The 495030-nt window shown below is 53.7% G+C and overlaps 37 protein-coding genes across 75 annotated transcripts; 12 read left to right on the forward strand and 25 right to left on the reverse strand.

The window, feature by feature from the left end:
- Positions 1 to 15095: 15095 nt before the first annotated feature.
- Positions 15096 to 26553, reverse strand: SLC25A20 (solute carrier family 25 member 20). Of its 4 annotated transcripts, XR_013922558.1 has the most exons (10): positions 26070 to 26553; positions 25123 to 25215; positions 23110 to 23237; positions 21063 to 21153; positions 20013 to 20130; positions 18768 to 18840; positions 17973 to 18199; positions 16661 to 16785; positions 15963 to 16173; positions 15096 to 15404 (listed from the first exon to the last, which is right to left on the reverse strand). XR_013922558.1 is itself a non-coding variant. In XM_080350624.1 (9 exons), the coding sequence occupies exons 1-9, from the start codon at positions 26172 to 26174 to the stop codon at positions 16111 to 16113; spliced, it is 906 nt and encodes a 301-aa protein (XP_080206750.1). In that variant the 5' UTR covers positions 26175 to 26553; the 3' UTR covers positions 15096 to 16110. The 4 variants fall into 4 exon arrangements, 2 of the variants coding, with proteins under 2 accessions (XP_080206750.1, XP_080206749.1); XM_080350624.1 differs by having other exon boundaries at positions 15096 to 16173; positions 18090 to 18199; XM_080350623.1 differs by having other exon boundaries at positions 15096 to 16173.
- Positions 26554 to 26613: 60 nt separating this feature from the next.
- On the forward strand, positions 26614 to 59055 carry ARIH2 (ariadne RBR E3 ubiquitin protein ligase 2). Of its 6 annotated transcripts, none has more exons than XM_080350231.1 (15): positions 26614 to 26690; positions 30937 to 31282; positions 43577 to 43644; positions 45332 to 45395; positions 47702 to 47849; positions 48554 to 48675; positions 49526 to 49635; positions 50647 to 50764; positions 52237 to 52287; positions 52387 to 52408; positions 53887 to 54038; positions 55097 to 55240; positions 55580 to 55648; positions 56561 to 56644; positions 57100 to 59055. In XM_080350231.1, exons 2-15 carry the CDS (start codon positions 31034 to 31036, stop codon positions 57169 to 57171), a joined length of 1473 nt encoding a protein of 490 aa, XP_080206357.1. In that variant the 5' UTR covers positions 26614 to 26690; positions 30937 to 31033; the 3' UTR covers positions 57172 to 59055. The 6 variants fall into 6 exon arrangements, with proteins under 6 accessions (XP_080206357.1, XP_080206361.1, XP_080206360.1 ...); XM_080350232.1 differs by lacking the exons at positions 26614 to 26690; positions 30937 to 31282 and adding exons at positions 34113 to 34221; positions 34951 to 35073; XM_080350234.1 differs by lacking the exons at positions 26614 to 26690; positions 30937 to 31282 and adding an exon at positions 31652 to 31668.
- Positions 59056 to 60972: 1917 nt separating this feature from the next.
- Positions 60973 to 78866, forward strand: P4HTM (prolyl 4-hydroxylase, transmembrane). Its single transcript, XM_080350473.1, has 9 exons — positions 60973 to 61273; positions 61344 to 61425; positions 71091 to 71281; positions 72049 to 72145; positions 74085 to 74247; positions 75848 to 76033; positions 76483 to 76573; positions 77119 to 77242; positions 78515 to 78866. The coding sequence occupies exons 1-9, from the start codon at positions 61013 to 61015 to the stop codon at positions 78730 to 78732; spliced, it is 1413 nt and encodes a 470-aa protein (XP_080206599.1). The 5' UTR covers positions 60973 to 61012; the 3' UTR covers positions 78733 to 78866.
- LOC308044029 (secreted frizzled-related protein 5-like) lies at positions 64978 to 68825 on the reverse strand. The gene is made up of 4 exons (XM_080350474.1): positions 68427 to 68825; positions 67571 to 67743; positions 66200 to 66286; positions 64978 to 65336 (listed from the first exon to the last, which is right to left on the reverse strand). The coding sequence occupies exons 1-4, from the start codon at positions 68750 to 68752 to the stop codon at positions 65002 to 65004; spliced, it is 921 nt and encodes a 306-aa protein (XP_080206600.1). The 5' UTR covers positions 68753 to 68825; the 3' UTR covers positions 64978 to 65001.
- A 226-nt stretch (positions 78867 to 79092) lies between the features above and the next one.
- On the forward strand, positions 79093 to 83549 carry WDR6 (WD repeat domain 6; the record flags this gene model as incomplete). The annotated part of the gene is made up of 6 exons (XM_080350491.1): positions 79093 to 79159; positions 79239 to 81645; positions 81993 to 82088; positions 82293 to 82409; positions 82598 to 82716; positions 82832 to 83549. The coding sequence occupies 6 exons, from the start codon at positions 79093 to 79095 to the stop codon at positions 83314 to 83316; spliced, it is 3291 nt and encodes a 1096-aa protein (XP_080206617.1). The 3' UTR covers positions 83317 to 83549.
- An 84-nt stretch (positions 83550 to 83633) lies between these two features.
- On the reverse strand, positions 83634 to 89417 carry DALRD3 (DALR anticodon binding domain containing 3). Of its 2 annotated transcripts, XM_080350493.1 has the most exons (13): positions 89128 to 89417; positions 88766 to 89052; positions 88413 to 88690; positions 88101 to 88159; positions 87896 to 88018; positions 86921 to 86991; positions 86377 to 86435; positions 85959 to 86041; positions 85759 to 85882; positions 85591 to 85649; positions 85367 to 85480; positions 85078 to 85146; positions 83634 to 84499 (listed from the first exon to the last, which is right to left on the reverse strand). In XM_080350493.1, the coding sequence occupies exons 1-13, from the start codon at positions 89332 to 89334 to the stop codon at positions 84380 to 84382; spliced, it is 1653 nt and encodes a 550-aa protein (XP_080206619.1). In that variant the 5' UTR covers positions 89335 to 89417; the 3' UTR covers positions 83634 to 84379. The 2 variants fall into 2 exon arrangements, with proteins under 2 accessions (XP_080206619.1, XP_080206618.1); XM_080350492.1 differs by having other exon boundaries at positions 88766 to 89417.
- A 3755-nt stretch (positions 89418 to 93172) lies between these two features.
- On the forward strand, positions 93173 to 95288 carry NDUFAF3 (NADH:ubiquinone oxidoreductase complex assembly factor 3). The gene is made up of 5 exons (XM_080350808.1): positions 93173 to 93258; positions 93419 to 93611; positions 93692 to 93758; positions 94056 to 94156; positions 94338 to 95288. Exons 1-5 carry the CDS (start codon positions 93197 to 93199, stop codon positions 94446 to 94448), a joined length of 534 nt encoding a protein of 177 aa, XP_080206934.1. The 5' UTR covers positions 93173 to 93196; the 3' UTR covers positions 94449 to 95288.
- Positions 95289 to 96048: 760 nt separating this feature from the next.
- Positions 96049 to 108684, reverse strand: IMPDH2 (inosine monophosphate dehydrogenase 2). 2 transcript variants are annotated; one of them, XM_080350806.1, is made up of 14 exons: positions 108515 to 108684; positions 108381 to 108429; positions 107774 to 107875; positions 106888 to 106962; positions 106221 to 106427; positions 104083 to 104170; positions 103300 to 103499; positions 102150 to 102240; positions 101343 to 101438; positions 97568 to 97711; positions 97290 to 97434; positions 97062 to 97205; positions 96596 to 96679; positions 96049 to 96309 (listed from the first exon to the last, which is right to left on the reverse strand). In XM_080350806.1, the coding sequence occupies exons 1-14, from the start codon at positions 108610 to 108612 to the stop codon at positions 96288 to 96290; spliced, it is 1545 nt and encodes a 514-aa protein (XP_080206932.1). In that variant the 5' UTR covers positions 108613 to 108684; the 3' UTR covers positions 96049 to 96287. The 2 variants fall into 2 exon arrangements, with proteins under 2 accessions (XP_080206932.1, XP_080206933.1); XM_080350807.1 differs by lacking the exon at positions 106888 to 106962.
- Positions 108685 to 116254: 7570 nt separating this feature from the next.
- Positions 116255 to 138600, reverse strand: QRICH1 (glutamine rich 1). Of its 5 annotated transcripts, XM_080350438.1 has the most exons (12): positions 138501 to 138592; positions 137431 to 137491; positions 133594 to 133923; positions 124218 to 124994; positions 123975 to 124139; positions 121585 to 121756; positions 120808 to 120962; positions 119953 to 120067; positions 118536 to 118644; positions 118036 to 118187; positions 117238 to 117328; positions 116255 to 116460 (listed from the first exon to the last, which is right to left on the reverse strand). In XM_080350438.1, the coding sequence occupies exons 3-12, from the start codon at positions 133900 to 133902 to the stop codon at positions 116268 to 116270; spliced, it is 2238 nt and encodes a 745-aa protein (XP_080206564.1). In that variant the 5' UTR covers positions 133903 to 133923; positions 137431 to 137491; positions 138501 to 138592; the 3' UTR covers positions 116255 to 116267. The 5 variants fall into 5 exon arrangements, with proteins under 5 accessions (XP_080206564.1, XP_080206563.1, XP_080206560.1 ...); XM_080350437.1 differs by having other exon boundaries at positions 117238 to 117322; positions 123975 to 124994; XM_080350434.1 differs by having other exon boundaries at positions 123975 to 124994.
- A 990-nt stretch (positions 138601 to 139590) lies between these two features.
- On the reverse strand, positions 139591 to 145860 carry QARS1 (glutaminyl-tRNA synthetase 1; the record flags this gene model as incomplete). The annotated part of the gene is made up of 24 exons (XM_080350510.1): positions 139591 to 139765; positions 139842 to 139967; positions 140166 to 140232; positions 140448 to 140575; positions 140754 to 140846; positions 141225 to 141329; positions 141401 to 141544; positions 141624 to 141711; positions 141785 to 141922; positions 142034 to 142126; positions 142245 to 142375; positions 142456 to 142564; positions 142688 to 142766; positions 142889 to 142988; positions 143075 to 143161; positions 143391 to 143476; positions 143634 to 143705; positions 143781 to 143838; positions 144029 to 144082; positions 144298 to 144362; positions 144686 to 144761; positions 145137 to 145246; positions 145324 to 145471; positions 145711 to 145860. 24 exons carry the CDS (start codon positions 145858 to 145860, stop codon positions 139715 to 139717), a joined length of 2358 nt encoding a protein of 785 aa, XP_080206636.1. The 3' UTR covers positions 139591 to 139714.
- A 1192-nt stretch (positions 145861 to 147052) lies between these two features.
- LOC308044116 (epidermal differentiation-specific protein-like) lies at positions 147053 to 148117 on the reverse strand (the record flags this gene model as incomplete). Its single annotated transcript, XM_080350592.1, has 1 exon — positions 147053 to 148117. The coding sequence occupies one exon, from the start codon at positions 148115 to 148117 to the stop codon at positions 147053 to 147055; it is 1065 nt and encodes a 354-aa protein (XP_080206718.1).
- Positions 148118 to 149860: 1743 nt separating this feature from the next.
- On the reverse strand, positions 149861 to 155192 carry SLC6A8 (solute carrier family 6 member 8; the record flags this gene model as incomplete). Of its 3 annotated transcripts, none has more annotated exons than XM_080350286.1 (14): positions 149861 to 150103; positions 150834 to 151004; positions 151196 to 151296; positions 151376 to 151478; positions 151682 to 151819; positions 151893 to 152005; positions 152083 to 152207; positions 152278 to 152381; positions 152471 to 152605; positions 152858 to 152990; positions 153064 to 153337; positions 154060 to 154191; positions 154579 to 154797; positions 155093 to 155192. In XM_080350286.1, the coding sequence occupies 14 exons, from the start codon at positions 155190 to 155192 to the stop codon at positions 149972 to 149974; spliced, it is 1980 nt and encodes a 659-aa protein (XP_080206412.1). In that variant the 3' UTR covers positions 149861 to 149971. The 3 variants fall into 3 exon arrangements, with proteins under 3 accessions (XP_080206412.1, XP_080206411.1, XP_080206413.1); XM_080350285.1 differs by having other exon boundaries at positions 154579 to 154800; XM_080350287.1 differs by having other exon boundaries at positions 150021 to 150103; positions 150952 to 151004.
- Positions 155193 to 156249: 1057 nt separating this feature from the next.
- USP19 (ubiquitin specific peptidase 19) lies at positions 156250 to 177279 on the reverse strand. Of its 4 annotated transcripts, none has more exons than XM_080350258.1 (26): positions 177205 to 177279; positions 173070 to 173314; positions 170053 to 170181; positions 169365 to 169498; positions 168655 to 169062; positions 168069 to 168336; positions 167802 to 167958; positions 167625 to 167696; positions 166978 to 167093; positions 166450 to 166664; positions 165950 to 166151; positions 165729 to 165862; positions 165390 to 165548; positions 165193 to 165303; positions 164933 to 165043; positions 164674 to 164775; positions 164162 to 164302; positions 163861 to 163979; positions 163499 to 163636; positions 163045 to 163409; positions 162287 to 162397; positions 161557 to 161773; positions 161126 to 161278; positions 160870 to 161033; positions 160606 to 160784; positions 156250 to 156458 (listed from the first exon to the last, which is right to left on the reverse strand). In XM_080350258.1, the coding sequence occupies exons 2-26, from the start codon at positions 173176 to 173178 to the stop codon at positions 156318 to 156320; spliced, it is 4155 nt and encodes a 1384-aa protein (XP_080206384.1). In that variant the 5' UTR covers positions 173179 to 173314; positions 177205 to 177279; the 3' UTR covers positions 156250 to 156317. The 4 variants fall into 4 exon arrangements, with proteins under 4 accessions (XP_080206384.1, XP_080206383.1, XP_080206382.1 ...); XM_080350257.1 differs by lacking the exon at positions 156250 to 156458 and adding an exon at positions 157995 to 158872 and having other exon boundaries at positions 166450 to 166658; XM_080350256.1 differs by lacking the exon at positions 156250 to 156458 and adding an exon at positions 157996 to 158872.
- Positions 177280 to 177836: 557 nt separating this feature from the next.
- LAMB2 (laminin subunit beta 2) lies at positions 177837 to 187916 on the reverse strand (the record flags this gene model as incomplete). Its single annotated transcript, XM_080350249.1, has 33 exons — positions 177837 to 177973; positions 178059 to 178218; positions 178299 to 178475; positions 178583 to 178724; positions 178808 to 179015; positions 179339 to 179483; positions 179576 to 179779; positions 179847 to 180088; positions 180165 to 180349; positions 180422 to 180794; positions 180863 to 180959; positions 181053 to 181267; positions 181825 to 182049; positions 182130 to 182293; positions 182369 to 182600; positions 182726 to 182869; positions 182944 to 183136; positions 183244 to 183361; positions 183446 to 183573; positions 183685 to 183840; positions 183966 to 184101; positions 184178 to 184257; positions 184387 to 184499; positions 184575 to 184754; positions 184828 to 185016; positions 185283 to 185403; positions 185490 to 185692; positions 186575 to 186638; positions 186715 to 186903; positions 187052 to 187125; positions 187309 to 187444; positions 187547 to 187710; positions 187874 to 187916. 33 exons carry the CDS (start codon positions 187914 to 187916, stop codon positions 177837 to 177839), a joined length of 5337 nt encoding a protein of 1778 aa, XP_080206375.1.
- Positions 187917 to 188193: 277 nt separating this feature from the next.
- On the reverse strand, positions 188194 to 203253 carry LOC308044117 (laminin subunit beta-2-like; the record flags this gene model as incomplete). Its single annotated transcript, XM_080350593.1, is given in 37 exon segments — positions 188194 to 188427; positions 188820 to 188976; positions 189068 to 189244; positions 189714 to 189855; positions 189946 to 190153; positions 190239 to 190383; positions 190910 to 191113; positions 191225 to 191454; positions 191529 to 191713; positions 191795 to 192173; positions 192712 to 192808; positions 192895 to 193109; positions 193496 to 193720; positions 193809 to 193972; positions 194408 to 194639; positions 195056 to 195199; positions 195383 to 195569; positions 195924 to 196044; positions 196451 to 196572; positions 196655 to 196813; positions 196912 to 197064; positions 197231 to 197387; positions 197620 to 197699; positions 197820 to 197932; positions 198411 to 198590; positions 198717 to 198905; positions 199321 to 199441; positions 199523 to 199728; positions 199808 to 199871; positions 199952 to 200140; positions 200262 to 200335; positions 200441 to 200564; positions 200681 to 200856; positions 201388 to 201437; positions 203012 to 203147; positions 203150 to 203204; positions 203206 to 203253. Coding segments are annotated over 37 exon segments (5742 nt in total). The 3' UTR covers positions 188194 to 188293.
- Positions 203254 to 205131: 1878 nt separating this feature from the next.
- CCDC71 (coiled-coil domain containing 71) lies at positions 205132 to 215203 on the reverse strand. Of its 3 annotated transcripts, none has more exons than XR_013922545.1 (2): positions 206289 to 213236; positions 205132 to 205568 (listed from the first exon to the last, which is right to left on the reverse strand). XR_013922545.1 is itself a non-coding variant. In XM_080350304.1 (2 exons), exon 2 carries the CDS (start codon positions 212665 to 212667, stop codon positions 211480 to 211482), a length of 1188 nt encoding a protein of 395 aa, XP_080206430.1. In that variant the 5' UTR covers positions 212668 to 212728; positions 215148 to 215203; the 3' UTR covers positions 205132 to 211479. The 3 variants fall into 3 exon arrangements, 2 of the variants coding, with proteins under 2 accessions (XP_080206430.1, XP_080206431.1); XM_080350304.1 differs by adding an exon at positions 215148 to 215203 and having other exon boundaries at positions 205132 to 212728; XM_080350305.1 differs by having other exon boundaries at positions 205132 to 212728; positions 213177 to 213433.
- Positions 215204 to 215464: 261 nt separating this feature from the next.
- On the forward strand, positions 215465 to 219553 carry LOC308043922 (uncharacterized protein). The gene is made up of 5 exons (XM_080350309.1): positions 215465 to 215664; positions 215773 to 216158; positions 216705 to 216865; positions 217239 to 217371; positions 218925 to 219553. Exons 1-5 carry the CDS (start codon positions 215508 to 215510, stop codon positions 219126 to 219128), a joined length of 1041 nt encoding a protein of 346 aa, XP_080206435.1. The 5' UTR covers positions 215465 to 215507; the 3' UTR covers positions 219129 to 219553.
- A 1230-nt stretch (positions 219554 to 220783) lies between these two features.
- KLHDC8B (kelch domain containing 8B) lies at positions 220784 to 224059 on the forward strand (the record flags this gene model as incomplete). Of its 3 annotated transcripts, none has more annotated exons than XM_080350306.1 (5): positions 220784 to 221237; positions 222091 to 222255; positions 222454 to 222696; positions 222944 to 223057; positions 223863 to 224059. In XM_080350306.1, the coding sequence occupies exons 1-5, from the start codon at positions 220865 to 220867 to the stop codon at positions 224057 to 224059; spliced, it is 1092 nt and encodes a 363-aa protein (XP_080206432.1). In that variant the 5' UTR covers positions 220784 to 220864. The 3 variants fall into 3 exon arrangements, with proteins under 3 accessions (XP_080206432.1, XP_080206433.1, XP_080206434.1); XM_080350307.1 differs by having other exon boundaries at positions 222472 to 222696; XM_080350308.1 differs by having other exon boundaries at positions 222472 to 222696; positions 222944 to 223045.
- A 4332-nt stretch (positions 224060 to 228391) lies between these two features.
- IHO1 (interactor of HORMAD1 1) lies at positions 228392 to 249335 on the forward strand (the record flags this gene model as incomplete). Its single annotated transcript, XM_080350594.1, has 7 exons — positions 228392 to 228447; positions 236002 to 236161; positions 237747 to 237904; positions 239759 to 239807; positions 240472 to 240559; positions 247524 to 247627; positions 248013 to 249335. The coding sequence occupies 7 exons, from the start codon at positions 228392 to 228394 to the stop codon at positions 249333 to 249335; spliced, it is 1938 nt and encodes a 645-aa protein (XP_080206720.1).
- A 4497-nt stretch (positions 249336 to 253832) lies between these two features.
- Positions 253833 to 257396, forward strand: PRRT3 (proline rich transmembrane protein 3; the record flags this gene model as incomplete). The annotated part of the gene is made up of 3 exons (XM_080350262.1): positions 253833 to 254973; positions 255060 to 255200; positions 255637 to 257396. The coding sequence occupies 3 exons, from the start codon at positions 253833 to 253835 to the stop codon at positions 257394 to 257396; spliced, it is 3042 nt and encodes a 1013-aa protein (XP_080206388.1).
- A 952-nt stretch (positions 257397 to 258348) lies between these two features.
- On the reverse strand, positions 258349 to 261379 carry CRELD1 (cysteine rich with EGF like domains 1; the record flags this gene model as incomplete). Its single annotated transcript, XM_080350595.1, has 10 exons — positions 258349 to 258569; positions 258682 to 258825; positions 258898 to 258993; positions 259129 to 259212; positions 259325 to 259420; positions 259529 to 259705; positions 259828 to 259919; positions 259998 to 260108; positions 260193 to 260455; positions 260873 to 261379. 10 exons carry the CDS (start codon positions 261377 to 261379, stop codon positions 258349 to 258351), a joined length of 1791 nt encoding a protein of 596 aa, XP_080206721.1.
- Positions 261380 to 261742: 363 nt separating this feature from the next.
- IL17RC (interleukin 17 receptor C) lies at positions 261743 to 266151 on the reverse strand (the record flags this gene model as incomplete). The annotated part of the gene is given in 18 exon segments (XM_080350596.1): positions 261743 to 262323; positions 262755 to 262793; positions 262874 to 262969; positions 263075 to 263132; positions 263208 to 263624; positions 263697 to 263747; positions 263825 to 264009; positions 264109 to 264163; positions 264322 to 264381; positions 264555 to 264694; positions 264877 to 264921; positions 264990 to 265101; positions 265277 to 265647; positions 265727 to 265748; positions 265825 to 265931; positions 265963 to 265975; positions 265977 to 266013; positions 266105 to 266151. Coding segments are annotated over 18 exon segments (2436 nt in total).
- Positions 266152 to 266879: 728 nt separating this feature from the next.
- IL17RE (interleukin 17 receptor E) lies at positions 266880 to 270590 on the reverse strand (the record flags this gene model as incomplete). Its single annotated transcript, XM_080350183.1, has 15 exons — positions 266880 to 267506; positions 267690 to 267812; positions 267891 to 267942; positions 268023 to 268091; positions 268167 to 268315; positions 268431 to 268476; positions 268573 to 268620; positions 268789 to 268976; positions 269057 to 269123; positions 269247 to 269315; positions 269403 to 269542; positions 269616 to 269739; positions 269814 to 269920; positions 270026 to 270261; positions 270397 to 270590. The coding sequence occupies 15 exons, from the start codon at positions 270588 to 270590 to the stop codon at positions 266899 to 266901; spliced, it is 2220 nt and encodes a 739-aa protein (XP_080206309.1). The 3' UTR covers positions 266880 to 266898.
- A 126-nt stretch (positions 270591 to 270716) lies between these two features.
- JAGN1 (jagunal homolog 1) lies at positions 270717 to 271938 on the reverse strand. Of its 3 annotated transcripts, none has more exons than XM_080350313.1 (3): positions 271821 to 271938; positions 271496 to 271602; positions 270717 to 271418 (listed from the first exon to the last, which is right to left on the reverse strand). In XM_080350313.1, the coding sequence occupies exons 2-3, from the start codon at positions 271582 to 271584 to the stop codon at positions 270956 to 270958; spliced, it is 552 nt and encodes a 183-aa protein (XP_080206439.1). In that variant the 5' UTR covers positions 271585 to 271602; positions 271821 to 271938; the 3' UTR covers positions 270717 to 270955. The 3 variants fall into 3 exon arrangements, with proteins under 3 accessions (XP_080206439.1, XP_080206440.1, XP_080206438.1); XM_080350314.1 differs by having other exon boundaries at positions 271496 to 271598; positions 271836 to 271936; XM_080350312.1 differs by having other exon boundaries at positions 271836 to 271912.
- Positions 271939 to 271962: 24 nt separating this feature from the next.
- Positions 271963 to 273819, forward strand: RPUSD3 (RNA pseudouridine synthase D3; the record flags this gene model as incomplete). The annotated part of the gene is made up of 9 exons (XM_080350310.1): positions 271963 to 272066; positions 272381 to 272448; positions 272524 to 272568; positions 272669 to 272765; positions 272842 to 272949; positions 273018 to 273102; positions 273176 to 273302; positions 273376 to 273515; positions 273592 to 273819. Exons 1-9 carry the CDS (start codon positions 272002 to 272004, stop codon positions 273817 to 273819), a joined length of 963 nt encoding a protein of 320 aa, XP_080206436.1. The 5' UTR covers positions 271963 to 272001.
- Positions 273820 to 274241: 422 nt separating this feature from the next.
- On the reverse strand, positions 274242 to 277831 carry LOC308043864 (tubulin tyrosine ligase 3-like; the record flags this gene model as incomplete). Its single annotated transcript, XM_080350184.1, is given in 12 exon segments — positions 274242 to 274439; positions 274441 to 274878; positions 274955 to 275390; positions 275576 to 275822; positions 275895 to 276043; positions 276113 to 276275; positions 276468 to 276575; positions 276691 to 276805; positions 276887 to 277015; positions 277148 to 277483; positions 277601 to 277704; positions 277765 to 277831. Coding segments are annotated over 12 exon segments (2490 nt in total).
- A 668-nt stretch (positions 277832 to 278499) lies between these two features.
- On the reverse strand, positions 278500 to 280511 carry ARPC4 (actin related protein 2/3 complex subunit 4). Its single transcript, XM_080350316.1, has 6 exons — positions 280274 to 280511; positions 279988 to 280106; positions 279569 to 279680; positions 279393 to 279488; positions 279095 to 279265; positions 278500 to 278693 (listed from the first exon to the last, which is right to left on the reverse strand). The coding sequence occupies exons 1-6, from the start codon at positions 280274 to 280276 to the stop codon at positions 278688 to 278690; spliced, it is 507 nt and encodes a 168-aa protein (XP_080206442.1). The 5' UTR covers positions 280277 to 280511; the 3' UTR covers positions 278500 to 278687.
- A 153-nt stretch (positions 280512 to 280664) lies between these two features.
- TADA3 (transcriptional adaptor 3) lies at positions 280665 to 283689 on the forward strand. Of its 2 annotated transcripts, none has more exons than XM_080350299.1 (8): positions 280665 to 281284; positions 281381 to 281631; positions 281805 to 281910; positions 282056 to 282221; positions 282384 to 282487; positions 282586 to 282695; positions 282811 to 282996; positions 283070 to 283689. In XM_080350299.1, exons 1-8 carry the CDS (start codon positions 281078 to 281080, stop codon positions 283260 to 283262), a joined length of 1323 nt encoding a protein of 440 aa, XP_080206425.1. In that variant the 5' UTR covers positions 280665 to 281077; the 3' UTR covers positions 283263 to 283689. The 2 variants fall into 2 exon arrangements, with proteins under 2 accessions (XP_080206425.1, XP_080206426.1); XM_080350300.1 differs by having other exon boundaries at positions 280667 to 281284; positions 282080 to 282221.
- Positions 283690 to 286052: 2363 nt separating this feature from the next.
- Positions 286053 to 288015, forward strand: CAMK1 (calcium/calmodulin dependent protein kinase I). The gene is made up of 10 exons (XM_080350311.1): positions 286053 to 286086; positions 286324 to 286398; positions 286474 to 286612; positions 286699 to 286825; positions 286901 to 286976; positions 287069 to 287181; positions 287285 to 287363; positions 287456 to 287543; positions 287711 to 287837; positions 287913 to 288015. Exons 2-10 carry the CDS (start codon positions 286391 to 286393, stop codon positions 287966 to 287968), a joined length of 813 nt encoding a protein of 270 aa, XP_080206437.1. The 5' UTR covers positions 286053 to 286086; positions 286324 to 286390; the 3' UTR covers positions 287969 to 288015.
- On the reverse strand, positions 287167 to 290136 carry OGG1 (8-oxoguanine DNA glycosylase). Of its 4 annotated transcripts, none has more exons than XM_080350295.1 (6): positions 289904 to 290136; positions 289530 to 289822; positions 289032 to 289462; positions 288820 to 288961; positions 288508 to 288609; positions 287167 to 287304 (listed from the first exon to the last, which is right to left on the reverse strand). In XM_080350295.1, the coding sequence occupies exons 1-6, from the start codon at positions 290011 to 290013 to the stop codon at positions 287294 to 287296; spliced, it is 1089 nt and encodes a 362-aa protein (XP_080206421.1). In that variant the 5' UTR covers positions 290014 to 290136; the 3' UTR covers positions 287167 to 287293. The 4 variants fall into 4 exon arrangements, with proteins under 4 accessions (XP_080206421.1, XP_080206419.1, XP_080206418.1 ...); XM_080350293.1 differs by having other exon boundaries at positions 287250 to 287304; positions 288743 to 288961; XM_080350294.1 differs by lacking the exon at positions 287167 to 287304 and adding an exon at positions 288693 to 288742 and having other exon boundaries at positions 288398 to 288609.
- Positions 290137 to 290411: 275 nt separating this feature from the next.
- BRPF1 (bromodomain and PHD finger containing 1) lies at positions 290412 to 302674 on the reverse strand. The gene is made up of 13 exons (XM_080350261.1): positions 301795 to 302674; positions 299729 to 300688; positions 297505 to 297661; positions 296290 to 296421; positions 295851 to 295979; positions 294646 to 294958; positions 293860 to 294174; positions 292514 to 292801; positions 292283 to 292430; positions 291417 to 291553; positions 291206 to 291324; positions 290944 to 291098; positions 290412 to 290841 (listed from the first exon to the last, which is right to left on the reverse strand). Exons 1-13 carry the CDS (start codon positions 302388 to 302390, stop codon positions 290658 to 290660), a joined length of 3633 nt encoding a protein of 1210 aa, XP_080206387.1. The 5' UTR covers positions 302391 to 302674; the 3' UTR covers positions 290412 to 290657.
- Positions 302675 to 303202: 528 nt separating this feature from the next.
- Positions 303203 to 309731, reverse strand: CPNE9 (copine family member 9; the record flags this gene model as incomplete). Of its 3 annotated transcripts, none has more annotated exons than XM_080350298.1 (20): positions 303203 to 303568; positions 303678 to 303751; positions 303901 to 303958; positions 304036 to 304138; positions 304258 to 304385; positions 304534 to 304715; positions 304792 to 304838; positions 305087 to 305148; positions 305264 to 305317; positions 305391 to 305466; positions 305576 to 305617; positions 305956 to 306060; positions 306140 to 306243; positions 306359 to 306422; positions 306633 to 306709; positions 307365 to 307404; positions 307594 to 307697; positions 307982 to 308028; positions 308113 to 308153; positions 309655 to 309731. In XM_080350298.1, 20 exons carry the CDS (start codon positions 309729 to 309731, stop codon positions 303416 to 303418), a joined length of 1638 nt encoding a protein of 545 aa, XP_080206424.1. In that variant the 3' UTR covers positions 303203 to 303415. The 3 variants fall into 3 exon arrangements, with proteins under 3 accessions (XP_080206424.1, XP_080206423.1, XP_080206422.1); XM_080350297.1 differs by having other exon boundaries at positions 303203 to 303583; positions 303669 to 303751; XM_080350296.1 differs by having other exon boundaries at positions 305926 to 306060.
- A 518-nt stretch (positions 309732 to 310249) lies between these two features.
- On the reverse strand, positions 310250 to 342521 carry MTMR14 (myotubularin related protein 14). 3 transcript variants are annotated; one of them, XM_080350290.1, is made up of 19 exons: positions 342378 to 342521; positions 342159 to 342298; positions 339006 to 339114; positions 337888 to 337963; positions 337149 to 337209; positions 336455 to 336577; positions 335870 to 335943; positions 332636 to 332706; positions 331982 to 332056; positions 329734 to 329800; positions 328638 to 328723; positions 328265 to 328341; positions 327979 to 328015; positions 326670 to 326710; positions 326019 to 326068; positions 325685 to 325823; positions 322289 to 322465; positions 314215 to 314370; positions 310250 to 310612 (listed from the first exon to the last, which is right to left on the reverse strand). In XM_080350290.1, the coding sequence occupies exons 1-19, from the start codon at positions 342498 to 342500 to the stop codon at positions 310435 to 310437; spliced, it is 1860 nt and encodes a 619-aa protein (XP_080206416.1). In that variant the 5' UTR covers positions 342501 to 342521; the 3' UTR covers positions 310250 to 310434. The 3 variants fall into 3 exon arrangements, with proteins under 3 accessions (XP_080206416.1, XP_080206415.1, XP_080206417.1); XM_080350289.1 differs by having other exon boundaries at positions 326670 to 326740; XM_080350291.1 differs by lacking the exon at positions 314215 to 314370 and having other exon boundaries at positions 326670 to 326740.
- A 2012-nt stretch (positions 342522 to 344533) lies between these two features.
- On the forward strand, positions 344534 to 354438 carry LHFPL4 (LHFPL tetraspan subfamily member 4; the record flags this gene model as incomplete). The annotated part of the gene is made up of 4 exons (XM_080350185.1): positions 344534 to 344939; positions 353430 to 353666; positions 353796 to 353812; positions 354358 to 354438. The coding sequence occupies 4 exons, from the start codon at positions 344534 to 344536 to the stop codon at positions 354436 to 354438; spliced, it is 741 nt and encodes a 246-aa protein (XP_080206311.1).
- Positions 354439 to 357259: 2821 nt separating this feature from the next.
- On the reverse strand, positions 357260 to 422305 carry SETD5 (SET domain containing 5). Of its 6 annotated transcripts, none has more exons than XM_080350251.1 (24): positions 422164 to 422286; positions 396658 to 396832; positions 392758 to 392863; positions 391686 to 391888; positions 391307 to 391365; positions 390715 to 390902; positions 389623 to 389661; positions 387822 to 388064; positions 382837 to 382985; positions 382394 to 382511; positions 381857 to 381966; positions 381325 to 381571; positions 381040 to 381120; positions 378450 to 378713; positions 377317 to 377637; positions 375422 to 375664; positions 371871 to 372000; positions 370416 to 370669; positions 368014 to 368070; positions 366053 to 366520; positions 364037 to 364323; positions 360989 to 361122; positions 359334 to 359407; positions 357260 to 359139 (listed from the first exon to the last, which is right to left on the reverse strand). In XM_080350251.1, the coding sequence occupies exons 2-24, from the start codon at positions 396726 to 396728 to the stop codon at positions 358546 to 358548; spliced, it is 4440 nt and encodes a 1479-aa protein (XP_080206377.1). In that variant the 5' UTR covers positions 396729 to 396832; positions 422164 to 422286; the 3' UTR covers positions 357260 to 358545. The 6 variants fall into 6 exon arrangements, with proteins under 6 accessions (XP_080206377.1, XP_080206378.1, XP_080206379.1 ...); XM_080350252.1 differs by lacking the exon at positions 422164 to 422286 and adding an exon at positions 413140 to 413340; XM_080350253.1 differs by lacking the exon at positions 422164 to 422286 and adding an exon at positions 398654 to 398665.
- Positions 422306 to 422908: 603 nt separating this feature from the next.
- LOC308043866 (SRSF protein kinase 3-like) lies at positions 422909 to 441347 on the reverse strand (the record flags this gene model as incomplete). Its single annotated transcript, XM_080350186.1, has 13 exons — positions 422909 to 423910; positions 425560 to 425652; positions 425738 to 425807; positions 426256 to 426363; positions 426791 to 426876; positions 428092 to 428254; positions 430728 to 430829; positions 431073 to 431165; positions 433216 to 433303; positions 433648 to 433756; positions 437085 to 437184; positions 439832 to 440030; positions 441304 to 441347. The coding sequence occupies 13 exons, from the start codon at positions 441345 to 441347 to the stop codon at positions 423723 to 423725; spliced, it is 1443 nt and encodes a 480-aa protein (XP_080206312.1). The 3' UTR covers positions 422909 to 423722.
- A 1278-nt stretch (positions 441348 to 442625) lies between these two features.
- PLXNB1 (plexin B1) lies at positions 442626 to 479894 on the reverse strand (the record flags this gene model as incomplete). Its single annotated transcript, XM_080350248.1, has 36 exons — positions 442626 to 442730; positions 443228 to 443302; positions 443548 to 443623; positions 443714 to 443778; positions 444483 to 444630; positions 444820 to 444980; positions 445958 to 446124; positions 446496 to 446580; positions 447224 to 447327; positions 448154 to 448331; positions 448770 to 448916; positions 449423 to 449489; positions 450220 to 450398; positions 451050 to 451267; positions 451666 to 451766; positions 452107 to 452255; positions 453256 to 453432; positions 454281 to 454523; positions 455660 to 455828; positions 456022 to 456198; positions 456786 to 456922; positions 458569 to 458674; positions 460756 to 460907; positions 461944 to 462110; positions 462343 to 462436; positions 463346 to 463468; positions 464462 to 464587; positions 465432 to 466292; positions 466898 to 467006; positions 467100 to 467208; positions 470077 to 470233; positions 470918 to 471050; positions 471722 to 471822; positions 473509 to 473637; positions 474052 to 474234; positions 478761 to 479894. The coding sequence occupies 36 exons, from the start codon at positions 479892 to 479894 to the stop codon at positions 442626 to 442628; spliced, it is 6612 nt and encodes a 2203-aa protein (XP_080206374.1).
- Between the last annotated feature and the right edge of the window lie 15136 nt (positions 479895 to 495030).

Genomic DNA, 495030 nt, shown 5'->3' on the forward strand with positions numbered 1-495030 from the left:
CTTGAGCCTTTGCTTGTAAATCTGGGATTGTGTTTTCCTGCATGCACACACTTGTCCCTTCCCTCCCTATCTTCTCATGTTTCTGTAACGTGGTCCCGACCCACCACTGCCTGTCCCATGGAGCCCTTCAGACATGAATCGCTCTGTTGCCGTTGCTCCTGTTTCCCCATCTTCCGTTGTCACCTTTGTCCATCAAATATTATTAACAATTGATCTGCCATGCAGACACCTCAGCATTTTCCTATTGATCACGTATCTTCACCAGCTTCTTGTTAAGTAACCATTGCCATTCCCAAAGCTTCACCCCTGAGGTTTACCCCAAATATGTTCCTTGCCCCATCTTCCCCATGGGGCACTTGGAACCTCTCCCCAGATGGAGCCCACGTCTCTCGAGCCGGGACTCATGGCAGCTTCACTCTTTGGCCTCGTTTTATGGCAACTGCAAGAAGCCATTAACACATTTCACTGTTCCCGGTGTTTATGTCCCTGCCCCTTGGTGCCCACAGATCCACCCCACGTACAGAACACAGGGCAGTCCTGCGATGGATGCATTTCACCAGTCCTTCCAGCTCGGCACAGCATGTTGACTAATTCCTGGTACTAAAATTGCAGTATTAAACGTAAATTACAACAGTAATAAATGAGTTTATCCATCAAATCAACAACATTTTATATTTTACACTGAAAACCCTTTTATGAGCTCTAGTATAGCTGTTAGCGCTTGTTTTAATTAAACTTACAGCACAGCATGCCGCTCAGTTAACCGCTTTCCAGTTTTCAGAGAAAATCAGTAAGCAGTTCCAGTTGCATTTTTCTGCTGTTCTTCACTTGCTATACATTATAAAAATGTTCATAGGGGATTATATCTCTCAGGAGAGGAGAATGGGGACATGAAGCTGCTTACTTCTAGGCTCTTTGTTCCAACCTAGTTTAGGTTGCTAAGTTTTATAAAAGTATTTGGTGTTTGACTACCACTTGGATGTCTACATTAAAGGAAACAGGTGGTCCCCCAGGCCTTAGGGTTATAAGGGCACCTCACCATGATCCCTCATTGTCAGTCCGTGCAAAAAAACGATTGGTTTGTAGGGCTGAAAAACCTTGGCTGTCTTCAGCTAAAGCTTAAATCATGACTATCAGAAACTAATTGGATGGGTGTTCCATGTACAGTGCCTCTACTGAGGTTTTTTGGCTGACTTTAATTCCCAAGGCTATCAGCCCAAGAGTTGTATTAAGGAAAAAAAAATAAAAGAAAATAAGAAAATAAAAGTAAAAGAAGAATCTGTTTTCAGAGAATGCAGTGGCACAGCCTTTTGTTGCAGCTGGTTTGAAGTGTCTCTCCATTGACATCTAGTGTCCATGCAGAAAGATCTTCAGATTCCTCACAGCCGTGCTGGCAATATTCATCTCTAAGTGTTTGAAGATTTTTTCCATCTGTAGTTATTAAGATCTCTCATTGATAAAACCAGGTCAGCCAGCAGGTGAGACTGATGGTGAAAACACAGGAATCTCCCTGCACACAACGTTTTGTGGTATCAGTGACATCCACAGAACTCAACCTTCTGAATGGCTCCAGAAACCATTTCAATGCCTTGCAGTTCAAAATTATTATCCTTAAGTTATCCTGTAAATACCTGCAAAATACTGTCAATCTCTGTCTCTTTCCTCAGAGCATACAAGCAGTTGTGAACCAATAAATATTCGAGACAGGTTTTATAAAGTATTGCACCTCTATAGTCAGGGATTATTCTAATTTTCTTTAAGTAAACTAGAGTGTCTCTCAATAGAAACCTCTTTAATACACTCAATTATATCACTAAAATCTATTTAATAAAGAACTATCTATTCTTACAATGATGATGAGTTATCTTCATATTGATTTATTTGTATTGTAGAAATTCCAAGGTTTTACAAAAGGATTTCCTATTTTGCTTTTGCAGCATTTTGCATGGTGGCAGCGAGGAATGAATCGTGTTGTCCCTGTACTCTTTGCTCTGTGAGCGGCCCCACCTTCTCAGTCCTTCCTCCTGCTCCCTCAGTCAGCCTGAAGTGCTTGTGTTGGGGTCGTGCACCCAGGAGCTGTGCCCCCCCATGCGTGGTCCTCAGCTGGGGTGGAAACGTCTTTCCCTATTCTGAAAACTCCCCATAGGTTCGTATTTCGAGCATTTCCATTGTTAGAATCTGTTTTCAAAGGCAATAATTTTGAATAAATGATGTTATGAAAGCTTAACAAGATTTATTGCCCTAATATTTGTGTGTTACAGCTTCAGGAGAAGAGCAGGGCATGTCCAAGGATGCACACCGGGCATGGCTCCTGTCCAGGGCTGACTCTGCGGCTCCGAGGGACTCATGGATTCCACCATTTCTTGACAGTGCTTTTCTGATCCATCCCTTTCCTCAATATAAGCTCCAGAAGAGCTCTCTCTTGGTTTGATGATACCTGACACAGCAGGGTCCGGTCCTTGCTGGCTGGTGGAAACAACTAGTGTGCAAATGATAAATCTTTGCCTTCGAGCAATAGGAAACTTCCACTGAAAAAGAGCCTTGAACATTTTCTGTGAAGGTCAGAAGACGGTGATACGATATTTCCCACACTTTCTAGAAAAGGAGCTGTCATCAATTTCTGTGGACAGTCAATTATTTTTCCTCTTTCTCCTTTCACTGTTCTGTTATTTAAAAATATACATTAGCCCAACTGTCAGAGAATCTGTATTGAAAGGACCTGCTGAATCCATACATCCAGAATAGGAGCGAAAGCATCATTAAGATGTATCCTGCTTAGGTTATTCATGATTTAACTATAAAGCGAAAACATGTGATCATGAGCAATAAAGCAATGTGACATAAATAATTTCATTCAGAGCAGCGCGTTAGTGCCAGCACTGGCAAAGCTGCTGCTGCAGCAGCCAGAGCCTTTAATATGAAACTGCTTTACAGTGAGACTTACAAATATACATTTGTATCTGTCCTAACCATGAACCTTCAGCAAACCCAGCTTTTCATGCCCAGTAGGACTCGGTGCTTCCAGCAACCCCCAATTCCCCCTCCACGGTGTCAATGGAAGGAGGCAGCGGCTGCAGCCAAGAGCATCGCGTTGCTATGGCAACACATCCCACTTCCCTGGGGACCCCGTTGCCTCGGCGACGTCAGGCGGGCAGGGACCGGTGCATCAAATGGTCTCAAAGCAGCTGCCCCACCAAAAAGCAAGGCAGCCCTGGCCTTCAGGACATGAGCGTATGGGGGTAGATGACCAGATGGGTGTAGGACCATGCACTCACCGCCTGGGTCTGGATTAGGAGAGGGCGACCATGTGCCTGGTTCTTTGCAGGCACTGAGACGAGGTTATGACAAAAGGAGCTTACCAGTTAGTGTGTTAAAATAAGACGGCAGGAAAGACAATGTCAGCAGGAGAGGATAAGCTGAAGGGAGCAGGTGCTGAGGCTACTGTTCTTGGTTTGTGTAATCAGGACTTGCAAAAATACTGAACATCAGAAACAATTGTCTCTTGTTCTGCAATGCATCTAGAAATGGAGGTCATCTTGCACGTTCATTTTAGGATAGTCCAGTGCTGCATTACGCTGTGTCACAGACAGTACACTGAGTCATGTAGGCAGAGGATTAAAGATCAATTTACATAGGCAAGTACCCGTGTTAATACTGTGAGGCACAGAACCTCCCACCCGTGTGCCTGCAGGCGCCCCAGCCACTGGACACAACCCAGGGCAACACACTGGCAAGTTTTTAAGAGCCCGTAGACCCCTTACCAAAACTGTGTTCATGGAGATCGGCACCAAAAGCGTTCTGTGGACGTCACTAGAGCCGTCTGTTGCTGCTAAGGTGAGGGGGTTCAAAGTTTGGTGCGTGGACATCAGTTCTCCACAGCACATGACAGGCAATTTGAGAACAAGGAAGATAGAAAAGGACAGAAGGATTTACTCAAGAAGACAGGTAATTTCCTTGTCATTTGTCCATTCTTCTTGTAGGAATATTTTCTCCCTTTACACTGTGGGATTAAGAAGCCTCTTGCTTACAGTAATTATCCTTTGAATAAATAGAATCTCTTAAATACAAATCTCTGTGTCCTGTTTTTGTGTCATAGTAGTGTTTGGTTTGGTTTTTTTAAGCCTTACACTGATTCTTGCAGAAGAGCAGAGGCTGCTTCAGGGGGTCTAGTGTTACTTTTCACCTCTAGAGACATTACCATATGCTGCAGAGCTATGTCTCAATGATGTTAATGTATCTGTTTTTAAGTAAACATTGCCCGTACTTACCGTTACAGCTCTACTACTTGATTTATCCTTGTATTTCTGATATTGGCCTTACCCTCTCCGACCCATTCTTTGTGCATTTTCTGCAAGACATCAGCGGTCTTTCTTCTCACAATCAAAACTGTGGTTAATTGCATTTACAAAGGAATCCTGAACTGTGAGAAATGTTTCTCAGAGTGTGCGGTTTTGCATCATTTAACTTTGAAAGGACGCTGCTTTCCCTGACCTCTTGCTGTTTTTTCTCAATGACTCTGGCAATTGCATCAGTAGCCTTCTAAGTCACATTTTCCTTTCACATCTAGGAAAGATCCAACCTTTCCTTACCCCCTCCCAGCTGAATCACGCATCCAGTCCCTCCTTTATTCTGTGTCTCAGCCACACCAGCTCCCTTTCTCTCCCGTTGGAGGGGTTCATCTGCCATATTTCACCTAATATTTAAATTCAGACTGCCTTTCGTTTGCTTCAGCACACTGAGAAACCAAAAAACAACAGCCAGGATTGCATCCCAAACCCACACATTTTGGATTCTGATGTCACCTCAAAGCCGCTTGCTCCCCACATTGATGCTCCACGTTATCTGCAGTTGTGCAGGGGGTTCCCTTTTGAACACACAGCAGTGGTGTCAGTTCCCCAAGGATTAATTTGCAGTCAGCAACAAACTAGAGGCATCAGGCAGAAAAAAAACCCCGTTTCTTCTCTTTCCTCACACCCCTTTAAAGGTGACTGTTTTTTCTGAGTCACAACTAACACAAACTTGTTGGAAAAGATTCAGCCTAGATTTATACTACGGCTTACAGGAACATAAAAGACCATTTAGCGTTTGAAGTATTGTTCTGAATTACTAATGAAGCCCCTTGTCTGGCTGAACTCAGTCAAGTCCTTCTTCAGGTTTTGTGGAGCTTATTTCTCTCGTCACCCTGAGCGATCTTTGATGAGCAGCACACAGGTTGGCGGATGAAATGGGAAGATCGCTGGCAGCATTTGGCTCTGTGTGTTTGCAGGAGGATCTCGGTGCAGGGGATGCGCGCTGCAGTTGTTCCTTTGTTCATATTTAATCATACGAGAAAGAAGAATGTAATTATGGCCTGTCTCCCTCAATCTCCTCCCTACCTCGGAGTATTTGAAGTTAAAGGCAAGTGGGAATGTAGCATTTTCTGGCAGCGGAGTGCATCCCCGAGCAGATCAGAAGTGTTTCCATTTGACGATGGTTTCCTGCTGAGCCTTCTCCCGTGTGCAGGAACGTGGCCATTACTAACAGCATCGCAACTACCAAACCTGATCCAAGCTGGAAGCACAGTGTTTCCTCTGGGCTTCCTTTGTACGTTTGACAGCCCTGTCAGACCGTGATTGCTTCGCCTTTCCCCTCAATAGCTGGAAACACCTTTATGTAGTTACTAGTTTTGAGGATACAGGATCAAAATGGGACTTGGCTCAGAAATAGACTTTTTTTCCCCTCTATTTAGCAATTTTAGCTGTTTACTTTCTATTTAGTTTTGTATAGCAAGCATTTACACTCTAAAACTATCAACTCCTTTACACCTCAGCACAGGGCTATGGAAGATTTGCTGCCAAAGAATTCCAAAAATTGGAACTGTCTTATTGAAAATGGTGTTTTGAGCTTGCTGTTGTAGTTGGCCTCAGGCTGAAATGAAACCGTAACAGCAAAGTTAAGAAAGGACTGGAAGGTGCAGAGGGGGATGAGTGGACTCACATGAATCCCGGGACGAGGGCTCAGGCTGGTGGTGCAAGAGCCAGTTTGGGATGCTGGTGCCAAGAGGTGATGTTCAACCAAACCAAGGAGAAACCCCCAGAGCCTGAGCAATGTGGCAGTGCCAAAGCTACAGAAAAAACAGCTGATGAGAGGCTACTTGATCGATGGAATTGCCCAAAATGAGAAAGGAGGGAAAAGGCTGTAATATGTAAAAACTTTGATTGCGAAGTTGTTTAACCTGAGCTGTCCCAGGAGCTGACAGGCTGTTACTGCTGCTTCCCGGACTATGTACCAGGCACAGAGACTGATGGGGAAATTTTCCACTTAGTGGCAGGGATATTACATTATAAAAAAAAAATGATAAGAGTTTATCTCAAAAGCAATGAGCTGCTATTTTCTCAAGACCTTGCTGCTGAACTTTAAAAGAAGTACCGTGGAAATCAAAGCGGTGCTCAAAAGGAAATAAATCTGTTACAGGAAGAATGCTGGTTTAAATCTTCTCTCAGTTTGAAAAATTGTTTTTACCTACAGAGAGGCTTTAAACAAGAGGAAAATGTATTCCAGTCGCTTGGGATCAAAATCTATGTCTTAGACACACAGAAGAATAGTCCAGAGAGAGAAGCCAATAATTAGCTACTGAAAAAGGCCATGGCAGATGAGAAACTCAGTAGGGGTGGAAAGTGAAAGAGGAGAAAGGATGGAATAATGGAAAATGTTCTTGCTGTACCAAAAGTGCAGCTAAAATAGATGATTTGAATATGTGAGGAAAAAGCAAAAGGTTATAGGGGAGGATTTTTTGGGAGTTAGTGAGTATGAAGGTCACACGGTGATAGTTTAGAAGGAAAGCTGCACTCCTTATTAAACACGTGTCTTTATTAAACACGTGTCTTTATTAAACATGTGTCTTCTCAGACTGAAGCTGAGTAGAAGAACAAGAAGGGATGGTATCTCATATTAAAGGACACAGTTGCTTGTCCAGTTATCACTACCACAGGATTCAGCTTCTGCTCGCAGTCAAAAGCAAATAGTTTAAAATACACATTAAAATATGCCAGTACTTTGGGAAAGGTCAAATTCTAGTTGGAATTTTGGCCAATATATATTTTTACAGGAAAATTCCCAATAAAGAAAGTAAAATAGAGAAGGCAGAAAGCACTCACTGTATGAGCAATTCAGGCTCCCAGGCTGCTGAGAAGAACTGCCCTCAGGGAAATGAGATGGCATATATATAAGAACAGATTTCTCATTCATCTCTAAACTCATATTGAAACCGATTAGGCAAGAGCTATTGGAATAGGAGGAAAATCACGACCAAACCTTAGGGGCGGTATTTGATCACCAGGTGAAGTCCCAGGGAACGCTGTTTTGGAAATGAATACTCTGGTTGCTAGAACAAGTTAGTGGGATTAAAGAAGTCTGCTCTGTGCTTTCAGTAGATGAAAACCTCTTTATGTATTTATTTACTTATTTTTGAAAAGAAGTCACTTAAGCAATATTTAGGGCAAAGAAAGTCTCGGGAAAAAAAAAAGGAGTAATCGAAAGTAAGCAGAACATTAAATAATAAATTTTAAAGATCAGAAATTTAAAAATATATATTTAGAATTAAGTTTAATTTCATAGCATATGACAGAAAAGTCTGACACCTTATGAAAATGAAAATCAAGTGGTAAAGACCATTGATTTTAATATATAGTAATTCAGGAGCACCAGTGTTTTCAGTGAGATACGTGTTGTAGCAAACTGTGTACTACTTGTGTTATTTACTTATTAAAAAAGAAAGCCTTTATGCAACAACAACAAAAAACCTTATATGTAACAATTTATCAACTATTATGTTAATTAAATGTATAAAGAATAGCAAAATAAGACATCCCAGAGGAAAAAAAGGAAACACATAGCAAGAGCAGAAGAGATGATGCCTTCCCAGCTGGATTCTATCAAGCATTTACAATTCTTTGGGAGGCGCTTGGGTTTGTATCCTGTGTGCAACAACCTAACATGTGGAAATGAGCCTTTTTTCCCCCATATATGTAACGCCCTTGTTCTCTTGTAGCCCTTTAAGGTGTCTTAGAAAGTACCGGGTTCTGCCAGAGTCAGATATCGCTACTGAATCCCGAGGTGTTCACGTCTCCGTCTGCACAAGCTGTAATCCATTAACCGGGTTTAAACAAACAGAGCTCAGACCAGCTTTGCAGAGCCTGGGCAGATGCCAGGTGTTCCCCGTGAGTGACTCGCAGCTGCTCGTGGTGCCACATCCCGTCGCAGAGAGAGGTTTCTGTTGTCATTTGGCACAGAAAAGGCTCTGAAGGGATGGGGCAGAACCTGGGAGCAGAGTCCCCTCCAGCTGGAAATTCCTCCTCATCCTCCCCATTGTTAAATGATGCACCCAGAGCTGGGGGAAAGCTGCCGTGGGGCTGGGGGTCACCAGGGGACGACCCTTCGACCAGATGTTCTGTGGGTCTGGGAGTGTCTGAACCTCAGAGTTACTCTTGATGTCCAGTTGAAAGTGTCTGTCTCATAATGAGGTTGGATTTCCCATTTTCACCACCATGGTCACCCAGGTGAGGGTGGCACCGCTGTTCCCTCACATTCCTCAACACAAACATCCCAGGAAACCAGTGATTTTGGGAAGACCCTCCCCTTCTAAGTTGAATTGTGGCAAATTTCAGAAATGAATGGCACACATTTGCCAAAGATCTTCCTTCAGAAAATACTTGTGAGCAAACATTTAACAGATACCAAGTTTCCTAGCAATTGCATTTCAGAGACTCTAGAACAACCATATGACTAATATGATAAGCAGGTCCTTCAGCAAGTAAAACTACCCATAGAAATCAAGATGAACATCTTCCATGGATAGCCCACTTCAAGATCTTACTATTATTCTGAGCAAAGCTTTAGCAGGTGAGCTGAAGTGTGAATAAGATGGACATGAAGAAGAAGACACACTCTGTGCAGTGGGATGGGCATTGTTGATGTTACCATTATGAGCAACCAAGTCAGGATAAAGAAAGGGCTGAGCAGTCTTCTGCTCAGAAAAACAGTACTTATTCATTGATGGTGTAAATGTTGCTAGGTTACGTGGATTAAATTAAAAATCCCATCCTTTTCCAATGTGTACACCACCTTCAGCAAAGAATGCTCTGTGAATTTAGCACTTTTTTTTTCCCAGATAATTCAAATTTACCATAAATGATGGAGCAGAGGGTTTTAATTATAGAAGAACTATAGAAGACAGAATATTAACCAACTACTCAATAAAGAATCTTTTCAGCATATGTAGAAATCAATACCAATTTTAATTAATTGACTGTGCCAGTGCCCAGAGGAAAATAATAGAGAATAAAATAGAAAATATCAATATGACTGTATAGAAACTATTATCTTTTAATAAGAAATGGTATGTAGAACTAGAAGAAATACAAAAAAGGATGAAAGGAGGTTCACGGTTTTATACAAGGAGAGGTTAAATAAGGCATCAGTTTGCTAAAGGACCCAAAGGACAAGGGGTCAGAAAGTCACAAATCATTTCAGAAGAGATGAAGGCAAAGCAATTTGTTATTGTTTCTCACAATACAAGATTAAAGAGCCACCAGTGAAATCGTCTTTCAGCCAATCTAAAACAAAGCAGCACATAATTAAACATAATAATTAAACGGTGCCAGTCACTGCCGTTGGACATTGTGGGAAGGTGTCCGAAAAGGTGATTACATTGAAAACCATGTCTAGAGCTCCAGGTGCAGACGCGGCCTCCAGCCCAGTACATCCCAGTGCGGCTGTGGGTGTCAGAGCCCAATGGGCCACCCTGGGGAGGTCCAGCTGGTGCTTTGTGCCTCCCGTGTTCCTCGCCGGGCAGAGCTTTGGGCTGAGACACCCTTGGTCTGAGCAAGGAAGATCTCGGTGACACGGTGTGCTTTTGTCTTTTCCAGAAAGTGTAACCTTAGCCGTACGAAATTCTAGTCACTGTCTGAGGGAGCAAGGTGGGGGAAGCGAGCTTCTCACTCCAGCTCCCAGTGGGACATTTCCCTGCAGATCTGGGGCAGATCTTTTATCAGGGCCTGTTACGATAGGTAATGGTTTTAAACTAAAGGAGAGGAGATTCAGGCTGGACATGAGGAAGAAATTTTTTAAGATGAGGGTGGTGAGAGCCTGGCCCAGGTTGGCCAGAGAGGTGGTGGATGAACCATCCCTGGAGACATCCCAGGCCAGGCTGGACGGGGCTCTGAGCACCCTGAGCTGGTGAAGATGTCCCTGCTCATGGCAGGGGGGGCACTGGGGGAGCTTTGAAGGTCCCTTCCAACCCAAACTATGATTCTACAATATTCTATGATTCCGTGGTCTCCTCTACCTGCCCCTGTGCCCGGAGCGTGGCTGTGGGACGGGGCTGGAGGAACGGGCAGCACAGACCCATCCCTGGGAAGGGCTGCTCTTCCCTTCCAGCAAACAGCTCTGGCATCTCTAAACATGCCCCTGCGGGTAAGCAAGACAGCTGCACGCTTTGTTTTGTGGTTAATGAGTGAAGCGCAGCAGTGATCTGTGTCACACGGTAAGTGGGACAGAGGGGTGCTTCATCCCCTTAGCTGGACCCACAGGGAGGAAAATGGGGAAAAGCCCAACAGCCTATCATCAGCACACAAGAGAACTCATCCATATCACAAGCAATTGCTTGTCTCAGGAGAGACAGACTTTACACCCGCCACATCTCACGGTGCCTCATCCACGATGCCCCTGGCAGAAGCAAAAACCACCTCCAGGCACCTCCCCAGCCCAGGAGACATTGAACTTTGTTGTCTCAATGAAGTTTTTGCTGAAGGGAGTCGGGGTGGATCAGGGACAGCTCAGCTTCCCCAGCCTGAAGCCGCTGGGGCAGCGGGCAAGGACAGAGACCAGGAGAGATACCCAGGGCTCTTCATCCACGCTCTGTCCCCATCCCGGGGGTGGCAGACGCCAGCCCGTTCCCCAGGGTGCTGGCGCCCTGCTCCCACCTCCTGCCCAGAGCAGCTTCAGGCTCCTTTCCAGGGGAAGCCGGTGCTGCTGGAGCCGAGGTTCGACCACCCTGCAGAAGCTCACTCTGCCTCGCGGCCAAGCACGCCTGGGACACGGGTGGCCGGGCTGGGAGAACAGCGAGTTCCCTCCGCCGAGTGATCTCCTGCCATCAACTGCCAGTTCTGAACTTTGGCTCTGGCCAGGAGGCCGTAAACGAAGCAGATAATTGCCTGTCAGTGATGGATGGGGAGTCAAGGGTGAGTGGTGAGAGAGGGGGAGGGATGGGCAGGAGGATAATGTTTCAGAGGGAAATATTTTTTTTAGGGTTCGTCCATGCTGGCGGTCGGGAGCTTTTCTGAATCACATGGGCATAACCCGAGTGGGAGGACTTGCTGTAATTTTACACCTTTTCAGCATTTCAGTTGGTTCTGCTGAAATCTGCATAGGGATTAAAGATGGGAAGGGACAGATAATTTATTTCCTTGCCTGCAGTCTACCAGGATAAATATTCAAGGCTAAATCACAGTTCAGAATTTTTTGATGGTATGACTGGAGAGAGGAAGGAGCAAGCACCTGCCAGCAATAAATAACTATTAGGAAACAGTATTAGGAAATAGTACCAAGAAGAAATGTTGCCGCTAGGATACACTTTCAGTGTTGGGGGATCCATAACCAGGCAGCTCAAAATTTACTTTGGTATTCAGAACTCATGTGCAGCTTCTCCCAGACCCAGAGCAGCAGCGATGCTGTTAGAGAAGCTCAAGCTTGGGTCTCCAATGAAGAAGGGAGTTCAGTTTGTTGCACAAATAAACATCACAGGCTTCCACTAGGCCATGCTGAGGGTCAGCAACAGCATCATGGACCTCAGCAAATCCACATTGAAATTGTGACCTGCAAAGAGAAGTGAGGTTTATCTATAGCCTATTGCTGTAGCTTTGATACTGGTCTTTATAGCCAGTAAGCCTACGGAGAACCTATGCATCATAAACTGCTTAAACCAAGCTGTCTGACCTTAGGCGGAACCATCTAAATTCAGACAGACGTTAGTAAAAATCCTGTCCAATCTCTACTTCAGGTTTACATTTTTGCCAGATTTGAGATACACTTGCAGAACTATTCTAATCCATTGAGGTAATGGAAAATCTCCTCAGTTTTATACACAAATCTCCCTGAATTAGAAATGGTTTTCCATGTCAAGCACCCAGCATCAGGCAGCCCGTTCGCTCTCCTTCGCCGGGCGGCTTCTCAGGGCTGGGTCTACCGGCCAGAAGGAAAAAGCGCAGTGAAAACCACGGTCAGGGCCACGTCCATGGCTGCTGAGCCAGCGGTCAGCCTGGCTTTAGGAATGATCACAGAATGAGCACAGATCCCCCAAAATGCATCCTGGAGAGCGGGGAGGAGCAGGAACCCCAGCAATCCCAACAGCCCCCAGCTTCAGGTGTATTCCAAGCACCTTGCTGTCAATATAGCAGTGCTGGGTGTACACAAAAGCCATTTGCACGCAACGGGCAGAGAAACGGAAGATTTGAAATGCAAGCACGGAAGATTTCTGTATCATGGATTATTTCTGCAATACTTCCAGGCACCTTGAATCACCACTGGAAAAATCACCCGCATCAAAGCAGGATGGGCCAAGAAGATGTACAGCAAATAATCCTGTGGAACTCTATGATGGTTTTGATATAGCAAAAACATGTACTATTGTCACAAAGACCATAAAGACAAATGTAATTGGTACCCTGTGCTGGTACAGAGACCCAGCTTACCAGCTGCTGCTGCATCCCATTAATGTCTGTGCTGCCTCGATTCCCACAAAGAGCTGGACAATTAGAAAATAACATTTGAATGCAAATCCGGGCAAGAGTCCTCAGTGTGCAGGAAACTGCACCTGTGTTTAAATCCCTCTCTCATTCTAAGGCTGCACACACCAGGGAGCAAGGATTTGGTACATTTTGTGTGGCAGAATCTTGAGAGACAGGAGCAGCTTTTAAAACATTTCCATGGTGCATGAGTTTCAGTTTTTGAACAAATAAGCAGATGTGTCTGATCGGCCTTGCCAAAGCTGCTCTCCTCCCACCACTGTCTTTGGAAAGCAGCCTCTCATCCTCGGTTCCCTTCTTCCATATTTTACTGATCTAAAAGCACCAAATGAAATCAAGCATATTAAACAGCCAGAAATTTACCAGGCAAAATACAGAGCTCTGCAAAAACTTCAGATTAGGGAGAATATAGTTTGGATAATTTAAATGGGAAAAAAAAATCTGAAATGCTTTTGAAAAAGAGAAGTATGGAAACGGGTTGTTTGGCAGAAAGGAGATAGTTTACAGTTACCAGTAACAACTGAAGTATTAGAAAGTGTAGGGAATTTCTGAGTCTTTCAGGGCAGACGCTGCTTAAGGGCACAGACAGGTGACCCTGAGCTGGTGCCGGCGCAGCCAAGGTAAGTGCTGGAGCGCCGAGCAAGAGGCCAGCACACGGACTAAGGGGCTTCTTATTGCCCTCATGGAAGAGCTGAGCTCTTAACCCCAGCAACCGAACTCAGGGCATCACCACTCCTTGATTTATTTTCCAATAATTAAATGTTTTTTCACAAACTGCAGCACTCCAGCCTAATAGAACTGGGATGGGAGGAAGGACTCGGTGCAATGTGCAGCTCACCACCAGGCGTGGAGGATCACAGTCTTCCTTGGCAGATGTGCAGAAGAGGCTCCTGCCTTCCAGCTGTCTGTCTGTCCTTGTCAGAGGTGTAGAAACACTGCAGCCTGACTCAGAGAGCTGCAGCTGCCACGAGCGGCCGCAGAGCCCGGCCAGCAGTTTCCTCGCCTCTGACCTTGCTTTGGGACCTGTGAGTTTGTCCCTCTGGCTGGCAGCCCCAGACAGCCATCTGCTGGGCAGCAGCGTCAGAAATCAACCCAGAACAGCACTCCCAACCTGGAGGATTCTGCTTCAGTTCTTCCTGGGAGATCAGGAGCTCATCAGGATGCATATTTGGGCAGAACGGCTGGGATGGGCAGAGTTAAGCATCAGTGACTGGAATTTTAGGAAAGAAGATGCACGTCTATCCCTCACAAGAAGTGTCAGTATTTCTTGAAGACATATATAAAAGGGAAGGAAAAAATTCAGCTTTATTACACCAATGAAAGTTGCTTTGAGGCATCAGAGCCCAAGCACAGAGGTCAGAAAGGTGGCCAGAGCAGTACAGGCCAGCATTTGGTGGCCGGGAAGCAGAGCGCCGTGAAAGCAGACCTGGTCCTCTTGAAAGAAGGTTGAAGCTGTATTTGCAACCCTTTGAGAGATTAATGTCCTTTAATCACTTCTCTGAACCAGTATTAACTGAGTTCATACTTTAGTATTTAACTCATCCATCACCACAGTGACTTGGAGAAGCAGGAGCAGCAGCAGGTGACCAAGCACTGAGGAGCAGGGACAGTCCATGGTGGGTCAAGCAGCAGCAAGATCACAAAGGCAGCTCCAAGCAGCTGAGATTTGCATGCACCAGGGGCTACCTCATTGGTTTCACGCCCCTACCCTGTAGAACGCAAAGGGTGGACTTTGGGGAAGGCAGGTTCCCTTCGGGTCCTTCCAAATAATTGGGAAGGAAAGTAGGATTCTAGGCTTCTGCAGCACCTTTGGGTGGGAGGTATCCAGGGCTGATGCTGCCTTGGAAAGCCAAGGTGAAGATTATTTCCTAATGGCAGAGGCCAAGAGACAATGCCAGACCCAGGACAAACTCTCAGCCGCCCTTCTTGTGGGGCATCAGGACAGCCGCTTTCCCTCGGCTCCCCCCTATCTGTGTCCAGGTCTCTTCCTGGAAAATGCAACTTGTTATTTAGTTTGCGGTTTTATAGTTAAAAAACGGCAGCCACAACACAGCACCTTAGAGGACTTGCAGGACAAACACTGAAGTGCAGAACATTCATTTCCACAGCTCACATCAGACAGTCAAAAATCCAAAAGCTAAAAGGCAAGGGGTTAACAACTAAAGACAGCACAGCACAACTTCCAATCCTATCTCGGAATTAAGAATTGGAAAAGTTTTGCGAAACTAACGATGCGTGACCATGCAAAAAGTAAATGAAGCACACACTCTGGCCAAGCAGCAACCAGCTTTATTGAGTTACAACAATACTGCATCAAAACCAAAAAGAAATTAAAGTTGCATTTTGCTTCTTAGCATTAGTAATTTCTCAAAAGAAAATGTGATTATGTTTAACAATATTAAGAGAAAACAAAGGAACAGGAGCAAGAATACAGTTAGACAAGACTGCAAAGCCAGTGTCCCCTTCAAGTATCCTCCTTGTGTCAGGGGGACTGAGTTCTTGGAAGTCCTCTTGAATTTTCTCGGGTCAGAGACTGAATCCCAGGACACAACATTTGATGAAGCAAACACATGGTGGGTTGCTATGAACCACGCTGTCCTTTTGAAATCACATTTGGGACATCTTCAGTGAGACAGAAAGGGATTTCAGAGAAAAGTTGCGGTTAATCAAACACCTTTCCTCAATGGCTGCCTCGGTAAAGCTCAGTAGAAACGTTAAGCACAATTCATTTTTCCTCCTAGTTCCTCAGAAAAGACCTGTAATACCTCCCAGGCCACTGAAACGTAGCTCTGGCCTCCCCTGCCCAGCTCGGTGTTTGCTGCATTGCATGCGTGTAAGATTAAAACCGCTGTCAACATAGAAATAGGCACAAGTGAAAAACGACAAGAGATGAGAGCGCTACCCGACATCGCATGTTGATACCGGTGCGTGCAGCTGAGAGTGAAGTACACATCACCAGACAATCATTTTAAGGAAGTGTTTCAGCATTAAATGTGTTTCTTCAGTAAATAAAGAATTACATTTGAAGAAGTGTCCCCTTCTTCCATAAGGAAGTACTTAAGGTAGTGTCATAGTGACAGCAGTGTGTTAGCAGCATGACTGCTGTGGAACATTGGCTCAGAAGACAGGTTTATCACTACTAACTCTCCTCATTACCTCTGCTTCAGAGCTACAGCTTACATTTCCGAACAGCACCTAGCACCACCTGAAGATTGTGAGGACGGCAGAAAGGTATTAGGCAAGCAATCATTCCTGAAACTTCAATTTATTCCTTTGAGGCAGACTTGCACTCTTTTCCTTCTCCTAATTTCCAAAGGCTTCCCAGTCTTCATAGACCTGGTGCAACCCAGTTAAGAAACTTCATAGCAACTTCGAAACCAAGAAAACATGCCTGGAAAAGAGAACAAATAAGGATTCTAAAAACCTATTCCAAACAAGGCTTTTGAAATGCAGCACTATAAACACCTGACATGGCTGATGTGGAAGGAGGAAGAGAACAAAAAAAGAGGCAAAAATTCTACTATATCCTTCCACACAAAGGCAGAATTTCTACTCTGTTAGGTTCATTATTTATTGAAGGGAAAGCCAGTCCAAACACATCCACACATTTCTTCTTCTACTGGTGGATGTACAATCAGAAAAGAAATACTATCAGAATGAGTCAAAGAGCTTTCATGCAAATCTTTAAGAAAGGTTTACTCGGTGTTCCCCACAGATTTAGGAACATTTTCAGAACCTGGACACCAGCAGCCACAAGCACCTGCAGTGACAAGAATCTCACTGAAATGGTATAACAGTAACCAGCAGGTCACAGACTACAAATATTCACTGTGTGTGGCTGGCTCCCCAAAACCCATCTGGAATCACAATTTACTTACCGCATTAGCGGGAAATGCCCTGATCATTACAGCTGTGAAGCCCTTATACAGAGATGCAACTCCTTCCTCTCTGATCAGCTCTCTCAGCACATCTCTAAAGCCATGTGGGTATTTTCCTGGAGGAGCTGAAAGGGATACAAAACACATCTGTTAAGACGTGTGGCAGCCACAAATGCTGAAGAATGTGGTGTATGTAACAGTCCAGGATTTTCAACAGGTTCATGTTGCTCTGTCATCTGGGTGACACCAGAATCCACGCATTGCTGAAGCTGTTGTGAAAACAACTGCTTGGAAAAATGATCTATTTCAGTCAAATGCAATCAAACAAAAAGGACACCTTACTAAAGACTCAGTAAACAGAAGGTTTACTCACCATCACCACAAAGAATTTATCTAATCAAGTCATTGTGGGGCGGGGAAGAAAGGAGAATAACTTTTGTCAGGGTTGGATGTCTGAGCTATTACTCGTGCCACTGACCACAAGAGCTGCAATTAGGAGACAGGAAGGTCAGATATAAAAAATGATGAAGTTTATTCATAAGAAAGGTGAAAAGCACAGGCTGTTTTAATGCTGATGTTACACAGATTGGGTGAGGTGCTTTTAAAAAGTTGTTTCATTCAAAGAACAAACAAACCCGGTTAAACAGCCACCACTAAAGCACTTCATCTATACAGCAGCATTGGAGGTTGGCTCAGTGGAATGAGGACGCAAAGCTGTAATGTATTTCACACTCGGTGCTTGGTATGATATCAAACAACCACAGCAGCATCATTCAGAGAAAAAGTTTCCTGCACTAGATTATCAGGATCTGTGACTCAAAAAAAATGGTTACTGCCTGTCCTGTGGAGAGAGACAGACAGAATACAAGGAGCCTTAACAGAAATATTCATTGACTAGGACGCCCAGACAAGCCAAGGAAAAACCTGTCAAATTTTGCTGAAGCTCAAGGGTTGGGGACCTCCTCACAATAACTAGGCCACAGATACTCAAGAGTAGATCTGCTAGTGTAAAAGAAATGCTCCCAGCAAGCTATGCCCAGTTTATATAAATATCAGATAGCACAGGCTACAATTTATACAACTATGTCTGATGTGAAATAACAAAACCCCTCAAAGAAATACTTTTGTACTAAAAGTCATGACATGTGGTTGTATTAATATGACCTCTATGCTTAGGTTTCAAAACAAGTATCTCAAATCAGGATCACGATATTACAGCAGGGAGGCAGAGACAGAAGTGCATCCTGATGTGCCAAAAATTTGTGAGGAAACCAACTGAAAAGCTAAGAACACACTTGGGTTTTTCACATACTTGTCTCACGTTGTGCTTGAGACATGCTACATCCCAGATGCATCTTCCATCGCTGCCCAGCCCTTTCCCCGCAGCACCACACTGACCGTGGCCATGAAGAGCTGGGATGCAACTCACCGGTCTGGAAACGGGATTTCAGCACATCTGGTGGAATGGCAACTGCCCAGTTGAAGATCCCAGCCAGGCCACCAGCAAACAGGATCCTGGGCGCACTGAGTTCACTCACACTTGGCACGAGTGGAGAGGGAGAAAAAAGGAGAAAAAAAGAAGAAAACAATTAAAATGTAAAACTCCATCTGTATTGCCTAAGACGACAAGCAAAGAGGCAGCCTCGCTGACAGCCGGAAGGCAGCGCAACGCTGCAGACACAGAGTGCAGTATCTGAGCGGGATTTCCGAGAATCAGAGCCTTGTGGGCAAAATGTCCTAACTCCAGCCTAATGGTTCAAAGCTTTTCATTCAGCAGCACACACGCAAATGCTCTGTGGAGAAAACAAACAAACAAAAACCTACAAACCCCTCAGCTCTTTGTGCACACCCAGGAGTGAAAGTGAAGATACCTACTTCAAGTACTCCTTACTTGGCTAATAAGATCCAATGCTATAACCTGAGAGAAACCGAGTACTATTTTAATTGTCAGTTAACTCCAGACCAAAACAGGTCAACTCACCAGACCAGCGACCTTTTTTTAAAAAATTGGTTTTGATGATACCACTCTAAATCTCTTCCTAACTGGAGAGATTAACCAGCGCTGTCTGAGAAGTCTAGAAAATGATGACTGTGAGATTTCACTAACCTCTTTCCCTCAGGGGTCAGAATGTTCTTCAGCCATTCGTACGTCATGAAGTACATTCCGCTGGCTGGGACGTCTGGTGGGTAAACAACAAAGACCGTGAGTAGTGGGAAGAGGCACAGCAGCCCCATGCCAGCTCAGCAACATCGCTAAGTACATCCAGATTCCTTCTCTGAACCTCCCCTACAAACAAAATCTGTTGCTCTAGACAGGGAAGCCTGAACTTTCCCAGGAACAGCAGGTACGACAAGCTGGAGCTGGGAAAATATCTGCTCTCCAGTGCTTCTGTCAGCAGCCCTTCAAATCAGGCTGTAACCTGCCTGCTGGCCATTAAACTAATGATGAGACAGCTCTAGGCTTTCTTAATTGCTGCAAAACAAACCAGAGCAGTACAGGAACTTCATGAGTTTTGCAAACTATTTGTTCTAATGATTCTATTTTGGTGCTGGTTTGGTTTGTTTTATTTTTGTAGTTGATGGGGTTTGTTTTTTTAAGCTACTCCTGCAGCCCATTCTTAGCTTGTGCCTGAACTGGAGAACCAGCCTCTGGCTTGGACACTGCCAGAGCTACATTGCCAGGGTTACATTGCCAGCTGTTACGCTATTGTGAGAAGCAGAGGATAGAACAAATTCCTAAACTGAGGTATCAAAATACAGATATTCCAGCTTACCCTTGGAAAACATTGCCCCATTATGGGGAACAATCTAACGCTTTTCAAAGGAGAAAGTACCAAAACATGTAAAGGATTCAGTGTCTGGAACAATTCCTTTGTTGTTGTTGTTGTTGTGAGAGGGGTCATAACATCCCAGTCCAAAATAACCCACACTCAAGCGGGTAGAAAGCATAACTGATGCAATCAGAGTTTAAAACAGTCAGTATTATACGGCAGCATTCACAGTCACAATCCTTCTTCCAAGAAAATGAAAAAAAAGCACCCACTTCTGTATTTCTCTTTGTTCTCTCTGCTCCTCTCCTGAAGTATCTCACTCCTCCTGGCTTCTCAGATCTTAATTACTTCCTACACCCCTCTGATCCTTGTCATCTAATCTCTTCCTTGCTCACTGAGAATCTCACGTTTATATCTCAGTCCCTTTGAGGCGCTGGAGTAGCTCTGCAGACTGAAAAAAAAACAAAGGGTGGCGCGGCATCTCCAAATACCTAAAGGGACAGCAAGATCTATGATACTGTATCAGGCTTCTTATGTTAGAGCACCCCATGCAGCAGAAGCACCAGAACATCAGCAGTTACCTCTCATGAGGGTGAGCACTGTCCCCTTGTACACGCCACGAATCCCAGCCTCGCGGTACAGCTGTTTGGCGCAGTCCAAAGAGCCACTGTATTTAGTTTCACCTGTAGCTGCCTGGATCTGAAGGATTAAAGTGATAGTTTATGACTAATGAACAATCATTCAGCTGATAGTTACAAAGCCAGCGTACATTTCCACAGGGGAAAGAGCATGTTCTCATTCCACGGGCACTCCTGCCCATGAAACCTCAGCGTTAATTCCTCAAGCAGTGCTCTCCCATTCAAGCTGAGGGTATATTTACTGTTCCACGCAGTGATTAGATTCTCCCTTATTTTTCCCCAGTGTAAGTTTGAAACAACTGCACTCAGTTCAGTAGTTCTACATTGCACTGACAGAAAGTAGCCTTCAAATATTTTCGTGAAATTCAAACAATTTGTATGTGTATAAAAGCTTTCACAGTAACATCACGTCTGTCACAACTAACGTGACCACCCACCACCGCACTAACAGAGCTCAGCACAGTCTGAACGGCGCAAAGCTTCCCATCTCTGCTGAAGATGGTGTTTCCATTTGTTCAGGTTTACATTTTCCAACAATACTTTCAAAACCCTGCAGGAGGTATAGAACTAAGTCATCCAAACATTAGAAAACTATTCCATGTCCTTTGAAATGCATGCTTCAGTTATATATTGGGAACTTGTCAAGGTAACAGAAAATCTTTGCACTAGAAAGAGTCTGATTATCTAGAGTTTTGCATCTTTTAGAAACAGTTTCATTCTGAAAAAAATTGACTATTCCACAGTTTGATGTGGACTGAGGCATCCACTGATGCCTCATGGTATAAGGCTTGTGCTCTGTAAAACGAATAATGCAATGACTGCTCTATGTTCTTATACTGTCATGGTGAGTTTGTATAATGCTTCTTTGTGACACAGTTGCATTAAATGACAGTTGTCTCAGTCCTGTTAAAAACCAGAACAGAGTAAATACACTAACCAAAGTTCGTGGTGTGGAGAGACGAGACCCCTAAAATTAAATTCCCATCACCTTACCTGTAAAAGGCACTTGATTCTCTCTCCTGGAGCCATGATTACTGTTGTGAACACTCCCGACAACATGCCAGCAGCAAACAGCTGAGGATATCTGCCCCGAGGAAACAGAAGAGACACTGAAACAACACAGCACATGGGAAACGAAGGCAAGAAAGACCCTGGTACCACCAGACCATGCTGCCCTGCACAAGGCCGGTGGTGGAACTAGAGATGCATCCACTGCTTTCGATCAGTGCAGAAGTGCCCCATCAATGTGTAATCAGAGCTAAACATTTAAGATCCCTGGGATTCAAAGCCCTGGTTCCCACAGCAACCATAACTCAGCATTGCATTTGCTAATAATCCTTGTACTTGCATGTTTTGCTACACCATTTCCCACTGATTTTTACACTCAACAGTCTCTTCCTCCTCCAGTCTCCCACAGTCTTCTCAGCGACCCCACTTTCCACGTATATTCCTGCTTGTGCAGCCAGGAGCCTCCTTTCTGTCACCTGTCAGTCCCTCACTTCTTCAGCCTCTGCCATCATCAAGTCTGTCTGACCAACCTGCCATCATCCCACACATTCTGCACCTGCTTTCATGTGGCAAAGCCTCCATGGCAGAAACAGACTGAGTTTCTTTATCACAAGCTTATTTTTACATCCAACATCCTGTTACTTTCTCTAGTAAGACATCCTAATATATCAATTTAATTAAATTCCATGCCTCCCACTTCTCTCCACTTGCCCAAGAGATGGTATTCTATTCAGGTTTTCCAATTCTTACACCTTTCTTTACTCTTAAATTCCCATTAAATCTTCCAGACCATTCAGATCTCCCTCACCACTCCACATGCACCTCCCACTCAAACTAAGCTTTGAGTTTTCTAACTCAAGTTTCTCCCATCTCCTTCCTTCCTTCCAAAAATTCCCTTAAAAATCAACATGGGGAACCACTCCCATCCTGCCTGCCTCTGCATCCACAGCCATGGTGCTCAGGGTCTGACCCTTCATTTTGGGTATCATGTCCCGGGTACACTGTATAGTCTGGCACCTGAGGTACAGCACAGTTGGCCACGATGACAGTTCCATCATCTATTTGTTGACCTTTGTTCTTTCTCTCCTGCTGCTCTGCTTGGGCATAAAAACTTCTCTTTGGTACGACGCGTATAAAACACAAGGCACTGAGGTGATAAGGTTGCTGGAAATAACCCCACAGCTCATCTTTTCCCCTTGTATTCTCCGCTCCTTATTGCTCCCCTGGCCTTACCCTTCAGCCTTGTCTGCACGTGGACGCTGCTGTGGCAGCGGCAAACCAGCAGCTCCCCACCCCGCCACGCTTGACTCAACACAACGGCCTCCCGCTTCCCAACACGGATCCTACGTACTCCTCAAATAACAGAGTAAAATGTTGCTAAGCTACGGTTCTGTTCCCGTAGAGCTATAAATCACAAGTCAGCAAAGGCATTAAGGGAGCACTTTATGGGTTGGGGTCTTGCTTCATGCATAAGTTAGTATGTAGAAAGCGCCACAAAGTTTTCTTAGCTCCCTATCTTCTTTCCAGAAGCTTAGACACGCCGGAGAGGAGAGCTGCTCATAAACACCTCCTTTCAGAAATGAATAATAAAACATTTCCATGGCTATCACTATATCCTAACATAAGGACACAGCAAGAGTCACAACCAACAGGGAAAAGAGAATTGGGACATGAATGTTGTCAAGCCTGCTTGACTATGAATTTATTTCTCCCGTAGTTTCAGTTAATAGTGAGACTGCTGGCAGGCGACCATTGTATAACTCACACTGTACTCATCTAAAACGGAATCGTTGCTCAATGGCTCTTTCTTGCGCAGAAAGGGAAGTGCACAGCACCTGCCCACATGCGGTCTGTTTTTAGCCTGTGCTATCAGTCCCACGCTTCCAGCAGCATGAAAACACACGAGTGTTTTATTTTTTAGATCTATATTTAAAACCCAGGAGAAGAGACAAATTTACACCACGACGCAGTGTGTGACAATACAGCAGCAGCCTTGGGGTGCCTTTTCCAACTGATTAACTCAGAAACTCACGTCAAAACGTCATCGGGTTTTCTCTGTTGCAGTCTTTTTCCCAAGCCAAATCCGAAGAAGCACACGGCAAACATGGGTGTCACTCCCACAATAGGAGCTGCCATTCCTCTGTATAAGCCTCGGACTCCCTGCAAGAAAGTTATCATAAGTATTACTTGATTTTGCATAGACTTTGCACGCGTTTCAACTCATTGAGAAGCGAAAGGCTTCAATACAGGATGGTATCAGACAGTCAAATTAATCAGAGGAATAACGGGGTCTGTCATTCATTCGCAATTATACATGTTTAGCTGAGGCTGGAAAACACCGGCACCACTTACACTCTCCTGCTCCAATTCTGTTCATCCTGTACTTATATCTCAAGTATGAGGAAGTTAAAACCCACCTGAATAATAGTCCTAATAGATTATGTTAAAAGTCTTCTCTCTTGGATACAGACAAAAACGCACATGTGCTTTATCAATAAGTCATCAATTGCAGCAGTGTAAAATCCTGACACTGAGCCTGAGAATGCTGAATTGAATTCACTCTTCAGAAAAATGAAGAGCTGATCTGAACTACTTCACTCGCCACAAAAACTCAGTTTGAAACAAGTTCAAGAGCACATTCCTTTTAGTTTCCTTCCCTAAGTCAAAACTTTTCACTATACAACTTTACATTCTTGATGTTTCCCTTCATCAGACAACACACATGAAAAAATTCCAATGTGGACCCCAGCAGCACCATTTATTTAATTTATCTTGCCTTTGAACCGAACTTTTAAAAATTAAAATTAGAGTTATCTTTCTAGATAAAGACTAAATGCACAAATAAACCATTTCCTGGTCCGTCCACCCCTATCAGTGTATCCCAGTACATGTCTACATGCTTATGAGCACGACTGACTAATGAAATTGTATCCGGCTGACAAAGATCAGATGCTCCTGCTCAACCTTCCCATGAACAGCAGGAAACAAACGGCCTTGGCAGGGAGGTTTAATCATTTTCCTTACAGAAACCGATGAGTATTGAGTAGGAGGAGAGAGGAAGCAGCTACTTTGGAACTTTATATCACGAGGCTGTTGTGGTTCAGCTCTGACGTCTGCACTTCAGCAGGGGTGTGAAAAACCGCGAGGGATTCGGAGCCAGCAAAGCGTTTCAGCGCTTCATGGGAGAGACCAGGGAAGGGAGATTTACCGCGGTTACGTAACGACCCGTTAATACCATCATGAAAGCAGATTTCAGATACGAGACAGATTTTTCATTTAACGGAGAGTTACCTAACGAGATCCAGCGGTTTGAAAATAGACTTCAGGCTCGTAAACAAAAAGTCGGGCTTCAGGCTCACTGTTTCCAAATGGTAAACGGCTGCTGGGAAAACTCACGAAGCAGAAAATGGGATTCTATGTCATTTAAAGTCTTTAAACCAAGGCTGCGTGCCTTTCTAAATACAAACCAGACTGGAGTTCTATCGCGTGACATTGGTGATTCAGGGGTGAGAACCGCTGTCCACCTTCTGGAGACTGAACAAAACTATCGTAACAAAACTACCGTAACAAAACTACCGTAACTGACTCTCTGTTCTCAAAAAAATATTAATACTCCTCTGCCTTCTCATAGACGGCAAAACACATTAAACATATTATAGAAAGAAGGGAAAGTACTACTTGTATCAACAAAAGTCATTCCCTATTTTAGGATTTCCAGAGACAGCCCCAAAGGCCAAAGACAACAAGATTCCACCGACCGCAACAACAAAGCCAGCGAACAGCTGCCAAAATCCACTCCAGTCTATAACGTCAGATACTAACATTGAGCTACTTTGAACCAAAACCACTTCTTAACAAAACAAAGATGTGCACCTGGAGCAGGTGGATTCTAACCATTCCCCAAAGCTTTGTGACATGCTTAAAAATTTTAATCAAGAATTGCGAAGTCTCTTTGGGGCAACATTCCCATGTGATTCCGCTCTGGCGACACAGGGCAGTAAGTGATATTGTTGGCCAGCGCCGCAGCTGAGAGGGGAACAGTTACCTCTCCAACGAGAGTCTTTCGGAAGCAGTCGAAGGTCCCAGAATAGAGCGGAGGCTGCCCAGGCTGCGGCTTAGGCTGGGTCTGCAGTCTGACCTAGTAAGTCAGGATAGGAAAATGTTATTGTATTAAATATAATACAAATGTAATTTAAACAGATTAATTTAATGTAATATTATATAAATTAAGGATAAGTAATAAATAAAAATAAACAATAATATAAATAATATAATAATATTATAAGTAATATACTTATATCCAACATAATGTATATAATTATGTATTGTATATAATAAGGTTATTGATAGTAATATAAGTAATAAATATAATAATGCTAATAAATAAACAATTAATGAAACATAATAAACCCTAAAGTTTGATTCAGAGGACACCTCTATATGACTATCGCAGAGTTAAGTTTTGTGACCAGACTTTACGATATTGGTAGAGAGATTAACATCATTATAGCTCTTGCCAACCGAGATAGAATTTTAATGCATTTAGTAGTTAATATATTTTACTAATTAATTGCTGGGATGACGTCAGGATGGCAACCCCGTGTCGACACCTGCGAGGTGACCCCGTGTCACCGCTCAGCCCCTTGGGACCCTCCTTCCGGACCCGAAGTTGCTCTCCCCACCCCGCCACCCCCGGGACACCGACCCCTTATTTTATTTTTTTTATTTATTTTTTTTTTTCCCCGATTTTTACGGTGAACCCCCCGCTGACGCGACACCGCCACACCGCCGCGCCGGCAGGGGGCGCCGCACGGCCCGCGCGTTAAGCCCCGGCCCGCGCGGTGCACGCCGGGAGTTGGTGGCTCCCTCCGGCTTCCCGCGCGGAGCACGCCGGGATATGTAGTCCTCCCCGGCTGCCCCGCACCGCCCGGCACCGGCCGCCTCCCCGCCCCGCCCCCCCCCGCCGCTCCCCGGTGCGCGCCGCTGCCTCACCTTGATGGTGTCCAGCGGGTGCCCCACGAACACTAGGCAGACACCTCCAAAACCGCCAGCGAAGAAGTTCTTCACGGGGCTGATGGGCTGCGGCTGCTCCGCCATGGCGGCAGCGGCAGGTGGCGGGGAAAGAACGGGACCGGGGCGCCGTGTCCCCGTCGAACCAGTGCCGCGCTCTCCGCTTCGCGACCTTTACCCCAGTGCGGGGCACGCCGGGATACTGGGGGAGGTGAGCGCGGGGCAGGCCGGGAGCGCGGCGGCCGCTGCCCGCGGGAGTGGCGGGTCCTGCCCGGCCGCGGTTCCGGTCGCCGGCGGTGAGCGCTGCCATCGCGCGCTGCCACCGGCCGAGGCCGCCGGGACGCCAGCGTCTCCTGGGAGTGCTGAGCCGCCGTCTTGGGGCGGCCCCGCGCCGCCTGCCGGCCCCCCCTGCCCCGCCAGTGGTTCCGTTGTTCCCCCCCCCGGCCCAACGCAGTGGACCGGCCCGGCGGCGGCTCCGGCCCCGCCCGGCGGAAGTGACGCCAGGCGGAGGCCGGTGCTTCCGGCGCGCAGGCAGTGGCGGCCCGGCAGGAGGAGCCCGGGGCGCCGCTCCCCGTGTACCCCGCCCGCGCTCCGCGGCTCCCGGTGAGTGCGGGGGCTGGGCCGCGCCGCGCGGAGGGGGCGGCGGGGGCTCCCGGTGGGGCGGCCTGTGCCGCGCCGTCCCGCGGTGGCAGGAGCTGGGGGCGACCGGTGAGCGCCGCTGCCGGCCGGGCCCGTGTTCCTGGCGGGGGGCCCGGGCGGGGCGAGCGCGGCGGGAGGGACGGGGCGCCGCTTCTCTGTAACTTCACCGCAGTTTCGCGCCGAGCTCCAGGGGTCGCGCTGCCCGGGGGAGAAGCCGCAGCCCGGGAGCTCTGGGGCCGGCATTGGGCACCCCGGTTGTGCCGGGTCTCCCCCCTCCAGCCCGGGCTGTTCCTCAACAGCTCCCTGCCCCGGTGCTCCCGGGCTTCCCCCCTCCCTGTGTGCAGCGTTCTGCCTGTTTGGGACAAGCACAGCATTTAGTCTTGGATTACAAAAGCGATGGAGCTGAGGTAATTTAAACTGGGTATCTTTCTGCCCAAGCTCAGGGTTACCGTGGAAGGAACGTTCGCGTAGGTATGTGTAAAGTGACTTGCTAAAAGTGATGGTAGATGAGAAAGGACGGGAGCGAAATGGGTTAGATGAGCTGGGAGGGACAAGGCAGTCGTGATAGTCTGAACAAAGGCTGGGAGGTGGGAGGAGAGCGGGCAGGTTCCCCGGGGGATGTGTGAGAAGGCGGTGAGGAGGTCCCTGCAGAGTCGCCTGCGGTAAAAAGCATGGGGGGTGGTGGTCTAGTTTCTCACACTTAGGATGAAAAAGATCCTATTGAAAAGCTGATTGGAGAAGGAAATGGCAAGGAGCATGTTCTGTGTGTGTGAGGAAGCAATTGGAGATGATCTACAGATTACAGGTTTGAGTGACATAGACAAAGATGCGATTAGCATCGATAGTGGGTGTGGGGTTTGGGTTGTAGATGGTCACAGAGTGTCAGCCCGTTGGAAGTTTACATGGATAAGTAGTTCATGAGGCAGACTTGAGTTAGACTTCATCTGCTTCAAAGTTATCAATAAAGAGGTGAGAGAAGAAAAAGCCGTCTCAAATGGCTGTGAAATATCAACAGAAAAAATGGGAGTATCCTACAAAGAACTTGTTAGAGGAATCCCACAAAGACAGAGGGCAAGAAATCAGAAAATAATGATGTAGCAGGACAAGGTATGAAGTGAGATAATGTAATTTACTGTGTCTAACGGTGGTAAAGTCAGATACAGACTGATGGTGGCATATGTGGAGGCATTTTGTTTCCAGAGATCTTGTTAAGAAGAATTGTGCTGCGAAGCAGGACTCAGTGAGAGAGCATCCCTGTTGGAGCTCTCCCTGTACGGGCAGTGGAGCGTAGGGGTGGGTGTGTTTACGAGCCCTGCGAGGAGGCTGGAGGAAGAGAGGGAATTCAATTCTGTTAGTGTTAGGGAAGACGAAGGAGTATCTTGGATGAAGGTGGTAAAGAAGTACCTCATCTTCCCTTGGGTAGGAAAGTGATCTAAATATGGCTTAAAATTTTATAATCTGATTTTTTAGGATTATGGTAATTATTTAATCTAAATACTCTTTGGGTTTTTGACCCTCTTTTTTGAGCTTAACATCTTTATTGCCTTAAAAACTAGTCCTGTCAAGTATTAGCTGTGTCTTGGTTTGTATTTGAAGAGCTCATCATTGGGTCATGAGGGCGTTAGGCTGAGTGTTAGGTGAGGCAAATTCTGCTCCTCGTTTTCCTAGAACCCTGCTTTGCTTTGTCCACAGAGCTTGTGCCTTAGTCTTCCTCTCTCTTCACGCATGTCCGTCTGACGTTCAGTTATGCTGGAAGTCTGCTCTCTGAACATTGTGACGGGATTCACAAAAGTCATCCAGTCTGCAGACTTTTCTGCCTGACATATCCCGTTTGCACGTGCAAACAGCTCCTCTGTTTGCTCAAATAAGTGTGTTAGTGGCACAGAGAAACAGATCTGCACCCTTCTGAGCTTCCTCCCCAGCGACCGCTGTGTAACTGCTGAGGGACCGGGTAGGCCTGTCATTCTACTTAGACATCTGAAAACATCTCATTGCTTGGACAGGACTCGCTGTGGGTTAAGACAGCAAATGGACCCAGCATTCCAGGTGTTTTTTTTTCTGTCTCTAGAGTGTGGCATCTGAGTGAGTTTGAGAAGTTTCCTGACTGGTGAAACCTCCTCAGGCTTTGCGATGCTCTGAGTTTGGCTGAACGAGCTGTCACACATGAGACTGTTGATATCCCTGTAGTAACGCTCACAGTGCTTTTGGATTCTCAAATAAATTATTCCTTTAACATAAGGTTTAACAGATAAAGATTCGTTACTACTTTTATGTAAGAGGTCAGTGTCGATACAGATTAAGCTCAGAACTGAATCGTTAACTCTAAGCAGGGGAGAGGGAAGGACAATATAGGTTTGCTTTGTGTCTGTCAAATCAGATTTCACATCTGTCTCCTTCTAATATGGAGAGACAGTGCCTCTGCTCCACCAAAGTTCTTTGGGAAGCAGTGCTGTAAAATATTTGTGTGCTACTTATATTGTGGATAGCTAAGAAATAAAAAGGAAAATGAAAGAAAGGGAGACTAGAATTCAGAGGACAATATAATTAGCTCCCAGCTTTCATCCTCTCTCACTGGAGGTTTGTATCTGCTGAAATCACTGCAGCTCCTCAAATTAATTGTACTTCCCTGGTTATTCTGTGCTGCTTTCTCAGGTTATTTGAAACAGAAAACAAACGGATTGAGGAAGAATAATGAAAATTTATGGTTGAGATTTCCTGTGCTCTAAAGTCAGGATTCTCAAAGCTTGATTATGGTTTCCCCAGCAGCTACAAATTGTGATACTGAGGGAAAATATTTGAGTAACAGAGCTAACAATGTAGTAATGCAAAATGCAAACACGTAAGAAACCCAGTACAAGCTGCATGTGGAAATATAGCTTTGATTTCCTGTATGTATTTTAATATGTAAAATTTGGTTGCAGCATTGTTTGAAGTCTTTTCTATTTAATATATTCTCTCTTGAAACTAAATTATTGGGCTAAATGGAAATTTGTGACTAAATATGTGGTGACCATAGTTCAAGGTTGATATATGTTCTGCTGCTGAAACTCTTAGAACTCAGACTCATGCTGATTTAGTTATATAAGCAGAAGGTTTGTAGTTCTGATACGTAAAGTTAAGTATGCGAATTTTCTAACATCAGTGAGAATCTAAAAAAAAAAAGGCTGCTCTGATTCTTTTTGAATAGCAACTGTCAACACTTTAGCATAAATTTCTACATTCAGAAGATGACAAATTATAGAATGGTTTGGGATGGAAGGGACCTTAAAGATCATCTAGTTCCAAACCCCCTGCCTTGGGCAGGGACACCTTCCCCTAGACCAGGTTGCTCAAAGCCCCATCCAACCTGGCCTGGGACAATTCCAGGGATGCGGCATCCACAGCTTCTCTGGGCAGCCTGTTCCAGTGCCTCACCACGCTCATGGGGAAGAAGTTCTTCCTTATACCTAATCCAAATCCACCTTCTTTCAGTTTAAACCATTAACTCTTATCCTATCACTACATACCCTTGTAAAAAGTCCCTCTCCACCTTTCTTGTAGGTCCCTTTAGGTACTGGATAAAATAAAACGAGTTAATTTCTTTTACTTCCTCCCATCGGATGTAACCCCATCACATCCAGCAGAACCTGCTTAAAGGCATCAACTAATTTCACCATTTGAGATGATATTGAAGATTGTTAAATTGGGTGTATGTGAGAGATTGTTTGTTGTATTTTCCAAAGTCCCACTTAATGGCTGTGATTCTAAAGCAATCTGGACATGGACAGGGTTTCACAGGTTCCCTTTCTAGCTGCTGTGGTCACAGCTAAGGGGTTTGAGTTTTTTCCTTTGGTGAAGCGGATATGATGCTTTTCTGCAGCACTTTAGGCTGTTGGTAAAATCTTAATGTCATAAATCTACGTGTATCTCTGAAAATATCTGTATTAAAGGTTATGGAAGTGCTTTCCAAATGTCAAGTGTCATCTGGGGGCTAGGATGCAATGTAATAAGTCAATCTCCGAGGTTTTAGACCTCGCTTTGTAAGAGCAGACTGGGCTTTGCTGGTGCAAGAGCCACAGTGGATCCAAACCAAGGAATCTGCACACCAGAATCTTCTTTACCTGGGCCGTTGGGTCAGTCTGTTCCTGGCTGTTTGATCGCCTGTATGATGTTGACGTGGCCTCTCTTACAATTTTTAGGCAACAGAAAAAAATTGTTTTTCCCCCCTTAGGAGACAGAGCTCAGATGAAATCAAAAGAACGATAAAGTTTGGAGGAGAAAAGAAGCTGCAATTGGTTTCCTGCTCTGCAGTTTGACAGGGCATTAAGATGTCCGTGGACATGAACAGCCAGGGTTCTGACAGCAATGAAGAGGATTATGACCCTAATTGCGAGGAGGAGGAAGAGGATGAGGATCCGGGGGATATTGAGGATTATTATGATGGGGTAGCTAACGACGTGGAGCAGCAGGGAGCAGATGCCTTTGATCCAGAGGAATATCAGTTCACCTGCCTGACTTACAAGGAGTCGGAGAGCACTCTGAACGAACACATGGCCAGCTTGGCTGCCACGTTAAAGGTGAGGAAAGGTTTATGCATTAACACAGGGGTAAAATAAGGCAGATGCTGAGCGTACAGTTTGAAATAAAACCTGTGGTGTTGCTGTTACGGGGGGTTGGAGGAAGATTATTGAAGGTCCCTGGTTCAGAGCTGACTCAAACGTTTAAAATTGTTCCATACTGGTTTTGGGGCCTGAAGAATCTTCCTTATTGAATGTTGATTCTTACAATTATTTTGTTTTACAGAGCTGAGCTTCATGACCAAAATTCCTGAGTTATAACTCTTTGCATTAGCACAATAGAAAAAAAAACACAGAAAAGAAACAAACCAAATCATAAATGGTGTAGAGTGGTGCACCTGTGTTTGAGAAGATAACTGACAGATAGGAAGACATGCTAAAACTCTGTAATTCTAACAAAAACACCTTTCTTTGTTGGTTCTGAAAGAATAATCATAGACTTTCAAAAAGACAGATCAGCTGTCATGCTGGGTATTAACCCTACTGTTGCAGTGACAGCAATTAAAGTACAATGAACTTGCCAGCTCTTGTAGTGACTAATTCATTGCAGAAGAGTCCCACTCCAAGGCAGCTCCATGGTGTTGTGCTCAATAAGACTTTTCTGAAGTTTTCTTTCTCTTTATGCAACTGATTACTGTAGCGCGAACTAGTAATAAGAAGTTTTTCCCTCTCTGCGCTGCCAATGTGCTCTGGTGCCGGTGCAGGTCAGAGGAAAGCAGTTTGGAAGCTCTAGGTGTTGATACTGGGTTGAAATTACAGATGCATCTACTTTGTAACAGGTCTCCTAGCACTAATTGTTTTTTGGAGCAACCCCTGAAAGCAGGACTGGTAACCACATCTTGTGAAAGTCAAGTTGGATGGGGTTTGATTCCTATTCATTTGGTCTGAATGAAGCCTAATTTAAAAAAATGAGAGGGATCCTCATCTGCACATCAGAGTGTCTTATAGCAATAGTGTAACCTTAAAGCCTGAGGACCGCAAAGCCTATAAAACAACAGGCTCTAAAGTGCACCCACACTTTTTGCTTTATCTCTAGCTGATTTTGCCATCTATTGTGCTTGTTCCCAGCATTCACTACCTCAGTTTTTCTTGACTGTTAGACTCACGTCTATGACTTCTTCAAAATGTGCAGTTCAAGCTCTGAACGCCCCCTGTTCCCGACAGGTTCTAAGAAACGGAGGCAAAAGAAAAGAATAAGTGAGAATAGTTGGTCAGCACTTTTGATCCAGCTGCCAGTTGCTCTTGGTTCTTAGTGATTAAGTAGAGACTTGGAATGGCTTTTCTGCTCCTTGCTGTTTGCCTTCAAAAAGGTGACCCCTGCCATATTGTTCTCTTGAATTAAATTAAGGAAAGCAATACTTTATTTAGTCTTTAAAATCAGGCTTTGAAAGTTAAAATAAATTTTCCAAGAATTCTGAAGGTCTCATTGAGCAAATATTATAGTTGACCAGATAATACGAACCTGCTAGCATGAATCTGGCCCCAAATATGACCCAAGGAGAGAATATTTTAGATTCCTTGTATATCAAGAGTATGCCTGCATATTTGCTTTAAAATGAAGTGCTACACGTTTTGGTTTGTGCATGAGAAGATAAAAATATATGTGGGTAGAAATGTGAAAAACTGTGATCTTGTAAGCCACATGCGAAGTCTCTAGGTCTTGAAGTGCCACATTAACTCTCTGTTCGCTAGCAACGGTGATGCAAGAATCGCACTTTTCTTGGAAATTTGTTGTCTGTCGGCAGCGTGTGCTTTTTGTTTCCTGGCACCCCTACTTAACAATATTTCAACAGCCCCATTTCTTCCTTCCCCTCTCTTCCCCCAAGGAAACTTGTCATTTTCTTAGTTTTCTGAGACAAACTGGAGTGGAAACAATTTGCATTGAATTAATAAGCATAGAGTAGAAGGAAATTGAACAGAACGTGTTGAACTATTCGTTGTCATTATTTTCCGTTGACTTAATGGATGTGAATAAACAGGGACGGGCTTTTGTAAGAACGGTGTTTACTTTTTTCCTCTAATTTGCTTGAGCTCTAGAAAGTTGTTGGTTGTTTTTTTCTTTGAAGTGGTTCTGTTTTTTTACCTTTCGTAATATCTTGGGTTTTTTGGACAATGGTGATTGTTCTTTTGAAGCACACTAGTTCATATTTTATTGATTCCATCTCCTTTTGCTTGCGAAAGCTAATGGTGATATTGTGTTTTTCAGCATGAGGTTATATTTAAGGCAAAGTGGTTTTCCCTGAGAGGAAAAGGTGAAGGTAAATTAAAGACTGTCTTTAGGAGCTATAATGAAGACAATGCCTGACATGGTGCCTGAGCAATTTGCTATTAGAAGTGAATATACCAATACAATTCCCTAAAGCAAAGAAGAAAAATTAATGCAGTAAGTGGGCTCAGAGCCACATTTGAATGTTCTTCCACTGTGTGTTGTCATTAGGTGATTCACTTTCTGAAGGTTAAATTGGGGGGGGGTGCATTGAGTGTGTTTTTTTTTCCTCCGTGACATATTGTCTACATGCTTTTAAAAACTGAAACAGGTATTCAGAGCTTTAAGCCCTCATACTTGCAATCTGTACTGTTCTTAGCTGATACCAGTCTAAATAACTAGTATTTCATCTGCTCTGCTCATTAACTCTCAATGTTTGCTTTTTAAACTGTTTTGTTCGGCTGTTTCAGGCTGAGTGTTGAATTCCAGTTTTCTTACAAGTGTTGAGGTAAAGGATGATCTTCTTTAGAAACCCTTTTGGTGCCTTTCCTCATTCCTTCTGAGTTACAACTGACATTGTTCTCACTCCTGAAGCTGAACAGACACCTGAACAAAGCTTGCGTTGGCTGGCTCACTTCAGATCAGGTGTGAGCACCCCAGATACATTTAAAAGTTTGAATACAACATCAGAAGAGACAGATTCTTCAACAGAGCACTTGTTTTTCTACTCCAGGTATAGACAAAAATCAGTTAAAAACCTAAGTTTGATAAAAGCGTAAACCAAGCATGTAGGTAGATGTATGTCCTTGTGTCTCTTCCTGTCATAGGAAACTTTTACCTTGAATTCTTCTGACTTGCTGTTTATCAGGTGAAGGATTCTGAATAGAAAAACGAGTACAAATAAGGTGTCAGTAGGTACAACCAGCTATGCTGTGTGTCAGGTCTGCAAGTGCAGTCGTGGTTATCCCAGAACCATACAGAAGATATAGGGACTTCATAAGTGGTACTCAGAACTTTTGTCCTCATTTTGGTTTTAGTAAGAACTGTGAGTGGATCCTTGCTTTCCAAGAAGAAGAGGAAATGTTTGCTTCTTCATTAGTGCTGTTAATCTGGAGATCTGTTTGTGGAGGGTTCAGTTAATACCCTGACTAAAATTAGGGTAGGCCGTCTCTGTTGAAACATGCTGGAAGAAAATCTCAAACTAATATTATCCAAAACTTTGATTCTCTGACCAAAAGGTCTGTGAATTTAAGCAGATCACTTTTAATTCCTCAAAAGGTCACTTGACCAACAGTCAACACTTGTTAAGGACAAGACTCTTGAAAGCAGAATGGCAGGTATTACCTGCAGACCAGCAAAGGAATTTACAACAGTTCTTTTTAAGAAGTAGATATAATTATAAAATCCAATATCTTTCAAAAACAATGAATTAAAACTGTATGGTGATAAGTTTATTTTCAAGGTAACTCTGTCAAATCATCATTGAGTGATTCAAGTCCTGGAGTGGCAGCATCAGCACATGCACACAAACAGTACGATACTCGACAGTTGTACAAACAAAGTTGACCCTGTCACTGGCGAGCAAGTAAGTGTGTGATGATGTCATTTTGGTTTTGTTTGTGAATGACACTTCCTGGCTCTGCTGAGAGTCTCTGTACAAGCCTGGAATATCTGCAATGTTCCAAATAACTAGCAGTAGTTTCTCTGCCTCAGTGGTGAGATGGATCTTTTTAGTTTTTACCAGATTCTTTTGACTGGTGATCTAAACCTTGATCATAACACCTTGACTTTAGGTCTTTTTAGAAGCTGATCGTCAGTCCTGAGGAGGCTATTTCAGCACATAGAAGGTAACAAGGAAAGATAGTTGTGTTGTTTTACAGGCAGTCGATACTGATGTAGTCTTTCCACTAAACCTAAAGAAATTGCAAACTGAAGAACTTGTAATTTTCAGTTTGCTAATGTGAGTAATCTCCTGTTATTTACCAGACAGCTAAAACTTACTTCCCTTGCTCCTTGAAATAACAACTTGCAGTGTGTTGTTTTAGCCCTGCCCTGCAAAGAATAAAACTTGGTAGATGCAAAAAGTATTTGATGTTGTAACATAGCACTGAATCTATTAATCCATGTTATCACAGCTGATCTTTCAGAGATAAACCAGTTTTTCATATATTCTTGCTCACCTTACTGGTGTCTTGTCTTTTAATACAACCAAGTTAGTATTTGCTCATGAAAACACAGCCCTCCGAAACTGTTGTACGCACTCAAATTGCGCTGACACAGGCCAGTCGGTTTGTGGAGCCGCTCGGTGAACGCTGGCAGCGATCCTCTGCAAATACCATCTCCAGCAGATCCGGAGTCATGTGCGTGGAGATTGGCAGCCCCTGCGAGCGGCTCTGCCCGAAGGAGCCAGCGCTCACAAGATGCCTGTCCAATGCCATCGCAACAAGTCTGTCCAGAGCAAGATGTCGAGACGCTGGCGTGTGTCCCTCCTTGTGCTGCTGTGCAAACCGCAGCCACGCATGTGGTATGGGGTGCATATGGGGACAAACCTGCTGTGTTGCGTAGTTGTCCTTTTCGATGCCATAATGACTTCATGGAACTTATATACAACATAAAATGGCAGACGTAAAAGACTGGCTGTACCAAAGTACCTCGAGTACAGGAAAGGTTTTAAAGCCCCTTGAAATATTAAAATGGTTGTGTCTAAGAGCAGGGTTTGAAAACTTTGTGTTCACAGTTAATGCCCATAAGAACCAACGCTGGTAAATTTTAGTATATATTAGTAAGCAGTTAATAAATATTTAAATATTGTTTATTAGAAATGGTAGACCCTGATAGGCAAATTTAACTTCTCCACAGAATCACCATGGTACTGTTTGGTGTGATAACACGCTATTGCAAAGTACCTGTAAACCCTAGATTGGTCAGGAATGCAGGTTTATATCTGTACCATGTTCTGTGTTTTAATATCAAGCCAACATTATGTGGGGCATCCAGTCTGAAGCTGTAACCCTTAGGAGCACACAAGTTTGGGATGTACCTTTGTCCTCTACCGACTTTTTGTTCTCAAACAGATCTGGGAAGTTCTGCTATATGAAAGCTGTGTTGTTGCCTGCTAGGTTTAGTAGAGTGTTAAACATCAGGAGGACATGAATATCTCTGTAAATGTCTTCAGTGCATGTTTTATTTTGGCTCTTAAAAGTCATCTCTTTTTTTTAAGTGTAGTAAGTTTTTGTAGACTTCTGGTTAGCAAGATAAGGGAGCTGGCTGGAGGGCCTGGACCTTGCAACCTTGTGACAACTTCATAAAGTCATTTGAGGAGAGAAATCAGGTTTTTTTCCTTAGTGCTTAGAACTGCCAAAATTCTCAACTTGGTTGGAAAAATGAGCCATAAATGTGGAGGGTGATTACAGCCCACACATTTCTTTGTGATTCACGCCTTAAGTATATCTTAGAGCCAGTATGACTCTGCAGCGAGCGAAAAAAATGTGTTCACAGCTGTTGATGGATATGAACTTGGTGGGAGGTAGAGGCAAGACACAAGTCGTTAAAAATGCTGAAACAATCTTCCAGTAAGTGTTCCATGTTGCAAGCTTACAGCTGGACAGCGGGATCACAGGAGCAGCGTGAAGCAAGCGTTGTGCCAAGTTTGTATGCTGAGCCTGTTGAGGACGCCACAGCAGAGATGAGCTGTTCTGTACCATGGAACACCATTTTACAAAGCAGATGTCCCTCCTCTTCATCTTTCGATAACAAAAGGAAAATGCTCTTCAAAGCTGGGATTGTGGAGTCGAGGACTGTGGTGTTTGGAGCTGAGCGGGGATTACTCGCTGCAGAGTCACCGAAGACCCACGCTCTACATGTGCGCGCTGCTGCGTGTCCTCAGCCACCGCTCACCATTATGTGCATCCAGGTTATCACCTCCCTGTGCATCCTCCTCATCCTCCTTTCTGTCCACCAGAAGGAATTGTCCCCATCTTCTGTGTTTTGTTGCTGGGGCTGCGGCAGCGCGCGGGAAACGCGGTGCAGCGCACACAGGGTGTTGATGCTCTCAGACCCTGTGCCACGTCGAAAGAACAACCCCATGAGTCCAGCTGGGGAGTCTCCTGTCAATCTCCTATCCGTGTGCTGTCTTACAGCTTTCTTACTGCGTTTCTATCGCTCTAAATCTTTCAAAGAAGGAATCTCATAGCTATTTTGTAATAATGCCTTCTGGCATACTATCTTGCTTAAGTCTGGTTTTTTTTTATTTTTAATTTATTTCTGAATCTCCTCAAGAGGAATAGCCTAGCAGCTTGAGAAATACGTATGTTGAGATTTCCTAGCTGAGTCCTACTGATCCTGTTTGTTGGCAGCTGCAGCTGAAATTGTTGCTCTCCTGTGTAGGAGAGCAGATGGATTAAAGCAACATGTACGTGCAAAGAAGGAGTTAGAATTTAACCCGAGATCCCCTTTCTCCAGCATGTGGCCAACTAGGCTGTTCACCGACAGCTTCACAAACTATGTGTATAACACCAGCAGTATTTGTCGTTCCCAAGCTGTGCTCTGTCTCCTAAATGTGCTTCTAATCTTGTGGACTGACACCAGGTCGGTGAGTGACAGGGTGCAGATTAAAACCCTGCGATGAAACAGAGCTCATGTCGTGCTCTTTGTCAAAACCTTTCTGTGGTATCGAAACTGCAGCTACAGACTCTAAATTGTTGGTTTTTTCCCTGTGCAGCCTGAACTCTGTAATCAGGAGAGTGCCTGAAATGTCAGACAAATTGTAAGCAATACTGTGAGGGAAACCTAAAGATGGAAGGCTTTTTCTCACTTTTTTTTTTAAGCTTGACTTAATCCAGTAAAAAAAAAGGCAGGCTGGCTGTTTGGTTTTATTTTTTGCAGCTATGTCTTTTTTTTTTTCTGATAAGTGAGATTAATTTGAGTTTGTTTTTCAAAACAGCCTTTTAATGCTCAGAAACCGGTAACAGGTGCAGAGAACTTTGCCACAAGACTTTGAACACTCAGGGTGTTTATGGCAGATGATGTTAATCGCAGCTCAAGCCCCTGCAACCCCATGAGTTTTCTACCAGGACTGCATGTTGGAATTCTGCTTTAAAAATGGGTAGATCAAACCAAAGAAGAAAATGTGGCCCGCCAAAAGCTTTTTGGTTGCCCTTTTGTTTCTTCTTAATTCTTGATATTTCTGCAGTTTTCTGAGAAATCCTCTAGTAAAAACAGGACAGTCAGGCAGTTTTTCCAGTGGGGTTTAGAGGGAGTCAGATCTACTTTGCACATGAGAAATTAATGTAAAATAGTATTTTTTTTCCATTTGTGGGTCACTTTCTTTACCTCAGGATCCTTAAGTAAAGCATGTCTGAAGGTATTTTCTTCTTCAGCAAAATTATTTGATAGAAAGTACAATTTCTTCCTGAGGTGTTACTATTATCTACTGCAAACTCAATTCAGTCTCCTATTTTGTTTGTCATTTCTCACCAACAGCAACAATTTCAGAGACTCTTGCTCTGTGTTTTTACTGTTGTAAAGAATTTAAGAGTGTGTTTTTAGAAGTTTTGATGCAACACACAAACCTAATATCTTCCCAAGTTCTTAGTTACCTTGTAGAACCAACAAAAAACTAGTCATGGATTAAAAGAAAGGCTTCTCAATATTAATCCTATTTGCTTAAATCTATTTTTATGAAAACATTTGACTGGCAGAAGCAGAAGAAATGGGAGCCGCATTTCTTTATGCCAAGTTTGTGTTCATCTCAGCCAGATATTTCAGTGCAACCCTGATTTAACAGGAATTGTCAGCTTGGTGCAAAGCCATGGATGTCAGCTCCAACCAGATCATAATATCTCCAACTCATTCTGAACTGAATCTCTCCGAGAATCATATGATGATTCTTGTTTTAAATTCTAGTTACCATAACTCTGCAAAAGTGAGGATGGAAACACACCTCCAAAAAATAGGCCATCCCTTGGAGAAAAGCGAAATGAACTCATGAGATATGCATGCGACATAAATATGCATGAGCAATTTCTGTAGAATGTAAGCTCTACAAAAGACAGTGGTTTTTTAGCTTTTAGGAAACATTTCTGTCTGAATAAGCGGCTGTCAAAGTGACATGGTTGAAAAGATCTTCTCCCGTAGAGAAGAGGTGAAACTTCAGCTATTCTAACAGCTTATCTAGGGAAGCAAGTTGAGCCGTAGTTGTCTTAGAGCTCTCCAAACCCAGCAAGGTACCTGCAGAGCTGCTTTGCAAATTCTTTTGATATTGTTCTGTCCTAGGGAGTGCCAGACTCTCACACTTCAAAAGTGTGAGAATTTTGCTTATCTTGGAGAGTAAAGAACCCAGGAGATAAATGGAGGTAGAAATAAAAAGGAAAAAAAATACTATGTTCTCTTTCAGAAAATGAATAGATGTGCATTTAACGTGGTGGCCTTCCTTTGTTCTGCTTTCAGAATCTAATTTTGTCCAGCGCTATGTAAATTTTTCAGACTTTTTTTGCAACTCCTGTAGAGTCTTTACCTTGTGCAGAGCAGTTGCCTCTTGGCACCTTTCCTGTGTGCACAGACACTGCGCCTCTTGTTCAGTGCCGCGACGAACCTCAGTGTTTGGTGCCCTTTTCTGGCAATCAGCAGCCTTCTATCAGTGGGAAGCCAAAACTAAGCTGCTGGAGGTTTGGAAGAGGCTTCTGTGACTGAATTCCTGTTTTAAGGTGAAGCTGGAAATTGCGGATTGGATGAGATCTCCTGTCTCTCCAGCTTTGCCACCCCATTGTGAAGAAAGAAGCCTGGTCTTCAGTCAGAAATTTTCCAGGTTCAGATTTGGAGCTGATCTTTGATCTTAAAGTTTGAAGCTGATGGTGAGAAAATGGGGGAAATGAGAGTGAGGGAAAGAAAGTTTTTAGTATGACTATTGCTTTCAGCTTTCGTCTTCTAAGCTTTAATAAATTTAGTCACAGATAGAAGAGCTCTGGAGAAGTCAGGCTGTGTAGAAGCATTGGCACAATTCATCAGTTGCAGACAAAAACTAAAATAGAAGTGCAGCATCTAGAATATCCATTCCCTTCTGCACTTTGGTCTGTAGAACTATTTTACTGAAATGACCTGCAAGACAGCGAATGAGCTGTCTCACCGTCTTTGGGGGTCTTGGTATTCTGAAAAGAGAATAGGGAAGTTTAAGCAAAGCTGACAATTCATCCAAGGCTTCTTTTCTAATTTGTTTTGTGTTTGAGACAAAGCATTATTATTCCGGAATAACTTGAGGTTCTTCTGGCACCCAGTGACTGATAGGGGACTGAATTGTAGTTCTTCCTGAAATGTTTTGGAAGTTTGAGATCTTTCATTGTGTGAAACTTTGGACTGTCCAGGAAATGCTGTATGGGACAGTGTGTCCAAACAGAAACCAAGGTTTGTTCCCTAAGCTGCAGTGGCTGCGTACGGCATGGGCATCGGTGTCTCCTGCCTGAACAGTTCAGCAGTATCAGCTTCTGTTCTTTGCTTCTCCGGTACTGTAAGGTAATGAATTATGTACGTATGGACCCAACTTCTGATTGCCATGTGTATTTTTCTGTGCTCAGCATGTTTTGGCTCCTGCTTACAAAGAAATACTTCAATTATTCTGGGGTGTTACTGTGGAAGAACTGGCTGACTTGGTACAATCATTCACTCATTGTGAATGCACAATCATTGAAGAGTCTGGGGAGCACTGCTAATCAATAGGAGCAGGCTTTTGTTAAACACTTGTTTTTCTTCTCATGCTTGTTTTCTTGAGTCTCTCCAGCAGTGTTGACCCCGATGTTGTTCACATTTGCCTCCTGAATTACCAGCCTTGCTGTTCGTGAGCAGGATGTAGATTGTAGTGTGATGAGACTCCGCTCAGCAGGCACAGCCCCAGCCTCATAACTTACCTGCTCCTCTCCCATCCCTCTTTCTTACAGTCTGAATGTTATTTATCTTTAACATGTAAGAATTAGGACTTCCATGCCAAGCAGACTCTGGTACGTCGCTGCAACTGGCTGACTCTGGGACTTCTTTTTTGTGAGATCGCTTGCCCTCCAGTCAGGTTGTATCAAAAACTTTTCTGCTTCAGGGCTTTTATGAAAGTGGACTCATGTCATGAACCTGGCTTTATCAATTGAAAACGTTTTATTCTTTGGAGCTTTTATGATGAAAGTAATACAATTAGCATTACACATGATCCCATCAGTGCTTGCATTTGGAGCAAAATAGGAATGGTAACAGAAGCGTTGTTATTCTTCTAGATCTATTAAGCTGGCATCTTTCTGGAGCATTAGTTCCACATTTTGCCTGCCACTTTGACTCAAAAGCATTTGATTCTGTCAGGATAGTTTGTTAGGTTTCAGAAATGTATATGCCAGTATTTGTATTTCTCTTTCTATACATCTTCATTCTTGAATGTACTTGGTGCCTTCTCTGGGAACAAGTAACTTCATGGAGTACGTGGAGTCATGATGCTGCACCTCAGGCTCTGAAAAGGTGACATACCAGGTCGTAACACAACACGACCTGATGCTTTGGCTCTTCTAGAAAAAAAAGGATTATTTGAACATTGAAAATTCCTCTTATTGCTGGGATTTTTTTTAGTGCCCAGCAAAGTGGGAAAATCTGAAAGTGGAGGTGGATAAGAACAAATGAGACACGCCGGCTGCGTCGTGTTGTTGGTGCTACGTGGGTTTAACTCGCTGAACCAGCCGTCCAGCGCTGAGAAATGCCAGTTCAGGAGCGGGGCAGGATTGTGTGGCAGGAATAGGTCAGTTGTGTTGTGTTGTGAAACTGCACCTCCTCACTGGAGCAGATTTAGATGAGTCATGGATTTTCTGCCCTGAGGTGTGCAGAGCCTGGCTGCTTTGTAGGAGTGACCATTGCTTGTTTTTCCTTTCAGGGTTGCTGTGTATCTGGTTTACTAGTACATCGGATCCTGTGATTCACTTGTAGCAGGATTCAAGAAGGCTTAATGGCTTTTCAGCTGGTGATTGGGACTGACAGCTTCTCTAGGGGAAAAAGGGAGCTCTTCCTGCGGCTCGAACAGAAGGAGCTCTGTTTTCTATTTGTGTAGTGGAGAGAGTGTCTTGGAGTGCAGGAGATAGAGCCCTTAACATCAGTGGGTGTCTAAATGCAGAATGTGCAAACCACTGGGCTTGCCCAGGTGCTTCCTAGCACAGGGAGGAGTGAGGAGGGGGGTCGGGAGCCTTCCAAATCCCCCTGGAAGGGGTGTCTTATTTGCAGGAGACCTACTTTGTTTGAACTCCATAGGATAAAGGCATGAAGGGGTGTAGAGGCAGGTTGAAGGTCCAACAGCTCAGCAGACACCTGTGGTCTTGGCAGGTACAAGCCTTATTGTGCTAGCAGACCAGTCTGGTTTCTTTGGAAATAAACTAATATTCAGAAGCAAAGGAGGGCTTGTTTGCTTGTATCCTTGTAACATGACTTTAAATGTCATGTTGCAGTATTCTAGAGAGTGCTCGGGCTAGCACAGGCTGCGCTGGTGCTTGCCAAGAGTCCGCGTAATGCAAGCAACTCTGCATGGAAATGTGCCCTGTCACAGTAGCTTTCCATCTTCCTATTCCAGGCCAGCATGTAACTTTGTTCTTGTCAGTGAAGACTAGGGAAAATGTTTTGGTTTTTCCCCTATACCCTTTGCCGTTACAACATGTCTGCCTTGCAGCTTGTTACTGCTTCTCCAGCTCAGTACGTGGGATCTGTCTGCCCCACGGTACCAACTTTGCACACTTATCAAGGACCCTGATCCCGTCTGGTCTGGGCCTCTCAAGTGGTGACCACAGAACTGGATGTGGGGCTTCCATGAGCAGTGAAACTAACGCAGTGAATTCTTCATTCCTTCCTCTCTGAGTTGTTGTGACTTAAGTATGTGAGATAGCTGGGGTACAGCCGTGTTTCATTTATATTGCAGGTGCACTGACTGTGAACCTTGTGTCTGGTAATGTAATGGGAGCTGAGTATCACTGAGATATTGTACTGGGTTTGTACAACTGATTAGTCTTGGAAGAAGATCATACTCCTAAGCAGAGTTGTGGCTTCAAAATATCCCTAACTTGACTTTTTTTTTCCCCACCTAGGTATCACATGCTGTCGCAAAACTAGTATTAGTTAGTTTCCACTGGCAAATCTCAGAGATTTTGGAAAGGTAAGTGTAAATAGTCTTTCCTGTGCTCAGTGCTTTGCAAGAATGCTCAGCGTGGTCCATAGGTGTCTTTTTGACAAGCGCCTTTGAACCTGAAAGCAGGCCACGCAGGCTGTTCCAGGGAGTAGAGGAAAACCACTGTTTTGTTGAGGCTGCATTGTCTGTAACACATTTGTAAACAGGCAGAGGGTATCAGTGGCAAATGTCTTTCAGTCTGAGTGATTCTTGCCATGCTGGGAACACTGTAGATGCATTTAGCTTAAACTTCGAGATAACAGATTGACAGTGCTGCATCTATATTTATTCATTTTACCCAATATATAGATAATGTATATTCTGTTTTGAACAAATGACCCCTAAATCATAAAGGAGCACTGAACAGATATATTCTTTAGTAGTACATTCACGTTGAAGTTTTTTCTCTTCTGAACATAAGTGATGTTTTTTTCCAAGCTGACTAATGTTTGGAGAGCAGGGGAAGATGGTGAGAGAGAACTGGGAACTGCAGCCCCTTCGTTGCTTGGTCAGTGTCATCGTAACAGAGTCCTCCAGCTGATTGCAGAAGGAAGGTTCGGACTCTGCCCAAACATATATGGGAAGTGTGTCAGGAGGCACTGCTGTCTGGCAGCCCCTTCAGTTAATACTGGCTCAGAACTGAGCTTTGTCTGAAAATAGAGAACATATCAGCCTGACTCATTCTGCTGTGCCATTTTTGGCCCTGTAGCCAGCAACTTCATCCAGAGGACATATGGGAAATGCATCTCATGTATGGATATTGTTGCAGCATCTTTGGTTATCATGCATCCTTTGAAAGCTTTTCTCTGGGGAAGGTGAGATTCCTGCATAGCAGCTCAGGGCAATTCTGCATGTTAACTAATGAGATTTAAACAAGAGAAAGTTCGGAGAAGAGTTTACTTCTAAAGCTACGACTTTGCAAGTTGTTCTCCAGTTGAGTTGGTCCTCAAACTTCTGTCTTGGTGTGAATTGACATTGCCAAATAAAAGCTCCCTCATACAACTACAAAAGTGCTATTGGGGAGGAAGGATTTACAGTGTGGGCATAACTGTGATGCCACTATTTCAGAATTCATTGAGATGTAAACATTATTCTGGAATGGAAATGCAAACAGCAAAACACGTTTAGTTCTAAAGCTTTGTATGCCTGGGGGGTGATAATCTATCACAGAATAAATACTTAACTAGGTAATAAACTGGCGTCAAAGTGAGACCTAACCAGGATAGCTTGATTTTATTTTGTTTTTTTTAAATGTATTTATTTTTACAAAGGGATAGGAGACAGACACTTGCTGGAGTGTGTTATAATGGGAAGTGGCTTAGGATTGCTCTAGGAGTGTGGATAGAAAATCTCAGCTTCAAAAATAATGTTTTGGGGGGAGGGAGAGAGTTGTAGAAAGATATTCATGGAGGAGCATGAGAGAAATGTTACTCCATTACTGGGAGAAGTATTGTTTCTGTTTCTGATTTTGAAGAAACTCTCAAAGTTTTGTTGTTGATGAGACTTCAGCTCGTTATATTAAGAAGCCTCACACAGGATGCATTTCCACTTTCCTTGTTGAAACGTACCCTACCGTTTGCACAGAGCCTGTTATTTAATCAGGCGAGAAGGATCAATTTAACAAAGCAAAATGTCTTCAGAAATCAATGTGATTGTTCTTCAATTGCCTTTTCAGGCACAAGTCAAATGCTGCCCAGTTGCTAGTAGAAGCACGAGTTCAGCCCACCTCATCCAAACATGTAAGTATGCTCACTATTTTGGTCTGTTCCCTTGGCAGACACCTCCGACCCACCTCGTCGGAGGATTGCATTACTGATGGCATCATCTGTCCTGTATTAACCCTCTGCAAACTCAAGTCCAACACCCTAACTTAATGCAGTGCTTACTTTTTAAATGAGAATGCACTCAAGAGGTGTCTAACATTTAAACAGCAGCTTTACTATTGTCTCGCAGGTAGTGTTCAAGAATTATTTGCCTTAAGAAAATTGAGCCCTTTCTTTTAGCGTGAGTGATGGTACACGATGGAGGGAGGAGAGTGCATGGGCTTCGCTGCTTCCAATTCTGCTCTCTGTAAAAGGCGCTCAGGGGAAACTCTGGCTGCACAGAGTGAACAGAGCTTGTCTGTGCCTGGAACAGAGATTTTTATTTTACATTTTTTCTTTTCCTGAGACGACTGTTTGCTGCACTGCTCTGCTCAGAGATGCTGAAGCCAAATCTCCCAGTGGTGTTGCTGCTGAGCCAGTCAATAGTGATATTTGAACCAACAGCTTGTGTTTTGCAGCTGGGGCTACACAGGTCTTTAGATTTGGGGGTTTTTCCCCTTTAAATAGAAGCTTCCTGTTGCATGTTTACAGGTTTCATTCACAGTGGGTGCCTTGGTACAATCCACAGTTACTCCAGGAACACGTTGCCATGTGTCAGCTTTTGAGTGATAAAATACTACATCTGAGAAACACTCTTTGGGTGGGGGGGGAGGGGAGATTTTAAAAGCCTGATTTGACCTCCGAGCTGACTCATAACCAGCAGAGAGTGAGAATGCTAAAGCAGCTGACAGGGGTAAGCTTCATGGACTCTAAATTATCTCCCTAGATGCTAGAAAAAAATCTCTGTTATTTATCATACCTGCAAATTAGTCCGTGTATTTTAATATTTGTCCGAATCTTATACCAGCTGTCACTTAAGCGCTCCCCACTGCAATGGTGATTTGATTTTGGGAAGAAAGGTATTACAGTTAAAAGTTTAGTTTAATTCTTGACAAACTCAGTTTGCTAGCCAATTAGTTATGGTCTTTTTGTACCAGTGCAGAATGATGATATTTTGGGGACAGATGCTCATACTGAGTCTGTAGAATAACTGCCCCTATAGGGAGAAGCTATAGGGCTGAGCGCCGAGGGCAGCATGCGAAGGTTCACAGTGGTGTGCATGCTGTTCAGGCTGCACAGTTGATCCGGGCAATCAATGCAGTTGCAGACTCGGTGAATCTTATGTTGGTCCATAAGTGAAACGGCCTAGAACAAAGTTGCATTATTTCCTTTTCCATGTGGTCATGCTACAAGCGGAGCTCTGTTGGTCACGCGGCTGCGTGTTGTGCTGCTGCTTTGCGTCTCCGGCGTGCAGAACCAGCTCTGGAAGCAGCAGCTGCCTCGCACAAGCTTCTCAAAGAGTAGCGAAGGTTTATGTAGGTAAAAAGCAGTTATATGGCTTCTCTGTGAAACGAGAAATAGGATCACAAAGTCCTTTGTGAGCTCAACAGCTTTGTTGAGCCTTGCTTTGGATGGTGCTGTGCTAGACATAGATCTTCAGGTCCCAAGGGTGAGCCGAGACGTGCCAAGGGCTGGATCTGTCACCTGGGGATTAGCTCTGCGCTCCCCAAGGGGAGACCCAGACTGCTTCCCAGTGGTTTGGTGAAGCAGCAGCCTAATTATGCCTGACTTGAAACAAACCCTCTAATCCTTTTCAGCTGAAGGGATGATGCCTGCTTTGCCAAATGTAGCACAGGCAGAAGATATGAGATGCGAGATGATGGTCTGTGAACTCTCTTTTCTCTCTGTATAAACACTACGCGCTGAACCTTGAGTCGCCTCTCCACTTACCAAAAATCATTGTCCAGAAAAAGGGCGCTGCTAAGCCTGCTTCCCGCTGTAACGGCTCTCCAGGGCCTGTGGAGCAGCGACAGTCTGGCCCAGCTAACAGAGAATATCAGTAAATTCAAGGAGGGATCAGCACAACAGTGTATTTCCTCATTTGTCAGATAAGGTGAGAGTAAGAACCAAAAAAGTAAAGGTGAGTTCTGGGTAGCACTAGATTAGAAGCAGGAGCTGTTCCATGACTGTTGTGTTCCGTGAGATTAGAGGTTCATGAGAAGGACCAAACGTCGGGGTGGTGCTGCACCCCAACACATCAGCTGCTCATGAACCTGTTCTGGCCTGGAGCTCACCTGAGATAGTTGTCACAAGGACGGTGATGCAGGTGCCTGCAGGTGGGGTGAAATGCGCTGGGAGAGCTGGGATGCTTTCACCATAACGCTGATTTCTCTCTCTGCCAGGCAATGGTACATTCCTCCCATCACTGCGCGGTGTGCATGCAGTTTGTGCGGAAGGAGAACTTGCTCTCTCTGGCTTGTCAACACCAGTTCTGTCGCAGCTGTTGGGAGCAGCACTGTACGGTGCTCGTCAAGGATGGTGTCGGAGTTGGTGAGTTCAACGTGGTGCTGGGCTCATATTTGCCTTGTTGGCCGTTCTGGTTGAATTGGTTTAAAACATCTCAGTAATAAGAAAATGGAGCATGGAATGAGTATTAACTTGAACTAGTAGTTTTACCTGGATCCCTGGTTAGTATTGGCATAGCCACCAGGAGAGCGCTGCTCCTGCCTAACAAAACGTGCAAGTCCATAGATCCATTTGCTGTTTTTCTCCTGTTGTGATCTCGAGAGCATGACTGTAACAAGTTTGAAGCTGCAGACTTGCTGCATTTTGAGTTTGCATCTCTCATGATGTGTTGTTGCACTGCCCCTGGAGTGCTTTTGAATGTAAACATCTGTTCCCTTTGTTGGGTAGAAGCCAAGAGCTGCCAGGAGTTGCTTCGGGCTTTTCCTAGCCTGTCCTTCATGCTGCCATGGCAGTAACATGCAATTTTCTACTTCAAGTTTCTGACCTTGTGAATGCTGGTTGAAGCACTTGAATACTGGTTGAAGCTGGTCCTGGATGCACATGTGCCCCGTCATCTTTCAGTGAAGACAGCTGGGCTTCTGCTTTTCAGCAGCCCTGGTAGATTTGTTTCGCAGTTGTGTCTCTCTTACCACAACAACAGATGGCACCTAGGAAACTCTGTTGAATGCTCTCTGTGCATTCGCTCGTTATAAGTTGCACCACGCTCAAGTGTTGTATTTTCTTTTCAGGGGTCTCCTGCATGGCTCAGGACTGCCTGCTTCGGACACCAGAAGACTTTGTGTTTCCATTGCTGCCTAGTGAAGAGCTGAAAGACAAATATAGGCGCTACCTCTTCAGGGACTATGTGGAGGTATTGCTTTTTTTCGGTTTTAAAGTACCCTGGATCAACTCACCGATGACTTGCAGAAATGTCGTTTGAAGTGTCTTGCATCATTGATTAGAACTGCAGTACCTGCAGCAAAATTGTCCCTGATAAACATGATGCGGCTGCTCCTGTAGGACAGCCTCGCTGACAGAATGCCCTAGCAGGTTGCCAAAGTAACTTCTGCTGTAAGGTCACCCAGTAACTCCTTGGCTGATGCTTCAGTATTCTCAGAATGTTGCAGCTCAGAACTTCAATCTGAGTTTTAAAGCCCTTCTTGCTCTAGTATAGAGATTTTAGGTTCTGAAAATAAGTCCCTGATCTTAGCGTGGCTCAACTGAATTGGCTTGCTCAGTAACATTTTACGTGAGATTTTTTTAAAATTAAAGCAGCAGTTGTTAAGGTTAAATGTGCAGGAGTATTCTGGTAATTTGGAATACTCAAGCAGTGAAAGCAGTATGAAAGAGAGGTGTCACCTCTCTTCAATAAGAGATCAATTGGGAGGGAACAGCCACCACAGGAAAGCAGCTGAATACATTCTGTGGCTTAAGGAGAGAAAAGGGAAAGACCTCAAATGGAGTAAAATTGCTTGTTCAGTGTCTCGATGGGGTCTCATGGTTGTGTTGCTGTGCTTGGTCTGTAACTCTCCATTTGAATTCCCTGTTCTATAAAAGCTGTAAGTAATTGGTGTTCCCCTTCCTAATGTGGAAGAGGTTTTCAGTCTTTTTCAACAAGAAATGGCTGACTTGTATGTTTTTGAGGATAACAGTGGTTAAACTTGAATAGATAATGCTCTTCCGCAGCCACTGCTGATCTTCCCACCTTGGTATGTTCACAGAGCCATTATCAGCTGCAGCTGTGTCCTGGTGCAGATTGTCCTATGGTCATACAGGTACAAGAGCCAAAAGCCCGGCGAGTGCAGTGCAATCGTTGCAATGAGGTCTTCTGGTAAGCAACAGAGAAGGTTAAAGGTCACGGCAAAAGTGTCTGCTGTCCTCAGAGCTACTCTGTTTGCCTTCCAACAGGTTCAGAGTGGAGAAGCATCTCAAATGCTTTGCTAGAGTTGTTTGTAACTTGAGTTAGCTTGAGTAATTGGACACCTGGGGTCTGACTTCTGCAGGTGGTCAGCTGTCCTCTTGCTCCCTAAACTCCTTGGGAGTTGGGTGTTCTGATAACCAGGGAATGCAGGGCTTGAGTAAGGAAGGGGTTACAACTCTACTGTTCTCATTTTTTGGCTGGGTTACATATTTTGATACAGACATAGTGGCTGGTGTCTACTGATATGGCCTCACTGCTGGTATTGAATTTTTAAGTTTATTACAAGTATTTGACTTCCAGACTGTCTGGTGTGTTTTGAGGCTCATGTGAGAATACATTTCTGGTGAATAGAAACACTGATATTCCTTGTCTGACCTCCAGCGTGTGTGGGACCAGAGAAAAAAGACTTCAGCTTGTGGGGCTGCTGGAGTGCCTTCTGCTCCTGGGTCTGCAGAATCACTGCTGCTGCAAATGTCTGTGGAGCGCAATACTGGTTTAGAGGCTCAGCTTACTGGTATCTCCAGGCAAATGGCTTAACTCACCTGGGGCTGATCAGGTTATGCTAATGCAGCTCCCTGGTATCGACCACTGGAGTCAGGCTACTTGTAAAGCCACTGGTATAGCCCAGGCCTCTGCAGCTGTGTTGGAGCAGACGTAGGTGGACTCTAGGAGGGATGTGTCAGCCCTCAGACATGTGGTTTGGCAGAGGAGACCTCATTTTACACTCATCCTGACACCAGCTTCTGCGCAAGGGGGTGGGGAGTTGTTGGAGCTCAGCCTTGCTCTTTGTACTCTGGTCATACACATGTGCATTTGCATCCCTTACCTTGGCCTTTCAGATCTTGGTCATCAGGAAAACCTCAATTCTAGAGACACTTCTCGGAAATCAATATGTCTTTTTGGTTTTTTCCCCACATTAAGCTTTAAGTGTCGTCAGATGTACCACGCACCCACAGACTGTGCTACCATTCGGAAATGGCTCACCAAGTGTGCAGATGACTCCGAAACAGCCAACTACATCAGCGCTCACACTAAAGATGTAAGGACAAGCAACTGCTTGGGTTTTTTTTGTCCTCTAGTCCTGCCTGGGAAGCAAGATACAATTCTATACATACGTAGCATTGTGTGCTGCTTTTTCATAGAGGGTAAATTCTCACAGCTCCACGGGGACTGGGGTAGACAACAGCTGGATGCCTTGGGAATGTTTTATGTGGGAGACCCAGCTGCCCCCCTGCCGTAAGGACCTGGTGGTCCTTATTCCACACCTGGTGTGAATGTCTTTGGCAGCCAGGTGTGCTGCCCTCCCACAGGCAAAAGAATTGTGGCTGCTTTGAAAGGATCAGTGGAGATGTATTTAAAATGGAAGGAGAGAGTATAGTAAGTGCGGAGTCTGTACCAAATAAGGCACTAGTGGTGTTTAATCCTGAACTGCATGGATTACTGTGAACTGGGAGGCGAGGGACATAATGTCTTGATTTGGCAAGGACAGCAAAATGGGGCAGATGAAGTCTGTAAATTAGACATCTAAGTACTTCTAGGAGTTTTAGACCCAAGAAAAAGTAGTACTACTCAGAAGTAGTGCATATTGTGCACTCTAGTCTGCTTATAGTATTGTCTTTAAAGGTCATAGATGTACTCCCTTAATCCCCCAGATTAGCTGTCTGCAGACTGGAACTTTTAATGGCTTTTTTTTTGGATTTTGTGGCCTGACTTCAAACCAGTGCTTAGCTGGCATTCGTTCTACCATAGCAAATGACAATTGTGACAGTGCTAATTAGCTGCAAGCTTCAGTTGTGTTAGCAAAGTGGGTACTTAGACTAGAGATCTTAAATTCCCTTCTTTCTCTGGAAAAGGTGCAAAGGAAGGTGATGGGATTGTTTCTGCCATGCTCGTTTGTAGAAGGTTCTGTTATTTTGAGCATTGTCCTGGCATACATTTTGCTTGCCATTAAAACCTATAAAAAGCAGCAGAACCCGCTCTATCCTTTGTACCTGTGCAACCCAAAAAATGTAACTGAACTTGACACTCCAGGACATCCGTGAGGTGGAGAAGTGAGCGGCTCTCATCGTGGTCAGCCAGGTTCTCTGCAGCTGAGTTGTCATCTGTTAGTGGCTAAAGGTGGGATAGAGTGCTGATTATCTTGTAGTACAAGTAGCTGTGAAAGCTACTGTCGTATGTGGACTAATTACATCCCTATGCCTGAGCAATTGCCAAATGGTAACTCAGGGAGACCTTCAGTTTTACACGGAGTAACAACAGCAAATTTGTTTTCTTGAGCAAGCAGCCCAGTGCTGCAGTGGAATTTCCTTGGCTTTGCCATTCTACTTCCTTTTTAAATGGAGCTGTCAGGAATTGGTGCGAGGCAGGGTGTATATATGTTAATATTGTCATATACATGTATGCATATTAAAACAAAAAAAGACAGGAGGGGAATAATCCCCCAAGTGGTGTCCTTCTCTAGAAGGCTGCTAGAGACAGAGCTGGATCTAACAAACGCTTCTGTTTCCCCAGTGTCCCAAGTGCAATATCTGTATTGAAAAGAACGGAGGCTGCAATCACATGGTGAGCAATTCCTTGAATACATCAGACCTTCCTTGTTCTAAGCAGAATTTTTTTTCCCCACTTTCCACTAACTGCTGCCTCCTGTCTCTTCTTTTTCAGCAATGCTCCAAATGCAAGCATGGTGAGTAGGACTTGGAAGCGGTTTTCTCTGCAGGGTTTGTTAGTGAGGATGTTCTCTTCTCTTCTCTTTTTTTTTTTTTCTGATATGAAGACAAATTTTGAACATTGACTGAAATATTTTTCCCCCTCGTAAAAGGTGAACAGGATGTGAATTACAGGGTTGTGTGTGATAGTGTTATTTTTCCTTTTCCCCACTGGTTGGGATCTCAGCCGGGCTCTGGTTCGGTGCTGGTTTGGCTCCCTCTCCCTGTCATGTCCATTATATAGAGAAGTCTTCATCTCTGCCATAGTATTAACAGTGGAGTCCATCTCTGAGGAGAGTATTATGTGCTTTCCATGTAATTTTATTTGTCATCAGCTGAAAATACTGGCAGAATTGAGCCATTTACTCAGATCAGCTTAAGTCCTTTTGCTTAGGGATGGAAATAATGAGCTTCAACCCAGATGAAACTGCAGGAGCTGTGAATTGGTCTGCGTAACATTATCTGTTGGACTTCTCAGTCCACCCCTGTGCAATTAGCAGCCTGAGTGTCTTTGGCCCATTATGTGGCCCTACAAAATGACAGCCTGTTCTTGCATTTATCTTTTCATGTCAGAATTAATCTCCATTGCCTTGTAGTGGGATGGCTTGTATTCAGCCCTCTAAGTTAAGTGTGCCGCTAGGAAACATTATGGTATCAGAACCTTATTTGGAAGATGATTAAAGATTGCTGTCCTCTATCATTTCCTTTGCCTTGGGTTTCTCAGCAGCACTGGACGTGCTTTGATGGAGCTCTGTGACAAGGGTGAGCAGGCAAGCGCCAAGGTACCATGGTGACAGGCACTCACAGAGGCTGGTGAACGCTGGAAATACGAATTTCAGTCTCTTGAATAACACAGAAGTGATTCCTACTGTAGCAATTTAATCTCCATCTTTACCTTCCCAGTGGAACACTCACAGCCTTGCTCAGAAATGAAGAAACTGTCATGTGGGTTTTGCTATTGCTCTCTTTTTCCCTGCTTTCTTCCCAGTTCAGTGGCTCCTAACTTGAAGCATCATAAACCACTGATATCTGAAGTTACCTGGGTAGTTCCCTTCTCAAGAGAACTGCTTTATTCAGCCAGAGGTCTGCATGGGGCAGTGTGCCCGTGGTGGGAAGGATGCAGCTCACAACTAAGACCGCGGCCTTGCCTCTTCTTTAATCGCGAGTGGCAGCCTGTGCAGAGCGCAAGTTCAGTTCTGCCTATTGCTCTTGGTGTACAGGGCACAGCACTTCAGGATTTACTTTCTATAGTTGCACAGGAGGCTGTACAATGAAAATCTTCAAGACAGGCTCTTTTTTGGCTCACAATTGTGTTCCGTTATGCAAGATGATACAAAATGTATGTTTCTTGGCTTAGCAGGAATATCTGAAAACAGATGGGCTGTGTCTCCTGAAGCTTTCCTTTCTGGGAGGTTTTTTCTCTGCATCACAGTGGGTTTTTTGCTATTTTCTGCAGACTTCTGCTGGATGTGTCTGGGAGACTGGAAGACTCACGGCAGCGAGTACTACGAATGCAGTCGGTACAAAGAGAATCCTGATATTGTAAACCAGAGTCAGCAAGCACAGGCCAGGGAGGCCCTTAAGAAGTACTTGTTCTATTTTGAGAGGGTAGGAGACATCTCCTTGGCCAGAGCTGCTGTAGCCTTTTAATGCTCCCTGCCTGGTGCAAAGGTCATTGCCAGCAATCTCCGTGCAAGAAACTGCCCAAAGACAATCTGTGCAGCATTTTCAGGCCCTGTTGTTTTTCACTCAAAACACTGCCCTTCGAGTCCCATCCAAACCAGTAGTGTTGTACCCAAAGCAAATCATATTCACTCCTGTATTTCCTTGTGCTAGAGAAAATCAGCATTACCTGTATGCCACTGTATCATTTTCCTGCAGGCTGAGTGCTGCTGCATAGATAGATGTTGCTCCAATTGTTCCCTTGCAGGACCAGGGAACTTCAGTTCCTTGTGGTATGTCTCTATAGAGACAAAGAGTATATAAACTCTGCCATGTTCAAAGCTCCATTGGCTGTCGCAAAGTTTTCTTAATGTAATCATGTAATATTGCCGTTAGAGCATCCTTGTCCACACAGCAGGCTCAATGCACCTGGCCATGCAGTGCAATTCTAGAGAAGCACCTCTGGAAGAGAATGTGGTAGAGCTTAAATGCTGCTGCGTTTCAGTTTCCCCATTAAAATGAGTTTATTCTTCATATCATGAGCCAAGTCCTGTGGTAAAATAAATGTGTCCATCACTAGCCAGACCAACAGGCTTTGGGAAACGGCCATGTTTACAATGTGCACATGGATGTTGAAGTTCACTGAGCCCATGTGAAATGTTAATTTAAACTCTTGACCTTTCTATATAAATCCTTTAAGGAGGGGAATCACCGTTACTTTCCATGTTCTTAGACACGAGGTCGTTGTGTGACCGGAGGGCGTTCCCACTCGGAGGAGCTAGGTTTGCTCCCTGCTCTTTGCCGCTCTCAGTCTGTTGTGTTCCACCTCCGCCACTTGCTATGGCGGTGCTGCCTTGCTGTTCTTCCCCACAGCATGTCTTGCCTTGCTGGACTCCTGCCCCACTTCAATTTCTGCTTGCTAGAGCTTGTGCTTTTACAGCAGCAATATTCTGGTCTCATGCATTATTTTTCTTTCCCTTTCTCCCTACCACCACCCCTTGCAGTGGGAGAATCACAATAAAAGCCTACAGCTGGAGGCACAGACATACCAACGAATCCAGGAGAAAATCCAAGAAAGAGTTATGAACAACTTGGGAACATGGATAGACTGGCAATACCTACAAAATGCTGCAAAACTACTTGCAAAGGTGGGTAGTTGTGTGTTGTTTGGCACAGAGAATACACTCCAGAATGCTAAATTCACAACACCAAGTGAGATGGGGAATTTAGGAATTGTGGGTATGTGGGGCAGTACCTCTGGTCTAGGACATAACTAGCCAAAAATCATCTGGAAGTGACCTATATGAAGTCATATTTAACTGCACAAGTTCTTCCAAGGAAGGTGTAGGAAATTCCACCATGAAACATCCAGTTTTCCTGGTCAGAAAGTGGCTTCTTAGCCTCTGGCGGTCACACAGATATGACTGTGCTGACTTCCAAATCTGAGACTCTTGTCTTTCTTTTCTCTCTCTTCCACTCCCCGACAGTGTCGTTACACCCTGCAGTACACATATCCATATGCCTACTACATGGAGTCTGGTCCCAGAAAGAAACTGGTAAGATGTTTTGCTCTTTTCTTTGCTGATAGTGTTTTGGGGTGCAGCTGGCAGCATGCTGGGCTGAATTCCAGAGCTTGGCAATGTCTGAAATATTAATCCTGAGTTTGAGATAAGGACAGCATAAATAATAGGTGGTTTTGTACCTTTCCTCTTCACTTCGAGTTGACCAGCAGCTCAGACCTCTGATACATGACATTATTTTCCCAGGGCACTTAACTGCACTTTCACTAACAAGCAATTTGTCCAGCCAGTTTTGAGGCTGGATGTGCCTTTTTCTCCTTGGTAAGACTTAACACATTTCTGCAGGCTGTATCCCATGTGAGGAGCTGCTGGAGGATTGGTTTTCCAGCCTTGGATCAGGGTTTAGCTTTGCTTTCTATTTTTCCTGTAAGTTACTTGCTGGCTTGGTGCATCCAACAGGCTGGACAACAGCCCTGAATTCACTGGAGAAGTTGTTTCTTTGATTCAGTTGTCCAGTAAAACCTTTTATCCAATCTCTCTCCGTAGCAATATGTGTATTTTCTGAGGCTGTGGACAGATTTCTCCTCTGGATCTGACTGTGGAACAAGTTACTGCTCCCAGCACTGGTTGACAGTCTCTTTGCTCTGCCTGCAGAGCTGCTCACGAGAGTATTTCATGACCTATTTAAGGCAAAATGAGCTGAGTTAGGAGATATTTCTCACTTGCAGTGAATTTTGAGTGGTGCAGGCTGGGGACTGCTTACACAAGAAACTCCTGGAAGGGGTGATGCTGTCTGCCTGAAGGTGAACAAGGAGGAGGCACAAACCTGCTCTGCCAGCACAGCTGTCTGCAGAACACATTTGTCTGCTCCTCGAGTGCAGCGTGTGCTGTGAAACTGTTCCGCTAAACTAGTGTCTTGTTGCTGTCTCTTAATTTTGCTCTCTGCAGTTTGAATACCAGCAGGCCCAGCTGGAAGCTGAAATCGAAAACCTCTCGTGGAAGGTGGAGCGAGCAGACAGCTACGACAGAGGGGTGAGTGTTCGGCTCTCTTGAGCCTGCTGGACAGATTTTGTTTGTTGGGCTTAACACTTCTGTGTGAGCGCTAAGGCAGTCAAGTGCGGGTTCTGCAAAACTAGATCCAGAAAGTCACGTTTAGGCAGCAGATGCTGTAGAAGTGGAGTGCTTGCTGCCTTGTGGGAGAGGAGGGAGGGCCACAGTGAGTCCTGCAAACTGAAACGTGACCAACAAAGCTCTGAAGGAATCTGCATGTGGGTGAAGAGCAGATGCATTAAGCACGTAGCTTTTTAGACAGAGCAGGAGCCAGGTAACTGCAGAGGGAGCCCAGGTCGAAAGGAAAAGAATCTGCGATCTTGTCATCCCAAGCACATGTGACGTGTGAAGGTTGTCTGAGCTCAGCCTCTCTGTAAAGACAATGAACTCTTCTCTGGGGAGCTCATGCTCACGGTCTCTACCTTCTGTTTTACCAGGACTTAGAGAATCAGATGCACATAGCAGAGCAGAGACGGAGGACCCTGCTGAAAGACTTCCACGACACATAAGACAGGAGGAAATGACAAAGTGCAGGGGTGAGAGCAGCGAGTGAAGTGACGGCAGCTTCACCGGGATAAGCAGGCACTGCCTCTGGGAGAACACGGCCAAGGACAAAGCCACCCCTCCCCTTGCAAGTCAGACACATGCAAACACCACATCTTAGTCCAGTTTGTTCTCTTATCTTTCTGTTTCTGTTTTTGCCAGGCTAGAGGCCAGAGTTCAGATTGGCGTATTTCCTGGGGCGTTTCCCTCCTGCCCTTGGTGGATTCAGAAAGCGAGGGAGTTTTTCTCTGAATGGCTGTTAATAGTATTAGATCATTACAATTTATGTAATTTTCAACGGTTGTACAATTATACAGACAAACCTTAGAATAACACACAACCCTTTTTAAAAATAAATTGGCAGTGGAGTGTTTTTCCTTAATCTGCTTGTAAATTTAATGGGCTTTTCCCCCCCTCTCCCTTCCTCTGACCCAAAAATCCTCCCAGACACTGAAGGAGGTTACAAAATATCTCGGCTAGATTTCCCGATGCTCCTTTAACCGGGGCATTGTAGCCCTGGCATTGCAGGAGGAGACTGGCTGGCGTTAAGAGTGGCTTCTGCTGTGTCTGACCCGACAGTACCAGCAGTGGCCGTCGTTTGGGATGATTACATGTGGCATCTCTTTTCTTGTAAATCAGCTGTGCAAAATCCTGCTGAACAAACAAAAGCAACCAGAGGAACTGTGGGGGAGAGGCCAGGTTAATGCTGGGGGATATGCCTTGAGTCAGGTCACATTCTGCATTTGATGAATTTTAGGTCTTCCATGTAGATTTTTTGCCTTTTTTGTTTTCTTTGTGGGGAGGGTGTTGTGTTGCCAAAGTGAGTGATGAGGGAATAGTAGCATACAGTTGTTAATCAAGGCTTGGGGGCTTTTGCAGAGTGAAACAATCCATGTTATAACAGCGCCGTGCAGCCTGGTAGGGATTATTTGTGCCTGTTGGGTGACATGGCTGAGAAAATTTGATCCCATTCATCAAGGTGAGACTAAACACCGCTGCATTCTGAGGAGGAGAGATTGTGTACAACACACTCCCTGCCACGTGTTGGCAATGTGGATGGGCACTTGAATACAGAGCCTGCACAAAGCCAGGCAGAAAACTAACTAGCAAAATTAATTTATTTGTATATTAGTATTGATACTGGTGGGGACTTATCAGAAAATTGATTGTTAGGAGCATGTGGAGCTTTTTTATTAACATTCTTTTTTTCTAATGTAAAATATACACTAAAATAAAAATATGAAAACCTAGTTCATTTAGTAGGGGTTACCATGAAAAAGGTGACTGAAATGCTGATGCTTACCCGTTTGGTGAAGGAAGCAGGCCACAGGTCCGGATTTCACAGGCACATATGTCACCTGCACCAGAAACACGTTGTTTGCAGCCAGTAACGTGGAGGTGCAGTCTGAGCTGAGGAAATCTTCACCTTTGTGAGGAACTCATGGGAGTCTCTTCCACGCTGTATGTGGAAGTGTTGCCTTTGATGCATCCCTCTATCTCTGTTGCTCTTATACAATGTCACTTGATAAAAGTTAAAGCGGTGGGGGGAAAGTGCTAAATTCTGCATGTCAGAATAAGCTAACTCTGCTGTTTGAGCCTTTTTCATGTACCTGAGACATGTGAGCCAAGTATTTGCAGCAAGTACAGTTGGGCAGATGGATTTTAACATGAAAGCTGCATCAGTTTAAGAGGCATAGCTATTACAGGAGCTAATCCTATGGCCGTGTTTGTTGTACACAGCAGAAAATTACAAACGGAGAGGCCTTTCCTTTCCCTTCCTCCCTTCCCTGCTGTGGGATGCATCCTCAGGGAACGGGGGAACATGCTGGCAGGGGAATGGGGGTTGAAACAGAGGCAGGGGAGGGTTGCAGAGAGGTGGCTGGAGCCGGGGAGTGGGGGAGGGAGGGGGTCCGTAGTTTCGGGGTGCAGTGCTGCTTGCTGGGCAGGAGATCTCCAGAACTGTGGCTCCTTGTGTTCCTGCTCTGTCCTTGCTCCCCTCTAGGCTGGAGCCGTAGGGATAAATACATCTGTGCTCCACATGCTGTCTCCTGACTTCATCACCTCCTCTGCTCCCAGCAGCAGCCTCTTTGTGGCCTCCCCATGATATATTCTAGAGGTCAGTCCCTTCCTCTTCCCTTCCCTAATGACTGGCCAAGTGTGGGCACACTGGGCCCTGGGACAGGGATAGCGTGGGGGAAGGCTGACCGAGACCCAGCAGTTTGCAGTGTGTAGAACCGGTGTTTAAACTGTTCTTTAAAAAAAAATGTAACATGCAAAGTACTAATTAGGATAAAAGCTGGTGTTCTTGTTGTCTAAATGTAACTAGCATAACACTTAATCTCTTTGCAGAACAAGTGTGTGGAGTTTCCTAATCCAAAGAGCTCTCACTTCTGTTACATAGTTGTCCAGCTTTGAGCTAGATGAGAATGGGGTTCTGTCTCTTTCTCCCACCCTTGCCTTCTTCCCCTCCTCCCTCTCCAGTGCCCCCACAAAATGCTTTGCTAGGAATCCTTGTTTGTAGGCAAATTAGCCCGGATAGCTGCGGCCAGACTTACTGCACAGACTGCCAAGATGCTTGGCTGAGAAACACTAATGCATATTGCACAGTGTGCCCCCCAGTTCTTTCAAATTTTCGGAAACTAGAGCTTCAGCAGCAGTTCTGCTTATCTTAAAAGAAAACAAAACACCCGTTCTGAAGGTGTTGAAAGTCCTGGTTTGCACGCACAGATCCTATTTCTATGCTTTCTGGTGAGCAACAGGACTTATTGCTTTTGCAGCCCGGGCAGGATGACTCCCGTATTGCTGTTGTACAGAGGGTCAGACTCCAAGACAGAACCTGCAGAGCAAGGGACGGTTGGTTCTGTGTGAAGTGACTGACACTGAGAGGCAGGTGACAGGAAGGAAACTGGAGTTCTCAACGCCAAAAGACAAGGCCAATTTTTTCCCCCTCTGACAGGTACATGGGCCTGTTCAAACCACCAAGGTTACATGAATGTAGGTGAATAGAGAGTGGCTTGGGAGCTGTTAATTCTGAGGTACCAGTTTCCCTTTGGTGCGATTCTCCTACAGCTGTGGAATGTTTGCTTTTTTTTCTCTCTTTGCACTTGTTACCAGCTCTGCGCCCACCTCACACCTCTCCATCCTTGCACCGGATGCTTTTATTTCAGCCTTGCTTCTGTTAGTGCTTTGGCTGCCTCATCTCTAATAGTCCTCAGGCTTCCCAGACTGTAACAAAAACTTTTCTACTGATGATATAAACTGCATGACTGCTGCTGTGTGCCCTGCCGAATGCGCTGTGCCCGTGCAGGGACGGGGGCAGCAGGAGGTTTCTGTACTATAGTCTTGCACTCTAAATTTTAGACTTTTTAAGTGGGTGGAAAAAAAAAAATAGAACTTTATTTTTAAATGAGGCACTTGTTCTGGGAATTCCTTTCCTCGCCCCGCTCTGGTTCGGGATGTGTTAAGTGTTGGGGGGGCTGCAGTGTCCCCAGGACCGTGCCTGGGGGTCCACGAAGCTGCTGCCACCGGCCGCTTTTCTTCGCGGGCACTGGAGAGGGGCAGGGGCGGCGGAAGGAGACGATTGCCAGAGGTGTGCCCTTGGTTTATTTGAAATAAATTGTGACTTTCTAACTTCGGAGGTCTCCCGGCTCTTCTTGGGGCGGGTGGGGGGACACGCGCGTTTTCCCGCCGGCGCCGCCTTTCGCTCCCGTGGCCCCGCCTCCCCGCTGGCCCCGCCCCGCGGCGTGTGACGCAGCACGCCGGGTGGTTGCCGGGGTGACGCGCGAGGCCTGGCGGGCCGGGGGCGCGATGGCGGCGGCGGCGGCGTCGCGGGCGGAGGGCCCCCCGCTGCCCGGCCCGCCGGGGGGCCGCCCGCGGCCCGTCTGCTCGCGGCCCTACTTCCTCGTCCTCATGGTGTTCGCGCACCTCTACGTCCTCAACGTGCTGGGGCTGCTGCTCTTCGTGCACCTCAGCGCCGGCGAGACCGGCGGGCCGCCCGCCGCCACCCCCCCGCCGCCGCCGCCGCCGCCGCCGCCCGCCCGCGCCCTCCCGCGCCTCGAGGGCATCAAGGCAAGGCCGCGCCGGGGGGAGCGGGGCCGGGGCCGTCCCGCGCCGCCGCTGACCGCCGCTCTCCCCGCAGGTGGGTCACACGCAGCGGGTGGAGCTGGTGGCCGGGCGGGCCCACGCCGTGCGCACCCTCAGCCTCAAGCCGCTGCTCTTCGGTGAGTACCGGCCCCCGCCCCGCCGGTGCGGGAGCTGCCCGGGGGTCCCGCGGGCGGGTCCGGGAGGTCCCCGCTGCCCTGATGGGCGGGCACAGCCTGACAGCGGCCGGGGTCGGTCTGTCTGACACCTGCTCGGGGCAGAATGACCTGTCGGTTGTTCGCTTCTCCTCCCCGTGCCGCTTTTCCTCGGGGCTGCGTTAGAAAGAGCGTGATTTTTGTTGAGGGTATTTGGATGTACAGTGTTTACAGAGGTTTACTCGTTCTGGGTGGCCCGTTGGGAAGGATTTGGAGGATTAACCTTTCCAGGTTTTTCAGATTCTCTTTAAAATGCTGCAAAGAGACAGAGGATCGCTGAAGAGGACCTCAGAGAAGCTGCTCAGTGTTAGGAAGGGAAAAGAGATCCGTAAACTTTTGGTAATAAATGATGATAAAGCAATTTAGTGTTCGTGCTTCAGTACTGAGGAAATGATGAACACAACAGACTTAATACCTTCCATGATTTTGTGTCCTGTTCTAGATTTATCTTTATTTCTGGCTGCTCTCATACACAACCGTCTGGCTTTCAGATACTTTAAAACCTTCTTTACCTTTCTGTGATTCTTGCTGTGACTGGTAAAGTCTCATTAATTGAACTCTGCGTTCTAGAAGTCCGCTGAGAATATACAAATTAACTTTTTGGGACAGATGATTACAAAATTCCTGCTACTGCAGAGTCGGAGAATACCTGTTGTCTCTGAAAACACAGCTTTGAGAGTCTTCATTAGATGCTTTCTCAGTAATCTAATAGGTTTTTTTCTGATTCCAAATAGATTATGCACACTGAAAGCCTGCCCATGAATCAGATAGGTTTCTTATTAAATTCCTTTAATGCAGTAAGTATCTGGAAGAAATACACAAAGTTCTTTATAAATTTCTACATATGTGGTACTTGTGGTTTGCAAATTTCAAAGTGGATTTCTGTCTGACATTCAGTAAACAGACACACCAACCTGGAACTGCTATCCCACAGCATTCCCAAAGCTGACATCATTACCAGAACCACGGTCTGGAGCAATTGCTCTGATTTTCACTCAGGAAAACTCCAGTTTCCACCTTCTCTGCCCTGCTGGTGCTGCTTAAAAGAGTTGATCCTGTCCTGCAAGGAAGGTGCTGAAGTTGAGAAAAGGCAGGTTGGTCCCAGCAGCACTAATCCCACAAGTTTTAACTCGTCGCTCCGGCAGCTCCGTCGGCTCCAAGAGCAGCTTTGCTCCCTGGGGATGGTATCGCGGACATTCAGCACTGGAGATGCCGCACGAGTCTCTTCTCCTTTGTCCTCTGATAAGGAGTCACTTATTTAGAAACTGCAAGTCGCAAGACAGCTCTTATCTCCCGGATGAACCTGCCAAGAGCCAGCTCTGACTTTTAAAGACTTCCAGAGACTTCGCTGGCTATGCAAACAGTACCAATCTAAATCAACTGGTTTAAAAAACACTAATTCATTGCATCTCTGCTGTTTAAATTAGTGGAAGTGTGTATTTAACTTGTTTGCATTAGGCAAGCCCAGAGGTTGCTAGCAAGGGGCTCTTGATTTTTTGGGGCTTTTCCTTAATGCAAAGTGTTGTGGCTTGCGAGAGAGAGTTTAAGGGAATAAGTGGCTGGTCTGTGATCTTTTTGCTTTCAGCAGAGCAGGCTATATGGGACTACAGCAGCGGATGGCTCATTAATGATTTAATTGTGAGCTCTGTGCTTTGTGGCAGGGCACTGGGCACCACAGGGGAACTTTTGGAATGTGGGTAAGTCATCTGCATTGAACCCAAGTGTATTTCATGGAGCTGTGAAAAAGTCCCTGCCCTATTTTTACCGCCCCCCCCTCTGGCTACGAGATGTCATTTCTAAAGCTTGTCAGACCATCTGTGCACTTTTTAGTTAGGAAACACTAGTGATCAAACAATCCTATTAATGGAAGACAAATATTGGACAAAGCCTTTTCAACCTTCAGAGCTTTTAGATGTTCTGCTGTGTTTTCCAAACGCAGTCTGTTTGGAAGATCCTGCCATAGCAGGGACCACCTGGCAGTGGATTCTGTGAACGGGGCAGCAGTTTGCAAAACAAGGCAGTAGGGAGAAATAAAAATAGGAAATCTCTTGTGTTTTTTCTTCAGAGCCTCGGGGAATAGAAGGAATCGCCGCACGAATGTCAGGGCGCAGCTGAATTTCAGCCTGAGTGTCTGAGTGCTGCTCTCAGCCCACGCTGAAGGCGAAGGGGAGATGTTATCACGGGGTGTTGGTGTGCTTGGCGAGCACAGGGAGGCAATGCGCCTCCATCGCACCGAGCGGCTCTCTCCGCAGCCCACACTGCAGGCTCGTGAGCGAGGCACAACACGTTTCTCCCAAAAGCCGTTTTCCCCCTTATTTTCTTATTTCAGTCCCACTTCTAATCCAGTGTAGAAAACTTTCCACGGACAGTGCTCTGTCATGCAGTAGAAATCCAACTTGTTTTCTGTGGGGATTTGCTGTTTTCTGCTCTGTAGTCGGGAGTGCCGGAGCTGGCGCTGTGTTTGCCCCCGCAGGGAATTACGGTCCCTGCTCACCTGAGTGAGAGTGTGAGCTGCCGAGAACTTGGTGAGACTGAGTTTTGCCATCTTTTCTCTTTCCCTTTAGTGCAGGGGCAAGGCCGGGCAGACATGTAATGTTTCTCCCCCCCCATATCAGAACTGTGGGTGTCTCCTGCCGTGCCGCGGTTGGGACTCACCCCGAGCCCCAAGCAAAGCTGCTCTCCACCAGCAAGAGGTTTAAACGGCTCATGTCCCGCTCTGCTTTCTCAGGGCTCTTGTGATATCTTCGGTAGTTCCCCAGTTACCAGAATCTTCTGATCCAGACTTAATTTGTGAAGTTAAAATACGTTTTTTCCCTGTTAGGCAGCAATCCTCAGCTCTTTGCTCTGGGCCTTTGCCACTCGAGAGCGGCTCTTTCCGTGTACCTGTGCGGATGCTCGTCGACACTCAGTGCGGCAAGGGGAACGGAAAGCCTGTGGAGTTTAGCATTCATTTTAAGGGATTGGGCTTTGTGTGGGTGGGCTCCTCTCCCCTTTCATTAACCTCAGACTGTTCAAAAGTAAAGTATTTCTTCCATTAAATAAAAAAGCATCTCTTAGCAGTCAGGGAGACTTTCGTGTAACCTCTCTGGACAGAAAGCAAGCAGGCGCTTGGACAGCATCGGTGTCTCGGGGTCAAATAAAATGCTGAAAGGGCTATCAACTTTGATGAGAACCAGAAGGAACTATTATGACAGGTCTCTTCTAGACCTCTAGAACTCACCTGCGGAGCTCAGTTCAGTTTTGTTGTGATGTTGGATCCCACACTAAGCCGTCCATCGCAAGACCTGGATCTGCAGAGCCTTGCGGGAGGAATATATTCAATTTCCATCCTTAAGCGCTGTCCCAGTCAATCTGTAGTGAGGCCCTATCTGTGGACTATGACTGCTTTGAATCGCCTAAAAATATTGACTGTACATCTCCAAAACGCCAGCTGCCAGGGAAAGGAGTTTTCTAGCCATAGGGAAAGGAGCAGTTTCTTATTGTTGCAATTGAGATGTATTTTCAGACCTTCCGGGCGGCCTGTTCGGGGCAGCGGTGCTGCTTCCACCTGCGCACCGCCTGGTGCAGGTTCCTGTTCTTCTTCTGCCAGGCGTAGGCCTTGTTCACCACCACTTTGTCACTCTGTACTTCACCGCTCACAACGAAGACGCCCGCGTGGGTGCCCCTCATGATGTTGTGGACGCAGGTGGCATCGATGTCCAGCCACTGCTGGAGCCTGCCGGGGATTTCAGTTCGGAGGAGCGGGCCGTGCTTCAGGACCTCCACCCTGGAGGGGTCCAGGTCGAAGTCCGAGATGGTGGTGGTCACGTTCTTCCTCAGGATCCGGATTTTCACTGCTGCAGGGGTTGGAAAAAGAGCTGTTAGTTCCATTTAATCTTAATAGCCCTCGCCTACTTAAACATACAGCCAACCTAAGGCTTTCTTGCTGTATCTGTAATGTGATGATACATCCATCCAAACTCTTGTAATTGCAGTGAACTTGTACAAAGTTCTCGTTTGAGACTCGTTTCCAGTACTGAGCGCTGTTCTTCTCACTCTGCTTTTCTTATGAGAGTGGCGACAGCGTTCTCCGCAGCGCTGTGTGGGCAGAAACCCTGCAGCAAGCAGGGCTGCAAGCAAGTGGGTGCATCAAAGTCCTGGTCTTGTGCAAACGACTTGACTTTTCTCTGAGCTGGGATTTCAGGAGGTGACATGGCTGCCAGCTGCCCAGGATTTTAATTTTTTATTTTAATTATTATTTTTAATGAAGGCTGTGTGCCTGAATTCAGGACAGTACCGTGAAAACTTCGATGGAGCAGAGACAGTGCTGCCACCTGCTTGGGCTGCGAGAGAGTCACGTTACTAGAACAACAGTATTGAAGTTTGAAATAAATCACGTGGAGCTTGCTAAAGGTTTTTGTGGGCATCGATTGAAATGTTCTCTGAGGGAAAATCAGAGCAGCGCTTGTATTTAGCAGCCACAGACCAAAACCAAATTAGAGCCCGCAGAAATAAAGCAGATCTTCGCCTTTAGGTGTCCTACAGTTGGGCCCTCCTGCTACCTAACAGGTAAGTTTGCACCTGAGAATCCCTGCGATCTGCTGTAAAAGCTCCGGCTCCTCCAGGTCAGTTTCTTACAGAAAAGCCATTTTCTGTCCATGCCGCTATTTGGCTGCTAGAGGGAACGGCAGTAACTGCTAGAATGAGAGGGGTTACTCACCAAAATCGTTGGCACAGAGGTTGTCCAGGATCTCCCTGGCAGTGCTGGCCTCCTCCAGCTCGCAGTCCTTGCAGCTGGCTCGGGGCACTGCTGTAACAGAAATCTGGTTATAACACCCTTGCCAAGTTGCACTGGAAAAGGCGAAATACGATTTTGAGACCTGCAAGTGGTGTTTTGCTGTTTCTGAGCGGTGTTTTGCTGTTTCCGAGTGGCGCTGCCTCCCAGGCTACCCAGTCCCCGGAGAGACAGATTGCGCCGCCAGGGTGGGAGATGTGAAGCTGTCCTGTCTGTGGCTGGGGCGGACGCTGCTTGTTGTGCTTTGTTTAGGCTTGTGTGTGTTGCTGCGTGTTAAAGCAGCAGTTAAAATGCCAAATGAAGATCTCCTACCTTGGGTGAAACAGTAAAGCAATTGGTATGGCCAGACTCCATCCGGTGATGCTGAAATGAGGCGTCTGTTCTCCCCTTAACTGCTCTCGAATCTCCCCCAGTGCTCACCAGGATCTGAGTGTTTAATTTAGTCTTTTGATCTTAAAGATTTTATTTTTCTTGTGCAACTCATGTCTGCAGAGGCTTATACCCCTTTGTGGCGTTTCCTAATGTTTAAAGAGAAGTCTTGCAAAAGATTTCTTCTTGTATGTTGATTTAAACCCTGGGCGCAGCCGAAAGCTCAGGGCTGCAGCTCCTCGGCTCAGCGGGAAGCTCGTCTCACCAGCTCTCCTGCTGTGCCCGGGTGCTGGGTTTTACAGCCGCCCCTTCCCCCTGCCCCAAACCCCGCGTGCTCGACAGCACTTGGGGAGCTCGTGAATACAGCAGAGAGGAGGACGAGCTGCAGTTCACTTTACACTAATTTTCTAGACATAGTAGAGTTCCCAGAGAGAACAAAACTAGTGTGTTGTTTTGGTGGTTTTTTTTAGTATAGCTTAAACCTGGAAATATTAGGAATAGAAACAAGGCATAGGCCCATCCTTTTGAGTGTTACGTATGGGAAAATCACAGAATCACAGAGTGTCGGGGACTGGAAGGGACCTGGAAAGCTCATCCAGTGCAATCCCCCCATGGAGCAGGAACACCCAGATGAGGTTACACAGGAAGGTGTCCAGGCGGGTTGGAATGTCTGCAGAGAAGGAGACTCCACAACCTCCCTGGGCAGCCTGTTCCAGGTTCCATCACCCTCACCATGAAGAAGTTTCTTCTCAAATTTAAATGGAACCTCCTGTGTTCCAGTTTGTACCCATTGCTCCTTGTCCTATCATTGGTTGTCACCTAGAAGAGCCTGGCTCCATCCTCCTGACACTCACCCTTTATATATTGATAAACATTAATATACAAAGGACAAACAAAACAAAACAAGAAAAAACACCAAAACCTTACTTCTCCTGCTGGAGGAATTTTCCTCGGTGGACACCGCTGCGATGCACAGCTCGTGATCCGCAGGAAACTTGTTGCAGTTCAGGATTTCGGGCCAGGGGTAGCCGTAACAAGCCATGACGGGCGCGCAGCTCCTCTTGACGGCCTCGCACAGGCTGCGGCAGGGGTAGATGAGCCTGCGGAGGGGAAGGGGCTGCGGCACCTCTGGGCAGCGAGGCTGGGGGTCTGCGCAGGGCTGTGCTGCACGCTAGCGCTAGCAGAGCTGGTTTGGGGTCTTTCGTGTGTTTTGAACATACCCAGGATGCAAACAAATGTCTGAAGGCAGGAGCGATGAGGCTGTTTGATACAGGCTGCTGCTAGAAGCCCTTTCCATGCCCCAGCAGGATCTTCTCTAGTTGTGCAAAGGCTGCTTACCTTTGCAGGTGCCTAATCAGGTACCTGATTTCCGTAGCAGCTCTGTTCTTTGACGGCTGCACCTCAAAACTGAGGATTTACGGTCACACTGAGGAAGCCCCTGCGTGGCCGGGGCAGGAGCTGGGAAGGGGCTCAGGGGAGGTGGGAGGTGAAGCCACTGCAGGGTGTGAGGGGAGATGGAAACTTTGCCTGGGGTGGGAGAGCAGGAAAATCCAGAGGAGGGACATAATATTTCTGCTCTGTCAAGATGAAATGCTCATGTTTCACTTTCAGAGAGGAGGTCCCTGCTGGGTAATCCCATTGCCCCTCGCCAAGAGGGGCAGTGCGGCGTTTCAGGGACCGCGCTCATCACATTGCACGCGTTTTTCTCTGGGGAAACAAATGCACTTTTGCTCTTGGGGATTGTTACTTCCTACAGCTGAAATGACTAGTAAAAACATCTTACCTGTCCAAGCAGATCGGTGCAAAGAGGGAGCAGAGGAAAATCCTAGCGTCCGGGTGGCACTCCCTGGCCAGCAAGGGCAGCCAGCTGGAGGACTGCTGGATCACCTCCGGCATGGTCTCGTGCTCCAGCAGGTTGGGGATCCTCATCTCGGAGTAGCCGATATCGTAGCACAAGGCCATGCGGTGCGGGATGGGCGTGCAGCTGGAGGATCTGCGCAGGTAGCTCGCCCGGGCTCCCGGAGAGCCCCAGAGCAGCAGCCGTGCCAGGAGACCCAGCAGCCACGGGCCACCCGACCTCCTGTGGTGGAGCGAGCGAGGGGCGACCATGCTGGGAGCGAGCTGGACCGGGAGAACGGGCTGTGCACCCCGGACTGAGCTGCTCCCGACTGCGGGACGCCTTTTTATAGCCTACGAGCCACCTCTCTGTCAATCCATCCTCATTAAGTGCAGCCCTTTCAGAGCCCTCATGGGGAAGACAATGGTCCAATTTTCGTTTGCCAGCGGCCCCGATTGTTTGGATTTTAGCAGGGGTTTGGCTTAGATCAGCAGGTGTGGAAATGAGGGCAGTTGGGGAGGGATGAATGACTTGGCCCGTGTGTCTTGGGGCTCTTTCAGCCGAGATTGAATCTCTGTTTGACACCAGTGCTCAAACCCATCCCCTTTCTCTTGCTCCAGGATTAGTCATTATTTCATAAACCCCGATGTTTTCCTCTCTTTTGTTTTTTGTAAAAGCAATCAAGTGTTGCTCAAAGTCAATTAGGAGACATTTGTTTAGCTGGATCTATTGTTGAGCGGGCAGAGAGATAGGATGGTCTCACAGCCAGAAGTTAACTGTTTCGGAGAGCGGAGGGAACTAATTTGCAGCTGTGGAGCCGAGTTGTTTGCAGATGAGATTAGCTGGAAACCCCCTCACCTTACAACCTGCCTGACAAGAGTGCGCTTTCTGGCTAACAGAATCTTTCCTTCATTACAAAATCCCCTTACGACCGCTGAAGAGTGGGAGTGTCCTTCCTGCAGCACGTAATTAAGATTCCAGAAGCCGTCATTATTGTAGCCCAGTTTGGGGAACTGGAAATACTGGGGGTGTTGCTTGCCAGCACTTGGGGTTCATTTGGACCTGGTGCTGTGCCGCAAGGTTCAGACTGTCCGGCGGCATCTCTGGCTCTGAAGTTTCCTCTGGCACCAGGACCCTGTGCTGCCTGTGGCAGAGATTTTCTCCTGGGAGGGTGTTAGGGATACCACTGGCTGATTTGTGTTTCCGGGGCTGCCCAGGAACATCTCATTTATCTCCAGGGCTGGTTCTGGTCTGTACTAAGCAGGAAGCCAACTGCTTATTGACAGTTTGTGCTGATAGGGTTGATTTAAGGTCATGGAAGTAATTCATTTCCACTCCCCCCTGCTTTGAGGATTGCTGGAGATGTAATGTGTCCTTGGCACATTCCTGCAGGAGCTCTATGGGGCTGCGACTTGAAGAGCAGGACCTTGGGCCTAGGAGCACTTAAACCTGTCCTGCTCGGGTGTTTTTTCCTTCCCTCCTTGGAAGTCTCAGCAGCTGTAACACAGTCCCCACAGCAGTGACAGGCGTCGGCCAGAAGGATCATAGAACAGAATCATAGAACAGTTTGGGTTGAAGGGACCTTCCCAGCTCCCCCAGTGCCCCCCTGCCATGAGCAGGGACATCTTCACCAGCTCAGGTTGCTCAGAGCCCCGTCCAGCCTGGCCTGGGATGTCTCCAGGGATGGTTCATCCACCACCTCTCTGGCCAACCTGGGCCAGGCTCTCACCACCCTCAGGGGCAACAATTCCTTCCTCATGTCCAGCCTGAATCTCCCTCCTTTAGTTTAAAACCATCGCCCCTTGTGCTATCACAACAGGCCCTGCTAAAGCATGCCCATCTTTCTTATCGGCCTGTTTTAAGCACTGAAAGGTACAATAAGGTCTCCATGGAGCTTTCTCCTCTCCTCTGGGGTCCTAGTATTGCCTGATCGCTGCTGGTGTCGTGCTGCCAAAGCAAGCTGGTTATACTGGGATGCTACCTGGGTGTAGAGCATGGCACCTGCCATATGCAGTGTCTTGTTTAAAATTGTTTGAAGACCATTTTTAGTCAGAAGTCAAGGGAGGGAATAAGTTTGGAACTTGTCTCCTTGCTGTCCGAGTTTCATAGCAGAGAGCTGTGCCAGGTTCCCCTGAACGGCGTTTGGTTTTGTGCAAGTGTCGTCCTCTCCACGTGAGCGCAGAAGCCCGAAACCCCAGCCGCCACCTCCACCCGCCGGAAAGGCCTTGGCCTCTTTTCCTGTAGAGCCACAGTTCCCAGACTGTGATCCACATGTCACCTTTGAAGTGATAATATGAGGTGATATGCGCGTGTTTGTTCACTCCTTTGTCCATTGTGGTATCCATGAGAGAGTTTAAGGGCTTGACCCCTGGATTCAAACATTTAGGAACTACTGCTGTAAAAATACCCGCTTGCAGCAGCTCAGGTGTGTGGCGTATGCTCCTTCTGGTAGAACAGTGAATGCCTTTGAATGTCCCAAACTTAAGTAGTTTCTAAATTTCCCCCACACCTCTTTATTTTTGTTTTCCTCTTACGAGCGGCCTGCCATGGCCACAGGCTCCCGCTCTAACAGTTCCTCAGTCTCTGTTGCTGCTCACGCTTTTGCTGCAGAAATTCCCGACTTCCTAACAGAGGAGGAGTGCAAGCTCATCATCCACCTGGCGCAGCTGAAGGGGCTGCAGAAGAGCCAGATCCTACCAACGGACGACTATGAGGAAGCCATGGAAATGATCGAAATCAGCCAGATGGACATTTTCAATCTGCTGGACCACAATCAGGATGGGCAGCTGCAGCTCAAAGAGGTAGAGCGGGGGACAGACTGGGGGAGGTTTTCTGAGGGACCCTCTGGCAGGTCCTCTCCTCAGATGGTCTCTTGGTTACTCAGTGTGCTCGGGTAGGGCCAGATCCTAGTATGCACTCATCAGCATTTGCTTCATTTTACGTCTTAAGGCTTGTGCTGGCCTTCAGGATACAAGTTTTGGGGCTTAATTTTACATCTCAAGGCTTGTGCTGGCCTTCAGCCTACAAGTTTTGGGGGAAACATGCAACAGTTGTGATCCTGTTGAGATGTAGCAGTGGTCCTTGGCAGTAGATGTGAGTTTTGAACACACTGGGTAAAATGTTCCTTGTGCTGTGGGTTTCCTCGTGCAGGGTGTCCCAGGAAAGGGAGTTTGTAGTGCAGACGCTGCTGTGGGGACTAACAGCACATGGAAAGGAACCGTTTTGTTCCGAGCCCTTATCTGGGACAAGTAAAAGTATTCACTTTTATCATCAGTAGCTCTATGTTTCCTTCAAGAGGAAGAGCTGTGCCCCCTCCATCCCGTGACTGGTTAATCAAGTCCCAGCAGTCATTTGCCGTGACCCAAACTAGAAATAAGAGCACTCATGAGCCTCACGCTGTGTGTGGCTGCCAGATGATTCTCACTGCCGTCTTCTTTCTGCAGAGACGTGCTGACGCCTGGCTGGCCGATGCTCTGCAGAGAAGGGAGCCCGCCAGGCCTCACGCAGGGAATCTGTTTCGTTAGTACAAGAAACCAGTGTCCAGCATTGATCCATTTATGAATTTCAGGTGTTGACTCACACCCGGCTTGGGAACGGCAGGTGGATGACCCCCGAAAACATCCGGGAGATGTACACGGCAGTCAAAGCCGATCCCGATGGGAATGGTAAGAGCATCTTCATGGGAATCCCCTCAGCACCTCGCACAGCCCTGCAGCACAGAGCAGGATCCGTGTCCCTGTCTGTTGCTCTAGCTATGGTCTTCAAAGGAAAATAACGCTGCTTGAGAGACCTTCGCAGAGAAGTAACATCAGTGTGAACGTCTCATCGCAGCACTCCTGCCCCTCCATTGCCAATCTCGCAGCATAGTTCCACCACCTGGGCTCGGATCTTGCAGAAGCAGGACCAGAACATGACTCTGTGCTCCCTCTCCTCTGTCAAACCTCCCTTGGTTTGTCTGCTGCTGTAACAGAACCTTCGGGGTGCACTTCTGCTCCCGTGGTTCTAGAAACTGCTCTGGTTTTGACTATGCGGATCTTGATACCTGTTTTCATGAAGACTTGTGCTGCAGGCTATGAGTGCTGCATCCCTGCTGGGGGGTGGAATGTGTGGAGGTGGGGGTGCTCTTGTTGGGCAGCCTTTGTTGCTGACCCCCCTCTCTGTATTCCACGAGGCCACTTCTGCCCCTCCTGCCCCTGCTCTCCTAAGGGTTTCCGCTGGTCCGGAATTGCACTGTAACCTCTGCTGCTCTAATTAGAGTGGCCTCAATTAAGCAACTCTCCATTTCCTAATCAAATTAAGTGAACGCACAGGCTCTGCACACTGTCTCCCAGTGACCTGGCGTTGAGAGCTGCCCAGGAGGAGCCGCTTTGGAGTTGAAGCAGTACCCGTGTGAATGCCGAAATATCCGGAGGGCACCCTGTGCCCCGCTCCTCCGGGCCGATGGCATTCTTGGCAGGGGTAGGAGCGTATGACTGAGTCGTCAGTGGCTTTTCCACTGTCCTGGCCATTAATAAATGAAAGGTCCTGTTAAAGTCCTCCTGGCAGGACCTTGCTTCCAGATTACATTGGTACATGACATCAAGAGACCGGGTCACAACCTGGATGTGGCACTGCGTCCTCAAAGGCCGCGTGGGGGGAAGCGGGGACAGTGACACGCTAGGAATAATAATGGTCTGGATAATTTGGTTGTGACCACTGGCACCTGAGGAACTGTCCCAGGCTGACCCCGGTGCTGCGGCCGGAGGGAGCTGTGCCCGGGGAGCGGAGCTGGCACCCCCGCAGCCCTGGGTCTGCGCCTGAGCGAGCTCCGCTGGCGGCCCGCGGTGCGTGCCGGCCACCGGCCCGCGGCCTGCAGAGCACCCCAGGGGCCTGGGCCCCGCTGCCGGCCGTCCTGCTTCTCCACAGAGGGGAAACAACACCCAAGGATGTTTTCCGAAGGTGACAAAGGCCAAAGTCCGTCCCTCGCTGAGCCGAGTTCAGTCCAAACAAGAAATACCTGTTTTAGTAGAAACCACTTTTTACCTCTCACGTTTCTGTTATTTCTGCTTACACAAGGTCATACTGTTGTGTTTCTCACTCATGTTTCACACTTACACAAATGCAGAAGAATGTACTGCTTGTTGTTTGGGGTTTGGCTTGTTTAAATTACCCTGCGAGGTCTTGTAGAAAATGTGGTCTGAAGTGTCCCACTCTGTTCTTGACGGTGTCTGTTTAAATATCTATACAAGTCCCAAGGCATCATGTGGCACAGGCTTTTTAGCTGTGGCATTGCATACGTTAGAGCTGTAAGTTCTCTCTTGGTGGATTGGTTTGCATGTCTTAGGAGCTTTTTAAAGTTTCAAATGGTATTTTGCCCGTCCCAGTTGTGACCCTGCAAGGCAGCCAACAGCTCACTGTTGCAGGTTGCCGTATACCCTCTGCTCACCTAAAGGCGAGAGCGTTGCTGCGGGCTGTAACGCTGCACATATGGGGTGCAGCCTGTGGTGGACCCCGAATGTGGCAATTTCTGCAGTGCCCTCAGCTGGTGTTTTCTCCGAGTACAGAACACCAAGAACTATTTATTACCTGCACCACAGTCAACTGGCTTTTCCCCTCTTCCCGTAGGGGTGCTGAGTTTGGAGGAGTTCAAACGACTGAACATCCGTGATTTCCACAAGTACATGGGAAGCCAGAAAGTGAAGATGAGCGACTTGGTGCGCAACAGCCAGCACACCTGGCTGTACCAGGGCGAGGGGGCACACCAGGTGATGAGAGCCATCCGGCAAAGGTGAGGGCCAGGCGGCCGGCGGGCGGGCTTGTGGGCACAGGGACCACCTGTGCTGCGAGAGGTGGTGGCAGACTTGCTAATATTCACACTTCCTAATTGCGTGAAAGTCGTTTTGCAGTATAAAGAGCAATGAGCACAGACAACGAAATGGGGAGAGGGAGGTTTTCATTAGAACAAGAATTTGTATTGTCCCGTGGAAAAGGAAAAAGAAAAATAAAGCCTTTCAGCGTCTCCACTCACTTTTGGGAACAGCCTTATAAAACCACAAAGACTTGGCATTGTACGAAATAATTCATTCTAATTAGTAAATGAGCTTACTGGGAGAAACTGCCCGTTTCCAATGCTGTCTGGGTGCCAGTAGTTACTGTCATTTGCTTTAGTTACTCATGCATTTCACTGAAATCTGTCTTAGCTGTTCAGAGCTGACTTTTTAACAAGCACGACTTCATCTTAAGTAAGCCGAGTTAGCTTAATCCTCCAAGCACACGTATCACAGGGCGGCTCACAGCAGATGGGAGAACCTGTCACCTTTCCCTGCACCTCAGATTTGGTACTGGGACGCGCTGAAACCCGGCGTGCAGGCCAAACCATTTAGCTGCGGTGAATTTCAGATAATTGGCTGGGCGCTCTCTTGTTCTTGGTGCTGGTCCTCGCCCAGGACATGGGTGGGTAAAATCTGTCCCCAGGCTTGAAAACGGCTGTTGGCCACTCCTTTTCTTCAGCGCATTCCAGCGGGAGAATGGAGTCGCATATTGCCTTGATTAAGGCAGGCTGGGGCTGCCGCCCCTCCGTGCCAGCCAGCGCACAGCCAGCAGCATGCTGCTTTTACACTTGGGTTTGGCCGCTGTTCCGAGCCCTCTGCAGACGTGAAGACATCGCTGAGGGAGGCTGTTAGTCCTCCCTGGGACCCGTGCGGTGCCTGGAGGGGCTTTGCCATCCTGCCCGGGTGCCACTTTCCCCTCGTACCTGCTCCGAGGGCTTCACCAGTCTGGATTCTCAGAGCTCTGAGTGTTCTTTGGCAGGTCTCCAGAGGTACCTGCTTGCCTTGGGGATGATCTCAGATGTAGCAGCGGAAAAATCCCAGAGCAGGAGGGCTCCAGTCTCCTTGACCACTTCCCTGCCCCTCTGCCCTGGGAGGAGGCTGCTGAAAAGGCAACAGGGAAAGGTGAGTTAGGTGACAAGAATGTTCCTAGAGCTAGTCCCTCTCGTTCGCTCTCAGCTGGGGCCCTGGGCTTTGCTAACTGTTCTCGAGGTCTGTAGGTGATGTGCAGGAGTCCAGAGCAGCGATGAGATGACACACGAAGGCTCCAGGGACACAACACAGAAGGGATCTTGCTGAGCAAGGAAAGTCTTCCTGAGAGCAGTCCTGCTGGAGATGCACCTTTTGGTTTTGCTTTTACTTACCATGACAAGGACTTTCTGAGCTGGTGGTCTAACAAATCTGTAAGGACATAGTTACCTCTTGGCATGCTTGCTGCAGCCCATCGTCTCTTCAGTCTGTTGGGGGTTTCTTTCTCTGGATTTCTTCGGTGCTTTGGAGTAGCAGCTGACCAGGGTGACGGTGCTTTCCCTTCACCTGCTCCCCTCTCCTCTTCCCCAGGGTAATGCGCCTGACTCGCTTGCCCCCCGAGATTGTGGAGCACAGCGAGCCCCTGCAGGTAGTGCGATATGACCAAGGAGGGCACTACCATGCCCACATGGACAGCGGCCCCGTCTTCCCCGAGACCGCCTGCAGCCACACCAAGCTGGTTGCCAACGAGAGCGCTCCCTTCGAGACCTCCTGCCGGTAAGGGCTGCCCGGGCACGAGCTGGAGCCCGTCACAGAAGACGTGTGGAGAGTCGATGCGCCTCACTTTGCGTGGGACTCGGTGCTTGGGTTGTGGGCGTGCAAACCAGCTCTTGAGATTGTTGGTATGAGGGGGCATGGAGAGGGAGGTGGGTGAATCTTGCAAGGCCACAGAGCTGGTGTGAGGAGGAGGGCAGAGGGATTCTGCAGAGTAGCTGGGCTGTCCCCACCAGAGGCTAGCAACGCACCCTCGGAGGCTAAATCCTCACCCATTGTGAATGGGGGATTTTCTCTGTTCTCCTCTTGGAGAAAAGCTGATGATGTAAATCCCGTGTCTTGTGATGTCTTGGAGGAACTTCTGTACGCGTGCTGGAGGCGCGGGGTGCAGACAGCCCTGTGCGTCTCCTCCCGTTCCAGATGTGTCCCCTGACAGCCGCTCTGTCTTGCAGGTACGTGACAGTGCTGTTCTACCTGAACAATGTGACTGGGGGAGGCGAAACAGTCTTCCCTATAGCTGATAACAGGACATATGAAGAAATGGTAAATGAATCTCACCTGCATGTTACCTCTGGGGATTTTGAGTCCCTCTCTGAATGTCTTTATTTGCTGTGGCAGCAGAAGGGATGTGGTGCATGAGGTTGGTGGACGTTAACCTCCGCAGCTAGAGCACAGGGAAGCTGTGCTTTGCTTACAGTCTTTCCTCTCTGAGGGCAAGGGAAGAGGCACAGGGGTTTGGGAGCTCAGAGGTGTGAAGGGTGGTCTGTTGGCCCTGCTGCCATAACATGGGTCCTGCTTGCTTCTGTCTGGGCAGGTTTCCTCAGATTGAGTCTCAACAGGAATGCTGTGCTCCCATCAGGCAATGTGTTAAGGAATGAGCAGCTGCTCAGAAACAGGTTATGGACCTCCAGGCAGCTGAAATTGGCTTCTCGGGGTGGGTTGTGAAAGTTCTGCCCAGCATCAGCCTTGGGGTGTCCCTGGGGGCTGTTCAGGCAAAGGGCAGGACGATGGTTGACGGCAGAGGCAGCCCAGTGCGTGCGCTTCATTCCATCCCTGTTTGCGACACCTCCTCTGTGGTTTCTCACCAGTCTTTGATCCAGAACGACGTTGACCTGCGAGACACTCGGAAAAACTGCGACAAGGGCAATTTGCGAGTGAAACCTCAGCAAGGCACTGCGGTCTTCTGGTACAATTACCTGTCAGACGGAGAAGGTACAGTCTCATTTCAAGGCTCGGCTCTTGGGAGGGGTAGGACTGCAGGAGGTGACAGCTGTCTGCTTCTTGTGGTGGGTGGGAGCTCCGAAGAGACCCAAAGGGTGGTAGCTGCCTGCTAGTGGGAACTGTGGAGTCTACTTGTCACCAGCTGGGTAGGAGCTTCCTGACTCTGAAAAGCCTTTGTTTACAGGCAGTAGGTCAGTGGCTCCTGATGTCTTTGGGGGACGGGACTAGCGAGCAAACAAAGCCCTTGGCTGCACTAGCCATCGCCAGCTGCCTCCCATCCCGCTGTGCGAGCTGAAACTCCTGCTGGAACTTGGTCTGCAATTCAAAATGTTTCACTGATGTGGTGTTGCCCAAAGGGGTGGGGAGGGGAGATAGACAAAGGCACGGCGATCAGCTCTGCAGCGCAGGGAGGCATGGCCCACCCCGTGCAAGACTCCGCCGTGCTTGGGGACGACTCCTGCTTTATAGCTCAGCTGCAGCCTGATAATATGTGTGCTTGGGGCTGTTTTTCTCATGAAGCACAGCACAGTTTTCCCTGACAGCCGGGCTGGGGATTGACATGAATCTTCCAGGCTGCTGGTGAGTGTGACTCCAGAGTGTCTCGATGGCAGATTTGGAGTGCTGGTGGGAGGAGGGAGTATAGCACCCTAGCTCTCCTGGGGGCAGCCCATGTTTCCATCTCTAGAAAATCCACAGAGGAGGTCACAGGACCAGCATTTGGGCTGTTTGATGGTAATATCAAGAGCATCGCTCTCCTGTAAGAAGAGCCCTGTTGTGTTTTATGAGTAAATGGTTCCTAAATGGAAGTCAGCTGCTTCATGCAAGTCTGCTGCAGAAATACCATGGGGCCTCTGTGAAGAGAGGATCATTTAGAATTGCTGAAATGCAATCTCTAATACGGCTGTGAGCCTTCTAGCAGCAGCAGCACCCATTTCTTCCATGCTACTTTCCCCTTCTGGGAAGAGTTGAGAAGACCAGCAATTGTGATGCAGAACGTGAGAGCTCCCTGTGCTGAGTGGAAACATGCAGGCACTGAGCATTTTGCACACAGAGAGCCTGCCCTGGTGAACTCCTCATAGGTGCTAGGGCGGGGTAGCGCTAAGGTGGAGGGGTGCCAGGAGAAGCCAACTCCTGTAGGATGTGTCTGAGCTAAAATCCAAGCAGGAGCTGTGTGTCAGCGTTGACTTGGCTGCGCAGTCCCAGCTGTGCCTACCCATGCTGCAGCAACCTTTGCCACCTCCTAACAGGATTTTTGCTCCGCAGGCTGGGTGGGGGAGCTGGATGACTTCGCCCTGCACGGGGGCTGCCTGGTCACCCAAGGCACGAAGTGGATTGCCAACAACTGGATCAACGTGGATCCCAACCGCCGGCGGCAGCTGCAGTTCCAGCAGGAGATGGAGCGTTACGCGGGGGCCGGGGCCGGAGCCCCGGGCGAGTGGACAGTGGATAAAGCCTACAGCGGGGTGCACCTGGAGCTATAGGGCCGGGCTCAGGGAGGGGCGCAGGGCCCGGCCGCGCACACGTGGCTTTTTCCCGCGCTGGGCGGGGGCGGGGCCGCGGGCCACGTGCGCGGCGGGGCCGCGTCGCGCGCCAATAAAGCGTGGAGAGACGGGCACCGCCTCCGCGTGACCTGGGGGCGGGGCGACGGGAGCCCAGCCAATGAGCGGCGGACGTAGGGGCGGTGTGCGGGACCCAGCCAATGAGCGGCGGGCGCAGGGGCGGTGCGCGGGGCCCAGCCAATCAGCGGCGGGCGCAGCGACGGGGCGCGGGGCTCAGCCAATCAGCGGCGGGCGCAGCGGCGGCGCGTGGACCCCGGCGACTGTGGCGGCGCCGCCGCCAAGATGGAGTCGGTGGCGCTGGTGGCGCCGGTGACGGCGCTGGAGTTCGCCGGGGACGTGCTGCTGGCGGGTGAGACCGGGACTGGGACCGGGGCCGGGGCCGGGGCGGGCGGCGGGGCCGCGGCGGCTGCTGACGCGCTGTCCCGCAGGCACGGGCCCGGAGGTGGCGGCGTTCCGGCTGAGCGGCGCTGGGCCGGCGGCGGCGGCGGGGCGGCGGATCGTGCTGCGTGAGACCAGCGTGCAGGGGCTGCGGGCCGAGCCCGGCCCTGCCGGCGGGGCGGCGGTGCGGGTGGTGGCGTTCGGCGGGCGCTGGCTGGCGGTGCTGGCGGTGCGGCGCGGCGGCGGGGCGCGGCTGGCGGCGTGCGGCGGCGGGGCGGCGCGGGAGCTCGGGGCGCGGGTGTGGGAGGCGCGCTGGGCGGCGGGCGGGCGGCTGGCGCTGGCGCTGGGCGGCGGGGCCGTGGCGCTGTACGAGTGGCGGGGCGGCGGGCGCTGGCTGCGGCGGGCGAGCTGCGGCGGGGCCGGGGCGCTGCGCTGCGCCGTGCTGGCGGGGACGGGCTGGGAGCGGCTGGCGCTGGCGGCCGGGACGGCGGCGGGGGCCGTGGTGGTGTGGCGGGCGGCGGCGGCGGAGACCCCGCGGCGGCGGCTGCTGGGGCACCGGGGCGCGGTGCTGGCGCTGTGCTACGCGGCGCCGCGGGGGCTGCTCGCTTCCGCCTCCGAGGACCGCAGCGTGCGGCTCTGGGCTGTGGGCGCGCTGGGCGGCGGGCCCGGGGAGCGGGACGGCTCCTGCCTGCTGGTGTGTTTCGGGCACGGGGCGCGGGTGGCGGCCGTGGCGCTGCGGGGGCCGTGCCCGGTGAGCGCCGGGGAGGACAGCTCCTGCCTGGAGTGGGACGGCGGCGGCGGCGTGCGGAGAGCGCGGCGGGGGCACCGCGGGGCCCTGCGCGCCCTGGCCTTGCGTCCCGCCGGCGGCTGCCTCGCCACGGGTGGGGACGACGGCGGCGTCCGGCTCTGGCGGCCCCGGCGGGCGATCTCGGACGCGGCCCCGGCGGCAGCGGCGCTGGGGGCCCCGGGGCGGCCGCGGGCTGTGCTGCTGGCGGGGCCGCGGCGGGTGCTGGCGCTGGACGAGGCGGGCGGGCTGGCGGAGTACGAGGTGCCGGCGGGGCGCTGGGTGCCGGTGCTGCCCCCCGCTGCTGTCGGACCCCGCGGGCTGCTGACGGCCGCCCCCCTGCCCGGCGGAGCCGAGGCGTTCTGCGCCCTGGCCGGTGGTGACGGGCGCCTCCTCATCTTCGCCCTGGGCCACCCCGGGGCCACCACCGAGCTGAGGCTGTTCGAAGGGGCCGTGCGTGGGCTGAGCTGGGCCACCCGTCCTGGGCTGCCCTCTGACTCCGCTGCCCTCCTGGCCTCCGGGCCCGACGGGGAGATGCTCTGGCTGGATGTCACCCACCGCCCCGGGCAGGCACCCTGTGTGCGGCTTATGAGACGGTACCTGCTGCCCCCCTGCAAGCAGCGCTGGCACACCTGTGCGACCTTCCTGCCCCAGGGAGGGCTCCTGCTCTGCGGGGACCGCCGGGGCTCCCTCCTCCTCTTCCCTTGCAGCAGCTCCCCAGGGTTGGCTGCGGGAAGCACCGGCATCACCGATGGCAGCACCAGCCCAGCAAACGAGGACTCCGGCAGTGAGCTGGAGCTCTCTTGCTTGTTGCAGAAAGAGGCTCTTCCTATTGAGGCCCCACTATCCGTGCTCTTCGGGCTCCATGGGAAGACGGGGGTTACCTCAGTGACCTGCCATGGTGGCTACATTTACAGCACCGGGCGGGACGGCTGCTACCGCCAGCTCCGCCTGCAGGACCAGCAGCTGGAGGTCCTGCAGAAGCACAGGCCCTGCAAAGGGCTGCAGTGGCTTGAGGAGCTGCGCTTCACTCCAGATGGGGACCTGCTTGTGCTGGGCTTTCACGCTGACAACTTTGTGGTGTGGAGCAGCAGGACTGGTGAGAACCTCCACTGCATCCCCTGCGGCGGGGGGCACCGCTCCTGGAGCTACTGCAGCAGCCCCTCGTCTGAGACCTTCGCCTTTGTCAAGTGCGGGGACGTGATGCTGTGCCACCGCCAGCCCGAGCCCTGCGAGCAGCAGGTGCTCCTGTCGTCCCTGCACGGGCGGGAGATCACCTGCGTGCGGCGCCTGGGGACAGTGGAGGTGCCCGGCCACGCCGCCCTTAATGTCTTCGTCACCGGCAGTGAGGACACCACGGCCTGTGTCCTGGCGCTCAGCGAGCGCTCCCGGGCAGCCGTGCCTCTCACGCGGCTCAGCGACCACATCTCCAGCGTGAGGGCGCTGGCGCTGGCCAAGCCCGCGGGACCCAGCACCGAGGGTGTGTCCACCCTGCTCTTCTCTGCGGGCGGCCGGGCACAGATCGAGTGCTACCGCCTGCTGTGTGCTGCGGACCCGGCCTCTGAGAGCGCCGTGGCCTGCCAGGTCACCCATGTGGCCTCCCACCGGCTGGATGAGCACTGGGAGCGGAAGAAGAACAGGCACAAGCTCATCAAGATGGACCCAGAGACGAGGTGATGTTTGGGGACTGCCCAAGGCTGGGTTAGTGGTGACCGTGGTCTGGGAGGGCGCTGGGAACTGCGCTGGTCTCTGCGGGGATACCAGCTCTGTGCGGCTGTGGGCTCAGCCGAGGCAGAAGGAGCCGGCTTGGCTTTAGGCACATGTCACTGGTGTCCTGTGCCCAGCAGCTGGGCCTCAATGGACTTTAGGGGTTAGGGAAAGGCTCAGTCTTTCTTCCTGCCTCCTCTGAGCGCTCAGAGCTGTGTCCCACGCTGGGCTGGGGCTGCTCTGCTGGACCACCCGCCCTCCTGGGGCTGCAGGTGTCACCGAGGTGTTGGTGAGTGTCACATGTTTGCTGCAGGTACATGTCCCTCTCCGTCATACCTGGGACCAGCTCCGAGCAGCTGCCGCCACCCTGGGAGTTCCTGGCTGCTGCCTGCAGCGATGGATCAGTCCGGTGAGGAACCGTGTTGGGGCCTGGCAGGGAGAAAGGAGCTGGGCCGGTATTGGAGGATGGGAGCAGAGCGGGATCCGCAGAGGAGGCTGCTGCCATGGCCGTGGCCAGCCCAGAGCCGGGAGCGGGATGGCGCGTGGTGGGAAGCAGGGGCAGAGGTGCTGGGAGCCCCTTCTCCCGGGGCTGACTGCTCCCCGTCCATCGCAGGGTCTTTGGGCTGCTGGAGGCCGCTCGGAAGCTGGTGCTGGTGGCGGAGTCGTTTCACCACCAGCGCTGTGTGCTGAAGGTGGAGGCGTTCCTGCACACACGGGCAGGAGGGGAGAGGTGAGCCCCGAATGCTGTACTGTGACCTCTGGGGAGAAGCATCGAGGGATGGCAGCTTAGCAGGCAGAGAAAAAGGAGAAATCGCTCCATGGGGGCTGTTCTGCTGCCTCCCCAGATCTTGGTGGAGACCCTCAGGGCTGCTGGTCACAGAGCTGCAGCCGGAGGCTCCCCCATCACCTCCCTTCTAGGAGACACCTCCTGTGCAGCGCAGCCACTGATGGTAGCGTCGCCTTCTGGGACATCACCAGCCCCATCAAGGACGCAGTGGACGCCCTGCACCGAGGGGAGGGCGAGATGCAGCCCCTGGGTGGGTGCAGCTGCTGGCACCTCAGCTCTGTCCCTGAGGGCAGCCACACTGGTGGCTTCTCTGTGCCCTCTGGCCAGGGTGAGCAATTATCTCCTAACCGAGCCTCTTTTCCCAGCCCTGGGCGCCCCGCTGCTCACCGTCATGGCCCACAGCTGCGGCGTGAACAGCCTCCACATCCACCAGACACCGGAGGGACCGTACCTAGTGGCCAGCGGCAGCGACGACGGCTCCATCCATGTCTGCCTGCTGGAGGTGGCCCTGGGCGAGGGCACAGCAGGGACCTGCCTGCGTGTTCTGGAGCGGGTGGCCAGGCCCTGCGCCCACGCCGCACACGTGACGGGGATACGGGTGCTGCGGCCGGACCTGCTGCTCTCGGCCTCGGTGGACCAGCGCCTGACGCTGTGGCGCCGGGGCCCGGGTGGGCTGGACATGCTCAGCACCACCTTCTTCCACGTGCCCGACCTGGCAGAGCTGGACTGCTGGGAGGTGACGGAGGCGGGGGGGGTGCTGAGCTACTGCTGCGTGCTCTGCGGGCAGGGGCTGGAGGTGCTGCGTGGCACGTGCCCCCCTGAGCCCCCTCCACTAGAGGCTCCCCAGTAACAGGGCAGGCAACCAACACATCCTGCTCCCCCCTGGTCTGGGGAGGGCACCCTGCCTGTCACCACAGCCCTGATGCTGATGTGTCCCCTCTTGAGGAGACAGGTGTGCTCAGCCCCTTTGGGGACAGCACAGCCTCATCTGGGGCAGTTGAGGCCGGTGTCTCATGGGTAGGAGGCAGATGTGGCCCGTCCTGGACCAGCTTACAGCTCCCCAGGCAATAAAGGAGCGGGGCTCCCTGTGTAGGAGCAGCTCTTCCTCCCCGATGCTGAGGGACCTATGCCCAGGCTCTCCAGCCCTGGTCCCAAAGAGGAACCTGCTCAGGAGGGGGCTGAGCATCATGCCCAGCCCTGGGAGCGTGAGCGCAGCAGGACCCCAAGGCTGGTTGGGCACTGGTGGCTGCAGCCTCATGCTCCTGGGGACAGGGTGTGACAACCCTGACCCTGCAGTGCTGGGGACCGTGCAGAAATAAGTGGGGGTACTGATCCTCCACGGCAGTGGAGATGTGCGGGGCCAGCCTGGGCCAAGACTCAGAGCAGCCCTTCCAACCTGCCTCACACCAAGCAGTTGTTCCGCACAGCAGCAGGACCCAGGACAGTTGCAGCTCAGGGAAGGACAAGAAGCTGCATGTGGTCCCTGTGTGGAGCAAAGTGCCGCAATGGAGTCAGAAACACACAATGTTTGTCCAGTAACATGTGTATTACACTCTGGTGTGGGAGCCTCGAGCCTCAGGAGCTCCCTGCCAGCACGGAGCCACCGTCAATAAACAGCTTTAAGGGATGCAAGGTTGGTGTTTGGCTTTGTGGTGTCCTGGTCCCCAGTGCCACCTCCCCCATGCTCCCCAGCCCGGCTCCTGCTGGGTACAGCCATGGGGTGCGCATAGCCAAACCCCCAGAACTTGTGGGCAGTGGGAGGGAAAGTGTCTGCGTGGGGCTGAGATGGTCCCTGGCTCCCTGCCTGCCCACGGGGCAGCCCCTGACCCTGCCAGGGGACATACCCCATCCTTCCCCTCCTGGAACGTTGTCCTGGAGCCTGTCACACCATGGCACAGCTCTTCAGCAGAGGTTCAGATCTGGCTGAGCGGAGCAAGATGCAGCGTGGCCAGGGCGCTGTGGAACACGTCCCTCACTGCTCCCAGCAGCCGCAGGCGGGCAAACATCTGGTCAAAGAGGTGAGGGAACGGCTCCTGCAGGGAGAACAGCCGTGACTTGAGGCTGGTGGCCCTATTTCCCCTCACCAGGCTGGCCTGACAGGCACCGCTGTCTCCATGCCCTGTGTACGCATCCTCAAGGGGCTAGTGGGGGGGCTGCATCACATCCTGGCCACCACAGAGCCCCACAGCTACCATCCAGCCTTGGGATGGCAGCAGGGCCACAGCCCTCCAGCAAACCATAGAAGCATTTTGGTTGGAACAGACCCTCAAGATGATTGAGTCCAACCGTTAACCCAACACCATCACTAAACCATGTTCCTAAGAATCTCATCTACTTGTCTGTTCAACCCTTCCAGGGATGGTGACTCCACCACCTCCCTGGGCAGCCTGTTCCAGTGTTTCACAACCCTTTCTGTGAAAAAAAAATTCCTAACATCCAATCTAAACCTCCCCAAGTGCATCTTGAGGCCATCTCCTCTTGTTCTATTCCTTGCTACTTGAGAGAAGAGACCAACACCCTCCTCGCTACAACCTCCCTTCAGGTAGTTGTAGAGAGTGAGAAGGTCTCCCCTGACCCCCCTTTTCTCCATGACCCAGAATATCCGACTCACCCCCAGGATGTGGACCCGGTTGTAGTAGGAGCTGAAATCCATGCTGAGCTGGATCAGGAACTTGCACACCTGCAACAGAGAGAGCTGCTGCTGGCACGGCAGGGCCAGGCTGGTCTTGGGCCCATCTCCACCCCACGCACAGCAGGAGCAGCCCCAGGGTGCTGTGGCCTCTTTCCTCAGCACTGCCCGTGTCACTCACTGGTGGGCAGCACCCTGTGGGTGTGCAGCTGTGCCCTGGGCTGGGACCGTTGGAGCAGCACCCATGGGTGCTCCGGACTGTGGCACTTACTATTTCTGTGTTGGCCGTGATCCGGATCCCCTTGCTGGGTGGGGGCAGCTGCGCTGCCTGCTGCAGGACTTCAGGGAAGGGCAGGAGGTAGTTGAAGAGCAGGAGCCACTCACCCTGTGAAAGGATTACTCGTGTCAGAGAGGGGCGGATCCTCGCAGGCCAGCAGCACCTATCACCAGAGCTGAGGGCACGCAGGTCCCTGCACTCCCCTGCTCAGCACTCACCTCTTCCCGCAGGCAGGAGAAGTCCAGTTCTGATGGTGGCGGCAGAGGTGGGTACGTGCCTGGTAAGAGGTGGCAGGCTGTTGTTGTGGCCAGAGAAGCCCCTGTGGCTCCAGGCATGAGGAACAGCCCAGGAGCGGCTGAGAGGAGGATGGAGGGGCTGGCGCTCACCCTGCTCCACGGCCCGCTGGTAGGTGTCGAAGAGTGTAGCCAGGCGGGCACAGTTGTACATCACAAAGGCACCGCTCTTGGTTCCCTTTGTGGAAATGCTGCTGTTCTCCAGGTCCAGGGTGATCTGAGGGCAGGGAGAAGTCGCAGTCCAGACGTCCTGGTATTCGCCTGCCTCTGCTCTGCACAAACCCCCATCCTACCTGACTGCGGTGTGCAGTACTCAGCATCTCAAACCTGATGGCAGCTGCTGTGAGGGTGTCGATCACCTCAGTCCAGGCCTCATCTGCGGAGAACACAAGTGGCATCACACACAGCTCGCTCCATCCCTGTGTAACATCACCCTCAGAAGGGCACCTCCCCTGGAGCCAAGGTGCTCCAGTGGAAGCTGGAGACCACTCCACTTCCCCAGCCCTGGCCCCCAGCTGCAGGTGCTGCTCTGTGCCTGCGTCCCCCTGGCGATTTAAACACCTTCCTCCACGCCAGGTCAGCACCTGGCTCTGCAGCAGAGGGGAGAGGAAGCACCGCTGGCTGCAGACACAGAGGGGGACACTCACAGGAGCAGTGGAGAGAGGGATGGAGCGGCATCTGCGCACGTGGAGCCGCAGGTCAAAACCTCACCTTGCGCCAGCTCCCCGTACTTCATCACGGAGGCTTCGTACATCTGGCGCCTTCGGAGCCTGGGAGGAACACAGACACTCACAGTCACTGCCCCTGCCTGAGCCGGCCCCAGAGAGCGCCCCAGGGCTCCCCACAGCCTTCCGGCTGCTCAGGGCACACCAGCCACAGCAGCGACCCAGCCAAAGCGGTACAAAAGCTGCAGGAGCTGGACAGGGACAGCTGCACCGTGGGCGCCGCCTGGAGAGGGCTGCAAGGAAGCCAGCCCCGTGCACTAATGCATGAAGGCGGGGAGACACCACCCTGCACCACCCATCTCCTGCTGCTGCCTGAGAGGGCCAGAAGCAGCATTAAGGCTGGGAAGGGCCCTGTGGCCTCCGTTCTGCACCTCCAGTCCTTGAAACAGCCCCAAGGTCACAGAAAACAGAATGGAGAGTCCACACAGAACTCTCCACATGCCACCAGCTCGCTCAGCACTGCAGCTTGGCTGCCTGGGTGCCCATGGGGCTGAGCAGAGAGCAGGGAGCCTCGCTACACACCAACTTACTGTAAGTACTGGTCTGCTCCGATGGGCGATGAGGGGTTTGTCACCTTCACTGGACCACAGACGAGGTGTTTCTGAGAGAGAGAGGTGAGGCCGGTGCTGGGGTCAAAGAGTCAGAAGCTTCAACAAAACGCGGTGCAGGAGAACGCCTCTAAAACCAGACCCACTCCAGCTGTGTCCCTGCAGTCTTCTGCGCCCACCCCCACTTAGAATCATAGAATCACAGAATAATCTCAGTTGGAAGAGACGCTCAGGATCATCGAGTCAAACCATAACCTAACCTAGCTCTAGCACTAAACCATCTCCCTAAGAACCTCATCTATGCACCTTTTAAACCCTTCCAGGGATGGTGACTCCACCACTTCCCTGGGCAGCCTGTTGCACTGCTTCACAAGCCTTTCTGTGAATAAATTGTTCCCAATGTCCAATCTAAACCTCCCCTGGCACAACTTGAGGCCATTTCCTCTTGTCCACTTGCTACTGGGGAGAAGAGACCAACACCCTCCATGCTCCAACCTCCTTTCAGGCAGTTGCAGACAGCGATAAGGTCTCCCCTCAGCCTCTTTTCCTCCAGGCTGAACCCCCAAGGTCCCTCAACTGCTTCCATTACACTTGTGCTCCAGGCCCTGCACCAGCTTCATCACAGCGAACTCACTCCAGCAGCTCGGTGTCTTGTAGCGAGGGGCCCGAAACTGATCCCAGGATTCAAAGTGCAGCCTCAGCAGCACCGAGCACAGTGGAAGAATCACTTCTCTAGTCCTGCTGGCCACACTATTCCTGATACAAGCCAGCGCTTCAGCACTGAAATCCCAAGGGCAGAGAGGCTGCTCCACCGCCCGGGCCAGAGCATGAAGGGGCCGCCAAGGCAAAGTGAAGCCTCCCAAGGCTGGGCCTCAGCATTCGCTGTGGGGATCACAGGAGGCTGGCTGAGCGCAAGGATGCCAGGGACCATGGTGAGGAGGGTGGCAGGTTCCTCACCTGCAAAGCTGTGTGGGCTCCTGGATCCAAAATCCTCCAGAGCAGATCCAGCTGCTGCTGCTGGAATTCCTCCTCACAGCTCACCACGTGCACGATGCTGCAGCAGCTCCCCTGGCCTCCAGCCTGCAGCAGAGCACAGCAGGGAGCTCACACACTATCACGAAACAGAAGGAAATGAGGTCTGGAAAGCGTGAGTGTTACTCACCGTGCACTGCAGAACGGCTTGCTGCAGCTCAGCCAAGGCCTGCAGCTTCCCCTCTGTCACTGGAAGGAGGAAGGACATTCAGAGCGGGACACAGAGCTTGCCACCCATCACCATCCCACCCCATCGGGTCTGCCCCAGCCTGTCTGCATGTCTGGCTCAAACCAGATTGAAGGGGAATAAGAAGAGAAGGCAATTTGGATCTAAATCCCAACTATTTTCCGTGAAAACAACAGGAAGAAAAGGAAAGAGGCTTGTTTGCAGCTGATCACCCCCCTGCTGTCACAGTGGAGGTGTTGTACACGTGAGGCTCACCGAGAAGGACATCCAGGTTGGGGTCATAGCCCACCAAGCCCTGCTGCTCCACGAAGCTCTTCAAGCGCACAGCACAGACGGCGTCCGGCAGCGGAGCTGTGCCCGGGCCCTGCTCACGGCCAGCGGCACAGGGGGACCGGCCCAGCGCGCGTTTCAAGGCCGAGACGGCATCGGGGAGGGCCGAGCCGGCCGAGCCGGAGGGCCAGTCGACGCGAAGCTGCCGCAGGACCTCCCGGCTCCCCTCATCGGCCAGGGCAGGGACCAGGCGGACACCGACCCTGCGGGAGAGGGAGAGGGGGGCGCTGGCGGCGCGGGGCCAGGCGGCGGGGCCGGGGCCGGGGCCGGGCACTCACCCCTGGGCGCGCAGCAGCCGGGCCAGGTGTTCGGCCAGCAGGAGCGGGCGGAGGTGGCGGGGCCGCAGGGCGGGGGCGCCGCGCAGCGCCGGGCAGTGCAGAACCACCCAGCGGCCCGGGGGCTCCGCCGCGGGCGCCGGGCCGGGCGGGGGCCCCAGCAGGCGCCGAAAGGCCTCGGGGCGCCGCAGCTGCACCGCCAGCCCCGCCGGCGTCTGCCGGCAGCCCCGCACCGCCAGCGCCCCCGGGCCCCCCAGCGACGCCACGGCCGCCATGACGTCAGCGGGCACCTGCCGGGGACACGGCGACGCGTCAGGGCCGGCGCGGGCCTCGAGCCGCGGGTCCCCCGCCCCGCCGCGGCCTACCTGCCCGCCGGGGAACGCGGCGCTCAGAGCGGCCTGCGGCGCCAGGAAGTCCCGGTGCCGCAGGTTGCGGGCGCCGCTTTCCTTCCGCCAGAGCCCCTCGGGCCGCCCCAGCGCCCCGTTCAGCGCCCCGTTCAGCGCCCCGTTCAGCGCCCCGTTCAGCGCCCGCAGCGTCGCCGCCACCCCCGGCCGCTCCTCGCCCGTCTCCATGGCAGCCCAGCCACCACTTCCGCCGGGGCCCGAGCGACGTCACCCACGCGCGCGCCCTCCCCGGCCGGCAGCCGCCATGTTGGGCGCGGCGCGCAGCGCTCCCGGGCGGCCATGTTGAGCGGGTTGGATGGGCCCCGCGGCCATCTTGGAGGTAACGGGTGCGGGGCCGCCATGATGGGTGTGGCGGGGCGGGGAGGGCGGTGGGACCGCCATGATGGGTGTGGCGGGCAGCGCGGGGCCGCCATGATGGGTGTGGCGGGGCGGGCAGACCGGCGCAGTCACTCTGAACACATTCAGTGGCACCACAGAGGAACAGCTTTCTATCGCTTGGGGTTTTTTTTCGACTAATACAGCTCATTAGGCAAATAACTAGTTTAAAATGAAACACTGCTTTTCTAAATGGTCACACAGCACAAACGGTGTATTTTCCGCTTTGTTCTGTTTTTAAGAAGGTGAGTAATAATAATAATGAGAAAGAGTTCTCTGAATTTATTTGGGCCTCCTCCAAACAATAAGATTGAGAAACAATTTAGCTCCTGTAGAAGAAATAGTCTCTTTTTTTTAAAGCATAGAGAAAACAATAGTAAGAACCATAAGAAAAATCACTTGCACAATAAGGAAAAATCAGCTTTACCTTAATAAGAGAAGCAATGGGACACGAAACAAGAGAAAATGAGCCCGTCACTGCAATACACAACCATAATGACCCGTGTTTGATCCATTTGCTCTAATATTTGGCACCTGTTAGCAGCCCATGCCCCATGGTTGACCACCCCAGCGCAGGGCGGCTGCAGCACGGAGGGGAAGCACCCGCCAGGGCCGCCCCTGCAAACCCAAACCGACCGGGAGCAGGAGCGGATGAGCTTCGAAGGTCTTCCCAACCCAGACTGTTCTATGCTGGGTCCATGCCTGCCATCCTCTCCTCCGAGCCTGGACCTGGCAGAGGACAGGTGCGACGAGCTGCCCTCCCACCCCGCGCATTAGCAACGTGTCCCGCTCGTCAGCACCAGGAGGAAGTCGGTGGAAATGATTAGATTGCACCATTGTGGTCTTGATTACATCTGCAGAGCTGAGCTGCTCTGTGGCTGCGGTGTCTCCAAAGAAGGGGCCCACGCTGCCGCCGGGTCCCCGAATGGTGCAGCCAGGGCTGCCACTCCAACGTGGGGACGGGGCCCAGCACGTGACACCAGCCGGTTGGCGGGGAGCAGGAACCCAGGAAGCGCCAAACCCCCGCAGCAGCGAGGAGCACGTGTCCCGGAGCTGGGGACCTGCTCCCTTCCTGCCCGCCCCGCGGGGCCGGGGGGGCCGCTCTGCCCGCAGGGCCCAAACCGGTTCCTCCAGGGCTCGTGTGCACGGGGCCCAGGGCGAGGGCAGATCCTGGCAGCACGGCCGGTTGCGTGGCTCTGCCCGGAACACAGCGGCTGGTTTCGGGGCTGCAGCCAGTGCGAACGCACAGCCCTGGGGCAGCAGTGGGGACATGTCCCCCAGCTCAGAGGGGTGCCTGTGTCACCCCCCAGCAGTGCGGGGCGGTGCTGCAGCGGGGTGCTCCCTGCACCACCCACAGCCAAGAGGTGATCTGAGAATCGCTGCTCACACCAGACCAACTGCTGACTGTCCGCAGGGCAGGAGCCGTCCCGGACCCCTGCCTGGGGGGGTCACACGCTCAGACTTCGTGTCGCTGCTTGGAGGGGTCCGGGCTGGATCCATCCCATCCCCAGAGCACCAGGGTCCCCGCAGGCAGCCCACGGGAGGCCTGGCGGTGCAGCGGCCCTGGGGGGCTCCCGGAGGCACCGAAAGAGCTTTGGACAGACACGACATCCCCGATGGCCTCAGGCTGCCCGCTCAGCGGGAGTGATCGTGTCATTCCAAAGCCGTCTCTCTCCCAAGGGACAGGTGCTGCCCAGGCACCGCTCACCCCAGCCAGCACCGGGGGCTGCTGGGGGCACAGGGAGAGCCTGGCGTGGGCTGGCAGCGGCAGGAAGCTCATGCGGCATCTCGTGACCGTTGCCACCCTGGCGCAGGTGGCCACATCCACCACTCAGCACGCCCACCCCGGCAGCGGGTCCCCAGGAAGTGAGCTGCTGGTTTTAGCTGCTGGGGACACGAGACCGCTGGAGAGCCCCAAACCCCAGTGTGGGAGGCTGGGCAGCCATGATCCCCCATCCCAACACCCCCCTCCTCCCTGTGTGGCCCCCATATGCTGCCCCAGCCCCACGGGGGAACTGGAGTGGGGCAAGCGGCTCTTGCCCGGTGCTGGGCCTGGCGCGGGGCGGCAGCGGGGTGGGGGGCACATGGGGCGAGGCAGGGGCGGGAGCGCGGGTAACGAAACCCCAGGGCAGCTGGGTGCAGCAGGGACAGCTGCTTTTGGGATTCCGTTGCCCGCGCCGGCGCCATGGAGAGACGGGCACGGGGGCCACCACCACCCCGACCTGGGGTGGCCGTTGGGCCAAGCGGGAGAGGGGATGACTTACCGCCAGGGAGCTGCACGGGAGCCGGGCTGGTTGTGGCTGGGGGTGCCGGCAGCAGCTGGGGTTGTGCCACAGGCTCCCCCCGCGCTGCGGGCTGGGTGCCAAGGGGAGGGTGACGCTGCTGAGCCAAAAGGAAACGGCTCCGAACAAAGCCCCGGTGGGGCTGGAGCATCTGGTGCCAGCCCAGGCGCCCCCGGCGAGGCCCAGAAACCCGAGCTGTCCCCGAGGGAGGGCACCTGCCCGGCACCTGCGCCCAGCACGGTCCAGCACGGCCCCGCCGCTGCCAGCGCCACCGGCCCCGGCCCCGCCACGGGGGAAGTGAAACCCGCCGGGGAACCCCACCGGCTGCACGCGCTGCTCACGCTCTGCTCGCCGAGGGGACCCGGGACCCTGCCCTTGGCCGGGGCCGCCTGTCTGTGGGGTGCTGGGGGTTCCTGACGCCTCCACACCCTGGCACAGCACGGCACGGTGGCGGGAAAAGTCCCACCGTGTTGCCGGGGAGCGTCCCGGTAACTCTCCCGGTGCCACGGCTCTGCTGGTCCCAGGTGGGACGTTCGTCCCCTACCCCAGGGCACCCCCCCTGGCCCCCAGTTCCCTGCCCCCCGCTGCCACCAGCCCCACCGAGTGCGACACGGAGCAGAGGGGAAGGCGGGACCGGCAGCCCGCGGTGCTCGGGGAGTCACGGCGGCGGCTCGGGGGGCTCAGCCCGGCTGCAGCAGCCGCCCCACGGCGGGACACACCGTGCCGAGGGGCACAGCGGGGAGCACAGCCACGGGGCAACGGCGGGGACCCCCGGAGCCCCCTGCACCGCGGGGCCGGGCGCGGGGACCGGCGGGCGCCCCACAGCTGCGGGACGGGAGCGCAGCCGAACCCCGGTCCTGCTCCCTCCCGCCGTCCGGCCCGGTAACGGGGACCCGGGATCGGGAGCCGCCCGCTCCCCTCTCACCTCCAGCCCCGCAGCCTCCGGCGCAGCAGCCCGGGCCGGCGTGCGGCCCTCCCGGCGGCGGGGATCGGGGCGCCCCGGGCGGGACCCCCGCACCTCCGGGGCAGGGCCAGGGCCAGGGCAGCCCTCCGTGCCCCGAGCGCCCCGCACCCGTCGCGCCGCTCCCCGCCCCGCCGCCGCTTTCGGTTTCACTCCGGCGCCGGCCGCAGCCCGCCCCGGGCGCAGCAGGTCGGGGCGGGCCCGGGGGCGGGGGAGCTGTGGGGGCGTGTAGGTCCCTCCCCGCCGCCCTCGGCAGGAGGCGCGCGCCCCGGCCAGCCCCGCTGCCCCGGTGCCGCTGTCCCAGCCCGCTCGCGCGGGGCTGCCGGCGGCGCCAGCGGCGGCCGCCAGGAGGCGCGCGCGGGGCGCGCGGGGGGCGGGGCCTCTCGTCGCTTCCGGCGGCGGCGGGTCGGCCATGGCCATGGCGGTGGCGGCGCTGCGGCTGCTGCGCCCGGCGGCGCGAAGGGCGGCGAGCGGGTACGGGCAGCGGGGCTGTCCCCCTGGGGCTGCGCGGGGGAGGCGCCGGTAGGGCGGTAGCCGTGGGGCTCACGGTGTGGGGTGACCGTGGGGAGCTCTGTGGGGCTGGCGGGGAGTGTCCGTATGCCCCACGTGTCCGCCCCGCTCACCGTCCCCGCAGCGCTCCGTGCCGGGCTCACCGCCTCACCCCGGCGGACGACGAGCTCTACCAGCGGACGCGGGTGACGGTGCTGGAGCCGGAGTCTCCCAACATCATGTTCATCGAGGGCTACACCAGCCGCGGCTTCACCGTCAGCGGGGACCTGGTGGTGGGACCGTGCGCCATCCTGCCCCGCGCCATCCTGCAGTGGAACGTGAGTACCGGGGGCAGGGGCTGTCTGTGGGTGAGCGCCGCGGGGGTCTGCCCCGCTCAGTGCCCTCGGTGTCCCCGCAGGTCGGCTCCTACAAGGACATCACGCATGACAGTCTGTCACTGTTCCGGCTGCTGGAGCCCCGAATAGGTACGTGGGGTGGCGGGGGCCCTGCGCTGTCGCAGCCTGCCCGAGCTGGCTCCTGAGCTGTGCTGGGCTGGCGGGGTTTTGGGGGAAGGCGTTGCTCTCCAGCATCCTTCTGCTCTGCAGCAGCAGCTGGAGTGGCACAGCGGGGCGGGGGGGCACCGCAGGGCAGGTTTCCCCTTCGTTTGGGGTCCTTAGGGGGGCTGGGGGGTGCTGTCGGTCCGTGCAGGGAGCGCCGGTCTGGGCAGAGCAGCCTGAGTGCAGCTCTTGCCCACCCTTGTTGTGGTCACATCCTGGTTGCAGAGATCCTGGTGCTGGGCACAGGAGACAGGGTGGAGCGGCTCCACCCCGCCGTGCTGAAGCAGATGCGGGTGTGCGGGATCGCCGTGGAGGTGCAGGACACGGTGAGGATGGGGTGCGCACAGGCAGCACCCCAGTGAAGGGGAGGGTGATGGCTACTGGGTGTCCCCCCCATGGGGCTCTGCCTGCCCAGGGCTGGGCAGGAGGGAGGGGGCTGTGTGCCCTGTGGAGAAGGGCTGGGTCCCCTGGACTGGGGCTTCACTCCCTCCCTTTTCTCTTTCACAGCCGAATGCATGTGCAACCTTCAACTTCCTAACAAGTGAAAAACGTATGGCAGCTGCCGGGCTCATCCCTCCGCGGGGCACCTACACGGGGGCTCTTCCCTTGCCTGCCTGAAGCCTCCGTGTTTCACCACTCACCGCGGGGAAATGCTTTGGACTAAACTGCTGGAGCTGCTGGCTGGGTGGTGGCTCCGCACACAGGAGGGTGTTGTGACATGCATGGACTCAGCTGTGACCCAGAGTCCTTGGCTTCTCAGCCTCCTTGCCCAGTCCAAGCATTGCTGGCAGCTCCACACCCACAGCCCTGCTGTTCCGCCGAGGTGCTGCCGGTGCCTTGGCAGCAAGAAACTGTCATCCCAAGGCTGGTGGGATGAGCTGCACACCCCCCCCCGCCCAGGTGCATTTAGGGCTCTACAAGGAAAATACATGTAAACTGGAAGTACAAAGGAATTGCATGGTAGTTAATGCGCAGAGTGAGGCTGTAATGTACCCGAGGTACGTGTGCTCGTCACCCTGCGGAGCTGGTGGGGGAATGCGGGTTGGCTGCTGCAGCTCCCTGGGCAGCATGTGTGGTGCCAGAGCTGCCACCTGCCAGCAGCGCCCCCGGCACGGCCAGCACCGACAGCTGGTGTGACCCAGCTGGCACTGGCCTGCCCAGGGCTCTCCGGGGCGGTTTAGTGCTGCCCTCAGCACAAGTGTTCTCGTGAAGCTGCCATTGGTCCCTGGGTTCTGCACCCTGTCTTCCTGCAGGCTCAGCTCAAGCAGGGGACACAGTCACTGTCCTGGCCCCTTGCACTGACTCACGGTTGGGGATGTCACACCTGGGGCAGGGGATTTGTGCACCTAATCACAACCTCCTGCCTCTGCAGTCCCCAGCCCTGAGTAAGGTCATGGGGTAGCTTTGCTTAACAAGGCAGCTGTGTTAATGAGCATTTGACACAATTATGTTGTAATTCACGACTCTGGTTTTAGTATCTGTAAATCTAATTTGACATCACTGTGCTTTGGAGTGTTGTTTTTGGTTTTTTTCCAGTCAGCAACCTTACAGACCAAACTCTGCTGGTAAACACACGCTCTTTGGCAGGAATGATATTTGCATGTGTTGGGACACACAGTCCCCCAGTACAGGTGTAAAATACCTTTGTCAGCTGGTGTGGCAAGCACGGGCCAAGCCAGGGGGCTTTGCATTGCTTATACATCCAGAAACACAAGTGCCAGCTCCTTTGTACGCCTGTGCCCTTCCAACGTCATTGTCCACGGGCAGTGTGGTGAACGAACTGTACGTGAAGCCTGGACAAGTGATCTGTGCCACCCGCACCACCCAAGCAGGGGCTGCAGGGGGACGTGGGGACAGTATCAGATGTTTAGGGAAGAAAGAAAAGGAAGAATTCTCCCCACACATGGGAGAATACAGGTCAAAGGGGCTGGTGTGCGTAAACAGCTGCAGAGCGTTTCCAGGGGCGTGGAGGTGGGTGTGCACACACGTACACAAACACCTTCGTGCTTATTGCAGCAGCTGGCACAGGTACAGGCTCCTGTGTCAGCACAGCTGCTCCTGGGTTTGGCAGCTCCCGGCAATAGCTAACAGCCCTGTAAAATTGGGGCTGTCCCCTCTCACACACAGTGTCCCTGAGGGTGCAGGAAGCAAAGGACAGAGCCAAGGCAAGAGAACCAGGGCAGTACAGAAGGAAGAGGGGCTCTGGGCTGACACCAACTGCACATCTTTTCCTCTTTTATTGTAAAACACGGCCAACGCGCGCAGGGCTCCAGGCACCAGCCCAGGATCGCTGCTCCTGGGCGGCAGGTGGGCCCTCTCTGGTGGCAATGAAATAGCCAAGGGACACGGGGAGCTCCAGGCAGCCCACAGAGTAATGGCACTTCTGCAGCAAGAGCAGCTCCCACACGGGGTGGCACAGGGCTGAGGGACACGATGACAGACACAGACAGACCTACTTCAGAAGAGGCGCTTCTCGTACCTGTGAGGGGAGCAGCAAGTAGAGGGAGAGAACTTTTACTGACCCAACTCACCCACAGACCAAAGACGGGTCAGAACAGCTCCTGGCCTGCGGTGGGGACAAGCCCTGGCACACTGGCAGTGAGAGGTGGCCCAGGCCAGACAACCTGCTGCGGCTCAGCACAGCTGCACAGTGACAGTTGATGCCAGCAGCACGCCCAGCCCACGGCACAGCAGCTGAGGCACGGGACGGCTGCACTTCCACACGCCCGCCCCAGGGTGACAAAGGTTCTGCCCAAAGCACTTACGAGTGGAGGCCGTGCACCCCTCCTTCCACCTGGGCAGATGTCGTCCTCTTCTCAAACTTCAGCTCTCCCGAGTACATCATGGCTCTGAGGGGGAAGGACACCTGTCACCTGCCAGCCAGGGCCAGAAGGCAGAGCTCTGGCACATACTTAGCGGGAGCAGCTGGAACAGGGACGCTGGTTCCCCCAGCTGTGGCCAGAATGGGCTTTGCTGTGCTCTCAAGAGCCAGGCAGAGGAAGGTAAGCCTGATGCTTGAAGCTCAGCCAGCTGAATATGCAACAAGAGACTGTGCTCCCGCATCCCTGGGACTGGCAAATCTTTGCCACGGTGCCTGCTGGAGTTGAGGGGAGAAGGCTACAGCGAGACCAGACCATGCAGAACATGTTGCAGCACAGACACGGCTTGCCCAGAGACCCCAAATGGCAGCACCAGCACCCGACCTGAGTACAAATGAGGGGAGGCACTCACCGGACTTGGGTCAGGCTCTTGGCACCAATATCCTGGCAGGAATGCTGAATCCCAGCAATCAGGTATGGAATGAACTTGTGAATAGAGCCTTTGTCCTGCACTGCGCCGGAGACCCCCTGGGCCACTTTGATTTTGTCTGTCTCACTGCATGGGAGCACAACCAAAGAAGTCTGTGAATCACAGAAGCCCCAAAAGCTTGGTCTGCTGCCCCAAAGCACCATCTCTTACCTGAAATACCTGTTCTGGCTGCCCAAATTCTTGTCCATGGCATCTAGTGAGCCCATGCCACGGTATTTCTTCAGCCTAATTCCATCCGAGAAGAAGTACTCGCCTGGGGCCTCCGTGGTGGCAGCCAGGAGCGAGCCCATCATCACTGGCACAAGAGATCACCAAGAACAGCATGTCAGCAGCCACAAAACCCTCAGGGTCCCTGGGTGCAGCGTTATGCTGGGTGCCCCCCCCATGCCCTCCTGCCCAGAACAGAACACTGTATGAACACCACCCACCTGTGGAGGCCCCGAGCGCCAGAGCCTTTGCGATGTGCCCAACCGTCTGGATCCCTCCGTCTGCAATCACGGGGACGCCGAACCTCCTGGCGTATTCGGAGACCTTGTAGACTGCTGTGGCCTGGGGGCGGCCGCATGCCAGCACTGCGGGCAGGGAGAGGGCAGCGGCAGGTCAGCCCCTCCGCAGCAGCGCGTTCTCTCCCCAGCAGACCCCAGCACACACATGCTCCAGCACCCGGGAACACACAAATCCCTTGGATGCTCCTTCCCTAGGGCTGAGTTGCAAGAGAAGGGGATGCCCAGGAGGTGCTGCTGGGACATCCTGACGGCCCTTGACTCCAAAAAGCTGTGGGTGACCTTGGGACAGAGGTTTTTGACCCGACGCCTGGGATCAGACGAGTCTCACGGCTCGTCCTGGCGCACAGCAGATGCGTGGGGAGCTCGGGAAGGAAGCAGAGCAGCCCCCAAAAGCCCCTCTGCAGAGCATCCCTGGCATGTAGCCATGTCCCAGCGCTCGATGCCAGACCCCTCTCTATATACCCACCAGCTGTACAATGTGCTTCTTGCACAGAAAGGCAGCTGGCTGGGAGAGAGCAGGGATGTATATATACGTATAGACATATATATATACATATCTATATATATATACACACACATTTACACACACACACACATGCAACAGTGGAAAAATGAAACAGGCAAGATAATTTGATGGCTTACAGGAAATAATTTATGTGCCTGCCCTGCAACACCGCAAGGATTCTGTCAAGTTTAGCTGCCCCATGGGAAGGGAGTTATTAGCTTTGGATTTACCTGCTCGTCCCAGTCAGTAGCAGTTAGAGGCTTCCTACTGTGCGAGGGAAAACCAGCACAGGGCACATCTTTTAACACATTTGTCAGCCGCAGGCATGCAAGTACGCCGAGATAAGCTTCTCTTAGGGAGCCTTCCCTTCCCCACAATTAACGGGAAGCCTTTTCTCCAGTCATGGTTAGTCTGACACACCGGATAAGATTATGTCCATGCAGGATTAGTACTTTGGAGCGTGAACTCCAGGTGTGGTTCAGCCTGCTGGCAGCGCGCAGCCCTGGCACAGGTTTGCCGAGCCCGGAGTCTGCAGTTGTTCCACTCGCAGCGCTCAGCAGCAGCTGCTGAGAGAGGGAAGCCAGACTCCAGGCTGAGATCATGAAAGAACCAATTTTAACCGAACAAAAGTCAGCGTTCAGCTAGGGCTCAGCCAACCAGGGAGAGTCTGCCAGCTAGAATATGAATGCCATTAGTCTTAAAGAGATGGTCTCGCTCGGTACCACACTGCTAAAGGCCACGTTGCGGCTGCAAAACGCTGCAAGGGAAGAGCTCTGTGGAGAGAAGCAACTGATTTTGGAGGGTTCAGAGTCCAGGCTCTATGGAGTTGTGCTGTAGGCAGTGCAGGAGCTGTAGAAACTTCACAAGAACAACCCCGGAGACCAGCCCTTTAAGGAACAGCTTGGCTCAGGGCCCCTGGGAGCATCACAGTCCCAACTGACCCAGCGCCACAGCTTCAGAGTGCAGGCTTCCAAAGCAGGGTCCAGAGCACAACACACACCGGGTGGTCTGGGTGAGGGTTTGTCCTTTTGTTTTTTTAGCGTATCTGCAAAAGGTGGCCCTACAAGATCACCTGCTAGAGAAAACCTTCCGGGATCTTCAACATAAACCTTTTTCCCTTTGAGGTGTCTCACAACTAGGAGGAAGGGCAAAACCCAAGGCTTGGGTGGCTGCTTGATCTGGTAGCATCAGAGAAGTGCAGAGCAGATACCGCTGCACCCTGTGCTGGGCAGGGGAAGGGCCCTTTCTCCCCACAGGTGTCAGTGGGGAAAGATGTGGTTCTGCTACACAGCTGCTGAGGCGGCCGTACGCAGTTACATCCCTCTGTGACCCAAGGGAGACAGCTTCAAGTGAAGCTTAACCAGTGCACAACTTCCCCACAACTGGGGCCAGATTTGGAGCAGGATGGAGGACAGCTCTGGCATCACCTCCCAGCACCGGATCAGCGGAGCTGTGCCCAGCTGGAGCTCCAAGAAACACACCCAGAGAGCTTAGTTAGGCTCCTGAACTGGATTTTGGAGTGGAGGGTGGACAAGCCTGAGGGCCTTCAGCTTTGACAGTTCATACTCTGCTTTGGGAATTCAGAAAGGCTTCTCAGCTTCCATTTCAGATTAAAAACCAGTATCCAAAGCCACAAAACCCCAAGTGCATCTACAGCTAAATTATTCTCAAACAAGCAGTAGGGCCATGTGCAGCCAAATCAGGGTCCTGCTTCAAGACACATAATTAGGGTTGGGAACAGGGCAAGTGACTTACTATAGGTGCCCGTGACAGTAGAAGGGCATTTGGGGCTGTGGGACTTTAGGTCTGGAGGGATCTTTGGAGCAGCTAAACAAAAACAAACACACACATTTTAGAGACAGAAGAACAGCAGCAGAACAAAGGACCCCAGCAGTGATCGGCTACTAGGCAGAGCATACGGTGTGGGACAGAGCTGACTTTGCAAACCCTTCCTAGCCTAAGCCAAGCCAGAGGCCAGGTCTAAGCCAGCCAGGCCTGGCTGTGCACAGCACATGCTCGCCCTACCCCAGCAGCCATCCAGAGAAATGACTCCCCATCCCAAAGGCCAGAGTTCTTGCCCTAAGAGGGACAAAACCCTGTGGAGCTGCGGCTAAGAGCTTTGCAACCACACCTCCTGTGAAAGCGCCACATTCTACCTCTGCTCTGTTCCTTCCCCAAAGCCAGCACCCAACCCCACCTCCCGTGGCAACTGGGAGAAGCACCTCTGGAGACGTTCACCCCGCTGCAGAACGGAGCACAGCTCAGCAGGTCCTCTGCCGCAGAGCCCGAGTAGGACACGTGTGTCCCGGTTCTGCTCTGGCCATGGAAGCGTCAGCCCAAAGACACCGTAACCTCCCTAGAAAGGTCACCTGAGACAGACCAGCCTGTCTGGGAAATGCCCCACACCCAGCGCTCCCTCGGCGGGCACAGCAGGACCGCTGGGCTGCTCCAGGCTGGAATCAGAGCTAACACAGCACCTTCAGCCATCAGCCCCGCTCTTGCTGCCTCCCACAAGGACTGTGGGGCAACGCAGAGAGGTGTTGCATTCATTTGCTGCAGGACCTCACACCACCTCTCTGCACCTCACCTGCCGGGTTCAAAACGCGAGGACTGAGCCTGTCCTCAAGGCAGCCTCTCTCCAGGCCCTGGGGACACCCCTCTCTGTCTTTCATCTAAGGGTGACACAGCCTCTGCCCCGCACGAGCTCCAGCTAACTGCAGAGACAACGGCCAGAAGTCCCATTTCAGCCTGGGAACTGCAGAAAGGCACCAAGCCCAACAGACCAACTCTCAAGCATCACGCATGCCGCTGCCAGAGGGAAGGGGAGCACAGACAGCCCGGTGCACATCACCCGCAGCTCTAGGGATCCGGTAAAGCCCCTTTCCCTGCAGCACTGGCCGCCAGCCCCATCCCACACCGCGCCGGTGGCTCCTCTCGGGCAAAGCCGTGTGTGCCACAGCTGCTCTACTCAGTCCCGGTCAGTACTGGGAAATGCCTTTGCTGCTGCTGCTGCCCCAAAGGTTTGAGCCAGGTGATGAGAACATCCTGGACCAAGGGGGTGAAAATCAGCTTTGCTGTTGGACTCTGCCCTTATACCAGGAGATATCCATCCCGGCTGTGCCACTTTTCAGTAGGGAACCTCTACTGAACAGATGTCTTCAGCTTATTTAGGAGACAGCTGATCTCTCTCACCTTCCTGCGTGATGCAAATGGAGCCGCTGCCCATCCCGACTCTCAGGGCATCGACCCCTGCGTCAATGAGGTTCTTGGCCTGAGCCGCCGTCACAACTGTGGGGAGCAGAAACTGGTTTGAAGAGAGACAAGCAGATTTGTGCATGATGCAGCTCTGCCCTGGTCATTTCCCCCGCCCAGGGCACCAGCCGTACACCCGTGCTGGAGCCAGGCCTGGCTGTTCGCTGCCACTGGGCATATCTGCAAAAGCAGCAGTGAGTTTCTACCCCAGCTGTCCCCAGCGGGCAAGGTGACACTGGTCCTTTAGGCTGCCCTGCAACATACTGACACACAAATGCTGAGGGAGCAGAGGTCACCACACGGTGCCAAGGGCCACACCAGGTAGCGAGGGCAGAGCACAGGCTCACAGCAGCACCAGTGACACACTGGCCAGATAAGACAAGGACTGCTGAGCTCTGCTGCCCGGAGGCAGGGAAAATTTCTATCAGATTAAACAATATTCATTATTATTATTATCCAAAATTGTAAACTGGTGTGTAAAAGAAGCTAATGTGTAATGAACTACAGAGGACGGCAGCACACTGTGCTGCAAAACGAAGGTTTCAAAATACTTTCAGCTGTAGCAGCAGCTGGGAACGCCCTGCGTCTGCAGAGTGGTCCTGTTCTGTTCCACAAGCCAGAGGAAACCATTTCAACTTCACACACATCTACCAGGGAGGATCATTTCATCCACATCCCTGCAGTTCCCTCTATGTCTAAACAGCAAACATACTTTAAAGACAAGAACGGTCTTCATGGCAAGCCTACCGTTTCCTCCAATAACTTGCAGGCTGGGATATTTCTCCTTAATATATTTTATCATATTGATCTGGAAGATGGAGTTCCCCTGAGAGGAATCCTGCAACGGAAAGAAAACAAATTTCAACCAGAATTTCTGCAACAGATTACAAATACAGCTCCAGAAGAGCTCCAGATCTTTGCTCTTGCTTCTTGGGGTCTCTGCTGCCGTGCCCAAGTGGGCAGAATGACCCCAAGTTGAGGACAGAAGCAGAGGAGAAGCTGCTGCCAAGACAGTAACGTACCTTCCCTAGGCAAGGCAGTTTATCATAAAGACTTCAGAAATATCCTTCACATTTAAACCCTGCGGCTTCTACAGTAGGCAACAAGCAGCACATCTGGCTGCAGGTAAGAACCATCTGGTCCTACCACCAGGACACCGTCAGCCCTGTCTCCAAGCACAGGTGAAAGGGTGATTGTTCCTCATGAAATTCAGAAGGGCTGGCGGGGGGATGTATCGCTCCTGCTGTGCAGCAGAAATACCAGATGTCAACCAGTGAGTGCTCAGGCTGACTCGTGGTGTCTGTTAAATGTTTCCAGCCGCAGGGCTGCTCAGCTGCGCCCTCACAGCACGGCGGACTCACAAGCCAACAATCAATGAGTAAATAACATGTGAATTTGGACAGTGACTGCTGTACCCAAAAGCTTACAGGCCAGAAGGGGAGACAAGCAGAGCAGCTCTGGGCTGACCATTCCTGAACATCAGGAGGTTAAGAGAATAACAGTAACAAACAGCAAATAGCTGAAGGGAAACTGTAAAAAGCCAAATATTCAAAACTAGTCAGGGACATCAGAGAGGACAGCTGCAGGCTGCAAGAAGCATTTGTAGATTCTGTATTAACTGGCAATGTTTCTCTTCTCAGCCTTCAGGGCTTCGATGCACCCAACATAATCCCTTGAGGTCAAATAAGTTCCCAGGCAAGAGGAATCGCTCTTATTTGAGGATTCCAACCTGAACGAGACAGAGAGGTCAACAAACTGCTGTATTCTAACACAAAAGGGCCTGTAACGAAGACAGTGAGTGTTGTGCAGCTGCCCCACTGTCAGGGAGGTTCACCCCAACGGGATCCTTAGCCCACCCAAACCCTCCAGGCCAGTGTGATGCTGGCGGGTGTCTCACCAGCACGACCACATCTACACCGGCCTGCACCAGCAGGTCCAGTCGGTACTTGTCATCTTCGTGAGTCCCAATAGCGGCACCACAGAGCAGCTGCTTCTTGGAATCCTTAGAAGCCAGAGGGTAGTCCCGGTTCTTCTTGAGATCAGTGCGGGCAATTATAGCCACCAGCTCGTCATCTTCATTAACTATTGGCAGCTTGCCTTGAAACAAAGAGAAAGAACGTTACTGCAGATTTCTGTAGGAGAAAGACCTCAGCGGCAGACCAGGAGCATCAAGCAGGCAGCAGATGGTACAAGGGGAAGACTCATGAGGTGCGTTATCAAATCTTGCTTGACCACAGATGCCAGCTGCCCTGGCTCGGGAAACAGAGCAAATAGTTTGCAGGACTGGAAAAGGACTCAGTATTGTCACACTGACCACAGAAAAAAGTGCATATTTATTAACAGTTGGAGCCTCAACACTGTTAAAAGTCAAACTACCAAACCCTGGCAGAGCTGAATCAACTGCTAAAATGTGAAGATACATGGCTGGTCAGCCGGGTGCTTTTCAGCTCCTAAGCTGCCAAGAATCCCTCAGCTTCAAACAGATTTGAGATGAACGCATGTGAACTCTGTACCCTGGCAGAGGGCTGCGGGCACTCTCCACACACTGTCCCCTCGTGCTGGAACGCAGTGTGTTCCTCCCACGTTCCACCCGCACACGGATGTGCGCCCACATCCACCCACCGCTGCTCCAAGCCCAGATTCCACAGCTCTCCCTCGCATCGCAGACGTCTGCGGGTACCTTTTTTACTCCTTTGCAGAATTTCATTCGCTTCTTTCAACATTACACCAGCCGGGGCCACAACAAGATCCTCGCGCTTTGTCATAATCTAGTGGGAGGGAGAAGATAAAAAGTCACAAGAACTCCTTCGCGCTGATCTGAAAATACCGAACCTCTCTGCCCACGTGAAACGCTCCGCAGCACTGGCATGGGAGTATCTCCAGACAAAGGAGACCACAGCACAGCAACACGCCTCCAGAAACACACAGGAACAGCCTCCAATGTGCTGTCCCCACACAAGCAGTGGCCATCGATCGCTAAGCCCATCAGTGTAGTGAAAACAGGAGATGGTAGAGGGCCTCAGCAAGCCGAGGGAGAGCACCTAGAAGTGAGGGACGACTCTCAGATGACCCTTGTTTGGGATGTCACCCAAACAGCCCTCCCTTTTAATAGAGCACAGGCAAATAAGGGCTGGAGACACCTCCAGAGTCCCATGCTGCTCTGGCAGAAACACTACCCCCTCGAGCTTGTTTTCAGGCAGCGATCCCCAGCGCACGGGCTCTGGAAGTGCTCTGCCCAGAATAACCCACTGCTGCTGCTGGCAAGGTCAACAGGGCAAAGAGGTCGCTTCAATCCAAACAAACATGCTCACCCACGCTCACTGTGGCAAACAAGCACCAAAACACAGCGGGCAGGCAAGGGGCAACGGGCACAAGCTGGAACATGGAAACATCTGATGTGGTACACAGAAAAAATGCTTTCATCATGACAGTGGTCAAGCACTGGAAGAGCAGCCCAGGGAGGCAGCGAGATCTCCATCCTTGGAGACACAGACACAGCCCCATGCAAAGTGCCCTGGAGGTCCCTCGCCACCCGCAGCGTTCTGCAATCACAAAGTTCATGTGGGATGTTCTCAAAAATGTTACTTGAAAAGGACAGGCAAAGCTACAAGGGATCGCTCTCTAAACGAAGGTAGATTAGTTGCACACAAATAAAAGGGAATGATTTAGCTATTTATACCATAAGAACAGACATTTTGCTTCAGGAAAGAGGTTCACCCCGCCTGCATCCACCCAAAATCCTGTCTGTGACAGAAGCCACACCTCAGGAAAAGCCTGAGGAATCACAGACACATCCCAACACACTCCCTAAGCCTGCGGGATCCATGAACTTCTCGAGCTGCAGGAGACCTGCGTGTTTAACTGGATGGCAACAAACCACTTGTTTCCCCAGCCTTGCCTGGTGACAGAGGCAAGCACCAAACTCCTGACTCTGTGCTGCTGAACAATTCACAAAAAGGATGAGAGGAGATTCTTATCTGGCTCCTCTGAATGGGCACTTCAAAGGGCCATGTGCACTTTAGTGACCTACTCTTGTTTTAAGATTCTTGTTACAGGTATTTATAGGCGATTTCAAACGAAACAGGGATGAGCATGTGATACCGGGTTTGGTCAGCAAGAGCTAAAAATAGCCGTGAGTCAAGAGCAGCGGCTGGCTGAGGCAGTGGTGGTGTAACCTGACAGTGCCGCAGAGCTATGGTTACACGGTGTAACGGGAACGCCAGAACCAACGGGAATCAGCGTCACCACCGCAGAGAACGTTCTCCTGTACAAGGGGAGTTTGATGGTGTGGCGTTATAAAGGCTGAACTGCCGGTCTCCAAGTTTAGGGTGTTATCTTAAAGAGCAAGTAGCCAAGATGAGGCACACAGGGAAAGGTAGCCCAGAAAAGGCAGCCCAGCACTTGGAGGGCTGGCTGGGCACAGCGCGTCTGCTGCAGCCCTGGCCAGTGCCAGCACACGGGGCCACAGCAGCAGCCAGGAACACGGGGAATTAATTACTGAAGCAGGGGAGACCACCAGCTGCAGAGAGGACGGCTTCTACAGCACTGAAAGGTAACGCCGCAGGAGGAGCCATGCAGATGCTAACTGCACGGCCACACTCTTGTATCTGCACTGCAGGAGTCACAGAGAGAGCGTAAAGGAACGAGACGCCCTCCCCTGGAAATAGTTAATGACGGACCCGCAGCGCTAAGGTGGAGCTGCTCCCTCCCACTGGCGCAACATCTCACAGCCAAGCAATCGCCCTTCTCCTCATCACAAGCCACGCCGCTTCCTAACACAACACTTGCACCCATCGGGTGCTCACGAGCGCTTCTCACCTCGCCGAGAGGCAAGTCGTGCTCCGACTCCTTCAGGAAATCAATATCTCGAGATGAGATGATCCCGACCAGCTTGCCCCCCATCTTCCCATTGTCCGTGATGGGAATCCCACAGAATCCGTGACGAGCTTTCGCTTCAAACACGTCTCGCACTCGGTCGTTAGGGCTCAGCACCACGGGGTCTGTGATGAATCCTTGCTCATATTTCTGAAATGAAGGAGATTCAGCGGACAGGCTTAGCGGCACCGCCAGACTCTGGAGAATTGGGGCATGTGCCTTGTGGTTACTGCAGCCACTCACAAAGGTCTGTGACCACCCAGCCTGGCCACGTGCTCACCAACAGGGTGACTCCAAACCAGCACCAAGGCTTGCCCAAGTAGGGTGAGATTCCCAGGAGTTCCCAGGCTTAATCTCCTTTCTGAAATTACGGGGGATACTCCCACACCAGGAGGCCTGGCAGTTCTCACATCCCAGGCTGTGACAGCACCTAACACACAACCAGAGGTTTGTGCAGGCAACCGCGGCAGCACCGCTGCTCTGAAACACCAATGTCTGGCACGCTTGAATGGTCTCCTCTCACAGCTCCTTCAGCAGGGTGGAACCCTGGTGCCCACCTCCACCACGCGCACTGCGAGTGCCGTTTGTTGCCACCACTCCAGACACTCACCTTCACCTTCCGCACTTCATTGGCCTGGAACTCCGGGGTGCAGTTGTGGTGGATGAACCCAATTCCCCCGGTGAGCTGGTAACACAAAGGTGTCTGTAAGTCCCTGCAAAACCTGCCTGGCCCTTCACTGGCCGGATCCAGCAGCTGAGCAGGGACAGCTGGACCACACAGGCCACCCTCAGGGAGCCAGTGCAGCAAAGTGGGGGATGGGTGGGGTGCCTGCCCACAGACACCTCTTAGAATCACAGAATAGTTTGGGTTGAAGGGACCTTCCCAGCTCCCCCAGTGCCCCCGCTGCCATGAGCAGGGACATCTTCACCAGCTCAGGTTGCTCAGAGCCCTGTCCAGCCTGGCCTGGGATGTCTCCAGGGATGGTTCATCCACCACCTCTCTGCCCAACCTGGGCCAGGCTCTCACCACCCTCAGGGTAGAAAATTTCTTCTTCAGGTCTGCTCTGAATCTCCCTCCTTTAGTACAAAAGCATCAACCCTTGTCCTATCGCAACAGGCCCTGCTAAAAAGTCTGTCCCCATCTTTCTTATTGTCTCCTTTTAAGTATGGAAAGGCTGCCATAAGGTCTCCCCGGAGCTTCTGTTCTCCAGCTGAACACCCCAGCTCTCTCAGCCTGTCCTCCCAGCAGAGCTGTTCCAGCTGTTCCTCTGGCCCCTCTCCAGCAGGTCCATGTTGCCTGTGCTGAGGACCCAGAGCCAGACCAGCACTGCAGGGGCGTCTCCCCGAGCACATGGGGACACCCCCCACCCCGCTGCTTTGGGTGGCACAGGCCCCCCCGCCCGCTGCCTCGAGAAGCCCCGGGGAGACACGTCCTCACCCCGCGGGGGTGCAGGGGGGCTCTGAGGGCCTGTGCCCCGCACCCCGGCCGCACTCACCGCCATGGCGATGGCCATGCCCGCCTCGGTGACCGTGTCCATGGGGGAGGAGACCAGCGGCGTTTTCAGCGTGATCCGCTTGGTCAGCGCCGAGGTCAGGTCCTGGCGGGGAGGAGGGCGGCGGGTGAGCGGCGGCCCCGGCCCCGGCCCCCAGCCCGCTCCCCCCGGCCCCGGCCCCGGCCCCCAGCCCGCTCCTCCCGGCCCCGGCTCCGGCCCCCAGCCCGCCCCCCCGGCCCCTAGCCCGCTCCCCCCGGCCCCCAGCCCGCTGCCCCCGGCCCCCAGCCCGCTCCCCCCGGCCCCGGCCCCGGCCCCCAGCCCGCCCCTCCGGCCCCCAGCCCGCTCCCCCCGGCCCCCAGTCCGCTCCCCCCGGCCCCCAGTCCGCTCCCCCCGGCCCCCAGCCCGCTCCCCCCGGCCCCCAGCCCGCTCCCCCCGGCCCCCAGCCCGCTGCTCCCGGCCCACAGCCCGCTGCTCCCGGCCCACAGCCCGCTGCCCCCGGCCCACAGCCCGCTCCCCCCGGCCCACAGCCCGCTCCCCCCGGCCCGCTCCCCCCGGCCCACAGCCCGCCCCCCCCGGCCCCCAGCCCGCCCCCCCCGGCCCGGCCACTCACCACCTGGTCCGCCGTGAAGTCGATGTACCCCGGGAGGATGAGGAAATCGCTGAAGGGGGAACGAGGGGAGACGAGTGAGTGACGGGCCCGGCCCCGCGCCCCCGGCCCGGCCCGGCCCCGCCGCCGGTACTCACTTGTAGGTGAGCCCATCGCCGCAGCTGAAGAGCTGCTGCGCCGTCAGCCCGTCGTCGGGCACGTAGCCGGTGCCGCCGCTGATCAGGTAGTCCGCCATGGCGCCGGCCAACGCGTGCCCGCCGCACCGCACGCGCGCCCCCGAGCGCACGCGCGCCCCGACGGCGGCCGCCAGGGCTCAGCCCGGGCCCGCCCAGCCACAGCGGCCGCCGGAAGGGGCGGGGCCCCGGGCACCCCGCACCGGGCACCCCGCACCGGGCACCTCGCACCGCCCAGACCCGCCCGAGAGCGCACCGGGCACCGCCGGTCGTGCGGGTGTCCCCGCCACGGACGGACCTGTCACCTGCCCAGCCCGGGGCTGCCTGTTTGCTGAATTCAAGCGGGTAGTTCAGTGTATAGGGAGGCAGTTCAATGTATAGGAATGGTAGTTCAGTGTACAGGAAGACAGTTTAATGCGTAAGAAGGCAGTTCAATACATAGGAAAATAGTTCAATGCATAGGAAGGTAGTTGAATGTATAGGAAGGAAGCAATAAGGAGAGAGCTGGGGCTGTTCAGCCTGGATAAGAGAAGCTGAGAGGGGATCTGATCAATGTTCCCAAATATCTCCAGGGTGGGTGTCAGAGGATGGACCAGACCCTGTTCAGTGGTGCCCAATGACAGGATGAGGGGCAACGGGCACAGACTGAAGTGTAGGAGGTTCCATCTGATTATGAGAAGAAACTTCTTTACTTTGAGGTGCCAGAGCCTGGCCCAGGCTGCCCAGAGCGGGTGTGGAGTCTCCTCTGGAGACATTCAAACCCACCTGGATGTGACCCTGTGTGATCTGCTCTGCTGACCCCGCATTAGCAGGGAGGTTGGACTGGGTGATCTCCTGAGGTCCCTTCAACCCCAACCAGTCTGTGAGTCTGTGAACTGCAGGTACAGCTCTGTGTGACACTCCCCGTCTTCGCAGACACAAGTACGACCCATGCGGTGTGACACGCGCTTAGAAAACAACCTAAAAAAGACAAATGATGGGTGACTTGCATCAGAAGATGCTGCCCGTGGGGCCTGGCAGTTGGGTGTTGAGTTCAACACCAGATACTCCAACAGCTTCAGAAGAAGGATGAGAATGTGCTCATTGGATCAGTGGTGGGTGCAGAGCTGGAAGATGCCACCCAAATTCCAGGAGCGACCTTTGTAAGGCAAAGTGACCCACAAGAAGGATGGAAGTCAAGAAGCGACAGTCCAGCGCAGGAGGGGAATGAAAGGCACTGGGGGAAGAGGGGATAGCGCCAAGGCAGATGTGCCGCCGGGAGGATCCAAGCTGGTCTCAGCTCACCCAAGCCCTCTCCTCCCTGAGCCGCCGTGCCAGGCTGCACACACACGCTGAGGAGCTGCACTGTGCTGCACACTGTGGGGTCACAGGCTGGCACTGTCCTGCCAGCACCGCGGAGGATGGCTGGAGGATTTTGGAGAAGGGCAGTGGCAGGAGCAGGAGGACTGTGCCTGAAGAACGGGCACAAACACAGATCCGCTGTAGAGGAGAGCTGCAGGAACCAGCGACCGGCTGCTTCCAGGATGACATGTCCCACTCCATTTGAGCATCAGGAAAAGTTCCTGTACTGCAGCCTCAGAATAACCTCCTCCTCTGACAGCTGGTTTGCTTGTGATATATCAGATGTGGCCTCAGAGCAGCAGGGAAATGAGAGGACCTCACCCTGCTCTTGTATGATGGGCTCTCCAAGGCAACGCACTATTTAACACTAACACGTTCAGGGAACTCAACAATGGTGTTCCTGTACCAACCATCTTCCTGCAGTAGATTACATCTCTGTCCAAAGATCAGCAAGTAGCTTTGAGAAAATGTGCCACTCGTGTTATCCAGCTACAGGACACAGGAAATCAGAACAGAGAGGTCTGTGTCTCCTGAGTACTGGGGGAGCAGATGGCCCTTGTGTGCTGTGAGGGTCATTTGTCACGTTCAAGCCTCTGGTTTGGATTGACATGTTTTGGTCTGAATTAGGTTCTTCAAAAGATAGAATGGAGTTTAGAGTGAGACCAGTTAAGCCAGTCTTTGGCAGATGCTAATGTTGACTTTTACACGGTGGGGTAAAAGACCCCAAACGCGTGACCCGTGCTATGGATAGAAGCAGGACTCGAGTGGCTGGTTTGCTCTCAGCAGCATTAATCCACACAGAACAGAGGTTGCAGTTTCTACGTTGCAGTTGTTTCCCATCAGATGGGAGGTTTTTTTGTGCTGGGAAAGGAAGGCGCATGCCTCAGCGCAGGGATGTTCCCTTTGCCACGAGGAAGGGTACGTGTGGCTCTCACATAACTAAGGTGTCCCTGTTTAAAAGCCAGCAATAAGGATCCACAATGGCACTTAAAACTGTAAGCCAAGAGACTGGGAGTGATCCTGTTGCTATTACTGTGAACGCCAACATCAACACCATCTTCCTACAGCCACACATTAACAGCGGTTGTTGTATGCTATGCTCTCAGAGTATCAGTTCTTGTTCCCCGACAGTCTGCTACAAAAGACTGCAGTTCACCCTGGGTTTACTCCTTTACATAATTCCTGGGTTGATTCTCAGCTAAGAGTTGATTTCACCTACCCAGACACTGATTTCCCATTGTTTGCAGTTTGCTTGGGCGAAGGAGTGGTAAGAAAATCACCATCATTTGCAGTAAATAAAGCACCTAGGCTCACACCACCAAAACCAGTAAGGGCACCAAGACACTTATCCCGGAGGCAGGGTTCAGAAACACCGCCTGCCAAGGACACGCACTCCCGAGTCAGCATTACCTGTCACGGGATCAGCAGATCGCGTGGCGGCGTGCCAGACCTAGATCAGTTTAACAGGTCTCTCTACCCTTTCTTTTAAATAAGGGCAGCGCTAACAAAGGTTTGCAAAGCCTCTCGGGGAGGCGCACACCGATCTCGGCCATTACGCCAGAGTACAGCAGTAAACAGGCAAGTTGGCTTCTGTTCCAACAGCAACACCAGGCGAAGTTTAATGGTTCTCAAACAGACTACAACAGAGGCTGCAGGGAAAAACATTTTATTTCCAAGCAGATTACAAAGAGCAGAGAATATAAGAGTAAAATTAAATTAAAAAAATAGTTGAGTGCATCTCTTTAAAATGATTTGTAGTGTGAGTTACTCACGGGGCAAAGCTACTGGAGAGTTCTGAAGGTCACTTTGCAGGATGCCAATCACATGTGCTGTTTAGACCAGGGTCAACACGGGAGGGACAGACAAGACGTATTTTGCATATAGGCTGCACACTCATGATCAAGCGAGGCTCTGGGCTGCAACAGGACCCTGCCTTTCCAAGACATCCCCTCCACCTTGTTCTCTCCTGCAGTTCCCTCTCAAGTTCTAGGTGCGGTTTATTGCTGCTGTGAGTGAGTTCGATCTGCCTCCCCATTCTGGTGAACTCAAACAAGAACAGAGAAGCCGGCAAACACAGCTGCCATGCACAAGGTTACACAGGGAAAGCGACCACAGCGCTGAGAGCTGAGCTGCAGCTGCACAATGAAGGGAACCGAGAAGTAGAGGTCACAGCGATCACCTCAGAGATTGTGGGGCAGCAGGTCAGTGAGACTTCTGGAAGAAGATTTGAGATGCTCCCTAAGGTAGGAAGATGCTCGAGCAGACAAGAGCTCTTTCCTATGCATTGGCACCAGTGAAATGGAACAGGCTAAAACAACAGGATAAGGTACAGTCTCTGTAGTACTTGGGAGGAGCAGCCCCAGCAATAAGATTGGGAGAAAAGCCCCATCTAGGGTGGAAGACAGTTTATATCCCACTTTAACAGTGATTTACAAGTCCAAACACTAATTGCAAGTAAGTCACTATTAAACTTGGATGAGAACGCAGTTTAGTTGGACTGTGCAGTCAGTCAGCGACCAGCAAGAGGATGAGCAATGAGAATGTCAGCTCTTTTCTACCACTTTTGCATCTGTTCTTACAGCAGCACGGGAGGCTGAAGACAGCCCAATCCAGTCTGCGTACACCAAGGCAGAGAGCAGCCCCGGTGCAGCTGAGAACCAGACTGGCTTAATTTCTGCCCAAGGATCAATGGTGCAGAAGAAGATTCTTATTTAGGGATCAGATTAAGTCTCTTTTCATTGCTCCAAGGCAGAACAGTTCAGGAACTACTTCAGACCTTGTCTCCCATCTAAAACCCAGATCTCCAGGGGTGAAGCACCTGACAGATGAGAGCCCTGCTAAGTTACTTAGACTGTTCCCTTTACTCACCACTCTAGACAGGAGTGAAGAGCCACTCTCTGGGCTGCTCTCTGCTGCTCCAGCCAGCACCACTTACAAGAAATGCTTGAACTCTTGAAAGTAAATGGAAATCTAATGGTTATGCAGACAAGTGTGTGAGAGGCTACAAGATTCCTTAAGGAAGCAATGCTATTAGTGTCAAGAGACAGTACACGAGTGTCACTTCAGAATGTGAGGGGCTTTACCACTGTCAGTCATGCTCTGCTTTCCGTGGTTCCTTTCATACCACAGAGACAAGATGGGCATAGTTTGAAACCAACAACGCAGGGTCTCTAGCTTGCCTGTTCTCAGCTTTATTTATTTAGAGATCAATGCAATTTCAGCCTGTCTCATACATGGCATAGGGCACGGACATTTCTCGTTTAATATATACACAGGTACAAGAGCTAGCAGTTTGGCACTCTCGGAGCCGAAGGAAATGCCCTTTAAGCAGCAGTCAAGCTGGCTATAGGAAAGTGTTAAAAAGCTATTTTACATGTTTGACTGGGAACATTTCCCAGAACTTGGATAGCAACCCTAAGCCATAGCACTCTTCTGTGCATGTCTTCCTATGAGCCCCTACAAGGGAGCAGATCGTGTTCTTCACTATCAAAGAACATAGTATTTATATCCTAGAAATACTGTACCTTTTAAACTAGCTCCAGAGAGCCAGACTAGAAGCCAGGTCCAGAAAAATAATCCTTAAGTCACAGTATATCGATTGTCTCTAAAAACAGGGAATGAAGTTAACACAGTGGACATTCTGATGAGACAGTACAGAATGGCAGGGCCGTCCACTTCTGTGTCAGCAAATCCCTCTCCTGTGCACATCCAAACAATGAGAAAATAATGGAAACGCTTCAGTCTGTCAGGACAAAATCAATCACGAGGAGATCTCCACAGTTCACCATGTGCCAGGTTCCCCCACTCTGAAGCTCTGTACTCCAAGGTCAAGAACTCTTTCCCCTACAAAGATTTCATACCATCTTGCGGTTAAGGGTTGTAAGGAAAGGATTTTAAGGTAACATGGAATTCTGTTTTCCCAGAAAGCTCAGCTGAAGCATCTGTGCATCCCTAACCTGGCACTGCCCTAATATTCTGTCATGTTATTCCAGCTTCTGTCAATTTTTGCAGTAAGGGGTGACTCCCCAAGCCACCTGTTGAAGCGACTTGTACACTGGATATCTGGCAGATGACTTCAACACCCGCTGCATTTCCAAGGGGGACAGGCAAAGCAGCCAGCTCATGCTGAGGCGATGCTGGAGCCAGCCTCCCACACAGCACTGCAGAGCACACAGGTGTCTGCAGTTTCTCTCGCATCTTTGCAAACTACCCAAGAGAACAGGAAATCCACTCTGTGCAGGCCTGTTGTGCACCCTGAGCAACAAGCGCACTCAGCTGCTTGAAACAGCAGGAGCTCGCCCCTAACACATCCTTAAATACTTAAATTAGGGCCAGACACGGACATTCCAGTCACTAATATATGGTAAAGAGACTACAGGCTTCCTTCCAACAGCTGAACTTGCCTGACGGAACATGTAACCAGTGCTACACATCACCCAGGCACTGTTCTCCGAACTTACCCCCAGGATCTGGGCACCAACCCCAGGCTGTTTTTCCCCTGGCATAACTCCGAGGGCACACACTGAGCTAAGAATCAACTTTAGAGTACAGGTATTAGCAAACAGCACATTGCTACTCCATCTCTCTGCAGTTATCTGAGCACAGAGTCCTATGCAGGGAACAAACTGCTCATATTGACACCCAGCTCAAGCACAGCTGCCTTCTCCTGAACACCAACATCGATACAAATTATCAGAGGCCCACACACCTCAACACTGCTCAGGAGCACGAAGGTGGAAAACATTATAGCTATTCATCATTTACACTGTGCACAACCAACAGAGAGGGCAGACCTTCCTTCTCGCTACAGACAGGTGCTGGTCAACAGAAGCTTCAGAAAAACTGCTCGCCTGTACACAAGTTTAAGCTCTTTTACTGTAATATATGGTTGAATATATATACCTCTATATTTTGGAACAGGGAAGGGGCATGACATGGAGAAGCAGGGAAGACAAGTTCAAGAAGCAGAGTCATCTCTCCACATCCAAGAAGCTGGTGGCACAAATAACAAGCCTGGCTAGAGTGATCTCCAATTTCAAGCACAGTTGGTTACCCGCTGGCTTCAAAAGAGCAGACTATTTGTTAATGATATAAAATACAGCAACCATTTAAGATGCAGCAAGGCAAGGCTACTGGGCTGGGGTTTATGATCATGAACAATGTCAGAAGCTACACAACTGTGTTTAAAACTGTGAAAAGGCTGTTAAGTGACAGGAGTAAGCCATGTGCTGCTCCTGGAAGTGCCTTTTCCCTCTGACACCCCTTCATCCTGCAGTTGGTGTGATGCGTTTGTAAAGGTGGGGAGAGGGGGATTTGCCTGAGGGTGAAGCCTCATGGGCCGGCCACAGAACGTCAGGACAGTCTGATCTGGTCTCGCAGATCCCATGTTCCTCGCCTGAGACCGAGCTTCCATCAGCAAGCACACAGTCAGGTCCTTCAACAGAAGTTAATCCCCTTCTACCTTCCTAATTTGTAAGGGTGAAAGAAGTCCAGCAGAGCAGAGCTGGAAAGCACAAACAGGGATGAAAACAACCAGTTTGCATACTGATCTTTGTATAATGACCCCCCCACCCTCACAGCTCACTCTTCCCCAAATAAAGACACATTGTTCAATGGCATGTTGAAAAGACGTGCTCGTCATTCTTAATAAACAACTAGAGTAAGAATACATAAGAGAAACAGGGTGGTACCTTTATATGATACACAAGTGTATGTTACAAGAATTCCATCAGGCACAGGAGCCTCAAGGTGTAAGGCCTCAATGTTAGGCCAAAAAAGAAGAGTGTGGTAAAGTTTGTACTTTTAACATCTAAAAATGTCACTTAAAGGTCTGAATAGAAATTGTTGGCTTGTGGTGTTTGTCTTTTTTTTTTTTTTTTTTGTATAAATCACAATTGCAGTTCACTCTCTCCTCTTCCTTCCAAGATAACAGCAAATTAATGTCCAAGCACAAGAAAAGATGCCTGCCTCTCCTCCACTGGCTGAGCAGGTCCATCCATCATCCTGTGCCCTCTAGGCTGCTCGTGCTCCAAGGAGACAGAGGCCCCAGCCATCCAGGCCAATCCTGTAGTTCATGTTTTCTACATCATAAAAAAAAGCCAGAGTCAACCAGCAGCTTTCCACAGCTCCCAGCTTGCAGGGGATATGCAGCCTCCAATGGTTCCAACAGTTTGGTGTGTTGGGTAGGATACACAATGGGTAGGTTTTTCCTTTAGATTCTTTTAAAGAGAAGAAGCCTAAAAGGGCTTCATAACTACACCAATAAAAAAAACCAAAAACTTAGGCATATCCTTTAGTGTAAAAGTCTGTACAATTTATCTTTGCTTGTCCCTCCCCTGTCACCCCGCCCCACCCCTTCTGAGCCAAGGAGGATGCCTTAGTGCATGGAGCTGGCGTTAGCCACGGCAAGAGCTTCCTGAATCTCTCGTATCACCAGGATCCGGGTGAGCATCTGCTCCATCTGCTCTCTGCTGATCGGCTGGATGGAATACCAGATAGGGCTGTTGGGGGCCACCACCGGCTCCGGTGTCAAGTAAAACGTGTCATTCCGGCCTTTCACACTCTGGGGGCTGCGTGAGGAAGATCAGAAATAACCAGACTAACAAGAATGTCCTGGGAGGGAGAGACCGCCACTGTCCTCACCCCAGGCTTCACAAATCCTGACAGTGATCCTCTGGCTGATGAGACACGAAGGTATGGAGTTACATCTAGGGGCAACAGCGGTCCCAAAGCTTTTAGGCTGCATCAAGGTTAAAAAGCCATGGTGATGACTGCAAGAAAGTAATTTTTATTTAGCACTGGTAAGTATAACACACACATGGCTTCAGGGGTCTTTCAGAGTGAAGCAAGGATGGGGTGTTTGCACATCCAGGGTAACTGCAGACCCATCTGTGCAGAGAAACTTCATCATAATCATCATAATTTAGAGGCAAGTTTTTGAGGCTCCCTCCAATCTCCACAGAAAGTCGTCATTTTTGTTCAGAAGCCAATTTGAATAGGACCTTGATCTGATCTCAAGTAGCAGCTGCTTCCAGAGGACTTGCAAGTCACAGGCAGAACAGCAAGCTCCTGCCAACACAGCAAACCTCCGGAGCGAGTACGAGATTACGAGCAGCCAAGTCACAAATCAGGATTTGTTTCTTTAAATACCACGGAAGTTCAACTTACATGCCATCAGAGTAAATCCCACCTTCTCACAACCACGCCCCTCCCCATTTAAGTCAATTTATGCAAATATAGAAACTGTGCCAGTAATATAACACAGCCCTGAAAACTAGGCCAGCTACAAGATGCAGCTTAACAGTCACGGAAGACAAGCATTCATACACACGAACGAGCGCTCTCACCATTTGAAGAGGTAGAAGTCATACAGCTTTATCGGACACCTCAGGGGGTTCTCTGGGTTCTCAGTCTGCTCTGCGTACATGTCATCTGTAACTACAAACCAGCCCCCCCCCCCCAAAGTCTGTCAGACACTTGGTACAAGCACAGCAAACCGAGCAGCACCATACAGCCTCAGCACTCCAGAACACGTTGTCACCAGGCAACAGCTGGCGACAGACATGCGGCCGTCCCAGGGCAGAGGCGCCTGGTTATAAATGCTTAAAGCGTTAATGGAGAGCTTGCTGTATCCCAAGGCTACTGAACAACACAACCCATCCATATCCTCTCTGTTTCCCCTGTACCTGTGCCCAAAACGAAAGGAATCTTACTACTGAGACTGCAATGCCTCAGCTAAATCCTGGGTCTGTGCTTTTAAGAGGACAGATTTGTACTTACATATGGATTCTATACGGGTTCACACGAGTCAAGGTAAGAAAAAACTCCCAAAGAAGTTTCTCTCTCTGTCCATGTGCACTCACACCAAATATCCCTCTTCGCCCATAAGACACAGAAGCAACAAAAACGTTATCCTTGGCTCTTGATGAAGTACTATTCACCTCAGGTAAGGTATGTCCCCAGGCTTACTGTTAGAAGGTACTAAGCTCTCTTGGACAGAACGCACAGAAAACTCGTGCTGCCAGGCTGAAGGGACCTGCGAGAGCCTGGGGTTCTTGTGGCCCTACCTGCAGACATCTCCAGGTTCATCCACTTCCTTCAAGCCCAGTAAGTAAATATTCCCAAAAAAAACTTCCAGACACTACCTTTCTGTCCTGTCTGGTGTACGCCAGAAGCCTTCAGATAGCGGATACTCGTGCTTTTATCCTTGGGATTAGAAGGGTTCTTCTTGGTCTGCCTCAACACCTTGGAGAAGGCCAGCTTCATGTGCTGGTCTACTGTTTTCAACAGGAAGTATCTGAGCAGCAAGAAGAGAACACAGGACATTCAGAGGCGAGGAAAGGATATGGTCATGACAGTGAGGTAGTTATCGTTACTCATCACAAGCCAGCCGAGTCTCAAACCAACACTGAGTTAGGCTGTCCCAGCAGCAGAGCATGCAGCAGCCACAAGTTCAGTTTTCCCTCCGCTAGCTCATTTTCTTGTACCGCACCTTCTTTGCCTGCAGTGCTGCAAGAGGGCTCTGCGTGCAATCATTCGAAATTCATTATTTTGCCCTAATCCTGTGCAGCAGTTTCCTACAAACCCCATCAATCCATTTGAAGTTATTCTATTCCCCAAGATTCCCAAAGACCTAAGTACTTACTTTGTATTAAAGAACATCAGTGTAGTGAGCAAGGTGGAAGGGGAGTGAGCTCCTAACTGCTTACACTCCCACAGCATCTCTTCTGTTACATGACTGGAGAGGACATAACCTGCAATAATGAGAAGTCAGCATCATGCCAGGAGACAGGAACACAGCAGCATTTTACAGTCTGTAAGTACTGGAGAACATAAATCCTGAGGGGAAGAGGAGGAAGAGATCCTTGCTGATGTCAAGATTCACTACTGCGCAAATAACTTTTTAAATAGCAGGTAATGTTAGAAAACACTTGTATACATACGTCCACCTCTAGCTGAGGAGAATATGCTTCTGCAATATGCCTATACATCCCAGCTCAGAGAGAAATAAATATGCACTTAAACAGCTTTCAATTAATGGCTCGACTCCAATGCAGATGCTCCTAATCCAATAATATGTGAGAGCAGGCAGGCCAGTGTAACAAATCAGCTCTTGGCCCTGCACACAGCTTTAGTCAGCACACAGTGCCAAGAGATGTATTTGGACACATGAGTAATCCCTTTGATTCTCAGATTTTTTTTTTCCTTTGTGTAGAACAGAAATACTATACTCCAAATACACAGATAAACAGAATAACAGACAGCAGTATGAACTCTGGGGCTTGTGGAATGACAAAGCACAGATCAAACAGCCAGAGTGAAAACAAAAGGATTCCAAAACTCAGGGTGCTACTTAGCGATCCAGCCTGTAACATCAGCTGCTTTACTGAACACGGGCAACAGCTTCTTCACTGACATCTGATCAGATCAAAGGGAATGAAGTAATGAGAAACCAGGTTTCTGTGCTCTGAAAATGCAACTCGATCTAGTTCTCATACGCGACTCTGTCAAAATCTGTCTCTTCTGGAACTGCTCCTCCCCAACACTGTTGCCATCATCTTCTGAACAACAAGGCTGAGATGAGCTGGGTTTGATTGCAGCATTCGAGGCTCTATCACGCATTGTTTTTCCTTGGACACTTAGTTGCTCCTGCAGACCATATCCATCTGGCTACATGGCAACATGGCAGTGTTGTATTATCTCCCAAAGTAAAAATACATATTAGAGGCAAGATGTCTTATCAGAAAGCTTGATTCAGATCAGGGATCAGCTGGCTTCCAAGTAAGCCAATCTTGTGAAACTACAAAGTCCAAACTATCTGCCTTTTGATGGGTGACAAGCAATAGGCAAATAATACTCTACGACAATCAGGGCTAGAGCCTGACGTGCAGTAACACCAGTATTCAATGCAGGTGCAACATTTTTCTTCCTGATCAGTATGAGCTGTTCTAGGGACATTAAGTACTTCACAAGGTTTCTATTCAGACTATACTTACACTGTAGTTCAGTTTTAACACTCCAAACTCCAGAAAGTCACAAAGTTCCTAAACAAAAGTCCTTACCAAGAGGGGAAACACGGGGCTGTACGTCCTTGAGAACTTCATGCAGCCATTCGGTGAACCGAATATAGTAGAGATCTGAGAAGATGTCATCTACTCGGCCATTTTCAAAGAGATACTGTAAGAGATTCACAACACAGTCCAGTACAGTGGCAGCAAATATATTTCTCAGACCAGACCTTATCCCAAGAACCCACATACTCGGTTAGTCAAGCATTTCACAGCATAGCACTGAAGACATACATTCCACTTAGAAAACTGAGGACCTTTGCATCAAGGCCAGTACAGGGTTGGTAATCTCAGTTGCTATCACAGAAATGCTAAAACTCAAAGCTGGTTGGATTTCACCTTTTATTTCAGGTGTGTTCACTGCAAGTTATTTTACACGACCATCCTTTGGACATTAGACTTTTTCAGATACAGGAGAGAGATGCCCAATTCTCCTGTCAGAGTTTAGCTCTGTTCCTGCAGCCCTTCCAAAAAGCACGCTAATATTACCAGCTCAGATCTCCCACAACAATAAAGCCAAGTTCTTGACTGTTAAAGCTTCAACTAGATCAAGTTTTGAGATTGAGAACTTTCTCAAATATCATCCAACCCTCCTCTCCCTGCCAAAAAAACCCTAAAAGAATGTATTACTCTCACCATGATACTGAACTCAGTTATTAACAATTCTTCACAAACTTAACTCAATAGGTGAAAGCATTGCTGTGCGCTCATTACATTTAATTTGATTTTTTTTTTTTTAAGCAAAGAGACTTTTTTCTTATGAAATTGTTGCGAAGCTTAATAGAATCCTCTCTGTATATGCTGACAACATGCACAGCTCTGCTGCACATACAGCTGTCCTACCCCTACCTTCTGAATACACAAGAAGATATAGTAGAGCACATCTGGATCATAGGGTTCACCATCACCATTTCGAGCTTCTCGTGTCATTAAGCACAGACCATAATTCAGCTCAGCCACTGCTGAAGAGATGAGATCTTCCTGGAACCTCAGCAGCTGACGCCCTGGAAAAACAAAACAAAGCCATATTATTTAAGCCATAAAGCCATATTATTTCCCAGTCTTTTAGGAATGATTTCCCACATCTCCAGCTTTGCTATTCTATCTGGCAGGCCCAGTACCACCTCATTCTCGCAGCATAATAAAACAAGCTGAAATAAACACAGATCTTAGGCTGTCAGATCTACTAAAAGATAAATGGGCAAGAATCCGACAGGAAGACTCTCTGCCCTGCCATCTGCATGACTGTTGCCTTCTCTCACTATGGCCACGATGAAACGCTGCCCTGTGGTAAAAGGAAAACAGTGGCTCGGTCACTGCCCTACCAGCTTGGCTACCATTCACAGCCATTTGGTTTGTCCACATCTGTGTCATACAGCACCCTTTCCTACAGCTACCAGGCTAAGTGCTCAAGCTGGCTCAGCACGGAGTCAATGCCTCCTTCAGAACATGTCCTGTGGCAGCGGGAGCGTGCAATAATTAGTATTGCAGAGCAAATCCGAGTTGAAATTTAAAAACACTCACTGATTAAACAAAGGTGTTTTCCAGAGCAGTAAATCACTAACATTTTAGTAATTCCTAATCCTACTTGAAAAGAAAGAAAGGCCACGTTGCCATGACACATACTTCCAATGGGTGCTAGCCTATTTTGGGCTTCTTTTTCCAGCTCTGCATTCTTGGTCTGTGCCCAGCTTTTCCACACTTCAAGTCCCTCTTCTGGCTTCAGAGAGTTTGGAAGTAGAAGTTCAGGTGAAGTCTGTGGCTGTGGTTCAACTTCAGCAACCTGAACAGTTTGAGCCTATGAAAGAAAACATTTCAGTTTATATATACACACCTTGATATCCAACAGTTTGACAAAAAAAACACAAGTAATGCCACACACTACCTTCTAGCCCCAGAATATGAGCCTTCTGCAACACTAATAAAATATTAATCCAAGGAACATAACGTTTGCTGTCTAACCTGAGTTGCTGCTCGTGAAAGAGTATTTGCCTCACCAAGAACACTTTTAGTTTGAACAGACATATTTATAGGTCCCTTAGCAAATTCATGCAACTTGCAATTTGATGCGTTTAGAAGTCCTACAGAAATCACAGGACACCTAACAGCCACGAGCTGTTCTTGATGCAGTATCATTAAGAACCTCGCTGGTACCTTCAAAAGCAAGGATCTCCAAGGGAGTGAAACCCTCTCAACAACAGATCTCTGGTCTCCCCTCAAACACTGAAACGTGACAATTGATGCTGACACAACCTTCTGCCCTGATCTCGCAGGTACCTTGTCCAGTGTGAGGCCAGGCACACAGGCTGGACTGCCAGTTGCTTCTTGACTTGCATTTTTCACAAATAGAGCAAAAGAGCTGCAACTTGCCCAGATCCCACAGCAGCTCAGTGCCAGGGGACAGGGTGAGGCGAGCAGGAGAATTCCTACTCAGTCTCACAGCTGTGAGAAGGACAACCCCCAGAAGTTAGATGTTCACCTCCAGTAGCTTTATTGTCCTCTTAGAGGAAGAACCACATACCTACCTGCTGGACTCGCCTCTGTATTTAGGGGCTTATGCAACACCCAGTGCCCCAGAGAACTGGGACCAGAAAAGTGTCTGATACCCAAGACTTGCGGACGACTGTGCAGGGGAATACGCAGTGTTAGTAGAAGCTTTCCAAGTAACCATTTAAGAAATCATGGAGTTAATATCTCAGAAAGGATCCCAAGAATGGGGCTCATGTTCTAACAAGACCCTAAAATAATTCTGAATGTCCTGCTTAGGAGAAAGGCAAAAAAATTCTATCAACTTACTTTGTTCAAGTAGCTGAAAGTGATTAAGTGATCTCTGAAGTACCAATACAGGGAAAAGATGAGCTACAGGAGGCTCTTTCAACATGACAAAATAAACTAAAAAAGTCCCGACCCAATACAACCCCATGCATTACAAAGACTCATAAGCTGTAGCTTAAAGTGCAGCTTTATAAAAGAGGGCATCCAGCACCTGGAAGTTATCTAGAGATGCAGGGAACCTTTTTCCAGTGAAGACCTCAGCGGGCTATAGCCCACAATCAACCCAGAAAAGGACATTACTACAGAATGCAATGCTCTTTGTCTCAGTGCTTACTGGTGAAGTAGAGGGCATATACGCCTTTATAAAGCCAACAGTGTTATTTATAAACTGGAAAGAATTTATAACAACATTTATGCTCGCAGACTTGGATATTTTTGCCCTCATTCCATTCAGCAGAAACAGGCTCTCACAGATCAATCACTTTTCACTTTCTGGTAATGAAAGATAAATTACATCATTTGCACATATAAAAGAGGCCATGAATAGCCCTAATTATTCAAGTTTTAAAAGCAAATTCAAAATAAGCTATGGCTTAAAGTCAGCAACAAAGCACTTAAAAAACCAAACAGCAACAGATTTGGCTGTCAGGTTTGCTAAGCACTACAAAGAGATGCCGACTTGCCACGGCTCGTTCCTGTGCTCTTGCACACCAGACGTTTTCCAGAAGCAGGACACGGTGTCACAGAGAGGTGGCATCTGTCCATGAAGTTCGCCTACAACTAGTCAGATTTGACACTCTATCTGGACACTGGATCTGCTGTGGGCTTCACGTGCTGCATAACACCAAGTAACTGATAACTAGGTGACTGGTGTATTTGCACACCTTATTTTGCTGCAGTCATCCCTGCCTGTCCACTGCAACCCTGAGAACAGCACAGAAAACTGCAGACCTCGGGACAATCGCTATCAAGAAGCCAGCAACGCGCACGTATCTATTAACTTACACTATGAAGATGAGAACTGAATTTTCTTTTGGGAAGTTCAGCATCCTATAATTTACATACCAACACTACACATCGCAGTCCTACACCTATCAGAAGTCAAATGGCAAACATCATGTCCAGGCTACTGGGACAGATGCATCTCTGGTTCCTTGACACCAGCTGTCCGGTGACCTCCTCCCTCTCCACAACATGTGCAAGTTGTTAATCACGGAGACCAAGAAGCAGTTTTAACTTACTGAGCAAGTGACTTGTAGCTGCTGCTGCTGCTGCCCCTGCTCTTGGGGTGTGGGCTGTTGCTGCTGCTGCTGCGGGTCCCATATGTGCACCGTCTGCGCAGTGTTCTGGTACGTCCCTGCCACAGCCTGCACCGCCACTGGAATGTGGATGTTGCCATTCATGAACTGCGCTGGAAAGAGCGAATTAGCAAGAGTCTGCACCACTTCCTCGTGAGAGTTCTTCACTACTGAAGTACTTCCCACCATCTTATCCTTGTCGTCTTCCAGCTTCACGGTAGCCAGCGTCGTTGGCGAGCCACTGACGTGGACAGCATTGTAGGCCTCCTGTGGGATGGCGATGTGGGTTATGTTTTGCTGCTGAAGGTCACCACGTGGCTGAGCAGAGTAAACAGGGATGGTCCAGGTCTCTCCAGTGGGGCTAGTAATGGTCCCAGTGGCACTGTACAGGTGGGCACTGTCCACTGTTAACAAGTCTGGCCTCAAAGAGACATAACTTTGCTGCTGGCCCTGAGGAATGGCCAGTACTGTGGCAACTGGCTGCCCCGAAATAGCATACGATACAGTAATAGGCATATCCACTTTGCGTTTCTTCACCGGCTGAAGGACACTAGCAGTGCTGATCCGCCGCTCTCCCTCTCGCGGAGAGCCCTGTTGACAAGGGGGAGGTGACAGTGCCCCGACTGTTTGGATCTGTATCTGCTGGCCACCAGTAATGGCCTGTCCTGCCACAAGCTGGGCCTGGATCTGCTGGTGTTGTATGTGTTCCTCCTGGATCTCTGCAGCCTGGATCTGCTGGGCAGTCTGCACATGCTGCACTTGGATCTGAGCTGCCTGCAGCTGCGACGGGCTGGGGCTCTGCAGCGACTGACTCTGTATTGTCTGGGACGCCTGCTGCTGCGCCTGGCCTTGGATCTGCACTTGGACTTGTATCGGTTGCTCTGAAGCCTGATGGACCGTGAGCTGTGGAGAGAGCTGCTGGGCGGACACCTGCTGTGGGGACTGCTGGACCTGGACCTGAACCTGCAACGACACCAATTCCACAGTTAGAGATCAGCAAGCATCAGCGATTCAACAGGGTGGCCACCAAAGATGGTCCATCACTGAAGGTCTATGTTCCGGGACTTTAATGTTCAGTTTTATGATTCCATATATTAATCCATTAGTAAAGATCGCAGGAAAATGAAACCAAGTTACTTTAGAAGTACATAGTTGAAAACAGCGATACAGTAGCTGACCTGTTTGCTCAGCGTTGCACATGACCTCACTCAGCATGGACAGAACAGTACATGAGCTGCATCTCCATCACCAAGGCTCTGTGGGTTCAAGCCGACAGATTGCATCCTTGGAAGCCGAAAGAGCCTTCCAAGCTACTTGCATTGCTAAAATGTTATTTCAGTATAGGCCTTGCAACAGCAAGACTAAGGTCACACACATTACAACTCAGTTGTTAAGTTTATCTTACTACAAAATACAGGAGCTTGCCTCATTCTTACTATGTGCTAAAGATTATTTTACTGCTTTCAACCCCAGGCCCTCAAACAGCCGCAGGATCACTTGCCAGTGTCAGGCGGTAAGAAATATGGGTAAATTGAAACCAGCACTTGGCTCTTTCCACATAAAGCACAGAAATATTATTTTGAAACCAACTGCTAATAGTAACTCTACACAAGCAGGCGTCAACACAGAAAGTTGCAAGTTCAACCTGAATCTTTGTCATGCACTAAAGGGCAACACTGCAGCATTTGATTTTTGAACTTTAGAAGTATTTATTTGGCAGTGATAATTAAAACCAGCTATTTTTTCATTATTTATGTATTCCATTTAATTCCACTTATTGTCCAAACTACTCAGTTGTATTTTCTAGCTCATGCACTTACACAATGCTGAATAACATGGGCAAAATACGTCAAGACTTAGATCTAAACAGTTCCTTTTATTTTAGGGAAGAAAAATTAAATCACACCCTCTCACATCCATGCTCATTTGTGCAAGGTCTCTCACACCATCCAGCAGCAGCCCAGGAGCAGACTTAGAGCCCAGAGTCAGAGGTAGTCCTCAACACAAAGTTCAGGTCTCAACAACTTCACATTCCTGTCCCCAAACCCAATCTAGCTGTATCTTCACTCCCAAGGCACCCAGCAAGGTCTGGTCACTCCATCCAGACACTTCACATCGTGTCCCCTACACTTACACAGCCACTTTGTCACATTTGCCTTGTCCTACAAGCAATATCCCAGGTTCCCATCATCATCTGCTTTTCCAGGCTTCCTTAACACTACATGTTGAGGGAGGGAATTAATTACTCAACACCCCCTTTCAAATCCAACAGAGAGATGCAGAGCTTTACTAGGGGAACCTGTGAGGGCCACAGGAAATTTGAAGCCAACACAGATTTATTTAATTGCAAAATTATGTCTTGCTACTCATGTTCTCTCACCCTTTTCTACCTCACTTTCTAAAGTCCGTCAAGCTAACGTAGTACTTGCACAGAGACGCCTCCCTAGCCAGCTTGACAATACCAAAAAGAACTACCATGCAGTTCTGCACTGTGCAGATACATGAAATCTCCTTTCCCAACATCCCCTCTAAGAAGTCTTTAAAAATGTTAAGTATTCATTTGCAGCCAATTAAGAGCTGCCAAGGAAAAACGCGGCGTAGCAAAATGCACCACTTGCAGAGCAGTTTTATAAGTCACCTCCTGTTAAGAGCCAATTCTATTTCCAGGAAGAATAAGGAATTTTACAGGTTCCTGGCTGGGAGCTGTATGTAATATACTGTAATCCAGATGATGTGGACTTTCTATAATAATTTCCTGCAAGGTAACAAGAAACATATGACCTTGTGTTAGCGTGACAGTTTAAAAAGCTGCACCAATGAGTGATTTGATCAGGCAGTTATCTGAAAAAGGTGAAGTCACCTATGGGATACTTATTGAATTCTATTTGATACTCTTATCATACTGCCCTACAGCACGACTACTGCCTTGGGCAAACAGGCTGAAGCACAGATCCTAGTTAAGAGTCCACTTTAAGAAAGCCAGTTTCAATTACACCTCTAAGACAAGTATTCTCCAAAATACTCAATTTTAAAAAACACTAATATAGTCCTTAGTATTAGTTTAACTCTGTTCAAAAGGCTAACTGCAAGGCAAAGGCCCAAGACTGGACAAACTAAAAGCATCATTCCACTGATGCATTTTCAGTTTCACAGAAGAAATATTTGCTTTATCTGCTAGGATTCAAATTCATGTAACAGAAAGAGGTAAATTTACCATTTATCCTGTACTTTACAATGTGGTTTTGGAATCTGCACAGCTTGACTGAGAACACCTTAAAAGTACCCTCACCTGCTGTCCACACAAAATTTTACATGACATTTCCTGTTACTGTTGTAACACATACAAAGTAGAGAGCATTTTTTTTTCTTTTGGCTAGCAGTAAGAATTTAAAGTCCACTCATGCACTGAAACAATTTTATCACATACATGTAATTAGAGAGGTAATGGAACAGGTTTAAGCAAGAGGCATGGTCTAAGCACAGACCTGACGTGGCAGCATTTTATTCCTTCCACTTTTATAGGATAGTTCAGCTGGAAGGGACCTACAGTCACCATCTAGTCCAACTGCCTGACCATTTCAGGGCCAGCCATAAGCTAAAGGATGTCATTAAGGTCATTGTCCTTTATTTAGAGGCATTGCTTCCAAACACTGACAGGCTTGGGGCATCGACCACCCCTCCATGGAACCTGTTCCAGTGTTTGAGCTCTCCCTCAGTACAGAAATGCTGTCTAATGTCCAGCCTAAACCTCACCTGGTGCAGCTTTGTACCATTAACCATTTTAGAGCCTGAGCCTACTGCCTCTAAAAGTCACAGGCAACTTCCATGGCTTTCGGCAGATAAGCAATCATGATACAAGGCCCTATGATACTCCCCCAGGACTAAATCCAAACCCTGACACCCAGGATGTCTTGCTACTGCTCTGGAGTTCACACAGTGAACTTGTTAACACCCAAATTGTTAACACCCAAACAATGAGTCCAGACCCAAACAAGGCAAACAGGTCACGATTCCAGAATCACTGGAAGTTCTCTGTGCTGCAAACATCACACTTCTGACTAGAGACTGCTCCTATTTAAAAAGATATTGGAGCTCTAACTACTGTGCATTACACATCCCTTGTGAATTACACATCCATTTTTAACAACCGTATTTTGCAGCAGATCCCACCCTATTTTCAAGTAGGTTGTACCCACGAGTGCTACAAGCATTCATTTCAGATTTACAGACTTCAACTCAGTCTGAGACCAACACTTCTTACGTTGACCTCATTGTCTAACTTGCTATCTGAGAAAAAAGGGACAAAGAGTTACAACAAACATCATCAGCATTTGACTTTTTGAAAGCCTCTGTGCACAGCGGAATGCTTTAAATTTACAAGCCAAGACCAAGAGGGAAGACTTTAAATCTTCACCTTATGCTGAAGATTAAAGCAAGAACATGTTATGCTGGGAATTCCTGGGTTATACTGGTACAAGAGAGGAAAGGCCAAGTTACCAGTACTGAAAAACTGCTTATTGCCAGAAGTTTGGATCTAACAGCATGAAAAGAATCACTTCCCAGCAGGCTACCATTACACAAAGAAATGCCTTTTTACCATAAAATAGCTAGAAGTTGGACAAAATACTAGCTGACTAGAGAAATCAAAAGTGTTATAAGTCAGCCCTGCATCATAACAGGAGGGCAGAAATGTATTTTTAAGGTTCCCTTAAAGGAAACCTTCTGTCACATTACGCTCAAAAACATATTCTGTCTAGAACTGAGCACATGCAAAGAGAATATAAGTCACTCCATGAGCACGAGAAAGCTGAAGCCTGGTTTCCAAAAGTTTGTGTTTTGTTTTTTAGGTTTATTTGTCCCTCATGGTTGATAGACTAACTCCAACAAACTTTCAAGTAAGATTCGTAACACGCCTGTTCTGTGCAGATTTTTAACAAAAGGAATCAGACTGCAGAACTGGAGTTCCCAAACAATTCAATTGAAAGAATTCCCAAGCAAAGAAAAATCTCATCTATGGACTGACTGGATTACTTAACATTTCCTAAAACCTAACTCCAAATGAGCAACACACATACCAACTCTTTCCTGCGTGGTTTTTCCGATATCAAACTTGCCCTGGCGCACCTGACAGGCTCTTAAATGCCTTTTTTCACAAACACATCTTGGTTTCTGAAGCTATGTTAACACTGGCAAGCAGTAGGATACACCAAGATCAGACCTTCAGAGCAAGACTGAAGATCTACTAAGGTGTCCTCACTAAACACTCCAGAAGACTATCTCAAATGTAGGGCTAGTCTTGCCCACTAGCCAAGCTAGACAAGCAACTAGACACATCAAAACTGCATCTTATGCCTTAGTTTAATTTGAAGGGAATCCCAAATGACAGGCTCCAAACGTAGGAGAGGTAAGCAGGGGGCATGTGACAAACTTGCTGCATGAAGTATGTTCCAATTCCCCCCTAGAAGTAATGTAGGTGCAACTCAAACTTCCACACCTGAGCAAGCCAACAGAAGTCAAACACTTGGACAAAATGTGAGAGCAGAAGAGCAATCTCAATTGCTTTTTAGCCAACTTTAGGGAAAGAAGGCTTAAAATACACTTGCCTCAACAACAGTCCCAAGCTAAAGTGACTCCAGCATTAAAACTAACACCGTAATACAGTTTCTTCTAACGTTACGCCAGAAGGCATACACACAATTACGAAACAGACCTGAAGTACAGAGCAGGTGAAAAGACTGATCAGTGAAGTAGCAGGAAATGTTGGAACTTGTTATTCAACTCCTTTACAGGAAGTCCTTTGCTATCTATCTAAGTAAACAAGGTCTACGGGGAACATACAAGTCAGCTTTTCAGAGCTGCCAGACAGATTCTCACTCCAGGTTTTCCCTCTGTTCATTCATCAACATCAGGGAGAGAATTCCATGTGCCAAATTAGGCCTTGTGTGTGTTTGAACAGTTACAATATCAAGTTGCCAAGTTGTACACTAGGGCAGGACTTAGGCCTAAGACAGTTAAAACACATGAAGCAAGGAAAACAAAACAGCTTACCTCTCAAGAAGGAACCTACTGCCAATACACAAGAAGGTGCTACCTTGAAAACACCATGCTTGACTACAACCATTCTTTGAAGAGCCACACTCAGCAAATGCTAATTAACGCTGGCTGCTACACTAATATCTTACTAGGATGCTTTTCAAAGGTAAGCAAATAGGAGCCCTACCTCCAGGATGAACTTCAGAACCAAGACTGGGACGGGGGAAGCTGCGTCCAGCAGAAGTGAAGGAAAGTTGTGTTCTATGCAGAGCCAAAGATTTTCTTCTGAGCTACTTAGGGGCATTTTTCCCTGCCTTACACTGTGAATAATGCCCAGTGTCCTACCAGGCTCTGAAATCACAGAACAGACTGGGGGAAGACTGAAACAGCTGAACATTCAACACATGAAGAACAAAGCAATTAGAAAGGCACAAGCCTTAACTGAAAGACATTTTACGCAGGCATCTAACCATCCCCTACACAGTTCTGCAATCTTGCTCACCTGTAGCACCCTCCATTCAAGCCCTGCCCAAGAAGCTCTCGCCACCCAGCCAGACTTTGCCTTACTAGAAGGCTGAAACTGAGAATCTTCCCCACACACACATCATGTGCCTTAAGCAAAGATTTTTTTTGTCCTCTAATACTCTCTCTGTTAAATCTTCCTGTGGAAGGGGAAGCAGTGCAAGAGGTTCATTGTGTGAGCAAGTCAGCGCTAACATGTCACTGGCATCATCAATTCGATGGCCTTGATGCATGAGACCAACTAGCAACAACCTCACCAAGGGCAGAGCTGGTAAAACTCTCACTTGACTGGAGCAAAACAGCCCTTCCCAGCCACCCCTGGACACAGCACAGGGGATGACAACTTGACATGCGGAACTCTGACACTGCCGATGGCACTGCTGTGATACTGGGCACGGAAGGAGCCCCAAGTCACCTGTACCGTAGCACTGACTCGTATAAAAACCAACAGTTGCATCCACTCAGCCTTCAAAATAAACATTTGGCAACAGTGTGCTGAACTTTTTAGGCAAGAAAACCCCAAGGTAGCGACTTCTTCAAAGAGGAAATGTATTTTGCCAGGATAAATAAAAGCAGCAAGCAGTCATGGACCATCTTTGGTTGTTCACAGCAAGCAAAATTTAGGAAGAAACCTGAGCACTGTCTATCTTTACGATCGTAAGGTTGTCATCAGCACTTGCAACCTCAAGGTCATCTGACTGGTCATATTATTAGTCACCTTCAACACCACTGTCACACTGCCAGACACCAGCAGAATCATTCAAAGGGTCTTCCACTGATTTGCAACTGGATTAGCAAGAACTAAACAGATTATCAAGTCAAGTACTGGGGTGAAATAAATTTGATCAAAAACTAAGAGGCTTCAGTGGATGACCAAAATCTCCTCGTAATACAACACAAGTAGTATTTCAGCAGTGAGTCAGCTGGATCAGGTGCACTGCTCTAGGGGAACACTGTCACCCCCAGATAAACAACAAAATCCAGCTTTGTTCAGACACTGTGCTGCCACAGAGACAGTCCTGAGACAGGTGAATGCTAAATCACAGGTTTAACATAATCACATTCTTGATAAGAAACCTCAAAAAACACAAAAACACTTTTGCAAAGGGGTAAAGACATTCTTATCTATTCTTATCTACCCCATCCTTGCAAAAATCTTCAATATAATTCTGAACTAGCTGCTCGAATACACGTGAATCCAGCTGCACTGCTGATGGTGGTGATGGTGCCCTCATGCTGCAGCCGTATCTAGTTCCAGATGCGCCACCTGAGTGTTCTGGGGCTTTGTAACATCCTACAGCAAGCAGCATGGTAGGCAACACAAACACCTATTATAATCTGTACTGACACATGTGAAAGCAGATATTTTAAAGCAGAATCACATCAAAAACAAGGGGGAGAGAGCAGACAACATTCTTTAGGAAAGCTCCTGAAATCTTGACTTCCAGCAGGTATTTTTCATGTTCTGGCAGCAGGTCACTCAGTTTAAAAAACAGAACCAGGTCTCTGCCAGCAATTTTATGGTTATTTTCAAGAAGATCAGCAGATTACTTTTCTCTGGAGCATACGATATACGGCCTCTCTCTTCATCTCTGCTACTAGAAGACTTGCAGGGGTCAAGCCTGAACTTTGTGTAGTTCTGAAAGGAGACAGCAGCAGGAAGAAAAAAAAAATCCTTTTGACTTTTACAATTAGTTTGGGGGCCTTTCACATCTTCAAGGCTGAGGCACCCAAAAAAAGCCAGCCTTCCTAGTTCTTCTACTGAAAAATGTAACTTCTCCCAAAAAATGTGCTAGCTGCCAGACCCAAAAGCACCCTTGATCAGTTTTAACAGACTCATGCAGAGATCCAAGTCATGTCTCTCAGACGAGAGGCTTTTATTCTTCAAAAGCCTTGCAACACAAGTTACTGGAGGGCAACAGGTTACAGAAATCCCCGTTAAGCATTCATTTACTCAATAGAGAGAGTAATTGGAGACGAGTTACCTAGTGAGAGGCAAGTTTGTCTTTGCTGTAGGATAAAAGCATGCCAGTGAGCTGTTAGCACAAGTTGACTGTACCGCAACAAGCTCACACTACCTTATCTCCAGTCATTTGTGCCTCCATACCCTCATTTGTTGCAAAAGAAGAGAGCTCACAACTTTACATTCATGCTGCAGAAGGCACAAAGATTCATATTTGAAGTGTATAAGAATTACAGCTGTAGACATATTTCAGCTTTTTGGAGACATATCATAAGAAAACCTCAGTAAATGCCCTACCACCTGTACACTCATCAAAATTATGAAATGTGTTTTAAGACCAAAGCAGTTATCCAAAGTTATACGTTTTTTTTTTTTCGTCTCTGGTGCTGGATTTGCTCATTTAACACTTAAGAAAAAATAATGTAACACCTATTAAAAAAAAAAAGACGACTCTTTCCACTTTGCAAAGGGACAACGTACCTTGACACACACGCATCTTTTAGAATTCCTTTCCTGAAAGGTATCTTCCCCTGGCTCATATCGTAATTTGACTCCCCTGCATTGCCCCCAACTTAAGGCTAGTTCGAGAACTACAACCTTCAGAATGTTCAAGTAAAATAATTTAAATTGTTTTCATTAAAAAAAACTGAAGGCAAGTTAGATCCCACAACCACTCTCAACAACCAGATAAAGCAAGACCAGCAGAGGGGAGTGGTATTTATAGCAGCTTCACACAGAGTGCGAGGCTTCAGGGAGCTGTGGACATGCCAGAACTGTCAACCATTTCTCCAACAGGTTACACCACTACATTGCTATGTGTGCTACTCCTCCTACAGCGGGGCTCAATGGAGGCACAGTCAAAAGAGAAATTTACTACCAAATTCCTTAAATGAGAAGGAAATAGCGTTATTTTATATAAAGTTTACTGGTCCTGCTTCTTAAGTGCTTGCCTGTGGTTTCAAGTTAGACAGTAGCTGGCTCTGAACACCTCTCCATGGGTTAGCAAGTCATATGTAACATTTAGAAATTATTTAAGACACTTACCTGGACTTGCTGGGGTTGCTGAACCTGTATCTGCTGCTCTGGCTGAGTTTGCTGCTGGACACTGGTTGTCACGGGACAAGCAAGTTCAAGCAAAGACCCAGCCACCTCTGTGCTGTCCGTGTAAATGCAGTTGCCACCCTGCTGATACACCATTGTGGTGGTGGCCGTCTGCTGAAACTCCTGCAGAGCTTCCGGCCCCTTGGAAGCAAGGGAGTCCAGAAACTCCTTCATCCTGTGCTGAGGGATTGTTCGCGCCTTCACACGGATGTATTCTTCAAAGGAAATGGTGTTCTCCAGAGAATTATTCATATTGCAAGTTCCTTAGGGTTCCTTAAGGAAAGAGAAAGTGAAAGTCTTAACTACAGCACTCCTTTGACACAAGGTTATTCCTAACTCCAGTCACCAATTTCGCATACCGACCATTGTATGAAAACTAGTAAATGTGCACAGCCAGATGCCCGAGACAGATGCTTTAGTTTTACGAGGCATCTTGCAGTACTACACATTTCTCAGATTAACCCCTAGCGGCTCAGGGAAGTCTGGATGACAACCAGGTGTAACCATTCAAAGAGCTCACTGCCATGTAAAACCTTCTGTTCTTGTACTTCCCCCAGACCAGGCAAGTCCCATAACAGATGAAATCAAGTAATACATTTCATTCGTTTGCAGCATGCAGTGTTAGCGAGAGAAGCTTAGAAATCAATATCTGTGGCCCTGCTTCACAGCCACAGAGGTGGAAGAACCCAGCAGTATGTTCTATCAGGCCATGCGGTTCTATTCCGGGCAGCTAATGGGAAGCACAGCGGAAGAGCATCAGATGCAACATTCAGCTCACTGCTATTAGGACTAGGACAGCCTTATCGATTTGAACGTAGCAAGCAAAAGGAGAGTGCTGGAATCAAGAGATTCCTCAAAGGGGGAACTACACACATGGAGAAGCAGAGGTCTGTAAATGACAAAGGCATCAGCAGCATCAGTTCTTGATGCACTGTTCATATAGGAAGAGGTTAACATGAAGCATGCCATGTATGGAGACAAAAGAGCAACAGAAAAAGACATCAGATCATCAGGAAGTGAGAGCAAGGAAAAAAAAACAACCAAAGAAAGAAATAACAACAAAGATGACTCCACCTGAGAACATTAGAAAGCCCTAGGGCATACTCTGACAGCATTCTTCTCTTACTGACTTATCTTGTTTAAACCCACAAATTGTTTCTGCAGCGAGTGTACTGGTTGTTTGCAAAGCACTAATTAGTCTTGATAAAGGATAAACAGATTTGAGCTATAATACTACCAGATGCTGAGACGGTTGTGAAAAAGATGTGAAACAGCACAAGAGTAGGACTAGAACAGGTGATTCGGTACTACTAAATCCAGCTGTGGAAAGGAGGAAAAAGGGACAAACATCGCTATATGTACATTATCACTGTAGTTCTAAAGAGGCAGAACCTTTTATATATTTTTCCCATGATTTAATGAAGTGAAGCCAAGACAGAAATATGTGGTAGGACCACAACAGCCTGTGTGAAAATGGGAGTTAGTTCTAGGGTCTCAGTGGCAACCAAGCGTATTCCACAAGTCCAGCTCCAATTCCCACCAAAACCAGTGAGAGCTGCAGCAAATCCTAACCACTCTTCGCTGTTGCGTGACAGCAGTCTAAACACACAGAAGTTTTTGTTTACACAGAGGAGGTTCATGGCTAGCGCACTGGACCAGGCTTACAGGAGAAAGCGAATATCAAAGGTAAGGGGAACACACATGAGGCAACTTGCACTGTATCTATAGTTTCTGGAGTTATTAAGCAACATTAGTTGCTGTGTGAGATTACTACAGAAAAAATTATTTATAATAACATGCATCAACATTTAGTAAGAAGCACCAGCTAACAGTGTTCGCTTAGCGAGTCAAACAACTCTGTACAAATTAGCATGGAGAAGCTCCCACAGAGCCCACAGCTGGACAGAAAAACACTTCTCCTGCCTTTCAGGGATTCTGATCCAACGCATTTTCAAGCCAGCTGCACATGACAGAGGCAGTGAGACTGTTCACTTAGCTTAGAGTGAAGTGTCCTCGAGGAGCCACCCAAGAGTACTCAACACCTCTACAGGACACATTATTAACCCTTTCCCAGGTGACCACATGCCCAGGGTGAAACCAACAGAGAACAACCTTGTTACTGCGCCCTCAGTGACTTCGATGGGACCTACAGCTGGCACACTCCGATGCATCTAATTTTAGAGGCTCCATTATATACCCTGAAGCTGGAAAACAGATTGTGTGATTAAACGGTCCTGATCTCCTACTTGGAACTTGCAAATATTTGACTTTGATACTACAGTGAGGGCTTCAGAACACAATCATTTTGCACGTCCACGCCGAGGTGCACCAGCAGACAGCTTTCAGAGGGGAGATTCTTCTGAGGAATAAGCCTCAACAATGCCACACTGGGAATGCAGACGTGAACAGTACAGGTGGTCCTTGACAGCGACCTGCTGCTAAATGGGACAGGCTCACCTCTCAGCAAAGGTCCTGCCTTCTTCCTTGCCCCTGCATTGGTGCTTATTATGGTGTAACAACTCAGGGAACAGCTATTTGCCTTCTGTTCCTCTTGTCAAGGGAAAGAGCAGGGAGGTCAACAGGGCCATTGTTTTTGACAGCAGCCATCCGTTAGCCCTCACTTTTATGTTGGAACTCCAACCCTTCTATCAAGAGCTGCTCTCATGTACATCGTGCTCCTGTGCAGTAGAGACCAGAAGCCACCAGAAACCCAGATACATAAGCAGCAGGCACATAGATCAAGAAGAGGTCCACCACCAAATCACCACCCACCTCTTCCAACCACCAGAAAGGCAAACAAACACAGCATGAATTCCTTAGATACAAATCCTTGACTCTGCTCAGCTGCTCCATCTCAATTAGTTCTTTTTTAGCAAGCATCAAATATCAATAGCCCACGAGGCCAGTCTTCCCCTACTAGTGAATATTCCATCACAAGGAATCTCTCTTTTCCTCTCTTCTTGAATGGAAAAAATTACTATACTGAGAGCCACTAACACTTAAAACAGTGCAACACTCATCTGCGCCACTGCAGCAGCTGAAGTCCCAACCATGGATCAGAACCCCACTGTGCCACATGGTGTTTGTTCTTGCTCTGGAACAGCAGCAGGATCTCTGTTTTCTCTACAGCTCTCCAAATTTGAGGGAGCTAAAGACACTACAGGTAACAGAGCGGGCTGGACCAAGTTTCTCCCAGTCATTCCTGTCAGTTTTGAAGGGTGATAAAAGCACTGAACCATGCAAAACTGCACTTCAAAAAATCCTACACGGCAGCAGAAGTACCAGGTCTAGATGTAGATTTGGGAAAGTAACGTTGTACTCCCATAAATTGTATTGATTAAAACTAAACCCACCTGCATTTATGACAGAAAACCTCTTTAAGGCTCAAGTGTGCATTGAACAGGCTTTTGTAGGGCAACATACAAAGCTTGCTACTGCAGCAGCCACTTCTACTGTTAGTTATTAAAACATATTCGTTTATGCATTCCATTTCTCCCATAGACACGCATTAGAAATGGCAAACACCCACCTTCACTAGATCTCAGCAACATGTTTTTAATACTGCATTTTAAAATTTAAAAGAGAGCATCCAAGCACTGAGCTTTCTCTGATAAAGGGAGATAATTCCTCCCTGATTCAACATAACTGCATTTTTTTCCAGGAAATAAGTTCAAGAAACCCTCTGAAGATCATGAGCACATACAGTTAGTTCGTAAAATTGAGACTGAGGTTACTAAGAACACACACACAACTCGCAGCATGTGGACAATCTAGACTCACCAGTCACCATGTTGCATGTATTTCTGCTGCTCTTGTCCTGAGCTCTTAGACTTGTAACGTTCTGGAGAAGACAGAACAAAGAAGCCCTTTCCATCCCCAGTTCCTATTTCTTTATTAAAGCCATTTTATTTTAATATGTATTCCAGTAAGAAAAATAAAAAATAGAAAAGAAAAATATGATCATCCACACAGCTGGCAGCTCCCACTGAAGAACTGCGAGATGCCCAATTCCTGACCATCCCTCAACCTGGTGAGCCTAGCTAGGAAGGAGTGTGTAAGCACATCTGTCACAGGGCACAGAGCTCGGTGCCAGCGACACCGGAGTGACTGGAAGGCAGAACTGAGAACAAGGCAGCAGCAGCGACTGTACCCAGCGGTGCCCCCGCCTCCCCCCGCAGGTGCTCCCGGCCGCGGCCCGGGACAGGCGGGAACGACACGGGCAGCCCCGCCGCTCGGCCGCGACGAGGCGACGCTCCGTGTTTAGTCCCAGAGATCGCGGGCCGCGGTTCAGCCTTTCCCCCGTACGGCCGGGGGGGGGCCCCTCTTGCGGCACGGCCGGTCCCGCTGCCCGGGCCGCTCCCCGCCGCCTTTGTTCCCCGGCGGGGCGGCCGGGCCTGTGCCCGCGGGAGACGCCACGCTGCCCCCCCGCCGCAGGAGCCATGTTGGGGGCTCCGCCGGGGACGGCGGCCGCCGAGGGCCGCGCCGAAGCGGAGGCCGCGCCTTCCGGCGCGCGCTGCCGCCGCCCGTGCCCGCGCGGTGAAAGGGCCGCCCCGCGCGGGGGGAGGAGGGCGGGGACGCGCCCGGTGCAAGGGGGGGGGGGGGGGGGACACGGGCAGGGGGCGCGCCCCGCGCGTGCACGACCAAACTGCGCGTCCCCGCGGGCGAGGGATGCGCGCGCCCGGCAGGCGGGGCCGCCCCCTCCCCCCTCCCTGCCGGGCCCGCGCCGCCCCCGGAACCGCCGCCGCCGCCTCCCCCCGCGCCCGACGCGAGGCCCCGCCCGGCCCCGTCACCCCGCACCCCTCCGGCCCGGCGGCCCCGCTGCGGCGTGGCCCGGCCCGGCTCCGCCTCACCCCGGCCCCGCTGCCGCCGTCGCCTCGCGCCGCCGCCGCCTCGGCCCCGAGTCTTTTCCCCTCACAGCTCCCTGGGCGCCATCTTACATTCAACCCCCCGCAGCCAATCAGCGCATGGCTCCAACCTCGCGAGAGCGCAGCCTCCAAGTCCCGCGAGAGCACGGCGCCCGGCCCCGCCCCCACCTTAAAGGGGCCGCGCCCTGGTGCGTAGGGGGCGGCCTCCGGGGGCGCCCTCCACGGGGGGACGCGCGTGGGTCGGCGACACGCGGGGGTCGGTGACCGCGACGGGAGCGGGGACAGCCCCTGCTCGCGGCCGTGGGGCTCGAGACGCCACCGGCACGCGTGGCCGTGGGGTGTCGCCGGCCGGGAGGTCCCACGCAGCCACCCCGCCGCTCCACTCGACGCGGGGACGACCCGGCCGCGACCCCCACGCAGCAGCCGGGCCGAGGCCCCGCGCCGCCCCGCGGTTGAACGAGACCCCAGTGCGGGGGCTCCCCAGGAAGGGCGCCGTGACCTCCGCGGCCGGTACCGGCGGGGGCCGCCCTCCGCCCCTGCCCCCGCGCGGGACCGCGGGGGAAAGGTCCCCCGTGGGGGTGGAGGGTCCCCCGCACCGCGGGGCCGGGGCTGCTTTAACGTGCCCATGTGCTCGGCGCGGCCTCCCCGGCCCCGCTGCCGCTTAAGGTGGCCCGTGGGGCCGGGCAGAGCCTCCCCCCACCCTCGGCAGGGCCGGGGTCCCGGTCACACGGTTCAGGGCAGGGGGGTCCCGCCGGTCCCGCCCGGGCACCTCGCTGTCCCCCGGCCCGGGGCCAGGCAGGGGTCACCCCACTCGAGTCCACCTTAACGGGGGCCGGTGCTCCGGCGGTGTTTGTACACAGTGCGCACACCCCGCCTGCCCGCACCCTGCCCGCACCCAGGGGTCCCCAATCCATCACACACGACACCCCCAACCCCAGCCCAGCCTCACGGGCGCGGGTGGGGCGAGCTGCAGCCCCACGGGGGCACCAGCCCTGCAGGAGCAGACCCGGGGACACCCCCACCCCGGCACCCCTGGGCTGAATTAGGGGACAGGAGCCAGCGACAGCGCAGGGATGCTCCGTTTATTGAGGTGATGCTGTGTGTCGCCCAGGGGGCAGCACCAAGGCACGGTGGCGCTGGGGGTGCGCAGGGACCCCCCGGGGAAGCAGCACCACGGTGGGATGGCAGCAGCGGGTCCCTCAGACCTTGCCAGGGTCCTCCTTCAGCGTCACCGTCCGGTTGAACACCAGCTGGAGAGAGGCAGAGGGTCAGCACTGAGCCACACAGTGGGCAGGGAGAGCTCCCCGCCCCCTCCCCGGGGCTCACCTTCCCCTCCTCACTGTCGAGATCCACGGAGAAGTAGCCCAGTCGCTCAAACTGGAATTTGTCGAAGGGCCGTGCGGAGAGGACGGAGCTGTCGACCAGGGCGTTGCGGACCACCCGCAGGGAATCCTGGCAGGGGGAGGCAGCTCAGCAGGCACCCCAGGCCCCTCTGCCCCAGCCCCGCTCCCCCCACCAGACATCACATCCCAGACATCCCCAGCCCAGGGAGGGTAGGGGTCGCATGGAAGTGGGTGGCTCCGGTATGGGTGCAGGAGGTCCTCAGCTCCCCCTACCAGGCCTGTAAGCCCGGTTCCTGCTGCTACTCACAGGGTTGAGGTCACTCAGAAAGCCACCAGGTACCTCCGATGGGTCCTCGGGATTTTTGTGCAAAAACCTGCCAAGAGATGGAGTCTTGTCCCAAAGCTGCCATTCGAGGGGACGTGGTGCCCTGTGGCAGCTGTGGGGCAGCAGATCATGGGACCCCACAGCAGAATCTTCACCACCAAAGAGCCGGGCAGACCACAGCAGAACTGGCTGTTATGTGGCCACGCTGCTGCTCTGGCAGCGCCCAGCGTGCGCCTGCACCTCTGCGGGAAACCATGGACTCACAGCCGCTCGTAGAGCCGCACTTCACACACCAGTGGCTCCGACACCCAGTGGATGAAAGCTTTGGGCTTCTCTGCCACGTCTGACTTGGTGCAGGTCACCTCCAGCTCAATCACATGCCCGCTGGCGTCCTGGGCAAGAGAAGACAAGCCGCCAGACAGCAGCCAGGCAGGGGTCAGGCAGCAGTCCCATCCCGCAGGGCAGCCCTGGGGCCAAACCACCAGTCCCCCAGGCCAGGACAACCTTGCTTGGTCATGTCCTGACATCTCACAGCCCAACCTCATGTCACCTGTGCCCAGAGCCACTCACCTTGATGATGTTCTGGACAGCAATGACATAGCCAGCATGGCGCAGCCCCACTGGCTGCCCAGGGGCCAAGCGCTTGTAGCCCTTATCCACCTCCTGCAAGAGAGTTCATGACTGCACAAGAGGTCCCAGCACAGGCACTGGGTCCTGCTCCAGCAGGTCTCTGTCCCCACAGCTGCGTGCCCCCACCCAGCCCAGGGATCAGTGCACCAAGGGCTGTCTGAACTCCCGTGTTGCTGCGGAACATTCCCCAGCGTACAGGCCACGCGTGAGCACTGTTGGTTGGATGCACCTCCAGAATGCTGGGGGCATTTCCTCGGTGCCCATCAAAGCTTCTGCCATGTTTGGGAGTTGCAGTTGGGTGCCTGACAGCCACCTGTGCCCTGGGCGGCACCAGTGCCGCTCCCAGGCTCCCGCTGCCTGAGCCACAGCTCCCAGGAGCGAGGGCCGTACAGCCCGGTGGGTCCAGCTCACCTCCCTGAAGTCCGTCTCCTCGATGTAGATGGTGGGCTGGAAGGGCACTTTGTGAAAACCCCGGCTCTCATCAGCTGGAAAGTTGGGCACAAGGACCTCAAGTGCCTGGGAAGAAAGAGGGGGTGAATGCTGACCTTGGGGAAACCCACTCCCACCCCAGCCCGTGGCAGTCTCACCTTCGGGGCAGGAAAGTTGGTGATGGTGACCTTGAGGGGCTCCAGGACGGCCATGGCACGGGGGGCCTGCTCGTTCAGCACTTCCCGCACACACGCCTCCAGCAGATGCGGCTCCATCGTTGCCTGGGCGACTGTCACACCGACCTGCAGGACAGCCTGCTGTCACCACATCAGCCAGAGGACGCATCCACCCGCCCCATCCCATCCTGTCCCCAGCACCTACCCGGGCACAGAAGTTGTTGATGGCCTCGGGGGGGAAGCCTCGCCGGCGCAGGGCTGTCAGCGTGAAGAGCCGCGGGTCATCCCAGTCCCTGAGAAAACACGGGTGTGACAGCCAGGCGTGACCCGGGCAGGACCCACCCTGGCTGCTGGCTCCGCTCCTACCTCACAGCACCCGTCTCCACCAGCCGGATGATTTTCCTCTTGGAGACGACGGTGTAGAGCAGGTTCAGGCGCCCGTACTCCCACTGCACAGGGCAGTAGACATCGAGCGCGTTGCACAGCCAGAAGTAGGAGGAACGTCTGCAAGGGAGGCACAGACACAGCCCCACACCCCCCACAGCCTCTCAGAACTTTGGCAGCTGCTCCCCCTGAGAGCTGCCAGCCCTGGGCCGTGCTGTGCATGGTGCTCACCTGGCCTGGAACTCCTTGGTGCAGAGGGAGTGGGTGATGTGCTCAATGGAGTCACAGAGACAGTGTGTGTAGTCATATGTGGGGTAGATGCACCTGCAAGGCAGACAGAGTCAGCGCTGGGGTGCTGCTCCCCTCCCGAGAGCCCTCCTGCTCCCAGGAGACGCTGGCAAACCCCTGCCACATGTGCTGGGACGCTGCAGACCCTCCCTACCACTTGTCTCCGGTGCGGTGGTGTGGAGTGAACTTGACACGGTAGGCGACGGGGTCCATCTTCCCATCCTCCATGATTAGCTTCATCCGCAGCGTGGCCTCCCCTTCCCCAAACTTGCCCTTGCGCATGTCCTGTGGAGCAGGGGGAAGCTGTCAGCTCAGCTACAGACCCACGCCCCACGGGCACGCAGCCTGCCCCTAGCCAGGGGTACCTCGAAGAGCAGGAGCGACTCCTCCACAGGCCGGTCCCGCCACGGTGAGGGCGGTGGGTTGTGGCCTTTAATTTCCTCGACCTTCTGATGGCAGACATATGCATGGCCCCTGTGGGAGACACACATGGTTACCAGATGTGAGCAGCTCATCCCCTCACCAGGAAGAGCCCCAGCCATGGTGTGGGATATCCTCACTATCCCCACGGCATTGGCACCACTACAGAACACTCACCGGCGGATGAGCTCCAGGGCCCAGGTGTAGAGCTGGTCAAAGTAATCTGAGGCGTGGGTCACTGCATAGGGCTGATACCCTGTGGGGACATGGTGACAGAGCGGGTCGTAGCCACCCTCTTGGCCCGGCAGCAGGACTTGCATGCAGGGATGTCCCCAGCAGTGTGTGGCCTGATCCTGCCCTCCCCAGCCCGAGCTGTACCCAGCCACTCCACCATCTCCCGGATGGCTGTGAAGTACTTCTCCTCCTCCTTCTCGGGGTTGGTGTCATCATAGCGCAGGAAGCACACGCCACCGTTGGCCTGGAGTTGAGGGGACAGTGACCACCCGCTCCCCGAAGGAGACAGGGGCCAGGGCGAGCTGCCAGTGGGGCCTTGGTGCTCCTCACCTTGGCGTAGCCAAAGTTGAAGTTGATGGCCTTGGCATGGCCGATGTGCAGGATCCCATTGGGCTCAGGAGGGAACCGTGTCCGCACCTGCAGGGGTGGCAGGGGACACACCTGTTCTGCAGCAGGAGACTCTTCCCGCTCCCCGGCAGTGGGGGCAAGGACATGAGCCCCCTCTAAACCCCCAGGCCCCTCAGTGCCAGCAGAGTGCCACCTCTTGCCAAGCCTCCTGTGAGTCCCCCTTGCCACCCCACCAGCCTGGCTGGAGCTTGACACAGCAAAGCCACCCTCGCAGGGGACCACAGGGCTGGGGCCTCACCTGCCCACCCGTGACTGCTAGGTGCTGCTTCAGCAGGGCCATGGTGTTGGGTGTCACCACATAGCCCTCGGTCTTGTAGTTCTCTCCTGTGGGCAGAGGACGCTCAGGGCTGCAGCATTGCCCAAACCAAGCCGAGCCCAGCAGCCAGCAGGGAAGGACGAGGGGCCAGGCTGGTCCTCTGCGGCACAGAGAACTGGGACCGAGCACAGAGCCCCACACATGGCGGCAGCTCCTCGCACTCACCCGGCTTGTGGAACTTGAGAGCTTCTCCCCGCAGCTGCTCCAGCAGTGACCGTGTCTCTGTGCCCACCTCACCTGCGAGAAGGGGGCGCTGAGCAGGGGCCGGACCGCAGGGCTGGGGAAGCTGCCCACAGGAGGACAGTCTCTTACCGTTCTCCACCACAGCTGCCTTCTGCTTCTCTGCTGGGGCTGGCCGGGCCTTCGCAGCCTGCAGAGACCAGCACAGCACCCTGAGTGCCCGGCCCCGGTGTGCACCTTCCCCTCCTGGCTCAGCCTGCTGCCCCTAGCCCTCCCTTGGGCCCGTGCCGGTGGGTAGACCCACAGCAGCTGTTTGGGATCCTGCCCAGACACTCAGCAGGGAAATGCCACCCCAGTTCCCAGCCTCCCCTCTATATCACCTTTGGTTTCTTTTCCAGGTCAGCTTCTGTCTTTGGCCCCAGCAAATGCAGCACCTGGGAAACAGAGATGCAGACAGGAACACAAAAAGCTCCCGGTGCCCCAAGGCCTGAAGGTGGCCCTGTCCAGTTGTCACACCCCTCACCCTGCCCACACCTGCCCAGGACAGGCTGTCCCCAGTGCCAACCCTCCCACCGGACAGGTCAGCAGGTCCCACACCAGGCACAGCACCAACAGGTGACACCACCTGACCCGCTGCACTCACACCCACCTGCAGGTCCACCTCATTCTTGATGGTCTTCCCGTCCGCCCACCGCAGCCGGCTCCGCGCCTCCCCTGCACACAGGGCACCCCATGGGTTGAGGGGCACGGCCCAGCCCTGGGGGCTTCAGCTGCTGCCGCTGAAGCAGGACACTGCGGCCAGCAGCTGGAGGCGGCCAGTGGCCCAGGGCTGTCCCTGGTGCAGGGCACCACAGGCAGCTGCCACCCACAGCCCTGCTTGCACCAGGGGCATCACAGGACGCGTCCCCTGCGTCAGGTGGGCTGCAGCACTGTGATGCTGCAGCTGGGGCCGGGGCAGCACATGGCAAAGGCCTCGCTGGCGGGATCGGGGGGAGCAGGCAGCGCCAGGCGGGGGCTGCCCCATGCCCCACACTCACCCATCAGCAGCCCCATGTTGAAGCGGTAGCGCTCCGCCAGCAGCTCCGCTCGGTGCTCGCTGATCACAGCCTCCACCTGGGAAGCGAGACAGGGATATGGGGACAGGATAAAAAAGATTCGTTCATGTTTCCCAGTTGGAATACTTTTGAAAATTCCTGGGCAAGAAATTCCAAAGTAAGAAAAAACATCTGTTGATTGCTCTATCTCTGTATATTTCCATACACTTGACTGATGTTTGTCAAGTCTTATAGTGGCCCAGGCTGGCCAGAGAGGTGGTGGATGAACCATCCCTGGAGACATCCCAGGCCAGGCTGGACGGGGCTCTGAGCACCCTGAGCTGGTGAAGATGTCCCTGCTCATGGCAGGGGGGGCACTGGGGGAGCTGGGAAGGTCCCTTCAACCCAAACCATCCTGTCATCCTATGATTCAGCCCACCCCATCCCCACTCACCGCCTCCTCGATCTGCTCGGGGGTGACACACACCCCCACGCCGCAGGCCTGCTCAAAATCCGCCGTGTCCAGGGGCTCCAGGGGGTGGGTCCTCACATACTCCAGGGCAGCTGCGGACAGACGGGGGGTGAGGAGCGGGGCCACCCCGTCCCCGCAGGGGCCAGGGGCTCCCGGGGCCGCTCGGTACCACTGAGCTGCAGGTCGGTGAGGATCTCCCTGCGGACGATGTAGCCGACGAGGAAGCCGAGGTGCTTCGGGTCCCTGAGGCGGGCGGCTGCATTGTACAGCAGCGTCCCGGTGGCTTTGTCCAGGGCCGGGCCCAGCGCGCTCCGAGCCTGCCGCCGCCGCGGGGGAGCGTCAGGGCCGGCCCGGGGCTGAGCCCCGGCGAACCGGCGGCCCCGGGACGGGGCGGGGAGGAGAGGAGAGTGCCAAGGGCGGAGGGCGTTGGGCTGGGCCGGGGGAGGCGGGACCGGGGCGGAGTTCCGAGGAGGGGGTGGGGTCCCGGGGGTGATGCCGCCGCACCGGGGACCGGGAAAGCAGGGGAGCAGAGCGGGGCGGGGCGCGGCGGGCGCACCTGCAGCACGGCCTGGCGGAGCAGCGCGCTGAGCGCCCCGTTGCGCAGCGTCTCGCGCGCTTTGGCCTCGCTGAGGCCGATGCCGGTAAAAAGCCCCAGCGCCTCCTCCGCCTCCTCCGCCGCCATCGGTCCCACCGCCGCCGTCGCCATGCTGCTGCCGCCGCCACCGCCCGTCCGGGGGGCGTGGCCGCGCTCAGCCAATCGGAGTCGGGAGGGCGTGTCGACGGCACAGGTGAAACCAATCGGCAGCGAGAGAGGCTGGCCTCAGCCAATGGCATGGGGGAGCTCGGCTCCAGCTCCGCGAATGGGCGCTCAGGAGGCGGGGTCAAGGGTGCTGCCGGTTGCATCATTTAAAGAGACCGGCGGCCACGGCGGCCACGTGGGGGGCGTGGCTGGAGGCGGGGCCTGGGCAAGAGCAGGCTCCAGGCCCCGCCCCTCCGGGCGCCCCGCCCCGCGGGTTTTGTCCTCGCCCGGCCGCCGTAGCCGGGCCCGTCGGACGCGCGTCCCCGTCTGTCCCCTGTTTCCCCCGCGTCCCCGGAGACGCTCCGAGCCCCAGGGCGCTGGGGACACGCATGTCCTGGTGGTTGCCCCGTGTGTGCGGGGCCGGGCCAGCCCGGTGTTCCCCGGCTGCGCCAGCCCCACGTCCCCGGCTCCCCCGGATCGGGGGTCCCTTCCAGACCGGTGTCCCCACAGATGCCCCAGCCCGTCTGTCCCCCCACTCCAATGTCTGGTTTCCCCAGCCCCGTGTGTGCGGGGCCGGGCCAGCCCGGTGTCCCTTGGTGCCCCCAGGCCAGTGCTCCCTGCAATTCCCGTTCCCCCGTGTTCTCCCAGCTTGTTGTTCCCCCAGCCCTGGCTGCCCCAGCCCAGTGACCCCTCACTCCCCCAGCCTGACGCCCTCTCCAGACCAGCGTCCCCTGGCTTTGTTTCCAGTGTTCCCCCAGCCCAGCGTCCCCTGGCTTTGCTTCCCCAGTGTCCCTCAGCCCAGCGTCCCCTGGCTTTGCTTCCCCAGTGTCCCCCAGACCAGCGTCCCCTGGCTTTGCTTCCCCAGTGTCCCCCAGACCAGCGTTCCCTTGTCTCCTCAGCCTGGTGTTCTGACTCCCGCAACTCACCCACATCCCCCCGTGTCCCTCGGCTCCCCAAACCCCAGCAGCAGCAGACACAGGCGGTTGGGGAAGGAGGTTTATTGGCAACACGGAGCAGGAGGAGGCACCGCCAGGCTCCGCCAGTCAGAGCCACCCAGCACAGCCGGGCGAGGCGGGTCCTGGCTCCTCTATGGGCAAGCGGGGCGCAGCGCTGGTGTCGCACAGCGCCGAGGGGACAGAGTGGTGATGCAGAGCCACAGCTACAGCTTCAGCTCCCTCTGCGCACCGGACGCTGGCTCTGTCCCTTTAGTGGCCGCCTGCTCCTTGCCCGCAGCCGGCAGAGGCTTCAGGCTATAGCGGGCACAGATGTTGGTGCCCGAGACACTGCGGTACTCGCCCATCTCCGTACGAACGGCTTCGTTCTGGGTGATGGTGAGCAGGACCGGGACGGAGAGCGTCACCTCCTTCCGCAAGACCTGGATGCTGAGCGCCGTGCGCGGGGGGATCTTAGCGGGGAGCTGCACCTCCACGCGCTCGCGGCGGGTGCTGGATTCACTGCGTCCTTTCTGCACCGTGAAGATGTTGGAGGCTTCCACGGTCAGCGTGAAGGCAAGCCCGGCTTTGAGGCTGGTGGTGTTGCTGAAGTGGAAGCTCTGCCAGAGCGTGGTGCTGTACTCCCGGCTGCTGCTGGCCGCCAGCACCTGCTCCGACTCCGTCTCGTTCAGCCCCTCGATCTCATCCACCAGCACCTCCCGCTCTGCCTCCACACGCTTCTGCTCCCAGAGGAGATGCGCCGAGACCAGGGGCCGCCCCGGCTGCAGCGGGCGCAGGTGGGACAGCCGAGCCTGGAAGTTCAGCTCAGGTTTGTAGTCAGCGAGACGCTCGCCGGGCCATGCCAGGCAGTGCCACCCGCCCCGGCCGGGGTGCTGGTAGAGCAGCCAGACGCCTCGCTGCACCACGTGGGACGCCACCCGGTCATTGAAGTACCCGTACGCCAAGTTGGTTTCCTCCGTCACCACCTTGAAGGCACCTTGGAAGTTGGGGCGCTCGTAGAGGGTGATCTGAGGGTCCCCCAGGTCGTGGTGCACCAGGCGCAGCGCGGAGAAGCTGTTGGGCCGCTCCACAGAGGGGTACTCACCCTCCTCAAAGACGTGCGGCTCCCCCTCATACTTGGGGTCCGTGTAGGCGATCCAGGGCTGCCCCACCACCTTCAGGGAGGCAATGCAGTTCCCAAAGTCCAGCTCATGCAGGTCGGGCACATCGCAGGTGAACTCCCGGCTCAGCCCCTCGAAGTCGGCGCGCTCATACACCGTGATCCGGTTCATGGTGCCGCGGGCGCCTGCCTCTGGAGGGCACAACCCACATCAAGTCCCTTCTTGTGGGTTCACCTGGGGGCCACGGGAAACCCACGGGGGAAGCCTGGCCAGCAAAGAGGCCCCCTGGCACCCTCTTATCCTGTCTTCTGCCTCGCCTTTGCCGTCTCCGTGCTCTCACCGTCTGTGCTGACGGTGTCCGACGCCAGCCCACAGCCGTGCCGGTTACAAGGAGATGGCGGGGCCAGGACATGCCGCGGCACGACGCGAAGGTGATGACAGCGCTCGCCCCCGTACCCGGCCCCGCTCCGGTGACGTGGAGCCAGCCAGGCCCCGCACAGCAGCCGCAACACCGGGGTGCGGGCCAGTCCCGAAGACCAGCCCTGCCGGAAAGTCCTGCTGCGCCCAGGGCGCGCGGCTCTCCAGCCTTAACGAGTCACCACCAATTATCACCCATGCTTCCGCCATGCCCGCACTAATTATGGTGTGTGTTGCCGGTGGGGCAGGAACTGCCGGCTCGGCACGGTGGGGTGAGACCGTGTTGTGGCGGGATGAGCCAGTGTCCCAAGACAAGCCCCTCCGGCACCCTGGTGTCCCTGGGCGCAGGATGCAGCCCCCCGGCATGGCACTGCTGTGCCCCTGGCATGGCACTGCTGTCCCAGCCCTGCCCGCAGATGGCTGGGGCAAGGGGAGGTATTTCTTCCCCCTTGTCTCTCCACAGACAGGACACCCACAGCCCTCCCAGGGCGGCCATGGCGCTGTGGGAGGGTGACAGGTGCCAGCACTGGGCACGGCTTGATGCTGACTCCCAGGCAGGACATGGGGTGGCTGGCACCCACCGCGTGCTGGGAGCTTCCTCAGGGCACGGTGAGGGTCCCTCATGGCACGGATTGGAGCTGAGCCCCCTGGAGCTGCCAGTGTGGGGTGCGGGACACATGCCCCTCCTGCTGGCACCGGGCTCAGGCAGCTCAAAGCTCTGGGGCAGGTTGAGCCTCTGGCTTCCCCCAGCCCTGTGCCCAGGGTCTGCCTTGTCCACCCCGTACCCATAGTCCCCCTAAGCCTGAGGCTTTCCCTGCAGCACAGCGTACGGGATGGGCAGCCCCACAGCTGAGTGGAGCAGCCCCTGTGCCAAGCTGGGGACAGCCGGGACCCCACATCTCTGGGCTGAAACCTGCCCCTTGGGGCCAGTGCAGGGCTGGGGGAGCCCCAGTGGCGTGGGGTGACTCCATCCTGGCTGTGTGAGGTGTGCCTATCCCATGGGGGAACCTGAGTTTGGGGTACAGCCTGCGGGCACCTGCATCCTGCCATGGAGGAGGATGGAGACCCTGCTGCTCTGGCAGCCTGTTCTCCCCGAGACATTTCAAGAGAGGAACCCAGGTGTCCCCACATCCCTGAGCACTGTGTCCCAAGAGCCCTGTCCCCTGCAGGCAGGTGCCACCCCACACCTCTCCACCGCCAGTGCCCCCGTCCCCCGCCTTCAGTGCCGGGGTTGCCAGGGTCTCCCAGTTTATTGCCAGATGTCGGGGCGGTCGGGGTTACACCAGACAAACGCTACAGGAAGCGGTTAGTGAGTGGGGGGCTGCAGGAGCCATGGGTGGGGGCCAGGGAGGGGCTGTCTCGCTCGCTCCCCCGTCCCGCAGCCTCCCCGCCAGCCCCCGGGCTGCCGCGCTCCCCCCGCACCGGGGACCCCTCCCCGCAGCCGCCCCGGCCCCGCGGCCCCCAGCAACCCCCCACCTTGCCTTCGTGCACCCCCCTGCAGTGGGGCTGGCGGGCCGGGGCGGCGCGGGGGGCAGGGGACAGCGTGGGTGGGAGGCGGTGCTGGCATTATTGCTATGGCAGGCGGGAGCAGCGCGACCCTCCCCACGCTCAGATCACAGTCTCAAAGAGCGTCGCCTTCTCCTTGGGAGGCTCCGGGGCCAGCAGCTTGGCTTCTGCCTCGGGCGTCAGGTACTCCAGGTGGTGGTGGCCCCAGATTGGAGTGGTCAGGAGCTGCCAGCGCTGCGGGGACACCGTGTCAGCACCCAGGGATGGCAGCACCAGGGACTGCCTGGACCCAGCCTGGTGTATCCCCCCAGTGCACAGGGAACAGAGGGAGATTTGGGTGGGGATAGAGGTGAGACTGGGACAGGGAAGGGATTGAAATGGGATTGAGAGAGGGAGACAGACAGCATAGGGACGGCGATAAAATGGGGACAGGGATGGGACTGAGAGGGTGATGGGATTAAGACAGTGATGTCAGCAGGGATGGGATTTGGGTGAGGCTGGCAGTGAGACAGCGATGGGGGCAGGATTCTGATGGGAATGAGAGTGATGGGGACAGGAATGGGACTTGGTTGGGGATGGGGGTGAGACTGGGATGGGGAAGGGATTGACATAAGATTGAGAGAGGGACAGAGATTGCATGGGGATGGGATTGAGACAGTGATGATGACCAGGACAGGATTTAGCTGGAAGTGAGGGAGACAAGGATAGGGATGGGGACAGGGACGGGATTTGGATGGGAGTGAGGCAGTGATGTAAGCCAGGATGGAATGCAGGTGAGGCTGGGAGTGAGACAGGGATGGGGACTGGGACAGGATTTGGCTGGGGATGGGTCTGAGAAGGCAACGTGGACAGCGCTGGGATCTGGCTGGGGATGGGAGTGGGAGGGGACCAAGAGGGGGACAGGGACAAGAGTGGCTGGGATGGGGCAGAGGTGGCAGGAGGGCGCCCGCCACGCTGCCCTCACCTCGCGCAGGGAGCCTTTGCAGCGCAGGAGCTTGTAGAGGACGGTGCAGGGGATGCAGAGCATGGAGGAGAGCGCCAGGACCCAGCCGATGGCGTCCCCCCACCACGGGTACACGTACGTCTTGTTGTAGGTCAGCGGCTTGTAGTTCACCACGTGGAACACGAAGATGCCCTGGGTGGAGAGAGAGGAGTGAGGTCTCGTGGGGCAAGGGGCTGGTGGCCCCAGACCACCCGCCCAAGCGTGTCATCCCACGGCACTGCCACCCGTGTCACCCCATGGCTGCTGTGCCTGGAGCAGCCGCCTGGGGGAGCCCGGTGGCCGTGACATGGGGACATGCCAGCACACGCGTGTCCCCCACTCACCACGCAGACCAGCGGTGTCACCAGGGCCCAGCACCACTTCATGAAGGGCAGGGGCCGGTAGCCAATCATGCGGGCCACATCGTCCATGAAGCGGTCAGCGCCTGTGGGGAGAGGGGCGTCAGCTGGGCGCCCCGTGGCACCCATGTCCCTTTGTGTCCCCCCTGTGTCCCCTGGCCTCACCGTAGACCCAGGCGATGACCACGCACTCCCAGAAGGCCTGCCACAGCAGCGTGATCCCGCTGGCCGAGTAGTTGTCAAAGAGCTGGAACACGTACATGCCACCCTGCCGGGACAGTGCTTGTCACCGGGGCTGTGCTGGCACAGACACCTCCACGCCGGCACAGCCCTGGTGTCCCTCCGGACAGCCCATGTGCTGTGGGCACCCTGTGCACCCCCAGCCATGGGCACCTCAGTCCCATGCAGCCCCCAATCCACACCAGACCCCTGTGGGAGGGGACATCCTGGGGTCTCTGCCGCATCCCCCACCTGTGTGACCATGGAGAGGTCAATGAGGCAGCAGACGACACAGCAGAGTGCGGCGGTGATCTCGCGGCGCAGCGAGCCGGCCCCTGGCTGGGGGAACAGGTCCAGGATGCCCGTGATGAAACCCTCCACACCGACAAACTGCGGGAGAGAGCGGGGCTCAGCGAGGGATGTGTCACCCTGTCCCATCCCCACCCCCCTGCCCACACTGCACCTGGCTGTCCAGCCCCAGCACGAGGAGCATGATGAAGAAGAGCGTGGCCCAGAGCGGGGACAAGGGCATCAGCGTCACAGCTTTGGGGTAGGCGATGAAAGCCAGTCCAGGGCCTGTGGGAGAGCGCGCTCAGCGGTGCCACCACGCTGGGGGACACAGGGGATACGGCACCGCACCGCTCAGCGCTCACCAGACTCAGCCACCTTGGAAATGTCCACGCCTTGCTCAGAGGCCATGAAGCCCAGCACGGAGAAGACAACAAAGCCAGAGAAGAAGCTGGTGGAGCTGTTGATCACGGCCAGGATGTAGGCGTCCCTGCAGGCAGAGCGGGTCAGGGGGTGCTGGGGGGACCGAGGGGGACATCCCGCAGCCAGCACGGCCCTACCTGTAGCAGTTGTTGTGGAAGCGGTTGTAGCTGCCCAGTGCGGTCAGGGCACCCAGCCCGATGGCGTAGGAGAAGAAGATCTGGGTGCCAGCATCGATCCAGACCTGGAGCACGAGGGAGGGTGTTGGGGGTGGGGAGGGTGCTGGGGGGTGCCCAGCGCTCACCCCGCTTCTGCTGCTCCTGCTGCCCTCACCTGTGCCTCGGCCAGCTTGGACCAGTCGGGTTTCAGGTAGTAGACGATGCCACCCAGTGCCCCAGGCAGCGTCACCCCATGGACCAGCAGCAGGATGAGGACCACATAGGGGAAGAGCGCCGTGAAGTAGACAATCTATGGGGGAGCAGGTGCTAGTGAGACCCCCCAGGCCAGGGCTGGGGCTCTCCATCACACACTGCTGGTGTCACAGTAGGGCCATGACTTGGGGGTGTCCCCAGTGGCTGGTGGCACCTCCCGGACAGACATGGGACAAGGGGTCCTGCACCTAAGGGCTGCGGCACGGGCGGGCAGGAGCTGGCAGTGCCGTGTACCGCAGTCCCATCCCCACACGCCAGCGGTCCCAACCTGTATCCCCCCCACCATCACCTTCCCTGTTGATTTGACTCCCTTCCAGATGCAGAAGTAGACAATGACCCAGGTGGTGACCAAGCAGAGGATCATCTGCCAGTTCATCTCCCCCGGCTCGCTGAGGTCCCCCGAGAGCCGCAGCACCTTGTTTCTGCAGAGCGGAGCCATGCTGAGCGCTGGCACGACCCCCCGGCCCTGCACAGCTCCCCCAGCCCCACACTCACTCCCAAAACTCAATGACGGGCGAGCGCTTGTTGGCCAGGTCAGCACAGGTCAAGTTGGAGGACCCGATGACGGCGCTGGCGTTGGCGGTGATGTTTTGGCAGAGCTCGAGGTGGAAGAGCTCGGTGCACTGGTCGGTGTTCCAGGAGTGGCCACAGGTGGCCCAGGGCAGGGTGTCCGTCAGTGAGTGCACCAGGTAGAAGAGCCCCCACACCAGGATCATGATGTAGTAGGAGTTGCAGAAGAAGACGATCACCATAGAGGCCAGGCCCAGACCTGCGGCACGGGGAGATCAGAGCCCACGGGCACCCATGGGTGCCAGGCAGCCCCCAGGGGAGCCGGCAGGGTGGGAGAGTCGGCAGCTTGGGGTGGGATGGGGGCTGCTGGCAGGGACAGGGCAGGACATGGGGTGTCGGTAGGGACGCAGGGATCTGGCAGCCCAGGGTAGGACGGGAGGAGCCGGCAGGGACAGGACGGGACCGGATAAGCTGACAGCCATGGGTAGGACAGGGTGGGGACAGCCGGCAGCATCGCACAGGGCAGGGGTGACAGGGGGGAGTTTGTGGGGCACGGCACAGGGAAGCCGGCACGACGCTGCGGCGGTGGGGATCCGGCAGCCCCCGGGGAAGCCGGCAGCAGGCAGGGAAGCCGGCAGCACGTAGGCAGGAAGGGAGCCCCGGGGGCAGGTGGGGACAGGCACGGCAGTGCAGGGTGGCACAGGGGACGGGTGCAGGCAACCCTTGGCTGGGGCGCAGGGAGGCAGCGGGACGGGGAACAAGGTGCACGGGAGCGGGCAGGGCGTGGGCAGGGCGCCGGCAGGCTGCAGGCAGACGGTGCCTCGGGCAGGGTGCCGGCAGGGTGCTGCCAGCCACGTGCAGGGTGCTGGGGGGGCCCTGGCAGGGTGCTGGGGCCACAGGCAGGCTGCAAGAGGCCAGGGGCAGGGCGCAGGCAGGGCACAGGCAGGGCACATGCAAGGTGCAGGCAGGGTGCGGCGTTACCCTTGAAGAGGGGGGCAATGTTCCAGGCAGCGATGCCCCCCTGCTTCATGAACTGCCCCAGGGCCACCTCCAAGAAGAAGACAGGGATGCCGCCCACGAAGACGATGAGCAGGTAGGGGATGAGGAAGACGCCTGGGGCAAGGGGGGGTGACACGGGGCAAGTTCAGCCGCCGTCGCCCCCCCCGGCCCCCCCTTCCCTCCCCGCACCGCCCGCCTGGGCGCAGCGAATGGCAAAGGCGCCTCCGCGCCCTCCCCTCGCCGCCGATGTAGGTCAGGGCAGGCAGGTGGCAGGGGACCCCCCATGGACCCTCATCCCGGTGGGTGACACCAGACACCCGTGGAGCGGCTCACGAGCCCCAGAGGTGTCTCCTTGCCCTGGGAAGGCACCGGGTGGGCTGACCCACTGTTGGGTGACCCCCTCACACGCAGTGGAGTGGAAAACGGTGTGCTCCAGCGTGCCGTGGGGTACCCCCCCAACACTGTTGTGCACCCCCTGCGTGGGGCAGCCACGGGGCTCACCTCCGCCGTTCTTGTAGCACAGGTAGGGGAAGCGCCAGACGTTGCCCAGCCCCACGGCAAAACCCACGCAGGACATGATGAAATCCATCTGCCGGGTCCATGTCTCCCGCTCGGGGGCGGCCGCTTTCGGGGGGCCGGGGGGTCCCACCAGTGGCGCCGTCACCGCCCGCTCCTCGCCTGCCGTGGGGGGCTCCGTGCCCTCCGCCTCCCCGCGGGCCTCTGCTGAGACGGGGGGGGGACCCACGCTGCCGTCACGCGCGTCCGTAGGGGTGCGGAGGGTGGGGGGGAAAAGCGCGGGGGGACCAGTCCCCCCGCGCTTTGCCCCCTCACCCGCGCGCCCCACTCCGCGCGTGGGTGCGTGACGTCAGATGTCAGGCCGGTGCGTGACGTCACAATGCAGAGCAGTGACTCACCCCGCGGCGGCGGGAGGGGGCGCAACGCGGTCACGCGTGGCCGTGGGTGTCCCCGTTCTGCCCCCCCGCACCCTCATCCTTCACCGGTGCTCCCCGCTTACCGGAGCCCGCGGGGGCAGCGGCGGCGGCGGCGGCGGTGGCGTCGCGTCTCGGGGCGGCGGGCGGCTGCGGGGCGGCCGTGTCGGCGGGGACGGGGGTCATGTCGCGGGGGGCCGGGGAGCGGGGGCGGGTCGGGGGCGGCTCCGTGGCCGGGGGGGGCTCAGAAGCAATCCACGAAGCACTTGAAGGTGAGTCGGAAGAACCTCATTGAGGGCGGCGGGGCGCGGCGGGGCGGGCCGGGCCGGGCGGGCGGCTCAGAGCCGGGCTGCGGGGCCGGCGCCGCGCGGCCGCTCCGGGGCTCTCTGCGCCGCGGCACCGGGCGGCGGCGGAGGCAGCGACCGGCCGCACCGCCCCCCGAGCCCCATTGGACGCGCCGCCCGCCCGCGGCTTGACGGGACTTGCAGTCCCGCCGCAACCGGCACCGGCAGCGGAGGGCGAGGCGGGGGCAGCGGGGCAGAGGGCGCACGGCAGGGAACCAAGAGACGGGGCACAGCAGGGAACGGGGCGTCACCGGGGATACCCCCGTCACTAGGGACACCGGGCGAGAAGGCACAGCGCGGACAGCGGGGTAGGGGGCGCTCCAGCGGGCACTCGCAGCCGTGGCACAGCAGCCCGCACCGGGACACACCGGGCGGTGAGGCACCGGGACTCGCAGTCCTGGCGCGCCAGCACCAGGGGACACTGGGCACTGGGACTCGCAGTCCTACCGCATCGCTACCAGGGCACACTGCAAGGCACCGGGACGGGCAGTCCTGCCCACCAGCACCGGGACACACCAGGCACCGTGGTGGCAGGACTGCACTGGATGACACTGGGCAATGGGGTGCAGCAGGGAGTCCACACACCAAGGTGCATCGGGGGACAGCAGGGTGCACCGGGCAGCAGGGAACACTGAGAGACACCCAGCACTGAGGGACACCAGGGGCACCCTGCGGGGACAGGGAGCTGTAGGGTGCACTGCCAGGGGACCTGAGGGGGACAGTGGACTGCAAGGAGCACTTGGGGACATAGACCTGTAGAGTGCCCCAGCACACCAGGGGACAGGGGGCACAAGGGCACCGGGGACAGCAGGGTGCTGGGGAACACGGTGCCCTCGGGTGGCTCAGCAGGTACAACAGGGGACAGCAAGCAGCTGAGGCCAAGTGGAGTTCAGCAAGTTTAATGAGTGCAGGACAAACCCCAACTCTCCCGTCCCCCCACTCCCCGGGGCAGGCACCCCGCAACGCCCTAGTCAACTTCTTCCATGCTGCTGTAGGAGGGGGCCGGGCGCTCGGCGGGGCTGGCAAAGCGCTCAGGGAGGCCTTCTGCGGCCAGCGCCGGGGCTCCTTCGGTGGCCAGGCTGGATCCGAACGGCACGGGGGGCAGTCCCTGCAAGCAGAAGGTGGGTGTGAGAGGGAGACCAGCACCCTGCCCACCCATTTTCTCCCTCCTTGCTCCTGGAGACACACAGCCCCGTGCTGGAGGAAGCCCATGCAGCAGTCCCAAGTAGCAGGGCAGGGGGAAGGCAGTGTGCCCAGGGCCCCTGGCATAGAGGAGAGCAAGGCTGCCGCATGCTCAGCCTGTCCCCAGCACTGCCATCTCTCCCTGGCCTGGCACCCACAGCCCCGGGGCTGCCGTGGCCAGGGTTGGTTTGGCAGCGCCCTGTGCCCCGGCACGAGCACCCAGCCAGCCCGGGGAGCAGCGGCGAGGCACGGGGCAGGCTGCCAGTGCCTGCTGAGGAACGGCAAAGCACCAGAGGGGATTTCCAGAGCTGAGAGCGCTTAGCCTGGGCCTTGCTGCCGGCCACCCACCTCCAGGGAGGGCAGGCAGGCAGGTGCAGGCAGAGGCTTGTGCGCCCCAACCCTGGGGCGTCAGCACAGAGCAGAGGTCACCCCACTGGCGCCGGGCACTGACTCAGCCCCACGAGGCCAGTGCTGTGAGCGAGTGGGGGAAGCCGCCGAGCCCCGGAGCTGCAGACAATGAGGCGACTGTTCCAGGACGGGCATCTCATGACCGCAGCACGGCCCCGCCAGGCTCCCCAGCTGGGACCCGCTTGGCGGGGAAGATACCGCAGCACACATGCAAGAGGGGCGTGGGACTGAGGCGGCGGGAGCCCTGGGCTCCCTGCTGTGCAATTCAAGGCCAAGCCAGAAGCCCGTGCAATCCCCTTCCCTGCCAAGCATCCTTCCCGAGCCAGCCAAGGGCACCGCCAGAGGGACGGAGACGGAAAAGGAAGTCACAGGGCTCTGAAGTCACCTCTCGCACCCAAACACGCCAGAACAGTCTGAGCCACACTCAGCCAAGGGCAACACGTCTCAATGTCACACACCGCTGGAGCTGCAGCCTGTGCCCTGGCACCGCTGGGCTCCCCGCACCCTACACCTGTCCCACCGTGGCTGCCGCCCCACGGCGAGGGAGCAGGAGCCCAGGCTGTGCTCCACAGCACCGGCAGGCAGAGCTCTGCCCTGAGCCCACTGCTACACGGGGGGTGCCAGGCTCCCTGCAGAGCCTGGGGCACGATCCTCGTGCTGGCTGAGCCAGGGACTCCGCAGGCAGCTACCTCACTGACACCTGCCCACATGCTGGAGAGGGGTCCGACGCAGAGTCCTTGCCCCTGCACAGGGGTCCCATCACACAGGACAGGGATGCTGTGTCTCTTTGAAAAACCCGGCTTTATTAACACAGCAAGGTCCTACCTGCACTTCCAGACCCCGCAGCAAGGGCAGCCGGTCCCCTTGCAAATAAGGTGCTGCGCCATGCTCCCCCAGCAGAGAACCGGCTCCCGAGAAGTGGGGACAGCCCACGTGCCCCACAGCGCTGCCGAGGGGAGCTGGCAGCCCAGGGAGGCAGATGCTCACCATGAACACCCCAGGCCGGGTCACCAGGCTCCCCAGCAGCTGCCCTGCAGAAAGGAGCTATGGTAGGGCTGAACAGGGAAGCTCCTGAGCCCTCGGTGACAAACCCCTCTGGGCCCCAGCATAGGGGTGCAGCACACATGGCTCCCAGTGCCTGGGCCACTGGCACCAGGAGGCTCAGTAGAAGGGACGGGGCTGGCCTGGCTCAGGAGCCACAGGTCCTGCCAGCTGCGGGGAGCACAATGCTCCCGCGGCAGCACAGCTGAAAGAGACACCCAGGACCCGTGTCAGGGCATCCTGCCCTTGCTGCAGCCTCCCAGCAGGTCTCCGCTTCTTTTCTGGGAGCCGAGCAGAAGCAGTCAATGTTCCCAGGGGCGCCAGGCCCCAGCCATGCTGCAGCAGCGTCTGTCTCTTCCTGAGCAGCAGGTACCCACGAGATCTGCCCTGCTCCTGCTGGGCAGCAAAGGCAAGGGAGGGCTGAGGGGCTCCTGGTTCTGGGCTGTGTCTTGGCAAAGCAGCGGGCTGGCTGGGCAGCTCTGCCAGCTGGCACGGGAGATGCCAGAGCAGACAGGCAGGAGCCGACAGCCCCACGCGTCCCTCAGCGAGTCCTTCCCAGTGATTTCTGTCCTGCTGCCCAACGTCTTCGTTGCGTAGTGTCCCACGATGGCACGTGTCCTGAGAGCCCTGCTCCCGCAGCTGGCCGCTTGCCTGTGCCTATCTCCAGCGGGTCTGGTAAATGAGCGGGTAGAAGACATTCAGGAAGAGAGCCACAATTGCGGCCGTGGTGGCCAGGACGAAATATCTGATGCAGCCTTCATCTGGGTGCAGGGGGGTGTCTGGATTCCGCTTCTGGCCACGGGGCCTCCACGAGTTTCTTGCAGGCCTTTGGGGTGCTTCAAGCTCCAGTTCTTGTTCTTCAGCCTCCAGTTCCTGCCAGATCAGAGAAGCCTGCGATGTGGAAACCTGCGTCAGCACTCGGAGAACACAATGGGCAACACCCCTCGCCCCGTGCCCAGCCAGCCCGCCTCCCCATGCAGCACCGTCGCGGTCGCACCCGCCCCCGCCGCTCTTCAGGGGCTCCGGCGGGCGGCTTGGTGTGGACAGCTGCCAGGCAGGGTCTTCATGGGGCTGTGGGCAGGGGAGCGGGCAGCTGGATCCCGATGCTGTGGCATTGGTGGGTCCAGGCGGGGAGCAGGCAGGCAGCAGCCAATCACAGCTGAGTTTTTGTGATCCCAACAGGATCTTTCAGACGACAGCAAATCCTGGGGCAGCAGGAGCAGGAGGCGTAGTCACAACACAGCCAGTCACGGGTCTGCTTCAGTGGGTGGGGATGCTCCAACAACCAATTGTAGCCCAGCTTCCAGGAGGATTATGCGCAGGCAGCCAATCACAGCCCGGCCCTTTGCTATGTCGGGGATCACACAGGGCAGCCAAGTAGGGTGCAGCTCTCTGGGGGTCACCCAGTGCCTGAGGTGGGGTGAGGGTGGTCCCAGGTGCTTGGGGACCCGCTGAGCCCCAGGGGGCAACCCACTGTGGGATCCAACAAGCCCAATTGCTGCGGGGGATCTGGTGCTGGCAGGGGCCCCATGAGTCCCTGTGCCATGGGGGGACCTGATGGACCCCGTGCTGTGTGGGGACAAGGAGCCTCAGCGCTGCATGAGCCCCTGAAGGCTCCCACAGCTGGTGCAAGATGAGCAGCGCAGCTTTTCTTGTGGCCCAGGCCACCCACAGCAAGTGAGGCTGCTCCAGGACACGTGCAGCCCCCAGGACAGGGTCAGCCTGGGCAGGGGGACACCATGGTGCCGGATGGCCCCTGTCCCCAGAGACAAGTGGCTCCTGTCCCCAGCTGCAAGGGGAGAGCTGGGATATTCCTAACCAGTGCCAGACCAAGGGCAGCACAAGCCAGAGGGGCTGGGAGACCAGAGTAAAAGGGCCCCCCAGGGCACATACCGTGCCAGCAACAGGATGGGCATCAACCTCAGAGCTCGCAGGAACGTGGGAGAGCCCAGCACGGAGGAAAGGGCTGCAGCACAGCGACGCAGGGCGGCCCGGCAAGGTGGGAGCTGCACCATGCTCCAACCTGGGTCATCTTTTCTGATGTTCACACAAAGATCAGCCCAACAGTCCCCCGTGGGTGTGAGCCAAAAGCACCCTGCTGGCTGGCCCACCCCTCCCTCCCGGGTGACCCGGCAGCAGAGCTCACTCTGGCAGGTTTCAGCACCCTGTGGAGGCTGCCAGGCCTCTCGCTCAGCGCTGGCATTTGCCTTTTTTGCACCTAGCTTGGCCCTGAGCTGGGCCCCAGCAGAAAGCGTCCCCCACCCTGCCTGAAGAGTGGCTGTGGAGAGCAGATCCTCACCGCTCCCAGCACTGCCAGCTCCTCTTGCACCGCTCCCAGCCTGCCCCCGGTGCAGACCCTCGTGAGGCTGGGCTCCTCTGATGCCCTCCCCATGCCCGTAGCTGGAGCCAGGTCTCCTGTGGTCCCTCAGGGTAGGGAGCACGCCACGCTCACAGTGGGAACAGGGCAAGATATGCCCCAACACCCGGCCAGCACAAGGTCTTCAGTGCCAACAAGGGGCCAGCACCATAATGCAGCTGCGCCAGGCTCCGCGGGTGCTGGCAGAGGCAGGCCCTGCCAAGGGCTCTGTGGCTCTGAAAGCGCTGGAAGAGACACAAGCTCTCACCTGGCTGGCAGCAGCTTCGGTAGAGGGGGTGCGCTCAGCTCGGTGGTCTGGGGGGTGCCCTGGCAGGGGTCTCTCCACAGGAGAGTTCCTCCGGCGGTAGAAGAGGACGTAAGCGTATCTGGTTACCACCTGGCTCTCGTCCACGGTGGTGACTGTGCTATCGTCGAAGAGTCGCCAGCCTGAGAGGAGACAAGGGTTAAGCAAGCAGAGGGGCCACGGCTGCAGGAGCTGGGGCGAGGGGCAGCGAGGCTGGCAGGTCCTCACCCACGTCGCTGCGCTGGCTGTTCTTGTCGTTGGGCAGGCGGGCGTACGCCGTGTAGTGCCCCCCAATCATGCCTCCGTAGTGGTTGATCACAGCGTACAGGTCGTACATGGGCAGCTGCTGCTCACCCTTTCGCCCGATGCAGAACTTGCTCAGATCCAGGCTCCTGAGGAGTGACACAGGGACAGTCAGTTGGCGTTAGGCAGGGAGAGGCCAGGCTGCAGGGCAGCACAGGCACTTTGTTCCCCAGGCTCTCACCGGACAGGGAAGTCCACCATGTCGTTGATCTTGTCCCTCCAAATAAAGCTGCGGAAGGAGAAGCGCTTGAGCTGGATGATGAGGACATTGGGCAGCCGCCACAGCATCAGCTGCTTGGAGGCCTCGCGGTGCTGCTTGCACTTGGGGCAGTACCTGGGGACAGAGTGTGCTCATTACCATCATGGAGACAGCCTCAAGTCTCACAGCCCAGCCCCAAGGTGTAGCCCCACACGTGGGGCTGGCAGAGGGGACGCAAGAGATTCTGGTATTGCTCCCTGCTGGCTTAGGGCCTCCCTCCTCAGTGCACAGGCAAGGCCAGCCCAAAACTCCTGGCTGCCAGAAGAAACAGCATACAGGCCCAGGCAGCTCCTCGGAAACTCCCGCTGCTGCCTGTGCCCACGGGCTGGAACCCACCCTGCCGCCTTCCTCACCACGCTTCCTCCGGGGCCAGGACTTCAGGCTTGGTGAAGAGGTTGAGGCACTGCTCCAGGGTGAAGTGACCAGCTCGGGCTGCTTCGCTGGCTGAGCCTGGGTCCTCCACACACTCCAGCTCCTTGGACTCCACCAACACAAACTCCTTGAGGCGCTCGTTGTTCTTCCACACCAGGGCGAGGGAGCAGTCGTCTGTTAGCTCCAGGGGGGTGTCACCTGTGAAGGGGCACACACCTCACACATGTGCCCCACTAGGCTGGGGCTAGGAGCAGTCTTGCCCACCCTGGCTTGATTTGGCGATCCCGCAGTGCTGCCAGAAAGGGACAAGAGCCCATGGCCAGATTAATCACCCCAGGGTAGCAGGGGTCAAGGCTGGCACAGCCCCTCTCAGCAACTCCTGCAGAACCAGCACTGGATGCCAGCATCCCATTCAGAGAAGAGGTGACACAGAGATCACAGACGTGATGTGGGAGGTTGGAGCGAATGGGTTTATTTGCTGAGGAGAGCAGGAATGTCACGCCTAAGAAGAGCTTCCAGGCAGCAGTTCTGTGCAGCAGAGCCCTGTCCTATCCTGTGCCAGATGCAGCTATCACTGTCCAGACTGGGGCCACCATCACATCTGGGTTCACCTTGTGCCAGGCAACCTCTGGCACCCTGGCCTGGCAGATCCACTACCCTGCCAGAGGCCACCAGGGATGAAGGTGGCACCTTCCAGGGCTCTGGGCTCACCTTTATCTTCCAGCTTGTGCTCTCGGTTGGCAGCATCAATCTTGTTGATGTAGAACTGCGTTGCGCGAGCACTCAGCGAGTCTGGAGTGTGCTGGTACCCAGGGATGGCAGCTGTGGACAAGTAGGGACAGATCTGTGGTGGCACTGCCTGTCTGCCCTGCGTAGGGGCCAAGAATTTACAGTGCCCCCACCCCCACCTCACATGCTACGGCCTTGCAGGAACACAACCACGTGCCCCATGTCCTTGACTATTTTTAGCAGGCGTCTGCCCCTGGCAAGCTGCGCTCCTCTGCCTGCCTTGCCCCTTCGCTGCACATTGCTGCCATCCTGAGACGAGTGTCTGGAAACGTGACAGCCAGGCAGCCGAGCGCAAGAAGCTGCTCCCGTGCAGCTGAGTCAGAGAGAGGGAAACGCTGCGCTCACAGCCCCGAGGGACTCAGCCCACACCAGGCTCTGCCCACCCACAGGATTCGGAGGCTTCTGCCAGCCCCTGCCTTCCCAGCCTCTCCCACAACACCGCAACGCTCCAAACTCTTTCCTAGTCAGGTCTGTGCTCTGCCCCACGGGCCCTGCCAGGGCAGGGCAGAGCGTGGGCAGGCAGGCATTTCAGGTGGGGCAGCATTGCCAAAACACAGCTCCCAGGGCCTCACGTGCATTCACAAGGGTCTTTGCTCCCAAGGAGAGAACAGATGCTGTGGTGGGAGGTGACCCCAAGGAGGGAGAGCTGCCTGGGCAGTCAGCACTGCAGGACCTCTTACCTTCTGGCTTGAGGGCTCTCTCATAGGACGGCTCCTTCTCACAACAGCTGTCGCCCTGCGACTCCATGTGCTCAGAGAAGCCTGAATCCAAGCTCAGCAGGGAACTCCTGGCTGTCAGGACCTTGCTCCGGACAGTGCCGGCGTCCCCCAGCTCGGGGTGCAGCTCAGGCACAGCTGGCGAGAGTGGGGGTTCCTGGAGGAGGCTGGAAGCCCTGTCCCCATCCCCCAGCTCAGGGACAGAGGTGGCTGCTGCACAGCTGCTCTTGGCCATGGGCTCCAGCTTGTCCGGGAGCAGAGGCTGCAGCCCCTGCTCTGGCGACATCCGACCCAGCTGGAACGGAGGCTGGAACACGCTGACCGAGTACCTGGGCAAGGAGGTGGCAATCAGAGCTGGAGAGGCGCAGGGCCGAGCTCAGCTCGGGGGCAGATGCACCCTCCTTCCCTGGACCCTCACCTTGCATAGCCCTCCAGCAGCTGGGCCAGGCGGGCATAGGTGAGGCGGGACTCTGGCACACTGATGAGGAAGGGGAAACCGATGTTCTCTGGGCGGCACAAAGCCTTGTGGTCTGGCCAGTGTGTTTTCTGACATGCTCTGTAACACATACAGCCCCTGCTGAACCCAGCATCCACCACCACCGCAGATATGAGTATGGCAGGGTCAGAGGGGTGCGTTGGGGACAAGGGGACCACCGCAAGCTGGACTGACTCCCCACCAAGGGCCAGGCCCATCCCATCTCTTCCCAGTGGGCTGAGCTCTCCCCATGCCCGTGAAGGCAGGAGACCCTCCCTCTCTTGCTAGGCACCAAGCCAACTCACACGTTGCAGTAACCGACTCGATAGCACCTCGTGCAGCGCCTGAGCTTCTCATCCTCTGGCAGCTGCTTCTTCTGGCAGGCTGCACACTTGGCGACAGGGCCACTGGGCACCTGTGGACGCTGCAGAAGAAAAGACCCATCAGGTAGGGAAGGGTACCCCAGTGGGACAAGGCAGCCTCAGTGGGCACTCATGCTGCCTGCAGCTCATCACTCGTATGTGCAGCTCTCCCCATCCTGCTCAGCTCCACTTGTAGGCTCAGCCTTCCCACATATTTCCCAGCAGTCCCAGTATTGCCCCTTACCTGTTGGACCTGCAGCTCCACCACCCGCTCCTTGGCCAGCTCTGGGGACAGCACCTCAAAGCAGAGCAGCAGGTCCGTGGGGGAAACCGTGTCCAGCGAGCTGGATGGCAGGAACATGCGGTGGAAGTGGTTCTTGATTACCTGCCAGGAAAGCAGCGGAGCAGGGCTGGGTGAAGGCTGCCCCACGCTTCCTCTCCTGAGAGAGCCCCAGATCTCAGCCCCACAGGGAGCTGTGGGAACAGCAGGACCACAGAGATGCTGGGCTTAGCTCATCATCCCACCAGGGGAGGATGGACATCCCTTGCCCTGCTGCAGTGGCCCAGGCACTCTGAGCAGGGACCTACCCGGCAGCAGCCCGTGCAGGACACAGCCACCCACAGACAAAATCCAACCCATGGACATGCTGGACATGGGCAAGTGACAGTCAGTGGCCATGTTCCCTGTACAGCTGTGGGAACTGGGGTACCCAGAAGAGCAGCCCATGGCTTGCTCCCCAGCTTGAGCGTTCTCACCTCTGCCAGACGCAGGTTCTCTGGTTTCACACGCACGCTGTGGGCCACCGAGTCGAGTACCTCCATGGCACTGGAGTTCTCCTTGCTGATACTCACGAGGAACTGCCACCGAGAAAGTGCCACATCAGTCACAGCACATCAAGACATGTGGGCCCATACTTATCACAAGGCTCAGGCTGTTGGCACACGACCAGCTGCCTGAGGAGTTCCTCCAGGAGTTCTCTCAGGATATCTTCCCAGAGTAGAAGGTGTCCTTTACCTTGATGGGTTTCTTGTGCGGCTCCTTTGCAAAGTAATAGACAGTCAGCACCTTCTGCTTCTGTGGGAGGGGCACGGGAAGGTACAGGAAGGGGTCGAAGGTGATGGACACCTGCAGATGGGAGAGTACACTCAGCTGTGGGAAGTGCTTGTGGCTGAGATCATCAGGGCAGCAGCCCCAAGTGACCAGTGCTCTCTGAGGGTCAGGAACCTGCTGTGGCATAAGCCAGGACAGGAACAGAGCCTTCAGGGCTGCGCTACCTTAGAACACACTGGGCACACCAGCTTGGATTTGTACTGGCCCTGGAAGAGGTCCACAATGAAAGAGTCGTTCCTCATTTTGTGTCGCTGCCAGGCCTCCTCAGCTACCACCTGCAGTGAGAAAGGGCTCAGTGTGACACTGAACCACTCAGGGCCAGGGCTGCTCTCCCAGCAGCTTCAGAGAGGGACATCCTCACCTCATCAGGCCTCCCATCCGAGTCAACAGTCTCTGTGTAGGGCTTGTTCTGGATGCGGTTGAGGTCCTCATGCAGGCCATCGAGCAGGAAGGCCATGAACTCCTGAGCGTCGTGCTGGGCATAGCCAGTGAACTGGCTGGCCTTGCTGGCCACAATTGCCTGGGGAGTGGGGCAGAGTAGTCAGGGCTGGCCAGCAGCCCCCTGAGCAGCACTGCCGGCCCCACACACAAAGCATGGCTGCACTCACCCAGCTCTCAAAGGCACTGGCAGGGCAGCCAGGTGCCCAGAGAGAGGTGCTGGGGACCCACAGCAGCTCCCATGCAGCGCTGGTGGCCCTACCTTCAGTTTAGAGGGCTGGAAGGCATGGTGTGTGCCTTTCCACAGCGCCCGTAGCAGCATGGCAAAGCCGATGGCCAGGCGTCCCCCCGTCCCCAGTGGGTTGTTGTAGTTGATTTCTGACTCAAAGGACCGATCTGTAAGAGACATAGGAGAGTGAGGGTGGCCGCTAGCTGCATCATCCCAGCGGCATGACTCTGTCGGGCTCCCGGCCGCGGGCTCACCATGGAAGTAGTCCCGCAGCTCCCGGGTATTGGAGAGGGACTGGATGACGCTGTTCATGAAGCAGGTGTTGCCCAAGTTCACCAGCCCTGTGAAGCCAGGCAAGCACACCTTCTTCTTCTCGTCCTCATCCTCATCATCCTCCACGCTCTCAGTGCTCACTGGGCTGTGTGTCATTGGTGGCACCATGCATGTTGGTTTGGGCTGCCAAAACAGAGGTGGGTGAGAAAATGCTGCACTTGGGGGGGTGCTCTCTGGAAACACCAGGCACCCCTCAGATGTGGCTGGGCTACAGCCACCACACCATCTCCCACCAAGACTGGGAAAGAAAGGCCAACCACTTTCCCCAGTCCTGATAGCTATGACTGAGAAGCACCACCACATCCTCCAGGTACAGTTTGCCAGTCCCCAAAGCAACACCGAGTAGGCAGGGTCCCATGAGAGGAACAAAAAGGTCCCCTTTTCCCCCCACCCAAGTTAAACCAGGTGTATCCCCACTCACTGAGGGGATGTGCGGCTCTTGCTTCACTGGCACATGCTCTGGGGCTGTCCGGGCTGCCACACCATCCAGACCCCCATCTTCCACGCGTGGCTTCTCTTTGTCGCTAGCTCGGGCCTCCTCCTTGCTGGACAGGGGGTGCTGGTTACTGCCTGGGGTGTTCTTGTCCAGAGGGGTAGGGCCTGTAGGCATGGCAACCTTTGCACCACCCACTGCACCTTAAAAAGGGGGAAGGGTGGGCCTGTGGTTAGCAGCACCACGCGCTGCCCAAGGCAGGGCTGAGCTCACATGCTCACACACAGGCTCCCTCCTACCCCTCTTCCCGGTGAGCAAGGGGAACGGCGGTGCCCTTCCCTGGCACTTGGCTCATCCTGCCTCACAACCCCATGCCGGCACCCGCTCAGCCCCTCTCCTTCCCCACAACCCCACACCAGAGGATCTGGCATCATCTGGCCACTACCAGTGGTGAGGAGGGCCCGTGCCCTCCCTGGGGTGTGGCAGGCAGGCAGGACAAGAAGGCAGGGTGCAGACCTCGTGTGGCCGGAGCCTCCAGCCCCCCCCAGCGCTGGCTATGGCGTTTCTTCAGGCAGACGTCAATGCGAGACACCGTGAAGTTGTATGTGCACTGATCCGGCTCAATGAGGTTCCTGGAAAACAACACAGCAAGTCAACGGTGCCCCAGGACCCCCCCAGCAGACGCACTGAAGCCTCTGCAAGGCAGGGCCGTGGCCTCCAGGCAGCAGGGATCCATCTGGCACTGATCCCGACATTTCCCTGGCAAAGCAGGGTGGAAACCCTCGAGCCTGGCCACCATGCGCACAGAAGGGCCCTTTCCTGGCAGATCTGTTCTGCCTGGCTCCACACGCCCATCCTACTGGACATCCCACCCAAAGTCACACAAGCTGGTCTGGCTCTGTTCCCAAGAGCTCTAGAACAGGCTGAGGGGGAACCGTGGGCAAGGAGGCACTTGGATGTACTGGGATTTCCTCCCCTGCAAGCCACCACACAGTTCCAAGGCAGCCCAGGCTTGGGGCATGACTGCAGCACAGTGTAAGAGGGGCCTTCATGCAGGAATGAGCATTCCCTGCACAGATCCACCAGCCAGGACTGGCTCCTGCTCCAGCTCTGCACTCTCAGCTCCCTCACCCCAATGTGGGCCACAACGACAGAAGCCTCACCTGAGCTTCACCTGCCACCGGAACACTGTGTGGGGCCCACAGCCAGGATGGAGGCGAAGGAAGTTTGTGTCACTGCAAAGAAATTGGGAGCAAGTGAGAAAAAGTGAACAAGCAAGTAACCCGGCCACAGCCAGGAGCTCTGAGGCAGCCTGGCACTGTCCTGAGGCACGCCTGTACCTTGTCTGGAACACTAGCGTGAAGTCTTGTTCCCGGAACAACACCTTGGATGTCTCCTTGTGGATCTCCTTCACGTAGACATGCACTACCACCAGGTCATTGCCCTTCTCGTATGAGTCATTCTTGACAAAGGTCAGGCTCACAAAAGGCTCTGGCTCTGAGTGAGGAACGCCGTGGAGAGACACATTACCTCAGGGTGACCTGGGAAGGGTCCTGAGCAGATAGACCTTCCCGACCAGGCCAACCCCTGGGGCTCCAGTCACTCACCATCAGCCGCTGCCTCCAGAGCCACGTCATCCTTGGACCAGTCCCTCTTCTCACCGTCTCTGCCCATGCGAGGGGGGGCCACTGGGACACTTTTAGAGCTCTCTCCCAGGGCAGGCGCACAGTCCCGGCCCCGCAAGGCCTCGGCGGGGCTGCCTGGCTGCAAAACCCTCTTCTCCACACAGGTGGCAACACAGTGAGGGAACACCTCAGTGGTAGCCGCGAGAGGTGGCATCTCCACGGGAACAGCTTCCTTGGCCAAAGCCACAGCCTTTTAAGACAGAGGGACATGGTGAAAAACAGACACCATCATCCTCAAGCTACCGCAACCCACTCATTGTGAATCCTGCACCATGCTGCCCATGTTCCCCACATACTCCATGCTCAGCTTGGCCCCGTTAGCACTACAGTCCAGTGACTGCAGGGTCCCCATGTCCCCCTCTCCCCCACCACAGCCAGGCCCACACCAGCCCCAGCACCACCTGCAGAACCCATCTCATGGGCAGGGATGGGTGCCTGTGTGAGCAGCATCTGCTGCATGTGGGCTGAGGAAAAGAGGGGTGCCCTGTTCCCCTGCGTCCCCAGGTACCTTCTCCAGTGGTGGTGCAAGGTCCGTGAGGGCTGTGGGCGCATCGACCTGGCTGGCTCTGCCATTACGGCGGCTGCCTGCCCTCCCACTGTGCCCTTTGCTGGGCTCCACGCTCCCGGTGACTCTGGCATTCAGCTCCTCTTCAGTGGGAGCCACTTTGAGGTACACTGCCCGCTTGGCACTGGGGCCACTCTGCGTCCCTGGGCTGGCTGGGCTCTTCCCTCCCAGGGCCTCGCTTCTTCCCGGAGTGCGTTTGGGGTTGGAGGACTCCCGCCGGGACCGCGGCAGCTCTGTACCTTCAGCCCTCGGCTCTTCAGGGGCCAGCTCTGACGAAGCAGCCTTCTCCTTCCCGTTCTCCCAGCATGTGCCCCCTTTGGCTACCTCTTTGGATCCGTCTTTCCTTCTCTTCTGTAAAAATCAGCACAGAACATTGGGAAGTATTCAGGTAGCGGTATCTCCCATGCTCTCTGCCAGCCTCTCACACTCACTCCCCCCTTTACCAGAGCGTGCTGGGGCTCTGTTCTGGCTATGTGGCAGGCAGGAGCAGGGTACAATGACATCTCCCTCCCTGGGACAGAGGCAGCTGGCTCAGTATCCTCATGCAGCACGTGGATGCAGGATGTGCCCCACATCGCTCCCTGGGCAGCTCAAAAGCAGGGAGTGAAACCCTCAACCCCACTCCCTCTAAAGGCAGATCCTCCTCTCCTCACCAGAAGTGAAGACCAGGTATGGAGTGGGATCTTCTTCTGAAGCACAAGATGTAGAAAGTTGCCCTTCTTGCACTGGATCTTGCTGCAGGAGCCCTCGATCTCCTCATAGAACTGACAGCTCCACTGGCGCCCGTCTGCAAGCAGAGAGGGACGGCACCTCAGGCAGCGCTCCAGGCAGCTGTCACCTAACCCACAGTCCCCTGTCACCTACCCCAAGCATCAAGGGAACACTCATCCTGAGCCAAGGAGGCTGCAGGCAGGCTGCCACCACACCCCAGGAGCCATCAGGGCTTCAGCCAGCTTCCCTGGATTTGCTTTGTACATCTGGCTGGCCTCCTGCCCAGAGGGAAGGCCTTGGGCCTCCCTGCCCTCAGGGGAACAGTCACTTTTCCAAGGGATACCCAGGGCCAACTCAGTCATCCCAGCGAGTCAGGGACAGAGATGCACCAGCAGGCACTTGTTCACTTGGTGCAGAGGCCACTCCTGTCCTCCCCAGCTCCATATCCTTCTTTCTTTACATTGCTCTCGGATTGGCCCTGCCTGCCGGCTGAACCTGTGCCAGCTGACAGTAGGGCATTGCCTCTGAAGGAAAGGTTTTATGCCTGCCTGGATAGGCCCCACGTCTAGCCCAGAGCTGTGACAAGGCTTGTTGAAGAAACAATTGCAGCAGTTGCTCCATTCCCCATACCTGGTAGTTTGACCACGCAGTCCGTGTCGGTGAAAGAAGCATTTACGTCCTCCACCTTCAGAGCTCCACTGCCCAAGTTCAGCTTGACGATGATCTCGTCGGCATTCTGCTTCCAGTCCAGCAGCAGCTCTAGGAAGAGGGAGGGAAGTGTCACTCACTCGCTGGGGCATGAGTCTGTGGTGCCCACGCTTTGGCTGGGGAGAAAGAGCCTGAAGACACACTCAGTTCAAGGTCAACATGAGAGCACAGATCCTGCCAATTAAACAGGACGCTCACAACCTGCTCTCATCAGACAGGCTGCAAACATGAGTGCATGTTGGAGAGGGGCAGGTGAATCCCGGTGGGAACTGGAGAGATCAGAAAGGCAGTGCTGCTCTCGGCCCCGTCACATGCAGCAGAGATGGCTGAGAAGAAGGGGTGGCTCCTGCCAACTACAAAGCAATTGCTGCTTTCCCAGGGAACAAGGAAGCCACAGAATTACTCTGGGGGATTTGAGTGGATTCTGACCACAACCAGAAATTGCCACTTCCCCTTTGCATATGCAAACCAAGCAGCCCGGCTGTAACCGCCATGAGCACCGTACTCTGCCAGGTGAGCACTGCTAAGACGGCTGAAACACGGGTAGGCTGCCCAGCCTGGTAAGAGCGCTGCATCCAGGGAGAAAATGCTGCAGCAGCATCATTCCGCTGCAGGTGCAACCTGCCAGGCTCCAGGTCTGGCCCTGTGGTGCCATGATGTCTTCAAGGCAAAAAGGTGATCCAATCACCTTAATTTCAATCAATTTGTTCTATCCTCTGTGGTGCAAGGGTGTCATACTTAGTCCTCAAAGCAGAAACCAGCCATCAGCGCCCATTGGTTGACTCAGCTCAGGATCTTCCCAGCCTAGCCCAGCTCCCTGCTCATAAACAAGGATAGATGCTGGCAGCAAGATGTCCCAGCACTGCGCTCAGTGGCACTGTGACACGCGATGGGAAGCAGCCTGCCATGTGTCCAGGCCCTCTTCCTTGCAGACAGCCCTTCCCAGCCACGTGAACCCTGCTCTGCCCTGGGAAGGCTGCATCTTGTTAACATCAACACTGGGGCAAGGGAACGCTCAGGTTAGTTCTGCTCAACACCAGAGCAAGGAACAGCGACAAGGTGAGAGCTTCAAACCCCTCGGCAAGGGCACTCTGTGGCCATGCACTGACAGCCAGCGCACACCTCGACTTACCCTCTTCTGAGTCTTTCTCCTGGGTGGTCTCAGCCTGCTCGAGCTCAGGGCGAGACACTGGTGGGCAGAGAAGCAGAGCACGGGCAGGTCTGTCATTCCATCACCTCAGAGCATGGGCTGACACTCTGACGCGCAAAATTTCACACATCACCTCGTTCTCTCCTGGACCTTTCATCCTGCACATGCTGATCATTTCTCTCCTCGGCTTTCTCACACCTCTCCCTTCCCCCAGCCCCGTCTGTGGAACCGCAGGATGGTCGCTCTGGGCGACACCACCATGTCCCAGTCTAACCAGCACCACAGTGAGAGCAATTCAACATTACTGCACTGCTTTAAAGCACGTCTCAGTGTGGAGCTTGTGGTAACCAGGCTCCGCACACCAGGCCCTCAGCCTCCAACTATGCAGAGGAGTCCAGCATGGATGGGGCAGGGAGAACGCACTGTTTGGGTGTGCTCAAACCAATTCTGCTGTAATGAGAGAACCATGCGGCCCAGCTGCACTTTAACATTCCCACTCCTGCCAAGGCTGCCAACGTCTGCAGCTGAAACTTCCTTTCAGATCAGGCCGGGGAACCAAACTGACCTGACACCTAATCCCTGCTCCCCGCAGGATTACCTCCAACTGCCAGAAGCATCTCCGGACCTGCTCCACCCCCACAGGGCAGTGAGCTCTGCCAGGCAAGGGACTCAAAGTCACAGCCTGGAGGAAAGAACCAGTGGCCACAGGAGCTGTCTCCACCCTGGAGCACTCAGAAGGCTGTCACTGCCTTCCCTTGACCAGCTGCAAACCAGCAGGAAGCCTCTGGTGACCATCAGTCACTGGCGTGGAGGTGCCAGTGGGGCGGGCAGCGTGAGCAGCGCTGCAGCAGCACTGCCTGGAGGAGCTACAGCCTGCTCCAGCCCCCGCCATCCCTGCACAGAGAGGATGGAGGCAGCACAGCTGCACTACCAACCCCAAGAACCCCCCCACATCAGGGGGTGCAGCAGATCAGGCCTTACTGGAGACTGAACACACCTCCCACGTGAGGGAAGGCACAACGCTGCACACTCTGCACCATGGGGTTTTGTATCAGGCACTGCACAGGCCTCAGCAAGCGCTTGTGTACCTTACCCCATAAAACACACTGTGATTTTAAGGCTACAACAGTCATAACGGAGCAGGCACAGCAATCAAGCAACTTTCCCGTGCTGCAGGAACTCTTGCCTGCATCCTGCCCGCAGGCATTCCCTGCCCAGCACCAGAGCCTGCACCTGAAGCATCGGTTTTGTCATCGGATATGCAGCAGCTACAGAGATAATTACTCCACAGCAACTATTCCACTTGAGCCACACCTTGCCCTGACACAGAAACAAAAACACCAGCCCCACCCATGGGCCCTGCACTCAGTGGGTGCTGCAGGCACCCAGTCGCTTCCTCGCAGTACCTGGCCCCTGCGAGCCAGTGGGGAAGCAGCAACACCTCCAGCTGCAAAAACACCCGCGGGCTTCAATGCAGTTGCCACTGGACTGGGGCAGCTCAGCCCCAGCTGAAAGCAGAGCGTAGAAACAACCACCAACAACAACTCCAGGCTGAAGCTAACAAAGCCACGGGCCTGACCTTCCTCACACTGCTGGGGCTAAGCAGCACCTAAAGGAAGAAGGTTACGGGTGTGAGGAGGACATTGTGCCGAAGAGGATCCCACATCACACGGGTTACCATCAGCTGCAGGAAGCGATTAGTTAAATCTGCTTATCCCGCAGCAGATGGCTGTGAAGCTCCCGAGACACCACGGGCCTGTTGGTCACAGCGCTGCCAGGGGGCTCTCACCTTCCTTGCTCTCCTGGTTGGCTCGATCCTTCTGCTTCTTCTTGTTGGCAGCATCGTCCAAGCCCCGAGACACTCTTCTCTGACCAGGGGCATTGGTGCTGCTGGACATTTTCAGCCGTTTGGAGGACACAAACGGCCCACCGGGGTCGGTAATGGAGTCTGGGTCAGGGGTGCGACGTTTTCTTCCTGGCCCAGCTATCTTGGCGACTCTCTGTGGTCAAACTCTTTGGCAAGGAACTAGTGGCCTAAAGAGAGGAGAGAGCGAGCGTGGAAGAAGGAGCATGTAGAGAAGGCCCAGCAGCACCAGGATCCACTCTCTGCCCCAGCACAGGGCCCTCCCAGTGCCAGTGCCCTCACATGACCTTCACTGTGGCATTTACGGGAAGCCCCACGCAGTGCTTGGTGAGGATACCAACCTCATCCCAGCTGTCCCAACGCTTACTGCCAAAAACACAGGCTTGTCAAAGCTCACAAGATACAACCAGGGATTTTCCGTATGTGGTGTGCATTAAAAACCTGGAAAGCAACTGTCACATTCACGGCTCCCACTACAGCAACACCAGCCCAGGGGAGCCACCAGCACCAACAACACCCACAGGCAGAGCTGAGGGTGAGGACACAGGGGGGCCCTGACCTGCAAAATACATTCTGCAGGGTCACCTGGGGCACCCTCCAATGGCTTAGGGGGCAGATATTTCAGTCAAACAGTGCCCTACACGAGTGGGTGGGAACAGGAGCGAGCAACACCCTAAGAAGGAAGAAAGAGGAGAAGCAGGAGCAGGCTTGGGACAGTCTCCTGTGACAGAGGAGAGCAGAGCTCCCTAGCGAGAGGAGCGTTCCTCCTCCTCTGCCCACCAGAGCAGAGCTCAACCAGCACTGACTGTACCTTGCATATTCATCTCCCCGCCAGTTTACAGACAGCGTCAGCGGGACCAGGAAACAGGACACCTCTGCTCCACATGCCCTGGAGGGAGGGCAGGGCGGGCAGGGTGTTTGCCCCTGCCCTCTTAGACATGCCCTCCCAGGCACAGCCAGTTCCCCTACAGGGTTTGGAAGCTACTGGCCCAAGGGCTGGTCTCAGTTTCACTCTCCGGTTTCACCCTCGAGTGTTCATGGCTTTGACAGAAAAGAGCTGGAACAACCCACTGAAAACAGTCTCACTTGAGGTGCCTTCGTGGAGGTGGTGAAAGCAGAGATCTGGGAAGGGTTCCCCCCTCGCTGCCCCAGTCGCACTGATCCTGCCCACCCCAGGCACTAGCAGCCTGACACAGCTCCCGGTACATCAATTCACACCTCATCCCACAGCTCTGTTCCCATCTGAGGACACAGAGCTGAGCCTGACAGCACCTTGGTCTAGCCCAGCTCCACTGAGCCTGCTGTGCCCTGGGAAACCCTCCGTCCTGCCCTCACCTCTGTACCAAGCACAGACCCCACAGCTCTGCTGGGCATGGCCGGGGGCAGAAGATACCTCCAATAAAGCATTTGGTGGGAGGGAGCATGCTAGCAGCTCTGTGCTGCCCGCACCACATCACCAGGGCATTTATGTTCTAGAAACACTCAGGGCAACAAGTAGCCACAAACATGGAATCACAGCCACAAACTGCAAGGGACCTCAGAGAGCAAAGCGATCCTGCCCTGCCCTCAGCTCCAGCAAAGCCCCATGACAGGCGTTGCACCTAAACCGCTCCTGTTCAGGCCAACCCGTCCTCGTAGCCAAGAGCCACCAAAGCCAAGCACAAAGCTCAAGTGCTAAGTCCACCCTGGCTGCCTGGCACAGGCAACTCCCACCACCCGCAGCAGGAGGGGCCTGAGACAACCTGGAGACTGAGATGCTGAGGTCTCAGACATCATCCTTGAGGATCTGAAGTAGTGTGGGAGGACAGCAGTGCTGTCCCCAAGCTGTGCTGGGTCTACCCAGGAGGCAGCTGCACTGCTGGCTGCACAGGGAATGGGAAGGGGCCCCTGCAGCAGCGAACGCAACTGTGGTTTGCAAGGCTAGGCCTCCAATGCTGGCCACTGCCACACGCTGCTGCTCAGCTCCAGTCTCCACCAGCGCAAACAGGCTGGCTACAGATGCTTCCTGGTGCTGAGAAATCTCACCCAGGCTCAGCAAACACAGGAAAGTGGTTTTTGTTGAATTTCTTTCGCCTCTAGGGTAAGAAACCCCCAAGGAGCGCAAGACAAGAAGCAGCAACTGCTTCGCGCACTGCCAGGTGAGGCTCCATCGCCTCCTTCCCGCATCTCCAGAGGGGTGGCACAGGGTCAGTGCCGCGCAGGGCGACAGCAAGCTCTGAAAGGGGTCCTGGAGGGCTGAGAAAGATCATCCTCTGGCCAGGAAGGGGTGAGCAGAGCCAGGGCTGCGTGTCTGCTGCCACTCCTCTGTGAGAAGCCTGCTGCTCTCATGCCTCGCTGAGGGCTCAGCTCACTCGGGCGCTCTGCCGACAGTTATTTCTAACGGCAGGCGGGAACCGAGCGGGGCTGGGGCTCTGCTCAGCTCCAGTTGCCAGACTGATGGTGGCCCGAGGCCACTGCTGGCACCGTGGGGTTTCAGAGGAGTGCAGGCAAGGCACATGTTATTCCCATTAATCTGTTCTAACCCCCAAGACTTTCTATCTGTTTGCCACTATGAAACGTGCACCCAGGCGGGATGTTCAGCCCCGGGTGTGCAGAAGCACAGAGGTTTTGGCATCGTAATTACAAGAATATCAGCGCTGTGGGAGCCATGGCAAGGGAGCAGTGGTGAAACGCTGCCTTGGCCAGATGCCAGGTGTACCTCTGAGAAACACCTGATCGGCCCGGCAATCACACCAAACCTTACGCAACCTTTCCTTGCACTGGGAAAGCCCGGCCATGCTGCTGAGAGAGGAGGTGCCTCCTGTACCCTCTGCTCTCCCAGTCTTTGTGCTGGCACGAGCATCCACATGGCTGTAGCATGTGCTGGATCAAGAAGCCAGAGCAAAACGACTTTCTGCTAAGTTTGCCTTACCCTGGAATAGTTACACAACCCAGTTCATGCTGGGGCTGCACAAACACTTTCACTGGCCCGAAAGAAGGGAGCATTTGGAAACAGGAGCAAGAGCCCAGGGAGAACGGCTGCCCTTTCCCATGGCAGCACCAGATCAGGCTAGGGTAAATGCTCAGAGAATGACAGTAGAAGGTGCACAAGATGCAATTTTTTACCCCCACATTTGGGGCACATTTAGCACTGAGCAGGAAGAGAGCCCCTTGCCTGCAGCAACCCCCCGCTCAGCATCCAAAGGGGTTTACTGGTGTAACTGTGGAGGAGCCTGACCACTCCCAGCCTCCTCCACAGACATCTGGCTCCTCCACATCCTGAATTCAGCTGACAGAAACAGTTCCCTGGTGTGCACAAATACTTTCATCACCTTCTGCACCTTGTCTCCCCCAAGGGATCAAAAATCTCAAGACCCCAGCTCGTCTCTTAGCTCGGTTTCTCGGTGTTCCCGACACACACGCTGAGCCAGGACAAGCGCAGAGGTGCGGTGCAGACAGCCAGCACTGCCACACACAATGCTTCCAACCCACGTGGAAAGCACCATGTCCCCAAACACCGTGACAGCAGCGAGCCCTCAGAGCTGTGCTGGGTGGGGAGCTGGCAGGCCCTGCTCCCACAGGCCCTCACAAGTCTCCGGGGAAGATGAGTCTGACTGGGCAGCAGCCGCATCCCTGGCCTGTCCTGTGCTGCTGCCCTCCGGCCTCAAGCACTCGGAGGAAGGAGGCGCCGGGGAACGGCGCTTCTGCCCCCCCGCCCACGGGCCCAGGCGCTGCGCCCGGGCAGGCAGAGCATCCCTCCCGGGCAGCGGCCCAGCCCCGCGTCTCCCGCCTGAGGCCACCGAGCTCGGCCCGCCCGCCGTGCCCAGGGCTGCGGTGACCACCCCCGCCTCCTGCCGCCCCCGCCCCTCTCGCCTCGGGCCCCCTCACTGCACCGCCATCCGCTGCCTGCTCCCGCCCGCCTGGCCGCCCGGCCTCACACCGCCTCCGGGCCCTGCCCGCCGCCGCAGCTCCGGCCCTCAGCCCGGCCGCCGCTCCCACCCCGCTGGGAACCGCCGCCGTCGCGCAGGCCCGCCCGGCCCGGCCCGCACTCCCGGCCCCGCACTCACGGCCCCGCACTCACGGCCCCGCCCGCCGCTCCGGTCTGTTCCGTTTCCAGCCGAAGTTCCGAGCGGGCCGACTCAGGAGACAGGCCCGAGCCCGTGACGCACTTCCGGAAGCCGGCGAAGGAGCCCCACGTGACACGGAAGCGCGACGGGGGATAACGGTCATGTGACGCGAGACAGGACCGGCTGCTGGCTCGATCCCTCCCTGTCCCGGCGGTGCCATGGCAACGACGCCGCCGTGACGTCATCACGGCGCCTGAGGGACGCTCCGCCCCCAAGGGCGGGCAAGGGCGCGATCGGCCCGGAGCTGCCGGGGCGTTGCCATGGCAACGGGCCGGGCGGCGCGGGTGTGCGAGCCCACCGAGCTCCCTGCGGCCTCCCGGAGCCCCACAGCCCGCCCCGGCCCAACCCACCGCCCCCGCCCTGCCGTGTCCTGCACCCAGGGGCGGCACGGCCGGCAGCCCCCACGCCTCGGGCTCAGGAGGTCACTCCGGGGCAGGCGCGGGGCTCCGCGGCGCGGGGCAGAGCTCAGGCGGTTTGCTCTGTAACTTTATTCACACGGGGGATGCCCCGCAGCCCCCACGCTGCCCACGGCTCCGGGGCAGGCAGAGGCTGGGGGCCTAGGGGGGTCCAGGGCCCCTCCAGGTGATCACTGGCAGGTGTTGTAGATCTGGACCTGCTGGTTGATGGTGTCCAGCACCTCCCTCATCCTGGCCTCCAGCCCGCCCAGCTGGGCCGCCTTGGCGTCCAGCACCCGCTCGTTCCGCTCGTACGCCTCCTCCAGCGCTGTGGGGACAAGGGGGACGGAGAGGAACGCAGGTCACCCTGGCCCCCACCAGCCCCACCTCCTGAATCGCCACCCCGGCCTCACCTCGCAGCCGCTGCAGCTTGCCCTGGGCATCCTGCAGCAGCCCCGCAGCCTCGTCTCGCAGCCGCTGTGCCCGGCTGCCCGCCTGCTGCGCGCCCTGTGCCCGGTGCTCCACCAGCTCCTGCGCCGTGCGGTACCGGTCCCGCAGTGGCCCCTCCAGCACCTGACAGGCAATAGGGATGGTCAGTGGGACCCCCGAGGGACCCCCCCACCAGACCCCCATATGCACCCCCCGTTACCCACCTGCTTGGCCTCGCCAGCGCGGTCCCGCGCGGTGCTGGCTGCCTCCTGGGCGCGCGTGGCTGCCAGGCTGTTGTTGGCACGTTTCACCTTCAGGGCATCTGTCTGTCCGTCCAGGAGCCCGATCTGCCCCATGGCATCTGCCAGCTGCTGCTCTGCGCTCGCCGTCTGCACCTGCATCTGGGGAGCAGTGGCCCGGGGGGCAGGCACGATCAGAGAGCGCACACAGCGAGGACGGGTCCCTGCCCGTCTCTGTGGGGCTGAGGCAGCAGCAATGGGGCCCTTACCGTGCCGAGGACTCTCTCGCTGTGCTGTATGTCACCGGCAGCACGCTGCAGTGCCTGCTCGGCCATGCTCTGAGCTCGCCGTGCCTCCTCCAGCGCCTGCCGCACTGCCTCGGCCGTGCCGCGCACCCCCTCTGCCCGCGACCTGCAGCCGGGGTGGCACGGCCTCAGCGCCAGCCCAGCCTGATAGCTTCCCAGCAGGATGTGTCCCCATGTCCCCAGGCTCACCTGGCCCGCTGGGCGTCCTGCAGCAGCTGCCCGGCCTGGCGCACATCACCAGCCGTCTGCTCCAGGATGGCGTCCACGCTGGCCAGGCTGTGCACCCGTGCCTTGATCTCCTCAGCCAGGTGGTGGATCTGTGCCGGCGAGGCGGGGAGCGATAGCTCCAGCACCCGGCTGGCCACCACCTCGATGCTCTCGGGGTCAGCTCCCTCCTCTGCGGGTGGGAGCCATCAGTGTTGCCCCTCACAGGACCCCGGGACAGAGGGGATGGGTGGACCGAGGGGTGGTGGAGGTCAGGGGTCAGCCATGGGGAGGGAATGTGGGGCAGGGCATGGGATCAGGGGATGGCTATAGGGGGTATGGGGTGGTCGGGCAGGGACCATGCAACACAGTGTGGTGACAGGGTGGTACAGCCCACATGCAGCATAGGGAGCGTGCGGTGCAGCATCAGTGCAGTGTGATGCAGCTGCAGCGCAGGCGCAGAGCCACGCAGTGCTGGGTGGGGGCAGCCAGTCCCCCTGGCATGCCAGCACTCACGGCTCAGGAAGGCTTTGACTTGGCTGATGAGCTCCCGCAACTCCTTGTTGGAGCTCTCCACCCGAGCCCTGGTCTGGTTTGCCTTGTCCAGGGCTGCCTGCGCCCGCTGCCGGGCCTCATCCGCCTTCCCCTTGGCTTCAGCCACCTGGGCAGGGGCAGAGATCCTCAGCATCAGCCCTGAGGGCTGGGGGACACAGCCGTGCCAGCTGCTCCCACCAGCACCCATGTGCCACGCACCTTGTGGGAGAGCTGGGCCACATCGCCGGCAGCCTGCCGCAGCTCCTCCTGGGCATGGCGTGCGCGGTCCAGCGCGCTGTCAGCTGTGGACACAGCCCCGCCACAGCTCAGGCCCCCACAGCGCCGTCCCCCGTCCTCATCCCGGCACCCGGCTCCCCCGCAGGGGCTCTCAGCGCAGGGCACGTCGCCTGCTGCACCGCAGACCTGCAAGGCGGCGTGGGTTCAGAGCGGCTCCCGGCAGCATCCTCCCAGTCCCCTTCCCGAGTCCCACCTCCTCATTGAGCGGGTGCAGGCTCAGTGCCTGTGCCCTTGCCGCCAGGTCCATCAGGGCCCGCCGGCTGGCTGCGTTTTGGCGGTTGAAGTCGTCCCGCCGACTGGCCAGCAGCTGCTCGGTGCGGTGCCGGGTGGCCACCGAGGTGCTGACGGGGCTGGGCACGGCGCGGGTGGAGGCGTCCGCGTGGCGCTCGGCCTCCCGTGACTCCTCATGGGACTGGCGGATGCTGTCGTAGGCGCCTGGAGGTGGCAAGGGCACTGTCAGAGCCCTGGCCACGGCCCCACTGCCCCAACCTGGCTCTGTGACATGGCTCACCAAGGAAATTGGAGGTCTTGAGGGTGTGCAGCCGGTGCTCCAGGTCCTGCAGGCTGTGGTTGAGGGCACGGGCACCCCGGTCCACCGCGCTCAGCACGTGGCTGGCGTTGAAGTTGGCATCCTGGGTGGCTGTCAGCTCCCCCTCCAGCCGCGTCAGCCTCTCTGTCGCTTCCTCAATTTGACGCCTGCAAGGGAACAGGGTGACAACCCACTCCTGGGGACACCCTGAGGAGCTGTGCCCTGCACTGGGTGCTTACCGCAGCCCCTCTGTGGCGTGTGTCAGGTGGGCGGCAGTGGTGGCAGTGGTGTTGCGGGCGGCCACCACGTCACGCACGGTGGCCAGGCTTTCCTCTAGCCGGCGGAAGGTGCCTTCAAAGACGCCGGCAGCCCCGGTGTGCTGCAGGAGGCTGGCCCGTTGTGCCAGTGCGCGAGTGCGGGCAGCCAGGTCCTGCACCACCCGGTCCCAGTCCCCGAAGCAGGGGTGGCAGGGCTGGCAGGCGGGGAAGGCACCGGCGAAGCCGCGGGCACACTGGTCACAGCGGATACCAGATATGCCAGGCCGGCACTCGCAGTGGCCGCTGCTGCGGTGGCACTGGGTGTTGGCGACGCCACGCGGGTCACAGTCGCAGGCTGTGGGGACAGTGGGGTCAGGGCGCCGCAAGTCCCACCATGGACCCCCCGCCGGCACCAGCTCTCACCTCGGCACTGCCGCTGTGGATCGCCCCAGTGATGCTCCTGGCAGTCACCGCACGTCCGGCCCCCAAAGCCTGGCCGGCACGAGCATTGCCCCGTGAACTGAAAGACATGTCGCGGCAGATGCTGGCACTGCCGCAGTGTGTCCCCAGATCCAGCCCAGCACCCCAAGACCCGTCCCCATCCCCATCACACCTGGTTGCAGGCGGGTGTCAGGGCGTGCTGTGGGTGGCAGGCGCAGGGCTGGCAGCCCTGCCCGCTGCCCAGGTTCCAGAAGTTGGGGCTGCAGCGGTCGCAGTTCTGGCCCTCCACATGGGGCAGGCAGTGACACTGCCCGCTGCGCCCGTCACACTGGCACTGCTGGGGCCCGCAGGTGCTGGGGTCGGTGCCCAGCGCGTTGCAGGAGCAACCTGAAACCAGAGAGGCGCTGAGTGAGGACAGGGGAGTTGAAAGGGGATGGGGACAGGATGAGGAAAGGGACTGGATTGGCAAGAAATTGGGATGGAGATGGGACTGGAGGTGCAGACAGGATGGCAACACTAGCAGGGATGGGATGGGGATGGCAATGGGTGAAGGCAGAGGCAGGACGGAGACAGAGACTGGGCAGGAGCGGGGTGTGGACAGGATGGAGATGCGATGGGAACAGCATGAGAACCACTGATGGGGATGGGATGGAACAGGGACCAGACAGAGATGGGATGAAGATGGGATGGTGACAGAGCCAGGGTGGCAGTAAGAATGAGATGGAATGGGGACAGGAATGGGCATGCGATGAGGATGTAGAAGGGATGGGACAAGCTGGGCACAGGGACAATGATGTGGTTGGGGCTACAGTGCCAGGGCTGAGCTGGAGACAGCCCAGAGCAGGGCAGGGCTGCGGGGACCCCAGGGGTATGGGCAACCATGGTCCCCAGGGAAAATGCTGGGCCCTGGAAGCATTTGTCTTGGCATGTCCATGGCTACTCACGCCTGCAGCTGTGCCGCGTGGCATCCCCGTAGTAGCCCGGCTGGCACTCGGCACAGTGCGGCCCCGCCGTGTTGTAGAGACAGCGCAGGCAGCGCCCTGTGCGCCGGTCGCACGCCTCTGGGTCCGTTGCATCGATGTTGTCGTGGCACTGGCAGGGCAGGCAACGCCCGCCGGGCTGCAGTGGGTCCCCGTAGTACCCAGGGGCACACTCATCACAGCGGGGACCTGCCGGCACAGAGCGCTGGGCAGTGCCTGGGGACTTGGGGACCACCGAGGGCACTGAGCACACAGTGGTGGGCACTCACCTGTGTAGCCAGGGCTGCAGTGGCAGACGACCTGCCGCGAGCGGGGGTCCTGGTAGCAGGAGGCGGCGAAGTGGCGGGGGCTGCCAGGCCCCTCAGGGCAGGGGCAGGGCCGGCAGTGCTGCCCAGAGCCCAGCGCTGGGTTCCCAAAGTGCCCGGCTGCGCACCTGCACGCAGGCACTCAGCGAGGGCCGGGGCTGCCAGCAGCACCCTGCCCTGCACCAAGCACACACCCCATGTACCTCTGGCACCTCTCGCCGTCCGTGCGGTCACGGCAGCGCATGCAGCTGCCCGTCCGGGGGTCGCAGTCCTCAGCATGCCCGTTGCACTGGCAGGGCCGGCACGCAGGGAAGCCCCAGTGGCCGGGCTGGCAGCGGTCGCAGCGCGAGCCGTGGGCACCTTCACGACAGGAGCACTGCCCCGTGACGCTGTCACACACGGTGCTCACCGACCCCTCCCTGCTGCACTGGCACGCTGGAAGGCACAACACCCATGGCATCTGCCCCTGGCACATGGGGAGAATCCCTCCCTGGTTCCCCCAAACCTGGGGTGCCTGGGCTCTTCTCCAGGCCAGGCTGCCACAGCCCCACGGGACTCACCTCGGCACCCGCCGGGCCCAAAGCCAAAAGTTCCTGGGGAGCAGCGGTGGCAGCGCCGTCCCATGACATTGGGTTTGCAGCGGCACTGCCCGCCCTGGGGCCGGCACTCAGCGCTGAGCGAGCCCTGGGGGTCGCACAGGCAGGCTGCGAGCAGAGAGCAGGGTGAGCAGCGGCTGTGGGGCGTGGGACGGGGCGTGGGACGGGGTGGTCACACTCACGCAGTGCCCCATCGTGCAGGATGGCTGAAAGGCTGTGCAGGAGCCTGGCGCAGGGCTCAGCCACAGGCGAGGGCCCCACAGTGTGGAAGGGCTGGGCACAGCGGTACCGCTCAAAGATCTCCCGGCGCTCCATGGAGCTGGGGTCGCCCGCGATGAACATCTCCAGTGAGGAGTAACGGGGCAGGAGCACCAACTGCAGGGGACAAGTCAGTGCGATGTCACGCCTGTCTCTCCCCATGCCTGCATCCTGCCCCCCATGAAGGGCTGTTGTCCCTGTCCCGCTGCCTGGCTGCCCCTCACCGAATCGATGAGCACGCTGGCGGAGGGGTCCTGCTGAGTGGCGGCACAGCCCAGCTCCAGGCGGAGGGTGTAGGAGACGCCCCGCTCCAGGCAGATGGGCTGGGGCAGCACCACGTACCTGAGTGGGGGGACAAAGCAGAGCACGGGCAGCCGGGTGCCTCCTGCAAGCCTCAGCGCAGCTGCATCATGGTGAGACACTCACCTGGCACCCGAGGGGAGGCTGGCGGAGAGCTGGTCGTCAGCTGGAATGGTGTTTCCACAAGGACTACTGGCTGAGACAGGGCTGGGGCGTAGCACCCTCACCCTCACCTCCTGCCAGGGCTCTGGATGCTGCCGGCAGAGAACAGGCTGTGCCAAAAAGCCCCGCCATCCAGTACTCCCCACCACCACCTCTCAATCTGGCGATACATCCCACCGTCGGCTTCACCGTCTGGTGCTCACCTGGGGCTCATAGCGGATGATCACGTTGTATTCGGTGGAGAAAGCCACATCACTCACGTGAAACTCCACATAGCCACCCTCCAGCATGCGGGCAAAGCCCGTCCCCGTCCATGAAGCCGGGTGGTCTGTGGGGGGCTCACGCTCCACCACTGAGCCCTGGTGTGAAGGGGAGAGTGTAAGAAGGGACCCCAAAGATTACCTTGGCCTGGAGAGCCTGCAAAGAGCCACCCAGGGCCCTGCTCTGCCTTATGTGCCCTGCAAGGGACACATTCACCTCCTACCTTATGCAGCCGAGCATCCTCAGCCTCATAGGTGTAGTGGTCCAGGTTGATGTGGTAGAAGCCAGGCTCCACCTGGCCGCACTGCCGTCCCACCACGTGGCTGCGGCACCGGCACTGTCCCGTCTCCGTGGCACACCTGGTACCCAGCAGCACTGTCAGACCCGATGCCAGCAGGAACACCCCTCACCCCCTGCATCCACACCAAGACTCACAGGTTGTCACGGGCACCTCCCACGTCGCAGTCACACGGCCGGCAGCCGCGGAGGTCGTGGCTCAGCCCCCAGTGCTCAGGCTGCAGAGGGTAAGGGTGTCAGGGAGCGCCCAGCTGCGGTGCCATGGCCCCGAGCACTGTGCACGGTCCTGTGCTCTGTGCACAGGCCCCCTGAGCTCCACGCAGAGCTCCCGGCATACCCTCACTCACCAGGCACTGGTCACAGCTGCGCCCGGTCACCAGCCGCTTGCAGAAGCAGTCACCGCTGACAGGGTCGCACCGGCTGCCCTCAGCCACCGTGCCACGGGGGTCACACCGGCACCCTGCACAGAAAGGCAGTGGTGTCTGGGGGATCAAGCCACACACCTAACCCCACAGGGTGCCTCCCTGGTACTTACGCTGGCAGCCCTGCGGGTTGGCAGCGCTGAGGCCAAAGAAGCCGGGTTTGCAGCGGTCGCAGCGGGGACCAGCCACGTGCTCCTTGCAGCGACACTGCCCCGCAATCAGCCCCCGGGCTGGGTCATCAGCGCTGTCACACAGCCCTCCGTCCAGAGAGCCCTCGGGGTCGCAGTCACAGGCTGGGGGGGCACAGGCAGGGTCAGTACCCTGATCCCCCCACCCACCCTGCACCATGAACCCGCCAGCACCAACCTCGGCACACGGCAGGGTCCCGCAGGTCCTTGCTGGGGTCCTTGTAGTAGAAGGGCTTGCAGAGGTGGCAGCGGCGGCCCATGGTGTTGTGCTGGCAGCCATCGCACACGGACCCGCTGGTGTTGCCCGTGGCCAGGTAGACGGCCATGTCGAAGTGGCACCGCTGCGAGTGTTCATTGCAGTCACAGCCTGCGGGGACGGTGATATGACACAGCATGTGGCACCCCAACCCAGTGCCAAATCTCTCCAGCTCTGCCCTCCATCCCCTTGGTATATAGCATCCCAACCCCAAACCTTCCCGAACCACAGCCGCCAGCACCCCAAACCCCTCCAGCTGGTCTGCAGGTTGCCAGCCCCCACCCAAGCACATCCCAGCACCCCCGGCACAGTGCAGCCTGCCAGTCACGGCACTGGGATCTCTGTGCCAGGAGCCAGTGTCGGTGTGGGGCACTCACGGCGGCAGGCGTTGGTGCTGGAGCCCTCGGCCGGGCGCCAGGGCAGGTCGTGGTAAAAGTCCTGGCAGCGCTCACAGTTCAGCCCCTGCGTGTGGTGCTTGCAGACGCAGCGTCCATGCACCTGCCAGGATGTCACGATGAGGGGTGTGGGGCCAGGCCATCCAGCTACCTGGCCCCAGCAGGGCACATGGGGCTGGCTGGCCTTACCATGCCGTCGGTGGTGACGGGGCTGCTGCTGAGCGGGGCACACTCAGAGGCATGCCCGTAGCAGAAGCAGTTCCCACGCAGCACCAGCTCATAGAGCGCGTAGTAGTACTTCTCCCGGATCTCCTGCCGTGTGTCCAGCAGGTTGTCCCCCAGTGTGTGCAGCTTGGTGAGATTCACTCGCAGGTTGGTGACACGCAGCAGGTCTGCAGGATTGGAGAGAGCAGCCTTGGCACGGGGTGGCCAGGTTTGTCCATGCACAGGTCAGCTCTGTGCATGGCTATGGGGGCTGTGGGTGGTTGACCGGAGCTGGGCACAGCTTGGACTGCCTGTGCAGAGTTGCTCTGGGCTGTGCGTGGCATGGGGTATCCACGCAGGGCTACGCACCATCGGGCTGGGCACGGCTTTCTATGGCCTGGCTGACTGGCACAGGGCTGTGCGTGGTTTGGATCACATGCACGTGGTTGCATGTGGCCAGGCTGGGCTGTGCGTAGTTGTAGTGGTTCAGTTCTCACGCATGTGGCTGTGCAGGGTTGGGGCTCTGCAGGTCCCCCCCCAGCAGATGAGGGCTGGGACCTCACCAGTGCAGAACAAGCACTCTGGGCAAGGGCACCTTCCTGGGCATCGGGGCACACACCGCCAGGGCTGTGCCCGGAGGACGGCTGATCCAGGCGGGTGCAGCCTGGGGGCCCCAGCAGGATGGGACGGCTCCCCTAGGGACAGCAGCTTTCCAGCAGCCCTGCCCTGCAGATTCCTCCCCTCCTGCTCTCAGGCTAAATTTAGCCCTGGGCAATTAACCCGCTGCGTACTGCACCGGCCTGACTCCCCTGCCCATCACTGACCCCATCCTGCACCATGGCTGCCGCTCGGCACTGGGCTCAGCTCTGACACAGCCATCCCCCTCCGCTCGATCTGATGCAGCCTGACCTTTAGCTGCTCCCACTGGGTAGGGTGCAGGAGAGACCTGAGGCCCCACTGGCTGGATCTGGCCCTGGCCCCACTGTGGGGCTCAGAGCAGGGAGAGAGCGGCCAAAATAGCTGCACCCAAAATAGAGCAGCCAGGCAGGAGCCCAAGGAGGGCGACTCACTCTGGATAGCAGGGCTGTAGGGGTCCTGGATGGGGATGGCAGGGTCCAGCACCCGGTAGATCACCTAGGGGGGACAGTAGGGTGGTAAGGGGAGAGCAGAGGGGTCCCGTGACCCTTGTAGGGCACTGCCAGGGCCTCACCTCCCCCTCGGTGGAGGGCTCGATGTCAGAGTAGCGGGACTCGCAGATAACATCATCAATGCGGCGCAGTGGCCCACGGGGGATGTGAGGGAAGGAGGTGGCACAGTCATAGGCGAAATAGCGGTAAACCTTCCAGTTGCGCCCAAAATCAGCCGAACGCTCCACCAGCATAGCCGCGGGGCGGAAGGTCTGTGTGACATGCAGGTGGTATGGGGCCAGCCCCACAGGCCCCATCCCATCCCGTCCTTTCCTATCCTGGCCTGTCCCATGACATCCCATCCTGCACCATCCTGTCCCACCTACATCCCACCCCAGGTACCCGCGGGCTGGGACCCACCTTGAAGGTCATGATGAGGTGGGTGAAGTGGAACTCAGCCTCCAGGTCCAGCTGGATGCTGACATGCTCCACGCCTGGGGACAGGACATGTAACTGTAGGGAGCACCCACTCTGTGGGTCCCCGGGGCTCATCCCTCCAAGCCGGCCGTGGTCCAGGGGTGCGGCCGCGGCCGCTGGCTGAGTCACACTTCCTCAGCGTGGGAGGAAGGGAAGGCGAGCCCCCCCGGGACACCCTGCTGCCCCCGCCTGCAGCTCACCATTCTCCGACTGCCACCAGGCTTTCTTGGGGCGGGGGGCAAAGGTGGTGACAACATTCTGGATGCGGTGGCTGTTGGTGTTGGCACGGGCATCGTAGGGTCGCCGCGAGTCACAGACGAAGCACTTCTTCTCCTCCTGCGAGTGGGAGGCTCGGCGGAGTGTGTCCCCAACCCTGTCCTGTCCCCTTGGTCCCCACCCGGTGTCCCCTGGTCCCTACCCCGTCCCTGTCCCGCTCACCTGGAGGTGGCTGACGATGCAGTAGGGCTGTGGCCGGCGCAGCCCGCAGGTGGAGGTGGCACTCAGGCGGGCGGCTCGTCCCACCAGCAGGTCCCCGGTGGCCGGGTAGCAGCTGCCACGGGCGCAGACCTGGGGGAAGTCGGGGGCCGGGGCCCCCCCCAGCCCTGCGGGGCACAGAGCCGCTGAGGGCGCTGGCGGTGGGGGGTCCCGGACGGGGCTCCCCCCGCGACCGCCCGGGGCCCCTTCCGTGGCCGCCCGGAAACAGGGCGGCGGGCCGAACCCCGACCCCCCCGGGCCCCGCTGTTGCCGGGGTGGGCGCGGACTCACCGGCCAGCAGCGGCAGCAGCAGGAGGGCGCCGGGGCTCCGCATCGCGGGGGCGCAAGAGGCGCGCAAAAGGGGGCGCAAAAAGGGGGCGCTCGGCAGGTGCCGTCCCGTCCCGCCGGTTCCCGTTCCCGTCCCGCTCCCTCCCACTCCCCCCTCCGAGCTGGGCGGCGGGCGCAGCGCTCGGGGCTGCGCGGAAAGCGCGGGGCGGATCCCGGCCGGAGCGGGGAGCGCCGGCCGCGGGCGGGCAGGAGGCGGGCAGGACGCGGGAGGCACCGGACACGGGCAGCCGCTGTTCAGGGCTTTATTTGCAAGCGCGGCCGTGCTACAGGAACCCGCGGAAGGGATGGCACCCCCGGGTTGCGGGAACCGGGGAGGGCTGCGGGGCAGGACCGGATTCCAGCTCCCGGTCCCGCCGCTGGTCCCTAGCAGGTGGCATAAGCGTTGGCCCTCTCCCGGATCTCCTCCAGCAGCCCCCAGACTCGCTGCTCCAACGCCTGCAGTCGCGTCGCCTTCGCCGCCATCGCCCGCTCGTTGGCCCCGAAGTGCTGCTCCAGCTCTGTGGGATGAGGCCATGGTCAGGGATCAGCCCCCTGCCATGTCCCCAGCCAAGGTCACCCTTGCGGCACAATGTGGGACATGATCAGGGGGACAAGAGGAGACATAAGGAAGAAATTTTTTACAATAAGGGTGGCAAAATACTGGCCCAGGTTGCCCAGAGAGGTGGTGGATGCTCCATCCCTGGAGACATCCCAGACCAGGCTGGACGGGGCTCTGAGCAGCCTGAGCTGGTGAAGATGTCCCTGCTCGTTTCAGGGGTTGGACTGGGTGAGCTTTGAAGGTCCTTCCAACCCCACCTGTTCTATGATTCTATGATGTGCATGGAGAGGTGTGCACTGAGCAGGGTGGGGAGTGGCAGGGAATGCCCCTCACCACATGCTGCCCCCCTACCTTCCAGCTTCCTCTTGCTGCTGCTGGCCTTGTCCAGAAGGTCCTGGGCCTCCGCTGTCAGCTGTGTCACACGCTGCAGGGCCCCGCTGGACACCCCAGCAAGCCCGCTCACTCGACCCTTCAGCACCACGTAGCGCTGCGTCACCTGTGCCAGGTCCTGGTGGCACAAGGACATGGTGAGGTTGAAACCCCCCAGCACCCCATGCCCCCTCAGTGCTGTGCTGTGGCCAGGCAGGGCCAAGGCTCACCTGGCTGAGTGTCCCCGAGGCGGCGGTGGCACGTTGTGCCCCATCCTTGGCTTGCTGGGCCATGCGGCGAGTGTCCCGGCCCCGCTCCCGCAGAGCAGTGACGCGCTGTGCCAGCTCCCGCAGCCGCCGCTGCGCCCGTGACTCCTTCCCCTCCAGCGCCTGCAGCCTGCGCTCTACCTGGACATGCATGGGCACCGGCTGCCATTGCGCCCACATTGCCAGCCCCACTGCCTCGGCAAACCCTCGGCACCCGCCCCACGTCATCCATGTGCCCCTGACGCAGCCTCACTGCCCCTGGTGTGCCCACAGCATCGGCTTTACTCTCCCAGTGTACCCACAGCACTGAGCCTGCTACTCCCAGTGCCCCTATGGCACCAACACCACCATTCCCAGTGCACCCATGGTACCAACTCAGTTACTCCCATGACACCCACAGCATTGACCCATTGCTTCTAGAGCATCCATGGTACCGACCCCATTACTTCCAGTGCACCCATGGCCCCAACCTTGTTATTCCCCATGCCCCCACAGCACTGACCCCATTGCCCCCAGCACACCCAAAGCACCATCCTCACTCCCCAGCTGTGCCAGCAGCATTGGCCGCACTCCCAAGCTCCAGCACGCCGGCAACCTGAGTGTCCCTCACCTCCTTGGCTCTGCTTTCGGTCACCTGGATGGCATCCCTGGCACTCCGCAGGGCACTCCCCGCTGCCGTCACCTGTGCCCGCGCCGCCTCCAGCGCTCGCTGTGTCCCCGCCAGCTCATCCCTCACGCCCTCCGCTCGCTCCCTGCAGCAGCACGGGCAGCTCCAGCCGCTGCCAGCACTGGGGGATGGACCCACACCCCCTGCCAACCCTAGCATGTCCCCTGCCACTCACCTGGCGTTCTGTCCCTGCACCAGCAGCCCCCGCGCCATGGCCAGCCCCTGCTCCGTGCTGTTGAGCACCGCGTCCACCCCCTCCAGCTGGCCGATGCTCTCCTGCATCTCCTGCAGCAGCGCCTGGATCCGCCGGGGGCTGCTGGGCAGGGAGATATTCAGCACCTGCCGAGCCACCAGCTCGATGCTGCCTGGGTCAGCTCCCTCCTCTGTGGAGACAAGGGAGTGGGGTGGGCTCAAGGTGGGCACACTGACCCCCACCATGCCCGTGCACCCACCCTGAGCCGGTGCTACCTGCCAGGAAAGCCTTGATTCGGCGGATGAAGTCCCGCAGCTGAGCCGTCGCCTTCTCCGAGCGGCTGCGGGCAGCCTGTGACCGCCCCAGCACCTCCTCTGCCCGGCTCCGCGCCCCCTGCGCCAGCTCCTGCACCTCCTGTGTCTGGGGAGCGCGAGGCTGAGTGGGGCTATGGGGCATCCCCGGGGAGGGGACACAGCAGGGTGGGCAGGGTGTATGAGGGGTCATGCATGGGGACAAGATGGTAACAGCATGTGCAAAGGGGCATGGGGGGTGTGCAAGCAGACAGGAGGAACGGAGTGTGCCACAGGGTATGAGGGGCCATAGAAGGGGCCCACAAGGGGACAGAAATGGGGTGCACAAGGGAGTGCAGCAGTGGCCCAGAGGGACATGCAAGTGGCAGAAGGGGCTTGTGTGAAGGGGCATAAGAGGGACATAAAAGGCAGGATGTGCTTGGGGACATGGAAAGGGCACAGGTGTGACATGCAAGGGGACATGCAAAGAGGCATGGAAAGGGCACAGTGTGGGACATGGAAGGGGACATCATAGTGGCATGGAAAGGGAATGAGTGGGATGTTCATGGGGGCATGAATGTCCATGCAAAGGGGCACAGAAATGGCACAAACATACCATGCACAGTACAAGGGGACAATGGAGCCACCACCCCTACCTTCTGCGCCACAACCCCCAGCTGCCCCAAGGCCACCTCCAGCTGCAGCGAGGCATTACGGGCGCTGCTCAGGGCTCGAACCGAGACGGGCAGTGCCCCTGCACACCCTGTGCCACCGCAGCGCCGTGTCCCCACACCATCCCGGCACAAGGCTCCTCCACAAGGCGCTTCCTTGCAGCTCTGGTCTCCAGGCATCCCACAAATCTGTGGTGATTCCAGTGGTGGAGATGGCAGCTCAACACTGCATGGGGGGAGATCCCCAGCATGGGGGTCTCCTCCCATGAGCCAGTTTGCCCCACCCTGTCCTGCTCTCACCTTCTCATTGATCCCAGTGACACTGAGTCCCATCACCCGTTTCTGTGCCTCCCGCAAGGATTTCCGTGCCGCAGCTGTGCCACGGCGGAAAGCATCGCCTCGTTGCCGCAGCATCTTCTCAGTAGCCTGCCGTGTGGCCTGTGCCCTGTTCAGCTGGCTGACCGTGCCATTGGCCACCGCCTCCGCCTGCCGCGAGTTCTCTGCCGACGCCAGGATGCTGCGGTACGACTCTGCGGGTGCTGGTGTCAGGGTGTGGCCAGGATGGTTCCCACAGAACCCCCCAATCCTCACCAGATACTCTTACCTTCAAATCCAGCTGCTGCCACAGTGCTGAGGAGGATTTGGAGGTGGGAGGTGGTTCGGTTGAGACCCCCCAGCTCACGGGTCAGCCCGGCTAGCCGGTTGCGGTGCTGCACATCTGCCTGTGACAGCTGATCCAGATGTTGTTCCAGCTCTTGGAGCTGCTTCCAGAAGTCATCCAGCTCCATCCTTTGGGGAGGAAGAGGGGTTTCAAGCTTTTCTGGGTGACAAAACAGGGATCCCCACCCCCAGCTCACCATGCACACTTGCCTGGTGCTGTCCAGCTGCCGGGGCAGCTCGTTGAGGAGGGGGCCACCAGGGCTGCCCCCCTGCGCCAGCAGCTGCTCCACGCGCCTCAGGGCCTCCTCCAGCTCCCGCAGGCGGTGGGGGCTGAGCTGGGGTGCAGCTCCCCCCTCCCGTAGCGCCCGTGCCTGCGCCCCCAGGCGCCGCAGCCCGTCCCGCAGGCTGCCCAGGGCCAGGTCCCAGCGCCCAAAGCAGGGGTGGCAGGGCGAGCAGTGGGGAAAGGGCTCCTGGTAGCCCCGCTGGCAGCGGTCACAGCGCAGCCCCCCGAAGCCCGGCCGGCACTGGCACTGCCCGCTGGCTGGCTCGCACTGCAGGCTCTCCGCGCCCAGTGGCTCACACTCACATGCTGTGGAGACAGGCGGTGGCATGTCCCAGCCTCCCCAGGGAGTCCTGTGTCCCCAGACTGCCACTATGTCCCCAGCGTCCCACCATACCTCCCTGTGTCTCCAGAACCCCACTATGTCCCCAGGGTCTCCTATGTCCCCACAATCCCACTGTGTATTCAGGGTCCTCTGGGTCCTCCATGTCCCCAGCATCCCGCTGTGTCTCCAAGGTCCCCCGCGTCCCCAGGGTCCCACCATGCCCCCAGCATCCCACTACAGCTCCATGGTCCCCCATGTCCGAAGGGTCCCACCATGTCACCACAACCTCAACATATCCTCAGGATCTCCTGAGTCCCCCATGTCCTCAGCATCCCACTATCTCCCCAGTGCCCCTGTGTTCAGAATCTCCCACTATGTCCCCAGGGTCGCTTATCTCCCCAGGGTCCCAACTTGTCCCTAAGGTCCCCCCATATCCCTGGAGTCCCACCATGTACCCAGGTTCTCCCCACACCCCAGGTCCCCAGAGCCCTCACGTCCCCAGTTCCTGGAACATGCCCCCACCTCGGCACTCCCGCTCGGGGTCTCCCCAGTGATGCTCCTGGCACTGGGAGCAGACGCGGCCCCCAAAGCCGGGCCGGCACTGGCACTGCCCCGTCACCTGCAGCGAGAGCAGTGGGCTCAGCCAGCAGCACACCGTGTGCCAGGAGGGCAGTGCAGCCATGCCAGGGTGCTGGGGGTGCTCACCGCATCACAGGAGGGGTGCAGGGCACGTGTGGGGTGGCAGCCACAGGGCTCGCAGCCCCTCAGCCCCCCCAGGCTCCAGAAGTGGGGTGCGCAGCGGTCGCAGCTCTTGCCCAGCACGTTGGGCCGGCAGGCACAGGTTCCGGTGCCGCGGTCGCAGGCGCAGGTGCCGGCGGTGCAGTGGGAGGCCAGGGTGCCCTGCGGGTCACAGCCGCAGCCTGCAGGGGGGTGGGTGGGTACGTGGGACTCAGCCTGTACCCCCCACCCAGGCGATGCCCTCCTAGCACCTGGCCCCAGCACCCCAAATCCCTGGCTCAGTACCAAACTCATGCACAGCCCCAGCGCCCCTGGAACCCAACATCCCAACCCTGATCCAGGTCCCCTGCCCACCCCCAACCCCGGGCACAGCCCCAAATCCCCCACCCACTCCCAAACCCCCAGACACACCCAAACCCTGACCAACCCTTCCACACAAGCCCAATGCACCCACACCCCACAGCAGCCCCAAGCTTCACCCCACAACCTGAGCCTTTGCATCACCCCAAACCCACCCACATCCCCAAACCCTCACACGTTCCCTGCCCTGGTGCAGCCCCCCACTCACGCCGGCAGCCACGCTGCAGGGCATTGCCATAGTAGCCAGGCTGGCAGTGGGCACAGTGGGGCCCGGCGGTGTGGTACAGGCAGCGCAGGCAGTGCCCCGTGTGGGGGTCGCAGGCCCCTGGGTCGCTGGCATCGATATTGTTGTTGCACTGGCAGGGCCGGCATGCTCCCCCCTCCATCTCCGGCACCCCGAAGTAGCCAGGGGAGCAGCGGTCACAGCGGGGTCCTGTGGGGACAGGGTCCATGGGTGCCAGGGGTCCCGCAGTCCCGGTGCTGGGGGGTCCCCACTGCACAGTGCCCGCTCTGCCCCTCACCAGTGTATCCAGGCGCACAGAGGCAGACAATGTGGTGGGTTTCCTCATCAGCGTGGCAGGCGCTGCCATGGTAGTGCCGTGTGCCGGGGTAGCCAGGGCAGGGGCAGGGCCGGCACTGCTGCCCCGAGCCCAGCACTGGGTCCCCGTAGTAACCGTCCTGGCATCTGCAAGGACAAGGAGTGAGTGGCCCCAAGGGTCCATCCCATCCCATCCCATCCCATCCCATCCCATCCTATCCCATCCTTTCATCCCATCCTCCATTCCATCCTGCCCCATCCCACCATCCCATGTCATCCCATGCCATGCCATCATATCCCATCTCATCCATCCCATCATATCCTATCTTACTATCCCACCCCACCTCATCTCATCTCATCTCATCTCATCTCATCTCATCTCATCTCATCATCTCATCTCATCTCATCTCATCTCATCTCATCTCATCATCTCATCTCATCTCATCTCTCATCTCTCATATCTCATAATCTCAGTCTCACCTCATCTATCCCATCATATCCCACCCTACTATCCCATCCCATCCCATCCCATCCCATCCCATCCCATCCCATCCCATCCCATTCCATCCCCATCCCCATCACCTCTCGCAGTGCCGGCCGGTGGTGTGGTCGCGGCAGTGCAGACAGCTGCCCGTCCGGGGGTCACACTCCTCACTGTGCCCGTTGCACTGGCAGGGCCGGCAGGCAGGGAAGCCCCAGTGGCCGGGCTGGCATTGGTCACACTGCCGGCCCACGGCACCAGGCTGGCACCGGCACTGCCCGCTCACCGCGTCACATAGCTGGGACACCGAGCCCTCCGGGGAGCAGGCACAGGCTGCGGGATGGCACAGCTCGGGTCAGGCACAGGGGAACAGCAACACAGGGACAGACAGACAGATGAGGGACCAGCACCCAGGGCATGCCCAACCCATAGGCTACAGCACAGGAGGGTTCTTGTGGGCAGACAGACAAGCGGATGGACAGATGAGTCAGTGCAAGGCAGGGCAGTGCCCACGCCAGGCAGGAGCATGGGGTTTGGGCGTATGGATGGATGGATGGAAAGACAGATGGACTGAGGGGGAACTGAGACCCAACCCATGGGTTGCAAGACAGCAGGGCTGAGATGGACAAGTGCACAGATGGACAGACAAGTGAACAGTCAGACAGGCAGCAAATGGGGCGTTGACAGCTGCGTGGACAGACAGACAGAAGGGACAGGGACGCCTGGCAGGCACAGATCCTGCTACTCACAGCTGCAGCCCAGGGGCCCGAAGCCGTAGCTGCCGGGGGCACAGTGGTCGCAGCGGCGGCCGATGACGTGGGGCTTGCACTGGCACTGCCCTCCCTGCGCCTGGCACTCGCTGCTGCGGGAGCCCTGTGGGTCGCACTGGCAGGCTGCGGGCAGCAGAGCCAGCATGGAGCCGCGGCTGCCCTGCCCGCACCCTGCCCGCACCCTGCCCGCACCCTGCCATGGGCACAGACCCATCGTGACCCACAACGCTGGCTCCACCTAGCCCACTGCTCCCATCACATCCCCTGACCCCGTCCCATCCCGCCACCCGCAGCACCCCCACTCACACAGGGCCCCGCCGTGCAGCAGTGCCGAGACACTGCAGACCAGGCGGGCACAGGCCTGGGCCAGGGGGGACGGGGGGGCCATGCGAAACGCCTCCAGGCACTGGTACCGCTCCAGCTCCTCCCGGCGAGCTGCTCCCTCTGCCTCGTGGAAGCCTGGCAGCTCCAACACCCGTGGCAGGAGCACCAGCTGAACAGGAGGGGAGATGGGGCTGGGGGCGGGCACAACCACCACCCTCCATAGGACCCAGCCCCTGCTCCCAGGACAGATCCATCTGCCCCAGGGCAGCCCTGACCCTGCTGGGGGCTCGACCCCCACAACCCCATCAACAGCCCCAGCTCCGCTGACATCCCCAACCTCATCAACATCCTCAAGCCCATTGATGCTCCCACCCAAATTGCCATCTCCATAGGCTTCCTTGTCCCCAGCCCCATTGACATCCCCAGCCCCATCCCCACCTCACATGCCCATGGTCCCCCATCCCTGTCCATCACTCCACCCTTGCTGAGCCCCCAGCGTGAGGTGCAGCAGGACCCTGCTCACCGAGTCTATGAGGATGAAGGCACTGGGGTGGCGCTGGGTGACACCAGCCCGTTGAAGCCTCACGGTCACCTCATAGGGGGTGCTTGGCTCAAAGCAGAAGGGCCTGGACAGCAGCACGTACCTGTGCAGAGGCAGGCATCGCGGTATGGGAACAGCAGGGCCATGGGGACAGCCATGGGACAACAGCAGGACCCAACCATCTTCCTTGACCCTGTTCCCATCCCTTGTCCTCCCATGGGGCCATAGGACTGTCCCTGTTTCCATCCCGTGCCCATCCCTCAGTTCTGGGAGTGTGGCAGGAATGTCCTTGTACCTATCCTGTCCTGATCCTTGTTCCCATCTCCATCCTCATCCCATCCCATGCTATCATCATGCCATCCCATCCCACCCTGATCCCATAACAGCCCACCCTGATTCCATGCCTTGCCATGCCATGCCATGCCATGCCATGCCATGCCATGCCATGCCATGCCATCATCCCATCCCATCCCATCCCATCCCACGATCCCAGCCCACGCCGTGCCCACCTCTGGCTGTGGGGCAGGCTCTCCCGGTACATCTGCTCGGAGGGCAGCAGGTTCCCACAGCGAGGGCTGGTGGGCAGCACCCGGGAGCTGACGCTGACCACGGCCTCCCAGTCCTCGGCTGACTGCAGAGACAGGCGAGGTGGCATCAGGGCCATGCTGTGCCATACCCGCCATGGCCATGGCTGTGGCTGTGGCCGCGCTCACCTCAGGCTCGTAGCGCAGCAGCAGCTCGTAGTCCATGGGGTACGGCACGTTGTCCACACGGAAGGTCAGGCCAGCCCCGTCGCGTACCCGGGCAAACCCCGAGCCCGTCCATGTCACCATGTGCCCGGTGCCATCCCGCACCACCTCCTCCACGTCCGGCTGGATGGGACAGGGCACAGCTCAGCGCCGGCTCCCCTGGCTCTGCCCCCCACTCCACAGCACCCCACCATGCTCCACCCTGCCCCCCTGGGGCTCACCTTGGGGGGCTGCTCGCGGCTACGACGTGAGGGGCCGCGGGGCTGGGGGGTGCGAGGGGGGCTGCGCTGGTGCCGCGGGCGTCCCTTCCGTCCCCCTGGCTCCCCCGGGTCATAGTCCAGGCAGTCCTGGGCCACCTCAGCCCGGATGGCGCCCTGCGGGGACGGGACAGGTGACAGTTGGCCATGCATGGGGACAGCCATGCACAGGGCATGGGGACAGCCACATGCAGGACAGGGTGACAGCCACACACAGAGCACAGTGACAGCCATGCATGGAGCATGGTGCACAGCGATAGCCATGCACAAGCCTGGGACTCACTGGGAGCTGAGGGTGGCCGTGGCCATGGCTGGTGGCCTGCTCAGCCTCGTAGGTGTAGTAGTCGAGGGGGGCGCAGAAGAAGCCGGGCTGTACTTGGTCACACTGCCGCCCCATCAGGTGAGGACGGCAGGGACAAGCCCCATCCTCCATGGAGCACCTGGGGGTGATCATCCTGTCCCTTGGTCTGTCCTTCTGTCTGTCTTTGTCCTCAGCCATCCCTCCATCCACCCCTGTCCCCATCCCTCCATCTCTGGGGATGGAGATCCCTCTATCCATCCCAAGACCCCTCTATCTCCCCAGCCCTCCACTGATGTCCTCAACCCTCCCTCCCCCCACACTTGACCCCCAGCCCTGTTCCCACTCCCGCTCCCCCCGTCCCCGTGCCCCACCGGTTGCTGTAGGCTCCCCCGAAGTCGCAGGCGCAGGGCCGGCAGCCCCCCACATCGTAGCTCAGGCCCCAGAACTCAGGCTGCGATGAGAGTGGGGGGGTGTGGGGCGTGTGTGTGGCCAGCCCAGCCCTGGGGGGTGCCGTGGGGCTGGGGTGAGTCAGAGCCAGGGAGCGCGGTGTGGGGCTGGAAGGGGCACTCACCACGCACTGGCTGCAGGAGCGCCCGGCCACGAAGCGCTTGCAGTAGCAGTCCCCACTGATGGGGTCGCAGGGCGAGCTGCCGGCCACCGTGCCCCGCGGGTCACATCTGCATGCTGCCCCCGACACACGCACCCCCACACATGAGGGGCTGCCATGTGGCACCGCAGCTCATGGGTTTCACAGCCCTCTCTCCCCGTCCTGTGTATTCCATCCCTCACCCCCCCATCCCCATTGCTGACTCTCCATCCCTCCATTCCACATCCCTCCTTCATGATTCCTCCATACACATCCCTCCATCCCTTACCCCTCATCCACATCCCTCTATCTCCATCCCTCCATCCTACATCCCTTCATCACAATCTCTCCATTCCACAGCACTCCATCCCCATCTCTCCACCATGATCACTCCATACCCATCCCTTCATCCCCTTCTCTCCATCCCACATCCCTCCATCGCCATCCATCCATCTACATCCCTCCATCATGACCCCTCTATCATGATCCCTCCACCACAATCCCTCCATACCCACCTCCCCATCCCCATCCCTCCACCCCACATCCTCCCGTGCCCATCGCTGTGTCCCGGCTCACGCTGGCAGCCCTGCGGGTCGCCGTGGCTGAGGCCATAGGCACCGTGCCGGCACCGGTCACAGCGGGGACCGGCCACGTTCTCCTTGCAGCGGCACTGCCCCGCGATCATGCCCAGCGCCACGTCCGTGTGCCCATCGCAGGCACCTCCGTCCAGCGAGCCCGCCGGGTCACAGTCACACGCTGCCGAGAGACAGAGACCATGGGGAGCTGGGGCTGCCGGCACTGGGAGCTGTGGGGCCAGCATTGGTGGCACTGGGAGCCGTGGGGCTGGGGAAAGCCGTGGGGCTGGGGTCTCACGGCACTCACGGGCACAGGCAGTGGGGGAGCGGATGTCAGAGCGGGGGTGCCGGTAGTAGAAGGGCTTGCAGAGGTGGCAGCGGCGGCCCATGGTGTTGTGCTGGCAGCCATCGCACACGGACCCGCTGGTGTTGCCCGTGGCCAGGTAGACGGCCATGTCGAAGTGGCAGCGCTGCGAGTGTTCATTGCAGTCACAGCCTGCGGGGACGGTGACATGACATGGCATGCAGAACCCCAACTCCCCACCTGGCAGCACCCCCACCCCAAACTCGGGGGTGCAGCTCCTTGATCTCAGCGCCTCCAGCCTCAGCCTGCAGAATCCCCAGCCCCACATCCCATCATGATGCACCCCAACCCCCTTAAATTGCAGCCTGCAGCACCCTGACCCCCTCAAGCTCCAGCTCCACATGCAGCACCCTCAACCCCAAAGCACAGCACGTGGGACCCTCAATCCCCAGCCCCAAGCCACAGCCCCGGGATGCTGAACCCCGCACACACAACATGCAGGAACCCCAAGTCCCTAAACACAACGTGCAGGACCTCCACTCCCCCAACCCAGCGTATGGGACCCCAAGTCCCCGGGCACAGCATGGTGCTGGCATGGGGCACTCACGGCGGCAGGCGTTGGTGCTGGAGCCCTCGGCTGGGCGCCAGGGCAGGTCGTGGTAGAAGTCCTGGCAGCGCTCGCAGTTCAGCCCCTGCGTGTTGTGCTCGCAGACGCAGCGCCCATGGATCTGGGTGGGGAGCACCCAGCTCAGTGTGGCCACCGGGCCTCGGGGGACACTGTGCGGCACTGATGGCTGCGTACGCCTCACCATGCTGGGGATGGAGGAGGTTGGGGCGCCGGGTGCCGGGGCGCAGTGAGCAGCATGGCCATGGCAGAAGCAGCTCCCGCGCAGCACCAGCTCATCCACGGCGTAGTAGTACTTGTGCAGCACCTCCTGCCGTGTGTCCAGCAGGTTGTCCCCCAGCGTGTGCAGCTTGGTGAGGTTCACCCGCAGGTTGGTGACACGCAGCAGGTCTGGGGGGTGGCAATAACACCATCAACACCTGCCCCACCGCCCCCCGGCTCCACAGACCTGGCACTCCTGGCCACGCACCCTGAATGTCTGGGCTGTATGGATCTGCCACAGGGATGGAGGGATCCAGCACCTTGAAGATGACCTGGAGGGAGGAAGTGATGGGTGACCCTGTCCCTCTCAAGCCCCTCGGCCCACCCTGTGCAACACCCCAGCCCCACACACCTCCCCATGGCTGGAGGGCTCGATCTCGGAGTAGCGCTGGTCACACAGCACCTCGTCCACCAAGCCCGAGGGCTGGGTAGGGACACCAGGGAAGAGCTTGGAGCAGTTGTAGGCGAAGTAGCGATAGACCTTCCAGCTGTGTCCGAAATCGGCTGAGCGCTCCACCAGCATGGCGGCGGGGCGGAAGGTCTGCACGACACCCAAGATGGGATGGAGAGCTGGTCTCGCAGTCCCTGCAGAGCCATCCCATCCCATCCCATCCCATCCCATCCCATCCCATCCCATCCCATCCCAATGCGCCAGGACCCACCTTGAACTTCATGATGAGGTGGGTGAAGTGGAACTCGCCCTCCAGGTCCAGGCGGATGCTGACGTGCTCCACGCCTGGGGACACAGAGAGGTGGTGGCAAAAGACCCCTTGGGTCCCACTGCCACGCAGCCCCGAGGCACACAGGACACGGGGCAGACCCACTGCAGCCCTGGTCTCACCGTTCTCTGACTGCCACCAGGTCCGCTGGCCGTGGGGGCCGCTCAGGTAGATGACATTCTCAATGCGGTGGCTTTCAGGCAGGGATGGATCCCGCGAGTCGCAGGTGAAGCATTTCTCCGAGTCCTGTGCCGGGGAGTGGCACCGTCAGGCACAGGCGGCTGGAGGCTACACTAGTGCCCGGCTGTGCCGCGGCTGTGCCAGGGCTGTGCCAGGGCTGTGCCAGGGCTGCGTGGGCTCACCTGGAGGTGGCTGACAATGCAGAACTCCTGGGGCCCGGCCAGCCCGCAGGTGGAGGTGGCGCTCAGGCGGGGGGCTCGCCCCACCAGCAGGTTCCCGGTGGCCGGGTAGCAGCTGCCGCGGGCACAGCCGTGACTCGGGTCGGGCTCCTGCCAGGCCCCCGTCACCAGCAGCCCTGCTGCAGGGAGCACGAGGACACGGGCTGGGGGCTGCGCCAGGGCCCCTCTGGGTGCCTTCCACTGCCCCATGCACCCAGACGCCTGCCCAGCACCCACCCACCCCCAGCCATCCTGTCATGTCCCATCTTCGTGTCCCGACCCACTGATGCAGCACGAAGCTCCGTGACCCAGAAAGGTGCTGGCAGCAGCGCCGCGGCCTCGTGACCGGGGGGCAGGGAGCAGGGGGCTGGGCTGCCTGTGCTCCCGGGGGGCCGGGCAGCCCCCGGGGTGCTGAGTGGTGCTGGGGAGAGTCAGGAGCCAGGTCAGGCGCTCGCTAATCCTGCCGGGGCTCAGTGCAGCCCGGATTCCTCGCTGGGATTTGTGGCCATCAGGCCCTGGCTGCTGCTGGCCAGGGAGCATCGCCATCGCCACCGCCCCTGCTGCCCAGCACCCTCCGCCCCGGGCTGGGTCCCAGGGCCACTGCAGCCCCCACATCATGGGTACACGGGGTGTTCAGCCATGCATGGTGCCCCAGCAAAGCCAGCGCTTACCCAGTAGGAGAGCGAGTGCCAGGAGGTCCATGGGCAGCCAGGGGCTCTGTCTGGGGGGACACAGAGACGACACTGTGGCAGGGCGTGGGGTACGGTACAGGGCACAGAGCGGCCAGGGTCCAGCCTGTCCCCACAGTGCACCCACCCAGCTCTGGCATGCAGTGCACCCCAGGGACAGCACAGGGGAGTGAGGCCAGGTGGGCAGTTGGGTACTAAGTCCCCTGGGGTGACACCCAGCGCCCACCCCCGCGGCCATGCCCCAGCCCTGCACGGGCCCGGGGTGCTGCAGCACACAGACCCGGGTGCACAGCAATGCCCTGCACCCCCAAACCCTGCACAAGCTGTGCCGTGCCCATCCTGTGTTGAGTGTCACTGGTGTCCCTGGGGGGTCCCATTGCCGGGCCAGGGCCAGCCAGGGAGGGGAGCCGGGGCACTGGAGCCGGCTGGACTAGGGCATCCCTGGTATCGCTGTTAAATTTAGGTTGGAGCTGCCTTTTGTGTTTCCTTCTCCCCTGGTACCGCCCGCTCCCAGCCTTGCAAGTGCTGGATCAAAGCCTGGCCCCGGCGCTGCCCAAACACATCTTTCCTGTCCCTGCGTGGGAGCCAGCCGGGGCAGGGGGGCTCAGGGCGGCGGGGGGGCCACGGCGCTGCCCCGCCACCCGCCCGCTCGAAGCCGCGCCAAAGTGGCGGGCAAGGCGGTGCAGGGCCACATGCCGGCGAGGGGGTCCCCAAGCCCCACGAACCCCTGGTACCTGGCGTCCTGCAGTGTCCAGCGGGGCCAAGGCCAAGGGTGAGGGCGGCGTGGGACCCACTGCCCCCCAGGCTGGGTGTGCAGAAATGAGCCGGGGCGAGGGCGGCAATGGGATGGCGGCGGCCGGCGGCCCCCCTTCCCCGCGCACGATTCTTATTCAAATGGACTGCCCGCTGAAAGGGACGGCGGTCTCCAGGCTACGGGAATGTCACTGCCGATTCCTTCTGCCTGGAGGCCCCCACTGCCTGCCCGCCCGCGGAGGCCAGACCAGCCAGGCGTCGGCAGCGCTGGCACGCCCCGGCCCGCGGGCAGCACGGCGGGCTCCACCGGTGAACAAAAGGGCACCTCGTGGGTTGGTGAGCCAGCGGCGCCGCGTTCTCAGGGCTCCCGGCACAGCACGGCAAGAACGCGCCTGCCGCCGCTCGCAGGGCGGCACAGCAGGATGGGCACCCGACACTGGCACGGCTGCATGGGGCCCACAGCACCGCTGTTTGCCCCGCTTAGGGATGCCCCATGGCAGGGGTGCTCCAGGGTGGAGCCACACCCAGTGTCTGCCCCAGCGGGAGCTCGCCTGGGCACAGCCATGGTGCCACAGGCTGGGCGCATTCCTCCAGAGGGACCCGCGGCCCTCCCCACTGCCACGGCTCCCGGAGCAAAGTCCAACAGGCACCAGCCCCGGGAAGTGCATGGCAGGCGTGGAGGGGACCCAGCCCATCTCTCTCAAGGGACGCTATGGCCCCTTCCTTGTGTGCCCCCTCGTGCCAGCTGCCAGCACCTGGCCCGTGTCCCAGGGCTGTGCCGCGTGCCATGGGCTGTGCCGTGCCCCGCAGCTCTGCCGTGCCTGGGGCTCCCCGCTAGTGCACCGGCTCCTACCTGTGCCCGTGGGGTCTGGGCGCCGGGCAGGTGGCCATGGCCCAGGTGGGCTGCAGTGCTGGCCAGCTCAGCCCCGCTGGGCTCGGCGGCTGTTCCTGGAGGAGGGCGGCCGGTGCCTGTCTCCTCCTCCAGCAGCGTGCCAGGCGAGGGGAGGGACCTGCTCACAACGAGCGTTAACCAAGGTGAGGCAGAGGCCAGGTACAAGCCGGTGGTGGCCCAGCCGGAGGACAGCAGTGCCCCATGCCTGAGCTGGCTAGGAGCTGGTGTGGCACCTCCGCAGGCTGCCGTGCCCAGTCATGTGGCACACGGGGCCACCCAGCCGGGCAGCCTGGCCAGGACTCGTCCTGCACTGTGCGAATCCCTCTGTGCCTGCTCAGGGTACGTCTCCAGCAGCAGCACTGGGAGCCCCGGGGTGGCATGGCAGCCGTGCTCCCCCAGCACCCATGCCCAACGGATCCTGCTTCCCCCTGTGCCCCGAGCCAGGGCCACACTCACCCTGCACCAGTCGGTGCTGCCTCAGATCCTTCGGACCGGCCGGGCTGGGCACTGACCCCCAGAGCCCTGCGGGGAGCACAGGGTCACGTGTGGGGGCCAGGCTCGCTGGAGACCTCACTGTCATACAGGGATGGTGCCTTTTATTAGCTGAGGCCGAAGGAAGGAAGAGGAGCTGCGTGTTCCCCATGCCAAGGCCATGCTCTGGCCGCTCGCCGGTGAGCAAGGTCACAGGCAGACAAAGCAGCAGCTCCCCAAGTGCTGGCCACAGGGATGCCAAAACCTGCGTCCCCAGGGACACCCCAACACAGCACAGGCTGGTCCCACACAACTCAGCGGGGCAGGGGATGCTGTAGGCAGAGCCCTGCCAGCTCCCTACAGGTCACAGCAGATGCTGGGAAACCTGGAGGAAGGACAGGGCTGTCCCCAGCCAGGCACAGGGGAGTGGCTGGGCACTGCCACCTCCTCAGCAGTTTGGAGATGAGCTGATAAAGAGCCATTAGCACTGGCCAGCACTGTCTGTACCGCAGGACCTTGCCAAGCAAACCTTATCTGCTCTGAGGAGACCCAAAGTGGCCTGATAAAGGCAACTGTAACAGGATCTCCAGCTTTGAAAAGCAAGGTAATACTGGAGAGAGGGATCCTCAGCGGGATCTAAGGGACAAGTGAGGTGTCCCAGCCCACGTCCAGCACCTCCTGGCGCCCCTGAAGGCTTCTCGGACTTCCCACCCTGAGTTGCAATCCCCTCAGCCACCCCACAGCCGAATGTGTGGGGGTGCCCTGTGTCTGCCCATGGAGGTGACATGTCCAGGGACAGCTCTTCCGCAGTCCTGGTCATGAGCATTTCAAAGCTGCTGAGCACCCCCTGCTCCCTTGGGCACCCCGGGCTCCACCAGCCCCCCTCAGCAGTGGTCGGAGAACTTTCACCGTCAGCAGAGCGAGACAGCTCGGAGGGATGGGAGTGGAACCTGGCAGCACTCGCTGCTCTGGGACACACAGAGGAGGGGCCCCCCCAAGCCTCAGCGGAGCCTCTGAGCTCCTGGGGCAGCCTCTCACGCCTGGCCAGCCCCGCTTGGACCGACTTCAGTGTGCTCAGCGGGTGGACACTTCCCTGACCATCCTTAGCGAGAGGGAGAGCCGCTTAAACACTTCCCTTCCCCAGGAATGAGCTCCAGCACGGGAGCCGGTGTCTGCCCGGGGCCATGGTCCCACCGCCGTTAGTGCCGGGTCAGCGCACCGGGGGATCCGGATCGCACACGGGTGAACAACAGCGTGTCTGTTGAATTAGCGGCCCCACAGTCCCGGCTGCAGACTGGGCAGATCCAGAGAGAAGTGAGAGGGCGGGCAGACAGGAGCTGGCACATTTCTAGAAACTAACCTGGAATGTAGATTAACGCCAGTTCACACCAGTTTAGCACCAGTGGGACTCGACTGGAGCATTTCCCATCCCAGGCCAGGCGTTCTTTAATGGGGTAACCCCAAACGTCACTGGGGGCACTGGGGAGGTGGTCTCCAGCTGAGCGTGCCCCATGCAGCGGCTGGGCACATGGGTAATGCTGTCCCACGGAGCTCACACGGCGCCGGGAGAAGCCGTCTGGCGGGACCCAAAGAAAAGCTGGACACACTGGGCAGTTCTGAGCACCATTTTACTGAAGGGCTGGACACCTGCTAGGACTTCATAACAAAAAGTTCACTTCATGTAAGAAAAAAGACAGTCTGTTTTTTGTCCGATTCCCTTCAGAGAGCAGAGTAATTCTAACACTGTCTTTTCACTAAACAATGCCATTCCAAAATATACAACACTGAGTGTGGAGCAGCCCAGCCTCATATTAAACATTAAATATTAATAGAGCTTCGGAAACATTCTACACAAACAAATCAAACAGTAAAAAGTTCACTCAAGAACAAGATGGTCAGTTGTTGTAAATTCACCATACAAAAGTTTGTTACTCGCCCTCCTGTGGGCTGCGGTCGCTGCTCCCCACATCGCTCGGGATCCCCGAACACCAGGGTACGCCTGCGGCTGAGTCCCAGCACCAGTCCCAGCCGGAGCAGGTCGGTCACGCTGCAGTGTGGGGACAGCTCTTAGAAACAATGGTTGGCAGAGACGAGTGCAAGGGGCTGGGCTGTGCCCACCCAGAGCCCCCGTGTCGCCCAGAGCAGCTGCTGTGCCGCATCAGGAACTGGGAGGGATCAGTGTCGCGTACTGCGCCTTCCCACCAACACTGTCCCGTCCCAGGGCTGGGCAGCGTGACGGGGCAGGGGCAGGGGAGGTATTTCTGGGGTGGCTTTGCAGCACCTTCTGTTTTACAACAGCATCGCACGCCTGACTGCAACTATGGGAATCCCCGGACTCTCACAGGGGTTGTCTGTAGCAACAGGAGCGGAAAGGGCTAATTAAGACAACAAGGAGAAAGTCCCAGACAATAATAAGGCCTTGAAGGGACTCCCTGGGGCAAGGCCTAATCATCCCCGCAGGGGAAGGTATTTTGGATGCTCAGGGAGGAAGCGCTATGCCCCTGACAGGGGTACCAGTCAGCACACACAGGGGGCTCTGAGGACCATGGAGCGGCTGATCTGCCCCAGGGCCACTGAGCAGGGCCGGTGTGTGTGACTGATGGACGGACACCGAGGGTTAGGAGGGGCACCTGCTCCAAAAGGGCCCCCACTTGCCCGTGCCCCCAGCCGGCTGCACCAGCACCTGCACAGCACTGCTGGACAGGGCAGGACGGGCTGGGACAGCGGGTAGGGACAGAGCCAGGCAGTGCCATGGGACAGCACTGACCTGGCTCCTCTCTTGGCAGATCTCTTGCAGCCGGAGCAGAAGCTGGCTGGCCAGGTGCCACTGGCATCTTTGGTTTCCTCTAATCTCAGCTTCTCACTTTTTTACCAGACCTCCTTGTTTTTCCTAAGCAAACGGAGCAGTCTGACGTCAGCAGCAGGGCTCTGGAGGCAGCAGCTGGCCTGTGAGTGCTAGCGCAGTCACACCTACAAACAGGGTTCACTCGACACTGGGGGTGAGGCAGTGACCAGGGCCGGCTTTCCTGCTTTCTGGGACAAGGTCTCTGCTCCACCAGCCAGTGAAGCACCTGGCACTTCTCTACCAGCACCCAGCTCCAGGCAGGAGCAAGCTGTGAAAGGAAACCTGAGCACGGTGCACTCTAGCACAGAGCCCCAAACAGGGAGCAACCTGCCCTGGAACCTCTCCACGGGTGGTGCCAGCCCACCCAGCTCGCAAAGCCAAGGGCTGCAGCACCGTCAAGAAGGTCCGAGGTAACCCAAAACAGTCCTTCTTTCCTCAGCTCCCAAGCACTATCCCTATCTGACCATAGCAGCCAACAGGCCAAAGCAGCTCTGGAGACCAACACAGAAACCATCACTCCCACACAAACCAACCAACCTGCTTGAGTGGGAGCTGCTCCGCACAGCTCAGCACCAACTCTTCCAACCACAGCCGAATCAAGGATCCTCCCACCGAAACCTGCTCTCCTGCCCAGGAAGCTGTCCAGCCTGTGTCATCCTGTCCAGCTGCAGCTGAGAGACAAACTCGCTCTCTGTCCCATGTGTCCCTTGTGCCATGGCCAAAGGCCCAGCTCCCACGCAGGGCAGGGAACACGGACCCAAGGCAGGGAGCAGCTGGAGTGGCTGCACCCCACCACATGCTGGCAAGGTCTGGCCTTGAACACAGCACAAATAACTACTGAAACTGCCCAAATTCCGTCCTCAAGCCCAAAAAACCCAAACCGCCCAGCCCCTCTTGCCACAGCTGGAGCAGGGGGATTCCCACCAGCTCCCCAAGTGGGGAAGTGCTGCTGGTGTGCCAAAGGGGCCTGGGGAACATGGGGCAGGACAGGGGCAGCTTCAGTTCAGGTCTGAAAATTATCCAGCCAAGTAAGTGCTCACAATGCTCACAGAGCACACACCTCCTCCCCACGCTGAAATACCACCAGTGGGCTACAAAACAGGAGTAACAAAATAATCCCTTATTTTGCAGAAAAGTGCTTACAAAGTTCTGTACAAGGATCGCTACGGCAGCAGGTTCTGTGGGGATGGGGAAAACCATCTGGAAGCAGCAGCATCATGCTCCATGGCTTGCAGGGAAGAGGCCGAGGAGAAACTTCTCCAACTGAAAGCAGTGGCAGAAGGTGAAATATGATCACAGTGGACATGAGCTTCAAAACATTTCTACCAATTAACAATGTGATTTCATCTGGCATCTGATGTCAGCTTGCCCTTCGGCTGCCTGCTGGCCAAGCTGCTCTCCCCATGGACCTCGCTGACATCTGAGGCATGCGGGAAGCTCGAGGACCTTGTCTGGTGGAGGCGAAGCATAAACTCTCGCTTCTTGGCAGCTGAATAAAAGGAGAAACGATTTCCACAAACTCAGTTGGAAGAACAGCCCTTTGACCGCTGGCTGAATCATTTCTCAAAGTGACAATGGCACAAATCCACGCAGTAAAAGAATTCCTAAGAGAGTCCCCAAAGCTCTCAGCTGTCATGGTGCCCAGAAACAGCGTAGGCCAGGTGAGGCACTTGGATGAATTCAAAGTGACTAATACAGAAACAGGTCTGAACAACCTGCATACAGCATACTCAGCAGAGACCACTGCCCTCCAGGTGAGGCATTTCTGTGTGCCCTGCCAGTTACTGCTGTGCAGGTCCCCGGCAGGCAAGTGATTCTCTGCTGTCCCAGAATAAACAGGGTGGAAGGGACCTCTGGAGGGAGAGTTCTGATTAGATCAGGTCTTAGGTCTGGTTTGATCAAACCCTTCACCTTCCCTAAACACCAGACAGCAGCGCCCACAGCACAGCCCCTTCTGCAGCCTTCCACACACCAGCGTCTAAGGCCCAGGATGCTGGGAGCAGGCTAGACACAAGGAAGAAATTTTTTTACAATGGGGGTGGCAAAACACTGGCCCAGGTTGGCCAGAAAGGTGGTGGATGAACCATCCCTGGAGACATCCCAGGCCAGGCTGGACGGGGCTCTGAGTAACCTGAGCTGGTGAAGATGTCCCTGCTCATGGCAGGGGGGGCACTGGGGGAGCTCTGAAGGTTCCCTCAACCCAAACTATCCTGTGAGTCTATGATAATCCTTCCAGCCAAATTCCCAAATCACCTGTGAGGGAGGAGACATGAGGAGGGCAGAGAATTGACCTCCAGTGCTGCCCAGTCAGAAATGTGCAGAGACGCTGACAGAGACTGGACTGATGACAGGCAAGTCCCCGAGCACAGAGCCATGGGGTGCTCACTTCCCTGGCAGGAGCCTCAGGGACACAGAAGAATTTGTAATGCTCATCCCTTCCCACAGAGCTAAGGCAGTGTGTTGTGCTGGATGGGTTAAGCAACAGCACAAGCCAAATCTTCGACTGGCAAAGACTCAAGCTGTGAAAGATGAGAGGTGATGGAGATCGGGGAGGCAGGCAGCAGCGCAGCCAGGGAACAAACACACCGCAGAGGTGGGATGCGGCCGCAGGTGCTCGGCTTCCTGCCCAGGCTGGAGGAAACGCAACCTCAATCCGAATTCAGCTGTGTTGGTGCACGGTTGTTTGTCCCACCGGAGGCCGGGCACTCAGCTGGGATGTCTGCACTGCACAAAGAGGCTCCAGAGAGCTCTCAGTGCCCTTATAAGGGGCTGGGAAGAGGGGAAGCTGCTGAGCGGCCTGTCAGACAGCCATACCGCAGGCAGCAGTTCAGAGCCCCGCTCGGGAAACAGCCAAAAAGAGAAACTCCAGTGCAAGACTTCAAGACCTGGCATTTGAGAGCGTGGGAATGAGAAAGGTCTGAAGGAGTGGGAACAAAAGGTACAAAGCAATTTTTGGCCAGTCAACAGTGACGGAGGATCCCTGTTTGTCCAGCATCATGTCAGGACAGGGAACTCTCTGCCAGAGCATTTTAAAACACAGAAGCAGAAGAAAATATTTCCTCCTCCTCTGCAGCCAACCAGCGGCATTCACAGGTCAGTCTCAAACACTGCAAGTTATGATCTCTGACAGCAACTCAGACACGCACAGTAAAGCCACGCAGGATTCCAGTGTGTGTTTCAGAGCCTCCAATAATCCCCCGAGAGAGAGAACCTCCACCGTGTTCTACTTGGGTGAGGGAGTAGAGCTCTGGCTGAGCCCTGGGATGCCCAACTTCCCCACCTTCTCACTCTCCTTTCCGTGCCAGTTTTCCTCTCTGAGCAGGGGATCAGATGCTGAGCCCCGTTCCAAAGTGCTGAAATCCAGCCAGGTGCTAGGGAGGGGCTGAAACATAAGGAGCTGGGGCTGCCCAGGGGAGATCATCCCTTCAGCCAATGTCCACAGAGATTACTGGGTCAGACAACTGGTATTTTGAGCTGGTGAGAGAATGAGTGGATTACCGGCCCACTGCTGCAGAGATCTGAACATACAGCAGCACAGAGCCATGGCTGCACCTGGCTGGACACTGCTCCCTCTCCTCGAGCCACAAAGTTCTGCTTTTGCAGTACCCCAAGGGCAATGATCGTCCCTCGTGGATGACAGCTGCAGCACTGACCACTCCAACATGGTGTTTCTCCTGGAGCTTGCAAATTGCTCCCTGCAGAGAGCAGTGCAACCTCCACCAGTGCACAGCCTGTGCTCCCATCTGGTAGTGTGTCCCCAGTGCAGGGAAGTCAACACAGCTGCCTGCAGCGGCTCTGCAGTGACTTCTGGGGACAGGACAGCCTGCGCTCTGGGAGCTTTGACACCCGCCACACACCTCCTCACAACATCCCGGACAGCACAGCAGAGCTGTCACCCATCATAACACAGTGCCCACCTCCCCTCCTACTGCTTCACCCTCACAAACTGACAGAAAGAAACTCTCTGTGCATAAGTGCTGGCATAAATCCTCTCAACCTTTCCACTTTTCTGCTTTAATTCAGGCTCAAATACCCCACTGAGCTCTGGGACCAGCAAGATGTAACCAATACATTGAAACACAGCCCGTACCTTCTATCAACACCTCAAACCTGCTCCTGAAACATCCAGCAACAGCAATGCAGTTACAGGGTGGGCAGGACAGTTCATGCAATTCTTATTAACAACTCTCAGCCCTTTGGCTCTACCAATCACAGTTCACATTCTACGTTCGCACCTGGGGCACAGGAGAGCGGAGCAACGCTGGGTGCGGAGGAGGAATCGCTCTTTGGAATCAAACTCCTACCAGAAGTTCAGAGCTTCTGCTCCCAACGAACAGAGGAGGCACCTAGAGACATCAGGCGGACTTGCAGGAAACAGCCCCGTAACACTCCCCCGCTCCAGCCCAGAGGTAATACCAAAAGTATGATCAAAACTATCGTCAATCAGCTGGTAATTCTCCAAATGACTTGGCATTTCTGGAGATGAACAAGTGGCTCTATCTCTGAGCTGCTCGCGAGAGCCCAGAACAGACTGTCACAACACTGAATCACAAGGAAATCCTGGCACCTTTCAACAAAAGACTGGTTGAAGGAGAGGGGGAAAAAAAGCTATCGAACCCAATCCCAGAGGGAGGGAGGAATTCTGTCTTCCCACAGTTCCTGGGCCATATGCACATATATGGATATATAGATTTATAGATAATAAAGTTATAAAATTTGATCAAAATAAACCCAGTAAACGTACAGCTTGGAAAAAGAGCAATATCACAGTGCATCAATATCAGGAGCAAGTCCCGCGTTCTCCCCCTGCACACAAGAGCGCAGACGGCCACGTTCAGAAAAGCACCCACGGGAAGCGAGCCCCCCGACCTGCTCGGCTCCCCACGGGCAGTCCCCACCCCACGTTCCTGAGGGGGTGTTGTATTTCTGCAGTGGGTTCTGCGTAGCAGCGGCAGGAGCAGCGTGAGAGCAGGCTGCTCCGTCTGCGGGTTAGTTGACATATTGTCACCAGGCACCAGAGGTCCAGAGTTGCTCTTAAAACTTCCGCGCACGCTGGTGCCGGGCTTGTGTTTATCTACTTACAAATTAAAAAAAAGTGACGAAGTGAAGAAAGTCAGGGGACACTGTGAGAGTGGGACAAGGGCTGAATTCGGATCACAGGAGACAGGTTGACCCTAAGAATCTTCTGTGCTCTCCTCCTTACTTCATCATCAGAGGAAGAGTTGCCCACCTTGATGGCCCAGAATTTCAGCAGGTTCAAATTGCTCTGAGCCCGTCCAGATTTGTTCTGGACAGGAACGGTATTTGCTTTCTTCCTCTGCGGTGCTTCTTTTGCCTCCGTAGCTCTTCTCTTCTTCTCCCCAGTGCTCTCCCGGTAAGTGCTGCTGTCTTTCCGCTTTGTTTTCCCCACCAGAGGTTCCTTATTTTTGATTTTCAAGGCCTTGGATTGCGGTGCTGCAGTGCAGTCCTGGGAGGAAGTGCCTGTGACTCTCCCGTTGAGGACTCCCGAGGCTTTGCAAGCGTTGCTCTCCTGCAGGACACCACCCTTTGGCACCTTCAGAAGGTTTAAAGCAAGGGTGGCAGAATCTGGTGCTTTCTTTATCAAATGTTTGTACCCCTTACCTTCTGTTATTTTAGTGGTCTTGCCTGAAGAAAACTGCCTCAGCGGACTTGAAGCCTTGAGGAGTTTAAGGTCAGAGGGCGAGATCCCAAGACCCCCTCGCGTGTACTTGGACTCCAAGCAGGACACGGTCGTTTTCAGCGGCACCAGAGCTTCCAGAACCACCGACAGTCTCATGGCTGGATACACGTCGGGATACGTGCTCGAGGGGAAACCCACCGCCGCAGCCTTGGACGTGCGGGATCTCGTCTGCTTCAAGGAGCTCAGGAGGAGATTTTTGGAAGCCCCTTTAGAGACAGGCTGAGCAGAGACTTTCGAAGAGTTCAGGGAAACACTGGCCGGTGGAGCGGACACCTTTGCCACGGCTGCGGCGGTTCTCACCGGGCTCCCGGCAGTCTCGTTGGTGCAGCTGTTCGGGGCACTCTCTTTTGTTTGATCAGGGGTGTCTGCCGTGCACGAGTTGTACCCGTACACATCCTTACTCCTCAGGATCGTGGGCTGGTAGCCCTCCTCCTTCAGGCCTTGAATGAAGGCCACCAGCTGAGTCTCTGTGTCCGAAAGGTCCTTGGACATGGGGTTGAAGACTCGGAGGGCTTCCTCCAGCACCTTCTGTCCCGCAGAGGAAATTCTCGACCAGGAATGGACAGCTTTTTCTTCCGCATTGTTCACTGCAATATTCATGGCATTAGGCAAGCGAGTGCTTCAAAAAGGTCCAAACTACTGGAAAAACAACCCTTGACACCTCAAAAGGAGAGAGAAGATAGTTAGTTTTACGGCAACTGAAATCATCTTGTGTTGTTAAGCAGGGACCTGAAACTGTTAAGCCCAGGTGTGGCTACTCATAAACACTGGGTCAGATTCTGGGCACAACGTACGTCAGAGGCATCACCAAGAAAATCCCATCACTGATTTATCTCTGAAACAAAACCACATCTCTCGCAGAAACATCCTCAAAACCTAAACAAAGATTTTGGGCAATCCCATCCAACCCATCCCAAGATGAAGGGCTCCAGTGGTAAACTCAGTAAAATCTGCAGCTCATTTATAGTTTAAGCTTAACACACCCCAACTTTGGGTAGCCAGGTTTTATTTTTCCCTGGGTAAAGCAGCCCTTCCTCAAACCTTCTCCCTGCACATGCAGAGACCACCACAATCCAGCCAACTTAACACTAAGCAGCCTGAGCACCTACAGCCCCGTCACGTTCAATCTTCCAACGTCCTAATTGATTCTGCTCAAAAATTGACCGAGTCCCAGTCAAAGCTGCAGCGTCTTGCTGAGGAGCCGATGGCAAGAGCCGGAGGCTATTTCAGCTGCACTGATGCTGAACGCCGTGGCAACACCGCTCCTCGCTGTCCTCTTGCTCCAACAACTCGCTGTCAGAGCAAACTGCGGTCGAGCCAGGGCACTTGCTGCCGAGCAAGAAGGAAGCAGGAAATTCAAGCAGGGCGGCAGGAAGGAAACACACGTCTCCAGGACCAAGGGTACAACGACCTGACGGACAACATTGGGATCACACCCAGGACACTACGCAACTGTCTGACAAAAGCACTAATTATTGCTTTAAATTAAAAATAGGTACTGAAAAGCAGCCAGGCAGGACTTGGTGATGCACCTGAGAGAGCTCCAATCCCGTCACGCTGAGCTGGTGGCCTCGCCAGCTCCACAGCTGGATGCTGCGCTGAGAAGTTATAAAATCTTTAGCTTCACTGATACCTCTCAAAATAATAAGGAGGATTCAGAGAAAATCCTTTAATCTTTTTCAGAGAAATGCAGAAGATGTCAGAGACAATGTCAGAGAGCACAGTGTGCAGGCAAGAAAGCCACGATGGAAAAGTTAGTGCCTGAGCAGATACAGCAAGGCAATACTCATGTGCGACATCCCCCAGAACCCCGGGATCGCCACAACCCCACAGACCAGGAGTGCCGACGCCGACCCGGTGTCTGTGCCACTGGCTGCACAAGCAGGGAAGAGGCACAAGCCAAAAGCAGCCGCAGAAGGAGAAACACAGGTCAGCGGGGGGGTAAGAGCCTCCACATGACAGACTAATCTCAGTCAAGTGTTCTGCAGACGTCACGGCAGAAACGGGATTTGGAGGAGGATAATGCAGTTGTTCTGCGACAGGCACGGGGTCTCCCACTGAGGAGGGAGGCAGGTGGGAAGCACTCCGGCAGAGCCGCGGCCAGCGGTGAGACGCGCCACCTTCAAAGCGCACAAGCAGCAGCAGGCACAGCGAAGCCAACAAGGGCGTAAAGCTTAATCCTGATCTGGTAGAGAGGGAGAAACCAACGGAGAAGCACAAGTGCACTCAACAGGCTGAAAAATGGACCAACTTCAGGGTGCAGAATGCCCAGGAACGGCTGGGACACCTCACGGGGTATTCTGGTGTGGAACGGAGAGACCGTGGCACCTCATCGGGGACGGGACATCCCAATATCGATCCAATGGGTCTTGTTTTGTGCAGTGCAAGTTGTAACAGAAGCGAAAGCCGGCTGCAAACAGGCAGACCCCAGAGAGCCCGTGCACCCGTCAGCGAGCTTCCCCACGGGACACGCTCCTGGGGGATGCGCTGGGACCCACAGCGCTCCTGGCACAGGCCGCTGGTTGGCAGGACGCTCCCGCAGCGCCCGGGCGATGCCAGCGTGGGCTCAGGGGCGCAGAACGGGCTCTGCAGGGCTCCTCCGGGCTCACCGACGGGCCGGGCCGGGACACGGGGCTGGGGGGGCCTGCGGGATGGAGCCGGGTGGCGAGGCCCAGGGAGGGCTCGGCGGGGGCAGCCCCGGCTCGGCCTCTCCAGACCCACCCTCGGGGCAGAGGACACGCCTTCCCGAGCGCCCGCTCTCCCTGCACAGCCCCGCCCGGGCCCGGCACGGACGGGCCGGCGGGTTCCCTGGCCGGCTGTCCCCGGCCCAGCGGCCGGAGCGGCCCCGCGGCGGGGAGAGCGGCCCGGGGCCGGCACGCCGTGCGGGGCTGCGGGAGGTGATTGGTGCAGACAGCGGCTCTGATCGCCCGTCCGGCCCGCGCCGGCTCCCGGGCCCGGGGGGCAACGGGGGGCGGGGCCCGCAGCGCCGTGACTCCGCCTTCGGCGCCCGCCCCGCCGGGCGGCTCGGCAGCGCCCTCGCCCGGCAGCGCGGGGCCCGGACACCGCCGGCCCCAACCTACCGGCCGCCGCCAGACCCGCGCCCGCCGCTGCACCGCGACCGCCGCTCCAACATGGCCGCCCGTGGAGCGCCGGAAGCACCGCCTACTTCCGCTTCCGGCCCCCTTCCGCGGGCCGGGGCCACGCCCACTTGTCACGGAGCGGGCTCGGCGGCGGCGCCCCGGCCCCGCCCCCTGACCCCGGCCCCGCCGTGTCCATGGCAACGGCGGCCGGGGCGCCGGTGGCCGGCGGTGCCCCGCGGCGCACGCCCGGGCCGGCAGGGGGCGCCGGGCGGAAGTGGCGCTGAGCGGAAGCGACGCCGTTTCCAGGTAACGGCGGCGCGGTCGGGGCCGGTTCCGGTGGCGGGGCCGGTTCCGGTGGCGATGAGCGGTGGGTCCGGGCGGCGGCAGCGGCGGCTGGTGCTGCACGTGGACCTGAACAACACGGTGGTGGCGGCGGACGCGGTGTCGGGACAGGGCCCGCGGGCCGCCCTCAACACCTTCCTCAGCACCGTCACCTGGGGCCGCGCCGGGGCCGCCGGTGAGCGCCGGGGCCGGGGCTGCGGGGCCGGGGCTGCGGGGCCGGGGGCCGCGGGGCCGGGGGCCGCGTGGCCGGGCGGGGCGGCGGCTGAGCGGGTTCTCTTTGCAGGCGAGTGGCAGTGGGTGAGCGACTGGCCGTCCCTGCGGCCCCCCTGCCCCGGCGCCCTCAGCTACTACAGCCGCCACGGCCGCGATCCCGCCTTCACCGACACCGGCCCGGGCCGCCGCTTCAGCGACCTCCACGCCCGACACCTGCAGCTGCTGGAGTGGCCGGGCCGGTCGCACGACGTCTTCTCGGTGCAGGGGGAAGCCGGCAAGCGCTACCACCTGCTCCTGCCTGCCTTCTTCCGCCTGCTGGACGCCCTGCACCGGGACGCGAGAGCGTTCGCCGTCGTCTTCAGGACCTTCGGCACCGACCTGCCCCGCGCCCTGCAGGCCGTCAGCTGTGCCCTGGCCGGGCAGCACCCCCAGTTCCCCGCGCTGCGGGACGTGCCGGTGAGTGATCCCCCGAGCGCACGGCAGGCTGCTGAAGGGCGGCCTGTGCAGAGCTCCCCATGCCGGGCTGCTCTGGAGCCGCCAAGCCGGCTTGCTGTTAAAAATACTGGAGAGAAAATGCAGCGGCTTCTCGGGGTGAAGCTGTTAGCAAGGGGGAGCACATGTGGGAAAGGTCTGCTTTGGGGTATCCTGGATGGGACAGAGCATCCCTTCTCCCAGAGAGGGGCCGCAGCAGCAGAGCAAGGCTTGCTGGCTCAGAGCCCATCAGCCGTGCTCTGTCTCTGGCAGCACACTGGGCAGGAATGAGCTTCAGAAGCTCTTTCACTTGTTCTGTGGAGCGTTGAAACAGGTTGCAACAGGGGCAGCGTGCAGCCAGGAGCTCATTCCTTTCCATCCCCAGGGAGGGCATCTTGTTTTCCCTCCAACGCTGTTTTCCCATGCTGTGGTGGTGGGGAGCCCCACCCGCTGCTTGTTGTCTGTGCCAGTGCACAGAGCAACCTGTCTGCTTTGGAAACCTTTCCTCTCCTGCTTTCTGCGGTCCTGCAGCTCCCGGTGGACCTCACCCCTGGGCAGATACGCTGCAGCAAGCGAGAGGTGGTGCTGACGAGGGGAGCAGAGCGGCTGACCAGCCGGGAAGGTGCAAGGAAGCTTTACGAATACTTCAGCTCTTTGGAGGGAATCAGAGGCTTCCAAGACCACTTTGACTGGTGAGAAACAGGGCACTGAGGAAGTGGATTGAGCTTTTCTCCTGTCCCATGATTCTCTGAGGTCTTTAAGTTGTGGCGGCCCCTGTCACTGCTCCCCATTTTGCCTACAGGAGGCCTGATGAGGCTCTCTCATCTTTCCTCAGGTCCTCTGGTATATTTCCTGTTTTTCTCCCAAGACCCTCTGATTTTTCACCGCACTGCAAAATGCTTCTCTTTCCCAGGAGGCAGCAATGGGCAGAAGGACAGGACAATCTCCATCCTGCTTCCCTGGCTCAGAGGTTGCCCTGAGCCCGCAGTGCAGCCTGGCAAGCTGTCACTGAGAGCTGTCACCTTCTCCTCCCCTGACAGTTCCTTTTCACACTTGCTGTTTCAGGTGGGCCAGAAATCAGTTCTCTTCCCGAGGTGGGAAGCCCCTGTGGATCGACCCCCATGATCCCAGCGTTCACCACATCTTCATCGATGACAACATCCGGCTGGACGATGCAGACACCATTGTTCATCCCCAGGTATGCGGTTGAAGGCCCCTCCAGTGCCAGCTGTGCTGGGGGGTGTCCCTGGGTGGGGTCAAACATGTTTTCTTCCCTTTGCATAACTGTGAGAACACGGGGAGGGTGAGATCGGCCGTCAGCAGAGAACAGCAGGTGCTGGCTGCCTGTGCTCTCTGCTGAGCACCTCTGCTGTGCTGGATGAGTCGGCTCTGCTCCCGGCAGCAGTGGCAGCAGCAGCCAGCCTAAGGGCACAGCCGCAACTCGTCTGTGGCACTGAATTGGAAGGGAAGCGTTTGTGGGAGAGGGCGCTTGGAAAAGAGCATATTTGTGCAGACAGAAATGCACCTGGCAGTTGGGCAACTGTCGATGCTCTAACAAGAGCCACAGATCCACAAGCAAGGCTGAATCCCTGACCGTTTCCATCTGGGAGGAGACAGCACAGCAGAGGGAACCTGCGGCAGCCAGTGAATGATTGGCAGCATTTGCCAATTGACAGCTGAGAAGTGGCAGGGCATGGAGTTCTCATTGAATATTTCCTTCCATACAAGCTCTCTCGGCTCACAGATTTATAGCTGGTGGCAGGAGTTGTCGCAGCCTGGAGCAGACCTGTCAGGAACAGGCTTTGGTCTGCGCTCTCCTGATTCAGGGGAATTCCTGTGGATGGCTCTGCTGAGAGCCTGAGGCCCCTGCGTGCTGCAGCTGCTGCCTGTGTATCTGCAGCAGCCGGAGCGTGGCTCATGCAGCTCCACTTGCTGCAATTCAGCCTCGGGCTGTTTCCCTAATCAAGGATTTCCTCCTTTCACCATCTGTAGCCAGCATGGCTGGTCAGTTGGGCTGCTCGACTCGTGGCAGGTGTGCAGCCACCCCCAGGGCTGCCCCCACCCTGGGTCAGACGGGCAGGATCACATTCTGGTGGCAGCAGATCTCACTGGGGTCTGGGTGGCAGCTGAGCATCTCACCACTGGGGCTTGTCCGCACTGCCGGGACTTTGCTGTCCTGCAACCAGGATCGGTAGGGTGGACACCAGCTTCCCCTCCTCTTGCGTCAACAGCTCTGCAGGGCTGTCCCAGTGTCAATTACAGTGACAGAGCAGCACTGGAGAGAAACAGGTTGCCAGGTGAACTCAGGCTGTGGTAAAGATCAGAAGGTGAAGTCCCTGTTAGCTCCTGTGTGACAAGCTGTGGCAGCCAGAGGAAGAGCTGTTGGCAGAGGTTTTCCTGGGGTCGGCTGCTCCACAGAGCCGTTTTCTTTCAGCCACATGGTGTGGCCTGTTCCTTAGGGAAGCCCCAGCCACACGCTGATTTGGAGCCAAATGTGCTTTCTTGGAGGGAGGGGAAATCTGGAGAAACTTCACCTTCTGCTGCTGGAGGGGAGATGGGAGCCCCTGCCCTCTACCACCGACCCACAGCCGATGTGAAGGCTCCTGGCCGAGGAGGAGAGCAGGGAGCACTGCACAGAGCACTGCAGGGTGCATGCACTGCTGCCAGGCTCTGCGCTCGTGCTGGGCATGGCCCTGGCACTGCTGCCTGCAGAGGGTGTGAGTACTTCTGCGCGCTGCTCTCTCCCCACAGGTGTTTATGGAGCGGGGCAGCAGGAGCCCCAGGCGTGCTCCCACCTCGGAGCTGTACGACATTTGCCTGGTGCAGACCGACCTACTGGAGGCCATTGCTGACCAGGACTATTTCCTGCGCTGTGTGAGGAGGTGCGAGGAGAACTACGACCGCTACCTGGCCTGCACGGAGGAGGACACGCTGAGCCAGCAGCGGGATGGATAGCGATGCCACCTCGCAGGGTTGAGGGGCTCTGGACTGGGACACCTCTTGCTTCCTGCTGCATGCAGGGAAAGTCCTGTGCTGGGCTGCTGCTTCGAGCTGTCCCGTCTCCGATGTGTGATGCGCCCACCCAGTCCTGCCAGGAACCTCCATGCCCGAGCACCATGGGAGCTTGTATGACTGGATCCCTGGAGGAAACAGCTTTCCTTTCCTCATTAGTGCTGTGGGGAGCTGGCTGCCTGGCAGGGCAGGAGCCACACTAGTGTTCACACCTCCCTTCCTGCTCCCATACCGGTGGCCGATGCAGAGTGGGTGCTGGGGTAAGCGCAGTGTTACCGGCGGCACACCCAGGCACTGATTGCACTGCGGTGTTGCCCTTGGCAGAGCTAGCGATGCCATGTCACTTCTGCCTGTTTTTAAAGCAGACCTTTCTAGCTTGTTTCTGGTGTGTGTTTCCTGCCTGCCCTTGGCTCTGCCCACGCCGGCGGCTGGCAAAGCTGACAGTAGTGGGTTCGAACCCGTGAGCACCTTCCTAACGCTGCTGAGACACCGCAGCGTGGTTGTGCTCAGAGTGGGGCTGAGCTCACGTCCTGTCCCCAGCAGCCCCACAGGGAAGACGAGCAGAGGCCGCTCTTTGGGGCGGGAGGGCGGCTTGCGAGCCCAGCGCTGGGGTGGCACCAGCAGCGTGCAGCTGGGGAGTGCACAGCGGGGGAAGGAGGGGTCTCTCCGGCCCCTCTCCCGTGGCGGGATAACCGGGGCAGGGGCACGGCGGGTCGGCAGCAGCACCGGGGGGCCCCGGGAGGGCCGGGCGGAGGGGAGGGGGGCCCGGCGGGGGGGCCGGGGCGGGCGCGGCACCGCCCCCACCAGCAGCGGGCGGGCCCGGCGCGGGCGGCGGCGTGAAGCGGCGAGGAGAGCAGCGGAGCGGCGGAGAGGTGAGCGCGGCCGTGGTCCCTGCCCCGCTCCCGGCAGCGGGGCGGCGCGGGGAGCCCCGGAGCGGCGGTCCGGGGGGTGCGGGCGGGAGCCCGGGGAGAGCCGGTGAGTGCGGACGGTGCACTGGGCGGTGCGGGCTGCGGGTGGGAGCCACTGGGAGTGAGGTCGGTGTGCCGGGAGCCTCCGGGGGATACGGGCCATGCGCTGGGAGCCCCGAGGGGTGCGGGCAGAGAGTCCCGAGGAGCGGGAGTCCCGGTGGGTGCAGGCTGTGCACCGGGAGCCCCAGGAAGCAGGAGCCCGGGTGCAGGAACCTCGGGGAGCAGGGTCCCCGGTAAGCATGGGCAGAGAGCCCTGGGAAGCTGGAGCCCAGGGAATGGGAGACCTGGTGGATGCAGGTGGGGAGCCCTGAGGAGCAGGAGCCTGGGTGGGTGCAGGTTGGGAGCCCCAGGGAGGTGGGTACAGGTGGGGACCCCTGGGGTGGTGGGTGCAAGTGGGGAGCCCCGAGGAGCAGGAGCCTGGGTGGGTGCAGGTGGGGAGCCCCGAGGAGCAGGAGCCTGGGTGGGTGCAGGCGGGGAGCCCCGAGGAGCCAGGAGCCCAGGTGGGTGCAGGTGGGGAGCTGCGTGGAGCTGTCACACCACCAAGGGGGGCTGGCTCACTGGGGCTGGGGGGAGTGGTGGGTGACTGGGCGCTGACTTGGGTGCTCTCCCCACAGGAGGCGGTGGGCAGAGCTGGGCCAGCACCGAGCCGTGCCGGATGGGTGACACGGCAGGCCCAGGGCCCGGGGACACCTGGGGTGGCTGAGCCAGCCCATGGCGGCAGGCGCGGGTGCCTTTGCATGGGCTGCCTTCCCTGCCATGCCCACGCGGCGTGTGTACTGCAGCGCTGTGCACCGCGACGGGCAGCTCTTCGTGCTGGGCGGCTGTGGGGGCGGTGGGCGAGCCCTGGGTGCCGCCGAGGTGCTCGACATCGCAGCCCAGCGCTGGACCACGCTCCCACCGCTGCCCACGCCACGGGCTGGCGCCGCTGCTCTCTCCCTGGGCAAGCAGATCCTGGTGGTGGGTGGCGTGGACGCGACGCAGAGCCCCCTTGCCTCCGTTGAGGTCTACCATGTGGATGAGGGCAAGTGGGAGAAGAAGGCGGCGCTGGCTCAGCCCTCCATGGGCATCTCAGCTGTGCAGAGAGGTGAGGGCTGGTGCGAGGCTTAGCTCCACAGCCTGGAGAAGCAGGGATGCCAGGATCAGGGATGCTCAAGTGGGATTTGAATCCTGCTGCTGCTTGGGATGTAGCACAAGGCTTTCATCCAGCAGCTGAACTTGCCGCTGAATGGCAGGGTCATGCTCCAGCCCCAGCAGCCCTGTTGCAGCCCAAGGCTGGGTGATGCGGAGCCCCTCTGAGCACAGGAGCCATCCCCAGCTGCCCTGGCTGGGAGCCGTGCTGGGGCAGCCACGCACCCTGCTCCAGCCCAGCTCGACGTGCTGTGCATCAAACATGTTGTGATTCTTGTTCAAAGTTTGCTGAGCAGCCCCCGAGCCTTGCACAGCCTGGCAGCCTGCGTGTCAGGAGCTGGGGTTGGTCCTCACATGAGGTGCCCATCTCTGCTCGCTGGCTGGGGATGCTGTGGCACGGCTCCAGGCTGCAGCGGGCTGGGCAGGGCGGAGGGGGCAGCAGGGCAGTGGTGGGAGCGGGCAGAGGTGTTGGCCGTGCCGGGAGCAGGAGCAGGATTTGGCAGCATGACTGAGTTGCCATGGTGTCTCCAGGGAGATGGTACTGCCGAGAATAATTAGAGCCGATGGCCTTGTGCTCCGCTCTGTGCCTGATGGATGGGATGGAGAGGGGGGTGAGAGGGTCTCAGCAGGGTCAGGGCACTGCTGTGCTCAGGCCTGGCTGCATTCGTTGTCCTCTGGCCACCCCGGGGTGGCAGCTAGCCATGGGACTCAGCAGCGTCCATGGTGCCTGCCCTGGAGGGCATGGGAAGGCTCCCCACCCTGTGACACTGCCCACCGTCACCCCAACCTCACCACTGCTTCTTTTGCAGATGGGGCCGTCTACGCGCTGGGGGGAATGGGTGCAGACACCTCTCCCCAGGCCCTGGTCCGTGTTTACGAGCCAGCAAAGGACCACTGGCAGCCACTGCCCTCCATGCCCACCCCCTGCTACGGGGCCTCTGTCTTCCTGCAAGGCAACAAGATCTTTGTCCTGGGTAGGTGCTGCTGGGGCAAGCTGAGCATCCCTCCACACCCCTGCCCTCTCCTTCTGCTGCCTCCCCGGGCCAGGGAGCGACCTGGTGCACCCCGGGGTGGCTCCGTGCTGCCCTCCCACCACAACGCTGCAGCCGACGGGCCCCATCCTGCTTGCTGAGCCCACCAATGGTGCTGGCTTGGGGTACCAACAGCCACAGCATCTCATCTGTGCACAGGGGGCCGGCAGGGCAAGCTGCCCGTTACCGCCTTTGAGGCCTTCGATCTGGAGACAAGGAGCTGGACACGCTACCCCAGCGTGCCCAGCCGCCGCGCCTTCGCCGCCTGCGCCATGGCTGACGGCATCGTCTTCAGCCTGGGGGGGCTGCAGCAGCCAGGGCCCCACAACTTCTATTCCCGTCCCCACTTTGTCAACACCGTGGAGATGTTTGATCCTGCACAGGGTGAGTGCCATGTCCCTGGGTGGGGCAGGAGCATCCCTGGCAGGTCCCAGATGCCACCCTGAGGCTCGGTGAGGGGTGTCCATGCCCAAGGGACACAGTTCACCCAGACTCTGACCATCAGCCCCTTACACCCATGGAGAGTCCTGCCCTACGCTCCCTGGCTGGGGAGTTGTTGGCCCGGGGTGTCCTGACCTCCGTGTGCAGACAGGACTGCTGGTGGGCAATGCTCACACCTTCTCATCCCCAGGTGCATGGAGCAAGTCGAGCCGTGCCATCCGCATGAGGGAGAAGAGAGCTGACTTTGTGGCTGGCTGCCTGGGAGGAAGAGTGGTGGCCGTGGGTGGCCTCGGTAATGCCAGGGGTAGGACTGTGGCTGTGTTCCTGTCCCCATTCTTTGTGGCACATCAGTGACCTGCGCGGCAGTGGGGAGGTCGGCTGCGTGAAACCACGGGAGTGCTGTGACACTGTCTACAGCTGCATCCCTCCTGTGCCCCCCAAGTGCTGTGGTGACCCTACTGCCCTGCCCCACAGGCTGCCCCCACTGAGCCACTCGCCCCTTTCACCCCCCGGCCAGGCTTTCCACAGCTCATGTGCAGCACACCAGGCTCGCTCAGCCCTGCTGTGCAGGGCTGCAGCACCACATCCCTTTCCCAGGAGAGCTGGGGAAAGGTCAGTGCTGTCACTCAGCCACACGGATGTGGTGGGGAGGGCTACCCATAGGGCTGGCGCCATCTGCAGCACCCCCAGCCCTGCAGTGAGAGCTGCCAAACCCCACTGAGATCACCCCTGGTGAGCCAGACCTCCTGCTGCAGGGAGGAGGAGGTGATGGGGAAGGCGAGTGGTGCTGGTCAGATCCTTGCAGTGTGGCGTTGTTTCTGAGCCCTGTGGGGTGGGAGCTGCCCTCCTTTATTCTCTGGTGATGACTGCAGGGGCAAAGCCCACAGTGCAGCATCGGTGCCGGCAGCTCTGCCTGTGGGGACACCGCTAATCCTTCTGTGCCCCAGCTAATTGCATCTGGGATCACAGAGCCTCCACAGCCTGGGGCTCAGGGACTGGCTGCCTCTGGGGGCTCCAGCTGGGGCATCAAAGGCATGCGTAGGGGGAAGGACAGTGCCTGGGGTTTGCAGAGGGCTGCGGGGGGGCTGATGCCAATCCGTCTCCCACAGGGAACCAGTCCTGCCCGCTGGGCTCGGCGGAAGGGTTCAGCCTCTCGCGAAAGAAGTGGGAGCCGCTGCCCCCCATGCCCACCGGCCGCTGCTCCTGCTCCAGCTGCCTGGCGCCCAGCCTGCTCTTCGTCATCGGTGGGGTGGCCCAGGGCCCCAGCGGCGCCGTTGAGGCTCTGTGCCTGCGCGAGGTGCCCTGAGCGGGGCCCCGGGGACCAGCCGAGCACCAAGTGCCTGAAGATGGGGACACGGTGTGCACAAACCCGTGCGTGGGTGACCCAGCTCCTGGGAGCTGCCGTCCCATAACGCCGGGTGCTGGAGCAGCCGTGGCTTCTCGATGTGCTTCAGAAGCCCCTCTCAGCTCCTGCACCACTGTGGCAATGGAGCCCCCGGCAAAATCCTGTCTGTCAGGAGGGCCGCGGCTGGTGGCACAGAGGGACCAGCAGCAACGGGACTGTCACTGGCTGCGCTGCCCCGTCCAGCCCGGTCTGTGCCACGGCGTGTCCATGCCGTGTGTGTAGCAGTGAGTGCTGTGTCGTCGTAGACCCAGTCGATGTCTCATGTAGCACAGAGGTGCCCTGTAGCTCAGTGCCTAGGAGGTGACGTAGCACCTCGAATAAATGAAACACGTGGAATTTTACCGCTGCTGGGAGTTGTGTCATCCCTGGTTATGCTGCTCTGAGCAGGGATGTGCCACAGCCTGTTGAGAAACTCCCTCCCAAGGGAGAGCCTGGGGAACCCTTCCCTGGCAGGGCCCTGTGCCATGGGGCAGGGACGGCTCTTGCTCCTTCCCCGCTGCCAGGGCAAGCAGAGCGGGGGGATGTAAGGATCCAGCTGTCCTTTTGGCCCTCGGCAAAGGGACAAAGTCGGGTGAAGGCAGCAGCAGGAGAGGGGCTTTGCCAGAAAGAGATGGGATGCAAGAAAGGGCAGGGAGTGGTGAGGGCTGCCAGGATGCTGAGAAATGAGATGCCTAACAATGCTGGGGTTCATCCAGCACCACAGCCTTGTCTCAAAGGATGGAGGGTGGCTGGTGCCTGGGAGAGCCGGATCTGGCTGTGTTCCGCTCTCCCGGACAGGAACACATAATCTCCCACTTACCAGCACCAGGAAGGGAAGGTGAGCTCTGTACCGGTGATGTTTGTGGGTGACATTCAGCGAAGACTGGTGGGGGGTAACTTCCCAATTACTTGGTGCTATGGGCTTGCCTGAGCCTCACTGGTCTCTGTTCCATGCAGAGTCACGTGCCCCACAGCACAGAGTGATGGTGACAAACGCAGGCAAGGGATTCGATCTTTTAATGATATGACACTAGGAGGATCTCACAGGTCCAGGTAAATATCAAGTGTGATGCCTGACCTTTTGGAGGAGACATCTGGCGTGATCCTCGGATAGGCAGCAGGGCCGGGGAGATGGGAGAACAAATCCTGGCAGAGCGCAGCAGCATCCGGCACACTGCTGGATCAGGCTGTGCCGTCTGCCGCGGGTGTCGTGGCATGGGGAAAGTTGGAAATGACGTAGAGAAGAGCATTCACAAGATGTTTTCAGTGTCTTTGCCCACCGCCTCTGTTGCCTGTCTGGCACAGTGACCGTGGGGTCTGTCCCAACGTATCACATGGCCATTTGTCTGCCTTTTGGGAGGAATATCCTGGGATACCTGGGCTGGCGGTACCTTGGCTGAATCCATCCCTGCATCTGCCTCTGGAGTTGCCATAGAAACGACCACTGTGCTGGAGCCAGCATCAGCAGGCAGCCCCAAATCAGTGATTGAGCTGAACCTCGGCAGCTGGGGGCTGAGCTGGCAGCTGGAAAAGCTCGGTGGATTGCGCTGTGCTGGAGGGGCTGGGCAGAGGGACCCCCTCCTCTGAGCACGATGTGGCTCCAGCCTTCTCCTACGAATATCACAGCAGCGCCTTGTTTTCACAGCCCCATTTTCACAGTGCTCCCTCACCTGCGCTCAGCCCTGGTGGAGTTTTCACTCCTGGCATCCTGGGAGGTGACAGACCCCGTGTGCTGCCACAGGCTGGGGTACCTCCCCGCAGCCTGACAGTGCTTTCCAGAAGCCACTGGGGCACGTAATAACTTCACTCTCACCGAAACTTTAGTCACAGGGACCCTAAGTCATGGAAATGCACACCTGGTTAATAAGCTTTTCCCCTAGAAGCATCTCATGGACAGGATAAATCAGACACTGAGTCACCAGCAAATTGACATCCCCAAGTGCCAACGTTGCTGCTTTCCCTGCTGCTGACAGGGTGCCCAGCACAGCTCTTACCAAATTCAAAACCCACCTGGACACGACCCTGTGTGATCTGCTCTGGGTGAACCTGCTTTATCAGGTGGGTTGGACTGGATGATCTCCAGAGGTCCCTTCCAACCCCAACCATTCTGTGACCTCTCATAAGTGTGGATTGCTCAATTTTTTCTCTGCTTTTGGGCACAGAACCAGGATCCCACCTGAGTGAAGGGAGAACAGCCAGGATGATGGCCAAGGAGATCTCGGAGTGTATGGAGAAATCTTCAGGCAAAGGGATGATGATCCTGACCACTCTTGGAGACTGACACATTATTAACCAAAGAGTTTCCGTGAGTTTCTAATGAAATGCGCTATGAAGGAAAAAAAGTTGAGGGATGTACCAAATATATTGCTATCTCCTGGCAGATTCTGCTAATTTTTTACTAAATGAAAGGCTTCAAGTATCTGGCCATGCTCCCTAACGCTAGAAGCACAGCCTGTTACTTCAGATATAAGGAGAGCTACAAGCCAGTGCCTGGCAACGTGGCTAATCTCCCCAGAGTGCATTATGGATGGGGAGACTGGAACTGGAGGTAGCTGTCAAATCTATAATTAAAAAAATGTTTCCTTATAGAAATTTCTTTCCTTTGTCAGGAGCGATGGAAATACAAAAATCTCGTTTATCATATTCCACAAACTTGGTAGATGCTCAAACCAGAAAGCTCAAGCTACACCAGAAATAGGAATAGCTCTGTATAATAACCTAAAATAACATGCCAAGCCTTATCACCGGTGTGCAAAGCACCAGAAAATCCTCTCCTAAGGGCAGTGGAAGTGGTGTAAATGGATACAGGGCTCTACAGTCTCTTCTGAAGGGTGTTCTGGGCCAACTTTCCAATTACGAGCAATAAAATGATGGAAAATCACCATTTATGATGCAAGGCTGTATAGGACCTGGACACACAGCAAGGCTCTTGGCAGCAGTGCCATGCGCCAGGTTGTATAATGGAGCTGTAGGCAGTTCAGGAGCAGAACAAGGCTTTTATTTACTCAACGAGCGCAATAAACGCTAATGTTCTGTCAGCACAGCTCTCCGGAGGAAGGTTTGCCTTCCAGCTCCCGTGGACAGCCCGGCCATTGTCCATTGTCCATCCCCAAAGCAGGAACTCGATCCAGGATGTGATTCCCTGCTCTGGTCCTAGAAAAACCAACCTGTTAGAGGCTCGTCATGCCTCTAACGAGGTATGAGAGGTAACGAGCTGCTGTGATAAATCTGAGCTATTTATATGAGCACTAATGCTGTAGTGACAGGAAGAAACAATGCAGCAAAGTCACTCCAATAAGCTTTTTATGGCTAAAAGTCCAGATTTTTTTTTTTTTTTAAGTGAAAGCTTTATTACTGTGGGATTTGAGTAAGAAACCAGATACTTACATCAAGAAAGCTGTTATTTTAACACCTCTGAGCTCTAGGTTGCCTTTAGTACTAAAGCCAAAAGAGCATAAAGGGGAATGAGTAGTTTCCCTAATTGATCTGTGAATTTATATCAACCTTATTTCTGGTTTAGTGCTTATGGAGTATCATCAGAACCACCAACCAGATATTTTATCTGTTATTTAAATTGTTTTGAGTTAAAGGAGGAAAAAAAAAATAGGCAAATGTGCCCATTTTCCATTCCCGAAGATGGAGGACACAGAAGAACAAGGAAAAAATTCCCGTAAAACCATATTTGAGAATCTTTCTCTAGGGAGTGTTTAGATGACGGGTTATTTTTGTCGTACTTCTAATGGATGAAATTAAATCATTCTGCATTTCAGCGAGAGGTATTTACACAAGAGACCACACAGCCTCTGGACACGAAGTATAATAAATGGGCTCCCGGGGGAGCAGCCTCCTCTTCCTCCCCCTGCCCTGTGATGGCCCCGTGTTCCCCGGGGCCGTGGGCAGCCTGGGGGGAGATTTTTGCTGTGGGGCTGATCCTGGGATCCATGTCCCCGGGGTGAGACCCAGGGAAGCCCCCAGGCTCAGTGGGCCCCATGGAGGCCTAGCCCTGGGGCGGCCATGTCAGCTGGGCCTGCCCCAGGCCTGCAGGGCCGTGTGCCCCCCTCAGGTTCTCCCCACAGCAAGGGGACACAGGGGGACGTTCCCCCCGAGCAGGGCTCATCGTCTCTCTCCATTGTCCCCTCTGTGCAGGGCAGCATGGCCGCCATGGGGAAGGAGAGGCGGGAGCAGAGGCCCAGCACTCCGAGGCCACGGTGAGGGCCAACAGCTCCCAGCGAAGGCATCAGATCTGAACAAAAGATGAATTTTAACGTCTGGAATATCAAAGAGATGCTGAGCACGCCAACAGCCGCCGGGTGAGCTTGGGGAAGGAAGATCGTGAGGAAATTTTGTATAAAATGAAACACTCTGGGTGCTTGATAGTGACGGGGTGAAACACATCTCAAATTGATCCATCGTTAATTAGTGGTGGTTAATTAGCCTACTCTGTGATCCTGCATTTCTCCCAGCCTGCCAGGCACTGATAGATCCACCTTTGCTGGGAATTTAAAACCAGCATCGCCCGAAAGCCGCTCGCTGGTTTATGTGGGGTTTGGTGCAGGGAAGCCCTGTCCTATGGCTAATTAGATAAGTTAAATGTTCCCTCTTGCCTTGTGCAGAGCATAGATAAAATGAGTCATGATTTGCAGTATTGTTACACATTATGTAACTCTAAAATTATTCCAGATGCTGCATTTATATGCATGGCTTAATTTTTTTTCCCAGCAGAAGCCAAGGAGCAGTTAGAGCTCCCCACATCTACAGTATGTAGCAAAACAACAAATATTAATTGGATGTAAACGTCTGGATAGCAAATATGTAAGATCGGCTGAATTTTTTACAGCTGAGTATCACCTTTTGCATCACCTGGCTAAAAAAGACAGTGAGATTTATCCCTTGTTTAACACTGAAGAAGCTAATTGATGAATTTGGTCCTCTGAGCCTGTTAGTTAAATAACCCACTTACATAACTAACTGTTGTTCAAATTCACAATTTTAGTGGTACTATTTCTTTGTCCTGATGTTACCATAATGATGGATGATAATGAAAACATAATAGTAGTTTCCTTGCCCATTATAAAAATACTTGTCGTATAGATATGAATTAATTGCGTTTTGCACAGATGCAGGGGTCAAAGGGGAGACAATTCAGGGAAAAACATGTTTATATCTGTCATGATTTTGTCTTTGTAAATATGCATTGCATAATTCTATTGGCTTTGTGGTATCTGTAGATTTCTCTCTCTCTTTTTTTGTTCCCTATAAGTTGCTTTTAAGTAGTTTGAAAACCTGTGACTTTCTTTCTGGTCAGAGACTAGGAAGGGCTAATTTAGGGAATGCATTTAAAATACATACAATATTATATTATATATAAACATGTATAATATAAATTGGTTTTTAATATATAAATCATTCTGCGGAGTTGTGCAACAGGGAAGGAAAAGAGGGGAAGAAGTACAGGTGCCAGTTTGGAAAGGGATCACTTGAATTCCTTCCTCCTCCAAAGTATCCTGTCAGCTACAAAGCCTTCCCTTTTAACTCATTTGTTAATATAGGATGAAAATACAGACCAGATCCAAACACCCACTCCTCAGCATTCCACATTTTTTGCAAGTGAGTTCATGGGGTTCAAATAGGGCACTAATCGTTGCTGAAAATACAGCTGGATTTTTTTAGGAGTTAAGAAGCAGGAGAAGGTTCTCAGGAGGAGAATTAACTTTTTCTAAAGAGAAAAAGAAGTTACTCATAGGAGTGTGTACATGTGTGTTTATTTGAAATAGAGGGAGAGGTGTTGATTACTTTTTCCTGTCTCACTTCTGTTACTAGAACCCTTTCTCACCACAGCAGGGTATTCAACATAATCCCCGGAACACCGTCTTTCAGGGAGCTCTAAAAATGAGACATAAATCAATATATAATCTAGGCAGGGTATGAATCACACTGCGAGTTCTTCGCAAGTTTGAATCAGGGTGTTACTTCTGAGAGCAGCTGCCACCAGGTCTCTGAGAAATGCAGAGCTCCAGTGACACAATATCCTCATGGCAGCGGTTCTGCAGAAGCCCAAGGTTGCTCTGGGTTTTATTTGTTATCATCTGTCTGTCATATGCACCCATGCATCTTCATAACCGCCAGCAGCCTGAGAAATAGGGTGGGGGAACAAAAGTCCCTGTTTTTCCTGGTTTTGTGTATGGATATTGACATAACAGAGATCCTAGAAACACAGGAGAAGGCAAATTATTTAGTTGGACACTGTAATATCAGGGTGCCAATTATTTAAGAAGGTGGGAGAGGATCACGCGGATAGAATGACAGCTATACAGTGGAGAAAACTTGGACTCAATTTAAGCGTATTGACAAACGAGGCAATTTCTGTGGATTGAAATGCCAGAGTCAATTAGGGGAAGTGCTGTGTCGGAGCAGCGCTGCCGCCTGCCCAGCCAGAGGGGCAGGCGAAGAAAGATCACAGGGGATGTGAGAACAGCAGCCGCAAAAGCAGCGACGCTTCAATCAGCCTTTTGTCGACTGGGTAAGCGTCACTGGGGCATGATGCTGCAAGAGCATTTTCAGACGCACCATAAATACCTGCCTGGGCCAGGAAACTCCCCAGGGAAGAGACACGTTGCACCTGGGTCCTGAGCTGGGCACAGGACCCGTGTTCAAGGTATTTATTGTTCTCTTAGTGCTACCGTGAAAGGAACAGTGGGGAACTGGAGTCAGCATCTCTGCATGAGCAACAGAAGCAAAAAACATCAACTGCTGTTAAATTTCAAAAAGAGACACTGACGTAGTAATAAGGAAGCTTGTTGAAAAGATATTAAACTGGACAACCAGAAGGGTTAAATGCTTGCCTGAGGCATAGAGATTAGTTAGACCTCACGTTAAAGCTCAGAACAAATGTGTACCAGCTATCAGATCAGACATGAGAAGGACCTGTACCAGACTGACGTGGTAAAGACAGCTGCTTCCTTCAAGAAATGAAAGACAATAAAAAATAGGAAAATAGAAACCAATATATTATGATTTTAAATTGAAGTTACAAGATTTTTCTTGTTCCGTGAGAAAAGCTGTAACTTGCTAAAGGCATAAAAGCTATTAATATACCTACTTCCAAAGACTTCAGAAGCAGAAAGCCTGGCAGAGAGTGTGTAAGGCCAATATATGATGAAAATATTAAAGAGGCATTCAGAAGGGATGCTGTCAGTTAAGGCCAACTTGCGCCACTACTCTCTGTGGCTTATTTCTGCTGCTGAGAAAAATCTGGCAAATTTAACATCCTCACTCAATCCATTATCCTATGAAATTCCATCCCATGGAGCAAAGCCACATATTTTGAAGTCGTCTTAAGGTCCTGGAATAAGCAGAAAATGAAGGAGACCTCCAGCACAAAGACCAGGAGAGCAGCTGTAAAAATCCAGAGCTTTGGAAGAGTGAGAAAACGGGGCTGTAAGTACAGGCTGGAAGATGGTTTCAGACGGGGGGCGCAAAAAACCCTGTCTTCAGATGTCTAATTCTTAATATGGCCAGGGATGTATTTTCTGTAAGTAAATAAGGCTGCTCCATGGAAATCCCAATCTCCTGCTGAGGAAAAGACCCTACAAGCCCCTGCAACCGGCTCAGGACAAAGGGCTGACATGGTTTCCAAGGTGAGGAATGTCTGGGCCGTATTGAATCACAGCCGAATGAATAATAGAGTAGCTCATAGAAAGTAAAAATGACCTTGAGGGTTTAAAACAAGACCAGAAGGACTTTGAGACTGGAATGTGGAGACTGGGGGCAGTGTTTGAGCTGAATAACTGAGAGGGATTTCATTGTGGTTAATGCATTAGGACCGGTGCCAAAATCTGTTTTGTAGAAATTCCTTTTAGGATATGGCGCAAATGATTGCGGCAAGCAGGTCGTGCCGTTCCAGAGGACAGAAATCAGAATAATAATTTTATGCTGTGGCTGTTCCCAGTGAAGAGATGGCAAATGGCTGGAAGCGGCAACAGCAGCTAAAACTCTGTGATTTAAACTCCTCCAGGCGCCTGGATGCTGAAGTTGCTCTGCTCCCAAAGCCAGCGCTGATCCTTGCTCATTTGCTGAACGCGTCAGCAGGCAGCAAATAGTGACGGCAAGAGCAGTGTAGCAGAGCTAGAGATAGTTCCTATAGATACAGACTAAAGCCGGGAGGAAGAACAGGTGAAGGGCAGCTCTCAGAATTTCAGTTGGATTTGTCGTGATGCAGCCCTGGTCACTAAGTGAGGAGGAGCAGAAAGGGCTGGGAGATTTTCTGATGGGGAATTGGGAGAAGAGGAACTTTCTGGCACTGATCCTACTCAAGATCACTACCAGGAGCAAAAGATCTCTTCTTTGGGAAAGAAGCTTTACTGCAATGTGGAGAGATGTGTCAGGAAGGTGTAAGTGAGCTTCACCCACAGTGCCTGGGAAGGAGAGGGATGTTGGCACAGGTTCGGTGCGGATGACGAAACCAGAAAAAATCACTTACAGCAGCACCACGGGCAAATGTTATTTTGCAAATTGTAGAAGGCTCAGTTTGCTTTTCTGACTGACTCTTAAACCTTGGCGTTGGCACATGAGGATGCATCCAAACAGCAAAGTTTACCAATTTAAAAAAAAGACTGATAAGGCCTATACTAATTTATTGTTATGACTCTTTAGCTTGTCAATGCCCTAAAAACACCCAGGAAACACAAGAAGAGGGTATTTATTGCATGCCATGTTTCCCTTGGGTTGTTTTATCCGAGAGCTGTTTGGGGGCAAAGCAGAACCTTGGAATGAAAGGTGAACATTTGCATATGGTTGTGCTAAAATATTTGGAAGTGGAAATTGGAGCTTAGAAAAATGAAGGAGGGTCTCAAAAGAGGTAACTTCTGTGGGGTGGAATTCCCACTGACCAGAGAGAAACTGAGCCTGCGAAGAACTGACTCCCTAGGTATGCAGAGGGCTGCAGATTTTTCAGATCACGCTCATATTACAGAAGGGGTTGGAGTTGCCAGTATTGCAATACCTTGCATAAAGTTAGGTGGGAAAAATAAACCATTCCATCAGCCAGCAGAGGATGATTTAGCACTTCTTTTAGCTGACAAGAACTTGCGACGGCATTTGTCTTGCATATCGAAAGCTGGTTTTGCTTTGGACACACGTGCTGGTGCAAACACCACAGAAACACTGTGGGCACGAGTGTATGAACCACTCGGGGAATGGCTCGTGTTAGCAGAATGCTGAAAGTTCTCCTGAGGTAAACTATTGCATCACCTAGGAGGGGCTTCTAACTGGGATTAAATATCTGGGATGTTTCCTCGCTGTTTATAAGGAAGGGTTTATATTTAGGACAGAGCGTGCATCCCTGCAGCTCAGGCATCCTGAAGGGAATGGGCAGCTGGTTAGAAGAGCTGTGGTTGCCTGATCATGGATCTGATCACGGGTCTGATCCCAGTTGTCTGATCTCCCCACCAGGGATAGGCCTGGCCCAAATGTGGCCAAGCTCATATCTTGCCCAGGTGGTCTTGTTAGTAAATGAATTACCAGCAGAGTTAAGCAAGGGAGAAAGAAATGCATTGCTCAGGGGAGATGTGTGTATTCAAAAGAGACACCTGCTTTATCTTTCCCCCCTAATTTGCAGAAGTGTCATCGTTCCTAAACCAACCACTGAGGCAATGGACTTAAAACAGACAGATTAGGCTCCAGGGCAGCCAACAGCTGCCTTTGGTCATAATGTCAGTGCAGAATGAGTCCAGAAAGTCACTTGGCTCATAAAGTCCTCTCAGCTCAGTACTCATCAAAATACAAGTCATAAAACTCTTTGTTATAGGAATCTTGTACTTCGGGCATTAAGAAATGAGAAGAGACTGAGAAAATGAGCAGGTTGTGGGATGTGGTATTCACCAGTTGTACCAGACACTTTCAAAGGGGTTTGACAGGACAGGAAAGCACTTAGGGATTATAAAAACCCTTCCTTAAGCCAAGAGGGTGCTTTTTTTTTTTTTTGCTAGAAAACAGGAGGATTTAGAAAACTGGTGCAGGAGATGTGACACTCACATTGCAAGCAGGGGCCCTGCCCGTGTGGGGTGCAGCGTCATGCATCCCAGTGCTCACATCTCTGCCTGACATGCTGCCTGGAGATTAAGAACATTTATTTTTCTTTACAATGCTTAAGATGAGATGGAAACAAGAAGCTGTGCTAGTAAAAGTTGTATTCAGATATTTTTCAGAGACAGATCAAGGGAGAAGTTTTGAATTCAGACAGATTTATCAGGCTTTTTGAGAATCCAGAAACCCATACTGCATCTATTTTTGCCTGCGGATCAGTGTACTTGGTGAGCTCAAAGCCAAAAGTATTAATACGATATTGTCACTGACACCACTATATAATGAAGAGGGAGACTGAGCAGTTCAAGTACTGCTGCTAAATCCCCTCCCTGTTGTGTATGTGATGTTTGGGCTCCTTCCAAAACTGGAGATTAACTGAACACGTCACTAATAATAAATCTTGGGGTGATCGTCTTTTGTTATACTCATAAATTATTCTCCTGTTCCTTCTCATTTGCTTATATGATTTGATATTAAAGGAAAACCCTGAGTCTTTTTCATTAATTTTGATCTGTAATTCCCAGTTCCAAAGGCAGCATCTCTCCATTATGTTAGCTTAAAACCCAGAAAAAACTAAGAGTATAAACCTGGCACAACTTTTCTTACATTTGAACCTAGCCTAAGCACTCCATCAGCCCTTGTGGACATGGAGCAATGGAATATTGATCGTGTGAAAGATGCAGCAGGTCTGTATCTTTGCTAGAAAAACACCCAAGCCAGTCTCTGACAGAATGAGAAGCGGTGCAGCTGTGCAGGGACACCCTTGGCCAAGGGAAACTGGTACCGTGCCACGATCCCATCCATAATGCAGTGGAAGCTCTGTCTGAAAAGGAGTAGAAACAGAGCAACACAGCACAAAGTCAAGGCGAGCTGGAAAAGGTTTATTTGGGCGATGCTCAGAGAAAGAACAGAACTTTTGAGTAGCAGGTTATGATGTTTGGAATATATCTAACAATTCAGATCAATTTGTCCAGCCATATGCTGCCTAATTATTTGTCGTTCCAGCATGTCAGACTTAAGGTAACTGGAGAATAAATGCCCAAGAAATATCAACTGTCAGTCTGAAAGGTTTACTCTCTTCCAATTAAATTGAGCAGCATCTGAGTTACAGCAGAAATTATTAGCCAGAGCAGTGCAAAGGGAGAGACCCGGCACTGATTAGAAGCAAACCCCAAGGCTTCCCTTAAACTAGGACAGACTGACTGGGCAAGCAGGGTGAGGTTGGTGAGGTGGCCAGTCCTGGGTTTGGCCTTGTGTCTGCAGGACCTGCTGGAGAAACACCTTCACCCCTGCAAGGGGAATGCAGAGCGGCCGCGCTGCGGCAGTTTAAGATCAGCCAGTTGGCTTTGCCTAACAAAACCACGCTGTTAAACACTCCGCAGTTATAGGAACGGTGGTACTATCCAAGTGGAGAGTGAAAATGAACATGTTGGCCTGGGCCATAGAATCATTTTCATTGGAAGAGACCTTCAGGATCATCAAGTCCAACCGTTAACCCACCCCTGGCACTACCCCATGTCCCTGAGAACCTCATCTCCGCGTCTGTTCAACCCCTCCAGGGATGGTGACTCCACCACCGCCCTGGGCAGCCTGTTCCAATGCCCCACAACCCTTTCCCGGGAAAATTTTTTCCTAATATCCAATCTAAACCTCCCCTGGTGCAATTTGAGGCCATTTCCTCTCATCGTATGCTTGAACAATTCCAGCAGGTCACATCGGCAATTCTCTCTGGCTTTTTAATTCCTCAAGGCTCACTCACAACCCGCTCTGTCCCATTCCAGGCCTAACAAGCTTTCCATCCGGAGCAGCTCTCACAGCGACTACTCCAGCCTGAGCGATTCTCAGCTGCTCTTCGGCTCCCAGTTCTGCCCGGAGAACGTGCAGTCAGCAGCGGCGCCGCTGGAGCTGGGCACCCAGTTGGGACAGCACAACTCCCAGGACGTGAGTCTCGCTCTCGGTCACGAGACACCATCCGAACTTAAGGGAGAATGCTGCAATCGGGTGGTACCTTCTTTCCCTGAAAATAAGACCTACCCTGAAAATAAGCCCTAGCATCATTTGTCAGGATTTTTCAGGGTGCTCAAAATATAAGCCGCACTCCAAAAATAATCCCTAGTTATAGTTCATTTTAAAAGTCAATTTAAATAGTGTCCAGGCAGCTATACATGTAAAAAAGTAATAAGTTCTGCAGCAACAACTAATATAAGACCTTGTCTTAATTTTGGGGAAACAGGGTAACATTTGGAAATGTTAGTAACTGCTGAAATCGAGTTGTCTTCTTGAAACATATACATATTTACTATGACTAGACAAAGTAGCAGCCTGGCTGACTGAAAACCTAGTATTTATAACAGATTACTATAAATTATTATTGAGATAGGAATTATTTCCTTTAATCACATTATTTTGACTACTAAAATAATACGATTTTTTTCTCAAGCCTTTAGACCACCCAGCTAAGGTAGACTATTGCACCTTTTAGAAAAATGCCATGTTTCTCATCATTAGAAAGGATGACAGAGGTTTTCAGTATTCACTTCCATTGACTGAAAATTACCTTGCTGTATCGTTGCTATCACGGATGCTTGAATGATTTTGGATGAAAAGCTTCTGCACTTGAAATATTTCTCCTACAGCACGTGGTTTCTGATGTTACCAGCCTCACTAAAATAGTTCCTGCACCGCTAACAGATACAGTCAGATATGAATAAACACGCCTGAGAGCAAAGATTAGGAAAGACCAGTGGTGCCAGCTCAGTGGCCCTAGGCTGTCCTTCAGCTCCAGATCCCGCCTGCTGTCCTCTGCCTTTTGCAGAGGATTTTACCCATTGATTGCAATAGCTTTTCATCAGCCACAAAGAAGGAAATTCACTCCTCATGATGAAAGAAGAAAATGTAATGGAATTTGCATTTCTTTTGTTTTAAGGAAAAGGCATTTCCATTTCGGTCACACAGTGTCTGGGAAGTTTGTAGAATGAAGAAGGTCTTTGCAGCTTCCATATTAACATTATATTTATTGTTCTGAAATGCATATTGAAGCATGTAAAAAACCTCATCTGCAGTCTGGTGATGTTGCCAGTTGGCAACAAAATGATGTCATCCACCAGGAAATTCAACAGGATTTTCTTTAGATTCCGGTACTGGGAGCTCCCACTGACAGCTTTAACTTTTCCACAGTTCCAGAACAATGGAATTCATTTTTAGTCTCTATGTTGAGCATACAGGAAAAAAACCTGTATCAGGCACACCTGATGGTCATAACCAAGAGAAAATCCTCTAAGATGAGAGAAAAGCCTGAGTCTGGAGGAATTAGGGCTGGATCTCAGCTCCATGGGGAGTCAGTCTAACTAGGCACACTGAGTGAGCCGTAATCTCACGGAATTCTTAATCTCCTCGCCCGATCTAATCTGTCACATCCAATCACTGTGATCTCAGTCCGCAAAGCACTTGGTGCACAAATGTTTTTTGCTAATTAATGTTCTGGTTATTTTTATACTTCAACATGTTTCTTTCTTTTGTGCAACAGAGCGAGCCCAGTATTTTTACCAAATACCAGACGAAACCACAGTTATTTGATGAAGAGCCAAAAGAAAAAGGTTCGCTTAATTTTGGTGCAGGAAGAGTGAAAAGTGTCTTGGAAAATTTTGAAGTGAATAGGAACAAAATAAAGGACAAATATGATCGGTATGTAGACATCCACTGAAATTCTTTTCATGCTAGTGGTTTTCACTCCCTGTAGTTCCTTCTTCCCCTCTTAAAAGTTATACGTGATAGAGCTGCATATTTCTCCAAGAAAAGTATTTTTTCAGGTTTAAAATAATCTCTGATCAGAAAGAGTCACAGGATAAGAGAATTGGGTTTATTTGCAATGTGATTTATGTAACACACTGAGCTATAAGCCACAAGGAACAACACAACTCTAACCTGAATTTACCTTTGTCCTTCTTTATCTAATCAGCAGGTTTGGGGTTTTTTTTCTATGTTGATTCTCTGCAAAAACCTGTATTTCTCAAAATTTTGTAGCCTGTGTTGGGACTGATCAAAGGGGCCCTGAGTACGACCTCAGATGAGGAGATTGCCAGGCATACCTGTGTGCAGTGGAAGATGCAATGTTGATAACAACGATATAAATCTGCACTTTCCTCTGGAATTTTAATTGTATACCCGATTTTTATATTTTGTGGGGTTTTTTTGGTAACAGATGAGTGTAATTTATTAATGTAATTTGCATCTGCTTTTTGTCAGATATTACAAATTAAATGTATGTGTGGGTCCTAAAGGACTTTACGGAACACGCTAAGAGTTTCAAGCTCAAAAATGAAAGATGGAAAACTCCCCAGCGCACCTATAAATAATTCTTAGCTCTGTACATTTTTTAACGTGACATCCAAAGTGAAATGCATTTTTGTTAAAAGTCTTTGATCAAATCAGCCCACGTACCTCTTTCTCTTTTGCAATGGGCACTATGCTTCTGATAAGGCAAAATTTGATTCTCTAATGCCCATCAGAGGAGGATTTTTGTAAGTGAATTATGAGATATGAACAAATAGTTTTGAATGTTCAGGCAGAACTCTTCATTATCCTTTATTTTGTCTTTAAATTAATTACGTTCCTTCCTACACTTCAGACTCACTCCCAGATCAGTAGTCTTTTTATAGAATACCAGTATAATCTTTACAAAGATAAACGTATAATTTATCAGTTCGTAGCCCCCCGCAAGTTTGACTAATAAAATGAATATCTTCCTTTCCGTGAGGTTAGCAAGATTTCAGAAGCCCTGCTTAGTTCTGGTAACCAGACTCTACCTGGCCTCCACCTTTTTGGTTGTCGCAATTTGCATCCCTAAATGATTGATTTTAAATTACCCACATCTTCAAGAGAGGAAATAGGTTACCGCTGTGCTTAGCAACCGTCTGTGCATTTGGGGTTGATAGATTAATTGTGAATATATCCCGGTTCCTGATAGTCTCACTCAGTTTAAAAGGATGGATAACAGAAGCCACAAGCGCAATCTCAGGAGAAAAGGATTTGCGGTATTTGCTCTTCCTGGCTTGGGCTTTGTTGATGCTGAAGCTTTTCCCATATTTTCCTCCGCAGTTATTTCAGTCCACAGACAACACCCCCGTGTCCCAGCGACTGGCACGTCATCTCCACCAAGGCCAGGTCCTTGCGGAGCCAAGAGCACCGTGGTGACAGCCCAGCAAATGTGGACAGTTGTGTAAATGCCAACCAAAACTGTCAAGAGAGGCACAAACACCAGGCCAAAAGCGGGAGAGTTAAAGAAAATAATAATTTCATATATATGATACATTGTATATGTGTATATATATTTATTTTTCTTACTCTACATAGCAGAATCCATGATTTCTTAAAACAAGGTGACTTCGGAGGGTTATGCCCCCTGAAGTAAGCAGGTTTCCATGCTTACATGATGCACTAATCTGTGCCTCGCAGTGTCTCATGTCTCATGTTTACTGTGATCTTTTCAATTTCTGGCTGCTTCAGTAACTTATACCATGCTGTTTTTCTTCATTTTAGTGAGGTTTTAAGCACCTTTATTTCCAACGTCAAAGACAAGCTTCAAGGGGTAAGTTAATTCAAATTCAGAGTGCAGAATAATAAAAAATGCTACAGAACAATCACCTTCTCTAATTTACTGCGCTGATATCTGAATTATTATATTGTTTGTCTTGAGCATTCGTACTTTAAACCAACAATTGTCAATTTTTTAATTTCATATACTATTGTCTTCGTGGCCTGTCCTAAGGGTCAAGGTCTTTAGGGCCTTGCCTTAGAGTCAGCAGTGGAATTTCTCTGGGTCTTGGCAGCAAGAACAGGCTGTAATGACTGTCTGCAAATATCAAGGTTTTTTCCTTCTGCTTGAAGGAAGTAATCTACTCTCAGGAATAAGTCAGTGTGGTCTTACCGTCTGAAGGTAAAGGCCTGCCCCTTAACACTTTTATAATTAATTTTATTAATATCATTAATGCTTTTTTTTGCAGATCAGTATCTCTATTTCAAAATCTGTTAGCATTTCTGCAACGTTTCATGAGCCTTTTGAGCCATTCCAGATCTCCTTTGGGGCTACAACCAACAGCTGGACAAACTCTTTCAAGCAACAGATAAATAACCATTTTCAGGCTGTTCTGTGCCATGAGTTGCAGTCCTTGTTCTGTGGTATTTGGGGCTGTGTTTTTGCAAGCAAAGAAAAGACAACATACTAATTTTCTCATTTACCTTTGTTTTTGCAGCTGCAAGCATGCTTGGACAAGTTTGGAGAAATGTTCGATTCAAAAAACAAAACCATTTTAGTTCACCTAGAGACCATTTCCAAGACATGTGAGTCCTTTCTGTGTTTCTGTTAACAGCAGAGGGCACAGTCAAACTGCCGAATGTCAGCGTGTTGTCTCCAAGCTGGGGTGACCCGGGCAAGTTGTGCCGCTCTTCGTAAGGGAGCAGAACAAATAAGACTCACCCGTAGTACAGACTTGTCAATTTTTCCATTCCTACTCTGGTCTGTTCTCCTTTCCTCTCTTGCACCGTGTCAAAGAACTTAGATGTTGCATGGTTACATGCCACACACGCATAGATAAATGCGCCCCTATGTTTTCGTGTTCTGCCTGGACTATGGTCATTTTTAGACTATCTGGAACACTAATGGAATATACGGTAAAAATAACCTAGATATTTATATCCTGAGTATCCAGTTTCAGGTTTTAGGGCCTCCTCAATTTTTCACGTGTTAGTTTGAAGTCTTCCATCTCTTCTCTGTGCTTGAAGTGATTATATATTAGATATGAGCAAAACTCGTGCTGGTAGTTTCTTAAGTAGGAAGCACATAATGAAGCGCACTACTGCCATGATAAAAAGGTGACCTCCCAAAAAAGCCAATAACATAGAATACTTTTGAACAGCTCCATCTCTAAAGCCGCTAGTCACAGCAGCCTTTACTGAGGGAAAGTGCTTCAGAGAAATTGCTTCTGATTTGAGCAAAGATCTGAGCCCTTGGGAGCGCATTAATTTTTAATGCTGGTATTATTTTTTATCAACACCCTGTCAGGACTCCGCTCTGTGCTTGCCCTGCTCTGTGCAAGAACGAGAGGCCAACTTCAACACATGGAAGTCATGTGAAGTGAGTTACACCGTGCGAGTTCAAGGTAGCAAACCTCCACAAAAGCGCTATAATATTTACTGCACGGTAAAATGAGGCTTCCACAAAGCACAGCTTTGGCAGATACCCTGTAAGTCAACACCGCTCTCTCAGGCAAGAAGAGTGGAGTGTGGTGCATTCTGCTCCAGGCTGTGACAGCCTGTGTGTTGGAAATACCAAGCTTGTTATACTAAGAACACTCCCTTGCTGTGCTTGGCAAGTGCGCTTGGTGGGACCTTAACATAAGCAAGAATCTGTCTGCTTTGGCCAGCACAATCTTCCTTTTATGCGTTTGCCCATCTCCTAATTACTTCAGTGCCTCAACTTGTCCACTCTGCAGCAGAACTTTGCCCAATTTCGTACACCTCTTGCACAGAAATGGTTGTCATGGCACTGCAAATCAAATCTATTGTTCACGATTCCCCTTCTTCATTCCATACCATTTGCTCAGCTGTCCTGTTTCTTCTACATACCCATTTCAAACAAATGTGCCTTGAATGAAATGAGAAACCTCCCAGAGGTGCCTGCTGCTAGAGTTTCAAAGCAATTGAAAAGAAAAATTGGCACTTTCTGTAATGTATCATGCTGCAGAATGTTGACTATATAATGAAAATCATCACACACTCCACAATGTTGTTCTTTTTATATTTCTGGGAGGTTCATCTGTCACTGCTTAATTGCTGATAAACACAGCCATTTGACTGGTATCACAGTGATGGATATTTAAGTTCCCACTAAATAAATTCTTGCACTAGTGCCTTGAAAAGATCCCAATTGAGGCAATTTCCTTGAAAAACTGGTATGAAATTCCTAAACTCAGGTGATAAAGAGCTAAATTAAGAGCTGATAAAGCACTGAATGCCAGTGGCTGATGATACAGTAGTTTGGGATGTGTGACATGGCAGAGACATGTTAAATCATTGGCAGGGCAGGATTTCACATGTAGGAATGCAGAAGGTGAAGGTGCTCTCTTCAAAGAGAGAAGTACTACGCCACGACATTCAAAGAGCTCTGAATGGCAAGTAAAGGTGGAAATCAAGTCTGTCTTCATTAAACGCAAGTAAGGAATACCACAGGCCTCATTTACAGCACATTTGGCACAGTCTGCATAGCCACTAGGTGAGAACAAAACAGAAAATATTTTTCAAAAATGTATTTCCAAAGCATTTCCAAATGCTGTTGGGCTGGCAAGCTCTATGCAGTAAGATAAAAAATATTCTCTTTGGAGTGTTTGTCCGTATGTGCTTGCACACAGTGGATGGAGCTGTGTCTGGCACTGAAGATGAGATCACATTTGCATGAGCTGCTCTGGTCCTTGCTCACGTCTCAGTGTGCTCTGCACAGGGATGTAAAGCAGCAAGCGGACCCTGTGTCCTCAATTCTTGCACCTTATATATAGAGTTTCTCTTGTTGACTTGCCCACTCATCATTTGGTCTCTTCTTCCAATTTCAGGTCCTTTAACTCATTACATTTTTGTATTTTTCTCATTTGCATTTATCTACCCACACTTCCTTCAAAAGTTTCTATTTTTTTTCAATACAAATCCCGATTTTCACAGCTCGGCCCTCACTGAACTGCTTTGCTTTGCTGGTATCTGCTAGTTCCAGCTGTGACAACTCATAACATCCATATCCTCCGCACCACCTTGACTTCATTGCAAATGAGAAGTGTATTCCCAGCCAGCAAACCACAGGCAAAGCTTCTGACACTCCTGCCGGCAAAGGTGACAAAATAATGCAAAACGTGTCCCTTACAGAGGTTTGAGCTGATGCAATTCTCTGACAAAATCCAGTGCCCAGTGGGCAGTTTTCAAACATGACCTGCATTGAGATTTCAAGCCCCAGTAGCTGCTGGCATGGTTTCTAAGAGATTTTGCTGTGTTTATAACGGTGGGATTTGAGCTTTTTTTACCCTGACCAGTAGGGTCCAGACTGGGACACCCAGTCCAGACTCCCTTATGTTCTGTGTGGATTAAAACCGATAAAGGGAATGCCTTTCCCATGCAGCTGCTCAATCGCTGTGCAGCGACTGGTGATGAAAGTTGTCGAGATGAGGGACTTAACCGGACTCCAAAACACTTGGGCACAGATTCTGAGGGTGTGTGTGGTTGTCTTGGTGAATACTGACACCTCGCAATGCCGTGACAGCCCAAACGTCCGTCACGCTGACCCAGGGAGAACACGCAGCGCTCTGCTGAGCTCCACAGCTCTCTGCCTGCTCGTGTCTCACCAGGTTTACACCACCTCTTATTTCTCCTGCAGAACCCTGGCGTGGGGGAACCAACCTCCCTCCAAACTGTTATTTAAAGCCTCTGCGCTGTCAGTGCCAATCTCAGGAGGTGTTACACAGATGATGATCAATAAGCATCAGAAGCAGTTGCCGTTTATTATCCCTGGGCTGGGAAGCTGACGCTCCCTCCCTGGGCTGCTCAGGCTGTGGTTTCCAGCTGTTGGGACCACAGCTGCACGCAGGCGCAGGCTGATTTGCGGAGAAGCCTCTGCAGCACAGGGCGGCAGACCTGCCCCGAGGTCCCGCAGCCTTTTGTCTCATGCCAGATTTCACATTCCGTATGTTATTAACGTAAACCACCAGCACCCAAAGAAAACAGCAAATCAAAACACAGCGATGCTCCAGGTTGTAAAAAGCTGTTATGTTTAGAGTAAAATACTTTAGGAAAGGCATGAATCTGCATAAGCCACTCATTAACCAACTAAAGATTTTCCCTCTATGATAAAGTTATTCAATAACTATCTGCTGTGGGGTTTATTTGAAGAAAACTTTCTCTGAAGCTGCCGTTCTTGATCATTTTCAAAGATAAGAAATTTGACACAGAGTCCTTGATGTGATCTGGTTTGCCCGTCTCAATGCCTATTCTTTTAAGTCTAGATTAACGTTCATTTTTATTTTCTTTAATAGTGTTTGACAAGTTTGAACACATCTCTGGTATGGAAGCCAGAGAGGGAAGGAGAGTGCCCCTCCTCTGTACTGAGGGGTTTTTTCCTGCAGAATACTCCTACACATACAAATTAAATGTGTTCCAAAGGCTGGCTGTCGGTTGCTTGCCTGCAGCACGCTGTGCTGAGTCAAACGTATGTGCAGATCACAAGCCCAGTGGATGCGGGGCTATTTTTAGGCTGAGGATACCATGTTGTAGAAGAACAGACAGACTAGGGAAATCACAAAGTTTTAAAAATAATTCTGAACTAAAATTAAGCACTTGGGGAAGAGCAGCATGCCGAGCTAAGTTTGCTGATGCTGTGTGCTCGCTATGTGGAGATGGAAGGTGATGAAGTGATGCGAAAGGAGTTTTCTCCTTCGGTCACTGCTGTCTCCTCCTCTTTATGGGCTCGCGGGCCAAGGAGGGGCTGGCAGGGTCCCCAAATACCTACTCTCTATTGCAGGTAGCCCTTGGGTCTAACCAGGCAGATGCAAAGTCTGAAAGGGCCACTCAAACGTTGACTCCGCTGTCACAAAGCCATTCTGCCAGCCACAGCTTTCCTCCAGTGATCTGTAAAAATAAAAAAAAGGTCTAAATCTGTCAGAGCAAATGACTAAAAGCTGAAAAATGGCAGTGAGAGAGCAGAGACAATCAAATTGCCTGCAACAGTAGAGCTTACGAGTTGAAATGCGTGCAGATAATCCTCAGAAATCGGCCACGCTCCGACAGAGAACAAGGCAAAGCCTGGTGGTGATGGGCACTCTAAAAAATGGAGAAATTCCCCCCGAGCCTGCATCTGGGAGGTGGTTTAACTCGAGGAAGACGCGTGGACAAGGCAACTGCAGGGTTCCTTCTCCCAGACGACAGCAATATGTGCTGTGCCAAAGCACGTTCCTTCGGAGCAAGGCAAAGATAAAAATACATCCTGGCGCAGGGGTTCCTCTTGGCCTGTACCTGCGCGGCACCTCCAGCCCCGTCCCACCAGACACCTCTGCTTTGCGTGGCTGAATAAGCCAAATGCTTTCGAGCTCCTAAGAGGCGATTATCACCTAAGTACTTAATTATCTTGTAGCTTTTCTCCACACGTGTCCCAGTTCAATCTCTAGTTTTTCGTTGCACGTGGAGGGCTGGGACCGCGCATGGGCTCCCGGCCCCACCGGGGTGCACAGCGGTGCCATCGGCCAAGCCTGCACACGGCCACACACCGCACGCCCTGTCACCTGTACCCCTGGTGCTGCCGTTTGCGTCTTCATGTCACCTGCTCATCACCTAAATGCCCACTGGCTTTTGCACCCAGGAGACTACGGCAGATTTTGAGTAGGTCTTGAGGACTTTCCAGAGCTGCCTTGTCCCCTCACGCCTCCCCTCTCAGGAGCTGATGTTTTCCCTTTAATTGAGGCAATCCACTTAATTTTTCTCGGCTTTTTCTTTTCATATTACATGACAACTTCCACTGAAAAGCTTTGTTTGAATCTACATAAAGGCCACTGCGCTGCCTTTGACTAAGAAGTCACCTGTCTTATCCTGGCATGTTACATTAGTGAGGCACAATCTGCCTTTTATAAAATCTTGTTTCATTTTATTCCATTTCCCTCCGTGTCTTTGAGTGCTCTTTCCCTTAAGGTCTATTCTAAAACCTTGCACAATACACGAACAAACCAGTAAGCCCATAATTGCTCAGCTTTCTTGCCTTTCTTTCTTCCCAAATGTACCTTTTTAAAATGTCCCTGTTTTTTACAGAAACAAAGCCTATACTTTCTGCCTGCCTCTCCCTAATAGTTTTTAACTCTTTGACCAATTCCACCCAGAGTCTGACAGAAGAGCAGAGCTCACCAAGATGATTAAGTCCCATAAGCTTAATGAGAATAGCTGGGCAGGAGGAGGAGAGATCCCGAGCGCTCTGTGGGCGAGAGGTGCTGAGATAAATGCTCTGCGGGCAGGAACAGCTTCAGCCGAGCTCTCAGCTCCTCTGACACCAAAGTCAATCAAACACATTGGGGCTGTAGCAGAAGAGGATTAATAAATTGCAGAGCTCTTGTAGCCACTTGTCAGAACACAGGCTGTATTCTGATTCTTCTCAAGCAGGCAGTGCTAATCCAGGACTCCAGAGCTGCACTTAAACCAGCCCGTTGGCTCATCAGCGCTTTGCATCCTGTTTCGTCCTGACCTGCCAGCGTCCCACCCCAGCCACACCACCTGTACACACCTTCCTGCGCTGTTCACAGCAAAGACCGGGCATGTTTAGCAAACAGCTCTTCCTCTGGATCCTAATTTATGACTTTAAAGGAAAACTTCTTTAAGATTGCTAAGGATTTTTCATCTCTGCAGACTGTTCCCATGCTGTAGTGCTTTAGGCACAGCAGTGGTGCCTGTAAGAATGATCACAGCTGCATGGGGAGTGTTTATTATTGTCTAATCATATAACAAAATTCTTGTTTTTTATCAGTCTTTCAACAGGACTGACAGAAGCCAAGAGCATCTCGCTTCCATTTAAAGCCCTTCCAGAGGGTCCGTGCCCCCACAGGACACTGCTGGGACCCCCACTGCCTTCCACACTGTGCACAGCTGCCTGGTTCAGTAATTTCTGACCCAAATTCCTTCCTGTGCCCAGCAGCTGGGAATCATAATTCTTTGCACAATCCTTCACAATTTCCCGCTGTCCCTTCAGGCAGATTTCCTTCGGTTACCCACCTCCAGCATTTTCTGTCATCTGGTCCCTGGTTGCACTTTTTAGCCATGAACCTCTTGCATCTCCTGCCTGTCATCAGCAACACTGTTCTTCCCATCACACATTCAAGCTCCTGGTGACAGAAGAGGGTCAGTTACACTGCCATGGGTCAGATATTTTGGGTCCCTCTCCCCTGGCCATGCCTGTTGTGCAGCTCCAGAACCCTCAGCTTTCCTTGCATTGAACCAAGCTTTGCAGCTTTTTGTAGCCCTTTCATTTCCAGCTGCCATATTAATCACGCACAGCAAATGAGGTTTGGCCTATACGAAGCATCTTATAATTTTCAAGTGCTTTGCATTAAACATCTCCCCTATTGTTCATCGCTTCGGGCTCGGGGAGATCTCAGCGGGTGAATCACTGAGGTTGCACAGCACAGTGAAGTATTTCATGCCAAGCCATGGAGGAACTAGCAATAGTATTGATAGTGCTTTATTCACATTTACAAATGAAAGACCAAATGTGTTTTTTATTGATTTCCCTGTTCAGTGCAAGATGCTCTTCAAAGTCACTGTGACTCGACGCTGAAAGCTCTGACAGATAAAAGCCAAATGGAGCAGGCGCTGCTGGAAATGGAGAGGAGACTTGCAGCCGTAAGTGCAGAAATTAATCTTTTATTCCGAATCCTCATTCTGAATTTTCTCCTGCTTTTTCAAAATATTAACTGAATATTAAATTGCCTTCAGTGTATTATAAAGTAGACTGCTCCTGTTACAATGATGAGGGAAAGAAGAAAAAAATAAAAGAGAGGTGAAAAAAAGAACTGGTGGATGTCAGAGACAAAAGAATGAACTGTCAGAGACCTCATGGACAGGTCTGGTTTCTCCAAAGGGAGATACAAACCGCTGATCTTTGGGTCCATACCAAACTTAAGGGGTCTAACTGACACACAGTACCTAAAAGTTTATCATCTGAATACTATTATTGCACCTTTTAATGTGCTGGTTACTGCTTCTGCTCTGCTTGGTCTCTCCCCAGAAAGATGCAGAGATTTTGGATCTGAAATCCAGCATCCAGCTGCTGAAGGAGAGTCTGGAATCGCTGCCAGCTCAGCTGAGAGATCAACACCTGAAGCTGTGTGAAGAACAAGGGTTCCTGAAGGTCCCGAATGCCTTAGCTGAGCTGCACACCTTCATTTCTAGTGCCAGATCTGCCCCCCACACGGCAGATAACTCCTCCCAGACCTCGCCCGGCCCGTGCTGGGATGGTGTTCGAGGTGAGGAGAACACGCACTGGCCGTGCTGCCGAGGCTGGGGGATTTGCAGCTCCCAGGGCTGGTCTCAGCCCCACTGCGTGACAGGGGGGGAGCAGCAGGGACAGTCTCCTGTGGGGAACCAGGTCACCAGGGATGGCAAACCTGGGGGTGACCTGAACACACCTTCAGGAGGGAAAGTCAGCCCCACCACTGCAGCCATGTGCAACAGGGAAAACACCTCTTTGCAGGAGGAGAAAGGCAGTTTGGAAACACAGAGCTGTGCTCATCACCCTTGTGTGTGCTGCTCTAACAGCCACATTTTGGGGGGAAGCCAGAAGAAATGCTGTCCTGTACCACAGGAGCTGCCTCTCCCAACCCCGCTGAGGAAGGCGGTCAGGAGAGGCACGCGAGGGTTTGACACCGTGACGCTGCCACAACAGAGGCAGCCTCAAGTTTGTCACCTTTCCGCACCAAAAGATGCGCTGAGCCAAAGAAACAATAACCAGTCCACAGACTGTGAGGTGGAGAATGCGGCTGTAGGGAACAAAGCAAAACAGTGGCCGGGAAGGATCCCCTGGAATAAAGTGATGATGGGGAAGAAAACGTGCCACGCTATGAGAAAAGGAGAGCTCTCTCGATGTGCTGACGGCGGGCTGAAGCAAAGGCAGGCAAATGGGATTATTGAGCTGGAAAGCTCCAGAAAAAATTGCTTTCCCAGATACATGGTTGCTACCACTTTAGGAAGCTCTAACCCGGGTTTTGCAGCTCCCAATCCGCAGACCCTCAGCAGTGCTCAGCCGAGGCTTATGAAGAATTTCCCACCATTGCCACGCTCCACTAAAAGCCTGCAACAACTTGCAGAAAAAAGAAAGAAAAGTTTGGAAATTAAAAAAAGAGCAAACGTTTCCAGTGTAAGAAGGAATTTCTGGGATTCTTCTCCCCAGGAGAATATATTTACCCTGCGTAGCACAACAGGCGAAAACCAGGTGAGCTGCTTCACTCTCCGCAGCCCTGCAACCTCCGAGGGACCACGTCCTGGCAACACGCTGGCTCAGCAGAACACGGCCTGTTGCTCTTTAGTTTTTGACAGTGATTATTCCGACTGAGGGGGGTTGTTTCGTGTTCGGAGTAGGCAGCACAGGCTTGGCCAGCTCAGTCGCAGTTTATTCCTCTAGATGTGTTACCTGCTTGGTCAGAGACAAGGCTCACACCTGGGTGCTCGAAAGTGTTATTGTCCACCTCGTTACGTCGTAAGGGACGCGGTGGGATCTGAGGGAAGCTCTCCCCAGCGTGGAAAGCTGATGGGAGCTGTGTTGCTTTGCCTCCCTGAAGAGATGCTGGAGGCTCCAGTTGTATTTCCACAGCAGAGAAGCAGCTGTGGAGCCTGCTGAGACATTCCCCGGACGGAAAGGGCTGGCAGGGCACAGCTAAAGCACATTTAGCACTGAGATTTACTTGAAACTTTTCCACTCCATAGATGTAACAATATCTCTGTGGCCAGAGGCTTTACTCTGTTTCTCAGCCGTAGTCTCTATGTTGGTTTTTATGTCTAAAAGTTCAGGTTTTTGGCTCCCTAGGCAGTGGGAGTGTTGTTGTAGCTGATTTCAATATGGTTCAGATGTGTCTCAGGAGTTGTTTGTGAGCTTTGGACAGGGAGAGGTTTAGCTAAGGAAAGCTATAACCCAGCATCTCAGGTTCTCTGGTTTCAGAAAATTATTTTGTTTTTCTCCTATTTGTCTCATGTATCTCTTAACAAATCAAGAGAATTCTCCAACATACAGTTTTCAAGGGCAGTGATTCTCAAACAGAAGCCAAAATACATGATGGTCACATTCAGCAGGTGAAGTCACTGAGAGATAGTTCTCGTCCTTTTGAAACCTGCACCTCTCTACTGGGGAGTCACTCCAAAATTTCCAAGCCCGGAAGGATCAGGCTGCTCACCCAGCCTGGCGGATACAGCAGCGAGGTCGCTGAGCAGCCGTGGTACCACAGAGCCATTCATTTTGGGGTACCCAGCTGTGCTGGCAGCTCCCACTGCTTCACCTATTTGCATCACGTTTCATTTTTCATCTGTTACTGGCAAAAGAAGCATTTCAGTGTTGACAAAGCAAGTTGATTGCCAACAATCCAACCAGTCCAGCATTGTCCACCCAAGGGGGAAGACTGGGATCCCTTTTTCCTGGCTTTAATAAACTCATTGTGTTTTCAGCAAAGTCCAATGTCGTTGTACTGTTTTTTTGGGAGAGGCGAGATCCTGTTGCAGCGGGTGAGCAGGCGGCTGCTCTTTAGCTGTTCAACTCCCTGGATTGTGCAACTGGGAGGATTAGTTTTTTTCAGCTCCTCTCTGATGTTTAAAGAAGGAAACCTCCGCCCTTCCAGTCTAACATTAATCAGGAAGGAGAAGGCGGTGGGGATGGGTGTGGGGACCCCCCAGAGTCTCAGACCCCCCGCTCAGCGGAGGGGCCGGCTGTCGGCAGCAGCAGCCGTTCGTTCCCCTCCTGTACCAGCATCCCCAGCAACCCCAGAACCATCTGCTGGGCACAGCCCGCTCCATGGGGCTCGCCACCCCCGCATTTTGGGCTCGGTGGGGACACTCACAGCCCTCACTGCCCCCAGCCTGGCCGCTCACCCTGGCTGTGCCGCCGGCTCGGCAGCGCATGGCTGAGCTTGGAGGGACCTCTAGAGGTGTCTGTGCAAGCCCTGGCTGCCTGACATCCCAGGATGGAGCAACCACGCCAGAGGGTGCAGCACAGGGCTGCCCCAGGGACCCCCGCGGCCCCCACCAGCACACACACTGGCACAAAACCAAATCCCTGGAGAAAGGAGGTGCAAGGGCAGCCAGCGGTGCTTCCCCCCATGCCAGACACCTCCCCGGGGAAGCAGGGGGAACCCCGGCTGTCACCCTGGCCCCATGGCCTGGCCCTACACCTCTTCCCTGTCGGGGTCTCCTCTGGGGTTTTTGCTGCCAACAAGTATAATTGTCCCACTATGGCTGTGACGATGGCGACTCCTTTCTGGACAAAAATGGAAGCATGTGCATGCTGCCAGCTCTGCCCCGGGGATGTGGCGCTGCCGGTGCCTGTAGCTGCGGGGTCTCGTCCCACCCTTCACCAAAGGTCCCCCAGGGAAGATGCTGGGGGTGGTCACCCCAGCAGTGCAGCCAAGGGGGACTGCGGAGGGCGTGGGGCAGCACTGCAAAGATCACAGTGGTCATGAAAACGCCAAGCTGGGCTCCAGCCCGTCTGTGGGCACTTAATCAGGACAGAGTTCTCCTAAACTGGGGTTTCATCCTGTTTCCTTGGGGAGAGCCTGAGAGAAGAGGAAGGCATGTGGGCAAGAGCAGGGAGAGCTGGTGAAACCCAGGCAGGCACGGGAGGTGTGAGAGTGCGGCCGCATCCTCCGCCCCGCATCCCCGGCTGCGCAGGCAGCTGAGCGGGACTGTCATCTTTTCATCTGCCAGTGAGTCACTTGGCAGAGGAGGAAACCGCTGATGGCATCGGTGCTGTGGAGGTGGCTGCTGCGCCCCTGCCTTGTGCTCGATGCACCCCAATGGCTGTGGGGTGTGGGGCGGTGTGTGGGGCACAGCCGGCTCCCTCCCCACAGCCCCACCACGTGCTCAGCACCACAGCTGCCCCAGCCACAGGATGAGACCAGCCGGCTGTGGTGATGCCAGGTGCTGGTGGTGCCCGGCACAGTGCAGGCTCACCGGCTGCCCCCCGGGGCTCTGCCACTGCCTGGCTCGCCCCTCATGTGGCCTCCCCAGCGCTAATCCCCAGATTAGCTGCCTGCCCTGCCTGCTTCGTGGGGGCCAGCATTGCCCAAATTCCCCAGCCCCAGTGCTCAGCCCCCCTGGTCCCACTGTCTGTGCTCAGCCCAGTAACAGGGCGGGGTGGACAGTGGGCCCAGGAATGCCCCACGCGCCCATGGAGAGCCCAGCCCAGGCATGATGCCCCAGGGATGGAGAGGTGGCACGGAGCAGCAGGGGGACACCGCAGTGCTGCCAGCATGGCGCTGCCATAGGGGCCTGAGGTGCCACGTGTCCCCCTGGCCTGGGCAGAAGGAGGGTGATGGAGGTGACAGGTTTGCCAGGGCTGCGGTGGCTCAGGAGCTGCCCGTGGGAGCTGGGATGCGTCACTGTGTGGGGCAGAGCCCTGAGCCGTTGTGACTTTGTGGTGTTGTGGCTGTGCCAGCCCAAGCCCTCGCAGGGCAGGCAGCTTTCCAGATGGACAATTAGCTGATTAGCTAATTACCTGCATTTTGGCAGGACCCCATAGCCCAGCGGCTGCCAGGGTGCTGCGTGCCCCTTTTACAGGGTGTGTGTGGGGCAGGCAGGGGGCAGGAGGGTGCCAGGGATGCTCACAGACCTTCCCAATGACCCTGCTGGGGTAGGGGGGTGTCAGCAGCCCCCCCACCTACCCCATGGCTGCCGTGTGACCGGCCTTGGCAACAGCCCTGCATTGGGGGCTGCCCTCTCCCCGGGGGTCCCGCCTGTCCCGCCTGCCCGACAGGCAGCATCCCCCCGTTGTCCTGCCCTGTCCTGCCCTGTGGGTCTCGCCCCACAGGGGTTTCGCCCCACGGGGGTCCCGCCCCAGGTGAGCCCACGGCAGCTGAGCCCCACGGGGTCCCACTCAAGGGACCGCGCTGCCCCCGGTGCTGCCCCCGGCGCTGCCCCCGCTGCCGTTCCCGCCATGCCCGGGCGCCCCGCGCCCCCCTCCCGGTGCGGGCGGGTTCCCGCGCGGGTGCCCGCGGCTCGGGGCGGCGCGTGACCGGCTGCCGCCGCCGCCGCTCGCTGCGCCGCAGAGCCCGGCCCGCACCGGCACCGGCACCGGCACCGGCAGGTCAGGGGGGGCTGCGGCCGGCACCGGGGCTGCGGCGGGCGGCGGGAGGGAGCTTGGCCGCCCCGCGGCCCGGGCACCGGGGACCGAGCCCTGAGCGGCGGGGCCGGCCCGGCGCGCTGCAGGCGGGTTCCCCGGGATGCGGCGGCCGCACCGGCCCCGCTCCGCTCCCGCACCGGCCGCTGCCCGGCCCGCGGCGCAGCCCCGCCGGCTCCCGCACCGCGGAGTCGCCGCTGCCGGGCGGTCCCGGCGCCGTTCCCGGCCCGGCGGGGCTGAGTCGCGTGCGCGGCGGGATGCGCCGGCCCGGGCATCCCCGGGGAGGCAGCCGGGGATGCGCCAAGGTGAACGGTGCGCGTCGGAGCGGGGCCACCGGCGCGGGGCCACCGGCAGCGACACCGGGGAGGAGAGACACCGCGGGGAGGGAGACATCGGGATGCTGGCGTTAGGGATCACGGAGCACCGAGGGCCACCAGCACCGCGGGGACTGGGATGGGGAAGGTTGGGAATGGGCCCACTCACAGCAGGGACACCGGGGATGGGGATAGCAGAAATAGGGACAGCCAGGAACCTGCGGGGACAGGGACAGCTGGGAACATGGTCCAGGGCCAGCCTGGGCAGCGTCAGCCCAGCCGCTGGCTCCCTCCCTGGGCAGTGGGTTGCCGTGGGCACAGCAGCCCCACAGCCAGTACTGTGATCCCCCCGGGCAGCCACCACAGGTCCCCGCTCACCGAATCCCCCCATTCCCGCAGGGCCAGCTGGGTACTCACCATGGCTGTGGCACGGCTCGTCACCTGGGTGCTGCTCCTGGCTGCCGGCGTCGCTGCTGTGGCTCGGGGGACGCTGTTGGCACAGCTGTCCCCAGGTGGGACCCTGCAGCGGGGTAGAGACCCTCTGCATAGCCCTGCCTGGGGACAGCCCTGGCCAGGCCTGGTCCCCACCTGGGAGGCGTCGGGAGAGCCAAGTGGTGCCGGGGACCCTGGGAGCAAGCACTGGGGGGGTGGCACCCCCGTGCGCTGGGCCCCACCGCTGCAGGCAGGGGATGCCATCGCAGCACCCCTGGAGATGGAAACCACCGTGGCAGGTGCTGGCACCGGGGCTTGGCAAGACAGCAGCACAGCCATGGCCATGGCAGAGGAGCCGCTTGTCGCCTGGCGAGGACACGAGGCTGAAGGCCAGGACAGCCACAAAGGGGGGACCTGGCTGCCCCACGGCTCTGTGCTGGGGACACTGGGCCCCAAGGTGCCCACGCATAAGGGTCTGGGCTCCTCGGGGCCACCCTGGGCAGGGCAGGGTCCGTCCCCAGCCGGGCAGAGCGCTGCCGGGCCAGCCAGCACCCCCGGCCCTCGGCCAACCGTGTCTACCATCGCCCTGACCCCCACGTCGGCAGTGGGAACAGGGACGGGGACAGCAGATGCCCTTGCAGGGGGACAGCCGGTGGCATGGGGACCCACAGCAGCCCCAGGCCTCGCTCAGGGCACGGCGCTCACTCCAGCTAGCAGCCAGCTGGCCCTGCTGGGCACTGTCCCCGTCCCCCACCCCACACGCATGGGACCAGCCCAGGGTCCCCACGCCAGCCCTGGCTCCATGGAGCCAGTGGGCAGACAGGGGGCTCTGGGAGGGCCCCTCAGCCCCTTCCCAGCTCTGCCCAGCTCCGTCCCACAGCTGCTCCCCTCAGCCCCATCCTGGGGGCTGTCCGAGCCCTGGACCCGAGTGCTCCAGACCCACCAGCGCAGCACCCGCAGGGCCCCGCTCAGCCGCGCCACCGCCAGCCCCGGGGACACGGCCCCTCGCACAGACCCCGGGCTGACCGGGCAGCAAGGACCCCAGCCCACCCGAAGAGCTGCCCTCAGCACCAGCCCCGTGCAGCCACCTGCCTCCAGCACAGCCCCCCCCAGCACTCCCAGCACAGGTAGGAGCTGGCACGGCATGGGGAACCCCCTCAGAGGGTACTGAGCCCCTGTGGGTGCCAGCGTCTGGCTCTGCCCTCTCCCGCAGGGCTGCTGCCCGAGGAGGACGTCGGCTCCCCGCAGCGGGTCCGGGGTGCCGTGGGCGCTGTGAGCACCCCCAACGCCACCAAAGCCACTCCACAGCCAACGGCACAGTCTGCCACAGGGACACCCGGGACCAGACGCTCAGGTGATGCAGGGCTGTGGCCAAGCCCCTGCGGTCGGTCACCACTGGGGATGCCATGGGAGCCCATCCCTGGAGCGTCAGGGCTGGTGGGGAGGACAGCAGCTATCTTGGGCTGCCCAGCCAGGACGCAGTGACACCTTCAATCAGGATTGCGCCTGGCGACGGCCCTAATCTACTCCTAAGATTAGTGCTAAGTGCCCGGCGGGTGGCATCTGCCCCGGTCGGGGGGCAGCGACATGCCCGGGTCCATACCACCCCCATGCACCCGGTTCTGCCAGAGACCCTCAGGAGGTGCTGGTGGGCACAGGGCAGCCACACCCCGCGGTGCCGGGGCGCCACGGCTGATGCGTCCCGGTCATGGGGTGCAGGTGGGGGAGTGGGTGTCACTGAGCTGCATGCACGGGGTCCCACTGACCGCCCAACTCCTTCCTGCCCACAGACCCCCTGGGGACGCAGCCCCCCACCCGCGGCACTGCAGCCCCCTCGGCCACGTGGCGGCAGGGAGGGCTGACGCCACAGCCAGCACCCCGGCATCCATCCACGCTGCAGCCACAGCCCAGCCGACCCCCCCAGGCACCGGGGACCAACAGGACCGGGCTGCACTGGGCCGAGCTGCGGCACCAACTCGGCTTCTCCTGGGAGGCCCATGTCTACGGGGTGGCTGCCATCTTCCTGCTGCTGGCACTGGGCTGCCTGGCTGGGCTGGTGGGGGCGGCCACCCTGCGCCCACCTTATTTACCCCATGTTTTAGGAGCCCATGGGGTGCTGCTGGCCGCCTGCCTGCTGCGGGCCACCTTCCTGCTGCTGGACCCCTACGGGGCGCGGGGCCGCCTGCCCCCCCGGGCCCTGCTGCTGCTCAGCACAGCCCCCTTTCCCCTGCTGCTCAGCACCTTTGCCCTCCTGCTCCAGCGGCTCCAGCGCCTGGCCCAGCTCCGGCTGCTGCCGGCCCAGCTGCGGGGGCTGCCGGCACTGGGGGCTGCTGCTGCCCTGCAGAGCGGGGTGCTGGGGGCGGCCGACCTGCTCCCGCCCCGGCTGGGCCCCGCTGCCGCGCTGGGGCTGCAGGCGCTGGGCTGTGGGGCGGGGGTCCTGCTGCTGCTGGGGGGGCTCTGGGGGTGCTGGCGGGTGCTGCGAGTGCCCCAGGAAGGGTCTGGGGGTGGTGGGGGGCCATGGCCACGGCGGGGGGCCTGGGCGCTGCTGGTGGCCGCGGCGGTGGGGCTGCCGGTCTGCGGGCTGCAGCTCTACAGCGCCCTGTGGCTGCGGGGGGTCCTGGCCTCCCCTCAGCACTTCTCCCGGCCTGGCTGGGCGGCACAGCTCTGGCTGCGGGTGGGTGAGCTGGGCATGGCCCTGGCACTGCTGCTGGCTGCCGCCGAGCCGCTGTGCTGCCGGTGCCGCCGGCGCAGCCCGGCCGGCCACTCCTGCTGGGCCAAGGCGTTGCGGTACTTCTGTGCCAGCCGCAAAGCTGAGGCACCCGAGTACCCCAACAACTGCTACGACTGGGCCGGCAGCACCGGCAGCACCGGCCTGGAGCGGGCGCCAACCGGCGACATCTCGAAAAGCCTCATTCGCAACCCGGCGGAGCAGCTGCCCCTGCGGGCACTCAAGGACAGCAACGAGGCCTGGGCGGCCGCCGCCGGCACTGCCGGGGTGCCGGGGCTCAGCCCCAAGTGCCCCAACTTGGTGGCCGCCCGCTCCTGCGCCGCCTTCGAGCAGGGCTCGTCCCCCTCGCTGGGGGAGCTGGCCTTCCGCCCGCCGTCCCCCATCGACCTGCGCCGCAGCATCGACCAGGCGCTCTGCCGCCGGCACCTCCTGCACGACAGCCTCTTCAGCCGGCCCCGCCGCGGCTCCGGCACCTCACTGCACTCCCCGACCCCCGCCGAGACCCCCGGCCTGGGACACATGGCACGCTGCAGCTCGCTGACGGAGCTGCCTGGCCCCCGACAGCCGCTCAGCACTGTCACCGTCACCGTCACCGCCTCAGCCAGCTCGTTGGACAGCAGCTCGCTGAAGATCAGCTGGAACCCCTGGCGCCACGGGCTGTCCTCCCCCGACAGCCTGCCCCTGGACGAGGCGCCCAGCCGGGCCCCCCTCCTGGTGCCCGCTGTGCCCCCCGGCTGGGAGCGCGATGGGCCCCGCAGCTTCCCAGCCCTCAGCAAGGCAGTGGACGCCCGCAGCCTCTCCAGCGACACCATCGAGCTCTGAGCTGGGGAGACGCGGGGCTGGGCAGAGACTGGAGGGCGCAGGGGGATGAGCCCCGTGTGGAGGTCTGGAGGCCTGAACCCGCACCCCCGTGGGGCCGGGCAGGAGGGGCGAGCTGGGCTGGGCCAGCTCCGTTTGTGCCAAACCAGAGAAATAAAGTTTATGTTGGGAGGAGGTGGCCCCATTGGCGCACGGAGGCAGCGATGGGCAGCGGCTCCCCCAGCCCCCCTGCCCTGAGCAGCCCGGCTGGGTGTGCAGAGCTTTATTTCCTGAGATATGGACACACGGACAGATGGGCACACCCCGACAGACAAACCACAGACAAATGCAACAGCCACACTCATGCATCTGGAAGGGCCCCCCATCCTTGGGATGTCCTTCCCCGCAGGAGCCCCTCCCTGGTCCCCCCAGGTTGGGAGGGGAGAGATGGGCTCTGCCCAGGGGTGCAGGGAGGAGGGGTTGGGGGGGCAACTCTCCCAGCCCCACAGCTCAGGGCAGAGGGGATCCCAGCCCCACAATGCCCCACAGAGAACAGTCTCACGGGGGGACAGCAGGTCTGGCTGCAGGGCCAAGCTCTGCCAGCATCACCGACTCAGCACCCGGTGGTGCCAGAGCACCCCCGACCTGCCCCCATGCCCTCCCACCCGCCACGGTGTGGGACCTCCCCTCCCGAGCAGCGGGGCTGGTGGCAGCATGCTGTGCCCCCCGGCAGTGCTGCACTGCTCAGCATCACTGTGCTGGCGGGAGGGGCTGCGCAGGAGCCCCCGGGGACCAGGCACCCCCCATGGCTCGTTCTGCAGGAGGGAGGTGACACCCTGCGCCAAAGGGGCTGGGGGACGCATGCAGGGCACAGCACCGCACACAGGATCCGGCCTCAGCAGCCAGCACCTGCTGGGGGGGTACCTCAGACCCCAGGCTGAACCTGTCTCCCGACCCGCGCCCAGGAGCCCCAGCACTATCTGCCCTTCATGAAGCCATCGAGGACGCGGTCACTGCGGTCGGAGAGCCAGTAGCCAGCCATGGCAGCCACGGCACCGATGAAGATGGCAGTGAAGACCATGTCGCCCTTGGCAGCCAGCGTGGCAAGGGCGCAGATCATCACACCAAAGAACATCTGCTGCAGCACCACCACCTCGTCCTCCGTCACGTCGTCAAAGAAGCCCTTCTCCGGGGCATCTGCAAGGACGGCGCTCATAGGGGAGGGCACAGTGGGGTAAGCAAAGTCCCCCACTGCCCCCTCAAGCCCCATCCCCACAGCCCATCCCCACCCCATCACGTCCCGTCATACCTGGGGGCTTGTCCTCCACGCACTGCCCATCGCGCCGGACGTGGCCGCGGGCGCAGACGCAGCGGTAGCTGCCCTCCGTGTTCTCGCACACCTCTTGTGCCCCTGTGCACACCGGCTCCTCGGCGTTGGCGCATTCGTCCACGTCTGCTGGGGGAGGCAGGGCTCAGGCAGGGTTTGGGCAGGGGTCAGAGCGCCCCCACCTGCAGAGGCACTTACCCAGGCACTTGGCTCCATCCCGCCAGTAGCCCTTGTTGCATTTCTTGCAGCGAGCCGGCCCCGCACCCATGCAACCGATGCAGGCTGTGGAGCAGTCTGCCGTGGGGAGAGGAGCTGGTGTCACTGCCAGAGCCCCCTCCCAGCCCAGCCACAGACACCCTGGGCTGCGGGAGACAGCCCCAAGCAGGGAGGAGCCACCTGCGCGGAACCCTCCCCCTGCTCCCGCCTGACCTCGGCACTCGTAGGAGCCCTCCGTGTTGACGCAGAACTGGTTGGCTCGGCAGTGCGCCATCTCCGTGCCACACTCATCGATGTCTGGGGAACAGGGGGGACACACAGTCCTGCTGAGCCCCAGTACCTGGGACGCAGCCCCCCCAGCAGCCCCGAGTTTGCCCGCTGCCCCCCTGGGTCCCACCGCAGTCCTCACCGATGCAGCGGTGCTCGTGCAGCACCCAGCCCCTCTTGCAGCGAAGGCAGCTGGAATCCTCCGGCCCCGTGCAGCGCCCGCACGCCCGGTAGCACTCTGCGGGCAGGGGAGAGCGGGGTGGGCGCAGGCAGGGGGAGCTGCCTGCACCCAGCGGCAGGGCAGCCCCCAGCCCCACTCCCCATCGAGCCAGACCCCCTGACGTACCAGCACATATCAGGTGGCTCTTGTTTCGCGAGGCCTCGTAGTAGCCATCACCGCACTCGGCACAGAAGGGGCCTCCGTAGCCCGGGCTGCAGACGCACAGGCCGGTGCCACGGCGCGTGCCGTCACCATCGCATCGCCCATTGCCGCTGCAGGGCTGCTGGGGCCCCCCCGCACAGGCTGCACGGGGAGAGAGCAGCTGGCTGGCAGCCTGGGCGGGGGGCGGCATGGCAGGGGGTCCGTCCAGCCTGGGCACCCCACCAGCACCCCATCAGCTCACCAATCATGCCACAGCTACTCACGCCGGCAGTCGGGGCCATAGGTGCCAGGTGGGCAGCAGAGCGCCAACGTGTCCATACACAGCCATTGGAAGAAGTCGGAGTGCTGGTGCTGCCTGGGGAGGGGGGGTCATGGTGCTCAGCTCCTTGCCATCCCCCTGTCCACCCCACCATGTCCCTGTCCCCAGACTCACTCGTGGAACCACCACCGCTCCACGTGCTCCTCGCTCCGCTCCAACAGCTGGTGGCAGGTGAAGTCTGAGGGGGCGCAGACGCTCTCCAGCACCTCCAGCAGACGCGTCTCGCTGCAGGGACAGGGGGTCAGTGTGGGGACACGTCCCCCTGGGGCAGCTGGATCCCCCCGAGCCCCCCAGCTGCGGGACACCCACCTGTGCTGGTACTTGGCCAACTTCTCCTCCTCCCAGGCTGTGTTGCCCCCGCCAAAGCCCTCATGCTCCGTCCGCTCCAGGCCCTGGGCACACAGGGGTGGGGGCAGCGCAGCATGGGACCCCCAATACCCACCCACAGGGTCACCCTCAACTGTACCACCCTCTCCTCTCAGGAACAAGTCGCTCCAGGGATTTGCTGTCCTCTCCCCTCCCCAGAGGCCAGCGGCTGTGTCCCCCAGGACCCTCTCCACTCCCTGGGGATGCTGTGGGGGATGCTGTGGGGATTACCCCCCACCCCACCAATGTCCTCCCAGGCCACCCAGGCCCTGTCACTTCCTTGCCTCTCCAATCTGTGCTCCCCCTGCGCCCCCCAGCCACATCACCCCCACCCAGATGCCCTTGGTCCCTGTCACTCCCAGACTGCATCACCGTGTGCTGGGCCATCCCCCCACCGCAAGCTATGCCCCCACGTTAGTCACCCGTGTGCCCCCCACGCCTGTCACCCCTGAGCCGCCCACGTCACTGCCCCCCCCCGTCTCTCCCTGCAGTGTCACCCCACAGCCCTCAGGCTCCACTCATGCCCTCCACATCCCGCTCAGGCCACAGGTCCCGTGTTCCCCCCAGGCCTCACATCCCACGCCACGGTCCCCATCACCGCCGGTGTCCCCCCCGGCCCGCACCCTGCTGAAGCTGTCGGCGAGGCCGCGGCAGGCTCGGCAGGGCTCGGCCCCATCCGCTTCCCGCTCCGGGTGAGCACGGGCGGCCGCCAGCAGGACCCCCCCGAGGAGGGCGGCCCCCAGCAGGGCCCCCCCCAGCCCGGGGCCCCCCCGCCGGGCTGGCAGCGGCAGCAGCGCTGCCCCCGGGCGCCGCCGCGGCCGCATCCTCCGCCCCGCCCGCAACACGTGGGCTCCGCCCGCTGACTCAGCGCCCGCCGCCCCCGCCAATGGCCGCGCTCCCGCTGCCACCGCCTCCCCGCTCCCAGCCAATCCGCGTCGCCTGCCGGGCCCCGCCTCCTCCAGGCTTAAAGGGGCTGCGGCCACGGGTACCCGGAGTCGGGGGGCAGCGCGGATGGGCCGTGCTCGGTGACCGCGCACGGAGCGGCAGAGGCTCCTCGGAACGCACCGGCCGCGCTCCCGCCTGGCCCGGGCGAGGCCCTCGACCCCCGGCCCGACTGGGTTGCTCCACATCAACCACCCCCCAGCCAAACCAGTCCAGGTCACCTTCCCCTCTCCAGCCAAACTGCCCCAGTTCTTCCTCATCTCCCCCAAACTGGTCTGTTCCCTTCTCATAGCCCCAGACTGGCCCAGTTCCCCCTTATCCCCCATGAGCTGGTCCAGTTCTCCATCACCCCACCTGAACTGCTCCGGTTCCCCATCCACCCTTCAACCAAACCAGCCCACTTCCCATCCATCCCTTAATCACCCCAGACCCCCCTCCTGCTCCCAAAGCTGCCCCTTACCTCCCCATCACCTCTCAGTCCACCCCACTCCCCATTCTCCCTCCACACCACAGGGGCTGGATTCAGGTTTGGCAAAGGCACTGTCACTGCTTTATTCGCCCAACGCGCGCTGAAGCTCCTCAGCCACTGCAGCCACATACGGCTCCGGCCACCAGCCCTGCCACCGACCTGGTCCCGCCAGTGCCCGCAGGAAACCTCCCGTCTTGCTGGGCAGTGCAAAGGCAGGGGCTGCCTGCAGCACCGGTGGCACCGCCGGCACCAGGGCCTCTAACCGCGCCACCACATAGCGCCCGTTGCCTGCCACCAGTGCCGGCACAGCACAGGACAGAGCCGCTGCGAACACCTCGCAGGGCGCCGTGGTGGGGACGGCATCAGGGCCAGAGCCATGCCCTGCTCCCGGCATGGCCCTGGTCCCTGTGTCCCAGCGGCACGCAGCAGCCGCAGCCGCCGGGGAGAGAAGGAGGATGACAGTGTCGCCATCACGCAGTGCCCGGCGGTGCTGGGCATGCAGCCAGGGCAGTGGCCCCCATGCTGCGACCCCACTGCCGCCTCCCGGTGCTGCCACCACCGCCAGCCCCAGTGGGCGCAGAGCTGCCATCAAGGCACACGCCGCCCGCTCTGCCACTGGCTCCGCTGCGTGCACCAGCAGCACCCGCCGACCTCGCAGGGGGCCTGAGGGGAATCGTTAGTGCCCAAAAGCCCCCTGGCACCCCGTACCCAGCCTATGGGGCGGGAGGCAGGCTGGCACCACTCATGATGGTGGGTTCCATCCCCTGTGTCTGTCCCCCAAGCACTGCGGCACCCCCTGTACTCAAGCTAAGGGACAGCCACAGTGGGAGGTGGGCTGAGACTATCACCAATGGGACACCCAGCCTCTGCTCAGTCCCTGGGTCCCCTTACCCACCCCTAAGTCAGGGCAGGGACCAGGTTGGGACCCCCCCATATAGGGTTCCCACCCTCTGTCCCCCTACATCCCTACCCACTCTGTGGGGCAGACACAGTGGGAAGCAAGCTGGGAGACCCCTGATGGGGCACCCCCCTCAGTGGGAAGGAATTGACATCCCTGCCCCCCACCTACAACCCCAGGCTTGCCCCACGCTCACCCTCAGAGCCATAGTCAGCCCGCAAGGACCTCAGCCAGTCTGCAGGGAAGAGAGAGGGTGAGATGGGGTCCTGGGGCTGTCCTGGGTCAGGCACAGACCCCAGGGCAGGCAATGCTAACCTTTCAGGTCCTCCTTCTTCAGGAGGAGCAGGAACAGGATGCAGGCAGCTCCCAGCAGCACTCCCATCCACGCCAGCACCCAGTGGGCATGCAGGTCTGCAGGGCAGGGGTCAGTGCCCACCAGGGGTCCCTGGCACCCACTGAGGGTGGGTGTCCTTCCCCAGACCCACATCGCTCCCCCCGTGCAGCCAGGATACTCACATTTATGCAGGGGACAGGCCCAGAGCATGACCCCAGTGCCATTCTCAGGGTGCCAGACCTGTGGGGATGAGGATGGGGACAGGTCACACCCTGCCCGGTCCCTGCCTGCTGCCCACCAGCTGCCCGCACTGACCTGCCTGCACTGCCCCGTCGCCACGTCCCGCCGCAGCTCCTGCTCCAGCAGCCCGGGGTGCCCGCCGCCCTGCAAAGGCGGCAGGAGGTGAGCCAGCTGTGCCATTGGTGCCACCACTGCCAGGACATGGGGGTCCCTGTGCCTTACCGTGCTGGTGAAGCTGGCGAGGGGGGTGCAGGTGCCCCGTTCCAGGGTGCACAGTGAGGCATTCCCTATGTGCTCCAGCAGCAGGACGTCATCGGTGTGGCCAGGCAGCGCTCCTGGGAAAGTGTCAGAGGGCTCAGGGAGGTGACAAAAGGAGCACAAGGGGTGCCAAACACCCAGCTGGAACCGCAGGTTGCCCCCACACTTCCATTCCCAGTAATACTCACTGTCCCGCAGGCACTGGATCAGCCGAACCTGCCCACTACTCCATACCTGCCCCAGAGAGTGAGTTAGCAATGACTAGGGCTGCCTGTGGGGCAGCCGCGGGGCAGGGAGGTCTCCTACCTGCACGCAGAGGTTGGGGTGCAGCCGCAGCCCCCCAAACTCCTGGGGTCCCTGTGGGCAGGACAGACGCTCTGTCAGTGTCACCCACAGCCCCCCAGTTCCCCAATGCCTCACAGAGCCTCCCTCACCTGCCCCACCGCGGGCTGCCGCAGGCCGGGCAGGGCTTGGCAGGGCCCGGTGGGCACCGGCTGCCAGCACGGCACCAGCTCGGCCGGGAGGTCGCAGGGGGCCGAGAGGGAGCAGGTCAGTGCCTGTCCGCTGGCATGCAGGACCAGCCGGCTGCGTGCCCACAGCCGCTCCCAGGCCTCGGCATCTGTGGCAACACAGGAAGAGAGGTGTCACCTCCTACAGTGTCCCCTAAGATCCCCCTGCATCCCGGCCCCCCCACGCCCCAGCCTCAAGGCACAGATACCATGGGAGAAAGGGCAGAGTGTGGTCCGTGGTGGGTCCTGGGTCTCCGGCCAGACCTTGGGGGATGAGAGACAGAGGAAAAGGATTTGGGGTACTCAGGCTGTGACTGTGACCCAGCTGGCTCCTTGGGATGCCAGAGGGGGCTGTGTGGTACCCAGAGCCCCCTGCTTTGGTGGCATCCCTGCCACCCCCCTGGTGCCCAGCGGGCACCCACCTGCATGCAGAGGCAAGGCAGCACCTCATCGGCTGGCAGGCTGTAGTTCATGGGGCCACTCTGCCACAGGAACCAGACATGGTCACCCTGTGGCAAATTGCCCCCCAGCAGGATCACCCAGCCCTGGGGGACCCTCTCCCTGCCTGTGACACAGACGTGGCTCCCCAGGGATTGCAGGGGGCAACAGCCAGAGCCTGGTCAGGGTGGGGAGCGGGGAAGGTGTTTGTACTCACCGTGGTCACTGCACGCCCTGACGCACCGGCACCATGGCTCTGGTTGCGGTAGAGCCGCAGGGTGTAGCTTTGGCCCGCTGCAGCTCCCTGCACCTCCACGACCACCTCCTTTGTCCCCGGGGAGACCTGCAGCCTGGGCACTGCGCCGGGGCGGCTCAAGACACACAGCATCCAGCACCACCCGCCCGACACCACAGCACAGGGCATGGTACCCTGGGGGTCACCCTCACCCCCAGCACCCACCACCCAGAGCTCCCCAGGGAACACGTGCCAAGGTAGGGGGATCCCAGCACTGCCATGGCCAGAGGACGCCAGCACTTACCTTGGCACTGGGGGACAGCAGCCTGTGCCGCGGGCCATGAGCAGTCTGCAGGGACAGGGGGTCAGTGGGTGGGGAGACAGAGGACGCTGCAGCAGGGCATGCCGGGGGCTCACCTGGCACCCGCTGCTGCTGGCTCAGCCTCCGGCGTCTGTGCGAGCTGGTGTACGCCATGACACGGAGCTCAGAGCCCGGCGGCGCCTCAAAGCACCGGAAGGTCACCCAGCCCTGGGCAGGAAAACCACCACCACCACACTGCGGCAAAGCACCGGCTCTGCTGGCACCCACCTCCCCAGGGCACGGGGAACAGGACCACCGTGCCATGGAGATGTGCTAGTACCAGCATCCACCTCGCCAAGATCCCCTGTGCCTGGGACACCCATCCCTGGCACCCCCTACGTACCAGGGGTTGGCCGGGCACCGCGCGTGCCAGAGGCGCCCAGACCTCCATGGCCACGCAGCGGGAGGAGGCGTATGCGTGCCCAGAGAGCACCAGCAGCCCAGTGACGTTCTGCTGGGACGAGGTGGTCCCATCCACCAGCGACCACTGTCCTGCCTCATCGCTGTCCTCTGGCCCCGCGGCACCCAGGGGCTCAGGGCGCCGGGGCTGGCTGGTGCTGGTGCGGGGCGGCAGGGCCAGGCGCAGGCGCACCTCTAGGCAGGGCGAGCAGGCTGCGGGCCCAGTGCAACGCAGTGCCGGCTCCAGCCGCAGCCGAGCCAGGGCCAGCCCATGGCCAGGCCCCCGCGGCTCCATCCCGCACAGCATGTCGGTGTCTGGGGGGGACAGAGGGCGGCCGTGGGTATGGGGTCCCGGGTCCCCAGTTGGGCTGGGGGCCGTGGCGATGGCACTTACCCAGGAGGCGGCAGGCGAGGCCCTGGGGGGAGGCGGGGGTGAGGTGAGTGGCAGTGCCGGGGTGCCCACTGACCCACGTGCCAGTGACGCTGACCCACCTGGGAGCAGCTCAGGGTGTCGTGGGGGGCCCCGTGCCCACCTACTGTCCCCAGCAGCAGCAGCAGCAGCTGCCCCAGGACATGCATGGCGGGGCCGGGGCCGTAGGGTGCCCCGGCCCCACGCTGCCCACTCCTGACAGCCCCTCTCCCACTCCCACGGGCCCCACCGCCACCGCCGGCTCCCGCTTCCTGCTCCGATCCCGGACACCCGGGTCCTAACGCGGTGCTGACGACCGCCCCGGGGTGGGGCCTCCTTGTTCCCGTTCCCACACCGACCCACGGCCAGGCTCTGTGCACCGACACCACCAGGAGGGCTCGGGGCCCCATGGTGCCAGAGTGGCCCCATGGCCTGGACTTGTGTCCCGGCGCTGCCCCAGGGCGTGGGCACAGTGCCCAGCTCGGCCCCGGGGAGCTGGCAGTGGCTGCGTGACGCGGCGTGAGGCTGTGGCGGGGAGGGCTGCGGGTCCCCTGTGGGCACTGGGCAGCCACCTACCCCCCCGTGGGGCACCCGATGAGCCCCAGCACACTAGATGGACGGCAGGGCAGGGTGAAATGGTGACTTTATTGCTTCCACCCCAGACAAGGTACTGCTGGCAGCATGGGAGCAAGGAGCAGCCACGCTGTGCCCAGCACCTGGAACCCCCTGCCCCCCATGTCCTGGCAGGGCAGGAAGCTCCCCCACTGCCCGGCTTCTTCCAGTACCCCCACAAAGAGGCTTCCCTGGGGTCCCAGCTCTCCTGTGGAGCAGGTGCCTGTGTGGAAACAAAGCTGCCCAGAGCCAGGGCAGCACTTCCGCTCCCGGACCCAGGGCAGCACCTCCGCTCCCGGACCCAGGGGCCGGCTGGACGCTCGCCCTGGCCCATGCAGCACAACCCCGGCTGGGGCCAGCCCTGCTGGGGCCCCACAGCACCCATAGCCCTGCCCAGGGCACCCACGGGCACACCTCCTGCCGCCGCAGCCGGCACGCTCGGCCAAGTCCTGCATCTACACGACGGGGCCTCTGCCCTCGGCAGCGGGCTGTGCCCAGCCCCGCCGGCCCCGCAGCACTGCCCAGCTCAGCCCCAGCGCAGGCACTCAGGTGCCGGTGGCCGCCTCGGGGGGCTGGGGTGGGGGGCTCCCCTCGCCAGCCCCCACCTCCAGCAGCCGGTGCAGGAGCCCCCCTGCCCGGCCCCGGCAGCAGCGGCGGGAGGCCGGGGGGCTGCCCCGCAGGGCGCCCAGCAGCCCGGGCAGCTGCCGGGGCAGGCGGTAGGTGGGCAGGGGCCGGAGGGGCTGGGGGACATCACGGGGGCTGCAGAGCTGGCTGAAGTAGGCCAGCACCCAGCCGCCACCACGGCCTGCCGTCCCCAGCTCCCCATGCAGGCAGGCCATGGCTGCCCCAAAGATGTCATGGGCGTCCTCAGGGGTCCCGCTGGCGGCCCCCACTCTCCATCGGCGGAAGAGCCGGGTGCTGCCACGGCTCCAGAGGAGGAGGACGGTGCCGCGCTGGCGGCCCACGCGGCCCCGCTGGGCGTAGAGCCAGGGCAGGGCGCCCACCCGCCCCACGCCACCCGCTTCCCACAGGTCCAGGCGCACATCACAGCCCAGCCCCGCGCGCAGCCGCTCGGCCAGGGCACACACCAGCCCCAGGTGCTCCTCTGAGTCTGGCGAATACAGCAGCAGCACGGGGCGCCCACCTGGGGCACCTGCAGACAGAGAGGACAGTAGTGACAGCCCTGCCTTGAGTCCCCCTGGCATCCCCTGGGGACATCCTGGCACCCCCCACAGGCATCCAAGCACCCACCATACTGCCCCAGGACCCTCTGCATCCCAGGGAACCAGCATCCCCCAGCACCCCAGCCCCATGGCGACTGCCCCCCCCAAACCACAGCCCCCCGGGTGCCCCTCACCAGTGGTTGGCCTCCAGGCGCTGCGGCAGTTGAGGAGCAGCATGGTCACCACCAGTCCCAGTGCCAGCACCAGCCCCAGTAGCCCAAAGTGCCTGCGAGATACTGGGAGAGAGGTGCTGACATGGGGGCACCCACCCACCCCCACCGCCCCTCACAGACCACCCTGGAACCCTTACTCACTGTCAGGACAGAGCAGCTGCTTCTGAGCAAAGCGCACGTCCGAGCGCCACACCTGGGGAAGGGACTGGGTGAGGGGGAGACAGGTTGGGGTCCCCCCAGCCAGCGCAGGTGCCTGTGTGGGGGTCACCTTACCAGCACGCAGCTGCCCAGGACCTGCACCGGCAGCAGCAGCGCCAGCTCCCCTGGGACAGAGCCCTCCGGCTGCAAAGCACAAGGGCAGGCTGGATCAGCATGGCTTAGTCCTCTGCCGTGTCCCCGCAGCCCCGTGCCACCCACCTGTGTGACGGTGTAGAGGGGAGCCTCGGGCTCGCACTGCCCGCCCCGGGGCTGGCAGAGGGCTGCGCTGAAAGCCGCGGGGATGCGGGACGTGAGGCGCAGGTGCAGCTGCAGCCCCTGGGCGCTCACCGAGACGTTCCAGGCGGTCTCTGCAGCCACCGGAGAGTGGGGGGATCACGGGATGCCCAAGGGGATGAAGGGTGCGAGGGACCTCAGGGCAAGGCTGTGCTCAACCCAAGGGTGTCCCCCCACCCGCAGACTCACCTGGCCGGTGGGGACACTCCACATGGCTGCTGTTCCCAAAGGAGAACTGAAGGGAGTGGGGATCAGCAGAGGAGCTGGGTGAGCCCTCCGCTGCCCCCCTAGCCCCTTCCCAGGCAGTGCCCACCCGTCCATGGGGGCTTACCCGAAAGCAGAGCTGGGGGTGCACATCCACCTTGTCCAGCGTGTATGCCTGGTATGGGCAAAGAAGATGTCACTGTCCCTGATTCACACAGCCCACAGGCAGCCCAGCAACCGACCGCCACCCTTAGGGCACCCTGGGGCCTGGCAGGTGCCCCAACCAGGGGAACAGCCCCTCCAAGCTGATGCCCTGTGGCACCCCGAGACCACGACCCTTCACCTGCTCCTCCTCGCTGGCTGTGGAGTTGGGGACATCATGGCAAGGTGCAGTCTCAGCTGCCACTTCTCTCCAGCACAGAGTGGCCCGAGGGTGCAGAGGGCAGCTGGCGCTCAGCACCATCGCCATCTGGTCCTTGCTGCTTGAGCTGTAGTCATGGAAGCGCACCGAGGACCACAGCTCAGGGCCATCTGCAGGACATGGCATCAGCAGGCTGGGGGGACAGCCAGGGGGGCCCCGGGACCTGGCTCCTCTCCCCATGGGCACTCACAGGCAGCTGGCTGATCATGGAAGGGGCAGTGCTTGCTGCGTGGGCTGTCATGGTGGGGGTAGGAGGCCTGGGGGAGCAGAGCAGGGTGGTCAGGGCAGGATGTGCCCCCAGCTCCTCCTGCCCACCCTTGCTGCACAGGCAAAACCAGGCAGTGAGTGGGACCTGGTGGCCGCAAGGGAAGGCAACACACCTCGATGCACAGGCAGGGCACCAGGAACTCGTATGGCAGCGAGACATGGCTGCCTCCCAGCACCAGCACCTGTGGGCACAGAGGCAGCATCAGCTGGCAGGAACACAGCTGCACCCAGCCTGGGATGGGGGTGGCTTGAGGGGCTGGAGCTGTTACCTGCTGGTGAAAGGGCCAGGACAGCTCCTCACATTCCAAGGCCAACTGGTGGCACAGCCGCACCATCAGAGCAGGACCCTCGGGCACCCACACCTCGATGGCCCGTGCCTCGGGGACCCAAGCGTGGGAGAAGACTGGCCCTGTGGAACAGGTAGGGGTCAGCCAGCACTGGTGTCCCACCCGGGACACCCCCCGGGTCCCTCCCAGCCTCACCAGGTGGCTCGGCAGCAACCAGATGGCTACGGCTGATGGCCAAGCCTCGGTCAGGGATGGTGCGGAGGGAGACGAGGACCTGCCGTCCGCTCTCCACCGGGAAGCAGTCGAACTGCACCTGCCACTACAGGGAGAGCTGGGGGTCAGCGGGCCCCCCAAGGCTCCATCGTCCATCCCCACGGTCCTCCCTGAACTCACCGGTGAGCTGCCTGGCGCCCTGCGCCGCTGCCACACCTGCAGCCAGCCGGCGCGGTTGGAGCCCAGCTCCAGGAAGTTGAGCTGCAGCCCACGGACATCACCGAGCTCTGCAAGAAACCAGCGTGGGGTCCTGACGCGGGTGGGAGGACGAACCTCTCCCTTCCCCCCTCCACCCAGGGTGGCGTGCCCGGCCCCGCCGCCCCTGCCCGTACCTGCGGCGGGGAGCGCCAGGCGGACGCGCAGGCAGGGCAGGCAGGGCTGCGCGGGCAGGCACAGGCGGGCGCTGCTCAGCGCCAGGGCGGGCGGCTGCAGCGGGGGCCCGGGCCGGGCTGGGCGGCGGCAGCGCGGGGAGCTCAGCGTGCGGTCGGCTGGCGGGTGAAGAGAGCAGAGAGGGGGCGGCCGTGCGCCGGGGTCTCGCCTGCCGCCGGCACCGACAGCCCCGGGAGCCCTGGGAACGGGGGAGTCCCCGCCACCCTCCCGGACTCGGTAGCCGGGGGCTGTGGAGAGCCCCTCCATCCCGCCGCACCCGGGAGTTCCGGGCGGGGGAGCCCCGCGCTCGCAACCCGGCCCCGCCGCTACTCACCGATGGCCCGACACTCCTGCAAGCAAAGACACGGGGGTGAGCGCGGCGCCGCCCGCCCGCCCCCGCCTCCCCACACCGCACCCCCCGGTGCTCACGAAGTTGGCGAAGACCCGGAGGCGGGTGACGGCGGCCCCAGTACCGGGCAGCAGGAGCAGCAGCACGGCAGCAGCGGCGAACAGCAGCGGGCGCCCCATGGCCGAGCCGCCGCTCCCCGCCCCGCCCCGGGCCGGCCCCACCGCATTCCTCCGCCGGCACGTGCGGCCCCGCCGTCCCCCCTCCCGTTGCCAGGTGGCGCTTCCCAAGGCGCAGACACGCGTGGGAGCGCGGAGGGAACTTTATTTCCTTAGAGCGACACACAGAGCAAGGGGGGGTGGGCAGCAGGGACTCCCCACGGCCCAGGAGTCCCCCGCACCCCCGGCATGCGAGCACAGAGCCGTGGCACGGCTCAGACACGGACGTTGGTCCCCGTGGACCCCCACCCACTGGAGCTGCGCCAGCGCGGCCCCACGGGGCCCGGCTGCGGAGCTCCAGCCCTTCACAGAGCCCACCCGTTCCCTGCTTATTTCTTCTTCTTCTCCTGCGTGCTGGTGAACCAGGAGTCCAGCAGCTTCTTGCTGTAGTAGAGCTGCCAGCCGTGCACCTGGGCGGCCACCACCACCACCAGGTACATGACAGAGACGGCCGAGAAGCCGAAGATGAAGCGGTAAGCTTTGCCATGCCGGTAGAGCTGCTGCGCCATGGGGAACATCTCCATGGCCCCGTAAATGAGGGGAGCCACGGAGAAGAGGCCGGTGCTGATCATGGAGAGCACCAGGTAGCTGATGTTGTTGCGAGGGAAGGAGAGGAGGCCCAGAAGGGAGGGCAGGATGCTGAGGAGGTAGGGGTACTCCCACTGGTAGGGCATGGCCACCTGGTCGTGGGGCAGCAGCTTGAGGTGCCCCACGCACATCTGGGCCAGCAGCAGCAGCCAGATGCCCACGTGTGTGTAGATCAGCTTCTTGATCTCCGACTTGAGCGCCACGCTGGGAAGAGAGCACAGGGCTGGCAGAGCCCGCGGGGGCGCAGCCCGAGGAGGGCCCAACAGCCCCGGGACACTCACCTCATCTGGTAGTGCGAGGCCACGCGCTCCCGGTGCTGGAAGTCGCTGCCATCGGTGCCGGCGGCGCGGGGACCCCCGCGGGAGGCCATAGCGCCGGCACGAGCTGCCTGCGGACACGGGCGTGAGGGGCCCTGCCCGGGAGTCCCCGCTGCCCCGGGGCAGCCCCGGCCCCCGCCCGCAGGCTCCAGCCCCCCGGGGACCACCCCCCAGGCCTCCCTTGCCCGGCGACGGACCCCCGTGACAGCCCCGGGACCCCCTTCCCGTGCCTGCCCTACCCCCGCTCGACCTCTCGGGCGCCCCCCCCGGGGCTCCTTCCCCGCCGCACCTTGGCGCAGCCCACCTGCCAACGGGACGCTCTGCCCGCACTTCCGCCTTATCTATGGCCGCGGCCGCCCGTTCTGAATGCATACTCGGCCGCTCTGCGCGCCCGGAGGCTCATCTCTATGGTAGCGGCAGGGTGGGGGCCCCTCCCCTGAGCCCCGCCTCCGCGCAGCCGCAGTCCCGGCATGGCAGGCGGCGGCAGCGCCGCGCGCGTCCTGGCGCGCGCCGGGAAGGGGGCGCGCGCCGCGGGGTTAGCGGGGGCTCGCGTGGGGGCGGCGCGCGCGGGGACGCGGGGGGAGAGCGTGTGCTCGTGGGGGCGCTCGCGCGCACGGCGGTATGCGGGGGCGCGCGGGGGCAGAGGGGTCATGGGGCGGGCGTGGGAGTGCGGACACGTGTGGGGCTGCACGCGCGTGAACGCGGAGGGGCTGATGGGGGCGCAGGGGCGCGCGTGGGCGTGCAGGGCGGTGGGCGTGGCGTCAGATTTGGGGGCACGCGTGTGGGGCTATGGGGACATGCAGGGGCGTGGGTCTCACCCGTGCGCCCTGCCCACTCCACCCCACGCAGGTCGGGGCGGCCGCTGGGCCCCGAGGAGGCGCTGGGGCTGCTGGAGGCCTCCGTGGTGCACCGGGAAGGTACCGGGGGGTGCAGGGGCTGCTGGGGAGGGGGCTCAGGGGCGGCCACATCCTGAGCGGGTGTCCCTTCCCCAGGAGCCCTGCTGGCGCTGAGCAAACCCCCCGGGCTGCCCGTCCTGGGTGAGTGCGGGCGGGGGGGTCCGGCTGCGGGGGCGGGTTTGGTGGGGGTGTGGAGTCTGTTTGGGGGGACTCATCAGGTGCTGACCCTCCCACTCCCCAGGCCACCCCGGGGAACTGAGCCTGTCGGCACTGCTGCCGGCGCTGCGGCGGCGCCTAGACCTCCCCGCCGAGCTCCATGTGGTGAAAGCTCCCGCCAGGTACGGCTGGGGGCGCTGAGGGGGTCTCAGTAGCTGTCAGCCCCCACCCAGGGCTCAGAGCTGCCACATCACCCAGGGAGTGCTCTGGCCTTGTCCTCCTGTCCGGCTGCCACCGCGCCACCGAGCAGCTCCAGCGGTTCTTCACCACTGCCCGCCGGAGGGGCCAGTTCCCCGCCACGTACTGGTGAGTCCCCAGCACCCCCCATGCCGGCACGGGGGTCTGTCCCCTCCTCACCCCCGCCCTCCTTGCAGCGCTGTCACCGTGGGGGTCCCAGCGGAAGCAGAGGGTGAGATCCGCGCCGGGCTGCGCTGGCAGCAGCAGGGTGACACCGCAGCGGTAAGGGGGTGCCAGGGGGTTGGGGCTGCAAGGGGGTCACCCTGAGGGGGTGCTGAGGGCTGTGTCACCGCAGGTGGTGCCGGTGCTGTCCCCCGGGCGCTACAGCCTGGCCAGGAAGGAGGTGAAGAGCACCCTGACACGCTACCGCGTGCTGGGCACAGCGGGAGGCTGTGCGCTGCTCCAGCTCCAGCCCAGGACAGGTGGGTGACCCCCCAACACCCCCACTGTGTCCCCCACCACTGGCACAGTCCCACCCCCCACGTGCCTCCGCAGCCTTCCCGGAGCAGCTCCCAGTGCACCTGACGCTGCTGCTGTGCCCGGCGCTGGGCGACCACGAGCACTCGTCCCGCGTGGGCAGGGTGCTGGGGGTGCCCTTCCTCCTGCCCCCCGAGGCCACCCCGACCCACACACAGGTACATGGTGGGGGAGGCGCTGGGGGGCTCAGCATGGCCCCCAGGGACCCTGCTGAGCTGCCCGCGCCTGTTGCAGGTGCTGGATGAGGAGCTGCTGTCCCGGCTGGGGCTCTCCCCGCAGCAGCTCCGCCGCCTCCCGCTCCACCTCCACCTGTGGCAGCTGATGCTGCCCCGGGGGGGCCTGCTCTGTGCCCCCTTCCCCCCACATTTCCTGCGCACCCTGCGCCTCCTGGGGCTGCCCGAGCACCTAGTGCGTACGGGGACCCTCCCACCCCAACCTGCTCCCCCTCTGCCACCCCATTAAATCCACAACTGCTGCCAGGGTGGCTCAGTGCCTGTTTCTTTCCATGGCACACACAGGAGACATCATCCCCATCCCCACAGTGCTGCTGGGGACAGCAGCCCCTGCCACCACCCCAGTGCCTGACGTGGTCCCCAGTGCCAGCTGTAGCGGTGTCACCAGCACCGCGACTCTGTGAGGCTGGCAGGAGTGGAGGTGTCTGTTCCTGCCGCTCTCTGCCCCTGGCCAAGGAGCTGCCGCAGTGGCTGCGGTTCTTGTCCCCAGCCCCGTCCCCAGTACAGCCCCAGCTGTGCCCACACCATCCCACACAGAGGGGCAGAGCCAGGCTCCCTGTCACAGACGTGTTTTTGCAGCCCCCACAGTGCTATATGCCCCTGTGGGGTCCAGTCGGGGCGGGGGGGAGGGGGGAGTCAGGTGCCACCATGTCACCCCAGCAGGGTGATGTCCCCATCTGGGTGTCCTTCAGTGTCACAGCTCTTCTGTGTCCCTCTGGGAGCCACTTCGTGTCTTTGTCCTGCAATGGGGCTTAGGGACCACGGGCAGGACCACGGGGTCCAGGCGTCGGGTGCCAGCCCTGGCAAGTGCAGTGCCCAGGCAGGAGGGGCGGAGGGGGGCTGGCCTGCGGGTCCCCAGGGGCTGCAGGCTGCCAGGAGGTCCCCGGGGCGGTGGGACAGGCACCCTGGCCCGGGGACGGACACGGAGCTGGGGCAGAGCCGTCTGGGGCTGCCCGAGCAGGCGGCTGAGCTGCGGTGGCCCCTGGCTCCTGGCACAGCACCCTGGGGGTGGTGGGATGGGGGGCTGTGGGGGTGCTGGGGGAGCAGAGCCGGGGGGGCAGTGGCAGCTCCATCGCCCCAGAGGAGCAGGCTCCCCCCGCCTTGCTCCCGGCTGGGGGACCTGTTTGGCTCTGCCCCAGGAGCTGGGGGGCACAGGGGGCTGGGGGGCACCGTTTGCAGTGGTGGGGGCTTTGCCCTGGGTTCGGTGCTGTGCCATATGGGGCTTCCTCACGGAGCAGCCTTCCACCATCAGCTTCAGCCCACTGTGCATGGGAACGGGCACCGCTGCCTGCAAGGGGACATGGGGGGAGTGGGGGCTCGGGTTCCCCAGAGGGTCTCTGCCCCACAACCCCCCCCCAGCCCACCTCCTTGTAGATGAGCTCGAAGGCACCGGTGGGGCAGGCAGGGTTGTCCCTGTGGTCGATCACCACACGCAGTGTGTCCCGCTGGACTCTGGCACACAGCCGGCTGGTCACCGCCGAGGAGGGGGCCATGGTGGGGCTGGCATTGATCTCCAGCAGCCAGGGCTGGCAATCCTCCCCAAAGACAAAGTCGGCTCCAAAGAGCTCGAAACTGCCCTTGCGGGACCCCACCAGGTCCTGGGCACTGCGCAGGGCGGCCACCACCGCCGCCTTCATGCCGGGCACCATCACCTGCTGCCAGGCCCCTGCCCGCCCTGCCTGCGCCAGGTACGCCTGGAGCTGCCTGCAGGACCAGATCTGGTCGGGGGGCAGCCGGGGGTGCCGGCCCTGCGCCGGCCTGCAGTGCTTCTGGATGGAGACATTGCAGAGGTGCCGGGCACTGGAGCAGGAGAGCAGAGCCGGGTTAGCGGGGCGGCAGGGTGCGGGGGGCAGGGGCGGCAGGGTGCGGGGGGCAGGGGCGGCAGGGTGCGGGGGGCAGGGGCGGCAGGGTGCGGGGGGCAGGGGCGGCAGGGTGTGGGGTGCAGGGGCGGCAGGGTGTGGGGGGCAGGGGTGTGGGGCACTCACGGGTCCAGGCGGCTGAGGGAGAAGGGCTGGGAGCAGAAGCGCACGTAGCTCTCTCGGTAGAACCAGACAGTCAGCGGGTTCCAGTCTGTCACCAGGAACCATTGCCGGATGTCGAATTTGGTGCCGAAGATGAGCAGCAGCCGCTCCACGTACTTCTGCACCACCCACTCGCCCTCCCGCGCCGAGAACGACGTGCAGCCCCCCGCCAGCCGCAGCACCTGCTCCAGCCGCACCACACAGACGATACCTGGGGGACGTGGTGACACTGGGAGCCCCTCCTTGGCGGGGAGGCCACGTCCCCCCCTTCCCCCAGCCTTACCCCTGCCGCGGGATTTGGCACCAGGCTTGAGGATCCAGACGTTGCGGTTGCCCTCCATGGCGAGCTGGGGCAGGTGCCCGGCCAGGAGCTGCAGCAGCGCTTGGCACTGATCCTGCTGCGCCGCACTCAGCGCCAGCCCGGCCCCCTCGCTGTGGGGGGACGTGGGGGGCTCAGCTCCAGTCCCTCTGCTGTGTCCCCCCATCCCACTCGGCACTCACTGTACCACACGGTAGTAGTCCTGCAGGAAGTGGTCCCAGTCGATGGCCGTCGTGCAGGGGGACGGGGCGTCCCTGTCAATGTCCTGGTGCCCCATACTGTCCAGGTGCTGCCTGCAGACCTGCAGAGCCTCCTCCACCAGCTGGGAGGGCCAGGGGGACTCCGCTGTAGATGGCACATGGTGGGAGATGTGGCTCCTGGGGACCTGCTCTGCCACCTTTGGGGCCACACACAGAACCTGCCCATGGGACGGGTGGCTTTGGGCACATGGGGAGGGGAGGGGGGGGGCAGTCCCAAGCCACAGGCCCCAGACATGTCCGTGACTCCAATCTCCCTGTCCCAGCTCCACATGCTCACCTGGCCCCTCCCCAGATTTTGGGCGCTGCTCTGTCCCCACCGATGTGTCCCCAGCCCTCTCCAGGGCCACTTTGAGCAGACTGCGAGCTGCCGTCAGGCGGAAATCCTCTGCAAGGGGGGCGCATCGTCCCTGCCCATCCCACGCAGGACACGGAGGGCACTGGGAGCATGGTGGAGGGCAGGAGGGCAGCAGCCCCGGGGACTCATGCCACCCCACACTCACGGATGAAGGCTTCCCGCTCGTCCACAGCCCCCAGCCGGTAGCACCGCGGGAAGAACGTGTCAGGGTCAGCTTCATAGAACCAGGTCAGGTTTCGCAGGTTGACACACAGCCCCTCCTGTTTAGAGAAGGGTGGCAGCCCCTGCTGGACCTCACCCCCAGCCCCGTCTTTCACCCGCCCGGGTCTCCAGGCTCCCACCTTTGTGGTGAAGGAGGCCACCCCGCTGTAGTGGTTCACCATCTGGTCGTGCTGCAGCAGCCGGTGGTTGACAGCGCTGCAGCGGGTGGTCCAGATGAAGTACGGCATCTGGTCCCGCAGCAGGCAGGACTGCGACAGGGCGGGGGCTGGAGTGAGGCATGGACCCCTCCGTCCCACCCTCACCCCCTGCCCCAGGCTGTGTGCTGCACCTGGGGGTCCCAGGTGCCACAGCAGAGCTCAGCCCTGGCCCCCCCAGCTAACCATGAGCTTGTGGATGTCATCGGGGTCCTCATCCTGCTGCTCTTCCTCCTCCTCCTCCTCCTCAGGTGGCCATGGGGAATGCAGGGGCTCTAGGGTCCCCAGGGAAGGCCATGCCCCACAGGATGCTGACCCCAGCCGTGGGCCCTGCACTGTGTCCCCCCGATCAGCCGTATCAGCATCATCTCTCCCCTCCTCCTGCAGCCGCTTTTCCCGCCTGCCGCGCTGCTGCTCCGGCCGGCTGCCCCTGCTCGGGGGCTTCCTCTCCACCCAGCCGCGGGCCCGCAGCTGGCTGCGGATGACAGGGTAGGGGCCCAGCACCGTGAAGATCTTCTTTTCCTGGGGAGGGACACAAGAGCTCAGCCTGCCCCGGTGTCCCTCTGGCTCAGCTGTCACCCTGAGCCATCAATGCAATAAATGCAGGTGCATAGCGGGGGCTGCCATCAGGCCCCTCACCTTGATGGCTCTCTCCACGCGCAGCCTGGCTCTCTTGAACTGCACAAGGTCAAGCGAGGGGTGGTGGCAGCCGCGGTGGCTGGCGGTGGCAGGTGCTGCCTGCCCTGCGAGGACACGGGCAGCTGACCCCATATCCTCAGCCCCGTGGGGGGGATGGCACGTACCTGCCTGCCCCTGCCCGAGCAAGGTGGGGGTCCCAACTGCAGCATCTACCGGTATGCCAAACCTCATGCTGGTACCCCCCAGGATGCCCCACTCCCCCACTGTGCTGTTGTCCCCACCCTCAGGCCAGGGGACCGCTGGGACATTTGCTCCAGCAGCAGCCCCCACGCTACATACCCACAGTGCTGCTCTCCCTGTGGCACCATCCCACAGCAGCCTGAGGGCATGGGGAGCTGCAGGTGGCTCTGCCTCCCCCAGGTGCCAAGTGGGTCCCCTGTCCCTGCGGTGGGGGGTCCAGTGCAGAGTGCAGCCCCCCAGCCCCAGCAGCGCTGTGATGGCAGACCCTCGGGCCTGGCCACTGCACTGGCTACACCACCCCAAAGCGGGGACAGACCCCAACCCCTCAGCGCCAGGTGTGCAGTCCCCTGTGCCTGCACCTCCCAGTCTACAGCCCCCCCTGCACCAGCCACCCCAGCCCCCAAATCCTTCCATACCCCATACCCAGACTTCCCCAGCCCCTTGGTGTCCCCCCAGCTCCTCTTCAAACCCTCCACCCGCCCAAATCCCTCACTTCGCATCCCAAGTCCTGCCCGCACTCTCGGAGCCGCCCCCGCTGTTTGCCGTTGCCATGACGCCCCTCCCGGTCCCGCCCCTTCCCTCCAAGCCCCGCCCCCTTCCCGCCAGGCCCCGCCCCCCTCCCGGTGCCGCAGGACGGACAGAGCAGACGGAGGCGGCGGTTACAGCAAACGAGACCGTTTAAAAAACGAGACGAGACAGCGGCAGCGACCAGGGCGGCTCTGCCGCAAGCAGGGGCTGCTCCCAGCGCGGCCGCCGGCCCAGCCGTCCGCGGAGCAGCAGGAGCGGGCGCAGGCACGGTGCCTGGCGGGCACAAGCGTCGGGGAGCCACGGGGTCCTGCGCCACCGCCTAAAACTGGAAGGCAAGAGGAGAAGACACATGGCTGTCAGTCCCTGTCCCGGGGCGCTCCTCTGGCCCTTGCCCACCCTTCCTGGCCCCAGGGAGGGAGGCCGAGTGCAGCTGCCACGCACAGAGACCCAGACTCAGCTTCTCCCTCTGCCTCAACGGGCACCGCAAAACCCATTGCAGCAGTCACTGAAAGGGCCACGTCCCCCATGGCTGCTGCCCACCCTCAAGCACGGTCTGGGGGTCCCAGAGCTGGCACTTTGAGAGTACAAGCACCTCTGGGTAACCTCCCTGCCATCTCCAAGAGCTTCCTTGGGCAGAACGCCACCACCATCCCCACAGATGGGCTCTGGGCACAAGGGCCACGCTGGCTTTGAGCACCACATCCTGCTCCCAGTTCAGAGCCTCACATTCTTGAGGAACTCCTCTGCCACAATGCGGGCCCTGGCGTTAACAGACAGCTTCATCTCGCTGATCTCCTTGTCAATCTCCTCCATGAAGTGGATGACAAAGTCCACCAGCTTGTGTTTGTACATCTGCTCCGTGTGGAAGTTTGTGATCAAGAAGCTGATATCGTAGCCCTGGGGAAGAGAGAAGCACCCTGGGGATGAGCACCCAGGCCACTGACCACACAACCTCACATTCCACTTCCACACTGGAGACTCCACCAGTGCCAGGAGCTGCTCCGGCCCCTCCCTGTCACCTCACCTCCACGGGCTTCCTGCGCAGGATGAAAAAATTCTCAGCCCTCATCATCATGAAGCGCATGAATTTGTGGCACAAGATCTTCTCAATCTCATCAGCCTGGGGAGAGGAAAGGGAAGTGAGGCGTCCCCCACGCCAGGCGCGAGCTGCCAGCCCCCTGCCCACAGCCCCCACCTCACCTGTTTCACTGCAATGCTGACGCGCACAGAGTTAATGGAGCCCTCGATGAGGACCTTCTCCTTCTCGTTCCTGCTGATGATCACTGGCTGCAACAGCAGCTCTTTGCTGCTCCTGCAACCAGAAGAAGGGCAGGACTGACTCAGAAGGAAGCATTTACCAGTCAGAAATGGGGAACACACAAGTGCAGAGCCATGGGAATCGCAGAGACAGGGACATTTTTGCTTCGCGCTGCTACGTGATGCTTTCTGCCTCCTGAAGGCAGAGCCCCGCAGCTCCCTGCTGGCACCAGCGCTGTGACCACGGGGCGGCAGCCGGTGGGTGTGGAGACCTTCCCGGCTGCACCCGGGCTGCACGGCCCCCTCCGCCAGCGCTCTACCGGGCGCTCCACTCCCGGCTGCTCCCCCCGCCGCCCCCGTACCTGACTTCCACCTCGGGCTTGTTGTGCCGCTCCACCACCTGCGAGGAGAAGTTCTCCAGGCACAGCGCGGCCTGCAGCGTGGCGCGCACCGCGTTCAGGTACGGGCGCAGCGTGGCTGTCTGCGGGGACACAGCGGCGGCGTCAGTCCTCCCGCCCCGCCGCCTGCCCCCCGGCCCGCAGCCCCCCGACACCGCTCACCCCGCCGCCCACGACCCCTCCATCCCCGCCTCTGCCGGTCCCTCCATCCCCTCAGCCCCTCAGCCCGAACCGGCGCCCCCCGCCCTACCATGGTGGCGGCTGCGGTCCGGTCCCGGCAGGCGGAAGTAGCCGGTTCCCTCTTCCGGGATGCGCGGGAACTCCCACTGTGGTGAGAGGGGGGCGGCGGGAGGCTCCTGCCACGCGTTCAGGACACGAACGGCGGCGGAGTGGGCTCACCGCTGCACCGAGCGGGGACGCAACAGCGCTGGAGAGCGGTCACGGTGGCGGCGGCCCGCGGCAGCGGAATTCCGCACAATCCCCCCCGCGCCTCGCCGCACTTGGTACGCTCCCGTCAGCGCTTCCATATTAGGGAAGGAAGATGGAGAGCGGGTCGAACCAATGAGCGGCGGGAGTTGGGCGCAGCTGAGCCAATGGGAGAGCGCGGGGCGGAGCGCAGAGCCCACCGCCCACGGGGCCGGAAGGGGCGAGCGGCCTAGGCCCGACCCGCCCCGCGGCGGCCCCGCCCGCGGCCCCGGGCTTCCCGCGGCCCGGCGCAGAGCCGCCCGCTGGCCCTCGGCGGCCCGCGCCTTGTCCCCGCAGCTCCCGGTGATCCCTCCGCTGTTCCTCCGCACTCCCCGGTGATCCCCTCCCCGGTTCCCCTCAGCTCCCGGTGATCCCCCCGCGGTTCCTCTGCACTCCCCGGTGATCCCCTCCCCGGTTCCCCTCAGCTCCCGGTGATCCCCCCGTTCCCCTCAGGACTCCGCTGCCCCCCGACTCTCCGCAGCTCCGTTCCCTTCCAGCTTCCCCAGTTCCCGCGCATCCCCCCGGTTCCCCCATACTCCCCCGGTTCCCCACAGACCCCCCGGTGCCCGCGGTAGCCGGTCCTGCCACCATGAGCGAGCTGAAGGACTGCCCGCTGCAGTTCCACGACTTCAAGTCGGTGGACCACGCGAAGGTGTGCCCGCGGTACACGGCCGTGCTGGCCCGCTCCGAGGACGACGGGATCGGCATCGAGGAGCTGGACACGCTGCAGCTGGAGCTGGAGACGCTGCTCTCATCCGCCAGCCGCCGCCTCCGCGTCCTGGAGGCCGAGACGCAGGTGCTGGGACCGCAGCCGTAGGGTGGTTTCCCCCGTTCTGCGCCGTCCCTGCCCAGCGCTGGATGCGGGACCCAACGGAGCATCGCTCTCTTTCAGATCCTGACAGACTGGCAGGACAAGAAGGGTGACCGGCGGTTCCTGAAGCTGAGCAAGGACCACGATGTGGGCGCCTCCGTCAAACACGGGAAACCCAAGAAGCAGAAGCTGGAGGGAAAAGGGGGACACGGGACCGGGCCTGGCCCTGGCCGGCCCAAGTCCAAGAACCTGCAGCCCAAGATCCAGGAATATGAGTTTCAGGATGATCCCATTGATGTGCCACGCATCCCCAAAAACGACGCTCCGAACAGGTGCGGGGGTGTTGGGGGCTGTTGGGATCATCCATCTCCTTCCTGGCAGCACTTGGTGCAAAGGCTGCTCCAGCCCAAGGGAAGAGTTGTCCTGGGGGGATGAGGGGCACGTGTCATCTCCTGTGGGGTCCCCTGCAGCTCCCCCTCACAGTTCATCCACTCCATCCCCACAGGTTCTGGGCATCGGTGGAGCCGTACTGTGCTGATCTCACCAACGAGGAGGTCCGAGTCCTGGAGGAGCTGCTCAAGCCGCCAGAGGATGAGGCTGAGCATTACAAGGTGAAAAACTCCTGAGCCCACCCCATTCCTCCCTCACCTCATCCCCTGCCCTCTGCCCCTGTCCCCTGCTGCGCCCCACAGCGAGTGTTCCTGCTGGGGGGTGGTGCCGGGGGGAGGTGGAAGGTGAGGTGGGAGGCTCCGGGAGCTGTGCCAAGCCCTGCTCCTGCAGATCCCTCCCCTGGGGAAGCATTACTCCCAGCGCTGGGCCCAAGAGGACCTGCTGGAGGAGCAGAAGGACGGAGCCCGGGCAGCAGCTGCTGCTGACAAGAAGAAAGGTGTCCTGGGGCCGCTGACCGAACTGGACACCAAAGGTGCCTCTGTCCCCACCTGCCTCTGCCCCTTTTACACCAAAGGCCCTGGGGGGGGTGTGAGCCCCTGCCCCTCACCCCACACCCCCAAGGCAGAGGCTGCCCTGCTCCGCTGCTCACCTCTGTGTTTGAGGTTGTTTCTTTCCCCTTCTCGCTTCCTCCCAGATGTCGATGCTCTGTTGAAGAAGTCGGAGGCTCAGCACGAGCAGCCAGAGGACGGGTGTCCCTTTGGGCCCCTGACGCAGCGTCTGCTGCAGGCGCTCGTGGAGGTGAGGCAGCTCCGTGGGGCTGTGCTGTGCGGCCACGCCGTGGGGCTGTGCCACCATGGCCCAGTGCTGTGACCTTGCCCTCGCACTCTGATCACTAGGAGAACATCATCTCCCCTGTCGAGGACTCCCCCATCCCTGAAATCGCGGGCAAGGACTCGGGAGCCGATGGTGCTGGCACGTCTCCCCGCAGCCAGAACAAACCCTTCAGGTGAGCAGCTGGGGTGAACCCCAGAGCTTGGTGCTGCCCGCAGGGACACCGAACGTGTGGAGTCGCGGGGAGAAAGGGGCGTACAGTGGGCAGCAGCCGCTCTCCACCCCGGCAGCGTCCCCCACACCAAGTCCCTGGAGGGGCGGATCAAGGAGGAGCTGGTGGCCCAAGGGTTGCTGGAGTCGGAGGACCGGCCTGCTGAGGACTCGGAGGATGAGGTGCTGGCCGAGCTGCGCAAGAGGCAGGCGGAGCTGAAGGCCCTCAGCGCGCACAACCGCGCCAAGAAGCACGAGCTGCTGCGGTGAGCACAGGCAGGGACGGGTGCGGGCGGGGGGCTGCCCGGCAGGGACTGACACCCCTGTGCTCCGTGCCAGACTGGCCAAGGAGGAGCTGCACCGGCAGGAGCTGCGGCAGCGCGTCCGCATGGCCGACAACGAGGTGATGGACGCCTTCCGCAAGATCATGGCTGCCCGGCAGAAGAAGCGCACGCCCACCAAGAAGGAGAAGGACCAGGCCTGGAAGACCCTGAAGGAGCGGGAGAGCATCCTCAAGCTGCTGGATGGGTAGCAGGGGCCGCAGACCCTCACACATCATGGACCCTGGCAGCTAGGGGTGGTGGCCATGCCACTGTCACCCACGGGGCGCTGGCATGCTTGCACTGTGCCTGTGCCCTGCCTGCATGGGACAAGGCTGTGCGGCACCCCCACACACCCTGGGCCTGCTCAGCCTCCCTGCCTGGGTGACAGGTCCCAGCTGCTGTCCCCTCGCTGTCCCCTGCCTGCAGGGAGCTGTCACCAAGCCAGGCTGGGGACCCTGTGGGGCTGTGGGAGTCCCTCCTGGGGCCAGCCTCCCCCAGCCGGCGGCTTCTGCTCCCGCATGCCCCCTGTTATTTTGGGAGGGTGACATCAGGCCACCACTGCGGGGGCTGGATTTGGCAGCTGCTGCGGCGTGGGTCCCATGGGCCCTTGTCCCTCCCCACAGCCCCAGGGGGGAATCCCAGCCCCCACAGGTGGGTTGGGGGTGCGGGGAGGGGAAGGAGGTTGGAGGGGGGCACAGCACGGGGCGGGAGCGCCAGACTCTCCATGTACCGGTGTGTTCTGCTGCCACGTGTGTGGTCAATAAAGGCAGTCCGGTGCAGGTGGTGGTGTGGTGGCCTTTGGGGACACCGGGGGGTGGGTGGGTGTGTATGGGGTCCTGTTGGTGCTGGGCTCAGTCTGGGGTGGGGGGAGCTGGGGGGGTCCTTTGGGTGGGGAGGCCTGGTGCTGTCCTGCAGCCCACTGTGGGGGTGCCCCACACGTGTCCCCCACACGTCACAAAATCACAGAATGTCAGGGGTTGGAAGGGACCTGGAAAGCTCATCCAGTGCAATCCCCCCATGGAGCAGGAACACCCAGATGAGGTTACACAGGAAGGTGTCCAGGTGGGTTTGAATGTCTGCAGAGAAGGAGACTCCACAACCCCCCTGGGCAGCCTGTTCCAGGTTCCATCACCCTCACCATGAAGAAGTTTCTTCTCATATTTAAGTGGAACCTCCTGTGTTCCAGTTTGTACCCATTGCCCCTTGTCCTGTCATTGGTTGTCACCGAGAAGAGCCTGGCTCCATCCTCCTGACACTCACCCTTTCCATATTGATAAACATTAATGAGGTCACTCCTCAGTCTCCTCCAAGCTAAAGAGCCCCAGCTCCCTTAGCCTTTAAAAACACGGGAGATTTTCCACTCCCTTGATCGTCTCTGTTGCCCTGCGCTGGACTCCCCAGCAGTTCCCTGCCCTTCTGGAACTGAGGGGCCCAGAACTGGATACAACATTCCAGCTGCGCTCTCAAGACACCCGCTCACAGACCCACTTGTCGTCCCCCCTGCGTGGCCACGCGTGTTTTCCCGCCTCCCCCGCCCGCGCCAACTCCGCGCCCGGCACCGCCCACCGCCCTCCCTATTGGTCCCGGTGGGGCGCGGCCACGCCCCTCCCCGTGACGTCAGCGCTGTCCGGCGGCGCCGCCGCGCCGGGAGGAGTCGCCGCCGCTCCGCTGCTCCCTCGGTAAGGGCGGGGCGGGGCGGGGGCGGCGTGCCCACCCGAGAGTCCCACGCACCCACGCGTGGGCCCCTCCCGTTGCCCGCCCGCCCCGCGCCCGCCGTACGGCGGGCGCGGGGCGGGCGGGCAACGGGAGGGGCCCAGCGTTTGTCCCCCCCCCGCACCCCACGCCAAAACTCCCGTGGGGTGGGAGGGGAATCCTCATGATGACAACCATCAACCACATCCCCTTGGCACCCTGTCAGCCCCACGGCCACGTTCCAGCCCTCTCCCCCCCCACCACACTGACACCTTGTTCCCCCACTCATGTCACAGGTGGGAGTGGGTGCCCCCCCCTCTCCGCCCACCCACCCCCCCCACGGGGCACCATGCCGCTGGGGCAGGATGGGCCCAGCTGGAAGAAGAGGACCGAGGACATTCAGCGCATCTACAACTTCCGAGAGGTCTTGGGCACGTGAGTCGCACGGGCAGGGGGACACCCGTGATAACCCACTCGTGGTGCTGGATCCGGCTGCGCACCCCGCGCCCCCCCCAACCCATCACCACCCAACCCCGGGTTTGCCAAACCCGCCGCGTGGAACCGTGCCAGCTCCAATATTGGCCCAAGGCGGGGGCCAGCGCCGGGCTGGCAGATGAGGGACGGTGTCACAGGGTACACGCAGGGGGTTGCGGTGCCGCCTGCCACCTCCTGCCGGTGTCACCGGTCCCCTGTGCCACCAGCCCACCCAAGGGTGCCCACCGGTGGTCCCCTGGCTGGCAGAGGGGTGTCTGCCGGTGCCCCAAGCACCGTAAGGCTCTTAGGCTGGATTAGCGGGTTAATTACAGCAAGGCTTAGGGCGAGCGCACGCTGCCCGCCACCTGCCCCACCTGGGCACCAGCGATGGCTCCCACCTTGGCCTTTGGGTGGCCCCCGCGGAGCCAGGCAGGGTGGCCCTGCTCACTCTGGGTGTTGCCAAAACTCACATGGGGTGGCTCATCCCCGCCCAGCTGTGCCGCGGCTGCCGACAGCGCCGTGGGGTTACCCTGCCCCATAAGGTGATGGTGCAGCCATGCTGGGGTGCTGGGCACCCCTCCCCGGCCACGTCCGGCTGTCCCTACGGGCGGCTCCTGCTCGACTTTCCTCCTATAAATAGCTGGACTTTCTGCCCGTTGCCATGGTGATCACGGCATGGCAGCAGCAGCTCCGGCCAGTGGCACCCCCTGCCCCCTCACCCCTCGCCCTCCCCAGGGGGGCCTTCTCCGAGGTGGTCCTGGCGGAGGAGAAGGCGACGCGGAAGCTGGTGGCCATCAAGTGCATCGCCAAGAAGGCGCTGGAGGGGAAGGAGACCAGCATTGAGAACGAGATCGCCGTGCTCCACAAGTAGGGACTGGCCTGGCACAAGGGGATGGGGGGGTCCCGTTCTGCATGCCCCCCTGCACAAGCAACCGGCACGGCTCCCCGCCGCCAGTGCCCATCACCGGGCATTATCGGCAGTGCCCAAAATAGCTGGCAGCGCGTGACGCCCCGTGGGGCCGAGCCTGGCTGCTCCCTGTCCGGTGGGGGCCGGGGTGGGGGGCAGCCGGGAACCCCCTCACCCCCCTGTGCCTCCCCCCACAGGATCAAGCACCCGAACATTGTGGCCTTGGACGACATCTACGAGAGCAGCACCCACCTCTACCTCATCATGCAGCTGTGAGTGACGTCGAGGGTCCAGGGGGCCCGAGGGGGTCCAGGGGGCCATGCTGACTGGTACTGCGCGTCCCGCAGGGTCTCGGGGGGGGAGCTGTTCGACCGCATCGTGGAGAAGGGCTTCTACACCGAGCGGGACGCCAGTGCCCTGATCCGACAGATCCTCGACGCCGTCAAGTACCTGCACGACATGGGCATCGTCCACCGTGACCTGAAGGTGAGCGGTGGCCAGGGACACACACACACAGAGTCCCTGGGAGGGGACCCCGGTGTCACCCCTCCCTGACCCCCCCCTCCCCGCAGCCCGAGAACCTGCTCTATTACAGCCTGGACGAGGACTCCAAGATCATGATCAGTGACTTCGGGCTGTCCAAGATCGAGGGCTGCGGCAGCGTCATGTCCACGGCCTGCGGCACCCCCGGCTACGTGGGTGAGCACCTGCTGCGGGCTGCTGATGCCCTGGGTGCAGGGTTGGGGTCCCCCCTCACCCTTATTGTCCCCCCAGCCCCCGAGGTGCTGGCGCAGAAGCCCTACAGCAAAGCAGTGGATTGCTGGTCCATTGGGGTCATCGCCTACATCCTGTACGTACCCCCCGCCTACCCGCCTCCCCTCCACAGGGGACCAGCCCCCTGGGGTCACCCGAGGCGAGTGTCCCTGTCTCCACCATCCCCAGGCTCTGCGGTTACCCCCCTTTCTATGACGAGAACGACGCCAAGCTCTTCGAGCAGATCCTGCGGGCCGAGTACGAGTTTGACTCGCCCTACTGGGACGACATCTCGGACTCGGGTGAGCTGGGGCCACCACGGCCGGGACACCGGCACGGTGTCGCGGTAACCGGGACTGGGGCAGCGAGTGCAGGTGCTCACGGCTTCTCCACGCCCCGTCCCAGCCAAGGACTTCATCCAGCACCTGATGGAGAAAGACCCCGGCAAGCGCTTCACTTGCGAGCAAGCCCTGCAGCATCCCTGGTAAGGGGGACCTGCCACCATTTGCACCCCCCCAGCTCACCCCACAGCAGCCATGGGGCGGGGGGCCCCCAGTGACCCCCTTCCCACCTCAGGATTGCTGGGGACACAGCCCTGGACAAGAACATCCACCAGTCTGTGAGTGAGCAGATCAAGAAAAACTTTGCGAAGAGCAAGTGGAAGGTGAGTGTGGGGTGCCGGGAAGATGCAGGGGTGCTGGGTGGTGCAGGGGTGTCGAGGGGGTGAAGGGGTGTCGAGGGGGTGCAGGAGGTGTTGGGGAAGTGCAAGGGGTGTTGCAGGGGGGTCCGGGAGCACCCTGTGCCGGGTGACACACACTCTGGGGTCGGCAGCAAGCCTTCAACGCCACGGCGGTGGTGAGACACATGCGGAAGCTGCAGCTGGGAACCAGCCAGGAGGGCCCCGGGCAGACGACTCCCACCAGCCCCGGCGAGCGGCTGGGAGGGGGCACCAGCAACGGTGAGTCCTGACCCCCCGGTCCTCATCCCACACCCCCAGGGCTGCTGCCGGGCGCTCACCTTCCGCGCCCCGCAGGGTCAGACTGTGGGCACCTGCCCAGGAGCAGAGCTCAGCGACTCGCCCCGGACTGAGCACAGTCCCGTAGGGCCACGGCCTGGGGGGCCAGGGGTCCCAACCCTCCTGTGGGCACAGCGTGGGGTGGGGGCCCTGCTGTGCTGGAGCCGGGGGGCCAGTGTAGGGGCACCCTGCCCTGCTCGCCTGTGGGGCTGCCCCCACTGCAGGCTCGCAGCTGAGCTCTGCATAGGGGCAGGGGCAGCCCCCAGGACCCCCCCAGCTCAGGGCGGTGTCCTGGGCCCCCTCCCACACCCCTCCCTTCACCCCACACCTGCCCCAGCACTGCCCACCCCCCAGCATGTTCAAGGAGAATTTTCCAAATGGATGTTTCTATTTTATTGCTTGTAATAAAGAGAAGAGGCCAACACTGCTCAGCTCTGCCCTGCCCTGGGTGGGGGGACAGCCCTCACCCCCCTCATCCCCAGTGCCCAGGGTGGCAGCTCCCAAGCACACAGTGGGCAGGGGACAGGGACCCCCGGACACCCCAGGCTGGGAACAGTCACAGTGATTCTCCCCCAGCCACCGACCCAGGGGTTCCGTCCGTCTTGGGGTGTACCTAGGGGGCCCCGTCCCCGTGGCTGTCCTGGCCTCGGCACCCCCTGGCGCGGCTGCGGCTGCCCGGCTCCTGGCCCTTGCGGAGGTCGGCGCAGAACAGGACCTGGCGTGGGGAGAGGTGGCGGGTGGGCACGGCTGGGGTGGGGGCACGGGCTGGGCCCAGGGGGCACGGGAGGGGGCACTCACCGCCTGCGCCCAGCCAGCGCGGGGGCCCCACAGCCCGCGGAAGAAGTCACCTGCAGAGAGAAGGTCATCACCAGCGCCAGGGAAACCATCCCATCCTGGGGGTCCCACATCAGGGCCCGGCCCTCACCAATCTCCTGGTGGGTGCGGGGGGTCAGGCTCCGGCTGCCCAGCACCGCGCCGTAGCGCTGCCGCGCGATGCGCCACACGTGTGTGTCCACCGGCACGGCCTCCGCCTTGTCCAGCGCCATCAGGCACACGCAGTCAGCGACCTGCGGCCGGGCAGTGCCGTCAGCTGCCGCCGCCGTCCGTGCTCCTCGTGCCCCCCATCCCAGCACCCACCTTGGTGCCCACGCCGGGCAGGGTGCACAGCACCCTCCTGGCCTCGGCGTAAGGCACGGTGCGCAGCTGGCACAGCCCCTCGGCTCCGAGCCCCTCGGCGATGGCCCGCGCGCTCCCGCTGACGAATTTGGCCCGGTACCCGAAGCCCAGCGCCCGCAGACGGGCCTCGGCGTCAGCGCCTGCGGGGACAGCGGGGGGATGTGGGTGGGCGCAGACGAGGCCGTGGCGGTGACGGTGGGACGATGGCGGACCTGTGAGCGCCGACAGAGACGGGAAGGCATGGACAGGCCGGGCATTGAGGTGGCAGAGGCGGCGGCCGAAGGCGCAGCAGAGACGCTCAATCATGGCGGTGATGCGGGAGATGTGGTTGTTGGAGGTGCAGATGAAGGAGAGGAGGCACTCAACAGGGTCCTGCCGCAGCACCCGCACCCCTGCCGCGGGACGTGGTGAGGGGACGCCGGGCGGGTGCCGCGGACGTTCCCCATGGGGCAACCTCACCTGGGAAGTCCTTGGCCACTTTTCGGAAGAGGGGGTCGGCCGCCCCCCAGGCGCGGTACAGGGCCGGCAGCCCCACGTCCAGCTGGAAGTAGTCGCGCAGGATCTGCTCCGCCTCGGCACTGCCCGGCTCCGCTGCCCCGGTGGGACACGCATCTCCATCCTTCTCAGGACACGCGTCCCCATCCTCCTCCTCCTCGTACACCGTGTACCAGAGCCGGTCCCGCTCCTGCCGCAGCGTCCAGACGCGCCCCCCCAGCACCCCCGTCCAGGCCCCGGGGCTGCTCTCCCACCACCTGCCGCACACGGCAGCGTCGGGACCGGGTCTGGCCCCGCCGGGCTCGGCCGTGGTGGGGCGGGGACCCCCGGGGTCTCACCGGAACGTCTGTCCCGACGACAGCACCAGGTCCAGGCGCAGCTCGGCCGGCGGGACGGGCAGGGAGCGCCACAGCCGCGGGCAGGCGGACGGGACGTCCCGCAGCTTCATGGGGGGCGCGGCGGGGACCGGCTGTGCCCGCCCTGCCCCACGGAGGCGGGGCAGTCAGGTACCGCCTGCCCCCCAGCCCCAAAACTCACCTCGGCCCCCAGAGCTGCCGCGGGGCAGCCCCGTCCTGCCCCACAGCCCCAGCCTGGGCCCCGTGACCCCCCACACACCGCACCGCGGCCCCGCTGCTCCCCCCCACCATAGAGTTCCCCTCCGCACAAGCAGAGCGCACACCCGTTGCCGCGGCGCGCCGGCGACGCTCTAGCTTAACTTCCGGCCGGCGGCCAGCCCCACCCCGGAAGCGCGGTCCCGGCGGCGCGCACACGTGCCCGCTCCCGCCCGCCGCGGCTCCCAGCGCACGTTTATTTTTCTAAGAATCAATAGATTTCTTTTTTTCTTCCTTCAAAATAAATACAAACAACGTCCGAGCGCGGGGGCCGGCCGGGGGCGGGGGCTGGGCAGAACACCCCGGGGAGCCGCGGGCGGGGGGAGCGGGCACCGGGAACGGGGGAGCCACGGGGGAGCCGGGGGGGAACCGGCCCCCCCGTCGTCCCGCTGCCCGTCCCCGGGGAGTGCAGACCAGCTGCACGGGGGGGTCCCCGAGCCCCGTTTGCCCTGAGATCGGGGGGAGCGGCCGTGGCGGGGGCTCAGTCGCTCTCGCTGGAGTCGCTGCTCTGCTCGCCCTGCACCTTGCTGCGGTGCTGCATGGCGCGGTGGTACGCGATCTGCACCGACTTGCGGATGTTGGACTTGCGACCCTCCAACATCTTCTCCTTGTCCAGGTCTTGGTTCACCCCCAGAGGAACCAGCTTCGTCCGGGGTAACCACTGCCTGCGGGGAGCGGGGGGCCACCTCGTTTGAGGGTTACAATCGTCTCCAGACACCCCCCCGCACCCCCTAAACCAACCCCCGCCCCGTGCGCCCCGGCCTTACCAAGTGCGCTTGTTGTCGAAAAACAGGACAAGGTAGAGGTGCTCGCGGGCTTCCTGAGTCATCTGCTCCCCCAGCTTCAGCACCTCCAAGGGGGGCACGGGGATGGGGACGCCGTGGTGGAACATGCCTTCCCGCGGCATCTTGGGGTCGATGATCTGGTGGGAGAGCAGGGGAGGGCTGAGGGGGGAACAGGGACCCCAAGCACACCTCTGCGGGAGGGGAGACGTGGGTTTTGGATGGCCTGACAGCCAGCGGTACTCACCAGCGCCGGGTAGGAGGGGTAACCCCGGCACTTGGCCCACACCAGGTCCAGGGCGTCCAGAGAGGAATCCTCATCCTCGGAGAGCCACCCTGCGCCGCGGCCCAGGCCCTTGCGCACCACTGTGCCGGAGGAGAGGGGACAGGGCGGTCAGCCGCGTCCCCGCAGGTGACAGCACCCACCAGGCACGTGGCGGTATGTCTGCGGTACTTACTGCCGTGCCCCACGCCTCGCCCTGTGCCCACGGAGTAGGACTCATTCTCCGTCCCCGACGTGTCCTCGCTGCTGTCCTCGGGGAAGTTCACGCGGGAGAAGGAGGGTTTCCCTCGGCCCTGCTTGGAGGGCGTTGTGCTGCGAAGAGAAGGAGTGGGGCTGGCGGTAGAAGCCACTTTGAGCTTCCAGAAATTACTTTAGAGAGGACCAGCCTGGTGGGACACCGGGGCTCATGGGCTCCGATCACTGGCCCTGGCACCGGGAAGGACTAGGCAGAGAACAGCGGGATGGTGCTTGTGCCCAGGCGCCAACCAGACCCTCACCCGGTGTCACCCGGGAGAACACAGAAGTCACACGCTGATCTCGATCAGCGCTGCAGGCAGGAACCTGCTGGAGTCGGCTGCTGGAAGGGTCAGAGCAGCCGCTGTGCCAGGACAGAATCACAGAATCACAGACTGGTTGGGGCTGGACGGGACATCTGGAGATCACCCAGTCCAACCCCCCTGCTAACGCAGGGTCACCAGAGCAGATCACACAGGATCGTGTCCAGGTGGGTTTGAATGTCTCCAGAGGAGACTCCACACCCGCTCTGGGCAGCCTGGTCCAGGCTCTGGCACCTCAAAGGAGAGAAGTTTCTCCTCATGTTTAGATGGAACCTCCTGTGTTTCAGTCTGTGTCCAGCTCGTGCTCCCTGCCAGCCCCTTTCCTGCACACTCACACCTTCAGCTTTTATATTAAAAAAGGGACAAAACCCACAGCTTTCCATGGTTAACTGCAGCCAAGCTGCACCACCATGCAGGCTCCAGGCCAAGAGCCAGCCACAGCCACGCTGGGCAGCACCAGCGGTACTGGCACCAGGCACGGTACCTGGTTCGGTCCGAGGCAGCGCTACTGCTGCTGCTGCTGCTGGACTCCGAGTCGGAGCTGCTCCGGGGCAGGTTGCAGTCGTTGCGGTACACCAGGAAACTCTTCTTCACAGGCTGGTTCCCACTGCTGAAACCATTGGCTGGCAGATCTGCAAAAAACACCCCACCAGGAGTTACAACCATGGGGATCCCGCCACGCGCCCGGCTGCACAGGGGGAGCCCCCACACCCACCCATGGGAGCGTCTTCGGTGGATTTATCGCTGTCGCTGTCTGAGCTGGAGCTGGGGCGTGGGCTTCGCCCTCGCTTCCGCTGCCGCTGGGAGGACTCCATGATTGGGAGCTGGGGGGGTCCGATGGGGCTGTTCCCGTGCCCAGGAGTGATCTGGCTGTCTCGATTCTTTGGGGGGCGTCCTGGACGTTTTGGAGGGCCTGCTGTTTTAGGGTTCTTCTTGGAGAAGAGCACTGAGGTCCTCCTGCCAACTTCATGGGCTGGAGTGGAAGAAGAATTGGGACCCAGACCTGGAAGGCAGAGGAGAAGACATCAGCTGCAGCCCACGGGACCTGGCAGGGACGACACGACAGCGACACCAAGAACAGCTTTTGTTTCTCAGGATCTGCCTCAGAAGATCCTCCATCCTGAGCTTTGCCATGTCTGTGCTGGTGAGGTCAAACTATCTGGTCTGCTGACAGCAAAAGTGAGATGGGAACATCAAAGAACACCCTGCCAGCCAGAGACGCTCGTTTTTCCCAGGCAGCAACCTCACCAAAACAGAGGTCATGAGCAGGCAGCAGGAATAAACATTTCCCACAACATGCAACAGCTGAGAAACTTCAATGCACCCTTGAAAGACAAAGGCCCTAAAACATTGCCTGCTTGCAGAAGAGCCTGCTCTTCCCAGTGCTTAGTGGGACAGAACTGGGCTGCAGAGGCGACAGTCCCCCAGTGACAGCTGGCAGCTCTGCCTGGAGCTCTGGCTGCGATTCCCACACAGCCCAGCTCAGCATCTCCGTCCAGAAGCCCAGGGAGCTGCCAGCTGCCCCATGTTCAGCTCCCAGCCCCAGGAGAGAGCCTGGAGCTCGGCTGTCAGTGCAATTCATCCTGTGTCCACAAGCAGGGACTGCTCTGTAACACCCCTAGAGAGAGCAGGCAGCATGGCAGAAGGAAACAATCCACATCACACCCTACATGGCACAGCTGGGACCCTCAGTCTCTAAAACAACATCCAGTTCCTCAGCCGCACAGAAGGCGAGCTCACCCCACTGACATTCCCCAGAGCCAAACGCAGACCAGGTTGCGGCTCTTCCCAATGCCAAGGCGGCCTCCTTCGGCTGCTGATCCCCCTGGCTTGGTGCGCATGGCTCACTACACGCTGGCCACGAGGCACTGTCCTCGGGTGGGCACACGGGGAGGGAGCGCAGCGAGGTGCAGACGTTTTAACTCTGCACCCACCCTCACGGGAAGCACCACGGGAAACAAGGGACCTCTGCACAGCCCTCCTGCCTTGGGAGCCTCCCAGCCAGCCTCTCCAGAGGAGGTTTTCCACCGCTCCCCAAAACTGGCAGTATTTTGCAGGTACCTTTGCCAGTCTCCTGGCTGCTGCTCTCCTCCGCAGCGCTGTCTGTCTGCAGGTCCTTCTCGCAGGGGTTGTGCGATTGCAGGACGCCCCGGGCAGAGGAGCTGTGCCGCTCCAGCCCATCCCGGCCCAGGTCCCGCGGGTGAGCCAGTTTCCGCCGTAGGACCGTGATCTCCTTCTTGATCATCTTGGCCCGGCGGGACCGTCCAATGCTCTGTTTGCCAGCATTGACCTCATCCAGCCGCTCCAGCAGGATCTTCAGCTGCTCCTCCAAGGGCAGGTGCTTCTGATTCTCTGAGAGCAGCAGCCGCACATCTTCTGGAGGAACAAAGAGAAGCAGATGGATGACAGAAATCGGGAACTCTCTGGAGCTCCTCTATGTGAAAGGGCATGGGGCAATCCAGGTTTCTTGCAGGAGGGAAGTAGCTGACATAGTACCAACAACCTGCGAGTGTGGGAAGTTACCCTAAAAGACCTGGAGAAGGAGCCCTGTGGTAAGCAAGCCAGTTGGGATTTCTGGGGAAGGCAGGCTGAGCAGCAGCTTGGAGAATACCAGGGCTCCCATGGGCTGAGACAAGGATACAGAGGGAAAAAGAAAGAAGGTTGCATCAGGGGAGGTTTAGATTGGATATTGGGAACAATTTCTTCCCGGAAAGGGCTGTCGGGCATTGGAACAGGCTGCCCAGGGCAGTGGTGGAGTCACCATCCCTGGAGGGGATGAACAGACGTGGAGATGAGGCATCACTCCTAAGCAGCCCTCGTACCCCAGGACAAGGGACAAGTACCCACCGTCCTCAATGTCTTGGACCTGCGCCTCCTCCACTGTAACACAGTGGGGGAAGTGCATGCCTGTCTCAAAGTCAATGCCCATCTTCTCCGCCTGCCGGCGAGCCTGCCGGAGAACGGCACCTCCCTGCTCCCGCAGACGGATGGCTGCCCGGTAGAAGATTGTGTCTTTGGCATTGTATTTCAAGCAGTTGTTGATAATCAGGTTGAAATCCTCCTCAAAGTCATCAAAATTCAGATAGCGATATGCTTCCAGGTTTTGTTTCATCGTCTGGAAATCCATTGGCTTCTTGATGTGATCCAGGTAGTCTGGGACCTGCGTGAGGAAAAGTACCAGAGCTAAGAGCGCGGGAGCCGTCAGTTAGTGTTACCTGCTCCAAGAAAAATCGTTAGAGGAATCAGGTATCACTCCCTGTGTTCTGCCCAAACACACACTGGGGACTGTTGACTGCTTTTGCAGCTTGAGGAATGCCTCCAGACTGGGGAGCCCATGTGCTGCGCTCAACCTGTTAGAGCAGAGACGCGCTCAGAAGTGTTTTTATGGCTCCAGCGCACATGCCAATGTCCCATCCTCTCCTCCTGGGATCCAGTATGCTATAGGGCATTCCCCAGGGGAGGAAGCCATAAGCGCAGTCCCCAGGGAGAAGGGTGAGTGCAGACAGGTAAAACAGAACCGTCCGGGTGGCAGGTGGGACCGTGCAGCCTTCCTGCCCAGCTCTGCTGAGACATCTCCGTGCCGACCTGCTCCCCCTCTCCCCAGACAAGAACTCAATGACGGTCACAGGAATCATTTCTCTCGCCCCCAGCCATGACAGTCTGGGGGTCAAACACGTTTCTGTGCTGTGCTCAGTTTGTCACCACACAGAGGCCTTCAGGAGAGGACAGGGAAGAACGTGCCACCTGCCAAGGGCCGATGCCCAGCCGCCCACAGACACTGGGGAGTCACCAGCACCAGGCACAGAAGAGGAGTTGAATGCTCCCAGGCGGCACCAGCTCAGCTGTTCCGCATTCAGATTGCCCGGGAGGGGCATCACCGCACACCCCCTGCTTGGGTGAGAGGTGCCAGGATGCACCAGCCTCCTTCAGGCTGCCCAGGGGAGATTCCAGACCACAGAGTGCCCTGGACAGCCCTTGGCACGGGCAAGGGATTAGTTTGAGTAAAGCAGAAATCTGGGGGAGGGGGTTCTTACTTCGCAGATTTCTGTTACCTCAGACAGAGGGACCGGCTCGCTGAAGATGTTGCCCGTGTCTTTCTCCTGCAGCTGTTCTAGTGTCTTGCGGAGGAGGATGAGGAAGGGAGTCAGCTGCATTTCCAGTGCCACCTGCTGCACTTTGATCTGAAACAGAGGGACAAAGCGGGGCTGAGCCCCCAGCCCAGGAGCCAGGTGGTGGGGACAGTCCCCAGGGAGCAGTGGCACAGCCCTGTGGGACAGCAACAGCTCTGCTTGAGCCAGGGACAGGGACTGCGGAGGTGCAACACCGGTTCCAGCACCTGAGCATTCCACCTCAGCCTTGCAGAGCAGCCACCATTGCTCAGAGCCACCGGGCAAGGGACAGCACAGCTGACGGGACCCCAGCACTGGCCCTAACAAGGCCACACTCATGCCCACCCCATCAGCTCCCCAAGGAGGAGCAAACAACCGTTACCGTCTCTCTCTTGAGCTTCTCCCGCTTGCGTATCAGCTCCACCAGCAAGCGCGCGCGCTCTAGGTCATGGCGGAGGCGCTGCCATGACTTCAGCTGCTCCTTCAGGGCCCAGTTCTTATCCTCAGTGTCTCTCTGCAGGAACATCAGAGACCATGAGCTGACAGGAAACATGTTCCTGTCTTCACCCTCCTGACCACGTGCCGCATCTCTCCTGGCACAGGGAACTGGCATGCCTGACCCACTGGTTCAGCAAAGGTCCCAGTTCCCTTGTTGTAACTGAGGCGGGTGACTCAGAAACAGTCAGACCTCTGGCCAGAGCTGAATATCTGCTCCTTGGCACAAGCCCTCAGGATGCCGGGAGGCAGATATCCTCCAAAAACACTCTGCCTAACACAACCAACTGCCTGAGGCTACCCAAGAGCACAGATCAACACCACCAGGGTCTGTGATGCTGCTCAGAGCTCTGGCAAAGGGCAACAGGGCAAAAAGGGAACATGGCTCTAGTTTCTTTCACTTTCGGAGCATAAAAAAAATGCCAACTTTTATTTTGCCATAGCCAAAGGTGAGCAGAAGCAGCCTCAGCTCTTCTCCAGCAAATAAAAATTATAGGAGGCAACAGCAGGAGAAAACCCCGCTTGGTCAGTGTCTTCAAAGGGCTCAGAAAGAAAGATTAAGAGCTCAGACGTGGAGCCAGAAGAAAAATCTTCCTCTTTGGCACCAGGGACTCCACATCTGTGAAGCACTGACTAAGCGCTGAGGCAGACAGTGGGCTGGAAGCAGCACTCTCGGGAGTGCTCCTGGAGCCGTTTCAGAAACTGGAAGTGAGGCCTTGGTTCCTTCCAGGCTGTTTCTGGAGATCTTCGGCCATCTCAACACCCACTGACACAGCAGCCTCAGACTAAAGCCATTTTGGACAGGTTTGCCATCGCTACCCACTAAATGTGGGCATGAGGAAGGAGCTAACTTCTGCATGGCAGTGTGAGAGGGCAGGATTCCCTCCCCAGGGCAGGCTGCCAGCGGCGTCACTGCCTGGCAAATCTCTGAATGCCGAGAGCGGAGGACAAGGTGAAGCAGCAAAAGCAGCTGGGGCTGCCCTTCCCTCATCCCCTGGCCCCGCTTCTGCGCCTGCAGGCACCACATGCAGCAAAGGCTCTGAGCCCACAGCTCTGCAGGTGCAGGAAGCACACACGCAGCCCCCCACCGAGCAGCCCTTACCTGGTCGCAGTTTCTTTGTGACTGCAAGTGCGTCTGAAGGCGGCGGAGCAGAGGGACACCGTTGCGGGACTGTCTCTTCAGAGTCCAGTAACTGTGCAGCCGCTGCATGAACTGGCTCTTCCTCTGGATGGTTAAACGGTTTGTAATCTTACTGAGCCTGGGGAAGGGAGAGGAACCAGAGAGCCCATCAGCACGGCAAGCTGGCTGCTGTGGGGAAGCCCTGCCTGGGGGGCACCGAGGCCACCTGGGAGCAGCTGAGCAGCTTTCCCATGGCAGGAATTTCGGTAACACCAAGTCGTGTGGGGCAGAAGCACCCTTCAGACAACCACAATGGAGGATGTCAGGAAACGTCCAGCCTTGCCTCTCCAAAACAGACTTTTCCTTTCCATCTCCTGCCAAGTTTTGGGGTAGGCTGTGCCAGGTCGGAGTGCAACACAGCCACATCAGCAGCTGGACCGTTAGCAGCTTCCACAGTCCATGAGACGGTGAGCGTTACAGCGCTGCTATCCCAAAACCATGATTTACCCGTCTGAGGGCCACCCACAGTGACAAAGGCCCTGGACAAGTGTTAACAGAGAAACTCGAGCCTCAGGAAGCCCATAACTCAACCAAACCTGGCAAAGCGTGATGAGGGGACAGAAGGCAGGAGCACAACAAAACTCCTACCCCAGCTAATGAAGGACTACCCTATATAGCCCAGAACACCAGAGAAGGGATTTTCCTACTCTGCAACAGCAGAAAGCCTGGAGGGGCAGGGACAGCCTCATCCAGAGATCTCCTGCAAGTGGGGAGCTGCAGGGAAAAGCCCCCCACATCTCCACAGGGACAGCTCTTTGCAGGAGGTGACCCAACCTGCACCAGCCTCAGCTGCAGAGACTGAGGAGAGACACCTCGTGTGGCATCGCTGGCCAAGCATAGCTCCCAGAGGAAGACATTTGGCATTCTGGCAACAGCCCTTAAAGAATAATTAATCCCAACAGGAAGGCCTGGGGAGAGGTTAACAGCTTCTAGCTCAGTGTGGGTTTTGCTGCAAGCGCAACGATAGCAGCAAGAGCCTACAAATTGCCTGCCGACGCGTCCACATATGAGAAATGAGGCTACAGCTACAGAGAGAGCCCGAAGTGAGCAACAACACACGACTGGGACACGTACAGACCATGGCAAAAAGCCAGCAGCCATGGAGCAGGGACCTGCCTCCACAAGTTGCCAGAAAGCTGCCTGGAGAGCAAAACCAGTGGCTCCTGCGTGCTCCCCTCTGACTGCACAGGAGCCTCGCGGGGCTGCAGGGAAGCAGCAGTCCCATGCCCCTGTGGTGTCACAGCTCAGCATGCTGGCAGCCGTGGTGCTGGGGCTCCACGGGGTTACAGCCCCGGTACATCCCACTGCAGGGAGGAGAATAGCTCAGCAGCACAGGGGTGGGGGTTCACAACCACAAAAGCAAACTTTCTGTGCCCAACCTGCACTTCAACCGTGCAATGCCTGCTGCAGAGTGATGGCAAGATGCAAAAGCACCCTAAGATGCTTCTACGTGCTTTTGCATGCTACCAAGGACACCCAGAGTTATAAACCCATCTGACAAATTCTGGAAAGGCTCTTAGATGCTCTTGTTTCCCAACCAGCTGCACAAAAGGCTGAGGAAGCCCAGGGAGGGGCGAGCAGCCGCTGGGATGCATGAGCTGGGCTCAGCAGGCACAGGGATCCCCCGGGGAGCCAGATACGAGACATCTCCACTCCAGAGCCCAAACAGCCATGACTTAGCCCACTTCCCAGCCCTGAATCACTCCCACACTTCCCAGCAGGACTGTCCGTCTTTCCCCCAGCACGGCCCTGCGAGAAAACAAACCTGGTCAGAAAAGAAAGCAGCCCCCTCTTCCCTCCCCCGTTTACTGTGGCGCCTGAGGTCAGCGCAACAGGAAAGGAGTGCTGGGAACCCCCAGCTGCTTCCTGACACATCTGGCCAAGTTCATTCTCTGCTGTTAAACTAACAGCAGCGATTTCCTGCCCCGCTGAGGGCCCAGACACCTTTGTGGGGCAGCGCATCGCTCTGCCTCTCAGCAGGACTCTCGGAGGAAACCACCAACAGCCCCTTGCAAGGATAAAGCGAAAAGTATGTGCATGAAAAGCTAAGGAGAGGAAGAACATAATGCCCTCGTGGAAACCAGGACACGAGGCTCAGAGAAGGGGACAAGTTCCTCCACAACCAAGGGAGAGTGACAGGTCGTACCTGTGTGGGGGGATGCAGGGCACAGAAACCACGGGCGCTGCGGCTCGTTTCTCTGCCAGGATCTTCCGCGCCTTCTTCATCTTGATCCTAGACTTGGCCTTTGCTTTTTTCACTTTCTCAGAGCTCCAGCCCTTCCCTTCCTCCTCCTCCTCCTCATCCTCCTCTTCCCCCTCACTGTGGGAGAGGGCAGGGAGCCTGCGCACAGAGCCTGGTGGCGTGTGGATGTCGCAGTAGGCGGTTTTGCGCACGCTGAAGGAGGTACCATTGGCCCCCGTCTCCCGGACGGGCTCCATCTTCATGTAGAGTCCGGCCTGCTGGGCGCAGGTGACATGGAAGGCAGTGTAGCAGTTGGCTTTGTGACACTGGATGCAAGCCCCGGAGCCGCGCTGCTTGCAAATGTAACAGGTTAGCTTCCAGCGCGCGGGTGGGATGTGCTCAATGCTGTCAATGGGCTCCAGGAAGACAGTGTTGGCAAAGCACACCTCCGGGATCCAGAGGGCACAGACCACGTGTGCCCAGCGCCCATCGTCTGTCTGCTTGAAGGCCCCTCCCTTGTTTGGGCAGAGGGCACAGTCCACAGCTCGCGAGGGTGACTGCAGGCACCGTCTGCAGAGCCACTGTCCCTCCGGGATGTAGGGCACCCCGTAGCACTCCTGATGCACAGCCAGGTTGCACATGTCGCAGAAGAGGATGACGTTGCTGTTCTGGCACTCCCCATCGTTGCAGATGCAACAGACGGCGTCCTCATCCACCAAGGCATTTGGATCCCCCTTGTTGTGGCTCTCAAAGTAGGATTCCTTCTCCAGCCGGTCCATCAGGTACTCAAAGATCTCCTGAGGAATGGCGCTCACGCCTTCATCCTTCCGTCGTTCATTCATGATGTCCAGCCAGATGTAATCTTCCTCGTCCATGTCGTACTCCACCTCCTCATCCAGCTCCTCTGCCGATTTCTCGATGTACCTGGAAAGACAGCACAAGAGGGTGAGAGCACAGCCAGTGGGGTCTCGGAGCTGCTGAACCCAAACTCCCGCAGGCCGTGGCTGAGGGAATGTTTAAACATTACAGCCAAGCCATAAGTCAAAATAAAAAACAGGGACAAGGCAGGAACGTGCAGAAGCGGGAGGTGCTGCTGCACCCTGAGCAGCACAGCGGCACAAGAGCGCACTGAGCACGACACAAAATAGTGCTCGTCTAACAGGCGAGGTACAGGCCCTGGGGACTCATTAGTGCAGGATGGGAGCCTGCACGAGTCACCAAGCAGGTGCCAGATGCTCTGGAGACGGTGGCCTCTGCCCAAGACATGACAACTACCAGGCATGGAGGCACCATGTTTTGTTAATTCTGGTGAGGGCAGCTGCGCCCTCTTTTCTTTCACTCCCAGTTGCGGATAAGAGGATATTATTTAGAGAGCAAAGAGTTGGAACTCTCAGGGGGAGGTTTATTTTCCAACACTTTGGCACCAAATGTCATTATCCTGTCCCTGGAACACAGTGCCACTTTCTCAGGGCGCGTGGCCACTAGGATGGCAAGGGCGGCTGCACAAGCCTGACTTCAGTTCTGTATTAACTGCCTGCTTCAGGCACTACTGTGGGCCACTGCACTCCCCAAACTACACATGGGAAAACTGTAGAACAGCAAAAATACATTAAGCCTGCAAAGAGACACATCTCATGGGTAAACCTTGGTGCTGGGAGGCTCTAGAGCTGTCCCAGAATATCTCTGAAGAGTGGTGGGGAAAGCAGGAGGACGCATTCACTTTTTGTTATAATTGTACCCGCCACCCCAGCAAGGAAAAAACACAGCAATACAACTGCTGGCAATGACCTAAACTGTGACTGAATGCTCTGCAGGCTCACAGACCCCCCAAAAACAGGGAGTGACGCCAGACAGAGCGCCAAAAGCCATGGGATGAGCAGCTCCGCGGGACTCGGGAGAGGCAGACAGGGCCCGTTTCCGCGACCCACGGACAAGCCGCCTGCACAGAGTGGGGACAATTCTGCCTCCAGACCCAAGGCACAAGCTAGAGCTGCCTGGGAGCCTCCTCGCGCCCCGGCCACAGACAATACCTGTAGTAAGAGGTGGGGCGAGGTGGCGCGTCGGGGGTGTCCTGCTCCAGCTCCCGGTACACCACCTCGGGGAGCTTGGGGGTGGTGCCGGCCGAGGCGTTGTGGTGATGGTGGTTGGAGTCCTTGCGCTTCTCCTTGTTCTTGTGCTTGCCGGATTTGGGCGGGACGCTCTGGGTCTCCGTGTTCTCCTTATTGCTCCCATTCTCCGGCACCTCCTCGGGCACCTCCTCATCCTCGGACACCACGTCGAGGTTATCGAAGATGCTGATGCGATGGACGCGGCCATGCAGATCCACCTCCACCATGCGCTGGGCCTGGGCGTAGGTCATCACCTCCCGGCCCGGTGACTGGGAGGTCTCGGACGGGTTGGGCGACTGCTTGTTGGCGGCGCGGGCCTGGCGGCCCTTCTTCTTGTGCTTGCGCAGGGGGGTGTGCTGGGGCGGGGGGGGGTTGTCGTGGTCATAGTGGTAGAGGTGGTACTCGATCCCGCTGTAGCTCTTGTAGATCTTGCGGCAGGTGCCCACCGGACACTCGTAGGGGGGTTTGGTGGCCCGCAGGTTGTGGCAGAAAGTCTTCACGTCGAAGTCTACGCCCATGGCGCCGCCCGCCCGAGCGGGGCTGAGGGGGCGGCCGAGGGGGCTGAGGCGAGGCCGGGCCGAGGCCGAACCCCCCGCCCCGCCGCCCCCTCCCCGGGCCCCGGCGGCCCGCCCTCCCCTTCTCTCCCTCCTTCCCTCCCTCCGGCCGTGCTCACCGGCCCCGGGGCCGTGTTCAGCGGGCGGGCGCGGGCGGCGGCTCCATGGGCGGCGGTGGCGGCGGCGGCGGGCCCGGGCCGGGCCGCAACAATGGAGACTGCGGCGGCGCCTGGCGCGGGGCGGCCGCTGGGTAAAGCGCCGCGCCGCCCTTAGCAACCGCACTTTCGGCACGGCCGAGCCGGGCGGCGGCAGCGGGCGTGGAACAACGGCGGGAGGCGACGGGAGGCGGCGAGAGGCAGCGGGTGGGAGCGGAGAGGCCCCGGCGAGGCCGGCGGGGTTCAGGCCACGCTGCGTCGATAGTGGCGAATCTGCCGCCGCGAATCACAGACACCGCCCGCAGCCCCGCCCCGCTCCCCTCGGCGCGGCAGCGGATCCGGTCCGAGCGGTTTATTTACAGTTGGTAACGCGATACAGACTCGCCGAGCCGCGGCACCCCCGGCTGTGGGGCCAGGGCCCTGCTGAAGGCGGGGGGCAGGCAGGGGACACTGGGGAACAGGCGGGGGACAGGCAGGGGATGGGCAGGGCAGCACCGGGGCACCAGCGCTCGGCTGAGCTGCGGGCGCAGGCAGGAGCGGGGTGATGGCTCCTGCCCCAAAGAGCCGGGACCCCCGGTGCTCACCCAGCCCCAGCCGCCCCCCGGGGACGGGACCCGAGCGGGGACACACCGCGTCCCCCAACAGCCTGTGCCCGGGACCGCCTGAGCCAGCCCCGCCGGGCAGCTGGGGGTGTCCAGCCCGAGGTTTGGCTGCCAGGAGGGTCCCAGCCACGCTCAGCAGCCGCAGCAGCCCCGTACTGCCCTTGCAGGGACACATGTCCACGGCCGAGGCCTGGCAGGAGAAGGGTGACATGTCCTCGCCCCCACAGAGGAGCTACTGGGGATCCGCTCGGCGAGGCTTGATGTCCCGGGTCTTCATGTAGGAGAGGAGCTGCTCGGGGATCTCAGCCAGCACGTCCTTGGCCAGGCGGGCCATGCTCAGCACCTGGTTTCCTGAATCGTCCACATAATCCCGGAATGGCACAAACTTTGAGGGAAATAAGTTTGCAGCTCCGTTGGAAACAAAACTGCGGCTACTTGGGGTCAGCAAGAGCATCTCTTGCTCGTGGTGGGACTGGGCTCAGTACCAGTGTTACCTGTACAATGTCCCTCTCGGCGTAGCGTCCCCGGGAGGACACCCGTACCTCGTCACCATCCAGCTCCTCCATGGCTGGGGGTGACAGCCGGTATCACCAAGCATCAGTGGGGTGGCCACCAGGGACAGATACACCGTCCCTTCCTCCAAAAGGCCAGAGGCATCCCAGAGGAAGAGTCAGTGTTTCCGTCCCCCATCCCCTGTGTTCCCAGGGCCCAACTTACCCTCGAACTCAGCCGGACCTACTCCCACAATGATGATGGACATGGGCAAGGCAGAAGCCTGTGGGGCAGAAGCAGAGTGACAGTGAGGGCATCACCTGGCGTGGGGTGAGCTCAGAGCAATGAGGGTGCACTCACGGTGACGATGGCTTCCTTGGTCTGCAGCATGTCAGAGATGACGCCGTCGGTGATGATGAGGAGGACATGGTACTGCGAGCCATCAGTCACCTGGGCAGCCACCCTGTGGAGCAAGGGGATGAGGCTCCCTCTAGCAGTCCCACCGGTGTGGGGCAGCTGGCCCTGCTGTGAGACTGGTGGCATTTGTGGACAGCAAAGGGGACAGACTGCCTTGGCACTCACCCAGCCACCTGGTTGATGACGGGGGCAAAGTTGGTGGGACCGTAGAGCTGGACAGTGCGCAGGCTCTGGAGATAGGACTCCAGCACGCCCTCGATGCCGGCGCAGCTGGGGTTGTCCACGTTGTTGTTCTGGAGGGTGCAATGGGCACTTGAAGGGTGACCACATCTCCCAATGTCCCCCCTTGTCTACAGGATGCCGGGGCGGCTGCTTCTCCACCCTGCCAAGCTGCCGTGGGCACCCCCACCACAGTGCTCCCCCCGCAACCCCAGAGCGCACCAGGGGGAACTGGTGGGAGATCTTGCCGTCGGGTGGGAGTTTGGCACCAAAGCCGTAGGCGGGGAAGAGCTTGTCACTGTCGTAGTCCTGGATGACCTCCCCCACCGCCTTCAGCGCCAGGGCATAGGCGCTCAGCTGGTAGGGGCTCGCGTAGTGCAGTGAGGTGGGCTGCGATGGCATCCCTGCGGCACAGCGCCCGTTGGCACCCGTCCCACGGCTGTGGTGACAGGGACCCCCCCTGACGCCAGCCACACTCACCATTGGAGGCCGTGAAGTCAATGGCAACAGTGAAATTCAGCTGCGTCCTTAAGGAGAGAGCGAGGGAGGCTGCCAGCCCCACGGCGTGGTGTGTCCCCCCAGGACCCATCACCTGGGCCCCCCCATTCCCCAGCCACCACCCCACAGCCCAGGCCTGCCATCCTGCCCCCCTCCCCAGCTCCACCACCCCCTTGTCACCCCCAGGCTGCACCTGCACTGTCACTACTGTCCTGACCCCAAGACCCTCGCCCATGGGGGGTCTCAGGGAGCCAGGGGGCACCCAGCCCCCACTCACCCGCCCCGAATGTAGTCAACAAAGGTGAACTCGGACTCAACGGAGAAGGAGAGTAGTGTCACCTGCGGGCACGGGGGTGGGTCAGACCCAGACCCCCTCCTCTTTGACAGGCACAGTGGGGGGTCAGACCCAGCTCTCCACCAGCAGGAGCCCCAGGAGCGCCCCAGCCCCACTCACAGTGCCGGAGTTCACGTATTTCTTCTTCTTGCATTTCTTCCTGGGATTCAGCACCTGTGGGCGCAGAGCAGGGTTGGCCCTGGTGTGGGGTGTTCCCTGGGCCCTCGCCCTGGCTCCCCCACCCTACCTCGTACACTGTGAACTGGCTCTGTGCTCGGGAGAGCTCCCGGTAGCTGGTGGCGAACTCCCCGATGAAATCGTGGCTGCGGGAAGAGCACAGGGTTGGCACGGCCAGACACGCCAGTGAGGGGCACCCTGGGAGGCAGCAGTGGCACCGTGGTGGCCCCCGCCACCCCAGGGGCACAGCCTCACCTCCCGTCTCGGTCCCAGTCGTACACGTCAATCTTCACTGTCCTGAAAGTAAAGGCAGGAGGAGGGTGAGCAGCCAGCCTGGCTGGCACAGCACCCCCAGTCTGGGGACACCCAGCCCCGCAGCACCATGGCAGCGAGCACCCTGCCTGCTGGCAGAGCCGCCTCGCCAGCCTGGCCTGCGGCTCTGCTGAGAGGGAAGCGGTAAATTTGGGTCATGGCGAAGGCCCTGGAAAGGAGGGGGATGCCTTTATGTAATTTGGGTTGCAAAAGAGAAAATAAAAAAACAATAAGGACCCAATTCTGAGCTGCCTGTCGTTGTGGGGCCCAACCTGCAAAGAAGGTGCTCATACCCTGCTCTGTCCCCATCCCTGTCCCCGTACCGGTCATAGTCGCCGTTGCAGAGGGCGCGCACGGGGATGGTGAAGGGCTGCCACACCGGGTTGAGCGTGTTCTTCACCACCTCTGTCTTATGGCAGATGGTGAAGCTGCGTTGACAGGGCAGGGTCGGGTTGTGCCATACGGTAACACCGGCACCCTGCCCGCCCCGCCAGGCCTGGCACTCACGTGCCGTCCTCGTTGCTGCGATAGAAGACGAGGAAGGGGTCGGATTTTCCGAAGAAGTCCTTCTTGTCCAGCTTGTTGGCACACAGTTGCATCGTGACGATGTCCTGGGGATGGGGACTGTCACTGCTGGCCACCTCCTTACCCACCTCCCCAGCAGCTGCCTGCACTGGGGGGGCCATGCAGCCCCCACCTTGCTGCTGCTGGGACACGGGCACTCACCCGGCAGTTGCTCAGCTCCTCGGCCAACAGCAGGATGGTCCCACACCGCTTCCCCGGGACCCCCCTGGGACCAGAGGTGCCTGGTCAGCACAGGGACAAAGACGGGACAGAGGCAGGAGGGGGATTTGGAGTTGGGGCTTATGCCACGGGGCTGGTGGTCGGCAGCGTGGCCGGTGTCCCCAGGGGGGGACATGCAGGGAGGGGTCCCAGCTGGGGCGGGTGGCTGGGGACACGGTGCAGGAACCCCCTCACCCCGCCACAGGGCAGGACTCACGTGAGGGCTCTCTCCAGGCGGCCCCGCTGGGACCCGATCACCTCCCCCAGTGCCACAAACGCCTGCCCCAGGAAGTCCTGTGCCCCAAGCACAGCGCTGTGAGACCCCTGGGGCTCCTGCCCCAGCCACCCCACCACCCACACCCACCTCTTGCCCTCCCAGCGCGCCTGTGAGACCTGCAGCCACCCTGCCCTAGGGCCACCCCATGTGCCCTGAACCAACCCTGTGTCCCAAGAGCCACCTCCCAGCCTGGGACCCATCCAGGCCCTCCCCCAGGTGCCCTCTCCATGTGCTCTGCACCCATACTGTGCCATTTGCGTTATTCCACAGCCCTAGACCCACCCTGTTCCCTGCCAGAGCCACCCCACTTGCCCTGGACCCATCCCTCTGGAGCCACCCCATGTGTCCTGAACCCATGTTGTAGCCTTTGGGCCACCTTACAGCCATCCTGCACCCCAAAAGCCACCCTCGTGCAGTGTCCTGGCCCCATCCTGTCCCAGCAGGCATCCCCACAAGGTCTGAGTTCCCAGGGCAGAGCAGGGGCTGGAGTGTGGTGAGCACCTACCTTCTGCAGTCCCCACGGGGCACGGAGAGATGGAGAGTGGGTTAGAGCCCCTCAAGGGGCATCTGTCCCCCCCGACAGCACCCGCACGGGGCACAGCCTCGAGGCACCCCACCGTGGCGTCATGCTGGGGTGTCACCATGCGTCCCCCCAGCCCGGGCTGCGCTCACCTGCTTTAAAATGGAGCAGCTCTTGGAGTCCACGTTGTAGCTGGTGGTGGGAGAGCAGAGCCCTGAGCCAGTGCCCGGGGGTGCCCTGGCACACAGCCCCACTTCCCCACCCATCTGTGCTTTTGCTACTGTATCTTTATTTATCTTGTTATTTATTATCCCTATTTATTATTGTTATTTGTTACTGACCTAGTGCTTTGCTCCACCCCTCCCCAGCTGCCCCACTCACACGTCAAAACGGAGGTTTTGCTTCTCCTCAAAGTAGTAGTCGAGGACAAACTTGCGGACAAAGTCGGGGTTCAGGGTGTTGTCGATCACCTCAGTGCGCCCAAACTGCGGAGAGAGGAGTGAGGGCAGCCCCCCACGCTGCCCACCTCCCCAGGACCCCTCCCTGTCACAGCTGCCTCGGTGCTAATCCTAGCGGGGGATTAGCACTGCCGGCGGGACCGGATCATTAGAGTGGACGTGGAGGGATCATTAGCGTGGACACGGGTGGCCATATGGGCCTGTTTAACTCAGGCAGGGATTAGCCAGGAGCAGTGGCGCTGGAGGCAGCAGCTCCCCCAGCACAGGGCTGGAAGCAGCCCCAGGGACCCAGCAAGAGGGGCTGAGCTCACCTCCTTCCACTCGCTGCTCCCTGAGCCCTGCACGAAGAGGACAACCACTGCAGAGAGAGGAGCGGAGCTGGGCTGCCACGCCGTGCCATGCCCGTGCCACGCTGTGCCCACTGCCCAGCCCCACCACCCACCTGGGTCAGACTTGGAGAAGGTGTCCATGTCCAGCAGGTTCCTGGGGGACAGAGCAAGGCATGAGCCACCCACCCAGCCCAGCAAAGGGTCACCATGTCCTCCTCCCCCCCTGATCACAGGACGGCATCATGGCTGTGCCAGCACCCAGGGCCGAAAGCCCCAGCACCTCAGGGGGACATGCTGGCTCCCATTGCGGGGTTTGGGGGGACAATGGGGCAAGCAGGGAGTAGCATCTCCAGTGCTGACAGTGATTGAACATGACAGGGAACCCATTTAGAGGATGAAACCTTCCTCCATGCTGCCGGCACTGGCTGAGTGCCCGCTGCACCCTGGCAGCAGAAGCGTGGCTAATGGTGGGGTCCAGAAGTGAGAAGAAAGGAGACAGAGCAGGGGCTGGGTAGCCGGCGGGGAGAGCGACTGATCCTCATCCTTTGCATGGTGTGACACTGGGAAGTGCTGGGGGCTGTGACCAGCTCTGCCGGGATCCTTTCCTCATCCCCGGGGTGGCCACACAGGGTGGGCTGGGGCGCAGCCAAGGGCTGTGGGGCTCAGCCAGCTCCCCTGGCCTCAGCACACAGGGATGGGGCCACAGCAGATAGACACCCATGGCCCCCCTCAGCAGCCCTGGACGGGGCTGAGCTCTTGGGCAGCCACAAGCCAAAGCCTGACCCTGCTCTGGGACGTCTTCAGAAGCCAACCCCAGCCCCTGCCTGGAGATACCAGGCCCCACGGCCCCATGGCTCCCCTGCCTGCTGCCAAGAGGGGCTGGCAGGGAGAGCAGAGGCTCAGCCGCAGGGAGGGGGCATGGCAGCCCCCAGCCCAGACTGAACTTTTTGGCCTGGGGACATGCCAGAGCTGTACAGGTGGGCAGGGGACTTTGGGGAACTGGCCGCAGGCCTTTCCTGACCCCCCCAGCATGGGGGATGCTGCTGCCGGTCCCTGCGGAGAGGACCCCCCGGCTGCAGGCAGCGAGGACAGCGGTGCCTCTGCCCGGCTATATTTAGCCACCGACAGACCGTCTCAGCAGCCGACACTTGCCCTGCAGACCCTGGCAGGAGCCGGGGGCACCGAGCAGCACCCCTCCCGCAGCCCCCATCCTGCCACGGGCTCCACGCTGCCCCCACTGCCAGACCTGCTGCCTCCCCACGGGGCTCACAGAGCCGGGCGGCCTGTCTGCAGCCAGCAGCACCCCGAGCAGGGCCGTCCCGCACCCCAGCCCCGGGAAGGGCGGCGGGTTCCTCCGAGCAGCGGCGCCGCGGAGCCGTGCCTGGTGCCGGCATCCTCTGGGATGCCGCGGAGGGGACGGGACCGCTCCCCACGGGTGGCAGCCGGGCAGAGGGGCGCTGCGCACCCACCGTGGCACAGAGCGGTGCCCGGGCAGCGAGGGGGACCCCCAGCCCACCCGCCCTTCCCGGAGCTGACCGGCGGGCAATGAGTAGCTGCGGGACACGGGCATCCCGCGGCGCATCCCCGCGCGTTTCGCACCCACTCGTGTCCGAGCACCGGTCCCTGCCCGCTCCCCCGCCCCGCTCCTGGCTCACCGGCAGGACACGGTGAGCTCCACCTTGGTTCCCGGCACGCTGCCGGCCGCCGGTTCCAGCGCTCCCGGAGACGCCATCCCCGCCCGGGCGACGCCGCTGCTCCGCTCCGCGCCGCCTCCTCCCGCGCTGCCGAGGCGGGCGCGCCCGGGGGCGGGCACGGGAACGGGCACGGCGGCCCCGGCCCCAACGGCAGCGCCGCCCCGGGCACCGAGGGGCTTGGCACCGGCCTGACCCGCGACGGCTCGGCTCCGGGGACCGGCACGAGAGGCGGGGGCTCAGCCCCGGGACCACGTCCCAAGCCGGCGGGGACTCAGCCGCCGTTCCTGGTACCGCTGAGCCCCACCGGGACCTCCCGTCCAGGGGTGCGGGCTCAGCTCCGCGCCCCAGCGCAGCAGAGACTCAGCCCCAACTCCTGCCCCGCCGGGAGCTTCCTCCGGCTCCCGGTCCCTTCTCGGTGCTATTTCGGTGCCGCCGCTCCCGGAGCGTGGGCCGGGCTATTTATAGCGAGCGGCGCCCCCGGCGGAGCGGTTCCCGCCGCCCGGCTCCTCCGCACCGCCGCCCGCCCCCCCGCAGCCCGGACAGAGGCAGGAGAGGGGACAGCTCGAGTGTCTTTACTGCAGAGACGCGCCGGAGCGCCCCGCGCTCCCCCAGCCCCAGGCACGGGGGGCCGGGGGTGGGTGCTGGGTGCCAGAGGTGCCCACACCGGGAAGGGGGGTCCTGGCTCGGCCAGGGGGACCTGCCAGCCCCAGTTCTCCAGCCGGTGGTCAGGGAACGCCGTGCTCAGAGCGTGCTGCTGCCTCTCAGTCCCACACCCCGCACGAACTGCTCGAAGAGGCCACCGATGGCCCCTGAGGGGCTGGGGGATACAGCTTTCAGGCCAATGGTCCGGCTGTAGCTGGCCAGAAAGGCGGAACGCACTTCTTCCAGCCGGGACTCGCGGTCACTCGCCGACACCAGCCTAGGAGAGAGAAGGGGGAGGTCAGCGACTGCAGCCATCCCTCCCCCAGCCCAGCTCTCGCTCCTGATGTGGGGCAGGAGGGTGGCAGGATGCCTGGGGCTCTGCTCACAGGGCCATGGTGCTCAGCTGGCTCCAGTGGCCAAGGCAGGGCCAGCTCCGGCTTCAGGAACTGGTGCCACTGCCTCTCACTGCCCTCCCATGGAACCTCTCACCACCCCAGTTCTCCTGCTCTCCTCTGGGTCTTCTCCTTCACCAAACCGCCCTGGTTTCTCCCACCACCATGCTGCTTACAAGGCCACGGTTCACACAGAAAAATGCTGGTTTTGCCCAGCAGGTGCTGGCTGGCGTCAGCCCCCGTGCCAGCTCCCTCCCTGCACAGTGTTCCCAAATGGAGCCTGTCCACATGTGTGCTGTGCTTGGACAGTCACTTCCAACCACTTTGTGACTGTCCCTCACTTCCACTGCCCCAGCATCTTGCACTTGAGCCAGCACAGGCAGCCCTGGGGACGGAGAGCATGGGAGGGAGCAGGCAAGGTGACAAAAACCCCAAGGAGTGCTCCAGCTGTGGAAAGAAGAGAGCTGAGTGGCGTTTTACTTCTACTCCCTGCACGGCTGCTCTCTGCAAGCAGGAGGGCTGCCTGCAGAGTAGGGCACGGCTTCCCTCGGGACCTGCTCTCCTCTCCAGCTGATCCACACACTTGGTTGGGGGCGAGGGCAAGAGAGAGGAGGGGAAGGCAACATTTCAGCCAAGGGAACAGGGGGAAACAAGCCCAGGGTTCAGAAGCAGCTGTTCCAAGCGCTCTGGCCTCAAGCGGTCCTTGCTGCAGTGTCTCTGCGATGTGCCGGTCGTTCGCAGAGAGAATAAGACATTCCTCAAAGGTCACTCCAAGGGCACAGCGCAAACCTTCCCCATAAAAAATTCTCTTTAATCTCTCCAGCGCCTGGGCTGGCTATAAATTGGCACAGCTCATTTGAATGGAAGCGTTAACCACCCACAGCCAACAGCTTCGGTCCGGAAACAGCAGCAAGAGGATATGGTGGGAGGCCTATAAACAGCAAGCGATGCCGAGGCAGCCAACCGGTCCGCTGTTTACAGTGTCTGATAATAAAGAGAAGCCAGAGGGCAAAGGAAAAAAGGCAACATATCTAAACACATTAAAGAGATGTTTTTTGGCAACCTAATGAGGATGTGGAACTCGCAAGCATCAAAAATAAGCTACATGAAAGCAGGACTTAGTTGCACCTGAGTACAGTGATCTGAAATGTCACAGGCGGAGGTAAGCGAGGGCGCGCAGCAGAGAGGTCTTGTGTCTTCTGGCTCTCGCACCTCTTTACAGGGCAGAATTTGTATCTAGATTTGTAGGTTTCTCTCATGGAACGAGACACTCCAAGGTGCAGGGTCAAGCAGCCGGCCACCACCCAACACCAAGTGGCTGCACCATTCCACTCTGAGCAGCTCAACCAGGGAGGCAGGTCGTGCTTCCTCGCCAAATCCACAGCGCTCTGCCCCGCTACACTTCCTACAGCCTGCCCGCCCGTCTGCAGCTCGGGGTGCAGGATGAGAGGAGGCTGTCAAAGCCCCAGCTCTAAGAAAGCCCCGACAAGCCCCACACAAGCGCAAGGAAGTAGGCTGTGACAAGCGAACCTTCATCGAGCTGCTGCCAGTTGAGATGTAAAGTGGGAACTTAAATGGAATTTAATTTTCCAAAAATTCATACTGTGCTGGGCTGCAAAAAAAAATGGGATAAAACCACAATGGGCTCCTAAGCGACAGAGCTGATGCAGAGCAGAGAGAAAGTGGAGGCGCCAGGTCAAGCTCAACACAACATCTTTTGGAACTTTTAATCCGTTCCAGACAGAACCTGGGAGAAGCACCACTGCTGCTCCCTTCCTTTTGAACCCGGCTGTCCCAAGCAGCCCGACTCCAAACAGCGCAAGCCTGCGGTCTCAGACAGGCAGATCCAGTGCTTCAGAGCTCAACTGTAATTCACATTTCCCTGCTCAATGCCTTATTTTGATGTTAAATCCAACTCCAAGAGGACAGCAACAACTCACTGGCAATCAGCAGCCACCAAGTACAGCCAGGTTCAGGGCAGAGTAAAGCAGTTGCTACTTCAGCCACTCACCCTTCAGTCCCTTCTGCTCCTTCAGCGATCTCCAGACAACTGCAGGAGCAGCACAGCGTGTCCTTGTCAAAGGAGGAGAGCAAATCCCAGCCAGGCCATGTCTGACATCCCTTGCAATTCTTCGATCTGCCAACTCATAGGGCTTGCAGCTTAATCATGCCTTGGGAGCGGCTGCTCTGCTCAGCAGCACAGCACTCAGCCACAGGAGAAGGAGAGCTGGGCCAGCTAAGCCTGTCTCACAGGAGATGTTGGCTTTCACGCTGCTTGCCCTCTGCCTCGAAAGCACATCCTCAGATCCCAGTAAAGGACAGTAAGTGTTTGGCAGTGCAGCTCCAGCACAGCCAGTGAGCAGCAGCCCCTGATCTGCATTTCATAGAATCACTGAATCAATTTGCTTGGAAGAGACCCACAAGATCATCCAGTGCAACCATAACCCACCCCTGGCACTACCCCATGTCCCTGAGAACCTCATCTCCACGTCTGTTCAACCCCTCCAGGGATGGTGACTCCAGCACTGCCCTGGGCAGCCTGTTCCAATGCCCGACAGCCCTTTCTGTGAAAAAAATGTTCCTAATATCCAATCTAAACCTTTCCTGGCACAACTTGAGGCCATTTCCTCTCGTCCTATCACTTGCTACTTAGGAGAAGAGACCAACCCCCTCCATGCTCCAACCTCCTTTCAGGCAGTTGTAGACAGCGATAAGCTCTCCTCTCAGCCTCCTTTTCTCCAGGCTGAACAGCCCCAGTTCCCTCAGCTGCTCCTAAGACTTTTCATTTAAGTTTTCATTCATTTCAGTTCATTTTCATTTCAGTTTCTTGATTGAGAGTTTGCAGCCTAAAGGCACAAACCAAGGTTCTCTTCTAACAGCAATTAAAGTGCATCTCCTGTCTTTCTAGCTTCCACAGAGGTGGCTTTCTATTCGGGGAGGAACATTTGCCTCCTGGCCATTTTACATGGTGAGACGCAGGGTCTCTGCTGATCTGCACTGGCCAGACGCAGCACCTACAAATTATGCTGTGCATGGTCACATAAAAATTGCGGTGACAGAAGAAAAGCCCCTCTCTTACTGCAGCAAGTATCTGAACCCAGCAGGGAGATGGAGACAAGCAAGATCCAAAAGCAAGGAAATCTGGGTTACCAGTCCTGTCCTGACAGGAATGCATCCTCAAATGCACTCAATTATGCCCAAATTCAGCATCTTCAGGGAAGGGAGAAAAGCCTCTTCTTCCTACAGAAAGCAGAGTGCCTCCCTGTCATTAGGCAGAGAAAATGTTGTTTGTTTGTTTGTTTCTGAGTTCAGCATAAGCAAAGAGTGCTCAGTGACTCAATTTGTGGATGGAAAGCATCAAGGCAAGGAAGACAGGACAGCTTGTTATGGGCTCCCAGGCTTCTTTGAGAACGCCAGGGTGATAAATTTCCGACACTCGGAGCCAGCCAGGAGACCCAGAGAGAGATCCTGCGTTTGATACACTTACAGGCAAGTGCTAGGGAACTCATCCGGGAGGCTGCACGGGAGAGAGGCGTCCGCGCTCAGGATTGCCTGCTCCCGAATACTGCCGCACCCTGTCACCATCTGCCAGCTGCCAAAGTCTGTGGAAACGGAAGATCCAGGCAGAGAATGGTCCGCCGATCTGGGGCAGAGAGAGAGGGAGACGTCGCGATCAGTCATGTCATTCAGCCACACGCCTTTCACCGACACCGCTGCCAGGGACCCGTTGGGCTGAGCGCCAGCAGCGCCCGCACCGGCAGCTTGGACACTCCTGGGAGCAGGGTGCAGCATGCGGCTCCAGCTGGGCCCCAGGCCAAGCTTTTCCTTTGAAAGCCGGGGCAGAGCCAAGCTGGCTGCGGCCGACAAAGCAGCAGGAGCACACCGGGAGCTGGGCAGGACCGAGCCAGCAAGAAGCAGATGGCCATGCAGAACTGTGAAACCTGTTAGCGAGACGCAACAGCACGTCCTGCCCTGAATCCTTCCCAGGTGCGGGTGCTGTGCTGTACGAGGGGCATCCCCTTGTTGCTTGCTGTAGCTGTTAGCACATCGCAGGGCAGCAGCAAGGCCTGAATGAGAATCAAGTTTGTGGCTTGATTAGTGCTGGGGAAGACTTAGAGATCCTTGGTCCGGCAGATCACTCCTGAGGCGTTAACACCAGACCCAAACAGAGCCAGGCACTGCTCAAGACATCTGCAGGGCACCCACTCCCCAGCACCTGAAGATCCTTTTGTTCCTATGTTAGAAGAAAGGACTGCACCAGGAGCCAGGTGGCAAAACATCTTTAAGACTGGCAAAACAGCTGAGGGACGATAATTGTTTGATTATTGTTCCTTCCATCAGGGAAGGAGGAAGCACGAAATCTGATAAGCGAATCTGAGGAGTCCCTCCAAAATCTCAGAGAAGAAGACACAATCACTTGAGACAAACCCAGAGCTCTCAGCTTCCAGGGAACAAGTAATTACTGCGCCCCGCTGCACGGCGGAGTGTACATAGCTGGAAGCACAGCCTGTGGCAGAGCTACTCAATTCAATTACACACCACCAAGATCTTGTGGATAATTTATCTGAGATCTGCTGGGTGGATAGCAGAGCACCAGCTCCAGCTCTGCTGGGCCAGGTACTCGCATGCCGTCTTCACAGCTAAGAATAGCAGTGGCGCACTGCAGCTGCTCCCCAAGAGACCAGGAGAACAGCCAGGAAGACAGGATCTCCCACGGCAAGGACCTCGGCAAGAATGGCAGGCGAGGGTGTGGGGAGATGCACAGCGGGAAACCTATTTGTAATCTCGATCTAATCCCACGCCTGCCATTTAACTAGCCTGATCAACACGGCCAAGTTGGAGAAGTCTGAAATGTGGTCCTGAGCTGGCTGCACAAGCAGAGAAGGAGGTGTCACAGAGCTCCTTGCACGTCAGCCTCCCATCGCAGTGCTGGCGCTCCTGCAGCTGCAGTCTGGGGTAAAACCACTGTCGGGAAGAGTTCAGGCTCTGGAGGGACATCACAGCAGAACAAGAGAGGAGCAGAGCTTCACCTGCTGTGCGCAGCTCTTGTTCTCTGGCTGCTTGAAGAAGAGTGAGGTCCAGAGAGGTGCTGCAAGCGTGAAGTATTGGGAGAACCTCTTCTTGCAAAAGGTGTTTTTCCTAGAGCACGCAGCACTGCAGTCAGGAGGGCATGGCACTGAAAGCCGAGCTGCAGCATATACTCTTAGAAAGACCTTTTAGAGATAAGACAGGGATAAATCTTCCCTGGGATGCAAGGAATTCATAAAGGGAGCAGCTGCTCAGTGACATCTACGCCTCTCCCTGCCTTTGGAAGGTAAAGCCGAGGAAGTCGGCGGGAGGAAGGAGAGCAGGCAGAGCGTTTGGGCGCAGAGCACAGCGCCATGCTGGAAGCACCGCGGGAACAGCGCAGGAAGCCAGGGAGAAGCACAGGAGCAGCACAGAGGAACACTGCAGCAGGACAGAGGGAAGAGGAGGGTGTCACCTCCCTGAGAGCACGGCACGGCCAGGAAAAACAGGACTGTCACACACACTGACAAGAATTCAAGCTAAAGCAGGGAAGAGGTCTATAGAGCGCTTTGGCAGAGGGAAAGGAGACAGGGACATCATTGCTGCCAGAAAAAGTAATGAGTTCCTGAACAGAAGATAGATTTGGGGCCAGGCAGCAACCAAGGTTTTGGAAAGGCTAAGTCTGGGTGGCAGAGGAAGGCTTGGGCTACGGCAGGATCTCCAGGTGAAGAGAACTGAGCAGAGCTCTGCAGCTCTCGCAAAGGGAGAGCACAGCATCAGGAGTCCCCCTGGAAGAGTGTCCATGTTGCAAATGAAGGAACAAGACATGATCCAAGGCACCAGGGACAGTAAAAACGTCCCTCTGCCCACCATCCCCAACCACACTGGTCAGATGAGTCTGTGCTAAAGAAAGTGAATTAAAAGAATGTTTGCTGTGGTGGGTGTATGGCCTCAGCTTCCAGCTGCTGGTCACCTTCCATGGCTGTCACCTAAGATTAGACTGATCTTACGCCACTTCTTGGAGGTGAATCAAGTAATCTCTTGAATCCTTTCTTGGGCAGGCTCTTGGACAGCACCGTGTACTTCCAGTAAGCCTGGCTCAGTGGCTTTACAACCCATCCTGGGGTCTCTGACCTTGTCAAGCAGCCATACAAACTTGGCAATGCTGAAACCACACAAACAGGTGAATTCCTTCCCAGCACTGGCCACGCAGCAGAGAAGGGCAGGTGCACAGGAGACATGGCTCTGTGACGGCCCTGAGAAACAGGGCCACGTGCTCCCAGGCTCCCTGTCTCTCGTCTTTAATCCACCTGTAACAACAGGGAACATTATCCCAAAGCACAGACCACAGAGATTGCTTGACTGAGTCCACCAGTGCTGAAATGCCACACACTGCTCCACGCTTCCCATCAGACTGCAGCTGGGAATTAGTCAAGTTACATCTCACCTAATAGCACAAGAGCCTCGGAGTTCAAGGCAGCCAGTTCTGTGTCTCACCTCCAGGCAGCAGAATAAAGACTTGTCAACTAGCTGAATAAACTGATTGACTCTGCAATGACTCCAGGTCATCTCTCTCTCATGGAGGAAATAACTGAGCACAGCCAGCAGAACTGCGGCTCTGTGGCAGACCCTCCCCAACACCTTCTAAAGGGAGGCTCCTGAGGAGGTGTCACAACCACAAAGAATCTCGAACAGCCTCGAAAGACAGCAGGGGCCAAGGCTGGGCAAGACAAGTGGGGAAGGCACAGCATGGGAAATCTTGTGTTTGCACTGCAAGGGCAACAGAGCTGCTTAAAAGCTGAGCTTGGCTTGACACCAAGACCAGATCTCCGTGGTGACTATCCCAGTGCAATTCAGTCAACACTAGAGGTGAAATTCTTCCTGTTATTACTACCCCTGAAGGCTCCTTGTAAAGTCTTGCTGCAGAGGTTCAAAATGGGCTTCTGTGAGGGCTCCAGAGCAAGTTGGAGCTGTTTGGGCACCAAGACCGGTCCCCAGATCTGTAAGAACAACACGTTTGCAACATGACAGCCATGCCAGGGGCTGACTGGCTGCGAGGGCAGCGTGGAGGGTCTGAGGAAGCAGCCGGACGATGACAGCAAAGCTCATGCGGTTTGGGGAGATGAGGTACAGCAAGTCTTCAAGTCCCTGTCTCTGCCACAGACATCTAACGGCAGACAGAAAGAGAAGGAAAGTGAGCTTCACACACCCACCTCTTCAGGTCCACGAGTGGGAAGAAACTCCCTCAAAAGTGCAAGAATAACAAAATTAGATTGGCAAAACAGAGATGAGCTGCAAGCTGTTCCTTCACACAAGGAAGGACCTCTAGCAGGCCATAAAATGGCAACTCCCAGCCTGGAACAGTTCCTTTTAATTAGGTCAGTGCTTCTCATGCAACATGCTGCACAATACAGAGTATTTCAGAGCACATGGACACTCCCCTACCAGAGAAAAGCCAATACCGGAGACAGAGCAACAGCCAGAGATCCTTCCTTTTCTTAATACGCAACTGAGACGAGTGCCAAGTGCCAACAGACCGGCTCTCATCCTGCCCTGCGCTGCCCCCGCTCACCTGCTGTGCTTCTGCACACCTGGGATATTTTAGAAGCAGCTCATGTGCCAGCATATGCTCTGTGCCTCAGATGGAAGCGTTAGGTATGTACTGTACACACAGACAGACTGTGCAACCTGCAGTACAGGGCAGCCCTTCCCACCTTTGCGTGGGAGATGCTGGCAAGGAGAAGGTGGCGGAGAGCTGCGCCACGAGCCCTGGCTGGGTCCTGGGCAGCGACCTGCAGGCTGTGTCAGTGCCGTGACAGCCTCTGTGAAGCACAACCTGCACTTCGTGTGTGAGCCCGCAAGCCCGTTTTGTGGCACAGTTGTGCAGTAATTCCAGAAAACATTCCTGTGACTCTCCTGCTGTGGTCACTATCCCAAGTTGTCACATTGCCGATATGGTTTCCAAGCCAGGTGGCTGTAAGGGGCAAGACACACGGTGTGCGTGTAGGCTCATCACGATCAACAAAACAGCCAAAGCAGCAGCTTCTCCGTCCCTCTCTGCTCACTGCACTCCTTCCAGACCCACAGCTGAACCCTCTGCAGCCCTTTAAGTGCAGGAGTTCTCTGTGGCTGCTGACCAAAGTGCATCCTCCAGGACTTAACTCCTGCAGATCTTGACTCTTCAGATCACAGTACTTTGGGTTTTGTTTAATTGACTTAGCAAAAGCACATTCAACCAAAGATTATCCAGCTGCTAATCCACATTAGTGCTATGTGCACCCACACTAAATCCCTGACACAGATACAGGGTTTTTCTGCAGCGTCATGGGATGCTGAGACTATTAGCGTCAAACGCAAACACAAGACGTGGTGTGGAAGCTGCTACCCACTCACACACAGGGAGTTCTGTTCCATGCACTCTGTCTGCTGTACTCACGAGCTCTCTGTAGAACAAGAAGCACCTTGTCCTACTCTATGCAGCATCTTCATACACGTTTGCCCCCAGCAGATGTGATCTTCATCACATTGCGATAAACTAGAAAGTCTGCTAGGAATTTGCCTTTGTACTACTTTGCCTAACAAGAACAGTCCCGGGATTTACAGGTACCCAGGACCACAGGATGTGGTCCCAGGTCCTACAGGACCCAGGACCTGACCAGGATCAGGGCAGGACGCAGCAGATGGGCTGGTGAGGCCATGGCAGCAGCAGACGGCTGACACAGCCCAGCCACGAGCGGGGCTCTTCTCCCACCAGCTGACTTGGCATCAACATCTCCCCTTCCTTCAGGACACCCCCGTTCCCTCCCAGGCCATGCTCATCTCTCTCTGCCAGCTTACCTTCCCATTCCCTCTGTGGCTCCCTGCCTGCCAGCACACGGACTGGGCTGTTTACATGAACTACCTGAAGGGTTCCTGCTGGCATTTCACATGCAACCATTTTTCCCCAACTGCTGCTGCAGTGGTTAAGTGTTTTGTTGCTATGGCCGCACGACCAGGGGATTAGGAAGTCAACTACAGTAGTTTCCTCATCTTAAGAGCCTCAGGTGTTAACCTGCCAGCAGCACTGCAGAGATAATGGTATTTCTGGCATCCTGATCAGTCTCTGTGCTCCAGCCTTCCCATCCTAGTCGCACCATTTTTCAGGGAGCGAAGGGACAGAGTACACCTCTTCCTTCCATCACAGATACAGTCCTCCACCCAAAATGGGACCCTTCCTTCAGGATGGAAAATGGTGGCTGAATGTATCGTGATATCCGCTACCTGTGTGGAGCTCACCGGGCAAATTCCAACTAACATAGTTCAAGCAGGGAGACCAAAGCCAAGTGGAGTGACAAAACCCCTCTCTGGAGAAAACATACCATGTTCCGGCCCCAAAAAGCAGAAGCCGTATGAGGCAACACATTGCTCAAGTCCTTGACTAGCAGAGCTGCGAGCAATGTCACCCCATGAAGGCAGGCAGGGCACATCCCCACAGATCTGGCAATGGATGAGGAGGCAAAGGAGCAAAAACACACCAGAAAACGTGATTTGAAAGAGAAGCTCAGTTTAGCCGTAGCTTTGATAATCCCACCCACTCCCTTCAGGGTCTCTGGGCTTATTTCCTCCAGCACGCACATGGAAGAACAGGGCAAACGCGGGTGACCTCCGAGATGGGGAGCATCCAGGTGTACAGTCTGCACCCAGCTCGAGTGCAGCAGATCAACCATCTTCGTGTGCAGCTGATTTCACCACTCTGGCTTCACAACTGATTGTCTTCTCCTGTTCCCTTGGTTTCAGACCATGAAAGGGGTTTGCCACCCTTTTATCCCCTATTTTCCCATCATATACTTTTTTCTAGCCCAGCCCTTCACACTGCCTTGTTCACAAAGGACTAGGAGTGGACTGGTGCAACCTTGCTGTGTTGAAGGGTCATAAAGGCTTCTTGCTGTGGTAGAAGCCATTATAAAGGTCAGAAAAATGTTTACAGTGGAATTCACAGGAAGTTTACCTCTTACGATGACAGAATACTGCATGTCCTCAGGGATATTTATTGGGCATTGAGAAGTGCCATCCTCAGGGACTCTGGCCTGGAAGGAACAAGATTTTCCCCCACCACGCGTGCCTGCTGCCTCAAGTCCTGACACCAACGGGCACTAATCACCCAAGACAACTAAACTCACTCAGACACAGCCAAAGGAAAGACAATTGCTGGTTTTACCAACTCTAAGCCCCTGGAATGGAAATCCCAGGGACTGTGTGCTCAGCCCCTTCCCGTTGTGCTCTCCTGTCTTCTCTGTTTCTCCTCTTTGCTCTCGCAGAGTCTGGAGGGTTAAAAACAGCTTCTTCCCCAGCAGTGCTGCCAGCTCGCTACCAGCCCAGCGCTGAGCAGCCTGTCAAGTCTTGGGAACGACATGAGACCACACACAGGAATTGTGGCATTACCACCGTGAACAAAAGCGGCCCCCAAGACAAGCTGCTTTCTCTATTTTCTTCTCTTCTTGGGAGACTTGTTTCATCTTGCAGAGAATGCAGAGGTGGGCCCCAGTAACAACTCAAAAACATTCTATTGATCTCTTTCCCCAAGGAGAACGGTTAGCATCGTTTATGAAAACAGGCAGTGATTTTTCTCTGCAATCAAGAAACTTAGTAAGAAATTCTTACAAGTTTTCAGTGCTTTACTTGTTCATCCTTTTATTTTCCATGTGATGAGAGAGTGCTAAAATTTGGATGGTGGCTACTTCTGAAGGGAACCACCAGAAAAAGACTCATCTGAAAACCTGCAGAGACTACACAAGTGTTTGATGCTGTTAACAGCAACCTCTTATCTCAGAGCCTCTTTATCCCCTGTCGGCCTAAACACATGGTGTTTGCTCCACAGGCTCTGTTCTTTCTTCTCCAGCCTTGCTCGCCGCTCTGCCTTGCCCTACCGCAGCACCAGACTCCATGAGGGTGCCAGAATACCCTTTGTCACAGCACAAAGATTAGGCTCAGGTCCAGGGTCTCCATTCCCCGGTTGCCCAGTGGGAACACACAACCTTCCGGGCAAAATCCTTTGTGCCGGCGCAGCGCTCCCAGTAGATTCTCCCTCTGTTTGCTACCAGCATCCAGAGTTTTTTTCCACTCTGCAGTGTCAGGAAGGATCAGTAGGTGGAAAGGGGGACAGGATGGATGGAGAGCGAAGTCTGGCTGGTTTGAAAGGTTTCCTGCCTCACACAACAGAGCCATTTCCAACCCCTGCAGATGCACTCGACAGATAAAGGGATGTGAGCTCCAAGCATGCAAGATGCAGAGAGGCCAGAGCTCGTGGAGTTGAGGCATGCGCTGAGCACAGGCAGAACAAACACCTTGCTGTTACTGGCACGGCTCCTCACTCATCTGAAAGGGCTGAGGTGGGAGTTTGTGTGTTTAATGGCCAGTATTTCACATCAGACTAGACAGGAACAGGCCTCCTGAGGCCCATTTGCAGATACAAACCCATGGGCTCCAGGGCTCTCAGAGCCACACAAGTGCAGCCCTGCACTCCCCGTACCAGACACTCATTTTACTGATAAATGCTCCGCTCTGTCCCATCTCACCTGGACCCGGGCACTTCTAGCGGGCTGCTTCCCATCCTCAGGAAGTTATCAGAATGGGTGGATGAGGAGGAGCTGGAGGACTTGATTTCAAGCACCCCTGCGGAAGGCAGCCTGTCTTCTGATTGCTGCGCTCTGCTCCAGAGCATGGCTTGCGGTGACGATGCGCAGCTCTTCCTCCTGCAGGATGGAGGATTTGGGTGAGAAAGCTGGCTTTCCCTGCATACTGCAACTAGGAAGCCCTTCCACAACAGGGTGGATTTTACCCCAGCAGCTACAAGCTCTTGTTCCCAGTGAACCTGCCCTCCTCCCACCCAAGGAGCCATGAGTTCAGTGATGGGGGTACGCTGAGCTCAACCCATCTTAGCCCATTCTTTTATAGATCCCCATTCACGTGACCTAGAAATCAGACAGGAGAATGCATCAGCCCACACACATACAGCGACCGCTTTGTTTAGTCTGGCTGTACAAAATGCCTCAAGCAAGGGGCCTCCCAGCAGGGAAAGACCATTTCAATCTGCTCTAAGCTCTACAAAGTGTACCAGCTGCAGTGCTCAGCCCAGGTGGGCATGTGTGCACACCGAAGAGGGTGAAAGGGACACACCACTGGTGTTATTTTCCCTTTTAGCAATTCCATTCAGACACCACTGACCACAGTTCTGACCGTGTGCTCAGAGCTGACAATCGCTCCAGATGTAGGTGCATTTCAACCCTCTCCCTGTCTGCTGTGATGTGTCTTTTCTAGCCCACACATCCAGAATTGGGCACGATTCACCGTCCATTACTGCATCAGGCCTTAAGTTCACAGTACCATCCAGCCACATGCCAAACAGGCACAAGTATTTGGGATTAATTCACATTACTGCTGCTTCACGTTCAGGACAGTTTCTTTCTTACATCACTTCTTTATTTCTACATGAGTCCCAAGAATTTTTCCCTTTCCAAAACCACAGGGAATTAGACAAAGACATCCCTAGGGTCACAAGTAAAAAGGAAAAGACTAAAGCAAATAAACTCAAGGAGAAAAGATGCTGTTCTTCCTGTAATCTAGGAGGGCACCTCAGCTTTGACTGAGATCGCGAGCACTGTCAGCAAGTGCAGCTAAAGACAGGCTCGTTGTGCAGTGGGAAGCACAATATCCTCTCTTCACTTCTTGAAGTGCGCCCACCCTCAAACATCACACCACAGCCGCTCTCAGGCGTTATTCACCTCATGCTATCCGAGCTGCCAGCATCTTCAAGCACAGGCTTGTGCAGTTATAAAACAAATGCCCACATTTGTTGTGAGGAGACCTCGAGGCCACCAGTTTTCAGGACAACACAGTGAAGCACATCCTCTCCTCTCCCTCTCACACTAAGCACAGCCCAGCTCATTGGCAATCTCTATACTTCAAAGACTCACAGACTGGCTGGAGTTGAAAGGATTTCAGGAGATCACCCAGTCCAACCCACCTGCTAATGCGGGGTCACCAGAGCAGATCACATAGGGTCACATCCAGGTGAGTTTGAATGTCTCCAGAGAAGGAGACTCCACACCCACTCTGGGCAGCCTGTTCCAGGCTCTGGCACCTCAAAGTAAAGAAGTTTCTCCTTATATTCAGACAGAACCTCCTGCGTTTCAGCCTGTGCCCATTGCCCCTCACCCTGTCGTTGGGCACCACTGAAGAGTCTGGTCCATCCTCTTGACACCCACCCAGGAGATATTTATGAACATTGATCAGATCCCCTCTCAGCTTCTCTTCTCCAGGCTAAACAGCCTCAGCTCTCTCAGTCTCTCCTCATAACAAAGATGGTCCAGGCCTCTCATCATCTTTGTAGCTCTCTGCTGGACTCTCTCCAGTAATTCCTTGTCCTTCTTAAACTGGGGAGCCCAGAACTGGACTTGTTGTAGCAAGCCGCACCTGTTCTCCAGACTATATAGCCACAACAGCCTGTGGCAAGACATCCATGCCCTGTTCCCTCGCTAAGCGCTCACAGCAAAGCTCACAGCTTTCCCTTCCCCAGGCTCACACCCACGGCGTGGGCCAGAACCATCACTGTGGCAGCAGCAGCTCACCCCAGTGCAGCCTGCTGTCTCCAACAGGAGTGAAAGCAAACAGGAGTTGGAAAACATGTCACAAAAATCAAGCCCTGACACACACAAGTGCAGCAGATCTCTTCCAGTGTGCTCGACCACCCCACAGCTTGTGAAAATCGCACGTAGGTTCTGTGCTGCAGGATCCAGTCAGTACGTCCTGAGCATTCAGAGCAATGTAAATACTTCTATTTTACTACCCTGCAGCCAGGCAAGTGGAAAGTTTTTCTCTACTTGCTGCAGTCACTTTGCTGTGGATAGGCAGGCTCTGTGCATTAAAGAGGACTCTGTACTGCTCACTCGGCAAACACAGTTTGGGGCTCTCCATCTTCATTTTGTGGTTCTGCAGGAAGAGTCTCTCTTCCCCTCTTCAGCATTCTATAAACTGAATCACAACGTGCTTTAGAAAGGCTTCTGCCACCAGCATGGCTGCAGGCTGAGTCCCCGAGGACTTCCAACAGCCTCCAGCACAACCCAGATTTAATTTAAAATAATTGCAATATAAAATAGCATCTTCACATGTGCTGAGGGAGAGGAGACAAAAATTAAACTAAGAGGGGCAGCCCTACAGAAAGGTTCTGAAATCCCCAAACAGCACCAGAAACTCCACAAGCAAAGCATGACGCCGGTCCCGGAGCAGCAGAGTCACCAGACACCCTCCCAGTCCCCGCTTCCTGACAGCCACCTACGTCCCCAGCTGAGCCCTTTGTCACCCTCTGTCAATAGGGAGCACTGAGAATTTAATCTTTTCCCCCAGAAGTGTCCCTAAGCAGCAACCAGCTCTCAGCTGACACCCCTTGTGCTGTTAGAGGGGCTGAAGTTTAGAGGGGATTCTCAGCCCCCCAGCCCATCTTCCGCTAACTGCAGACACTCCCCTGTACAATCTCTTCCATAAACTGATTAAAGGTTCATTTTAGGGCAGCTAAACTCTGTCTCTACTTTTCCCCAGGGAGGCTGCTGCCAAACGCAATTTTTCTGGTAGTTTGGAACCATCTTTTAAAAGTAATGAAATCCTTTCTGGATGAAGTTTAGCAGTGAAGATGGTGAAAATGAAACAAAGCTGCTTCACTGTCATCAGGGGACAAACTTCAGGAGCATCGCCACAGAAGCCTGACATGGTCATTAACACCAGGTGCTCTGATTCTTGGTGTGGAGGTTACTTAGCCTAAGAAAAGCCTCTGACAGCCAAATTCCTCCCTCCACCATAAGGAACCTGCGGCACAGTGAGCAGACCTGGAGGGTGAGGGACTTCAGAGGTATCTTTTTCTACTGTCCTCAGAGCCTGCCCGTTTTGTTCTGCAGCCCACCGAGTGGTAATCTCCTCACCATGCTGCCTGAGCCTGTGCTCCTGCTGGCATCAGCTCCACTGCTTCATAGGTGAAGCTCCCGGCTGCTCCAGGAGAACTTTCCATCCCCAGGGAAAAGTCACTGCTCAGACTCGTGGTGCTGCCTCTGTCTCGCTGCTCTAGAGAAAAGAAAACAGAGCAACCTGAAGACCAGCTTGGTCTTGCACACTTTCTCTCCCATTAAGTAGAATGCTTCCCATTGCCCTGGGGCCGCACACCCATTTGTGGTCACCTTGACGCTGGGAACCCAAGACCCCCACGCAATCAACCATCCCCAGCACCCAGGGGTGCCAACACTCGGCAGCAGCACTCACTGAGCATGCAGATCTCTTCCAGGGTGAAGCCAGGTGGCAAACTCTTCCTTCTGGGGAAGGAAAGACAAAGTTACCTCAGCTGCACTTCAGAGCTGCGTGGAGGGTGGCACAGCCACATCTCTGGCACACACGGATCAGAACAATGTGGGGTTAACCGTGCAGGGCAGAGGGGATGGGACTGGTGTGCTGCCTCTGACTCTCTTTATAGTCCCAGCCCATACACCCAGTGTTTTGGGAGCGTGGCAACAGGCTGTGGGCAGCCACGTGCTTATTCAGAGCCTGCAGACTGGGCTTTGTTTCCTTCTACCCCTCCTGAAATAGAAAGGGGTTAATGTTTCACTGTCTGTTAAAAACCAGCCACCCCGCTCCCCTCAGCAGCGCCTGACGGATCTTGCTGCGCAGCTTCTGGGTCCGTCTGTGCTAAAGCAGCCACGGACAGTCATTAAGCAGAGAGCACATTTCAGCCTGGACAGTTTTTCAGAGCACAACGTGGCACCTCACAAGCCTCGGCCCCATTTTGCAGCCTTCAGAGTGCAGAATAAATTAAAGAAAACTGGGCCAGGACGCCAGGGCTTCCATCTCCCCAAAGGAACAGCACTAACAAGCTCCCTGGCTCTGCAGCCCATGCAGCAGCAGGCACAGGCTCCTTACCTCTGCGACTTCACAGCAGAGAACTCCTCAGAGGTGATGTGCTTCAGAAAATTGAAGCAGAAAAAGAAAATCTGAGCAAAGGGAGAGAGAAGAGCGGTTCAGGAATGAACCCGAGGCCCCATGCAGCCTCTTATCTTGGTGGGGATGTGCTGGCAGGAAGGAGATAGCGAGGAATCTGCAGCTACCAGCCTCCAACATGCCACGGGCTGCCACCATCCCGTCCTGGGCCTTCTCTTACACGTCAGACCAGCCCTCTGCTCCCTGCCACAGGGAGGCCCAGCAAGGAAGGTGTACAACAAGTCTGCTTATCAACGCCTTGCACACATGCCACAAGCACACGGCAGGTACTTATGCCATGAGTGCAGAGTGGAAAAGAAATGGCCTGCAGCGGAGTACACCCAGGTAAGCCGCAAAACCAGCAGGACTGGCAGGTTAGAGCTGCATGTTCCACCTCAGCACCACAGCTGTAGCACATCTGGAAGCATGTGGTACCTGTAGCATCTGTGGTCCCGAGCTCGTGCCCTGCAGCATTCAGCCCGCTGTGCCACTGGCACCCCCACATTTGCACAGAGCTGAGGAATTATATTGATACAGGGGTCCTGGACCCCCAAAAGGTGGGAAATGGGCCAGGGTCCTGGCTCTGTTGTTCAGAGGCAGGCGAGGTGAGAGTCTGAGGAGCAGGGATGAGCAACAGGGTTAGACAGACTCCCCACCTCTTGATCTCTATCCAAAAACAATATTGCAGAGTACTGCAACTATAGTAAGAGCAATCATTTTTTTTCTGTTAAAAAAAAAAAAAAAGAAAGATTTGAAGAGGATCAGTTCCTCTGATTTTAACTGCCTCCCAGACCCATCTGTGCACCCACAGATACACTGGACCCAGCACCAGCCACCCACAAGCCCACGATGACATGCCAGCCACATGCAGCTGCAGCGCCCAGGCGGGAGGGCTGACACTTGGGACAAGCACACAAGGCTAAACAGCTTTATTTTCAAGCTCCCAAGCTGAGCTGAAGAGCAAGTCCACCCTTTCACCACGGGCTTGAACACCAGTGGGACAGTGGGGAGCTGGCAGGACCAGCGCTCGCCAAACAAACTGTAGGCTGAGTGAAAAACATTCCCACACCTCATGCCTCAGGAATTGGTGGGACAAGGCTCCTACCTCATATTTCCATCATCTGAACAATCTTTTTAGAGCCCACCCAGCCCACAGGTGCTAGCAGAAGAAGGCAGTGAATGCTGCTACTGTAACCAAGTACCCCGAGAGCATGAAGCAGTGCTCAGCCACTGCTCCAGACCAGACACTCACCTCTTCTCCTTTACTGAGTCGATCAGCCAACATGTGCCTGGAAAGAGAGCAAGGGAAGCTCGGTCACATGCCAGATGTCAGAATCAGCAGAAAAGCACAAGCTGTCAAGAACAACCGGATGCCTGAGCTTCTAGGTAAAAAAAGGCCCCAGTCCCTCTTGTCACAGCTTGCTGGGAGCTGCTCCAACATCCACCTTTGGTTGTAAGCAAACACCAAAGATGAGCCCCTGAAGGCTTCTCCCCTGCTGCGCAGGGTTCTACAGGCAAATAAAACTTAGTGTGCCTACCCAAAGAGGAACCAGTCGTAGGCCACTGTCAGGTAGAGGATCTCAGATGGCTCCAGGGACACATGGATCAGCCCATCCTGCAAAACAAATAAGAATGGCCTTCAAGCAGCAGCCCCGGGGACCGGGATGTAGGATTTCACCATCTACTGAAAACTGTCGTGATGATCCAGGATGTCCAGCTTGCTCTGCCTGTCTGGGACACTGTACCTGACGGCAGGCAGCATGTTGGGCTCCACATCAAAGCCAATCCACACCGTCTCTGAAGCCAAGACAGCCAAAAGGAACATTAACGGTTCCACCATCACTTCTTGGTGACAGAGTCACTCACTGTCCCGGCAACCACCCCCAGGAGCAGAGCAGGTCAGGTACTCACAGCCCATAGGGAGAGGCGCAATAAGGAGATGAAGAGAGGAGTTCGATCCCAGCCAGATATACAGTGCACCAGGAGCCCGCTGTCATCTGTTTCAGGTGGGGGCAGGAGGGAGAAGGAAGAAAAAGGATGTTGTAACAACAGCAGTGGTTTTTCTTTATGGCAAATCTGTAGCGACAAGCCACCCTCCATTCCCACAGCCTGGGCTGAAGAGCAGAGCTCACCCACCAAACCAGAACATTTTGTCTTGAATGCACCAGCCAACAAATTGCTCAAGGTGTCCTGGATTGTCAGCAGCCCCAGCTGATGTGTCGTCCTGTTCCTGACAGCTGCTCAGGACATGAAGTCACTAGGTATGAACATCACTTTGCTACCCAGAACATATACCTACCCAGTTGCAACCCACTATCACAATCTATCCCCACATTAGATAGAAACCCGCTCCAACACAACTTTTTTAAGTCCCACCAGCCTTTCTACTGATACACATTGAGCAAAGGCACACACAGGGCACAACTCCTATGCTCTGCAGAGAACTTGCAGTGTGTCCCAATACGAGAGCTGCAGGAGAGTCTGCAGTTGGGTTTGCTGGCAGAGCTATTGATGGCTTCATCTGTCCAACAGTGCCAGGTACAAAGTCCCAGTGCCCAGAGGGAATGGGAGCAATACAGCCCCTCCCCAGAGCTGGGGTGGCTGTGATGACACAGGATGGAAGGGGCTTTTAAACAGGCACCTAATTAGACCTCAGGCTGGGGGGACAAAACACAGATGTTCAGCAAATAAAGAGCAAGGATCAAGAAGGAGGGGAACAAAGATTTGTTCTCTTCAGCTTTAAAACAGTAAAACCTTAGGTAAAACTTTCAGGTATTCTTCCACCCCTGGGAAGAGAGGGTCTTCAAGGGATCAGCAAGTTCCACTCTAAGAGGGGAGCTGGAGCCCTGAGATGCTAGTACCATCACCCTGTTTTGAAGGGAGAGAAGTGAAATTCTCTATAAAGCAACTCTTCTGTACTGGGAACTGATCCACAGTGGCATCAGTTGTTCTTCTAGAGAAAGCAGCTGTTCCAGTTAGGCCACTGGGAGCAAGGAGTTTTCCTTACCATCGCTATTGATGATGGAGATCAGCAGCTTCAGGTAGTTCTGTGTCTGTTGGACGAGGTCCCAGCTCTGTGTAGAAAATGAAATATTGGTGGTAAGGATGTGCCCACAGCAAAAGGCTGCTCTGCAGTTCAGTGCCCACCACGCTCTTGGCTTCTCTATCCAGAAGAACGGTGAAGCACATATAACCCTGTGGCCATTCCTCAGAGTGACAGACTCCCTGAGTGCTCTAATCAATCCCCCCATCCTCTGCAAAAGGCACTCGGGGACAAGAGACCTGGCAAGACAAAAATAATAAATAAAAGGCCATCTCTGCTGTCTGCCTGGCTGGCACAGAACCTGTTTGTCTGCAGCCCCAAAGCACCGAGCAGACCATGCTCAGGAAGACCAACGTGAGCCAGCAAACACCTGCGGAGCACTGACCCAGTTCTGCAGCCCCACACACACGTGCACGCTTCACCAACCAGCTCAGCAGCCCGTTCGCACAACCCAAACGCTTTGCCTAAAACACTCTGGCTCTTGTCAAGGGCCCCAGCAGGCTGCCTGTGGAGTCTGTCCCAGCTGATCCAGACAGGCACGAGACTTCTGCAGTAACGCCAAGTAACAGCTGTAGCACAAAAAAGCTCAGAGACCTCCCAGCACTGCAAGAAATACAGGTGAAAAACATCACAACAAGCTCAAGTGTGCCACTCTGGATCTTGAGAAGACGTGGGGAATTTCAGCAGCTTATCAGAGCCAGGAGCTGGACTCGACGATCCTTGTGGGTCCCTTCCAACTCATAACATTCTATGATTCTATGAGAACTACCTCAAAGAAAAAGGGATAGCACTGGCAAGGGAAAGGCAAGGAGAGTGCCACATGTTTAATCGTCAGTGTTGGTGGTATAAGCGACATTTGACCCCCAGCAATAGAACACTTGCCGTGTGCTTGCATGCGTGCACTTAGCCACACTTAAGACTATGTCAGACAAAGAACATATTGTCCCACTGTGAAGCCTGCGCAGCAACAAAAGAGGAAGGAAATGGGGGACACACTCAGCCTGGGGCGGAAAAGCACATCCTTCCAAAGGCTTTTATCTGCTCAGTTCAATCCAATCTTGCGCTTATGCCAGAAGGAATCAGCTGATCATCCAGCCTGACCTCTGTATGCCACAAACCAGAAAGTTTTGTTCAGTTGCCCCATTTACAGCCCGAAGCTTGCACCTGGCAACATCTCTGCCCAGAGATGCACCTCAACTAGGGGTGACAGCTCCTCGCTCCCTTGGCAGCATGTTCCAACAGATTATCCTCAAAAATAACATGCAAGACTCTTTTTTCCATATTTGAAGTCTGATTTCAGACTGCAGATATTACTTCCTGCACAGTTTTTCTCCCCAAGATTGAAGAGTGCTTTAGAATTAGTATTTTCTCCCTGCAAATGTACTTACACATTAATCAAGTCAACCTTCCATCGCCCTTGTGATGAGCTAAACAGACTTAGAACTTCAGCCTTAACTGAAGCACCTTCTCCAGTCCTCAGATCATTTCTGCATCTATTTATTACATCCTCTTCAATTTTTAATATCCTTTTTAAAATATCAGGTGCTTAGTATTCTAGTGAACAAGTTTCTAGCCATAAACAAGCTGTGGTTCCTTTAGTTCTGCTTCTTCACTGCAAGTTACTTTTCTGCGATTCCTCTTATGCTGGCACTTAAAGATTATTTACATCACTGACTGACAAGCACTGGCCCAGCACGGGGAGCTCTGATGGTTCTGTGGCGCAGAGCGTGGGAGCGCGACACGCTCCAGCACAGTCAATCATCACAAAACCTGGGGGACGGGGAGGTGCGCTGATGTGTGAAATGGAGCACACTAACCAGCAGTGTGAGGTGACGCTCCCTGGTGTTAACAAAGGTAAACCTCAAAGCTTCGGCAAACATAAAAGTTCAATTATTATTTGCGATGCTGTCATGGTGATAAGGAAGGGAGATGCACTGCAGTCAGTAAGGATCCCTAAGGGATTGCAAGCTTTACGCAAGCCACAGAAAAAGATTTGATGTTACAGTCGGCTGCTGTGGGACACACCAAGCCACGGACCTTCTGGGTATAGGACTTCCACCACCATTCTGAACAACCAAAAGCAGCCTCGCTCCCACTGGGATGGTATGAAGTGAGCTAGATTATGGCAACCGGAGCAAGGCAGACCTCAAATCTTCACTGATCCTTCCTGAGTGAATCTCTGACCTCCCACAGAGATACCTGCTTTGCTCACCTGGTACTCGCTCCAGTCAATATTCAGAGGTTGGGTCAGAGAGACTGGGATACTTAATGGAGCATCTACGTAATCCTGCAAAAAACTCAAACACGATTGATCAGAGAAAAGCCACGAGCTGAAGCCAGTGAGTTTCAGGAAAAAACAAAACACGTGACAAATGGTCCATCTAGAAGAAAACGTCTCAGCAAAGTATTTTTGGATGGAAAAACCTGCAGCGGTAAGAATTAACTCACGGCCTCTTAGAAGGATTAGTGGACAAACGGAGCTTTTCTGTGCTCCCAATGGTGAAAGTCGGGGACGAGGCATGTTTGTTTCTGAATTCCTGTAGGGCTCCACTCACTCAAACATTTGTCTCAGCCGGAGACAGAATAAACTGAGAACAGAGGCTATCTATATCGTATTCAAAACGAGGAGCAAACCATAAGCCCCATGAGAGGTCAAGCATCCTGGACTACAGGATAACGATTCATTTATTTCACATAAAAATTTTACAGTTCATAATTTAATACATTCACTGTTTTGTTTGTTCTGTTGTTTTCTTCCTTGTGATCAGAAATCAGCACATGGCATGCACACCTTTGCTCAGGAACTCTGAGGCAAGATTTAAGCCCAGCAAAGCCCACAGCTCTCCATTTTGTAACATCCACGTACCTGTTTCCAGTTAAATATGAGACCTTCAGCTGTATAATCCCGGTCTTTGTACTCCTTAAAAAATTCACACCCTGCAAGAAAAAGAGATAAGGAACAACCATTCAGCTAACTGGTATCTAACAACTCAGGTGCCCTGTGGGACTGGAAGCGCTGGTAGCCCCAGGCTGCAGAACGCCAATCAAAACTGCTGCCTGCGGGAAGAGAAGAGCGGTAATCATCAGTACAGCAAGCAGCACGGCCTCCCAGCAGCAACAACCCAGAGCACTCAGCAGCGAACACGCTCACACAGGAAAGGGGCAAACTCCAAACACACAGGAAAACGTGGAGTTTGAGGGACTGATTGCGTTCGTTCACCAAGGAGCTGCACTTTCCAGGGCTGCAGACTTTTGCACAGGTCTAAGGCACCAGCATGACACACTTAGAATCATGGAATCATTTAAATTGGAAGAGACCCTCAAGATCATCGAGTCCAACCATAATCTAACCTAACCCTAGCACTAAACCATGTCCCTAAGAACCTCATCTAAATGCCTTTTAAACCCCTGCAGGGATGGTGACTCCACCACTGCCCTGGGCAGCCTGTTCCAATGCCTGACAACCCTTTCCATGAAGAATTTTTTCCTAATATCCAATCTAAACCTCCCCTGGCACAACTTGAGGCCATTTCCTCTCATCCTATCACTTGGTGCCTGGGAGAAGAGACCAACACCCTCTATGCTCCGACCGCCTTTCAGGCAGCTGTAGACAGTGATAAGTTCTCCCCTCAACCTCTTTTTCTCCAGGCTGAACAGCCCCAGTTCCCTCGCCCGCTCCTCATCACACTTGTGCTCCAGCTCCTCACCAGCTTTGTCGCCTCCTCTGCACTCTCTCTAATACCTCAATGTCCTTCTTATGATGAGGGGCCCAAAACTGAACCCAGGATTCAAGGTGAGGCCTCAGCAGTGCCGAGTACAGTGGCACAATCACTTCTCTAGTCCTGCTGGCCACACTTCCTGATACAAGCCAGGATGCTGGTGGCTTTTTTGGCCACCTGGGCACACACTGGCTCATATTCAGCCATCTGCTTAGTGAGAAGGAACGAGCAAAAGGTGCTGGCAGAGCCCTGGGGAAAGGCAACTTTCATGAGGCACCTGCTGCAGGTAACAGGAAAGGGCTCTGTCAGAGGCACCTGTGGTTCCTCTCACATTTAAGTCTTCTCTTTCAAACATGCAAATTGCCCTATCTGAAGAAAACAGGTACATAACCACTTCCAAGGTTTCCCCCAAACCCTCCCCCTCCTGAAGTTTCTGTCCTTTGTCTCCAACAACTACTGGAAGTCTCTGCTGCAAACTGCAGCCCGTTAGTCACAGCTGAGCAGCACAATCAGCGCTGCAGCTGCCTGCAGGTCGCACCAAACACCTCTCCCAACGCGCCATGTGCACCCCAGCAGCGACACGGTGCCCGTCTTACCAAGACACCCCCATGCCAGACACTGGGCGCAAGTACTGATTCTGACCATACAAGTCACAAATAACTCCAATGGTAAAAAAACAAAAACAAAACAATCTTTGTGCAAGGACAGGACTAGCCCTCGAAAATGCGCTGTTAGGAAGCAATCTGTCAGCCGAGATTTAACTCCAATTAAACAGCGTCTCAGAGCAAAGAACAGGGGATTGTGGCAGTAAGTACTGGCATCTACAAATGCCAACTACCAGTCCAATGGAAAAGAGGGTTTCGGCACTGGAAAGCACAAAAGCTTCTGCAGACGCCCCATTTTAACACAAGTTTTTCACCCTAGATAGTTGTGTCCGGACACTGCTTCGCTCACCTAAGACAACAGCATGTCAGAATAACTTCAAAGACAAACTGCAAAGTAGAAATTCTTTCAATGCAAACCTTGGAACACCAATAAGAGCATATCCTGGTGTGTGGCCAGTCACTAGAGGGGTTGCTGACCCTTAGATGCACATGCCTTAGATCTCCCAAAATGACAACTTTCCCCTCCAGACCTACATTGCTGGAATCAGGCAACATCTGCGGGGAGAATTTCCAGTTTTATAAGATTTACCTCCAGCATAGCAGGGAAGAGCTGCTAAAAGATAGCAGCTCTTGCAGATGGCAGGAGAGCAAAGGCCATCACAGAGTACTGTAGACAATATGCTGATCCCCATACGACAACAACTCTACAGCTTAACTCCAGAGTCACTTCTTCCTCACTCTTTACAAACCCTACAAAAGACCTGTGTACATTGTCTTGCTCACAGTCTAACTTTGGTGAGGCATATGGCACCAGCATATACCTGTGCCATGTGCTGCAGAAACATGTAATACTCTTATTTCTGTATCCTTCTGCGATCTGCAGGGCAAACTCGACAGAAATCTTAATGCAGCTTCTCTGAATTGTCACCAATTTTTGTATGAAAGGAAAAAACATCCTTTAAAAAAAAAAGAAAGAAAGAAAGGAAAATATGCTTAAGGGCAACAACTAACTAACCAAAGAAAAATGTGGGTTTGGATCATTCACAACAGGTTGGGGCTTTTTGTTAGTTTGGGGGTTTATTTGTTTGGTTGGTTTGGTGGTGTGTTTTTTTTTTCTCCTCTCCCTTTCTTTGTGCACAAAATCTTGCAGGCAGAACTCAAGCACAGCGGTCTCACATCCAATCCCATTGCCGAGTCTGACATCAGCAGGCAGGCAGCAATATTCAGCTCCTCGTTAAGAGTGCAGCAGCAAGTGACCCAGCAGCGGTTGCTAGGCACAGGGACGAATATAGCCAGGGAGACAGGCTGGAGCGGTCGGCATCTCAGCCATACGCTGCAGGCTCAGGTTAGCAGTTCTGCCCAGCACCGATAATATCTTACAGCGGTGCTCTGGAACACCAGGACTAGAAAATACTCCTAAGAATTGGGGTTTTACATAACACAGAGCAGGGTATATATTTTGCATAAAGCAGTAGCTTGGAGTTGCGGGGGTGTCAAAGGCCACTTCAACCCCAGCTCCACCTCTGGGATTTATTCTCTGCGTCTGAATTCATTAGAACTGCTGAGAAATTATTTTGCCACCTCAAAGAGTGCCTAACGCTGACTCACACTGCCAGAGTTCTCAGCTTAAAAGAGCTTCTCTCCAGAGGGAGCACAGGAAACATTCAGCAAATCACAGTCGTTTCACCACACACACACACACACATGTAGTTCCCAGTCCCCAGAAACGGATTGTCACCTGTCCCTTGGGAGTCCCTCTGGACATCAGTCCTGTACCTGGATATGGGATGGAGAGAAGCGTGAAATCAGCGTAACGTTGGGCTTTGTCCACCTTCTCAGAAGACGTCACACTGCACAGGATAAGAGGGAAACATTTGTAGAGTATTTTTCATGGAGACATTAGCACTCAAAAAGCTACTTGTCACATTTCCCTGTACAATGACTTGACTCAAGAGTGAGCACGGGCAGAACTTATTCAATGCATCCAAACACACAGGTATAGCCCCAAAATACTAAAGCTTTCCTCTGGAAAGGAGAAATACCCCTGCCTGTTCCTATACACAAGCAGAGGGCTGCTCTACCGCCCCCTTTCTGAAGGGGTGACTGTCACATCACCACAAACTCTACAGAAAAAACCTGCCCAGACTGCAGAGGAAAGATGAAAGCAGCTGCCTTGCCCATCGATGCAGCTTTCTCTGGCCTAAAACTTCAGGGTTCTCTTTACAGCACTGTCTAACTGATCCTGTTGTAGGACTTTTTCAGGGATTGCTCCCTGAGTGCACACCCAATAACGATTTACAGGTCAAGGCTACACCAGCTGCAATCCAAAACCTGCAGAAAAACAAACAAACCCAAACTCACTTCAAGCCAAACTTCACCTTCTTGTTTTCCACCATCAGGTCACAGATATATCGGACAGAGAGGTATCGGAGCAGCTTGATGTCGTGCCCTCTGACCTTGTCAAACAGCTGGGAGTCTGCGTTTCTGCAAGACAGAACAAGACCAAGCGAGATGAGCGTGGATGCCTGAGCATGCCGAGTCTGATTCTCTGCGCAACACTGCCACGGTCCTTCCCTGATCTGCTCTGGCCGTGAGCTGCGGAGCACCAGCCTCATCTCCATGAGTCAGAGTCAGACTCTGCAACGAACTGATACTGAAAACTTCATGCTTAGGGTCCCCCCACCTCCCCCGACATCTCGCTCCATGTTGTAACAAGCACATAAGGTACAGAACAATTTCTCCAGCCTGGAAATGCACTTCTTGATGAAGTAAGCATGTCTGTGTAATTCAAACACCTTTTTAAATGGATATATATATATATATCTCCACCCCTTCCCTCTGGCAATAGACCAGCAGGCTGCAGTTATGCTGGGTGCAGCCAGCCATTAGAGTTCAAGACTCTTTTTCAAAAGAGTAAGGCAAGTAAGACTTCGAGTTTGGTGATGCTGTCCAGCCTGTACCCAAAGCCCAGCCTAGGCAAGAGCAGAATTGAGTGGCTGAGCCAGTCAGCTTTGGTCCAGACTCCCTTTTCCCCACCCCAGTGCTGCATACAAACCTAAGTGCAGAATCTTCCTCTGAAATGTCTTCTGTATCTGCCCAAGCATCATCAGAACCCCCTGCAAGGAAGGCAATTAGAACTGAAGCTTGCGTAAAACAGCTCAACCTGACAAGACACGCATGCACCCAAAAAGGCCATGGTTTGGTGCCCTCTCTCCACACAAGTCCTCTCAATAGTTCCCCACATTTTCCTCTTCCTGAAAAGCCCCTTTTGTAATGTGGTCCACTCTTCCCTTCTCACTACGAAGGATCTAAACAAATCAAACCCATAACTGACAGCTAGAAGAACATCCCAATAGTGCTAGACAGTACTTTGTTAAGCCAAGCTTCAGCTTCCACACTACAGAAACCAAATACTCCCCTGAAGAGCATTCCCTGCAGTCCAGTAGCAGGATTTGATTCCCAATGATTAGCCAAGCAACAGCAAGTTCTTATCCTCTTTCTTCCATTATTCCCACTCCAACGTTAGGGAATCAGTACCCCGAATCCTTTGGGCTGCCTCACTTGCCTACGTGCTTCCCGTAACTGACTCTTCAGCCTCAAGTGCTTTTGTCACTGCTTGTTGTGAGCTACGGCACTGGGAAATGCACAGATTTCCATCTTCGCTCTATTATGCAGGGCCGGACACAGGCAGGTCCATGCCAGAGCTGCGCAGAGGCTCTCGGGAAGAGCTGGCTCTGGTGAGCAGGTCACTGTCCCTGCACTGAGTAGACAGCGACAATCGGCTCCTCACTCACCTGAGAAGATGTAGTTGTAGCCAGTGCGCCCGTAGAGCTCTCCCCAGCCGGCCAGCGTTGCTGATCTGCAAATGTGCTGGAGGAAGATTTTGTTATTAACCACACACGTCCCACGAGTCTTTCCCTTATGGGAAAGTCTTTCCTCTGGCCCATGTGCTGTCACGGTATGCAGCCACGGCTGGTACCCGCAGCTGCAGCCTCTCCGCAGTCTCCCCTGCAACCCCAGAGCAGATCAAATTCTCCAAACACATTGAATTCCCAAGTGCCTTTATCTATAGTTAGTTTTAAAATCGTATTTTCATCTCCAGTTCTCCAATTCACTAATAAAGTCAATTCCTGTCAAGTTAGCAATGTCCATGCTCTGTTAATACCCTGCCTGACCCTTATTTCCACATTCCCGTGGATAAGATCAAGGATGGTCCCAATACGACTCCAGGGAGTTCACTCCTGCAGAAAAAGGTCAGCAGGTTCAGCCCATGACAGCTTCAGTCCAGCTACATTAACATTGTCACAGGTATGACTTTGCTATTCATATAGTTTCTAAATTGAACTAAAAAAAAATGAATTAAGCTACTTAAATTCTAAATGAGACTACTCCTACAGCGCTTCAATATAGTTTAAGTAAACCACATAAAAATGAATCTAATTTCACTTTCTTATAGATTCCCTTGCAGACAAGCCCACACATGCGTAACACCATCTATGCAATCTTGCTTCCCCAGGGAACAGACAAGGGAAACTTCTCTTTAAAGACGAAAGTTATTCAAAGGGAGCTCGCTGCTGGAGAGGAAGGAGCAGAAAGTGACAGCAGCTGTGTTTGCCCTCTCAAAAACCCCAATATCTTTGGTCCTTCAGAAGGGACATACATATGGAGAAAATGTCAGCTCTTTCATGCAGTGCTCATGATGTGGCAGGGTAAAACAGCCTAAAGCCCTTTTTATTTATGCAGCCTATGCTGCAAATGCCACCTACTACTGCAGGCTGCCTGCTTGTACCCAAGAACAGATTTTTATAGCATGCAAACAGGTGACAACTGACTGAAGACATGGCTACACGGTTCAGACGTTAGGGAGAAAGATTATTTTCTAAGTTAAGACAGGTAACCCGTGAAGCTTTACCTTCCCCTTGTACAGAATGACAGGGCAAACAAATCGTCCTCGACACCTCGCCATCTTACTCCGGTTGATAAGGTCCTGCAGTTTGCCAACTTGCACAGCGCCCTCCAACCTAAAGGACAGAGATTCGGGTCAGTACACAGAGCACCTCCTTGTGTGGCTTCCAGCGAAGCTGCTACAGATCCCCCAGGCAGACATAACCCCCATCCCTTTTCCCCAGCATCCAGCTCTGAAATTCACAAGCAAGAGGACACTTCTTTAATAACTCCTTCTGCTGCTCTACATGTCTGGACGCTTTTCTGTCTCCTTTATTTTGAAAGACCAGCTGTGTGGTACCTGAGTGTCTTCAGGAGCTGATGATACAAGTCCTGTCAGAGTGGTTTGCTACGGACCAACGTGCGGATTGCTAACAAAGGACTACCAGACTAAGTCTGTAAATGCAAAAATATACATTCTGCTTTCCTCCCCACCACCTTTCCATCAAAAAGCAGCTCAGCACTGCCATCAAGGTGAATTCATTATCAGGGGATATTTTTGCAAGCAAAAATAAATAAGAGAATCTATGCTTGAACACTCAACGAACTTCCGTTCTGGTCACTCGAGCGTATGTGTTGCTGGATGATTAAACAACTGCCTGTAAATCTGCTAGTGAGTTCAGCAGGGTAGTTAGATTAATGTCAGCTGCATCTGCAAGGTTTTGTTTGGGTGCAACACTCTTAGAGGGGCAAGTGACTAAATACAGCACAGATGGGAGGAAATTCTCCTGAAAAGGGTTCAGAAAACAGAGCACTCTTCAATAGCAGCATGAAAGAACATCATTAAGGCTGCTTGGGACAAGCTGAGGTGGGATGCAGTGGAAGGAATTATGTGTATCTTAACTCTTCATTTTTTTGGACTTTCAGGTGTGTTTTGTTTTTTTTCAGAAGTTTGTTTTCCAGAAGATACTACTGGGCAACCTTAGCTCTGTGTTAATCCCCTTGGCCCTGTCCATCGAATCAGCACATAAACCTGAAATCACCTTTTTAAATGCAAGGGAAACTTTTCTTACAAGAGCAAGCAACTGTTTTGGCAACTGTATATTTTCTACAGGCCTGAAGCCGAGGCGCTTCTCTCTGGGTAGCCGTCACAGCGCTGGAACCAAAGCGTTCCTCTCACATGGTTATGTTACATACAACTGTGATCATATTTGTTCGGAACAGGATCATCAAGAGAAAACCAAAGACATGGCCTTGGCCTCAGATTTAGGCATTTTCATTAAGCACAGTCACAATATCTCTAAGACAGCGAGTAAAGAACCGAGTGTGTCCCTCCGTTTCCATTCCCTGCAGCATCTCCCTGCTGCCAGACACACCCTGCTATTTTCTGTGGCTCCTCAGGAGCAGCACCTTGCATGGTAGCCAAAAATACACACTAGGCTCCTCCTGCTGCCTCCTGCACCTGCCTGGATGTCACACAGCTGCGAGCAAAGTGTGATGAAGCAACATCTTCTCTTCCCCAGCTGCCCAGCCACACAACAAACAGGATCAGGAAACTGATCTGGCTTAAAAGTATCCATTTTTTGCTGGTTCCCCACACAGCTTTGGAAGCAGCTGTACCAGCAGAACCAACGGGGCAGCACAGAGTCGGCATAAGCAGGAAGCGCTTCCAAAAAGCCTTGGTATTCCCAGAGGTGTGAACTGTCCTACACACTTCAAGGAGATGTTACCAGCTGATTAAGAACATTGGAAAGAAGAAAGGCAGCCAAAGACACTCAGTCCTAGAGGGAGTGTCTCATTTTCTAGACGAGGTTCTTGCGTTCTGTAACACAAGTGCAACAGTCTCTATTTCATAATTATTCTGTGGAGTACAATGACGCAACTAGAAACCAGACTAAAAATGATTTAGCGGCTTTTACAGATACTATCACCGAGAAATGAGGAGGAGAGGGATGGTGATGGGTAGTCTGATTTCTTGACTCTTTAGGATAGCAAATCAAGATTTGGAAATAATCACCATTTAAAATGTTAATTACCACTGCCAGCTTGCAAAAGTCCAGGAAGAAAATGGGGCACCAAGTGTAAGCACATTTGTTTTGAACACTTGTCAGAAAAATTAAGCATTGCTTGCTCTTACAAAAACAGGAAAAGCAGAAGCACTTGGTTTCTCTTCCCTAAAGACGCCTCGTAGTTACATTTACAGCTTCAGACTTCAGTTTCCCTCTTTGCAGCAAGGGGTTTAATTTCTTCTAATCTTACCTAAGCGTTAAGCAGAAATTCTCCCAGCTGACAATCAGTTTGGGCTGTTTTCCAAAGACCCCCTCTCCTACAGCACCCAGTCCACATGCCAGTGTGGCAGCAGCCAGTTTGCCTTCCTTGGGCAAAGCAGCGGGACGTGTCACCGCTGTGAGGGGAACACAGTGACCACCGTCCTTTTGAACATGTTATTCTTGTCACGGACACATTTAAAACTGCAAAATTGCATTATGTCGTGTTGGAAGACAAAATAAAAAATGAGAGGCTGTCGTCAGAGCCACAGGGCACAGCTAACGCTCAACCAGAAGCAAGACCAATGCGATTCTGAGCTTGTGGGCTGAAGTCCAGAACCACATTGGCTTCAACTTGCACTAAACTGCAAGTGTTTCTCGATAACTCACTAACATCAGCTCCCACTGACCCATGTACCATGGTGGGGTCAGACTACTTCTGTCTGTTCAGGCCCTATCAACATTCCCCCTCCCACCAGAGATGTTTTCTAAACTACAGTTCCTCTGATCAGAGGCCTTCCAGCACGACCACGGGCACTTCCAACCGCGATCTCTCTGAGGCTGCGGGCTAGCGGCTGCACAGCCAGGTTCGGACCTACCCCAGGACAGCACAGGCCAAGCTGGAGCTGGCCCCACCACCTCCTGTCCTTTGCACTCCCAGGAGCTGCTGAACTCAGCAGCTTTCACCAAGGAAGCCCAAGAGACTTGTGGAGCTGGGGGAGCCCCAGGAAAGCCCGAGGGAGCTCGGCAGCGCCGCGCAGCCCGGACACCACCGGGTATAATTAGCCACAGCTGCAGCGTGACGGGGCTTCCCCAGCCGGCGGGAGTCCCGGAGCGGCAGCTTCCCGGGGCAGAAGGCCCGGCCGCCTCCACCGGCTGGAGACCGCGGGGACCGGGCGCACCGGGGGCCTTACGGGTCTCGGCCGGCATCGCGCTCCAGGAGGACGATGTGCCGCGGGTAGTGGGCGCAGATCTCGCCGTGCGCGTTGGAGATCACGCTGTAGCGATAGTCCCGGCCGAAGAGCTCCAGGCACCGCCGCTCGATCCGCTCCACCTGCGCACAGGCACCGGTCAGCGCCCCCCGCACCGACAGTGCTCCCCGGTGTTCGCACCCCCAGTCGCGGTCGTCTCACCTTAGCGGCGGCACCGCCACCGTCCTTGGCGCGGTACTGAGTCCGGGAGAACTCCAGCAGCAGCTCGGCCAGGGCGCGGTCCCCAGAGCCCGCCGGGGGGCACCCGCGGGCCGCCGCCGCCATGGCCGCGCCGCTCACCGGCCCATGGCCCCGCCGCTTCCGCCCTGCCTGCCGCTTCCGCTCGGCCAGCCAATCACCGCCGCGCAGGGGCGACGCCCTTTCCGCCCTTTCGTGGGCGTCATCGCCATGCGCCACCGAGCGCCGCTCCGGACCCACCCGCGGGCAGCGAGCGGCCGCGCTGAGCCCGGCGGGTGAGGAGCCGCCTGGCTCTCGGTGTGAACCGGGAGCGGGGGGAGGAGCGGGGCCCGGCCACGCACCGCAGGCGTGGGGCGGTGCTGCTCAGCGCCGGGCCGGAGGACGCCGCGGTTTGCATAAGCCACGTTTAGGCCCGCGGAAGGACGGGGCGAGCGCTGGCGGTCACCGCTCTGGATGAGGAGTCGCGGAACGGGTGTTAATTAGAGCAGCCCCGCCGGGGGTGTGGCCGCACGCACAGCCTGGCGCCGTGGCGGCTGCGCGGTGACCGGCAGCGGGGCCCCGCCGCACGGGCCGTGCTTGCGAGCAGCGGTGGTCGTGTGCCCGGGTGGGAGCGGGGCCGTGGGTTTGTACCGGGGTTAACGGGAGCGCCGTTACAGCGCCAGGGGCACGGGGCCGGCGGCTCCTTTGCTCCTGCGGGGGAACATAAAGGCGATTTTTCATCTGCATAAGCGTGTTTTGTAAACCAGCTGAGAACTTTGACGAGACTCGGAAGAGAATGAGGCCGCTGGAGCACTTTATAAATAAAGCCGGAATCAGCAATAGCACAAACAACACACCGCATCCCAGATGCCTTGAGAAGAAAACTGGTCCTGGATAGTCTGGTCTCCACTGGTGTTTTGCGATGTCGTGTTGGAAGACAAAATAAAAAATGAGAGGCTGCCGTCAGAGCCACAGGGCACAGCTAACGCTCAACCAGAAGCAAGACCAATGCGATTCTGAGCTTGTGGGTTGAAGTCCAGAACCACGTTGGCTTCAACTTGCACTAAACTGCAAGTGTTTCCCAATAACTCACTAACATCAACTCCCACTGACCCACGTACCATGGTGGGGTCAGACTACTTCTGTCTGTTCAGGCTGGTGGGTTTTGCAGGGCAGCTGGCGGCGGGTACATCCCTCAGGCCACCAGCCCGGCACACCTGGCCTTGCACACGCGTGTGCCCAGGCCCTGCACCCCGGCGCACACGGGGGGCGCTGGACCGGCCCCTGCTGCTCCCAGTGCCGGTGAAGCCCACGCTGGCGGGTTACCCCGGGGGGTCGGGAGGGCCGGCTGCCCGCCCGGGGGGCTCTGCCGCCAACCCGCCGGTGCCCCCGCGGTGGCGGAGGAGCCGGGAGGGTGAACGCCCTCCCCGCAGCCTGTTGCGGCCGGCACGCCCACGCGTGTACCTGCGGGCGTTAACCCCGTGCGGGCCACGACGTGGGTGGGCAGCCGGCACCGGGGCGAGCCGGAGAGCGGATTCAGCGGGCCGGGTTACCGAAGGGGGCCCGCCGCTGCCTCAGCTCCACCCCACCGACCCACTCCGGACGCTGCGAGCCCGTTCCGAACCTTTCCGAGCGCCGCGGAGCGGGCTGTCACTGCCGAGCTCATTCCGAACCTTTCCGAGCCTCGGCCGAGCGCTGCCGAGCCCGTTCCGAACCTTTCCGAGCCGCGGCGGAGCGGGCCGAACAGTGCCGAGCCCGTTCCGAACCTTTCCGAGCGCGGCGGAGCGGCCCGAACAGCGCCGAGCCCCTTTCCGAGTGGGGCCGAGCCCTCGGCGGGCGGAGCCGAAGGCGCCCGAAGCGGCCCGATCCCCGCGGGGCGCGCGCGGCGGGCTGCGCTCGGCTCCGCAGTGGCGGGGACGGGGGGGGCGCGCGCCCGCGCGTGTCGGGGGCGCGCGCGGGGCGCAGAGGCGGCAGCCAAGATGGCGGCGCGGGTGGCGCAGGGGCCGGCAGCCCCCGGGCGAGCTTAGGCCGCGGGCACCCCCTTCCCCCCGCCCCCTGCCCCCCCCCACCCCCCGCCCCGGGCGGGCTCTCCGCCGTCGCGGTGTGTCCCCCCGCACACACCCCCTGCGGCGGCCGGCAGGATGCTGCCCTCGCAAGAAGCCTCCAAGCTCTACCATGACAACTACGTGCGGAACTCGCGCGCCATCGGCGTGCTCTGGGCCATCTTCACCATTTGCTTCGCCATCATCAACGTGGTGGTCTTCATCCAGCCCTACTGGGTGGGCGACAGCGTCAACACCCCCAAGCCCGGGTACTTCGGGCTGTTCCACTACTGCGTGGGCAGCGGGCTGGCGGGCCGGGAGCTGTCGTGCCGCGGCTCCTTCACCGACTTCAGCACCATCCCCTCGGGCGCCTTCCAGGCCGCCGCCTTCTTCGTGCTGCTCTCCATGGTGCTGACGCTGGGCTGCATCACCTGCTTCGCCCTCTTCTTCTTCTGCAACACCGCCACCGTCTACAAGATCTGCGCCTGGATGCAGCTGCTGGCAGGTACCCGCGGGCACCGGGGATCGGACCCCTCGTCCCCCCCGACGGGGATTCTCCGGGCGTTGGGGCGGGGGGTGGGTGTGGGGGGTGTGGGGTTCGCCGGGACGGCGGTGCCGAAGGCGGGCAGTGGGCGCTGGCACCCCAGGCGCTGCTGGTAGGGTTGCTGGCCATAGGGAGCACCAGGGATGCTCAAGGAAGCTGGGCTGGGTACAAGCACTGCAGGATCATGGTTGCAGGAATGAGCCCCGGGGCTTCCTGGAACGCCCCAGCCAGGCATCAGCACTGGCAGAGCACCAGGAACAGGTGCCAGCCTAGGGCACTGGCTCTCGAGGGTCCCTGTGCAGAGGGTGGCCATGGGGAACATCAGGTTTGCTCAAGGAAGCTGGGCTGGATACAAGCACTGTGGGACCACAGTTTAAGGAACAAACCCTGGGGCTTCTTGGGACACCCAGGCCAGGCACGAGCACTGACAAAGCACCAGGAACGGGCGCCAACTCAGGGCACTGGCACTCAAGGCTCCCAGGACAGAGAGTGGCCACAAGAAATACCAGGGTTGCTCAAGAAAGCTGGGCTGGGTACAAGCATTGCAGGATCACAGTTCCAGGAGCCAGCCCTGTGGCTTCCTGGGACACCTGGGCCAGTCACCAGCACTGACAGAGCACCAGAAACAGGTGCCAGCTCCAGGCACTGACACCCAGGGCTCCCTGGGCAGAGGCAACACCAGGGTTGCTCAGGGAAGCTGAGCAGGGTGCAAATGCTGTGAGGCTACGAGGCATCTCAGCCAAGAACCGTCCCCAGGGAATTCCAGGGCTTCCTGGGACACCCAGGACTGACAGAGCACCAGGAATGGGCACCTGTTTTGAGCACTGGCACCTCAGGCTTCCCTGGCAGGATCTGACCCCAGGGAACCATAAGGCCCCCAGGAAAGCTGGGTCAGGGATCCACATCAGGAGACCCCAGAACAGGCACCATCCCTGGGGGTACCTGGACAGCCTGGAGCACCCCAGGACAGCTGGGCCAGGCACTGGCCTTGGAGCACCGTGGGACACCCTGGACCTGCGAGCAGCCCCCTGGGGACCCAGAGGTCCTGGCCACCCCACATCAGGGACTAATGTCCCTGTCTGCCCAGCCCCAAGAGCATCCCTGAGCAAGCCTGCACTTGGGGGATACCCACTTTGGGGGAGCCCCCAGCTCCTGAAGGGCCCCCAGCCCTGTAAAAGCACCTGTGCACAGACAGACCCACCACCTCCCCCTTCAAGAGATGTCGTACCCAGTCCCCTTCCCTCCCTCCAGCATCATGAAAGGGCCGTGAGCACAGACCTTCCCCTGCTCTCTGTGTGAAGACACCCTGAGCACAGCGCTTCCCACAGAGGGACATCAGATATTTACCTTGATGTCTCCTCAGAAATGACCACAGGCTCAAGCCTGGTCATTCCCTCCAAAAGTGTCCCTGTCTGTAGATCCTCCTTTGCTTTCTCCATAAAAGAAACCCCACCATAGATGCACCCCAACGTCCTCACTCCTCAAAGGGATGCCAATGACCCAAACTTTTCCCCAGAAGGAAGCCTGATGCATATGTTGATGAGGATCCCAAGTGTCCCCTTGTGTGCATACCTCCATGCTGTCCTCACAGAGGGTTCGTCCTTTTGGGAGAAAGACCCTGAGGAGAGATGCTGAGCTTCCCCTGGCAGCAGGACCCTTCACTTCCTTCTGTCTCAGTTTTTACTGTGTGTGAAAAGATATTGTGTTACTCCCCACTGCATACAAAGTGCTAATAGACCCAGATCTTCCACCAGGAGGACCTAGAGCCCCCCATATTCCTAAAGAAAGGACCCCAGCCTGTCCCCCCCAGGAGAAGGGCCCCAATCATTGACGTGGGAGGCTACAGCCCTCCATGCTTGGGCTTGCAGCTCGCCTGGCTCTCTCCCTTGCAGCTGCTTTGGGCTGGAAAGCCTGACCTCTCCTCACCCAGATCAGGACCTGGAACTGCCTTGGCTTATCAGGAAATTCCTTCATCTTTAATTTTCCCCGTCCCGAAGATTTACCGGTTTAAGGCAAGCTCAGAGCCCAAATCCTACTGATTGTCAGCAGCTTAATCAAGTGGCTTGGAGCGCCCGGCCAGTGCTGCTGCTGTGCAGGGAGCTGCGTGGCGGAGGACACAACACCAAAAGCAGCTCTGGGCTCGTCCCCAGTGCCTCCTGTCCCCAGCTCAGGCTGGGGTGGCCACAGCAGCACCCTGCTGCTGTCACCTCTGGGACCCCTCGCCCTGTCCTGGGATGTGTTCCTGCTCACACTTTGCACCTTGTGGCTGTACTTGTATTGCTCACAGCTGCTGGGGCCACGGGCCAGCCCAGGCTTGGCTTGGAGCTCTCCCAAATCAGCACAGCGACGCGGCCTTTCTGTGTTGGGAAAAGTCCAAGGTGGCATTGAGACTGGCCATCCACCCTGCCCTGAGACAGGGCGTCCTGCAGGAGAGGCTCATGTCACCACCAGGGACGCAGAGGCAGTGGGGTGGTGCATTTTGGCAAGAGGGAGTCTCGTCTGGGGGGCCGGGCAGGACTGAACTGCCCTGGGTACATCAGAGGCAGCCGCAGGTGGATGTGTCACCTTGCACATGGAGGAGGAGCTGCTGTGACCCATGGAGAGGACACCAGGGGACAAATCCTGCATGTGGGGTGGGGATGTGGCCCAACGCAGGCTCCGGCACAGCATGACCATGGACTTTGAAGATTCACCCGCCTGGGAGCCTGGAGGGTCGTGCCAGAGCAGAGGGATTGGAGGGGCAGAGCAGGGAAAGGCATTCCTGCTGCCCTGGGGAGGATTTTAGCTGAAGGACTTGCGCCGCTATGGCAGAAGCAACAGCAAGACCCAAAGTTTCATGGTTTCACTGGTGAAAACCTGGTGAACAAGGCGAAAGGCAGAGAGATGGGGCAGAGGTGGGTTCCCCCGTCCCCACGGGGTGGCCGGTGCAGAGGACAGGGCTGCTGAGCGAGGGCATGGACAGAGAGGAGAAAAATCAAGAGCAGGAGGGTGGGGGAAGATGAGAGGATCAGGAATTCAGTATCTCTTTCAGAAAAATTAAAAGTTTAAATCGTCAATGTCTAATTAGTGGACGACAATCAAGGAAAGGTTTAATTAGAGCTTCGCAGAAAGCTCCAGCTCAAAAGCTGCTGCCCCCCTAGGAGGGAACTGGATCTAATTAAGAGAAAAGACTCTGCTTTATCACAAATAGAAACGTAGCCATCTGCCCTGTTCAAAATCCCAGTAACGCAAAACTGGAGATTTCGCTAAATCCTTCTGTTACAAAACCAGAAACGGGTCTTTAACATGAGCACGTCAACAGCTGCATGACTGACAGCACCCTGATGCCACCCCAGTCCTCAAAATCAGCATCGGAGTTCCCTCAGCGAGTCCCAGGGGATGACACTTACATGAGGAGCCGTGGGTGATCCCTCTCATCCGTCCTCCGTGGAGGGCACGTACCGGAGCAAGCTGAAGGCAGCTGGGCTGGTTCTGTGGGTTCCCCTGTTCCAGTGACCATGTAGCAGTCGTGTGCTGAGACCATAGAATCGCAGGATGGTTGGGGTTGAAGGGACCTCTGGAGATCATCCAGTCCAGCCCCCTGCTAACGCAGAGTCATCAAAGCAGATCACACAGGGTCACATCCAGGTGGGTTTGAATGTCTCCAGAGAAGGAGACTCCACACCCTCTCTGGGCAGCCTGGGCCAGGCTCTGGCACCTCAAAGTAAAGAAGTTTCTTCTCATATTCAGACAGAACCTCCTGTGTTTCAGTCTGTGCCCATTGCCCCTCACCCTGTCATTTGGCACCAGCACACAGGAACACCCACCAGCACCAGCACCACACACCGAGCAGGCTGCTTGGGAACCCGAGTGTTCCCTCTGGTTCCCCAATTCTCTGCTGTCACATAAGACACGCACACCCTGGGAGTTAACTCGGAGCTTTGAACAAAGTTGTTCCGGTGTCTGGCACTAACATCAGCACGAGAGACCCCAGACTGCAGCCACCCTGTGTGTCACCGCAGCCACCCTGTGTGTCACCGCACCACGTTCCTCCCGTGAGGACAGTCACCCCGAGTGGGTCCAGGGCTCTGTTTTCATGAGGGCTTCCGTGTTGAACTTACGGTCTACAGAGGGCTAAAAGAGGCAGCCAGCTGAGCACACAGCCCCTCTCACACGGGGGAAGGGACTGGCCCTGTTTGAAGGTGTTTCCCTACACTTCAAGCCCAGCAGTCAGTGTGGTGGGACCTTCCAGCTCACTCTGGACAAGCACAATGCGACACGCGGGTGTGATTACACCCAGGGCCATGTCACTGCCCACAGGGCTGGGGTTTGTCTCTATCATTGTCACTTTGGAGTTAATTATACCCCATCCAGGCACATTGCCTGATGAAGAATGTGATAGTGTGTGTCCATCTCAGCCCTTTTCTCCTTTGGGAGACCCCTTGGGAGCTACACTCACCTCTCGGATGGGCCTTTCCCACCCACCAATGTGTGAACCGGTAGCAAAGACAGAGCCTTGATCGGTCGCTTCATCTTCTGCACCCGAGCTGCGTTTGCCACCGCCTGAGCCGGCGCCCCTGGCACGCTGCATGGCATCATTTCGGCACATCCACAGAGAGCCCCAAAACACACTGAGCCACGTTAGGACGGGCTCATCTTCCCAACTGGGACTTGCTGGAGAGACAGCGCCTCTCGGAGAGAGTTTGAGGCTTCAAAAAAAACAAAGGTTTTCATGGATATGAAAGTAAAGGATTGAAATTCTTAATGAGAAAAGGAGAGACAGATATCACTGCTCCAAACCAGCATAACTGGGACAACTGCTGGGAATGAGGGTGAAACAGGGAGAAATATTACCAATATATGATCTTCCAGCTGAACCTCTTCCACCTGCTGACCTTGCAGCAAAAAAAGATATCACTGCACAAAAACCCCTTGCTTTTGCTGATTTACTGGCTTCTGGCCCCCAAAAAACCTTTCCTGAAGATCTTTCTTCTCCTTCCCCCGCCATCCCTGTTGTGTAGGGGGACAGGAGCAGCGGTGTGGCACAGACCCCATGTCTGTCCGGTGCCTTGTGCTCCGCAGCCATCAGCCCTGGGCTTTGGAAGCAACGTAACCCCCTCCCATAGCTGTTAATGTGCCCATGGACCCTCGAGGGGGTGCCCGAGCCGGGTGTTTTGGAGCCGCTCGTGTCCTGGAGCTCGCATCCCTTCACTGTTGTTCCAGATAAAGTACCTGTCAGTTCTGATTCGTACCAACTCGTAACTCTATTCTGAATCCCGCTGTTTTTTTTTGGCTCAGAAACAGCCTGTGGAGCAAAACGCCGTAAGGAAGCTCCTGTCTGTGTAAATGGCCGGTGCTCGCTGTCCTGAGCACGCTGCCGTTAATTTTCATTTATTTTTGAGGCATTTCTATTTTTAGGAGTTGGGGGGGGACGTGTTTGTTCCCTCAGCTCAGCTCTCGGGAGGTTTCCTAGTGAGAAGCAGCCACTCCAGCCCCCAGAGTCACCGCCCCTCCCTGTCCCCGGGCTGGGGCTGCCCTGCAGTGCCCAGGAGCGCTGTGTTGGGGATCTCTAGTGGGGACCCGCCGTGTGCCACCAGCATCGCGGCGTGTGTCCGTGGGCACAGTGAAGGATACAGAGCACCCAGAGCTTCCTCCCCATGAGGGAGACATGGGGGGCTGGGGGGGTCACTGAAATGCCCATGGGGCCAACAGCTCGCTGTCCCCAAGCCAGGCTTAACAAGCCCCTTTGGGACCCAGCAGTTGCTGGCTTTCCCCGCAGTTACTCCCGCATTTTCCAGTTTTCGGTCCCTCGTGTGTCCTGGGCAATGGGATGCTCTTTACACCTGTGGCCAGGGAGAATGACCCACATCTCAGCTGCAGGGAATGTCCTTAACCAAGCCAGACTTCACTCAAACCTGCAGACTAAACTCAACAGCAAAAGCGATTAAATAATCAGATTTGAACCCTGCAGGCACAACTGCATTGGAGTGGGGCTCAACCACCCAGGTCACTCAGATGGTCCCAATTAGCTAAATGCACCTTCTGCCGGGATGTTGTCCTGCCAGGAGGAGCCTCATCATCTCCCTCCACTAAAATCTCACTCCAGTGTTGCAGCTTGAGTCCTAACAGTGAATTCCCTTCAATTAATTTATTTTGTGAGGATATCAAAAGCCCTTGAGATGTCCATTTCATTTCTGGGGGACCCTGATGAGGGAGCACCAGGGAGCGGGAAGCCGTGAACCAGCCGCAAAACCGAGCTGAGAAATGCTGGGTTCCCCGGGGCCAGAGCTCAGCGTGATCCCGTGGGCAGCCCTGCAAACCGCAGCCACTTTGTCCTCCCTCTGCAAATACCCTTCCCCGGCAATCACCAAAACACCCGGTCTGAAATCTTGCCATCCAGCTGGGAAAGCTCTGGAAGAGGGAGCTGCAGCCCAGGGCCACGGGAGGGATGGCAGAGGTGTGCGTGGCAAAGGGGCTGTCCTTGGTGCCACCGGCAGTGGGGACTGACACCACATCCAGACTGCATATTGGGAGCAATTTCTTCGTGGAATGGGTTGTGGGGCATTGGAACAGGCTGCCCAGGCCAGCGGTGGAGTCACCATCCCTGCAGGGGTTTAAAAGGCGTTTAGATGAGGTTCTTAGGGACAGGAGTTAGTGCCAGTGTTGGGTTATGGTTGGACTCGATCTTAAGGGTCTCTTCCAACCAAAATGATTCCGTGATCCTCAGAAGAATGGGAATTAAAGGCAAAATAGACAGGAGCTGGTTTATTTTTTTTCCTCTTCAATAGTGGCTCCTTCTGGAGTCATCACCCGGTGGTTTTTACTGTGGTTGCCAGGTGTAGAATAGGCTGTTTTAAACAAATCCCAAGGTTTTCCTGCAGGTCCATGAGGGGCGACGGGGCATTTGGAGGCGGGTGCTGCGGGCACAGGGACGGGCAGATCCCACCCTGCCGCCCTTGGCCCCGCTGCCAGGGGCTGGTTGCACAGGGTGGCGTGAGGCCCGGGTGGGGATCCCCCCTGCGCTCTGTGCTTCAATGTCACTCTGCGCTGCCAGGCACGGGAAGGTGTTTCTAGGACATCGGGGCGGCTTGGGGACACGCAGCAAAGGGAATTACTTGTGACAGAGCTGAGGACTCGGCTTGAGCTGGGAACACGGCAGAGGGGACGAGGGGAGCGCTGCCCTTTGCTGCGAGGAGACCTGCCTTGGGTGGCACGGCCTCACCATGGCCACCTCAGCGAGGGGCTCATGGGACAAGGCCGGTCACCCTCGGGCAGAGATGCTGGGTAACGTGGTGACTCGGGAGCGCTCCTTTGCCGGGGCAGTAAATGTGTAGTTGGATTCCCCCTGGTGAGCAGGCTGTGAGTGCTCGGGCAGAGCTCCCGGGGCTGCCCTTGCCCTGGCACCAGCGCGGGGCGGGCGCACAGGTAGAGAAGGAACCGGGCAGAGCCAACCCCGGTGGCCCTGGCAGTGGCCGTGACTGCCTGTCCGCTGCGGCTGTGTCGTGACAACCCGCTGCGCTGGTGGCTCACGTGCTGTGTGTTTTTTCCTGTACCTTTTAAAGCCTCTCTCTGCTTTTGCCTTCAACCCTCTCTCGTGTCCTCCGCAAGTGCTGTAGCCCTCCAGCGCATCCATCTCCTGCCTCCTGCATCCCTGTCCCCAGTGCCCTGCCATGTTTGGGACCTGCTGGTGTCCCGGGAGACTTCACCTGTGGTAGTGCAAGAGCAGCGAGTGCTCAGCAAGCTCCTGCTTTACCAGGGCAGCCTGATCCACCTGGAGTCCAAATGCTCAGAAATGCAGGGGAAATACTGATGTTTGCAGGGTCCAGGGACAGCCCCAGGGGCTGCTGTTCCACTGAGCACCAAAGCTGGGAGCCCACCTGAGCCCCTGCTGGTGCAGGTAAAATTGGCACCCGATTATTTTTTACTTACTTTTGCATTAATATGTTTAGCCTTCCCAGCTGACACTGGGTGAGGAGCTATTGTACTGGTTGTAGTTAGAAAAAGCATCACCTTCTTACCTTGAAACTCACAGGCTTTGTCTCAGTGTTTCCCTCCCTGTTCATCCTGATGCTCCCCACGTCCCCCTGCTCGTCACGGTGTGGGCGGGATGGCGGCAGCGCGGCCACAAGGCGCTCGGATGCGGGTGCTCCCAGGGGTGCCGACCCCCCGGCAGGCAGCATCCCTGCCTGCAGCGCGCCGGTGGCTCCTGCCCACGCACCAGGATCCTGCGGCGATGAGGAAAACCTGTAGGGAATCCCCGATCCTGTGGCTGATGCTCCAGGAAACCCAAATCCTGATGTCCCCACTTGTGCATGAGCCAGACTTGGGGCAGCCATGTGCAAACACAGTCCCCAGGGCAGCGGTGGCTGTCACCTGCTCTGCTGCCAACCACGGGCTGTGATCACACACTGACCGGGGGGCTCAGCCACCCCTGGGACCCCCTGACGCATCTCCCTCCTCTGTCCCCTGCAGCGCTCTGCCTGGTGCTGGGCTGCATGATCTTTCCCGATGGCTGGGATGCAGAGACCATCCGGGACATGTGCGGGGAGAAGACGGGGAAATACTCCCTGGGCGACTGCTCCGTGCGCTGGGCGTACATCCTGGCCATCATCGGCATCCTCAACGCCCTCATCCTCTCCTTCCTGGCCTTCGTCCTCGGCAACCGGCAGAACGACCTGCTGCACGAGGAGCTCAAGACAGAGAGCAAAGGTGAGCACCGCAGAGCCAGGGGGCTCGGCCGGGTGAGGGTCTCGTGGGCTGAACTGGCGCAGCGAGGCTGCGGGGGAGCGGGCGGCCGAGCTCCTGCCCTGCCTGACACCCTCTCTTCTGTTTCCACAGATTTTGTCGGCATCGCGGTAAGTCCCGAGCGTCACCATCCTGTCCCCCAGCCCTGACCCTGTGTGGCGTGTCTGTGCTGGGTGGCCCCGTGTGGGGTGGGATGGGATGGGGGACCTTGCCTGCACAGGGCAGTGGGGACAAGGGGCCATTGGGGACGGGTATGTGCATGGCATGTGCTGGAGGCACGACGGTGGAGCCAGGCCTGCCCTGCGCCGGCCCCGACCCACTGTGCTCTCCCCACAGAGGATATAAGGCTGAGCGCCCGCAGCAGGACCCTCTTCCCACGGCCGGCAGTCTGGGCGCTCCCTCCCCATCCTGCCCTCCATCTGCTGCCAGTGGCCACGCAGAACCCCGCGCCGCCCCCCGGGCCCTGCCGCTCACGCCGGAGACGTGCCAGCCGCCCACCGCGTCCACGGCCACCTCCATGTCCACGCTGGCACCGCCATCTCCCGCACCCTGCCAGCCCCGCACCCCTCACCGCCCGCAGACCGCTGCCGCCGCGGGAGGATGCCCCAGACCTGCTTCGTTCAAAAACAGCATCCAACTGTGGTTTTGTTTCAAGGAAAAAACAGAGTTTTTAACAGATTTCTACATCCCCAGGACTCCTGACCCGCTGCCTCCCACCCGAACGTGCGCCCACTGACGCCCTGTGCCGGCTGCTCCGGGCCCCAGCCCCTCCCCGCTCCCATTTTGTACAGCCCCGTGATCCTGTCTCCATGGCTGGGGGACCCGGTGGCCAGGACGGGGCCCAGCCTTTACTTTTATGTGTAAATTCATATTCTCTAAACAGGGTAAAGTGACTTGAGCCCCCTCGTCCCCCTGCGGGACACGGTGTTCCTGGCACGCGGCCGCAGCTGCTGCTCGCTGCCCCCAGCGCGGGGACCGCAGGGGTCTCGCTGCTGCCGGCCACTGGGACACCCGACTCGCGCCGCTGCTGAATGTAAACCCTGGTAAGTGGGAGCAGCTGAACATGCAAACCCCCCTGGGTGGGCACAGGAGGAGCCCCCACCAGCCCCCTCCCCAAGCCGGCCGCAGGCTGTTGCCAAACACCTTCCCTCCCCATACGGTGCTTTATCTCCACTCGTGACAGCAAGGCTCTCCCTGCTACACGCAGCTGGGGGGACCCGGGCACTCCTGTGCCTACCCTGGCCGTGTCCCCTGGCTGCCCCTTGCTGCCACGTGGCAATGGCCCGTGGGGACGTGGCAGAACTGAGCCCAGCAGCCCCTGAGCACGACCCGGCCCCCATCGCACACACACGACACCCCGGCACGGGCGGCCACGGCACAGCCGCAGCTCTGCCAGCCAGGCCGGTGCGTTTGGGCCAGCAACGCAATAAAGTCCTCAGCACTGGCCACGTCTGGGTGCAAGTGTCCGGGGGCTGTTTGCAGGGCCCCAGGCAGGGTAGGGCCCCCAGCTCCCCGGGGAGCTCGCGAGGGCCCTGGCAGGGCTGGGCAAAGCCTGGGAGCAGGGCCAAGCCGGGCACAGGGAGCAGAGCGGGACTGTGAGCCTGGACGGGCAGAGGAGCTGCTGCCTGTCCGCAGGCAGCAGGGCAGGTCACAGCATGGGGGGCGCTGCTAGAGACGCAGCAAGAGGCCCTGCAGGAACCACCACCCGCCCGGGGCTGGTGGGAGCTGGTAAGTTGCTCGGTGGGGTGGCGGTAAAGGACGGAGCTGTGCCGAAACACCCACCGGCAGCCAGAGTCACCTGGGACGGCGTGGGTGCTGGCACTCCTTATGCCAACAGCCTCTGACAAGCCTGGCGGCATCTGCATCCCTCCGGTGACAACCGCATCCATCTGGTGGCACCCGCATCCCTCCAGAGCCGCCTCCCTGGAGCGGGACCGGCAGGAGCCCCCGCGCCCGGCCCTGGCAGCGCCCGGGTCTCGCCAGCTTGTGAGCGCTGCTGCCGGCTGAATTGGAAAAAACAAAGGAAGAAAAACAATATCAGTGGAGAAGGGAATACAGTAGCTGTAATATATCTGTATTTTAGTACAAAGTTTGATACAGTGTTTCACAAAACCTTATTGAAAAATATAATTCAAACCAGACCAGTTCGGAGCCCTGTGGTGTGGAGTGGGGGGACGGGCTCCTCTGGGCATGGATGGTGAAGACAAGGGGTTTTGCAAGGAGGATGACGAAGGACCCTGTGTGGGCATCAGCCACAGTCACACGGGGCGGGGAGAGTGGCTGGGAGGGGAGGGTGGGAGCCCACCCCACCCTGCACCCCGGGGGCTGAGCCTCTGTCCACAGGTCCCCAGGGAAAGCGTCTGTCCCACCCAGGGCAAGGTGGGAGCAACGGGGTCCCATCCATCCCCAGGAGCGTTTCAACCCTCCCCTTCTGCCCGTCCGTGTGTTACCCGGGGCTGCAGTCACGATGAACCACAGGTGGTCTGCTCTGTAGGAGCCTCCCCAAATTCAGATTTCTGCATCTTGATGGAAAAACTCCCACGGCACGTCAGCCCGGTGGGGCGCTCTGGCACAGGAGCAGGGGCTGTGTGAGCGCACGAGCAGCCTGGGGACCTCCAGTACCCCTGCAGAGCTTTGGCCAGCGCCGGCCCCTGGCACAGGACACCTGACAGCCCGGGGCGAGCCCCATGGCACCAAGACACAGAGGGATGGGCACAGGCAGCTGCCGGGAGAGGAGTGGAGAGTTTGTCGCTGCCCACAGCTGGTTTGGGGATGGCGTACAGGAGATGGACTCAGGCCCTTCTGGGGACGTGCAGGGACAGGATGAGCCACACCACAGTCCCACGAGGTGTCGGGGAATGTTTTCACGGCGGGGGCAGTTGAACATGGGAGGCGTGGGGCACCCGGGACGTGCCAGCTCTGAGGAGCAGCACCTGGAGGCTCGTCTGCCCCGCTCCAGGCTCAGCCCGTCTCGGGCTTCCTAAGGAAAAGGCAAAAAGCAGCAAGAAAACTAAAAGCCCGTGGCATCCACACACCAAACCCCAGGTTTGGAAGCAGGTGAAGCGGCGCGGGGCACATCCTCCAGCACATCGCCTCCCCGAACAAGCGTGAGCGAGGAGAGCAGCAGCGCAGCCACGATCTCACCACCCCAGAACTGCCCTTTTTCCCAAAGAGCCCCCAAAATCCCAGCAAAAAGGGGATCCGTGGGGCTGTTCCTACAAGGTTATCATTTACCCTGCAGGGAAAGGGAAGAGGCACCAACACGCCCCTCCCCGCAACCTGAAGGTGGTATAAGGAAACAGACACTTCCAAAAATACCGCTTTTTCAAGTTAAGTATTTTTATTATCAAAATTATTACATCTCTTGTGAAAGTTCAAATGTTACAGCATGGTGTAAAAACTCCACTAGAGTAAGAAGCTACAGCCCCCACCTTTCCAAGAGCTTTCCAGGGTCCCTCCCTCCTGCCCCCCTGCTGCGCCCAAAGGTGCCGGAGCCTCTGGCCGAGGCCCCCCCGGCCCCCTCCTGCCGCCCGGCAGGGCAGAGCCCGCCTGCCCCGTGCTGGTCAGAGCACGGACGGGGAGGCTGCACCCCCAGGGCTAAGCCGAGTGAAGTTTACACCTATTTTATACAGTATACAGACACCCGACTGCGCGGGTGACAAGTTCCATCCCAACACGCTCACAGCCAGACAGTGTGAGAAAGTTACTCTTTGTTTCAATATTTTAAAAGTCTCCCCTAGGTTGAACAAACACCTGATTTCAATTGTGAATTAGAGAAACCTGTAACAGTCCTAAAAAAAAAAAAACAAAACAAAAAAAAAGAAGACTGTGCATCTGAAAAGACAGGGGAGACAGACTCACAGCATCATGTTATCCAAGAGAAAGGAGAAGTTCCACTGCAGCACCAGGGATGACACCTGTCGTATATTAGCTAACCTACTATGGTTATAACTGAATATAAAATTAGATAAATAAAAACACGCCCGATATTACAGTAAACAAGTGAGAAAGAAGCTGGCAATCGTATGGAACTGAACAGACAGCGCACCGTGTCTGGGCTGGCTCTGCTGCCACGCTCGGCAGGCGCCGGCGGCCGGGAAAGACGCCCCATCCCGCACGGTACGGGCCGCGGCCCCCGAGCACCCCGCAGTGTCACCAGCACCGCTCCCAGCCCTGCAGATCCTCGGCAGCGACAGGCACACACGCTCCAACCCCTCCCTGGCCGCGTTCACATTTGCGGAGACTCTGTTGTCCTGGAAAAGGCTCCGACCAGGGCAGCCGTGACCCAGGCCCAAAGGCAGCCGTGACCCCAGCCCAAAGGCAGCCGCGCGCGCTCGTCTGCTCGTGACTGGAATGATCGTAAGGGATTCAAGCCCTCCCCAGAACGCACCGAGAACCTGACCTATAAAGAGAGCTTTGGGATTGGAGTTCAACTTCCCCCCATGTTTTCTTGAAACTGCTTTCGCATTCAAAACGATGTCCGTACTGCATCGCGAGTGACTGTGGCCACGGGCACAGACGAGAGGCAGAGGCTGCGCCACAGTCATTGCACTTGAACCATTTGCCTTGTTTTTTTTCTTTTTTTTTTCTTTTTTTTGTTTTGCAATGTACCCACGCCTCAGAACAGCTTTGCTACAGTCTCTGCCTCAGAGAAATCTGTGTTCTCCCACAAGGCCAGAGGCCAATACTGCTCACAAATCTCACCCGTGCGTCTCAGACCTCAGCCTCTGACCCCTGGCACCCCAGCATTGGGTGCAAGCTCCCAACACCGGCCCAGGAGCCACTTCCAGAGGTGACTGGAAGGAGCTATGGGCAGTTTTGTTCTCCTGGAGTCCAGGCAGCCCTAGGAAAGTCCTGTCTGAGTCTTTACTCCAGAACCTTGAAGCTGCTGAAGTCTGTACTGATGGACACTGCTTCCCCCACGGTGCGGATAGTGTTGTGCATTGGAAATCACCGCCCCCCGGGAGCCCTGGTAGAGAACAGACTGCCCCGAATTGGGCAGATTGATAGTCCGCAAGTCTGACTGTAGTGACCTAGAGCTTTGGGGAGCGGAGGTGGAGCCTGACGCGCCCGCGCAGGGCTGGGAGCCCGACTCGGAGGAAAGAGAGTCCCCAGCCGCAGGCTGTGCTGGGCTGGCAGCAGCAGGACAGCCCTTCTTCAGGAGGCTGCTGCTGCCAGAGTGCTGCTGGCTGCCGTAATACCCCGAATTCCCTGCAAACAGGGCAGAGGAGTCTGTGGAGGCCGAGTGGGCAGGGCTGGAGTACGAGGCGGAGGACAGGGGTGTTTCCGAGGAGGCGTGAGAGAGGCCGTGAGCCGTCCTCTGCGCGGCTGCTCGGTAGCTGTAGCCAGGAGACGGAGCGAGGTGTCCTCGGTACGGGGACGAACTCTGCTGGAGGAGGGTCTGCGATTCTGCCTGGGGACTGTCAGACTGCAGGAGCTGAACCCGTTGGAAGGAAAAGAAAAAAGAAAAGAAAATGCATGTCAGACTGACTTCCCCATTTCCTACCTCCGCATGCCAAAAGCAGTTAGTGCAGCAGGATTAGGAAAAACTGGCAGCCCAACCCGGTTTTCACCCTAACAGCGATAAAAGCTGTATTTCAGAATGGGCAGATAATATGGGAAAGGGCTTACCTGGTAGCTGTATCGGGAAGGACTGTAAACTGCTGGTCCTTTGTGGGCTTCTGGAGTGTCTCCTTCTGCTGTGTCTGCGATGTACAGGCAACATGTTAAACCTCACGCACCCCAGGCTGAGGCCACAGCAGTTCCCTCCCAAATGACACCTGCACACATCCCAGCCACTGTGTTCTGCACCCGGCTACAGCTCAGACAAGAGCAGCTTCTCCAGCCACCAGCAAAGGTGAAGAACCTTGGTAAAAGGCAACTTGGAAAACACTGACATGCACAAATCAGCGACACGCGTCAGGAACTGCTGCTTTTCTTCCCCCAGCTCTCTCTGATTTAGCGCAAAGCTCAGCTGCCTCGGCCCAGCCTGTCCGAACCGCTGCAGCTGATGACACCATCGCAGACACCTGGTGCTCCCTTGGCTTTTCCAGAATGATCTGAGAGGCAGGAGACAGTTTCTAAGGAGCCAGCAGTTCTCCACTGAGCCTCGGGTCCTAGGAATCCACGCTGGCTATGGCTACAGCTGGGGAGGTGGAACTGTCCCTGTGCAGGTGTTGCCAGCAGGATCCAAGGCCGATCCGGACGCTGGCAAAGGCTGAAGTCCCGCGCTGCCGGGGCTCCCGGCGCCTGCTGCTGCTCTGGGGAGCGCGCTTCACCAGTGGAGCTGCTCCAGAGAGTTACTCTCACACCTCAGAAATGCTTTGATGTTTGAGGGGTAACAGCAGCACAGTACCCACTGATCCACCTTAGTTATGTGAGAGATTGAGAGGAATAAGCTGCTTTTTGACAGAACAAGCATTTCTAGCACCTGTACCTTACACAGCAGGTGAGCTGCTTGTCCTACCAAATAACTGAACCTTTACTGGGGCAGGCAAGAACTCCCTGCCAGCAACCCAGCCTCTTTGCCATGTGTTTTCCACTTGTGTCTACCATAACCATGGGGCTCAGCTGGTGACTGTGCTTTCTTTAGCAGGGAGTGAAATGGTGAGACTAGAAGATTTCACATCAGAGCCCTGCTGCAGCCTAACGAGACAGAGCTGTTTATCTGGAGCATCTCAGGGATTCTCAGCAGCCGCGTTTGAAATGCCTCGGTGAAATAGTGTTGGTATTAGTATCAAATTTGTATGACAGATGTGTCTCAGTCATGAAACAGGACACGCTGCCTTAGCCTGCTCTCTGCTCCTGCCAGATGGGTCTGGCTTTGCACCAGAAACACGGGCACGAGCACCAGTGCCAGCAGTGCCCGCGGCTCTGCTGCGGTTGTTCCCTCTGCGTGACACCAAAGTCACTGGCTCAGCTAAACAGGGATCTGGATGGAGTTGTCTCATCTGCTGTTGAGGTTCAGAAGCCTCTTCCTCAGGGCACAGGACCTGCAAAGACACCGGGGCACGAAGCTTCCAGCACGTGTCCTGTGCCACCTTCCGTGTTCTGACGCTACACCTGATGCACCCCGGAGAAAGCTGGAGATCATCCGGGTCTAAGAGGAGAGGGAGACGGGCTCAGGCAGTATCTGAATAACAACAAAGTATGCTTTGCAGGAGGCTCTCGTAAAGCATTGCTGATGCTAAAGAGGGAGGTACAACCAACTTCATAGACAAGTTCGCAAAGTTCTCCCAGCCCATCATTTCCCACCGACCAAGCGTTCAAAAGCTCCATCTTCCTACCTGCATCTCTCTCGAGGGCGCTGTCGCAGGTAGGCGAGGATTCACGTCTCTGCGACACCTTCGCGCCGCTTCGCAGCACCTTCTCAAGGATTCCTCGTCCCTCTCGAAGCCTCTCCACCGACGTGGGGACCATCCTGCAACAAAAACCCGGTCAGAGCTGAGGATTGCTCTTCTACAGCCCAGAGCAACGTCACCAACGCCCAAGGGGTCTGTGGGGTCCTTGGTATCATCAAAGAACAGGTTTACGTTTCTGTTTAAATTCACTGGTATGATGTTAGTGCAAATGCAAAGCCCCGGCACAGAAGGGAGGGATCACAGACCAGCAGATGAGGAATAAACTTCTGAGCTGCTTTGGCAGTGTAAATATCTCCTGTGGGTTTCCAGCCTGCCGGTCACCGGCTGCCACGACAGCACTGCCCTCAGAAATGCAGAATCTTCACTCTTATCAAAAACACGGTACAAACAACCCGTTCAGTAAATCACCTGATTACAGGACACCATCTCCCAGAAAAACTGTTTTGAGATTCAACAGCATTTCAAAAATCCTGGTATTGTTTTGAAATTAAACGCAGTTATTTTGCATAGATTACTTTTACTTGAACTAACAAGAAGCAAACCCAACGCCTTAACGATAATACAGTGTCAAGATAGTGCAGTCAGGTAATACAGCATTCCTGGAGCAGAGCTAGGCTGGCCATTAATGCTACTTTGTCCCATTCATTCTGTAATGTGAGAAGATCAGTGCTAGATCTTGTTCCGTTATATATGACAAGTGTCTAGTTTGAGGGTGAAAAAATGGAGGTGAAGTGGCTTTCCAAAAGCCAAACTGTAGAAGGAAAAAGAAAGCCACAGACAAATCCCAGAGCCCTCGATCAATATTCCATCTGCCATCCACAGGACCATCCAAATCTCTTCGGAAATATGTGTTTTACCTACAAGATCGCAGCACCTTGATCAGGAATTCACGATGCTTCTACACTAGACACCGAAGAACACATGCCTTAAAAATGCCTGAATTTAAATATTTCGTATAATTTTAAATGCACTGCATACCACATCAGTATACAGCTTAACACCATATTAACAGATTTCTGTATTTAACTTTTTTCTTTTTAAAGATATATTTAAACCTGTGCTTTACACTAGCTTATTTTTTTTAATAACTAAATAGCCCAGACATTGATGTTCACCCCTCAATGAAGCAGAAGGGAAAAGGGGCCAGAGTTCACACCTCATAGAGGTGATTGGGGTGAGGGGGTGAATTCACACCTTCATTGCTGCTATTGTTTTGCTGGAGACAGTTTTCTGCAAGGCTGGGTTTACTGGGCAGCAGCACATCTGTTTACATTGTGATGGCTGTATCTTGGCAACTGAAAGAGACAGAAACTTCATTTTTTTTAAATGAAAGCTATTGGCAAATATTGTAGAATTCAGCAAAAACCTGGACAATTCTTAAAAATTATGGTACCTAATTTTAGTTCCCACCATTTTCTTCTGTCCCTAGTGTTATATTATTGTGAATGTTGGAAATGTACCTGAGATGTAAGTACTCGGAGTTAAATGTGAAAATGCGTCACAACGTTAACTCCCTAACATGCAGTTTCTAATGTATTTTTTTACAGTAGAAGCTGACTGTATGCTTGTTAACCTTGCCCATTAAAACACAGGAGAACAAGAATTTAAAAGGCAGCAAATCTGCGTAATCCCATTTCAAAATGTATCGGTGTGGTTTCAGCTTTATCTCCAGTGTCCTGTAGCAATAAGATCTTTATTCCCATACAATACTTACTCATGAAACCACATGAGAAACCGAAGCCAGGGTACCTGCTGAGGAGCAGCAGATGAAGCTCACACAATCCATCTAAAACGTGGTGCTACAGCAGGGTCAGCACAGACACCTCACCCCTGAGTATTGCTTAAAATCCAGCTAAATGTCCCTTTCACCCTTTTGCAGGCAGAAGGAAGCGGCACAGGAGGGGAAAGGCACAGGATCAACACTTGCATAGAGTAACAGTTGATTACAAAATAATGATTATAAACTGCTGATCAGGTGAGAGCCCCAGCTGTGGGCAGTTCCAAGGAGGTCACCTGGCAGACACAAGACTGCCAGACAGGGACAACACCAATTCCTTCTATTCCTCTCCGATTGAAGAGTGATGGAAAAAGGAAAGAGATCTTATTACACCTGCAAATTCACCCAGTGTTTCTCGTGCACTTTTAACACAGACTCCACACCCCTCACTGCCTGCAGCATTGCTCAGCACCCTTGCCGTCCCCTGCCACCACACGAGCAGTGACACAGCCGCGTATGCGCAGAACCAGCACTAAGAAAGTGATGGCTTTTTGCCTGCAGCGTCCCTGAACAGTTACTACATCGCTCCAGTGCAGAACAACCAGCACTGCACTGACACTATAATGCAGTAATCTGCATTTCAGTGCTGCGGTACTTAATTTTTCGGACTTTACTATCAGGCTCAAGAGTTTTTGAAGACTCTTCCCCTTATCAAAGCTCCTCATGGTAACACAATGAAGGTGTTTTTTCCAAGCCTTCAGCAAGCCACTGACTACAGGCCGCAAACTGCTGTTCAAACTCTATGTGCAAGGCATTATGAAAGCCGGAGCTGCTTTATCCTCCTTCTCAAATGCCAAGTTGTAGAGGGCTCTGTTGGCTTTACTTCTGAACAGGAGCTGACTTAGTATCACAAATGTCCAAAAAGAGCAGAGGTTCAGCAAGAAAAGACCTGGATTAAATTCTCACCGCGGGAGCAAGACTTTCAAACCTGAGACCTCAAAAGGAAACCGGTGGAAGAGACAGAGAGCTTTTAACTTCTTATCTTTCAAGATAGATTTTTGATATCTAAACCAAGAACTAAAAGGCAGGCTGAGAAGGCTGCTGGTATCCTTCACGGTTCAATTGCAAAAGAGAACAATGCCAAGAGACCCGATCAAATCTATCCAACTGCACTTATTGTTCTGGAAATGCCCCCCAGGGAGGTTGATCCTTCTCTGTGGAGCAACCTCGGGCTTGCTCAGAAGGAGAACACTCACCACCTATTGCTGATGCTCTCCTGGGATTTGCTAAGTGACGATGAGGAACCAACCCCCCTCGAGTCCGGCGGGCTGACGTCCTCTATGTGAGGCAAGGAGGGATGAGAAGGGGAGAAGCCGCTTTGCGGGGAGGACGGGGTTCGTGCGGCAGAGCCCGGCAGGCTGGTGCCGTCTGTGTCAGTCCCGGAACCGCTGCTGCCCTGTCGGGTCGGAGTCCCTGCACATCGCCCCGAATCGCCTCCCTCCTTGGCTTCTTGTTTCCGCTTGCGGTATTCCAGCAGAGACACCTGGGAGAGGAAAACACAGCCGTGAGTCAGGGAACGCGACGGACCAGGACAGGGGAGGAACACACCCACACGCCATTTAAAAATCTATTTATCTGAGTTGGTAGATAAGACTTTAAAAGATATATTTGGATTATAAAATCTTCCTGAATCTGCAGGCACTCTGGACAAAGAGCTAAGTGCTACAAATTTGGACCACTCATCCACTGCAATGCTCACCCACGTTTTTTGCTTCTTTAACAACCTGGAATTTCACATTACTTCCACATACACTTGCATCAAGCTTCTAAACCCTCTTCCTCCCAATGCCCTTCCCTCGCTCTCTGGTTTGTAGCATTGTATAACATGTGTATCAGTATCCGTCCATCTCAAAAACAGACAGAGCCTTGTTCACACAAGTGGTACCTTCAGAGAGTCCTGTCCATCTGTATTAGTTCAGCCACATTCATGCTAGAAACTTGGTAAAGCCTTGCACAGAATTTTAACCCGCTTAGAGCAAGTTCCTGCAAACTTCCAGCACTACCACCTAAACAAACGACTTTTAGCAAAGGCAGAGCGTATTTTGTGCAAAGCAGGCTCATGTTTGTCAAAGACACAGACAAAAAGGTGCCAGATAATGCAGTCTCATAACACTGGGCCAGGAGGAACAACAATACACAAATACTTCCAGCTGAGCACTCACCTTCCAGTGTGCCAAGCCCTTAGAGTCATTAGGGGGTACAGAGCCCATAAAGGACTCGCAGAAGGCAGATCTGCTGAAGAATTTATCAACTGTGACCCAATGCCTGGACAGAAAGCTTTACAATGCTAAAATATTGAAGGGGATTATTTCCCAAAAGTCACTCAAATTATGAAGGTTTTAAGACAAGTGTAACTTTAAAAGAAAATCAAAAGAAAAAACACAGAAATCCTCCAGAAATGGAATGGGAATAAGATATTCCATCCAGCTGGACACTTACACAAGTGAGTTACCACACTTGCAATGAAAAAAAAATAATCCAAGTACAGGAAAAGGCATGGATACGCAGCTACACAGCGGATAATTATTTGTCCCACAATTAATTTTATCATAACGATGCTTGATTTTTCATTTTCACTCAGTTTTAGTTCCACAAGGGTCACTGGCCTGCTGTAAGAAACCAACCTCATTAGTTTTCTTTAAACAATATTCAAGTGTTTTTAATTTCAAAGGGCTAAAATTTCAGTAACAACCTTAATCTACTTTTCTTACAATATTACTATGCTTCCATATTAATGAAAATGTTCCAATATCTTCTAATAAACAACCAGTGTTTCCTTTTGAAACACCAGACCCTCTTTCCTGGTCAGGACCCATTTCACCCTGCTAATTAACACCTTCATCAATTAGTTGCGTGGTGTTATTGCTCTGGGATTTATCTCAGTTTAACAACTGTTGATGAAGGCTGCCAGCATCACCCTCTTCTTTCTGTGCTTCCAGAAGAGTTATTTGCATTGTGGTTTGGTTTTTTTCCCTTCCACCTCTCCCATCGAAGTCTTGCCTAAAGCACAGCTTGCTCTCTTTTAACAACTTTTAGACTGTTTTCATCCAGGCACAGGACACTTGGATTACTTGCCCAGTCTATATTTCAGTTGTATTCTGCTCTCTTCATCCTCCCTGCAAGTCTTTCCCGTGGCGCCTCCTGCTCCCACTCAGGTTCCTGCAATCTAAGACAAAATTTAACAAAATACAGTATTTAACAAAAATACTTACCTTCTTCCTTTGTGGCGGATTCTGGGGAGCAGACCTGACGCCTTCACAAGCCCTCTCGCCGCAGGGAGACATGGATCCATGCGCTGGCTCCTTCAGCAGCCCTGACTCGTGTCTGCTGAAATACCCTTCGGCAGGAGAGCTGCAGCATCCCACTTCCGAATTTATTGGCTTCCTCTCTCCCAAAGGAGCAGATCCCCGTGACAACCCGTCTACACGTGGCATAGCGTTCAATGGGGAGAAGGCATACATTAAATTAAACTCTGTCCGAAAAGCCTGATCAGAGCTTCGTAGCAGCATCTGCGCTTCCCCACTTTTCCCTGGGAAGTTCGTCTCTGAAGTTGAGTTTATGGAGGGTTGCGGAGCCAGGTCGGAAGAGCCAAAGCTGAGCAGCGATGGTCGTTCTGGGCAGGTGTTTGCACTGGAATCCGGGTACCCACCCTTCAAATCCTGGTCGGATCGGAGGCTGAGCTGGAAAATCCAACAAGGACGGAGGACAGGGATGGGAAGTCAGGAAAAGGATGAGGCAAGGATGGGGAGAGAACCTGAAGTCAGAAAGCATTCTGTACAATTCTAGCTTACTGCTTTCCAGTCCCTTTCTTGCACCATTCTGCCCATTCTACAGAGAAATGACATGAGACTAAATAATAATCAGTTTAGCTGTCCCGTACAAGACGCCCTTTCCCCTTTGGCACTCTTACTGCAGGATAAGGCTCAGCACTGTCCCCAGGCAGTCAATGAACAAAACCCAGCAGTTTCAATTGCCTCAAAGTTGATGTTAACACATAGTACTAGCTAGGTTCATTATGGGGAGAGAAAAGATCTGCTGTCCATTTGCTGTTTTGTTAGCCAAGTTCTTGACTGTCCCAAGTCAGCCACTACTAACTTCCTAACAATAAAATGTCCGGGACCTCCGAGCCATTTGTTTGCACTTATTGTGAGCTTCAGAAATCTCTAACAATAGTACATTCATTTAATTTATACTGCATTTCTACATTTTGCTTCTCAAACAAAACCATTTTTGCGCTGTCACAGTTTCTGGAGCAGTAGGCACTGACACAATGGTATATCCATTTATCTGCTTTAAGTGCCAACAAACCTCCAGGGCAACGGCATAATCGTCTCCTTCGCCACATTAGTATGTCAGGATCTCAGACAATGAGCATAACTGACACAATTTCATCCTCTTTGCAGGACTATAGTGCTAAGGGAAAACCAGAGCAGCACCCGGCACCAGCTCTGCCCTCCTGCTGCTGCTGAGAAAGTTTCCTCTGCTGTTACAGCTCCAAATCATCTGGCACATTGGAGATGAGTGTGACTTTTCTGCTCTGAAACAGTCTCTGAGCAAGGTACCTCCACTTGTATTTTACAATGGGCCAGCAGGTAAACAAAGTTCTACTTTTTGGCACCTCTTCAATATTTTAAGTCTGCAGGTGAACAGGTGATAAACCAAGGCTGAAGAGAGCAGCTCAGGTGCCCCACTGTGGCCTCCAAAATCAAAACACCAGGTGAATGCTCTTCCTTTTCTTCCCCAGGAGTCATTTTGCTGCTACTGAGTAAATACCACACACCACTGATCTGCTGGGCCAGGGCTGAAGTTGATTTTGTGTTTCCAGGTTCCCCAGACCTCTTGCCTTCACCTCTGTAGCGAGACATACCAGACCTTCACACTGCCTGTTTCCCACCAGTGTCAACAAACTAATAACAAATTCCAGTCCTCAATTTGTTTTCTCTCTTGTGATAACCCTGAAAACTCTCCTTGGCCTTGTTGTAACTAATGCTCTACCCTTATTCCCACTGACTCTTCTCCCTCCCCTCCCACCACAGCCTCAAATACAGGGTGTTTCAAAAGACAGACCCGATTTGTTGTTAGACTGCTTTGAAATTGGGTCCATCTTTTTGAAACACCCTGTACACACACACACTCCCGGCCCCAAACGCAATGGATACACTGCAATAACTACCTCGGGTGACATGGACTCGGGCCTATGCGCAGGGGAACTCTCAGGGGACGATACGTTCTAGAGGAGGGAAAAACATCTTGTTATTCATCTACTTAAAAAGTCAAGAAGCAAAGCAAAAATCAACTGAAAAAAAAACCAACAAGAGCAGAGGTTTGCTATTCTAAACGAAGATTATCCCAGGAACCGGCTCCAGCCTGGATGGCAACACTGTTAAGTGGTTTCTAGAGCTTCCTGGAAGCACAAGGACAGGACTGGGTTACTGTGTTTTGTGCGATAACTTAGTACCCAAAACAGAGCACAAAAATATTAAGAAAAGAAACATATTATTCTTTAAACCTTTGATGCTGTCAGATAGAGTTTGCACCATGAAATACAAAAAAGGCTTTTTATGGAGAACATGGGAGAGATGCAAAGCCTGGTCTTGCCCCAAAGGTGAACTAAGATTCCCCAAACACTACAGCAAACTTCCACAGACATTGTCCCAGAGAACAAAGATGACTCTTTCAATCCACTGTGGGCTACTTTTTCAGCTAAAGCCAAGAGAACAGGTGTGAATGGACAGTGCTATGAAATGTCACCACATATGTGAGCACCTGTGCTTGTGATGGCACGGCTAAGGCCGCCTTCCCAAGCCCTTTCCTTTCCACACTACTGAGCAGGCCTAAAATACCACCAGAAAGGAAGGTTTCCCAGAGGTACGTTGCCATCAGAGGGATATGGCAGGAGTCTCTGCAGGGCAACAAAGATGATGGAGTAGGGCATCTCCCTTATGAAGAAAGGCTGAGGGAGCTGGGGCTCTTTAGCTTGGAGAAGAGGAGACTGAGGGGTGACCTCATTAATGTTTACAGATATCTAAAGGGTGAGTGTCAGGAGGAAGGAGCCAGGCTCTTCTCGGTGACAACCAATGACAGGACAAGGGGTAATGGGTTCAAATTGGAACACAAGAGGTTCCACTTAAATATGAGAAGAAACTTCTTCTCAGTGAGGGTGGCAGAGCCTGGCCCAGGCTGCCCAGGGGGTTGTGGAGTCTCCTTCTCTGCAGACATTCCAACCCGCCTGGATACCTTCCTGTGTAACCTCATCTGGGTGTTCCTGCTCCATGGGGGGATTGCACTGGATGAGCTTTCCAGGTCCCTTCCAATCCCTGACACTCTGTGTGATTCTGCGTGAAAACTGAGGAATCTCAAATTTCTCCACTAAAAAAGCTTCTGACAAACTCCACAGAAAAAGCAGACGCATGTCATCACGCTGCTGGTCACTCCTGTCAACATGGGAAGGGCTCAGCATTCTCCAATTTATGTTTCCAATTTAAAAAAATCCCCAAACTGAATCTGAAAAACCTCAGTCTAAAAACCCGACCAACCAGAGCTTCAGAAGCTTTTAATAGTCTCTGTGCCTGAAACTGTCCTTTATCTCCTCAGCGCTCCACAATCTTCCCCACCAACCTCTACAGATCTGCCTCTGAGCTTACAAGAAAGGGCTCTCAAAGAAAATAATGAAAAGCACACTAAGCTAAAAATACAACAAAGGACTGTTTGCCTTGTGGCAAACCAGATGAGGGATTCCTGCAAAACAGTCCCTGGTACAGAGCAGTCTGCCACTGCGCAAAAATTTGTTTTTAATGGTTTTAACTGGCAGAGTGTGAGCGGAGTTCCATTTTAAATATGAAAATATGGAGTGCTAGAAAATAAAACCAAAAATGCAAACAGCATGATCCCTTTTCACAGGCACAGAGCAGCAACACAAAGTGGAAGGGCCTGGCTGGATGGATGCTGATAATTCTCCCACAGAGTTTAGAGCAAGAGAAACCACTGACACAGCCCGCTCAGTGCTTCTGCACATTTCTGCAAAAGGAAACTATCAAGAAATCAGAGGTATAAGGTATTTTCCTTCTACCCAGTCAAGGGACAGGGAAACCAAAGGATAAATTGGAAGCTGATGTAAAGTATTTCTACAATACTTTGGGTTACTGAAAACTCTCTAGGGAAAGCGCAGCCAAGTATGTCAGAGAGCCTGTGAGAAGCAGAGCACTTGGGAGGAGGCACAGATTGGAAGCCACATTGGCACAGAGATCTGAAAAAGGGAAGATGGCTAAAGAACACTGAAAAGCCTTTTGCCAAAAGCAAAATTTGGGAGCTACTGTGCAGAAATGGAGAAAAGAACTAGAATGATGTTACTGATAGCTATGAAGGGAGAGGAGGCTGGGCTGCAGCAAGGTTTGACATTTAATAGAGTGGGAGATTTGGCCAGAAGTGGAGTAGAGGAGCTTGAGCCTGACACTGTGATGCTGCTTGGAAATACGGCCACATACTCAAAAAAGAAGGTGGCCCTAGTGCTGCCTCTCTGCTAAAAATATTCCAGTTCCCCCCCTTCTGGCATTTCCAGTCCCCAGTCAGAGTTACCTCAAACTGTAGTGGAGTATTGCAGCGACTCGCAGCCAGAGAAGGAATTGGTGAGAACATCACGCCGTAACCGTTGCGACTCTCCTCCTCTCCCGGCAGCGATGAGCAGGGCGTAGCCAGCTGCGGGCTCACCGAGCCGGGGACCGAAGGGATGGGAGGCGGAGGGGTGACGGGAGACAGCGGCCTCAGCAACTTCTTAACGTTCTGCTCCATCAAGTAGCGAGATTTCCATTTCTTCAGGGGACTCAGCAAGTCTGAAAAACCAAACTGAGCTAAGGATGGAGCTGAACCATCAACCGTAACCATGTGCAAACCACACGCTGTCTCCTTCCCCCTTCTCCCAGCCCAAATGGAGCCCGTGAGTCTCCAATGTGACTTTGAAAGATTCCTGAAAATGAAGTACCTCTGAAGTACTTCTATACCAGGTCTAACGACTGATAACAAAACAATCCATAATCAGGAACATACGGTGAACAAGGAAAGAAAATATTTCAACTAGAAATAAGAACAAGAGGGAGCCAGGGGAAAGGAAGACAGGAGGGGACAAAAAAAGGAGAGGGGTCAGAGGACATGTCACTGTCACTACAAACAAACCAGAGCTCTGTCTTCATTACCTATAGTTCCCTATAGGCTACATCAATACAGCCCAAACACATTTCACTCCCCTGAATGATTAACAGCTTTCCCTTGGGCCTAACCCTGTTCAAAATAATACGTTTTCTGATGCTCAATTTAAAAAAGAAGAAAACAACAAAAAGAAAGCATTCAGTAAATTCTGCAGTTCAGTTGTTTGCTTCTTCAGGTCTTGCTCGGAGATGCAAGTTTATTGGTTCTGGCACTCTGTTCATTTCTTATTCATCTAACTTTTCAATGATCAACTCTGTACATTTTTGTCTTGTCTAGTCTCCTGTCTGTCGTCCTGGGAAAACAGATCCCTGACTGAGCAGATCTTCACCCTCTTTCTCTGTAGAAAGATTCAGACAAAATGTTTAACCATTCTGCTGCTTTACTCACAGATTTTAGCTTCTCCATCTTTGAGACTTACTTAATCATTCGCTTATTACATACGTGCCTGTGAGACTTTGATATATCTTCCTATAGTCAGCAGATATTTAGTTGTCCATCTAACAGCATCCTGCTGAAAAGAGACGATATTGTACTCTTTTTTTTCCTCCCTCTATCGGACAAATGATCACACGGCACTGAGGTTGATGATGCAAGATAAAGTGATTATCTTTTCACAGGAAAATACCGAGAAACTTTACACATGCTCAAGATAGAATGGGTCTGTAGGAATTTGAATGAATGGCAAAATAACATTCTCACCTGCCCTAACGCTGTGCCATCCAACAGCAGTGCACACTGCAGCATCCTGTGCTGCTACCTTTATTATTCAGCAGCTTCCCCAGTTTCACTCAAGCACCCACGCCGCCCTGATTGGTGCTGAGCACTTACCTGTGTCATCTTTGCAGATGCTGGAAGAACTGCTGTTCTCGTTACTTTGGTATAGGCACTGGGTTCTGTTCTCTTGCGGAGCTGGTGAGGTCTGAGTCATCCCCTCTTCCAGGGCTTGTTTGATCCAGCGCTGAAACGGAACGAGACTACATGAACGTGCAACTCCTCTGGTACTTTCTATGTAATCTTGCAGGATGTTCTCAAACTCCTACGCTTCTGTGCAGCGGGGCAATCTGCTCAGAAAACTGATTTACCTCCTTCGCGTGCGCTCAGACAGGAACTCGTTAGAACGCAGCTGTTAGCGCTGAGTCTAACACCTACTGTGACGGGCTGACTATGCGCTCTTGATGCATTCTGGAGATCAGCAATCTTCAGCGGCAACACAAAGATAAGAGCAAATTACAGCAAATTACAGCTAAAAGCTATTAAAAGCAATTTTAATTAAAAGGGATATAAGTATGAAAAACTACCCTGACCCCCTGATTTCTGCAAAGCTGTTTCCTGCCCATGAGCACAAACACACTGTCCCCCCTGCTCCACTAAAGCATATTAGAGCTTAACACAGATTCTGCTCTAACAATTGCAACAGAGCAACATTTGACTTTAATCACATAACAATTCTTCCAGGACTATGCTTGCTGCCAGAGACCAAGAGCAAAAATGAAATGCAAGCAGCACTTTTTGAGGGAGCCTAAACAAAAAGAGAATAATAAAGGCAAATCTTTTTATTGGCTACTAATAAAAGAGATAAAAGTCACAGTGGTCTTCTGAACACCAGTAATGAAGAACGTTTCACATCTCATGCAAGCGAACATGAATTGAAGCCTCAGCAAATCAGCGGGTTTACTAGGCCTGTATCTCGATACGAACTGACTCCTGATGGCAGGCAGGAAATCTTTGCTTACTTTACTATAAAAATAACTGACACAGTATAAAGGTAAACACCCAGGTGATTCAGTAAAACGACTGCAAACTGCTGAAAAAAGCCACAAACAGTAATCTGGGACTCACTTTACCAGCCTTTTCTTCCCCTAAAGAGTTTTAAAATGATAAGTGTACCTTTCGGTAATCCACATTTATCTGCATGCCAGCAATATGTATCCAATTAGAAATATGGGTATTTATCTTATGATTCCTCAAAGCTACTGTGAAAGTGCAAGAAACTCAGTGGCCATGATCCTCAAAGTGAAAACTTTGAGGTGAGGACGACGAGCACGTGACAGGATCTATTTTTGATGGCCCTCGCTACTGCACAGCAGATGCTGCTTTGTTCAAATATATCTCAAAGGATTCCACCATGGGCACCAGAGAAGTGCCGGCCAGCCTGGAGCACCACGACCCCAGGTTGCTGCACAATGGGATTAGCGCGAGCGGGTCATACAGCTCCGCTTCCTCACCAGGTTCAGCTATTGGCATGTTTTGGATGCAAACGGAGATCATCGGCTGAGGGGTTTTTGGCACAGTGCTCAGTAGCTGAAGGAAGAGGCCTGCTGACAATCCAAGAAAATATGGGATCTATTTCAACAGCCTTTCTAGATCAACTTTCCTGACTGAGTAGTCAGAAGGAGACAAGACAGAAAGATCAGTTTTTGAGACAGCGATGTCGAGTTCTGGACCATTTCTAGACCTCAGCTGGCTGAAAAGGACGTCTTCCCCATGACAGGTTTCTAAGCATTCCTCAGCATATGAAGCAGACCTTTTTTTTACATCTCCAGACTGTTAGTGATTAAAATACTGCATGTTAGCAAGCATCTTCCATGAAAAAGCTGGGGAACTCCTACAAAGTGGATAAAAAACCTTACTAGAACAGTTATTAATTATTTACTTTCAAAAAGTAGAATCTAACAAATTGCTTTCTGCAACATCTGTTCTGGACACAGAAGCTTTCAGCGTTTTATTAATTATTTAGAGAAGGGAACAGGCAGCGTATTTAAGTTTTCAGATGATGCCCCCCTGGGAGAAGGAACAACATGCTACAAGACAGTATTCAAGATTTTCCTACTAAATTGGAAAATGGATGGGGACAAACGGGACAGCACGGGCTCGAACGAAACACCACATTAAGCCAGAAACAGCAGCAAGTTGTTCTACCAAGCACAGAAAAACACAAACTAAACAGGAGTCTAAATCAACCTGCCAAAGAAGACTCAGTCGTCATACTGGGATGCAAAAATGGGTGTAGGCTACAATACACAGATCATCTTTCTGTATTGAAAACATCCCCGCTGCAACACAACATCCGGTTTTGGACACTCAGGTAAGTTGTGGAAGTTGTCCACAGAGAGACCAGCCCACTCCCTCTCCCGCAGTGAGAATTTTCACATGACTAGAAAACAGTCAAAGGTAACAAGAGACTGGGAGACTTGTTCCACGACTACGGTTGTCACTGAGTTGTGAGCTTGCTGGCCAGTTGTGCAGCAAATGCACCAAGCAGAGAACTCTGAATAACTTCACCATTTCTGCCCTCAACCTCAAAGACACTGTATTAAGGGTTTGAAAAAGTCACTCAAACCTTACACTTCTCAGCTTAAAGATACATGGGGAGATTGCCCAGGCGCACGGAAACAAACATGGTTTTGTTCATACACGTGCATATGAACCATCAAGAGCTTTACCGAGGAAGAAAATACCCAGGAGAGACCTTAGCTTCTTTTTGTAGGTGCCTGTTAGTGCACAACAGCAAACTGGCTGAGGGTGGAAACAGCAAAGTCCAAAGTTTGCCTCTGGAAAAACTTCCTCAAAGGAAAGTAAAGAAACCAGGACGTGGCACCTGACTTTGAAAGTTACCAAGACTGGATGATCAGAATGATTTCCATAAAATTGTCATGTAGTGACACAGGAACTACAAGAGCCTCTGAACAAAGCTGACAGGCAATGGGCAAGATGGATCCTGACGGAAATCTGACTGAGCAAACTAACCTGAACTACTGCTTCCCTGTGGATGGGTAAATACCAGTATTTACTGGCCACATACCATCTCTGGAGGGATGAAGTCCTTGGCTGGGCTCAGTTCTTCCTGCACAGCCACAAGTAACTGTTGTAGATAGACAGTCTATGATCCTAAAGGGCTGAGGGCTTGCTTTTGTGAACAAATTCAAAAGCTTTGCTAAGAAACAAATGCTCTCAAAGACAACAGATCTTACTGAGGCACTGCATTCTGTGGATCTTTTGCAACACTGTCCGATCTCCACAATGCCAACCATCCTCTGACTGTGAAAGTATAACAGTAACAAAAAACTTTCTAAGGGCAAAGATTAAAACTCACAGTATATGCTGGATAACAAACAGCCACTGCAGATTTGAAAGTACATGTTTCTAAGAGCAGAGTCACAGAACAGTTGTTCTACCATGGCAAAAGGTGAGGATGAAAACGGAACAGTGGCTACGAGAGGGTCAGCAGACATCGCCTGGAGACTGCATCGACACATCGGGCACGGCCGGCTCAGCAGGAACACGTGGAAACGGGCTCAAAGAGGACACAACGGCTTCACAGGGGTGCCAGTAAGATCTTGATGAGCTTAACCCTGAAAATAAGACATGAGCAAACATACCTTTTTACAGGAGCTGTAAATTCCATCCAACAGAAATGGCCTTCGACGTCTCTCGGGGTTGAAAGGTGAACCGAAACGAATGTAGTGTTTAGGCGTGGTACAAATCAGCGGGGAGTGGGTGAGACCTGGCAACATGTTTAGGGTCGTCGCTAAAACTGTCGGGTCCGTAGTAATGCGCAGAGGGCATTCAATGGGGCACTCCTGCTTTTCCGCCTTGTCATTCAGCCATTCGGTAACAAGATACTGAAGGAGAAAACACACGTGTCACCGCAACCATCACAGGTGAAGAAGAAAGGCAATACGGCACAAAGGTGTATGGGGCAGCAATGCTCAGGTCAGCCCGTGTGCTAAAACCTCCTCCTCAACAGGCAGGGACACAGCCGGACATTCTGCGGCAAACCCAGTTCTCACCTGTTGCAGGCACAACAGCTAATCCAGTTTTACACAAGTAGCGTGATTTTATGGACCTTTAACTAAGACTCACTCAAATACTGAATTTTCTCAGACATTTCTTCTCCGGTTATATTTTTATACTAATTGAAATCCTTAATGTTTCAGTAAACTGAGTGCTCATTAGAATGGCAGGAAAATCCAGGATCTTCCTTTTTGTATTTACTGTACAGGAAAGCAGTAGTTCCTTAAGCTCGCTAACAAGTATTTTTTTAAATTGATTATGTTTACAGAAGAAATGTGAAAAAAAAACTATAATAGAAATACTAATGTATACATTGTTAAACTTTGCTAAAAGAGATGGAACAGTATTTATAACTATCAAATAAATGTCTTTTAGGTGGAGAGCAGAAGGTATATTGGGGCTAAACTCATTTAATTTTTCTAACAGTCTTTATTTTGGACACACGTTTTTTAAGAACACCAAATGATGCATGTTTTCATCAAAACTTGATCACTTTGTTCAAAACAAGTTCCTAGCTGCATGGCTAAATATATTAATAGTTAATTTATGCCTGATATGTGGCAGCTGCATTTTAGTCTACAGTCACGTTCCCTCTTGGTCTCCAATTCTAAGCCGAAAGCTAACAGCTAACCCCTTCTACTCTGTCCTAAGTGAATACCCTCAGGCTGCGATCCCACCTCATCCCAAAAAGATTCTGCCAATTCCTACACAAACACACATTTTTATGCCATTATAAATTTATTTTTAAATTCCAACTAATCTTTACTACATGGCTCCAATTTTCTCTCTTCCTTCTCTTGCTGGTGTACACAAGAGAACCTTTGTTTTAATACGCTTTACAAGATGCGACATCCTGGTTATTTCAAGGTGGGTTTCTTGGTTTTGTTTTAAGCGAGTCTCACTACACCTCTGTACTGCTTGGTTGAAGGTAACTTTCTTGGCTGATCATCTTTTTCTCCCTGCTCCTAAGACACGGGGAATACACAGAAAATTTCTTGAGATCGTATGCATCCAAGCTTTTTTAACATGCATTTTCTCTTTTAAGTGCAAAAATTGGCAATTCCTTATGTTACCAAGCCCCTCCTACCCTTCTCTCTCAGGACCCCTCAAGTTGGACACATTTTCATCCCCACATACACAAAGCTGTGTAATTTGCCTCTTTCAAGAACTCTTTGCCATACCCAAAAGTGAGACCTTTCCTCTTGCATCTGTACACCCTGATGATATCTAAGGTCTATGAGACTTGCTGTAAAGATCAGCTATTTTTTCTGTTTCTGATCTTTGTGTATACAGGGCTGAACAGCCAGATTCTGATCCATAGTGACAGCTCTCAGCCACTACAAAACAAATAATACAGTAAATAAAAAGTCATGTAATTCCAACTATTTTGAAGAACTTTCCCCTGAGCCAACCCCTTCCTGAAGGCCGCACAAAATGTCATTTCCCCCCCTCTTCAGTTTGAGCACTCAATCACATTTACCTTTTTCGTTTTGGGGTACTTTACTGCAGCTCGATTCGTCTGAGATCCGGCAGCCAGGACAGCAGTTGGGTCAGATCCTGTCAACTGTCTGCCTTCTCCTGGACCTTCCACATTGCTGACATCTGTTGCGGTTACCAAGCTGGCAGTGCTTCCTTCCTCTGGGACAGCCTGTGCGAGTTCAGCTTGCTGGGAACTGGCTTGTTTCTGCCTTCTCAGTCTTTGGGCTGAACTTGTCCGGTATCGAGAGAAGCGACTTTTTGGTCGGGGCCTGGAGGGTTTTGCTGGAGCTGGCTTAGTAAGTGTTTTTTCGGCGACAGCATCCTACAATATAAACTGTCATTAGTATGAGGACCTCTAAGAGTATTCCTTTTCTCTGCATACAGGATTAATGATCGAGATTTATTTATCTGAATCGTGAAATCTAGTTGGAGCCTGTTTGTATCAGCTCATAAGATGGCTTTGAGGACCCTTCTAAAACACTGGTGCATTGTTTTGTCTGCTGCGCTTTTAAAGGTGTCGACCAGAACGCTCATCTTAAGGAAGAAAGCAGCAGTACACGAAACCTGCCGCTTGTCTCAAGGTAACTGCTCTTACCCCTGGTGTGAGCGGACACGTATCGTTCCAGGCCCTGCCATACATGTGCATCCAAAGTACAGCAGGTCAAAAAAAACAAAGAGCAAAAGAATTACTCAACCACTGCAGTTGTGCATCCAACTTAAGTTCACACCAGTATGGAAGGGGCCCACTTGGTGAAGGAACTGGGCTTGCTCAGTCCAGAGAAGAATCAGAGGGACCTAACGGCAGTCGTCCTGCATTCAGACTGAAGCCACCAAGGAGATGCAGTGATGCATCAGTGTATATACCAGATACAAGGCAAAATTTTCTCACCATGAGAACAGTTAGGAATTGGACGGGGTTCCCCAGAGGTGCTGTCCAATCTCCAGCCCTGGAGCTATTCAAGAGCAGATTGGGTAGAACCCCGGCCAACCTGGTCTGACCTCACAGCTGACCGTGCCTGCTACAGAACGGATTAGAGACCCCACGAAGCTCCTCTCAACCTGAACGATCTTACGATTGGACATGCTGCATGTGAGCTAGGTACAAGCTATTAAACAGGCCTATCTTCGTCTTACCACCACTTGTGAAGACCGCCGTGTGTTCACCCCCGTACTGCTGTTACTGTTCGACACGTTGGGAGCAGCAGCACTCAGTGCTGAATTTCCATCTTCAACTTCAGGAGTTTCTGTTTTTACTTCCTCCGACTCGGGAGCTTCAGAATTGATGCTGATTTCAGCATCAGTGCTGTTACGGTCTGACGGTTGTTCTCGTCTCCTCTTTCTCTTCTCTAAGTTTTCAAACATATGCATGATGGCTTCTACCTTTCTGTCTTCCCGGGACTAGAACACAAAAGTAAATTCAAGTCAGCACTGCAAATTACACACATAAAGAGGAGGAGGCAGGAACAGATAGGGGATGCAGCACAGGAAGGAGACAAACTTGCCAAATAGCAATGGCAAGAGCCAAAAAGAGGACAGAGAGAAGCGGTTCTTTTCAGATATTTGCATTTTTCAACATGGCAAATTTCCCAGAATAACAACAACAGTCATGTGTTCATAGAGTAACTACAAGAACGAGACTTTATCCTTAAATAGGGCCACTTAGATACTACTGAGTTGTATTTATAGAACAGCCACAAGGAAATGCATAATTTTGAAGAACTAAAAACCGTAAGAAAGAATAAATAGAGTGAAGAGACGATGTGGAAACAAATAGAGCTACTTGCCAATGACCAAACATTAGAAGCAAACAGGAGCCAGAGGCAACAAAAGTGAATCAGTAATTTGCAGCAACTATAACACGTCACACAGGCTGACTAAAATGACCCAGATTCATTCCTTCCCTGATGGTAGGAGATCACCTAGCTCAAAAAAAACCCCTCTTGTCTAAGCAGCTTACATAGTGGATAAGAAAAACAGAACGTGAGAGAATAGAGAGGCAAAACAAAGGTATTTGCAAGGTAAACAGAAAGCACAGGAAATCTTAACACCTGGCTGTGTCAGAAATAATTGGTAATTATGCATGTAAAAGGTCCAGTACAATAACGCTGCAGCGACTGGCACAAACCAGGCTGACCCAAGTGAATTTTAAGAAGTGGGGTCAAGTGCCTTCTGAGCCTTGTCATGAAGGAGAAAGAATCTGGAAGCACCCAGCAGTGCTCAATCAATCACAGCAGCCTGGCCTTTACCGTTTTCTGTTCAAAAATATTTAATACAGACAAAAAAAAAAAAAGATCGGGAAAACTACAGATATAAGTATTTTCCTGGCGCCATGTATAGAAAACTGAATCCCATTACAGGAGATTAACTGGTGCAACGTACAGGAACAGGGCTTAGAGGTTCATGGGGAACTAACACTTCACTAAGTCTTCTTGAACCGTACTGTCCCAGAAAGAGATCAGCAGCCCTGCATTGAAACAAAATCTTCCCTCCGAGCCTGAGGCCAGCCCGATGGGTGACTGCTCTTAGGCAAATTTCAGCAGAATCTGACTTTTACCTCGCCTGTTCTAAAGAAATCCATGAGATAATCCAAAGATGTCTCAGCTGGATAGCCCTCAGCTCCGCAATTTGCTGCACTGCTTAACACTTAAAGCATTTGCAAGAAATTTGCACATGGAAGATCCATATCACCAATTAGAGGAAGACGGGTGATTAAGCTCCAATACTTGTGTTGGTTGGTAGGATGGGAGCACTTTTTTTTCTTCCTTGGGTTTTTGGTCAGTTTTGTTTGGGCTTTTTGGGTGGGTTTGTTTGTTTGTTTTGGTTTTGTTTTTTAAATTTATTTGGGGGGTGTGTGTTTTTGTTTTATTTTATTATTAAGTAGAACCAGACCAGCTCCATCCACATGCATAAAACATTCTAACCCAGGGAGCAATAGCTGGTGCCGTAAGAAGCACAAGAAAGAAAACCCACAGCTCTGCTCAATACAGAAAGTGGCTGAGAAGGGACTGTGCTATCAAACATTCCAGAGCACTATTTTAATCAAGACAACTGATTAAGACAACAACAATTTGGGAGCAGAAGGGGATTTCCTAATAAAGGACATATCAAATTCCATTGACTTGTTGCCAATAGTGCTGTCAGTGATCCACTCCCTCACTAACTTTTGCCACTTGACCCAACCTTTTTCCCACATGGCAACAGGTTTATGAACCCATAGATGGAAAAGATACCTATTCACAAACCCAAGCCAGCAAAATGGGTTAAGTTTTAGCAAAAATCTGCTTCATGCTGTGATCTAGTTGAAGATGTTCCTGCACATTGCTTGGGGGTTGGACTAGGTGACCTTTAAAGGTCCCTTTCGACCCAAACTATTCTATGATTCTAGATGGCTCCATAAATTGTACTGGCAACAAGGAAGGGGAGCAGGAACTCTTTTGAATCTGGTGCTGATTGTCTTGTTAATGGTGTGGTTTAGACTACAGAACAGCCCTGAAAGTAACAGTTAAATCTTTCAATTAGCAAACAAATCTGTCCTACACCTTCTAATCTGCAGTACCTGAACACAAATCCTGTGATGTGGAGTCAACCTGGGTGGTTTTTTGGTTTACTGAAGAACACTGACAGTTGGAATTTGTGTTGAGACAAGTGAAATAATCAACTGGACCTGTTGGAATGAAGCAAGTCCTAAGGGGGATGATACCCAGAGACTGAGAAAGGTACTTGCCCGTCGGCCGTGGACCAAGGCTCCCTGCTCATCTACAGGTTCCTCTTTCTCCCCTTCTTGTTTCTCCTCCTTCTCTACCACCTGAAAGAGAAGCCCAGACTTAGTACGTCTAACAATATTTGGTACTGTTTTAAAGTTATCAAGATTCCTATGTTACTCTAAGGTGCTAAAGGTTTAAAAAACGCCTCCCGCAGTTACTGTTCCGAAGATCCCAGTGCTGTATTGGATCAAATTCTACACCACTGAACAATAAAAATATTGACAACAAAGTGTCAGGGGTTTTACCTCATTGTCACTGACTGCTGGAGGTCCCTCAGGAACTTCCTCCGTTTGTTGACTGCTGTTCTCATCCGATGCAATGCCCTGCTGTTCCATTTCTAGCTCCTTTCGACGGGCTTTTCGTCGGCGTGTTTCTGCCCCAATCAGTGTGCCTAAAACAGGTGGAGGTAGGTGTTCTGCAGCATTTGGGCTACGTTTCTGCACAGGGCAATTCCGGTTCCCCTTGTGACATGCACAGTCCACTTTATAGTTGCTGCTCCAAAACACAAACATAATTCGTGTCACTCTTCATTTCTCAACCCTCGTACAGAGACATTCAATGCATCTCCTACTAAACATCTCACCACGTGCCAAAGCAAGGACAGCAGGCTACCTTATGGCCTCTATTGGAGAATATGCCAGCAGAACTGGACAGAATAGCCGGAAAATGCATTTCAGTAGAAAACGGAGCAAAATGTAGAATGCGAGGAAAGGGCTGGAGGAAGATGTCCAGTCCAGGAGGGCAGTGGAGAGCTCCTGGGTGAGGTGAAGGACTCACCAGATGTTGTACTCATAGTCAAAGGCGATGGTAACCTCTGTGTCCTTGGCAATGGTGGCAACAGCATAGATACACAGGTGGATCATCCCATCAGCAATCACATGACGAACCTTGTTAAACAAAGTAGAGAGAAACTAACATCTCCACAAGTTGCACTCCTTACTTCCAAGAGGGAAGCCTTCTTCTGCAAAGTAGCTCTTATCTATTCCATGAATCATTATCCCAAATTTGCCACAGGGAAAAGCTTGCTTCATTGCTCTTGTCTCAACCTGTGCTTTTCCACTTACTACCACCTGCTTGCCCTATCATTCTGCAGCCAAAGGAAAGCCATAAAATAAACCTTCCCTTCCAAAGAAAAACCTCACATTCCCAAACATTCTCATCTTCCAAGCACAAACCATTAAGCAAGCAAGACATGCAGAGAATTTACTCCCTCTGCTGCATTTACGTTTGAATACTCATAAAAAGGGAATGCACTAAGCCTGTGTAAAACACGTAAAACATTGCGACTACGGTGATGGTGAAGAGAGAATTTACCTCTGCGTTTGGAGTGCAGGAACGCCTGATGAACCTGGCATCGTTACCAAAGGTGCGGGCATCAACGCACATTTCAACGCCATTGAACTTGGAGTAGAACAGCACAAAGGGATATGGCCTGGAGAAGCAACAGAATGTCTCAATCCCAAATTATCCAATTCCTACGGCACTTACAACAGGTATCCCTGACTCCATGGGAAGCAGCGCTTCCACCAGTGTTATCACTCTGGACACTTATGCATTTCTGTCATCACAGTTTAAAAGATCTAATTCAGAGGGTTTTAGCCCATAAGCAGAGCATCGAGCTGAGGTTGGATATTTGATTTCACATTTCTATGGACAGCACAGCTGACAGGGGCCCTGTCAACGTGCATTATCCCAAAGAGACATGAGTCCCTCAGCGCTGTGATGCTCTCATACTAATCACTTCATAGTACTCTTACTTTTTGAAGAAATGCCCATTGACCTCGAATTGCTGTCGTAACATAACCTTCCCTCGATACTCAATTATAAGGGTATCAAGTGCCAAGTCTCTTGCTGCCCTCAGGATCTTCCGGTGCTTCTGAACCCGAGTCACCCTTCCCAGCTGCAGCTGTAACAAAAACCAGAGCAAAATATGAGAATTTAAACCAAATGCCTCTAACTCATGAAGAACATTCTACCTACATGAAAAGTACTCTAATAGCAACACACAAACTCTGCCAGGTGAATATACTGTTTATTCTGTAACAGTTTAATAATGACCAATGACCTTGACAGTATTTATCAAAAGCAAAAAGTATTTTTTCCTTTCCTTCAGGAGGGAGTCTTACAAATCTATCAGACCAAGTATTTTGGTTTTGCAGCTAGGAGGCACAACCAGACCTGTCAGTTGCTGCTAACAGGGAACCGCTCTGCAATTATGGGCACTTACACAGACAGAATAACTCAAATCCTCCCTAAATTGTGGGTTATCACACATTCAGAGGAAAAAGCACAAGCTCTTCCCTCTGCAGAGGATGATATGTTCTAGCTAACAGGCCAAAGATTTAAGCCATCCATTTCCGACTCCATCCAGAAACTTCTCTTCATCTTCCCGCTCAACTAGCACTGTGGATTGTTTCCAAAACACATGAAGAAATACATTTTTAACTAAGTAGTGACAGTTTGCTGTATCTTTTTTGTGTTAAAGTCTACAGCTGTGTTACAATGGATTTTCACAACTATGTGTCTTGACAGTACGAAACCACAACATTCTTTAAGCACAGACTTCCAAACAAAACACATTCTGTGGACTAATGGAAGCGGTTATAAGCACTAGGGCATAGGAAGGACTTCTTCAATAAAAACAAAGAACTTTTCTTGCTTAACAGATTGAACCTCTCTGCAAGTAAAAATGCTGTGAAGATGGTTGTCTGCCCCACCAGGAGAGCTGTGTCTGCTCTGCCCTGCTCATAAGGAGCTGGTTTCGATACTTCTCCAGAGTGAACTGAGGCATAAGTGTTCTTACTTCAGTTATAATCACAGTCATCTATCTAAATTAGAAGTAAAACACAAGGTTTCGTTAAAAGCAAGATCCCAACTTTTCCTGATAAAAGCCTCTTTTTAGAAACAGCTACCTAGCAGTCTGCTCAAATGGGTAAAAATCACAGTACTTTAAGAAGGGGTTTGGTCTGGACAATGACAGAATGTGTAACATTCTGACCTTGTGAAAATGAAGTTAATGCGGCACTCGGCACTGGGAACCAAAGGAAACTCTCCGCGCTGATCACAGGTAAGTATTAAACCACAAACCTTTTTTTTGTAGCAATCTTTACATGCTTTGAATTAAACCTCTTTGGGAAGGACATGACACTCATTGCTTTCGTATCTTGAATCAGCCAGTGAAGTCAGATCTACCTGTTGACTTCTCTCGTTCAGGTCCAGAATAAAGATAGCTTTATAAAAATACTAATTTGAAACCTATGCAGATGGGAGCAATGCAGGAATCTACACAGATGGGAGTCTTGCTATTTCAGATCTCCTCTTAGAGGTACATGCAATGCTACTTTTATCACGTCTACAGGGTATATATCTCTTTTTCATACTGCTGTATCTGCTGGCAACTGGAAAAAACTTGCATGTGTGTATCGGAGACTCTAAAAACCTTGCAAGGCGTCGTTTGTCTCTTTGTATCTCAGGTCCTGATGGGAGCTCACAGAGGATTCCCCAACTCAACTGAACTGGCATAGAAGAAACACGTTATTCTCAGACTAAGAAGCCACACTGCTGGCCCTGATTTCTGATCAACAAATCCATGACGCAAGTGAACTGCAGAGCAAGACTGTGTACATTGCCGAGAGCAGCAGGAGCTTTCTGCTGCTAATATATTTTAAAATCATTGGATACACTTCGTACTATCCAGCTGTGGTAACAGAGATGGAATAAATGGGATTAGATTTGTTGGTGTGTGACAGGAGATAAGGAGAAAGTATCTGAAACTAGTAGATAAATTAAGACTGAGACATAAGCGTGTCTCTAGATGAATAATATTGTTTCTATGGTCCCACTTGTTTGCTGTTATAATCAATTTCTCATCAAAGCTGGCCCTACACAGGAAGGCTGGACCAGACGACCTTCAGTGATTCCTCTCTACCTAAATTATTCTACTCCATGAAATTCTCTTAGTATCTTTCAGAGATGTTAGTGTCTGCTGGGCTTCGCTCTCACCTTCGGCCCATGACTTGTATTATTGTGCACCTGATACTGGTGAAGAGCTTGGGGAACATGGGTGGGCTGAGGTGGGTGATGGGAGAAGACAGTCCACAAAGGAATCAGAAGCTCTGCATCTGTGACAATGAGCAAACAAGTTGGGTAAAACAGGAATGATCTCTCAGCTTTTCTGGCAAGACCTTAGTTCAGCCTGTTTTCGTTTTCTGATTTTAGAAATATGAAGAAGATTAGCTGCTGTGCTTTCATGCGTGAAAAGAAAAAATGATTTATTCTTGTCCTAGGCCAGGGATTGCTGACTGCTCATCAGACAGAACCGTTCTGATATGTTTGCAGAGCAACATCTGCATAATACTCAGTGGCTTTATTTTATAAAGGTCTTTTCACTCTGCACTTCAGAATGTGAAATCAATCAGGGGGTTGAGCTCAAGTCAGCAATTATCAGAGGTGACAAAGGGCAAATACTGACTCTGGGTTTGGTTTGGTAACAGCAGGCAGAGAAGTGATTCCCAGCTTTTAGTTTGTCAAGCATCTGGCAGTAGCCTGTACTAAGATGACTTCCAATGCTATTTTATTCAGTTGTTTTTATTATTTACTAGCTTCATATTTTCACAAGTTTCCCTCTGCATCATTAGGACAGTTGTAAAGGGGTTTATCTGAAACATTTAAATGATCAAAATCCCATATCCTGCATGGATAACTCCTTAATCCATCTTTCCTTAATCCTCCTGGCTTGGGGAAGCTGTTAGGTCACACTTTTGTCTTTCCTTTTTCTTTCCTTTTCAATTTTATTTTTTATTTTTTAAAAAGTATACAGAGATGACACTTGCACTATTGCTTACCCAAGTCAAACAACTCTCTCCATTGTGACAGCATGCAGGGTGTATAAAACATTTTCACTCTTTTCTACTCTCCGCAGCGTTTTCATGGCCAAACAGAGCACTGCTGACACCCAGCTTCTACACACAGCTCTCATCTGCATGTTGACACAACCTTCCTAATTTTTCTTCTACCTCAAAGTACCTATTTCCTTATCTCTGAGAAAAGGTAATTTTACATCCAGCCATGATACCTAGTTAGGAGACAAGTGATGCAAACCAAGAAGCCTTCTCAGTTTGTCTAATAAAGAAGAGACAAATGAGTAGAATGACAATATAAAGCACAGGATGAGAGAGCACACACTCCACATCTGGGCAGGAAAACCTCCTCGCAACACTCCACAGCCACCTGCTGAGCAAAATCAAGGACAGGAGGGGTGACCAGCACAGCCCGGGACGGCCACCTGGTCCTGCCTCAGTATCCAAAAGGAACTAGAACGCCACAAAGTCCCTTTATACTTTCCCAGCGTGTGGAATGATGGGTACCTACCTACAGCTTGTTTAGAACAACTGCAGCTCACTATGAGGCTTTCTATATTTTTGTTTCTTTAGGGTATATCGCATTTGGAGTCTTCCGAGTTGGAATGCTGGCCACTTTTCCCTGTGGGAAAACCTATGTCTGTACAGGGAAGGGAGAGGGCAAGAAAGCATGACAAGAACAAGCACATTTATGCACGATATCTTTTATAATCATCTGGTTTGCTGTACTCTATGAAGTTCATAAAAAGAAACATGTTTTATTACTTATTTCAGAACTTTTCCTTATTTGAAGGAGACAGAAAAGTTTATCTTTGGACCCAGAAAATATTAAGATTACTAGAGAAGCAGAACTTTTTCTTCTCTTTATTTCCTCAGCTGCTCTCTTTAGGAAAGCCACTCACCTAGCCAACCCCCACAGAAGTCTTATTATTGCAGAATTAGAGGCAAGAGTGGAAGGAAGTTGGGTTCAAAGTCCTCTTTCTGCACTCTCCCTTACTGGCAATATCTGTGCTCTGCCTGATGTGCTTCACCTATATGAAAGCAGAAGGAAAAGGTGGGAGGGATCAGGTGAACTTCACAGAGCGGTGAGTCAACTGATATAAACAAGAATGATTCAAGCACAAACACAGACCTGATATTCAGGTTTCTGACTCTGCTCCCCTTCTACAGAACAGGTGCCCCACATCTGGTTTGGAGTCCATCCTTCTCAGTTGCACCTACCTCTGTTCTCCTGGACAAGGAAGCCCTACAAAGCCTGAACTAAGTGGGAATGCTGCTCTCTGTCCAATAAAGCATGGACCAGATGAAACACTATCTGAGAAGAGTACCGCGGAGGACATACACCACACAAACACATCCTTTTTCTGCTTCTCCTTGTCTACATGCACTCCATAAAGCTGGTAAGACACCAATTATTGCACATCTTGGAACAGAGACGTTAGGGAGAGACAATTCCCTAAGATCAGCTGTAGTTGTGAAGTATTTGAAAGTTACCAAAGTCCAAATAGTCATACAAAATATTGAAATCATGTCGAAACATTTTTTAAGATTTTTTTCCATTTCTGGAAAGCTGGAAATGTCCCATCTCCAGCAAGTGATAGATCTGGTTTTGCCTCAAGCTGTTCAATTTAAGGTAAAACACCTGTGAACCATATCACACAACTGCACAAAATATCCCCAGCTTAGAAACACTGATTTGGCTGAATGTGGTTTTGAATCTATCCTGGTACTGGCATCTCTTCTGTTCCCTTTTATATCAAATCTACGCCTATTGGCCTGATATTACATGACCAGCTATGATATTGCTCCCTCGTGCCCACACCTGATGTCTAGAAACCAAAGGACCAGTCTCCGTACCCCACTTCTGTCCCAATGGTTCTTACCTGCATCTGGGACCCGATGACGGTATTATTGCAGGCCAGCTCTGTTTTGTTGATCGTGTCTAGCATCACAGTTTTGCCCACACAGTCTTTGTTAGAGTTTAGATGACGCTCCAACAAGTTCTGGACATCAGCACTGTACTGGTTCGTAAAGGCTTCTTCGTACTGATCCGTCCAGAGTCGTATTCGGTTCTCCCACCCTTCGGCTGTGTTTTCATCCAAGGCGTGTGCTTCAGAAGGGGAATTCTGCACCAAACAGCAAAGGGTGAGCAGCTAGCACACAACGAGGACAAAACTATCCACAGTTCTCTGAGCGTATGGATATGCTGCAAAAAAGGCAAATCTGTTCCAAGCTAGGAAAGCGTAATTTATGAGGACACTGTTTTCAGAACTTGCATCCACCGTAACGTTGCACAACAGCGACACTTAGAAATTTATGGAGAACTCTGTGCAGCACTAAGACCTCTTGAGAGTTGGCACTTGGCACTGTTATACACCAGAAAATTAAGCTAGCACATGGCCAGAAAAAGCTTTTTTAAGTCCCTTTGGAAAAATAATTACGTAGATCAAAAATCCAAATGCACACAACACACGAAGGCAAATAAATCTCATGTAGGCTTGTCCCATAGTCAACCTACTCATGCCCAACATAATGCTAGAAGCTGCTGATTGCACCGCTATCTTTGCCGTGATTGATCCTAAAATAATGCTGAACCCTCTAGCTAAATGGTCACCAAGGTTTCACAAAACTGAATGTAAGGCATAAGCTAGTACCCAGAAGGCTAAAACTGCACGTCCTAGGCAGTGTAAAGAAATGAGGACAAAAGCAGACTGCCCATTTATACCATCTTGTAAGGCAGGGAAAAGAAGAAACTGGTAGGAAAAACAAAACATTAAACTTAATTCTTTACTTGGCAACAGTTGAAGTAATTCAACAAACGATACTCCAGAGATCACTAACTTAAGTGACTTCATAAGGGACTGACACATAGGCGACACTGCAGTATTAGTGACAAGGACCACTGAAGAACCATCTTTCTTTTCATCATATATATATCAAAAGCATTAAGAGTTTCCATGTATTTTTACCCTTTCAGAGCACTTCCACACTAAGGAGACAGGTGTGTAGAGACAGACACACCACAGGGTTGTCCCGTTTCCTCTGAGCCACCTGTGAGAAGCCACTGTCAGCTACAGCACCAGAGGCAGATGGAACTGAGTGACCTTTAAGGCACCTCTTATGTTTCTAGGAGAACATTTAGGTCTAAGTGCAAATCTATTTTTTCTTTTTTTTTTTTTTTTGGTCAAATAAGCTTTCTATCAGATAGCCACACCTACCAGTATTGCAGAAGGTCACAGATAAACTTATCATCTCATCCATCCCTAGTAAGAGGATGTGGAAAGAAACAAGGCGACACTGCAAGGGACTCCTGACATTAAAGCTGTGCACTACTTTGATGGCCAAGCTTCATATAACTTTGATGCAATCAAATGATAACTGACCTCACAGAAGAGTGGCCACAACCAGTTCTACATCCCTCACATCAAACACCCTACTCCCAGATGTCATGAATCAGTCAGATCTCCTGGAACTGTATGACTTTACTGTACAGAAAGTTATTGGAAGTAAAAGCAATGTTCAATGGGCAATTCCCTTTTGAATAGGCCTGCTTGTGGTGCAGGGCAAGGCTTGAGATTACTAAGGTTGGTACCACAATCAGAAATTCACCAGGCAAACCAAAGACACAAAATACAAGGAGAAATCCCCCTCCCCGACACACTGAACATTCCCGGTTCTACTCACCTTCATCCTCAGAGACTTCCGGGAGCCCTCTCGAAAAGCCTATCCCCCAAACAAGGAGAAAAAACAAAACAAAACAAAGTATTATATATTTTTTCAGAATTGGTGTCCCAGAACCACACTAGATCTTACTCCAACAAACCAACCCGTAATGAAAGATGGCGAGAATTACAGGAAGACCTACACAAGCAGCGATGGACTTGTAAAAAAGACTCTGCAATGCAAATCCAGTGGAAACTGCTGAAAAGCTTGATGGTCAGGATTTCTGAACTAAAAAGCCTCGCCTCGTACTTAGTAAAAATCTCAACATCAAAATTATCCTGACTAACCCCACTTGCTTAGACAGAAGACAGGGCCAGCAACAGAATCAAGCTGGTTCACAACAACAACAACAAAAACCCACAAAACCCCTGAAGATCTCACTTGGCTCCTGCTCCCAGTCTTTTATTTAATCAGTCAGTGCCTACTAGAACTTCAAGGGAAATCTAACCTGGGGAAAACCACGGTAAAGCCAGCAGATGATGGGGAAGAACCAGCTGCTCACAGACTTGCATTCCAATATAAGCAATCCAAAATTACTTCAGTCCCCGAACACAAACAAGACGGTAAAGTCATCCCTCAACAAACGCTTATCACTACCTACATAGTTTTCCATACTATCTTTTTCCCTGAAGGACAGTACCAAGCAGCTCTGCAGCTCAGATTCCTTAACACAGCCTGGTAATAAATGCCATGCTCCCTTCACCTTTCATTCCATTCATAAACAGCCCCTTTGCCACAAAACATAGAGACTCCAAAAGCTATTTCCCCACATCCTAACAGAGCAGAAGGGAAAATATGTAATTGAATCCAAGTTCTGAGCATGAATGGGCAGTGTTGAGAAATAAGGGTGGAGTTCCAGCAAGGTAATTTTTAAACCAACAGCCACGTACTCTAGCAGGTCACAAATACAAGGCGTCACATTATTACACCAGAAAGAGCAACTCCTGACAGGACAAAAGTTTCTTGTCTGCTGCCAGCTCGTCAGCCTGCTCTCAACAATACTCCACACAGCATTTGGTAGGAACCAGAACAACCCTGTCTCACTCCACATACCTTGATCTTTTTGGCCTTTGGAGCAGTGCGAGCTTTTTCTGTACTTCTCTTCCTCTTCTTAGGTTTGCTTCTACGGACGCGGTTGACGGTCAGCGTGATGCTTGTAGGGGTGTGCTGCGTAGCTGTGTACAGCACCGTAGAGGGAGAAAGTTCTTCATCCCAGCTCTCGGTTGCACTGCTCTCCCCACCTGTAGAGAGGTGTGCTTCGTTAGCAACATCTTTATTGATCGAAGAGAGAACAGCTTACCCTTATGTCTATTTTCATCAAGACGACTTGATGACCCTGCATAGCTCTTTCCTGAGGAAACGATACCTTCCCTGTTTTCCCACCCAGCTGGGAACAGGTCTCCCAATCTTCTGCTATCTCACAGAATGGCACTGATGAACATTTCCCTTTTCTTTTCAAAAGATAGTCTAGTCTGATTTTCCCAAGAGCTAAGGTGAGGCAGGAGAGGACAAAATTCCAGTTGTTGGGAGTAAAGAACATTAGCGGGATCTGACCACAGTGAGATGATTACAGCAGCCAAAAGACAAAGGTCTTGTAGAAAGAAAGCAAAAGTCACCGCTATCAGAATCACACCCTCAAGCTCACCTGACACGTTGTCCTGCTTCCGACGGCGGAGCCTTATCACCTTCCCCCTGCTCATTCCTCTGCCAAAGGAGAATGCACAATTGAAGCTGGTTTGTAGGAGTAAAGTCACTTGAAATTCAACAGGATGTCACAAGATGCGTGCCCTCAGTGGGGCCCAGGATGATAAGAACATCAATTTAACAGCCTCATCTCCACTCCTGGTGCCACCAACACTTGTCAGGCTGACAACGCAAAGGAGGAGGGTCAATACTAGGTAAAGTACCGTAAAGAACGCTCCAGTTAGCAAAATGAAGTCCATCCCACAGCCCAAACGTGACACGGTTTGGTATGAGAAGTCAACACGAGGAGCAGTCCAGATCTGCACTGCACCAAAGCTTACCTGCACTTTTCACACTTGAGGAGGAAACCATCTTGGGAGACACTGCAGTGGCACCAGGCGGGAATGGATTCTCCTTCTGAGGAGCTCTCACTGTCCCCGGAGTTCTCCTCATCAGGCGAATGCAGGCCGTTCAGTTCTGCACGAGGTATAATGGTCTGGACAGGAGGCGGTGTTAGAGGAGGAGGGGCTCCATAATTATGATCCTGAAAACGAGTATTTGCAGTACTACTTTTAAGGTGAAATTATTATGCCTAGAAACTGAAGCCCCAAATCCACAATTCCCGGGTTATTGCTTAACAACTGGTGTAAAACAGCACTCTGAATCCCTCAATCTACCAAGAAAGTAAAGCGATAGCTCTGAAAGATGTGAATGGTTTTCTTCTGCACCAATGGATTAAATTCAAAACCTATGAAAACAACTAGGAGATTTCAACATTAACTGCTGTACTGCCAATAATGTGAGATGATATCAGGGGCCAAATGCTGGAACCAGTTGCCCAGAGACGTCGTGGGGTTTCTGTCTGCTGAGATATTCAAAACCCAACCTGATGTGGTCTTGGGCAACCTGCTCAAGCAGAGTTGGCTTGAGCAAGGGGGCTGGATTACGTGATCTCCAAAGGTCCCCTCCAACCTCAATAATTCTTAAATGTTCTGTTCATCCCCTAGTTTCAAGCCATGTTCCCCCTCTTCCTGACAGTTCCTTGTTTCGCATAGTTATAAGTTACCAATATGAAAATCTGCACAGCTGAAACAATATAAATAGTGGACAACAAACCAAATGGGGCATAAAGTTGCCACCAGGAAAATATTATATATTCATATACATATTCACACTTCATTCCATTAAAAATCTATCACCTAGAACACTAATAAAGCTTGCTACAGAGTATGCAAGACTTCACAAACAATAAACACACACATGCAAAGTGTATGACAGAACTCAGCTGTAACTCAGTGTTCCCTAATAAATAAGCCAAAACTCCTACAGCTTAACAGGCAAAGAACTACGGAACAAGGAGAAAATAATAAAGTAGACAGTAAAGAGCTGATTCACTGCAGAGAGAGTACTCACTGCGTAAGGCAGCCCGCGATAGCTGTGTTTCTGGGTGGCCCCATAGCCGTGGCTGGAGTACACATTCTTCTCACTGACAGCTGGACTAGCTTCCACAGACTCTGGGCTGCAGAAAGGGCCAGAAGTAAAACCCATCAATAGAACATCATTTTTTAATTTATTATTTTTTTTTTTTAGTGCCAGTATTTCACTGCTCTTTTCTATTCGACACATGAGCTCAAAATGAAGAAACTTCATGAAATCGAGGTGTTATTATGCGCTTCACCAGGCATCATGTGTGCAGAAGTTGTGCAGGATGAACCTGCTTTCAACAGCGGGAAGCAACTGAGCAAGGGCCACCCTGGATAACTCATTAAACTGGGTCTCAATCTGGGAAGTTACAAAGGTAATTAGCATGTAAGAAGCTCAGTTTCCTTATAGTTGAGGAAGTCGTGTCTAGTTCAGCATTCATGTCTGAACTCAGCCAGCCTGATCTCAAAGCCACTGAACAGAACTATCTCTGCAACCATTTATTTTCAACAGCAGTGAGGCAGCTTTCCTGCATCTGTGCTTGTTTCTCTCTCCCTCATACAACCGAGTCCAATGACCTGTGATAAAGCCTGCATGAAACCTGTAGCTACCCTGACAACAACGACCAGGAGCTGGAGATTCCCTCTTACGAAGAGGCAACAAAAATTTGTGACCTGGACAGTAAGCGGCCACAGACAAATGAGATTCACCCTGCGCTTTCTATGCAGCAACATGGTGTGTGCAGTGTGCTGAACAGGGAGTTCGCTGCTGAGGTACAATGCGCTTTTCCACCACACGGTGGTGAAAAAAAGCAGCTAAAAATGAAAGGTATATCCCTTAACAGAAAGCTGCAGAAACTCTACTCAGAGAAGGGAGAGCTGCAGTTCAATGCAGGGAATATTAGATAATGAGGCTACAGGCAGAATACCAGCCAGAAAACACAGTCTGTTAGAAACAGAAGATACGAGTCAGCTAACGTCTGCACAGATCAGAGGTAGGGCCCCTATCAGAATACGGCAGAATGTTACTGAATCGTGTCTGCAGATGAAATTTTCTTCAAAATTATAGCAAGCAGGAAATAAAAACACAGGAAAGGAGAACTTTACCTTGGACCTCTGCTGCTGTGGTGAGATCTCGCAGGATTCTCAGTGGATCCTACACTGTCAGCACGAATCGGGCAGTAATCGAAGGCCGTTGGACACGGTCACGCGTGGGGCTGTGTTAAGGCACCACCCAAGAACACTAACCCCACTGCCCTTTGGACTTGCCATTAGCTCTCAAATCTCTACTGCACTGAAGTTTGCCCCACCCTGGCACTAAACCTGATATATTCTCCAATGCACTAAAACCTTCTGAGCTTCTGGCTGATTCTGAAGTAAGGTGGATCTACCTTTGCAACGTAAAGGAGGAATAATTTATTGTACAAAGAACTGCAGAACATGGAAAACCTACTACACAAACCACACTTCTGTAGCTCACGATTTAGGCGCATCACATGATTAATTCAGTTCATTTTCAATGTAACTACAACCAGTTAAATAGTCAAAAGCAGGAGATACAAGATATGTCTGAGAGGATACACTACTTAAAAAAGGACACCATGTAGAGCTTGCCACATAACCCAGCCTTCCTGGATCTTTGCAACAGTCCTTTAGGCCTTCCAGATTGGTACGGAGTCAAATCCATTCAGGTTTAATCGTATTTGCAGAAACACTATTAGAAAGAAAAGAGCCTAAACAGTCTAAGCAGCAGATCCGTCCTCTGTCCAAGTCATCCACGTTCCTAACTCCAGTCAGTATGGAATACCAGCGATGCTGCCGCAAACATTAGCAATAAAACTTCAAGATTGTTGGTGCAACGGTGTCCAGGGGCAACAGCACTGGGGCCCGTGTTTCCTCAGCAGCACCCGCCACGGAGCTTCAACAACCTCCAACACGCAGCCGGACCCACACAGCAGAACTGCCCTGCAGCCTCCACGCCACCCTCAGACCAGCACAAACACGCTCCAGCGCTTTCAGCCCCCCTCAGCACCAGAGACCCGGGGAAGATGCCAAAGTTCAGTCTGAAAAGAGGGCCAGCTTGTTTTCCTTCTACCTTCCCACTGCCTCCGTGATGCACACCTTCGAAATCGACCCCTTGTGAGAGACAAGAAGCTCAGGTACCCCAGACTTCATGCATCAAACTAGTAGAATTCCAAAGGAGAAGCAGAGGACGGCCTTAACTTTGAACAGACTCGCGAAGGACACTTGAGCGCTAAGTGACTGCATCAGTGCGAAGCCTGAAGAATAAAGTCCTGGCATTCCCAATTTTCAGAAAACAGAGAAACCAATTCAGAAATCTTCAAAAGCCTTTTTTCAAAGCACTCCGGCCTAGCCTCAAGTTGGACGTACAAATTTCTTACAACAAGGGAAAAAGAAAATGATTTGTAGAAGGCTTACAGACAGTCTTTTTGATGTTTGAGTGTTAACAAGGGATATGTGTAGATATATCTGGCTCTCTACCGTGCTCAGCTCTGAAAGCAAAGTGCCTAATACATGAGTAACCTCTTCAGCACCCTTCCTCCTGTCATAAACAGTTTTAAATTCCTGCATGCTGAGTTTCTAAAGTGCTGGTGTGGGAGAGGCACGGTGACAAGCAATACTGAATGCTCAATCTTGAAAAGTGAAGAATCATATACCCACTGCAGATGAGTGACTTACTAGATTCTGATTCCCTGATCAAAAACAACATGTAAAAATATGGGCTTTAGGATGGAATGAATAATCACAAAGAAGAATGCCTACAATGGGGCCAGTGCCAAGACAGACAAATAGAGCATTAGCAGTCTCGCAGAGAGTGCGACTGTGTGGTCAAACTCCGTGCACAGTCAAATCAGAGCAAGATGGAAGGGAAAAACAACAGCCCACTGCTCTTACAACTCAAAATTAATAGAGTCTGCAGCAATATCTGCTCGACACTGATCAATCTGACAGGCAGGTATTTGCACAGTAGGTTCCTTTAAATAATACATGGGGGAATCTATCTCCAAAATGCCCTTTGTAAATTTTTGTAAAGAGATGCTACAGTCTGTTTCAAAGAAGGATGCAGGAAAAGCAGGAGGTATAAGCACACAGAAATAACTTGAGCCCTCCCTCTCGCCCCCGAGAAAAACATAGTACTCATCTGAGCTGACATCATTCTAACAAGGGTTTTAAGAAAACATCACAACGCAATATTTTCTGGATTTGAAATGTTCCTGACTCCTGCAGAAGCAGAATTTTTAAAAATCAATGGTAAGTCCCTCCCAGCAGGCCTCAGAGATAGGGATGTGGTGAGAACCCTGCAGAGGGTCCTGCGGCGGGACCCTGAAGGATTGAAGGATTGTCCTCCGAGATGTGCTGTCTGTGCTCAGGGGCACAAACAATATCAAGGTGTCTACACAGGCTGATGCTATCTCACATCCCTGGCCAAGCTCCAAAGGGGCCCACAAATCAGTCATGTAAGACTGGTAGAGTCTGAGCTAGCAGGCTCTGCTGAGAGGGAGGCTCAGACAGCGATCCCTCACATAACACAGCTTTTGGAAAAGGAGCTGGCTTGCACCTTGTCAAGCATGGGCATGGCAAGCGTACACTGCCCGCACTTGAGTATAGACTTACTAGCCAAGCCGATATAAAACCCATGGTTGAGCGCCTCATACGGCTGGAATTCTCCTCCTCCCTGTTTCCTGTGTCAAACTTACCCATTTCCACAAAACCGCGTTTGTTAAACACTCAGACTCTGTCTCCGCGTTCACCTCTCACACAGCCAGCGGACCAGCACCCTCTTTCTCCCAAGTGGCAAAAGATCCTGCAGCCCCGATTCCAGGGCCAGCCCTCCGACACCCTCCCTCCTCCTCCGTGGGGTAACACTCACTCCGATCCTGCAGCCATGTCGGAGTAGGACGTATCTGGTGTGGTGACTCCCAGAGGGATTGCAATGCTCATGACGCCCGTCGGGGATCACGGAGTCCAGAGGGCAGCGACTGGCCGCTCCGAGGGCGGAGAGGAGCCGCAGAGCCTCGGCCAACACGTCACGGACATGGGGAAACCTACCGGGGTAGAAACAAAGCATTGCATCTCCGTTACAGGATGAGGTCTCCCTCTAGATCCCCTGAGAAGGCTTGCACAGCAAAAGAAAAGCAGAAATAGATTTCCATCAGTGACACGCCGCATCATTTTTACTTCGTTTTCATATGTGGGGTCAAGGAGGAGGTAAATGGTGGTAGTTTGGTGGGTGTTTTGGTTTATTTTTTTAGAGTTTTAGATTGACATGCAATGAGCTGCTCTGCCATAAAGCTGACAACAGTTTCCCACCCCCCCCCCCCAACTAAACTTAGGACTAATTATCAGATAAGCAATCTATTAGCTCCTTCTGCATACAGGCAGCAGCTGTCATGTATCACCCGCAGCCCTTCATCAGCATTTCCTGACTCCTGCCCCAAACAAGTTGCAGGCAAAGCCCCATCTGGGAGGACAATGAGAATGAGCCGAGGTGGACTGAGCTGAGACATGAGACCTGCTTGTATTTGCATTCACTGGGCCCAGGTCATGGGCCAGCGAGACCCGCAGAGTGGCCACCAACAGCCGCCCCCCTCGGCAAGCAAGGCCCGTCCTGGATTCTGCAGCGATTACTCAGTCGGGTGAGCTGCGACTTTCCAGAAATGCCACAGCTGACACCTCCCCGCGGCAGAGCCACATCAGACGTTTCGGCGGCGGGGCCATTGGCGCAGGGAGCCGGGCGAGTCACAGCGGCATCACGGGGCGCAGCCGCCGGCCACGGCGGGGCCGCCGCGCAGCCCGGGCTCCTCCCTCCCCGCCGACTAAAGCGCCCGGTGAAATCGCCCATGAACACAAACTTCCATGGCTTGGGTGGCAGATGGAGGTAAAAGGGGATCAGCTCCTCGTTATGTAAATAACCTCGATAACACAGACGTTCATAAAGGAGCTATTATTCTACGCGGCTCTGAGGAAAACCCCCGCGACAGGCTGCGTTTCAGCACAGAGCAAAGGCAGCTCCAAAACCAAAGAAAAACAGCGATAATTTAGCCATCCTCTCCACAGACGAAACTGTAAGGGCAGCCTGAAATAACTCTGTGCAGCAGCGTGGATGGGCCGTCCTGCGCTCCCCAGCACCGCGGGCTCTGCCAGAAAAACCAGAGGGGCCAGGAGCCAAGTTTTCCTGTGGGTAGTGAATGTCTCACATTTGGGCACCATAGTCCAGCCATTGTTCAACAAATAAAAACCCCCAAAACACACACTCACTACCACAGCGAATGAAGGAAGAAAGAGAGAGTGAAAGAGTTTAAATGCCACACACTATATTGCCTTTTCCTGTCTTAAAAGGCCACTTCTTTTAGTACAAGGAAATATTTTCCTTCTTCAGTATACATCCCTAAGAGAAATCTTTCTGATAGTGACAGCCATACAGGCAATTACAGAAGTAGCACGTAAAGGTTTTTAAGTGGTCTGCGGCAATTCCCTGTTATGCCCCAAAGCAACGGTCTCGCAGGGAGGTGGGAGATGAAAAAGGAAACAGGCAGGACTCGGCTCACAAGCAGCTCAAACCCACGACAGCCCAGGTGTCCTTGAGGGTGTTGGTTTTTGAAAAATAAAAAGAAAAATAAAAAGACCTTTAGGAAGTGTCTCATTTATCCTTTCTCATGCTCGTGACATTGACGGCAGATGAGACGAACCACTGCTAAAATACAGCTACAAGCCACAGACAGTAATCCCTGCTTCAACCCAGAGTCATAGAAAACTGGCAAGAGGTTAAAAGAAACAGGATGGCTTTCTCAGTATCTGAAGCACCCTTTCCCCTTTAAGGGACACAGAAACCCTTATTGTCCTCCATAATATTTTTAAATACTTACTTAGACTCCCTCCTGCCCCCCATTGCCCTCCTGCTGTTGCTGTGCCCATAGGCAGCTGGCAGCAGCCTGAGATTTCATCAGGACAAATTCCAGCCTCCCGCCTGCTCGTGACTCAGCAGAACCAGAGGATTTCGGGTGGAACTTCTGGACTCGGCAGTCATAGGGTATCTGGTCAGTCCTGGGCTAAATGGACGAGTTTTCAGCCACTTCTCATAGGAAACCCTCTTTCCATCCATGCTGTACAAACACCAGTTCCAGTGCAACACTAACTCCCGGTTTTGGGAAAGAGATTACAAGAGAAACGTGAAATACCAAACAGAAAGGTTAGACAAGGCAAATTCCAGTTCAGTCGCTTTCATGTTGACCAACAATACTTGCCCAACCATCACCTGTGCTCAGATTTTGCTCTTTGTTGCTGCTGTTTCATGTGTACTTTCAACTCAGACAATTTAACGTTCAAAATGAACTGTTGAGGCCGATCTCGAGTGCTGCCCGAGACCACATCACCTTCGGGCTAGGTTACAGTTTGGTCTTCACAAAACGTGGCCTGGTAACACCCTGAACATCACCCTGCTCAGAAAACACTGGGGTTGAGATCAAAATGTCCACCCATCCAACTGGCTGGTTTCTGTATATAAAATCCACAAGCTCCTTCCTACCTCTTCTCGTCAAATATCCAGCTGTACGGGAGAAAAAAGCAGCATGAAGTTCTCACCAGTGCCACTAGAAGAAATTTTCTTAAAATCCGAAGTCTTACTTAATGAAAGTTTGATGAGCTTTGGACCACAGCACAAACCTATCTTCCTCATGATGCAATTTTTGAAATCAAAGAGATACAGGAATTTTGATGGTCTAGCAGGTAAATAACAGCTGGTTGTCAAAATGCAGGATTTAAAGATGTTTTTCCCCACATTTGGCATTTTCACTCCTTCCTCCTGACCAGTCTAAAGACACTTAGTCTTCCCCAACATCATTAAACCAGCCCAGATGAGCAACCATCTGCACAGTCACCCCAGTACTGGTGCCCCCATTCTCACGCGGTTCAGGTCACACCAAAGGACTCACCCACCTCCAGACCAAAACCTTACATGGTTGCCTTAGCTAAAATGTAAATATATGCAATTATTTCAGGTAACATCCTGTATTGACGGGAAGGACTGTAATAAATCTCAGCTGGTCAAGCGAAGGTGAGGCAACACCTGCTAGAACAGTGAATTTAATTTTTGAAGTTCTGTTTCTGATGCAAGAGCCGCAGCGCTGTGCTGGCTCCCATCCACAACCACTGCCCGCCCTGTCACTAAGAAAGCAGATGCAGAAAATTTACTGCTGGAAACTCTTTTCACTATTTGTGGTGTTAAAAGTCAATATTAACAGGGACAATCAAGCGCAGTCAGTCAAAGAGCTCGCTAGAGCTTCCTCCTTCCAGATGTGGTTGTTCCCATTTTCACCAGTGCCCTGGTCTCACAGACACCTCTGGGCACTCGTCGTCTGCAACACCTGGTGACGGACTGTACAAAATATCTGTGAGAGCTGCGAAAAATTCACCCCTGGGCAACAACCACAGGCACAGCCCCACAGACTGCAGGTGTTACCTAAATTCGGATGCCCAAACTCCATCAACATTTGGTGCTGTTATATTGTCTTGAGGGGGTGGAAGTTCTCCCCTTGTGCCCTCCCACCATCACAGGCTCAAGGGAAAAGCATTTACCAAGCTGGGGCGGGGGGAACAGAGAAATTCAGCCCATTTCTCTGCAGTGTCAATGCAGGTCTGTAGGTCTGTGCCTACAGAGGACTTTAATTATTTTAGCGTTGTGCATCCAGTGCCTCATGAACTGCTGGGAAGGTAATGCTGGTACGAAACACATCCTGGACAAACTGAGAGAAGCTTTTTCTGCTCATATACAACTTCAACACGTGTGCCAGGGCGGGAAGGATGAGCAAATCCCCTCTGCCTGCACTGACGATGGCCACTTCTCACATATATTTTGTTTGCAGAGGGCAAAACAAGTGCTTCCTGTACCACTCCCCACACCTCCCAACAACTCTAGTTATTGAATTCCCAGAACTGGATGAACACCTGAGACTTTTGACAACCCAGGACTGCCAGCATCCATATGATAACCACCATCCTTTCCTGTGTGCTCAGTGACAGGCCTGCAGGTCACCTATATAGGATGAGCTCCACATACAACAAGCTGCACATCTTTATGCTCCCAAACCATTACTAGTCACAAAATTCAAAGCATGTTTTCCTCCTGCATCTCACACAGTCATACACCAGAGCTGGTGGCAAACTGGAAACACCATCTGGGCCGTGCAGCCTTCCTTGGCATCCTCTCCATCAGCCTCATCTGGGACAGAGCCAGTAAATTCTGACCAGGTCACACTTAATGCTGTCATGTGCATCAGCAGCAAATCTCTCTGCAAGTGGAGCACTATAAAAAAACAATGCTAACAGGCTATGGATCCTATTCATTCATCTTTTCCCCTGGAAACTTCAGAATAGCCAAAATCTCCGGGGCATCTAAAGAACACATGAAATGCTTCAATAATCACACTGAAAATGTCCTGTCTCATCAGCTGGTGCCACCCGAGTCCAACCAAGCGCTGCTCGTTCTTCCCAGCACACCCACAAACCTCATATCAAGGGCAGAGCCCCACAGAAGGGCAAGTACCTTTAGTGCAAACAGAATCAGGTTCAGGGGTTTTGTGTTCCAAAAGTCTAGCTCAAAAACGCACCCAGTTCCCGGCATTTCAGATGCACTGTTCTGTAAGGACACCCACACAGGCAGAGTGGACAAATCCTTAAGTCATTTAGCCCCAACTTCTTCTGAAACATTCCTAAAAGTACTTGAATTGTGCCTCAGTCTACCAACACAAATGCTTACCTCTGCTCTGAAAACAAGCTGGGTTCACTAAGCAAAGAAACAACATGCCAGTTTTAAAAAATGAAATATTGACGTATTTGCCATTATCATTAGTGCCATATATCATCTGCTAGCAGACTGACAAAGCAAGTGAGTGATCCATCCATCCCATGGGGCCTGGGAGATTTCAGTTCTCGTCTACAACTGAAAGGATGAAATAACTGGCAACACAAGAATCCATCACTAGCTATGTATGCATAAGATGATAACCAAATTATTGACAAATATAGTGCAATGGTTAAAGATTTATCTTAGAGCTTTCTTAAGACTCTCTTCTGTTTTATACATAAGTGATTATATGCAAAAAGAAGTGCTTGTATGTATACATTCAGTTCACAGTTCACCTTGCTCTCTGGGATGTGGAGAATCATGATAAAGCACCAACAAGCCCTTAGAATAACAAAATTTCAAAATTAAGTGTGTTGAAAAGCAACAAACCAGCGAGACCTGATGCTCACCACACTGCACAAGACCTGGAGTCAAGGATCAGGGAAAGGCCAGAGGCTTTTAGGACATGGGTGATTTCCAACAGCTTCTGGTATCCACGGGCCTATGCATAGGTTGAGTTGTTCCATACAAGATATGAAATCATACTATAAATTCCCAGCTTAAAGTACTTGATGAAAGCACTAGAAACTACCTTAAGACATGTAATGTCTACAAATACAGCTACTCAGCTCAAGTCAGTGTGACAAAGCCATTCAGTGAGGGCTACATAGGCCACGTTTAAAACTGAGGCACCAAAAAATTCAACTGATTTTGATAAAATTTAAACAGCTGGAAACTTAAAATATTTTTATTAAATTTACTAAACCAGGTTTAAGCTATTTTAAGGCAATTTTTATCATGTCCATCCATGGGATTGGATTCCATCATTATATCTGACGAAGAAAACATCAATTTTAGTTTAACTCCTCTGCAAAGTACACCCTAAGGGGCCACAAAGGATGACAGTGAGCAGCTGAAAGAAATCAAACCAGCAGGCAGAGAAATTACAAAACGCATAGTCAAGTATTCTCAGCAACTGACCCAAGACTGAGGAGACAAACCTCAAAACTTGGCTGCTGCTTCATCCGTCAAGAAGTTACGCAAAACCTCTTTGTTTTGCAGATGAAAAAAAAAATCCTGTGTTTTTCTTTTGGAATCACTAAGGATTTCAGGTATTATGATAAGAAATAGAAGAAACGTTTAATAAGAGGTGAAGGGAGAGACTGTGCTTCCAGAAATACCTTCTACAGGACAATACAACCACGTTCTTTACAGTCCAACACACTCCGGAGACATCAGACAAGGGCTTGTCTGGACTTTCTTATAACATCTAATTCTCATCAATGGAACCTTACTGGAAAGTTTAATTCCTATCGATCTGAAATCGGTTGAAGACTCGTACATAAGGATAATCCTATAAACATGTCAAATTAGAAAGGAGAAGCAAACTACAGAGCAGCACTGATCTGTGTAGATCAAATTATTCTGAGGTCTTAAATGTTTGTGGAGAAGCGTCCGGCAGACACCAAGAAACTTTGCCTGCACCCCATGGTAACAACAAGGGATCCAGCTACATTTGCACAGTCTGCTGAGCAGGAAAGAGAGAGAGGTGATGTTTTAAAGGAATAACAACCTCAACATAAAGGGAAACGGACTATCCCAACCAAGGACTTCGTATCAAAGTCCTTTAAGGGCTGCAAACAGAGGGAATCTTCAAGAAACTTCACAAGACAATACTCTGAAAATCTAGCAACCTATATGAAATGCTAACACCTTAAAAATATTAGTCATCAAAATAAAACTTAAAGAATAATGGTCATAGTGGAGAAATCTAGAAAAATCCTACAGACTTGGAAGAATAATTCTTGGCTCCTTTCTATGCTAAGAGCATTGGTTTACATTGCCTCTGCATAACCAGCTGTTGTTGAAGATGACAAATTCTTCAAATAATTAATCATTTTAAATGATATTTTTGAAAAATGAAAAGAAGGCAACACCCTGAAAAAAATCTTCATTGTTGCAAATACTCTTTTCCATTCTTTCAAGAAAGATAAACAACAATATAAGAGAAACATAAGAATTACACATAAAACCCCACAGAAATGGTGACACAAAAATTACTGAAGTAAATGAAACAGGAAAGAAGAAAAAACACCTCTCTTTTCCTCCAGTTCTACGAACTTTTGATTTGGGAGAGTCGTAGGGCAAAGCTGTTCTGCAGCGAGGGGAACACATCCTAATTGCTATGCCAGTTCTATACTGAGAGTTTCTTGCTCTCTTTTCCCACGGGGTGAAGAACAGTCAAGCGTCTGTCTGTCGCAAAAATAAGAAAACGCAAACAAAAAGGTTCAGAACCGATATTTTGAGATAAAGGGCTGGACAACTACCCTCCAGTGCATCCAGCTGTGGCAGCTGATGTTACTGCTGTGATTGTCCCCTCTAAGCCTTTGCCCAAACAGCTGGCAGGAAGGAAACGGTGCCACGTCTCATCAAGTGCAGCTGATGCCAAGAAGACGGGACTAAAAGCAGAAGCAGGTAAAATACGTACTTCCTTTCAAATACAATTATAGGGGCAATAGATTTCTGCAGTCGGGCAAAGCAGACAAATAGGAATAGAAATACTGGAAATGCTGCTGCTCAGTCCGCTGCACCTTGTCCATAGAAATCCTGTTTTCAGATTCCATTTAATAGGCCTGCCTACACCAGAAAATGGCTATGGTTAAAATAAGACTGGAGATTCATTTTAATAATATAAACAATGTTGGTTCAATCCTAGCAGAACAGGGTGTTTCCTTGTTCTAAATTTTGTTGCTTGTGAATGCAATAGCATTCACATGAATGGTTTGTGCCTGTGTAACTATTAAACCTTGCTAAGCAGACAAATACTAAATTAAAAAGGTTGTCAGACAACCCCTCCCCAAAGAGAAAAAAAACACCTCTAGACCTTGAAATATTGTTCTAAAGGTGTTTCAGAGAAAAGCCTATACCACATGCAAGGTCAGAGGGAAACAGAGTAATAAAGGGCAATAACTAGGATCAAATCCAAACCCAGAGAATTACAGTTCCCATGAGAATCCGGGCAGTCCATAGTCATGGGAAGTCGCTGAATATAGAAGGGGAATCAGCAGAATTTACTGGCACGAAGCAGCGTCCCGTAGTCGCAACCAGTGGAAGACTAACCACAAACAAGTCGCCAGGAGTAGGATTGCAACCTCTAGCCCTAGAATTGATGGGGGGTGGAAAAAAATTTCTCTGTAATCCCACTAAATACTCTCTGCCTGGCAGGTCTGGCTGTACGTCCTTTATACATCTATTTAAGGCCCCCACGTGATGATGGCTGCTTGCCCAGCCACTCCCAGCCGGGGCAAATAACCCGACTCCATCCAGAGGAGACTCGGCAGCGGCTTCCGAGGCAGACGTTGCATCAGCCAGGTGTGCAGGAAGCGGCGGAGATAAAGCAGCTGTTGACGAAGGGGCTCTCGGACGGAGGCCGCTGCAGGAATCCCGTGGAAAGGACGACAGGAAGGAGAGAGACGCTCTGCACACAGAACAAGCTTCATCGGCTTCAGAAAAGCCTTTGTGCTGGGGCTCCGGACCTGGCTTTTCTCCCAGAGATGATGCAACACTGAGGAACAAGATCTGTGCCAGAGAAAACTATTCACAGACTATGCAGATGGCAACACGGCCAAAGGAGCTCAGATCAAAACGCGACGGAGCCCCCCCCAGGCCTGGCAAGCCCATTCTCCCCTTGTGCCCTCCAGAACCCCCTGTTTCACATTGTTGCCCCTCTCCTAGTGCAACTGCAGTTTCAGGCAGAACGCACGACCTTACGATAAGGAGAAAAAGTAAAAAGGGGTTTTAACATCCTGCAAAATAAAAAATCACAGCTCGTCCTCTGCTCTGTTGGAGGGAAGAGACAGGGGAGAGACTGAGCTGAAGGCCTCAGATCTCCGGGCCGGGGATCCTCCCGGCACCTCGGCTTGCCAGCGCACGCCTGAGCTCCCCAAACACGTACGGCAGCTCCCGGCTCGTCGGCAGCCCCGGCCCTGCTCGCGCACACCAGGAAACCACGCAGGGACAGCCTGGGCAGCCATGGCAACACCACAGTGTGGCAATTACAGAGCCGTGGCTCCCAAGCTAAGGTTCAGCCTTGCTTTCCATTATAGGACTTGTTTTGATCCTTCCCCCTGGCTCAAACCATCACCGAGTGCCCTCCCAGCTCCAGTCTGGCCTCTGCGGTTTGTGACCAGCCTTCTTTTTGCAGCCTTGCACCTGGGCTCAAGATCACACAAATATACTTCTGTCCACGTTGTAGGGAATTTACTCCAGGCTTATGTAACACTCATGCACCCTGTCCCAACAAACACCAGTTTGTCCAATGCATCTCGAGGGGAAACCGGGCTACGAAAACACCTGCAACCTGCACTGCGCACAGCGAGACAGTCAGATCCACTTACTAATTAAGCTATGTGATCACCGAGAAGCATTAAAATCCAATGAACTTTACATGGTTAACAAGGATCTCTCCAATCTTCCAGCGTTGCGGCAGGTTTCAAAGCTCAGTTTGCTGCACTGCCCCTTCTCAGGGGTGTCTTTGAAATGGAAATGCCACCAATCAAGAGCACTGGTGCCCAGTGGTGCTCCTGGTCATTTAAGACGGTTCTGGGACCACTAGAAAATTGACACATCTCCTGCAGACCTACTTTTCCCAGGACAAAACCTGTTAAGATTGCAGACAGAGTGAGCAGGACAGTGGTGGAGAGCAATTATGAAAGCTGAAAGTCAGCATATCAGCCAAAAAGCCTTATTTCCCCTTCTGGGGCTTCTACCCACTTGCCAATGCTGAATTAGAGTTCAAGGGATGTTCTTTATTGCGGTTCACTTTTCTGGCTTACCTGCATCTCAAGTTATATTGTATTTTAGCACTGGCAACATACGTGCTGATTCCAAAATGCAGGTACTGCCAGGACGGCAGCACAGCATGCCCAGGGCACGGTGAATGTTCACACAAATGCAATGTTACAGTGGTCAGATTTACAGAATAAATCATCATACTGGACCAACAAGCTTCGAGGAATATAAATTTTAGGAAGTTATTTTGATAGGTTTTTGATAAAACAAGGTAATCAAAGGCTTGTTACAACCACAGAGATGAATGTGTAATATTTACTCGGGAAGCTCCCAATACCTGCTTCCTGATCAGCAAGAAAAGCTCGGCAGTACATACAGACAGCACTGAGAGCCACGGTCGCTTTTTTGACTTGCCCATTTTTTGTTAACGATACATAAAGCAGATAATCCTGTTGAACACATTTTCAAAGTAAATGCAGATGGCCAGAAATGAGCAGTCAAAATCCTGCAACCAGTGATGACTGAACAAAGACAAAAGTTTGCTGACTTGCAGACAAATTAGTAATTTCTTCCTTTGAGAAGTGATCCTCCATGAGCACACGACACCGTAACCAACCACCTTAAATGCACCGAGGTGGTAATACAGGAGGACTGACATCAAACAGTTGGCCAGGAGTGCTCCTTGTAGAGCTCACATGAAAGCGATGCTGAGCAAGTAGTTCTCTAAAGCATCAATAATGAAATACTATCTGCTACTGCAATCGCTGGGGTTTTTGAATGTTGAATTACGAGCAGAGTAACGTATCGAGGAAGTTTTCGTGATTATCACAAATGCAGCTAAGCACAGGAACATACAACCAGATGATGAAAATAAGAGGTTGAAATGAGAGCTGCTGATGCTGAGGAAGAGGGAGGTCGCCTCCATCCACCTCTCAACGCTAGGGAGAGGGGCACGATGACACAGCAGAGAGGGAAGGGGGTGGATTTCTTTACTGCTAAGCCTTTACAACCTCCTTTGTGTGTAGCGCTGTGAGTAGCTCTGCAGGTTAAGACAGACAGGGCTGTCTGGACAAGGTGAGCAGCAGGGGCTGCTGCACAAGATCTCAAAGCTGGAGGCCTTTGCCTTGCACCACGTAGTGCCCCAACACGTTTCTGCAGTTCGCTATCCCTTTAGCCCTAAGCAAGGAAACTCACAGTCGTCAGACAACCTTTCCCATCCCAAAACCAGCTCAATTTATGTGACAAATCAATAGGTTCAGCCTTTAAAAAGCTACAGAGTTTTTGAGCCTCTTCTTCCTTAGGAGACAGAACGGCCCCCTCGCTGCACAGCTGCAGAGATGGGAGCAACGGGGCTCACCCCGGCTGGTCCCAGAGGAGGACAAGCAGGAACGCAGCCGTGCAGAAGAGGCAGAGCAGCCCAGGCAGCTCCAAGCCCTCCTCTGCAGGACCTGCCAGAGCTCCACCTGCACAAAGCACCAGATTTTGAGGGGTACCAGAAGGCAACTGAAGAGCTCTGCATGTCTGCAAAGGCATCTGGAACAAGGCAACCCGTGGAAACACAGGAACTCGGCAGCAGGCATCGAGGGAGTGGTACAACGGGCAAACACAAATAAGAAGTAGAAGCACAATCCGGAGTCATTACCAAACTGAGTCACTCAGTTCCCCAGGTGAATTTACAAAGCCAGGGAGGAACAGAATCACTGAAGTGCTCTCATTTTGATGGCATGAAAACCAGCAAACAAGTGCCATTAGAATACTGCTTCCGACAATTATTTCGTATTGTTTCAAACATGGATAAACTTTCCAACTCAGTACAGTTAACTTGAGAGATAGAGAATACCCTACATTAATTTAAGAATGAAACCCACCAGGAGAGCTTGCACTCACTTCACATCTCAGAGGAATTGTCATCGTATTGCCATTGTGCAATTTTCTTAATACTGTTTCTAAAAAAGGATGAGAAAGATTTACAGACTTCTGCTGCGGTCAACTGGAACTCAGAAATGCTCATCAGAATACAGTGAGTGTACACAGTTACATCAGGGCTCCTCTGCAGAGGCTTTCAGAAAGCCTTAACCATATCTGAAACATCTGAAGCAGCGCAGTATGGGAAAGAACCGAGTTCCAACAATGCAGCCACAAAGCATTAAATTTCAGAGTTCCCTTCACATCTTATGTGTCTCATGCAAGGCACTATTCTAGCACCAGGTTAACTATATCTCCTCTAAATTCATCTTAATTCCATGATCTTGGCTTTGACTGTGGGTGCCTGTATCTGAACTCGTGCCAACTGATCACAGCACAAAACCTGCAAAGATTCTGAAACTCTGGTGTCAGGAAAGGAGCACCGATGTCGTTCTTTTAAAAATCACAATATATTTTCTCTGGAAAGAAATGAGTCAGGCCTGTCTTAAAAGACTAAGATGAACGTTTGCTGCTTTCCCCTTCCCTGTAAACCATTCCAACGTCTAATTATTATCACTGCTAAGAAACTGTACGTCACAACCGAATTTGTCTAACCTCAGTTGATATTGCTATGCCTTTGTCAGCAAATCTCACAAGTCCTCTTAGGAAAAGATCGAGTCCTCACTCAATTGTCTTTTCAATAAGCTGAGTAAGTTGAGCTCCTTTAAGCCTCACATCATGAGGCTTATTTTCCAGTCCCTGGATCATTTCTGCAGCTGTCCTTTGAATCCTCTCCAAATACACTGGCATTCTTCTTGAAGCATGGAAACCAAAATTCAATTCCAGTATCAGTCTCGACGTTGTTGTGTTTATAAGATTACTTATTTTTGCTCCACATTCCTTTCCCCCACTATTTTATTCCCCTCGATATGCCCAAGAATCACATTAACCCTTTTGAAAAAAATACAGGCCCAAGTAACATGTAGAGGAAACTACCTGTGAAGACCTTAAAGCCCTTTGAGCTACCGCTTTCCAAAATGTGGTTTCACACATTCTGAAGTTTTTCTAACAAATGCATCGCCTTGCAACTGGATGTTTTCATATATTTTGTTGAAACATGGCAAAACAATTCCAGACTCCCTAAACATACTTTATTACCCCACTACTGTCTCTCTGACAGAAGCTTTATCAAATATTTTATGCTATCCAGATGAAAAGATTCTGAGGAACAGTAAAAGAAAAGCTGATTCCATCTCACAACCTTCTTTAGCGCTGTGTCCCTTCCAAGTTGCAAACCCAGATATTTTAGATCTCCACTGCTAATGCAATTTATCCAGAACGACCATTTCTAGTGTAAGAGTAACCTGCCCTTCTTCCTCCTAACTCTTGCCCTCCCCACCCAAAATAGACATGCCCCCCACAGCCCCTGCGCCCAGTCCCACTTCCAGACAAGTAGGGAATAACTCAGGCTGGAAGGGACCCCTGATTTTTAACCGACTGAAACCCCCTCCTGCCCCCAAATGAGGGCCAACTTGGATCAGGCTGCTCAGGGCTTTGCTCGTTTCTTCTCCAGGGCCACTAAGCGTTTGCGTAACTACGTGTTTTAAGGCCAAAAATAACCTTCTGATGATCTGACTTTCCACCTAAAAAAAGACTGGAAAATCTCACCTAGTCATTTTTACACTTGGCATTGCAGCTTACAAACGAGCTAGACCATGTTGGTCAAGTACAGCCTAAAATCCAGTGCGTGGATTTACCACAATTCTTTGAGGGGAGTTCAAAATCAAGCACCAGACTGCAGACGAGAGGTCCCCAGGCAGCATCAGCCCAAGACATTAAGTCTTCACAGTCAGCACATTTCTAGTTTTTATGAAAAAGCTTTTTTTTTTAAACTAAAACTACATCAAACACTTTCTGCGAAGCCTTTGAAGAATGCTTCAAACTACCCAAGTGAAGCTCCAGCTCTAACTCCACCTCTAAAGGAGACTGTTCTTCCATCACATGCACAGGTGACTTAAGTCGTTAACTTCCCCACGGATCCACCATACACGTGGCTAGTGGCAAATTACATAAATATATAATTTTAAATGTTATCTTTCATGTTCACAGTGGTAAGATTTATTGGCACCTATCTTTATCAATAATTTTATTTAACACCACACGCGCAGCACCGGTTTCCTTGACTACCCAAGTGAGAATGTCCATCATCCCTTAACAAACACAGAACATCTTTCAATACACACAGCCCAGTCCTACAACGCTTACCAGTTCTTACTTCAGTTACTAACAAGAATCTACCCATCCCTCCAATACCCTCATAATTATATAAACAAAGGATTAATGTGGACATATATTTATCCATACAAAAGCATGTCACGATAGTCAAGTTATCCCACTTTCTTTAAAGAATAGTTAAGTAAAATCAAAGCGACTGAGAGCTAGGCTGGATTTAATGTAACAGCATGAACTACTCCACTGAAATTAGAGATCTTAGCCAAGATCCTGTGATACTCTCACCTTACATTCCTCCCTAAGCATCAATTTTTGGCCCTATCAGAGATGAACGAAACCTTGAGTCCGTCTCAGGAGAGTCACTGTTGTTCTCACATTACGTATTCTACTCTCCCATCTGGGATTATCAGCGCTGGATTCTCTGCCAACAGCACGGAACCTCTTTAAACTTGGAAAAAGTATGGAATAGAATAAGAAAAAAAGAAAAAAATCCCATCACATGAGTAAATGAGGCTTGACAGCATGATGGATGCTGCAGGTTCACAAGTATGAAGGCACTCCTAAGATGGGCTGCGCTTGTTACGGCTTCACATAAGCATAAAAGATGCTGGTTTGCCGCATTCAGGAGGGAGATGCTCAGCTATTTAGATTGGATGCATTTTATGTAAGACTGAAGATGACTAAGTCACAGCTGGACAGATTATGTTCTAGAAGCAAGCTACACGCTTCTCCCTGTACCTTAAACACCAGAGTTTCCTAATCGGCGTCTTTTCTCCTTTATTTTTCAAATGCAAGACACTGAATTCTCCCAAGAAAAAAACAGCCTGAAAATATTCAGGACTATGTGCTTTAACCAAGAGGAATTTCACAGGCACGAGTTATCGTAGGGCTAATTTGATTTTGTCATTATGAAAAAACTGAGAACTATCAAGACCTCAGCTGGGTAACAGTTGGGGAGGAGAATGATCTCAACACAGGAGCAAAAGAGCACAGACAGGAATTATCTCCCTGAATAACACGCATAGACTTTGTGCGCACTAAACATCCAAACACAGTTTGCCAAGATACTCTGAAAGCCCCTTCACATAGTTTATCAGTCCTGATGGTACAAATCAGTAGCAACATTGTTCTTAACCCAAATTATCTTGTAGCATTACAATGCTAGTGAAAACAAGCAGGAAAAATACCCTGGTTCATGGTACCGCACTTCCTGGTGAACAACTAGACAGGAGGTTTTGTTTCACCTGTATCCACTACACAATGTCCTCCCCACCACACCTATTAACATCAGTATTAAAAACACTGGTTGCTTTACTGAAAGAAATCAAAGGAGCGGAAGCAACACATCACTAGAGATACGTGGGAAGAGGTGAGGATTGGCGTGGGTGAGATGGCCACCTAAAACAGTCTGAAAGGCACCACTAGACCAGGAGTCAAAATAAACATGCTCCATGCTGCCTGCAAGATGTGTGACACAAGCTCTTTATTGCACCTTAATTTTCCTACCAGTAAAAACAGGATACTACTTCTGAAACATTACACACAGTGTTTCGCATCATACACATGATAGCTAGAGCTAATTCAATAGATTTGACCAGCACAGGAGTGGGGACAAACTGCCCTGGCAGAATTGCATCTTGAACATTTGGGTGGAAAAAACACCCAGAAAACATTTAAATCCCTGTGGCCATGTCAGTTGTTTCATTCACGGTCAGTATGGGCTTAGGACCCACACACGCACCCCAGGAGAGAAGCAGCGGCCTCCCAAAAAGCAGGAATTATCAGTTTAACTGCAGAGACTTTAAGCTAAATTAAACCTTCTCCATACCAACAGCAAGTCTCATTGTTCAAGATGAATTTGTACATCTTAAACCCACATACCATTTCAGTAAGAACCATCTTTCTTAGCAACTTAGGTAATTTTGTTTTACAAAACGCTGAAAAGTTTCCATCATTTTTCAAATATATGTCAAGGCCGTTTATTTCCTCCCTCACAACCTTCTCTTCATGTAAAAACTGAAAATATCAGAATTCCTTGCAAATGTTGCCCCAACACTGTGACTCTCACGGGAACAGCCCACTTGACTATCGCTCAGAAAAAGAAGCGACGTCTTCAACTCTGACACCACAAGAGCAACAGAAAGCTACAAACTTGGCTCCAAGAACAGCCAGCTCCCCTAAATCACCCCATCCAGCTCCGCTCCGTGACTTGGTTACAAAAAAAAAGGCGGCATTTCCAGCCAAAGGAGTTCACTTGAAGGCTTCTGGCTACATTTTCATACAGTTCTGTGAAAAAACAGAAGTTTCGTTAACATTTGGACGTGCCATTTCATTCTCGCTGCTCCTTCAAGAGCGTCTGCTCCACGTGTGATTCAACGAAATTCTGCTGACTGCTTTCAAGCTGACAGTCCCAAGCGACGCCCAGGAAAAGGCCTCACTAGTGACTGTAGGTTTTAAGGTATAGCTTTGCTTTTAGAATACGGTAGTGCTTTATTGACTAAATCATTGCTTCTACCTGTGTAGGTAAGACTTAGAAATACAGGAGCAGGCAACAGGAACTGCGACACTTAATTTCACTCTTACATTCTCTGGCAGCTTGTGGGGAAAGTCTTCTCCAAGTCTGCGTATTTTTCACTGTCTTATAAATCCTGTATCTGGACTTTTCCTAAAGGATACTCTGAACCCACAGTGGCTGAAGAGAATCCAGCAAACAGCAGACTTGTGCCACCAGATGCAAGCGCTTCTGTGCTCGGCTTCTTGAACTTCTCCGACCGACGCACCCCGTGCTCCAAGCTGGAAAGGGAACGAGTATTGTTCTTGTAGCAGCGCTAACGGCAATTTCCACGGGTGCCACCAGCTTGGGACTTCAGCATCCAAGTGCCTCCCACCTCCAGCACAGCAATAGCCTCTCCAAACAGGACCAACACGATTGATTTGGGTCTATTTGTGAAGATTTTCATTAAATAAAAGGTTAGCCTCATGGCAGGTGAGATTTCTTGCTCGTAAGACATACCACTCACGCCCAATGTGAATTTTTTTGCGCAGCAATATGCATTTGGAGGTGTCAAGACTTGCTAACATTTAAATAACTTTATTCAACCTCAAACAGCCAAAAGGCTGCCTCTAGTTGTATCAGGCCAAACAGTCTCACTGGGTACGAAACTAAAAGCCTCCACGCACAGTGAGCAGACGGAGCAGCACACACTGGGATTTGCAGTATGTAGACAATCACTCTGCTTCAAGTATATGCTGCTATAACCAAGTTTTCCATTTTAAATAAATAGGATTCAGGTTTCTGCTGCAACTGAGCTTGGCTGAATTACATGTTTGTGTTGTTCCAGTTGCACTCACGTCTCTTTACATTTTTACCAAAGCTGTATGGAATTCATGTTATGGGTTTTTTTACTGCTATAGTTTTAATAATTTGATTGACAATGTATGCTCTAATTCACCATTTTATAAATGTCTGGATATCTTACAAGTCATAACAACTGGCAAGTAAATGCAAAATAAAGACTTTCTAATTACCAGGTGAAAAAAAAGGATAAGGAATATTGTGTGGTACATTTATTTACACAGATTTGTAATAACTGTATACTAATTAACATTTTGCCATCTTCTGAAATGAGACATCACTTTGGCTCCCTGCTATATGTACTTTCTGCAAAAATATACCTACAAGAATTAGTTATTTTGAAACAGTTAAGGCCCCTGTGTAGGTTATAACACCATTCCACCACCGCAGATCAAGCCTACGTTAAACCTCACATCTGACCAACTTCCCAAGCAAACGAGAGCGGAGGAAGGAAAGACTACACAGCCAATTTTCAAGCAGAAAACTAAACGTTCATCTAAAGAAACTACTCCATGCACAGCGACCGAGGGGTACAAACCCAGAGTGTTTTATCACAGGGTTCCTCTCGGAGGGGGGTGAAGATGCAGGGACAGCCCCAACTGGCCGCCCCATGTCCCAAGCCCCCGCTCCCCTCTCGGCTCCCCACCACATCCTCTGTGCTTCCACCCACATGCTCTCCCCTATTTATTTTGTGAGGGCTCTGGATGCTCGTCAAATCTCTCGGTGAGCTGATTCAGATCACTATCTTGGCAAAAAACAATAATCCAGCAAAAAACCAAAACACAAAATAAGCCCAGCGTAGCTTTCTGCTGGGTTCGCAAGCTGAAGGAGTTCAGAAGAGGGATCCAGCAAGAACCAGAGTTGGCAAGCAAAAAAATGCAGAACTCCTCGTTGGGTGGGAGAGGAAGGGGGAGCAAAACTTCCCCCATCGAGCAGCAGAGCTGTTGGATGTACTCAGCTGTCTCGTGTAACTTCACCCGGAGTAACCTCAGTCGCAGGGTGCAGTTCTGCAATAGTTTCAAGCTGACTTCAGCTGGCACCGCTTCAGCGCAGCCTCCCCGGCCCTCTCTGCACTGGTGTAAACCCGACCCCACAGTTCAGCAGTTTGGGGGGAAAACAGCAGAAAACTCTCACTTCCAAAAATGAAATGCACTTGTTTTGGCCATGGTAAGCTTCCTGGATAGTTCACTACCACGGCAGGCATGGGCCAGAAGAAAGGCAAAAGCGATGATGGCGGGATGGGGAGCAGGACTGTGGCAGCAGCACGTTAGGTCAGCTTCAATTGCCACGGAACTGTATCACTAGAGTGCACCAAAAACCTGCACAAAGTTGCACACAGTGCATCACAAACACCCATTCCAGTTTAACACACCGATTTCCATATACAAGCAAACCCTGAGGTGGATATTAGAAGACCTGCACAACAAAGAATTTGTGGTAAGCTCAGAACCTGACTTTCACTCTAAAAGTATTCTTGTTCCCTATTAACCTCCAGGCCATCTTGAACCCCAACACCCTTGTAATTCATGAAACTGCAAGAGAACTTGGAATCAGAAAGCCAGGCTCCTCCGCAGTCAAGCAGAGCCTACGGAACTTGATCAAGCAGTTGTCTTTCCTTTAAAGGTTCACTTTAGCTGTATTTATACAGGAAGCTTCCAGATCTTTGCTGTGGTAAAAGTTAATCTACAGCCACATTACTGAAAGCATTCCTGCTGCATGATTATAAGCTATTCCAACCTAATGCCACCAAAACACAGGAAACAATTTGGTTCAGTGTCTTTAGTTAAAGGCTACATGAATGCAAACGGCTCACTCGCATATTCTTCCAAGTATCTATAAATTGATACTGCCACTCAGGTTGAGACATGCTGACTATTTTAAGGGCTCCACGCTGAACCCCCAGGGCACTTCGGTCTCCTAAATCACTGGTTCTCAGACTTTTCCCAGTGTATTCCTTCCTGCCTACAAGCAAGGATGCATTCTCACCTCCTCACTCTCTCCAATAAAAACATCTGAGAATTGCTCCTTGGGAGGAGCTTCCACCCCAGCGCCCTGAAGGGGCACCGGTCCTACACAGCACTGCCAGCAAGATGTAATTCGGGCAGAGGCAGGAAACAGGGCCACGCTGAAAAACCCTCCTCCGCTCCTGCTCTCTGCACTACCTGGAGCTGGGATGAGAAGCCTAGAGTCCCGGTCCCATCCTCCCACAGCTCCTACATTCTGCTCCCAGAAGCCGCATCTTTCCCTCCTCCTGCCTGAGCTTCCTTATCCAAACATTTCCATGAAGTGCAATCCTCAAAAATCCTCCAGCCACTTATTTTCATGACTCAAAGTCTATGCAAAACAAAGAGACTGCATTATCTGACACCGACAAACGAAAACTCCAAGCTGCATCCTGATAGTTTGGTTTTTTTCGTATACCAAATCACATTCAGCAGGCACCTTCTGTTAAAAGTTCGGTGGAAGGGTCTCGCACTCCTTCCCTATCAACAACTTGCATTTCAAACTGCTCACTTCTAAGTCAAGAGGATTCTTCTTGGTATCGGAACTTCAAACCGTTTTCTGGGTTGCTGGAACGGTCACCGAGAAAGTTTTGTCCTGTAAATCAGCAAAGCTGCAGAAGAAAACCCTGGCAGGAGCTCCATAAGGACAACAGCAATAAGCCTGAGTCACTAAATGAGCAGCTACCAAATCCAGACAATATCTTCTTGTCAATGTGGATGATTGCAATTGTAACCATGCTCTAAATATGAACACATCAAAAGCACCGTGACCTTTCTACTCTGAAATTACTTTGAAATATTTTAGGGCTTAAGCATTTTGTTTTTGAAACTCACATTTTGTCTCAAAAGGCTGCTTGTAAGTAAAAGAAAAAAAAAAATGACAAACCAAAAAAACCCAAAAAACACACAAAACCAAACCCAACAACAAAAACTAAGCTCATTTAGAACAGGATGAATAAGCAAAAAAGTTTGCTGCCTTGAAAACTGCAGAGACCTGAGTGCCTGGGCTGCCTCCCCTTTGCTAAACTTAGCCCTTCCGTGACCCTCGGGGAGGAATGCGAGACCTGTCTACGTTATCGAGTTTATAAGGATTAAACTTTAGCATAAACAACAGATCACTTCTAAACTTCACTCTAAGAGCCAAATTCCTGACTATTTCTCAATGCCGCTCTATGTTCTCTCTTAGTTCCCCCTTTTTTTTTGGTGAACGTGGGACTATTAGGCTCCTGACCACAAAAGAAATTACTTGTGCTCACTAAAAGCTTGTCACTCAAACTGCTGACAGGTCCTCCCACATTTTTCCACCTTGAAGTCTGAGCACACCAGTGCACTCTCCTGAATATTTCCCATATTGCTCATCACAATAAGTGAGTTTTGTGTGTGTTTGGTGGGAGGAAAATAAAACTCGCCAAGAAAGCTTTTCTTTCTCAAATTTATTCTTTCAAAAGGTAATTTGTTTGTTCTACTGTTTAAGCATTTAAATTAGACTCCAGGATCAGAAAGTTGCGCATTTACAATTTAAACAATATGGACGCTCCTATAGGGCTTGTGGCAACAAAAACTAGCATGAAGGCTATTATTCGCTGCAGATTTCTTCTTTTGGGCTACAGCTTTTGAAGTTCAGACTCATCGAGTTGAAGTGAGGGGAAAAATCCCTTTAGCTGTTTTTGTTACAGGAAAATAATACTTCACCACCAGCTCGAGCAGGGGGGAAGGGGGACGATGAACAAGAATCTCCTGATTTGTTGTGCAGATCATCCTCCAAGACAAAGAGCATCTTTACTAATTATAGAAGAAGAAAAAAATTTAAACTAGGGGCGGTTGAAAAACTGTTTCTCAGCATGCTCAGTGGGCATTAGCTGCGATTTCAGCAGCTTAGCAAGTCCCACCCCTGCGTGAGCTCAGCGGGGAGCGCAGGAGCGCTGCACATTCTCCCTGCTCAGCAGGGACCGGGGCCGCTGCTCGGCTGATTTGCTACAGGAATACTGGAAAATTGCCACCAAAATAGCAAATCTCGTGGAAAAAAGAAAAAAAACACACACCACAGAACCCAACAAACAACAATACACCAAGAAACCCCCAGCAACTCCAATAAGGAATTAAAATTGGAAAAGAAATCTCAGCTCCCACAGTTCAAGATGTTGAAGTCTTGCTACATTATGGTCTGGGGCTTTTTTCCATTATTGAAATGAGCAAAAGGTTCAGGCTAAAGCAGATTTATAGAAAACTGTCTCTAATAATATAGTGCAAACTTACTGTGCACTAACTCTTGCCACCAGTCGGCCATGGAAGCCAAAGACTGGTTGTAGAATCTCTAACAGCTTTAACATCCACAGCTATTTTTCTTTTCATTTGAAAGAGGAAAAAACACTAAGTAGACAAGTATAATGCAACAAAGTCTTTATTTTAAAATCAAATAGCAGCTTAAGTTTCATGGGGCAACTGGGACTTAACATCTCACGTGCTATACATTTGAGCACACATTTAACACTTTCAGCTCAAGCACTGCTACGACATCGTGTATATGTATAACAAACTTTATCTATTGCAACCTTTCTTATATACTGCACATAACACAAGATTTCACTGGCAAGATTACAGAGTTACACACACAAGTGGCACCAAGGTAAGAACACAAATGTGCATCTGTAATACAGTAAGATTGCCATGAGAACAACGATTTTTGAATTTTCGAACATCTGAACACTCAGTATGTTTGTTTAACTACTGCCAGAATAGATAGAAACATTTTTATCTCATCACATCATTCAAAACAAGTTTGTAAAAGTCTGATCATCCAAAATAGGAGAAAGAATAGACTGGTCAGACTAATAAATGACATGGCTGGGACATCACACATTTAGTTCTCCCTTGCACACTTTGCACCTGGAAGTCTGAATTTAAAATGCTTCTTTTACTTCAAGGAACATTTGGAAAATTTAAATCAATGGTTGATGGTTGTTCCCCTCCAAAAAAAAAACCACGAGCTTTTGCACATTCTGAGATGCCAGTTCAATGCCATCTCTCTCCTATGTGTTTTTTCAACTCTGGCCTATTACTTTTAAAACAAGATCTGGCTCTGAGTCCTCTTTCTAAAAAGGGATTTAAATGTACGTGGGATTTCACCACCCTACCTTGGGGTGGGGAAATCTCAGGCAACATTAGCTAAGGAATCTTACTTTCAGGTCACTTGGGATATGACAGTAAAACGAAAAGCCAGGGCCTTGTCAGAGCGGTGCTGGTTATTCAGGATGTGAGGCCCTGGACCATTTTCCCATTATAAAATACAGAGAGGCTGTAAGCAATGTACGCTGGGACTGTACACAAAGAGTAAGGGGCCACAAAGATCACCTGCTGTATTTTCTTAAACCAAGGAGCTGGTCTTCATACTCACAACATCCTAAGCTCCTTACTGTTGTCACGTCACTCCACGCCAGGCAGCAGAACCACATTCAGCCCCCATGACAGATGCGTTATAGGGGTTAGAAGTTGCTCACCCCACCTTGTGAAACAATTTGTGTGCTACGGATCCTCAAATGTAAAAGCTGCTTGGAGTTTGGCATCTACTACATGATTGCTGCCAGTCAAGTGGATTTAAGGGCATATTTTAATCTCTCTCACGTTATTCTGATACTGGAATTCTTGCTTCAAGCTCACAGTAATTCTGAGTTTGGTAACTCAGGCCAGGGCAAGAGTCTCCCCATTGGAGATGTTACTTTGCAAAGATGGCAGTTGTTTTCTAATACTAATCTGTTCCCATTTCCCACACTGCATATCTCAACTAACAGTTTCATCTCTAAGAAATGCACTGGAATATGCTGATAGCTCCACCTCGACAACACAATATCATAGCGACAGAGGTCAGTGCCAAATGGTTAGTCAAGCAGATAAGAAAGGCACTCTTTCTTCCTTAAAAAAAAAGGAAGCTATTGCAGTCAAGCAGACAGAGTGTGGATAGAAGCTGGCAGATTCCACAATACAGAGTCACGTCAAAAATGGCCTCCTGGAAACTGTTCCTTCATCAAGTATTTGAGTCAACCGAAGGAGAGGAATTGTCCCCACTACTCACAGGAGTTTCACCTCCCTATTCCACAGCAGAGCAGCATTTTCTACACGTTTTGACATACAACCGCACAAGAAGCGCAGGGGACAGATTTCACTCTGCAGCGGAGGGAAACTCTTCTCCCTGCTTTCTGTTTCCAGTCCCAAAGTTGAGCTGGGCCTTTATGTTGACTGTTCCCTGGTCTGTGAATGGAAAATCCCTCCTCAGCACTAGCAGGCTGGTGTCTGCTGCACACACCCACTGCACACAGCAGAAATTCCAGTCAATAAGGCAAGTGGGGCCCAGGCGATGGAAGGGGAGGAAGGAGACATACAAACAATAAGAAAAGCATCTGGCTCTGTTACTGGCTGGAAAGGAGATTGGAGTTCAAAAGAGGCACGACTGCAGCCTTCACTTCACAGGAAGATCATATCAATTCTCGCTGTCCTACTTTTCACACGGACCAAAATATCTGGAAAGGGCAACTTGAGGTTTCCAGCCCACGCTTTAATGCAATTCTATTAACTCAAGAACAGCAGCGAAACCCACCTTGTAGGTTTTTGTCCCACCGGATCAAAACATACCCCTGGGTTCTGTATTGGACCTGTGGAAACAGCCCAAAAAGTAAAGCCCTTTGCTGAATGTGAGCCAGCCATCTCTCCACCACCACACTAATGGAGGCTGCTCTGCTGTCCTTCCCTGGAGATAGCAGCCAAGTCTACTGAAGCTTCTCTCATAGCAACCAGAACTCCAGAGCCAACAGCAGCTGCTGTCACTGCCTTCAACGCTTACCCACAGGATCCAGAGCAAAGCAACACCCTCCTCCCTGCACCTCCAGAGCAAGAAAGAACCCCAGAAGGCTGGTGACAAGACAACTTCCTGGGTCAACCACAAGAAGGAAAAAGAAAAAAAAAATCCTAGTATTTCCTATACAAGTGAAAAGGGGAATCTTGTTTCTACTGAAAAAAATAAATAGAAAATTCTTTTTCTGGGTTTAGGTTCTGGCAGTAACACCCAGTCAGGGTGTGGGACAACTGTCTGAAATCCACGACCACCGGGTGTCAACATCAAGTTCTTCAAGACCCCTCACACAAGGAGAACCCTTGGCCCCCTTGCCCTGGCCATGCCCTCATCGCTCCCATGACATCATGGCCAGAGCCCGCAGCAGTCACCGCAGCCCTGCAGCACCCATGCAGAGCACCCTCCCCTCTCCCAAAAATAAGCCCACCCGGGGGGATCCTAGCTCCTGGCAAAGGAACACAAGGCCAGGGCCGGGAAGAGGCAGTGAACCTCCCCCGGCTGCTGCACCCACTTCCACGGGGCCACACGCGGCCTCGCACCTCGGCTCCTTCCCTCCCCCCGGGACGGGCAGACGCCGCCCGCCGCCGCTTCCCCGCCCGACCCGGCGGTGAACTCCGGTCACCGGCACCCAAGGACGAGCCGCCGGGTGACAGTGACCTTGCCGGTGCTGGGAGAGGGAAGGCGGTGGGGCTCGGAGTGGGGCCGGGGCGCGGGCAGGGCAGCCGAGAACCCACCCCCGCGGCGGCCACGCGTGACGGACGGGGGAATGCGGGAGAATCTGCGCTGCAGCCCCCGGCGCCGGGCGGGCGGGGGGTTACGGGGGAAGACGCCGGGCGGGCACCATGAGAAAGCAGAAAATGCAGGTCAAACACCGCCTCCCCCGAGGCACGGAGGGGCCAGCGGTGAGGGGCGGGCGGCGGGGGCACAGGCGGCCCCGAGGGGGCTGCCCCAAGACGGACAACGACCCCCAAGGCCCACCAGGACAATATGGGGGAGAAAAGGAGAGCGGACCGACCACCCTGCGGCGGGGCTTCCCCGGCGCTCGCCTCCAACGACAAAGCCCCGCGGCCAGGCCCAGCCCCAGCCCCGCACCGGCCCGCCACCCCGGGCCCCAGCCCGGCCGCCGCGGACGGGCGCGCACCACCGAGACCGCCATGATGGCCCGCGCCGCCGGGCCGGGCCTTCCCCACCGGGTCAGGTCAGGCCGGGCTTCCCGGGACGCTGCACAACCGGCACGGCGGGGCCTTAACACCCGGACCACCGAGCCAGGGCGGAGCGGAGCGCCGGGACGCGACCCGCGCCAGGAGCCTCCCGCCTTCCCGCCCCGGCGTTCCCTCCCGCCAGCCCCGCCGCCGCCGCCGCCGCCGCCGGGCACGACCCGTCCCCACCCGCCAGCCCGCGCCTACCTGGCCGGCCCGTTCCCCGGGCCCCCGCACGGCACTAGGCCCGGCTCAGCGCCACGGCGTCTCCTGGGCAGCCGGCGGGAGCGCAAGCCCTCAGCGGCGGCCGCGGCACCAGCCCCTCCCCCTGGCAGCAGCAGCGGCAGCTTCTCCCCAGGCCGGGCGGAAACGGCACTGGGCGCACGGGGATCCCCGGCGCCGGCGCCAGGGGCGCCCCGGACACGCCCACTCCCGCTCCCCGTTGGCTGCCACGGCGCTACACCCCACCTCGCCGAGACGCCCGCCGCCGCCAACGCCTGGCCCGCCTACGCTTGCCATTGGTGGCCGAGCTGCCCGGGCCCGCCTGCGCTCCCGCCTCATTGGAAGCCGTGCGTCCGACCCGCCGCTCGCCCCACGGTCCTGACGCGCCATTGGCTCGCGGAGCTGCTCGTCGGCGAGAGGCGGGGGGTGGGGGGAAGAGGCGGCCGCCAGCGTCGACGCGGTGCAGCCGGCCGGGCCGCGCTACGTGCCGAGGGGCGGGGCCGGCGGGGGCCCGTCACCGCCCCCGCCGAGGCGCCGCTCGCCGCGGGGTAACTCCCGCGTCGGGACACGTGGCAGAAAGAAGGGGCGGTGCGGGCGGCCGGGATTCCTGGGCGGCAGCCGCCGCTGCACGGCGCGTGCGCAGGCCGGAGGGAGGGGGAACGAGGCGCGGGGCGCATGCGCGGGGCCTGCCGCTCGGCACGTCCGCGCCGCGGGGGGAGGGGGCGGCTCTGCGCCGGGGTCCCGGCAGGGGCTCGTCCCGGGCCTGGCGGAGCCGCTGTGCTGCGGCGGCCGCGCTGCCGCCCCCGCCTGGCGGGCTGTCCTGAGGCGGGGCAGCCGGACGTGCCGGGAGTGCCGTCTCCTGCGCTGTGTCGCAGGCGGCGGTGGCACACGGCGGTGGAGCGCGGAGCGGGCCGGGTCTCCGGAGCCCCACACAAAGGGCGTGAGGCGCTGACCGCGGGGCGGAGGCTGCGGGGAGTCGGGCCCCGCTGAGCTGGGCCGGTGCCGGAGCGCAGTTCGAGCGCTGCCGCCCCCGCTCCGGTACCGCCTCTGCGGAGAGAGGAGGGGCCGCCCACCCGTGACGGCTCCGCGGGCTCTGGGCGCGGCGCTACCGGCCGTCCCGCTGCCCGGGCGGGGAAGGCAGTTGCGGTCCTTCCCTCCCTCTGCCGGAGAACGGGCGGGCGGCCCGGGAAGGCTCCCCCGGCCCCAACAGCCTCGGAGGCCGTGGGGCGTTAATTACTGATCCCAATTAACGCTGCGCGCGGATTACACCAACTAAAGGGACGTTCCAGGAAGGCGGATGGAGCCGGAACAGCGGCACAAAGCCGGGCGCTGCGGCCGGGCGCTGGCGGCGGCCCCCTGCCCGCTCCCGGCGTGTCTCGGCAGAGGGGGCGACGGGGGAGCAGCGGCGGGGCAGCCCGAGGAGCCGCCCGCGGCCCGGCCCGGCCCCGCCGCCATCTTGTGCGCAGCGCCCGGCGCCCCCGCCATGGCCACCACCCGCGGGAGGGCGGGCCCGGCTGCGGCGGGTCCCGGGAGCTGCGGGCCGGTCACGGGGCGCCGAGCCAGGCGTGCTGCAGGCACTGCGCGGCGCTGGCGCGGCGCTCGGGCGCGTATCGCAGCGCGGCGAGCAGGAAGGCGGCGAAGGGAGCGGCCTCGTGTGGCGGCCAGCGGTGTCTGTCGGCCAGGACGCCGTGGAGGCTGCGGGGGGACAGCCTGGAGATCCGCAGCAAAGCGCCTGGAAAAGACAGGGAGAGCACAGCGGCTTCGTCAGGCGGGCGAGACGGGACCGCCCCTCCTGCGGTTCATGCAGAGCACCCGGAGGTCCCGCCCTTCGCCCGTGTGAGACCCGCCCGTCCCTTGCAGCTTCTGCTCCTGGGTGTTTCTCAGTCAACTTTCCCAGCTCGTATTTGGAGTCTCCCCGTTATTAAGTTACTTCTTACATGAGAATGCTGTCATCACTTAAAAGAATGAATCTTGTCTGCAATTGCTAACCCAAAGATATATAAATCCTTTCAGTTTAAGTCAGTCTGCTCATGTAACAAAATCACTTGCAAACACCTTATCATAAACTACAGACACTACTGACCTTGCAGCTTCAGACCTTTTGAGGTGGGCACAATTAGTTGAGTCTGGCTTTAACAGAGCTCCCCAGACTGTTGGACAAAGTGTCCTTTAGTTGAACATTGCTCATTATGCACTAAAAGGATTATGTAATGCAATATGCAAATGTGTAACCAATTGGTTCTTTGGGGTGTGAGCGTAGTGATAAGACTTTGTATATAAAGCCTTTTACTTCTTAGCCTGCTGGCTTTATTCCAGCATCCAGACTTGTGCAACTCTGTAAATAAATATCTCGTCTCTGTGTGCTGATTTGGCTCATTTACACCAGAACCCTGTTTGGGGGACAACAAGAAGATGCCAACAGTGTTCCTAGAACAGCCGCATCAAAGCCATTGCTGCTTGTTCCCTCTGCCTGGCCACATGCAATCCAGAATGCACTGGGTCGTGTCAGTGCCATAGCTCACAAAACACTCATGTTTGATCTATTTGGTGTCTGCTAGATCTGTGGAGGCCGGAAGGGTGCCCGAGAAGCCGTCCTTGTCCCCAGGTGTAAATGCAGTGATTCAGGTTAGGCACATGTGGTCAGGCCAGTTTGGTTCACACGGAGAATGAATATAGAACAAGAACCAGTTTTGGCTCATTTCTTTAGAGCACCGTAGAAGGAATAAGGGTGAGCAAAGGCTGTGAGTGTGCAGGGAGGTGCTTGCTGAACTACAGCGTGGAACCAGCATTGAGTGAGTTGTGGGGTGGCTGGCAAGCATGAGTGCAGAGAAAGAGGATGCTGGGCTAAACTGCCAAAGGATGGAGTTGTGATGTCTTGAAGTCCAAGACAAGGATTTCAAGCCTAATGAGTCAAAGGGAAAGGAATGGGGGAGAATAAAACAGAAAAGACATTATAGTTGGGTCTGAAGACTAACTATAGCAGCCAGGCTGGAAGGACATGAGTGTCCTGTTCCTGATCATCATTATCTGCCAGGGAATGGGTGAAATCCAGCGTTCCGCGCTCTTCAGCCTCCCTGCTGTGTAGCTATTGCCTGTCCGCGTTTCCACTCTCTCCCAGTCCAAAGGAGAAAGAATAGAAACCTTTTCCCTGTTGGGTGTTTGCTGTGACTGGTTTTCAGGATTTTGCGTTCATCCCTGGAACGCTCCTGGATTGCAAAGGTAGGCAGGGCAGGGAGTGTTGCTGCTCTGTATGAAACCTCCGCTTGCGTCCTGTCCCTGCTTGCAGCCTGCGTTGTGTAATGTGGATTTTGGGGTTTTCAGTGTGAGATGAGTAGGAGTATTTCAGAGATTCACAGTAAACTTCCTTACGCCGATTCTTACCTGGCCTGCTGAAAAATTTCGTCGACTTCTTCCAGGAGAAAGCAATTTGAGGAGGAATTCTTCCTAGGAGTTCAATAATACGAGCAACATGATCTAGACAGAGGGAGGGAAAATATGTGTAGATACAAAGACTGTGACACTTGTGTCTGTGAAATGAATAAAACTGATGGAATCCTACCGTCATCTCTGGAGAAGTATTTCCCGGCTTGAGGATCAAATAAACGCTCCCCGGTTGCCATTTCAAATGCCTAGAAATGGAGGAGCATTGTTAATTCACTAACTGACCTGGAGTTTTTCTTCCCTATTAAGTGATAATACCAATTTCCCGTCCTATCTCACAAAACTGACCCTAAAACACAGAGATATTCGTGCTGCTTTGATCCGTTCTGTGGTGAAACAGCACCTTTAGCCCCGTCAGGATGAGAACCAGTATGTGCCTGATTCACTCAAGCCCATGAGTTAACACACATGGAATGTAAATTGCCTTGTAGCATAAACTAAGAGTGAATTTGGTCACAGCATACTTTCAATTCAAAGTGAATGAGCGCACACAGCCCCTTTCTCCTTCTCAAGGAAGTCTTGCTCCCCACACAGCCGGTGCAGGTGGGTGCTGAGGACACACTGCCCCCAACCCGTTAGTGTCAGTCCCCTTCCATGCATGTGCAGCGTTGTCCCCAGTGTTGTCCCCAGCCCTACCAGGCAGCCTGTGCTCCAGATATCTGCAGGAGTGCCGTAGTCTAACCCAAGCAGCACTTCCAGCGCACGGTACGGCTGGGTCTGAATCTCCTTGGAAAAAGGCTTGTACTGAAACAGAAGCAAACTCCGTCAAGGGACTAACAGCGACGCTTGTGCTCACGAGCTTCCCGCACGGCGAGGGGGACGCGGGGTCAGAGCCGAATACGTGCACTGAACGCTGCACGGGGCACGCCAGGCACGTTCCCAGCCCCGCGGACACTGGGGAGAATTTATCCCTCAGCGTTTCACACTGAACACGGTTTTGAATTTCTAGTTGCAGGGACTGGCTGCAAGCTGAAGAAACGTGCAAAACTGACAGTGTCTCTAGGGTTACAGTGCCCAGCTCTGAGCTGGGAGTGCTGAATATAACAACCCCCTGAAATCAGCATCTCTTCAGCATGTGGAAACAGCTAAAAGGGCAGATGCATGGGGTGGGATGGAAAGCAGCACACAGCGTCCCCCATGGTCATGGCATGGAGACTGGGAGCAGACTCACTGTCCAGCACGCGCTGCCCAGATCTGCGATTTTCACTTCTATGCTCATTAAATCAGATTCTTCCAATCGACGGCTGAGGTCACCTGCTAGGTGCAAAGACAGAGAGAAATCAGGTCTTTCCAAACCAACAGGTACACAGCGCTTAAATCAGGAGAGGGATGTATGCCCGCCTTTAAAGCTTTTCAGCCTAAAAGGTCCTAAAAATGCTTTTTTATCATGAATAAAATACTACTTCTTTTATTTTATTTTTTTTTCAAGGAAGCACAAAGAAGAGCTGCTATCCAGTCAAAATCTAAGAGGACGTTTGGGAGGACAGTAAGTTGGGGTGGAGCGGTGTGACCGTGGGTCCTGCTGCAGGCTCCTCCAGCACTGAGGTTAAATTCCTTTGTGCCCAGAGGAGGGCACGTCCTACCAGCACTAGTCAGACACAAACCATCTGTGATGGCTCCTTAGCCCTCAGCAATCCTGGCTGTCACAGACCTCGGACACAGCCTGCTTGGCAAGCGCCACAAAGGTCACACTTTAATATGGCCCTGGAAAAACAGTGATTTTTGGTTTACTGCTTTACAGTGAGCTGTCAGTCTATGCCTAATATGCTTTTCTGCTCCAAGCAAAAGACTCAGTCACTAATTTAGCGTTTCCCAGAGTCTGAGGGACAAAACAGCACCATCATGGGAGAAATGCTCAGGGGAGAACGTTGTGCAAAGATGATGCAAAGGGTCTCATTGCTGGGAGGTGCGCTGATCTCTCAAGAGGCACTTCAGCCCTATGTCTTATTCGATATTCACACCATTGTCTACAAATAAATTATGTCTCAAAGGGCCATGAAGATTTGCAAAACATACAAGTCTCCCATAAACCTCAGAAATATAGGAAATAAAGAGCAGAAGTGTTGCACAGCTTTCTGATCAAACTATCTTGTATGTAAACCTTTCAGTGGCTGAAAACACTGGACACAAAGGAACTATTCTGTACCTGGAGCCATGAGAATGAGCTCCAAGGTGGTCGTGGGGCTGTTCACAGATGCCTGTGATCTGTAGTTGTCCTCCGTGCAAACCTCCCTGCCAAACCACATTTCTGTAGGTGCTTTGAGGAGCTTTTAACTGCTCAACCTGACGTTTGTATTAAGCAGAGACAGTAGAGGCCTCTCAGCAGCATAAGCTGACTGTGCTGTTCCGTACCGGCCATTGCAGGAGACAGGAACCTTTCCTGAGGTGTCTGTCCCTCCTGCCTCTCCGTTTTCCTGCTGGCAATAAAATCATAAGTCCTTTTTCTTGTTATAAAAAAAATAGAGCACTCACCTGGCCCCTTTAGCCTCAAATCTGTTCTCTGCCCGCAGTCGAGCATGCCGAGCAGAAGCCTTTGGAGGTTTTTGTCACGTCCGTACAGCAAGACGTTCTCCGGTTTGATGTCGGCGTGGATGATGCGGCAGCGCTTGTGCAGGAATTGCAGCCCCTCCAGCACCTGGGTGAGCAGGCAGCGCGTCACATCAGCTATGTGGGGGTCCCCACCGCCCCCCTGCCCCAGGGGTCACGCACAGTGATTGCGCAGGTTGTGGATGCTCTGGTGTTGAAGAAAGGGGAAACTGTCTGCAATAAGTTGTGTCTGTGCAGTGGGTGCTCTGAACTAGGGGGGAGGTGCAGCCAGAGAAGAGGTGTCGAGGTTTGAGGTGGCCTTGGGGGGAACAGGGATGAGGGGTTTCATCACATAGTGTTGGCAGGAATGCTGTCATCACTTAAAAGAATGAATGCTGTCTGCAGTTGCTAACCTAAAGATATATAAATCCTTTCAGTTTAAGTCAGTCTGCTCATGTAACAAAGAGTCACTTGCAAAATACCTAATGCTGAACAACAGACACTACTGACCTTGCAGCTTCAGACCTTTTGAGGCCAGCATAATTAGTTGAGTCTGGCTTTAACAGAGATCCCCAGACTGTTGGACAAAGTGTCCTTTAGCTGAACATTGCTCATTATGCACTAAAAGGATTATGTAATGCAATATGCAAATGTGTAACCAATTGGCTCTTTAGGGTGTGAATGTAGTGATAAGATTTTGTATATGAAGCCTTTTACTTTTCTTGCTGGCACGCTGGCTTTATTCCAGCATCCAGACTTGTGCAACTCTGCAATAAAACTATATCTCGTGTCTGTGTGCTAAATTTGGCTCATTTCTATGCACAGTGGATAAAAACCCCCATTTGGGGACAACAGGAGGAGCAGGTGCCCAGCACGCCGGGGGAGCCCGGTGGGGAAGGGGCTGTTTGGGGGAGGTGAAGGTGATATGCAGCAGAAAGTGGCGTGAAAATCCACAGATATCATAGGTGGGCAAGCCCAGAGAGAAGGGAAGAGGACAGGGCAACGGGGAGGCATTACAACCACAAAAATGAACTTTCTCCCAAAATAAACGCTCGCTGTTACATCCTCAGACCACAGTGCCTTCCAGCTGGTTATTCAAATGGAAGGTGGGGGGTGGTTATAGGGTGACATGGCACGGGAGGGTGTCTCATCGAACTAGGGAAGTAAAGGAGATTCAGCATAACCCAGACAGGAGGAGGGAGAGACCACGAGTGAGTGTGTGCAGAGAGGACTTAGGGCAGTGCAGGAGAACCATGTAGGGAAAGAACAGCTCGCGATGGAGCGGGGAGAGATAAACAACAGCTACCAGAGAGAAACAGTCGCTATCAGAAATCAGTAACAGCAAGAAGGCCGCTGGGAGAGTTACATTTGCTTTTTAAACACTCTGGACAGTCATAAAGGGCTGGCAAATATTCTCTGTATTATCCAATTCTATTCTTGGATGAGCACCAGCCCCAGGGAAATACCAACTTTAAATGGTAGCTGTGAAACGTGGGGAAAGATTTAAATAGCTAAACAGGAATGAACCAGAAGCAAATACTGCCCCAATGCTAATCTGAGGGGGGTAAAAAAGGCTCTGAGATTTTTACAATTAAAGCAGATAAGGGAGTAGACCCACAAAAAGCCTGGGTGTGAAATGGAACACAGCAATTAATGCTGCTACCTTTTTGTTTAACTTATCCAGGTGTTAGTGGAGCTTCTCTAGAGGAAGAAGAGGTTATTCCAGAAAATGGGATGGAGGAGGATGCGGTTTTCTTTCTTAGTGTCCCTAGAAGGGCACAGGAATCAGGGTTGTAAATCTTAATCTTGGCAAGCGTGCAGACTTCTGATAAATCTCGGCATGAGAGGCAAAATGTCATTTCAACTATTCTGAGGCCTCACTCAGGTTTCCCATTCCCAGCCAACACATAAGAACCTCAGTTTTCACCATCTGTTCGATCCTTCCAGGGGCTGAAGGAAGAGTTTGCTCTGAGCAGGAAAACCTCAACACAGGTGCAGGACCAGCCAATCAACCCAGCAATTCAGAAAGACATGAGCGCTGAGGGGATCTCAAGCACCTTTGGTGGTGCTGGGGAGAACACCAATGGTCTCACAATGCTGCCCGAGGGGACTTCTCAGGGCAGAGATACACGTGGTTTCCCCACAAGATGCATCGTTCTGTCAGGCTGTTTGTCCTCTGTGAGCAGCAGAGCTGCGGGGGAATTCGGTGATCCCGGAGATGACGGGAGCACAAGTGCCACCCCTGTGTCCCTGGGCTGTGACTCTCCATGCCGGTGGCCCTGACTTCTTCCCGAACCCAATGAGGCTGCAGGCTTGGGCAGTATGTGCTGCTGTATTAATGGGAATGCGATGACTTCCCACTCTGTGTTTTAATTAACATTTTCTCTCCTTACACCCAAAATAAATAATTACTGTTTTCCTTAAAAAAAACCCACATGCCTTGAGCACTCCCCCTGCATTGCCCCTTTCTTTGCAGATGCAGTCATGGGGTTTGTGGCAGATGACCCCAGGATTAAGACTACGGCATGTCCCCCAAACAACAGTCCTGTGGTGCCCTCACCCTGTCCCAGCTGAGCTCTCACCTGCTGTAAAGCCTTTTTCACAAAAGGCAAAGGCAGTCCCTGGGCTGCGTAGTTCCCCATCAGACATCGCAGGGAAGGACCCAGTGCCTCAAATACCAAGCACACATGTGGCGAAGAGTCAGGGATTCACTAACGGAGAGAAGATGCTACCACCAACCTTTTGCCCTCCACCAGAGCAGCCAAATATCTCCTTATCCAACCTCTCCCCTCCAGCCACCTCTGTGTGCCCTGGTCCAGCTGCTGTGCTGCTCATCCTCCTGACAGGAGCCCAGCCCTGGGTTTTACACCGTCCTGCAGCGCTCCAAGGCCAGCCCAAGACTTTGCTGACAGCACTTGCGGCAGAAGGATATGGAAGCCGTTCTCTCCAATCATCCTGAAGTCATCTAACAAACAGACAATGTTTTCTCCTGCCCGGTCCTTCTTCTTCATACTACTCACCTGAGGGGGAGGATTCCAAGAAAGCTGCAGTTAGAGACATATATACACACAAGGACATCTTGCACCCATTTTATCCTGTTCTACAGACCTTCTCTTCCAGGAGTTGGCATTTCCATGATAAATCTCATGAAAACAGCATCAGGAAAATCAGGCTCCAAACACACAAGCAAAGTCTGTTACCAAGGAATGAGTTCCTGTATGTTGTCTAGCTCTCGACTAGGTGGGACCATCACCCTCACAGTGTAAGATTAACTCAAACCAAACCTGCTAATGGTGTCTAGCACACTTTCCACTACTTATTCTATCCCATGCAGGCCCAGAAAGTGCTCCTGCTTGTGCTGGGAGGGGATTTCCCAAGCCCACAGCTCCCTGCTCCCAGCAGCAATGGCTGGAGAGCAGCTCCCATGCCTGGAGGAACCCAGTGAGGTGGGTTTCTTTGGGCTGAAAAAGGGTTGGCTATGGGCAAGTACTGCAGAGATCTAGAAGATATGGAGTGGTGGTGGAGTGGGTGAACACAGATTTTTCATACAAGGACCAAGGGACCTTGAGAGGTTCAAAAACAAAGCAGAGAAGATGGTTCTTCACACAGCATGTGGCTAAGAAGGAGCATTTCTTGTGACAGGGCCTGCGGGTGCTGAAGTCTGTGTGCTCTCACAGCACATAGAGAGCAGGTGTCCAAAAATAAACCCATGGAGAATTACTGCCCACGCAGACATCACCCTTGGGCCAAGAAATCTCCATCTGGAAACTGCTGTAGGCCAGGGGAGTGTTCGGTGGGAGCAGCAACCTGTGCTTAGCTTGTCCGTACAGCCCTCTGGACATCTGCTGCTGGCCCAGGGTGCTGGGCTGGGGGAACCCTGGGTCTGTCTGCGCACGGGTGCTACATCACCCCAAGGTCCCACACCTGCATGACCAGGTGTCTCAGGAGTTTGCTCTCACACAGCACTGGTCCTGCTACAGCAATTCATACTTTTTTTGACTCTTCACAGCCATAAGTGTCAGGATTTTGGTTTGGCACGTTGTGCCGCTGCCGGATCCACCTGCACCAGCACCAGGAGGTTTGTGCTGGCACGACAAGACGAGCAGCCATGGAAGCCCAGGAGACCAGGTCACCTGTGCGGGCAGCTCTGCAGGCGCCGGGCACCCCGTGCTGGTGGGAACAGCCCTGGGAACCAGCTGTATTCTGCTGAATGGGAAGGCGTGTCTTACAGAGAATTGGTAATAAATCAAGGGTAAGGCTCTGGCTGTGTGCAGAATTGTGCTGATGCGCAGAAAAGCAGCCCTCTGATTACATTAAATTAGTGCCACTTGGTGCTTCCTCTTGCATCACGGAGTCTGGCTCGTGTCCCTCTGGATGTGGGCCTAGAGATTTACAGGTGTGAACCAAACCTTTCTCAGACCTGTTGGAGAAAGACCTCAGCGTAATTTGAAATGCAAAATGTAGTGGCTTTTACTCATCTAGAGCTGATGTAACTTTGTATTTAGGTAAACTCGAAGAATTGTAACCACGAGCTTTCTAGAACTAGCAGGTCGAGCCATCTTCAAAGGCTGAGACCCAGATACAGGCACCTAATTACCACAGCCATTAGCAAAGGCAGGAGGAAGCTTTCTGACTTCAGACATTTATTAAATTTTTGCTTCATCCTGCATTCTTCTTTGCAGATGTATCCTTTTACTTCAGTATCAGTGTTGTGAGCAATGCCCTCTGAGCTGGGCACCACACAAATACAGCGGACACGCTCCCATCTCTTCCCTAACATCATTACCACATTTTGCTGTTAATCATCTGCCTTTTCTTTCTACAGGTTTCTCTTGTTTACTGGATTTTGGTCTCAGCTGGAAGAAATGGGCTGAGAGGGTAAGTGGGACGCAGCCAGCAGGTCCCAGTGTGACAGGAGGAAGGAGAAGGTGCCTGTTCCAGAGGCCAGTGCTAAATCTGGATCCTCAGACTAAGACCTGAAGGGCACAGGGACGATGAGGATGATGAAGCTGATACCCGGACCTGAACTCAGTGGCCATCCCCATGGAGCACAGCCCAGGATATACATACGCAGCGCAGCAGAGCGACCTCATCCTGGGCAGCCTCAGCAAAGCCTTCCCTGCTTTTCAGGACCTTCACTGCTACGTGTTTCTTCCTCCTGGGAAACAAATCACAGCTGCCATCTGAGGTGTGCCAGGGGGCCCCTGACCAGCAGCACCTCCCAGTGCTGGCAGCAGAGTGACCCAGAGACCAGCAGAGAAAAAGGCAGAGCACGGATCCTGCAGGGTCTAAATGAGAAGAGCAAATGCAGAGCAAGGGCTGATCCCACCTCAGGTGTGCTCTGTGGTTTCTGGGCACCAGCTCTGCTCATTGCACCCCACCAGGCTCGCTGCCAGGTTTGCCCTGTGCTCGGGGATGCCAATGTGCTCCTGTGCCCTGCTGCTTCTGCCCAGGGGATCAGCCAGCCCTTCCCGCCTCCCCAAAAAGCGGTCAGCCCCTCACCTTATGTCTTGACACAGCCAGACGGTGGCAAAGGCTCCGCAGCCCAGCTTGCACAGAGCCTGGTATCGCATGTTGAACACCTCTCCTTCCCGAGTGGGGTGGTGGCCTCCTGTGGGGACCGTCACTGAGAGACAACACTGACATCTCTACATGCTCTTAGACCGAGAGAGCAGCTGAGAACAGCCGTTCTCCTGGAGGAATGGCCAGACACGTCCCAGTGACCTCCTTCAGCCTGGGAAGAGCCTGGCACGATTCCAAGGACTGACCTGTGTGCTGGGCTGCTGGCACCTCCTGCACCCTCAAATCCATGGCCCAGCAGATCCCGGTACAAGGGGACAGAGGCAGCGGGGAACCGGGTTGTGGGGCACGAGTGGTGAGGTCTTCAACACTTTACTCCTTGAAAGAGAGGTGCGGAGCTGCAGGGTGGCCGTGCATCTGCTGCGGGCTGCCCACACTGACCCCCTCTTCTATCCCTGCTGTCCCCTTGTCTCCTTCCCTCCCATCCGCTACATCAGCCCCTGGAGCCGGGCTGTTACAAAAGCCTCTGGCAATTCGTGCAGGCAGGGATTATTTTAAGAGCTCAGAAGAGGAAAGCTGGCAGGCTGGGCAGGGATGCTGCGTGTGCGGCCGCGCTGGGGCCGGGCGGGAGTCTCAGGTTTCCCTGTGCCCAGTGTGGATTTTCAGGGGCTTAGCAGGGACTGGGGGACCCGCTCCCACCCCAGTCCCAGCTGGGCAGGGGACACATCTGGGCTTTTGCTGGCAGGAGGATCCTTGTGCTCCAGATGGGTGTGAAGCAGAACCTGCATTTTAGACACTGCAGATGTGTCCGCAGCCCAAACCCGGGGCTGGAGCAGGGGGTTGTCACTGGGTTCATCACTGACCATCCCATGACACTGTAGCAAGAGGCTGTGACGGAGGGGGAGGCTGTTCCCGGGGTTTGTTACTATGACAGCCCAAGGTACAAACACCGAGACAGTGCAGACGGATGGATGCAACTGCTGTCCCCCCACCCCGCAGCAATGGTGTAGAATTGGCTTCAGCAGCAGCCACCTGAAATCGCAGCCCAGAGCCCACATTGCTAATGGAAACATAGATGTAAGCGACTGTCGCTGGGCACTCCCGACCCAGCCTTTTGTAACTTGGAAATGTCAGTTGCTGTATGGCCAAAGCTTCAGGTTAGCACACATTCCCAGAGCTTGTGACAGGTGATAATAATCCCAGCAGAACTTTAATACGGGTAGAAATATTGACCTTTAAATCCTTCAAATCAGGTTGCTAAAGCTAAGAGCTTGTCTGCTCCAGAGGATTTTCAGAAAGAGTTCTATTAGATTGACGAGAAAGTAATTGTGGTTTCGGACGTGCTTTAGTGCTAGATTTAGGTTATGGGTGGTCTCAATGATCTTAAGGGTCTCTTGCAACAAAAATGATTGTATGATTCTATGATACTCTGACTATTACTCTTATCTTCCAGACATATTTAGATTATAAGCCTTTGGTAAATAGTCCAGCTTTTTTCAACATGATTTATACCACTGAACATTGTATGGCTCTGTTCAATGAAGGGGGTTGCCCTAAACCGCCCTGAGAGCAAAATAACATAAGATAGATACACATAATTTAAAAACATCTGTAGAAAAGGACAGCAAACATAAGTGAGCATTTTTGAGATGTGTCCAGTGGCTAAAAACCTTCCTAGAGACACATAGTCTTTCAACTCAGCTTTCCAACCCAAAACAATACCAAGAAAATGCAATGCAATGCAATGCTTTTCTGGCAGACACTGTACAAGTTGGTTCTATTTAACCTTTGTTGAAAAGATGAAAACTAGACTCCAACATGGGACAAACCAGACTCCAACGTGGGACACTGCACCATTTCACCCAGTTCCTCCATTGAGCCCCAGGTACCATCATGTTCCCATCACTACTGGGCAAATGGGAAGATAAATAGAGCCCCAAAAAATAACTTCTAAGAATCTGGACCACAGGAAGGGAAGCGAGGTGGAAGCAGTAGTGAGAAAAACAGTCAGCACCAGCCTTTAGTCAGAGCATTGCAGGAGAAACCTCATCCAAACCAGGAATGCTCATGCAATTCAAGGCCTTGGGCCAGATCATGTTCTTCCTCCTCTTCTTCCATTGCTCAGATGCACCCTCGCACTCTCTTCTTTCACAGGTCTCCTCCCATTCTCCAGCTGATCACCGCTCCATTGCTGGCATTCTACCTTGGGAAAGTCTCCTCTGGGCTTTTCTTTGTCAAGCCGCCGGCCTCGGGGAGCGCTTCCAGTGCCCCAACAGCCAGACCTCCTTTGGGGAGGAGATCTTGCCTGGCCTCCAGCTGCTATTAATAGTGGGCTGGCGGTGGCAGCAGGAGCCATGTGACGGGGAGTTGTTCGGGGACAGTAACATCTCAAAATCCCGCCTCCCCCACATCGTATTTTTACATCTCTAACTGTGGCATTTACGCTGTTCAGAATCAGTCTCCTTTAGGCATAAACCTCCAGGATGCTGCATGTCTGTATGGCCACTCTTTTCAGCAAATACTCATGTCTTTATCTACAAAATAGAGGTGAAATTAAAAATTTCCTTATTTGTGCACAGACTGAACGTGTAATTAACCTCACAAGCTCCTGCATGACCAGAATCTACCCGAGCCTTCTTCACTCACACTATATCAGGATGGCAGGGACTGATCGGAGAGCCGGGCAACAGCCTTCGAGATTTGATTCTGTCGCTCACTATTCACCTGTCAAAGGACAACTCAAGAGGGTGTGGAGATGGGAGTTGACCAGCATCTTCACTTAGTGGATTGTTATGGCAATAGGAGACTTCAGTGGGACAGTAGGAGCCAAACACAGACACAGGGTCTAAACTGCATCCTAGCATTAGGGTTGATGGAGCAGAAATGAGGCAGGTCTGTCCTTAGGCAGCAAGATTTTACCTCTGTCCACCCTCATTAGATGGATGCACTGGCAAAAGATGAGGAGCATTGCTATGCAGCTTGGTACAGGAGGGTCAAACACACTTTTCTAAGATTTGTGACAAAGAACCGTCAATGCTTTAAAGTCCTTCACTGCTGGATGTCTTCACATTAAAAACAACTGTTACTTTGCTTTTGTCATTCAAAGCTACGTCACCCAGAACATGCTGGCTTGCTGCAGGCCTGGATTAGGTCAGAGAACTTCAGCCCAAACCCAAACTAGTCCTGCCTGGTCTGTGAGAGCCACAGGCAGGGAGCAACGCTCCAGGACAGCTGCCCCTGCCCTGCACGGGGATCTGCCCATGGCCAGTCAGCGCCTGGGCCTCTGGAGCTGCAGAACTCAGCAGAGCAACACATCATCTGCACGAACGCAGACCTGGGAAGCCTTCGCTGAGCGCAGCATCCCTGCGAGTCACAACATGCAGGATTCAAGCACCCCCGGGGTCCCTGTGCAGACTTACGGTGCAGCCGCTCGCAGGCGCCACTCCCGTTGTCATCTGGCTCCTTCTGGAGCTGCCCAAAGTGAGGTACCAGCTGGTCCCGCTCCCCTTTTAGTCTGTGCTGCCCAGGAGGGCGTCCTTGAGCAGACCGGGCTCTTGCGTGTGGCCGTGGTGAGGAGTGGAGCTGGGTATCGGGTCACAGCACCGCTTCTGGGAACAACCTTGGCTGCGGGAGAGCAGGAGACCTGGGACAGCTGCCGGGGATTCACTTTACTGCTGGCCTCTCCCTGCCCTGCCCTCCTCCCCGCCTGTCAGCTCCGCAGTATCCACAGCAACTATTTATAGAGGTAAATCCACAGCTCTACAGAGATGGAAATGGAGAAATCCTTCCCTTCTCCACTGTCCCCAGACAGGCGGGGCTGCCCGGTGCTTCCCGCTGCTCCCAGTGTCACCCAGCACCTCCTGCCCGTGCCTGGCCGAGGGGACAAGCTCCCCAGGGACACCCCAGTGCCACTCTGCCCGACTCAGGCACCCCAGCCCACACACAGCGGGACACAACCCCAGCCTGGAACTGGTGACCGCAGAGCCCCCGTCTCCTGTTCCTGTTTCTTGGAGAGTAACCATGACAGCAGCATCCTCCCGGCAGCCCTGTCCCACCAAGTGGGGACCCTGGCATCCCGGCACCACATAACACCAAGGAGCAAACCAGCCACACACGAAAACAAATAAATTAAAAAATAAAATCACATATTTTCTGGGCTGCCGCAGCCTTGCAGCAGAGCTGGGCATGCCCCGGCCTCCCCCACGCTGGGGCCCCGGTGCTGTACAGCTCGGGTTTCCTTGCCCAGACCAAGCCCCAGCCCTGCAGCAAAGGGTTAACCCTGCCTAAGAGGAGCTCTGCTGCAGACCCAGCCTACCAAAGCCAGCTCGGCCCCTGTAGTGCTGCTCCCCTCGCTGCTCCCCTCCGCTCTCACCTGCCCTCCCCACACTAAAAATACCGAGGAGGGGGCAGAGGCTGCACCAGGCTGGGTGCTGAGCGGGAGCCGGGGAGAAAATATTCAGAGTCCTTAAAAGGCCAACGAGAACACACACATAGCGTAAAAGGGGACTAAAGGGGTGACATGAGATGGGTGAGAGCAGATGAACCCAAACCTCTGCTGGTGAAGGAAGAGTGGGCGGAGGGCAAGGACTGGGGATATGGGAGTCAGCTTTAAGTCTGGAAAGAACTGCACAAATAGTTTAGGAATTGAGTTAATTGACTAATTTAGGAAGACTGGTTCCTGCCTCATGCTGGTGGACAACAGTGATCAGCAGAAACCGTACTTTAAACAGTCCCACTATGGAAAACCAGCACCAGAGCCAACACGCGCCCCATGCCCCAGCCCAGCTCCCGCAGCAGATGGAAACTCCTGCAACCGGAGCCCCGGGAACAGCAGAGACGCCACGATGTAGGAGTCGCCATCAGCGGAAGGTGGCACAAGATCATCTTGAAGAAATGCAGCCGGTATCTCACACACTGAGGAGGGAAAAGCCCTTGGTTCCTGCACCGCTGGTCCTGGCGCTCGGGATCAGCATCCGCTTCAGAGAAAAAGAGGCAAATAGATTTGGGCCAACTGCACCACCGTGCAACACGAGCATGACACGCAGGTTGCATATTAAAATTTATTGAATTATCATGTAAGAATTCTCTTTATTAAAATCATTTGGACTCTAAACTGATTATTTACAGACAAAAACTCTTATATCACCAATAGATTCCTACATCTCAGAACAGTATCTACAAACAGTTATTACACTATGTAACAAAATTCCGATTTTTTTTTTTTTTCAAGCTCTTTATATTAATTATTAATTCCAATTTGAGAAAGACAGTACCTCGGGTGCTCTGAGCAGAACTCAAGGTGTGGCAGGGCATGAATGCAGGTCAGGCCATACTGTAACAGACACCAAGTCACAGGGCTGGGAGAGGGCAGAATCACCAGGACAGGGGACCAGGAGAAAGACTTTTGGAGCAAACGTGCTGGGTGTTCTGGAAACAAAAAGAATCATCCCGACAAGAAAGGCACCAAAAAAAGCAGCATCTCACTTAAACCGGGGCATCTCCTGAAAAAGAAATGGCATCCACTGAGGCAGCAGCTTCTGAGAACCCTCTGTTTTCATTAAAAAAATTAGCCATCATTTCTGCCACAAAAAAAACCAAAAGAGGCTTCCAGGTACAGCCCAAAATTTGCCACTAGAGAGATGAGAGCAAGTGCTCTCACATCGACATGGCATGGGTGCCAGCTGCTCCCGGTCGTGCCAACAGGAGAGACATTTAAATACACTAACGGATATTTATCTTAATACTGATCAGTTCTCGGCGTTTCGCCCAGACCAGGTGGAAGCAAGTTCCTTTCTCTGACTGCAGCACTAAATAAATGCTCACGCCTGCCGTTCAAGAACGTCCCCTTTCTGAGAATAGGATTGAATCAGTGACACCCCCCCGCTGCGGTTGTGTGCCGCAGGACGGGACCGGTCACCATGCGGCACTTGTGGCCGGTGCCCACAGAACGTGCTCCCCGTAAGACAAAGGGAACATCCCGGGAGGATTCTCCATCCTTCAGAAGGATCGTCCGTCTCCAGAGTTTCTGACAAGCTGGTCATGGAATCAGGCAGAGAATGGAAGAAACTCGGAAGGATCGTGAGAAATAAATAAATAAGTTCTTCCCTACGAGAGGGAATTTTCATAACGAAACCTGTTTTGTGCAAATTTAAAAAAGCAACAGAACCCTGTCGTAGTAATGGATTTTGCCACAGGAGAGGGGCATGGACGGAGGGAAGAGGGGCCGTGCTCGAACACCTCCGTTAATCCCAGCGAGGGGCGGTCGCTGCGTGTCCGCGGGGAGGACGACGCCGGTCTCTACAACACCGAGGTCGGACGGATGGGAGGTGATGGGCACCACCAGCTTTCCACCCTCACTGTGCCAGCTGTGCAAGGACAAGCTCCAGGTGTAAATAAGTCAATCACCTACATTTAGCTCTATTTTCAAGTCTTGATTATTGCTCTAATAAAAGTGGGTTTTCACAGATACACTCAGAGAAAGAAGATGATTTCTGACATCCAGGAGCGCTGCTCAAAAGCAAAGAGGACGTGGAGCCTCCTCACCCAAGAACTTAAGCCAGACACGTTGGCAGCTCTTGTCATGATTCCAGGAGAGCCACCAAGTCCTCCTCCCTTTGCCGATGTGAGCTGGATTCAGAATTAAGCCCCAAGCCGCCCTCTTCTGGGAAAGAGCAGAGATAATTCTACAAAACACAGGGGCAGATGTTAATAGTCTGCAGAGCCCTAAATCCAGCAGGGAGCCTGGGGCTCCTGGCAGACGCTCAGTGAATTGCAGAGGCCACAAACTGCACCGTGGTGCCTGGGGAAGAACGTCCATCCATTGACGCGCATGGGGACAACGCGGCCCTGCCACGACACCTGAACCTGCTGCAAACCAGGGAACCACCTCCTGCAGTTCTAAGGGAACGGGCTTCACTAATGTGCATCCTATCTGCTTTCTCCCACCTGACAGTCCTTCCCTCCACCTAGCTTTTGTGGGGCTGATTTAATCAGATTTGGTTGAGACAGGTTTCAGAGATGCTAAGTTCCCATAAGTTTAGTGGAAACAGGTGGGCAGGCAGGAGCGAGACCCAAACCGGTGCCCACCTTGGGGAGAGAGGCAAATTCTGTGCCCTCCTTTCCACCCGGCAGCAGCCAGCTTGCTCACGGCTCTGTGGAGCAGGACAGGAGCAGGAGGTGGCACAGGGACATTTGCCGCGCTCTGGGCACACAGAGTACCTGGGAATGCTGCTGAGAGGGTCTCAGGAGAGAGCTGCCTTTGCAGAAAAGAGCCCAGCGTTAGCGTGTTATACTGCCCAGGGAACAGTTTTGCAATGGTGCAGCACTCACACAAAGCCACAGGGCTGATCTGAATTACCGCTCTATGCAACATAAAGAGAGGTAGGGACAGCATCCTGCTCTGTTCTAGCTCCGACCCATCCTGTCCCACACAATCACCGCCTGGGGGAAGAGACAGAGTCATCAGAGGTGTCTACCTGCCCCAGGCAATGCAGGACATCAGCAGCAGGGGGGTGAGAATGAGTAGGGCACCCTTATAAATGGGAATTTGCTCCCAGAAGGGCAGAGCACTCTGTGCACAAGGCATAGGAACAGAGGAAGGAGCAGCAAGGAGCTGCCCAGGGACAGCTGGTGACTCACTGGGCTTGTGCCTGCTCCCGCCTCTCCTCCCTGACACCAGCCATCCCCGTTGGCAGGACACCTGATGCTCCTTGAGAACAACACAGTTGTGCTTCCCGGCTTCCTCGAGTTCACAGCTCAACAAATAACCCTTCTGCGTGTGCAACAGGAGAGGCTGTGAAGCGAAACGGCGGTAAGGTGTAAGGCGAGCCTAACTGAAGAGCACACAGCTAAGCCTGGAACTGAGCTGCGGGGAAAAGTGAGCTGCTGTTACGACAACAGAGACATCTACGAGTCATCCCTGTGGACAAAGCAGTGGAGAAAATGTTGCTCCAGTGCTGACAGACGTTTGTCAGTAGAAGTGCACAGAGATCCTTCTCCAAGAAAAGCTTTGTCTCAAAGCCACAAAATTAAACATTCTCCTTTAGCATTTAAATACATTAACTTTCTGAGGGTATTTACAAGTCCAGTTCAGAGCAGCAGAACAGTGAGACACCGGAGGGAGGGGAAGTGGCACAAGGCATTTGTGCTTTTCCAAAGAGCAGAGCAACCTCTGACCGTGAGGAATCGGGAAGATGGATCCCGAGCTGGGTCAGTGGAGACTGAGACGAGCCAGGCAGCGACTCTCACACACTGAATTTGTCCTGAGGGAACGGGCGAGGGGCCGCTGTCCCTTTACAGCAGGCCCCTGGGCAAGAGCACGTGCTGGTGAGCACATCACATCCATGGAGATGCCACGCAGACCAGAACACTGGGGAGCAACAAACCATCACCAATGGATGCTCTCCTTTCTACATCCCACATCCAGCACCAGCGGGGACATTGCTGCAGGGAAGTTTCTCAGGTGAGACACTGCAGGAGTGCTGGCCAGCTGGGGACAGAGGTTTAGCAGAGCTGTCAGCCTGGGGAAAGCGTCCTGGTCCCCGTTGAAGTGAGTGGCTGCAGCAGGGGAGTCTCCCAGCACTGGCAAGGGCATCCGTGCAAAGCCCAGTGCTCGGCTGTGTCACCTGGCTCTTCAACAACGGTGTTTGGAAACTTGGCACATTCATGTGACATCCGTAGGAAGGAGCTGTGTGGTCTCCCTGACCGTCTGCCAGAGGAAACCCCAAGTTTGTTTTGTTATTGTTTTTGTTTTGCTTTTAAAAAGAAGAAAAAAAACAACTGTAAAAAATATTCTCTGAGATGCAAGGACGCTTGTACTTTGTACTGCCTTGGCCATCCCTGCACATGTCACCCGCGGGTTCCTCGGAGAGTCAGGTTCCAACAGCAGCGGGACACCCTGTGTGTCGCTGGGACGAGCACTGTCCCCGTTCAGCCAGGGGAGAGCAGTCTGTCTGCGCCTGTCACAAATCCGTCACTTTATTCTCCACAGCTGCTGCGATCTGTTGTAGTCTGTAGCCGAGCTGCATCTTCTGTGCCGTTGGATCTTCTTCCAAGGCGGTAATGATCTGCAACGAGACAGAAATCGCTGGTCCCCCTTCTCCAGCACATGACGCCGGCAACCAGCTCAACTCCACGCACAGTGGAAAGCCCTGAGCTGGAATCCTAAGTGTGCTCAAGACTAGAGCAGGTATGTAGTAATTTATCTCAAATTAACCACAAAATAAGTATTATAGATCTGTCCTAATAACTTATCCACTTCACAGTGCAAAAAGAATGCTAAACTTCTACCTGAAGAATGGTAACTTTAGTAAATGAATCTGAACTAACCAAATTTCATTTTTAAGTAGAAGAAGCTTTAAAAAGAAGCATACAGGAAATCTCAACAGCCTCCAAGTTAGTGATGAGTTTGTGATTTCCTCCCTTCCTATTTGAAACTTAAGACATGGAAGTTGCATACGCCAATGAAACATACACAGCATCATAATAGTCTGGCTGTCCTTAATTAATTTTGGATGATAAAAGGAGAAGGGCATGTTCATACCTGCAGGAAATCCAGACTCACCTGGTCATAGTACTTATTGATGTATTTGTACAATTCATGTAGAGCCACCAGGGAATTGAGGTCACCTGAGTAATTCTGAATAAGAGAGGAAGTTAAACAAAACCATGAGACACTGAGCAACTGCCCTTAAAAATTCTGCATCCTCACAAGTCATTAGGAAATGTGCCTGTTGCACAGAGCAACAGGAAAGGGAATTCACCTAGCAAAGGAAAAGAAAAATAATCACATGCACGCTCAGCTGGAATGTCACATCTTTGCATTACTTTCTCTTAGATGCACAGGAGAGGGGCCAGGGGGACTTCTGAAATAATTTTATTTACCCGTGATAGCTCAGCCAGGGCAGAATTCATCTCCTGGTCACTGGCAGAGATGGTCTGACGAATGTCTGCGTAATACCTATAGAACAGTACAAAGGCAATTAGTGTCTTGTTCCTCCTAGTCTCCTTCTTACTGCTTAAACTACAACTCCTCAAGTTCATTGCTTACCTTTCCACCATCTGCTTGTAGCGAGGAATGTCCCGGGCATAGAGTAGCTTATTGATCGGAGAGTCCTTGAACATCCAAAACCAGAATGGATTAGAAAAAGCTCCATCATGCTGTGGACTACCCTTGGTAGGTAACACCATCACTGCTATTTTCTGATATTCATTCGGGATGGGGATTTTATGGCCTCTGCATGGAGAGGTACTTCAAATACCAGGCTCCCTGCTAGTCTGAGGAACCAGGAGGTGTGTTGGTGAAGGGACCTCTGGGATCCCTTGTCCAGCCTTTCACTCGGAGCTGGGTGATCACTTGTATGAGACCAATCGGCCATGGCTTCGCATAGCTGGTTGCCCAAATCTTGCAGAGATCCACCCACCCCATCTCTGGTGAACCACGCAGGACCGTTCCACCCCCGTTCCACAGGGTGACTAGTGGGGCTAAAAAGTTTTTCTAATGGCCAACTTGCATCTCCCAAGACACAGCCTGTGACTTACACTGTTTGCCACAGCCGATCAGAGTTTAGCTCTGTCCCCCAAGCAGCTGTACGCTGTAAAGAGCCCTGCTCAACAACTTCTGTGCACTAAACAAAATCAGCTCCTCTCTCCTCTCTTCCCAGGAGTCCCCATCACTCTCCAGTGCTCCAGTGGCACATGGGAGCAATGATGGGCCTGGCGTGCTGTCCCAGTGGTGCTGTGTAAACATTATCACCTTCCTGGGGCAGCACTGCTCAAATATTTGTGCCAATCACAGCCCCTTCTCCCCCCATACTTACCCGCCCTAACTTATGGTCAGCTATGGTACAGGAGTCCATGAAGGTCTGTGCGATGACCAGGAGCACAGCATCTACGTTATCTGACGTCTGCACATCAAAAACAAACTGGGGATTCTTGATGATGTTGATCCAGAACCGCAGGGGCAGGCTGGAGAGGAGACAGAAGCACAGCGGGGTATCAGCAAATGCAGCAGCTGCAGTGCTGAAAGATATTCTGCACATGACTGCATCTCCCGGCTTTGCCCTCCCAGCAAAACCAGCTTTTCACACCATGCTCTGCTGCCTTGCAACTCCAACTTTGCTTCTCTTTAGTAGGCAAAAGTGGTTGTCACCGTACCTGTTTGTCTTCCAGATGTGGATGGTCTCAGGGTCTGCAATCCCGTAGTGTAGCGCCTGCTCATCCAGCAGGTCAAAGAAGTATTTGACAGCCAGAGGGACGGGGCGGTTGGTGCTGAGGATCACCTGGAACAAGTCATCCACAAACTTCTGCAGGGTGCCCTGTGGAGAACCAAGCAGGACAGAGTCAGCACAGGCAGAGGAGAGCAGAGCACAGGCCTCCTGAGGAGCAGGGGTTACCTTCTTCTGCTCAGCAACCTCCCCTCACCAGCCCAGAGCCACCCCCAGCTGCACGAAGCAGTGGCAAAGGAGAAAGGAGGCCCCAAACAAAGCAAAATGTGGAGAAGAGCCAGATGGACTCAGAGCCACTGCAGGTAATGAGGATTGCTCCAGAGCTTGAAACACGATGGGATGGCACCGAACCGCAGAGACTGCCCCGGTGAGGGGGACTGCTGGCTGCCAGGAGCTCTGTTCAGCCACACAGGGACAAGAAGGGGTTTGCTCAGTCCCAAAAAAGTTCAGTAAATGTGGGAAGAACAGAGGCAAAGTGCCTGGGCTGTCACTTCAGGAACGGTGCTTCTGCAAGCAGGGCACTGGTGGGAAGCCTGGATGCTAAAAGCTGTTCTTTTCTTGAGAACAGAGCAGGGGGACAAGTTCCTGTTTCAATTCTTTAACAATGATGCTGGAATGAAGCAAAAAGGAGAAATGTGAGCAGGTGCTATGCCTGATTTATGAATCTGTACTACTAGCATCATCTTGCTGCAGCAGGTCACAGGTCAGTTCTATCTTCTTGGCCCTAGGTGGGGTGGAAGGTGAGCAGACACGGCAGCCCCATGGGCACTGCCGCCAAAGAAACTCTGCTGTGAAGCACAGGGTGCCAGTTTTTCTTGTGGGATACACAAAGTCAAACATGGGGTGGACACAGGGATAAAACCATTTCTCAGTCTTCTAGAGGCTCTGCAAAACTTAACCCCTTAGTAGAAGCTTTGCACTGCGACGCTGGGATCAGAGGGGAAACAACCAGCACGTGTCAACCCAAGCAAAGGGGCTCTTCATCTCCATGCACATCCCTGCCATCTGCCAGGGGATACAAAGGAAGGCAAGATCCCAAGTACAACACAATCTGTGCTCCTTCTCACCTTCATTGAGAGCAGACGTGTCAGGTAGATCTCTGGGATTGCCTTGGCTCGCTCCCGATCTCTTAAGCTCCCACGTCGATGCTTTGGAAGCTCTGGCTCTTCTGTTGGTTTTACCAGGTGCCAAAGTTTGATGCCACCTTCATCTGCATCCTCCAGCATCGGTGTTTCTAAAACAAGCAAGTGTTTACAGGTGAGTGTCAGTTCTCTCACAGGAGAACTTGGCCAGATGAGTCCCAAGGAGGCAAGATTTCACAGTACGACAGAAACACAAATGGGAAGGAACCTCTGGAGGGCCCTATCCAGCCTTCTGCACAGAGTACAACTGTTGCTGGCACTACAGCAGGTTGCTTTTGTCCACCCAAAACCTTCAAAGTCTTGGAAACTTGCCCAGACAGACATCCCCTATCACACCTATGAGGGTCCAAATCACATATTAGCCTTCCATAGCAGCGTAAAGCTGGGGCTATGGCAAGAGTCTTGTCTCACTAACTGGAAAGCACTATAAAATAATTTCATGAGAACAGGACACCAAACTCACTCTCTCCTGGGATGTAATCCTGATTCTCCCGGTGGATGTGCTTGGTCAGGCGTGGGACCAGTGCTACTGTTGCTCCATCAGGCACCTGCACACGAGCAAAAATCACTATAATAACTGAACAGTGTGTTCCTCATCAGCACAACAGGCAAGTGTTTGTAGACCAAAACAGACTGTAACATTACTAGACATAGGGACAGAAACAGGGATTTTGGGGCACCATCACTGTCTTTTCCTGATGGTGGAAGAACCTTATTTGTACCAATTAAGACAACCTAATTTCCAAAATATGATGAAGATGATAATAATCAGGGACCGTCATTCACACCTAAAACATGCTGCAGCAAAGCAGGACATTTTGGTGCAAGGTTGTTAAAAAAAAGACCCAAACTCTTTCCATTCCTAGGAGCTACTTTGCAGATCAATGCACCATCCCCTACTAACTGATTTGGACTGGAACATTAACAGATTCAGAAGCATCACCTTCATTGTGACAGCCACCAGGTATGAACTTGTGCATCTCTTCCCAAGCACCTGCCCACGTCTCAGGTACAGGTTAAGGAAGGGACTAAACTTGTTGAAGACACAGCACTGAATTAATCTGAATATGCTTCTGCAAGAAAGCTCCAACCTTTTGACAGCGATCCACCAGGAGCCAGAGCCACAAATAGAGCATAACGGTGTGTAGACGCTGAGAGGAGAGACATGGTAAAGGTACACTGGGGTCTGACCTTGTAATGCTGAAGAGTGTTCAGGCGTTTCCAGGTTCCTTGAACAACAGATGTCACATCCTCATCGGATAGTATCAGATGACCTGCCAGCCCTGATCTCCACTCTATGGCCATTAAAACACAGAAAATGAAAAGATGAACTGTTAATTTGGGCATCTCTGAAGTCTGCTGTGCTTCAACCTGTTTGACGTTGTTACAAGCCCACCAGTCCTCACCAACCTTCACCCATGCTGTCTCACAGACATTGCCTTAGCAAGTGACAAGTCCTGCAGTCACAGGACAGTCTCACCAAGCACATGGACAAGTGGCCTCACGGCCTCCCAGGTTCCACGCACCAAGTTCCTACAAATTCAGTCAGATTGTGACTCTTCAAGCAGCTGATTCAAACCACAAATATGGACCCATAGTCCTTATTAGCTCCTACTCCCCCAGCACCTGCTCATTTATAAACATCAATGCTACTCAGCAACAGCCAAAGAATTAACAAAATGGAAAACTGATTCACAATGCAAGTCCTACCTTCCGTTAACCACCGTGGGCAAAATCCTCCCTGCCACACATTACTGAGATGCTGCTTTTGACTTCACTGGCAGAAGGAGCCAGTCTGTGGCTACAGCATCTCTGCGCCACACTCAAACCATCCTCCCCTCCTACACGTTTCTCCCCACTTTTATTCCCATGTCCCTTTGCCCAAGCCATTGCCATGGGTCCAAGTGTGGCAAAGAACACCATGAAATGGAAGGGGCTGGACCCAACTGCCTCTTTCCTGCATCGTGTCTTGTTGGATCCAACCAGAGTGTGAGACCCTTGGTCTCTGCACACTCAGCAGAGAACGACACACATCACACCTGCCAGGGTGTTGTGCACAGACAGCAAACAACCGCTCTTGCGCTTCCTCACTGAGTTTTGGCACCAAGGACTTCTGCTCACCGAGGTCCAGGGTGTCTGGGTCTGGTCGGTGACAGTACGGCGTCCCTTTGTAGATCTGATCAAGGATCTTCTCCTTCACCTGTGTTATGGTGTCACAGTCTAGCACTTTGGCAGAAATCCCCTGGGAGTCCTCTGCCCCTCCTGCAGCCACTCCTGCTTGGGTCAAAGCATTTAAGGTCTGAGGAAGAAAAGAAAAGGTCACGGCTGATAAGATTACATCTGACACATTTACACCTTTGGTGGTTGGCATTAAGGCAAGTGAACAGCTACTCCTTTCACTGGAAGAGATTCAGAAAGTTCAACGCTGTGTTCTCAGTCTTGTGTCAAGAGCTGGAAGCCAGTTCAGCAGCACTGGGGAGGGGCTTTGATATGCCACCAGCAATTTCATCCCCTTATTTCTAGACACAGATCATAGCACATGCACCAGATTACTCTGCTCCTATCAGCCTAGGGCAAAAGCACCTGATTTAGCAGAGCTCTTGCTCATCTACAGAGCTGTGCTGCTGGGATAAACCTGGATCCCAGGATGCTGCACTTCTGCCTCAGTAATGGGAGCAGTGACATTCAGACTTGTCATACCAGGGAGCCCAGAGGGAACAACAGATTTGATTCTTACCAGAGTCCGGTACTCCAAGTCCTCTCTCAAAAGGCGGTTGTCATTCAGGGTATATTTGGCTTTCCCTGTCACCCAGTCGACTGGCCCTTTGTCCACCTGGTGCTTGATTCCTCGAAACAGCATGTAAAGGGGCTCCCCAACAGAATCCTGCACAGAAAGGAAGGAGTTTCACCCGAGAGAAATTTCAGCTTGGAAACACGGAGCCCGAGCAGAGAAGGAGCGGGACTGAGGATTCTGCAGCTAAACCACAGCAGGCACAGGCTCTGCATGGGGAAAGCGCACGGGCCAATGACCTGGTGGATGCACAAGACCGAGGCATCGCTAATCTGAGAGACTTGCCTTGCCACCCCTCTCTAGGAAAGGAATTAGATCAGAATCTGTTCCCCCCACACATAGACCAGCCTGTGTCTCAAGATAAAGGTGCTAAACTGAGCCCTCCATGAGCTGGTGATACACCCTGGAAACAATGAGTGGCATTAATGCTGATTTAAGCATCTCTGTCCCTAGTGAAGAGTCTAGTGCTCTAATCTCCCAGTCTGAAATACAGGATGAGCCTGGCACTATTTCAGCTCTGAGCGAGGCACAAAAGCAAAGCTGTGGCTGTCTCCCCTCTCTTTTGGCCTCTCTGCACCGCAAAGGGACAAAGAGCTCACCCTCACGAAGGCGTACAGGCAGATGGACATCCAGTTGGTTAACAGCTTCTCCACCACGGTTTCTGTCCTGCAAGAGAGCGTGAGATTGATTACAGGAATACAGTGCAGAGCAGGGAGGGATCTGGAGATACAGATCACTCCCCTTGAGAAAAGAGTACACTAAATATGATACAGGATCAAGGGAGAGGAAAAAAAATAAAAGGACTTTTGAGACCTGTAAGATTCACGCTTTTGATACCACTTATTAGAAGCACTTTTCAGCCTGAAGGAGGCACCAAATTACAGAATTGAAGAGACAAGCAAGCAGGGGACTGAGGACAGCTGCTGGTAGGCCTTAAACAAGGGAAATTTCTTCAGATCAGAGGGATGAACCAGACAGGAGGCTAATGGGGATCCAAACACAGGACATATTTCTGTTTAGCTTCCAAACATGGCATGACTGTGAACCCATGGATCTCTAAACAGCAAAGCGAGATCAGCAGACTTGGCAGAGCCCTGGTACCTGAGCACAAGGAGAGAGTGAACACACAGCAGCTTCAAAAGAGGAGGAATTTGGGGTGGGCAACTCCATCTTCCTACTCTTTTCATGCCTTTCCTGTTACATGCCCTGCCAATACTGACTGGCCTGAGGGGTATCGTTGTTACTGCTTCCTCCTGTTTGATGTGTGTTGTCTGGACATGCACTGGTCTAACAGCTGCAGCCCATGCCATGATGTTTTCCTACCCAGAGGACTTTCAGAACTTGCCAGCTCTGTTCCCTCAGGTGTTTAGTGTAGGACCACCGCTGGCTCACTCACCTCCGCAGCATCAGCTTGGGGTTCTTGGCCACATACTGCTCCACGAGGTCATTCAGGAGTGTTTTGAGGATGTCAGTGAAGTACTCCAGCTTCCCGTGCAGCGACACCGTGAGCAATGACGCCACGTAGGCCCGGTCTCTCGGAGAGAAAGTGCGCTGGATTTCCAGAGTGTGGATGAACTGGTGGGGAGAGAGAGAAACCACTGGGTGAATCTGCTGAAAACCAGGCAGTCACAGCTACTGGCTCTGGGAAGAAGTGGTGATGCATGGAGCTACTCAGGAATGGCTGAAGAGAGTCCAGCAGAGAGCTACAAAGATGCTGAGGGGTCTGGAGCATCTTTCGTATGAGGAAAGGCTGAGAGAGCTGTATCTGTTCAGCCTGGAGAAGAGAAGCTGAGAGGGGATCTCATCAATGTTTATAAATATTTCCAGGGCGGGTGTCAAGAGGATGGACCAGACTGTTCAGTGGTGCCTAATGACAGGGTGAGGGGCAATGGGCACAGACTGAGGCATAGGAGGTTCCATCTGAATATGAGGAGAAACTTCTTTACTTTGAGGTGCCAGAGCCCTGGAATAGGCTGCCCACAGAGGTGGTGGAGTCTCCTTCTCTGGAGACATTCAAAACTGCCTGGACGTGATCCTGTGCAACCTACTCTGGGTAAACCTGCTTTAGCAGGTGGGATGAACTGGATGATCTCCAGAGGTCCCTTCCAACCCCAACCATTCTGTGATTCTGTGAGCTTTAACAGACACCAGCTGCTTCCTGCAATGAGCTGCCAGTGAGGTGGCCCTGAGCCTGCAGTGAGCTGCAAGCAGAGACAGGGACGTTACCTTGGTGAGGAAGAGCTTGCTGTTGAGCAGGTTGGAGAGCTGGACCAAGCCCTGCTCCACAGTTTGCCGCCGGCACTCAGGGATGTCCAGGTCCCTTTGCAGTGGTGACTCACGATGACCCGGAAAGAAGATGCGCTCTGCATAAGACTTGTAGTCCAAGAAGGGGATTCCTGTGCCCACAAGGTCACTAGTGAGGTCCATCATCTCAGTCATCAAGTCTGAGGGAAAGGAAACGTCCATGAGGTTGACTACACGATCACACAACCAATGGCGTAGACCATGAGGTGAGAGCAGGAACTAGGGCCAGCGGGATGGGGCTGAGGAAGAGGAAGGATGTTTCCTGCCAGGAAGAGGCACATTGACCTTTAGCTCCTCATCTGAGCCTGAAGGATGATGAACTGGAGAATCAGAGGGGCTGTACAGATCACTGTGCTCTGAATTGAAGAATTACAAAATGGAAGAATTTGGCTGTATATTTCAATGCATCAGCACAGGATAAAGTTACTGCCTGCTCTGTGCTACCCAAACAAGTATGCAGGAAAGCGAGGTTGGGCTGAGAGTGGTTTTTCAAGCTTCCCTGTGAAGCTGCAAGAAAACCAGGAGCTCAGAGACTGACCTGTGAATTCCTTTTTGCATCTGTCCCGAACACTCGTTTCCAGATTTTCCAGCTGGATTTGAACTTTCTTGTAATCCCTCAGGGCCTGTTTGCTCTTCCTCCTGCAGTAAGAAGCAGAATTGTTCCCAGTGGCCCCAGCCCAGAGATTGTCCTTGCCAACTGTTGTGTTGCTGCCAAAGACCCCAGGGCAATTGGTGCTGAACATCATCTTTGCAGGATACCAGTGTTTTGTAAAGTCTCTTGGAGCACCCATGAGGTGTGGGCTCTGAATGAACCACTGTGCAGGTACAACATGCCTCACACATCCAACAACACCAGGGACTCAGAATTTGGCACAAAATAAAGAAAACTGGGACCTACTTTAGGCCCAAGATATGCACACTTGGCCACATTAAGTTGTAGAAGAACTTAAAGACCTCATACAACACCAGAGTTTCTTACCTATATATGAAGACGATAACCAGAACAATTAGTGCCACAAAGGATGCGCCAACACCCAAACCAATCTGTGCCTCCAGCGGGAAGGTGAGCTGGCTTTCCGTGTCGTACTGCACCCGGCCCAGGAGGAAGTTCAGGTTGCCCATCTGCACCTGTAAGAAAGCACGTGCCACGGTGGCAGTTCAGCAAAGTAGCGAAATGCAAAGTCACAGAGCTTCTCCAGAATGGGTACAGGTAGCATCCAGCTCTCTAGCATAGAATCACAGAATCATTTTGCTTGGAAGAGACCCTCAGGATCACTGAGTCCAACCATAACCTAACCTAGCTCTAGCACTAAACCATGTCCCTTAGTACCTCATCTAAATGCCTTTCAAACCCCTCCAGGGATGGTGACTCCACCACTGCCCTGGGCAGCCTGTTCCAATGTCCAACAACCCTTTCCATGAAGAAATGTTTCCTAATATCCAATCTAAACCTCCCCTGGCACAACTTGAGGCCATTTCCTCTCATCCTATCACTTGTTACTTGGGAGAAGAGACCAACACCCTCCATGCTCCAACCTCCTTTCAGGCATTCGCAGACAGTGAGAAGGTCTCCCCTCAGACTCCTTTCCTCCAGGCTGAACAGCCCCAGTTCACTCACCCGCTCCTCATCACAGTTGTGCTCCAGCCCCTCACCAGCTTTGTCGCCTCCTCTGCACTCTCTCTAGTACCTCAATGTCCTTCTTATGATGAGGGGCCCAAAACTGAACACAATATTCAAGATGGGGCCTCACCAGCGCTGAGTACAATGGCACAATCACTTCTCTAGCCCTGCTGGTCACACTATTCCTGACACAAGCCAGGATGCTGGTGGCCTTTTTGGGCACCTGGGCACAGGCTGGCTCATGTTCAGCCAGCTGTTGATCAACACCCCCACATCCCTTTCTGCCAAGCAAAAGCTGTCCCACAGCACAACTCCTGAATCCATTTGCTTTCAGGCGATGTTTGGCATGTAAGAGTTGAGAACAAAGAGCAGCTGCCTGTCACCCCTGGCACCTCCCCCGTCCCCTATCTCCACTTCCCACCCCACTCCCTGTCTCCACCGCTGCTTCTTGCTTGCGCTTCAACTCAACCAACGACAGGATTTCTTGCGGTGCTGCCAATTCCCTACCGTGAACTCTGGGAGCAAGTCCGTGCCCTCTCGCTTGGTGCGGTGCCGCGGAGCCGGCTGCTCGGAGGGGGGCTCGCAGTACAGATGGTTCCTTGTTAGTGTCTTCACTACACAGATTCCTTCTCCAATCATAGCCATAACCTCATCCTTGGAAATAGCCAGATCTAGGTTTTCCCCCTGGAACAGATGTGGAACAGCACATCAAACTGGGGAAAAAACAACTCTGCATTTTCACAGCTCCAGGGAAGATGGAGGAGACCGAACACCATAGGATGAAAAAGGCTTTTTTCTTCTCTAAGCTCACATCTGGATTGGCTGCAGAAGTTCATTTTGTAAGCTAAAAAATTCACTTGCATATGATGCAGATGATAGTTTAGGAACCATACCATGCTGCGTAAGTACAGTTATAGGTAACCTGTCTTCTTAAGGCTCTTTAGCTACAGCACAACCAAGCTCAACTCTTCACTCTGTGTACAGACAGACATACAAAACATACAGACATACAGACTTTTCCATACCAAAGAAATATCTCTGAGATTTTTTTCTCACATGTACAGAAAAAACATTAGACACTCTGCCCCTCTGCATCACCCGTAAAGTGATTTTCCTACCTCTACCTAGTAACAGGTCTTCCCTACTTGCTACAATTCTTTTACTCTTAAGTTACTTATAGAAGAGCTATAAGAAGTTAGGAAAGAGCCAGCAGCTGAGAATAGGATGTAGGGTTTATTTAGTACTAATAATTCATATAAAATAGTTTATTAGGATTAAAAATAAAAAAGCACAGAAGTTTCCCCAAGCCTGATGAAACCCTTAATGATTTATGTACGCAAGAGGCTTTTTGATGCTCCCCTTTCCTTCTACTTATGTACCATTTCTCACAGGGCAAAGCAGATATGCTGGGACAGGTTGTTATCCTATCAAAGGCTTTTAAACCTTGGGTGCCACATGACACCAATTTAAAACACTCAGGTCAGAAATAAATTTGTATAAGGAACATTATTTTCAGCTACTTTGTGTGTTACCTCCACAGAGATGACGCTTCCTGGCTTGTGACGATAGGGTTTGGCAGGGTCTTCAGCATTCAATGGTTTTAGGATAGGGTTGACTTCGTAAGAGAAGGGCATGGGATGCAATGAGTTGAAATCAAAGCTCAGGTTATCCAGAATAAATTCCAATTTGATACGGATATTCCGCAACAGCATGTTAATGGCTGGAGTTTTGCACAGGATCAGGTAGGAGGAGTTAACAAGACATGGTTCTTCAAACTAAATGCAAAAGGCAAAAAAGGTGTCAGTAGTGAAACCCTAACGCTTCTCCCACGGCTTTGCAATACTTCCCAACCCTGAGCAACCTGGGGTCGGTCTGCATTCCTCTCCTCTGGAGCAATGCCAGAGGAACCCTCTTAATTGTAGAGGGAAAAATCCAAGATCTAAGGAATTTGCCTTGCTCCTCTACAGACAGTTTTCATAGCATTGGCTTTGTTGCAAGCACTTAGGTCTCAGCAGTGGGAATCAGCTCTGGCATGCCCCTGGCAGCAAATTCTCGAGGGGCATCAGCTTTAGGTCTCCCTGCTCTGATAGAATGGGACCAAAGATCTTCAATGCAAAGCTGATTTCCTGGCCTCAATGCTTCTGTGACAGAAGTGTTCCTTCATGTGGTTGGATATGTTTTATACATTTGGTGAAAGTATTAGAGTAATTTTTTTCTCCCCAAAAACGATAAATGCCTTCCTAAGAAGACGGGTAAATCCAGCTATTACTGATATTATGTGCACAAGGAACACACTCTTCCAGTTCATGTACAGTTCACTCTCCATCATTTGCAAAAGCAAATCCTTCTTGTGCTTTGGCTGCGAAACACCCTCTACCTCTGCAAATTCTGCTGCGTGCTATGTGACCCTGATGGTCACACATCAGTAACCTCCGTGGTGACCCATTTCAGGACACTGGCAGCAGGAGAGCAGAAAGTGTTGGTGGAACCGGTAATTTCACTGAACTTCACCTGGTTTTGAATCTCAGAGTGAAACAGAACCCAGGGGCTACCAAAGGTGGACTGAACTGTGCAAAAGGAGGAGTCTGGAGCACGGACATGCTAAGCCACACAAGCTCTCTGGCTCAGCTGTAGATTTCTTTATTTCCACACTGCTGCCCCGCTGTTTCTGTCTATCACAAGTCCTGCGCATCGCTAAGCAGAGGCAGACTCAACTCGTGGAAATGTTTATGAAAGCACTTAACCTCTCAGTCTGGCAGAGAATGCTTCCACTTGGTCAAGACTGTTGGTACGATCCAAGTAGACAACAGCAAGTGGGGGTGAAAAGCCCTATGGACAGAAAATCCACCTCTCCAGAGCAACATGTCAGCCCTTGTGCACCCTCAGCTCCGGTGATCACTTGACACTCTACCTGCTGGATGCTGCACAGAGTGTCCTCAGGGCACTCGGTGTCTGGGATGATCCTGCGCCACCGTCCCAGCCCTCGGCGGCGGCGTTCAGATGGAGAAACCGTAACTCGGATCTTTGGTTTCTGTACAACGTCCAGGTTGTATCCATGAACTCTGAGCACTCTCCCTCCACTGAAAGAGAAAAGCAGCTGATCTCACCCACCTGTTATTCATTAGCTCTGTCTTGCCCACGCTCCCACCCTGCTGCTGATGCTCATTCCTACAAGCCTGGCTTTACTCCAAAGTGCAATTCGACAAAGAGATGCTGTTGGTGCCATGTACCCGCCTCAGCACGCTGCCCCGCGGATGGTGCACTCTTTTCTACCTGAGGAAGCTTTTAGGTGGCTCTGCAAAAGTGATGTTGGGATCCAGAGTGTATCTGAAGAGGGACCCTTCCAGTCTCCGCTCTTGGTCCCCGTATTTGATAGTGACTGGGAGTTCTGCAGACATGTTGCTGGGACTGGTCTGGCATGCCAGCTGATCCTCCGTCATCTCAGAGAGGCTTGGAGAGACAGGAGAAAGAACACATGATTAATACAGCCCCTGCAGAGACAGATTTTATAGCACTATGCCTTGCTCTTTGCAGACAGTCTGAAAACCTCTCCTGGTATTTTCCTAAATTTAATGCTGAAAGGTCTCGTGCCTTATCTGAACAAACAATAACTGCTGGGCAGTTGTCAGTGAGCAGCATGTGGACAAAGAGCAGGTACAACCTCTGTCCTGACTGGAGACACTGGAAGCATGCTACCAAGGCAAGGTGTACGTGTCCCGGAACGCAAGAGAACAAAACCAGCCGTTAGTGTTAGTCTGCGGGGGCCAACTGCAGCTCCCCACCAGCAAAAGAAGAGCTGTCAGCATGGGGTATAGTCCTGTCAAAAGACACGCAGAACAGAGGCCACGTAGCACTGTTCACACCCGAGGGAACATGGTCAGGAATGTTAAGATGGCCAAGCTTGTGCCATGACCCTCGAGGGGAGGATGTCCTGGAATGCTGAGGAGAGCAGAGCTCCCGCAGCCCGTGCTAAGGGTTGAGCCAGGCAGTGTCACGTCCCGCAGGGCTCAGGGAAGGACCCAGGGCAGTGATCTTACATGTGGCAGGGGAGATCTCCAAGCAGGACGCTGATCTCACTAGGATGCCCAGTCAGCAGCTTTGAGCCCAGAAGGGTCAGGCAGGTTCCTCCCGCTTTGGGGCCCTGAGTTGGAACAATGGATTTCAGCTCTGGGTTCTAGAAGAGGGGAAGAAAACCAAAACAAAATGAACAGGAGGTGAGCAACGAGGACCTCAAAGGAAAAGAGCAGAATGAGTTCAGTGACCTCCAGTGCTATAGATACTCATCGGAACAGCCTCAGCCAGGCTGCAGCAGCTCCCTGATGGAGCAGAGGCATCAGAGGAGGCATCAATCACACCAGAAGAGCCATAAACCAGGGACCAGCCTTTCCACAGATGGCAAAAGGCAGAGGGACGCTGCAAACAGCAGCGCCATGAGCCTCACACACAAACCCCTAGGATTAACGTTTCAAAGGGATTGTTCAGCTCAGTAACTGGATTAATAACTCAGGTTAGGAAAAACAAGGTAGCAAATAAATTGTCTGTTTGTCTAGTAGATGAGGAGATTACCAGCAGGGAGCCCTAAGAATTTGTGTTGAGACTTGTGCTGTTAAACAGACCTGGAGGGTGACCTGGAAAGGGGAAATGACATTTGATACATTATTCAGAGTAACAAAAACTTAGTACCACTGAGGAGCTGCAGCAGCATTCAGAGGAACCGGGCAGAGTGGGACGAGTAAATCACTGCTGATAAATGAAGAGCAAGATACATGGACTGCAAAGGAGCAGGGAGAGTACAGCAAAAAAACAGCCCAATCATTGAACGCAGTTGTGAGTTTCAAAATAGCTCCTGCCCATTCAGGAGGGCATTGGTACCTGTGACAACTCTACCAGCTGGAAGCACAGATCTCAACAAAAGCCCCCACCAAGTGGCAGGAATCACTGGGAAGGGAATTAAGAAAAGAATACTTTGATGTCACAGTAAAAATTCCTTCTGCAGTCGCATCTTGAATACAGCATGCGGTTCTTGTCATCCTGCCTCAGATGGTGATAATAGAACCAAAACCAAGAGAAGGGCAACAAGCATAATCTGGTATACAAATGCCTAAGACTTTCCAGGTATCTCTTTCCCCTTCCCATGGGAGAGGGAGACATGCAACCAGGTACATAACAAATGTTGCAATTTGCACAGCAAGGATGAAAAGCCAGTAACTGTTTCTAAAAACACTTAAATATTAATTCATAGTTGCTGAGTTTAAGATATCAGAAGGTTATCAGAAACATGTTTAAAATAATAGGAAACATTTTCCATGCAACACACAGTAACTCTGGGCTTACTAACACTAACTGCGGAAGGTCAGAAGCTAAAAGGGTTTTCAAGCAGCACTTTGTGAATAAATCAAAGTCAAGTCAGAAGTCTTAGTAAGATGGTAAGCCATCAATTAAAAACAAAATCCCCAAATCAGAAAGGTACCCTGTATTTTTCCTCTTTCTTTCAGCATTTAATAGTTATCATTGTTAAAAAAATATATATATTAAAAAAATATTAGGCTACAGTATCTTTAGTATTACCCAGTACAGCTGTTGTTATAATCTAAAGAGGGGGGAAAAGAAGAAGAAGGGAAAGGAAAAGAAGAAGAAGAAGGGAAAGGAAAAGAAACAACCCTCCCAAATAACACCACACATGACATGCATCAGAAAAATCAGATAAAAACACCGGCAGCAAGTGCCTGGTAGAATCCCTAAGTTCATGCACCAGACAGCCACTTAGCAGAGATACTGGAAGAACAGGGAGAGGTATCAAAGAAGTGATAGTTACGTTACCTGATAGGTGAAAATATGCCCCGAAACTCCACGTCCTCCTCCAGGTACTTCCACCACAATGTGCCCAAATCTCTCTGTCCAGCTCCCGCCAGTGACGCACACGATGCTGCGGGACAACCCCAGAGCAGAGTCACGCCGCGGCCGAGCAGACGAGCCGGATCCATCGCATCGCGGCCTAAACCACCCAGCAACCACAGCTCCCTTCTTTCAGCCTTATCGCATGTTCAGAATAGACAACTGGGTATTGAGAAACACCTTTAAAAGCTGGATTAGGTGCAGCAGGAAAAAGCAGGGGGTGGTTCCAAAGAGGTCCATCCTATCCAATGTTATTCTTTCTGGGACTGGCAGGATGGAGCCCACTGTATCACAGCTACACCAAGAGTCCAAGAACTCTTCTGTTGTCCAGAGATGGTCAAATCATAGAATCATTTTGGTTGGAAGAGACCGTCAAGATCACGGAGTCCAACCATAACCTAACTCTAGCACTAACCCATGTCCCTGAGAACCTCACCTACCTGTCTTTTAAACCCTTCCAGGGATGGCGACTCCACCACTGCCCTGGGCAGCCTGTTCCAGTGCTTGACAAAAATCAGTCACATCTGGAGTGACCCCAGGCCAGCAGCAGTCAATCCACACGTTAGTGCTGTGTCTGACGCAGAAGAAAACCCAGGACTGGAGGTTTAGCTGGCAGTGGTCTTCGGCCAGTGGCCTCTGGGACCAGCCAGTTCCCCTGATCTGCACTTCCCATTCTTCCCAGCCCTTTTTCCAGCCATAATTTGGTATGGAAGATACTAACAAGGTGAAAAGTCAGGTTTGTACTTAGAACAGGGAGGGTAGCAAGGAATCCCATGTTATGGCACTGATTTGCTAACAGAAAAATTACTCTGCAGGAGACTTCCCAGCCTTCTTACACAGTAGGAGATTAATTTTGTTTGGGCCTTGCTCAGGAGTGGGTCCCATGTTCCCAGCTATATTTCCTCAACCAAGAAGGCTCAGGAATTTGAACTCAGGCAGTGGAGTCTCAAGCCAGGACTGTGTGATGCTGGGTGATTTGTAGATACAGAACAAAGCCGGTGCTAACCCCAGAAAGACTGTGCTCTAATTTCTAGAATGAAAACAGAAAGCAGATGGATCCAGACAAACAAGGCGCACAGACAGGACAACACCGCTGGACACAGCAGCCATTTCCCAGCAGGATCTTACCTGGCTCCCAGAGGGAAGGGTGCTACAACTACTGCTACCATGGAATGGAAAAATGGGTTTGTGATAGCTCTGATGAGAGGTTACTCACAATTGCTCTCCTCTTCTCCTGCTGGTTGCTGGGCTCCTCTCCCTCCCTTGTCCAAGGGTCCCACCTACCTGCCCTGCCTCAGGCCATCTGCACAAACACTGCCTTTCTCCTTGCTTCCCCTAGTCACACCTCTCAACACCTGACTATGCTGCCCTGTTATATGGTCCAGCCCTGGCCAGACACACCACATGCCCAGTTCTCTATCACTGACATCAGCTGGATTCAGCAGGACAGGTCTTCCTGCTTCTCATCCTCCTCCTCACCACTACTTTTACAAGCACTGTGTCACCTGCCAGGCACTCCCAGCCACCAGGAGAGTGGCATAGGAACCCCAGAACTCCCTGGTCTGTCCCTGCTTGAGAGGGTCCTTTCATTTGGTTTGTTCCTGGGAGGTGGAAGTCTGGCTGCCAAGTGAAGAATGACAGCCTAGGGGTGCAGAGGCAAGAATCTGTGCCGTACCTCCAACCATACCGTTCCCATCCTCACCCCGTCTTAACGTGGTCAGAATATTTTGCTAGCAGTGCCACTTGCACAAGCCACGTCCTTCACTTTATTGAAATCACCGTGTGGCTGGGAGAGACACCCACGAAACTGTCTGGTTCCAAGGCTGTGACTCCCTGACCTGGCTGGCCCATGGGCTCTGTGCTGGCAGCATGGTTGCTGTATGGCAGCACTGCTTGGCCATCGCCTTGTACACAACCATATCTCTCTAAGTAACTAATTAGTTACTCACCCGAGTAACTAATCAGACAGTGACCTGACTTGGGGGCATGCCCTGGGGAACAGGCAAGGCTCAACACCTGCTGCAGCAAAGGCAATGACATCTCAGGCTGGTGTCAGCAGCCAAGGGCAAAGCCAGCGCCTGCCTCTGGGAGGAGGTTTCACAGATACTCTACCTGCTAGAGATCTCATACTCTTGAGCATCTACGGCACAGGGAATTCCTGCAACAGTGACAGTTTCTGCAATGTCTTGATGTTTCTGCCCGAGGTTTGAGCCAGTGATGGTGATTCTAGTGCCACCTTCCACTGGTCCAGACAGGGGGTACACCTGCAAAGACATCCGCGCATGTGTAAATGTCACAGTATCTCAGAGCTCTGCAGTTTGGCAACTGAGCTACAGCACAGGGTCCTTCTGCTGCCCCATGACAAACTCTGCCTGCTCAGGTCACTGCTGTAGATTCCTTTTACTGGCTTGGACTAGTACCAGGTTGGACCCTCAGCAGAAGAAAGGCGGCAAAGAACATTGCAGTCAGAGCTCTCTTTCCCATACCTCACTGTTGCCAGTGGTCCCCCCCAGGAGAGATAATCCACTATAGACTTCTAAGGCCTTCTCATCAACATGCTGACCACTCCACAGGGCATTTCTGCTGAAGAGTGGGGATGCACAAGCCAATACATGTTACCAGTGTTGAAGCAGCAAGCACCATTCCCCCCTCAGCATCAGTACGACAATGAATCGCATGCTGCACAAACGTCAAAGCTCTGTCCCTGAGCAGCATCCAAGATAAACTAAGACAAGATGCAGCACATGGATGTTGTGTGCCACCAGAGGGAGGACAAGCTGACAGCAAAAGGGACACATGGCTACAGACACTGGTCATGTGGCAGTTAGCAAGAAACATTTAAAATAAACAGACAAAAATCATTAATTTGAGTAACCTGTCGTATCTTTACTATTCTTGCTGTGCTGATTTCACGAGGTTTTGCCCTCCTTAGGCCTAGGTGCAGTTAGGCCAACCTGTTTCAGGTTCTGGCTCGGGACAGTTGGAGGATCCAATCTGTGGACCCCTTCCCAGCTCCTGAATGATTCTGCCCCTTCTGAAGTGCCAGTTTTCAGCTCACGTGAGATAAAAATGCATCTTTCTCCACTGTTCTCTATCAACAAACTGAAAACCCAGCACGAAAGTCTTGCATCCTCACAATGCTGAGGGATCACAGGAGAACAGGAGTAACTTGCTCTTCAAATGGCCAATGTATTATTGAGCTGCACTGTTCGTGCTCTGAGTTCACAGCCCTTTGATTTCAAGTGGAGAACGGAGCCCTCCTTGCCCCTGGTGCAGTACACTAGCGAGTGAGTTACTCACAGAGTGAATGAGAGGTGCTGGACACAGGTCTTCTATCTCCTCCTTGCAGGAGCCCCTGAAGATACAGCTGGGGTTGTCACCTCCACACCACACACAGTTGTACTTTGAGTCAGCTGTTTGGCAGCGGCTACAATCAGCGTGTCCCACCGAGCAGTTGTAAAAAGTCACTGCAAAGGAGAAAAATTCAGAGGCGTCTGCAAACATCCCCTAGGGCACAGAATAATCCAGCAACTTGGCATCTTGCACAGAACCCTCTCCTCTTCCCTCCCCTGTGACAAGCAGCAAGAATGAGGCTATATGTTTTCCTTAGTTTCCCTGTGGTAGGACTCATTCGAGAATTTCTCAGTTCTCTTCCACCTCGTTTGCTGCCTTTCTGCTGGGGAGGCGGTGTGCTCCTACCGTGAAGATCTGCAGCGCTGTCTACTCGAAGGTGTCGCCGCCTCTGCACGAACACCACAGCGTTGAATTCGAGTTGAGGCGCTGTGTAACTGTACTGCAAAGACAAAGACGACCAAGAAAAAGGACTTAGAGACACAAACAAGCCAGCTGAATATGCAAAAAACATCAGCACCATCCTGCATTGGCACATACAGCCTATATGGAGCTCCCTGGGAATGCAGACAGGGCAGCGTTAGCTGAGGCAGCGGCAGCACAGACCTGACTTTGCTGGTTCACGCAGTCATAATTGCGCTCCAGAAAGAGCAGCAGGCTTCAGCAGGCTTTGGTTCATGAGGGTGAACACTGAGAACAAACGTGTGCTCATGATGATACTTGTCTAACTTCCTAACTGCATTTCCAAATGGCTAATTCCTATCTGCAAGCCATCTGCTCAGAAAACTGCCTTATGTTGTTCCTTTCCCTTAACTATATGAGTTTGTGAACTAAAAATATCACCTCTGCTTGCAAATCTTGCCCTAAGGAAAATCCACACATCATCCTGAAACATACGTGGCTGTTTTGCCTGTTAATCTCCAAATCCACAGGCTAGTTTCCACTGCTAGGAACAAAACTGTATTTATAGCATTTTTCTTTTCACGGAAGAACCACCATCACAGAAGAAGTAATGATCCAGAGAACCATGGACAACAGCGCCTCAAGCTAAAGCAGAAATGGCACTGTTCTGGTGATGAGCAGTGACCTGGGGACAGCACCATCCTGTGCTACAGCAAATGCAGCAACAGGTTGTGCAGCTCAGACTGTACAATCCTTGTGCAAGCTGAAGACACCAATACTGCCAGGCAGGAGCATCACAGATGAGGCCCCCACAGTGCTAAATATTCTACAAATATTTTTGCAAAATATGCTCTTTTTGTCAAAGGGTTTGCCCTCCAGCCCACTGTATTGCTGAGCAAAACCATTACCAGTGTGAACTCTGAAATGGCATCGTATTCTAAGCACTCACCTGGTTCATCTGGCAGGTGATATAACAGAGGGACTGGTTTGTTTCTTCTCCTTCCACATAAGCGTCCATCACCACTGTCCTCCCCTCCAAATTCAGGACACACTCATAGTCCCAGTGCTGGTCCTGCAGAGAAGATACTTGTGGCGCCACTTCTCACCTGGATAGAGCTTCTTTATGCCAACTCTACGTTATATTCAAGGGCTCTCTATGCTGTCACTGTCTCCACGTACGAAAGGTAAAGCAACACAAAACAAAACACCCAGAAGGGAGTACGTGGATGTCAGTGTGGGGACAACTCAGCTCAGGAGGAGGAATTAAAGAAAAACCAGTGTTACTGTGAAGTTCTGCCTGTACATCTCTGTGAAACAGCCGCTTGGAAGAATGGAGCACACAGATTAAGGCAGTGCCCATCAAAAAACACCAAGTGTATTTTTCTCCTCTCTCTCCTGTAAATCTTCTACCACTGAATTGCTTAGATACTTCCTGTAAAAAATATGAATATGCATCTGTAACCAGCTCTGCTCCTCTGAGCAGTGCAGTATATCAGGTTTAACATATACACTAACAATTAGTCTGTGGGCTGCATGTTCTGAGGAGATTGTTTGTGAAAGATAACTAAATCAGTTCTCTGTCTCGAGAAGCAAAGAATTTTTTATCAGAGGCACACCCAAGAAACACAGCTTTCAAGGGTGGTTTTCCCATTGCAGAAGTTTCAGGTATGACAGGAATAGCCACATTAACATGAGCACGTCAGAAAAAAAAGGGAACGGATGGCTTATCTTTCGCTTATGGAGAAAAAAACAATCAGCAGAGATTCAGCAGGACGTTATTCCAAGAACTACCATCTATGGTGCAGAACAGGTGCAACTTAATCCAAAGGCATGCAGATCTTCTCCAGAAGGTTGGGGCACACCTGTGCTCTCCCTTTCCCTGCGTGACCTCCTACCCACCAATAAATCCAGCTATGTAATTCCTTGTTCACAGAAGTAGGTCATTCCTCTAAATGTTTCTGTAAGCGGGAGAAACCTTGGCAGAGCCACAACTAAACATATTTTTAGCAGTCCAGTGCTCTGCATTAATACAGTTTCTCAATGCTGATGACATTGAGCTGACTACCTGATAGAGGTGGAAGTTCTTTCCCAGCAGGGTTATCTTCCTCGCCACGTTGACAGGAAACAGAGAAGATCCCTGGATTGCCTGCACGCAGGGACATGCATCTGGACCCCAACTAAGCTCTTCGTTCTGAAAACAAACACAGGTCTTTAGAGAAAGAGACCTCCATGGCTCTGACACAGGGAATCAAAGCTTAACATGCCACCAGAGAAACAAACCCGGCCAGAATGAAGACACAATGGTGCTTCTTTACCATGAAGTTACAAGAAAGCAATGTGAGAGCCCAAGTTCAGCAGCAGAAAGTTGTGAATATGTTGGACATCACAGCAGCTGCCACCTTTACACCTGGGAACCTCACACACATTTTTATTCCGCAGGCTGCCACTTCTCACCCCACACATTACAGCGGTCAGCTTCTACACTGTCAGAGGGCACAACCTTCTCCTGTGTGCTGAAATATTAGATCAGCAATCTGTATCAAAATTTCACAGTATCACAGTATGTTTGGGATTGGAAGGGACCTCAAAGATCATCTAGTCCAATCCCCCTGCTGGAGCAGGAACGCCCAGGTGAGATCACACAGGAACATGTCCAGGCAGGTTTTGAATGTCTCCAGAGAAGGAGACTCCACAACCCCCCTGGGCAGCCTGTTCCAGTGTCTGTCACCCTTACTGAGAAGAAGTTTTTTCTCAAATTTAAGTGGAACCTCTTGTGTTCCAGCTTGATCCCATTACCCCTTGTCCTATCATTGTTTGCCACCGAGAAGAGCCTGGCTCCATCCTCATGGCACTCAGCCTTTATATATTTATAAACATTAATAAGATCACCCCTCAGTCTTCTCTTCTCCAAACTAAAGAGACCCAGCTCCCCCAGCCTTTCTTCATAAGGGAGGTGCTCCACTCCCTTAATCATCTTCGTTGCCCTACGAAGTGCTACCGCCTTAGAGTGTGGATTGCAAAGCCCAGCAACTTACCTCCTCCCAAAACTCAAGGGCATCATACTGATAGTCAAGGTCAGGGTGGAGGATCCTGGGAAAGTCAGGGATATCCCTCTCGGAAGAATCGCCATCACCCGACAGAAGAGTAGAAGCAGAGAAGAGGGATGTGTCATTCTCAGCCTGCAGCAAATCCATCCAGTCCTCCGTGTCCTGGAGCTCGGTGCCTTCCCCCAGCAGCCAGTCTGGGGGAGCTGATGGTGGGAGCTCTGAAGCAGATCGTTCAGTTCCCAGCAACCTGGGAGACTCATCAGAGGCAGCGGGGCCCCCCGGCACCTGGCTGGGGGTTTGGGGAGATGGGACGGCAGACGTCAGCACCTCTGTGGTAGGAAAAGAACTCAGAGGCCACTTGAAACCGGTGACAGGAGGGAAAGGTGTTACTGGTGCGGCAGATGTGTGCAGAGGACCACCAGTCGGGGTGGTGGGGAGCTCGGTGTGCTGCGGCTCCTGGGCCGTGGCCGGTCCATCGGTGGGTAAGGCTGCGTGATCCACGTTTTTGGATGGGCTGGTGAGGACAAATGCAGGGGGAGAAGTTGTCTCTGGCATAGTGACAGCAGGTTTATCTGCTGGTGGTGGCAGGGGTGGTTCTGTGACAGCCTGGAGAGAGGCTGCTTCAGTTGAGAGAGTCAAGTATGTGTAGCTGAGGGTTTCTGTAGGCTTGGTTGTCGTATCTGAGGCTGCAGAGAAGGTGATGTGGCTGGGCTGTGTGGGGGGCACGGTGCTTGGTACCACATGCACCGGGGGGGTGATGGGTTTGGTGGCTGCGGTTGGGGCTGTGGTAGAGGACTTGGTGAGGGGAGCTGCTGAGGAAGGAAACACTCTGGAGGCTGGGATCTGGGCCTAGAGAAAAACAACATGGTAGGGTAAGAAAAAGACACAAAACAGAATAAAACCCAAGCAGAAAAATACTCTATATTTCTTCTCATAGCATTGTTCACAAAAAGCTGCTTCACCCTCTGGATTTCAATAAGAGCTCCCATCTCATTTTGCCTTGTCTTGGGACAGGACTGAGGAGTTTTCACGGTGCAGAAGATCCAACAACATCCCCTCTTCCCAAAGATGCCTGTACTCCAAGGGAAGTCTGCCTCCCTTCGACCCCCACAAAACTGCAAGACCATCTGTGGCAGCAAAACTGGGCATCAAACTGGGCATCTTTTTTACCTCCACACTTGCAGCGTCCCTGCCAGCTTGCTCTTATTCCTCACTTTGAACACCCAGGCTGGATAACCGAGGAGGAAGGTGATCTGCTTCATCTGATGGCCTCTACTTGCCCAGAAACCCAGCAAGGTCTTGTAACACCAGGCACACAGAGCCTTGTGTGGCTCCGAGGGGCGGCTTTGCTCCAGCAGCTCACTGTGCTGGATGTGACTGACAGCTGCTGTTTTACCCGAGAATAGATCTGACTCACTGAGGCACATGGGACTAGGACTGAGTAGGACACTCACCCTTTCGTTGTAGATAATGGTTCCTTCCTCACAGGCTGCCTTGTGGGTGCAGAGGTGCTGCTGGATGCACCAGTTACATCCCCAGAGACTGCTCACACACTTCTGGCACCTGGAACAACGATAGAAAAGCAGCTGCTGGGATGACCCAGGCAGGGACAGCCACCCTCCCTGTACCTATAGACAAGAAAAAGCAGGTGCTCACGGTGCCGATTTCCACAGCAGGGCCACTGCAGCACAGTCATAGAAAGAGAAGTCCACGGAAGCAATGAAGATGTCATGGAAACGCACTACGAGCTTTATGGTGACATGATCTGAAAATGAAAATAAAGATTGCTTAGCAATGGAGCAACTCTAAGTCTGCTGTGCTGTTCAGAGACACAGCATTCTTTAGGAAAGACATTGTCAAACATGGGGATGAATTTCCTACCATGTTTCTAGCATTTCAATCACTGGATTATCCTACGGACACTAAAAACAGGTTGGACAAGTTTATCAGGAGTAGTTGATGACAGTTCTTGCCAACCCATGGGCAGGAAGACTAGTCTGAAGATCCCTCCATCTATATCTGCTATAATTCCACTGTCATCCACTGTATTAGAGGAAGATATAACATTCCAGGCTCGAAGCTGATTGTCTTCCTTTGTCTTCCAAGGGAAAACCAAACCCTCAGAACTGACGTGCCCTTCACATACTGCCTTCACCTCGAGAGCTTTGTTCTATGTCCAGACTAAGTAGTGAGTCAGTGAAGAGGTTTACCAGACTTGTAATCTCACTTGCAATGACTGAAGGCTCACCTGCTTTAAATCCACGTCTGCCAACTATAAGCCTCAGGACAGCCCAGTTCTCTTTGGGAAGAGACTGTCACTGTTTTCTAATAGACCAAATAACTGCAGGGATGGTCAAAACTTACTACTGCTGAAAGCATGAGCCTGAAGGAGATATTTTGCATATGACAGTATTAAAACAGCTAATTAATCTTGTTCCAGAAAAATGCCCCTAACCCTAGAGTTGGGCATTAACTCTCCAAATAACAGAAATATATTACATGCTCTGCTCAATCCCAGGAGCTGCAATTTCTCCGATGCAGTTTGCTAAAAACCAAAAAATAAGTAAAAGGAAGCTCGTCTATCATTCCTCTCACAGAAATCAGACCTCCTCTTGCAAGCGAGCTGTATTCACAACAAAACAATTCACGTGTCTGGAGGATCAGTCAGGCCTAAGCTGGCTTCCTGAAAGGATGACAAGTAAAGCAGCATGCGAGTAAAATAGCTGCTGATGAGGTGTGTATGCAAACCCATGATTAGGAGAAAATAAAGGTATCATATGCAGCTGGAGGCAGGAGTGACCGCGGTACTGCCAGCTCCCATCACTGTCACAGAGGTGATTGCATTTGGCAGTGGTGAAAGGGCTAACACCTCCCAGGATTTCAGGGTTATGACACCCTATTTATAAATATTCCTGTCTCCAAAAAGGCCATTATTTCCCATGACTGCCAATAATGCTGCTCAACAGTACAGAAGATGAGGTCGAGCACTTGCAAATTGAGAGCAAGAGTTTGTACTATCAACTTGGAACTCATCAGCTTAAAGTGACAGATGAGCTGGTATGTAACCTTCAAAATAGAGCTAAAAAAGGCAAATATTTTAGCGAGCTTGGAAAAGTATTATAAGTAGGAATAGGAAAGTGCCAATATCTAAGGCTCTAAGGAGACCTCATTCAGAAAACAGTGTATGATTGTGGTTACCAGCTTGAAATTCATCTTAGCAGAACACAGAAGCTGTGCAAAGAAGGACCAGCAACACAGCGAAGGAGAGAGGAAGTCTGGGTAACAAAAGAACACGAATTCAAAACTGGCACAGTTAACACAGCAAAACTCTGTGCTAAGAATGCCTGGATATAGTTCACTGAGTGGGAGAAGAGCTGTGGAAGCAAAAGGACAACACAAATAGATCAAACGGACAAACCATCCATGAGCAGGTTTAGGCTAGAAACCAGAAGCAATTCGTTAAGCCTCAGAGGTGCAATATGAAAATAATGCAGGTGGAGCATCTATGAAGTCTTGAAATAAAAGCAAGACTGACTTACGAAGGAGTCAAGAAGAGTATCTGAAGCGTAGAATAAGAAGAACTAGACTGTGGCTTTATCTACGATGACTTTTTACAACTGTGCTTAAATTCAGGCCCACGTTTGCAGAACTAACCAGGGAAGCCAATCCTGCTGCTCTGCCTGCCAGTGCATGCAGCTCTTTCCCTCTGTGCCTGACCACCCTGGATGGAGACCTGGTCGGTTTGTTCCGGACTAAAGCAGCGTGAAAGCCAACAGATAAAATAATATTGAAAATTAATGAGTCTGAGACTGAATGAGTGTGTTAGCCACGTTCTGCTGTCATGTTATGTCCATGGAGATTAATTCAAACCTATCAGCGAGGTGCATACTTGCATGGAAAAGCTGTTTAGCCGTTCAGGTGAATCGTGTGGAATGTTTCCCAACCGAGACCTGCCTTTTACTTCAGACAAACAAGCTCTTTGAAGGGATCAACTCATTGGAGCTCACACTGACAGGTTGGATAAAATCCAATGCAAAGACTATAAACCAAGAACTTTCCAGGTTCTTTAGAGTGGCCGGTTAGAGCAACACTCAGCCAGTTATTTATCGTTCACAGTAATAGAAAGCTGATTATGTATTTTCTGACATTATGTCGCATTGCAGATTAATTTCTAACTTTAAGTACCACCATGGGCCTCATCTTTCCTTACATGAACTTCCTTCTCCCACTACTACGTGGATCTTTGGAAGGTTTGCATTTTGTTTGATTTAAATAATAAAGCAGCATTTAAGAGAGTTCTCTCTCCAGATTTATGACAAAGCTGCCAAACCAGCCACCACTCTAGACTGCATTTCAGATCATATTCAGATTTGCATACAACCCTTCAAGCAGGATCTCCTTTCCAACTGCCAGAATTTGGCATCGGAATTTGGCAATACCCCAAAACAGCACAGGATGTATGTGACATGCAAGTAGAAAGCAAATAGATATTATGACAGAATGAAATGAACACCTGCTGACAGACCAGATACATTCATGGCTGTTAATCCTGGCAATCTGACGGACCTACAACGTGCTTTCTCCCAACAACATTATCAGAGCTATCGTGCTTCATTTAAAGCATTTCACTGACCTGCTCCTGTTGGCAGAGCTGGTGCTTGGCTGGGATCTGGAGAAGGACACATGATTCCTGACTCTGTCAGAACTGCTGGGCTTTCATAATCTTCAAAGTAACATGAGTAGAATTCTTCCTCACGCAGAGAAGGTAAGTCCGAGATAGCCAGAAATACCTACCAATTCAATAATATCCAGTAAATAATTTGCCCTCTAACACATTCTTCTTTATTTCGTCTAATTCTCTGGTTCTATTTTTTCAAAGAGCCCCAAAAAGTAGTTATCTACACATACATCTATTTTCTTATAAGGCCTCCTAAAACTGACTATTCCATTCAGAATTTTCTGCCATTCCCAAACTGAACTTGGTATCCACCAAGCATGTGGCAACTGCTCCCTTTGCTCAAGTCTCTAGCAAAAGACAGGTTTCTTGCCACCTCCTGACATAACAACAGACTTCAAAACACTGCAGCACCTTCTTCCCTTTTCTCCCAGCTCTCAGATGCCAGACTGAAGCCATAATTTTGGGTACCACCTTCCAGATCTTCCTGACAGCAAGTGTCAGAAACACTGTGAAAACACATACGTGGGGACCTTATAGATACTAAAGCAAGGAGGGACTCCACAGGAGCAGCCGTCAAATACTCCAGAATACCCAGTAAGTCTTAGCAGGCAAGGACATTTAGTTTTATGGGGAAAAAAAACCAAATAAATTATCTTCTGGTACAGCCAAAGTCTCTTATGTGAGGCAGACAACACGGGCTTGAAGGCTGAAGCAACAGCAAGACTTGCAACTCCTCTGAGTTCGCAGAGGACTTTCTACACTTCTTGAGCATCATCAGAGGATCATCACCACTCACATTTCTCTTTTCCTCTCTGCTGATATTGGCTGGAGTCAGTGACTGGACGGACAGACACTGCTGGGTAGAGTTAAAGCTCCAGAGCCACTGCTCACTCAACCTGGAGCGCAAGCACTCGGAGCGGCGGCTGCACCTGCAGGGAGACAGCAAGAAGCCCCGTGAGAGATCTGTGCAGCCACAGCAGGACACGTTCGGCTTCCAAGCCAACACCGGCTGGCTGAAGCCTTGCTAGAGCCATGGGGAAGCTGCTACACAAATCACAAAAGTCCCAGCCTCCCATCACCTTCAATAAGAGGATGAATTGTTGCCAAAATATAGATGAGTAGGCGCTTTTTGATTCAAGAGTCATAAACTATTTTCTATGGCATTCTGCAAAGAGACAGAGCCAGCAAGCAGACAGACACACTGGAATAAACGACATCCCATTACACAACATCAGTAGGGGAGCAAGAAGTGTAAAATAGTGCTAGCAGAGAGCGACACCAGAAGAAGAGAGAATTTCTCTATGTTTGTCAAAGGGCAGTTTGAGCTGCAGTCAGTCAAAGACCAGGCTGAAATCCACGGGCTGGGAGCATCGCGAGTGGTGACCAAAGACCCAAAAAGCAATGGGAAAATACCCTCGTGTGCAACTGCTGCTGGTGCTTTAGGGAGGCAGAGCGTGGAACGGTACATTAGAGAGAATATCCTATAAAGGAACTAAAAATAAATTAAATCCAGACATACAGAGACATAAGGAAGAGAGTAAGTGAGGATAATCCCTAAGCACTATCCCTCCAAAATCCTTGCAGGTGAACAGGGTCTTACCGTCCCCGAAGGACACACCAGCCACAGTAGGGATCCTTCAGTGCCAGACAGGATTCACAGTCCGAGTACAGGGAACATTCCAGTATGGGAACCTTTGCCACCTGCCGCAGGAAGAAACCAGTGAAAACACAGCACGCGACACAGGCCCCAGGTCTATGGCTTCTCCTGCAAGTTTCCAGAGCCCATCAGAATGGCCATTTCACATATTGGCAAAGGACATCCAACCGTCCAGCTGTACAGAGGCGCCGAGGTGAGCAAAGTGTGTTGCTATTAATGAGTTATCTGTGACGCTTTTTGCAAGGAGGAGACTTTACGTAGTGACAAAACTGTATTTTAACAAAATGGATCAAGGAACAGCAGACTGAATACCATTCACTTTTTTGCTTGTCTGGACTCTGCCATGGGAGATCATCTCTCTCAACATGCAGGGGACTGAAGCTGGACATGGTAGCTCCAGCTGAGGTCTCTCAACATCTGCCCTGTTGCCCAGCTCTGTCTGGCAGAGTCATCATTTTGACTGCGAGTAGAACAAGAAGCTTTGATCAATGTGGAACAAAAAGCTTATGCCGTCTGGGGTTAAGTTTTACTTGCAAAACTCCTCTGCTTTAACTTACTATCCTTGCTGACTTGAGCCTCTTGCCCTCTCTTTCATCTGCTAATACACTGTCAGTTACTTTAAAACACTAACTTCTAATCCCTGACCTATTACTTTTGCTAAGTACATGAAGTAATTTGGATTTTTTTTAATTGACAGAGCAATTAATGTTAAGGATATATTTCAGATTTCCCTAATCTTCTTCCACTCGCAGATTTCAACTCCTCCTTTGAAGTGTGACAAAATTTCTGAGGATCTCAAAGTGCATGGGGGGGTGAAGGGAAGCAGAGGTTTTCCAGCATTTGTTGTTTGTTCTTTCCTTCAGAGTAACTCAATGGCTGCTTTTCCTTTGCGAGGAGGATCCTTTTCTTTCCAGCTCAAGGAGCTGATTTGAGTGGTGTTGCACAAATCCTCTCAAATCAAGTATCCATAGCTGGATTTTCTACTCAGCAGACACCAATATCCCAAGAGCCTGAGGCATGGTGATGCCTCTTCTCCAGCTGTAACTGGGCACAAACACAATTACAGAAAGCAGAAGAGGGAAAGGTGTCTCACATGGTTCCTTATACAGCTTGATTTCATCTGCCAGACTGTTATTATATACCCGGTCAGAGTGCACTTCTGCTATCTGAAGATGCTTCCCACACATATTTGCTTTTTTAGATTACATGCCTACAGGAGAACAGCTTAATCTTTTAACTGATTAAAACCAGGAGACGTGCCACAGTTTCGGTTACACAAAACCTCCCATTTTCTCTTTAGTCTTTTGCAAAACCAAGACAGGTCACATCACCTGCAAACCCAGAAGGCTCCTTCTGCTCAGATGGAGATGCAAACTGTTGTCCAAACAGTTCCTGCTCAACACAGAGGAACTCAGGAATTTGCAGCCCCTTGACTCCATGCCAGTAGAGCAGCATTTTACAGCCTGCAGTTCACATTCCTCCATCACTGCTGATGCAGACTGACTTATGGAAACGCACATGGCAAAAAGGCCACAGTTTAGGGCAACAAGGCTTCGTCCAGCTTGTGCCAAAGGCCAGTCCCCATCCCTGTAAACCAGGCTGGCATCAGCTGCTGCCCAGCACAGGCTCAGCTGCACACACACAGTTTCTCTGCCTCCCCCAACTCCCATCAGTAGTTTGGACCTCAAATGCTTTCAGCTCTTGTGTGGAAGGGATTTTATTGCTCTTACCATTGACTGAGTCATGACAAAGAGGTGCTCCTGCGTCTGGTCAAACAGCAGGTCTCCACTCACCATGCTGTTTAACTGGATAGGTAAAGAAGCGTATACATGCGCATCTCCCATTGCTCCCAGGTACACCTGCAAGAGAGTCACAGTTGTATGCAGGGAAAATATCACAGCAGGAGTTGGGGGCACCCATCCTACATCAGGAACCAGTTGGAACCAGGGCTGTGTGCCAGGATTTCAATCTCTCACCAAAATCTCAACGTGGTGACTTCAGCCACATGAAGTGTGTGCCCGGCAATACCTGCAGAAGCCACGCAGGACGCACCAGCCCTGACCCTGGCTTAGTGCAGGTGATCACTGTTTGGGGCATTCACATTCTCAGCATTGTTGAGAATACAGTGTGAGAAGAGACCAGCTGACAGTAATGATCTTTAGAAGGAACTTAATTTCCCCAGGGACAAGAGAAATTGCCTTTTTTTTCCCCTTCCACCTGAGCACCCCCGATTAGTTTCATCCTCTTTGCGTCCTGTCACATCCAGGTCATACCTTGTGCAGTCTCCCTCTGCTGTCTCCCAGAAAAGCAATGGTGTGCCCATCTTCCACGTGCACGGCCACAGCTGTCAGCCGGGCCTCTGTTTTCTCCAGGAGGGGGGTGGCTTCCAAGGGCACCCGGCTGGCCATGGGGCTGGGAGTGTGGTCAGAGCCACAGGGGTATGCGTACAGGGTGTCCTTTTTGGGGAAGCGGAAAGAACAGGGAAATCAGAACAACAACAAAGGATACAAGGAACATTAGCACCTTTAACACTTCCAGCCATTGCTTCCACCCAAATTTCATAAACGGGTGCCCCAGTTCAAATTCAGCTTTAAACCCTTCAAAGCTTTTTGACTGAGAGTAATAAAACCAGCTTCTAATGATCAGTTTAGGTATGTTGGCGCTTTGTGCCCTCACAAGACCCTGCAGACATTTCAGCAAGTCCATTCAGCATCACTAATGAAACGCATCGAAACTCTACTGAACTCTTAAGTTCTCCAAAACACATTACTGGCTACACGCTGCCATGATACAGCTTTGCAGATGATTAATTGTATTTTTCAGAATAAAATGAAGAGATGAGTATCCCTGCTTCCACTGCAAACCCACTTTGTCACAAGCATCAACCCCAACAATTACCATGGTTTTGTTATATCACCTACAAATTGTAAGCCTGAAGTAGAACCCCAAAGCATCAGGACATAGATAAAGCCAGAGTGGAGCACAGCCTGCTCCAAAGAGCTGAATAACTACACACAGAAATCATGGAGCACACACAACCAGAGACCCACAAACGGTCAAAACAAGAGTCAGCTCTGCACATGGCTTCAGTTCTTCTGAATGTTGTGAAATTTCTGAAAATTAACTCCATGGAGCTGTGCAAAACCACTCATCCTTCTGTTCCACTCAGATCCCTTCCAGTTCCACCAAACCTCCACTTAGTGAATTCTAAATGAAAGAGAATGAAAGCTGCCAACTCATTGACTATTTGTATGTGTAGAAAGAAGATATTCCATTATGATTCAACTTTTTCCTAAGTAACAAACCCAGTTGTGTCCAGGATAGTTCCTCTGTTGCTTTATCTTTCTCGACACCTTGTTCTGTGCCCACTTTAATTTTACAGTATCCTTTTGGAGACCAAATGCAGGATTGTTCATCAACCATTACTATTAAAAACATTTTTAATCAATGAGTGGCTTGTCTTCAAACAACGGCTTGTGCAAACTAATGATTTTCATCATGGAATCCCTTATGGATAACATTTGCTCCCTCCTTTCCAACACTCTTAGGAGGCTGCGCGTGGAGCAGCGGCAGGAACTGAGCAGCCCGTGCTGACTCCAGCTCCCTCTCTTGCCTCGGGCAACGCGGTTGAATTTACACTCCTTGTGAGCAGGGTTACGTATTCCTTCTGTCTGATGTCCGTATTCCTTCTGTCTGACGTCCGGGGCTTTGCACTTGGCAGCGCTGAGCTGTGCGGTACCACCCGGCACCAGGCGACGGAGCCGCCCGCGCCGGGGTCGGCGATAACGGCACAGCGTGGCATTCTTGAGGCATCTGCTCAGCATCCCTCCCCAAACACATGGAAAATCTGACCCTTTTCCCTCCCTTCTTCTCTCATTTCTCAGTTATTTTTAAATTTATTTTTATACTTAAAAGTGTGCATATATATATGTATGTATATATATATATATATATATATAAAAATGTAATACTTTGCTAGTTCTTGGAGAAACTAAAAGTGAAGAAACTAAAAGTGGAGAAATTAAAGCGATCAGGAGCTTTTGACAAAGTCTATGGAAATCCCAGAGTAAAATATATTTAACCTGCTGACCTCTATTGACTTCTCCAATGTATTGCTATCTTCACGGGGACCAAGGCTTGACACGGTGGTTCCACATGGGAAAACCTGCCAGTTAGACTGGCACTACTTTCATTCCGATGCTTTATTTTTCCCTTCAAGTACTATTAATAATTCAACTGATTTTCTGCATACTGGATGTAACGCTCTGACTTAAAGCCTCAGAAGAGGTTACAACTCCTAACGATTGTTAGTTTTCACCATACTCTAAGCTGTCATTCATTTTTAGTGACAAATACCTTCTTGTTATTAGCTCTGTCGCTCAATTCTTAAACTTCTTTCAACCACCTCCTTGTAACTTAAAGGTTTCTATTTCTCTGGTTGTCTAGTTCCTATAAGATTTATCAGGAAGAGGGCCACAGCTAAATTCTCATATCCAAAAGCATCAAATATTCATTTTGAATGGGATTCTACTCAACTTTCACAACCCTTGTATCAATTCAGACAAATTCTAGAGCCTCACAACCTCACTAGTGAGGCTGATTTTTCAAAGTTTGCTTAAAAAAAAATGCATGCAAGTCAGAAATAGTTGTGCCCCAGTTGTGCTCAGCACCACTGCTGCCTATGTGTGATTCCAAAGGGCGAGTCATTTCACACATGACATTTATCCACTGTCAACCAACGTGAGCTGTGCGAGCTCTCCCAGCACCGGCACAGCCTCCCCGCAGCCTCCGGAGCTGAAACTGCGTCCCTTCTACAGGATTAAGACCATGATAATTGTATAAAGCGCTTATATAAATTTACATAGAAGCTGTCTGAATCGTTTTCAGTGAATAACATCTTGGCGATGCAGCAGAAAATACACTTCAAGGATCATTCAGTGTCCTACTGCGATGCAAGTTAGGATGAAGCTCCTGCCGTGAATTTTGCAACAACAGGACAAATCTGTGTCTATGTAAGAAGAGGACTGAAAGCTCGGTGCAAAAGGACAAGTTACACACCTTGAAAACTACACCCACAGAAGATATGCAGCCTTGCCAAGCCTTGCAGAAACACATTTCACACTTCCAATTATCAACTGTCTAACAGCATCTATGCAGCCTCCCGTGTCTCAAGGCTAATGGATCTCCAGCTAACTGAACAAACAGATTCTGAAATTCTTATAAAAACAAGCTTTTTGTTTTCTTTCCAGTTGAAGAGCTTGTATTGAACTGTAAAACTCAGTCTGAGCCTTTCCTGATGGAGTGAATACTGGAGGCAGCGCTAAGTAGGGAAAAGGGCATATACCTTCTGGTTTGGAAGCAGAAAAACGTGAAATTAATTAGTGTTATCCTTACATGCAGCACAAGCTGCTACCATTGAAACCGAGTTAAAACTGTTTCTGCATAAAACATCCATTGACAGCCGCTTCCACGCGGCGCTGAATGGAGCGGGCTGGAGCTGGCACGGACCCCTACGTGCTGTTAGATACAATCTTAATGACAACCGCTACCATGTACCGAATGGTGACGGATAAACTTTGTTAGGACATTTACATATCATTGGACACACTTGTTAATAAGATGCAGTACTTAGTCGGCTCACTAGTGCCAAACGGTGCAGCTGGGACCCCGGGATCACGTACCATGGATCACACTGCAGAAACTGGGCTCTTCTCCCACCTTGCGCACCCACTTCTCCACCAGATCAAACAGTACAGGGGGACTCGACATCATTTTAAATGAAGGATTCTGAGATTTAATTCCCTCAAGCCTAAAAATCACCTGTGACAATCCCTTCCACGCGGCCCACAAGGGACACAGCTAAGAAATACAAGCAGAACATCAAGCTGGGCAGCCTCTTGCTTCCCAACTTATGTACCCTTCCTGACCTCACATTTGTCCTGCTCCAAGTCTGCTCTTCACCCTTCCCTCTTTCCCACAAGTATTCTACAGTCAACTTTAGCTACTGAAAGGAAAACCATAATTTTAAAACTGGTTTTGGACCACATGCCCAAACCCGGAGACTTCCAAAGTTCTCTGGTAGCTCTTTGTAGCACAAGGCTGGGAAGATGCAATTATCTGGACAGCCTGTTCTGTATGAAGAAGGAGGACACAAGATAACATGCTGTTCTGCTAAGGACTAGCAACGCCCTCGGTGAAAACCACAGAGCGTCCTGCCAGGACACTGCAGCCAGCACCGCCCCGGGAGAACAGTGTCTGTGTCACCGTCCCCCGTATCGCAGCACCAGCCAGCGTGGCTGACACACTGCAAGGATTCAGGGTCACAGCCACTTCAGTTCACACCTTTGTCCTGCAACATCCCATCGTGCCTTTGTCATAGAATTTAAAGGATTGTGAACTCTTACAGCTCTGGAGACAGAGAAGAGCCAGGTCAGGAAAAGTTCTACCTTGGGCACAGAATTCTGCAACACTAACGCAGTCTATAGGAAATTAAGATTTTGCTGACGCTTGCTTTTGCTTCTCCTCTTTTTCGTTCCTGTTGTGAGGTGCACCTCACCATAAGCGACAAGGACACAGCACAGCCCTTAAATTCCCTTCCCATGCATGTACTCCTTTCCTGCAGTGCAGTCAGGGGATGAAGATACTGATAAAGAACAACCTGAACTGCAGCTTCAGCGCCTGGTACGGCTATGAGACAGACCTCAGGGCCAGGTCACACACTCCCCACAGACACACAGTCCTGTCCCTCTGCACAGACACCTGCCCATGTGGGGCAGAGAGCTGCAGCAGCAACGACACAGACTGTGCTTAAACAGGACACATCACATCACTGCGATAGCAAAGAAACAGCCCGAGCCCAAAGGCTTCTAACCCAAAGAGATTTCAACTTCCATCTGTGGGAAACAAGCTGCGTTCGGGAACACAAAGCAACACAAGGAAACGATGGAGACTTCACCCTGGCAAAGGTACAAAAGCCACTTACCGCTGGCAGCTGGACACAGTTGGAACTGACATCGTATTCGATATACGCCACTTCTGTCCCTTCTTCTGACTTCCCGTCTCTCATGTAGCAAACGTCCCTAGTCCAGTTGGTCAGGCGATCCACCTCCTCCATTGCATAGACGCAGAGGGCAGAGTCCTCGCTCAGTTTGCTAGAGGAAGCCTGCCAGGCAGAGAAGGATGCGAACAGCACTTCTCCCTCGGTGTCCAGCTGCCCCCGGGCCAGGTCTTGTCCCGGGCGGGTGACATAGGCCGCTTGGAGGAGGCTGTACGTGTTGGTTTTGCTCTGGCAGAGCAGCGGTAACTCCACATACGAATAATAGTGAGAGTCATCTAGGCAGATTCGTGAGATGTAGGTCTTGTACTCACGTGACTGAGATTTGAGATCCCGACGGTAGAATAGGAAATAAACGCTTGAGCGGTAAGTGAAGGATTTAATGAAATGGTGGTTGTACTCCGAGAGCCGGCCCACGGCCAGTTTTGCTGTTTCTTCATAGGAGAAAATGGAGTGAGAGTCTGTTGCTTGAACATCCCCTCCGTGGGCCCTGAGATTTCGGGTGGTGATGGGAGGAATCCCTCCTCCAACTCCTCGGCTAGTGTAGCCTCGTCCCACAAACAGCAAGGGGACCTCATCCTTCGAGTAGGCGATGAGTCCTACAGTGGTGATGTTGGGATCGTTGGCAGCAACATACTGAGTGTCACCAGGGCTCTCCGGTCGGAAGAGGACGTGGTCGATGGATGTGAGGCTTCTCTTCTCGCAGATTCCCTGGTGCACGCTGCCACAGACAATGAGCTCCTTCTGCACGGCGTTCACCAGCAGCAGCTTGTTGTGATTGTCGGTGTGGTGTGCCTGAGGGCACTCCAGCTTGGAGACCGGGGGGAGGCAATCCTTACTGTCCAGAACTGGCCCAGTCTGAACCACGTTCTCCATCAGCAGGTCAGATGTCAGCTGGAAGAGAAAGTTGGTGGCCCCCAAGTAAATGGTCCCAGATTCCAAGTCCATGGAGAGGTGGAGGAATCTCGTGGCGTTGCGCGAGAACGTGACGTACTGCAGTCCCCGTGGAATTGCTGCTCCCAAGAAACAGAGAACAGGAAGGAGGAACGTTCCCAGAGGCATGGTAAACACTCTGCAAGAGAGGAGAGGCTGTTATAACTTCTTGGAAACCAAGAGTGAAGATTAACACCCCAAATCCTTCCATATCACTCTTATTATGAGAAGTGGGCCAAGAGAGCGAAACACAAAGAGCCAACACAGGACATTTGCAAAATCACCAACAGAAAGAAGCCTGCAGGAGTATCAGAGACTCTACTCAACCACCTCCACACTAAGACAACAGGCACAGCATTTTCAGGAGAAACTACAGTACTGCAGGTCATGTTCTTGGGGGCTTTCCCAGAGGCTGCTGGGTGGTACTGGGGAAAGCTGCTCTTCACAAGCCTGGGACTTGTACTAAACTTGCTGAATAAACAGTCCAAAGCACAGATTCACCAATCCAGGGGCATAACTTAAGGAGAAAAGTCCTATGTATGTTGTGACAGAAGGTGCTTCAAGCATTGAAGCTGATAGTTATTCTCATAACACCAGAAAAAGACATGTTTAACCCAGCTCCTGCACAACTCTTCCCTATGATGCTCCACTGGGAAGCTCTCCAGGGCAGGACCACATTCCTATAGCAGCCAACACACCGCAGACATTGTTAATGAGCTACACCACAGCAAAATAAACCACTGTCCAAGACAAATACACCTGCACAACCATTGTTTAAATAAACTGTAGCTGGGATCCAACTCAGAACAAACTAATAACCCCTTTGCTCTGTATTTGATCTAGATAGAATTAATCCTTGTCTTTCACTTATAGCGATCAACAGCCTCTTTTGGGTCTAAGGCTCTTCTATCAGTGCTTCAGAAGAAACCTTTCCATGCCATCTCTGCCACTGAGCATCACCCATCCAAGCATGACCCAGGTACCAGGACGAGACCTCCAAAGACTCAGTCACAGCAGCTCCCGGCCACCCAACTGGGGACACCAGTCACCCCAGCTCTGGTGGGCCCCCATCTCCTTGGGCAGATGCAGCATGTCCAGGGTATCTGGAGCGACCGCCTTGCCCTGCTCGCTTGTCACCGCACTCTTTGGAGGAGCAGTCTCTTGCTGGCACTCATCTCTCTGCAGCAACTCCGCCAGCACTGTAAAAGGTGACGGAAACAAGCCTGCTCTGTGGACACTGCTCCACTCCTTCCCTGTCCCACGGCCCAACGTGCAGGCAAGGCCAGATGGGGTGAGTGCTGGTCAGACCCAGGGAACCACCAGACCGGTTCTGCTCCTCTCCAGAGGATCTTTAGACTAACCCCACTTGAAATCCACCGTGACCCACCCAAACCATGCCACAGACAGGAACAACTGTGCTGAGCAGCACAGGGAATCCCACGGCGTGGTGGAAATGTGGTAATAAGCACCTGCAACACTTAGATTAATGCTTTCCCCACAGAGAAAGGGCAGCAGCTGTAAGTACTCATGATTTACTATGAGTACCACCTTATTTGAATTGAGAAGTAGGTGGTGATGCAGCTGTAAATCTCTTCTCTTCCCTTCCCTCCCTCCCTCTTGCAAACGAGGTACCAAAGCTACATGCAGCCCCACATATGCCAAGTTGGGCCAGCAGCTCAGAGCTGACGGGTACAGCGTCTCCTCCAAAACCGGTCTGTCATCTGCTGCGCTCACTTTGGCAGCTCAGCTCCTCAGGGCTGATGGTAATTTTCTCGTTAAAGGTAAGAAAACTACCATCGCATCCCTCCTACAGCATCACCCCTCCTGGGTCTTCTTGGTAAGCTCAAAGTGCTACTAGGTCAGAAGTGAGAAGACTAACCCAGCATTTACTGCAGGAATTAACCTATTTAGGTCAAACTTCTCACCACACGTACTGTGTCTTACAAGTGCTCTGTACAACGTGCAGCTCACGGTGTGCAGAAAACACAGCAGCAATGGTGAGAATGATAACAGTAAGACCACATCCATGTTTTATTTCACTGCTACTGCAAACCAAACCAAACCAAACAATTCCAGCTCCTTTGTCAGTAAAACTGGCATCTTTGCCCTACCAAAAGACCAGTTGAGAGGATTAGTCTACTTGTGAAATCCAGCGGATGGAAGGTATTATAAATACAACACATTAATAAATATAGGCTTTGTGAAGCTCTGGAAAAGCTCCATTTCACATGGTTGTTGTAGGCAAGCAGACAGTACTGTCAGGATACACCCGGGGGCAGGAACACCAGCTCAGAGCACACAGCCGCTGGTTCACACCAAACCAGCACCCTGTTCCGGTTCTGTGCACAACGGGGCTTTTGTTTGCCCCACGAATGGACACTGGGTGTTTTCTGCTCTCAGTTCTACTCACACACTCTGCCTCACCCGATTTGCAAACAGCACTGCACTGGTCTTGGAGTCTCCTTCCAGGGTGGTGAAGCACTTGAACGAGCTCCTCATCATGTGGGAGATGTTATCTGTGTAGCATGATGAAGGGTATTTGTAAAGCCAGCACGTAGATACATGTAAGACTGAAGGATGGAGCTCCAACTTGACTCTATCATCTCAGGTTTACATCAGCAGAGCAGATCTTGCCCCAGCTCAAATGCATCCTCACCATTTTTATTAAACTTTACTCAAGGAACTCCGTGACCACACAGCTGTCTGGGTACCCCTGCACTGCCATCATGCAGACATCACGATGGCTTCTTGTGCAACTCTGTCTGGAGACTCCTCAGTTGCAAAGCTCAAAACGCCTGCAAACCAAACAACAGGCTGATGACCACCCAACAGCAGGAGCTTGACTGCATCGTGACAGCCACACGGACATGGGGGAGATAGGCTTTGATCTGGGAGCAGCTGAGGATCACAAGACATCATTACATTACACCACTTAAAGGAATCTCTCATCTTCTTTCTAGCTAATGCAACCTTCCTATGCCAGCACTTGCACGGTAAAATCAGCGTGTGTCTTCAGAATCTATGAATTCTGGAATACTGGCTTTCTGGCTTAAGCTCAGGCCTACAAGCTGTTAGACCCTGCTCTGTCCACCCCACACCATCACTGATGATTCCCAGCGCAGAACTAACATATATACATGACACCAGACCTTGAACTTAAAACCCAGCGCACAACACCACTCTAGCAACACTGATCTTTTTACAAGCTCTTTGACCTGTAGTTTAATCTACCCCTAACATTTCACTGAACACATTTTACCTACTGGAGCACCTGGACTGGAAAGAGATGGAAAATCAACTGGCCTTTCATTCCAACAGACCACGATCAAAACCAGATCCTGCCGTGGTCAAAGCTCTGACCTGAGCTATTCTTCACTCACCAATATCCCCCTGGAAGTTACTTTGCTAAGAGCTGGTCCTCACAGGTGTCCCAGGTGAGAAGTTACTATCTAGTCCTCATGACACTGGGAACACAGAGGGCAGCTGCAAAGACAAAAGCAAAAAGAAAGAAAGAGATAGTACAGCATGTTCTGCGAGCTGGTTCTGATCGCTCCGAGCAACGGGTAAACACCGAATATAGCGCTCTTTGTTGCTCTTTGCTGAAGAGCCATTAGCAAATGAACTTGTGTTTATTGCTAGGTGAGCAAACACACATTAGAAATGAGTATGAGCCTGCGTGCCTACCGGTAGTTAGAAGCATTTGCATTCTACGTGAAATCTGAGAAAAAAAGCCAGCAGTGTCTTTTGATTCAGTTTTCCAAGTTGTTTCTCAAACACGGGCATCGCTGCCTGTTTTATTTCTTGCTCTTCCGTTAAGCCCATCACAACCTCCCTGGGAGGACAGGAGGAGGATAACCTACATTTAAATCTGATGGTTTCATGACAAGCTCCACTTCTGAGCTCTTTATGGATTTACTGAACCATTCTGCTTCCTGCGCTCACTGCGAGGGTAAAACACAGCTGTTACAGACAGATTGCACCAAAAGTGTGTAGCCTTTAATTAATTCTGAAAGCAATTGCCAAGGCTTAAAGATTCCTTTCAAATATTCCATTTTTTTGATGAATTCCCGTTAAATAGGAAAACGCTTCAGACAATACGCTGAACATTGCCTGTAACGCACTGTAAAATATTAATATCCAAATGATACTTCTGCGTTTCATTTATTTAATCTGGATCACAGAAGGGCTAGAGGATTAGTCAGTTCTGCCACAGAATATTTATATCACATCCACAAAACAACAACCGAGAACGTAGAAGCAATGGCACTATTTTGTTACTTGGAATTTGAAATAAGACCATGTTTTCTGTAGCACTATTTTTACCTCTCTGACCTCACGTATCCCTCTCAGAGGCTTTACTCATTTATTAAAGAAACAAACGCAACCCATTTGGACCCATTTTAACAGCGTATCAACACGTAAAGGTTATTTCAATCTACACAGATTATTTCCCTAATACCACATCCTATCCCCCAAACATGGGGAGGTCAGATAATGTTCTGAGTTCTAAGCGAGATTTCATACTAAACACCAATCCCAGCAGAATTATCCTTGGAAAAAATAAATAAAATGAAATAAAGTAGGTCCCTGCACCTGCACTTTCTACTGTATCATTCGCAGAGCACAGTGAGAGCACTGAAAGATGTACAAATGAAAAGCAGTGGGTTTTCCGCACAAAGTCCCAAATTACCACCCCCCTTCTCATATGCTCAACAGAGACTTGCTGTTTTCTGCTGTGAAAGATGACATTCCCATTAAATAAATAAATCTCTTTTTTTGAGTCTTATTTATGACTAGCAGGTCAGCTCCTGCTCTGCTGTTTCAGAACACTTGCAGCTCTAGCAGAGATGAACACAACCCTCTGTTTTTCCAAATAAAATTGACCCCAAGAAGTCCAAGGCATCCCGTGGGAGCAGGACCAGCACGGACAAGGGGGCTCTGTTATACCAGACGTGAGTAACCCCGAAGCCGAGGTCAAAATAACTTCAAAAAACCCCTCTAAAGACAAAATATCCAACCTGAAACAGGGAGGGAAGGTGGCAGGAAACCTGTACTTTCAGGCTACAGAATTAACAGCATTATTAGCGAAACACTTGGGAAAATGATGTTTTCTAAACCCTTGGTAGTTCCTGCTGACTATTACAATGGACCTTTCTGGATGGGGTTGAAGAAGCCGCACTGAAAAAACGCTGCACAAAATATTTTGTCGACTTTGTGATAGCATTGCCATCTCAATGATACTTGTGCATTGTTTTTACAGTTTTTCCAAAGAAAAACTGTAAAAAGTGCTTCTACAGCCCTGGGCCTACCTAAATATTCATTTTAGCCATACTGGAATTAATGGATGGTAGTGGACAGGTATTTCCCCTAAACAGCTCTTGCACAACCGACCTTTTCTCTTGCACCGCTGAAAATGTGTTATAAACACCAGTTTAAGCTTCCAGTACAAATGCTTAGCAGTTAATGATTAATACAATGTCAAATAGTGAGCTTTTTATAAATGAAGACAAAATACACAAGAAATTTACAAGAAATAAAAAGCAACCACAACCTGCTTGCTGTTAAAAGCAGGTTTCTTCATAGATATTTTGTCATTGTAAATTGAGGGTTGACTTTTCAACTCTCAAACACTAACAAAATGTGGACCCATGCACCATGTTGTATATATGTTTTTAAAAGGCGAAATCAAGTCATTTCTTAGTTTCTCAGTATCTTAACACAACTTTCTGCTGGTGTTAGAGATCTGCTCCAACTTTCTGTTTAATTAAACCAAGGAGTAGCACAAAACGCTTCTTATAGCTCATAAGCTCCTGCCTAAGGTCTCCAAATCAAAGCAGAGTTTTTTCTCAGGGCTCATAAATTACAGAAACTACCACCTTAACCCAGCAAGCTGATCCCCAGGGGTTATTTACCACAAGTAAAAAGCCTTGTCATTTTGTCGCACTTTGCTTGTCAAAGGATCTCCCGAGTCAAAGAAGCTTCTGGTCGCTTCTTGTGAAGAGTTTGAAAACTAATCCTTGTTCTTAATCCTCCTTGGGCAAGAAGATAACGACAGCTCTTTAACTCAGACAGAGGTTACACAGAACCCTGGCTCCAGCAACAGACAGTAATAGGTGCCTCAGTAGCAGTGCAGGGGCAGACAAGCACCGGGCAATCCTTGCCCTGTGCGTCCCGGCAGCTTCGGGCACTCCTGAATCACAGATTGCAGCCACGTGTAATTATTCGGATGGATAAGTCAGGCGGTTTGAGCTTCTTCAGTCAGAAAGACTTTCTTGTAGCTCCTTGAGTCCTTTCCAGTTTGTCATCATCTTTATATATATATATATATATATATCTATATATATATATCTTTATCTCTCTCTCTCTCTCTATATATATATATATCTTTATATATATATATCTTTATATATATATATATATATTATTTTCTTTAAAGGTACCTGACCTGGATGAGCATCCCCTTTTCCCAGACAGGTTTTCTATCCCTTTGGCTTTCTAGTGCTGCACCCAGAGCAAACGTTACTTTCTCCACTTCGACTCACCACTCCTCCACCTACCTGCTCGAGAACCTCTTGCTCTTTTAGGTACCATACCACATTCCAAGCCTGTATCCACTCAGATACCATCCATGACACAAATATTCTTTCAGTCAACTAGCTAGGAAAAAATATATCCAGTTCTGTAGCCTTTAATGTGTAAAGTACATCCAGAGAGCCTGGACAGGTTTAACCTAGCTGTAACAGAGCCCTGCTCGCTAAAGTTACCCACCCAAATCACCCCGCTGAGCAAATCCACCATTTCCGCACAAATCCACATAAATCTAAGACCATCGGCTCTGTAGAAACAAATCAGCTTGTAGAAGTTCAGGAACCCAACTGTTGGTCAAAATACAAACTAGTATTGGAGCAGAGAGCAATTCCCACAGTACCCACGAAATTCCAAGAGCAGATTTCCAATTTCCAGTTAATTGAGAAGCGAGAGCCAGTTTTTAATCTGTTTAATATGAACTAAACTAATTTTAAAAGAACCGTCAGCTAAGGTTCTTGAGGGGAAAAAAAAAGCTCTTGTGCAATTAAAGTTACAGTACCTATCATGATTTAATAAGTAGTTAAAAGACAGGAAACGAAAGCAGCTTCCCGTCAGAGGAAGGTTATCAGTGAGATCTGCCAAGAATTTGTTCTGCCACCTGTGCAGTTCAATGTTTACATAAGACCTATGTGGAGGAATATGTCCCAAAGTGGTAAATTGTACTGTTAAGAAATTAATCACAATCAAATTCAGAAAAGACTACAAAAAGTAACAGAACTCATGCACTCTTAAGTAACTACATAATATCTTAGATGTCAATAAATACTAAAACCAACACAGAATATTCTAATTACATAAACACAATAGGATCCAAGCTCGCAATTACCACTTAGAAAAACTCTGGAAACTTGGTAGGTCAGTTCAGCATTTAGTACCGAGCAAAAAGGCAAAGGCAACGTTCAGAGTGATTGGGAAAGAAAACAGGGATCACCACGATGATGTTGAATGCTGCAGGCAGCTCCGATTCCCACATCTGAAAAAGGAGACAGAATGACAAAAAGGACAACAAAGATGATAAAAAACATGGAGCAGATTCCATATAAGGAGAGACCAGGCAGAGCAGGACTTGGGATGGACAAAGAAACAACCGGGGGAAGACAGGGAAAATTTAAGAGATCTGAAACATGATGGTGTCAAGATGAAAAACAGGGAATGATCGACTAGCATGACTTGTAATACAGAAACAAGAGAGCACCTACAAAGTTACAGACAACTTTTCTAAGCCAGTTCAAGGATACTATCACTGGATGTAAAATATTTTGAATAGTAGTTAAAATGCATAATGAAATTGTAGCGCTCGCTGCTGTAGTATGTCATGGAGACTGGAAACATAAACAAGTTAGAAGAAGGATTATGTAAATTAATGGAGAGTAGATGTAGTCAAGATCAGATTATTAGATACAACTCCTGATCAAAGAGGGCCCCTAACTGATGATGGCCATAAGCTGGGAGTCAAATTAGGATGGGGGGAAGAAAAGAAAAGAAAAACAATAAACACAAAACCAACAAACAAACCCACCGCATTATACATGCCCTGTTTCTTACAGTCCTCATTAAGCATCTGCTTCTGGCTCTTGTCAAAGCCAGGATACTGAGCTACACAGAGCTTTGCAATTTGCCCCGGGATGACAGCTCTACTTAAACTTATTTTATGGCACCATTATAGATTTTATTTATTTTTAAATATTAAGAATGTAACTTTAGCCCTGCCTAATTGCATATTTAGGAAGCCGGAACCTTAACCTCATTGACTAAAGGCATTATTATCTATCATATTAACATTTAGATATCATCTAACTGAATCCTGACAGCGCAGCACAAAGTTAATGCCCAGCACAGCAAGCGAGCATCACCCTCAGCACACCCAGAACCCGAAGCAAAGGCCAGAGTCGTCTGGGTTTGGGTTTAACCCACCCAAATCCTCCTTTCCAGGAACAGCTCTTCCCTCTCTGCTAAATATTTGATGGAAATTTCTCCCTCACAAGCCTGAACAAAACAGATAACGTGTTTGCCGTGTATACAGCTAAGCACTGGGTAGCGTTCAACAGAGCTGCTGTTGCTAAAAGTAGGTCAGGACTGTCCGTTCCGAGCGGGGTGAGAGGGAAGCTAAAGCACAGCAGACTGTTTGGCCGGGTATTACAGAAAACCTTCAAGCTGGGATTTTATCACTACTTCAAACAGACATGATTCATAGTTTAGCAGCCTCCACCTCAAACACGGCACACCTTCCCAACCGCGCTGCCCTCCCTGTCATTAGGGGCACCTCTCCCCAGATCCTCCCATCCTCAGCTTCGGCTCCAAAGCCCATGAAAGCCGGAGTCCTGCTCTGCTCGAGCGGCCTCAGCCCGTCTGTGTTGATTTCTGTCAAGCAGAAATGCCCAACCATTTCCTCCAGAAACAGCCAGGACAACACACGATCTTCTCAATGTCATGGCTTCTGCCCGAGAGCCTGTTTTCCTTGGCAGGGTGCCCTGCAGGAGGGAGGGAGGAGACCTCCTGCCACCAGCTTCCCAGAGGACAGCACCGTGACCCCTAACCAAGCTCTCACGTCCCCCAGGCAAAGGCCACACTCCCAGGGAAAGTCCTTTTGCATATAGCCTGGCCTTGGAGTAACCTAGTAAGAGAGGAAAGGAGCTTCCAACCTCCTGTGAAACCCTTGTGAAAGGAAGCCAGTCCTACAGTTGTCCCCAAGAGGGATCTATGGTCATCATGCCAGCACCAGCCCTGCAGGACAGCAGAAGGGAGAACAAAGAGACCTTCCTGTACTTAAAAGGGGCCGATAAGAAAGAGGGGACAGACTTTTCAGCAGGGACTGTCGCGATAGGTCGAGCAGGGATGGTTTTAAACTAAAGGAGGGAGATTCAGGCTGGACATGAGGAAGAAATTTTCTACACTGAGGGTGGTGAGAGCCTGACCCAGGTTGGCCAGAGAGGTGGTGGATGAACCATCCCTGGAGACATCCCAGGCCAGGCTGGACGGGGCTCTGAGCAACCTGAGCTGGTGAAGATGTCCCTGCTCATGGCAGGGGGGCACTGGATGAGCTCTGAAGGTCCCTTCAACCCAAACTGTTCTACAGTTCTACAAAACCTACCACAAAAGAGATTCTTGTTAGCCGTGTTACAGACCATAAGCAGATACAGACACACAAGGACACCACATCCTGAGCTCCACCATTCAGCTGTCAAGACGCAAATCAGAACCATTAAACGCTGGTGTTTGCCTCGAATAAATCCTTTCACCCTGCAGACACTCAGCAGCGCAGGGAGCTCTGGCCTGTTAAAGAACAGCATCTCCTTGACACCCTATAAGTCTTCAATTTTACTACCACAACAGCTCTATAAAGAATTAATACACCCTGGATGGACAGGGAGGAATTCTTATCCTTGCAGTTTTCCTTCATTTCAAACAAAATTCACTTTTCTGTTCTCCCCAGTTACCTTCTGGAAAACCAAACAGCCTGACAGCAATTTGACAGTCCTCCCCACCACGCCAATAGCGTCAGCAGTTCTGGCTACAGCCACGAACACAGGCAGCAACATGCAAATAAACTTAATGCAATGCAACCACACGAGTAGCATCTATCTCCTCCCATCCAGAAGAGACAGCAAAATCAAGAGAATTCCACATCACTACCACAATCTGATTGTGGTTTGCCTTCAAACCAAGCTGAGATATATTCTATCTAGTATTACTCAACTCATTTTAAAGCATTATCAGAAATGCAGCTTTAATCAATTTATCTTCCATAAATTAGTACCTAAGCCTAGAAGGCTATCAGTAGTCAGCTCTAAACTATTCGGTTTAATATTCTGGTAATTAGGTTATACAGGTTTGCCAGATAATCATCCAAGTTGAGGTGGCCAGACATTTTCTCCCACCTCTGCAAGGCAGTACCAAGGCTTTCATAAGGCTGAGAATAGATGGTAACACACCAGGTCATTTAAAAAGCCAGGGGACCTTCCCAAGTCACTCATAACTGGTATAAAACACGAGAGCTCCCACTGCACTGCTGCACAATCAGGGAATAGTTTGGGTTGAAGGGACCTTCCCAGCTCCCCCAGTGCCCCCCCTGCCATGAGCAGGGACATCTGCACAGCTCAGGGTGCTCAGAGCCCCGTCCAGCCTGGCCTGGGATGTCTCCAGGGATGGTTCATCCACCACCTCTCTGGCCAACCTGGGCCAGGCTCTCACCACCCTCAGAGGCAACAATTTCTTCCTCATGTCCAGCTCCAATCTCCCCTCCTTTAGTTTAAAACCATCCCTGCTTGTCCTATCGCAACAGGCCCTGCTGAAAAGCCTGTCCCCATCTTTATTGGCCCCTTTTAAGCACTGAAAGGCCACAATAAGGTCTACCCGGAGCTTCTATTCTCCAGCTGAACACTCCGACTCTCTCAGCCTGTCCTCCCAGCAGAGCTGTTCCAGCCTCAGATCATTGCTGTGGCTCCTCTGGACCCTCTCCATGACTGAGCAATGTCCTTCCCACACGGGCTGGGATCTTTGATACCCAGTGCTTCCAAACGTAGTCCCACACACAATGCCAGCACAGGAATGAGGGGCTCTCAAGGTGGCGGTGGTTGAGGAGCCACAGGCTGGCAGCAGCGATGCAGAGTCCTCTTCCACCCTACAGTCACAGCCCTTCACCCCAGACATTGTCCACACTTGAAGTTATTGTTTCAAAGATAAAACTCAAAGCAAAGACTGCAGACAGACAGGGGTGGGAGAACTCCTGCCGTGCATGGGCCGTCAGGCAATGCTCTTCGGTCATACCGCTGTGGGTCCAAGCAACATGAAATTTAAGCAGAAAGGAAGCAGCAGCTGGGACGCTGCAAGATTTGGTACTCGGAGAAATAAAACCATCTGGAGCAAGAGTGCTCCAGTCACCTTGTTAACAGGGAGATGTCTAGTCACACTTTATTCAGAACAGGGAATTTTATTACAAGACAAAATTCACCATAAGAAATTCCAGCACCATCAAGTGGCTTTGCAAAGTGAGTTTCTGATCTTGTTCAAGCACTCAGACTGAGGAGATCCTAAGTTTTCCCGGCAAAATATTTGAGCTCCTGGTCGTGATCAGTGCTGAGAAAGGTTCTTCAGTGCTGTCCTAAAGGCACCATAGTTCCGAACTGACTACCTGTTTGTGGCAGCCAAGAATGATAAAGGTTTTTCGGTTGAGATTGTTCTCCATCTGGTTTGCTATCCGCCCACCTTCAGTCTGACAGCCACTGGCTGGGCAGGACCGACTGGGTCTTCCCTTCCTGCCCTTCAGGGAAGCCCAGACCTTCACCCCAGGGCCACAGAGATGCTCTGACAGGTCTGCTGCATAAACTGCACCGCTCGTCTGAAATGCAAACTGCTACGAGCAGGAATTGCAGCCAGTATAACTGGCTGACTGTTGGCGTTTCAAGAGAACGCTACCTTGCCAAAAAAAATCCAAACAGAAGACAGGAAAAACAGATTTATGGTAGTTTGTTAGGGAGAGCGCTGAGTTTTGAGTGAGTGGCTGTTCTTTTTATTGGAAGGAACAGCTAGAGCAGAGAACAAGGGGAACAAGGAAAAAGCACACATGTCTGTGCTGAACGGATAAACCACAGCCTGCGGTCAGCAGCGTTCTGTGTGCAGCCTGTCCCACTCCCGGGCACCTTCCTCTGGCATTTTAAGCTCTGTATTCCACATGGCAGTGACTGTGCGTTTCTCTGGGAAAGGAAACTGTTCAACTTTGCCACAAAATCAGTAAACTAATCAAGCCCCTACAAAAACGTGGCTCAGACAGCGCTCATCAGACATATACGTGGACCAAACCGAACAATCGGCCACCTGATGTCAACCCAGGAGGCCACAGTGGGCCTGACGCAAGTTTAGCATCATAAAAACGCTTTAAATCAAACCTTCTCAGGGCTTAGTGGGAAATACACTAACTAAAATAATGGACCGGCTAGGAATAGAGAAGATCATACAGGCTAAAGATGGGTTCCAACTAAATCTAATCTGACAAACCATCTGGATATATAACGGTATATATCTATATATATAAAATAGCAGACAGGCTTAACGTTCCCAGGAACAGGCCAAGAGAGAATAATTGCCGGAACAAAATAACTGATGAAAAGAATAATTGAGGAATTGCGAGTGAAATGGGAAGGATGCTCTCTAAATGGTGTAACAACTGAGCCCATTGCTGCTCTGCAGTGGTGACACTTCCACTCTGGGACGGGGACATCTTCCTGCAGACAGCCGACTACATAGGTGCAACACGTCAAAACAAGCAACAGGAGAGATCTTAAACCCACTCCACCTGGTCCCAATCTGCTCCAACATCATCTAATCCTGTGTGCTCTCCATCTGGCTTCTTGTCCCAGCCCCACGTCTGTCTGTGTCTGTCTGTCTCCTCATATCTGTCACCTGAGCACTCAACTCCTGAGTCAGCCCATGGAGTGACTGTCACTATAGAACAGGAGACGCAGAGAAGTCGGTGTCTGTATCCTTGCAAAGAGGCTGTAATTTCCCACGACACATCAATGCAGCTGTTTTCAGCTATAAGAACATGCCTCCAAGAATATATTAATAGGTCATCTTAGTTCTGCTTTCTATAGCTGTTCCCCAAGGACCACAGCAGGAAAGCCAGTCTACAAAAGGTTAAAGAAAAAAAAGGGACACTACCTAACAGCAGAAACCATGTCCCTAGGGAGCAAAAGACAAAGCCAAACACTGTTCTCTTCCTTCTGAAAGAGAAAGGAAACGTTCAAAGAAACAACCAGGGCTGTTCTGTACCGTGCCCTCTGCGGATCTGCGTAAGCATCTAAAACCAAGTTCAAGACCAGGCTATCAAGGGTGAAGCATCTAGAAGTGAGCCCTATTTTCGAGTTATTTTTAAATGTTTAGACAGGGCTTAAAATAAGACTAGTGCTTTGAGTACTTCTGAAGAGTAGGAATCTCATGTAGGCCATAACATTTTTAGTTTGAAAATGCTTTGGAACAGGGCTTGTATTGTTTATACATCTGCTTATCACCCGTTTTAGGTCAAATTGAGTTACGGTTCACTACCAGGCAAGAAACACTCTTTTAAAGTGGAGGAGAGAGGGGAGAAAGAGAAGATCAACAACAACAAAAATTGCAGAAATAAGGTTTATGCTACCAGCAGTAAGAGGGTCTCTGTATGTTGATAAACCACGCACCGCCTCAGAGCAGCAGGAACAGCATAAGCCACAGAGAAAGGGAGAAAGTCAGCTTCTCTGCTTAGAATATTTGTCTTCACACCACCCTTCCCAGCTGTGTAGTGTCCAGAAATACACTCGCCACCTCTCTTCAAACTCAAGTCAACAGTTTGCAGGCTCGAACATCCACAGGCGATGCCTTTAGCAATAAGAGGCGCACGCAGCACATCACAAGCGGCGCAGAACCAACCCAGACCACAAGCTCTGCCAGTCTTCACAAGTTTTATTTGTCTCCCTCTCCTCCCTCTGTGCTGACAAACCAGGGTGCAGCTGTCTGGCGATGGCCTGCAATGTAAGTACGAAGCAAGCACATAGTAGCACCTTACCTCCTTGAATGCTCTCCCGGGTTTCAATGATGTAAAGCTCAGGGGTTTCTTGGGATAGAGGTGGTTTCCATGCATTTAGTAACCCTCAGTAGCTGCTGCTTCTCTGGAGCTGCCCTGTGTCCTCAAATACACACAGACATTTGGCATTCACAGCATCCTGTGGCAAGAAGCTTCCCAGGTTAACTGCACACATCAAAGACTAAGCTGTTATTTGTTTTTAAGCTTGCTGCATGCTGGCTCCATTCAATACCTATTCATACTCGTAATGGAAGAGGTAAGAAAAAAGGTTTACTCCCCCTCTAACCTTTCCATGCCATTCAGGATTTGAAGATAACTATCACCCATTGCTTTTCAGGTGCAAGAATCCCACTTTATTCAGCTGCTGTTTGCAGGGAAGGTTAATCCTCACCTTTGGTCACTGTTGCTGCTGTTCTGTTTCTAATACTGAAGAAACCTTTCTCTAGATGCAATGGTTTTCCTGAACCTGCAGAAAACTCGAGTTCCATATGAGCTGGAAAAACTAGCGTGATAATTTTAAACACAGGAGGGATTCCCAAGCGCTACAGGGAATTGCTGGTCAGGTAGTTCTACGTTAAAATACGCAGCCTAACTTCTTAAACTTAGTTTGCCCAACAGCAAGTTTACTTTCAAGCCCCAGCATCCAGCTACACCTTCTTCCTCCACAATAGGGTGTAGTTTTCAAAAACATTCTCTCCCCATTAGTGCTTTGAAAATACAAATAACATCCTTATATTTGATTTTGCCTGATCTTATGAAGGATGTATCCTTTTTGACACAAGTTGCATGCCAGAGATTTATTCTGTTCTACGCTCTTTATGAACATTTCAATCCATGGGGTTTTCTTCTCCTCAAGCATGGGTACAGTATTTAGTGATTTCCTGATGCTACATATAACAACAATATACTTAAGGGACCTTGTTCTTTTGCAGAGTCATATAGGAATACTTGGTTTTAGACAATGGGTTTATCCTGACTCCCCCCAAATCCTGAGTGATTTCTTCCACAGGTGCAGTGATCCTAATTGCTTCCTACATTCTTGATTATCAGATATAGGACTTTGCTACTTACACACACTTAGCTCACTAAGCAACCTAACTTTCCTGTTAGGCTGAAATATCT

Source organism: Nesoenas mayeri (assembly GCF_963082525.1).
Source record: "Nesoenas mayeri genome assembly, chromosome: 10".
Classification (NCBI taxonomy): Eukaryota; Metazoa; Chordata; class Aves; order Columbiformes; family Columbidae; genus Nesoenas; species Nesoenas mayeri.

What these genes read in the sequence shown, in the direction of transcription:
- SLC25A20 (XM_080350623.1), bottom strand. Translation starts at nt 26,174, where the DNA reads ATGGCGGAGCAGCCGCAGCCCATCAGCCCCGTGAAGAACTTCTTCGCT. An exon ending in GAAAGACTCTCGTTGGAGAG is followed by an intron (nt 23,238 to 25,122) that starts GTAACTGTTCCC and finishes ACTTTCTTGCAG; the next exon opens with GGAGTCCGAGGCTTATACAG. An exon ending in AAACCCGATGACGTTTTGAC is followed by an intron (nt 21,154 to 23,109) that starts GTGAGTTTCTGA and finishes TCCTCGGGGCAG; the next exon opens with ATATCCTCAGCTGTTTGCTG.
- ARIH2 (XM_080350231.1), top strand. Translation starts at nt 31,034, where the DNA reads ATGTCCGTGGACATGAACAGCCAGGGTTCTGACAGCAATGAAGAGGAT. An exon ending in CGTTGCAATGAGGTCTTCTG is followed by an intron (nt 49,636 to 50,646) that starts GTAAGCAACAGA and finishes CCCCACATTAAG; the next exon opens with CTTTAAGTGTCGTCAGATGT. An exon ending in ACTTGTTCTATTTTGAGAGG is followed by an intron (nt 54,039 to 55,096) that starts GTAGGAGACATC and finishes CACCCCTTGCAG; the next exon opens with TGGGAGAATCACAATAAAAG.
- P4HTM (XM_080350473.1), top strand. Translation starts at nt 61,013, where the DNA reads ATGGCGGCGGCGGCGGCGTCGCGGGCGGAGGGCCCCCCGCTGCCCGGC. An exon ending in CCTCAAGCCGCTGCTCTTCG is followed by an intron (nt 61,426 to 71,090) that starts GTGAGTACCGGC and finishes CTTTTGCTGCAG; the next exon opens with AAATTCCCGACTTCCTAACA. An exon ending in TTACCTGTCAGACGGAGAAG is followed by an intron (nt 77,243 to 78,514) that starts GTACAGTCTCAT and finishes TTTGCTCCGCAG; the next exon opens with GCTGGGTGGGGGAGCTGGAT.
- LOC308044029 (XM_080350474.1), bottom strand. Translation starts at nt 68,752, where the DNA reads ATGGTCGCCCCTCGCTCGCTCCACCACAGGAGGTCGGGTGGCCCGTGG. An exon ending in GCACCGATCTGCTTGGACAG is followed by an intron (nt 67,744 to 68,426) that starts GTAAGATGTTTT and finishes TCCCCTCCGCAG; the next exon opens with GCTCATCTACCCCTGCCGCA. An exon ending in CCTCTGTGCCAACGATTTTG is followed by an intron (nt 65,337 to 66,199) that starts GTGAGTAACCCC and finishes CAACCCCTGCAG; the next exon opens with CAGTGAAAATCCGGATCCTG.
- DALRD3 (XM_080350492.1), bottom strand. Translation starts at nt 89,334, where the DNA reads ATGGAGACGGGCGAGGAGCGGCCGGGGGTGGCGGCGACGCTGCGGGCG. An exon ending in CGGCTGCTGCGCGCCCAGGG is followed by an intron (nt 88,691 to 88,765) that starts GTGAGTGCCCGG and finishes CCTCTCCCGCAG; the next exon opens with GGTCGGTGTCCGCCTGGTCC. An exon ending in TCACGGCCAACACAGAAATA is followed by an intron (nt 85,147 to 85,366) that starts GTAAGTGCCACA and finishes TCTCTGTTGCAG; the next exon opens with GTGTGCAAGTTCCTGATCCA.
- NDUFAF3 (XM_080350808.1), top strand. Translation starts at nt 93,197, where the DNA reads ATGGCCATGGCGGTGGCGGCGCTGCGGCTGCTGCGCCCGGCGGCGCGA. An exon ending in GCGCGAAGGGCGGCGAGCGG is followed by an intron (nt 93,259 to 93,418) that starts GTACGGGCAGCG and finishes CCGTCCCCGCAG; the next exon opens with CGCTCCGTGCCGGGCTCACC. An exon ending in CCGTGGAGGTGCAGGACACG is followed by an intron (nt 94,157 to 94,337) that starts GTGAGGATGGGG and finishes TCTCTTTCACAG; the next exon opens with CCGAATGCATGTGCAACCTT.
- IMPDH2 (XM_080350806.1), bottom strand. Translation starts at nt 108,612, where the DNA reads ATGGCGGACTACCTGATCAGCGGCGGCACCGGCTACGTGCCCGACGAC. An exon ending in TCTGCAAAGGAGTAAAAAAG is followed by an intron (nt 103,500 to 104,082) that starts GTACCCGCAGAC and finishes CTTTGTTTCAAG; the next exon opens with GCAAGCTGCCAATAGTTAAT. An exon ending in CATTTGCATCACGCAGGAAG is followed by an intron (nt 97,712 to 101,342) that starts GTGAGAGAGATC and finishes CCCTGCCCGCAG; the next exon opens with TGCTGGCATGCGGCCGCCCC.
- QRICH1 (XM_080350436.1), bottom strand. Translation starts at nt 133,902, where the DNA reads ATGAATAATTCTCTGGAGAACACCATTTCCTTTGAAGAATACATCCGT. An exon ending in GCCCCGTGTTTCCCCTCTTG is followed by an intron (nt 118,645 to 119,952) that starts GTAAGGACTTTT and finishes TCATTATTGCAG; the next exon opens with GTTATGTCCTCTCCAGTCAT. An exon ending in ACACCAGACAGGACAGAAAG is followed by an intron (nt 117,329 to 118,035) that starts GTAGTGTCTGGA and finishes GCTGGTTTGTAG; the next exon opens with TTACAGATGACATGTACGCA.
- USP19 (XM_080350256.1), bottom strand. Translation starts at nt 173,178, where the DNA reads ATGTCCAGCAGCACCAATGCCCCTGGTCAGAGAAGAGTGTCTCGGGGC. An exon ending in TCTGGAGGCAGCGGCTGATG is followed by an intron (nt 167,959 to 168,068) that starts GTGAGTGACTGG and finishes TTCCTCACTCAG; the next exon opens with AGCCAGAGCCTTTTGTGAGC. An exon ending in GAGAGCCCTCAAGCCAGAAG is followed by an intron (nt 162,398 to 163,044) that starts GTAAGAGGTCCT and finishes ACTTGTCCACAG; the next exon opens with CTGCCATCCCTGGGTACCAG.
- CCDC71 (XM_080350304.1), bottom strand. Translation starts at nt 212,667, where the DNA reads ATGAATATTGCAGTGAACAATGCGGAAGAAAAAGCTGTCCATTCCTGG.
- LOC308043922 (XM_080350309.1), top strand. Translation starts at nt 215,508, where the DNA reads ATGAGCGGTGGGTCCGGGCGGCGGCAGCGGCGGCTGGTGCTGCACGTG. An exon ending in GGGCCGCGCCGGGGCCGCCG is followed by an intron (nt 215,665 to 215,772) that starts GTGAGCGCCGGG and finishes TTCTCTTTGCAG; the next exon opens with GCGAGTGGCAGTGGGTGAGC. An exon ending in ACACCATTGTTCATCCCCAG is followed by an intron (nt 217,372 to 218,924) that starts GTATGCGGTTGA and finishes CTCTCCCCACAG; the next exon opens with GTGTTTATGGAGCGGGGCAG.
- JAGN1 (XM_080350313.1), bottom strand. Translation starts at nt 271,584, where the DNA reads ATGGCCTCCCGCGGGGGTCCCCGCGCCGCCGGCACCGATGGCAGCGAC. An exon ending in GCCTCGCACTACCAGATGAG is followed by an intron (nt 271,419 to 271,495) that starts GTGAGTGTCCCG and finishes CTCTCTTCCCAG; the next exon opens with CGTGGCGCTCAAGTCGGAGA.
- ARPC4 (XM_080350316.1), bottom strand. An exon ending in AAGCCCGAGGTGGAAGTCAG is followed by an intron (nt 279,681 to 279,987) that starts GTACGGGGGCGG and finishes TTCTGGTTGCAG; the next exon opens with GAGCAGCAAAGAGCTGCTGT. An exon ending in TGCGCAGGAAGCCCGTGGAG is followed by an intron (nt 279,266 to 279,392) that starts GTGAGGTGACAG and finishes TCTCTTCCCCAG; the next exon opens with GGCTACGATATCAGCTTCTT.
- TADA3 (XM_080350299.1), top strand. Translation starts at nt 281,078, where the DNA reads ATGAGCGAGCTGAAGGACTGCCCGCTGCAGTTCCACGACTTCAAGTCG. An exon ending in TCCTGGAGGCCGAGACGCAG is followed by an intron (nt 281,285 to 281,380) that starts GTGCTGGGACCG and finishes GCTCTCTTTCAG; the next exon opens with ATCCTGACAGACTGGCAGGA. An exon ending in ATGAGGCTGAGCATTACAAG is followed by an intron (nt 281,911 to 282,055) that starts GTGAAAAACTCC and finishes AGGCTCCGGGAG; the next exon opens with CTGTGCCAAGCCCTGCTCCT.
- CAMK1 (XM_080350311.1), top strand. An exon ending in TTGCGAAGAGCAAGTGGAAG is followed by an intron (nt 287,544 to 287,710) that starts GTGAGTGTGGGG and finishes TGGGGTCGGCAG; the next exon opens with CAAGCCTTCAACGCCACGGC. An exon ending in GGGAGGGGGCACCAGCAACG is followed by an intron (nt 287,838 to 287,912) that starts GTGAGTCCTGAC and finishes CGCGCCCCGCAG; the next exon opens with GGTCAGACTGTGGGCACCTG.
- OGG1 (XM_080350292.1), bottom strand. Translation starts at nt 290,013, where the DNA reads ATGAAGCTGCGGGACGTCCCGTCCGCCTGCCCGCGGCTGTGGCGCTCC. An exon ending in TCGTCGGGACAGACGTTCCG is followed by an intron (nt 289,823 to 289,903) that starts GTGAGACCCCGG and finishes CGTGTGCGGCAG; the next exon opens with GTGGTGGGAGAGCAGCCCCG. An exon ending in GCGCTGGCTGGGCGCAGGCG is followed by an intron (nt 288,610 to 288,692) that starts GTGAGTGCCCCC and finishes TCCCCACGCCAG; the next exon opens with GTCCTGTTCTGCGCCGACCT.
- BRPF1 (XM_080350261.1), bottom strand. Translation starts at nt 302,390, where the DNA reads ATGGGCGTAGACTTCGACGTGAAGACTTTCTGCCACAACCTGCGGGCC. An exon ending in CAGCCAGGAGACTGGCAAAG is followed by an intron (nt 292,802 to 293,859) that starts GTACCTGCAAAA and finishes TCTGCCTTCCAG; the next exon opens with GTCTGGGTCCCAATTCTTCT. An exon ending in GCTGCCTCGGACCGAACCAG is followed by an intron (nt 291,554 to 292,282) that starts GTACCGTGCCTG and finishes TTCTCTTCGCAG; the next exon opens with CACAACGCCCTCCAAGCAGG.
- MTMR14 (XM_080350289.1), bottom strand. Translation starts at nt 342,500, where the DNA reads ATGGCGGCGGCGGCCCGCGGGTGCCCCCCGGCGGGCTCTGGGGACCGC. An exon ending in GAGGAAGATTCTGCACTTAG is followed by an intron (nt 336,578 to 337,148) that starts GTTTGTATGCAG and finishes TCTGTCTTGCAG; the next exon opens with AAACGCAGACTCCCAGCTGT. An exon ending in GGAAGAGATCTGCATGCTCA is followed by an intron (nt 325,824 to 326,018) that starts GTGAGTGCTGCT and finishes TCTTTTCTCTAG; the next exon opens with AGCAGCGAGACAGAGGCAGC.
- SETD5 (XM_080350250.1), bottom strand. Translation starts at nt 392,994, where the DNA reads ATGAAGTTTCTTCATTTTGAGCTCATGTGTCGAATAGAAAAGAGCAGT. An exon ending in GAAGCAGGACAACGTGTCAG is followed by an intron (nt 390,903 to 391,306) that starts GTGAGCTTGAGG and finishes ACCTCTCTACAG; the next exon opens with GTGGGGAGAGCAGTGCAACC. An exon ending in CCTTGGTCCACGGCCGACGG is followed by an intron (nt 378,714 to 381,039) that starts GCAAGTACCTTT and finishes TTTGTGTTCTAG; the next exon opens with TCCCGGGAAGACAGAAAGGT.